This window comes from Rhopalosiphum maidis, chromosome 4 (assembly GCF_003676215.2).
Source record: "Rhopalosiphum maidis isolate BTI-1 chromosome 4, ASM367621v3, whole genome shotgun sequence".
Lineage (NCBI taxonomy): Eukaryota > Metazoa > Arthropoda > Insecta > Hemiptera > Aphididae > Rhopalosiphum > Rhopalosiphum maidis.
The window spans coordinates 54,010,038-54,529,278 of record NC_040880.1 but is presented as its reverse complement, the minus strand read 5'-3'; the positions used below and the strand labels follow the sequence as shown (position 1 = coordinate 54,529,278).

General features: G+C 25.7%; 23 protein-coding genes, 1 long non-coding RNA gene and 2 pseudogenes across 78 annotated transcripts; 18 read left to right on the top strand and 8 right to left on the bottom strand.

The window, feature by feature from the left end:
- Nucleotides 1-25,269: 25,269 nt before the first annotated feature.
- Nucleotides 25,270-32,189, top strand: LOC113556364 (casein kinase II subunit alpha). Of its 3 annotated transcripts, none has more exons than XM_026961256.1 (9): nt 25,270-25,950; nt 26,759-26,936; nt 27,619-27,730; nt 27,804-28,016; nt 28,206-28,400; nt 28,478-28,680; nt 28,774-28,922; nt 30,543-30,611; nt 31,972-32,189. In XM_026961256.1, exons 2-9 carry the CDS (start codon nt 26,842-26,844, stop codon nt 32,019-32,021), a joined length of 1,086 nt encoding a protein of 361 aa, XP_026817057.1. In that variant the 5' UTR covers nt 25,270-25,950; nt 26,759-26,841; the 3' UTR covers nt 32,022-32,189. The 3 variants fall into 3 exon arrangements, with proteins under 3 accessions (XP_026817057.1, XP_026817056.1, XP_026817055.1); XM_026961255.1 differs by lacking the exon at nt 25,270-25,950 and adding an exon at nt 26,248-26,459 and having other exon boundaries at nt 31,975-32,189; XM_026961254.2 differs by lacking the exon at nt 25,270-25,950 and adding an exon at nt 26,249-26,459.
- Nucleotides 32,190-52,187: 19,998 nt separating this feature from the next.
- Nucleotides 52,188-58,535, bottom strand: LOC113557308 (thiamine transporter 2-like). The gene is made up of 9 exons (XM_026962759.1): nt 58,286-58,535; nt 56,877-57,047; nt 56,475-56,694; nt 55,566-55,696; nt 54,627-54,767; nt 54,447-54,528; nt 53,070-53,262; nt 52,718-52,859; nt 52,188-52,499 (listed from the first exon to the last, which is right to left on the bottom strand). The coding sequence occupies exons 1-9, from the start codon at nt 58,412-58,414 to the stop codon at nt 52,383-52,385; spliced, it is 1,326 nt and encodes a 441-aa protein (XP_026818560.1). The 5' UTR covers nt 58,415-58,535; the 3' UTR covers nt 52,188-52,382.
- A 4,683-nt stretch (nt 58,536-63,218) lies between these two features.
- Nucleotides 63,219-95,311, top strand: LOC113556676 (photoreceptor-specific nuclear receptor-like). The gene is made up of 9 exons (XM_026961770.1): nt 63,219-63,605; nt 65,808-65,941; nt 72,691-72,985; nt 78,358-78,461; nt 84,179-84,293; nt 88,832-89,001; nt 89,373-89,611; nt 91,564-91,807; nt 93,458-95,311. The coding sequence occupies exons 2-9, from the start codon at nt 65,815-65,817 to the stop codon at nt 93,694-93,696; spliced, it is 1,533 nt and encodes a 510-aa protein (XP_026817571.1). The 5' UTR covers nt 63,219-63,605; nt 65,808-65,814; the 3' UTR covers nt 93,697-95,311.
- A 1,532-nt stretch (nt 95,312-96,843) lies between these two features.
- On the bottom strand, nt 96,844-99,357 carry LOC113557300 (SAP30-binding protein). Its single transcript, XM_026962752.2, has 3 exons — nt 99,190-99,357; nt 97,173-97,779; nt 96,844-97,113 (listed from the first exon to the last, which is right to left on the bottom strand). Exons 2-3 carry the CDS (start codon nt 97,758-97,760, stop codon nt 96,940-96,942), a joined length of 762 nt encoding a protein of 253 aa, XP_026818553.1. The 5' UTR covers nt 97,761-97,779; nt 99,190-99,357; the 3' UTR covers nt 96,844-96,939.
- A 241-nt stretch (nt 99,358-99,598) lies between these two features.
- On the top strand, nt 99,599-102,959 carry LOC113558614. Of its 2 annotated transcripts, none has more exons than XM_026964109.1 (3): nt 99,599-99,681; nt 100,972-101,167; nt 102,327-102,959. In XM_026964109.1, exons 1-3 carry the CDS (start codon nt 99,640-99,642, stop codon nt 102,620-102,622), a joined length of 534 nt encoding a protein of 177 aa, XP_026819910.1. In that variant the 5' UTR covers nt 99,599-99,639; the 3' UTR covers nt 102,623-102,959. The 2 variants fall into 2 exon arrangements, with proteins under 2 accessions (XP_026819910.1, XP_026819911.1); XM_026964110.2 differs by lacking the exon at nt 99,599-99,681 and adding an exon at nt 100,720-100,893 and having other exon boundaries at nt 102,327-102,957.
- A 9,396-nt stretch (nt 102,960-112,355) lies between these two features.
- LOC113555785 lies at nt 112,356-115,784 on the top strand (annotated as a pseudogene).
- Nucleotides 115,785-116,369: 585 nt separating this feature from the next.
- Nucleotides 116,370-119,437, top strand: LOC113558201 (zinc finger MYM-type protein 1-like). The gene is made up of 5 exons (XM_026963701.1): nt 116,370-116,418; nt 116,978-117,064; nt 117,164-118,046; nt 118,141-119,076; nt 119,212-119,437. Exons 1-5 carry the CDS (start codon nt 116,370-116,372, stop codon nt 119,435-119,437), a joined length of 2,181 nt encoding a protein of 726 aa, XP_026819502.1.
- A 36,154-nt stretch (nt 119,438-155,591) lies between these two features.
- LOC113558202 lies at nt 155,592-156,824 on the top strand (annotated as a pseudogene).
- Nucleotides 156,825-159,448: 2,624 nt separating this feature from the next.
- LOC113556019 (kinesin light chain) lies at nt 159,449-170,969 on the bottom strand. Of its 3 annotated transcripts, none has more exons than XM_026960715.2 (12): nt 170,746-170,969; nt 170,178-170,278; nt 168,990-169,183; nt 168,173-168,394; nt 168,009-168,102; nt 167,645-167,879; nt 167,454-167,541; nt 167,219-167,389; nt 165,066-165,270; nt 161,841-162,067; nt 161,121-161,279; nt 159,449-159,948 (listed from the first exon to the last, which is right to left on the bottom strand). In XM_026960715.2, exons 3-12 carry the CDS (start codon nt 169,176-169,178, stop codon nt 159,919-159,921), a joined length of 1,620 nt encoding a protein of 539 aa, XP_026816516.1. In that variant the 5' UTR covers nt 169,179-169,183; nt 170,178-170,278; nt 170,746-170,969; the 3' UTR covers nt 159,449-159,918. The 3 variants fall into 3 exon arrangements, with proteins under 3 accessions (XP_026816516.1, XP_026816514.1, XP_026816515.1); XM_026960713.2 differs by lacking the exon at nt 159,449-159,948 and adding an exon at nt 160,584-160,787; XM_026960714.2 differs by lacking the exon at nt 159,449-159,948 and adding an exon at nt 160,584-160,787 and having other exon boundaries at nt 170,751-170,969.
- Nucleotides 170,970-171,433: 464 nt separating this feature from the next.
- Nucleotides 171,434-181,244, top strand: LOC113559384 (E3 ubiquitin-protein ligase RBBP6-like). Of its 3 annotated transcripts, none has more exons than XM_026965151.1 (11): nt 171,434-171,669; nt 173,568-175,132; nt 175,584-175,709; nt 175,765-175,858; nt 176,242-176,426; nt 176,549-176,659; nt 176,722-177,102; nt 177,182-177,281; nt 177,631-177,749; nt 178,410-179,180; nt 180,541-181,244. In XM_026965151.1, exons 2-11 carry the CDS (start codon nt 173,591-173,593, stop codon nt 181,120-181,122), a joined length of 4,011 nt encoding a protein of 1,336 aa, XP_026820952.1. In that variant the 5' UTR covers nt 171,434-171,669; nt 173,568-173,590; the 3' UTR covers nt 181,123-181,244. The 3 variants fall into 3 exon arrangements, with proteins under 3 accessions (XP_026820952.1, XP_026820950.1, XP_026820949.1); XM_026965149.1 differs by having other exon boundaries at nt 171,434-171,751; XM_026965148.1 differs by having other exon boundaries at nt 171,434-171,942.
- Nucleotides 181,245-187,288: 6,044 nt separating this feature from the next.
- On the bottom strand, nt 187,289-193,810 carry LOC113555928 (myosin-2 essential light chain-like). Its single transcript, XM_026960553.2, has 5 exons — nt 193,303-193,810; nt 191,090-191,117; nt 187,959-188,099; nt 187,702-187,866; nt 187,289-187,623 (listed from the first exon to the last, which is right to left on the bottom strand). Exons 1-5 carry the CDS (start codon nt 193,312-193,314, stop codon nt 187,517-187,519), a joined length of 453 nt encoding a protein of 150 aa, XP_026816354.1. The 5' UTR covers nt 193,315-193,810; the 3' UTR covers nt 187,289-187,516.
- Nucleotides 193,811-194,032: 222 nt separating this feature from the next.
- LOC113556936 (serine/arginine repetitive matrix protein 1-like) lies at nt 194,033-203,439 on the top strand. Of its 3 annotated transcripts, none has more exons than XM_026962176.2 (10): nt 194,034-194,306; nt 195,254-195,466; nt 195,527-195,707; nt 195,797-197,164; nt 197,246-197,586; nt 197,654-197,739; nt 197,805-197,866; nt 198,473-198,532; nt 199,050-199,225; nt 203,220-203,439. In XM_026962176.2, the coding sequence occupies exons 1-10, from the start codon at nt 194,295-194,297 to the stop codon at nt 203,223-203,225; spliced, it is 2,505 nt and encodes an 834-aa protein (XP_026817977.1). In that variant the 5' UTR covers nt 194,034-194,294; the 3' UTR covers nt 203,226-203,439. The 3 variants fall into 3 exon arrangements, with proteins under 3 accessions (XP_026817975.1, XP_026817977.1, XP_026817976.1); XM_026962175.2 differs by having other exon boundaries at nt 194,036-194,306; nt 197,802-197,866; XM_026962174.2 differs by lacking the exon at nt 203,220-203,439 and having other exon boundaries at nt 194,033-194,306; nt 197,802-197,866; nt 199,050-199,584.
- Nucleotides 203,440-206,906: 3,467 nt separating this feature from the next.
- On the bottom strand, nt 206,907-213,202 carry LOC113558754. 3 transcript variants are annotated; one of them, XM_026964277.2, is made up of 12 exons: nt 212,890-213,202; nt 211,132-211,414; nt 210,841-211,065; nt 210,283-210,779; nt 209,762-210,221; nt 209,473-209,691; nt 209,181-209,396; nt 208,854-209,090; nt 207,870-208,058; nt 207,580-207,798; nt 207,205-207,504; nt 206,907-207,134 (listed from the first exon to the last, which is right to left on the bottom strand). In XM_026964277.2, the coding sequence occupies exons 1-12, from the start codon at nt 212,894-212,896 to the stop codon at nt 206,960-206,962; spliced, it is 3,027 nt and encodes a 1,008-aa protein (XP_026820078.1). In that variant the 5' UTR covers nt 212,897-213,202; the 3' UTR covers nt 206,907-206,959. The 3 variants fall into 3 exon arrangements, with proteins under 3 accessions (XP_026820078.1, XP_026820081.1, XP_026820080.1); XM_026964280.2 differs by having other exon boundaries at nt 211,132-211,359; XM_026964279.2 differs by having other exon boundaries at nt 211,132-211,321.
- Nucleotides 213,203-220,050: 6,848 nt separating this feature from the next.
- LOC113558479 lies at nt 220,051-223,142 on the top strand. Of its 3 annotated transcripts, none has more exons than XR_003405648.1 (7): nt 220,051-220,269; nt 221,201-221,451; nt 221,983-222,158; nt 222,312-222,489; nt 222,567-222,679; nt 222,741-222,933; nt 223,033-223,142. XR_003405648.1 is itself a non-coding variant. In XM_026963940.1 (4 exons), the coding sequence occupies exons 2-4, from the start codon at nt 221,310-221,312 to the stop codon at nt 222,339-222,341; spliced, it is 348 nt and encodes a 115-aa protein (XP_026819741.1). In that variant the 5' UTR covers nt 220,051-220,621; nt 221,201-221,309; the 3' UTR covers nt 222,342-222,733. The 3 variants fall into 3 exon arrangements, 1 of the variants encoding a protein (XP_026819741.1); XR_003405647.1 differs by having other exon boundaries at nt 220,051-220,621; XM_026963940.1 differs by lacking the exons at nt 222,741-222,933; nt 223,033-223,142 and having other exon boundaries at nt 220,051-220,621; nt 222,312-222,733.
- Nucleotides 223,143-225,058: 1,916 nt separating this feature from the next.
- On the top strand, nt 225,059-229,568 carry LOC113558204 (DNA-dependent protein kinase catalytic subunit-like). The gene is made up of 9 exons (XM_026963702.1): nt 225,059-225,127; nt 225,190-225,340; nt 225,479-225,754; nt 225,990-226,100; nt 227,143-227,362; nt 227,749-227,927; nt 228,538-228,737; nt 228,805-228,964; nt 229,463-229,568. Exons 1-5 carry the CDS (start codon nt 225,059-225,061, stop codon nt 227,208-227,210), a joined length of 675 nt encoding a protein of 224 aa, XP_026819503.1. The 3' UTR covers nt 227,211-227,362; nt 227,749-227,927; nt 228,538-228,737; nt 228,805-228,964; nt 229,463-229,568.
- Nucleotides 229,569-233,881: 4,313 nt separating this feature from the next.
- On the top strand, nt 233,882-237,140 carry LOC113558879. Its single transcript, XR_003405725.2, has 6 exons — nt 233,882-234,021; nt 234,102-234,232; nt 234,459-234,674; nt 234,755-234,900; nt 236,118-236,286; nt 236,355-237,140. It is a non-coding gene; the product is annotated as an uncharacterized LOC113558879 (long non-coding RNA).
- Nucleotides 237,141-246,109: 8,969 nt separating this feature from the next.
- On the top strand, nt 246,110-270,856 carry LOC113555529 (unconventional myosin-IXa-like). 7 transcript variants are annotated; one of them, XM_026959916.1, is made up of 33 exons: nt 246,110-246,475; nt 247,438-247,780; nt 247,851-248,094; nt 249,755-250,030; nt 250,094-250,188; nt 250,355-250,517; nt 250,595-250,730; nt 250,803-250,993; nt 251,055-251,230; nt 251,291-251,491; nt 251,603-251,738; nt 253,243-253,441; nt 253,520-253,589; nt 254,167-254,214; nt 254,504-254,752; nt 255,576-255,807; nt 255,881-256,038; nt 256,103-256,328; nt 256,390-256,590; nt 256,672-256,742; nt 256,827-256,901; nt 256,970-257,049; nt 257,426-257,654; nt 258,514-258,767; nt 259,230-259,513; nt 268,069-268,245; nt 268,307-268,592; nt 268,662-268,906; nt 269,010-269,087; nt 269,276-269,472; nt 269,539-269,794; nt 269,857-270,040; nt 270,282-270,856. In XM_026959916.1, the coding sequence occupies exons 2-33, from the start codon at nt 247,467-247,469 to the stop codon at nt 270,386-270,388; spliced, it is 5,838 nt and encodes a 1,945-aa protein (XP_026815717.1). In that variant the 5' UTR covers nt 246,110-246,475; nt 247,438-247,466; the 3' UTR covers nt 270,389-270,856. The 7 variants fall into 7 exon arrangements, with proteins under 7 accessions (XP_026815717.1, XP_026815716.1, XP_026815715.1 ...); XM_026959915.1 differs by having other exon boundaries at nt 256,824-256,901; nt 258,517-258,767; XM_026959914.1 differs by having other exon boundaries at nt 256,824-256,901.
- On the bottom strand, nt 260,729-262,726 carry LOC113555531 (microsomal glutathione S-transferase 1-like). Its single transcript, XM_026959922.1, has 3 exons — nt 262,589-262,726; nt 261,208-261,293; nt 260,729-261,134 (listed from the first exon to the last, which is right to left on the bottom strand). The coding sequence occupies exons 1-3, from the start codon at nt 262,724-262,726 to the stop codon at nt 260,885-260,887; spliced, it is 474 nt and encodes a 157-aa protein (XP_026815723.1). The 3' UTR covers nt 260,729-260,884.
- A 1,664-nt stretch (nt 270,857-272,520) lies between the features above and the next one.
- On the bottom strand, nt 272,521-273,899 carry LOC113557296. The gene is made up of 2 exons (XM_026962745.2): nt 273,709-273,899; nt 272,521-273,026 (listed from the first exon to the last, which is right to left on the bottom strand). The coding sequence occupies exon 2, from the start codon at nt 273,023-273,025 to the stop codon at nt 272,621-272,623; it is 405 nt and encodes a 134-aa protein (XP_026818546.1). The 5' UTR covers nt 273,026; nt 273,709-273,899; the 3' UTR covers nt 272,521-272,620.
- Nucleotides 273,900-280,663: 6,764 nt separating this feature from the next.
- On the top strand, nt 280,664-319,698 carry LOC113559399 (tropomyosin). 27 transcript variants are annotated; one of them, XM_026965188.1, is made up of 10 exons: nt 280,664-280,815; nt 281,121-281,381; nt 296,704-296,837; nt 299,582-299,699; nt 305,910-305,980; nt 306,986-307,061; nt 307,503-307,565; nt 308,753-308,822; nt 309,978-310,056; nt 311,507-312,360. In XM_026965188.1, the coding sequence occupies exons 2-10, from the start codon at nt 281,142-281,144 to the stop codon at nt 311,508-311,510; spliced, it is 855 nt and encodes a 284-aa protein (XP_026820989.1). In that variant the 5' UTR covers nt 280,664-280,815; nt 281,121-281,141; the 3' UTR covers nt 311,511-312,360. The 27 variants fall into 27 exon arrangements, with proteins under 27 accessions (XP_026820989.1, XP_026820993.1, XP_026820997.1 ...); XM_026965192.1 differs by lacking the exons at nt 299,582-299,699; nt 305,910-305,980; nt 307,503-307,565 and adding exons at nt 299,183-299,300; nt 306,462-306,532; nt 307,938-308,000; XM_026965196.1 differs by lacking the exons at nt 309,978-310,056; nt 311,507-312,360 and adding an exon at nt 312,673-313,087.
- A 554-nt stretch (nt 319,699-320,252) lies between these two features.
- On the bottom strand, nt 320,253-326,583 carry LOC113556099 (protein regulator of cytokinesis 1-like). 5 transcript variants are annotated; one of them, XM_026960842.2, is made up of 14 exons: nt 326,221-326,583; nt 324,945-324,983; nt 324,130-324,295; nt 323,961-324,059; nt 323,628-323,771; nt 323,439-323,558; nt 323,215-323,367; nt 322,976-323,140; nt 322,678-322,901; nt 322,448-322,595; nt 322,190-322,348; nt 321,990-322,118; nt 321,381-321,551; nt 320,253-320,591 (listed from the first exon to the last, which is right to left on the bottom strand). In XM_026960842.2, the coding sequence occupies exons 1-14, from the start codon at nt 326,259-326,261 to the stop codon at nt 320,343-320,345; spliced, it is 2,007 nt and encodes a 668-aa protein (XP_026816643.1). In that variant the 5' UTR covers nt 326,262-326,583; the 3' UTR covers nt 320,253-320,342. The 5 variants fall into 5 exon arrangements, with proteins under 5 accessions (XP_026816643.1, XP_026816644.1, XP_026816642.1 ...); XM_026960843.2 differs by lacking the exon at nt 326,221-326,583 and adding an exon at nt 326,109-326,210 and having other exon boundaries at nt 322,023-322,118; XM_026960841.2 differs by lacking the exon at nt 326,221-326,583 and adding an exon at nt 326,109-326,182.
- A 5,302-nt stretch (nt 326,584-331,885) lies between these two features.
- Nucleotides 331,886-338,561, top strand: LOC113559187 (tropomyosin-1). Of its 2 annotated transcripts, none has more exons than XM_026964813.1 (10): nt 331,886-332,028; nt 335,852-335,988; nt 336,058-336,183; nt 336,240-336,373; nt 336,454-336,571; nt 336,634-336,704; nt 336,766-336,841; nt 336,895-336,957; nt 337,047-337,116; nt 338,131-338,561. In XM_026964813.1, the coding sequence occupies exons 2-10, from the start codon at nt 335,875-335,877 to the stop codon at nt 338,211-338,213; spliced, it is 855 nt and encodes a 284-aa protein (XP_026820614.1). In that variant the 5' UTR covers nt 331,886-332,028; nt 335,852-335,874; the 3' UTR covers nt 338,214-338,561. The 2 variants fall into 2 exon arrangements, with proteins under 2 accessions (XP_026820614.1, XP_026820615.1); XM_026964814.2 differs by lacking the exon at nt 338,131-338,561 and adding an exon at nt 337,362-337,562.
- A 7,459-nt stretch (nt 338,562-346,020) lies between these two features.
- On the top strand, nt 346,021-356,110 carry LOC113556548 (synaptotagmin-4-like). Of its 2 annotated transcripts, none has more exons than XM_026961569.1 (9): nt 346,021-346,178; nt 350,492-350,751; nt 350,825-350,934; nt 352,285-352,401; nt 353,402-353,618; nt 353,681-353,839; nt 354,370-354,493; nt 354,774-354,967; nt 355,144-356,110. In XM_026961569.1, exons 1-9 carry the CDS (start codon nt 346,109-346,111, stop codon nt 355,264-355,266), a joined length of 1,374 nt encoding a protein of 457 aa, XP_026817370.1. In that variant the 5' UTR covers nt 346,021-346,108; the 3' UTR covers nt 355,267-356,110. The 2 variants fall into 2 exon arrangements, with proteins under 2 accessions (XP_026817370.1, XP_026817368.1); XM_026961567.1 differs by having other exon boundaries at nt 354,367-354,493.
- Nucleotides 356,111-360,805: 4,695 nt separating this feature from the next.
- LOC113557255 (neuroendocrine convertase 1-like) lies at nt 360,806-379,682 on the top strand. Its single transcript, XM_026962670.1, has 14 exons — nt 360,806-360,939; nt 362,218-362,406; nt 372,018-372,122; nt 373,722-373,916; nt 374,853-375,002; nt 375,902-376,070; nt 376,160-376,332; nt 376,564-376,773; nt 377,533-377,633; nt 377,702-377,923; nt 378,113-378,276; nt 378,955-379,088; nt 379,170-379,295; nt 379,363-379,682. The coding sequence occupies exons 2-14, from the start codon at nt 362,230-362,232 to the stop codon at nt 379,606-379,608; spliced, it is 2,172 nt and encodes a 723-aa protein (XP_026818471.1). The 5' UTR covers nt 360,806-360,939; nt 362,218-362,229; the 3' UTR covers nt 379,609-379,682.
- Nucleotides 379,683-381,111: 1,429 nt separating this feature from the next.
- On the top strand, nt 381,112-421,510 carry LOC113556361 (neuroendocrine convertase 1-like). Of its 4 annotated transcripts, XM_026961249.1 has the most exons (14): nt 381,112-381,191; nt 396,607-396,713; nt 398,708-398,824; nt 399,816-399,920; nt 402,222-402,338; nt 403,538-403,690; nt 405,773-405,935; nt 409,243-409,415; nt 414,131-414,343; nt 417,408-417,508; nt 418,405-418,623; nt 420,264-420,424; nt 420,500-420,633; nt 421,353-421,510. In XM_026961249.1, exons 2-14 carry the CDS (start codon nt 396,609-396,611, stop codon nt 421,437-421,439), a joined length of 1,848 nt encoding a protein of 615 aa, XP_026817050.1. In that variant the 5' UTR covers nt 381,112-381,191; nt 396,607-396,608; the 3' UTR covers nt 421,440-421,510. The 4 variants fall into 4 exon arrangements, with proteins under 4 accessions (XP_026817050.1, XP_026817051.1, XP_028044481.1 ...); XM_026961250.1 differs by lacking the exon at nt 403,538-403,690 and having other exon boundaries at nt 421,353-421,483; XM_028188680.1 differs by lacking the exon at nt 414,131-414,343 and having other exon boundaries at nt 421,353-421,483.
- Nucleotides 421,511-433,966: 12,456 nt separating this feature from the next.
- LOC113555886 (ankyrin repeat and death domain-containing protein 1A-like) lies at nt 433,967-509,597 on the top strand. The gene is made up of 14 exons (XM_026960482.1): nt 433,967-434,359; nt 463,619-463,749; nt 464,707-464,810; nt 474,891-474,989; nt 476,081-476,179; nt 486,270-486,473; nt 497,592-497,789; nt 501,691-501,789; nt 501,876-501,974; nt 502,090-502,188; nt 502,956-503,051; nt 503,197-503,413; nt 504,701-504,829; nt 506,513-509,597. The coding sequence occupies exons 2-14, from the start codon at nt 463,644-463,646 to the stop codon at nt 506,590-506,592; spliced, it is 1,629 nt and encodes a 542-aa protein (XP_026816283.1). The 5' UTR covers nt 433,967-434,359; nt 463,619-463,643; the 3' UTR covers nt 506,593-509,597.
- The last annotated feature ends 9,644 nt before the right edge of the window (nt 509,598-519,241 follow it).

Genomic DNA, 519,241 nt, shown 5'->3' with positions numbered 1-519,241 from the left:
ATACGTCCTAACGAAGTGAGCAAGGAGCTGCTCAGCTTCTACTAATTAATCATGAAAAAATTATAATTCGTTTTATTATTATTTTAGTAAGGTAGGTATGTATTTGAATTTTAAAATTTATGTTTAAAAGATAACACTTTATATTTATATATTTCCTGAAAATTATAATATATGTTATATTGATATTCATAAAATATATGAATTACCTATAAAATGTCTTATATTATAATATAAAAATGTTCTTATTTCTAAATCGAAATAGAAATCAATCGTAACTTTTGTAGCATTAGTACATCAATATTGGTAGTTCAAAATTGTACAAAATTTCAAATAACTTAAAATTGAACGAAATAGTAAGATGTTTTTCAAGCATCTTCATCATTCAGATGTAAAAGCGTTTATTGAATGCATGATGAATTATTATTGTTTTGAAATATGAAATCGGAATACACTATATCGTCCTGTTTAAGCGAAGCAAAATGTATGGCTTATTACATCCTGTATCCTGTATTTCTGTTTACAGTTTATTTTATATTTTTATTATTTACTAGAATTTAGTTTACTATGTGCATATATAATTGATGAATGTAAAATGAATCTGGAAATTATTTTCTATATTAAATCTATATTAAGTTACTTCAAAACTACAATGAACTGTAGAGTAAATATTTGTACTATTATGATAGTATGATAAGTCATAACACATATAATAATGTACATATTATATAGCATACTGCATACACATTATACATTGTGCATTATTAATTTTTCACAATTTTAATTTTTTTTTTAGTAATAAACTTTTATATACTGGTATACTAGTTGGTATACTACAATGATTAATAATAAATTGGATTAAAATAATATATATATATATGTATAAAGGATTGAATATTTTCCATTTAAAGCTGCGAAAAATTAAAAAAAATATGATAATCAAAATACATGAATTATATAATGGCACTATTTGAATAATAATAAGTTAAGAGCCACGACCTGTAATTCAATTATTGTTCAAATAATTAAAATAATTTCACAATTATTGTACATTAATGTACTTTAAAACTTATAGCTATAAGGTTCTAAATAAATACATTTTTACAAAAATAATTTATTATTATTAAAACAAATTTAATGAATGGGTACAATATTATAAAACTCAATAATGAAAAAAACCCAAGTATTTAAAACTACTATAGGTATTTAAAATATTACAGAATTTGAAATATAAAAGGTCAAAGAACAGGTAATTTGATTAATTTCGTCTTTTTAAGTTTATTAACCGCAAAAACTATTTATTATATGTACATATCAATGCCTGGTATATAATTAATATAAATGTTATACTTTATTTCTTCAATAGAAAATATTTACTACTCCAAAGTCTTCAATCAAAAAAATAAAAAAAATTCCATGACTTAGATATGTATACAATAGATAAATATATCTAACTATTATAATGTTATTGATGTTTTATTGTATCTGTTTATATCAACTTAACATTTTATTTTGTATTGTAAAAATTATGATAAAAACTGGGGAAGTCGATCTACTTTCTAGTGTGTTTCAAGTGTAGGTCATTGAGAAAATCATTCTAATGGAATGATTCAATTTGTATTCAATGATGAATTTTCTATGTAAAACGGTTCTTATCGGAAACAACGTATGATTTTCTATACATTTCTAAGGATAAATTATAATCTATTTATATTACTATGACTAATCTATTTTTAATTAAAAATCATAAGTTATTACTTATTATTATGTTATATAAAAAAATGTACTATATTATATCATTTATATTATACATTATATTACGAGTACCTATTAATAATTTGTAAAGGTACAAATCAATAAATCAACGCACCTTAAAATGATGGTGTGAATTAGATCGTGGTATAAATAACTTAAAATTAGTCTAAATACTTTGAAAATTGTATAGCATATTAAAATGTTAAATTTCTAATAGTTATTAGTGAGATATTCAAAAATTATATTTTTTGAATAATATCAAAATAATAAAAACCGTTATTAAAAATTGTATACGTTATATATATTTATTCACACAGAATTTAATACCTATCGATTTTTCCTCTAAAACTTTAGTCATTACTTATTATTATGTTATAATTAAAAAAATATAATTTGTAGAAATTTGATATATTCTAATAATTCTATACTATAGTACTAAAATTAGCATGGTTTATCTTCTATGGTTTTTTATATACAGTCATGAATTATTATGAAATATTTAGAAAAATTTTAAGTTTCTTTTAGCCATTAAATGTTATTTGATGTTTTATGATTTTTTTAATTTTGTTTTTTTATAAATGTCAATAAATAATTTTTCCTGGTCAAATAACTTAAACATTTAATTTAATATATGCCTCATAATAAAATAATCTAAATTATTATTATACACAAATTTACTCAATGAAAAGGCTAATTTGATACCCATACTATATACTGAAAGAGCTAATCGTCAGACTTTTTAAATTTAACTTTCTGTACTCTAAAAACTTAAACTTTAACGGAAAACATTTTAAAATGAACCGCGACATCTATAACATAACTATGGAGTTAAAAGTTCAGGAGTTTTGCACAAGATATATTTTTATAATAGTATTTTGAGAACAAAAAATTAAAATGCAAATAGGTATTTACTACGGATTAAGGCCTAAATTTATTTTTTAAAAATCTGGAGTCACTCTACAGTTGAAGTATAACGATAATTTATATTTATATTAATATGCAATAATTACTATATTATAATATAATAATAATCTATAAAAAAATTAATTAATATGTATTGCAGATTAAAGGTATTCTAATTTCTAAGTTATGACTATGAGTTGGAGCAGAAGTATGTTCAATATTCAGGAATATTCATTGGAGGGTGGGGTCTATAAAATATTTTATTATTTCTATTTCTTTGATTATTCTTGGGAGGTGTCACAGTAGTCATTTCAGTTTTTGAAGGGGGGCAAAAGATTTGACTAGCACAAATAACTAAAAAACACATTTTCAATTTTAATTGAATTTTTTATTTTTGTAAAAATATCGAAAGAATGCAAACAATAAAATCGATTTGTTAAAGATATATATTATGCAATATATTTATATCATAGTATATGTTGTAGCTAACCCGTCCATCCCATAAATCAAAAACCGTATTACGTAATACGTATTTTGATTGATGATTATCTTTTGAGACCACAGATATTATATAAGTATAGTCTATAGAGATAATTATTGTTATTTCAAAATATTTTCACTTGACACCCTCTAACTTAACTTTAAAAATATTACATACCTATGGCTAAAAAATATAAGCCTTTGTATGTAACAGTTATACTTGTGTCTGTGCAAAGAATTCAAAATGATTAATATAATTATTCATTTTTTATACCCAACGGATCGTAAGATCACCAAAGATTTTTATTTATTTATTTGTATTCGTAATCTTTGTAGATAATCTTTATTTTTGGTTATTATTTTCCGCAAATCCTGCAAATATTTAAGTCCAAGTATTATATTTGGTATTTGGTATTCGCAATTTACTATGAATAAATCACGTTATTGAGTTAGTAAAACGACAATATTATTTGCACACAGTAAGTATCATAAATATGAATACCAGCACTAGAATTTTTCTAAAGACATGAGAATATATTAAACTATGGCACAGGAAACTTAAAAATAAATTATAAACTTCCTCAAAAATGAATTATGTGTTCATTTTCATTTGTCAAAATAATACCTATACCTAACAAATAACAATTACATTTTTTTTTTTAGATAGCAAGTTAATTAATCAATAATATTTATTTTATAACTTATAAAAGCTATAATTTAGTATAGAGACATATAATGTGTATTATAAGTCTATAACAAGGTTTAATTATAAGGCCCGTATGGTCAAATATAGATAATATTGCGAGTACGACAGGGTGTAATTGGAAGATAGAATTGAAATTTGAAAAGAACAATAGGGGAATTTAAGTGAAGAATAATATCGTTTGCATTGGTTAAAATATTTATGAACAATCGAATAGAATGTGTTAATAATGTGTAATGGAGCGTCGCAAATTGACGTAAGGTTGTATAGTTGTAACTCGTAGAGATGATAAGAGGAAACGATATATTTATATGGTTATTTATAAATTAAAATCTAATAGATTTATTTTTATATTTTAATGCTAGTCTTATCTGATAATTTTAGTTGAGTTCGAACTTTTAAGATATATATATAATGGCTTATATTTTTTTTTCATAGGATATCCTAATGTTCAGACCTCTGAGTTAGACGAAGCAGGGTTATCAGTATACCTAGTAGAGTACTACTGGTGCGCAGCTAGTATAATATATAGTCACTTAATTACTTAAGTACTCAAATAATCGATAATAATATTAAAATGATTACAAATGTATTTGTATTAATAAAGTGCAATAATGTAATCATTATTGTTATCACTTATTATACTAAATATAAATCATATCTATAGCCCCTAAGTAGGGCGTTATTTGAATAAAATTGTAATTAAATTATTAGGTATTTAGATAAAATTTTATTCGAATACACATTTATTTGAATAATTATCACGATAACATTTTGCTCAACACTGGATATGATAAATCTATAAGATTATAACTCTATGATTATCATCACTTATAAATAATAAACAGTTTTTGTATCAATTTTATTTCACTAAAAAGTAAAAATATACAACGTCCTCTATGCCTATCATAATTAACTGTTCTTAGTACCTACAAAATTTAATTAAATACAAAAGAACATACAAAAATATTTACACAAGAGTTTTGTATTGTAGAACACTACACATGCAAGTTTCAGTTAATTTTAGTTTTTTAAGAAACATATGGCTGTTATGGGTCCTGGTTTATTGAGATGAAGAACTTATGAAGTATGAGGTACAAGGAATCTTGAATTAAATGTTAAAACCTTATCAAAATTATCAAAATTGAAAATATTATATATTTTTTACTTTGATTTTCCAACTAGATAAAATTTTTTTTCAAAAACCATCTACAACTCAGAAGATTGGAGCGAATTTTCTACTGCAAAACGTGATGAAAGTTACACAAAAAAAAAACTAGGTAATCGCACTAAGAAGCTACCACTTATAATTATTCCTTGTTCAATTTATTATATCTGATACAAATAATAGGAAAAAAATGATGTGACATTTTAATAATTATAAATAAAATGGTTAACGATGGCATATGATGGGTTAAAAGGGTTAATCAAAAATCAATATCGTAGTACTTTTGTATACCTATCCGTTTATGTTTGTGTTTGTTATACGAGGTTAATATTTAGTATTTTAGTTCAATGGGTTATCAATTCAATATTTTATTTTTAATCAAATAGTCTACAACCAAAATAGCATATAGTTTAAGTAAGTACTACGATATAGTTTTACTACGAAAAAAGTGATAAAAAAAAAGAAATACTCGTGATTTTTATAAGAATTTAATCATAGGTAGTTTTAATTTCATTAATCATTATTATTTATTATTAAATAAAAGTGCAGAAAAAAAAATCAGTTACAAAAATAAAATATTAAAAGAACATGATAGTAATATAATATAGATATGATGATGAAACATTTTTTAATGAATTATTAAAAATTAAAATTATAATAACTAAAGATTATCTCAGTCTATGTTTAAATTAAAACATTATACATTTTTTAACCTAAAAGTGCTGCTTTGAGAAGTTTAATTTTTAACAGTTTTAACATCAACAAGTTATCTGGATCACCAATGGACGGAATGTCTTCTCTCTTTCTTGTGTCTGTTGGATCCGAATCAATTGGTACCGATGCAACAAGTACCATCGCAAGAAACAAACAACACAAAATCTGCAACTAAAGAAAAGTAATTTATAATATTTAATAATATTACAATCGTTACTTCGCATGAATAATTTAAATTTGTAATACAAAATTTAAATAATAATATTTAAACTTTTACAAAATGTTTTAGATGAAAAATGAAAAATAAAAAATTTAAATACATAAATAATAATAATTCATTGATTATTTAAATAATGTTTTAAAATATCCTATACTTATATATTATAATATATATTTTATAGCTGCAATTTCTAAAATAGGAAGAAGTTGATAAAGTGTAGTGAAGTGTAGTCAGTGCAGATTCGGGTTTTCTACAAACTTTATTGCTTCTTGTTCAAATAAATAAATAAAAATGTCCATGTAGTATACTAATTTGGTAATTAAAAATGTAATTTTAGTGCGCTTAATATAACTTGTGGGGAGCTTTACAGAATTTTTTGTACATTTGTGCCTAGTCATATAAAATATTAAGTTTGAGATAAAATCATATAAAAACATATTTAAATCATATAACAAGTATATTTTTTGGATAAATACGATTTATGGGAGGAGGGGATTTTCAACACTCAAACCATCGCCCTTGATTATGTGACTGTTGTCCACTGTCACTTCTCGTCACTCGTAAGTCAAATTATATTTACTTAGCGAGTAGTGATGTATAAAGCTTACAATAAATTTAGCTAAATAAATAATTAGTTAATTAATATAGGAAGAAATCACACCTATAATTAAACAACAAAGTTGTTCTGAGAAGGTGCCTAGGCTCAAGGCTGATTTAGTTATTTGAAAAAAATGCCATTATATTGAAGTAAATTTAAGTAAAAGTAAAAGCGTTTAAACACAATTTATAAATAACGTTGTGGAATGTAAAATTTAACAATTCATTTCTATATCTCTCCATATAGGTAACATGGGAATTATGTGTAAGATAGTTTATGTTACTGGTTTAATGGTTAAAAGCTATCCATCATGAGAGGACTTAATCTATTATGCACCACGATATAAGGTACTTTTATTATGTACTTGTAAACTATAATACATGTTTAAATGGTAAAATAATTTTTATGTCCACTTGTACTTTTTACTTATGATTTGATTGTTTATAGTTTTAAACTATAACGCGCGTGCTCATATGTCATAATCTGTACCTATACAATATTATCTTCAATTGTGTAATATAGTTTTAAAAAAATCTATAGATATTATATTATACAACGAGTGGTATCTATTTAATAGATAGGTTTTATTTGTTCAAAATATTTTCCAGATAATTTGCTTATGACTATTTATTTAAAAAATTATTATTTTATTAGCTGCTATATTATAGTTAAACTATAGTAGTTACCTAATATATTAATAAAACTAAAAAACTAAAAATTGATAATAATACAATTAACATTCAGAAACCTATATATATACCTACTTGTTTTTTATTACTGTATACATCGCTGTAGAAATGTTTAGTTGTTTTTCATAAACCATCTATATTTTTGATTGAAAATGGAAAATATTTGATTCACTATTAGCTTACAATGCAGTTATAAATAATGTAAATTTTTTTAAATCTAGTTTTGTTTGTTCATTATCTTGAACTATTTACCCAGGGCCAATGAGTAAAAATTAAGCAACGTAAATATTACTGAATTAACTCGTTTTCGCGATAACTACTCTCTCTGCAACTGTCTTATTGATATTTTTCGTGATCTGTTAAGTGAACAAGCTTTTCAACTATTTCAAAAGTTGTTGACAATGACATGTAATGCAATACTTAGGTACAAATAATACATTCATGCACAAAAGCAATACAACATTAATATTACAATACTCTTAGTTGCCATACAACCGTTTTAACGATTTTTGAATTTCTTCAGAAGTAATTTTATTGGCATGGGATGACCTAAATATTATATTAAATACATGATTAATGATCATAAATAATTTGTAAAGTAACTATTAATAAATCAAATAAACAATAATTGTATTATAGTGCTGCGTAATACCTACGATTTTTCTGGACTACGACACTTTAGGTATAGATTTATGATATTATTATATTGTATTATATTACCTATAACTCTACAAGTATTGTTTAATAAATAATCTTAGTGATATTGAATATATTTTGAAGCCCCCTGTCAATTTTATTATTTCCAAATAATAATGCTATTTGTTAATATTCCAATATATTATTCATTAATTAAACGTGCGTAAAATATTTACTACTGTGTAAAAGTATTGACGCTTTTTCGATACCTACAATTTTAAATAGTATATAACATTTAAAATACAATAATGCAATATTGTAACTTTGCAATGATTGGAAATTTTATGACACATTTTGCCATCAATAAATAATAATACATATTATATATGTGTTGGTTTAAGTTTTATGATACCTAATATAACGTACTATAAACATTTTAGTTATATGTCTTGTATGATAAATATATATTTCATAATAATTTAGTTACGAATTGAATAGTTTATTGTTTGATTAAAATTGAGTACATATTATTCGAATAATAATAAATTGGCGAGTCAAAAGTACTTATTGTCATACTTATGTACATCACTTACGCAGAAAAATAATCAGTATAAGCATTATTTAGGTAGGTAGTAAAAAGATTAATCAAATATGGGTAAATCTATATCAAGTGAAATATTTCCATATTTTGCAAACCTACATTTGTTTTTTATTTTATCTTATTACTGGCTAAACAAATATTAATATAATAAACACTTATTTCATAAATAAAAAAGAACAAAAGAAAAATCTATTTATATTTTATCTAATGTCTAATGCGCATTATTATTAATTTAATAATATCTTATTAGGTAACCTGTGAGGATTTGCCCATTTTGATATCTCCTGAAATAATAGAGGTATCAAAATTATGTTTTTTAAAAGACTCACAGGGACAATTATTTCATATTTTAATTTAATGTAATGTTTTAAAAAAATAATTTTTATTCAATTATTTTCAAAAAAATCGAAGATAGGCATTTTGTAGAGTTTTTTTTCCTGAAAATGTTGACGTTACAATATTATATTTTCATTAATCTCTTGATTTTTAATATTTTTTCTGAATATTCTCGTGAATATCTTTGTATACATATTATTATACGGGCATGAGCACAGACCACATATTTGATAACACTGGCATTTCTACGGTATTCAATAATAAACAATTTTTCATAAAACTAGAAAAAATATAAAAAAAATAAGAGATTAATAAAAATAAAATGTAACGTCATCATTTTTAGAAAAATAAACTTTATAAATTAGTTATTTTCAATTTTTTTTATAAATAATTAAATGAAAAATTATTATTATTACTTTTTAACAAAACATTTAATTAAATAAAAATATGAAATACTTGTAGTCCTTGTTCCCGTAAATCATAAAAAAAAAATTATGATATCTTCATTATTTTAGGATATATCAAAATTTATAAATCCTCGTGGAACACCCTATATATTATTTATTTTATATAATAGAGAGAGAGATGTATATTGTATATAATATCTATTATGTAATTTAATTTTTTATACCTGTAATATGTATACATTTATATTGTATAATTATAATGTAACATTTGGTTATAGTGAAATAGTATTAATTATTCATATCATAAATAAGTTTAGAAGAAATAGAAATTATTTATTTTTACTGCTCTAATGAGTTGAAAGTTTGGAACTATAATAAACACTACAAAGTACATGTATAGTAGATACAGTACATATGGTTATGTTAGTTGATTTTACATGCTTATTAATGTTCTATCTTCTATACTTATTTTATAGTTTATTTTATTTAAATCATTAAACATACATATGTATATTTTAGATTTTTAGTGCAGCGATAATGTATTTATATTATAATGATATGACTGATATGCACTTCTATTTTTAATTTTTTGGCCTGAAAACACTCTTTCTGGCATAAAAATTCTCTGTTTATGAATGTTTTTCGGAGAAAATTTGATCTATTTGGTAAAATTGATAACTCTTAGTATTTTTTAAATTATCATCAGGAAGAATCACCGAAAAATATAAACAGTGTACTACCAAATAATTAAACCATATCTTCGTGCAAAATTGTTTTTCAACGTATTTAATGTTTTATCATTGAATTCAAAATTTTAAACACCCACTGCAGTTACTAATTAATATCAAGGTACACTTGATGTCTACTGTACAGCAGTGCGGTTTTCTACTTAGGACTTCTCCCTTTTTTAAAATAAAATTCAAATAAGCGTTATACTATGACTATATATTTCTAATATTTTTCACGGTTTGTAAAAAAATAATTAATTTATACAATACCTAAGACCTAACGGCTAACGTTTATACTGTTTATAGGTTAGTAATCAAAATGAAATCTTATATTTATACGTCTAAGATAAACTACCTACTTTAGGCGTGGACAAGATTATCTAAATTCTAAAATACATAATTAAGTTATGAATATTTATATTTAATGCGGTTTAGGTTTCCTATATACACATAACACATGCACACCTTATCGTATTAAATTATTAATAAAAACTTTTGGAAATTTTATACCAAATACACCTTAAATAGAAAATAATATGATAATAATACTAATACAAATATATTTAAATGTATAAATAAAATAGTTTCAAAATGAATACATAAATTGATTGAGCTTGATGCCATATTGTTTTAGATTATTATATTATATATTTCAAAACGATAGTATATGAATCTATGTATTAATCATAAAAATGTTTAATAGAATGAATGTAATTATCAATAAACAAGAATACTATACAAGATACAAGTATATTGAAATATCGGAAATTTGATTTAATATTTATTAATAACTTTTGATATTAATAAAATAAATAAATAATACTTAATACTATAATACTAGATATAAACTGAAGTATTTAATAATTTAATTGTTTTAATATGGACTATAGATAAATAATGCATCATACTTACTATTGTTTTGTATAACATGGCGGACAGTGATCAATTATTCGTTTTTTGGAAGAAATAAAACTCAACCTCTCTTCAGTTAGATGTCTAGTGAAGAAAGAAGTCACGATGAAATTACTACCACTGCTTATATAGGGTCTCAATATACTCATATGCGATATATATATAATATACACATTACTTATATATACAAATATATTACCACTAGCAACAAGATGACCTTGCTATTTTTAACTATCTGGTAAATTCTAAAGATCTTTCATCTTTCCTTTTTCTTTATTACTCATTTCATATTTGTATATTTGTACTACAGTTTGTTCATTAGTATCAGTAAGTAAAAGAAATTTAATTAGCACAGAAAATTTTCTAAAAGAATCTCAAGTCTATGGTAATATACTGTAGTAATATATTGAAGGTAATATTTATGAAATTAGTTTATACTATAAGTATTTAGTCAATAATCTAATAAAAATTTACATTTATAATATATATGTATAAGTATGTATTTCGTAATATAGGTATTGAGAATAAATTTGAATGTTTTTATAGTTGAAAAATAAATTAGTAAATTTAATCTTAAACTAACTAAATTACAGTAAAAAATATAAGCTCACTGTTATTAAATAAGACAAAGTTTATTTTTTTTTTAAATTAAATATATGGTTTAACGTCTAAGAATTATAGAATTTAAATATTGATAAATGATAATAAGCATCCGGCGTTATGTAAATTTATAAAACAATTGATGAGAAAAAAACGTACATAAGTCGTGGACACCGTGATTTGTTAAATATTATTTTATTCTAAACACGTTATCGTAATCACTAATGATGACGTGTTTCGTATGTTCAGTGTAATACTAATTATACTTGAAATTTCAGATTTGAGATGAAACGACATTTTTTTTTAACAAATCAAATACATATTTTTTTTCGAAGTTGGTTTCTTTGAGTTTCGAGGCTGTCGTATACATAAGACTACTAGAGTGATTTTAAGTTCAAACACGTTTGTGAAATGTTGATTTTTGATATATTCAGTTATTTACTATATTATGATAGCAGCTGGTTAAAATTCAAGAAATGAATCTAGTGCTTATCTAAATATTTTTTTATTAGACTTATTAACTTTTAAAACAGGTGCTATGAGTTAAACATTTTTATAGCTTCTAACTATGGGTAATATTTACATTTTAACTTATCCAAATATTATCTATTTCTGAGTGCTATTTAAGATTTGATTGCTTATAGTATACTCGTCCACGAAATACCATTATTTTATTATTGATTATTTTGTATGTTTTATGAATTTATAAATAAGAGTTTGAATAAGATTAGCAGGTACCAAACTAATTTTATGAACTTGACAAAACTATTATTTAGTTAAATATAATGATTACAAAACAAGACCTAATAGACTTATTTATTTTAAATTATCATGCCTAGTAGATATTTGACTAATAGTACAGAATTTAAGATTTTAAATTAGGAACTATACCATAATTAAATAAAAAAGTCAAACAACTTTCAAATTGTCCAAGTATAATAAAAACATTAAAAACAAAATAATTAACTATATATATTTTTTTTATCTTATTAGTCATTTCTATAAATAATAATTATAATTTCAAAAGTGTTAATTAATAATTTACCGATAAGTTAAGAGAATTAATTTTTTATATTATTACAGTGTCCTTAGTCCTAAAACAAGCAAATGATATCGTTATCTTTAAAAGTTTTAACATGAATACAATATATACCAATCAGTAATACCTGTCTAAAAACACTACACTGTTGAAATTATTATAATCAGTTACTTAGATATTTATTTTAATCTGGACACTGGATATCAGAACTATACAAATATTAAATATAAATGTTTTAATACTACTCTTCTATAAATTAGAAGACTTAATTTTTGCTCAATATACTTATAGGTACATCTGTTAATATTTATTAGGTTAATAGGTATATATTTTAATTTAATTTTATTAACTATTTTAATTCCATACAAATATACAAGTATATTAACTGTTTTTTTAAAAATCAAAACAGCATTATTTATAATATTATAAATAAATTTAATGTCAAACTTTCAAAAAATTAATTAGTAGGTAAGTACATTAATATTTTGTGATCTGTGAGCTTTATCTAGTATCAGTTTTGAAAATGATGTTTGTTAGTACATGTACCTTTTTAAATTGTAATTATTGTTTTATTGTACAACTGTAAACCTCATAGTAAAAAATATTTATATAACAGTGAAGTTCTATAGGTACTTATTTTTATCAAATAATATTTAATATTAATATTTTGTATTAGGTAGTTTTAGCTTATAGAATAAGTGTTATTAATAAGTATTGATTTTTTTTAATACCCGAATATTTGCTTTACAATATTTTTTAAATGTAGAATGATAGAATTACAGATCAGCTCAACATTAAGAGGACGTTATATATAAACAAAATTTTAGAGGTTCTTGGGGGGCTAATCCTTCTCAAAATCAATCATAGCTCTCCAAAATGGTTTCTTTATACCTTCCACCTTTATATATCTCAGGAAGCATAAACACAGTAAATACATGCAAATTATAATAGTCCCCCCCCAATTTAAAACTCAAATTTCGCTTATGACATTATACCCGCATGTGTTGTCTTCATCTTATGAACGTAAAACATAACAAATTTGCGTTCAATGGAATCAATTATAGGCTGTTAGCTTTAATAATAGAGTCAATTTCTCTATTATTAAACTTAAAAGTAATAATATTATCTAGAGCATTTCGTAGGCTTTTGTTGACATTTCAAATTCTAAGTAAGTTGAAATAATAAACATAAAAACTTTAAAATGTTTGTAACTGATTTTAAAATATTGCACGATGGACTATTTAAATTTATAAGGATCGATTGTTACGTGCATATGAGTATGATGATAGACTGAGGAATGTAGAAAGGAGTAATATAGGCACATAACTATAAGGTAGGTAGTGCTAATAGTGCTTACTACTTAATATCCTTATTAAAAAATCAGTAAATATTTAGGAAAAAAATTATTAAAATAACATTGTTGATTATTTAAACTATAAAATGTTATACGTTCATTTGTTTTAAGTTTCTAACCACTGATTCTTTCATCACTTAAATCGATAAAATTAGAATTAAAATAACGTGGATTATAATGTCGATATTATGGAAAAGATTTTTACTAATTTTTTTTTATAATTATAAAATTATAAATTATAAAAACGTGAAAATGTTTGGTATTGAGTATATTATTATTTTCTAATAATGTAGGTACATACTTCATAATATACATTTAGACTCATTTTAAACTATTTGTACCATTGTACCACGATCCTACTTTAGTTATTCTAAGGTTCGTTGACACGTCATTTGATACTGTTTATAGTCCTAAATGGATAAACGTAAATAATAATAATAATAGATACAAGGTTGAAGGTACATACATAATAAATTACAATATATGATATAATATTAACAAGGTTTTTTTGCAAAAATTAATTTATAATTTTTATATAAATTAAATAAATTATAGAATAACAATAGAAATATCAGATAGAAATAATTTACTAATTTAGAGCAAACACGCCGCTTTCGTCCAGAGTCTTTTTTATATTCAGTGGGTATCATAAAATTTAAATTTAGCGCATACATTACAGCGATCTACTAAATGAATAACTATACTACTCATACTAAAAATCTATTATACAATAGTGAGATTTCCTCGGTTTTCAAATATACATCTACGATATAATATATTGTTACATCTTTATTCCTTTAGTTTGTTGTTGTTAGGTAATAATTGTGTAAAAAATAAAAATGTGTGCATTTATTTATAATTTACTTGTTGTACTTGACACACTTATATAATATACAAATCAACGTTTGTTACAACTTTAAACTTAAAATTAAAAATAGTTGTTCATCAGGAAGATTGGTATGTATTATATCAGCGGAGTCGATAGTTGGTACCTAACTGACAGCTGTTTAATATTATAATATTGTAAATTATATTATGCTCTATGTGGGATGATTCATAAAATATGCTCACACTCCTTTTTATCTTCATTGCAGTTATTTAAAATCTGATTTTTGATACTTTTAACTTTTAAGATCATATTTTCAAATTCTTGAAATTTTTTTTGTATTAGGTACGTAAGGAGTGCCAATAAAAATATAAATTTCTATTTTTCAAATGAGAAGTCTCTCTTCTAATGTAAATTATATCTTATGTATCAAAATAAAAATTTGGACATTTTTTAAGTAATTTTACTTTGTGTACTATAGATAATATACCTGTATTAATGAATTCAGAATGTATGGTGATTATAGTAATTAGAACATGTGATATAGTAATTAATATTAATCTGTATATAATTTTAAAAATGATTTTAGTATATTTAATACTAGAGATCCAACATTACATCTATTTTATTATTTTGTAAAATCATTTTTAAGAACTTTTGTCTTTAGTATAAATATGTTAATAACTATAAAATAACTCTTTCAAATTTTAAATAAGAAATATTAAGATTATCCATTAAATAATTTACAATAAAAAAAAAGTTGCTGTCTGAAAAACAATTTTTATTCCTACAGGACACTCCTTATGTAGTAGTACAAAAATTTTAAAATATGGTTTTTTGAATAAATTTATTATTAAATTAAATAATGGGAATGAGCATGCTTAGCGAATCATTTTTTATATTATGTTTAAAGATAAACATCAAACATAAAAAGTGTCACCTTTTTACTAATTTTTATCAGCCAATACATGCATACTAAACGTATACTTTCCGCTCACACGCTTAATGTAAAAAACATTAACAGATCATTGTGTATTCAATATTAAAAAATAAATATATATTATGTTATAGATGTATTGATGATTATAAAACCACGTCTATAGTCGCTATTGTGTTATATTTGGCGTAAAGATCATTTTACCACCGACGTGTTAATATAATTAGTATAAAGAACATTGACGGTGAAAGTGGTTAATCAAACTGTTTATGATTCTGAACAAATAAAGGTAGGTACCACTGTCCATTATAGTTAATATATTTTCAATCATACGTCCTTGACACCAGAATGCGGTCATTCAAGTTCAAGTTATAACGTTATATGAATATGGTGACAATGTAAACACGTGGCTGAACTGTATCCTAAAAAGTTACATCAAATACAATTTAATTGTCCTTACTCCTTAATCCTTATTGTTATAAATGGTTATATTTAACTATGTACAGTTTAAGATATTTTAGCAAATTTGAATGACATTTTAGGTATATACTAAACCAAACATTAATAAAACAGAAACCAAAATAATAAACTACACGAAATTTGGAATGTGATGTTGGTCATTGAAACTTAAAAGTGTACTAAAAATATCCTAATTAATAATAACTAATTTATTATCATCAATATTCAATATACTGAATAATATAGGTACTTTAATAAATAATTAGGTAATAGTGCCTAGTGGTATTATGTTCCATTTATCTAACATACTTAGCCACTTAGGTATACATTCATTAAAATAACAATAATAATTTTCAAGATTTATTGGTCATTTAGTCTTTTACTCACTTAAATAAAACAAATTTTGTCTCAACCAAATAAACCATATACAATTAAAAAATTCTGGTGATCTGACAACTTACATTTTAGATTGTGATACCCGCTCCCAATCCCCTTAAGAACTAATTTTCAGTTATTTTTATTTAATTATCAATATTTAACATATTTATATAGTTAAGTATATTTAAACAATGGTCAATAAGACAATAATCGTAACTCATATTATTATTTATCTATATTAATATAAGGCAATATGTAGGTATAGTCGTATAGATGTATGTGTGTGTGTCAAGTCTATTGCACTCGTGATTCTGAAATTTGGTACTTGCGTTGATAGGTTATAATTATATAGGTACCCTCGAGGGTAAAAATAATTTTAAAATAATTTTTTAAGTACATATTTAATTTTTTTTAATATTTTATTTTACGGAGTTTAAGAAGGAGTAAGTCCACGGGCATTTAATTTATCACGGACGACGCTGTGCAGGATCAGATAGTATTTTATGTATAGTAATCTAGTTCGACTAGTACGAGTATCTACCTATAACAACATAATGCAGGCCATTGTCTAATAATATTGTATTAAGGGAGCATAAAATAACATGATATATCATCATTGATATTAGGTAATAGATAAACAAATAAATACACCAATATTTAATTTAAAATAATAACCTACGTTAATTCCTTATATTATATAGATAGTGGCGTACCTAGGGGGGATAGGGTTAAATCTCTTCGCTCAGAGACTTTTTTTGCCGACTTTTAGAAAACAAATTATTAGATATTAGAGTTGTTATAAAGTCATTACTTTTGATTAATAGTAATAATTTATTCTTTATAAATTATTGACCCATAAGCCATAAAGTTCTTTATTTGTGTCTTTGGATCACCATAATTATAACTCTTTTTTGCAGTTAAGATAAACCAAATCTAATCAAATATATAGTCTATAAACAGGGTCGTGTAACTCATCTATTTGATAAATGTAATAATGGTGCTAATGCAATAATGTCAAATAGACGAGTTACACCTTGTATACTTAATGTTCTCTCACTCTATTATGCCTATTTAATTTTATAATGCAATTTTTTGCAATTTCCGACGTTTTCAAATATTCTTTTTAAATTTTATATATTTTAATAAATAAAATATTTAACTAAACTAAATGTATTATTTTATTATTACCTAAATAGATATTATTTAATAATACAAATTAAATTAATGTATAAAATCTAAATAATTTTTCGTTTATTTTAAGAAAAAAAGCTTTTCTAAAAGTACCATCGAGAATCGATAAATACAGAAAAGAAATACCGGTTATAACTTTACCTTCCGAACCTATTATTACAAGACGGGGAATATGGTTAAAAGCTGCATTTTTCCATGTAAATAATTTTGAAAATGTTTTAATTGTGATTAAAAGTTTAGAAGACGATGTTAATCCCTATCATTGTGAAAAAGCTACAGAAACAGCTTGTAGTATTCTTCGTCCAAACGAAAAAAAAAACTAAAAATAAATTTATGTATATAATTGAAAAAAATAAAAGATATAAAAATATTAAATATTACTATGAAGTAATGTTAGGTAAGACAGATGTTTATTTATAGTTTAGATTTAACGCCTAAATTTTTGTATTTTTTTAAATATGCACCAATAACTATAGTGTAGAAGTATAACGTATTTTTTTCATTGTACAAACATATTTTAAATAATAAGATATTTAATTTTAATGAACATAATTTCATATTTGGAAAGATATTTAATTATTAATTTTAAATAGTAATACATTCATGTATTTATTTATAATTTTTTAATTTATTTAATTATAATTAAGAACTTAGTTTTTTTATGATTTTTGCATTTTTACAGTGCAGTTTATTATGCAGTTTTTATGCATTTTTTGGTATAATTATACAATTTTGTGTGCTTTTAATGCAATTAAATCCGGTTTTTTCTTATAACATATATTCTCCTCCCCCCCCCATTAAAAATTCCTGAGCACGCCACTGTTTATAGCCCCTAAGTTACGTCCCTAGTATAAACAACGTTTTTAAAATTTTAGTGACGACAGAGTAACCGATAAATTGATACACATCTATCACTTTACCTTTGTTACGAAACAAACACCAAAAATAGTGTATGTCATTAATTATTATTAAGATGTTATTTTTTATGAATACAAAAAAAAAACACCACGCTAAATTGTTACACAATAGTGAATAAATTATAGTAGATTACCTGATTACCTATATATTATATTTAAATTAAAACTGTTAAAATTATTCATGTTCAATAATGTGTGAAGCAATCATTTTTGAGAATGAAAAATATACTGATTCGATAAATGTATACATTTAATTTCTAAAACAATTATATACACATTTATTAATTGAAATTATTAAATTCATACTACCTACCTACCTAATAATAATAATGTTGAAAAATACGTCTAAATTACAAAAAAATTATAAAGAATATAATTAAAAATTATCGAATCATTGAGGATCTATACAAGTTAATTTTTTTATACCTACGTGCTACAGATTTAATAATAGTATATTTTCAAGACTACTTATAATTAAACAAATAATATCAAAATACATATTATAGTAATGTTAGTAAATCTTAAATTTTTAGGTACGTTGCATTATAGGTACTTGAAAATATAATGATATTATTTTTTAACTAATTATGATGAGTACTTTTAAAAATTAATATTTACCTGTTGTTTAAAAGTATATTATATAAGATCTTCTCCATACCCATCTTTAATTACATGTTTAACGTTAAGTCTAGTCATAAATTCATTAATCTCCTTTATAATATGTTTCTTCGTATATGTACCTAACAAGCATTTGTGTCTCTAATATAACTCCTTAAATGCACTTACAAGTGTCGAAATGTGCATCATGCAATGTGTTTATAATATCGGGTATTTTTGGGATATGGTATAATATTAGTAAAAATCTAATTTTTGTATTATTAATAATATCTAGATAGTCAATCTCGTACATATTTATATGTTGTCATATAATTACAAAATATACACAAACTTATCTATGAATATTTTTATATCTGATGCAACCTTTAAAATATATATGTACTTCTGATATTTATACAAAAGTCAATGATAACTATTAGGTAGCGTAGTCTTACCTTATATAAAGCTACCAAATATGTATAAATTATTAAATTAGGTGTAATTAAATCATTATTAATTAGAATAATATAATGGCTTTACAAGAAACGAGTACAAAAATTTGATTTTTATAGTGTATTTTTATTATGTAATGTATAATTTCCGATAATTGATTTGATTACAGTATTTACATTTGAAAAAATCCCATTTATTTTAATTATTTTTAAAAAATAGTGATGCATCAACAGCATATAATATATGCTCAAATGTATTCTTTCTTTATTTTAGAAAATTTAAAGATTTCTTCTGTTTGAATATCAAAGGGAAGGGGAAAAATACTTTATTTACCTTTTCGCTAAATGCGAGTGACCCTCACCCTTCTAAAATTATGCTACTGGTAGAGTATGGCAAAAGTTATTATAATATAAGTAAGTTATGAAATTTAAAAAAAAAATGTAATAATTTAAGTTCAAAAAAGTGATTTATGTAAATCATCTTTCTTTTATAAATTTTTAAAATATGGTGTGATCAAGTAATTCTATTGTATATATTCGTACTATGCATTTTAAATATTGAATATGTTATTTGACAATGACTTGTATTGTATTATACATATTATATTATTATAATGTACAAAATAGTGATTTTATCAGCTTGGCATGAATACTCGTAAACTAAAGTCTCGTTGTACTATATAACTATACATATTATTCACAAAATCTAGTTTTGAATTTAGATTAGGTTTTAGTACAAAGAATGTTTACTGTCAATCATTTTAATAGCACGAGACTTTATAATATTCTACTCATATGTATTATATGCAATGATTGCAATATGCATTGTGCATAAAGTACACGTGCAACACCCACTAGTGGTAAATTATAAAATTTATTATTATATTGACAATTAATTAAAAGGTATTTTACATTTTATATAATGATTTCAAGTATCTAATATATAGTACATAACATTGTGTTTGTCTAAAAATACTAATATAATATAGTAATAATATGACTATTATTAATTTATTTTATATAATTAAATAAATTATACTTACCGATAATAAAATAAATGAGACTTTTCTATTTTTAGTTATTACTTTATTATTCAAACAACTTTTGATAAATAAGGGATAAAAATAAAACTTGTTTTATTTATGCTTCACATTTCAAAAGTGAAGGTCTGGTCTATATCGCAATTATTCTCTCCTATTCTTTAGGTGTAAACTATATTCTATAATGTACTATGTACTCATGTATGTTATATTAAATTGTGCCTTCTTTTTCTTATGATATAATCTACGTTGCTACATTGTTGGACGAATAAAAGTAAGTACAAAGAAAAAAGATTAAATATAAAATTTATCACAAAAATAACTTAATCAATGAAGTTAATATAAAAAATAAAATTATATATAAATTATGTAACTTTAAATCTAAACTATGTAAAAAAGTGGCAAATTATATAAAACTAAATTATGTAATCATTATGTAAGGGACAATATATTTATATATTAATTGTTGTTGATAAGTTTCATGTTTGTTTAATTGTTCTAAAATTAAAAATTCAGAAAAACTCTTATAAAAGTTTTAGTCTTTTACATTTTAAATTGATATTAAATCGTTGTTTGTTAAAATGACTTAATGTTATAATATTTCAAGTCAATTCATTTAATTAATTTTATTTTTGTCACATTATTTTAATTTTAGATAAATAATGTAATAGTTTAAAATTACACATTTTGTTATTTTTTTATATTTCTATATTAAGAGGATGCCACAAAAATAATACAAACCAAATTTGGGTTCTTTAGAATAAATTGTATATTTATTTTTAAATTTATTTGTTTTAATTAGAGTGAACTGATTGAGTGATTTAAGTAAAATAATCTTTTTCGTCAAATTAAATACCTTAATTATTACATTATCTGATTATTTTGTCGTTATTAGAACTATTACAAAATAAAATAAAATTCCACTATAAAAATAGTTCAAGTTGTTATCAACGCCATACTCTGAAAACAATTTTTTTGGGGGAGAGGGGAGTTGAACCCTTACTCTCTAGGTACGTTCTTGATTTTAATCATATTATTACTGTTAACTGAACAAAAATTATCACTTACTCAAAATACAAGTATCTGTTTTCGTTAGGTTCACCACAAGCAAATAGCACATAATTAAACACTTATTTGATACTTATTATATTATTTATAGTGATTATAATTTATAAATTCATTAAAAACATATGCATAAATTCGAATATTGACCGACTTCAACTTGATAAATTTAGGCAGGAAAATAAATGATTACTATTTAAAAAAAAAATTGTATTATGTAGCGCGTATCGAAAGGCATGATAATTTGAAATTTATCTGAAAATGTGTATTTTGATACTCCTTTTTATTTCCTGAAAACTTCATTTCAATACAAGATAATCCAGTTGAAATGTTAAGTGGTAACTGTCTGAAATCCTGGTCACACTGTATAAATATATATTAATACATCGTCCCTTAAAATTCCTGTGTACGTCATTGATTTCACGAATATGAAGAATACACTGAGATAGATAACAACTACTGGAGCGCCGACTCGCTATGTTCATAATGTAACAGAAAACGAGCCGTGTCCAATACCAATACCCCCCACCACCGAATGACAAACTATTTAAATGCACATTCCTTAACACTGGATTTTAGTAAACTTTAACTTAACGTTTTACAGTAACAAAATGATCGTAACTGATCGAATTTGGTATCAAAATTTTTATCTTGATGTTGGATTTATATTGATATATTTTAATACGAAATATTTTTAATTTATAAAGAGAAATTAGTAAAGAAATGATTATACTAGAAAAAAATTATATTCATAACCAAGATAACAAATATAATAAAATGTAAAATAATAATTAAAAAAAATAAATACAAATTTAAATTATTTACAAATTTTTAAATAATATAAATTTAGATAACTTGGTTCTTAAGGAAGATTTATTTTTAAGTACTCGACATATTATATTAAATTCTTTTTCAAAATGGCTCACTCTAATATTAACAAACCTTTTACTAATTAAATTAAATAATATATATTCATGACTAGGAGTCCCTAAGACAACATTTATAGGGCGTGTGCCAGGAAAAAAAATAGTGTATTTTTACTTAGTATACTTCTTCTAGCACATTCTATAACATTTAGTTTTACATTATTAAAAAATGTATTTTCTTTGACAACAATAACCTGGAACGCTTTTTCCAAATATTAAACAATATGACTGATTTTGAAACATTAATTAATTTACTATTAAACTGAGTTTGTAAATGTTAAATTATTTATATAACTATGGTCAAATTGATTTTCCATTAACATACTTATACAAAAGTCACACATAATACTTCTAACAATGTAACCAGAAATGTAATTTAATATTTCATTAACATATTCTCCTAAATGTGTATTTATTCAGTTGATCTAAAAATATGTTAATGTCATTTTTCATTTTCTGAATCAGATTCTGCATATGATCTTTAATTTTGTACAAATTCTATGGCTCTATGCTTATTTTTTCCTTTTGAAAAGGAAATTCTAGAGTTTAATATATCAAACTTTTAAAAGTACATATTCTAGTATGAACTACTTATATTAAGTTATACTCAGGGGTCAGGGGTTAAAGTGGGGACTCAGTTACCCTACCTTTAAATGTGGTTAAAAAGCGTACCTTTTAACAAATTATTCGTAAGGTACGCCGGAACGCTCCAATTATAACCAGGTTTATGTTAATACAACATTAATGCTGTATTGCTGTGTAATTTTAATTATAAAAATTTATTAAATTTAATAGTTCAGTAAAATGTGTTACATTTCAAAAAAATTGATTTTGAATCAAAGTGACTGAATCATCCTATCTCTATAGTTGCGTGTATAAACTACGGGTTTTTGCCATTCGGCGGTGGGGGTAAAGCTCAACGCGACAGCTCGTTTTTCGGAACAGAGTCCGCACTCCAGTAGTTGTTATCTATCTCAGTGGAAATATATGAAAATAATAGCATAATCAATGATAATACTAAATTGTATACAGGTACAATATATTAAATTTTTCCAATGTTATCGCACGCCTGTGTTTTTAATAGATAGACAACAAAGTATACACATAAAACGTGAATGTAGTAAAACAGTGCCTTAAAATAATTTCAATCAATTCTCACTTTATTTTTTGCTTAAGGGGGCTCTAATGGATCGTGCAAATACCACAAGCAATTTAACTTAATGTCATAATGCTATTAGTGACTTGTCAGTGTGTTCAAAGTAAAAAAATATAAGCGTGAGTGTCTTATTTGTAATTGTAATCGCTCAATATTTATTAAAAATGCATACATATATAATATTATTATATAATGCCTAGTTCAACTGACTTTTAAAAGTGATTTTATACTAAATCATACTAGTAAAACACAACTACACAAGAAATTACTATAAATTATAATATATATAATGCCAGCATGTATTTTAACTTTAAAGCGAGTTTTAACCATGTAAAATAATATACAACATTTACAACTTTAAAATTCTTATAACTCGTTTAAAAATTAAAATTATATAATAGCTTACAAGGTGTCTTATCTAATATCTATGCATTTAAATTTTAAAATATTGGTAAATTCATTCAGTCAAAGTTAGTAACAGAACGGTTTTGATGTACGTTAATTTGTTATGTTGTACACTAAGTGTACAGTTGTACCTTTACAACGTGTACGTTTGTAAGATAGAGACAATTATACATATACATATTTATACACGCTCGAGTGATGAATTGATCACGATTAAAGATATACCTTTAGGCTTTAGATAAATCTTTAATTGTGGTACTGATTAACGCATATTTGACTTTGAATAATATGCAATTAGTTGAACCATCCCAAGTAGCAAAAAAATATTATTTAAATATTTGAAAAAATAATTTAAAAACATTTCAAAAATGATTCTAAAAATATTTATTTAATGTTATAATGGCCGCTATTTGATTGAATAGAAAATATTTTTCTATTCAATAATGTTTTATAAACATTATAAAAATCTTGATAAATTATTTTTAGGAAATGAAAAAACAACGTTTTAAAAAAATTAAAAATATATTTTTATTATGTATTAAATTCATAATAGAAAATATTTTAAAAGTTTTTAATTTTTTTTTTTAGCTTAAAAATGTAATAATTATATAAATTATATAATAAAAATGTGGTAATATACCTAATATTATGAACTTAATATTAATTATATTATAAATAACTTTTTTATAATATATGTGTTAACTGAAAAAATTGATGATTGACATTAGATTAAACCTAGAACTTACCTTACCCTTGAAACTCAATAGTAATAATTTTTATAATATTTTTCTAATATGTATTATTTTTGAATGAAGTTTAATCTGTACTTATCTGTAAGTACTAATTTTTATATTCACTCAAATTGTCCTTAAATTTTCATTAAATAAATAATAATAATACAGTAGGTATCGTAGTATGTGTATTATTCGTATTTCGGTTTCTGGCGCGGGGTTATGCGTTTACAACCTCTTTGGTGGCGTACCGTCATTGTGTCGTCGTCGGTCCCGCGAACGGGTCAGCCTGGCCATTTTGGATTCTCCGTCAACCAACGCAACTACTTCGCCCGGTGCGCGCGCGCGCTATACACACACAAATAAACACACGTACACGGCCGAACACATTCACGCACACGCACGCACAAATACGCCGATTCACGGCGTCGAGTATCGAAGTTTATACATACGGGCGTGTGGATGTGTGCGTGTGTGTGAGAGAGTGTGTGTATGGTTTCTTTTTCTCGGCACACGCGCGCGGGCTAAATATTATAATAATATACATTAGACATATATCGACATATCGTATCGTTCCGCCGGCCGTCGAGTCGCGTTTGAACAAAAATAATATTAAAAAAAAAATTTGTAAAAATTTCCGTTCGTGTGACCGTTTGTCGACGGCAGCGCGTCGTCACGCACACCGCCCCCGGGGTTGCCGCTGCCGATCCTGTACGACGATCCGCTCTGGAGACGAGAAATCCGACGGAACAGAAAATCTCGCGACTACAACGATAACGATAATAATATTGTTATTAAGAATATTTTTCGCCGTACGATTCTCACGTCTCGTACGACCGCGACACGCGCGTGCGCTCTCATTCGCGCTCCGTCCATCGCATCGCACATTCGTACCGCTACCGCCGCCGCCGCCGCCCCGGTTCGCCACTATCGTCCGGACAGCGATTACTTTTGGGCCACCGTCGCCGTATGCGGAACATGCTAGCGGCGTTTAGCTGAGCACACGGCCCGTCGTCGGATAATGTTATAGCAGGTACGTTTGGGGGGTATTTGTTTGTTTTGGGGTTTTTGGTGGAAAACAATTTTTCCTTGTCACACGAAAACGTGCATACCTACCATCCACGTCCTGCCGCCGTCAGCGTCTCGTGTAGGAGGCAACTGGCGTCGTCGGCGACATTGGCATTCGGTATCGACGTCGGCGGTCCGTCGGTAGGTACGTCATTGCACGTTTCCCTTGACGGCCAAACTGTAAACGAGGCGGCTTTCGATCCGCCGCCTTCTACCGTATTGAGGCCCCCGCACGTTTGATAATAAAAATAATGTAATACAATTATTAATGAACGTCGTCGTCGTCGCCCTTATGCTGCTGATACTTATCATATCGTCGGCTTTTTGACCCGTCGCCGTCGAGCCACTTCGAGTACACGTATTCGCACACTTTATGGACTTACATGCTTTTCGTTCACCGTACTTTGTCGGTGCACCGTTTTTATTTTAGTCTGATTTCCCGCGGCCACTCGTCGTGCGATTTGCTTTTCCTAGGTAAATTTTATAACACCTAAATTCTAACAATTATTATTAAATAAAAAAATCCTACAATATATTATAAAAAAAATAACATTCATTATCACCAATAACCTAGAAAATCCTATTCATCTCTATGTGCACCGTAAATTTATATAATGTAAGTACCTACTATAGAGTACTGACAAACCGACCCATCACTGTTGTACTAGGCACTCGTCATAAGAATGCTATATAATATTTAAAGGTATGCTCTAATATTTGCTGTGTATTGCTTTTTTGTTTTCTCGATTGCCCTTCTTTGCCGATACCATCAGACACCGGCTGCGTGTTAAGTGCGACCGGAACAAGGTTTCGGACAGTTGCTAACAATCAAACTACTGTCAGGTTCATTAATCAAATGGCGCTGCCAAGTCGGGCACGAGTTTATGCTGATGTAAATTCTCACAAACCCAGAGAATACTGGGACTACGAATCTTACACTGTTGAATGGGGGTAAGTCTTTTGATCATATGCATTTATTATGATATAATGTTTATTTTTGGAAAAGTTTTTACCTTCAACATTTTCTCAACAGTTGAATATTTAAATACTATCCAAATAAGTACTTCAATAGAATTTTTTATTCCTAATAATTACTAGTTGATTAAATTACAATAAATTTGTAACATGAATATAATTTGAGTATCACCTATATTACTTATGTTTATTATAATTATAAGAAAAGTATCTAAACTAAAAAACTTCTGAGTGAAATTAATATTATTTACCAATTTTTTTTATACTTAATTTGTTAGTACCTAAAATTAAAATTGTATACTTCAATACTTTTCATTAGTTATATACTTATATGCTAATAGAAATTAATCATAGTAATTTAGAAACCTACCTATAATAAAATACATATATTCATAAACAAAAACATCAATATTTTATTGATAATATTATATTTGTTTGTGGCTGGTTTTTAATAAGAGCATAGAACAGTTCTTTATTGTTTATTATTTTTACTTATTTAATTTTATGAATACCTTATTGTAATAGGTCATAATTAAATATGACTATTATTTTTTTAAATGTTGATATTTCGATTTATAATTTTATACATACTAGAAAGTCTTATAAAGTTATTAATGCCTGTGAATTTTAAAGATTATGTTAATTTTTATTATTTTAGGCAACAAGATGACTATCAGTTGGTTCGTAAACTTGGTAGAGGTAAATACAGTGAAGTATTTGAAGCAATTGATGTAACGAATAGTGAAAAATGTGTTGTGAAAATATTAAAGGTAATTAATAATTTTAGTAACAAACTGTTTTTTTTAAATTTTCATTACTATAAAATGTATTATTTTTTTACAGCCTGTTAAAAAAAAGAAAATCAAAAGAGAAATAAAAATTCTTGAAAATTTGAGGGGTGGTACCAATATTATATCGCTGCAAGCAGTGGTTAAAGACCCTGTATCACGTACACCTGCTCTTATATTTGAGCATGTTAACAATATGGACTTTAAACAACTCTACCAGACGCTGAATGACTATGATATTAGATTTTATCTCTATGAGTTGCTCAAGGTATAAACATATTTTTATAACATATAATATAATATTTTTTAGTTTTTAATTTATTTTATTTTAATCCTGATAATATTTTGAGTTGATAACATTGACATCTAAATACATTCTAAAGTGATTTAGTAACAAAAACTTCTTATCTTTACAATAAATGTTATTAAATAAAATAATGAAATATCTTTATTGTAGGCATTGGACTATTGCCATAGTATGGGCATCATGCATCGTGATGTAAAGCCTCACAATGTTATGATCGACCATGAAAACAGAAAATTGCGGTTAATTGATTGGGGTTTAGCTGAGTTTTATCATCCTGGTCAAGAATACAATGTCCGAGTTGCCTCCAGATATTTCAAGGGTCCAGAATTACTCGCTGATTATCAGGTTTATATTTAAATATAATATTATTTTTAATTTCAATGGTTATATTCTTATATCAAAATTTGAAATTATTATTTTAGATGTATGATTACTCATTAGACATGTGGTCACTTGGCTGCATGTTGGCTAGCATGATATTCAGAAAAGAGCCATTCTTCCACGGACATGACAATTACGATCAACTTGTGCGTATTGCTAAGGTTCTAGGAACAGAAGAACTATTTGAATATTTAGACAAGTATCATGTTGAATTGGATCCAAGATTTTCTGATATTTTAGGAAGGTATATGCATAAGGATTAATTGCTATTTTTAAATTGAGTTATTTAATAGTTAATTATTAAGTAAATTAAATTGGGTATTTTTATTTATTTTAGGCATTCAAGAAAACGGTGGGAGCGTTTTGTGCATAGTGAAAATCAACACCTTGTAACACCAGAAGCTTTAGATTTCTTAGATAAACTTTTGCGTTATGATCATTTTGAACGGTTGACTGCTAGAGAAGCAATGGATCATCCATATTTTTGTAAGTACTTATATAATATAAATTTTTTAAATGAGAATGATGATTACTATGAAATTTTGAATTTCTTAATTATCTGGAGATATGCAATTCTAAAGAAATTTATTGAGTTAAGTGTCTTCATTTAAATTGGAATGGTGATTTTGTATAAAGTTTTCAATCTGACTCATTTCAAGTATTATAGATTATTAATTAAATATTGATTTAATGATTATTAATCAGATAATTTTAACAAGTATATTTAAGGGTTTATTAATTACCTAGGAAATTGGTATGTTTTTCTTTGATTTAAGTCCTCAGCGTTCATATTTAGTGTGGCTAGATAGAAAAAAATTTATTTTGTTCTAAAATGGATTTGCCCAGTTGTTTCACCGAGGGCTTCAATTGCTACTCTGCCGTTTGTTTAATAAGGTTCCTTTCAACATTCCATTCAAAATATTAATATTGACATTAATTAAAAAATCAAACTAAGTTTATGAAATTATCTACTTCTCACCTGTAAAGTTTTTTGTTGCCCTAGCATAATTGCACACGTGTTATATCTCTTAATCTCATAGACTATGTAAGAAATTGGTCATTTTTTGGAAAGAGTAATTTTTTGTCTATTTAAAAAATTCTTCCAAACGTTAAGAACTATTTGAGGTTGACAATGGTTAGGTTTTTTTAGAACAACTTATTATTTTTTAAAACTATTATAAAACTTATTTAACTCAACTTGATATTGCTCTGTGATAAAAGTGATTGACTTAATAAAAATAGACGTTATATTCTATAATTTGTAGTTTGAATTACTTGTAAAAAGTATGAGGTTAGTAGATTAAATAAAAAATGGTATAATTTCACAAAAACATTATAAAATTTATAGAATACATTTTTGCAGTTCTGGTTTTCTCCTAATCGCCATCAACCATATGTAGCGGTGTATATGTTATCTTAAATATTTGTGTTGCAGTGTAGGCATGGCTGCTTCCAAATATATTATTTTATTGTCATATATAATCATTACAGTATAAAAGAACATCAGAAGTAGCACTTGAACTTATAGAATATTATTGCAAATCAGAGATCATATTATCTTATGAAGTGATAAAGACTAGGAATTTATGATTACTATTGTACGATAAATGGCAATTTATTAATGATGAGGATTTCACAGACTTTTCCTAGTTGTAAAATTATACATTAAAGATATTATTCACAATCTCTAAGACATACATAAATGGTTGGAGAAAAGGTAATATACGTTAAATATATTATGTGAGAGTTCAAGTGAACCAGATAAATATATTCCAGACTAATGAGTATTATAAAAATCCTAAATATGTTTGTAAATATGTAAAAACTCAGTTTTCATTTGGAAAAGATGGATAATAGTATTATTAAGCTACTAATTTTTTGAATTACAAAAAATGTTCATGATATATTTTACTTAAAATGTGTACTCTTAGAGTATAAACTTAAAATTTTCTTTTCTTGCAAAATTAAGAAATACACTTGATAGAGGATTTGAGTTAAATGATTTATAGACCTATCATTTTATACTAATTTGATGTGGAATCCATTATATATTGATGTTCAGTGAGTAATAAATAATTATATTTTATATTTATGTTATTGTTTTAGATCCAGTTGTAAAAGAGCAGTCTCGAATTAATTTGGGCACATCGTCTGTATCTCCAACACCAATTACAGGTACTTAATAATTATGATTTAAATTTTAAAATAAATGTAGTATTCATTCTAATTGTTATTATTTAACTTTTTACCATTGATAACATGTAAAATACTTTTAACTGTCATGTTAGATATGAAGTTGATCAATATTTATTTATATTGAAAGTTATAATTCAACCTGTACCAATTACTACTATTATTTATGATCATGTATTTATTAAATAAATTATCTATTTTGTAAATTACAATAAACTAACAGTATAATTCAGTTATTACAAGACTTTAAGTTAATTTAAATAATAATTAAGCATTTAAATTCATTAAATGTTATATTAAAAAAATATTAATAAATTTAGTTTTTACTTTAATTTTTACTCATATTTTCCTTAATATGCAATATCATCTTATACCCTTAACATGAGTTAAAATTTAAATAATTCTTAAAATCTCATCAAAATGTATATTTTATTATAAATGTATCAATTTTAGATCATATATATATCAAATTACTATTCACACTGTTAAAATAAGTTATTTACAATGTATATTTTAAATTGTAAGTTACTTTAATTTGATTATAATTTTGAAAAATGTGATATTTTTATAAATTGTATTTAATTAGTAAATTAAGGTGTTCTGTACTTCAAGTATGTTGTATTACTCTTAATACTTTTGTTATTATAGACAAATAAATATTACATTTTTATTTGATATAATACACAGTTTTTTAGATAATAGTTGAAGTAAAATTTATATGATCTAAGTGTTTGATATAAAATTTTAATTTGGAGTATTTGAGCTCTAACCAAATTTATGTTCAGTTTTGAAAACTTAAAACATAAAGGTTATATATACTTGTTAATAATTTCAAAAATGTTGTCTTATATTTTATTAAGCAAATGTATAAACTTACAATTCTTAAATGCTTCTTTAACTAATGTTTTGTTTATTTAAATTACTAAATAAAAATATTTTCTTAAAGAAATTGTTCATGGGTGTTATGATAAATTAAAATAAAAGATTGAGTTATAAAACAATGTTTACCAGGTAGATAATAACTAGCGGTGTTTTAAATATGTGATTAGTATATTCAAATGTTTTTATTTAAAATGTCCTTCTTTAGAAAATAAACTAAAAATGTTTACTATTAGTTTTTTAAAAATATAATTAATTTTCAATATTCTTGCAATTTTTGATAATTATCAATGAACTTGAGACAAATTTATCACTGGTTTAAAAAAAATTATAAAAATGTGATAACTATTAAATTTGAAATTTAATAAAATCTATTAAAACCTTTTTTTTGAGAAATTTACTAGTTTTGTTATTATATATGAGTGTTTTACTATTTTAGTTATAAAAATCACTTTTTTTTTAGCAGGTGGGAACGGAATAACTTCTCCAAATGCTGTTGGCGTTCTACAGTGAGTTCCTCGATGTGACAATGCTGCTTTTTTTGCTTTGGACAAAGTTAATGAAAAAAAAAAACTTTAAAAAAATCAACACCTTTTTCTCAGGAATATCACACTCAAAAACAATTTTGTTTTTTATTTTTTACTTGTATTATTTCTATTAAAAAAAAAGGTTATTATTTAATGTTTAGGTCTTTTGTGTATAAAACAGTAATATTTTTCGTGCTGCAACTGTGCAAAAAATATATTTGTTGTACATATTCCTACCCACCACACTCAATAATGAAAAACTTAACTGACGGAAATTCTATTATTATTTTTAAATTCCGCGGTGATAACAATTTAAAAATACTAGCCAATCAGCTCCTGCTCTTCTATGTAATTTATTTATATAACACATTGTGTTTGTTGCCTTGTTACATTAAAAAAAAAAATGATATAATATATATTATACAAATATATATATTTTACAAAATGAATAATGTAAATAGATAGCTATGATTATAACAATAAATTACGTTAAAAATAAAAAAATAAAGAAATCCCTTTTTTCATTTGGTCAATAGTGTTTATTTAATTTTAATTTTAGATTTAAAATGTTTAAATTATTTCTCATGTATTTTATAAGTAGTTTTTGTATTTAAAAAGTATATATATATTATATAATAATAATACCAAATGTTCACGGGTAATCGACAGGAATTTCTTTAACATTTAAATAACTTGATTAACATTTTTCATAATTCACTGAGAATATGTTTTTGTTACAACCGATACTTATTGTGGTTTAATATATTAAATGCCACTCTTGAGTTTTTGTTTTTTCATAATAAAATAAACAAAATATATGTTGTATAGATTAATATATGTTTATATCCGTGTTTTAATCCTCGAGATAATGTTTTAGTTGCTTACTCTGTACATTATTTACTCTGTGATTTCGAATTCAAACACGTCCAATCAGTATGTTGGATATCCCTGTGATCAAAATATTTATTTTCATATATGTATTTAATTATTTTTGCTCTTATTAAAAATACTAAAAATGTGTTCATTTTAAGATGGGTAGTGTGATGTTTGATGATAATTAAAAAAACTGATTAGTACTTAGATGAGTAATATTTAAAAATTACATTATTTTGTTCTTGAATTATTATGATAGTAAGACACTAATAATTAAGTTGGAATTGTATGGACTAGTGACAAAAACATTTTATCTGTATACTTTTTAATATTACATTTTATGCATTTTAGATTGGAGCATAATTTTCAAGTATTTTTTTAATATTTGCAATTAAATTAATTGTAATATTGAAGAGAAAAAGTTAAATCAATTTTATTTATTGCAATAACAGTTATCAAAAAAAATAAATTTCTTTATTAACTAGTGTATTAGTTTTAAATTTTTAATAATTTTATTGAATATTAATTTTGAATAATAGTTATTAGTTATTAATGAAAATGTTAGTTTCAGTGTGAAGACCTCACAATTGGCAATTAGTTAATCTAATATATTATGTATAGTTTTAAACATTTTCAGAATAGGGCCTTTATATTTAATTAAATCATTTTTATATTCTGTGATTTGATTAATCAACAAGTTTGAGCCTTTGCGCTTTTGAAATAATCATTTTTATGAGCAATTCACTCTTCAGTCATGTGGAAATAATTAATCTGTGTCATGTTTACAAACTATTACTAATGTGGAAAATGATAAAATAAGTGCAACATTTATAGGAGAGCAGGAGGGTCCACATCGGTAAGATACAATTTTGATATAATGATATCTACGGGTTTGTTAGCCGAATAAGTTTAAGTAATGTTGCATACTTATTTGAATGTGAAATATGTAGGTACAAATGTATGGTGCTTCAAACTATAAAATTTAAAAGTTATCCATTTTACCAAATAGCAAGCAATTAGAGGAGGACTCATCCATCTGCATTTAGCCCAAGTATTACAAGCTGGCTATTATTAAAGGAAAATATTCTATAATAATAGATTGACTGTTATTATAGTAAGTATTTACTTTTATAATTTTAGATTTACTAACGACCATCTACAAATGATGTCTCATAATAATTAAATTTTATAGTTTACTGATACCAAATAGTATTATAAATATTTACTAAAGCAAAGACTTTAATGCCTTATAAAAACATTAAACATATGCATTAAAAAAATTAAAGTATTTGCTAAAAAATATATAGAAAATTTTGTTAATACTCATATAATTAAGAAGCGAATAGAAAGTATACACGTCAAACCGTAAAATATCAGTGATCTGTAACAAATTAACAAAAATGTTCTAGATGAACTATATAATCAAACATAATACTATCAAAGTTCTAAATTGGGGGGGGATTAGCCCCCTATATTTTTTAGTTTTTCAAAAAATTTAAAGTTCTTTAGTGTGAATAATTATAAAATGTAAAACGTGATTCCTAATCAGGATATCCTATATTAGGTAAGTGTTATATGTAAACATTTACGTTTCATGAATTTTGTATTGTAAATTTATAATAAAATTAAAATGATTGAACTATACGTTATAATATTTTATAATGACAACGATAAAAAGTTAGAACGCCGTTAAGTAAATAATTTTGAAGTTTTTATATACATCTTATATAATAAAAGTTACAATAAAATTATAAAATTTATATGTAGGGGTACGGGGCGAAACCCTCCGCGAGCCTGTTCTATGTTTATAATTTTAGCCCCCCCTTCTAACAAATTTACGCCTATGAATACTATCCGTAAAATATGTTAAACAAAAAAATACATACTTATTATTAATGATTTAATTAACTGTGATACACTTATTTTAATCTAAATATTCTAAACACCCACTGACTTTAAGAGCCTGTACTAACTGTTAGTATATTCTTGGGTAAAATTGTTTAGCGCAGGATAACTTACACGCGATTCGTATCTACCCCTCTCATCCTTGCAACAAGTTGGTTTGAGTACCTAATATCTATGCTAGGTATCGCTTGCGCCGTATTTAAAATAGGGGTATAGTCGAATTGTACTTATTTTAGTTGAACTGCACTCGGGTAAAAAGCAGGTAGGTAATCCTTATTTCAATCCAGGAGCAATTCGACCATTTCTTATTGTAGATAATAGGTGCAATTCGACTATCCTGTAAAATTGATACACCAAAATTTATAAAAATTTAAAGATAATGAATTATTTATTCTGTATTCTATGGCGTAGTGTCTTTACAATAGTGTAAATGTAAAATAATATTAGTTTTTGCTGTGTAAGACGGCGTCCACACTCCACCACCGGTGGGACGACAAGTCACAACGGATTGCTATCGCTGTTATATAGGACGCCCAGTGTATTTTCGTATAAAATTAACAAGTGTAACGGCGTTATTATTTTAAATGTTATTTTATTTATCTCTACCTATGTGTAAAATATTATAATGGTTTGGTACATTAAAGCACTTGTTTGTTTTGAGCCATATCTAAGAACGAAGGCAGTTTTTTTCAAGACTTGAGAATTGAAATTAGGTAATGACAACAAATCAAGTATAGACACATGGGCAGTCTCGACTATTTTATGTATATAATATATATATATATAAAGTCTTGGAAAAAAAAAACCAAAAATATATCTTAACACACAAATCTAAATCTAAATAACTAAATACCTAATAACGAAGTTTGTACGTCATTCAGCTTAAATGTAAATTGATTATTTGTATAGATTAATACTTGATATTTTAAAATGTGTATAGGTAATAAATCTATAATGTACGGGTTAGCATCGAAATTGGATTAAAAATTAAAAACGTATATAATCCAATATGTGTACATGAAAAAATATTTTAATTTCATGTTATAGTGTTGAATCAACACTGTTGATTAGAACACACTTGACCAGCAACCAGCCTAATAAAAATAAGTTATAAGTTCCATTTTTATGATTTATGAAATTGTTTAATTGTATATTCAATAAAACCACAATAATAATAAAAAAGTAATTACCTAATAAATTTAAATATTTAATACCTACTGAACAAGAACGAACCTTATGAACCGTTATAACTTATTATAACTACGATATGATTATCGATATAAAACAATATTATAGAACAGAGTACAAACAATGGTGCAAGATGTAAATAAGCTGGTACTGATGTAATTTATATAATAAATTTAAGTTTAAAAAAAAATTATCGATTGTATTCGGGGCACTGGACACCACACTTGAACTTATTATTCCTCATCGAAAAAAATTTCCATCTAAGTACAAAGCCACTTATTCTTCAAATACAATCTCCTATACAGCTTATGATGCTTATTGATTATTAAAGTAGTCGATGGCCCATGGCCCTAGGCTTGATTTGTTGTAGCTGGGTTTTGTCGCATATACCATAAAATAAAGCAGCGCAGTTTGGCCAATTCGATTTTTTTCGGGTCAACAGCAATTCACTACAAACGCAAAATATTACAGTATTATTAGATACAAGCCATATAATATAGGTATACAAATTGAAAATCGATTACGATAATGTATAACAAAGTAAGTGTATTATTTTTATATATTTTTTTTCTTTAAAAATAATTTTAGTATCTTTGTCACATACTTTGGATAGTTGAATTATGTTTTCACTCTCACAAAATGGATCAATAGCCATTTTCACACCTTTATAATATACTGGTTGGCCATAAATGTACTCAAATATTAAATTCAATATTTAAACTTTTTAAAAACTTAATATTTTCCCTCCAGTATTTGAATATGTATCTAGGTAATTTCTAGATAAGTAAGTAATACAATAAAATAAATAAAATTTTTATTTTTAATTATTATTTATTAGTAAAAACCCAAACAGCATTTTGAGACGGGATTGAATTTAATATAGGCAATGAAGTAACATTGTACCGGCCAGCATCACGACAGTTAGCATGGCGCCATGGCGGTTTTTAAGAACATTATTAATTGTCGTGTATTGTCCTGTAATAAGCGTAAAAATCAAATTAATAAAGGTAGACTGCATTAATTCTATAGAATTTTCCTTTTTTTAAGACTGTATAGAATATGTACACTTGTTTTTAATACTATATCAATCCACTAACACACGCCGTTGTAACGTACTGACGTTGACATTAGGTAGGTACCTACTTAACAATGACATGACTATAATAAGAGTAAATGGAACAAGTTCTGATTCTAACCCCTAAGGACCTAGGTACATATCAAATTTTCTGATTGTCTTTTTTCCAGTTCGTTCCAGGGTAATTATATAATCTGCCGCCCTGGAGATCTTTCCCAAATGTCATCTTTGCGAGTCGACCGAAGTCTGCCTGTGGTATCGTCAGAACTGAATATATAAGAGCGTGATCTGTGACATCTTCGATGTATCGTGCTTACAATGCGTTATTAACGTCCTTCTTGAGTCAGTCCACAGTCTGCAGTTCTTGAAGATCTGTACCTATTTAACTTTCAGAACCGATGAACAACTCGACGACGCTTTGAACTTTAAAGTTTGGATTATGAACTATATCATGGTAAGTTTTATAAACTACATTAAAAAAAATAAAATTTTCAAAAGTTTTCAACTTCAATATCAATATATATTCTCACTTATAAAAAAATAATTTACTGATCTCTACAGGGAACGGATTTAAATTCTCTAAAAAACAAGAAAAATGCCTTTAAAAAATACGATTTAATGCACTCATAAGCCATAACAGAATTTTTTTTTAAATCCTCTTAAAATTATTTTTAACATTGACAAAATTTATTTTATTGTATACATTTTTATTCTTAGGTCTTAATTTTTCGTATCTTTAATCAGTTCTCCTATCTTCTTTTTACTCCTCTGAAAATTATTTCCATAGAATAAATAAACAATTTAGTTAGATACATTGGTTATATAATATACATTTACTTTATGTTTCATAATACTATGATAGCACTGTATAATCAGGTGCTGCTTAATTTTTATTGATTTTTATCAATTCCTGAAAATAACTTATAGATATAAAAAATATGCTCTAAAAAGCAGTATTAAAAATGCAAAATAAAAGTTACAATTATAATTCCTTGATGTATGAAATGAACTTTGTGCTTAGAAAGCAATGTTATATTTATTATGTTTTGTACTACTTAATTTATAATTAATATTATTACTAACGTTGATCCCCAAAAAATACTTTAATTTATAATAGACAAACAATTTTGACGCATTTGAAAATTTGGCGCTATTATAGCAATTGTACATATAGGTATAAGATATAATGCCAGATAAGTAATGGCTAATGGTCCGATCCTGCCTTTGAAGACGATTATGTGGTAATCTATCATTATTAGGACTATTTAACAAATATGAACCTAATATCTAAACATTCAATTTATGTTGTATTTTATTTAATATTTATACAAGTATAAATAGTATATTATTAGTAAATTGACACTATTAGACTATTAGTCTATATCTTATAGTTTATACCTACTGATGTATAAATGGGTATTCAAAAATATCGTTATAAAAAAAATTACTCGTGGAAAAAAGTTGAATGGGGGGGGGGGGGCAATAATAGTGTAAAACTATATGTTTATGAATATAATATTGATTTTTATACGATAACAATTAACAATTATATATATATTGTATTTAACTTAAAGGCCATATTATGTCAAAAAGATAGCTTATTAAATTTCGTCACGCATAAACTTGGTTAAGTTGGTTAACTAAACGGAATAATGAATATTAAAATTACTATTATAAATTATAATACGCTTAGTATATTTACATTTTTGACCATACGAAAAATTGTCTTTTGAACTAATAATTGTTCAAACATCTACTGTTTGAACATGTGTTGCAGACTTACAGTAACTGGCAACTGTCATTACAGGTACATCAAAACCTTGGTCATCCGTTTTACGTGTTACCTATTAATGACTACTTGACAGTAATTTTTTTTGTACCAATATACAAATAGTATTTTATAATTATTTAAATAACCGAATAATTTAAACCGCTATAATACCGTAATAGTACTTTACCTATACCGTATGAGTCATTAGTTTAGATGATTTTTAAGTCATTTCCGTCAAAAAAATGAAATAAAAGCTTGATTTAAATCGTACCTAAACCATTTTACTAAAATGTCATAATCAGAAAACGAGTATGTAGGTACTTAAGTTTTATAAAATACTTAAAAATGTGTATGACAGAAACTGACAGCTCCGTTTATAAATTTAAGGTATTTATCAGGAGAATTAAGTTACACACTTACTACACCTTTATTATACATTTATACGGTGGATGTATAAACGATAACACTTGAAAGTGTATCATTTATTGGATTATTCCATACACACTTTTCCTACCTACACACCCATAGGCGCAACTATATTATATAGGTGGTGAGGGGGATTGAGAGTACTTAGCTTAGTACACTCAAATATTTTATTAGTGCTTCCAAATATCGTGATTAATTATGTACTACACAGTTATACTTACATAGATATTTGCTTCATTATTAATTATTATTATACATTATAATTTATATAGCTATTGCCTATTACATCATACTATCGCAGGCTCGCAGCATATATTGTAAACCGTTGAATAGCATTGGTGTAAACTCCTATGCTAACATACTTATAGTCGTACTTTATACCCCATTGTCTGTACTCATAAAATACAATTTATTTTATTATAACCACGATTTGCAGCTTATACTGTACGTGCATACACGCGTTTTCAAATTTAAAATAAAATAATTTGGGAAAATAATGTGTGTACAAACTCCGACACAACGACCTAATAATAATAATAATAGTAATAATATAATAGAGACCTGTGTGGCTGTGTGTAGTACACGCGTTATTGTATCAACTAACCCCTCGTTTTTATCTCCCGAAATAAACAATTATTATTGTTTGTTACGTGCACACATCGTCGGCGACTCGCCGCGGCGTGGTGGTGCCCGCCACGTGACCGTGGACTGTGCTTTTGACAGCCGTTCGTGCACACACATGCACGTTCCCCGCAACGTTGTTATAACATTTTACATAAAGTTATATAACATAATATTATCATCCGGTCCGAATCTGGCACACACGGCGCACTTAATATACCTATCCATAATATATTATAACGCACAACGCAAGCCCTCTGCAGTATGATATATATTATCGACGTCTGTTATTAACTGTCCATTCGTCTGAAATACTATAATATGCTACTATGGTTTAACATTATAGGTATTATATAAGTCGTTTATTCAGGACGTTCAATGTTCGACGTGTCCTGCCCTCGTCAAGTACACACCTGAAATATAATATGGCCGTAGTCATTTGCGCCAAAATGCGTTTGTATAATTTTCCCTCAACTAAACATATACAATTTGCACCATCTTAGGTGTAGTAAATAAATATGAATTATAATTTGTACCAAAATTAGACTCTCTATTACTCATAACACGTTTCGATAGCGTAGAGTAAAAGATATTACGAGAACGAGAAGCTAATATAATATAGATTATAGAATATTCCATTTCGGAATTTAAGGATTCTGAGTGATTATATTTCACTAATCTGTATTCGCATCGTTCTACGATACGTCGATATTGAATTTAAAACTACCTATTTTGTTATTTTTATTTTTGTTAATACGACAATAGAATTATTATTATTAATAAATATTTTATAAAAAAAATGGATTGACCCGTGTTGAATCAATAACACGTTTATTGGGACATGTAGTCGTGTGATGTACAATTCAAAACAAAAATATATAAAAAAATATATATGCAAATGTATGAAACTCGAACACTAATTATAAAAATTGGGCAAAACTCGTTTAAGGTAGAAAGTAACTTTAAAACAAAATAATATATATATATATATAAATTATTTGGGAAAAAACTATCGTCGGTGGAATAGTAACAGACGTAACGGTGGTGAGATACTCTGTACACGATATTATTAAAATCATTATAATATTACACAGCATTATGCAGTAGTGCAGTGTACAGTTGTAGGCGTTGCAGTATAGTCTGTGTTTGTCAAAAACTAATCGACAGTGACGCCCGCCCATACTCACCGCGGGTGTTTACACGACACACGCTCACGCCGCACATCCCACGACAGTAATTACTGACTAATGACAATGATGGTCACCGCTGCTGCTGTTGCTGTAGGTACCCATGGCCTTTCCCACCGTTATACCCGCCGGAGATTTTCTGTAGCTTTACATTCAAATTGCCGTTACATAATACAAATTGTACATCATTTTCATTATCTACCGTCGGTGATTGATCATAGTATTGTTATACCCGCGTGTGCTTGTGGCGAGAAACGCGAAAAGCTGTGAAATCTTACGAGCACTACGTGCTGTGGTACAAATTATTTATAGGGAACGAAAATCAAATGTACAACTTTATATATAATTAACGAAAACCCTACATTCAGGTCGTCGAACGCTGTTTAACTTATATAATAAACACATAACTATTATATAGAATATATAGGCAATAAATAACATATAATAAGAAATAGAGTAATATTACATTTTCTGGGAATCACGCATAAAAGAAATGTTATATAGGTATTAGTTTGAAATAAAATATTAAATTAAGTGTTAAAATCATATTTTAATTTTATGTATGTATTTCTCGATTCTTAATTGTTAAGATTTTAAACTATACGGTAGTAGAAGTTATTGTAAAATGGCAAATGCTTTTTACTAAATCTATATGGTACAAATGCATGTGAATCTACATTTTTACGAGGTATATAATTTCATCCGTTATTCAGCTATTTGTCCAGAGATTGTGTACAATGATCCATCAAATTGTAATAGGTATTATATCATTTGTATACTATATATATATATATATATATGTATTTAGTATTTAAAGGTATCCAATAACTAATTAAACCCCTGTTGAGGCGCCAATATTAATAATACTGAATTGTTTCGTTTTCATTATGACGAAAACCTGCAATAATAATATTATAGTATTATTTTAAAGGAGTACCACATTTTACATTCACAATATTAACCATTTCACTTACGGTTATTTGTGAATTGACTTTTTAGGTAATTTAAATGTAATATTATTATTTAGGGCATATTTCAGGCTTTTATTGGTATTTTATTTTGAACCAAGTTATAATGAAGTAATTCAATTTTAAAATTAACAAAAAATTTAGATTTAAAATTCTTATAATTTCTTTTTTAGTTAAAATATCAATAAAAGCCTTTGAAATACCCTAGATAATAATTAATAATCATACTTTTGAATATTCTAATAAATTAATTCACTATAATTTAAATAATAACATATAAAAATAGATTCTTATAAACATAACATTTGCTATGTTGTAGTGTTGTACGTTTGTAAAACAGAAGCAAGACACGCGAGTATAGCGTCTTCTTAATAAATATTATTAAATATAGTTAACTATTTAAATATTTTTATCAGAAAATAAAAATGTAATTAATATCATTGAAAAATAGGTTAGGTACTTGTAATTTTTAGCGATATTTGATTGATATAATGTATACTATATAAATAGAATGCTAGAAAATACACAAATACACAAATACATAAATATTTTTAATGATCCCAAGATTATCTTCCATTTTCATCTTTGAATACACAATATTAATAGGCATTATTTTACTCTTAAGCATATTATAAGTAATTAATCGAATCTAGTAATAATAAAATATAAAGAGTTCAAAGTTCAAACACTGAATATACTTAATATCGTTTTAACACAAGTTGCGTATATTATGATATATGTATAGAATTATATGGGTAACTACAATATTTTTCATAAACTGACTTTCCTATTATATATATATATAGATATAGATATAAACTAATAGACTATATAATATTTTAGTATACACACCGCCAAAAAACGTTGAGACAAGAGGTGCTGCCGAAAACATCAAAATTCCGGGTATACAGAGTAATAAGTAATTCTATTTGCAAGGGCCTGGGACAAATCGAATCAGACCTTTAAGTAATTTTGGGATTGAACCGGAATAACTCTTTCCGACCCGCTCGTGTGTGCGTATCTATATATACTATATACTTCGCGCTTCCTTCTTATTTACAACGCGCGCGCACACAGGCACACATACTAGCCATTGACGCAGTATGGGTGTGCGAGTATTACATATATATATATAGACGCACAATCCAATTTCGTGCACTATATCCTTCCCTTTTGCCGCCCCTGTTGCCGCCACCACAGGATTCGAACACTAAATCGGTGTTATACATATACATAATATTTTATGTACTGCAATAGTTCCCCGCGGTCTTGGTATATAATACAGTATAGTGGTTGATGGAGCGGGTGTTAACGAGCGTGACTGGCCGCCCGTCGCCGCACAGAGAGGTTGACGAGCGCGCGACGTGTCTCGAATCACAACGATGTTATAATATATTGATAGGTATTGTATACATATATATATATATATATATATATATATAGATGAATGTGTGTATATATATATATACAAAGGCACGTGTACAGGCGGTTTGGGACTTCAAATGTTCTTACAAAAATATTGTTTTTTTATACAGTCATGTCAAATTTATATGAAAGGTTTTTTACATCTTAACCAACCATCCTCAACCCCCGGAAATATATTTTTTTACAACAAAGTATACCCACCCACATTTTTTACTTTAATAATGAATTTATTCGAATTCTGAGTCTTGGAATTTTTAAATATACTTATTCAAAGTTCATGTTTTTACGTTCTTGAATTTGTTTGTACTGCTTATGCATGAGAATAACGTTCTGTGGAGATACAAACTTCTGTTTTTCAAACGAGAATCCCCTTTTTTTACGGTTTTCAAACGACGTTTAATGTATCAATGTAACCGCGATCTTGTAACAATCACATCAAGCATATAATATAATATAATATTATATTATTATGTGAACATGAATAATTATTATAACAGTAATTTATAAAGTAATTCGGTTAAGTTCGGAGATTAATTTATAGGTTTTTTACATTTAAGTTTTGTCCGAATAGTTTTATTTTTAATTTGTTTCGCTAGTGCTAATTTTCAAAATCGACGAAACATCAAAACGAAAACCATTCGAACGACTGTACGTATGTATTGTATATTATGCGACTTGTTATTGAATCTTTAATATATATAACTGCTATTAAATATTTGTAGTCCCGTCACCTCAAACTGTTTGTTATTAATATTTGTCTGTAAATTTAACACTAAAAGAAAAATATATAATATTGTTCTAGGAAAAAATAAATATAAGCAAAAACAAGACTATCGTCCCACTGTGTATATAGAATGTGTATCATATAAATATATGTATTATACGTGTATACTATATATTATATTATGTATACATTATACAGTATACACACACAACCGTTGAACGTGACTATTATCCCTTCGAAGGGACTTTAACACGTTATTATGTAATTGGTTTTGCATTGAGTACTAAAAGAGGAGGGGAGGTGTTTGGGTTTTAACCAGGAAAACCGCTTAAGTTAAATTAAAAGTTCTCACTCCTCCTCTTCTTCCTCCACCGAACAGATTATACAGAAGTGATTAAATTTAAATAATCTCCGCGTGACAATAAATTCAAAGTTAATGATATTGCAATCGAGTATTGCGCAACGCGCGTAAACACTGCACTGCAGGACAGATATTATATATCAAGCAAACGAAAACTAGACGGTAAAAAATTGGATGCCATTTTTCGCACGTCTGCCGTTTGTGTTATCCTTATATTGTATGAGATAAACTAACTTTTAAATTTTCATACTTGGATTTGATGAACATTCTACTGTTTTATAAAATATCGACTTTTTAAAGCACACATATAGACACATAGACACATAGTATATCATGGTTGCGCGGTGTCACGTCATGTGGACGCATACGATATAACATTTTGAAACGTATAAATTTGACGCAACTATGTATACATTTCGACGCATAAAATTTAAATTGTATTTTAATACAATTTAAAAAAAAATATTTATTCACATGCTTATATATTATTATATCATTATTTGTGTTTATAAAAGCTTAAACTTTGAGTAACACCTTTCAATACTTCATCTTTTGAAAAGTTTTGTTTATATTACCAACTGTATAGTGTATCTATATAATATATATTATGTAGTTATCTTTTTGAAGAATATTTTTGTATCTTTTTATGAACCTTATCATGTATCCGACCAGTAACTGTTCTTTTAAGATATTAAATAAATTGTGATCTACTGTTCTATTTTTAACGTATCTGCAGTACATTCCTTGGAAATGACTGGAAATTATATGTATAATTTACCTCTTGGCCAGTGCCAAAAATGAATTATGCCACCCTCTACTTTGTTGTTAGTCCTGGATATAGATTATCTTGAAGACGACTAAAATAATTCCAGACTTTCATTGAAAATAATGAAAGTTGACATCTATTTGACTATATACATACATACCTCTTACACCCGAAATTCCGATCTACGCCCCGTCAAAATATTTTATAATAGGTGATATAGTATTCACGAGTCTCTTAATCGTCTCACTAAAGTTAAAATAGCATCCTGTGTGTGTTTATATGTTTGAATATCTATTCAATTAAAATAGCGTTCATCGTTGATTTTTCAAAATCATTTTGATCTTGTAATTAAGCCATTAAGCCACTAAGGATATAAATTATAAATTTAAGAGATTTAATTATATGTACCTATAACTAAATATATGATATCACTGTATGTTATATGATTTTCAATAAAAGTAGCAATGTTGTGAAATGCGTATAATGATGTTTTTGATAAACATTTAATAACGATATGAAACGGAAATAAAGATAAAGGTGTTGTAATCAAAATGTTTGCGTTGCTATACTTTTATTGTATTGACAACAATATCAAAAAATTACACGTATTAAAATTATGTATACTGGTATAATACTGGTACATAAGAGTTATAGCTGTATATTATTACATACTATTTATTTTATACAACAACACACGCTAAGTTTTACACAATTATTTTATCTATAATGTGTATATGAAATGTGCTTTATTAAAAAAGTCTTAAAATTTACCGTTAAAATATTTCGGTTATTTTCTCTAATATTAATGTAAATATGCACTATTAATCCTTAAAGCTTTTAATCTAATTGTTACTTTTGTACTCGAGGTCGCAGTGACAGACAAATCTTTTGGCATCAAAAGCTAAATGTACCTATATTGTGAAGAAAATAAATGTATACATAATAGCTTCTACATTAAAACTTTTCAAAATTTATAAATATACAAATAAACAGATGTGTTCGGTATAAATTGCAAGCATTAAATATCAACAGTAAAAACGTATCATTGGATCAGTTTTTTATTACTTATATTGCCGTAAATAGAAATAAAATGTTGTTTAAAAAAAATTAAATATTTCAATGAAATACTTTATTGCAAATATTAGAAAATTTAAGAACTATTAAATCATATAGGTACACATAGATTTAAGAAAATAAAAAATATATACTTATTATTTATGTTATTACACTACACAGAGTGATCCTTTTATCACTGTACATTCATTATTTTGTCAACTACTGACTTTGTTTCATTTTTACGTTTAAATCATCATTTTTTTTAATTTTTTAGTGAGATATAGTTTTTTTAAAGCTTGGTGGTTTTTGGATTTAATAATACTTACCAGTAGTTACATGGGTAATAGATAATAAGAGGTACATATCTTCATATTTAACAAACTCGTTATCGACTATTGACGCAGTGGTGAACTTTGTAGTTATATCAACGTCTCGCAGCCGTAATAATCTGTGGGATGAACACCTAAAAACCTCAAACCATCCAATTTTGGGCAGCTATAACTCACTAACGGTTAAATAAAAAATAATGATTTTAACATTAAAATTCATAAAAAAAAAATTAGCCCTGATACTATTGTATGACATTTAAAATATAGGTTACCATTTGAAAATTAAAATTTGATAGTGGTTTCATTAATAAATAAAAAAGAGAAAAAATAAAAATTTCAATTTCAAAAATTTGTTTGAGAAAAACATGGTGCAAAATATTTTGAAAAAAAAAATAAAAAAAAGTCAATAGTTGACGAAATAATGAGCGTATAATGGAAAAAGAATTACGCTGTATGGTAAATTAAATAATGTATAATTAGGCTTTACATGTTTTCACATTATAAAATTAATAGGTAATAATTTGTCCATTTATTTATATTATTTGAATTCTATACAATGAGTACTAACTAGTTTGGTTTTATTAAATTGCAAAAATACAAATAAATTTTATTTTATTTTTATTCTTAATGTTATATTATTATTGGTGATTGATATAATCAATTGCTTTAAATTGATTATATTTTATATCACTGTGTGTTTATTGAGCCCTCTTTTGTATTGTGTATTTGAATAATAAAATTTTATCACCGATATTACTATGGCGATATTATTTAAATTCAAATTGAAGTTATGAAGGGGAACGAGACAGAATAAAATGCACAACGTCAACGTGTGACAAACTGCAGTTTAAGCCAAAGGGTTTTTATAATTTATTCATCTAATGTAGATACACAAGCTCGATTTTAAAATGCTTCAACGTTAATATTCTTATTAAATGTTTAATGTGTATATTATACACTATTCACTATAAAGTTAACAATTTAGGTACTATACGCTTTTAAGATTGCTCATACATTTTTATATTGTATACTATACAGTACTACTGCACATTATAATATTAAAGTTATAGTTATCGATTTATTAAAATTGGTTTTATTCATTTCACACCGCACATATAGTACAACTTTTAATATAATGTAAATACTTATATCAAACATCGATGTGATTTATATTTTGTTATATCTTTATTAGTACATATTATGTAATTATAGTAGATATATGATAAAGAGGTATCAATATTTTTTATAATTATTCGTTTTGAATAAAAAATGTCATTCCACTTCTTTACAGTAAACACAAAACAGAAAAAATTAACATAAAATATATTTTTAACATGGAAATTTAATTTTACAAAAAATAAGAATCACGATTTGCTATAGTATGTATTAATATGGTTATTTCCTTGGAGGATTGATCGTAAGTACTTGGTATGTGGCTTCCGAGTTCTTGTATCTGCTATCTGAGTTTGGAATCCAACTCTATAGATAGTGTATCAATTTATCCAGACTATGCCATCTATAGTCTATACCGTTCCAAAAAATTATCACTAGCCTCTTACTCGTGACCCACGAGTGTTGGTATTCTAAGCATATTTTAAGACGAGTCGATGGTTATATGGTTTGTGGTTTATTTCCCACAATAAGAGCAATAATCTCAATAAAACGAATCTGTACACGTTCAATTCGTGCGATCGATATCTATTATTTTGTTTATAGACTTTGTATGCGACACGATTATTTAATTTCAACAAATTTTATTACACGGAATAAGTATGATGTATTGTATCACTAATTTAAACTATCCGTTCAAAATATCTAAAAGTTATAACGATCGATTTGAAATGATTGATTTCAGCCGATAATGTTTAATGTCACTATAATGTGCACATAATCCATAAACTTCAAATGCCAACGCGGGTAGAACCAGATTTAAAAATACCGGCCTACCTATATATCTTTATAGAAGCATAGAATATAACGGTGTTAAAATCGTCCGGCGACGCGAGGTGCCGTGGTTGTTTTCCATTCGAGCCGCCGTGCACCGGGCGGTGGTGGGGTAAGTTTGTTTATATAGTATACATATATATGAACTGTGTACAGGGTTTATCGGGTCGGCTTGACTTGATTGTATATAAAGTATAGGCGTATATATATATACAAATAATAAAGCGGATATATATATATATTATATATGTGATGTTCAATATATAAACGAGAAACCGACGTTATGGGAGTAGTAGGGGTGTGGGGCTCCTCAACCGACTAAACCACCCCTTCACCGTCACGAATTGCGTCGAATATAATACATATATACGTTCGACGGAATCGCCCTGCAGTATACGCCGGTCAAACGAACGTGAAGCTTTTATTGGCGACGGGGCGCGGGCCAGCGTATGACGGGAAGAAGCATGAAGGCGAGGGAGCGTTTGATCGCGCCGCCGCCGCTACCGTGCGGGGCCCGGTCGATCGTCGGAAAACGGAAGTTAAAGGGGATCCCGGATAATGCGGGCTGCTGGGGCCCCAGGAAAATCCGGGAGAGCGTTCGTCGTATGTACATAATAAACATATATATATATATATATATAAAGTATATACACATAAATGTATATATATATATACGTACCAATGGTGGGGCGCCAATCGCCGTGAAGTTCCGGTGGCTTGTATTTATGTATATGTGTGTGCGCGCGTGTGTGTGTGTACGTTTTATATAATATATATATGTAATACGCTTGTTCGTCGTTTCGCCGCGGCTTTGGCGGCGACGGGCCGGGCGATTCGTAATGTTTAATTATCGATTTTACACCAGTTCGCTGTCGTTCTCACTTCGTCTCTTTATATGCAATGTTATATCGCCGATATGCGCGAAAATTACAAAAATAACAAACGCGTCCGATTTAAGCAAGCATGAATACACAAAATTATTATATAGAGATGATTAAGTCTATAAACACTCAATAGTATAAGTACGTCGAGTTCGATCTTAAAATATATTAGACATACAAGATGATTCGGCGAGCATAATCCATCGGCCACCCCAATTTTTCATTTAATAACGAATATTTATTCAATTTATGATTTCTGGAATTTTCAAATTAAGACAATCATATTTTCAAAATTTCGAGTTTTTTTGTACTGCTTAAGTATATTGCTTGAGTGTTGAGTAGTTGATTATATCCTGTAGCGATACAAACTTCTATTTTTAAAATGACAATACCTCTTTTTACCATAAGTTAATTAGTGGATAATTTTTCTGAAAATATTGACATCTATCTGCAAAATCAAAATTCGAACGAGAAGTTTTTAATTTATTTAAGTTTGCGTAACTACTAAAGATATCCATATGATAATGGGTTTTGGAGGTGTGAGTTTATGGTAAATTGAAAACTTTAGTTATTATATTAATCTATGAATCTAATTTAAATATTTATAATATGTAAACATGGTTCAGTTTAATAAAATCTACAAGATCCAATAGTACATCTATTTTATATTTTTGTAAGATCATTTTTAAGAACTATTATCTATACAATTAGATTATTATTTCGAAATTATTTAAAATGTATAACATGTTACATTACAAAAAAGTTTGTTTCCCAAAGTCTAAGCTTATTTGCAGTTGTAGTTTAATATGTACTTTATTGAACTATATAATTATTTATTCATATAAGTTTAATAGTATATTAGTATAGGTACTCCGTACTCGTATAGTCGTATATCAATCAATGCATACAAAATATTATCAATATTACTGTTGTTGAGTGCATAAAATTAGTAGATATAATTACATGATGTTATTTTTATTTCTACACAATAATAATATGTTGAGTTAATATAATAGTCTGTAGGTATACAACTAAACAAATTGTCAATGTATTAAAATGATTTATAATTAAAAATTCATAAAGATACATTACATTTATAATTATAAATTATAATTATTAGTCTCATACTCTCATACATAAACAATAAAGTTGTGACAAATAATTAAACAAAGAATAAAACTATATTATATTCTCGTATTTTAATTTGTAAAACATTATTGGAAAAGTTAGGTTAGATAGTTTAAATAACTAACAATAATTTATCTTAGGTATAAAAATTACTCAAAATGTACAATATAGTGATTGTCCATTTTATGAAATGGATGTCCGATGTCCGATGTTTTTTGTTCTGATCACGATCTGGACAAATTTGTTATCTGCAGGTACATTCAGTATCAGTACATATATGAAAATATTGATTTCAATAAGTGGATGTGACATACATAACACATGTACACTTAATGTACATGTGTACTTAATAATCTATCATTTTATAGTCTATACAATTGTCGTGAAATTTCCAGGTTGAAATGCAATTATTATTTATTATATATTATTTCATTTTACCTTTATCGTAGGTGCATGTATGTTTACAGATCGTTGATCCGTGATCTGAGCTTGACGAGTTTTATTAATATTTTATTATTTATTTTAATTAATATATAATATGTATCAACAGCAATTAAAAGCTCAACTTATAGAATTATATTTGTTTTTGTTAAAATGCTTGAAAATTATTTTACATTTTAATTATACATTATATACATTATTTTATATTATTTGAGTATTTGAATTAATTTTATAAAAAAGTAAAGTGTAATGTACTTATTTTCGGATAAACGCGGATACATTTGGATATTTTGTCTGGATATTTTAACCGATTACCGTCTGTAGGTACGCAAAAACCCAACACGACTGTTTCCTGAAACTTTTTATATACCTAAGTACGCATATTGTTCATATTTGCATCGAGTTGTGGAACGCTAAATTGTTTTGACAGTCAGTTATTCACGGTCTGTATGGTTCCATTGTTGTTTCTTCCTCATACGAAACCTACCTACCCATGTTATTATATTATTGGGGATTAAACTAAAAAATATAATCAAAGGGCGCCGTGTAGAACAATTATAATTACTGCGAAACAATCAAGTTTGTTTTTGACATATTTATCCGTCAGCCTATATATGATGTATGCACGTACAACTGCTCTAGGTACACACACAAAAAAAAAAAATATTACATTTGAAAATGAAAACGTTAAGTTTTTAAATCAATACCCGTATTTACATACTTTAATGCCATTCCTTCGGTGGTGCTTATGTAATTATGAACTTTGTTTTCCAAAATTCGAATTCATTCCACTGGTATAAATTTTAATGTTACAATTAAATTTTGGTTATATAATTAATGACGAGAGTATGGCAATTGAAGTTTTCTATTGATAAAATTATTCATATTTTAAGCCGTATAACAGCTATAAATTAACGATTCGGTTTATTATACACTTTTTATCTTACATTTTTAGATGCTTATATATTATACGGGTACTATATAATTATAACATTTTTTATTATTGATGTAATATTTTATAACAATAAAACATAAATATTAATAAGACTTAATGTAAATGTACAATATAAAAACTAATAAAAGTAAGCAAGTGAATACATTTAATTAGTTCTCAATTTCAGTATATCACAAAATAATTCTTGGGATTGGTAACTGATTAATGACTATTATCTGAGATCTAAATAAATGGATCAATGTTCAAATATAAATATAAACCAATTCATAATTATTAAGATAATGTATATGGTACAAATGATTTGTGATGAGTAATATTGTTGGCTATTCATTTATATCGTAGACCGGACAACTGTTATTCAGTCTTTTATTGAATGATATCACACATGGTATCAAATAAATTGTCCCAAGAAAAATATATAAGCCACCGTAGAATAAAACCTGAAAATATGTTATTTATTATTTCTAAATTATGTTAATATCATAAACTCGACGTTAAAACTGTTTTAATGTTTTACTGTTTTACCAATTTTTCAATTTTTTTAGATCAGATAAACAAAATATAAATATTTTTCATACAATTAAATTGATTTTAAAAATTTCAAAATGTATAATATATTGGATAGAAAAAAAATTATATTTCATTATTTACTACGTACTTGTTCAGGTACATCAATTTTAAATAAATTGCCTCGGATAAACATTTCTTTATAACACAGTAATAGTATCAGAGAGATGAATGAATTGAAACCCAATACAAGTGCATAACTCTTATTTTTCAGTTGTTTTGCTATTTCAGACCTATTAAAATATACATTTAAGTAGAAGAAATATATAATAATAATTTATTACTGGTTGAATTCATGTTCGACTTTTAAATATTTAGTTATGTATATTACATATTAAGACTACACCATTTGAACTTAGCATTGTATAATATGATAGTTGGTAGTATTGTAATACTTTTTTCAGATATTTATGTTTTCAAAAAATAAAATGCTTTTTACTTACAATGATGTTACAAACATTGCTTGGATCAGTGCTCCAAATAATATGTACGACAGTTGGATTGATAACATATTTTGATGAAAATAACAAGATAGTACGCATATGCCTAGAATCGAAGATCCAGATCCTATGAACGCATTACCATTTAATTCCCAATTCACACGTTTTACGCCGATCTTGTATGAACTGATGGCTCCTGCGCACAAATTTACAAAACTAAATTTCGAAAATATATAAATTATTCATGAAATTTTAAGATCAGCTACAGGGATTCCATATACATGTAATATGTATTATGTATATGTATAAGTATAATATTATTATAATGATCATTTATATAATTATAAAATTAACAAATTATAAGTTAGCAAACTGCATGTTTTTATTTTTCTGCAGTATAGTGTAACGTCCAACACCCCGCTTAAGTCAATTTTTAAAAAAAACCATTCATTATTTATCATATTGTTTTAGATTTTAAGTAGATGAGTAATAAATCTAGTGGATTTTCAATGTTGAGTGTCTTTTTAATTTTTTTTTTCATATGATTTAGAAATTAAAAAAATATATTTCTATCTTTGAATTTGAGGTTTCTGATTCCAAATTAGGTGACCCTCCGTAAGGTGAGGTAAAATTTCCAGTACTTTTTAAAATAAATAAGAAAAATAGCGGAATATGTGATTATTTACGCAACAACTATTATAGACAATGCATAAAATTGAGCTCGTGTATTGTATATATTGTATATTTGTGTAATAATAAAGGTATCAAATTATAATATTTGTATATATATATATAGTTCCTCATAGTTCCATGCAAGCAGAAAAAATTATTTATCAAATAAATTTGGGTGACAAAAATGTCTAATTTGGTATAATTATATTTTAGTGAGGTTTGGTAAAACTATAAACTGACATTAACTATACAAAGTTATGGTTAGAAATTTAGTATGTATGCCAATAAAATATAGTCGGTATGATTAAATTACATTTAGGTACAACAAAATTAAATGGTTAAACAACCTATAAGACTTATAATTGATATTATTTAGTACTATTTACTAATATAATACTAGTTGATGTAACTAAAACTGGTGTTTGCATATTTCGAAAGCTAAACGTCTAGCCCGTTTAGGAATTATCACAATATTATTCAGTTGGAATAATTATAAAATAAAGTTGTTATTGTTGTTAATATTATTGTGGTATGCATATTTCCATAAAATTTACGTATAAATAAATTATATATTTTGATATATATTGATCAAAGGAGTACCTAATAATAATATAATAATACTATATAAACCGACCTTCAATTTTTAATTATTAGATATATTTCTTTTTTTATTTTTAGTAAAAATACTATAATATCGTATTTACGAACCAACAAATACGGCCAAGGACTCGACTATACCATTAGCCCGCTCATTTTCACCTAATTTGTGAGTTACATTTGAAATTTTTATCTGTAATTATACAAATTGTAAAATATTAATACAAAATATAAATGAATTAGACATAAAATTGCATTATACTTAATATATTTTTATAATGTATGACTTACCGTCATATAGCCAACTAAAGCCAAACAGTACCAAATGGACCATTTCAAAACGATTAAGTTTTTATAAGATTCGTTAAAGTCTCTCCACAATTTTTTTGATATAGATTCGGTTGCAGAAGATTTAGATTGAAGAGATTTTTTCTAAAATATTATTTGTTCAAGTATAAATTATAGTCTCTTATTACTTGAAATTATTTGTTATAAGATAATTTAAAATTTAAAAACAACCAATTGATAAAAATATGGGATGCTTGTTGTCTGATGTTATGAGCGTAGGTTTATAATTTATGTAAAGGGGAATAATTAATGAAATTTAGAACTTAAAATTACTTGTTGTTCATTAATAAATTATTTAAAAAAATGTATTTTTCATCTAATTATAATTTATTAGGTACTATATGGTACCTATATATATATATATATATTCATGTTAATCATAATATGAAAATTGTTTATTAAGCAAAATATTATCAAGGTAAAATTTGATGGAAATTGATTATTTAGATGAACATGTCATTCTATATGGGTATATATATATATATTATACGCGGGTATATTTTTACATTTGAAAAAATAAAACAATAAAAAAAAAAAGAAACTTACAATTTATTTTATCAATATTGAATGGTATAAATCATAATTAATTTTATTGTAATAATAATAACATTATATTGGCTCACATTTTTATAATCTAATATTTGCATTATCCCTCCCTAATAATACAAAAACCGCAGTTTATCCCAAGTCTTTCTATTATAAATATTCGCGTTCAATATTCCGATAGCTGAAATGGAGCAAAATAATTTTCAATTTTTCCTGCTCAAATAATGGAATAAAATTCGTAAAATATTTTTGTCCATAAAAACAGCTATTCGCTATAAGATTCAATATATCAAAGCAATGGTGTGTATTATAACACAAATACGTTTAATGGTTTACTTTTAAATTATGTTGTTCGTTGTTATTATCCGAAATAAATTCTGCTATAGGCATTGTAACATCATCATTATTATAACTGTTCCGTTTTACCGATGACAAAAATGACGCCCAGACAAATGCGAAAACCACACCTAGAATAATACAGCATGTACATAGGATGTTGAACGATTTGTCACTATTTTAATTTATTTAATGTAATAAATACTTATAGATAATTAAAATTAAAATAAATATTAATGCATTTGTAATAAATCTAACCAAAAATCTATAACTTTAAAGCTATCTACGTCTTAATGGCTTAATGCATTAAGCTTACAAATCGGATAAAATGAATAAAATGGATAATTAAAATGTTTAGCCAACACAAAAGATGAGTAAATATGGCTTAAAATACAATCATATTTTGTAAAATGTTAGATTTCTAAAAAATGTGGTAGAAATAATTATTTGATAATTCATAGTGCTGTATCCTTATGTATATTGTATATAGTGTAGAAAATATTTTAAAACCATTGAATGTAATGATAAATATAGAGCGAGGGTACATTTAATAAATTTAATAATTTTTTAATGATACATTAATATATTTAATGGATATCGGAAATGATTTCATATTCACGGAATATATTTTTTGTAATTAAAAAAATAATTATGTAAAATAATTTTAGACTATGGACATGAAGCTTTAATGCTATTGATAGTAAAATGAATATAAATTTCTGTTTGTGCGCTTAACTATTCTTACAGTAGTAGGTATTTATATTAAATCAACGACATCTAAGCATTTATGCATTGCTGGTATTATAATAATTGTAATAACTAATATCTATTATAAAACATTATTATTAAATAACATTATACATAATTAAAACTATTTAGAAGTATACAAATAGTTGCACATATACTCACTTCCCAATGTGTAACACGGTAATTCTTTAACATAATCCTTTCCGTAAATAATCACTAATACCTGAGCAAATACTAACGAACCACATTTGCCCATCAACATTGCAGTCCTAGCTAATCCCGATGTTGCCTGATAATATCTTTTGTCCTGTACCCTAGCGAATAAATAACTGAAGTAGACTACTTCGTACGATTTGAAGAACGCCATACATAGTTCGACTAACTGAAAGAAAACAGAAAACTTAAAGCGTTCGAGAGACAAATAATAAAATTGTTTTATAACAATTGGCCAAATTTTAAATTATGGGCATATTATTTTTATGTATTTAAAATATAGGTACATTTAATGTTAAATAATTCGTATAATATATATTATAAATCATACAAGAATCATACTTAACTTACTTTTAACTGGATGCAATTAGGTAGTATAACAAGATTTGAATAGGCAATAATTCCACAGAAGACATTGAATAACATAACTGGTTTGTAAAGTAAATTATCTGTTATCATCATAATTACCGAAACAGCCAATATGTTGAAATAGTCTTCAAACCGCATCAACTCATTTGTCGCCTAAAGTAAAGAATATGTACGAATTATTATTGTTGTAAATAAGTCAAATTTTAAAAACTTGTCTATTATAATATTATTAATATTGTTTAAAATTATTTTTTATTAGTCACCTATTAATTATTATTATAAGATCAAAATAATATGGCACAACAATGACAATAATGTAATTAATAATTATATTTATATTTTATAATAATTAATGATTAAAAAATTGAATATTTGTAAGAATTAAGGTATTATAACTTTTATGCAATATGCCAATGTATTTAAAATTACGTATTACTTTTTATCAAATTCAGAAATGTTAAAATATTTTTATTCAATTTTAATATTTAATAGGTACTATAATACTTATTTAACCTACGAGCTACCTACCTGTTCAGTGCACCTTATTTTTAAGTATTTTTGTATTTTTAATGGTTTATATATAAAGTATACATCTAACCTATTACAGTTTAAATTAATATGCTTTATAATCCTTAAATGAAGATGTTGATTAGCTGTTTGTTGGTATATCATGTTATGAATATAACTTAAAATATTTAAAAATCTCTTTGTGAAAATTAAAAAAAAAAATTGCATATTATTTATGAATATTATATTAAATTATAACTTCCACAACCTATCAGTATAATCAGTAAATAATAATAAGTTAATATTTATTAAAAACCTTGTACAACATCTATGGTCTAAAAAAATATTTTTAATATGTTTACCTTCTATTTATTGACATGTAAATACATGTTGCCCAATATTACATCCCTATTAAATTTAATTATTTCAGTAACTATAGTTATTTGATTTGCTCTTGAAGAAACATATCACTATAAGAAATATGTACATTCAAAATTAGAAATAATAGATACATAAAATATAATAAATTGGAAAATAATAGTTTAATTTTCTTAATAAAAAAAAAAAAAATTAAAAATTCTAAAAATCAAATTTTGAATAACTGCATCATTATAGTTAGAAAATTAGCTCACATGTTATACTGGTGTCTCGTATAGCTAATAGAGTAAGTTTTTATATGAAAATTAGTGAACAGTGTATAAACCTATATAATTTTTTTATACATTATTTTTATTTTTTATTTTTGTATTCTATTGCTCATTTTAATACTTTATAATTTATTATAATTTTTTTTAAAAAATACAATTTACTAGGTTAATTGGTTATAATTTATAACTGTTAGAATAAATATTATACAATATCACAATATTGATTTATTTAAGTACCTTTATATCTGTAACGTCTACTCCTTGACTGCGGACGAGATAGCTAGTCATAAAATAATCCAAGGGTCGAAATTCTATAGCAAATGCGAATATTACCACTAGGGTAATAATTGTTGTCCAACCACGCATTTCAAAGATATTTAGTATTACATTTATTCCTAAAAAAACAAAAAAATAATTATGATTGTACCGCTTTCAGTTATCATTAAGACATTAACTATATTAGTACCACACACTGCATAGTGGCTTAGGTGAATGACTAGTCTAGAAGATAGAATATTTACTTTCGCATTTGTTTATAAATATGGAGAGTGGAAATGTGCTACCAACCGGTTTATAAAACCAGTAAAATAAATTAATTTTACGTTATATATTGTAAACATTACATAAATGCATACCATAATATAATAGGTAATTTGAATTTCTTTATTTAAGAATATCGCGTTTTATTTGGTATGAGAAATCTGATGAAAATAAAGAAACAAATACATTGGGCACAAATTAGCTTATTTAAAAGCTTGGATAAAGCTAGACGATTGTAAGCATTGTTTTTTTTTAAATGTAAGTACGGTCGCATCCACAATGGCCATAAATCTACTTTAAATTGTATTTTTTAAAAAATTTCAGAATTGCGTATTTACTAGATTTTTAAATATAATAATATTTTATTGTTAATTATTATAATAAATTATAAGTATGATTTGCTACACTAATAAACTGTTACCCTAGGCGGTAACATGTGTATCAATACGCCTATGAAACAAGGAAAATAAATTCTTATATGATGTGTTATCGTATTAGCGTTTTTATATTTATATTTTGATAAAATGCGTGATAATGGATATTTGGGATTAGATTAAGTTAGGAAGACTTAAGGTTTTTATTCCGTGTAGAATGATAATATAATGTAGTCACAAACTGTAGTATTATTATTCATCATACGCCTTTCTGAATGCATATTTGTATGCGATGATTTCAGATATAAATAAAGTGAAAAGAGTTATAAAGTATACTCCTATAATAAAAAGTAGCTCTTAAATTGATATTTAATACTATAGTATTTATACAATATATATGCAAATAAGAGGTATATTAAAAAGTCATTACATTTAATTTGTTTAGCTTAATATTGGTTTATAAATCATCGTATATAGAAGATTATACTTACAAATGTATAATATATATTAAGTTGTATATTATACGACTACAGCTTTAATAACTCATATATAAGTGTATAGTATTATAGTATTTAGATATAGTTATAATAATATTGATGTAACGATACTATATTTATTTTTCTGTCCGAAATTTGTCGCAAATTAGTTTCAAAATAATTACACCAAAAGAAAATCGACCGGACTAAATAGGGGTGCTTACTTCACGTACGTGTGGTATGATACTACGATCATGTATTTGTAAGCTGATAGTGACTGACAGAAAACTAATAAAAATGTCACAATTCAAGAATATGTGATCTGTGGACCATGGTTGCCGAATTTATACTGCGGTTGAGGTGACAGACTTTATACAGTAGTCCAAGCGCAATGTAGACATATTTGATCTATTATTAATATTTATTAATTATATATTTATCTACGTCGTGAATCGAAGCGTCCGTAAGGTTAACGCGAAAAACTATTACACAGCCATCGTTTCTGTGTAACGTGTAAATCGCGTGTGATGGTTAGGTGTTTAATTATGACTAAAACCACATGGTATAGGTACGTGGAACATAAAAATAGTGGATTATTGTATATTATAATGTCATATTGGTTATTTTTTAAATGATAACCATTATAAATGGTAGATATTAAGATGGTGGCTAGTATTGTCTTTGGCTCTTTGCTACAAGCCGTTTATTTCTACATCCCTAATGCTATGTACGAATACATTTCTCAATGATATCTACTCAATCAAACCTTTTTTTTTATTGCTATTCTTAAGCGTGTTGGTACTCCTGAAAATTCTCCAGGGTAATCACGGGGAAATTCTCGTTCGTCGTGTTCCTAGGAATTGTTCATTCTTTAAAGTGCTATGCAGTGTAATCACATATTCACATCCATTGCTCAAGGATTACGAGGGTAGCGCAAACAAGTAACATGCACATCAGTCACCACATATTAGGCAAGGTACCTTTACGACTGTTATTTAAAATTTACTGTAGTAGCATATAATAATGTGCATGTTTAATGTGTATAGAAGTTTATAAAATCCGGAAAAATTTGGCGTAATTGTTTAAGTTATTAAATTCAAGAAAAAAAAATATTTAAATAAAATGGTATCTAGACTTAAAATATAAGTAGATTGTAAGAACTTATTAAAAATGAGTATTTCAAATATATAATTCAAGTATACAGACAGATAAGCGAAGGGTTTCAGAATTGATTATAGAATAGTGTATTGGTTTTAGCTCACTTCCTCAGTAACGAACCAGTCCAATTACCCACATTCAGCGATCTAAAATAAATTGGCAAATAATAATTATTAAAATTTTCTCATAAAATATATCAGTATTTACTTTAAAAATATCATACCTTAGTATTTTATTAGAATCCCAGAATTATTTCAATATTTTTAAGTAATAAGAAAATGTAAAACTACCCATATAGCAAGTTAGCACAATCCAGGACAGTCAAACGGTTTATTTTATTCTTTTGATTTTTCACAAACTAGTAATTACAATTTTTTCCAAGATAAATATAATATTATATCAGTTGACAATATTATTAGTCAGTAACGTTATTCTGGAAAGTAAAATGATTTTACTTTTAATCCTTTCCTCGCGGACTAAAAACTATTGCGACGTTGCCAAATATAATAGATATTGTACTTTGTTTTTATTTTTGGAATATTAGGACGGTCTTTTTGTTATAATAGTATAATATTTACTGCTGAGTTCAACAATTATGCCTATTAATTCACTTAATTGAAATAATAATAATTATTTAATCATATATTAATATTATCATCTAAATAAGAGGTCCGCCCAAATAACATATGAAGCTATATTATATACATAAAAATAAATACCTATCTTTTAATAAAAGTTATAACAAAAATGGCAATCAATTGGTAGTTACATTTTAAAGTTATTTGAAAATTATACGAGTATAACCACCATTACAAGTTATACTAGTTACAAATCTGACTAAATTTTATAATTGTAATACATGTAACCAATTATACTGCTCAATACTGCATATATTATTATTAGTAAGTTAAAAATCGAATTGATTTAAATAATTTTTTTCCAGCATCCCTGCGATTTGAGTTCCACGTTGCTGAGTGCTGTAGAATAGTAATTAGTACCATAACAGTTCAGTCGAGCTCTGAATAAACGTGCTTAGAAAATCACTAAATAAGCATGCACCTATAATCTATGTATATATACGACATTGTATTATAGGTTAGGATACCCGTTAGGGGACCAAATACGTACAATTTATAATTATTTAATCAATATCAATAAACTACTGCTACAATAAATCCACACAAACATAGCGTTATACGCTTATACCAGCCCTAAAAAAAGAGCTACTTAGGCGATTGCTCATCCTCCCTCTCCTCTAAATACGTATTTGAGAGTTTCTTTTGTACGTCGTATGGACGATTTCCATGCATTAGAATTATTGTTTGTATACGCCACTAAAGTATAACGTCATAGAAAATTTGAGTTCCATATGAAAGTCGTTCATACAACGCATAAATTAGACTGGTGGTGCAGTGAATATTAATATCCGTATATCCATAATCAAGGGTGGATGCTCACGGCGAAGGAATGAGTGTCATATCCCCTTTTTGGCTTATTTTTGTTTATTGATATATAATAATTTATTGGTTTATTTTTTTTATTTTATTAACGAAAATATATTATCTATACAAAGTGGCACAATAAGCATATGTGAAGAAAATAGAAAACAAATAACATACACGATAAATTGTTTAAGAAGTCACATATTATAGTACTATAGTAGTAACGATTAACTCGAAGAAAAATTTATTTTTAAAATAAAATTCATGTTTTCAATATTTTTTCTTTGTTGTTTTTAATTTTCAATAAAAATTATTTGATTGATAACGATCAAATATATATTATAAAGAAATTAAAACATACTTATCGCCATGAAATGATTTACGCCAAGATGATACTTAATAATAAGTAATGATATACGAATATTATTTACAAAACGTTCCCTTTATATATGATTTTTATGATATATTATTTATAATTAACCAACGCCTTCAGGTAAATATAAGAGTATAATAAATATAATTTTTTTTTTGTCGTAACGTGGTCTGAGAATAGATAAAAATCCATATCCCCCCCTTCAAAAAATCTGAGCGCTGCAGCACAGATAGAGTAGGAACGAAGTACGAGAGAGAGTAAAACGGTAAAGAATGAAGACGCGACGTGAAGAGAAAAAGTGGAGTGGGTTATGTGTGGGTCGTGGGTGGCGGTGCGCTCGCGGCGGCGGCGTCGGTTCAATACTCGGTAATCAAATTGTCGTGCACGGGGGCGCCGTGTCGGAGAGCTTAACTATTAACCCGCGCGGCGTCGGGCCGCTAAACAATAAACATGGCGACCGTGGCGCGCCGTAGCCGGGCGGGCGGCTGCGAACCGGTGCGCATGCGCCCGGCGCACTATTTCATTTCTAACTCTTTCCGGTTGGTCCCAGCCGCACGCCGCCCCGGACACCCGACCGCCAACCCGGGGGTTGTGACAGTCGGCCGACCAAGATTAAGCCTCTCCGGGTCGAACCTCAACCCCCGAGCCAAGCACCATCGGCCGACGCCACCGCCGCACTACCACCCGCGCCGCCACCGCCCTATATACACCGCCGCCGCAGCCGCCCTCCGTTACGCCGCCGCGACTTTTACCGGCCCGACGAGTTAAGCTCCGAGTCCCGGGGCATAAGCCAAACGCGAACCGGATACGTCACTCGTACATAATACACGCAACAATCCGATTATTTTACGCGCGCGCCGCTCGCGATATTTTTTATGTTTTTTGAGTTTTTGTTGTTTTACCTATCTTCGCATCTTCTCGTCGGTTTTCCTGGATTTAAAGAACCGTGATTTCCGATTTAATGTATAATATTATACACTTATCTACCGTACAACCCACGCGCTACTTCGGCAGTGTATGATACATACAATCAATTGGAAACCTTTACGTAATTTTTAAAGGTGCCAGTTTTCCATATTTTTTACGAACTCGTTTGTTGCACATACTATCTTATAATAAATTATCGTATTTAAATTTAAATATTATATTATTATATCGTTCCCATTACGATATTTGTATATATTATTAAATAAGGTAAGTCATATTTTTTTAATTCGTATTTATTATTGCCTACTATTTATTATATATTTTATTTCATATAACTTGTATACGCGATTAAAAATGTATTTATTCGTAGTTTACTTATAATGTTTTTTTATGTTCTATGCCCACTATAACTGCATTTTATTCATGAAGATTGATTGAATATTCCCATCAAAATACTTACAAATTTAAAAAAAAATTAAAGTTTTTTGTACTTGAATGTATAGTATAGTCAGGCACTTATACACAATATTTAAAACGTTTGTTAATATAATAATAAAAAAAAAATGTTTTGTACGGTTTAGTTGGTAGAAAATGTTGTTTCAAAGGAATTGTTTCAACTGTATTGCTTCGAAATATTATGTTATGAAATATTTATTTTGTATTATCAGTCTTCATACTTCATATATATTATAGTATAAGTATATTAGTATTATTAAATTTAATTATAATACTAATTACTATGAAGTACAAAAATAGTTATACCTATTAATTAATTTTAAGCAAATATAAAAATAATAAAATAATTCACTTATTAACAGACATTTAAGTTTCATATCCTGTATACACATAATAAATCATAGGATTTTGTAATGATCGTACTCATGGACATCCGTCCGACTCCAACGTAATCCATATGTTACACACAGTAATCATAGATTAGAAAATAGTTTGCAATGCTAATTTATTATTAATTTTAACTAATGAATTATAACATTTTTGCAATATCATTTTATATCTACTCAAATAATTTATGATTAGTAATTATCATGATGAACTCAATAACCGAAAAAATATTTTGAATTCTCTATTTACTAAAACAAAAATTAATAATTGAATTGTATTATATAAATTATTAATCAACAATCAACATATTGTGTAATATACCTTTTTTAAAACCAATTTAATTACTAAAATATTTAATATTTGCTTAAATCCCACCACATTCTTATAAAAATATTGATATTTGTTTGGAATTATTATTTTTAAAATAACAATAATAAAAACACCAAACATATGGTCTTTTCAAAAACAAAGTCTAATTTATCTTATTTTTCAAACTACAATGAAAAATCTTACAACTATAGGCACTTCTTTAAATTAGATATTATTAAAACTATTTCAAATAATCAAATGCATATGAAATAAATAGAAAGAGATTATCACACGAAATAATTAATTGTACTACTTCTGGCTCCTACCCTGTACACGTACATACTAAAATATAAACAACTGTTTTGTTTTTGATCTTTAGACACAATTTAATTTGACCCATAAATTATTATACATAAGTAATTTATTAATACTTATTGTTCTGTGTTCAGTATTGTACGCTGACTACACTACTAACTTGTAGTATAAAGTATAAAATATATTAGTATATTTGTAATAGAATTTATAAAGATTTGAAAGTTGAGAAAATATTATTAAAATTATTTACGTTACTGTTAATTTGTTAAACTGCTAAGAGTCTATAATATCAACATAATATTATGTAATACGCGTTTTGTTTTATTATAAAACCTTAAAAAAATGTGAACAAAAGGTCAGTTTTAGTTCATATAATAACATCACTTATTTATATATTCATATAAAATTTAAATTGTCAACTTGATTGTGCCTATGTAGTATATAGGATTTGATGATAGTAAAAAAAAAAATACGCCCATTACATTTTTTTGTACGTGACCAGCCCCCAGCCATAAAAGCAACCCTAATTTAAAACCATAATGTATTTTAAAATAATAAGGTGTTTCTATAACCACTATAGTATTTTATATTTTACTATAGAAATGTGTAAAGGCAATATTTATTTATAATTTCAATGCCTTAAGAGTGCAGTGTAAAATTTTATGAATAAACAACAGATAAACCATTATCTGTCATTTTCAATTACCAAATTGAAATGACAAATCAAGAGAGTAAATTGAGATATGCAATAATTTATAGACAAACGATTTATATCGAACTCTCTTTATCTATCTATAATCGATTTAATTAATATAGCACCTCCGCACTAAAACGAAGAGATTCTTTAATATATATTAAAATATATAGTCATCATAATTGTTGTTAGGTAGGTACTAATAAGTAATAGCAATGTATTAACTATAATGTAATGATAATATTACCATGTTATTAAATAATAATTATGTGCCTATTATTCATTTTTACTTTTTAATTTAATTTCAGATTTAAAATGAACCTAACCACAACTGATTCAGATCGGTCATTTATTTCAATACAACAATCTGCACAACCCATTTTCTCATTATCTGATCCAAGAATGGGTAGTATTCATTTAAATACTGAAAGTGAAAATCGAGGTAAAGTCATTTTATTATTTTAGATTAATAATAAATAAAATATTTACAAAACAAATTATTAGATTTTTTAGACCAATATATTTTAAAATCTCATACATTATTTGAAACTGCAATTTAAATACGATGAATTATAAAACAGCATTTAGATAAATATACAGTATAGTAATAATAACAAAATTATTTATTACAGAAAAATAAATTCCACTGTCAAAATAAAATAAAAATTACAGTTAATACTTATGCCATACTTCGACGTTATTTTTTTGTCATTAAATTTTTATATTATGAAAGAATATATTTATTCAATAACGAAAACAAACAGAGATGGGTTCTATGATTATTTGAACACTCGAATACCTCGACATTTTTAAAAATATGAACTGTCCAGAATTCAAATTAAAAGTGTGTAACTGAATATCTTTAGATTCGAATATTTTATGTAAAATCTTATTCAAGAAGTTAAAAATAAATAGTTACAATTTACAATTATTATTTATTTTCAATAAGTAAAGACAATTTTAGTACATCGGTATTTGTATTAAATTCAAACTTAATTTTGATTGAAAATAAAAATATTTTGTATTACGTTTTTAAATTCAAAAGAATATAATAAAATTTAAATTCTAGTTCGAGTTCTAAAAATTAGAAAAAAGAAATTAGTTTGAGTAGTATTTAGTTTAAATTTTATCCATCCCAAAAAAACCTAGATAGTTATTAGTTACTGAAATAAACTACCTACAAAAAAATAATTATAAATTGCTATAAAAAATGTATTATACACGTACCTACACTAATTATTTTATTTTTAAATATAATAATATACAAATATGTGACATTTTTCCCATTTTTGTAACTATTATTTAATTATTATTAATTATTATACGCGAATTTTTGTTACGATGTACACCGTGTATAATTTATAATATAACATGGTAATTATTTGTCGACTTGTAGTAGTGAAAAATTCATGTCCAATAATATGATGTAGTAAAACAATATAATAAAAGAAAAGTAGGTAGTTATATACACGATACCAATGGTATACTGTTTGTGAATGCAGTGAACTCAATCTGCATTACTCATTGTTAAACAAGACTGATGCAGACGGCAGAAGAAACTTTAAATAGCGACGGAAGATTGGAATAAATGAGTATTGGGGCCCGCGGTGTATTCCCCTGGAGCTTAGAAACTCCCGGCGGCAGTGTCAGCGGTGGCGGCCGCCGCGCGTATTGCAGGAACGGGGCGAAGAAGAGGAATAAATCTGTTGCTAAATGGGAATACGCATCCTGGTGCGTGCTGTCGCCCCACTCCCTTCGCCAACAATCCCTCGTTCGCCAAAGTCAAGACCTTCGTGCACGCCGGAGATAGAAAAAAAACATTTCCCTCGGAATATAGTTTTGCAATTTGTCCGATTTCATTAGCATTTCTAACGGATTCGTGTGCGGAGGGCGACAAAAAAAAGTATAAAAATAAATAATCCCTCCCCTCGCCACCGTCACGCGTATACTTACCCAATTTCCGCGTATATTTATGCAATCAGACGCAGCCAACAATGCCAACCACTTTGGCGTTCACCTTTTTATTTTGTTTTTTACATGTAAATATATCATTGGTTTATTTATTTTTCTAGATTGTTTCTTTTATATTATATAATATCGTTCAACTGTTGCGAAAGTACTGTATTATATAAACTGGTAAAACGCAGTTTCTCTCATTAATTTAGCAAGGTATGTCATGTCAGATTGATTCGTCAACACCGTCGTTACCCGCGTCGTCATTCACCCCTTTTTTTAAAGAAAAAACTCACGTTATTCGATTTATTTAATTATATAATTGGCAAATGCTCAATGTATGTACATTAAAATGTTGGTAATTTGTGCCATTTGCTATATATAGTATCCAATAATTTTATTTGATGGTCTTTTTATAATTTTTATCCTATACTTACCATATTTGCTATAGTCCACTATCATTATTTTACTGAGTATTTAGTGGTACCTATTTATCATAATTTTGTAATCATTTGTATAAAATATTAACACTATTATATCTTGACGAACATGCAAAATACTAATTATTTTATTCAATTAAATATAGTCAAAGATTTTTAGATAACGTGTTTTACATCTTGCGGTTAATTAAGCTTCAACTAGATATGTACTACTAATGATATTTAATCTCATTTTACATTCTTACATCATGATTTTACCGATTTTTCATTTCTTAAATAATTAAATACCTGTATAATTTGAAAGCTAAAAAACAAATGTTGAAATGTATAAATAATAATAAAATATAACAAATTATAAATACAGTGGTTACTAAATCATTCACTTAATATGAAAAATGCCTTAAAACATATTATATACTACCGTAAGAAATATCAAATATTTATTCAATATGGTGTGGTTGTTAGCTGATAAAATGTTATTAAAATTTAAAATATTAACTAAAATAAAAAAAAACTTATATAAATAAATATTTACATTATATCCTACAAAAAATGTATTGTTCATATTTTACATATAACATCATATAGTAAGTTCTTGCTATAGGTACATTATTTTATTTTATTTTATTTTTACTCCAGTATATGCTGAAATCCCCGGTTACCAATTTTCAATAAAACCGACTAGTGACACATGAAAACCCTTCTCTACAAAACAACATCTTAGGATCCACAATGTGTTTACTGCGTATGTGTTTAATAGTCAATCTTCTTACTATTGCTTTGACTTTTTTTACTTTATTTACTTTTTCTGCTTATGAATATTAAATAACAATAATACTGTTATGTATTAGAATATTAAATAAATTAATATGTCTTATACGTAAACGCAAATCATTATTATTATTATAAATCTACTAACTTAAAATATAATCTCACAATCTTAACAACATTATATGGCATAATGGCGATGTCAAAATAAATACTATCAATAATTCTAGGTCCACGGGGATAATATCATGATACGTATTATACTAGTATATAACATAAATTAAGTAATAATTAATAAATTTAAAAGTTTTCATCAAATAGTGTTCATGATTCATGATACATATACATGCTATATTTTGTTTCTAATTCACTCTTTTTTGTTGTTTTTATATGAATATATTATATTAACCGCAAACAAACCCTATACCTAGTTTGAACTGAAATATATGGGATTTTCGGAATCCCTAGGGGCTCAAATTTCCTGTCTGCTTGCAGTTCTTGTCAGTTTATTTAGATCCACCGGTCAATTTTCAGACCTAACTCCATTTTAAATTTATACGTCACGAACATTTATAAACAGATTTACAAATTCAAGAAAATAATAAACATCGAACGAAATAAACAAAATGTATAACTTTATTTTATGTTTTTATCCTAGAGATAATAATTTACCTATAATATATATATTATATAATCATTATAACAATTTATATAGGTATATTATAATTTAAAAACTTCTGTTTTAAATATTATTACTTTCACCTGATTAATTAAAATTTTAAATAGTATAAATGCAATAATAATATAAGTAATACCAATAACCTATTATATTTTATCATTTACGACTTTATTATATTAGTAATACCATTACAACAATAAATGTTCTTACACTCTTGTTTTTCTTACTCCCCGTATTTAGTATCATTGATTAATATAAATTATTTAATATTATAGAATCCGTTTAGAGATGAATATCGTGTTTATATAAATGATTAAAACCCGAAAGGCCGAGAAACCGGAAATGAGCTTTCATTGTTTCTCTTCTTAGTTCCTAGTGTTCCATAATAACATAAACAAATGTGATAAGTATATACTATATTATTATAAATTGCTGTATGAATGCGGTTTTTGGCGCGCGGGATAGTAGACGTCATCGTTGTCGGTGGTATTGCAGGATGGCAGCTAAAAAATGACTTTTAAAGTTGCGTATTATATAATACGCTGTACACGCGCGAGCTGTAGCATAAGCGACGATTCATTCGGTGTCCGGAATGCCGCGCCAGATGTGCCCACGACCAGCTTGCCCTCCCCTTGCGAAACCGGCGTTAAGCCCCGGCCGGTTTTCCAGGCGCACACGCCCCCCATGGGGATAATCAATCGACGCACTGTTTCCGTCAGTCCACTGCAGCGGCAGCGGCAGCGGAATATAATATTATATATATATATATATATATATACACTCACCAGCTATCGCTGCCATACCTCGTGCTCAAATAAGCCAGATTTAATGATTTCCACCACCGCTTCCCCGCCCAGGCATGTCCGCGGACCGCGAGGGCGCCTATCCCGCGGACTTGGTGGTAATAATAATTATATAACACAGTTTTGTATACAACGTAGACGCGATATAATAATATCATACAATATATCAAAAATGTACCTCGGCCAGATGTTTATTTTATGCTCAATTCTTTGTTTATAATAATGTTGCACACTTCATTTACAAATGCAATGAAATCTGTAGGAGGTATATGTATTATGGATAGTCACGGGACTATCAAAATTATCCGTTATAGACACTAGACAGGTGTCTGTTTTAGACAGGCTTTAGTATTATTTTAATCAAACTCACATGTATCTATTAAATGAAAATATTGTTTTTTATAAAAAAAAAAAAAGCCGTGATAGTAAATATTGATACAAAATCATTAAATATACTGAACAGATACACATACATAGATACATATAATTAATTATACATACACGGTACCTGTAGTGGTCTCATTTGAATCGCGCAAGATATATATTTATATTTTTAAGATCAAATAATATGCTAATTAATCCCACTTATTAAATTAGTTGGCCTGGGAGAGGGATAGGTTCTAAATAGGGTTTGAAGCTTACATAAAAAATATGAGTTAAAATAACATTTAATGATGACCACTAGTAGAAAGGCAATAGTATTTAGTATTTAATTGTTCACTATTATAATAAGATTACAATTATTGTACAATTTTACACGTTTTTAAATCAAAACGAAATTGGTTGTGATCTACACTCGCCAACAATCATCGCTTTTAATCATTCATACTAATAATTGTAAGACGAAGACGAGTATTATATTTCAAACACTATCTGACAAATTCCACAACGACATTTTTATCGTTTTTGTATCAAAAGAATACATTTTAATTTCAAATTAAAAGAAAAACATTGTTAAAGAATGACCATTGAGTAAATCATATCACAAAGATTTAAAATAAAAAAGCAGTGGCGTCATTTGGATTTACGCAAGGTATATATTTGCGTTTTTCATATTCAATAGTATTATTCCTAATTAGTTATACTATTTATATAGGTTGGTCTAAAAGTGGATACATTTCAGGCACGGTTTGTGAAAGTGTGCGTATTCAAGAAAAATCGAAATGACAATGACAGTACTGCATACATAATATTATTAAATATAGTCAATTAACGTTATCGTTATCGGCGATAATATAGGAGTATATATCTGGTCGTAATTCATCATGCCTTAAAGTTGCAAACGAATTTTCATTACCGATGAAACTGTTGCATAGTATTTACATACTTAAATTTGAATTTCACTGAGATTTGTATCCGTTATAGACAGGCCATATATAGGTCGTTATACATTGGAATACTTATATGTTTACCAAGAATTAATTATTTTGTCCATTGAAAGAGATATACGTTATACAGAGATATCCGTTAATTCAGACTTTATTTTATTTTTTATTAATTCGCAGTGACTGCGCGCAAAATGTACGTCTTTAAAAGTACATAAATGATATTGATATTATATTGATCTGATAAAGGTTAACTTATATACTTTTAATTTTCAATTTTATTGTCCATAGTATAATATTCAGACGTAATTAACAATTTTAGACTGAATGATATTTCCGTTTTAAATTTGTATAATTGGTCACGTTCTGACCGCCGTTATACAAGCGTAATTTTCTTCATAATCGAATCATATTTTATTGTGATATGAAAATTAATAATGTTTGATATTTTCTGCAATTAGTTTATAAATAATGAATTTATATTAAATATTAATGAAACAATGTTTGTGAACATATGTGTATAATGTATTTGCGTATAAGAGAACTAATATTTTCTTGTTTGAATACGGTTGGCATTGGTTACATGAAATAAAATAATTATTATGATGTAGTAAATAATTTTAGACTTGTACTTTATATTTGTTCTAAGTCTAGACCACCCTAATGAAAATGTTGAAAATATGTGTTATTTACATTTAACGGAATTCAAGACAGTGAAATTCACTAGAATATTATTTAATTAGTCACAGGCAACACCGTGTAGGATAAGATAATAACTCATAGAAAATAGTAATAATATTTACTATTTGAAAAATCAAAGGCCTAAAATGCACGATTCTTACGAAATACCACAATTTTCGAACAATTTTCATAAAATTGCCTTCAATAGATTCAACAAAATCCGTAGTACCATAGGGTACTTTTACTTTTAAACACATAAATATTGAATACATCATAGCTGATTCACGAAAAACTATCATTGTTTTTATTTTTAGTAGGTATATTATTGTTTTTTATTACTCATTAGTTGTAGAAAATAATGTTGTCGTTATGATTGGTTATAATTGTATACCTAATTTGTATTTTTTCAAGACAACCCAATTAATTGCCACACAATAACGCAATCCCCTATTTTTTACTTCCTCTTTCCCATCCTTACCGCCACACGAATTTATGTCATAAACTATACTAATGTTCTGCTATGCACTATGTTTCTTATACAGAAGCAGATTCAAGTTATTCCATGAGGGACAGGCCGTTGTCGCTCTGCATGTCCGCTGCTTGTGCCGCCCAACAGGTACCGGTGTCCTCGTCGAGAACGCCTCCGACTTCAGTCCCCCCGACCTCGGGACATTACTCGGCGGCGACCGGTGGCCAAGCTATAGCTAAGACTAAGACACTGGGACTAACTTGCGTCGTGTGTGGCGACACGTCGAGCGGAAAGCATTATGGCATATTGGCATGCAACGGTTGCAGCGGGTTCTTCAAGAGGAGCGTACGCCGCAAACTCATCTACAGGTCAGTAGAAAATGCGATTGTGTCGAATATGATATTCTTATTTTGAGTTCTACGTCAAATTATCTCAAAACTAAATTATCCATAAAGAAATTTCCTAAAATATTTCATTACAATTCATATTAACAATGCAAAAAAATTATTTAGTATATTTTATAACTGAAAAATATTTCTAAATTATTTTAATTATTTGCCGAGTAATAAAACATTCTATGCAAATAATTCTCGTTAACATATTATATTATAATACATAATACGTATTTTCAAATTTTCAAAAAAATAATGCAAAATTCAAAAATCAATATTATTAAGTAAAATACATAAAGTAGAAACGGTTAGTTCGCAATATACCATACACGTTACCATTATAAAAATATCAATTAACAACATATCACTTTATATAAAGAGGACGTGCGATTGATGTACTTATAATCATAACTTTTATTATAGAGGTTAAAGTTTTGAATTAATATTTACGTGGGATATTTTGGTTTTTGGATATTTTGTTAGGGATATTTTTATCGAGGTATTTGACGTGTCACTATTATTTTGAAATATTGTAGTAATAATATTGTATAATACGACTCGCATATTTGTGGATATATCAGCTGCAGTGGCGTGTTTAAGGGTGTGGGATTATTTAAATTTAAACGAATAATGAATTTGTTTTATGGATTTAACGTAAAATGTATTGCACACATTTAATATAAAACTTTCTATTTATACAGAATAGTATTTTGTTTGGACCATTGTTATTAAACTATATTAACTTGATAAATATGTTTTATGTGCTCCCTTCAATAGGCATATAAGCTATAGGTAGTCCATTAAATAACTGGTGTGTTGTATTATAAAATGAAATGTTGAGTTTACATAAATTACAACAATTCTATAAGTTTTAAATAAAAATACAATAAGCCAGATAATTCTTTACTTGGACCGGGAATAATATTTTTAGTATTGACTGTGATTATATTGGTCTTTAATGCAAACTCGATGAATGGAAAAAAAACTGGTAGTTATAACCTAAACTTCACCCTCTTTCCAATTCAAAATATTATGTCACGAGGGGTTCGGGAACAATACAATACGTCACTATACATGTGTTTTATCGTAATTTGACAATGCAAATTAATTTAAAGTGTTTACAGTTTTATGTAAATTATAGAAATAATACACATCAAAAAGTGTTTATTTTTTTTAAAAGTATTATTAGTTTTATCAAACCATGTGATATTTTACTAAAATATTTAAAGGTACCTAAATATTAATAATATATTAAGCAGAAAAAAGACATAATATAATTTATATTATATAAAAAATTCAATATTTATTTAACATTTTTTTTTATTATTTTGTTCAAACATTAAGGGTTATTAATGTTTTAATATAATCTATCAAAATTATATTATGTACATATTTTTTCGTTGCTTCAGTTTGACGTCCTGTAGTATTTCGTAATATTGATCTGATAAATCATTTTATTTTATTTTACTTTCATATCGAAATTAATAATTTTTAATTACGTTCTTTAAGGGAATGTAGATTATTTATATACGTAAATTATAATATAAATATTTCAATAAATGTATTATTTATACATTTTTAAACGTATAATATGAATAATTTTAATTATTATTATTAACTACAAACATAAAACAATGTACCTACTTATATTATATAATATACATAAATTTATACTGCAGAAGGTACCTAAATATTATGTATAAATAATAGTTTATACGAAATCCTCTTGAAATCGTGTAGTGCTGCAGATATTATTCTATTTTTTCCCCAAACGACCTGTAGTAAACAATTCCCCTTTGGTGATTTTGAAGCCCATAAAAATCCAATGTTTGTTCGCGTTACTATAGATAGCCATATCTACTTGCACCACCACCAACTGAACGAATGTCGCCGCTACAGTAGTTAGATATTCCATAATCAAATGTGTATACACACATACACATCTGATATAATGTATTTTTTTTATTTATACACAATATCAAATACAATATATGTTAAGGTATTATGTTTTTTTATATTTATGTATATGCGGGTATTAAACGACGCGTGTTGCCATGTTCCTTGCTTTTCTCTTATATTCCATGTGTGTGTGTGTATATATATATATATATATATATACATATTATACATACTTTAACTGAGACGTAATATGTTATGTATGTGTGTATATATATATACATTTTCCAAGCGTTCGTTTGAAGCCTATGGTTGCTGCAGGAATCTTTTTCTCCTTTTTTTTCTTTTTTCTTTTCAATTTCATGTCTCTAATACTCTTGAACGGTTATAAATAAATGTGATTCAGTAGCGAAAGAGGGTTTGACGTTTTATAACAGCTCTTCGGGATTACTGTATCGGGACGTTGAGTTTACGGGGGTGGGGTGTATATAGTTTAGAAAGCCGAGCGCGGCAAAAAGATTCAATTATATATCTCTAACGTAGTAATACTACTACGGGCACGCCGCCGCCGTGGGCCGGCCAAAAGCCTTATTCCTCCTCCGTTGTCGCTCTTTCTCTCTGTCACCATCATTGCGTTCTCTCTTTCACCGTCTCTCACTCTTTCGCTCACTCACTATCTTCCGTCGTTACTGCCATTACAAACTATACACGCATTTTCTCGAAATCGATCGTCTTTCCTTTTCGCAATATACTTTTTGATTGGTTTTCGTCGAGAACACGGTCATAAGACGGCCACGCTACTTCACTGAACATAGATGCAGTACCAGGTGCGGTCATGCAGCCACTCCTCATCTTGTTCGTGAAAGAAAACTCACATAAGGACGGGCATGTGTATACATATATATTGTACGCCAGTACAACACATCAATGTATTATATTATTTATTATTTGATATTTATCATATTTATATTTGCTTTGTGAGCTTATATAATATAACCTACCTATATGCGTATACATTCGCTCTTTATTATGTAAAATTTATAAATACGTAGGCATGGTAAAAATATAAAAAAGTGTGTATAATTTTTAATTCAAATAATTTAATGCACTAAATATTATTAATTCTGGACTGTAAAACTGTGGCATGCCTTAAAGTTAAAGTTCTGTTTTTATAAAATGTGAAATAAACACAAACTAATAAATCATTATATAATTTATTGAACTAATTGTTTTGAAATAAAAAAAATATATAAAACTATTCATCTTATTTGAATTTACTATAATATAATGAATATAATAAATATTTATTAATTCAATTAATTTTTCTGTTGAAATATTTTATTTAGTAAAAATAATTATACGTATGATATTACGTATATGATTAAATGGTTTTCTTACAATGCCTCGACAGTTACTTATTCATTTTTTATTTTATTTTACTCTATAAATAAGACATGGTGGTAATTAGTAATTTATCTCTATAGTTATTTATACGCCTATTGGCTACTATATATTAGGTATTAATTTGATTATTTTGTTTCTCAGCTTTATCAATAATGTCTATCGACCAACGAGTCGTAACAAATTGTCAACGCATAATGTTTTATAATATCGCCAATGTCTAATCCTAACTAAACATCTGTATGTATGTTGTATACAGAGTGTAACTCGTCTATTTAACAAACGCAATAATAATGCAAATGCAATAATGTCAAATAGACGAGTTACATCCTGTTTAGGACATTGTACATACATCAAATACACGTTGCAGTAGGATTTCATTATAGACGCTATAGCGATGACTACCGATGGATTTTCTGTGGCAAATGAAAATCAAATTATGAAAGGGTCTACGAGGGAATTAAAATGGTAAACTTATTCTGTTGAGGGTTTCTGCCGCTCTTTGACCGTGACCCGCTAACAGGTTTACACTTGTGACGGCCGAACGATTACCTTCCACACACCGGATACATTATGCGCATGTATAATGTATATATATAGTAGTAATAATTTCCACCCTTCGTGGAAACACATCGCCACCCCATATATGTTATTAGTGCAAATCCCATAGCCACAATAGCAGAAGCTGCAGAAAGACGCATTAACGATAAATTGATTTGTTTAAAGAGTACCCTTCCCACACCCTATGCTGTTGCTCGTCCTGCGTCGACTGAGTGTGGTGCGTACTTATCCACACACACTCAATTCGATCGACGGAATTAAATCTCGGACCCGATCGCACCCCTGGGATCCGTGAATTCCACTTCACCATCACCCACGCTAACACCGGTAGACGGTATATACATGCATATATCGTTATAAACGAAGGGTCAAACTTATTCGTCCTTCTAAAGCTGACTTTTTTTTTTAACTTCAAGTCATTTATTTCAACATTTATTTGAAATTCCCTGATAGATTTCATCTAAAAAAAAATATTTATATTGATGCTATCGTGCAGGATATTATAATATATATTAAAAAAATGTAATAGTAATTTAAATTATACGTCTTATATAATATTATGTTAAATATATCATAATAATATGTGTTATAACGATATTTTTTAGCATTACGATTGAACTTGAGTCTTTTTTTCTATATTCATTTTTAATATTTTATATTATAGTATACTATTTAATATTTATTATAATATAATATTATCTTTATATAGTTTATCTAGTAATTTCTCGTGGTTTAGAAAATTTGTTGAACTTTATTATCATATTTAATTATTTATATAATAGACAATTACTTTAAATCGAAAAAAACAAACAGCCTTTAATATTCTATTTTCAATGGTTGACTACTAGCTAGGTATTAAGTAATGCTATAAAATAAACATAGGTGATAATTGAGAGTAAGAGGGTGAATCCCTGCGGGGTTCTTTGTCCTGTAATACAATACTACCCCCACCCTAAAAAATCCATATATCACCTATTAATTTAACGTAATAAACTATTTTTGTAAAGGATTTTTACAATTCAATAAAATGTACGTAACCTATTTTAAAATATGGAAGTTGTTCTCGTGATTGTTTGCTTTTGGTATTAAAGCAGCAGGTGTATTTTAAGATATCAAAAATCATTTTTGCGCTTGCGTACAAGAATAAGGGGCGTGCAATGGGAGTTTCTCCGTCATTGTCGACCGAATGAGAAACGTCTTGATAAAAAATATATTCGTTAATACAAAAGCGCCAAGCGGTACATAATAAGTGCACTGTAAGTCTACATGATTAAAAATATATATATATACAATAATGTTTCTTATAATACCATGTATGATGTATGAATGTATGATAATTTATAAATGCCTATAATTATTGATGTTTAGTATTTATTATTATATGTGCCTACTTAATACTTAGTAAAATATATTTATACATATTTTTTCGAACATATAATATGTCTTATATAAACTTATATACTATATTTATATTGTTTTGTGAATTATAGATGTCAAGCGGGAACCGGGAGTTGCGTAGTAGACAAGGCGCACCGTAACCAATGTCAGGCGTGTAGACTGAAGAAATGCCTCAATATGGGCATGAATAAGGACGGTGAGTAATCCTAGAAAGAATTTTAGTAAAGTTATAATTTATAGTTATAAATGTTACTATAGTTAGAATATATTTTAACGATAATAATATTTATCTCATCATCAAATAATATTTAGTAATAAATAAAAGCTTAAACTAAGTGTATATGATACCTCTCCAATAAGCGTAGCTTGTGTTTGGAATGAGTGACTTTAACAATACAAATAATATAATTGAGTAGATACCTAGGTCCTAGGCCACTGTAATGGATATATTGAATTTAAATTGAATGATAAATTATTGTATGGTGTATACAAACAACAGTTCTAAGCGGAGACGACTATCTGTTAGATTATATTTCTAAGGATATTTTATCATACATTTTTTTATTATATATTATTGATATAAGTAATCGATTACCTATTACACTAATAATAATTTGATATATTGAATTAATTTATCCCAACAACAAATCGTATATATATATATTATAAATTATAATATAATAATTATACGGCCTGAGAATAAACAATAATAGTTCGTATATTTTATATAAACTTTACTTGTTCGGCACAACAATATTGCATAAAAATACTAATAACTAATAAATAATAATAATAATAATAAATTACAGCCCTGTTGGCACAGCAATTCATAAAAAGGCAATAATTATTTAAAATATAAAAATGATAAAAAACAATAATAATATATCAAAATAACTCACAATTTGTGGAACGCAGACTGACCAATTGGTCTTAGCCTAAGTATTTGTTGATACACATTCGACACAAGTCACAAAATATTTAACAAATAAAGCAATAATACAAAATAATAAAATATGTTCGTTGGCTATTAGATCTGCCCTTAAACAAAATGATGTATTGAATCACACCTATAGAGACGCAATGCAAAATAAACAATTTGACTATTATAGTCGTAATTCCGGCGAACGGCATTCGCGTCACGCATATGGCGGGCGAGTTTATAAATAATATAATATTATATAGCATTCAATAAACCATGACGATTGGCATAAGTGATATATCTTTATAATTATATAGTAATGGAAACGATTAACATTTCCACTATGAATGCAACAATAAAAAGATACTTTTTTTAGCAATATTAAAACTTAAAAGATTTGCGATTCGCAAAAAATACAATATGAAAAATATATAATTATTTCACAGTTGATGACGTTGTTCGTATGGTTACGGAACGGTACTTTTAATACGACTAAAGACAGAAAAACTAGTACGGTAATAATGTGCACAAACACGTACACGTAACGGGACGGAGGCTGTATCATATAATTCGAGGGCGGCCGATAACGCGTCGATACGCAATGCACCTATTAATATTATATAACTTACAAACGACACAATTAAATACAAAAGTAAAACAATACAAAATATAAATTATAGACATGTATGTTGTGCACGTTTGAATATGTGTGTCGATCGGTGGCAGAGTGGTACAAGGCGATTACCGATACTTTATTATATTATATGTATTATTAGGTAGACCAGCCGAGCACTAACAATAATGATTATCAGTGGCATAGCCAAGGGGAGGCTAAAGGGGCCATATCACCCCCCCCCCACTGACTGTATTTTTTATATTGTTTTAAAATATAGAAATTGTCTTACAAATTTGAATTATTTAAAATAGTAAATACGTAACGTATATAATCAACGTTAATATGTTATCAGTATTTTTGTTTTCTTGTTGTTTTTGATTTTCAATAACTCTTTAACTTAAGTTAAAAGTATTTAGCCCCTCCCTCCATAAAAAATCCCAGATACACCTCTGATGATTATTATAAAATTATTTCATATAATATCATTAGTTATTATTAGCTTATACGTGAATACATTATGGTATAAATAGGGTTTAATAAATAATGTAAATTTTTTGAAAGTATCATTATGTATTTTTTTATAATATTATAAATTAAATGTCGTAAAAATTTCACTTAAATAGTTAAATCGCTCATAATTTGTTTGTGGTATAACTTGATTTATAGATTCCAGTAAAAAAAACTTATAAGGAATCTTTGGATTTTATTTTGAAGCTTAAGATAATAAAATTAGAAATTTTAAACATTTTTCACTATACTCTATAATTATTAATTTACTTATTGTAGTTGGAATTTATTTGATATTTGTTTTAGCCCTTTTAAAGTACCGACTAGATAAAATTCGCTGCTTAAAACAATTTACAAAATTGAAAATCTAAGTATTCTTGCTACTTTAAAAGGTTACATTCTTAGCACAATTATAATGATAAAAAAAATCACACATACACATACTCAATAAATGTCTAATGTAAAACCAAAACATTTCATCGCTTTGCTTAAAATTTGAAACTTGTATTTAAAAGACTAGGTCGTATAATTATATGATTTTTTGTTACAAATTCGAATTCTGTTGTTACAGCATGTCACAAATTAGTTACCATAATATCTTACTCATAGACATGCGAAAACTTTGTTTGTAGGGTATACAGCTATAAAATGTGGTCCCAACAAAATAAATGTTCATACAATTTCCTTAAAAATATTTATGATTAGGTACCATTAACCATTATTATTGTTATAGTCTCCACAGTATTATTACTGCTACTTGTTAGAAAATATTAAGTTTTTTAATATTTTTTTTTATGTTAAAAATAAGACATACAACTATACAAGTTTCTTTATAAATACGTTTTTATTGAAAATGATATATTTATTTTATGATTCTTGTCACATAATTAAGCCGTAAATATCGATCGTACTTATAAATTTTTGTTATTTTTATTTTTCGAGTGTTATTTTAGGAATTGGGTCATATTATATAATTGAAAAAAAATTACTGTCCCCATAGCTCACACAGTATGTAATTATATACCTTGACACCTTGCATACTCCGTGCTCACGCCTATGATTCCATAGTAATATAGTAAGTACTAATTTACTATAATAATGTATTATTGTAAAATTAAAGGAAGCCAACATTTTGAATTACACGATATGTCATAATACGCAATGTCGTGTTTACTTAAAATCTGACATCTAAGTTTTTCTACACGGTATCTATTCTATACATGATAAATATGTATTATGCATATAATAATAATACGTTATTAAAACATTGTCGTAACAATGTCCATAGTGCGAAATATAAAGGATTCATGCTAAGCAACGTATTTACGTATGTATAATAAAGCTGTGGCGGTCGGTGGCCACGTGCTCACACAGTGGTCGACCCTTGTTAAAAAAAAAACATCAAAACGCAGATACAGAAAGAGAAAGAGAAAGAGAGTGAACCAAGTTAACCGAGGAAAATGTTTTTCACGCTCATTTAAATAAACATAAAACGACCGCGTTATAATAATACAATATGTAAAAACTAAAAAACCACGACGTGTCATTACAAAGTGTAAGCGTGTGGTGACGATGTATAATGTATGTATATATTATATATATATATACAGTCGTTTATTACTGTAATATAAATATGTATATTATTATTATTTACGATTTTATTTTAATGAGCGCGCGCACGCATCCAACGAAGAGTATAATGACAATATATTATTATGTAGACATACACTAAACGTGCAGGCAAAGTCGTGTAGGGTTTTTATTTTGTATTCGTCACCCGTCTCTCAGCCTCCGGCCGATGAGGCGCACACGTCGGGCTCACTGCAAATGAAGAAGACTTGCGGGAGAAAAAAAACAGTAGCAAAAAGTGGAAAACGATATTTTATTATATGCACAACACGTCTAATGTATCGTATATAGGGTATTATACTTCGTGCTATTATTATTATTGTTTTGTCACACGCGGATCGTGACATGCGGTTATCGTGGACCCGCCGGCACCGTTATTATCATTAAAAAGCTTACGCTCAACAAACGCCGCCGCGAGATTTTAACTGCACCGAAGGCGACGAAATCAAAGGGATTTCGTGCCGCGATAATCCACCATATATTAACATCTAGGTACTATATGATATATATATTATATATATATATGTATATTATTATATATATTATAATATTTTAATAATGATATAATATTATATATACACGTGCGGAGTGTTGTATGTAGGAGTATTCGTGCATACAGCATAATACACACAGAATTATAAATACATAATAGATCTCAAGCATAGTCCGCGACAAATTGTTCATGTACAATAAATCAATAAATTATACATAAACGTTCATGATATTATCCGTGTGCTTACTATCTATGTATTATAACAGAGTTGGTGATAATATGTGCGCGGTTGTATATATCGACTATCGATCAGTGCAGTGAACTCGTAGTTCGTATACATCCAACACGCGTTGTAGTACCATCACGTACTATAATAACGTATATAACGTATAATAACGTAATATTTAAATTATTCATATTTTTTAATTTTACTATATAAATAATAATATTATTTAATATGTATCTATTACACTGTAATTTGCGGTGAAAAGTGCATAATACACGAGGTACACCGAAGAATGAATACTAAAGAAAAGTATAAAAGTATTCAAATATGTATCCCACATTCGTTCATTATTTATTATAATCCATTACCTACGCATAATAGGGTAAAAATTACTCAAATTATTTGTCACTTTAACTTTACTAAATCTAGTTGTCTACCTTTCTTTTTTAACTATGCAATCAAAGTACAATCATGATTAAAGCACATAGCCCTAATCGAGTTACTTATATATACATCAATAATTATAATATTATTCACAAATATATTACTGATTCAATTTATCCAAAACAACGTATCTAGTATCTATAATTTAATAAAAATCTGTACCTATAGACATTATATACAAATAACGGTTTCGCTACAGCTTTTATTTTTCATCTTTCCTGTGATGGTAGTAAACCTAAAATCTACATTTCTAAATGATAATTATTAATTTGTAACTTATATACCTAATCATATATTATCTGAAACAGAACACTTTAAAGAAAATACGATTGGCAAACTAATAAATTATTTAATTAGGTACAATCAATTTATAAGTACCTATTTAAAGTTTAATAAAAATTAAAAATATAGGTTACGATTATAAATAAATCTAAGAATGAAATTGCATGTATCTATTTCCTAACCGAAAATTTCTAAAAGAAACTAACACTTTTCGAAAAAATAAATGCTCTGTGTATACCTTATTACGTATAAGTTATTTTGGGTATAAAAGGGAGTTAAACAGTCCAGTCTCAGATTTGGAGTTTTATTTTTGGTTAAATTTTATTTGATAATAAATATGTATCAAATTGAGTCAAATAAAGCAGCTGGTTGATATTTTATTTTCTTATTGTTTTTTATCTACGTATTTTGACAATAAATATTAATAATAATTATATTAATAAAAATGTAAGAATAAGAAAAATGCAATAAAATAAAACACACATGTATTAGTGTATTTAATTAAGTATTAACGAATATATTTATTATTACAATTTTTCGACATAATGAGTTCTTCATCTATATAATGGGTAGAAAAAGTAATTATTTTTTTAATCATTTTAATTGGTTGTTTTTTGGACTGAATTAGGTGTAAATTTAGTCCATGGAACTCTACTGCAATACGTTCGTATGCAAGTACATTGAATATTTGCATGTAGATCATTTCTATAGTAATTATATCTGCCTGAATGACACAATATTATACATATACATGTGATAAATAAGACTTATTTATTCTGTCGTTCTTTTGTATATAGCTGTCCAAAATGAACGTCAGCCAAGAAACACAGCAACTATACGTCCAGAAAATCTAGCTGATATGGACCACGAACGAGTGATTCGGGAAGCAGCTGTGGCGGTTGGAGTGTTTGGGTGAGCGAATACATTATTGCTTATTATACTTTCGATTCGCATATTTAATTGTGCGATTATATATTTAATAATTTCTCAATGCACAATAATGAAATCAATAATATTTTATAACCTGTTCTATATCAATTTATCATACACAACACTATATTATTATATAATAATATATTATTATGGATGATCGATTGAAGTTAGTTCACAATATTTCTTCGCAGCATGCGATGATAGTGAAATAGATTTTATAAATAAATACAATATATTTTACTACAATTAACGTGATATAATGCTATATAGTACGTATGCATTATTTACATGATGGACTTTTGTATTATTGAAAGTGAAATATTATACAATATTGTATTATATAATATAAAGTCCATGTAAATGATTTTTCAAAATCATTTATTGACGTGGCAAGTGTGAGCACGTATATATTATTATATAGGGTTTGAAACATTATAAACACACCCTATTAAATGTTATGTATATACATATATATATAAATAGGCTATCACGTTCTGCAGTCCACCCCAAATTTTGATTAATGGTTTATAAATCTCCTCCGTTTCGTTTTCGCGTCTATAAAAAAAAGGGTTCAGGTGTTTAGTCGCATTTTAATTCTTCATTTCGGAGGGTCGGATCTATTTTATACCCTTATGTTTTTTTTCTCTTTTATATACAAAAGTCAGGCTTATCCGCCTCTGCTTTTGTCACGTTTAATTTTTTTCCCCTTGCAAACAATTATCCATGAATATGTATTTTTAAATATAATTTAATGTTTGGACAGTAACCAGTAGGTTTACCCAAGTGCTACATTTTGCGCACAATATACATTTGTTTAGAGTATAGTACATATTAGTACAAGCAGAACATCATATAATGATAGTATTATATATAGGTAGGTAATATGGTTCCGAAAATATGACACACAACCATGTTGCAACCATACTAGTGACAAATACCATAAGAAAAAAAACATTATTTAGTCTTGTTTGTTATGCAAATCGTATTCGAATAGCAGAATATCACGAAACATTTCGCTCCCTTGTTGTGAGAATGGACACGGTGTTTGCCAAAAACAAAAGTATAGGTACCTATCTATTACAGGAGACAGACGCTAGACGCGTCATTTCACAACTGTTTTTCTCTGTAATTTTTGGTTTTTATTTGTTTTAAGTTTAACCGACTGTCGTGAAAACATAAACGATTCACCTATTCAATTAACATAGACATAGTATAATATAGTTTGATACTTCGATAACATAACAGATAATAATATGCATCCACGAAGGTTAAAATTGTACGAATTACATTATGTGGAATAATTATCATGACTCATGAATATAACAATATTTGTCATTTAATTATTGTACATTTCTTTAGTCTTTTATTATTTATTTATACTATATACAACTATAGTTATAGGTATATAATTATCCATCACAGTCCAATCGATTTATTAGACTCGACATTAACCGTTAAGTTGTATTACCTTATTTGGGTATATTACCAATATTATAAGTTATAACTTTATTATTTAAATTTTAAATGCATTACCTACTTGCATTGATATTTTTTGAAAAATCATAATTTTAAATTGTATTTAGTATTAACTATATTTTTAAATGATTTATAAAGTATATAATATACTATTTATTCTAATTAAACATTTCTGTAATCAAAATAATAAACCAACAGGTCCCATGGTATTAACAAAAAATATAATAATATACCTCCGTAGTACGAGTACATAAAAATAAAAATACAAACAAATAATTTCTTAAAAATTTAAATGTACATAACTACGTATACGCGTATAAAAATCGTTAAATGTACAATTACTATAATATTATGCTAAATTATATGTATTGAAAAAGTATAATTCTACTGCTTCAATATATACCATAAGTATCGTGTCATGACTAATACTATATGTACAAGTATAATAAATGTATTATACATTATAATGTTATGAATAATATAAAATATATTTGTTTAATTATTTAAAATGTTTTTTAAAATAACCAATTTAGTATTATTGACTACACAGCATAATTCCTTATTTTATTACCTATAAGATCTTATTTTGATGTATATAAAGAGACTAAAGGTATTTATATAATATAATATTTAGATTATATATTATAAAAAACCTCGACTAGTCTATAAGATTTATAAAATATAATAAACATAATAGGTACCTACCTAAATTTATTAAGTACCAAGGTATGAACTTAAATACAATTTTAAATCACCATGGAAATATCAATTGTAAAAATAGCAGAACTCTAAAACAATTATTTTTAATTTTCAATAACACATATTTTATTAGAATCCCAAAAAAAATATGAAAGTAAAAAAAAGTAAAAGAAAAAAGAAAAATTTTTAAAAATATTAATTATATTAATTGAATATGAAAATTAAAAAATAATCACTTACTACGCACACATCTACATAACACGTATGCACAGACATATAAATAGTCTACATGAACTCCTTAAAAACGGTTGATATCTAATCTCAAGAAAAATGTATAATATTTAATATAATTTTAAAAATATTGAAATATAAAAAATATATTTCTCTTGAAAAATGTTTTCTTATTGCATACAATTATGTGAAAAAATATAAAAAAATGTATTTTTCATTCTTCATCTTTATATAGGTACCTACTAGGTATATTTTGATATATTAAATACAATATATTATTAACTTAGTATAATATAGATTATAGACTATAGAGTAAAATACATTTTTACTACAACAATGTACATTATTATAATATAATTATTTTAGAGTTTTTTCTTGACCAATTGAACAAATGTTACTAGCAACATGCTAAATGTTTTTGTATTATATAATATTTATTACGCTTGTAAAATTATAATATGATATTATTATTTGATAAATAATTAATAATATTAATTTGATATCTACAAATTTAGAGGGATAATTATTTTTATACAATTTCCATCATTTCTACATACGATCGTGTAAATGTGTGTAAGTAATAATTTTTTAAATTTCATAATCAATTAATATATTTAAAATTTATAAAAATTGTTCTTTTTTCCTTGGTTTTCTTTTTTACAGATTACCATTTTATTATTGTTTGTAGGGGTTGGAGTTTGGTAAAAGTGAAACAGTTTGGCCAACTCGCATCTGATGTATAACCAATAATAATACAACTATACGAGTTTAAGAAATAAGAATAGATATCAATTTATATGGGATTAGCTGTACAATAAAACGATTTAATCCCACCACCGAATTACAAATTAAATGATGTCGATCCCTAGTCGATTCCCTTCATATATATACAGGCCATATGGGTATTTTTGTAATGCTTTTTTCAACGTCATTCTCAACTAGAACTTAGGGATTAACCGTCAAAGGCATTTGTGGCCAACGACCCTAAAATAATATACGTGGGGGACAATGCCATTTGACTAATGTTAATTTGATGGGTAGATTTTGTATGTTATATTTATTTACTATTATATATATACCTACCTATCAAATCTGAAATACTGTGAAACTTGCAGGGGTCATTAATATATACATATATTGATATATTATAACCACAAATGGGATTTATTTTGAATAATAATTCAACTCTATATTATATAAATATACATGCTATTATTTGATTAAAATATTAAATTTAATAAAATAAAATCAATTATGGTTACGTAATCGATTATTTTTTATTTTTTTGTGGAAACTAACAAATTTTACGTTTATTATTTTAGAATAAATATTTAATTTATCATTAATTTATTTATTGATCACTTAAGAATCCAGTATCGATAATTATTAACTCTCTCAGAGTCCCTAATAGCTTATAAGCTCATACATTACATTTACATTAGTTTTCAATATGCTTAGTGTCGACGATACCGCCTATGGAGAGAGGACTTGGTGAACTTAGTCTTTTTTAACTTATTTTATCTTTTAAGTTGCCTGAGAATCTACAAAAATGATAAATAAAAAAAATGATGTACAATGGATATACAATTTTTTTGGAAAAATTGAAAAAAAAATGTATGATATGGGGTCCAAACATCATGTATCTAAGTAGATATATATATATATATATCATATATACTACTAATAAAAAGAATATTGATATTACAAATTGGAAATTTGACCTAAATTTTTTCATAAACACATTTATATTATAATTTATAACTAATAATAAAGTAATAAATAATAATAGATATTTATTATTTATTGATAATATTTAAAAAACCAGTTTTGTTTTACGTAATTTAAATATAAATAAACTAAATTAGACTATCAAATTATTCTTATCGAATTCTATTAATTAAAATATATAAAATTATAACATATTAATAAATATGAAAGATTTAAAAATCATTTTGTGCTTATATACCTATTACCTATACATTATTATTTGATTTCGATTTTGAACGGAATACCAATGAAGTTCTCTAAAATTATTAATTATTTATTGTTACCATTATTATTATTATTATTATTATTATAAAATTATTTATAACATAAACAATTCTCAACAGGCCATGTCTTTACAGACCTCCGGTTTCAGTGGCGTTGGCATTATCTCCTCTGAGATATCATCCCAACGGACCAATGGCACCGCCAAGCATACAGCAACGTCCTGCAGAACCATCGCCGACTGCATCTTCATCGCCGAAACAAGAATCTCACCACGATGACCAAGACGATGGTAAGAATATGCATAAAGTAGTAATATTATTTTAATAATATTATTGAGAGTAATGACGTCGTGACAAATGTAAACGAACGGTTTTATTCAGCGTCAAGAATGCCGGACTCTCTTACGCTGTACTCATCTTCTGCACGTTAACAATATAACCAACAGATATATATCTATAAATGAAATTTATCCAACAATTTGAACTCAATATTTCTTATTAGAGTAAAAGTTTGTTAACATATAATAATGTTGTTGGCAACACAAACTTAAAATAGCTTTATATTGGGGATACTACTATGGTCTTTAAAACTATCCTGTCATTATGCTGCGCCCGCAAATAAAACCATTTAAAGAGACTATTCGTGTTTTATGTATTGTAGACGACAGTATAGACGTGACCAACGAAGAACCGGATACGTCCGACAACAAAAGGGCATCGTCTTCGCCACCGGCGGTTCCGATACCGCTTACCCAACACCATTCGATGTACGATCATCATCCGTCATTCTATCCTGGCCTACACGAGAACGTTTATGAGACTTCCGCCCGTTTGCTTTTCATGGCCGTCAAATGGGCGAAAAACTTGCCGTCTTTTGCGTCTCTTCCATTTAGAGACCAGGTGAGAATTTTATACAATATCTAACAATGTATAAAATATGTCAATTCTTACGGCTTGAGTCTCAAATACTGAATTGTGTCTCTAGGTTTTTTTGCAGGTTACACGAATTGTGTCCCCCAGTTTTTTTTTCGAGTTACACACAAGTTTGGTCTAACTCAGTGATTCCCAACATGGGCACAACCGCCCCCTAACCGTTGCCCCCTTGTGGGCATTTTTTAATTTGAAAGGGGCGTTTTCTGAAGGGGTGTTCATCTTTCATTTGCATTTTTATTGTTTATAACTAATTGCAATGAAATGTATAACTACGTAAAATCAAAACTAATTTAAAATATCAAATGTAATATACAGAATTATGTTGGTATAATATTTATGGACACTTAAATAACATCATCATCAGGGCAGTCATTAGTCACATAAATATTGTTTGCGTTATTATTCAAATTATATAATTCAAATTAATATTATATTATATTATTTTTTAATTTTTTATTTCTACTAATAATAGTAGGTATTTAAATTTAACATTAACTAAATTATAACTAAAATGTTAAATTATATTTTTTCTTTAATTAAATAGCTTATTAAAAAATAAAACATTAATCTTTTGAAAAAATTAATTTGGGGGAGGCGGTATGAAATTTTTAAAATCTAAAAGGGGCGTCGAGTAAAAAACGGTTGGGAAACACTGATCTAACCTAACAATAATCAATGTTGTTTCGTCAATTAATATAAATAAAAAGTAAAAATAATTACATAAATCATTTTAATAATATTATATATATATTAGGCAAAAATTTAAATAATACTATTTCTATAAATTCAAAACGTGAAATTTATCTTATAAAATTTATGTGGGTATTTATATTTTATACAACATTGAAATAGACAAATTGCTTAATTTGAATTTATATAATAAATTTTTTATTTCAATTAACGAAACAATATATTTTATTTTGGCTACAGAGGAGTATAGCGTCTGGCTTTATCTAAACGACTTCACGAATTGCGTCCGTTTTTAAATTTTTAAGTGAAGTTTACTAAAACATAAACACATCTCAAATCTGTATTTCTAAAAAATAATAACAATTTTTCACTTGAAATAATATTTTTCGACTTTGAAAAAGCTATTCACTCATCATTATTAATCATGTTACCATCAGTTCAAATGAAAAGAGGCAGGTTTCATTTAGGTCAAAGTTGGTAAAGGAAAATTCAAATTGTTGGTTTGAGTCAAGAATACAAAAAAGGTTAGGATTTCCATTCAAGACTTTACCAATTTTTTAATTTTTAATTTTATGTAACTTTTTTGTTATTTTTTATTTTAATTATCATATTGCACACTCCTAGATTTTAATCATTTGTACTTTACTTATTTCCAATTACATAATGACAAAAATCAATATTTTGAATCTACCATTTACCAATAGTCATAGTTTGTTATTGACAGTCCTAAATCTGTGTAAAATGGAAGGAAAATAATGTTTTTACGTTGGGACGCAATTCATATAGTTATTAAATATCACCGGGACACCACAATTCATAAGGAAAAAGGATTTCCGGACGCAATTCGTGTGCAGCAGTGTAGGTACCCTACTTTTATCATGGAGACACAACTCGTTAACTCTGATTCCTACTTACTTATAAATTCTAAAAGTCAAAATTCAAACAAATGTACAATTAAAAGATAAAATGGGTTAATCTGTATAATATAAACTTACAAATGCAGGTAAATCACCCTGTATAATGCGAAGTGGCAAATAAATAGGTCTTGCTTTTTCATTAATATACTTATATACCTATTATAATTATACGATTACAATTTACAATATTACATATATACTAGATACACATTAAAATTTATAGTTATAGATACATAATATCATATTATTTAAATTATATTATACGACGGTGCAAAAACGTTTATTCTTTTCTTTCTAAATATTATATTATAGGTGATACTCTTAGAGGAATGTTGGTCGGAATTGTTCCTGTTGAACGCGGTCCAGTGGTGTTTACCACTAGAAAACAACCCGCTTTTCAACCCTTCAGATCACGTGGCGGCCATACCAAACGGCAAAGCCAGCCAAGTGGCAGCCGACATACGCATACTCAATGAAACCCTACGACGATTCAGAACCATCAGTGTCGACCCAGCCGAGTTTGCTTGCATGAAGGCTATCGTTTTATTTAGAGCCGGTAACGATCACACTAGTCTATTATTCTAAATTATTTCCATTATAAATTTATAATATTAAACGATGGACAAGTTCGTGATGGTATCTAATTTTAAAACATTGGGGGAGGGGTTGTGTTAACTTGTATGTGAGTTTTACTAATAAGTCATATTATTATAATTTATAAGCATAAGCACCGCAGCTACCGCTCACCGCTATATTGTCTTTACAGATACCTATAACAAATATATTTTACTGGAACATCGTTACGTCAAACAATAACTAATAACACATCTTAAACTATTTATAAGTACTAAGTACTTACCTCTACTTATCTCATTTATAATAAAAAACAAAACTATCATACAGAATATTAAACAGTTTTTTACACTAAAATATAAAAAAAACCTGTAAGCTCGTAAATCGGACTGCATCCGTTTTAAAGATAGAATTACTTTATACTTATAAGTAAAATTCTACTTGAAAATAATATGAGTAAAAACACATAAATAAAACTCACATAACTTTATAATTTAATTTATATAGTTAATACTTTCAACTTTGAATAAGCTTGGATTTGAATTTAATTAACTTTTAAATTAAACTTAAATAACGTGTTTACAAAATGTTGAGATTCTTTCCACTTATTTTGTGTTACTACGACCACTGTACAATATATGTATATAATTAAATCAATATTAAATTTGTATACAATTATGTAGGTGTTAATAGACATAAATTGTTAAATTAAAAAATACCAAAATAAACTTAACAACGTGACATTGTGTTGTACACTTTAGAGTTCATAGGGTTTATACAAATATCATGGCGTCGTGTCCGTTTTATACTACTACACATTTAATTGGGTTTGGTTCCGATATAATCCATAAGAATAAAGTAAATATTTAAGCCATATTAAAGTGTGGTGTCGGTCAGATTTAGAAAAAAAATGTCCAAGACTTTTCTAGAATTAAATTTATACATAATTTTGGTAGAAAATATAAAGTTTAATTTCTGTATTCTATTGTTATTTATTATTTTCTACTTATCTATTTTTTACTTACTTGTAGTTTTATAATTATTACTGTAATAATTAATAAAATAACGAATTTAAAAAATTTGGGTTGATATCGTTGTTTATAGGTACTTCTTATACTTATAAAATGTTGAGTATTAATAAGATTTTTTAAATTATAATAACACTATTAGATAAAACTATGAAACTCATTAAATCTTAATGGATTTTCACGCACAGCAAGTCATAATAACATTAAAAAAATTGGATAACACCGATTTAAAATTCTTAAAAATCGAGCAATATTTGAAATAAATATAGGTAGTAATTTTTGAGATCGACAATACTTATGGTGTATTTGAATGAGATGTAGCTATTAGCTATACTGTTGGTATACCTAGTACCCTTAAAAATCTCGCATCTGCAAAACTCGAAACAGTTGTTTTCTTAAAACCACTCAAATCTGTATACAATTATTGTTGTTAACATTCGTACGGAACTAACTGATATCTGAAACGCCCTGTTAGGCTGTAACAGTGTATAATACACATATTATGCGTTTGTGCTTACCACCTATCTATAACATAATGATAACTATGATTACCATTTACCATATATAACCATTACATGATGATCAATCGTATATAATGGTTTTAGACACACGGGGATTGAAAGATCCTATACAAGTGGAGAACCTGCAGGACCAGGCACACGTCATGCTCGGTCAACACACCAGGAACCAGCATCCCGGTCAGCCGGTCCGATTCGGCCGACTACTATTGATGTTGCCATTATTAAAAAATGTACCGGCCGCCCGAATCGAGGCTATATTTTTTCAGCGGACCATCGGCAACATACCGATGGAAAAAGTCTTGTGCGATATGTACAAGAACTAATGACCTAGCTGACAACGAATAATAATAATAATAGTCCAACACTCGTGATATAATAATGTATTCCTAATGACTAATGCAGTAACCTACCTACGTCATACACCGCGTCATCACGTATAACTTATAAGGAATAACCTAACCGGTATAGGTACTTATTTATTAATACAGAGGCTTTCATAATATATATGAAACTACGTATATATATCTACACCTATATTATACTACTACCTATCACCTATATATGAAATATGAACCTATTGTGATATATTTCGTGGGACTGCTAGACCTCTTGTATAAAATATAAATTTACCTTATGGGCACTTTACTTTGTAAGAGGCACTTTATTTACACTTTTTAAGTTGTAAATAAATTACATGAATAATAAAATTAATTGTATATGTTGCATTCTTTAGATCATTATAATTAAAGCAGATCACACGTTAGACCATAACTTACTAATAATGATATATCTATTGTTGTTGGAACGAATAATCACTTGCGTACTTAGTGGTGTAACCGAGAGAGAGAGCGTCTTCTAGAAAAATTTAAAAATGCTTTCATTTTTCTATGAACGTATTACTTAACTATTTATAAGACTTGGCCACACAGAAATGTTAATAACTTTAAAACGTTATACATATACCACTGCGGTTCTTTTTAAATTCAATCACCACAAATTTTAAAAATGTTCATTTAGAGTACCTAGTAGACAATGTCGGACAGAGTAGCCTTTTTAATAAAAAAAAATATACGTCATTATTTATTACTATTTCTAGTTTAGTTGCTTTAATTAAGTTATAATTTAACCTAAATAATCACGAAAATATAAGCATGCACAAAAGTAAAATCGAATATTTATAATTTATTATGTAAAGTTGTTATTTTTATAATTATTTTAATGATTATGGTTTAAATACTTCTATGAGTATGTCGGTATTATTTTGAATTAACAATAGGGCGTCAATATCACATGTGACCTTCTAAGAACCACTGGTAAACCAAATTGTGTAAAATTATCAACCTCCCTATAAATACACACAACCACTAAAAACGCAAATCTTGGCAATGGCACAGCAAGGTATCATACCTACCTACTTACTTCCCATTTAACAATGAAGACATGACTCTTTACTATTTTTCTGTTTTTGTCACGTGATGTTAACAATATACATGTCGTATGATAAGTAGGGACGCATTTTACATGCACATGTAGCACGATTACGTAATTAGCGAATAGCGATATAGTAAGGTATAAAAAAGAATAATAGATGACAAAATATGCTAAACATAAATAAAATCAGTAGCTAATCAAGTCTAAAACTACTTGTTTTAGATCATTTGGTAATTTAGTAAACACAAACTACTTAATCCAAATTATTATTACCCATTATTTGACAGTATTATACTATGGTACAATATTATTGGTTGGTTAATAGTTATTAAAAAAAAAAATTAGTAAAAGTTTCCAACCGTAAACAATGTTCACTATAGATAGGGTTGGGCAAGATAATCAAAAAACAGTAGATACAACATAGTAGATACATGAAGTATGAACCAAAGATACCTGCATAGTGCATGATACTTTTATATTTCCAATTGAATTTTATTAAATATTAAACTGTCTATACATAAATACAAACAGTTATAAATATAAATAATAGTTAAAAGTACCTAAAAAATAATATTAATAGTTAATAGTTCAATAAATATAAATTTATATTTTTATAAATAATACATTACTATAATATATTGTTCAGCATTATATTTTAGTTTTAAGGGTATAAATTGTACACTCATTTCTAAGTAATGGATTCATATTTTATGAGAACAAAAATTCCATTTTAATGCTTGTCTGTATGACTATAGATAGGTATATGAACACCTTAATTTTATTTTATATTTTTTAAATTACCTTACAAGTTATAATATTGTGTGGTAATTTTTTTCATTATCATTAGTTGTGGCTCATCACACACACAAAATTACCATAATTGTTAAGTTTATTTTAAGTTTTGAGTACTTATCCTGCAGATATAATTCAATTTATTTGGTACTATTTAGTAGAAATGTTAACAATAATAGTATTTTGTATCCTTTGGAAAAATAAAATACAAGATACTAATATAAAATGTATCATGGATACAATTGTATCTTTGATACTGCCCAACCCTGACTATAGATCTTCTATCGATATATAAAGACTAATGTACAATAATTGTAATGTCACAATAATAATCAATATATCACGTTTTTTTAATGTTATAAAATTATAAACTATACTTAATGTTAAATTCTTTTTAACCAGTAATTACAACTTTATGTTAACTGATTTGACTTTACTTAATTTAAGCTCACAGTCAAATTTTTTAATATCTATATTGAGTATAATTACTAAGCACCAACAGCGTTTTTTGTCATGGTATCCAATGGTATACATTTACAATGTGTATTTAAATTCAGATTTGTTTCTAGAGCCATAATATAGTAAATAGTTATCACATTATTAGGATGTTTAACTCATTGTATTCATGTTGTATGACAACATTTTTGTTTTCAGACACATTTCAATTAAGCTATAAAAAAAAATTTATAATTTGTTTAATAAATCTTTATATATACATATATACAGGTATATACATGTATTAATTGTATATTATAAAATCAATAATATTAGTATATTACCTATTAAATTATTATTAAGCTCTGTTGTTATTGTTGTTGTTATTGTTGTTGCTGTTGCCATTGCTATGTTTGATGTATTTAATTATTTGATGCTTAAAATAATTGACATATTACCATATTTTTATTGTTTACTTTTATTTACTTATATGGTGGTTATATTTCTTTTCTTTAAAAATAAAATAATATAATGTATTATTTATTATTTATTATGTATAATTGTATTAATAATATTATGTATTATACATTTCAATATTTGAAGTTCGCTTGTACTGATAAAAATGTATTTTAATAATGTGTAATAGGACATGCATATAAGTAGAAATGTACAGTATTAACTATTAGATATAAATTATCTGTTTGAACATATTATATTAATACATAAAATCACAAATACAGATTTGATTTTTTTTTTTATTTATTGCATTATATTACAAAAGCTAAATTTAATCATAATGATGATAACTGGTTTGAATTTTATGTCTTTTATTCAAAAATTAAAACACTTTTCAGAAAATAGTTTATTTACAATTGTATATATTTATTTTAGGTAAGTACTAAAATTGATTAATGAATATCCAATTTTTGTTTTTTTGGTAAAGAACCAAAAGCTGAGATAATTGTTCCCTTTGTACCTGTTACTGATGTGGTAAGATCCCATTTACTTTTCTTGTCATCTTGTTTATGGGAACTTGAAACATTGATTGATGGAGTCTTTTTCGTACCAGACACAACTTCAACCTATAATTTAAATCAACATTTTAAAAACTATCTAAATTTAACAAGAACACAGAACTTACTTTAGTTTTTTCTTTTCTTTCTTTTTGTCTCTTTTCCATATCTTCTTTCTGCAGGCGACCCAATTCTTCATAAAATGATTCTTTGCCCCATCTTAAAGGATCATATAAATGAGGTGGATAATTTGTTCCCAATTCATTAATATTACAAAATTGTAAAAGTTTTTCGTATATGCTGGGATTTCGAAAATCTTTCCTTTTTTGGATCAAAAAATTCATGTCCATGCCATCTTTTTCCATTTTTTCATGCAATCGCGTAATTTTATCTTGTAATTCTTTAGAGCATCTGCCATGTGGTTCTGGTGGTAAAATATCTTCTTCGTCATCTATATCTGAACGTCGGTCAATTTCTTCATCTGACATAACAATATCATGATCTTCAAAATATGACACAAGATTAGTTTTTTTGTCATCTTCTGGGTTAGTCACAGCTGGAGCTGAATTCGGTATTTGTAATTGAGGACTCGGTATATGTTCTGACTGTGGTTCATTCAAAATAGACACTTCTTCAACATGTCTACGTTGACTGGGTGTAGTACCTTCATCTTCAGAGTCTGTATAATTAGCAGTTAATGATGCAAGAGCTGACATTTTTTTAATGTAATTCTGACTATAAATAACAAAATATTTTAAAATTAAAAATTGCCTTCTTTTAATAATAACTAAGGAGATAATGCTGTTTGGTAAAACTAATCAAATAGCATAATTGATATAGAAAGGAGGATAAGTCATACAAAAAGAAATTTTGTTCAATATTATTACTGTAATTATTAGAGCCTAATCACAAAACCTCACATTTACATTATAAGCATTTTTTTTTTTAGATCTACTAAAGGAATCTATTTTGATACGTGTAACCACATACACAAAAATAATTATACATTTGGTACAAATTTATGGATTAAAGTATACATAATTCTATGTACCTATCAATTTACATAATGTACATTTTCATGCTTCTAATATCAAATAAAAGGAAAAATTTAGATTTTTGATCAATAGAAAAGTGTTATTAAACCAGACACATACAAAAATGTATTGTTCATAAATTTCAATTATCAATTACATAATTTACTATTATACCTAAAAGCAATGATGCTGATGTCACTTTCAAATGGTATTACATGAAAATAAAATCTAAGATAGGAGGTACCAGTAGTAATCAGTAAATTTGCTATACTAAAATATGATTATATACACGTCATAGAATTATATGTCATAACTTAAAAATTTTGGATATTATAAAATACTTTTATATGGAGATAATGTAATGCATCAAAGTGAGAAACTACAAAGTAGTTTTAACCAGACAATTTCAGCTACATGCAATAGTTATTTAAAGGATTTAGGTGTGGACATTCGTATTTATTATAAGATAGTAAGATCATCGCACGTTTGCATAAACCTAAGAACACATGAATCGTAAGTACATGACGGTACACATCATCTGACAAAAAAGGATACAATCAAAATAGTGGGGAAAAGACCTATACATAAGAACACAAGATGGGATTTATTGAGACGTGATTTACCAGAGTTAAAACAACCACCTTTATAACAGTCTTGATCAGAATTGTATTTTTTAGACTGAAATAATTTCAATAATAAAAAAAAAGAAATTAAATTATTTATACGCCAAACTACTGCACAACCATACACGGTTGTTTGTACTGAGTGACCAATAGGAACCTGATGTTTATGAAATCAAAAATTCTCAGTTATATTTTACTGAAAATTAGAATTTAATACTCAAAAGTTCTTTGTAATTACATGCCATTTAATAATTTTGAAAGATTACATTGGGTATTTGGGTATTTCTACTGAATGCAGTTAAAATCTGATAAACATTAGGTTTCTGTCGATCACCATGTACATGAATCGCTCGCTGTAGCTGTTAATGATAATTATGGAGTAAAAAAATATGAAAATTAAAATTGACAAAATATGTGAATAATACTAATTACTATAAAAGGGTCATGAAATCTATGATAAAAATGTAAAACTTAATCAACTGTCTTACCTGTTAAAAGCTGAAATATCTTGAACTTGGGTGAAGTATTGTTATTTTAAAAGGTTGTATATAATGTATATCATAGTCTGATCTCTATTTTATGGTGACTACCACTATTTTCATATCTTTCAATTTCAATTTTTAAATACAAACATAGTGCATAGATAATAAATAATAAAGAATAATGATAATATGATATAGAATTCAAAATGTCAAAGTATATCAACTACCAATTAATATTATTATTACACAGCGCTCTCTAGGTGATGAACATAATTATTTGATATTTCATGTTCTATAAACACACACAAATAAATGAGATAGACATCACTACATCAGTATTCAGTAGTTAGTACATCATACATCAGTGTTATACTATCGTTAGACGTTAATTATAGGTGTAATAGTATTGATGATAGCATAGTTGTAATCAATGGTAATAATTACACGAGTCTGTAGATGTTGAACCCTCCCCCCAAATTGATCCAGAATACGTGCTTGGTATATTAATAAATTAGTTTTTATTTATTTATTCATTATTATTTATTACTATAATATATTAATATAATTTTATGATATCTAATTTAAATATATGTTAGTATATATATTAGTTATAATATTAGTAACAACCAGTGGTGTAGTCGTAAATATTTTTTTGGGTATACACCTAAATTGAGAAATATGTAATACGTGGGGGCTCTGCCTCCCACACTCCCCGGATACTAATTAACTTAAATATATTTATTATTATAAATATATTTAAATACATAATAATATATAACTCCATTATAGCAAATGTATTTATTTATTATTTATAAAATGTTCCGCTTTCCTTGAACGGTTATCATCGGCTGATCTGAGCTGCAACAACCAGCTTCCAACACATTTGGTTGGATTTCCTACACTAAGAGGTGGCCCATTTATATTGATAAACATTTATCAATAGTATTTCATTTTCTTCATGTCTTATATATACCATCTTGCTGTCGTCGTAACTCATAATATTAATTTTATTTTATTAAATTAAATGTAATAAAATAAATGACAAGCATATTATTGTATTATCACTTATCAGTATATATTACCTACTACCTGCCTAATTTATTATGTTTACGTAGTATTCAATGTTTATAGTTTATTAATAACTTTTGATGATATCTGATGATAAATATATAAACCACGAGTGATTTGAGAAGTTATGCTTATGACGTTTAGACAATTTTAAATTTTCTTTTTTCTTATAATTTTATAATTAATCATAATTAATTATTTTGATATATCAATTCTCTTGGAGTTATGAGAATAAAAAAAAATCAGAAATGTTCAAATTATAATATATTTATTATTAACAAAATGTAGTAATATACTTATCATCCAAAAGACTACGACGGTATACCCGCGTATTTGTTTTATTTTATTTTCTATACGCATTTAAGAATTTTAGCGTTTTGGGTATACGCCGTATACCCGCGTATACCCTCTACTACATCACTGGTAACAACTAACAATACGTATTTGTTTTCGGCGTTTTCGCTCTCCAACCAACGCAAATCAAAGCAAATTTGAAATTACCAAAACCAACCTAGTGTGCTGTCAACACAATTAAAAATGTTTCGTAAATCGTAGTTTTAAGCTTTTACATTAGAACAAAATTTATTTGAATGAATTGATTTATCATTTAACTTAAAGTTAAGAACATAGCAATAGCAATAGGTTTGGTTAGAGTAGTTAGACGTATTAGATTATGTTATAAATAAGTTGTTTTGTGTGTAATATATTATGTTTTGGTAGATATACCAACTCATTGTGATGGCTAATTATATGTCAACTGCACTTATACAAGGAGGCCTAGAAGCATTAATAATGTTTGTTGAAGGTTTGGAATTTGAGTTAACAGCAATACCAAGTGCTTTGATGTATGGATCTATTGTTGGTGTATGTTCTCTTCTTGGAGGATTAGTTGGTGGAAGACTTGGAACTTTAGTTGGTAAGTATTAAAATATGTTAATTTAGATACCATATAAAGTAAGATTTGTAATTCTATTAATACATAAAATGTTGATTAATATTGAATATACTATCTGTCAAGTGTGTTTCTTTTTGATATAAAAATTTAAGGTCTTAACACTCCTAAGGCGTTTTTAAAAAATACCACATATTTAGTGTATCTAATAAGCTATAATATTGTTATAATAGAATTGATCTTCTCTCAGTGACACAGTAACTTTAACTTACTATTTTATCTTAATTAATCATAAAAAAAGGTACTAACTGTTGTGTCTCCTCTCCGCTCTCATGAATATTCTTGTCATTTGTATACTAAATTATCACTGATTATACAACTGCTGTCTTTTGGAAACAACATTTCATAAAGGTTTGGTTTCCTCTTAAGTCTTAATGGCTACCGGCCAGTATTAAATCTTCTTATTTTTCTACATACATTCCATTTTTATTTTACAGTACCTTTCCAATGGCTCATGCAATAATATTAAAATATTATTATTATTATTTTAATAAAACAAATATTGAATTATAAATTTCAGACAAGGTCTTAGTAGAGTTTATAATGTAATGATTACATAATATGTCTATGCATGATTTATATAGATATATATTAGTTATTGTATGCATTGTGTTTGTCGGCTAAATTATTTGATCTACCATTTTTCTTTAATTATAAATATATTTTTTTCATTATTGATGGAGTGTTTATGCAGCTTGTTTCTTCATCTCCTAAATTAATTATTACCATTGATTATTAATACTTTATTATTTATTTATAATTAAAGAAATTACTAAATTATTTAGTTTATATAACATATTATATTATTAAAAAATCACCCCATAAGCTATAGTGCCTATATGGAAATTTTTTAATGTATTAATAACTCAAATTCAAATATGCTCTGACTTTGGTAACTGTCTCTGGCTTGCTACCCAACAAAATTGTCAAACGGCGCTCTAGAAAACATGAAAATCGTAAGATATTACAAAGATTATGAAAATACTTTATGGCAAATTAATATAAAATACTGCTAAATATTAACTTATAATGTTGCCCAACCTAGATAAACATATTTTTATAATGAAATTTTAAGATATATAAAATCAGAACCAGTTGATTTTACCTATTTTTGTTATTTCAGGGGGAGGCATTGGACACCAGATTAACAGTTTGTTGTTACCAAGTATTCGAAATATAGCAGACATGTTACGAGAATTAGGTACAGATCAACTTCAAGATTTGTTTAATTTACTAATTAGCGAAATTCAAAAAACAATTTCTACTGTAATGTGTCAAATAGTAAATCAAAACCTATACCTGACAGACCTTTTAGAAAGATTTGGAAGTAATATTGAAGTTCGTATGAATATAATACAAACTCTCATCAATTTCTTCAGTAGTATTCATGGTGGTAATTATCGCCAAGTAGCTCTATGATAATGATAATTTTCATAATTTTTTGCCCCTACTTTTTTACTTATTTACATTTTTATATTAAAACACAAACAGTAATCAAAAATAAATTTGTAAGTATTTTTTTACAATACTAATGGATGATGAAAATTAAAAGTATGTATTTTTTTTAATAATAAATGTGAATTGTTTTATTATATGAACTAATAGCAGTTAATTGTTAACCATTATGAAAAATGTAATATAATGACCTGTTTTTCACAGTTTGGTATGTTTGATAAATGCATTTTTTCATTTGGGTGTTTGGGACTATTTATGTAATCTAAGATATCAAATAGTTAACAATACAATATTTTGGTTTACTACTTTATTTTATACTTACCTTATATATTTTAAAAACATGAGTTCTGTTGTTTTTTTTTTAAAGTTGAGTTAATTACGTATGTATCTAATATTAAAAAAAAATAATAATATATTTTTGAATATATAATACTTTGTTTAATATAGTTTTATTTATTAGTATAGTATCACTATTTTTAAATCGTTTTTATGTTTAATCATCATCTTTTGTGAACACATTTTGTGATGCTAGTATATTTACTAGTATATAGTAGATTTATTTATTTATTTAATATAAACGGACGCGAGTCCTAAAACATAATAATATTAACATTGTGTGTAAAAAATAACACTTAATTCAATAAGCTATAGTTATTACATAATTATAGATTGAATAAAATAATTAAACTTAAAAGTAAATATAGAAAACAAATCAAGTATAGTTAAAAAAATTAATACATTTTTAAATATAATCAAAGACAAAAGTATTACTTGCAGCCATTAAAAGGTTAGCAGGAGAGTTTAAGATATAATTTTTAGTTGAGAAAAATGGATAAAAAGGTTTCGGATCTCTAGTATTAAGGCTATTAATTTTAAAACGGATTAAAGAGAGAATTTCAGGACAGTTAATTAGACTAAATATCAGTTTTTGTAAAAATTTAGAGAATACAAGTGTACAACGGTCAGAGAGAAGAGAAATATTTAGAAAATTTAAAACATTATTATACGTGCCATGGAGAGGTCTGTTAATATTGAATTTAAAAGAGATAAAATGTAGAAAGTTATTTTAGACAGATTCTAGAAATCTAGCTTAAGATTTTGTTCCGACATATTGTTTATGAGGGGGCAGTACTCTAGAGTCTAGATTAGAACAGACAAGAGAGAAGTAGAGTAATTTTGTGGGAATAGGATAGAGAATGCACCACAAATACGTTTAATGAACCCTAAGTTAAGAAAAGCTTTATTTTTTATCATTTCAGTATGAAGAGAAAAATTTAATTTAGGATCAAAAATTATACCTAAATCTTTAAATCGATTAAAAAGCCCGATATTAGAGTCAGAAATTGAGTATTAAGAGTTAATCGGATTTTTAATTAGGTAAAATTTCATAAATTTGCATTTATGAATATTTAAAAATGGATTATTCTCATTACACCCATTAGCGGTAATCGGGAGGGGTGCTTGAGGGGTCTTGGCTCCTCAAAAGCCCACCAAGCCCCCTCAAACATTTTTGCAAACATATAAATTTTGTAGTTCCATTTTCATATATTATATTCTTAAAAAACAAGAAATATAACACATAATAATTTTTATATTATAAATTTGTTTGTATAATATTTTATACGAAAATTAAAATTATAAGTTGAAACACTGTCCTAAGTGATTTATTTTATCGTCTGTCGAATAAAACAAAATACATAAAATTATATTAATTTGGAAATACAATATATACCAATTTTTCGTAGTTAAAAAAATAGTTATTTTTTGCTAGATTTTCATTTAGAATGATAAGTTACCGAAACTAGAGAACGGATTTTGTTATTTGGAGTCTTGTTAGATTCACATAGTTTAGGAGAAGTGCTGTGTAAATTTTCAGAACTTTATCTTCGATCGTTAACTCACTACAAAGCTATAAAGCTGAAAACATAAAAAAATCCCAATAAAATTTGTTTAGAAAGAATAATTTTTTTTTTCTTTGTATTCGACATAAACAATCTATACATTTTTTTGCACAATAAGTTTATATGATGAGAGTATTTTTTAAATGACATGATAGTTTTGAATTAAGCAGCCACCCATTAGTGGCTCTCGACTATTGATAAGTTAGTTTTTTTTTGTTTTTGTTTTTTTTTTTTTTTGACCAGGAGACATTAGACATTAAAGTTTTGTAAGAGGTTACGGCACCGTTTCCTTTTTAACCTGCGGTCAGGATTTCCTGGCAGAGTAAGAATGAAGAGAACTTTTATTAGAGGGTTAGAATGAGTTTGGAGTTGTTTATGAAATCGTGTGTAAAAAATGCGTGCTTCCTCATTTACTGTTTTCATATGGAGGTCATTATGAAGAGTGTGATTAGAAATATAGGGCAGAGCATTGCATAATCTTCGGAGTGCTATGTTTTGGAACGTTTGGATTCGATTAGTGTTAGATTTTTTTGCTGAGCCCCACGATTGAAGTCCATACGTCCGGATAGGTTTGAGTAGCGCTTTGTAGGTTATTAGTTTGGTGTTTAGAGTGGAGTACTTATTTTTAATTAGCAGAGGTTTGAGCATACGCATGCGATTGTTTAAGGTTAGCCGTTTGGTTTGGAGGTGTTTTTTCTTTTCCATGTGAGTCTTTTGTCAAGGAATAACCCTAAATATTTAACTGTGTCGGATGAGGGAATTAGTACATTTTTGAGAGTAATGTTTGGACATATTCCTTGTTTAAGCGTGAATGTTGTATGAATAGATTTATTTTGATTAATTTTTACTCGCCATTTTTCGTACCACTCGGACAAGTGGTCAAGATGTACTTGTAAGTTTGATAAGGCGATTAAAGGATCTTCATTGATGGATAAAATAACTTCGTCGTCGACATAATCCGTTACAATAGTTTGTTGCATGGTAGGTTGGTCAGCTACGTATGTGTTGAACATAAAAGGGGAAAGTATACCACCTTGTGGTACACCTGCTTTGATTGGTACGATTTCCGATGTCGACGAATTAAATTGGACTTGGAAGTGTCTATCAGTTAAATAAGATTTAATTAATAGGTATAATGAGGAGGGGAGAAATTTTTTTAGTTTGTATTGGAGGCCTTCATGCTAAACCCGGTCGAAGGCTTGTGCAACGTCTAGAAAAATACAAGAGCAATAAAGCTTTTTTTCAAGGGATGTAGAAATAACATCAACAACTCGGTGTAATTGATGGATTGTGCTATGTGAGTTGCGGAACCCGAACTGGGTATTTGGAAGTATGTTACTGGTGATAATATGTGGCATTAAGCGTTTTAAAATAAGTCTTTCTAAAACTTTTGAAAAGAACGGCAAGAGACTTATTGGTCTGAATGAGGTTGGGGTATCGAGTGGTTTGTCAGGTTTAGAAAAAAGAACTATTTTAGAAAATTTCCATAACATTGGAAAATATGACAGTCTGAGACTAGCATTGAAAATATATGTTATTAGTACGATGGCTTTTTTGGGTAGACACTTAGCTACTTCGGCCGTAATCAAATCAAAGCCGGGTGACTTTTTTAATAAGTATTTTTGGATGGTCTGTTTAACTTCATTTGGGGTGAAATATTTTTCAGGTTGATTTATTGTAGATGGCAGGTTTAAGTAGGTGTTTACTTCATCAATGTTTTCAGGTGTAAGTATATCATGATGCGGTTGGAACGTTTCGTGAAGATGAGCTTTAAAAACTTCGGCCTTATCGTTGTCAGAGAAGGCAAATGAATTATCTGGTTTTTTGAGTGAGACTGAGGGGCGTTTATATTGAAGTAGTTTTTTGGTTTCACGCCATAAGCTCCCTTCTACATAGGAGAATGACGTCAGTTTTTGTTCGTACATGTCAGCTTTATTTTTAGCCAAACATTTTTTTAATGAATTTGCTAATTTATATATGCACTTTTATGTGAGGGTAACCGTGTGATTTGGTAACGTGCTCTTGCTCTGCGCTTTTCGTCTATTAATGAGCGGACTTGCTCAGAAACAAAAGTGTATTTATGTACTGAGTTATTGGTGGTGTTTTGGGGGTTTGACTTAAAAGCCGCTGATTGAATAAGCGTAGTTAAATTATTAACTGCATCGTCAATCTCATAAGCAGATTTTAAGCTTATTTTTAGGTTAATTTCTTCAGCTATGATGTTATGAAATTTAAGGCGATCAGTTGTTGCCGTAAAGAGTTTGGGACTAATTGTACGTATTTGTGGAGTGGCATCAATATTGAGAATGACGGACGAATGGTCGGAGTTAAGATTCAGAATATTATTAATTGAATAGTATAAGTTGCTGGGAATTTTGTGACGAAGATGTCTAGAATGTCAGGTTTTTTCCTAACTGAGGTTGGCCAATATGTTGGCCCGGGAGGTGCAAGAATTTTGTATTTTTTCATATTGGAGAAATGATAAAGCAAGTTTCCACGAGGGTTGGTGACTCGGCAACCTCAACTTTGGTGTTTAGCGTTATAATCACCACCAATAATAAAGTTATTGGCCGTTGAGTCAAAAAAGTCGGTGAGGTTATCAATAGTTAAATTGTGCCTAGGTGGACTATAGATTGCGGCGATAGCAGCAGGGATATTATTGTTATTGAGATGGAACATGACTGAAAGTGATTCTGAGAGTAGTTAACAATTGAGTAGTATTTAAGGTTAGATTTTATAAATATGGCTGCTCCGCCATGAGCAGTGCCATCTGGATGGTTGGATTTGATTAGGCTATAACCGAGAATAGATATGTAAGAATACTCTGTAAAATGGGTTTCGGAGATTAGAGCGATGTCTATACGTTTATCGAATAGCACACTCTGTAGTTGATTGACGTGATTTTTTAGACTGTTTGCATTGAATAATATAATTGATAATGAATTATTAGTGTATGAGTTATATATTTTGTTTATTAAGAAGGGAAGTAATTACTTGAGTTACGAGAGCGATCAGCGGATTGATGAGTGACTTAAGTTCGTCTACAAACGTAGATATGGTTGCAGTTAGATCAGTAGGAGGGGTTGGAAGAGAGGACTGTGATGGCTCGTTAGAAGTGGCCTGAGCATAAGTTTTAGAGGGGGTGGCTGAATTATTTTCAGATGAGGTTGGTAATGGGTGGTTAGCTTTTACATTATTATAATTGTTTACATTGTGTTTAATATTATCATGTAAGAAGTTACTTTTTGTAGTTGGTGTTTTACGACGTTGTAATTCTTTGTAGACACTACAACCTCTGTAGTTGGCTGGGTGGTCGCCGAAACATAAGGAACATTTGGTTGCTGTGTCACGTGTTTTGGTGCATTCTGTGGATGGATGGAATGCGCTGCAGCGAACACAGCGTGAAGGATATTCGCAGTAAGATTTTGTGTGGCCATACTCTTGGCAGTTCAGACATTGGCTTATAACTTTCGGTTTGTAGGGCTCTTCGACTTTGATTTTTGTATGGAGAAAAGAAGAGAATTTGAAAATGTTGTTTGAGTGGTCAGTGGGCTCGAGATCGACAAAGAACAGAGGTAATGGCGATTTACTGGTCTTATATAGGACATTTGTGACCTTTCTTACTTCGAAGAGGCGCAATTCAAGTTCGCTTTTTATTAGTTCAGTGGATGTAGAAGGGTGTAAGTTTCGCAAAACGACACGAGTAGGCTTGTCCTCCCTTAACTGGTACGTGTGAAATTGGGCATTTTGAACTCTCAGAAAATGAATTAATGTTCTGTATGCATCAGGATTTGCGGTTTGGATTTTTAGGCTGTCTGTCGATGATTTGCAGAAAAAGTTGTCGACTCCATTTTTTTCAATTAGTGCTGCACACAGATCTGAAAATTTCACTATGCCTTTCACAAAAATTGGTGGTAGTGGTTTGATTGGATTGACATTGTTTGGAGTTTCTGTGGTAGAGTTTTGTGTGATTTGAGGTTCGGCTTGCAATGGTTCGTAGCGATTTTCAGTTATAAATAATTTTTTATTTTTATTTATAGTGGGGTCAGGAGAACGTGGATCGGATGAATGTAATAAATGTCTTTTGTTAAACATATGTGTCTACTCACCATTTGAAAAGTCGTCTATGTTGTCACGAGATGAACTCGGGTTGGTGGCATTGAGTGTAATATTATTTATAATATGTTACTTGTTTAGGCGGCCAGCCTGTATATTCGCATTTTTGTTTTTATGGCTATTTTTGTTTGGAGATTGTATGATACCTATACCGGCTATACCTACTTTGAAATTCTAAATTATTAATTTATTTTACGGGCTAAACCGCCTGGACCCATTTATACATTAACATAGGTATGTACAGTCAAAAATTATAAATATAGTACAAGCCACAAGGTAATCTTAATATTAGCAAAATAAGGATTCATAATTTATAAGCAGGGCTCGGATGTTCTAGCAAATGTATATTTTGCTTAGTTCGTCCCAGAACATCCAAAGTAAGATACAAATATGTTTCACACTTCTCTGATGTCATACACGAAATTTTATTTTGCTATTTTTTTGCATATTTACGGTTTTTACTGCTATTTTTGGGTATATTTTCACATAATTATAAATTATAGGAACTATTTTGCTAATTTGGAGTTATAAATACTGTTTATGGGCATATTTTTAAAAACTAAATTTAGTTAACCTAACAAACAACCGCCTACGAGCTACGAATATGTGAATGAAAACAAATTGTTTTATTTTAAGATGGTACGCATCCGAAATAAACGGCCTTATGGCTTAGACCGTTGTTATCGTCGATTAAATCGGACAATTCCGTCCGTTTCCAATAAATTGCTTTTTTTTAAATCGAGTCAGTCGCGTCGTACTATCGCACTATCATTGGATTCGTTGTATTATCGACTTATTGTGCTGCAGTTGTATTCCTGTCGATACCTACCACCATATTATTCTATGAAAAACATTAAAAATCTGTAAAATTAAATATATTATTTTAAATTTCATGTTAAAAAATTTGTTGAAAATTTTATTTTGCATATTTTCCAATTTATTCATTCATCACTCCGTTCAGAATCTAAAATACATTGATAATAATGCAATATATAATATGTTCTACTGCGATTACCGGTTGGCAGTTACCTATGTCCTATATCATCTTATAACTTTGTTACACAAGGTACATTAAATACAAACAGTAAAATACTTCTATATTAATGAATTTATGAAATTACTTAGCCAATTATTGATATCACAACTTTTCTAATTTAAGTGATTTTTTTTACTTAGCAATATTTTTACACGGAGTGTTTTTGATGAGATATGATTACGTTGGATACTTGGATTCCCGGAGTGTTGGATGACCATTGACCACTTATTCACATACCTGTCAATTCAAATAATATATTTTTTTGGCATGTTTTACTAAAAATGTATAGATTTTTGACTTTCTCTAAAAAAAATTCAATATACAGTAGAGTTTCGATTATCATCCATGTTTGTGACTTAGTGAGTAACACTAGTAACATGAGTTTTAAATTTAACTATAAAAAACTTAAAAATACTGCATTATGTCTATTGTGTTTGATGCTGTTGTATAAATGTGACAAAGGTACCTATAGTCACGCCTCACAAATATTACATGTGATAATTTTCTACTTTATGTTATTTTACTGTTTACATGCATTATTAGTATGTAAGCATTGTAAAAATCTACATATTTTATTTATTTATTTTTGAATTCAACAATATAATCATTTTTGAAGCGTCTTTTTTCAACAATATTTTATTATATGTTAATTGTTATAGTGTTATTAGTAGAGCATGGACGTTGAAGTAGTTAAACTTTTTTGCAGTTATTTTTATCTCATTTTTATTAATTTATTATTATTATTTATTATTTTACAGTTCACAGGTTACTTCAAATAAATATTTAATAAATAATAATTCCACATTTATTTTCATCATTTTTTTTCTTAAATAATATTTAAATTTTACAAAATATATATATATACACATGTTGTTTTATTTTTAAAAGTCTGAGTAAAAATATTTTGTGATACTTTTATTGAACACCTTTATTAGGAACCAGTTCTTACGCAACACTTCATTTCATTACAGCCTCAAGCTACTTACTCCAGTCTAATGTATGATGATAGGTTTTATTAGTAATGGTATACTTGGTACTTTATTATTTTAAAGAATAGTTCACTTTCAGCTTGGTACTTTCTAAAGTATTTGTTTAATTCTAGCAATATAATTGTCGATTTAAAAAAATGTTCTTCATATTGTTTTGTAAGTAATGGACCATATTGGTTACATGGATAATTTTTTAATAGAGTAGGTACTCTAATATTGTAGTCTCTTTATAAGAAGGCACTAAGCAGTAGGCAAAGTGTCACTAATAAACAAAGATGTTGTTATAACAAATACTGTCCAAAGAAAGGCCAAAAAGGTATTCATTGATCAAATAATTTGTTTTCTCAAACATTTCTGTATTAAATAAAATAAATATTATTCTCTTCTTGGTTGGTCAGTTTGAAATTTAACAATCACAATGTTAGCTAAGCATCTTCCATTAGACCTGTAGTATTGTTTATTGAGACCTTAATTTTGTTTTCCTTTATATTAGGTATCTCTTATTTTTATTTAAGTATTAGAGTAAATATAATTTATTACTTAATATACTTTAATTTGGATTATTTTCATATATGTTTCCAAAAATAAACAATATTTTGGATTATTGATTTGATGCAATGGAATATTAACAGATAACATAGTTTTACTCAAATCTTTAGAAAACTATGATTTTTAGGAAAATGTTGTTACCTAGTCATAGAAATGTTTTGCTGATATTTTTTTCAATTAAATGTCCATTTATGCTTCTAACTTTCAATATAGTGTGTTACTATTTATCTTTGTTCAGTTCTTACTTAAGTTTCATACAATTTACAGAAGAAAAGTACCGTATTAGTATATTAGTATTAATTCATAATTAAAACACATTCATACAAAATTCTAAAACATATTTTTTTAATACAAAAATAGATTGCTTAATTTTCCACATATTTACACGAAAATAAAAGAACATAATTGCTCAACATTCACAAAGAGACTAAAGAACAGATTATCACATAATTACCAAATAGTCACATTTCACAAATTTCTATTATATTGTATAAATATCAACTTGAAATTATCTTCATTTCATAAAATTATTAGATTTTTGGCTGATGGACAGCTGACTGTATCATTCTTTTGGCTGATGACTGATGTATATAGTATATCTTATCTGTACAACAATTTATATTATTATGTAAATTACATTTACCAATATATAATATATATATATATATATCATGCACCTATTTCGACTTGTTTACAATTTAATAATTTTATAATGTGGAATTTTTTATAAATTCTTTTAAAATATATTTGAAAAATAAAAATTTCATTTAACATTTTTAGATTTTAATTTGTATTCACATGAAACACACTTACTTAGCAATAAATCAGAATAATAGGAGAAAAATTGTAAATGAAATAATACCTGTGCCCTTGTTATTAGCAATATGATAGATTTAATTAATTTATGCCAAAAACAGATCACATGTTATAACAGGAATATTATTATTGATTTAATGCTAATTAGTAATTTTAACAATTATTTATTTTTATAACAATTTAGTAATTATTTATGAGAACTATTTTGTGGGTTATTATTTCTTATAGACTTAAATTAAGTATTCATACAATAAATTATCAATCATATTTCATATAATTTAATAGGTATTATGTCTGTGAAAGAGATAAATGCTGTACAAAAATCTGTTCTAAAGTTTAATAGATGTAAACCTACAAATTATAAAGATAGTTCTCACAAGGATAGAGTTCTATCCTTGTGAGAAGTCTTTCAGCTTTAGCGCAAGTATGTTATAAGTGTTTTTAGCTGCTCACAAAATAATTATTTGTTATGAATTTATTATTTTAGAAATGAAAAGTTCTGTGATATTAAGTTACAAACAGATGGTGGTACTATAATATTTGGCCATAAAAATATATTGGTATCAGCTACCTATTATTTCAAATCTATGTTTTCTAATAATTTTGCTGAAAGTAATAACTATCTTGTCAAAATAAAAGAGTTAGATTCCACCATTTTACAACTGTTAATTGATTATATTTATACTAGTAAAATAATGATCACTGAAAAAAATGTACAGGTATAATTTATTTGATTTGTTATGTACTTACAAAAATAATTTTTAATTTTATTATTGTTGATTGTCCAAGGATTTGTTACCAGCTGCAAATCTTTTACAGTTAAACTATGTAACAGATGCATGTGTTAATTTTTTACAAAATCAACTAGATCCTACAAATTCTATTGGTATCAATAGATTTTCTATCTTTCATAACTGTAGGGAATTATCGTCAAATTCTCAAGCCTATATTAAAAAACAGTTAATGTATGATACTTAACTTAATTGTATGTTTATGTAAGTAAATTGTATACAGGTACATTTTTATTATTTTCAGAGAAGTAATTGGATATGATGAATTTCTATCTTTATCTTCTAAAGAATTGATTAATCTAATTTCCTGTAGTGACCTTTTAGTTCCATTAGAAGAAAAAGTAAGCAAACTAAAATTAATTATTATTGTATTTTAATATTATGAATCAAGTTAAATTTGCTTATATATATAATATAATCTTATATAGTGGCCGTTTAAAAGAAGTATAATATAGATCTTGTTTCGCACAAAATAAATTAATATTTGATTGTTTTCAGGGCTGTTGTGGGGGTAATAATATGACCTAGGCATCAATTACTAAGGAATACTAAAACTTATCATGAAATATACTTCTTAGTGATATAAGCTGATAGATCTCTGCTCAGAATTGTTTTTAATTTATATTGGTTTATTACTGAATTAAAATAATTTAATACATTCATTATAACAATTCACTTAATACCTAAAATGTACATCAGAATGTTAACCACTTTCCCACATTTTTAATTGTAATAATTGTATTTATTACAAGATCTAGCTTTGAAAAATATTCTTCAAATTCTGGGAAGCAATACAATTAATTGGGCGGGCAATAATATAAATACAGTAGAACCTCATTAATTTGGACTAATTGGGGCTCTAGGTTGACTGTTTTAATGAAAGTCTGGATTAAACAAAATAACTAAAATACATGTTTTATAATTTTTAAGGTGGTACAAGATACATACATAGTATTAGGTGAAGAAAGGAAAATGTTAATAACAATATTTAAATAGTATAATTTGTTATAACTTGTATTTTAGAATAAAATAATCATGAAATCAGCCTTAATTAGCGTCCAGATTAAGGAAAGTCTGGATTAATGAGGTTCTACTATAAATGTTTAAGTAAGAAAAAAATAACTGATTTATTATAATTTGTTACCTCTTTTAATTAAATTATGTTCATTTATTGCAATAACTAATAGGTATTTGAATGTGTTGTTGATTAAATAAAACATAAATTGGGTTTTAGAAAACATTTTTTTTTCCTAAACTAATTTGGGTGGATGATAATAGATGATATAATAAAATAATATATTACTATGCGTTTTGCCTGTAATAAGTATTATTCTTATACAATTATATATTGTTATGTAATAATAATTAAATTGTATTTATTTAGGTTTTTGAATCTGTTCTTAATTGGGTAAGACATGATTTGGATTGTAGAAAAGAGTTCTTGCCTGATTTGATGGAGCATGTACGCTTGCCATTAGTTTCAAAACAATATTTATTAGAAAAAGTAGCTAATGAACCTATTGTTAAAAATAGTCTTAAATGTGTGGTTTTATTTTTCAAATATGCCTATAGTTTATTATGAATTGATATTTGTTATTTTATTATGTTTTTAAGTAATAAATATGTATTTGAAGCGTTAGAGTTTTTTGTATTGAAGTCGGTTTATCCTTTCACTATTTCACAAACGATTAGATGTACACCTAGACAATTTGATAGTTTACAGAAAGTATGATCCTTGCTAAAATTATTTGTTTATCATAAACATTATTTTATTAATTTTTTTTTTTTTTGTAGGTAGTTATAGTATTGAGTATGTCACCAACATCGCATAAGAGTTATACAAATTGATATGACCCATTTACTAACCTATGGTAATGGCAGAATGCACCAAAAATGATTAAAAGCCACAAAATAGCTGGTCTTGGTGTTCTAAAAAATAAATTTGTGATAGTTGTATCAGGTTCTCAAACTGTTGAAATGCTTGATTTATCATTACAATCACCCTGTTGCGTACAAATGGTTAACATGTTAGTTAGTAGAAACGATTTAGGAGTTGGTACATTAGACAATTGTATATATGCTGTAAGTTACATTAATAAATAATTAAACTTATGTTTTAAATATATCATATTAATATCAGATTGGTGGACATGATGGTACTAGTTATTTAAATAGTGTAGAGGTTTTTGATGTTGGTATTTAAAAATGGCAAATTGTATCTAGTATGCATTGTAAGAGAAGTAGTGTTGGTGTTGGAATACTCAATAACCTTTTATATGCGGTAAATATATATTTAATTTTGAATTTTTCATCCAATTAATTAAAATAATTCTTGTAGGTAGGCGGCTTAAATTCAACATATTTAAAATCTGTCGAATATTATGATCCCAGTCTTGACACATGGGTACCAGTTGCAGAAATGTCTGTAAATCGCAGTGGTGTTGGTGTTGGAGTCTTAAACGGTGTAATGTATGCTATTGGTGGTATTCATGGGCCATCTGTTCATAAAAGTTGCGAGATCTATCAACCAAGTACTGGAGTTTGGACTCCTATTACTGATATGCATTTGGGTCGATATAATTCTGGTGACTACTGACTATTATAATTAATTGATTCAAAAAAATCTTTTTAAAAAATGTATCGAATTTTAATTACTTTTTAAATTCAGGAGTATTTACATTGGTTGGTTTATTGTATGTAATGGGTGGAATTAACAACCATACTATTTTGGATTCAATAGAAATTTACAATCCAATCACAAATACCTAGTCAATGAAAACTTTACCAAATAACGGTACCCAAATTTATGGTGCAATTGTCGTCGACAGTCCACCACATTTCAGAACTTTATGTAAAGAACATACATTTTGTTAGTAATTAAGATAATACATACTTTTTGTTGTACTATCAATTTTAGATTTTTTTGTAAGTTTGATTTAACGGTGTTTATATAATTTTAATTTTTGAATCAATAAATAAGCTATTATACTAGCTTCAGTGCCGTAAAAACCGGGTGTGCAGAATGTGCATTGCACACGGGCCACGGGCCTCATACTTAATTAAGGGGCCCCAAAAATTCAAAAATCTAATGACATAAAATAATATCAAATATTTATTATTTATTTGGAAATTAAACCAATGTTATTTACTTATACTATACACTGTGGCCCTTATTGAAATTAAGAAGTAAAATTATAGCTATTTTAGTCTGACTTTTCGTTATTATGACGTTATTATTGTTGTTATTATTATTATCATATCTATTAATAGTTTTGGTATTGTAACGTATTGGCTGCTTATCGGCTGGAATTTCTGATACTGCCGTTTTCCCTTCCCTCCCAGTCTTACCAAAACGCATTCAAACTATTTGTATACAGCAGACTGCTTGCTTTTGATCTATTTTGAATGCGCATCGGTGTTAATGTACACTTTTGAATTAAGTTCTAAGTACAGTCTAGTAAAGCGTGTACCGTGTATACTGTATTTACATTTTATTTATAAGTTCCTTCAATTATGTCAAAAAGAACATTTTTGAGTGGTTGTGAAAAACGAAAAATAAAATGTAAACGTCAGGAAGAAAATAAAAAATTGTCAAGTTCCTTACTTTGTTGGGCTAAAGGTAAGTTATTTTATAAACATATTTTTGTAGTTTACAATATTAAATGGCTAAGTTATTACCTAAGTTATTAGGTAATAATCAAGAGTTTTAACCACTAACCAATTAAACATGAGTAGTTGACTAAATAATTATATAAAAAAATTCAAAAATGTATACCTACCTATGCTTTTTGTATAGTTTTATTCTGTGTTTTAACAATTTTGGGGATTTGTATACAATTATATTTCACAGATTAACAGTAATTTCAAGTATGTTTTACTAGCTCTACTTTTACTGTGTTCACCTGTGAAAAAATTCTTACTATACCTATTTATTTTTAATTTTTAATATTCATCAACTAGTTCAGCCAGTTCATGATGATGGACATACCATCAAAATATAAAATTGATTACTGATTCTTTTTCAAAATTGTAACTAAATTACTCTTAAGTTACTTTTTATGAAGGGGAGTCAAATTATACTACTTTTGACTATCTAATTATACTAATTTTACTAATTTTAGATATTCATGAACTAGTTCAGGATGATGCCGATGGACAAACATTAACATCAAAATATAATATTGAAACTGAACAAAACAAGGATACAGGTATTTTTTTGAGTAATATTTTATGTTGACTGATCTGTTTTCTATTTGAACCTTTTTCTATCTATCTTATAAATTATAATCTAATATATTATCTGTTAGAAAATAATGTTTGCGGTATGGGCTATGAACTAGACTTAAAATCAGATTACCCAACCGACCGTGGAAAATTTGATGAAGCAGTAACAGATACATTGAAAAGAAGCATACTGAAATTTGGCTCATGTAGGCCTAGCATAGAATTTCCCAGGACTGAAAACAGATGCTTTTCTTTACATTATTACTATATGGTAACAAAAGGTGGTTTAAAAATTCCACGTGATTGGCTATGTTATTCAGTGTTGTTAGATGTGGCATATTGTGAAACGTGTTGGCTATTCGCTGATCGAATGAGTGGGAAATTCAATAAAGAATGGATAGAAGGTGTGAGTGATTGGCAACATTTATCCCAAAGTATACAACGGCACGAAGCATCCATACAACACTTGTATGCATCTAAAGTTAGATCTTTATGGATTAAAAACCAAACTATAGATATAAATATAGAAAATCAGTACTCTCAAGAGGCTATGTTATGGAGAAATGTATTAAAACGTATAATAAAAATCATTTTATGTTTGACTGCCGGTAATTCAGGATTGCGTGGTAATGAAGGTAGTTTGAAGATAAAAAATCCTAATGAAGGTAATTTTTTACGAACTGTTAAATTACTTGCAGAGTTTGATCCCGTCTTAAATAATATAATGAATGACGAAAAACAAAACATTAAGTATCTCAGTCCATTGATCCAGAACGAAATAATAGATATTTTATCTTCTGATCTTTGTCGTATAATTTGTGATGACATTAGATCAAGTTGTTTTTTCTCAGTTATCATAGACTCAACACAAGATATAACTAAAGAAGATCAAGTTAGTCTTATCATTCGTTACACTGTTGTTGATTATGAAAAAAAGCATATAGAAATTAGAGAATCATTTTTAGGGTTTTTTTTATTAAAAAAAACACGGTGCCTCTGATTATGCTAAACTTTTGCAACATACTTTATCCTCATATCGATTAAATATAGAAAAATGTAGAGGTCAGGGATATGATGGAGCAGCTGTCATGAGTGGTACTAACTCAGGTGTTCAAAAAAGAATTCTTGAAATAGTACCAAATGCCACATTTGTACATTGTTGCTCTCATAATTTAAATTTGGTCATAAGCGATGCTGCCAAAAGTACTAGAGAAATATCAACGTTTTTTGAAACTGTTCAAGATGTATACAATTTTTTTAGTTCCAGTGCACCGCGATGGTCTCAACTAGCTCTTGGAGAAGAAGAAAGTTCAAAATTAAGAAAAATAACATTAAAAAAGGTATGCGCTACGCGTTGGGAGGCACGCCACAATGCATTATTTTCATTGAAACAGCGTTTTGTGGATGTTTTAAAAGCTTTTACAAGAATTCAGTTAACTAGTACTAAAAAAGATGAAATTAATATAGCCACAGCTCTTAAAAAGAAACTTGAATCAGCAGAGTTTGTTTTACTTTTATGTATTTGGGAAAAAATATTGAAGTCTTTGTTTGTTGTTTCCAAAATTCTGCAATCTGTTTCTATAGATTTACAACAAGCATTTGAGCTGTTAAAAAATGCGCATGCAGAAATTTCAAAACTAAGAGATGAGTATGATACATTTGTAGATAACTCTAAAACTGTATGCAAATTTTGGAATATACCATTTATGTTTCTTCACAAACGTCAACGATTTGCAACTAAGTTCCATGATGAGTTTGATAATGATAGAAGGCTGACCGTAACAGAAGATAATTTTAAAGTGACCATATTTAATCCTTTAATAGATACTACTTTACAAAAGCTCAAAGAGAGATTTATTGGCATGCAAGTAATTAATGATAATTTTGGTATATTAATACCAAACACAATGATTACAATATCAGAAGAAAAATTGATAGGATCATCTTATGATTTTATAAATAAATACAGAGATGATGTCAACTCAGATTTCACATGGCAAATTTTATCATTGAAGAATTTTTTAAAAACTAATTTAAAAAGTGAAAATTTAAAAAAAATGACTATTCAAAATTTAGCAGAATATTTAAATAGTAATGATTTAACAATTATATTTCCTGATATTTTTACAAGTTATTGTATATTTATGACTATTCCTGTGACATCAGCTTCAGCAGAACGTTCATTTTCCAAACTTAAACTGATTAAAAATTATCTACGGAATACGATATCACAAGATCGACTAAACAATATTGCTGTATTAAATATTGAGAGGCTTAATACATCACGAATCGATGTAGATACTATTATTGATAAATTTGCTAATGTAAAAGCTAGAAAAAAGAATTTTTTGAAATAGAAATATAGATAACTGTAGAATGTTTTAAAATTCAATATATTTTGTTTATCTATTTTATTATTGGTGATGTTATTATGTTAAATTTTTTAACACTTCAAAATTCAAATGTATTATATGGTTTTTGCAAATGTAGATTTACAAAAGAATCATACATAATATAATAATAATAATAATTATTATTATTATAAATTAACTAAGCAATTTTTACCATTCTGGGTGTCACATATATTTTCAGAATGACCCCCAGCTATAAGACATATATTTGTTAAAAATTATTTGTGGTATCTATTGGAAAAATTTATAGTTGGGCCTCAAGATTTGGGCTTGCACACAGGCCTCAAGTAGTCTAGTTACGGCAGTGACTAGCTTAATATTATGTTTAATTACAAATCTCTTGTAACTAATATGGGTACATAGTGTAGAATTGCTGTAGCTTGATAATGTTATTTATTATCTATTCATCTGTTTAATATTTTAGATTTTGAATGGAGTGATGAAGTTATTGATTTTAAAATGATTGTTTTTTTTATATAAACAAGATCAGTAGTCGAAAAAATGCATCGATTTTCATTTTATTATAGGGTGGTTTCACATAGAAAATTGTATCTTGTTTTTATTTTGGCAAATTCAAAATTTAAAATACCCAGTATTTTTCTGATAAAATTAAAACAAAAAATTAAGGGAAAACTGAAATTTTTATGAAAAACCAGTTTTTGACAAAAATTTTTTTGCTATGTACCTAACTTAAAAATGAATCACCTTAGACATTTGAAATTTTCACAGAATGTTTTATGTGTTTCTAATATATAATATAATTTGAGTTATTGAACAATTTATAGAAACATCCATTTTTTCTCTATAATTTTTTTTTTTTTAATTTTTGCTTATCAAAAACTTTGAAAATGTAGTATAAAGATCTGTATAATCTATTATTGTTGGAATTAAAAAAAAAAAGGATAAGCATGATATTTTAAATATAATTTATGACCGTATGAAGTTTTTTTTAATGAAATTGGATATTGATTTATTTTCAAATGATTTAATTATTTTGTTGTAATTCACAAACAAATTATAGTAGATAGGTATTGAATTTTTCACCAGGTCAAAAACTTAATCAATTTAAGGTTCCTCTGTTCCTTATAACTTTTTACTATAGCCATTTAAAATACAAAAACGCCATTTTTTTAAAAAAATATTTCAATTTTTATAGCAAAGATTTGAAAATTGTATTCAATATTCCTTATTAGTAATTTATACTGTAAACAATTTTAAAAAGTATGAACATGAACGTCACGAACACAGTTTGATTTTGAACATTTGAACTTCAAATTTGGTCTAAATACGATATTTAAGCGAAGAATAACAATTTTAGTTATTTTAATGTAATATTTAAAATATGGTTTAAAGATGGATTTAATAATTGCAAACTATTTAGGCAATACACTGAGGATATAAACATTATATAAATATCCATATTAATTTTACAAGCGTTTCTATAAAATGTTAAGTTGCATCTTGCATATAAATCAATTTTCAATGAAGGTGACTAATTAGTGATTACTAGATAGTAGATACTCGGATATCGACTTTAACCGTTTCACACATTAATATATATTATAAAACAGCACCAGAGAAGCTACGGAATAAAATATCCAATCCTGCAATCCACTTATATGGTTAGGTGAGCAGTGGCGGCGCCAGGAATTTTTCCCAGGGCGGACCAAAGGGAGGCCAACATATATTTGGGCAGGCATAGTTGTATGATAGTTGAATAAAGGGGGTTTGACCATGGACGCAATTAGGATAAAATGTATGGGAATGCTAAAACCTATAGTACAACATAAGAGGCTAAGAGCCCCCTATTATTTATGATAAGCAAAATTATGATACACAAAAAAAAATTTAATATAATATCATAATCAGTGCCGGCGCTAGGTGTTGCGGGGCCCTAAACAAGGTATTCGTCATTAGGTACCCCAGAGTACTCCATTTTAATATTATACATGTGTGAAGTGTAGTATAAAATAATACATTTATTATAGACTTATAATTTGTTAATTTAAATTGTAATTATGTAAAATGTCAATGTGCCTCACGGTATTAAGATGATAATTAAAAATCGGGGGGCCCTAGACATTTGTCCCATTTGTCCTCCTCTAGCGACGGCACTGATCATAGTACTCATATATTGTTATAATAAATTCATTTTTCTGTTATTAGTTAATGCAAACATGTTTAAAATGTTTTCAGTATTTATGTTATTGGTAATTTCTCTTTCAATATATTATATTGAAGCTAGATTTTTAAGACGATTTTGTTGCATGCTTGTTCGAAGCCAATTCTTCACTCTTCGCATTATAGAAAAAGATCTTTCACAAATAATCGTTAACTGCAAGGATCTAACAGTTATGAATTTATGATAATTTTAAAATGTACAGTTTCAAACAGATCATAACTTACTTAAAAATAATAATAACATTAAAAAGCTACGTGAGACCCTAGATAATAATATAACCTTTAAATTGTATAATAGGTCAATTCACTTTAATATCAAAATTAACAGTACAATACTGAAACTGGTGAAAGAAAATTTACCATGTACGTGTGTAAGACAGAGAAAACATATGCGGGTACTACGTCCTCTTAAAAATAAAACCTACTGATTCTACATATTTGTGTATCTATACTGTACGGTTTACAGTCTACAGACTATAATAAATAATAATAAACGTATTTGAAGTTTCCATTTATAATATTTTGATAAATTATTAATTTTTCTGGTCAATACTCATAAGTTATTAATTAGTAAATCAGAAATTTTACAAATATTGTAAAAAACCAGTATAGAAAATTTGAGAGTGCCAATTTTGATATTGGGAGCACTCCCAAGCTCCCCCTAGTTGCGCCCATATGTTTGACCGGGGGTGGACTGCCCTGACTCCTGAGTGTCCTTTTTTGGACTCCTCACCTTTGACCCAATTGACCCTATATATATAAGTACAGTACCTTTGTTATAAAAAATTGTTTATTTTGACTCTTAAGGTTTTTGACCTCCCCCTTCTTGAAAAATGGTGGTTGAGTTACTATCTCAGTGACCAGGAGTTTTGGTGAGTTAGGAAAACCAGATCACGAAATTACTAGTATATGTTCTATTTACGTAACAACACTTAATAATTATAATTTCAATTCTTAAATTTAATCAAAATTTTTAGGTGGGTCAGATGTTTCCAAGGCGGGCCATGGCCCGTCTTTGGTACCGCCACTGTAAGTGAGGTTGTCCAGTGGCAGTGGGGTATTGATTTACGAATCGTGGACAAAAAGTCCAGATTCAGTTCTAATAATCAGATAGCACATTTTCGTTTCAGTCAAAAAGTCTGCAAATGCAAAATATTTTGTATTATTATATTTTCGTATAATTAACAAAAATATAACAGAAATCCACTATAGTTATTGGTATCTATAGTAATAACAAATTTATATTTTTTTATTATAATATATACTATATTTTTTTTAGTTTTAGTTTAGTTGACGTGGAAATAAAATTCATTGTTTGGTGAAATGTATTTAGTTACAAATAAATTTTGATATTGTTGTTCCTAAGATATCGTGTGCTTGTATGTTAATATTTTTAAATACATGTATCTACATACCTATTAAAATTAATTAAAATTAATAATAAATGAAAATAAGAAAATAAAAAAAAAATATAATAACATAATGTGTATAACATATAATGTCTGCAAATATTTTAAAATTTTTAAAATTTTTAAAATAAATATTAACTAAATAAAATATTTTGTATTTTCGGACTTTTTGTCCCTAGACTTTTTGACCGATAACCTTGATTTACCCCAGGACCGGGCGGGTAATACTGATAGGGCTATACGTAAACTGCGACAAAATTACGCCTTTTCTAAAAGTCGATATGTAAACTGCGACTAATAAAAAATTAACATTAAATAATCTGTGAAAAAAAACGATAAGATACATTATACAAACTACAGCAATTTACTTTATATATATAGACACTAAGTACATACCGATACTAGAACTGATGACGTGATACATTTTAGTCTTGAATTCAATGATCAATCATTGAATTCGATTGATAACGAGAGCCTGAACAAAGAGTATCGACCTATATTTTTTATTTGTAACTGCGATTACTAAACAATTATTTTAATAAATGATCACAATAATGTTTGTATTTATTTTCATAATTACTGTGAAAGATATATTTTACTACAAGAAATCTTCGTTTAGGCTGATGATTAGCGCATTTTTGCTATTATAAAAAAACTACTGTACAAGTGTCTTCAAATACAAAAATAAAAAAACACAAACCATTGAAAAATCAATACATTCATCATAGCTATACTAAAAAAAAGTTATATTAGTTTTTTTAACAATATTAATTAAAACCTATATGAAAATAATCTGATTTAAGAGCTAGGGTAATAAAATTCCTTTGAAATTAATCAAAAAGGTACGACTGTACGTATCTTAAGAAATATAAGAATGAAGAAATTACTAAGTTTTTTAAGAAATCGACATAGAATGAAATCTATTACATGAAAAATTGATTAGTTTAATGTTTAATGATTCAATAAAATGTAATGGATCAATTACCGGCCAATAAATAATGTTTAAGAAACCATTATAGCTTATTATTGGTTCATCAAATGTTTAGATTGTTTGTAATTACTTTGATATTGATATGCTATTCAAAATTAATATTTAATTAAAACAATTATAAATATGATTTATTATGACGGATAATATATTTAGATTCTTATTCAGATGAATTAATAAATAGTCCAGTGTCGTGTTTATTTTATAGATAACACAATCACAAAAAGGCAAAAAAGGATGTTTATTTAATTAACAATTAAATAAATATTGTCAATAAATGTCTTGATAGGAATAAAATAATAATTTAATTTAATATCTATAAAGTGATATCTTATAGAAATATTAACACGAAATTGTCAAAAAAACAGGGAAAGATATATATTCCATTATGTAATCCAATTCAACTTTGTAAAATTTCGTGAAAATTATGGTATTTGTTGATAGATCCATTCATAAAATGGTCAGTTATTTAATATATTATTTAAGTTTAATTATTATATTGATGTATCATAGCTTTATTATTATTTTTAATAAAAATTAACATAATATATTATATTTACTCAAAATAATTAAAATACGTAGGGCCCAAATAATCAACAAATTATTGACCGAAAGATTTTTTAGCATATTTAACAGGAATATCATACGCTATGTTTTCTCTTTTATTAACAAATGATTTATCGTGGTTGTCTTTAATAAAACGATTAAAAACAAACAAGCAATTTTTTATAAAGGAATTTAATTGGCAATACATTTAAATCGCTATAATTTTTATTTGTAGAACTGTCTAGAGTATGTTTATTTAAACATATTCTAACATTATTATTTTGATTAGTTTAAAGTTGTTTTAGTACACTAACACCGAAACCACCCCAATATCCCATATTAATAATCCATATTGAAAAATTGACTGATATAGAGCAAAGTATAGTATTACACATTGTCTGTTTAGGAATCAAATTTTTTAGTAAAATAAATGTATAAGTTAGAGATCGTAATTTACTAACTAAATTATGAGTATGTAAGTTCCATTTTAGATTATTATCAAAAATAAAACCGGAAATGAATTCCAGATATTTAATTCAAATTTAATACATTAAGCGACCTATTTAACAATGAAGTATACCCGAAATATACTAGATAACGGAGAAAATTGTATTTTTTATTTTGCACATAATCAATATATATCAACACATGACTGTTGACTGTTGTCGAGCGTGTAAATAAAGAATTGAATGCAATATGCTCAAAAATAGTACAAGTCGTATTGTGTATACAATTTTTTATTTGTTTTGTTAAAACCCCGTGTTGAGTAAACGAACTGTATTTGAGAGTTTTGTTAATCCTATAATGCACCAATAAACGATAAATTGTTTTTCTGGGTTACTAAAAAACAACAAGAAGTGAAAAAATCTATTATTAAATATAATTTAATTTTCTGAAAAATGGTCTAGGTAAATTTGGTGTGGTTACTTAGGTGAAAATCCATTTTTTCTAGTGTTATTTTGCCTTTAATTGTCTATGATGTATAAACAATTTAAAAGATAAGTTTAATTATGATATTAACAAATGGTAAGCAAGTGGGTACCGTTCTGTTGTATTAGGTACTGAATGTAACTCGTTATTGAGTAAATCACTACTATGAATTTTGTCAAATTTGAATTCAATGATTACCCATTGTATACAATAAAAAACGAGCGAGGACTATCTAAATGTTGGTAACCATAGTTACAAAATAATATTTTAATAATATAATACAGTCGAGTCGTGTTAACTCGAACCCCGATAACTTGACAACTCGAATTTTTTTTTATTCTCCTACTTCTCCTAGAAATATAAATTAATATAATTCGAGTTAAATATCTCAAAGCAAATTTTTATCTCCCTTCAACTTCGAGTTATTGTGACTCGATTGTGTTAGTAAAAATGCTCGTTAGGTTAAAAAAAGTGTTGGAAATTTTTAAGTTTGACCTTTCTAAAGTACAAACTTAAATACTTGATTCAATTTTCTATCCAAAAATCATCCATCAAAGTGAAAATTAAAGTATTTTATCGACTACTTATTGTATACACATATACACAAACATAAAAAAAACACATACCGATGTAAAATCAATACATCCATTGTGTTTCACTCAGAATCTAAAATATATTAATTATTTTATTTGAATAACATATTATATTCATATTGTTATAGAATTTGTACTTTATATAATGTAATTATATACTGTATTTTGTTGAATTTTAAATAAATATTATTATTGTTAAGTTATAATTTATTAAAAATGTAAATTATGAAACTACAATCAATTAAACCAGACATGTACATTTTAACACGATATATGTATTCATTAATTGAAAATTGAACAGCTAACTTCTAAAAATAGATAAAAATATCATAATATTATGATGCAATATTAACTTAATGATTGAAAAACAAATAATCTAATTAAACACAAGGAAAATGATGCTTTTAAAAATGTATTATTCAATTTACCATGTTTAAATTATGCGCTAATTGTTTAAAAAAATTAATTTTTTTTATCAGGTATAAATAATAAAGGCTTGAACAGTTAAATAATTAATCTACATTAATATTTATACTTATATTATTTATTAAGCTTCGATTAATTAAGGTGATGATATTTATTTTTTTCGTTGAAGGTTGCTGGAGGATGGTTCTTGCGGAGAAGAATAGTGGGTATACTAAGACTGTATATGTTTTATTGTGAGATGTTCGTCACAATAGCTGCAGCAGGGTTGTTCTTCGAGTTTCATTAAATACAATAATACATATGGGTGAGGTTGGTGTGTCCGATTCTGGTTCTTGTGTTTAGTATGTCTGCGTGTCGATAGGTATTGGGGATGATGTATCATTTGTTTATAGTCTTTTTTATTTCTTTAAGTTTATTGGTTATTAATATAATTGCATCCCATAAGATATTTGCCACATCTTGGTGACGTGTATAATTATATTTTTTTTTATGTCTTGATACGAGAGAGCAGTTATGATTGTCGATATAGGAGAAGTGATTGCCTTGTTTGCTAATGTATCAACTTTTCATTTCCTATGATGGGAAGAAACCCATCATATAAATTCTATCGTTTTTTGAGCCAAGGTTGAGGATAAAAAAATATATTATATAATGATTATGATAATGGTCACTGACTGATTTTGTCGATATCGATGAATATATTTTAATTTTATTTTTGTTGTGCTCTTGCCTATACTGTCGGTGAACTGTCATTTGAAAATTAAGGCAACGATTTGCAGCCGTTGTACATAATCATGATCATACGAGATAATAAACATTACCTTATCTAAACGTGATTAAAATTATTTAATTAAAAAAGAAAAATGACTATACTCTGAAACGACAATGCTGAAATATCCGGATACAACAAATCGGACAGTTATATGTTATAATTAGGGTTAGGATGTTTATACACTAAAAAATGTATGAATATGTATGCACTTTTACACTAAAAAACAGTAAAATATATGCATGAAAAATTTTAAAAATATGCATTAACAAATAAAGAAATGTGGACAAAAAAAAAAATGCTATAAATTTAATTATTAATAGAATATAAACGAAATAGGTCGGTACTATTTTTATGTGCTCGTTGTATTAACTATTGTCTATTACGTTTTTGAATTTTCTTATTTCTTATTTTATAAAATATAAAAAAAGTTGTATTGAATAATATAATTTGTTTTAAATGTTTAGTTGTAAATCTATACATATTTGGTGCTAATAAGTTTTAGAATCTATTAGAAGAAAAATCTCTAACACGAAACTCGCATCATAGATACCCTATATCGGTCGTAGACTAGACTACAACTATAACTATAAATTATTAAATGTTGTGTTAAAATATTTAATAAAATTGTTATGACTCGCAGTCTTAAGATAAGTTTTGAATGTGACAATTGACGAGGGTTATCAAAAATTATATTTAAGTAGGTACTTTACTACATATAACCATATTGAGTTCTCAATAATAAATAAGTGATAATTTGTAAAAAACAGATAATCAAACTTATATCAGATTCCGTTAATAAAATATAAAATTACGGCATTTTTCAGCATTTTGCATTGAAAATCGTTAAATATATGCTCAAAAATAAAAAAAAAAAGCACAAATTATACATTTATAAATAAAAACTGGTAAAATATGCAATCATATGTAAAATAAAATTTTGATATTTTGAATATATAGATATCACGAAACACATTTCTGTACAAGAATGGAAGGTATTGGACAACCTAAAAAAAAATTTGCAAAATCATAAACATCCTAACCCTAGTTATCTTAGTTGAGTTATTAAAGTAGAATATATCAAGGATTTAAAACCAATGGCACGTGAAAAATTAAAATATTTTTATAAACCAAACATCAACGAATTGGCATCAAGTATTAAACAAAACAAATCACATTAAGAAAATACCCAGGGCCCTGGTATATATTATTACAGCTCTATCATTAAATTAAAATACAATACTTCATACATTTAATTAAATGACCTATATAATGAAAAAGTATGCTCGAAATAACTATACACCAGAGAGGATTTTATTTTTTATTTTGCATACAATCAGCATAATAAAACCATACATCGAACGATTCGAACGTGCAAATACAGAATTTAATGCAATATGTTTAAAAACAATATTTGTACGTATGTAATTTAAGTACACCACATTATATCTGTTTTGTAAAAACAGCGATAATTTATTGAACTTTATAATATTTTTAAAAGCTTTTGTTAAGCCTATAATTTGTAAACAAATGACATATTTTTTATTTGATTTATTTCAGTATTACCGAACTAAAATACATAAAATGTTCAATTTTATAGGTTTGAAGTAGAATGACGAATATAATACTGTGTTTTTTATTGTAAAAAAATATAAAAATGAATTAAATGTACCTTACAAGTTTTGTACATCAATTAAAAAATATTAAAAATATATAATATAGTGTATAGTCATAAGTATTTTTAAGCATTTAAATTTGAAATGCTGATGAAATTCGTCAAAATCAGGAATTATTTTGTACATAATATAGGATGATCATTCGTCCAAATAGAATCGTTTTTTTATACGATATTATATACGTATCTCATTGTTATTGCATAATAATGTTTTAATATTATTATATTCAAAATTAACACATCTGTTATAGTGACATTGGTACTTTGTGACGTGGTTCCATATTAAAGGCAAATACAGCCTTCGCTGGTGCTAATAGCTATCGAACCTGCTCTTAGTCAGATTTTGGTTGACGAGTAACATGGTTTTCGTCCGGATGAACTAAAGGGTCGTGGTCGATTGGGCGAAAATAATAATTTTGACCAAAAAAATAATAGTCCATTTGGGCGAGTGAACTTATTTTTATCTATATGCGAGGTAAAAACCTGGTTGCAGATACGGATGATATTATTGCTAATCATTATTAATCACTATTATCGAACATTTAAATAATTAATTGTTGAATGTATACATTATGAGCATTTGTATATCACTCAAACGGTATTTTTAGTTGAAACCTTCGCCTAAACGGTACATTATTTATTTTAGGTCGATTCACCCAAACGGTCTACGCCCGAACTAAATACAAAATACACAACGTTTACCGCGGCGTATTTCACAGCATTTTTTTGTCGAATTTAAGATTCATTGTTTTATACTGGAGTAGTTACACTACGGATATGTGATGTGATGTTTTTATTACGCCGGAGAGTGCGTTTTTGGGGATGAACGACGAACGAAATAATAAAAACGCAAACTCCTAATTTTACATTATTTTAAATTAGGAGGAACTATTATATACTGGTAACTGATATAGCCCTGGTCTAAGAGTTTTTCTACTAATAATCGTGAAGTAAAATATAGAATATAAAAACGGCTAAACAAATAAAAATTATTATTTTAGGTCATATTACATTAGTTGTTACTGAATAAACAAAGTAATGGTAAAGTTGTTTATTCTAAGGAAGGATGGGTTTGAGACGAATCGATTATAAAAGAACTCAAGAAGTATGATTAGATTCAATTTATGTTTTAATTTTTTAACGTTTCATCATTTTTAATATTTTCACATACGTCAAATTAAAATGCTTTTTGTAAAGCGTAGTTTAATTACTATTACAATTGCAGTTATTGCAATTTGGGTTATACCAGTTACTTCAAATGAAAACGAATTACAAGGTGTGTTTTAATTTGTTTATGTACAAAATTATTATTATTTTTTTTATTTGTATTATGTTAAAAATTATCAGTAATGCTTTATATAATTATTATTGTATTATAGTCTAGACTTAGCAGATAGACTCTAAAGAGATAAAGATTTTATCATTTCTTGCTTTTAATTTTTTACAATATAATGATATGGTCAATATAAGTAGTAGTGTAGTACAAACGTAATAAGTACCTAAGGAGTGAGGATTGCTTAAAACTCGCAAAGCTTATGGTTTTATAGTTATACATTTTAATTTGGTATAAGTTGTTATAAAATTAATTATTTTGTTTGACATATTGAATTTTTGTTTTACATAGATTAAGAATACAATCAATATAGTTATTTTAACATTGAATAATTTATAAAAACTAATCAAGGAGATATTTATTTTATTTTAGATAAGTCAATTTATTTTCATATTAGGCAACACAGATTAATAATTTTTTTTTTTTTTTTTAGATTCTTGTATAGGTAATATTTCTAAAAAATTATTATTATTTAAATAATAGTAACATATAATAGATAATTATAATACAAAAATGAAAAGGTTGATAATTGATATATTATATTTTGGATACTTAAATCATGGTTGAGATTAATGATTATTATCTGATTGAAGTATTTCATCAAAACAATGATAATACCAAATCTGTAAATGATTAACGTTGATTTATATTTTAAGATAGACTTTTCATATTATTTATAAATTATTGTTACAACTATATTAAAAAAACATATGGAAAAGTATGTGTGTGTGTGTGTAATGTTTAAATTACCTTATAGATTCCTTATATTGATTTTTATATTTTGTTTGTAAATAATAAAAATATTTTTTAACGAAATAATGGGAAAGTACTTAAATTATTAAGGCATAAAATATTCAATTTTTAAATACATTTTTTTTAATCACGATTTGTGAAACGGTATTTCTAAAATAACTGCCAACTTCGGTAGTCGAATAAATTTACAAAAGTGAAAAATATTTAATAAGTCTTATTATCATTTTTATAAGATTAGGTTAGGTATTTTATAATTATCTAACACAATAACATAAAGTTAATATGTTATAGTGTAACATGGAGATCTGTCTAAAATAATATAACCAATTTTGTTCTAATCAATATTTTTATAAAATTTCTTTTAAATATAATTCATAGGCACTTGTATTACATTTTTGGTACACATTTTTTTTTTTTTTTAATACCGAAAATACAAAATTTAAAAACTGATTAAAAATTTTTCCAAAATAATCAAAATAGCCAATTTGTAAATATGATTAAAAAAAAAAATTAGATGGTAAAATTATTTATTTAAGTCAAGTGGCTAATTTTGTACAATTTTTTAAATATAAATATTCTCGTAAATTACGATCTAGTTTATGTTAGAAACATTATAATTTCAAAAAATATTTTTTTTAAAAACATTTAATATGAACATTTTTAAAAAGTTGCATATATGTTAAAATCTAACTATTTTTTTATTGTCTTACATAAACTAGATCGTACTTTACTGAACGAGAATATTGATATTTAAAAAAATTGTAAAAAGTCAGTCACTCGACTTAAATAAATGTTTTTACCATCTAAATTTTTTTTTAAATTAGATTCACAAATTGGCAATTTTGAATATTCTGAAAACATTTTTATCAATTTTTTATTTTTTTTTATTTTTAGTATTAAAAAATAAAAAAATAAAAATGTAAGCAAAAAATGTATCGCAAGTGTATATGAATTATATTTAAAAGAATTTTTTTTAAAAATATTGATTAGAACTAAAGTTATTTTATTTGTCAGATCTTCGTGGGTCATCTCGTATTATAATATTATAAAATCAACGGTTATACTAAACATATACAATTTGAAATCTTCAAGTTAACCATTAATGTATACTTGGTATAAAGTTATTTTTTACTTAAAAAATCGCATGTGACAACTGAGTATACCAGTTTGCTAGATTAATACTAGATGGCATATTATGCAATCAATAAACATGAAAGAGTACATTTTTTAGTACATATTTTATATTCCTTAAAACGTGATTTGTAAGTCGTACCACCTTGACCATTACATGGCCCATTATTGATTCATTTAATATAAGAAAACCATTAAATAAGTAATAACTAATGTCTAATCTGTTTAATTGTTATGCTGGTCAAGAATATTTTTATGTACTTAATATAATTTAAATAATTTTAAAATTGTTTAGTTTTAATAACGAATTTTTCGGAATTTCATGGTAAGCCTGTACAAATAAATAATTTAATAATACAATCAATTTAATTATAATAATATAATATCATAATATGTAACAATAATATAAATGATCTAATATATTAAAAATAATAATAATTAAATAATATACTAGTAATAAATGTACCTAGTACATTTAATATGTCAATTTTTGCATTAGCACTTAATAATAATAATTATAAAATAATATACTTATTAATATATTAGTCATTGATGTAGTACCTACCTAATATATTTAAATAATAATAATAATTAATAACTTTGGTAAAAATGTTTGGACTTTTATTAACACTGATTGTTTATCCTAAGATTTACCAAAAATCATTCGGGGTTTGATCAAACGATGTTGTGTATCCTAGGTTTTACTGAAATCAAATCAACAGTAGTAGGCGAAACCTAGGATTTACCGGTAAATTCTAGGTTTAACCGGTATTTGTACTTTTACAGTAACATATACACACATATATGATATGTATCAGAGAACTTTACCCTTGTAGACTCTTTTCTATAGCCCCAACTTTAAATTCATGACTACTATATTTCTATCATTTGATGCCATAATACCATGTATTATATTAGTTACAAAACTATTTAATACTCGATAGTTTTAAGAATAACTACTTCATTACAATTTTTTTAAGATAATGGTTTGTCATTCTTTAAAAGTTAAAACCATAAACACAAAATATGTTATTTTTATACATACAACATTTATAAAATTGCATATTTTTTTGTCTAACTCTATAGCATAACCTTTTTTAGATCCTAATTTAACTGTTGTACTACGTAAGACGTAGCACGTTTGACAAATATTTATTTTATTACGACCGCATTGTATTATTTGAATATTTATTTAAATGAAAAAATTGTATTTGGTAGTAAATGCTTTGTAATTTTGTATAACACCAAATTATAATATCTTTATATAACAAATAGTTATTTTACGAACATTTTATGAAATATTGGATACAAATAAAATTTTATTTTATGAACGTTTGCACATAAACAGATTTTACTTACCATTACAAAACTCCCGAATCGCCATCGTAACTATAGCTGAAAAATCAATAAGTAATAAAATAATAAATATAGTCTTATTTGTACATTATACTTAGGGCCGTAGAAAGAAAAGTTCAAGTCCGGGAGGAAAATGCTTAAGGGCCCCTATTAGTGGTGGTTCCAGGCGCCACCACAGAGATTTGATATTATTTTATCATTTGATTAACATACCGTCAGCTAAAATTTGTAAATAAGCAAAAATAAATTGTTCGGATTATATATTCAATATAATTAATTACGGTGCCTCTTTTTTTTTTGGGCCCCTTAAAACGTTTGGGCACCGGAGGAATCCTACCTTTCCCCCCCTCCCTCCCCGCCTATCGACAGTCCTGATTATACTTATATAGTAATTTTAATATTTATATGCGTTAAATGTAAGTGCGTATGAAGTTTTGTATGATATATTGGTAGTTTATTGCTATAAAAACTAAATTTAAGTAGGTAGGTAATTATTTTCACTATATTGTATTTATAATGGCCACAAAAGACAGCTAATGATATTATGTTCCACTAATTACATTAAATAATAATGTTATTGATTAAAAAAATAATTGAATGGTAAAATCATTTATTTAAGTCAAGTGGCTAATTTTTTACAATTTTTTTAAATAAATATTCTCGTTAGGTAAATTGCGATCTAGTTTATGTTAGAAACATTATAATTTCAAAAATATGATATTATATGAAAATGTTTTTCAAATAATTTTACTAGAAAATTTCATTTTCAGATAATATTAATACAGATATTAATTTTGATATCATCAAATTTTATAAAGGTAGTTATTTGAACATAAATAAATGAAATTTTAAATATTATTCATCGAGGTCTTGTACATTTCTTTATTTAATGTAAGCAACCCAAAGAGTTGTCCTAGTTCTGATTTGTAATTTATAATTAATTTATATATTACTTTAAAACTATATATGCAATTAAACGATTAACATTTTTTTTACATTAAATGTTATTGATTTAAACATTTTAATTGCACACTTAAATATTACAATATTTTCAATAAAATAATTTTGAACACTTGAAAACAAAATATATCTGTACGTATTTATAAACTATAAATAATTAATCATATTATTTTTTTAGAAAACATAGGTAATTATTCTCTGTATTTTTATTACCAAAAGGAATTTTAAGTTTGTTATTATTATTATTATTTTTTTTATTGTTATTTAATAAGATTACAGTTCTGTAATGGTTTACTGATTACTAGTTGTAGTATGATTTAGCTATAAAGTAGGTTATTTCTATTAACTTTGACTAAAAAAAAATGTATATTTTAAAAATGTATAGAGTTGATTGCTGTTAGTTTTTATACATTACTATTCGGCTTTCTAAATTAGTAACTATTGATTACTGTGTATGTAAATCATATTATAAACGTTTGTATTTCACTACCGTGTGTTCAATTAATCTGAACAAATTCGCCTAGTGTGGCATAAATTAATAAGTAATCAGTAAACTGTTACAAATTTCAGCTCATATGTTTGAGTAAAATTACTGTAATTTTAATATAACATGGTGTGTAACTTTTTTTATATTTACTTAAGTTTTTATTTTCTATAAAAGTATAAATGATAATCGATCTTTAATTAATTTCAATTCATATATGATATATTCTACAGTTGACAAACAATTTAATACTATTGACTATACATACTAAAATTTTAAATTTGAATATTAGTAGTTAATAGTTATACTATTCAGTTTTATATTTATAAAACATGTATGCCAAATACTTAACCAACCCTCAAGAATTTAGAACAGTGTAGTTATAGTAGTTATACATTACTATATAATTTTACTTTTATTTTTTTTATAGAGAAAAAATTGCGTACGTATTTTATATATTTCTAATTATTTTTTTTCTTTTATTGAATATTAAGATATTAAGTTATTTTTACATGTAAAGAGTTTAAAGTCAAAAGTTTTGTTAGTGTCTAGCTATATCATGTTATATTTGATGAAATTCGACGACTGGCTGGACAATTATAGACACAGCACCAGTAGAAATATATTATATTGTACTTTAATAATTTATAGCGTCATTAGAAAGATTATGAGCTATGTAAATAGGTATATGTATATATGGTCAAAATTCGTCTTTTTACCTTGGGACTCAATTGTTCAATGCATTTTAATGCTTATGCATACATATTATAGGGAAGTTTCTAAAAACAATGACAGACACTTAAATGTTAAAAATGCAGAATTCACTGATAATTACTCGACTAGCTGATAACTATAAATAAATCATAATTAAAATTCAATTAAATCAAAAAATAAAATATTGGAACATTAACTTAATTTCCAAAAAAAAAAAAAAAAAAATTAAATAAATAAAACTAGCTTATAAGTTATAGGTATAAAGAAAACAGATCTACTTGAAATTATATTATTAATTAGAAACTATTTATTTATTTTTATAGAAGATGCAGGTAAATATTTATGAGTTTAATAATTATTTGGTGTAATGATGTAAAAATATTTTTGAAGGTAACGGGTGCTGGTTTTGTGATGTAACGCTGGCACCCGAATACCCGGTATCAACAATTTAAACTAATAACTTTTTTATAAATTTCTATCAAAGTTATCGTTATTATTAAATTCCATTACAATATAATTATAGAATCTGAGAAAGTTTTGTTCAATAATTATGAATTTAAAGTGCTGTAGATAAGATTTTGTAGTTTTATATTCAATCTCAAATCAAGATATTTTAATCGAATAATTTATGTTTATGTTTACAAGAATTGGCTATATTAAGTTATTAGATACATATACATGTTAATAATTTTTAATTACTATTCAATTTATTATGTTATATATTATAATCATATTAATTTGTAAATTAATCATGTGATAGTTTTTTGAGGTCAAATTCAATAAAAAATTATGATAAAATATAATTGTAGTTTTATATTGTACGATATAAATGTTATTATGTCATTGAATAAATATTATTATTTTTTTTTTTTTTTTATAGCTAAAATGAGTTAGTTAAATGTCTAATTATTCTCGTATCTTTTATAAATTATATTCTAATTTACTATTAAACAATACAAATGAATTACTTATACCTAATTGTTTTTATTTTATTTAGATAGATTACGTAGTACGTATTTTTTGAGTTTATAAAAAATACTAGCTGAATAACCCGGCTTTGCTCGTGTGTTAAATAATCGATTCGTATATAAATTGGTTTTTTATTATAATTAAACTATTTAAAGCCTATAACCATAAAATATATAATATATTTTACAATTTAATTTAATCTATGTTATTTATAACTGAAATGACAAATAAAATGAAATAGAAAATAATAAGAGTGATTTGGACTTGTATAGGCTCATTTGGTACATCCTTGTAAAAATGAAATCGTTAAATTATTTAAATGACACGATTGACACGCTAAAAAACCGTAACCTTTAAATAAAAATCTCCTCCTCTCCCTCCCATCACACAAAAAAATGAAAATTGGGTGACGTGGTGACACTCAAGGGGGTATTTGGATTAACTCTGAAAAAAAAATTGGGAAAATGTTAAATAGTATCGTCACACAATTGCAACATAAAAAACACCTGTTCTTCTTTTATATAGTCGTACATAAGGCTTGTATTACGTTTTATAACACTTTTTAACATGATTAGTTTCTTATACTATATTTCAGAAAACGTTCTATTGAAAATTTGTCGATTTTTTTAAATGTTATGTCTAGTAACACAATAAAATTGTGAAAATTATTTTGTATTTATTTCAACTATTTGCAACTAACAACTATGTTTTTTTCAAACTACATAACACCAAAAGGTTTATTAGCGACTAACAACGTGGATGTACGCCAAACTATGTTATTGCTGTGCAATTTTATTTTTTTATTACAATCATTTTTGAAAAAAAATTATTAATTATTCAGTTTTAATATAAAAATTCAAATATTAGAAATGGTGATTACAATGTTTATATAGTTATTGTTTTATTAATTAGTATTATTATTACTTTATAGATGTACTTCGTACGTAAATATTTATTTTGTTTATTTTTATTAAAATGTACACATTAAACTCCATATAGTAAATTACATATTATACATAATTCAATAATTGATATTTTAATAATGATGGTATACATATTATTTTATATAATTTTTAGAAAAAATTAGTAAGTATTATTTTTGTTTATAGTGATATTTTAATATTTTTACTTATATATTTTATCGTACTAATAATTATGCGATTTCGAAGTGAGTATGGCTCAAAAATTGTCCTGAAAGACTTTTTTCCCCAAAATCTAGATTTCTTACATTAATCATAAATTCATAATATAAACATAATTTGTTTATAATCATGGGCGTGCGTAGATTCCAAAAGTAGGTTTAGTGGCCAGTGGGTAGTGAACCATATATTATTATCAACCATCTATTTTAAAAATATGAGTCTTTTTTTATCAATTCTGAGAGTGTAGTCGTGGTAGGTTATCATTAAAGTTAAAATACAATCAAAAAATAAGTATAAATTAATGTTATCAATAATAGATAATCATAAGAAAATATTGAACAATTGGTTTTCCAGTACACAATTACAATTAACTCATAACAATTTCTAATATATAATACTAGCCAATACACATCTATAGTTGTCTATACCAACGGTCTGCCCAGTGGCGTCATTTTGAGCAACTTGGGCATTTGCCCTAATCTAACATTTACATCAACCTTAAGTCGGCACATTTAAAAATTATAAGAAGTCTTATAAATTGTTATGAATCATAATATTGAATATTGATATTTTATAAGTAAAGATTTATTGTTAATTTTGTTGTTGTATTTTTTAAAGAAGTACATTATATAATTAATCAAGATATTTAATATTTACATTATATGACTTTAAATACTGCTAACTACTTGTAAATCTGCAGTATTAAAAGGTACCTATTACCTATTTATTATTTATTTACACATTACTTAATTATTCTATATTTGACAACATTATTTGTATTTAATACTTCAAAATCCTGTGTGTGACGTTCATATACCTGAAAATTTATACTCCCCTCACCAACTATAGCAATATTCTATGTGAACTGCGTGGAAAAAATTTTTAATCGGCAAATCAGGTTAGTAGTTGCCATAGTCAAACAAAAACTGAAATAACGCCACTGGATCTGCCACTGGCGGAATGCTGAAAACTCGATCATTAAAATGTCTTAATTAGATTGTGTAATTAATATATTATATAAATTTGACAAAAAATGTCATTATTCGGGCTCCATTAATTTATTATTTTAATCTTCCCCTGCGCGCACGCCTATATCTATCTATAATCTATTTATAAAAACTATATTATGTATATATAATTATAAATTAATTAAATCTTCTCGTTTACAGAAGACTTAAGTACGTATTGATTTTGATTTTTTTGTAACGAAATAAATGAGCGAGAAATGATTTAGTATTAAAGGATATATTATATGGTTTTAATTTTATACTTTGTAACAGTTAAAATTAAATCCCAATTTATAATGCAATTATTTAAACGAAAATTGACGATTTTCCTTCTAAACATTTAAATTATGTTAATAGTAATAATGTAACTGTAATATAATAAAAACAAATTAAAATTATTCACATAAATTAGAGTGATAAGTAGTGACATTTAAAAATTAATTTCTTGCTGATGAATGTATTGAAATCATAACTATTTATAATGCATTATAAATTATTTTGTAAGTAATAATTATAACAACTTTTTTTTAGCTAATTATAGTACGTACTTAACTATTATTATTTAACTAAATAAGTATAGCTTAATTTTATTTGTGTTAAATTTGAAATTTTTGACACATTTTTTAACTACCTATATAAACTATCTTTATCTTAAGACAAGGGGGAGAAGGATCGTTTGCTCAGCGTATTAAATAGAGTAGTAATTTTAAGATTATATCAACTCTTCTCTTTACTAAAGTAGAAAAACCTAGATAAGTGATAATCGTACAATGGGTGATTATAATTTAGTATATTACCAACAATGGAGAGCAAACCTATATTAAATTTTAATTTATTAGAATTATTTTGATTTATTAGAATATATATATACATAACAATATTCATATTCTAACTATGACCAAATTAATGTGCAATACAGAGTCTTTAGTAGAGAAGAATTTCTTATAAGATTTTCAATTTACGGATAACATGTATGAAAGATAATTAAGGCCTGAGGTTAAGAGAAATTCCATTATTTTTTATGATATGATAATTTAATAATTATATTCTTATTTATTTATCAGGACACTATTTAGTTAAAAATGATATCTAGAAAAAGATGCAATTTACCATTTACTCACATTTAATTGCAAGTCTATTATAGTTAACCCAGATTACTATATTATGTACACTTTGCAATAAAAATATTTAGAGCCGTTGTTAATTGATAGGAATTTTTTAAATCTTTCACAAGTCCAAGAATATAGTTACTTTAATTTTGTAGTATCACAATTGAGGTATAAACCACAGTAGTACTACTTTTCACCAAGATTTTTGCTACTTTAGATAATAATTTTGATGTCATTAATTACTAATGCAAATAATTATGAAACTAGATTTCCACCTTCAGAAACGTCAGAGGGAATATGTGTAATATTAATATTAATATATACATTGATTTTCGTTTATTTTGTTTTCTAAATGAATATGATTTGAATAATCGATAGTTCAGATTTATAACTATTATACCTTCTTAGAGGTTGTTATGAACAAATTTATCAACATTTTTGTAAAAATCCTTGAATATTTAAATTGGTTTTGAAAATCTTCAATAATAAAATTAGTTTAGTTTTCAGAATTAACAAATTCATTGTTGTACCATAACGGTTTGAAGCTAAAACCCTGTTAATCACCAATAAGAACAAATTGTTTGAGGGAAAATATAATAAAGTATAAGCTTTTCGTAAAGCTAAGTAATAAATCTTAAAATAAAAAGCTCTTGAAGCAGAATTTTCGTCACATTTGAAGGTAAAAATAACAAAAAAAAAACTATTAGAAGGAAAACAAATGTATAGATTGAGTTGATTTTTGAAAAAATAAGCTTAAAACATAAAAAGGGTCAGAGCTATAGCATTCATCAAAGTGTACTTTGTTAAGAATACCATTGCTATACTATCTATACTTTTAGTAATTTTATAAACATATTTTCAAACTGAACTGTGATTATTTTTCTACGAAATTTCTTAAAATCAAATTTATATTGAGCCTATGGTTAGAGGACTTAAAAATTGTCGCTGATTAGTTATATGAATTAGATAAACGTGAATTTAAAAAGCGTATGTATGCTCGTTTTTTGGCAAAAACAATGATTTGAATATTTTTCGATAACTAGGAAAGAAGTTTGGGTTTAACAAATCTCAATTTCAGAACAATATTTAAAATAAAAATATAAGGCATAAATTAAATTTTGAAGTTTAAAATTTTATACTTTGATATATTTTTTTGGTTCTAAGCCCACAAAATGATATCTACTCTGATTACATAAAAGGTCAATTACAATATATTTTAGAATAGATGTAAAAAATATATTATTTTTATTTTATTAGTTCATTATCAATTTTAAATAATAAATTAATAACTATTTCATTTAAAAGAAGTCTAGAAGAAGAAAAATAATATAAAAACTGTATATAATATGGTAAATGCTTACTACTTACGTATAATATAATTATTAATTATTATTTATTTATTATTTTTTAGACGGTATGTACCTATCATTGTTTGTATTTTGTATTTCATTGATATATTGATATATAATTTAATTTTGTTTGAAAGTTTTCCTAATAAATTTATTTAACCAATATTTTTTTCTTTTTTAATCAATTGAAAATTTTAGAATAGAAACTTTTTAAACTCGAATCGTTCATTAGAAGTCAACATTTGGCCGAGTGTGTCCTTTTCCGAAAATATTGTAATTAGGTCACTGTGACATAATTATAATATTTTCTTTAGTTAGTTTTTATTGCAATTCCGATAAAGTTTGATAGGTGATAAAGATTTCGAGTATCTACTTACCTATTCAGTATACTTTTTATTTAACTATTTTTACTTTAAAACTTTCGTAATTTTTGACATTTTAGCGTATAGCATGGACAGGGCTTAAAAATTGTATTAACTTTTTGTTTTCATAAACTATCGAGTGCTCGTAATAATTAATGTTATAAAGTAGTAAACTACTAACTGATAAACAATATAATAGAATATAACTAATAAATAAATAAGATATTAATATGCTATGAAATTTCTATATAAATTAAATTTGTTTTTATTTCTATCAAAAACTATTAAACTTAAAAGTTGGTCTTACACAGAGTAATTTATAAATTTGTTGAAAATTTTTCAAACAATTCACTAGATTTTATAATTTAATAATAACAAATTAATATAATATATTATAATACTAATAAATTACTATCGTGTGTTTATTTTCTAGTTGACACGTGTAAGTTATAATTTTTATTTCTAGTAATACATTTATTGTATATACAATAATATACTAGATACATTTTATATTTTGAGTATTTAGCTAAAGTCGTTTATGATTATATATTAATAATAATTTAAATAGTCGGTTTACATTTTTTTTTAAAGTGGTTATAATCGTGTTTAGAATTACTTAAAATAAATGTTAGCTTTTATTTATTTGGTTTATCGAATTTCAATCCTTCAATCTTTCTATAGTATATTAGTGTCAATATGTAGATTCGTTTGCAACTATCCTCTATTCTATTATCTGTTATTATTTTCATTGGACATGCGAGCCCCATTTTCAGTCCTTTAATAATTATTCAATGTATTTTAGTCTTGGCCTTCCTTTTGATTCTTTTCTTTTACTTTATCTCCGATTGTTGGTTTTAACAATATGAGTAGATACTTCATTTCTTCATGTCGTATTATATGATCTATCCATTCATTCTGCCTTCTTACTACATTATTTCATAATTTGTCTTTAGTTGATTTTCTTTAATTTCCCCATTGTTGGTTTTATACTAAACATTTTTAAACCACATGTTGGTAATTGTTATTATAGAATCCATATTTTTATAGCAAAACAACGATAAATATTAACTACTTCTTTTATACTTTTAGCGAAAAATAGTGAGTTATGAGTTTTATTTTATCTTTATTCTTACAAATTTAATACTTTTTTATGTAAAGTAAAAATTGAATAAATTTTCCAACGATATTTTTTCTAGTTATTATAAAAAATTAAAAACTAAATGTTGAAATCGATTTAGCATTTATAAATATCTTTATAAATTAAATATCCTCTTATCTGATGGACTAAGCACAACGTAAAAATGCAAACAGGTTATTACTAGTGGCGTAATTACGAGAGGGGGGGATTTAGGTGTCGTATCCCTCACGTGACTTTTTTTTTTAAAGACTGGTTACCTATACATTTATTTACTAATTTAACAATAATATTTATTGTTAAATTAGTAAAACCTTGTGTCATAACAGACCTATGTTTGGCCAACCATCTTTTTACATAGCTATCTGGATTCCAGATATTTAAAGGAGGTCCATTAATAGTGATAACATCAAATTTAATATATTATTTATTGTTTATTATTTTTGATTAATTTTGAAGGTATACGTGAGTAAGGTGTATACATTCGTATACAAGACCGTAGCCAGAAAAATATTTGGGAGAGGGGGGGGGTTAGTGTATAAATATGTTATAATATACAAGTTTAAAATATAAGAGGCATTTAAACCTATTCAATCTAATTTCAAGAAAACATTTCGGAGGAGGGGGGTCTGAACCCTGACCCCCAATAGCTACGTGAACCTGCGTATCTCTAGTAATTTTATAGGGTATATGTAAAATCAACAAACTAGTGCTAGGGTATACTACCCGCGTACACACTCCAATACACTACCTACTACTTATATCATTCTAACAATAATGATGCGCAAACGACATTCAAAAGGTGTATTATAAAAAGTATTGATGATTCGCTTACAAAATATAAAAAGAAGGTTATTATTATTAACTATAATAGTGCGCAAATCACATTATAATATTATAGGAGATTGTTGTAAAATACTTCATATTACAATAATTTGTAAAAATACAATATTTAAGTATCATAATATTAGATATTATAATTTAATTATTAATAATGTACATTATATTGTTTATTAATTAGTATGTTTATTATATTTTTTTTAGACAAAATGAGTATGTGTATTTTGTACTATTACTTTATATTAATAAATTAGAATTTGTTACTTAATTTTTGAAATTTATGTATAACAACTTTTTTAATAATAATTATCATCAAATTTGTATACTAACTTATATACTGAGAACTATAGGTATGAGTTAGGCCTATAGTAGTATAGTCACACATTTTTATGACTATTATTATTATTTCTGTAGAATTATTCACTTTCTATAGGTTGACTAAGTTATTAATTGTCTTATTGAGATTATCCCAATTTGAAAATTAAATATCTACGTATATTTAATCATATATTTCTATCAATTTCAAATATTGGTCAATAAATTTATATTTTTAAGCTTGTTTGTATTTTTTTATTTTGTATCAAAACATTTACAGTAGGATCTTATGAAATAATATCACATTAAATAACAAATTATACATAGATTATATAAACATATATATGTTATTTTTAGTTAAAGCAGTGTATAGTAAGTTATATCCTTAGTAAAGATTTGTATATAATTTATTTATTACAAAAAAATCTCATTTTGAAAATTTTGAAAATATGTTTTTTTTTTTTAATTATTATAATACAGTGAAAACTGTCTAATGCGCAATTTATTCAATTTATTATAAATTGAATCTAAAGAATTATAGTTATATTGTTATATGAATAAAGATTAAGTTATTGTAAATTATGTTTACAGAAATTACAGAGGATTTTGTCACGTATTTTAATAACCAGGGTATGCATAAATATGTATACAATTGACTAAAAATACTATAATAGTAACTAAATAGAGTCTATAGCAGGGGTAGCGAACCTACGGCACGCGTGCCAAAAGTGGCACGTTGATCAAATTTCAATGACACACATGAAAAAATTTAAATTATTAAAAATTATGCTATTTATAAAATTTTGATTATAACTGTTATAAGAAATTCAAAGAAACAAATTATATACATTTTAAAAATTATAATTAAAAAAAAAGGTGTGCTAACTTAATAAAGTAATATATAATAAATCAGTAACTTTATTTTTATCCTTAAAAAATTGAATTTCTTTTGGGCACGTGAAAAATCTTCAAAACCTTGATTGGGAAAATTTGGCACTTAACACAAAAAAAGTTCGCCACCTCTGATCTATAGGTATTAAAGACAAACAAATTATCACTAATCATAAAATAATATTTTGTTGTTTGAATGCTGTAAAAATACTAAATATTAACATTTATATAAAATAATAATAATAATTTGGGTCAGTTATGTTACCCTGGGCATAAGAAAGACTGGTTGCGGCTATGAACTAAAATAATCTTGGCAGAAATCAACCAGTATTCCAGTTTACCAGTTGCCTTCTAAAGTACCTTTTTTATACCAATTCCTCCCAAATTACCAAGAGCAAAATGCACCAGTTGTCCTCACATTATTATATACATATAATTATAATAAATACCAATCCGTAAAATAGGGAAGGTAAATATGTAAATAATAATAATAATAATAATAATTAAAGAATAAAATAACAAATATAATAATCATAAGCAGCATATGCAACGTAATTTGTCAAAAAATAAAATAGTACAAATTGATAAAAAAAATTTTGATATTTGCAATTATATATATATATAAATATAATATGTAGGTATTGTATTTTGTAATATAAAATTGATAGATAGTCAACAATTTAGATGTATATAATTAATTTTTTGTATTGTATTAAATATATTAAATATTACTAATAAGTAATAACGAATAACAATGTAATAAATAATAATAACACAAGTATTGCGATAAAGCCTAATATATTAATAAATATACATATAAATTATTGACTGTCGTTACTCGTTACCTTTATATAATGTATTGGATATCCGCTTAAATGCGTCTAAAATTACGTATTCTGAAAAAATTCTCTCTTTGCACTAGGTGAGCTATTATTATTACAATTTAATATATTGTATAATATATATATTATTTATTTATTATTTATATATTTAGCTCCCTTATTTTCAGAAGCGTATTTACAATTTTGGCGTCCTTTTTCCACCTTAAAAAAACTTAAACCCTATAAATTTAACAACTAGCGCGGCGCTCCTTAAAATACTTACATATATTTAGCACTCAACGCGATTGTCCTCCTTCGCCCCTCCCTAAATATGCCTTTGCTTATTTTAGGGTTGGTATTATAATCGGTACTAAACATTTTCCTCCTCTAGTTAATTATTCATTTCTATTTTTTAACCTTAATCCTAATTTTTATAATACAAGTAGTTATAATAGTTTTAATAATTTTTAATTTATTTTTTAAAATTATGCCACGTAAAGAAACGTAGTGTCGATAACCTATAAGTACCTTATATCGTATATTTAATTATAATAAAATAGGTAAATAGAGATCAGCTGATACATTTTTAAAATACCGAAAATAGTCAATGAGAGCAATATTGATCAACACCCAATTAAACATCAGTTATCTATAATGTTACGTAAAAACAACAATGCATTTGGTGAGAATGAGTGATATTCAATTGCGAATGGTACCCTTGAAAACGAACCTTTTCTCATAACACAATTGTGAACATTCTTACCTGTCTTTTTTCGTGTGGCGTTAGCAGATTTTGTAATAGTCAATTATATTTATATAATTTTAATATTGTTTGTACAAATTTTTAAAACTTCCAATGGGCCAAAGAGCTTTCATAGAACGTACAATTAATGGTTTTTAAGCCCATTAACCCCCATCCTACAACAAACGCAGTAATTTCAGTTTTAAAACAAACAAGCACAAACTTTGACAATAATAAATTCTAAAAACAATGTACACTATCCTATGTCTAAAAAGATAAATCTAAAATTGAATCAACATTAAAAATTGCAATTATTATAAAATCCACAAGAATCTAATTTAATATTTATAAATAGTCACGGGCTTTATTAAAAATAAACCAATGCATTTTGAGTTCGACGAACAACGCGACGGAAGAATACGCCATGTATAGCTCCGGTCTTATAAATATTTTCAATAAAAATATTGGTGGATAAAAATACAAGAATTAAAATGGCTTAAATTTAATTCTTCAATTGGCTTCAGACTATATCCTAAATAATGAAATAGGCAAGTACTTATAGCAATAACGTTTGAATTATCTTTCCTAGAACTACACAAAATTGGAGATTTTTTTTTCGTTTGAAATGTCTGGCGTCTGCTATTCAACCAGATGAACACACAACTACAGAATTTGATAACTATATAGTACATACATACATAAATGAAAATTCAATATTTCCTCCGGAATTTTGGGCAGAAAAAAGTTCTAACTCACAAAGAACAGCTAACTAACTAATGTGATTGATTAAGACTTATAATTTATATTATTATGACATTATTATATTTTTACAATAACATTTCAATTTTTTTTTTATAACCTAGAATATCTTTATAATATCACTTTAGGAACCTAGATGAAAAAGTAACACGAATTGCGCGTCCCGGACATTATGTAAACATTATGTAAGATGTAACAGTGTTATTGATATTTATACACTGAAAATTATTTTAATTAATCAAAATTTTAAACACTATCTATAATTTTGTATCATTTTATTTTAATTTTTAACCTAGTTATAATGTAACATTGTATTATAAATATCGAATAGTATTAATTTAAAAAAAAATGTTTTAATGGAATCACAGACAAAATAAAACATTTTCAGAAATTATAAACTTGGCAACGTAGCCTAAAAAACGTTCACCTTGGTTCGTTTTTCGGCTAAAAATACAAATTCTTTGATAAGTGACATTTATTCGCTATAGACTAAATAAAAAGGCTATGGTGTCATAAAAAAAGTAGAACGTTCACAATTGTGTTGTACCTACCCGGTGAGAATAGGTACCCTCCATAGACAAACCTTTTATAGTTGTACACTACAATTAAAGGGCGTAACAATAACACTATAACAGGTAATCCCAGGGAATGAATGTAAATTAGTAAGTCCAAGATGTTATGTATTAGGCATTTGATATTTTTAGTCTTTTAGTTTAGAATTTAGATTGTTTAATGAGGTAAGATAATTTTATGGTGCATAATGAAAACACCTAATCTCAATTAATTTTGCAGGTAAAAATGATTCAAAGCCGATTTCATCCTTCTGTGAATCTAAAATTTGCAATGGAGATTACAGTTATTTGGACAGTGTGTTAAAAAAAACATTACAGTAACTTTTTAATATTTTGTCAAATTATTTCATGATAATATTATAATTTAAATTGTCTAATAAAATAATGTAATAACTTAATTCTAACTATGAAAAAAAAATACTACAAATATATATCTTATTTTTTATTTGTACTTACATATTATAACGTATAATAATAGTATTTCCTGTTTATTACTATAAATAACTTGATATTCTACGATAAAAAATTCTTAATTCCTTGTCAATGAGTAATATAAAATATCCTTGTTCTTTCACTTATTTTATGTAGATAATAATACAGTGAAACCTCTACATACCGGACACTCTCGGTCGCCGAAATTGTGTCCACTATTTGAAGGTGTCCGGTATTTAGAGGAAGAAATTTATTGACACGAAGTCATTTTGTATGTTATAATGCATTTTCTATTCCTCAAATTTACGATAGAAATAATTAAAATCAAAATTTAAAATACCATAAGTTTCGGTTATTTAGAATGTCCAGTATTCAGAATTTTTCCTATAGAAAAGTAGTGAAAATGTCCTCATTCCTCAAAAAATTTCACTATTTAGAGGTGTCCGTTAAGAGAGGCTTCACTGGATAATGGATTGGGACAGGTTAAATAATATTTATTGCCGAATTAAGTTTTCCAATAATACCAAATTATATATTATAAATTTAGAAATATTTATACATATAAATTGTTGTATAGTTACGTTTTGTACGTTAAAAAATACGTTCAATACTTAAAGTGCATTAGTATATTAACAAAAAATATCTTGGTAAAACGCTTGCGTATACAAATGATTTTTTAATCACATATTCAAATTTGAGTTAACCGAGTATGAGTAAAAATAAAAAATGAGATTTAAAAAAAAAATTGTGACCAACAATATTGTTAGGTACTAATTATAAATTTTTAACTTCTGGATAGACTATCCAAGGTAGCACATGTATAGAATAACAAAAATATTAGCCTATATATCTATATGCTATGTTAAAAAGGCATCAGCGTAGATAGTGATGTTGTCCACAACAATGGCAATTAAAAAGTATACAAGTATTGCACCTTACACTTTAGTACAACCCAAACAATGTAATTCATTCAACTCTTTTTATCTTACTCAATGACGAAAAGAAAAGTACGAGAAACTAAACCGACTATATATATGCATATGTACGGATCGGCAGCAAAGGCCATGATTTGTCCTAGTGGCCATTATATGAGTGACAGGGTATTATTCATATAAGTATTTTGATTCAATAAAGCTGATATATATTATACACTTAAATACTTAATTTATCATTTGATATCTGTGTTTAATTCTGAAAAGCACGCGTATAGTACGTGACCATATATTATTATGTAAACAAGCCTAATATTGTGTGTCGAAACACAGTCCGGGAATGTGCAAATGTTGAAATTAATTATAACCTAGTGCATGTATTTATATTTTATACATAATGGTCTGCGACAAATATTTATCGATATCAAAGACTTTGCTAAATAGAGCGTGGCGGACAATGATAATTGACACAGAAAATAAATAAAACCAAAAATATTAGTATATACTACATTACTACCTATACACAAACAAATATATAGAACACAGAGTCTTTTTCGGCCAAAGTTATTGCCTAGAGCCTGGATAAATTATTTATTCAAAATATAACACAAATAGAATAATACAATTTATACTTGTGAATTTATACCTGTTTGATACTCAAAAGTAAAGTGTTTACCATCAACGTCTGTATCCGGTCATCGCCGATATCATACGCTTGCACTGTAACTGGAAACTGCTAGGTCGGCACTGCAGATATATTTTTTCGGTATCATCCCATTTCGCCGAATCCCACTTTACCGACAAAAAAAACAGTTGTATACAAATTGATAACAAATCCCATTTTGCTGAAAAATTTTTAATTAATTTAATTAATCTAAAAGAGCTTGATATTATGACTCAAAAAAAAAAATGTAACCAAGCTCCAAAAATGAGGAAAAAGTAAAAAAACTTTAGAAGACCGATTAAAAACGGCAAAAGAGCGTTAAATACTAATTAATTAACTATATAATCATAATATTATATTAATACCTCAATTGTATGTTTAATTCAGATTTGGAAATAGACAAATATCTTTTATGGAATATCTAGATACGATTATTTACCGCTTCCATCTTGAATAAAATTATAAATTTTTGACAAATGTTTTTTATATATTTTTACTAAATATTAATTATTTTTACTATAATGTAATTATTTCATTTATTTTTTATTATTTTACCATTTTATTTGACTATATATTTTAAATTAATATTGTAACGAAACAAAATTCTATTTTACTATGCTTCAGCGAGATGGGTTTTCGGCGAAATGGGAATCGTCGAAATGGGCCCAAATCATTTATTCTAAGTCACTTAACCGTACAGTCCTCGACGCCAATAGGTCATCGTAATGATATCATACTAAACATAATAAAAATTTTATTGATAATTTTAGATAATCAACTGTAAATAATTATTTTTAGTTTGTATAGAAGAAAAATTAATTTTGCCTCCTCGGCCCTCCCCATGGTCACAACTCAAAAACGCCCTTGAGTGGACGTCAATATTTTCATTGAATTGTTGATAACTGCAATTAAAAAAAAATTGTTTTAGTTAGTCGTTATATTAATCAATAATTCAACCAGTTCCAGGTACATAGCTACAATATTTTTAAAGGGGATTTTTAATTATATATGTTGGAGGGTTTTACATACTCTCCGTTGTATACCAAGTCATCAATCTTCATATTAATAATATAAATACAGTGAAACCTCTCTTAACGGACACCTCTAAATAGCGGACACTTTTTGGGGAACAGGAACATTTTCACAACTTTTCTACAGAAAAACCACTATCTAAATAACAGACATATTGTTGGCATTTTAACTTTTGATTTTAATTGTTTTTATCGTAACTTTGTGGAATTAGAAAATGCGCGTCAAAATATGAAATAATCTAAAGTAACTGATTTTTTAAATTTATGTTATCTTTAATTTTTATACTATCAATTTTTTTTTCTTTTTACCTTCGCATTTTTAAAAATACATAAAAATAATTAAATCAATTTTTCATAATTATAATTTCAATTTTATATTTCTCCCTCTAAATACCGAACACCTCTAAATAGCGGATAAAAATTCAGCGACCTAGTCCAGTATTTAGAGGTTTCACTGTAAATAAAATATAAATAAAAGCATATTATATCATCAAGCACGTATTCAGGGTGTCACTTAAAATGATAATATAACTCATTATTTGTTAATTATATGTATATTTATATTATGATTATAGCTACTAAGATACCGAATAGTACTCTATAGACTATAATAATCTACATTTTTGTAGATTGTACAGTAAGTTAAATGCAATACATTTTTACAGTGCCGTAGAAATGTCTAACTGTTTAAATATTTCTATAAACTGGCATAAGTGTTAGGCCATCTGGCCATTTAGCCGTTCCTGTAACGGCTGTAACAAATACATTTTCAACAATCCCGTGAGTGTCTTTTTTTAGATTTCAGATAAATGAATGATAGGTACGTACTATGTACTAGAGGTCTGCACGGGCCGATAATCTTCAGCCCGGTTCGGTCTGGTAATTTTTTTAAGTAAGCCCGGCCTGAATAGGTCAATTTTTTTTTTTTTTTTTTTTAAATATTGTATTCATAAACAATAACTATAATTTACTTATAAATTATAACAACAGATTTATAATAAAAACATTTTATATAATTGATATATAAAAGTTTTTCAATATCAAATATAACTTTATTATTTATACATTAAGTCCTTTGAATGAAAAATTAAATAAAATATATTATAACTAAATTTGAAGAACAATTCTCCATTTATCATAGAACCCCGGTCCGGTCCGGCTCGTTAATTTTTGTCCAAAAAAATGTCCGACCCTACCTATGCAGGTCTTTACTATGTACTATGTATACGTCATACGCGGTGAACTTAACCTGTAGCGATAATAATCTTATTAGTCATTTTTTAAATGATAACTTAATAACAACGATAATAATATCTGATAAAATTTTAAACACAAACTCGCAGTGGAAGCTTAGCCCTTTTGGCTTTTAGTCGAGCCTATATATACATATTATACATAAAGTATTGTCTCTATAAATAATAAGATAAGCTATAATACAGTATAATGATAGCCGTCATTGTCCATTGATTATTTCGACTAAATAAACATTACTTTGCTACAAATAAAATAAAATAAAATTATAATGGATTCAGTATTAACAAAATTCAAAAATTGTCAAAATTCAATACCTTGATAGATCACAAAATATTACATTATAGTGGATACTGCATGTCTGCATAGATTTTTGAAAAATAATAATTAAATACTTATTAATAATAAATTCAAGCAATTCAATCAGTAGCATGCCGAAGTAGGTTTGTTTGAGATAAACTAAAATGGATGGGTATCAGGTATTGGATTTAGCAAGCGTAGATCCAAGGGGGGAAAGGGGAAATACTTTCTAGACTCTGCCTCATTAACACTAACATATAAGACCCCTATGGATATGCACATGGTATTGCTCCCCCCCCCCGTACATATATTCTGGATCCACGTCTGGGATTCAGTGCAATAAAAAATTTTTAATAATAATATTTATACTAAAAAAAAGTAGACAAGTGACATGATTTGTCAGACTAAGATATATTACCTATACTTAAATTTTAATATATTTTTTTTTGATACAAGTACCTAATTTATTTTTCAAGTAGGATTTAGGACGGGTTGCATAATTCTACACCACAAGGTTAAAAATTGAATATTTCAAACGCTTATGTAACTAGCATAACAATTAGTGAAATATTTTGAAAAGAAAATTATGTGTAAAGAAAATGCCAAACTCAACAATAATTGGTGAAAGTTTCAAGTTTCTACGACTTATACTTTTTGAATAATAACAAATATCTTATATCGTTTTAGCCGTTTTAGGATATATCTTTATTTTACGGCGATTTCGTAAAAGTTTAAATTTTATATACGCTCATAAAATTGTTTCTATATTGACGCTGGAGTTTTTTTTACAGTTATTTGAAGGAAAACTGAAAGAGAACCTTGTATTGACTTTTTTAACATTAGGTATAAATCACAAAACTTTTATTATGAATTTTCAACTTCAAAATTCCTTGCACATTTTCGCGATTTTAACATATTTTGTAAACATTTGAATTTTAAACGCTATTATAAACAAAACTTTTGACTACATAACGATTTTTAATTTTTTTTTTCTGTGATAAGTATACTTACAAATTATAATAAATCTTGTATTAAATTTTAAAGAATTTTTGGAATGCCAAATTTTTTTTATCAACATTTCAAAAAAAAAAATTTCAAAAGCTTCAAAAATCGCATTCATCACCTAATCTGCTGGCGGCCATCATCTTTCTGATGCTATTTTAAAAACTTGATACATCAAACGGCATAATGTACTGAAGGAAATTAAATAAATATAATTTCTGAAAGTTGCGTAGTTTTTTTTAATAACCTTTCAAAACTGCACTGTCTATTTCGCCCCAACCTGTATGTTCTTTAGACAGATGAAAGTAAATTTACCAATAATAGCGTTATAAATAAACAAAATAAACGTTTGTGGGCAATTAATAATCCACATTGGCCATTTGAAACTAATTTCCAAATAGTATGGGGAACAAATGTGTGTTGTGGAATATTAGGAGACTCCATAATAGGGGCCTTACTTTTATGACGGAACTCTAAATGGAAGAAGATATTTGAATTTTCTCTCAAATCATTTGCCACCAATATTGGAAAATGTTCCATTAAATATTCGGGAAAACTTGTTTTTTCAACAAGATGGTGCTCCAGCACGTAATAGTATTGTTGTTAAGCAATCCTTAACGATAAGTTTGGAGATAATTGGATGGGAACAAATAGACCGACAGCTTGACTGCAGCGCGTTCACCGGATTTGACACCACTTGATTTTTTTCTTTGAGGTCATTTAAAAACTGTAGTTTATGCTGCAGGAGCGTATCGTGCATGTAAGCATGTAAACACTGCTTACACTAAATCGAAGGAATAATTAATTAGATCACGGCTAATAATAATAATATTATATTATATTATAGGTACATAATAAATGATTTTTAAAATTTCATTTTTATTTATAAAATATTTAAAGTTATTGGTAAAAAGTAGTGGTTATTGTTATTGTTTTGTTTGTGTCGTACACTGTCTACTATATTTAGGGAAAATTATCGATTGACGGTCTATTTTTAATCCATTATGTTAACGGCATATCATAATACGATTTGTAGTGTAACACATTCTGAAATTGCTTACGCGCAACTGTTGTTTACGAATAGCCTATAATGTCATAGAGTCATAGAAGGGGTCACACCTACTCCAAAACTTCAAAATTTAAAAAATCGTTTTGATATTTTAATTCATCCTATTATGATTTAAATAAATGGTTATCTGGTTGTGAAAAATCTCAAAAACTTTACTGTTGGACTTGTATTTTATTTTCACGTGAGTCAAACATTTGGTCAAAATTTGGTTTTGATGATTCAAATAATTATCATAATTTGAAACATCGCCATGAAACAAATCGTTTACATATTGAATGTTTAATCACTTTAAAAAAATTTGGTTATGTTAGAATCGAAACATGGCTTAGTGAAGCTTATAAAAAAAGTATCGAACAACATAACGAAACAATAAAAAATAATCGTTATGTTGTTAGCCGATTAATTGATGCAACGTGTTATTTAGCCAAACAAGAACTTCCGTTTCATGGACACGATGAACAAATAACCTCTACAAATCGGGGTAATTTCGTAGAATTAATTAATTTGATTGGGACACTTGATCTCAAATTAAGCAGACACCTTTCGATCGCCACTGTTTTTTTTGGTCTCTCTGCAGGAGATATACAAAACGATCTTATACAATCAATTTCTAATGTTCTAATGAAAAAAATTGCATTATAAATAAAAAATGTTGATTTTATTTCTATATCTATGGATGAAACCACCGACGTCGTATCGAAATCTCAATTATCAATCATTTTTCGATGTATGACATATGAAGGGGTACAGGAAAGATTTTTGGGATTTGTAGACGTCAGTCAAGATCGATCTGCAAAATACTTAGCCGAACATACCTTTAATATTTTACAAGAATATAACTGTGAAAATAAATAAATAGCACAAACATATGACGGGGCCGCCGTCATGTCTGGGCGACAATGGTCTGCAGGCGCTTGTTCAATCGAAATGCAAAAATGCAATGTTTGTACATTGTTATGCTCACAAACTTAATTTTATATTAAAATAGTCTATAGATCACATAAAAGAATGTAAAATATTTTTCCTCACACTTTCTGGACTTTCATCTTTTTTTCAAAATCTACAAAAAGAATTTATGCACTTAAACAAGAAGTAAAAAAAAGATTTCCGTCTGTCGCCCCAACTAGGTGGAATTATAACAGTACACTCGTTAAAATGATGTCCGAGTATAGACAAGAAGTATTAAACCTCATGAATACAATTATAGAAAATGGAGAAAAGTGTGACAGTGAAACATTATCGTGTGCTAGAGAATTTTTTCTAACGATTCAAGATTTTGATTTTAATTCTTTCCTTTTAATATTTGGTAATATTTTACCTCAAGCAACTTTTTTGTTTAATATATTGCAAACAAAAATATTTGATATCACTTATTGAAATACAAAAATTTTAGATTTTATTAATCATTTAAAAAATATGAGAAATAATTTTGATCAAATTTGGTTCAAATCTGAACAATATTTAAATACCGAAATGCCATTAAGATCAAAAAGACTAAGAATAACTGAAGTTTCTGAAGACAAAAAAACCAATTACCGAAGACTATTGTTTGAAATCATTGATGTATTGTTAACATAATTTAATGAAAAATTTTCCAAAATGTCTAAATTATAATTTTTTTCATTATTGGATTTTTCAAAATTTGAGCAGTTTGTTAATCAGTTTCCAACAAGTTCTATAGACTCACTGAAAAATTCGTATGGTGAATATTTTGATTTTTCTATACTAAAAAGTGAAATAACTATTGTGTATTTGTCAACCGAATTTCATAAAAGAAATATTAACGAACTTTGGTTATATCTTAAATCAACTGAACTATCTTAAAGTTTACCTCAAGTTACAAAATTATTATGTTTAATTTTAACAATTCCAGCAACAAGTGCAGGTGCTGAACGTTCATTTTCGACTTTGAAAAGGATACATATGTAATGATTGAGAAAAAAAGGTAATAAGTTAGTCGAGGACTATTATATTATATCTCTAAATCATTACTTGTTAAATAATAGTTTGGTAATATTACCTCTCTAATCCTTGTAGCGACTTGCTTGTTGAAATCGTTGTTCGCGTTCAAGATGTAATATGAGGTGATCGATTTATTTTAAAATAATTAAGTACACCTTTTTTCTTTGAACCACTATAGTAATTTTATTTAATTTTTAATACACGAATTTTAATTGATTACAGACGTTTATAACTGAATTATTATTATATATTATTGCATGAATGATCTGCGTATATTTACTCTCAATCACAAAATAGACTATCAGCATTGTCAATTTTATCTATTGAAAAACAATTACTAACCCAAATTCAAAAGAAAATAGTTTTTATGATGAAGTAATTGAAGACTACTAAAAAAAACCAAGACGAATAAATTTATGTTTTAAATGAAATTTTAAAAGTGATACACGTATATTTTTAAAAATATTAAAAGGATGAAATTTGTTTATACATAATTTATAACGAGTTATAGTATTTAATCACTTTTGAAAAAAAATATATCACTGCTTAATCCTTTTAATACCCATACCACGCCACTGTTATCCTAACCCACCGATTAACCTTCGGCATTTATAACAAAATATCACCGAAACATGCACAAAGAAACCTGACCAAGGAACAAATAACGGCAGCTTCTCAAGACGAAGTCAAGCGCCGCTTACAATCATGTTTACTTAACAACGCGGGAAACTGTATAATTTATAAGGTGATTTGTATTATTTGTAATAATATATATAAAAATAAATTAAACTAAATCTAAACTTAATTATAAAAATAAAATGTTTAACTTTATTTAAATAACCTCTTAACGTATGCCCTTTTATTTATCTTGCTTTCAAACAAAAATAGTAGTAAAATGATAAATTATAGAACATTGAAAAATTTTTTTCTGTTTAAACTTAAGCTACAATGATGTATGTTTTTTTTTTATTTATGTGTCTATCATCACGTTTTGGGGTAGAAATAATACTTTGATTTTTGACTTCAGCCCCTCTTTGAAAACGAGTCTTACCACTTTTTGACAAAATCGATTTTTTTATTTTGCTGTAACTCAAAAATTAATCATTATACATGGATTCTTGAAATTTTCACCAAATGTTTATATTAGTGTTATCTATTTACGATTAAATTTTCAAAATATTTTATTTTTAGACAATTGAAGTTTTTCTTGAAATGCCGATAAAAAAAATTTGGCCTTTCAAAAATTCTTTAAAATGTAATACAAGGTTTATTATAAGTTGTACTTATCGTAGCAAAAAATAAAAAAAAATAAAAATTTTTTGTTTATAAGCATTTAAAGTTCATATGTTTACAAAAATTACGAAATATATCAAAATTTGCGAAAAATGTGCAAGGAATTTTTAAGTTTAAAATTCGTAAAATGTTTGTGATTTATACCTAAGGTTAAAAAAAAACCCAATACAAGATTTATCTACAAGTTTTCTTTCAAGTACTGTCAAAAAAAATTCTAGCGTCAATATTTAAAAATGTTATGAGCGTATGAAATATAATATTTTACCTGGACTGACAACTCATCTCCGTTCAGAATCGTCTTTTGTATACAATGATACCTGTCATTGCATTCATAATTAACTCATCCATTATAGTGATCTACTCTCCATCTCTCCTATACAGCAGAACAATACCCACTTGCCTACCCTTTTATTATATTTTAATCTATGATCATGAACATTAGAAATATTTTTCTTTTAAGTTCACATCAGATATTATATTCAATGATTCAACTTATTTATTTATTTATAAATCAAAATATTCAATATTCTATACTGAATAAAAACACTTCAGTATATTATTTTATGATGCATGCAATCTTATTTATTTATTATTATTTTTTTGACATTAATAATTATATAAAATAATATATGATGATTATAAATAAAAATGTAGACAAAAATAATAAAATATATAACTAATTGTATGTATATTACAGACATTTGAAATTATTTTGATCTGAAAAAATAGTGTAGTATTATTAGTATTTAGTATTAATATTTAATAATAGTAGTGGGTAGGTCAGCATTGATTTCTTCATACAATCGTACTTTTGCTAATTTATTAATAGTTATTTAATATTATAATAATGCATTTTATGACTAAGTTTTTGATTTTAATATTGTTATTGTTAAACAGATATATATTTTATTATATAAATAAATAAAAATATATACTATGATCAATTAACATTTTAATAATTATTTAAAATTTATCTTTTTATTTTGTGGTATTAAAAAAGTTGTTTATTAATACATTTTTCAAATTAATTTTTAGTAAAAATCTAATTAAAATATAAAGGGTTATGGGTACATAAGCATATTATAATTAAATGAGAACAAAAATAAAAATACAAATAAATTATATAAAATATGAATATAATTAATACATGATGTTAAAAATAATAAAATGTATACTACTAATCAATTGATCATACTTTAATACTGAAATGATAATGATTGTTAAAAATTAATAGGTATTTTATTAATAACATAGTAAATTCTGTAAATGTGATTTTATATATGCACCAATTCAATACTTTAATTATCAATTAAATATAAAGATTTATATAAAAAAAAATATATACCTATTTAATTTTTTAATAACCTAAAACCTCACAAGGAATGAATAAAGTAATTGTAAACTCATAATAGCATTATACTAATATATCAGAAGCTACAATAAATATAATATTAATATAAAATCTAGAATAGGTCAAATATTTTTTTTTCATTTTAATAAATAAATTACTCATGAATATTAACACTCATTATTAAGATATTTATTAAATTATACTTTTTGTAGTATTTTATAATTTATTCACTTAATTATTAAGTTATAACATTTAATTATTATATAATAAAAATAATATACATTATTTGTTTAGAAAAATTTTATACAATGAGTAGAGAATAAAAAAGTTCTTTATCATGTTTCAATTTGAATTGATCAAAACAAAAAACTATAGGTATTTTATAAATGAAGTTAATAAACATTCTGTAATTATGAGTGTTTTGTTTTAAATGAACTTTCCTGTTTAAATACTGCAGTATCTGTGAGTAATTTTATTTTTTATATTGTATACTATTCTTTACCTTTAATAATTTTAAGTATAAACGGAAATTATTACTTATATATATAATAAATGTGTACATTATTTGTCATACATATTTTGAAAGTGTAAGAATTTTGTTAATTATAACATTTTAATCTAAGTTGACTTTCTTAGAATAATCATAAATATGTTTTAATTAATTAGTCAAGTCAAGAATATTTATCTATAATGTTAAAGCCACCTACTTTTGCTGTGTAATTATTTATTTTATTGCACATATAAATTATAAATACAAAATAGTTTAAAAATGGACCATTCCGTGTTTTTGTCATTTAGGAGATGAATAACTTGATTGCCGAAGCAGTGCAAGTATATGCTGTGGATAAGCGAGTAGATAATATTTATTGTGTTTAAACTCTACTTCTGTTGACCATCTGTTCCAGATTTCTGTAAAAATAAACACAATTTTTTTTGAACATAGATACTTTTTTATCCTATGGTTAAAAATGTATTATAATTTTATCTATTTAAAATAATGTGTAATATAGGCTGAAGTAAAATTGCAAAAAAATAAAATTAAAATAATATAACACACACACATACATACAATGTATATATATTATATTATAAGGCAGAAGAAGATTTGTATAACATTTATTCCCAGAAATAGTTGTTAAGTGCAAAATAAAGTGCAAATTTTGTAAGAATATGTGTTTTTGAAAATAAATGTTGTTTTTAATTATTACTAAGTATATGCAATAATTTATGTTTCTAATGTGTTCCTAATCAGATATCAGTACAAATAATAAGGACAAAATAAATAATTATAATAAAATAATAAAATTATGAAATACAATTTTTAATTATTCAATACTACAATAAGTAATTAAAATTAAATAGTTTACTAAAAAACTTAAACCAATTTTGATTTATTATCCACATTAACTCAACTTGTAATAATTAATTAAAATTTATAATAATTCAAAATTGTATCAAATCAAAGACAATTACAAAAAAAAAAATAAAATAATAATAATAATAATAATAATAATAAATAATAATAATTATAATTATAATAAATATATGATGTTAAAAATAATAAATAAATAAAATAATAAACAATAAAATTAAATGTATTTTTATTAGTATAAAATAATGTCCCACAGCCACAGCCTCGATAATTTCTCTCCAGATACATTTAATCAGGTAGAAGAGGAGTTGTTCAGCCCTAGAGCACTGAATAGTTTTGTTTTCAAGCCGCTTTGTTTGCCCAACTCAGCCCCGCTCTGTCATAACAAATATAACCGACATTCTTAAACTTTTTCTCTTCTCACTCAGTATTTATTCTCTAGAACCCTTAAGTCTTTACAGGGTATCATTTGTTTATAGAAGGTTAACAACTATTGAAAAGCGTATATTCTAAAATGTGTTAATGAAATAAAATGCTAGCTATAAATCTATTTTAAAACTTAATACATAAAAATAAAATATACATAAAAGAAAAAAAAAGATTAAAAATTAGCAATAATATCATAGTTAATATGTGACATGCATTAAATGTTATTCAAATTAATAGCAAATTTAAATACAAACAATAAAAAAAAATTGTAATTACAAACCTCGTCTAATTTTGTTCCAGTAGAACTGGTATCATACTCCAGCGATTCCCTAGAACCAATCAAACGACTTGATCGATTTCTCCTGTCATTACTATTTACACTACTAGTTGATCCACTAAGAATTTGTGCAACTTTGGCTTGTTTTACTATATCAAAAGCCTATGAAGATAAATCAAATTAACAGTACATATATATATGTATACATAATAAACTAAAATTAACAATATTTATTTATGATTCAATTTAAACAATAGATTATTCAGTTACTATAAAATCAATTGTAAAATAACTTGTTTTATTTTTTAATATATATATATATATTATTTTTACTTTTTTCTCTTTAAATATTTGTGTAATGATGAAGAGTGAGTTTAACGACTCCAACTGGCAATAACATATTATTGAATAACAAAAATAGATAAAAGACAAATGCTAAGTAAAGGAACTACCAAATGCCAGAATAAGACACAATAAGACAAATTTAAATTTTTTTTAAAAATGTTAGTAAGCTGTTAACCTTAAGGGACATAAAGATGATTAGGAAGTATGTAATAGATAAATAACATAAACCAAGCATAACAACTTGGAAAAAAACCATAATTTTACATATACAACCAATTACACTTCACCATATTAGTATCTTGTGATACATGATGTAATTTAATTAAACAAAAAAACTTGTAAACCAATGAAAATTATTTAATTTTCTCTCTTGTGTACCTCTTTTCTGGAACGTAATGCACAATCTTCAAGAGTTTCTGCAGCTTCATATTTTCCTTGTCTTCTATATAATGCTCCTAGATTTTTAAGTGTGGTAGTAACTGTTGGTGAATCTACTTTAGCAGCTTTATGCCAACCACCATATTCTGTATATGGTACTGCACCTGTACTTTTGTTTTTATTTTCTTCACGTTCTTCAGCCACTTGCCATATTGGTTTATTATCGCCTGTAACATTATATTACTTATCCATTTAAAAAAAAAAAAATATCTACTGAGGCACTTTAAAAATATTTTTATTGTGAAGAAAAACAACTAACATAATCTAATTATCTTAACTGAATGTTATTAGTTAAATTACTAATTTTAATCCATAGAAATTTATAATGATGTTATATATAGAATTATTTTTTCAATTATAATATTACAAACAGAGCTCAGATTCTATAGTTCAACTACTTATTATTGAATAACAATTTAAAAACTCAAGCAAGTTATATATTGTTTAATGCATCAAGAATTCCAAAACTAAAATTTGGTGTTATACATTTTTACATAAAAAAAAAAAATTATAGATTATTAGCGCAATTTTTGCCAGTTTATGGCATTAATGTATATTTCATTAGATTATATTATAGTTCATTTAGTGCAATAAAATCAAAGCTTTATAAATGAAATTGAAACATTTTATTTAAAAATTAATCATGTTAAGTATTTTTTTTTAACAAATGCCGTTTATGCACCAAATAGAGACATAAATAATTTAATTATGTCTTATATAAATAGAATAAATTTCATTATTAAAAACAAATTATATTTAATACTCAAGCCTGAAAATATAGTGTAATAAATAATAATAATGTAAATTGAATATATATATATATATCAATGAAAACTTTTGATAAATCGTATATATTTTAAGTAGTAGTGTAGTACATATTTTATGTTGTATAAATAAATTACACATTTTAAGATAGTGTTCCAACACAAATTTATAACTAATTTATAGTTTTTAATTTTTATTATAAAGTAAATTGACCTCTTGTCAAACTTAAAAGTATGAATATTTTAGGCACCTTAAAAGCTTTTACTAATATTTTAATTTTAAAGCAAAAAATGGAAATTTTAAAAATCTAAGTATTCTTAATAATTGTATTACCTTAAGTCTGATAATAGGTTAATACAGTCTAATAATAAAACTAACCAACATAAAATTAAATCTGCTGAATGCTTATTTGTTAAGTTGAAATGTTGAAAATGGGTTAGAAAACAAATCGACATCCTCTTTACTACTTATAGTACATATTATATGCAAGAAACATAATCATCCGAAAAAAGTTAACTTTAAATTAAAAAAAACCATGAATAATTTTAACAAATTTTTATTATGATAACCTGAATTACGAATTAGATTAATTCCATATTTTTAATCATATTTATAATGAATTTTAAATTAAATTTAGTCATAAAACATTTATAAATAAATAATATAAAAGCTGAATACCAAATAATAAAAATAAATTGTAAGAAACATGCAATTTAATTTAATGACTATTATCTATTTATAAAAAATAATTTTTTAAAACAAACTAATCTAATAGGCAAACTTAAAAATGTATAATAAAACTTAAATATATACCAAAATACTCAAAATATTCAATAATAATAATAATAATAATAATAGTAATGGGTAATTAATTAACAATTTTTCAAAAGTATAAATAGTATGAATAGAATAATCTTATACATATTTACATAACAATTATTACTTTTCTTTTATAAATATATATTGCCATATTATTATATTGATATTAATCAATAGTATTTTATTTTTATGTATGTACAATGTACTCATATATTGTTGATTAATGGAAGATATCAAATATTATTTTTTAAATATTATAATGTGAATTCAATATTTTTTAAATAAAAAAATATTAATGAAACTATTAGAAATATTTTTAAAAAAGAAAACTTTATGGTAATCATTGGGGAAAATTAATTCATCAAAAGAACCTATCTGAAATTTAAATATTTACCACTTTTGTCGTAGCCATAAACTATGAATTGTATAAATCAGTTAAAATTATTTTAGTAATTTATGTACCACATAATTAAATAAAAATAAAATTTATGTTTGTGTTGAGCTCATGGTGTTATATAAAACAAAGCATATGAAAGTTAACATTATAAAAAGTCTTAATATCATCAAAAAGTATAAGAAAAAATAATTAATAAGATTATATTAAAAATATTAACTGTAAATAATATAAAGTCAGTCATAATAATTCTATACTAATAATTTAACCTTCAATTAATAAGATTCAAACTTTTAATAGTTATCACTGCATAAAATCAATTTTTAGCATTAGTTTAATTTAGTTTATAAAATCTCTTACAAATATAGTGAAAAAATATATAAAACATAAAATTGGAATATTATTTATAAAAACTGAAATTTTATGACAATTAATAATAATGGAAATAAAGTACTATTGATTATATTTTAATGAAATAATTAACATATTAAATAATAAAAAATACTTATACCCTAAGAGATTGAATATCTTTGGTTAAAATATTAGTAAAGAGATTCAATGTCATAACAAAAAATAAAATAAATTTATATAATAAAATAATACAATGTATTTGAACAATTAAAAATATGATTTAAGCACCATGCATTGCAAACTAAAATTTGAATATTTAATATATACTATAACCAAACAATAATAAAACAGATCAATATAAATACCAAAAAAAAAATTATAAAAACAAGATTGTTATATCAGCTAATATATCTTTTAGGAAATTACTTTTACTTAATTTTATACCATAAAGTATTTGTATTATAATATATATGTATCAGATCTTATAACCATATGTAGTTATAGGAATGTATGTAATCTACCCTGTAACCTTTCTTATTCTTATAACTTAACAATTAATAGTAAAGTTTTATGCTTTGGAATTATTATTATTAGCCATTGATGCCCATTCCTTTTCGTCACCTAATAAAAAAAAATGTAAACAGTACGTTTACCTCTCTTGTTTAAAAACTTTAAAGGGTTGATAATTTACATGCATTTTAAAATTGAATGATGTTTTTTTTCTAATTGTTAGCACAGATACATACATTTTTAGCATTAAAATAATATAAAATATTGGTTTAATGATAAATGTAATTATTTAAATTTTTAGAGATCTCTAGAAATAATTAACTTACCATCAATTGTTCCAAACTCTCTTTCGTGAGCTCTAGTTAACACCTGTTTGTACAGTATTTCAGCTTCCTTATATTTTCCTTGTTTTAAATAACAGGAAGCTAAATTATTTTTAGTTTTAGCTACATTAGGATCATCTGGTCCTAGCTTCTTTTCGTATATTTCCAATGCTCGTTGATAATATCGTTCTACTTCTTCATATTTACCCTGTAAGTTAAATTAATTGTTAATTTTTCTTAACCTTTTGTAATATTATAATTATTTAATTAAATTTTGTATCAATAAAAAAAGTGAATACATTAAGTATCATACACTAATAATATAAAAATATATTTTTATTTTCACTATAAACAATAGTTTAGAACAGTGATGGGTAAAGTATGGCCCGCAAAAGTATTTAATCCGGCCCGCCGAGGGTCCATCGATATGGATAGTATATGGCCTGTATAGTATAAAAGTATAGTATTATATGATTCAAAGCTTTAACACAAAATGCATTTTTTCTATAATTCTATCGCTCCTCTAGAATTTCTTAAACTTTGTGGCCCCCCCATTAAAAAAGTTTGTCCACCACTGGTTTAGAATAATAAAAAAAAAACAATTTGTTAGTTGTCAGTCCTTAAGTTGTTATTAACTACATGATATTATGTACCTATATATATACATCTTAAATGTTTCTTTTACTCAGATCCATCTGGTCCTACGGTTTACAGCTATGGGGTTCAGCCAAAGTATCAAACACTAACCGTATACAAAGATTTCAATCAAAAGTCCTTCACATCATTTCTAAAGTTCCATACTATGTCTCCAACAATACCCTTCACTCTGACTTCAATTTATCCACTGTTACTGAATTAGCCAAAATCCACTATAAGCGATTTAATAACAAGCTAACCTAACTTTGTTAGAAAGAATTTTTTTTCCTTAATAAATAATGTATTTTTCAATAGACAATTGTGTACCTAGTTCACAAATACGACTATACCAATATTTTTGGGAGTGCACAAAAAGCGTAGAGCTCATAGATAGTTAGCAATATAATAGATACTTATTTTTCTCTGAAAAAAATATTTTAATTAATAAGAATATTTATTCAAAATATATAAATGTTAATAGTAAAAGGGGTGCACAAGTCTTCTGTACAGTCCCTCCACTTCCCTTAGTTATGCAATAACCTAGTTTCTGCAAATCTATTTTCAAAAAATTATTTTTTTATTCTCTCCTTGACATTAAGCACAGTTTAATCTAAAAAATCACTTAAATTTCCCTTGAAATACTGATTTTTTTTAATGACTATTTTCTTTACAGTCTTTATTCCAACTTCAATATCAAGTCAAATGGTCCTAATGGTACCTAGATGATTTTTATACAAACTTTGTGACATTGTAGCTAAACTTTTGTGGCTTATATCTAGGTATTCAATTGATTAAACTATTTTACCTCACTTATTCAAAGAATTTTAGACACTTATCCATAATTTAAATTGTGTATGTATGATAATATATCATATTATTATTGATGAACAACATTTAAATTCAATTATAAACAGGCTTTAATACTTTACTTTAACACAAACTGGTCCTTTCTAAGCATATCTAAAGCATTTGTTATAGTGTTCAAAATTCTTAAATTTATTAATTGTGTATCTACTGAGTTCATTCCAACTACTTGAGGTTTTTTTTTGCTATATAAAAACCCTTTGTGTATAGTAGTTTTTTGGAACCCACCATAAAACTAATAATCAGGTAATATCAAAAATGTGCAAAGAAAATTCTTTTATCATACTCCCTATTGACATTGTCTTCATATAATTTAAGTCTGCATAAAAACACTAATAATTAACAACCCCCCCCCCTCATAAAAAAATCTAGATGCACAAATCATTAAAATAGTGTCAAATAGCTAACATAAATATTTAAAATTACATTAAACTAGAGCGAACGCATAAAATATTTGGAATTACAAACAATAAATTCTAAGAAAGTACAAGGAATTATGCAGAATTTCATGGAGAAGTCAAAAAAATAACATGGATGTTTAGAGAATAAATCTCAACCAGAATTCTAATAAATACTAATTTATTAATTGATTTGTCTTTAAACTATTAATATTGAAATGTATAAAACTACTATGAAATTAATACAAGATAAATTACCTGGTTTTGACAAAGCAGTGCTAAGTTGTTCAATTGTTTAGCTACATCTGGATGTCCTTTACCTAGGACTGCTTCTCTGATTTCCAAAGCTCTTTTACACAATGGTTCAGCGTCTTTATATTTACCTCGTTTCCCATAAAGTACTGCTAAATTGTTTAATGTTGCTGCAACCTAAGATATTAATACATATAATATATTTAAGTATAATATTATAAAATGATATAAATAATATTACTGCAGGATGATTTTCTCCTAGAGTCTTTTCACGTATTGCCAAGGCATCATTCAGTAAATTAGCAGCATCTTTATACTTGTTTTGATCTCTAAAAATTAAAAATGCATATATAATATATATTTATAACATTGTGTTAAAGATAAAATATTAAATTATATTTTTAAAATAAAAAATTGAGACATTAAATTTACCTATAAACAAGAGCTAAAATATTCAACATAGTAGCTACATCAGGGTGATCATGGCCTGATGTTTTTTCTAAATCCTCCAAAGCTTGCTTACATAATGGGACAGCAACTTCATATCTTCCTTGCGACGCATACTGAATTACTAAATTATGTAATGTCCTTAAACGTGCTGGAATCTCATAACCAGCTCCAGCATTCACTTGTTGGGCAAACTGTGATGGTGGTGTTGGTGATAACGCTAATGCAATTAAAAATGATTTTTACAACATAAAAATTGCTAAGAATTTTTCTGAATCAGTCTTAAGTTGTACAGTAATAAATGTAATATAAATTATGCTAAGAAACTTTACTATTTCATACAACTTACTATTTCTTTCTTCGTTTTCATCATCAGGGAATAAATCAACAACTGGATCATCATTTTTAGACTTTTCTAGTTTGTTTTCGGTCTGATCTTCGGTCTGAAAGTAACTCATAAATACATTCTACAGTCTAAAATCTAAAATCTGATTTATACAAAATAATTAATACCTTATCAGCATCAAATTTACTGATAGATGCCATAAACTCTAAATGTTTATTTTGTTCATCCAATAATGCAACAGCCTGTTCAGAAGCTTGTAATTTTTGTTGTGTGTTAGCTAATTCATCTCTTAACCATGCATTTTCTTGACAAAGTCTACGAACCTGGGTTCGTAATTTTTGTTTTTCTGCTTCAACATTTTGAAGATGGGAAGCCAAAGCTAACATAACCTAATCAGATATTTATTTTGTTATACTTAATTAAATTTTTTAACAAAATTATTTTTGATAAACAAAAAACAGAATTGTTGCAACACCATAAACAATATATATAATGATACTAAAAAAAAGTAATAATATTATATACATTTTGAAATAAAACTATAACTTATGAACGTGGTTATATAAAAATAAAATATAGTCTATTTGTTTAAAAAGTGTTTAATTACAGTAAAATTAATAATTATTATTTAATACTGCTATAACAGTAATAGTTATGTTATTTTATATTTTCATTATTTAATTTAGTTTCAATAATTCTATTTAAAGAAAAATTGTTCATTGATTTTTGATAATAGTAATAAGAGATTATGGATAAAAAGTTATTTTATATTAAAATTAATTAAAAGAATGCAATATTTAAATAAGGTTGTGCGAGGAATCAGAGGCTTTGATTTCTTCTACGTTCTATTTTTTTTTTAATTTCTACTTAAAAAATAAATATAATTTAAACAGTTAATTATAAAAGGTATTTTAAGGTATTAAGATGGGGAAGCAATGTAGGAATCTTTTAAGTTTATGATAAAAAAAAAACAAAATTTCTAACCTGAGCTTCTCCAAGACCTAATTCTGTCATATCTAAAGTTTTTTGAAGCATTGACTGTTTTTCTTCTGGTTGCATTGTATTTTGACCAGAAGGGTTATTAGATGCCATTAACTCGTTTTTCAAGGCTTCCAATCCTTGAGCAACAGTCTTTATACCAACCATCATTTCTTCTTGTGACATCACAGTCATGGTAACTGAAAACAAAATCTTGTATCTTGTAATAAATTGTAAAATATGATAATGCTTGATAATTGGACTATAGAAAAAATGCTTAACAATAAAGTATATTTATTACAGAAAACAAATATTTTACACATTTGTAACAGCTAACCGTCATTTAACATTAATTATACATGCTAAATAATACTAATTGACACCATGTACTTTGGAATTCAATGAACTGTAGGTATATAACTTGATCAGTGATACAATTTAAATAATAGTTTTTGATCAGCATCACTTAAAAGTAATACTTCATAGGTACGTATGTGCAAATTGTATATCAATATTTAAATTTTCAAAAAATTTTTATTTAAAACCTATCTTTTCCATAACAGGGACAAGTGCCTATATATAATTATAATCAGCAGTGAATGCATGAAAGCAAGTACAACTACTTTTTAAGAGTGGTATAGCCTCAAATAAAACAGCTTACTACCAATACCAGTATACAAAATTAAAACCAATAAATAGTTCTATTTTAAATGTAAAATTGTCAAATAAATCTTTAGTAAAATATTCAGACATTTTAAAAATTGAGATTGAACTGTAGAAACCATTATTCTTAATAAGGTATGGAGAGCTAAGGCTCCTTAGTTACGCCGATGTCAAAGAAGTATAAGCAATCACAAATATTAAAAAAAAGAAGCCAGATACCATATGACAACTTATTTTTAAAACCCAATAGACTTTTATATTTTTATCAAATTTGCTATATAATCTATAAAATGTTTAGCATTTTAAATTTTTACTGAAGTAATGAACAATGCATCAATAACACGAATAACAGTATAGAACTAAGTTATCCAACTTTTAAAATTAAAGATATCTTTATACAATACATCGAAGAATAAATATTATTTAACAAACATAGCTTGTATAGTTAATACTTAAAATTATAAGCTAAACATTTTTGTTTAATGTATCTATTTATGATTATTACTTAATACTTGTTTATAAATCAATTACCTTATTATTGTTAACTATTGGCTAGAAAATATAAATAATCTTTGTCAACAATACTTCGTATTTATAAACTGTTTCACGTTCTTTGCATTTATATATCCATTCTAAAAAAATACAATGTTTATTATTTTGTAGTCCACAATAAATTAATACTTATATAGCAATACATTTAGTTACCCAACATTAAGTATTTGTTAATATCAGTTTTTAAATGTACTTTCAATGAAATAAATCATAAATCATAAAAATTACAAACTAATTTATACGACATAATCACATTCATATAATTTATATAATTTTACTATGCAGATAAAGCAATAATCATCATAAAAGTATAATTTTTTTAATGGTCATATTTACAACATTGTTAACTACCAGCTAAACTATAAATACCATTGAAGGAAATTATTTTTTTGGTAAAAGTAGTAAAAAAAAGTAACCAATTAGAGGCATTTTAACACTTAATTAGAAAAATTAAAAATACATATCCTAATGGGCAATGGTTAATAACGAAAAGAATATTATTGATTAAAATAAAATGTTTCTAAAGTGAAATGTGAAGTAGGTTTACCTTACTCGAATATTTTACACCGAAGTCGACACATCTAAAAGTACACCCAACTATTAGAGAGTAATTATTATGACATACGGGTAATTACACATTTGTAACTTAAAGATTTTACAAACAATAAAATAAAAATTAACATTTACAGGTGAATGAATTCTCAAAAAAAACCTTTCACATATCATGTATATTATTGAAAAATGAATTGGAATAAAATAAAAATGTTGGATGGTTTTGGTTTATAGACTGTGGTATAGGTATATTATTATGTATAATATGACATCACAATACCCTACTTAGGGTTGTTCTTATCAGCAACTACGCAACTATCGATTATTATTAACTAAACTCATTAAATAAGAATGGATAAAAAAAAAGGAACTCATGTATGTGAATTCAGAATTGTTATGCTTTAATACTTATTACTTATTATTACCACTTATTCTATTCTGTGACAGTACTACTACTCTAGTAACTAATTTATCGATAAGCTTTGTGTATAGTAAATGGTAATTATTATGGTATTTCATTTAAATTTGTATTATAAGAAATAATCGAAAGATCGCAGAATAATTACAAAACCAAGTATCGATACGTTAAAGCATCTGTTATAAACCACATTATACCACGATTTGAGGTAGGTAGTCGATTTGCATAGACATATTAGTAAATATGTCGATTTGTGTATTATTTTAAATTTTGGTACCGTCAATAATAACCTTAAATTTACGTCTACATTTAGGTTCTGAATGTTCTGATATCCTTAGTTTATACCATTTTATATAATTTCTAGTACTACAAAAATGACAAATTGTCAATGCGCTACGCTTATTAATTATTATTAATGTTATTATAGTTTATAGTGCTTACTGTTTATACGCGTATGTTGTATTGCACGTATACTTTGCACCTGCTGTGCCGTATTTACTGGTATTAGTACTTAGTTGTTTAGCTAACTACAATTTTGTCCATTATTTTCCGATTTTTATTTCCAATTCGTATATTTTATAAGGTACTTACGTAGTATTTTATATATTCTGTAACTAATTATTTCGTTGGTAGTAAAACTTGAATCTTAACATTTATTCTGAATCTTATTGTTGTGCTGTAAATTTGTCTTCAGTTTATCTATATTGTTATCTTTATACTCGTTTATAATTATATTAAAATATATATTGTGAGTTATGGGTGCATAAGTTACAGGTAAGATTTTAATGTTACTAAGTTATAACGAGTGAATAATAATAATAATTTACTGAAATAAATTCCAATTACTATAAATTAATTTGGCACTAGGTAGTAAGTAAACTATATATTATGTAAATATATAAGAATAATATATAAATACTTCATAATAGTAATTTTTTTATTGAACAGTATTACAACAATAATATGACTTGTGTCTAACACAAGTATAGGGAAATGAATGCCTAAGGATACAGTTTCACTCTAGATGCTGTACGTACTATGTTTAGATATTGACCACAGTCTAGACCCGTAGTTGAAGCTATTCTTAATATTATTGTCTATAGCTAAATACTGTATCCAATGGTTGCATATAATTTGTATCTAAAAACTGATCGCATACTGGTTTTATTTATCTATGATTGGTATAATAAGGATTATTTAGTTTTTATACCTGAAAACTATGCACATACATTTTTTTTATCATTGTCTTGTGTTTAATCTATATTTTATCTACTTTGAACAAACAATACTTAACAAAACTTGTTTGTTATCGCCCTTCCCTAGGTGATTGTCTGTTGTATTATGATATTTTTTATACAGTGTTAAAATACTTTTAAATAATGGTAAATAATAATAATTATAATACATTATTTTCAATTAATAATAGCATAGTTATCAACTATTATTTTATAGTTACACGTAAAAACATAAGACAGATGTCTAAAGAACTTTAAATATCATATATTTTATTCGTTCAAATAATAATTTTTATTGTAAAAGTATAATATTAAAAAGTATTAAATACTGCAAAAAATAACTCATTAAAATTAATTTTTAACAATATTTTTTGTAAGATATGTATGAACTTTAAATTACAATTGCATACAATATAATAACAAGCCAAAAACATAACTTAATAAAATACAATTTCAAATATATTAAGTATTTACCTTTTTTCTTTAAATATATAACTTACTAGATTAACATACATGTAAAATATAGAAATGCAGAGATCGATTATGAATATTGACGGTTTTTTATTAAAAAACCACTGACACAAAGTTACTCGAACTGGGTGGTACATTTTATATAGACTGGTGGCAAGGTTATAACCAACAAATATCAATAAAATTCAAACTTCGTTTTGTTTTGGGTATATAGTTTCACAGTGTATTAGTTTTAAATCCCCATTTATATACATTGTTCAAACTACTCCAAACATTGTCTACGGATAAATAAAGTCATTGTGTCAAAGTAGCTTTACACTGTTTTGATATATTAATATATTATTTACTTTACTAAAAAGTATTGTTACTTTAAAATAAGAATATAATTATTACATTTTTCTTTGTACTACATTCTTGAGATTTTTTCAGTTTAAAAAAACAAAATTATAGTTATTTACATAGTTTATGAGTATACTACTATAGTACTATACACAATAGCAAAATTACCTATTTTTCATTGATATCTATCAATTAACATAAGAAATATTGCAATCTTTTCAATTATTTAATATTAATTTAAATATTTAAAGAAGTAACCAGATTTAAATCATTTAAGTTCCAAAAAATTAATCAAGTTAGGTTAAGGAACAAAACTTATTTTTACATATTTATTAATTATAAAACATATTTTAGGGCGATTTATATAATTTTCAAAAATGGAAAGGGGTGGAAGAGGTATGAGAAGAACTAGAGGTGGACGTCCATTCATAAGAGGTTTTTATCGGGGTAGAACTCCAAATAGAAAAGGAACTCGACGTCCAATGGGAAATAGATCAAGACCATCTAGTTCTAGAGACAAGTATGAATCTTCATACAATGATAATGATCGAAGTGATTCACGTGAAAGATCATGGGATTCTCAATCAGGCACTGACAAAGATACCTCAAAAGAAAAACATGATGGAGAAGATGCTTCACCAATCGGCAGAAGTAAATGGGATAAAGACGAAGACCCTGGTGAAAAGAATGACGAACGGTATTCAGATAAAAAAGGTTATTATAATGATACAAAGTACTATAGACGTGCAACTGTACACCCTCATAGAGGTTATAGAAGACCATACCAAAATAATTATTGGGATAGAAGTGATCGTGGTAGACACCACTCACCACAAAGTCAATACCGTGTAAGACCATATAATTCTCCTTCTAGACATAGACGTTATTCACGTTCTCCTGATAGACGTCGTTCGCCAAGTAGATATCGTTCTAAATCACGATCTCGATCTCATTCACATTCTCCTAGTAGATCCAGACGCTATGCTTCTCCAAAACATAGATCACCCAAGAGAAGATCCCCATCACGACGGCCTAGGTCACCTAACACACGAGATCAGTCCATAGAAAAAACTCAAATAATAAAGAATAATTCTGATGATGAAAATAATTCTGATGATTTTGTTGAAAAATTAAAAGCCTCAAAAGGTTCTAAGACACCAGGCAGAGTGGAATATACAGAAAAAAGTGATGATGACTATTGGATTGAAACTGATAAAAATGATACTAAAGATACAAAAGATACAAAAAAGTCTAATAGGCCAGAATATTCATCTAAGGGATCTAAAACTCCTGGTCGATTAGATATTTCTAATAATGATAAAGATGAGCACTGGGTAAAATCTCAAACTTCCAAGACTTCAACAAAAAATCTATATTCTAATAGTTGGGACGATTCTCCTATTCGAGAGAAATCAATTCCTAAGGTACCAAAAACACCTGGTAGAAAAGATTATTTATCTAAAGATGATGATTACTGGATAAATTCTCCACTTGAGACTAAAAAAGATCGTTCTTCAAATGATTTGTACTCAAACAAGTCAATAAATAAAGATTCTTCAACGATGTATGTACAAGAATTAAGTTCATCTGATTCTGAGCCAGAAAAAAAAGTTACAAAAAGAGCTAGGTCTATATCATTAACTAACTCTGACAAAAGTGATACCCCGTTGTTAAATATAGAACTATCTAATAAAATAGGAAATCGGTATTCTCAAGCTCCACCTTCATCCTCCAGAGGACCAAATACTATTTTAAAGGAACCACCACCTCCTACAATACCTACTATACCCAACAATTTGCCAGTGTATAATTCACAATGGTCAGGAATACAAAATTCTGCTACTACATATTCAACAACGAATTATCCTCAATCTCAACCAACACAATTCACAGCTTACCAACAACGACAACCAGTTCCTGTAAGTACCATTAATAATACAATTTTATTAAATATATGCAACTTTGATGAAAGTCAAAATATTATGTATTTATATCACACTTGAATAATTATCCTAATAATTTACTCCAGAATTTTGGATAATATATTTAGGTGGTACCTATTTTATACTATAAGAAACAAATCAGAAAATCTATGTTTGAAAATGGTAAGAGTCATAGCAATAGTATGAAAAAAAAAATTCCCAAAAGTTGATTAAATATTTTTATTAACAATAATAATATTCAGATTTGGAGTTCAATTAATATGTTAAACAGTATTTATTATTAATCTTGAAGTTACCAGATAGTAGAAGAGACATTCTAAAATTGTTATTGACCACAAACTTAAGTATTCAGAACTTTTAAGTTTATTATCTTTAAATTTTTCTGATTATTCTACTACATAATATATTTAAATTTATCAAAATCTAGGTCCAAAATGCTCAATGGTACCAGCCAGGTTACCAGCAATATGGAACACCGTTCCAACAATTTCAACAATATGATCAAAAAACTGCTACTTATAATCCAGTACATACTAATCTGGAATCAGTTGAAGTAAGTAAACACCAAACATTTTAACATACTATGACTAATGTGATTATATTTATAGGGTTATCAATCTACCAATCAAGGATTGTATAATATAGATCTGAAACATGTAGATATAACTAAACCCCCTCCAAGTATTACACCAATTACACCAGGTATATTTATGTTTTTAATAAAACAAATAGTCATCTGTATTATTTTATTGTAACTTTTTATCCACTATATTATTAAGTTAAACATTTTTCTATTATGTCATTTATAAATAATTTCTTTCTGTATTTTTTTAGTTTTAATATTTTTGTTTAGTTATTGTTTTATATTATGTGTTTTTATTTTTATTTATAATACTATTAAAAGTTACAGGTATTTTTGATACCTATTTTTGATGAATAACAAACTTAAGTACTATTATGTATTATACAAAATATAGTACAATTATTTATTTTATTAAACAGTAATAAATAATAGTACAAAAAAGAATAAAATTAATTTTTAGGACCTATATAATAATATTCTTTACTGATTATTTTGGCTATAGTACCAGATACGCAAACTAAAAGTTCTCAGGATAGCATTTTTGAAATGCAGCGTGAAACATATACAGCTAAACTTTTTAGTTTAAAAAAGGAACTTGAAACACTACAAATACAGTATGACACATTTAAGTTGGATAATACAGATGGTCGTCATAATAGTGAATTAAAAAAGAATAGAAAAGCACAGGTATTATTTAATTGTTAACTTAAATAGTATATTTTAGAGTGTATAATATTATATTAAACATTATTATTTTTAAAGCGCTGACTGATAAACAACAAAATAATATATAATTTTATTTATTTTAGGATGATGTAAATGGAAAAATTAAAGGTGTAAATAATATTCTTGAAGTATTAAATACAATGATTCCAAGAGACTCATTAAAAGAAACTAAAAAAGTTGAACCAAAAAAATTAGTAATTACTTAAAATACAGTATATTGCTTAATTTTATATTTAATTGACTTGCTTTATTTTAGACTACAGAATCTGAATATGTGAAAATCCCTACAGAAACTTTGCAACAAGATGAAGTTTCAAATATTCACAAAAATCACCGTCGCAGTTCTTCTTCGTCTTCCATGGAAATAAAAAAGAAACATAATAAGTCCATTAAATCAAAAAAATCTTCTAAAGTACATGTTTCAGAAGAAGAAGATACTGATTCTAAAAAATCATATAAATCTAAAGAATTAATTGATACTAGTAAAAAAAAAAAACTTACTGAGAAATTACCTCAATTCAATCATGTTTATTGTGATTCATGTATTCACTGGTGTCAGCCATGTAATATTTTTCCAAAAACTGCAAAAGAATATTTAACACATTTACACAGTGAATCCCATAATAAAACTTTGGAAGTTTGTACATCTTTTCAAATAAGATAAATAATATTTTTCAAGTAAAATATTAAAATTTATGAATATCTCTTGTTAATAGGAATTAAATGTTGTTGAATTACCTTGGCATGATACACAAACCGGACCTACTCAACCTGAGAAAAATCCTGAATTACCTACAAAACGAGTACCTATCAAAGGTAGGTATTTTATGATTATTCTAATTTAATAACTACGTAGTAATATGAATAAAATAATGTACCCATAGTTTTTAAACTAAAAAACATATAAGGTCACTTTGATTATTATTACATTTAACATTTTAAAGTGAAAAACTTTTATTTTTATTTCATTCATTTATTAATATCAAAAATAATAGTTTATTCATATGAAATTGATGATGTTAATTAAGTATTTGTCATATTTAATTCTAATGATATAGAACAAATTTAAGTATTGAGTTGTATTATAAAAATGTATTATGAATATTCATGTTTAAAAAAAAAATAGAATTATTAATATGAAAAGTGTATTTTAAATACTTTGTAGGTTTGGAATTTTTTATTGGAACTAAAGCTTGGTATTGCAAACTTTGTGACACTTGGATTGGAGATCTTCATTGTGCTTCAGCACATTTTAAATCTAAACAACATAATGATTTATATGCGGTATCTATTTTGATAATAATTAATAATGTATTAAGTATTTATGTTTATCAGTTTATAAATTATAATCTTAGGCAGAATTATAACCTTAGTCACTTGAATTAATCAATCTTATATAAATATATTTATACTGTGTAAAACTAATTAACTAAATACTATAATTTTTTTAAATTTCTAAATAGATCATTCACTCATTTAGTTTTTATTTTTTTTGGGGGGGGAGCAGACTAATAAATACTCTGCTCTAAAAAATAAACTAAAAGTTAACAATTCCTTTTATTAATAATTATAATAACAAAATTTTTATTAACAGGCAGTTTTATTTTTGGACCAATTTTTATTCTCGTGGTGAATAGTATTAAATCCGCCTGGAGTATCTATTTGACCTTTAGAAATTATCCAGTCTAATGAAAATGTCTAGTTTTGCCTATGCTTATATATTATAATATTAGAACTATTAAATTCATTATATCATTACTTTTTTTATAAAAACTTAAATCTTAAAAATATTAAGTATTGAGTTTATTATCTTAAATTAATATATAATAGCAAAATTATAGGCTATTTTTTTATAGTTTAGGTTTTGATTAGAGCAATCATTAAAAATAATATAATTTATTAAATCTTTGAATTAAAAAAATTATTATATTATTTTATTGTTAGGAACTTATTACAAAGGAACCAAATTGGGAAATTGATTGGCTTACAAAAAGAACTCGTGCATTTGAAAAGTCCTTATCACAAATCAGCACAATTAAGCATGATGCAGTTAAAGAAGATAAATCTAAAGAAAACATTCCTGAACCCAAAGTTGAAAAGTCTTTTTTTGAGAAAGAGCCTAGAAAAGACAGGGAAAAAGAAAAACTAAGAGAAAGAGATAGAGATAGAGATAGGGAAAGAGATCGAGATAAATATAAAAAAGAACTAAATCGAAAACCTACAGATTTAAAAAGTCAGTTAAGCCCTGACAAAGAAATTAATGATACGAATAATGTATCTTTATCAGATTGGATGAAACCAGTTGATTTACATGTAGAAAAAAGTATGATTACTTTAAAGGAATCTGTTCAGAAATCTAAAGACAGATTACATAAAACTAAAACTGATGAAATTGATGATTTCCGTAGATCTGGCTCATCTACTGCGCATCCAGTAAAAAAGCAAAGACTTGAAGAACCAAAGCCTCCAATTGTGTATGAAAAAAAAGATGAAAGTTTTAATTTATCTCATCGTACTAGCAGAATAAAATTACCCTTTATTGGGAAAATGCCATTTGCAAAACCAACTACTAAAAAAACAAGTTCGTCTACTAAAAATATACCCAATTTTACTGTTGAGAGTACAAATGATGAACCTAAAGAACATTTGATGGAATCTGTTGCGATACAAAAAATGTTAATAGAAAAAATGATTACTGCAGCAAATGAAAAAAAGGTAAAGTAACAAAATAATTTGATACAAAAAAAAATCATCATACTAAGAATGTTTTTAAGTAACTTTCTCCATAAGATATTATTTTATTTTAGATAAAAATGAAGTATTTTTTTCACTTATTGATTATTTAAATAATAATTTATTTGAAAAAGACCATATTAAAAGCTAAAATTTACAAATGGAAAACTATTAAATTGTTGCCATTTCATCTTCTAAATTAGTATATTTCAAGAATTATTTGATTGTTTATTTAACACATATTTGTATAAGTTTAGAAAAAAAAAAATGTTTTTGATTTAACTGTCACTAAAATTTTTCCGTGTTGAATTAATTTTTGTACACAAACTATAACTACATGATTTGAATTAAACCATATAACAAATATTCAAAAAATAATATCTAAAATTTATACATTGTATCTGATGGTTAATTGTGAAATAATTTTGTTTTTACTATTCTTAATGTGTCACTAATCAGTCATTTTTGGCAAATTTTTTAATTTACTACATCTATTCAGAGTTTAGTTTAAATTGTAAATTAAAGATTATAACTAATTTGTATAAAGTGTTTAAAAATGTCATAGTCCATACTTAGTGCTAATACAGTATGCGGTTAAACATTTAAAAATTTTACCATGATAGTACAAATATAAGTAGAGTTAGCTGGAATTCTTCGAAGCGATCATCTTTTTTTTTTGAAACTTTTCAATAACACTAGATTAAAATCAGTTGCAATCTACGACTCATTTCATTAATTATTTACAGAATATATTTACCTATATATTATTTACCAATGTTTTGACACCAAACCCCATTCTTGTGGTTGCTGAAATAATGTATAGATATTGATAGTTCAAGGATAAGTAATGATCACAAATATAATTTAATATTCTGTAAGCAGTGTAAGCTACCCTTATATGAATATTTTAAAAAACCTGCTGCAAATTTGCAGTGAATAATAGGAATCAAATATTTTTATCCTACTGTTGAAGATATCCATAGTTAGATAATTATTCAAGACCAAAAAAAAAAAGGCAGAAGACCATCATTCTTCAACCATGATTTCTATTATTTTCAGTGACTGCATAGCCATTATTTTAATATTTCTATTTGAGTGATTTCAACTTTCACACTTTAATATTGGCAGATAAACAAGTAGACATTGAATAGATTGCCTAGATAAAGTATAATACTGCATACTATAATAGCACCTCTTAATTAAAACTTATATATTTTATGTTATTTTTGGCAGTATACAGTCTGCTGTATCATCAGTAAAAAAAGTGGAAAATTTTTTATTAAAATATATAATTTTACAATTTTTAGATTGTATTTTAAAGTATAAAAAAAAATGATTTCAGATTGAAAAGCATATATTACCTGTTGATATGGATATTGATGATGATAATGAAAATAATGATACAATTGTAAGTTCAGAAACTGATTCAATTGAAACACAGTTTAACCGTTCACAACAACCAGGAAATCAAATACATCAGATGTATAGTCAACCACATACTACAAATACATTACCTCAAGATTTAAGTACTGCATTGAATATGATTTTTCCTTGCGATGAAACTTCTTCGGCAGTACCTTCTATAAATACACCAATTAATCCTCAAGTTCATAATCCATTGATTCATCAACATTATAACATGTCATATGGTGTAACAAATAATTTAAATGTTTCGCCTGAAAGAAAGAAAAAGAAAAATGCTCCATCTCAACGAAAACGTAGGCACATGAAAAAAATTATGGGTAAAGAAGAAGAACCTACTAAAGATGAGTATGATGAAGATGATGATGATAAATTTGAAGTCCCAATTATTCAGGGACCTAAAGAAGAAAATATTAAGAAATCAAATGGCAATGAATCTGATGGAGATGAACTTGCTATGCTCGGTATTGATGCAGAAGACATGGCTGCACAATATTACTGAAAAGTATCAATTTTATTATGTGACAATTTAATGTTCCTTTATGTATATACATGTATTATATATCAATTTTAATTTTAAAACTACCTTTCAAATAAGTTTTACTTATATTTTGCTTGAACAAATTTTAGAATGATTATAAAAGTTATCAATAATAATGTACAAATAATGAATTATTACTACTGTGGTCCTGTGGAAGTAGTAAAATTAAATTAGGTTCTATTGTTCCAATTTTTAATACACATCATTAATTGGTATATTAATTTTCATTTTAGATTCAATGCAGCATGAAGAAGCTATATACTATAATTTTACCATGACATAGTTTATTGGTTGTGAAAAAAATTTGTACTTAAGAACAGGTTTTCATTAGGTAGCAATTTTCCCTGATGTAGATTTTTTAAAAATTGCAAAAAATCAGTAAAATCCTAAAAGCTCTTTAAAATGCAAGTTCTGGACTTGCAGAATAAAAGAATTCTAATGAGGAAAAATGTTGTAAAAATTTACTATGATTATCTACATATCATATTCAATCAGAAAAATTATAATGGTTCAGTCAAAAATACATTGAGGGTATATTGGATATTGGCGATAACAATTCTAAGTCATATTTGTACATGTATTTATAATTTATCTTTTGTTTTCAAAATTTTAAACTGAAGTTTGACTATATATTTAATTATTTGCATATGCTGATATAAACTACATCTATTTTTTTTTCAAGTTTTTACTTATGCATATTAAAACATTGTTGAAAATATGGATATCTTACTTGAAATGAAATAGTTATTTTAAGAATATTTATTAAGATGTATCGATTTGCTTATTAATACTAGTTGTGTACTGTTCATAACACATAACTACTACAAATATTTCAATATTGAGTACTGCAACATTGGTAAATAAATCAAAAATAGCACCACACGATAAAAACTCATCGATTTCAGCAACTTTAATTGCTAGGAATTACCAACAGTTGTATTTATGGTACTCAGATATTAAAGCTCCATAGAGTACTGTACTACTTTCCCTTCACACAAAAATGCTAAAAAATCACTATTTATAATACTAAGTCAACCAATAAATGATAATGTTGATTGTTAATTCAACATAGACGAATGTGACATCTGTAATTAAGATTAACTCAGGGTTTTGATCTTATTTACATCCCTAACTAATCCACTACAATTTGAATCATATTGTTCAATAGGTACTAGTGGTCAGCAACCTGTGACTCTTTAGGAATACCTATGCTTCATTAATATCAAGATTTTTTTTACTTAAGAATAAATATATATATATATAACTTAATAATTTTCTTTGTAATATATATATTTTACCATAAATTTATAAATTAGTATTGTGGACGTTTATTTCTGGTTAAAATAAGGTAATATTTAACCAATAATAACCCTGTAATTTAAAAAAAAAAATGACTTTCCTATGACCCCTTAATCTATACTATGAAATCCAAATTAATATGCTTGCAGACATTGCCCTTAATATATTATCTTGCCTAATACATTAAATTAGCGGCTTGGTATTTCAAGGACTTCCCTGAGTCAATATTTATGTTAGTCACATTATTTTTTTGTGGAAAATCTCATTTTATATTTAAAACTACAAATCACAATATTATGTACCTTCATGCTATATACTTATTACAAATAATACAGTTAAATATACTAATAGGGACTATTTAAAAAAAATATAATGGTTTTAACTAGGGTTCAGGAGTTATAAGAGATAAAAAAAAACATCTAATGCTATTAAAATATGGTAGAAAATTAGTTGACATTTCATTAAACAGAAAATATACTGTTAAATATCAATCACCATGAACTACAACTTACTATATATACCACGGACTAAAATATAATATCTTAATCTGTGTGAAATGCTAATAAAGTAATGAACAAACAATAAACAGGTTTACGATAAAGTTGTATTTCAGCATATTGGTGCAGTTGTTAAATTAATATTTAACAACTATGATGACAAATACCTATGTTAATAATATTAAGTTTTATATTCATTATTATTTGAAATGCTTAGTTTAATCAATCAAACATTTTTTAGAAAAATATTTAGTGTGCAAATGTGATAATTAGAGCCCGGATTTATATGCATTTGCATGTTTGCACTAAGTGTATGCACGTCTATGGGGTTTTAAAATGTCCACGATTCATAACACGCCGAATTTAAACTGCAAATTTTATATTGCATATTTCGAGGGTTATTGCATATTTGTTCATAAATGCATATAACATGAATATTTAATGGGTTTTAAATAAATTAACCATTAATAAATATACACTCGCGTCTCAGCTTACTATGTCGATATCATTTTATAAATAATCACATCGACATCGTGTATTCGCGTATCGTTATATAAGTTATATTTATAAATCTGCTTTTGTTAAATTCCAATATACCAGTGGTCGGAAATTCTCGGCTGCCATGTCGACCGGCACCTAATAATAGCCACCACCCGGCACGATATCAATTAATTAATATTAAATACGCAGTTATCGACCATCGTTCGTCTGTCAATGTGTGTGTCCGCAGTTGTGTTTGTTTTGCCTCGTTTGAAAAAAAGACAAAATGCCAAAAATTAAATCTAATTTGAGTTCATCCATACCTCGATGGGTTGAGTTTTACAATCGTGACAAAACTGTATTTACCACTAGTGGATTAGTAGTTTATTGTCAAGTTTGTGATCGCCAGGTGCGTTGTAACAAAAAATTTCAAATAACGCAACATGTAACTACCGAGTTTCATTTGAAATGTTTGAAAAAAAGTTCTAACAATAGTAAACAAATGTTGTTGGGAGATGAAACCAAACCAAAAACATCAAGTTTTAATGAAGATTTGTGTTTGAGCCTCATAGCAGCAAATATACCTTGGTTTAAGCTACAAAATCCAGTCTTCCGCGATTTTTTACAAAATCATACAAAAAAACACATTCCTGATGAAAGCACTTTACGAAAGTCTTTCTTACATCCATGTTATGTAAGAACAATTGAAAAAATTCGAGAAAAAATTGGGGACTCGTATATATATTTAATCGTTGATGAAACTACAGATATCAACGGTAGTTATATTGCAAACCTTTTAGTTGGTGTTTTAAATGAACAAAATCCTAGTAAACCGTTTTTAATTTCATGCAAAAAATTAGATAAAACTAATCATTCGACAATTTCTCGCTTTGTAAATGACAGCTTAAGAATATTGTGGCCTTATGGTGGGAATGATGAAAAAGTATTACTTTTATGTTCCGATGCAGCGCCATATATGATGAAAGCTGGTAAAACACTAAACGTATTTTTTCCTAATATGATACACATTTCATGTCTTGCTCATATGATCCAGCGTCTAGCAGAAAAAGTTAGAGAAATGTACCCCAATGTAAATACTTTGGTAAGTAATTTAAAAAAAGTATTTCTTAAAGCACCTCAGAGAGTAGATGTATACAAAGAAATAATGCCCAGTATACCTTTGCCGCCAGAACCAGTACTAACCAGATGGGGGACATGGATTAAAGCAGCTAATTTTTGTGCAGATCATTTTGATGATCTTAAAATAATTTTAGAGAAATTAGAAGATAAAAATGTTGTTAGTATACAAAAATGTATTAATATGCTAAATCTGGAATCTGTTAAAAGTGACCTTACATTTATTCAATCTCATTTTTTTATACTAGTGAAAAGTATAAAAATTTGGAACATTCTAGTTTAACTTTGTGTGATTCTACTCAAATTGTAAATAATGTTATTTTGGCTATGGAAAAAGTACCAGGACAAAAAGGAAAAATAATTCAAGAAAAATTGTTTTATTTAATTGAAAAAAATGTTGGATTCCAAACCGTGAAGCAGATAACAGCAATTTTGTCAGGGAAAGAAAACAGTATCATGCCATCAAACTTAACTCCTTCTATGTGTTCATGTATGAAGTTTGCACCAATAACTTCGGTGGATTTGGAAAGGTCGTTTAGTACGAATAAATCAATTCTAACTGAAAAAAGAACTTCAATGATATCAGAAAATATGGAAAAATATATTATTGTTCACTGTTTTGAAAATTATTAAAAGAACCTATTTTAATATTTTAATTATATTGTTCTGACAAGTTTTAAAATTTATATTATTATTTACTAATGTTTAAAATATTTGTAATTTTTTTAAGTTATCTATTATTTTTTGAGAGTAATTTCAAATGATCTAAAATATTTATAGAGGATTTTAGTTTTTTTTTTATTTGTATTATCTTTTTTAAGTTTCCTAAAAGTTTTAGATTGATTTAATATATAGCAGTGGATATTTTCAATTTTTTTTTTGTTTTTGATAAAATATTTAGAATTTTCTTTGGGTAAAAGTATGGGTTTTTAAAAAAAAACACATTTTTTAAAGTTTAAAATAATGCATATAATTGCATATTTAGCCACTTTTTCTTTGCATATTTGCATCATATTTGACACTTTTTAAATGCATATAAATCTGGACTCTAGTGATAATCAATGAAATGCACTTTTTTCTTAAAATTTACAAAATAATTATTGACAATTTTTAACCAAAACCCTACTATAACAGTTATTATTATGAAGTTTCTAACATTATTTGCTATAAATCGAAAGTATATTATGAACCAATATACAACTACAACTTTCAAGACTTAATAGTTTTTAAAATTAATTTCAGGGGAATACTTTGTTAAGACATGAAAAAATATTATTATGGGTAGTTTATAATTGGAATTTTTAAATTTTGCTACTTTAAGTTTGAACGAAGTCAAAAATCATTAACCAATTTATATATAAACAACTATAATTTTTATGAAAATTAAAACTTCCAAAAACATATTGTTTATATCAATGACACAAATATTCATGAAAATTAATGTGAAGACCATAGTTTGTAATAACTGTGTTGCTTGTTAACGTTTTGATGAAGTATATTAAGCTTTATTAAAATGATGCATAATAACAATAAACATTTGCTTTTAAGTACCTTATTAGTACGCTTCATTAAACTAACTATTAATTCAACTGCTTGACTTTTTTAAATTGTGCTCAGTGTATATTTTAAAGAATTTTTGCTGGGTGACCAAACAAAATTCTCAAAATATTTAATTATAGTATTACAAAATTATTTCATGATCGCCCTTCATAATTATTAAAAATAGATCATAATGCTAAAAATAAATGGTAAAACTTAAAAAAAAAAAAGAACTATATTTTATCTTAAAGAAGATATAATAATAAATTATATATTCTAATTATTAACGTTTTAAATTTTTGTATAAATAACCACTTGTTTTACTATTTTTCAAAAAACTTTAATGGACCATCCTAATATATATTTCTTGGTCAATTTTATATTTATTGTTAAAAATGTATAAGAATTATTATAACTTGTTTTCTCATATTCTACAAAAATTACAATAATTAATGCATTTTGTTTTGCATTTCATTGTATAAAAATATTAGTTTAAAAATAGTGTTGCCCAATCTTTAAAAATAAAGTCAACTATACGACAAAATATTTTCACTGGATGATATTTGTGTCGTATAATTTACTAGTTTAAAAAATGCACTAATTGTGCTATCTTAAATATTTTTATCTAACTGCCTTTAAATGTTTATTTTAAAATTTAAAAATTATTAAAACTTGCTTAAAAAATTTGTTGAATGTGGCTTTAGTCAAAAAAATATCCATAGATATAGGTATAGATTCTAAAGCAATTATTGAAAGATAAAAGGATATTTTTTCACAAAAAACTTAGCTATCATTAAGTATTAGATGTTTTAAAAGTAAACTAAAATAATCATGTTAGATAATTAATTTTTAGGGAAGCATTAGATAATTGATTTTTTAACTATGGCATTTTAATTTTCAAATTAATTTATGAATAACTTTGCATTTGTTATTTTAAGCATAATGTGCAATAAAACAATTATTGAATAACTACAAAAACATATTTTATAGTCTTGTTTTGTTAATACTAAATTGTAATGTATTAAGTACAAACATTAAAAATTGTTTACTCGCTAAAAATATATGGACAGTCCCCACCAATTATATAATATGATGCTTTTAAGTATTATTATTATAAAACATGAGGCATACATGAATGCTAACAATTCAATAGTCGAGAAGAAAAACATATAAAATTGTTGACACATATATACTTATATTTGCTGGACCAAAAAATATGAACAATCATCTGAAACCCTCAATAAACTTAAATTGATTGATTTTATTAAATTATAATTATAAACATACACAAAACAACCACCGTTTTTCTTGCATAATATTAACAAAATATAAAAGTATATTGTATTTAAAATATGTAAATAATGATTAGGTACAATGAGTTAAATAAAAAATTATTAAACAATTCAACCCGATGTTACAGAACGTACAAATTCCTCATAGTTTATATTACCTAAAGAATCTTCTTGCCCAGTTAATAATTGTTCAACTTCTTCATCAGTAAGTTTTTCTCCTACATTAGTACAAACACTTGATTATTAATATTATAAAAAGCTAATAATACCATTAAGTCATTAAGTTATTTACTAACCAAGTGTTGTAAGTAAGTGGCGTAATTCTGCAGAAGATATAAATCCATTTCCTTCTTTGTCAAAATGCCGTAAACCTTCATTAAAATCATCAGCTGTATTTGAGGAACGGTTTTTAGATATAGCTTGATAAATAGGTAAAAATACTTCAAATGGAATGCGTTCATCTTATAAGAAAAATTGTAAACAAAACAAATTGGTTTAAGTTTTGATAATATCAACATGTTGATATTTATTATATACATTTCCTAAATCATACCAGTTTTATGCTGTTGTGCAAACTTCTTTACATCTGATTCTGTAGGATTTTGACCTAAAGCTCGAAGAGCATTACCTATATGTGATATGTGTATTTTATTGTCACCTCTGTTATCAAACAATTGAAATGCTTCTTCCATTTCTAAAAAAAAAAATTATATTATAATACGACTATGTGTAGATAATATAAATGTAATGTGGTATTGATTTAAAATAATAACCTCAGAAGTAATTCCCAAAATATATTTGTTAATTTAACTAAAAAAATTTAAAAAGTCAGCCAATATAAAAGCATACAAAATATACATAAAAGAAGTAAACAGTAGAGTTGGCAGGTATTTATCAAGAGCATAAATGTATAATTTCTTGGACAATTTTCAATATTTTTCTAAGTCAAGATAACTGCCTATAGTATATCTCTACCTATTTATTAGAAGCACGCCTAAAGAGTAGACCGGGCTTACCTAAATTTTGAATCCTTTTATAGTAATAACTAATACCTAACTGAATAAATGAAAATATTATTATTATTTAAAACTATAATCTAATTTTTAAAGAAACATAGCTAATTTAAAAATATAAAACAATACGAGATATTGAAATGAAATTATTTTGTTACATTCATTAGTATATGACTCAGTTGCATATTTTATTACTCATTTATATTTGTGTAAATGTTAATAATTAAAGTATAACATTTTAGTAATTTTTGATTAACTGACAACTGTAATGAGTAATATGATAGATAACTTACAGAGTAAAATGTAAGGTTCATAGATTATACTCTATTATGTCTAAAATAATCTATAAACCTTGAGTGAAATGAACAAAAAGTTTAACAAAAATTCTGATTTGTTTACTGTAATATCAGTATTCAACTTATCAAACAATTTTATATTTAAATGTAATATTTCTCAAGTAAAGTAGCGAGTCAAAGCTTTTAAGCAAAAAATATGTAAATTGTTCAAATATTATAGAGTTTTACTAAGATATAGGAGATATTAAATTAAATTAAATTAAATTTGAATGTGTGTTGGTTCTACCAGTAAGTTCACATCAGCCAAAATAATAACAAAGGCATAATATGTACATCTACAACTACCTACTACATGTATTTATTATTTAATGTTGATATAAACCTAAAAAGAGTTATTAACGAGCATACCAAAATGTAAAATACAAGAATTTAATACGCCAGATAAATATTATAAATAGTTATTAGTTTTTATTAGTAGTATATATTATGATTGACTTTATAGTATATTTTTAGAAATTTATTTAAAATTCCCTAAACAATTTTTTGTACATTATACAAATTATTCTTATAATTGGACTTGTGAGTTATGATCCACGGCATACCTCGACCAATTAACTTTGATGCATAAGTATATTTAAGAATAAGAGCAAAGTATAAATCGAGTGAGTGGCACTGTAGCACTCCTGCATCCAGCCAGTTTGCAACTGTTTGTTTGCAAATTTATAAAATGCAAGTTATTATTCTGGTTCCTGGGTTTTTATAAGGATACTCAATTTAGCATGCGATCGTGAATGTGTTAAATAGGTTGTAAAAGCTTAAAAATATGAAAATGAATCCTAGTTTAAAATCAAGTCTATATATTTTCCTTTTATTTAGTTAATTTTGATAACATACATGGCTATATTAAAATGTGACAGTTACATCTTTTCTCAGTTGGAAGTTTTTTTAAATAGATCATATAATTTTATAGTAATACCTATAATACATTTTATCCATGTACAGTATGTTAAGTGTGTATCTTTTTAACAATAACACTAATTATTTTTGCTCAGTGACCTTGAATTGATATAGACTTTATAAGATAGGGTTTATAGGGAATCTTGATGATTCAAGAAAGGTTTAGAATTAAGATAATAATTTGAATAAATTATTTTAGGTTGGCTCACTCACTATAAATAATAATACAACAATAACTATACTCTAATCAGAATGAGATCGTACCTCGGCAGTCAGCTTGTGCACATGGGCATGGCTTAACTACACAGCCACTGCAGGCCTGCAGATAGTTGACTCGATAGGGTGGACAAACGGGTAATGTCTGACTGTCGTTTGACAAAAAATGGTTGCTGCCGAGGAACGATCTCATTCCGAACAGAGTATATATATTCTTTTATTTCTACTTTCAATTGGTTACACCAGTGGTGTAACATAAAAATTTAGGCTCAGAAGTAAAATTGTCAACGCCTCCTTTTCATTAAGACATTATAATATAAGGAAGTCTGAGGAGGAAAGATATATTCATCTTACTAATATTATTTTATATATTTTTTAAAAAATATTGCATGTTTATTAATTAAAAATTATAATTTGATTTTGATTAAAAAAAAAATGATTGGTTTATTATAAATTATTAAAATAAAAACATTGTATTACTTTGGCCCCTTTAGTGAACAGGCCCAAGTGCACTTGCATCCTGTGACACCTTTAAGTTATACCACTGGGTTGCATGAAAGAAAAAGAGTTACTTATTTTCCGCCACAAGTGGATTACCCATCTCAGTTTCATTTATCCTCAGGCAATGCTAAGTTTTGAATGATATATCATTAAAAAACAAGCCAACTTCTGTAAGACCCTAGTTGTAGGATGTATTATACATCCTGTTATACATAATAAATTATAATTCATAAATAATAAAATCAAACATATAATAAGGGGGATGTTTTGGGTATTACAACATTCTCTCCTAGGCCTTATAATTCAAAAATATACTGTTTAATCTACATCATGTACCATATGACTTTAAAATAGATGTCTAAAGAACGCTCCCCCCCAAAAAAATTATTTTTAAATATTAAATTAAAACACCCCATTAAAAATTCCTTGCTATGCATCTGCATAAAATAGTTAACTCTTTTTTAGATCTATTATCTATAACATTAATATTGAAATTACTCATTCTACCTACCAACTTAATAGTAAGACACTAGATATACTTAATTCCAAAGCTGAAATATACAATCAGTGATGAACAGGTAAACCCACCTGTCATTATCCTACAATTTGTATGCCTGCCATAATGTATTATAAGCCTTATGCACTAATCAACTGTCAAGTATGTTTCTTAACTTAAATAGGTATAAAATAAAATCATTTACCTGCTAATTGATCTTCCGAATAAGTAACCTGAAAATTAAAACAGTATAACTAATTTTTAAATTAAAATAAAATGTTTATTTAGTCTACATAAAAATACAGTAAAATCTCTGACTGCATAACTTTTATTTCCTTATCTAATATGGTAGAATAAATCTAATACCCACTAAATAAAGGACACAACTATAATACATTTTTAGAGTCAAACTCTATACATTAAATGATGTTATTTCACCAAAAATGTTATTTTCTTTATTGCTATACAATAAGTTAAATAACAATTTGTTTTATACAGGACAATTGCAATTTGTATAAATGTTTTACTTGATGAATTAATAATAAACTAATTAAATAGTCCCTTTAAAATTTAGTTACAGGTGATAATTTTTTTAAATATATCTAATATATTTTTTTAATTAAAAATTAATAATAAATAGACCATACAGATCAAATATTAAATTTGTAAATAATAGAGTGATTCTTTTATCATGAATCACTCATTATTTCAAAAAGTATTCATGTTTTAGAAAATATTTTTTTACATTGTTTCAAGTTATTAAAAAATTGATGGTTTTTTAAAAAAGTTATATTTTTTAATTATATTTTTACTTTTTTGAATGACAACATAGAGTTTTAATTTCATAATCCGAAGCATATTAATTTTCTGAGTATTTTGATACATAAAAATTGAATTTAGAGCGAGTAGTTTATGAGTTATAAGTATTTAAAGTTTAGATGCGCATAGTGGAGTGGTACGGGGTTACCCCGCAAAATGTCTGTCCATTACTCCGCTTGTCTAAACTTTAAATAAGAACAACTCATAAATTATGCGCCCTAAATTTGAATTTTATACATCAAAATACTCAGGAAATTATTCTGCTTTGGAATATGAAATTAAAACTCTATGTTGTCATTCAAAAAAGTAAAAAACTTAAAAAAATATAATTTTTTAATAAAAACATTGTTTTTTTTTAACAAATTGAAACTATATAAAAAAACATTTTTAAAAATATGAATACTTTTTTAAACTAATGAGTGGTTCATGATAAAAGAATAATCTCATACACAGGCTATTCGCCAGTCACTGATTAAATTAAAAGTTAGGTATTCCACGTCATATTTATTGAATTGATCACATATTATGTTAGATATTTCAAATTAATTTATAATATGCTTGATAGACTAACCTAATTAGTGCTAGGCACTGCAACGAGTTTACTGTGATGGCTGTTTTTTTTTTTTTTTTTTGTCAACATCAAATAACAATGACTGTTAATCGAATTTCTACTGTAGATATATTATGTATATTTAAAACCAAGAAAAAAAAAATGTAAATATATAAATATGTAATTTATGTATCTATAAATATGTTATGGTCAAAGTGTATAATTCAGGCATTGTAATACAGTGGCCAGGCATTGTGCACAATGCTCGTCATATTTGGGCAAAGTTGAATCTGCTATTAATTTGTATACATTGCCTAGTCATTATTATACAATAGCTGGGCATTGTGTATAGTGCTTAATTATTTGTGGGCAATGTAATCGCGATTCCGTATCTGCATGTATAGTGTATACCAATAACATCTCTGATATCATTAAAAGAAGCGGCTAGAAAATTTTCAAATCATGGCGGTCAAGGATATAACCATAAGTGCAATTTGAGGGGGCTCAAATTCATAAGCCCCTCAAAATCAATCATAGCCCCTCTCAAAAATGGTTTGTATATTCTTTTCCACCTTTATATATCCCTGGGAGCATACACACAGTACATACATGCAAATTATAATAGCTCACCCAAATTTAAAACTCAAATTGCGCCTATGGGTATAACTTTTAGACAAATAAATGTAAGTCATGATAATTAGATATAGATGTATTAAAAGTTGTGTAAAAATAAATAAAAAAAATTGTTAATATTCATAAAATAAATTATTGTAAATTATTAAGATAACAAAAATTGTTTTATAAATTTTTAATTAATTAATTGTAATAGCCCACTGTGCTCTGGTCATTCTGTACAATGCCCGGGCAAAGTGTATAATTGTCCACATTGTCCGGGCATTGTACTACAACGTCCGATTATACACTTACCGTAACATATATATATATCAAGAATTATGAATTGTAATACTAATTTTTACAACTTTATACATATCTATCTTAATATTATATTATAATATATCTATTATAAATATAGTTTAAGAAATACATACCGGTTTGCTCATTGTAAAATTTGATTTTCGTTTAAAAATACAATTTTAAAAAACAAGTTTTTTAACTAATGATTTAATACGCCGTATCACTATTGTGTTATACGTTAATAATAACAACAAATTATATTCAAAATGTCTAAATAGGTACTTTAATATAAATAAGTAAAATGCGAAGTGAGACCACTTTGATTTAAGAACATTAATTTAAAAGTAAGAACCTTATATATTATGCGAATGGCGAATTAACCTTATCAATTTTACAAACTTAAAAATTGAAATTAGTGTGAAAGTCGAAATGCGAATTATCAATAAACACTAAACGAATAGGTGTCAATCGTACTAATGCAGAATAGCGGAACGACCGGTGAGTAGACAGTGAGTGACTACTGAGTGAATTTCTGAATAGGAAATAAGTATTGATTATTGAGACATCTTGTAATGAGTAAACCTATAAATAGTAAATACTTTTAGAGCAAGTAGGTGCTAAATCACGATTGTAGAATGTAGATATACAACCGTGATCATAAAGCTTATACAATTTAATCAACATGTTATGCAATGGTAAAATATTTAAATTTATATTGGTAATACTCATATGTGGTATTGGTTTGTAACACTGCAGCTTTTCGTATTTCTTTGGATCATCTGTTTTGTTATTGTTTTCGTTTTCTTTTCATCTTCATTGCTCCAATACCCTATGCTTATGTGCATATGTGTAAAATGTACAATACTACAATATGTTTATTACATTTGTAATTTTGTATTGACTTTTATTTAGTTCTGGCCTCCTGGGAGACGAAAATTCGTATAAAAATCTAAATAGTTTATATTGTTTATTGTTTTTTCTTTTCAATTATTACTACATTTTTATTCGTGATTTGTGGATTTTGCAAATTGTATGTTGTAATAATATGTTTCAATTTTTCTAGTTTTTTGTTTGTGTTAAATAGAATATTCATTAACATTTATTGAAGAGGATTAATAGAAGAAAAATGGATTATAATGTGAGTATTGACACTTTATTTTCCATATTTATTACAAAAATATCATAGTTGAAATTATAGGTACTGCGCCTAGTAATGATATGTTTGTTTTCAAGTATTTAAACTCAAAATTACTAAAAATTGTAACGCTCACTTAAGTGAAAATATTTTTTTTTTTATTTTTCGGAAGAGTATGAATGTTATTAGGTAGGTAATTACACATTTTATATCAACATACAAAACAATTATGTATGATGTGCTGTGTATGATAAGTATATGGTTCTTTTTAATACTATAACATGTATAATTTATGTTGGGATAACAAATCGGACATTATCTATTGATTGTATTATTATTTTTTTTTACATATTATACTGTTTTATACTAATTTAGGTAACCTAACCTAACCTCGATGTACCCATGGATTATACTTATATATTTTAAATAATTTTCCAAAGGTATACTTATAATATTATTATAGTGACCATTATTTTTAAGATAATCAAGAAAATTATAGTTAATCAGTTTATCTAGTTGTTGGTTAAGAGATGTATGCCAGCAAGTAGGATTGGGAGGTGAAATGACTAGTGTTCTTTTTTTTGACATTTTGTACTTTTACTTTTTCATACTTTTATGTCACTCTTGAAGTTTTTATTATGTTTAAATATTTTTTCTGTTACTTTACAACTTTATTAAATAATGCAATGATATCTCCTCATTAATTTTAAATTTATTTTTGCAAAATTCTCTTCATTGTCCATGACAATCTGAGCAAAATAAATGAAGGTACTAAAAAACACAAACCTACATTTTGATTTAGTTACAGCTTTTGTTAATTTTTTTATTTTTTATCTTAATTTAATAATAAGTATTAGTTTTGAAAAACTAAATAGCTAATTTCATAGACTCATAGTTATGCTTTATTATCTTAGTATTAATCATTTTAAATTATTTATCATTTTTATTAGAGTATTGATGAAGATGATGTTGAAAAATTACGCCTAGCTGCACTTATGACATTCAAAAAGAAATCTAATTTGCCAATAAATGCAATAAGTAGTACTTCTGGAGAATTTAATAAATTTGGAAATGGTAATTCCTTTAATAACTCTGCAAGGAATAATAATAGAGGACGCTTTCCAGCGCCAAATAGACTGTATAATAAACGCACATATGCTAATGTAAGTTATAACAAACTTTTATTTTAAATATATCCTTTTTTTAAATTATTTTTATTATAGGTTGGTTTTCGAAGACCACCTCATGCAAACAATAATTTGATTGCTATTATACCAATGGATAGCGATGGTGATTCGCTAAATGATTCAATATCCAAAAATTTACCTAAAAATATTAATTCAAAACATGCATCTACTTCAGATTCCTCCAAATTAACCAATTTTCAGAATATAAATAATGAAGGTAAATTGTTAAAATATTACATAAATATCAAGTTCCCTTTTGTCTATATTATAAAATATTATATTTTTTTTTTAAATTATGTTTTTTAGTTTCTACAAAATTTAGCAGATTAGATAATGAATCTGGTTCTGAAGAAAGTGATGATAGTGAAGCAGAAGAAGATGGGAAAGAAGATTCAGATGATGGAGATGTCTTATTATTGGGTGAAGAAGATGAAGATTTAGATGATCTTGATAAATTAATGGACATTATGGAGGCTGAAATTGCTGGTGGAGACGTTAAATCATCTAAAAAAGAAAAAAAAAGCTTAAAACAAAAAAGTAAAAAAGATAAGAGTACTGTAAAAAATAAATTAAATGCTAAAACTAAAATAGATGAACCTCCTATAATTACTAATCAACCTAAGATTATTGAAGATACAAAACCTCAACTGAATCTACCCGAAGAAGAATTAGAATCTATAAAAACTTTAGATGAAATAAGAAACTTCTCATCACAATCTAGTTTATTGAAATCACGTATACCTTTAAGATCTCCATCACCACCCATTAGAAAACGATCAATATCTCCTTATAGTAAACTTCAAAGAAGGTCACCATTGTCAAGATCACCAAGAAGAAGATCTCCTTCACTAGACAGATATAGATATTCACCACTACGATCAAGGCCCTATCGTAGATCTTTATCACCACCTAGAAGATCACCTAGACGTATGTCACCTTTAAGGGAAAAGAATCTTTCTCCGAGACGATTTTCACCTCTTAAATCTCGTTATCCTTATCGTTCACCATCTCCAAGAAGAAGACGCAGATCTTTATCACGAGATGTATCACCTAGTAGAAGACGGTTATCACCATTAAGGAGAAGAAGTAGATCTCCACACAAAATTAAATCTAAATCAAGATCACCTAAAGTACGACCAGCTGTTAGAAGAAGATCACCTAGTCCATTAAAAAAAGTTATAAGGTCAAGACCAATATCTCCTCTAAATATTCGGCGTAAAGATAGTAAAAGTATAGATGATGATCACTTAAAGAAAAGAGAAAAGATTAAAACTGTTGATAATCCAGTGGAATCGAGACTAATAGATCCAGTTTTAGAAGCAAGAAAAAGGAAATTTGAATCTAATAAGCCAATTGAACCATCAAGTAAAAAAATTATTTTGAAAAAATCAAATTCAGTTCAAGTAGCAATTCAAACTGAAAGTAAAGAAACTCAAAATGAAATGAATGAATTAGAAATAAAACCAAAAACTAACCACTTAGCTAAGAAAGTAAAAAGAGTTGCACATTCCTTTCCGGTTCCAAAAAATATTAGCATAAAAATGAATAACGACTTGGAAAATGTACAACTGAGAAGAGTTATAAAAGTAAATGCTTCTGACAAAATTTGTAATAAAAAGCGACCAAGGATTGTATTTGGACATGAAGAAAAAAATGAGACACTTATTGAAGAAGGTTATATATAATATTATGAATTTTACCTTAGTTTTAAATGTCTTCAATGAATTGGTAATGATTTTTTTTTTTTTTTTTTAGCTGAGAAGTTTGATCAACATACTAAGAATATTCCTAAATCAAATACCACTGTAACAAAAGTATTGCATTCTGAAGCAGTTGAAGTATCTAGTGCATCAGAAGAAGAATTATCAGAAGAAGAAATATCTGAGGAAGAAGTATCTGAAGAAAATGTAGATGAAGAAAGTGAAAAAGAAGATGGACAAGATTCCAGTGATAGTTGTGAGGAATATATTGAAGAGGAAGAAGAGATTGCAGAACTTCAACCAGGAATCGATGATAAAAAGGAACCTTTGCAACATAATGATACAGTTGATCTTAGAACAGAACTAAAACGAAGAAGAGCTCTTCGGTTAAATATGGTAAATAAAAATATATTCTAATACATAATTAAATTTAATTCCTAAAAATATTTTTATGAATGTTTAGATTCAAGTGGAAGTTAAAAAGAAACCAGAATCATTTTATCCTGCGCGGTTATTACAGTCAGCTATAAGAGGTGTTGTTGGTTCAAGGTATTATTACATTTATATATTATGATTATATATTGTATACATATTGTGTAAATATTTTTCAGCAGTACTAATGAAGTTAAAAGAAAAAAACATTCTAAAATCCCAGAAATTAGCATAAAAACAGAAAGTATGTATCATGGTTTTATTATTTTATTTTATAAAAGTTTATAAATTAATACTTATAAACTATACTCTATTCAAGTTAGGAAACACAATTCAGTTGGTAGGTTGACTAGCGTGCAGGGGCATGACTAAATGACATGCAATTTTGTAAATAGACAATTGTTCATTCTATGGAGATAACAAATAGATATTAAGAAAAACTGGTTACTTTTTGATATATAGCGAACCAAGCTTGAAATACATTCTTCTATGCAAAAAATGATTTAAAATTCACTTTTCATTAATTTTAGAAAAAAGGGTATGTTGCCTTTTTATATGAAGGTTTTATGCTTATTTAATATGTATATTATTTTTAAATTATTGTTTTTATTTTATGTTTTACATATTTTTAATAATTCAATTTAGGTACCAATAATTTTTATTTTTTAAACATAATTTTTAGTATACCAAAAATACAAACATTTTATTAAATCATAAATATTTTTTATATATTTTAGATTTTATAACTTCTGTGTCCTTATTATTTACAAAATATCTTTTTACCTCTTTTAGTTAAACTAGTTTTTTTAATTATGATGTAATGAAAATAATTATAAATTTTATCTTTTAGGTAACTCGGATGGTCGAAGAGTAATTGTAATGAATCGAGATAACACAAAGACTGACAATGGTAAAAATTATGTTTCCATTTAAATACTATTATATCTCAGCACTCCTATTGCTTATTAACTTATTCAAAATAATTAAAAAATAAATATCTTACAAATTTTTCAGTATAGCTAATTCAAAACAAAACATAACTAAAAGTTTAAAATATTATTTATCTTTCAATTTATTTATTTGTTTAGATCTTATATGTTTTGCATAATTTGTATTTTATTATAGTATATCAAAACTTTTATTTCTAATGACCATCTATTATATCAAATGTAGTTCCTTATTCTGACCAACCCATATATGGTCATCTTTTAACAACACTATGGTATATTTCTAAAATATCTTAAAATTCATATCACTTCATTTAGAATAAATAGACTACTGTTAGAATTCTATCATTAATTAGTGATCTCTTCAAAATTAAGTTTTAGACAAAAAGCTTTTTTATAATTAATGGTTTTTTACTGATAAATGTATAAATTTCAGAGTAAAAATGTAATTACATTTATTATATATTTATTCAAATTTAGTTCATGAAGATTATAATGATGCAGTAGAATCATATGCCAGTGTCAAACGTCTAAAGGGTAAATTAAAGAAAGCACCAGTACGTTTGAGGACAACAGGTGTTAATAATGATAACACAAATCAAAAAGGACTAAGGAAGATCATAAAACGTAACATTAATGTTACAAATTTCGATCAGGTATTTGATGTCCTAATCACATGCATTTTTATCCTCTTGGTCAATTTATTATATGACCACTATTTTGTTTCCAATTCACTATTATGGTGTTCTCTAAAATTCAAATTAATTGTAGTTTAGTATATTCTTTCTGGATCATAATAGCAATTAATTAATTTTTATTCATAGATGTATATTATTTACATTCCATTCTTCAAATATTATAATTTCTAATTCCTGATAAGTGCAAGCTATTTTAAATTTTTTAGTTTAATCTTATTGGTATAAAAATATGAATTTAGGACGTAATTAAGTGTGTTCTATACTTAATTCATTTAATATAATAAAATACTGAGAAATTATGAGTACTGAGTATGATATAAAATATTTTTATTCTTAAAAAATAGTTAATACAAAACAATCAATTTCATAAAATTAAATATATGTAAACATTTTAATTTTAAACTCTTAATTAAATTTCTATTATTATATACTGATCTTTTTTCTTTTAATTCCACAATATGTGTGGCTCTTAAACCAAAAAAAGAAAAATATCGATCTAATCTGAGCAATATGACTTGAAGTAAATGTATTCTTAGGGTATGTATAACATGATTATCATATTCTAAAATGTCAATTATTATTTTCATCTGATAGTAAACTTCAAACAATTTTGATTATGTAATATGAATACCCCACATTTACAGTATTAAAGATAAACAAATTCTAAATAACAAAAATTAAATTTCTTTAATAATTACCTATCTAACTAAGACTGATTTTTCTTGAATTTATAAGACTGATAATTTGTTTCATGAAACATTAATTTTTGACGTTAATATCAACCAGCTTTTATTGATTTAAATTATTTTTATATTTTTATGTTTTATTGAACCTATTATGTTACATTTTTTATCATGTATCTAACTAAAAATTATGGACTTATAGTTAAATGATAAATAAAAACTATATTATTAATTTCATCTAAAGCTATTTCTATGTTTAATAGATCTCAAATATACTATATTTTTATATTTATTCTTTTGATAACTTTTATTTTTAATATATTTTGATTGCAATAAAATAGTTTCACAATAAATTGCAGTATTTACTTATGCTAGTCTTTTATTTTACATGGTAGAAATTGTTCAATTATTTAACTATTTAGTACATATTTAAATATTAATTATGACTACTTATAATCTATTTATAATTCTGTTCTTATAGTTCATTAACATTATTTAATGTTATTATTTTTATGTTAATAGTGATTTATAAAAAAAAATCCTATAAATTATATTTACTAACTTAGTTTTTAATATTTAATCATTCCTTCCAAATGTCCTGTTTAAATAACAATTTATTTTTAAGTAAATAATGAACACTATATTATAGTTATTTAATTTTTGATATTAAAATGTATAATGGAACGGAGTGAATGTTTTATTTAATATTTAAAAAAATTTTTACAGTGTTGAATAAAAGATTTTAATTTAGAAGTTATAAAAATAATAATTGCATAATAGTCATATCTTATTACTCAAGCATTGCTTGCTAAGATTAGATATAACTTATAAAAAAAATTGAATTTTGATGAGCAATTGTTTACATTTAATTATATTTATTCATAAATTAGAACTTTGATAATAAAATATTATTTTAAAGTACATTTATCATGCAAAATATTTGCTAATTAGACAAATAAATTAATAAAAAAACTACTATTGATAATAGGTCATAAAATAGTTTATTAGTTTGATTTATATTGCAATAGAAGTATACGTTGTACATATTATTTTTATATCATAATATGTTTATGATAACTTAATTTTAATCAATTTTGAAATAAGAAAAAATTATAGTTTAAATCTTGAAATATATTTAACAGCAAGTGTTTTTATTCATGGAATTATGAATGTAACTAAAGATAAAAATATTATCCAAATAAGAAAAAAACATTTTACTGGCATTAATTTTTCATATGCTCATTGTCTAAACATTAGCCATTGTATAATTTGTTTCCATCATTGAGAAAACTTTGGATCTAAGCCTGTGTTTTCTACACTGTGTTGAAAGATTAGTTGAATATATTCTAATTATAAGTAACATATTAGCAATATACATAGGCTTGTTTACGGGTCTTGCCTGTCCTGCACAGGCATGATCTGCGAAATTTTATTTAACTTACATTATAAATTGTGGTACATAATATAACCTTATTTTTTCTCAGTTTCTGACTTCATATATTTTTTTTTTAATTTTCATCATTTGGACTTATAGCGTTTGTATTTATAAGATTAAAAAAATTGATAATTCTAGTGCAGTAAACCCATCCTCCTGGATATGTCACTGTTGTGCACAACCTGCGAATGAGACCTAGACACCCCTATGGCAATATATTAAGTACACAGAACACAACACGACACAATGTAGGTTAAACTCAGATTAAGAGAACATTATATTTGCTTGTGTTATCTCCGTTTTACTAACATATAACATAACAAATTTTACAGTTAAGAAGAATATATTTTAATAATAGAGTTAGTTTAAATATAATCTTGAGTGCTTCAGTTTTATTTTTTTTATATTTTAAACAGTATTTAAAAAAACAAAATAAAATGGAATCTTCAAAATGTTAAATTTGTATGTGTTAGTAAAACAGAGGTAACACATGTACATGTAATGAATAATACTAGTTATATATTACAGTGAAAATATTGAGACACTGAAAGAAACATATAGACAGAAAACAATATTTTTTTTAGCTGTTAAAATTATCCTTAACAAAACTAGATGTCCCCATACATTTTGTTATCCATTAATTTCAGAAAATATATACATACAGACCCAAGTTCATACAAAAATCCCATCTAAAAATTATTTGCAATTTTTCATCTGTTATCAAGTTATACACATACCAACAAACATAATTTAATTTACATATACTAGATAATACTTGAAAAAAACACATATGATGTATTAATTTTATTAGTTAGATATTATGCAATACAATTATATTCATCAAATAAATATTTTAAAATATTACACAATATTTTGAAGATGATTAAGTCTTAGACATTTTAAATCAACACTGTAATGTTTAAAATATTCTTTGATATGAAAGCAAATAATACTATTTTATTATTTATGGTATTTTGTAGTCTTGTATAATTGGGTTTATATCTAAAGTACTAACATTAAACAAAAAGTATAAATTTGGTTTATATTATGTTTGTGATATTATGTGATAATTATTAATAACAAATTATGTTAATTTTAAAATTATACATTACATTTAATTTTGTAAACAATTAAACATATATGTCCATTTTACAAAACAAAGTTTATGTATGTTTAATAATAGTTATTTAAACTTATTTTTAATATATATATTTTAAAATTGTTTGTTCTAAGAATGTCGTATATCATTTATTACTATTATTTGATGATTTTCTGTCATAAAAAGAATATTATAATTCCAATTCTAATTTAATATCAGTTGTAATATAAAATGAAATGTAATATTTTGAAAAAACAATTTGATTTATATTTATTATTTATTAGTCATATTAATTTTTATACATGTTATTATATTTTATTTAAAATAAGTAATTACTATATTATATTTGTTGTGATTACTTAAGAGTTTTTACAATTTAGTATTGTTATTATTTTATCATTTTTGTTTGCCCTATTTTTATTAGTAATTGTAACATTTAATTTTTCTTATGCAAATTCATTTAAGTATACAAAGTACATGTAATACATGCTGTAATTGGTAATTTTAATATTAATTTAGCAGTTATATTATAAATAATAGGGCTTACAAATATGAAATATGAATTATGTTTTTATTTTGTAAAACGGACATTTTGTAAATAAAAATTGTATTTAGTTATTTTGTTCACTCCGTTTCGTGATTGTTAAACCGTTTTAAAATTTGTGATGTATTGAGTAAGTAATCCGAATGTTGTCAATTTTTAACCGAAATATGAATTTTTATATTTTGTCACAGATGTAGGTATCCAAAAGCATTTTCTACAACAAAACAACACCAGCGGCATTTTATTATTATAAAAAAAATATTATCATTTTCAACTTGGATGACTATCAACTTGTGACCACTTAAAATGTTTTGTTGTTGCATATAAATGTTTCTATTATTTTTATTATTATGTATACAACTTTCATACATATTTTGTGTATTTGTTATTTTTGTTTGTAATTAGTTATTATATACCTTTGTAATTATGTTTACCAATTGTAAACTTTTTAAACGTTTGACAAATAACAAATGTTATTTAATATAATAGAAAATTATTGTTTTATATTTGAACTATATATATATATATATACATACATACATACATACATATATACATACATATATACAAACATAAACATACATGTAGGTATCTTTTTTTTTTAATACCTATTTTTGTTTTTTTTTTATAGAATTATATTATGGTAGCCTAAAGCTTTTAAAATTAATTTCAAAACTGTTAAGTGTAATAGAATATAACTTTAAATGATTATTGTTCTTATTTTCTATTTTTTTTTTTTTTTTAATTATTGAACAATGAATACTTGTAAATATATAAGTATAAATTATTATTATGTGACCTAAAAAAATATTTTAATTATTTTTTTCAATATAATGCGTGTAATGAGATTATAAGTAAACGTCTGTGATTATTTTTCATATATAGTTGTAAGAAATAAATACATAAATTAAACAATTTATTATGATCATTATATTGACTATTAATTTACATTTTATATTTCCGATCCATAGTGAATGGTGGCGGTATTTGAATATACTATATGTATAATGAAATATATTACATATTTCTCATTAGAAATTTAAAAAATATTAAAATATTTAAGAAAATGTTCAAATTTTTTTTACAACTTTACCATTTAAGATAAATTAAATTCAATCTTGTTAAAAATAAAATGTATTACAAATACAATTGGTTATAATTACGTCCATTCTAAGAATCTTGTTCCAGTATAACATTAATTCATGTGACATCTATTCTGTGCATTAATTATAGAGTTCATTATGCTTTTTTCTTATAAAACAGTTTGTGTGTTCAAATAATATTCAATTGGCTACTGAAACTGAATGGTTTTATTATAAAAACACGTTTAATAATACTTTTTTTAACAGTTATTTTTAGGATTTAAAATTATAATTTCAAAAATCGCGACAAAATTGTAATTATATAGATATTTACTATTTTTATGATAAAACCATTCAGTAAGCCATGTTATTTGAACGCAGAAACATGTTTTTAGAGTGATTTTTTTTCCGTGACACGTCCTCTTATTTCTTAACTAGTCTTGTTTCTCACTTCATGTATTACTTATTCTTACCATGACATTGGTCAAGTAAAATATATTAACATTTAATTTGAATAAACGTTAAGTTATACTTAATATAACTACAAAACGAAAACAATATAACTAAGTCTTATATAGTCTTATATTAACATCAAAATGCTCTACGCCAGTGGCAGTTTTGGTTGTATTTTTTTAGTAAGGCAAATTATGTATCCTCCTCCGCCCCCGCACCTATCAAAAAAATTAAATAGAAATATAATTTAAATACATAAAAATAAATATATCATATATACATAGATATACACACAAGGTGATTTTTTAAGCATACTTACCCTATTATTATACTTAAATTATACATTTATTCAAATTCTGATTTTTACATAGTTTCAAGTTTTTCAAAAACAGTGTTTTTATTAAAAAATTATATTTATAAATATTTTTTTGTTTATTATTTTTTTTGAATGACAACATAGTTGTAATATCATATTCCAAAGCAGAATGTTTTTCTGAGTATTTTGATACATAAAATTGAATTTAATGCAAGTAGTTTATAAGTTATAAGTATTTAAAGTTTTAATGCACAGAGTGGAGTGGTACGGGTTTACCCTGCTAAATGTTTGTCCACTAATCCATTACAACATTTTAAGTGAGGCGCTGTGTCACTGTCTCACTTGCCAAAACTACTTAAAACTACTGTTCTAATTCTGTCTTCTAGTCGTATATAAATCATAATAGTTATGTGATCTATTGTCTATTTTAATGATGTATTTTTCGATTATGAGGACATTCATCATTTATCATTGTTTACTTTAATAGTCATAATAACATAACAATTATTAACTAATATTTTTAAGATTTTTCGGGCCCTCAAAAATGTTTTTTCAAATTATCTTGGCCAACATATACTTTAATAGCTGACCCATGTTTTAAGTTATCCATATGCCACAAGTATGATATGTTTTTAATATAATATAACAAGTATAGAGATACAGAATATAACTATTTAAATAATGAAAAAATTATATTTAAATCAAAAATAAAATACATACAGAATATATTTAACAAATAATACAGTAAATTATATACACATTTTTTTACTAAAATAAAAATTAGTTATTTTAAATATTTTTCTAAAAATGTAAAAACTATATTTATTTATGATCTAACATTATTCATATTTTTCTCAGAAGATATTTTAAATATCTTTACTCTTAAGATAACATTATAGCCATATAAGTTATCTTCATAATACAAATACATAATAGAAATTGTATGTTGTGACTAATTGATTAAACTCCTTTATGCCTAATATTACAATAAATTTTCCTATTATCAAATTTAAAAATAAGAATATAATTTAGTAAATGTCATAGATTATTTTTTTTTAATATTTTAATTTCAAAGAAAATTATGAATATTATGGAATTTAAAATTATTTATATATTTTAAAATGTTTATAGCTTACTTTAAAATTAAAATATAAAAATACATATGAAGTTAACAAGATAATATTCTTATTTTTAAATTTGATATTCAGTAAATTTGTTGTATATTTAGAATAAAGGAGTTAAATAAATTTATCAAAACATACAATTTCTATGTAATGTATTTATAACATATAGATAATGTATGCAAATGAAGTATTATTAGTAGTATAATTTATCCTCTTCGGAGGACTCCATACCCGCCTCCATCTTACAAACATCCGTTTTGTGTTAGGCTTAAATATAAAAGAAAAATGATCCTATCATCAAACTTAAGGATGAGAACATTATTTGTTATATAATTTTTAATTATAAACAAAGTGAATTATAAGGATTTTTTTAATACAAATATTTTACACTTACAACTCGCTTAAAAATTGAAATACCATATAACAAACAATGAAAGAACACAAATAATTTTCTCACCTTTAAGTTTGATAATAAAACATTTCACTCTAATATTTATGCTTAATACACAAAATTGATTCTACAGAATAAAAGTTTGCCATGTTATACATTTGTAAAACAGAAACAACACATGAGAATGTGGTGTCTTCTTAAGAGCAAAACTGTGTAAAATATATTGAGAAAAATAAAAATCCTAAATAAATTAACTTTTAAAACTTCCAAACAAAATTCTTAGCCCTACTAATTATATTTTTAGGTAACCAATTAGTTCAATTTGGTCACACTCTAGTACTTACTTTAAATTGTGAAATTAAATAATGCCAGAATAAACATAATATTATATAGTATTATTATAATACTTAATAATAAAGTCATTATGTTTTTGTATTAAGAATTATTAAAACATCTCATATTTTATATATGTCACTAATAAAATAATATATTGAATAATAAAAAAATAAAACTATAAGCAAAAAAAAATTAAGATATATTAGGGATAATAGTAAATAAAAGTATCTTAATCATCTGTTGACTTATATTCAAATTTGTGTATATCATTTGATTGATCTTCATCAGGTAAATGGTTGTGATTCCCACAACCATGAAGAACAAATAGCCACTCATCATTTTCACCTTTAAACATTTCTCCTTTGGCATCACATCCATTATACTTCATAATACACTCTAAATATCTGTAATTTATTAGAATAATGGTAAATAATTATAACTTATAAATTATTATGATAAAAAATGCAAATTTACCTAGTTTCATCTTTTACACTGACTAAAGAAAATTTAAATCCGTTTTCATCCGAGTAAATATTATCAGAATCCTTGGACTTTTCACTAAAATCATCATTATCATCAGAATAAATATCTTCAGTAAAATTATCATCGTCGATAGAGTTATGGTCATCATCCCAAAATTCAACATATTGCAATGGTTCACAAATAGTTTCTAACATTTCATGTGTTGTATTTTTTTTCAAAGCACTTTTTCTCCTAGCTTTTATTTTTTCACGTGCATATGACAATGAAACACGTTTTTCAACACCAGGAAAGCTAATTTAATAAATGTAAACACTATCAATATTAATATATTATTATAAATAATTAATTTATCAAAATTGATCATACTTAACTAATTCTTCATCATACAATTTCTTTGGTTTACTATCATCTTCTAAACACTTCAGCATTATTTTTTCAAGAAATATAGCTGCTTGAAACTCATCATCACCCAATGGTGGATGATTATGTTCTCCAGTAAACTCTAACATTGTGGTATCATTCTCAACTGATATTGAGCCTTTAACTAAACATTTTAATTTTGTATTCATTTGACACCAAGCAAATCTATAAAGAATAATATTAATAATATAATATAAATAATAAATAATTAAATTATTCATATGCTTTTATCTTACTTTCTTCCTTTCCTCATTGAATATAAAAATCCTATTTCATCTCTATATAGTGTGTATCCATCCCAAATTCCTGAAATAACTTTCACACTAACTAGTTTAACTTCCCCAAATGCTTTAGGAGGTTGTCTTGTTCTAGCCATACTACGCCATGCCATTCGATAAGGAATTTTATCAGCTACGTCAAGAAACCTATAGTACATAGAACATTTTCTTTATATCGTGATTAAGAACTTTAATACAAAATTTAAAGAAAAATTGTATGTTTAAAATTTAACATGATAGAGAGTGTAGATTGTGGTTAGGTGTTTTATGCAAGGTATACTAAATTATGAAATATCTTAAAAAAATTGTATTATATGTAATTTGATGAAACAAAAACATAATTGCAATATTAAAAAATACATCTGTCATCAAGTATTTACAATTAACCTAATATTTATAGTTAATAGCTTATTTGCTGAACTAAGTAAAGCAAGACTATATTATATCAATAAGATTACTATCAATATAATATAAACTATAATATATTTTTGTTTTACTATTTATTAAGGTACCACTGTACTAGATATAACTGCTCCAATAGACTTTAATCCCTATTAATTAATCAACAATTATATTTTTAAAGAAATAAAACTTTTCTCAACCAAAAACTAAATATATTTAATTTTTTTTTAATTATCCTTAATTATAATAAATCCAATTATTCTAATAACAGATGTCATCATGATTAAAATAAAACTAAAATAAATAAGCTAAATAAAAAATGACTATACTCCAATTAAAAATAAAAATCTTCAATTCAATTATGAACATTTATCATTTGCTTTCAAATTGAATAATAATTACTTATGTAAAGCCAGATACTTAGCATGCATTTACAATGTTAATTAAAGAAAAACTTTTTTTTTTTATTGAGCAAAGGGAAGTAAGGATTGTATTTTTAATAATAAGGTTAAAGAAATTTAAACATATTTTAAATTAAACCTTTCAACTTCTTCATTGTAAATATCTTTGAGACCCAAGTGAAGCTCATTTCGCGCTCGTTCACATAAAGTATTAATGAATGATCGTTCTAATGGATTTCTCTTTAGATCTACTGGCGGATGGTTATGCTCTTTAGTTCTATAAATAACAAATCCATCTCCAGAAGCACGCATATATCCTCTCGAATGACATGCTTCATCAGTTGCTGTTTTTCTATTTTTGGTACATCTCACTATTCTGTAGAATTTTTCAATTAGTACATCTAATATATGTTATTATTTTTATTAACAACTCAGAAGTAAAAATAATATTATTAGTTCTACTTACTTTCCACTGTTGGTTAATGTATCATTATGGTAATAATAACCTAGCTCATCCAAATATAAAGATGTACCACGTCGAGTACCCGGTATCACTTGGAGAGATAATAGTAATGGTGGTTCTTTTTTTAATACTGTGCTAGGTTGATTTTTTAATCTCCTTGTTCGTTGCATTCGTCTGGTAGCATTTGCATAATTAACCACAGTACTAGCAAGAGGAAAGCTAAAAATGTATTATTATTATTATTATTATTATTATTATTATTTACTTTAGTTGTAGTAATGTTATTTTAAATTACTTTTTTATTTCTTCTGCATAAATAGTTTTTAAGGGAGTATTTTCTTCCTGAGCTCTTTGTTTAATAGCATGCAAAAATGCTCTAGCTTGTTTTTCAGCATCACAATTAGATGATGGTAAATGATTGTGACCTCTAGATCTAATAATATTCAATGTTTTTATGTTTAAATGAGCTCGTCCTGGACATTTCTTTTTACCCCAAACAACACATCTTAAGTACCTATTAATAAACATGTATACTTAATTAAAAAAATATAACATTATTTAAATTTATTCAAACTATAACTTACTTTTTATCATTTTTTTCATTTTGTATTTGATAACTATAACCCATATTATCAAAATATATTGTTGAATCAATTCGCATTTGTAAAAATCCTAATTTACGTTCAACTTTTTTTTTTTTTTCTTGAGTAGATGATTCACATAATTCTGGTGTCTCTAGATTAGCAGTTTCTGGAACATCAGTACTTGCATCTACATTACCATTTTCTTGTTTACATGTGTCTTTATTATCATCATTATTTTGAGATACGTCTTCATGAACTTCAGAATATTCAAGAGTAGAAGTTTGATTATTATTTAATATATTTTCAGAAGAATTATCAATAGTTACTGGACTAGAACGATCAATAGGTGATGTTACATTTTTTTTCTCTATATTTTCTTTTAATTCAATTGTTTTAGATTTTTGATTAGGTACAAATTCAAAAAGTTGAGGTTCTTGCCATTTATTACAGTAAATACAACCTAAAATAAATAAGTCTTATAATGAAGTAAAAAATACTTAGTTTAAAATAATAATACTTACAAAACATATTCACAGTTTTATTTTTTTCTTTTTTAATATTTTTAATGTTCTCCTTGTCATCTTTTTCATTGAAAGCTTCACTTTCAATCTCATCAGTATATTCATTACTCTCCATATCAATGTCATCGATTTCTATCACTTCCATATGATTCTCTGCATCAAACGTTATATCAGGTTTGCATTCTTGATTATGATTCTCTGCATCAACCGTAATATCTGGTTTGCACTCTTGATTATGATTCTCTGCATCAACCATTATATCAAGTTTGCACTCTTGATTATGATTCTCTGCATCAAACGTTATATCAGGTTTGCACTCTTGATTATCGTTAGTAGTACTTTCTTCATGTGGAATATTTTTAAAATCATTTATTGCATCAATAAGTTCATTGTCTTCTATAGGAAAGAGTGGGCCTTGCATTTTTTGTGGTTGGCGAAATCTCTGCATCCTTCTTGCAGTACTCGAAAAGGTAACTTTACCTCTTAGTTTTGGAGTTCTATAAAAAATTTAGTAATTTATTATTTTTATATTATCAGTTGATAATAAAATAAGCTAACTTTTTTATTTCTTCATCAAAAATTGCTCTATTAGGTGTGTCCTCATTGATTGCTCTTTCTCTAATTTTCATTAAAAAGTTTCTCTTTAATAAATCTTCATCATAGTTTCTTGGCTTATGCGTGTGTGATTCTCCTGAATGGCGAATCATGTTGTCATGATTTCTTATAACTGCTCTAGCTGGACATGGTTTCTTTTTAATACTTTTTTGTGTACATTTTAAATACCTGAATCAAAATATTAAAAATAAAACAATATTCAATTTATTTAAACATTAATTACATTGTCATTACTTTTTGTTATTTGCAATTTTATGGTTATGGTAAGCAAATCCATTTCCATCATAAAATATTGTGCAATTTGGTCGTAAACCTGGAGCAGTGCGAACTGGTGACCAAGTGGATTGAGATTGTTCCAACTTTATTTTTGATTTAAGCCTTGTCTGAGGGCCAGATTTAGGGACTTCTCCACATTCAGGATCATCTGACATGGATATTACACATTTTGATTCATAATTGTCACTAATAGATGGTTCAGTGAATTTTAATACATTCTCATTATCACAATAATTATGGTCTAGACAATGAAATAAAAATCATATTTAAAACCTATTTATGAACTTCAATAGTTATGATTGATCTAAATAGATATATTTTTGAAAAAAATTAATTAAATATTAGGGATGTAAACCAATGTGAATATTTGCTTCCTAAACAAAAAAAAATGTTTGTAGCATTTTCAATACAGGAAGAATACCTATATATACGATTGTGGATTTACTTATACTCCATACATTTTTTTTATGTCCATAATTGTTATTTATACATTTTTCTCTATGAGTATAATGTTTAGATAATAACGACCAATAACAAAGTTGGGTCAAAAAAATTGAAATTCTATTCCATTCAACTACTATAAAAAGAATATCTGAATGTCTATAAATTGTTTAACAATAAACATATTTGTGTACTATTAACTATTAGTTTATAAATTATTGATTAAGAATATTGTATCAATGAATAAAAATTAGTTTAACTATCCCTTAACTCTTCAATAACTATTTATTATATTTAAAGTTTTAAATGGACACAATTCTTTTTTTTTATTTTAACAAAAAAAAAAAAAAAATAGTTCTTTCAATAAATATTAATGAGTAAATACTGTGGACAAGATAGCACATTAAACTGTGAATGAAACACTTTCAGTACATGTTCATGAATTACGATATCTAGTGTGTTCAAATGTTAATATATTAACAAGTGTATTATGGATGTCACATACAAAGTGACTTACATAACTAATGTATAAAATTCAAACATAAGGAACTCAAATGAATAGTCAATGGATTTTAAATTTTAATTATCTAATACATATAAGACATAGGATGTCTTGTAAAAAAAAAAAAGTTGATTCCTTTAAGTTTCATATAGAAACTAACTCTTATTTTTAAAGACAATATGCTACTGTCCAATAATACATTGTTTTTATTTTTTATCCTATATAGTATATATTCATGAATATTTTTAAAATGTTAATACTAAAAATAAAAAATAAAAAAATACACAACTGGCATATAACAGTTTATATAATATATTATATTAGAGAAATTCCAAAATTATCACTTATAAACACCCATAAAACAATTTTAATACATGATATCTGGTCACCCTAAATCTCGGTTTACCAATGCAAATTGATATAGAATAAAGATTTTTGACAAGCGTCAAAATCGGACACTTGCGTACAAAATAAAATAAATATTAAAAGTAGTAAGATGATAGTGTCGTACTGTATAAAGTATGAAATATAAAATAATATATAGGTAGAAATTTAATAACATATTATACAATCTTGGAACTTGAAATTACCTTCATTGTGTATATACATAATATAATATAATGATAATGAACAATAATAATAATATGATGATGATGATGATGTATATAATCATACAATTGAATGCAAGGGAAAAGCTCACTTTTACCACTGTGTACCGATTTCACGAACAAAACGTACAGTACCCAATAGTAAAAGAACGGTACAACGCTTACCTGCCATCTTTGGTCTCTGCCCACTGAGCTACGATGCACAATCAACTAACACGAGTAACATGAACCAAAAAACTGTTCAATCGACGAACGGTTTACTAATTTACAATATTTCAGATCGTACCGCGGCCGATAATTTTATCGAATTTGAATATCAACCCATATTCTGTAACAATGATAGTCGAATAAGGCAAAAACTACCCGTTGTTTTTTAATAATAATATTTTCGGTTTACTTCACGGCGATAACGTCAAAACGTCATGTGTCCAGTCGGTTCACGACACGAACGCGAAATACGATTTTTAACACAGATACACAATAGATTTTAATAAACGTTTATATATATTGTAATCATCAAAATCGGTCGTAAACACTCGTAATGCGTAATAAAAATCCCAAGGTACAGACATAGACGTTGTGACGTCACGTCATTACCGTGATATCGTAGATATGAAAAACATTCTTTTATTTACCTTCGATCATAAATCATAATAATATACTAGAATAATAGCAAATTGTAAATACTATAGATATGAATGATACGCACGGTCTTAGAAAATAGATCTTCTAATACCGTGGTCCATAGAATAAGAATAAGAATAAGAATATGATGTAGTGTATGTGATGTAGATATCTTAACAGAGACGGATTGGCCAGGTGGGGCAGGCCGCTAGGCCGAACCATACGAATTTTATTAATTTTAACTATTTTAAGCTTTAAACTAAAATAAAATAATAATGATTATCAAAATAAATCTATGTATATTATAATATTAAATAGTTATAAATAATACAAGTTGTCATTAATAAATAATAAAGAAAATATTTAATTCAACCTGTTACAATAATATTTCTATTTATAACTTTTAATAAACAAGGTAATAACGAATAATTTTATTTAAATGCTGGTCTCTGGCTCATGTAACCGGATGGTCATTAACAGGTCAATGTGTTCAGTATTGTATAACGTAATGTTTGTGTTAGTGTTGCGGTTTGTGTAGTTGTGTAAATTCATATTAGTGTGAGTGAGCTATATCATCCACAAATAATAATTAATAATTTTGTTTTTACTTTTAACACGCGTACATAACTACCGATTGCTGAGTGACGACTATGCCTCACTGCTACTCGAATACAAACCACTAAAAACGACCAACTGATCAAGGGCGGATTTAACAACTTTCTGGCTTCTGCTCTTATGGCTAATTAAATTTACCACCCCTATCCTAAAAAAACTTATATTACTAAATATCCACTTTCTAATATAGTTAAGGAATTTAATCTTTTTTGCAACATATTGATCGTAAATATTTTTTCATTCTTTTTTAAACGGAAAACGAACGTTCAGTGGAACAGTTAGTAGATGGTGTTGTTCAATGGGTAATTTCAATAATATATTATAATATATGACGTATAGTGTATTGTATTTGTATTCTATAAACAATTAGATAAGCAAAAGGTGAAGCTACCAAAGAAAGTAAAAATAAAAAATGTTTTTACGAATTGCAACTCAATCATGCTACGAAATAGAGCAACTTGACCCAAAATCTTAAAGGGCTCAACTTTTCAACTGAAAAGTAAAAGTCCTTAAGTATTTGCCTTCTAGTATGAATGATTTATGTATTATAGTATATAATAATATTAACAATATTGATTTAAGATTTAAAAAAAATATGTATACCTATGTTTTTTGATGGAGGGAGGAGGAGGTTAACAATTAAGGAGGTTATGCCCAGGGCCTAATTTAATAAAATTAGAGCCAAATGCACAATTTTTGGGGGGCTCTTAAGTCAAAAAAATGTTCTAGAAAAAATCTACATAGAGGGGGGGAATGTTGATAATAAAAAAAAATATTTATATTTTAAAATAAATAGAGTATATAGAGTATACTCTATAGTTAAAAGCTTTAAGTGCCAAAATACCAATTTCAAAACTCATAAAATATTTTTACGTTATTTCATATACTATAAAATATACAATTTAGTTACCAAAATAACCAAAATTCAACTGACAATTTAATGATAAGAATATACTAAACTTTGAACATTGACAGTTGGTATTACATTTTAGAAAATACATTTTTGTGGAATTCATTTAAAAAAAAAAAACAATTTTCTATAACTTACAGAGCCCGGGGGTCCCCAGAAATTGGGGGCCAAGTTCAAGTTCTCCATCTGCACTTACATAAATCAGGGCCTGGCTATGTCTCATCATATTCCATCACTATTTGGGCTGGTTACGGTGGTATCCTCGTATCTACTGATAGGTAGGCAAATACTGAGATATCTATGAAAAAAGGTAAATATATAAATATACATGAAGATTTTATAGTCATGGGGACATTGGGGACAACCGAATAGTAACACATCTGAATCATCTGATATATTATAAGTATGTATTTTTTTTATAGACTCGCCTAAAAAGCTTTTAGTAGGTAAATGTTGGACGGAATATTATATTTGAATGCCACATCATTAAATATAACAGGGATGTCTACAACGAGTGTCAAAAGCCGCACGTAGCTCGTAAGTCTGTCTCGTGCGGCTCTTCGCATCAAGTTTATAGTACAATTATTAACTATTTTAATTATTTTATAAACATCTCTTAGAATGTGGCTCGCTTAGAATTAGCTTCATAAATTTGCGGCTCCTAAAATTAAGGCAAGTGGCCACCCCTGAAATATAATCTATAATACCTTAATAAATGAGCATTTATCATTTAGTTAATTAGGCTAACTTTGGACTTAAAGATTGGTGAAAATAAGGTGGTGTGGGTAGTGGGTTGCATTGTTTTCTTTTATTTTTGTTATGATATTTTTTTTTGTTAGTTTAAATTCCGCCAGAAAAGAAAATCAGGTACAACAGTATAAAATTAACAACTGTAATATATTATTATTAAAAAAAAAAAATTATTATTTTTATAATAATAATTGTCCATATTAAATAATAGTTACGCCAAAAAGTATACAAATCTTAACCATTTAATAGATTAAATAAAAATAATAATTTTCCGAACATTTCAATGACATATTACTATGTGTTAATACACATTATAGTACGTTAAATAATCGTAATAATCATAAAATATGTTAATATGTAAGTATATGACATGGTATGTTATACTAAACTAATATCAATTTTAGCAATTTTGACGTATATGATATACGGTATATCATATAATATTATGATGGTTGAAAATACAAAAAGAATAAATATGAAAAAGGCTTAAAAATATGTGTTTAGGGATAAGTAAAGAATCGGACATTAAAGAGTTTTTACAAAATGTTTCATATCTATGTCGCAATTTCTAGTTATTTTTTTATTATTTTGATTTCCAAGGTATTTTATTGTTGAGTTTGAATTTGCAAGGTGTTGTATGTTTAAAACTAATGGAGAACATCTTTTTAATTAAAAATGAAATTTACGTAAGTAAATTTGATTTTGATTAGTTTAATTGTCCATTTTATAGTTGAAGATTAAGTCAAAATGGTGTTAAGTCATTAGTTTCAATTCAAATGTTTTGTAATTAGTAATTAGTAATTACATCTATTACAATAGGTACCACTTAATATTTCATTAATGATAATAACTTATTAATAATATGATTTCTTATATATAAAAATTTCGTGTCATAGTGTTTGTCCGTAATGAACTCTGAAACTACTGGACCGAATTGGATGAAGTTTTTTACATTGTGTGTATTTTGGTTCAACTTAAAAGATAGGATAGTTTTTGTCTCAAATTTTTTAATATATTTATTAACTTTTTAATAAATGTACATACTTATGTAAATTGCATGGTGTATTTCGAGTATTCCCATGACCAACTGCGATAGTAGGTTTCCAGCTACCTGCAACCTGACGTTTTTGTCTGTGTGTTTTATCGCCAGCGGCGTGTAGATATGAAATGTTCCGAGAAGTAAAAATTGACAATCTATCTATATACTATCTTCTATCTTCATAATATATTTATATATATATAGAAATCAAGTGTCATAATGTTTATCCGAGATGAACTCCGAAACTACTGGACCGATCTTAATGATTTTTTTTACACTGTATGTAATTTGGTCCTAATTAAAAGATAGGATAGTTTTTATCTCGATTAAGGCTCTCAATATTTTTGCATTGCAATAATTGTGAAAAAGAAAGTTATAGAATTATTAAATCGTCAATCATAGTTAACATTTCTCAAAAATAATTAAGTAAATAATGTATATTTTGGATATTATTTTACACTCTAATATACAACAAAAACAATTATAAAAATTTTAAATAGTCTCAATCTATAAAATGATGTATTTAATTTAAAATATAAATAAATCTGTAAGTGTATAATATGGTTGAACTATTATTGAAAATAATTATAAATTAAAATTACTCAATCCAACTAGTAATTTATTAATTATATTATGAATTTAACTATATAAATGTGAAATGAAAATCTTTGAACAGGGTAAACTCTGGAACTACTTATCAGTTCTTTTTGATTTTTTTTTTTTTTAACGAGAGAGTATATCACGGAGAAGGTTTCTATCACAATAACATTTGTCTAAATTAAAAAACCTCTGAGTTATCTACTAATTAAAATAAAAGTGAATTATTAACGTGTTAATTGTATAAATTATATACCTATAAATATACGAGTACATATACACATAGGTGTAAATTGGGATGACTTCAGGGGGTTTAGCCCCCCTACATATTTTAATGTTTTTCAAGAAATTTAAGGTTATTTTTTAGAGAAAATGTAAAACGTAATTCCTAATCAGACTATAGGTATATGTGTAAATAAAAATGTGTTATGTGAACATTTAAGCTTCATGTATGTATTTTGTATTGTAAATTTATGATAAAATTAAAATGATTGAGCTATACGTTAATATTTATAACGACAGCGATAAAAAGTTATGTATTATACATTTATACGCCGTTAAGTAAATAATTTTGAAGTTTTTATATACCTACATCTTTATGACATCTTTAATAAAATTGTAAAATGTATATGTAGTAATGCGGGGGGCGAAACCCTCCGAGGGCCCTGTTCTATGTTAATAATTTAAGCCTCTCTCCCTTCTAACAAGGCAAATTTACGCCTATGCATATACATATATATGTTATCGATGCATTCCAAAACTGCTCAACCGATTTTGATGAAATTATGATCAATGTGTGTAATTTTATCTCCGTCATAAGATAGGATAGCTTTTATCCCGGTTAATTACCACAATATATTACCTCTTTATTATGTTTAGGGCTGTGCGATTATTTAATCACTTATTCGAATAATATTTTATTTTTAAAAAATGATAAATAATAGGTTAATCGATTGAAAAAGTGTAACTTTAAGCGGGACAGTTATGTAAAATTGATATGTCAGCGATATCATCTATACACTAAATCAGAAAACCAAAAATAGTTTTTATCCTTTCGCTAAATATTAGCATTGTTAGTATTATAGGCAACCAAAATTAACGCGGGTGCATTTTTAACGGGCGACGAAGTGCACGGGGGCAGCTAGTGTTTTATATAATAAGATTCTGTACAATGTACTTAAAATATAAAATGTTTTATTTTTATTTCATGATATATACCTAACTTAACACTGTCTGGTCATTGGATATTGAGTATTGTTTATAGTACTTTATAATAGCAGGAACTTTTAAATCTACTTAATTTCCATTTATTGAATCATATAGTTTTAAAATATTATATCCAGAATTTTTATCAAATACTGATTTAAAATTTTCATAGGGTAGGTATGTGTTTTTTTTTATATATAACAACATAATATAGCAATATAGCAATGGTAAAAGTAGGTACTAGCACGACTAGGTAGCATAGGCGTAAATCGGGGGGGGGGGAGGCTTAGCCCCCTACATTTTTTAAAAAATTTTCAAGAAATTTAAGGTTATTTATTAGATAAAATTATAATATGTAAAACGTAATTCCTAATCAGGATATCCGATAGTTATATCTTATGTGAACATTTAAGCTTCATGTATGAATTTTGTACTGTAAATTTGTAATAAAATTAAAATGATTGAGCTATACGTTAATATTTTATAACACAACGATAAAAAGTTAAGTATTATTGTATTAATCGCCGTTGAATAAATAATTTTGAAATTTTTATATAATAATTGTTATAATAAATTTATAAAATTTATTTGTAGGGGGTGCGGGCCTGTTTTATGTTTATAATTTTAGCCCCCTCTTCTAACAAGGCAAATTTACGCCTATGATAGGTAGTTTAATTTTAATAGATTATGAAACAAAAATATAAAAGTGTTAATTAACACATTTTTATAAAAAAAATCTGAAACGTGTAATTTTGTGCAATCTAATTTGGAATTGTAACTATAGTAGATATTTATTTAAATAGTATTTATATTGTCTATTAGATTTGGTAGTATTAGCTATTATAATCGTAATTATTAGGTAAGTATTTGTTTTTTTTTGGAATATTAATATACTAATATTGGTTACCATAGCCTACAGGTAAATTTTAATTACTTATATATACATTTTTAACAAAAAATTACGTTACCGAGCAAATTTGTTTCTGGCATCATATTACCTTATTTAAATTTTCAAACTGGTAATGTTTCAAAACAACCAAAATAATACGATTCCATTTAAGTACAGTTATAAACTTCCATCAATAGGAATGAATTTCCAATTGAATATTTTCCAATAAAAACAAGGTTAAAATACCAAATCATTATATTTTAATTTTTAAGCTTTTTATGTGGTAACTTACTAACTTCATAGATAATATATATATATATTATTATTCAATATTATTTATTTTATAATGTGTATATGTCAGAGGTTTATTCAATTTATTGTCTATATATACATATTTGTCTATGGCCTATGGGGTTCCCTATATAGTACCTACATGAATGACACGAGTACATGACTATATACAGACTGTATACATAGTACATACTACATACCTACCTAGGCTACCTATTTTTATAGCTACATCTACGATGTAGAGATTCTCTTCGTGGCTACATCATTGGAACATTAACGTTGATAAAATTATTTTTATTCCATGATAAAAACTGCCTACATAGTGCCCACAGTGGCCACAGATACCTATACTACTTTAGTGATAAAGCGGGTGAGGTACGGATAGTTTCCCCGCGATGTCACCAACTTCATTCGTTTTTTAAGGGTTGAAGGTTTAAAATAAAAAAAACGCACTGATTTACACGTCTTTCTCACACTACTACTGTAATATAGATATCTGTGATAGCGCCATATTGTTCTATGCACAAACCTATCAATATGAATGGCTGCAATAAGTATAGCACCACATTGTAGTTTATGGCGTCATGTCACAATGGATATTGGATAAGGAATAGGGATAACCAAGTAACCGACACTCGAATCATAAGCGTTTCTCATTTCTTAAACCGTGATCATAAAAATACATTGTGATTTGTGAATAGTGAATACTAAATTGAATTGTGATAATATGATATTCTATAAAATGGCGATTAAATATTGATGATCGTTTATTGTTTATTGTATAATAGAGTGATTTGTTTACTGTGCCAGCGTGAACTGTGTAACGAAGTTACTCTATAGTCTATTGCAGTTACACGTTTTCTGGATGTTTTATATTTATTGAATAGTGTCTACCTCGTTTCTTCAGATTTTTAGTTTTTATTTGATAAATGAAGCATAAAATCAAATTTTACGATTCCGTATCAATACGATTGAGGTTATAGAACTAAAACCAAAGTAGTATTTCTTATTCACATTGAGATCTAACTTATAATTATAATGATCTAACTAGCTTTTTTTAATTAATATTTACTAATGTTTACTATGGTAAACAATAAACATTTTAATTTGTTTGAGACTTTTAAGTAATTGATATTTGATTACATGTTTACATGTAATATATATCATTTGTCCCATTTATAAAGTATAAAACTTGGGCTGCGTGTGCCTTGTAGCAATTAGATTTGTCAAATGTAAAATATGCATTACCTATGTATACAAAATTCTAGAATTCGCATATTTCGATATTTGTATAGGTAACTAGCCAAATATCAATTGTACCAATTATGGCACTACGATAAATTCATACTATTAAATATATATGTCGTGTAACGTAACTTAAATAATATTACATTGATATATTTTGTTTATACACAATAATATGAAATTAGTAAATAATAAATAGGTATTTTTAAGTATGTTATAAAATGTGAATGATTGGTATTTAATATAATATAATAATTTTGATATTTAAAATATAATATAAATGCCTTGTTTCCTTATTTTTATTTTACAGAATATGAAGATTTAAACTTAACAATTTTGTGATTTTTTGAACAGTCACAAGTCTAGTATGTGAACATTTTTGGGACTTATTTATAATTTGTATAATCATTTTATACAGAATGTCCACCGTTAAATTATGTTTGTGTGCACTACACACTGATATTGCACAAAATGGTAGCAATTTGGATGTTCAAGCTTCCCAACAGCGCATTTTTCAGATAAATCAGTATTTCAAAAGTGACATCACGTTTATCAAATCTGGTGATTTATTAAAATATCTACAATATAAATTATATTGGGAAAACACGATTATAATTTTTCAACAATACAGTTTTTAAATGAGGGTTGATTCAAATTTTTTTTTTTAATTATTATTTATTTAAAATTAGAATTTTTTTGTCAAGTACCCATTATAAAAATATTGCTGACAGAGTATTATACTTATACTTGATATATTTATATTTACTTATATTATTATTTGGTTCTTAAGATCAATTAAAAAATAAAAATATAATTTAAATTATGTATAAATTATTTACAGTAAAAAGTTATAAAATTACCATCAAATTATTTGATAAGTAATAGTAATAAATTTATAACTTTAAATTGACTAATTCCTTAACACTGTATTTAATCTAAAGTGTGAATAAATTCACCTTTTAGGTATATTAAACTAAGTTATCTCTAATTTAAATTCAGTACTTAATAATCCCATCCATCTAATAGTTATTAATAATATATAAATGCAATTAAAAAAAGTCTTGTTTATTATATGCATTTATCTGTGTTTAGAGTTAACACTCAAAATGTTATTTGCGGATGATAAAGGAATTATATGTTTTGCAAAATCAATCATCAGCTTAGATCTAATAAATATTAAAATAATTACAGCTGATATTCTGTTCTTATTTCAACAGTTAATTGAGTCATTTCCTATGTATATTGTAAATTACATAAAACCAATAATGGTAAATACAAATGTACCTAATACTATTGTAAACAATTTGATGTACATATAATGTACTTATATAAGTGTTCTTCTATATTTTGTTTTTTAAAATAATATAGTGAATGGTATTGAATTTAAAAAATGATATTAAATAAGTACTTGTTTATTTTAGAATTTATGTAATCTATCCACCATAAATTAAAAAAAAAATGCAGACTTAAGTATAAGAACTTACCAAATATATGAAAAATTATTAGAGATAAAGCATTTCAGTGATCAAATTGAAGTTAGTAAAATAGTTAAACACTTAAATAATTAAGTTTCATTAGGTAACAAAATACCCCTTACAGGTAATTTTTTTTATCATTAATTAAAATAATAAATGCCTAATAAAATGTATAATAACACTTATACTAATCATTTTTAGCCCGCCAGCATATATATAATCTATTTGATATAATTTCTCAACATCATCCTATGTACTTAAAAAATTATGAAGATAAACTCATGAATCTGTTTTGTTATGAACTCCAAAGTCAGGTTAATATTATTTTTATCATTATTATTCTAATAAAAAATTGTATAATGTATAACTTTACAGATAAATATACGGGAGACAAATTTAAAATAATTTTTATCTCCTGTGGCTGTAGGATGTTTAAATGGATTGACAGGATTTTTAAATAATTTTGCTGACCATATCAAAACTCGTGATTATTGTCTACGATTATATGAAATATTAAAAAAATTAATTGGAATTGTTGAAGAGAATAAAAGACATGTTATTAATCGAAGTATTATACTAATGATAATTTTTTTTATTAGTATTGATAATAAATAAAATCCATTATTTGTTATAACTATTAAATAAAAACAATATATATTATTTTCAGCTGGTCTAAATTTATTTCAAAAACATATTCAATTATTTTTAAAGTTAGTATTTCAAAATTCAACTGAAGTTATGTGGTTTCAAAAAAAACTTTGGGATTGGAGTTTATTGCCAAATATAGAAGATAAAAGAATTGGATTATCTTCTTTTGAAATTCTTTATAAAGGCGCTTTAATAGAATTTTCAAAACAAAATAAAATAATTGAATCAAATATCAGTAATATTCAACAAGAAATAATAAAAGTATAAATAAATAAATGTAATTTGTGTAAAAGCTATTTTAAACAAATTTATGATATTTTATTCCACTTCACTGTACTCTGTATACTCTTTAAATTTATCCTCAACTTTTATATTTTAGAATATGATTATGTTTTTAAAATTAAAGTTATGGAATATCAAATTAAATTATCAAGAACGCGCTGTAGTAGTAAGAAATATTGGCTGGTTAGCCGAACCATGCAATAATCTTTTGGGAGAAAAACACTTAGTTGAAATATTTAATATTTTTTCATTGCTGAAGAAAAATATTTAAAGTATATTTTTTATTCAAACTATTTATGAAAACTTAATTACTCTAATTTATTTTTATTTAGTTGTCCAATGGGAAAAAAAACTTATGATCCAAATGCAGCTAATTTTTAAATTCATTATCATTGATTATAAGAAATATTAAATCTTTAAACACCGATCAATTTTTATTTATTCAAAAATTAAGCATTTATTGTTTTAATGATTTTATATCTGCTCAATCTAAATCTGAATGGCAAGACAATATTAGTAATGCTATAATTATTTCAATATACTGTCTAGCGTTATCACATGGAAACATTTTGGATAAGTACTTAAAACAATTATGTAAGTTTTTTTTTTTATATATATAATTTTTTTCAAACCTTGTAAGTCATACATTTTTTGAAACAACATTTATTTTATATTACGCAAGTAATTATTTTCTTGACTTAATTAAAAATTAAAATTAAATAAATTCATTGTAATCAGTAACAAAAAAAATTAAATACTGTATCAATATAAATTTGAATTAAATACAATAAGAGAAAATATCTTAAATTGTGCATTGTTTTTAAAATAATTTGACTTAATATTTAATTTTCTATTTTATTGGCAATCTACACTATATTTTTATTAAATACTTAGATTAGAAAAGCTTTATAATTTTTTAGGGCGATCTTTTTTCATTATTCCATCTAATATATAAAAGATTAGAACTGCCAAAATCAGTCTATGTCTCGGAAATAAATACATCTTTTAACAATTATTTCATTTATCCATAGGGAGTAGGTTGAAGATATCAACCATGTTTGGTGTTTAAATGATTAAATTATTTTTTAAATGGTTATTTTATCAGACATAGCAACATCTGAAAATTTTTATGTAAATTGTATCTGAAAAAAATTGATTGACCTTAATTTCTTAGCAAGATATTTTGATGGTAGATTTTTGAAAAAAAAATGATTCATATTATTTTTACAGATATACCAATAATAGTGAAATCCACACTTGAAAAATCATTGATGTGTAATTTTATGTCCAGTGTCTTGAAAATAATAGAAAAATTAGATTTATCTACAAACAAATCTTCAGATGAAGTAAACATAGTGTAACATTTCAATTTTAACTCTAGATATTTATTTATGGTTTATTTATTATTATTGTTTAGTTGAAAGTTGAGTATATTGCTAGAAAACCCGCAAATATTACAGCGTTGGTTAATTTAGTTGAAATCTACAGTGATATATTGCACAACCTTGAGCTGGATATTGAATGAATTCGCATCTTCATGGTTGCCTTATACCCTTAATGTTATTATCAATCATTCTATTGAAAATCCAACTATTAGTTCATTGTATAGAATATTAGCTGTTATTTTTCAAGAATTAAATTAACGCACATTTTTGGAAAAAATTAATAATAATAGTGTTAAAGAAAAAATTATAGAATATGTGAATTATGTTATTGTATATGCACATAAATTTAAAGGAGATTTACAGTATTGCTGTCTTAATATGTTTATGTGTTTACCTTCTACTATTGTTAAAGAAATATTTAATACTCAGATAGTGGAAGTTGTAAAAGTAATTATATATATTAAATAATAAGTTAAAAAATTCATAATTTTTTTATTGCTTTTTTTAAGTCTACATTAATAGTGGGTTCAATATTTTTACCTATGGCAAAAAGTGCAGTAAATGCTCTTAAAAGATGGCAACAAGATTTATCAAAGAGTGAAATGGATCAACTTTTAAAATGTATCATGCCGTATCTTGATTTGTTACTTAGAACCAAAGGTTTGATTTTAATTCTCAATATATTATTTTATAATTTTAAAATACTACTGCATTATCTTATTACTATTCTATAAAATTACAAATTAATTTACATGACTTGTAGTAAACATATATATTTATCCTAATAAATTTGTTTAGGATATGATAACGAAGTTGAATTAAATAATTTAGTACTTGATCAAATGCAAGTACAAGGTAATAGAAAAAGGACATTACTTAAACAAAATAAATTAATTATAAAACCAGAGACTGAATTAGAGATTGTCCAAATTCAAATTCTTGAATATTTATCTCAATTGGATATGTCTACTTGTTTAGAACTTCTGGGAGACCCAGATAGACTTATAAATTATCCACGCAATTTAATAAATTACAAATTATCATTGAATGATTGTAAAATAAACATTTCTTTTGGTGAGTTATTTTTTCTAAACATTATACTACTATTATACTCTGGCCTGACAAAAATATCCACACTTTGGGCATATAAATAGACTAGAGCGACATGTCAAATTTATGGGGAAACGCTTGAGTTTTTACACATTTTTTTCACTAACGATGCATTCTCTCACGGGCTGGAGTATAGATATTATACTGGCTACTATAATTATATCTAATAAAAAATGTTTGTATAATTTAATTTATTTAGATCATCTTCTTCCTAGAATTTTAGAGCTATGCCAATATTGTAGCAATCGTCAAATTCGATTTAATGCATGTGAGATTTTTCATGCCTACATTATACTTTATCTTGGAAATAGTAAGTTTTTAATGTTAATAATCTTAAATGACTGTGGCACCGAATTAATTTTTGGTAGGTTGTGCAAACTTAAATTTTAACCATCCATCCACTTCTACCTAGACACCCTCAAAAATATTCTTTCCATTAGGTCCAAGTTCAACATCTATACGTCATATAAAAATGCAACCCTATTTCCCTTGGTTTCAACATAATTTGAAAATGCCATTACTTATTATCTTGATTTTTTTTTTAAATAAAAGAGCATATCTCGGAGCAGGTTCTTATGAAAAGAAAAATAAGACAATCGGAAAATTACGATAAGTTGGCACAATGGCAAGGACAATAGCTCGTTCATATAAATAAATAGTTCTAATTTGTATAGATACATTACATTGTTTATAAAGTTATGAAGGGTCATACCCGCATGTGTTGCCTCTGTTTTACACACACATGACATAGACAAACCGCGTTTACGCAGCCTGAGTAGAACTCGCTCAATTTTGGTTCTAGAGTAAATATACCTATTATAAAATTAAATAATTGACAATATTTTGTAGGGCAGGGTTAAAATTTTTAAATTTTTGCTCATTTTTGGAATAATGGAAAAAAATCAGCTTCTTGCCCTCCAAAATATTGTCAATTTTAATTTTTGTAATAGGTATATTTACTTTAGAACCAAAATTGATCGAGTTCTACTTAGACGGTGTAAATATGTTTTGTCTATGTCTATGTAGGTTGACTAGTCTATACCATTTATTTCTTTCAATTCTATTTCTGTAACTTATGGTAACCCTGTTTATAACAATTAAAACTATGTGATTGTTGAGCCAAAATGAAACTCATGTTTGGGCCACTTGAAAGTAACCTGTAGGGGTTAAAAAAACAAAGCAAAGAACACTCCCTGAGTTTTAAAAATTTAATATGCAAAATTTGGTGCCAATTGGATCAATTATACCAAGCTCCATTTAATTATATATAAATATGAAATATTATAATCTAATAAAATTCAAGATTGTTATTTGTTATTACTATATAAATTGAAGTTATATTTTTTTTATAGATCTTACATTAGAATGTTCTAAACCAACAGAAATGGAAATAGTTACAACAAAAATTATTCTAATATAAGTTAGAATAATATAGTTATAAAATTAGCTTGTGATATGGATAATCTAATTTAACAACTTTTTGAACTTTTAGCAATTGGGTTTGTGCATTATTTTGCAAGTAGAATCCAGTATAATAGTATTTATAACCCTATAATTATTGATATATTAATGGTAAATAAAATTTACTAAATTAATACTAATTGAATTATTTTATACAATTATATTGAACATTTAAAAATAAAAAATATTTATGCTATAATTATTTTTACGTAATTATAAGTTATGATTTATTATATTTTTATATATAATTAAAGTTACTCATACTTTTTGTTTAAATTTGTCCATCTTTTGTTACTGCATGTATTGATCATTAAATAATTTGTTTTTCAATTTTTCATTATTAAAAACAGTTTTATTTTCTTAGTTAAATATGTTATTAACTTATTACATTATCCCTTAATTAATAGATTATTCTTTATAATATAACTTTTATATAAATAACCATGAGTGATTAGTTTGAAAAAATAATAATATTTATATTTTTTATGTATTTGCAGGATAGTATATCAGAAAATAGCAATGAAGTCGTCAGAGATTTTTCTGCAAAATGTATTATGGAATTTTTACGTTGGACATTAAAATGATAGTTTATCACAAAAACTTTCAATTAGCTTGCGTATTATTATAAAAAAAATTAAATTTTTTTGTTTGCATCCTAATCCAAATAAGCAGCTAGGTAAATTTTATTATTAACGAATTTAAAAGTACTTATGCACATTATTTATAATATATTATATATCTATAATATTGATAATTTTTAGTTTTGGTTTCTTAAAATTTAAATTTAAAATTAAGATACAAATTTTTTATAAACAAATCTTGCATTTAAAGTTTAAATTTTATTTTGATCCAAAAATTTATAAATTATGTTAAAAGTTAAAACAACTTAAATAGATTATTAAAATACAATAGTTATGAGTGGCAGTGATCATTAAAATATTTAATATTAACTATGAAAAATTGCATTATGGTAAAAGCAAGATTTTCTTTGATCTGTTAAAAATCTAAGCAATCAGCTCTTTATAAGCAAGGTATCGACTTACTAAGTTTTAGAATTTCTTATGTTGGATTATAGCTACTGCTACTGATAATTTGATTCAATTATATTTTCTACTAATGTTTGTATTAACTTATCATTATTATAAAAAAAAAATAAAACCCAAACCTAACACTTATAACCAACCATATTTTAAACTGTCAACTTAGATTTTTGTTTGCCCTATAAGAGCCTGTAAACAATAAATAATTTATTCTTTATAATTCTAATATATATATATTTTATCTAGGAGCTGCTATTGCCTTTAATTCTTGCTACACTATACTGCGAGAAGATGAAACTATTATTAATGAATTGTGGATTCAATTATTATATTATTTTATTGTTAAACTTGATTCGACCAAATCAACAAATTCAGAACAACACATATTAAAATCCTTGGATCATCTACAAAGAGTGTTTTTAGAAAAATCTAACTTATTTAATGAAGTAATGTTGAATTAGAATATTATAATATATTTAATAAACTAATTCAAATTATTGGAATTTAATATAGATTTGTATTTCACAAATAATACCAAAACCATTTCTTGGAACTCAATTATTTAATGTAGTTAAATGGCTTTTAAGATATATTGGTTCACCAATGACCAATTGTAGATCAAAGTGTTTTGATATGGCAAATTCTCTTTCTAAGAATGTAAAAGGTAAAAAGAGTAAGTATTTTAATCTTGCGCAACAAAGTAAGTTGTATTTTGAAATTTTTTGAAAACCCAATTACTTTTTTTATGGTTTCAATGTTTTTAAAAATGATATGAAATATTATATGTAATCACCTTATATCTATAAATTTAAAATGATTCATTATCCTTAATTTCTTAGTTTAGATTTATTTCAGTAAACTATAATTAATGTGTGATAATTATACAATATCTTCTATTGATTTTTCTGTTTCAAATCCAAAAACTAAAATAATAATTGAGGTCATCGAGAAATAATGTATCTCAAGTTGAGTGTATCTAACCGCAAATTTTTTCTTTATTTTGTCATAATGTGTACAAAACATTAATTCATAAATTTATAAAGTTTCTATAGATTATAAACTTTTATCATATCATAATATATTTAAAAAAATATAAAATCACTAAACAATTGTTAAATTAACAACAAATTATTGCATTATATTTTTATTAATAATCTAAAACTCATTACAGATCATAATTCGTTAAAAAGTATATTAAATTCATTTAAAATATTGCATGGAGAAAAAGAATTAATAAACTGTATTGAATCAGATTTAACTTCATTTAAAGTTTAGAGAAACATCGACATATTAATACATTGGTTAAATCAACTTATTGCTACTTTAGATTGTTATACATCACTTTTTAAAGAAAGTATGATGAATATTACATTATTGAAAAATCCTTGTTTATGGTAAGTACCATAAAGTACCTAAAATGTGTTATTATAATTATACTACTATTTAGAAATTTTTCTTACAACCTATATTAAATTTCTAAAGTACATTGCTTTTAATTTTAAATGTTAGTATTTATAAGATATTCTTTTACTATAATATTAAATAAAAGTTCCTAATGTAAAAAAATAATTAGTTTGTTTCAGTCTATTCATCAGTTTCTATTTCATATAGAAGAATTAAGTTCAATGCAATGGTTAATATAATTAAATACATCATTCAAAAAAAATGACAAAAATATTATTATTCAATCCAGATATTTTAATACTTTAAAAAACCATGTTATAATTGGTATTTTTCAATTTATAAATGTATTTGAAAATAATTTAATTTATGGATTATTAGATGAAGCAAGTCAGGAGAAAATTTATGATCTTGCTATCAAGTAAATCAATTGTTTTTTTACTATAACTAAAGGTTGTTTGCTATATTTCATGTAATGAATTTAATAACCTAAAAGACTAGCTCTACTTATATTAATAATACATATCAAAGGTTAATTTACTATTTACAATTATAATATATAGTCAGTATCATTGATAACGACATAGTTGTTCTATTTTTATTTTATAGTTATGTGTCAGTCTATACCAGTAGTATTTAATTAGTGAGCTGCAACCAAATTTGGAGTTTATTGGGTTCAGATACATGTTAATAATTTTAATATATATTTAATAACAAAAATAAAATATTTTAATTATATGATAACCTAGGTAATTATCAATAAACTTATTTTTTCTACAAATGGTTGTGTTTATATATATATATATTCATATAATAACTAAAGAGATTGCAATTCCTAATTATTTTGGGTCACTTATTTGTGTATATGTTAAAAAAATTCTTGCAATGATGCTGTTATGTTTAATTTTGTTTTATTATATTTTTTACAGTATTAATCAATCTAATATATTTTTTTTAAATATCTTTTTGATTGTGAAATGGTTTACTCTGATGAAAAATTAAATCTCCATAAACTAGTAATACTTCAATATATTAAGATGCCATATATTTCAAATAAATTTAATAACAAATTGAAAAAGCATCTTTCAAAATATTGGTCTGAAGTTGAGTTCAATTTCAATACACAACTGAATATAAATTTAAAAGAAATTTTATTGCTGTAAATCAGCTGATCCTTGAATGCCACATATTTCTAATCCTGGTAAATAAACTGATTTATATTTAAACTGTAAACATGTATATGCATTTAAATGAAATATATTAAAGATATATTTGTTTAAATTACAATGTTTTATATTTATAGGAATTTGAAGAAATTGTGAATCCAAAATATATTCTTGAAAATGTATTTAATTATATTTACAATGATGGAGTTATTGTAAATATTGAATCAATTAGATTGTTATACTTGGAAAATTTAATAGAATTTTTAATAAATCTTAATTGTGGGGTATATACATTAAAAACAAAATCTATTTAACAAAAATGTTAATAATTCTTACAAATTTTTCATTATATTAGAATGATATAATAACATTATTAATCATGGATAAAAGCTATATTATTGACACCAATAAATACAAATATAAATTATTTAGTCAGTATTTCTTTAGTTTGTTTAGTAAACCAATAACTAAATATTATTTAAAAACTCCTGACATTTTTGCTACTAAATTGCTTACTGAATATCCATTAAATGATCAAACATTTTATGTGATCTTAGAAGTTCTTAAAACATCTAATGATAAAAAGAAGTAAGATGTACATTATATTTAGTTTTATTAATTATTAATAATTGTTATATAAAAGGAAAGTTACTAATTGAAAAAATTGTGAACAATAGACAATTCTGTGAACAATTTAATAATAAATTTTCTTGGAATGAAATATTTGAGTTTGTGGAATTATCATCAAATGTAATCTATACGTTTAGATATGAAAGTATAACATTTTTTCAACAATGGATTTGTGAGCATTTGACTAATAACAATTTAAATATTTATCATAAATGCCGACTTTTGGGATTTTTACCAAATTTAGTCTCTAATCAACATTTTAAAGAAAGTCTTGATTGTACTATTAGGTAGTATAATTTTAATTTTCACATTTTAATTAAATTTCTATGTAAATTAAATTAATGAAATATTTTTTTTTTTTTTAGAAAATGTTTTATTGACTTAAGAGATAAACATTTTCCTGGAACCTCATCAAAATTAAAACCTCACAGTATAGATCTTACTAATATAGTTACTACTTTTCAAAAAATCTTAACTGCCATGGAGTTGAGTTTTTCGTATTTATTATTTGAAATAATAGTTGAATGGTGTATTAAAGATTCCAACCATGTAATTATCTAACGAGAGAATAATTGCTTACGTTATTTTTTTCAAAGGTAATTTTAAAAATTCTCTACTTTACACTGAAAACAGAAATTTAATTAGTTTGAAGCAAATAGCTATTTAACCTCAAAAAATATTTCTCTTATTTTTGACTAAATTTTAATTTTATAAAAAATAAATATATATGTTATATTTTTTTTAATACATATAACACCTCTAAAACTAATAGGTTTTTAAGATTTTTAATAGTATTTAATATTGTAATTTATACGAACTGTATAATATTTATTTTCATACATAAAAATTCTACTGGGCTATAGCATTTTGACAAAACTTAATGTATTTAATATTTTAATGTATTTTTTACTATAATTTAAGAAAATTATTTAGAAGACTTATTAATATTTGTATATTTATAAACTTTTAATTTTTAATCAATTGTATTTTTTTAATTTCAGACTATCTGATGAAACTCAACTTTTATTTTGTAATTTTGTATATAAAATGTTTCGTAATGATTTTATTTCTGAGACTAGAAGAGAAATGATTGTTAATATTTTTCTAGTTCCTATAATGTCTTTTTGTACGAAAAATGTTACTACAAAATTTTATACAGATATAATTGATTTTATTTTGAAGACAGTAAATGAGAATCTTTTGGCAAATGACAATGGAAAAGTAATTTATATGTTATACTTAGTTTATTTTAAAATTGTTAAATTAGTCAAAAAACATTTAGAAATTATAGCTTAGATTAACATTTAATAATATATTAATATCATAACTACTTACACAGAGCATTCATTATTTCAAAATCTATTAATGTTTTTAAAATATATTTTTAAATAATTTCAAATTATAATAAAGTAACTAAAAAAAATATATTGTTTATCATTATAACTTTTTACTTTTTGAATGACAATATACATTTTTTATTTTTTATTCTAAAGCAGAATGTTTTTCGGACTATTTCTATGTATAAAAATTGAAACTTGGATGAATAATTCATAAATTATATGTATTTAAAGTATAGGTAAGCAGAATAGTAGACCAATATTTTGTGAGTTATCCTAGTTTCTCATTACGCCACTCGCTTAAACTTATAATTCATTAAATACTATTTCAAATGTTTATTATTATATATATCGAAATACTCTGAAAAATATTTTCTCGAAATGTTTTGTGTTAAAATATAAATTTAATTTACTTAACTATTATTATTTTTATTTTAGGCACGACATTTATTTATATCAAAAATTGCTTGTTTTAAGCTTATAGAAGAGATGTTCAAGTTCTTTACCAATATAGAACTTAATAATGGTTGTACAATACCATACACATATAATGGAAGTGATTCTAAAAGTTTAATAACTCAATTTAGAACTTCGTAAGATTATTTATACATTGTTTACATAATATTATCAAAAAATTAAACTATATAAATTATATTTGTCGTTTATTTGTTTTCACAGTGCAGTAAAAGTTTGTTATAGTAATGTTTATTACACTAAAGGATCAAATGAAATAAAACAATTATTTAGACAGTTACATTGTTATTCATATAATACACTTATAACTATTATTAGCAACACTGAGGATGATGTTAATAAATACACAATATTTTTGTTTAATGAGCGTCAACCAAAACAATTTATTTGGAGAAATTTAGTAGATTGTTCTATATTTTATGAATTTCCTATAGATTTTGAAATGGTATTATAATAATTGAAATTATTTATAAACGTTTTATGTATTTTTTATATTAGGAATATTTAAAAAGTAAAATGTATTGTATTTTATTTTTATTTAGATACCACAGTGGAAAAAAAAACTAATTAACATAAGGACCAAATCCAATCAGAATATACCTGAAGTATATATTGATTTGAGTAGTCATTTAAAAAATACACTTATTGAAGATTTGGGAAACAATGATTATAATAATTCTTATTTAAGATTAGACTTTTTAGAAGATTGTTCAATATCAAATGTACTAAAATGAAGTTTAAAAAAAACTAATTTTTAAAATATTACTTTTTAAAATTGAAACATTTTTATATTTGTTATTAGTATCAATCCTTTCATCAAATGTTAAGTGTGGAACTAGAAGTGGATAATTTCAATATCATGAATGTATGGCACATTTATGTACTGTTGTAAAATACTTAACTTCAGAAAACATGATTGGCAGTATAAAAAAAGTAAATGGTTATTTTGTATATAATTATTATATTATATAATTCTTACTTCTTCTGTAATATCTAAAATCATTAATGATATTACTTACTTAAAATAAACAATTATTACTTATTAGTTATTATTCACTTAAATATTTTTCAAAATTATTGCATAATTTATTAGAAAATATGTTTATTGAAACTTATATATATAAATTTAATTATTGAAATTATATTTTATTTATTTTAGCTTAATGTGGATATGCTAAAATGGATGAATAATTTAAAACTAGTATTCTACGATAATTCAACTGACACAATAAATTCAAAAATATTGCTCATAAAATTAATAATTAATTGTGAAACTAATTTTGAACCATATGCGAAACACTGGCTTAGTCCTATAATGCAATTTGTATTAGATAAACATCTTGGGAATAATTTAAATTATTTTATAATTGATGTGGTAATTCATGTTTCAATAAATAATTGTATTTATACTATCAATATTTTCAAGGAACCTGTAAACAATTTAATATTTTATAGGTATCAATGCTTGTTTTGTGGCATAATAGTGCAGTTCCTTCCACAGAAAATGAGAAACTCCTAGCTAAAAAGTTATTTTCTTTTTTTTTATCAGTTTCCCATAGTGAAATATAAAATATATTTAAGCACAACATGGAATATATTAAGTAAATATGTTTACTTTGTAAAAATTAATTTCAATTGTCTTTATTTGTATTATAATATTAATACATAAAAATATCTATTATTTTTAACCAATAATTGTATAGATAGTAGATACAAGTCTGTAAAGTTGAGCACCCAATTTATAATTATTAATTCAAGTTTTTTCATTGAATAGTATATCATTTATAAGTATTTGTAATCACAAATTAGTTATTTATATGTTTTACTTATTTATCAAAGTTTCAATCACAGCTACTTCTGCAAAAACTGGCTGTTTTATAATTTCCTAATTGTTGACTTTGGAAAGTATGAGCAATTATTAAGTATTTGTTAGCACAAATTAAAATTTTATGAATCATCCTTCCATTAATTACTCTTAATAAAAAGTTAGCTATTCTTCATAAAAATTTTTAAACTAACAGTTTTATTTTAAAATATAACCCGTTGATTGGAAATACTTACTTACATATTATGCAAATATTTTGTTAAGATCAAAAACATGAAAATGATAAAACGGTCAGGTTTATCAAAGTTGGCAATGTTATAAAACAACTGAACTTGCAAATTTGGTGCTTACAAATACTTACAAATGACTTACTAATTATGCCAAAAATTCGAATCATAGTTTTACTTATGTCATTCCTAATTTTTAAGATATATACAAGCATATGGGTCATCTTTTAAAGACCAAAATTATTTGGTATATACATATTTAAATTTTAAATATTATATAATAAACACTAATGAAGGATACAAATTTATCTGCTATAGACAAATGTATAATATAAACATTCATTTATGTAGGTTTTACAGTATTTGTTAAAACAATGTTTACCAATTAATTAATATTCAAAGATCATTAGACTTTTTGTATGTTTTATTTAATAGTTAATATTATTAGTATTATAATAAAATAGTACATGTTACAAAGACTATTATTTTATTTTATTTCTTTAATTAGACATTATTAGTATTTAAAAATTTAAATCAATAATAATTAAAGGTAATTATTCTAATTATTCTGAATGTAACTAATTTTGTTGAAGATGTTCAAACTCATGTTGATATATTTTTATAATTTTTTTTTTTATCATTAAACTATAGGAAAACTCAATTATTCTAGTAAAAAATTATACTTTGTATGACTAAAATAAATATTTAGTTTACTCTATTAATTCATAAATTTAAAAAAATATATATTTTATGTATCTTTTTGTAGATTTATTATTGAAAGTTGGAAATGCTCACTAGAAATGGATTATGATGAACTTTTGTCTTTAATAAAACCAAATCAAATAAATAATAAATTACCAGAATGTGGTTTACATTTAATTGGAATCTTATCTGCCAATGGTATTACACCATTCAATAAATTAAATAAAAAAAAGGTAAATTTATTATGTAAATTATTTTTTTAAATATATATTATTGTTTTTAATTAATTTTTGATTTCTAGTTTTATAAGTTTGCTTATGGAAAGCTTAAAACATAATAATCAAGTGATTTATGTGCTTAGTTCAGAAATATTTGAAATGCTGTTAAAGTAATTATAAAAATTGTATACAGGATCCAGCAATAAATTTACCTGTATTTCAAAAGGCAGTTACAAAAAAACAAAAGAAATCCTTTTATTTGCAATTATATTAAATCATTTTACATTGCAGGATTTTAAAGATCTTGTTTAGTAAATAGCATCCTCCATTGTTGACACATTGATAAAGCTTTATATATGGGAGGCTTTTTGCTGAATTCTGTACCTACTATAGATAATGAATCTATTTTATAAATGTATTCTTTTTTCACGGAATCTATTATGAAAATTCAATAAATGAAATGGAATTGTTACAGTGTCTGTCCTCAGTTTTAACTTTTATTACTGAAAGTATGGATGCAACAAAAGTTTTAAGTTGTCTGTATTATATTCATAAGTATTACTCAAAGATTATTGATAGGTAATAAATATTATTGGTATTATATATTATAGTTATTACACAGGCGTATTTGAAATGTCTTATCGGGGGGTGGGGGAGAACAAGCAAAATTTCAAATTTGTGTACATGGGCGTAGAGTTATAAAATATCTCATATAATGAAAATACGGTGAACGATGGGGGCACGGACCCCATGGGCCCCCTCCCTTAAATATGCCCCTGAGTTATTACAACAAAAGATATTTTTATTATAATTATTTATTAGTTTTATAATGTATACACAAAATGTATTCATCTTTTGATTTATTTGTACTTAAATTTTGTTTAAGTTATTTGGATGATTTGTTTTATATTTTTGAAAAATTACAAGGTATTCATAGAACTCAATGTTTAGAAATGATTCTAAATAGATAGGCCATAGTTAATAATTCGTATGAAAAAATAACAGAACTAAATGATTTTTTAAACATATTAAAAGACAAGTATGTATTTACATTTTACAAATTATATATAACTGATTAAATGTTTTTAAAACAAATATTTTTTATAACTTATATTGTTATAAAATATTTTAAATTCATAAATTGAAAATATCTTATATTTAGCGGAACTAATGATCAACTAATATGTTTAAAAATTATATTACAACTTATACCAACTGTTCATCCCAAAAATATGACTATGTTAATAAAAATAATTGCTGATATTTCACAACAACACAATAATGAACATAGAAAGTTAGAATGATTACAAAAAGGCATTGCTTAATATACTTAAAAGTGATTCTCAAAATAATACATACAAAAGGTCAACACTACAAAAATGTAATATTACACATAATCAACAGGTATATAATTATTATGATAAAATATAAAAGAAACCAAATTCATTTAAATATTTGTATTTAATATTATGTAGTATCTATGTATTTTATATTAAATTCATTTGTGCGTTTTAAAAATAAAAATAATTAATACTTCCACTAATTAATTCCTATATTTTTATTTTTTATGTTTAGATTGATTGTCTATTAGATATTGCAACTGACCATCAAATTTTATGTCTAGCTTATAGTGGTCTTCAACTTTGGGTTTAATTTAAACTTTTTTTTTTATATATATTTTTTAAATTTTACATATTTATAATTTATCTGTAAAAAAAACAAAACTATCTAATAGTTAAATTTTGTAATTTTTATAATTTTAAGTTCAAAATAAATATGAGTATCTATATATTATATAATAATAATGATTTATTTATTATCTGATAAGTTCATTACTATTTTCACAATTTATTAAAATATTTTAGAATATACTTAATGCATCATAAAGCATGATAGTATATTATTTTGTGCCATAAATTATAACAAGTTTAGAGTACTGTATTTTTGGGAAACATTTTACAAGAAATGTTACATTGTTTTTATATTTAGCTAAATGCTAATAAGTTTATTTATTTAAAAATATCACGAATCCAATTATTTGCTTTTAGTTGTATTGTTACAAAACATAAATATAATATAAATTAATAATATACTTCTAGGGCTCTAGCGTAGTAGTATTTAGCATTTGGTTTAAGAGCTTAGTGTTCGAAATTTGAATGATTTTTCGTTACGTAGAATAATTGAATAATATAATATAATTGTATAATTTTATAGTATGTATTATACACAGTAAATCATATGTGTGTTGTACCTAAGTAATTTATAACAGAAATGCACAGATTTGAGTGATTTGTGCCTATCAATACATAGTAGTATATTAGTTTGTTATGTATAATATATAGCCTATATAAACACTTTACATTTGAGACATTTAACAAAAATACATTAGACGGCACACATTGAGGTAATTAAAACAGTATAGTCTTCATTAGAATTATTATCCAAATTTTTACATAAAATTCTCTTATCAAATAATGTGTTTGATAGAAATACCAGAAATAAAGTTCTTTCGTTTGATTTTTTGGTCATTGTCTTTCATGAAAAACATAATGTTAGACTCTAAAACTTACTATCGAACAAGAGAAGCTTCAAATTGATTATATGAAAATACATATAAATAAATGAAGCTATTTTATGGAAAAGAATTTGAAAATGTCCTGCATAAGCATGTGCACGGAGGAGGCAACTGCCTCCCATGCGAGATTTTCTGCTTCCTCAAGCTTTTATATTATACATACCAATTTTTGATATTATTTAAATAATAATATTAAGATCCACAATTTGTGTGACATCACATACGTTAGCAATCCTTATTAAAATTTCATTTTGGATCCAAACAAAACAAAATACTCATTTAAAATGTAAGAAAAAGTAATAGAAATTTTTAAAAATTAGACCCTACCACTAAACGATGTATATGGAACTTTAATAAAACATACTAACTATTTTAAAAGTTGTTCAAATTATGTTTTATTATTTATTAATTTGTTTATTATGTCTTCTTGTTTATTAAAGCTATTATTATTAAAAAGGACTTATTTAAAACTCCTTTGGTAATTTTATGTTTAACCTAACTCTAAACCGTGTAGAACAATACCATGGTATAATAGAACCTTATACTTGATTTTGTATGAGAATTTATTTAGATTATCGTTGTCTCACATCAAGGTCTTAGCTGATAAAAATCTGGGGTAGAAGTTTGGAATCTGGACCTCTTTAGCTAAGGTATTGCCTCCCCTGCCAAGAAGACCTGCGTACGCTTATGCCTGGATACACTTATTAATTTAACTAAAAACAATGCATATATATAATTTAACCACTTTTTAAAATTTTTGAACAACCATTAAATGTTACAAAACTTACAAAGTTAATTTTTAATATTTTCTCTAGAAAGTAATGTATCAAAAATATCTAACTAACTAACTTTTTTGTAGTGTAATCAGAATATGAAGAACTTTTTAAAATATGCAATAAAGGAAATTGTAATTCAATTAAATTTCTAAATGAAGTTATACATAAACGATGATTTAACTTTTAACTTGGTTCTCACAAATTTATACATAAAAACGCTATTATTTATAAAATGTAAATTCAATATAGGTACAATGCAACAATATTTCACGTTAAATATTATTAACTATTATTACGAAAATCGTTTATTCGTCGTAATTATTAATTTACGCTCATGGCTTTCAAAGTGATTTCAAGTGTCTTTTCAGTAGGTAATTTACAAAGTTTTAAAAGAAAAAAAATCATTAAGACTCAAAGTTGACGCCCCTGAAATATTGCTGCTGTAAGCACAAGCCGCTTACTTTGTTTATTGGGAAATATACCACTGGTCACTTTATGTTTATTCAATAAATTATATTATATCCCCCCTAGAAAAAAATCATAACTATGTCACTGATCATAGGTTAGGATAAACCTATATATATATATCCCTATTTATCATTATCAGTGATTAGTTCAACACTAATTAGTATTTAGTTGACAAATATTAATAATATTATTATTATTATTGTATTTTTTAAATATCCTTTCTGGAAAGATTGAATCGCCCACTCTTCTATCCTTGATTAGTTTTAAAATTCCACAACGATTTATTCGACATTCTGTCCCCTTTTCCATTCCACCATACCCCACAAACTATATGTTAAATAAACCTATATTAGGCATATAATATGTCCCTTGCCAATATGAGCCCCCTTCACTTTTTTAAATTATTAATAATTATATTGTTATATAATATCTCTGTAAAATTAGTACATATTTGTTCTTGTTATTAGTTATATGTAAATTATGTGTTATGCATTATTATTTAAAGGGCTGAGTCTCAGTCCATCAAATTTTAATACGAGTAAATAAATAAATATCATTTGTATAGGTATTTGTATTTCGTATTCGTATATACCACTACCTATATAGCGGACTGCGGAGTAGCAGACAATACTACAATAGTAAAGCAGTGACCAGCGTTATTGATGAATGACTGTCTTGTATCATCGTGGCGTCGCCAGTGTAACAGACGATATTTATCCCTGGTAATAGTTAACCTCCGGAAAATATATTCTAGGTTTACCAGGAGTAAATATATATTAGGATATTTTGATATCCTCTGCAAGTAAAAGTCTCATTTTAGGAGGGTATATTTACCCTCAAGGGATGTCAATATTTCCTAATATATATTATTTACTTTTGTCTCCTGGTAACTATAATCTAGAATATATTTATCAGGGGAAGTTATATAATAAATGTAGGTAATAGAATCCTGGAACACCGATTCAAAATCCAATAACGACCATTACTAATGTTACTATGTTAGTATGTTACCATGCATAGTGTAGAAGAGCATCAGAAAACCACTAAACCACTGCTCTTATTTTTTATATTGTGAAATCAACATAGTGATTATATAAATATAATATATATATTTAGCACACCCCGAGACATTTTAATTCTTGCGTTAGCCTCTTTATTTTTATATAAATATATAAGGTATAAATAAAATAACTATTATATGCAACAAATTATAACAATGAAAATAATGAAACATTTACCACGTACCCTATGTATATAAATATATGTTTTTTTAAATGTGTGTGCACATATTGTACCTTTGACAATAATATTATATACACGAATCAGTTCAACGATGTGTAGAAATGACATAAAAGGTATCTACAATCCACCGATGCTTTTGATGTTTTATTATTATTTATTATTCTATAAGTATACCACGAGTGGCGAGTAGGTATATATTATAATATAATATACGAGTATAGTATATAGGTGCCTAAATGAGGATTTAATTTGAGCTGAGAATAAGTAGATATCATTTTATAATAAATACATTGAGTAAATATTATATTAAGCAGTTTTTTTTTAAACCGTTTTGTTTCTGGTTTATAAATTATCTATTTAGTATCTTAATATATTAAAATTTTTAACTAATATCTATCTGTTGGTTAGTACCTATTGTCGTTAATAAATTTTGAATATTTACAAATAATAAATGTCTGTTTGTCTATACATGTAATGTTATATAAAATATATTATTAATTATTATCAGTACCGGCAGAGGATCAGCATTATTTTGTGACAGTCATAGATAAATGGTCTAGAACTCGTTACCCGAGTCCCCGAGTCGTCTTGAAAATGTATAGTACTATAGTGGTAATTTATCATTATCAAATACTTGACATTTTAAATGCATTACAAAAAGTATCATACACAATATCACTATATTATATATTTATATAGGTAGTCAAGAGGACTTTCACACGTGCATCATAGTATAATCTAATATCTACCCATTTTGCTTCCATCAGTACGGAAGTGAAGCGATAAGGTTATAAAAAGAGATTTTAATTCAATGTAAAGTGTACATGAATCGACCAGCTGGCCACTTTTTTCAATTTAATTATAGTTGTTTTTTTAAATCATAAATCACGTAGGTATTCACGTTTACAAAAATGTACAAACTTTTAAATTAAATTTAGGAAGTATAAAAAAATATGGCTTAGCCGGTAGGTACCACCATGTTAACAGAATTTGAATTTGTTTTTAAAATCTCTGTCTTTTCAGTCATTGCGTTCACTATATTATTGAGTATAATATACAGTGAAAATAAAAAATGTGAACATTTTCTCTATTACACTTGTCATCGTGACATCATGTCAAAAATAGAAACAAAAATATCGGTACCCAATCCCCTTAATAATCATTGGTTAATAAAGTCAATAAAGATATCCAAATTAACAAGCATAATATAAGTAGGTCATACAAGGTTGTTGAAATTTTTTTTTCGATATCATGTAAATTTGAATACAATAAATTACTAAAACTTTTAATTTTAAAATTCTTTTTAACACATACCTATTTTAGTGTTTTTTACAATATGTATTAATTAAATGTTCTAATTAATTATAGTAGATTAGATTTATAAATGTTTAATATATGTGAGAATGTGCGATGTGCCATGCACATTAGGTATATCTATAGGTACCTCCTATATGGCTATATATTTTAAAAACAAATAATTGTTAATGTATCTTTTAAATTAATAAGTATACCTACCTATTAAGTACAAATTTTAATTGCAATGGATATCTACTAATTTGACATGTTATTAAAAAATGTAGGTATGTTATTACTTATTAAATAGGTATGGTATCTTATTACAATTAATATTTGTTTCTATTATATGATTTCTTATTATGAATGAAATAATTTATTTAAAATATATAAAGTCATAATTAATTTAATGGAAAATATAACTGTTTTGTCAGCTTTATTAATTTTATGAAATCGATAACCTGAATATAATGAATGGACTACATTGGATCATAATTATATCCGTTTTTCATTAATTAAATTACATTTTTTTCTGAGTGTAGATAGGCGCGCCAATCGAATCAAGTTTATAATTTAGAGAAGTTAAAATGAAAATTATCCAGTATTTTTCAGCATAACCGTAAAAAGGAAAAAAATAAATAAATAGGAGAATTTTCACATAAATTAATTTTTATTATATCTTTCTTATAGATATGTAAAAATATTCAAAAATTTAAAATACATCTGACAAAATTTGTTAAAATCACGAAAATATTAATTAAAAAATTAAATTATAATTAAAAAAAAAATATATTAAAATGTATTAATTATTTTATCGTTGAAAATGTATAAGATATTAAGATGTGCAATTTTTATAATAAAGGATTGACAAATTTAATTGATATAAAATGAAAGAAAAAAATTCCTTTTAAATACTTCATGCTGAATTAAAAAAATCTAAATAAAAAAATGAAATTGATTTTTCTTATATAAATCTTAAATTCAAATTTAAAAGAAAATATATACTAATTTGGAATGAAAATATAAAGAAATAACGATCATTATTTTTTATAACTCAAAACCATTCATTATTCACGAGTATGTACCTATGTATAACTTTTATGTATTTTACTATATTATTTTAATTACACATTGTGTGCTGTGAAACTGAGAAGTTGTATGACGCAAGATCGATTATAGTTTATAATGTTAGTATTAATTGAACAGGAATTGGCATCTGAAATAGATCCAAAAGACATAATTGAAGAGTTCAAACAAATACACAACGGCGACTAAAACTTTAATTATTTTAAAATTTTGTAACTGACACATATATTTTATATAATATAATATTTATTATTTATACATGATTTTATTTTAATTGTTTATCTACTGACATCCATTATATGCAATCTGAAATAGGGACATTTTTTTTTCATATTAGTAATAATAATGACGAATTTGGAAATATCAAAAATTGTTCAAAAAGGGGGAGACTAGGGGGCTTTTGCCAGGTTGCACCCTCCGCGTCAAAAGTCTAGATACGTCTATAACATACAGTGATATTTTCAAAAAAATTAAAAATATATTCGACAAAAATAAATTCAAGGTATACTGTATATTATATTATTTATATTATACAAATAATAAAATAAATAACTTTATCTAATAGAAATAAATAATAATAACAAAATACCATAATGTAAAATGTGATTAATTATTTATTCTAATGCCTAAATGTCTCATAGACTGTCTGTGATAAGAACCGTGTTTGTAATTTAAATTGAATATATTCATCACAGTAATCCACTCAACACCTACCTAAACCGTACAGCGGAGTAGTACCCATTTTCCCACTTTTTATGTTACTCACTGATAATATTCTTAATTTATTTGTCTTTGATATTAAAATATTAAATACTGTAAAATAATGTTTTAGGTACTAAAAACTTATACTACAAGAATATATAGTACTTTAATCGATATGGTTAAAAATAAGAACTACCCCTCCAACACAACTACATAAGCACTAGCAAACTTAGGAGGTGTACAAAAAATAATTGCAAAAATAACTTTAATTATTTATGCATATATAATATACATTTGTTTTGCAATAAATAAATAAATAAATATAAAAATATTTAATTATTTCAATGATCACGTGCAACATATTAATACATAAATACATTATGATATTATAGTAACAAAATACACAATATTACTTAAAGTACAGTGACCAAAAAATAAAATTTATCAGAATCGTCTAGATCAAAACTTTCTGTACAGTAAACAATGAACCTACCTATACAAATACATTAATGTTATAATTCAAACACATACATATATTTATCTAAGTATTAAACTATATAGCAGGGGTGTTGGGGTAATATTGGTTTTAAATATTTTTTGGTCAAGTGTCAAACTTTTCCAATAGATATAATATTTTTATAATGCCTACACTTATTTTGGTTTGTAATCATTTTTAAATGATTACTTTTTAGTAAGATTTAGTTTAAATTTCACAAATGAATAAAAATATTAACCGCGAATTAAGATATATGATTAAGAATATCTTAATTCGTGATATTAACCAAAAATTAATTAAAATAGTATTGAAAAGAAATATAAACATTTACTCTCTTTCACGAATTTACATTAAACATCTAGACTCTATATTCTATAGGAGTAAGCAGATAGAACAGGAATAGAACACCAGTTATTCACCTATTATTCAAAAAGGGAATCATAAAATTAAAAAAATAATTTAAAACTATTGAAGTATTGCTCTTTTGTTTTTTCTGGATACATTTTATGTGTTGGTGATGCACACAGGAGATTAGTGTATAGTGTATACCTAGCCGTATTATAGGTACGTTTTCGAAATGAAAAATATTGTTCGGTCGTGGGAAAATACTTGGCGCACAATTGTCTCCAGATTCTGGAGAACTGATAGACAAGACATTATAGACGCGTATGGGTCATGGGACAATATGGGTATGGCATGTCACCACTATGTTTATATTATAGTCACTACATTGATATCCATTAGCGCATGCGCGAGGACACGACCACCTTTTCGAATTACTGTAGAATTAATTTATATACTTAATAGCTAATAGGTTTCCAACGATTCCGTTTTTCCGAGGAAATCACGCGTCTTGTCGGATATGGAAAAAAGAAAAGCACACGATAAAAATATAAACATGTCTCTCAGACGTCAGCTACACGTAAAATCGTGAGTGAGCCGAAGGGAATCCTTAGGACCCGCTTTACGGGCTGCCCTCGCAGGAAGTATCGTAGACATAATCTGTTTTCTACGGACGTGTCTCTCATGTGATGTGATTAGTGATTGTAGTGATTACGTACGTTCTGCTATTATCATTTTCGAATTTCAAAACGATATAGCGCACACACGCACGCACTGACGCGCCGCACGCACAAGAAAAACGCCAACAAGTGAGTATAACCGTATCATCATCATTATCATTCGTTTGTGTTCCGTCAGTGTTCGTCGTCGCGGTTTGTAGTAGTGAGTGGGTATGCTAAATTGATTTTTTTTGTGGTTTCCTCGAACGGTTTTAACGAAAGTGTCTCGATTGCCGAGAATTTCTCGTCGTTGTACACGAAACGTCTATACAACCGTCGTTACGCGCGCGATGTCGTACCGCTGTTCGTCTACGTTTAACGATCACACGTCGTTATCCAGCAGTGATTGACGCGCGATCCACCATCCTGACGGGGCCGTCTTATCATTGATCCATTGGATTTTATACTACTTCGACGACAGATACTCGCGGGAGTCGAAGCTCGTCTGTAGTGCTGCGAGCCATCGTCAACGTCGATACGCGACTAGCAGGACTGTCCTCCATCGGTATGGATCTTGAGTTATCTATCGTCACTTCCCCCCCGGAACTATAACGTTTCGTTTTTGTATAGGCATCACATATCATAGTATTATGTAGAGTGAGTTCCTACCAAACCAACGTGTTTGCTGTTGGCTTTTAATAATAATAATAATAAAAAAAAGAGCATAATCAATCATGTATTGACTTGTCAGAAATCAGAGTCCCTTAAAGGTGTAACGATCATAATATTGTCATGTTTAAGTAAACAAGTGTACACTGCTTAGCCAAGAGATTTTGACTGTCTCCGTAACTGGTACTTTTTATTTACATACTTATACCTAATTAATACTAAAAGTATTATGCTACAATTATTTTCCTATATAGAACCCAGTACTAAATTGTATGTTAACTTGTACAATGCATCTTTTTAGATACCTCGCGTAAATATTTAATTTTCATAAATTATTAATATCATTAATTATTATAAATTAATTAAGAGCTTGGAAAAATATTGGATTTATTTTACTGTACCTATAATATGTTGAAAAAATTAAAATCAATATTAAAGTAGGTATATTTATTCTGTAAATTATAATTTTTTCTAAGTTTATTTTTGATGATAGTATTTTATTCATGTTGAATATGCTTTTTTTTCAAATAAATTAAAATCTTATATTCAATGATATTTTTTAAATTTTTAGGTATAAACAGTTATTTTGTAGCCCTGCCCTTAATGCATTAATGAATACAACCTTGAACAAGATCATTATTCCACATGATTTTGTTTTTAAGAATTTAATCATAATATGTTTCATACTTATTTTAAATAATTTAATATTATTTCAAGTTTGTATTTTATATAGTTAATACTAGTCTAATATTGGACTATTAAGATTTTACTTAATAAGCTAACTCAATATTATTTTAACATTTTTTTCTTTTAAATTTAGTTTCTACTAATGATTATTATTATTATTTTTTTTTTAAGTTATGCCACTTATATGAACTTTAAATGCCATGGGTGAAGGCAACCAGAGGTACATAGTGCAAGTGTTTGTGGGTGCTTTATCACAATGCTATGAAGCACTTAGTGTGGAGGCTAGCAAACAAACTTCATCTGATGAAATTGTTAGCTGTATAGTGGAACGACTTTCTTTATCGGGGGGTTGTGGAACTACTTGCAATAGTGCATTTGAGCTAGCTGAAGTGGTTGGTGATGCTCTTGGACGAGAATGTAAAGAACGCAGACTTGGTCCTACAGAATGCCCTGTTGCTGTTATGCTTTTATGGCCCCAACCTCGTAGGCACACTCAACAAGAAGAATATTATAGGTAAAACTGAGATTAAAGATATTTTAAGTATTTAGTTACTTATTACATTCACGAATTATACATTTTTCAGATTTTATTTGAGAGAAAAATTATCAGACAGTCTATGGGCTGATGGTTTCACTATGGATCCTCAACTTATACGAGACTACTTCTATAGATTTCTTTATCAACCACAAGATCGAGAATATCCAGATCTTTGTCAACTTCCTGATCTCAATGAACATACACTTTTAGACAATCTAAGAGCTAGATTTTTGGCTGGTCATATATATACATACGTTGGTTCTATTTTAATTGCAGTTAATCCTTTTAAGGTAATATACAAAAAATAATTTATTAAGCTCTTCATTAATAAAATATTATGGGATCAATTAGCAGGTGATCTATTCCAAACCTTAATATGACTTAAAAATAGTACTTAATTAGAAATTATTATATGATCTACTGACTTTTTTTTATAAATATTGATATTGATACATGAGGCCAATCTAAAACATTGAAATTAAATACATATTATCTATCTTATAAGTTTATCAGATCTAGAGGTCGCGATTACACATGTAATGAACTACGTGAGTACCTGTGTTTTACCTATGATGGGGTTAAAGCCCATATAATAAAAATACCCGTGTATCTAACTACCCGTGAGTTTGAATATTCATATATTTAAATAAAATCATATTTCACTACTCTACAGTTCTGACTTACAATTGCTCCACTTTCTGAACTCATATTGACAGAACACATATGTTATATTGTATTCACTTTACCTTCTAGTACGGAGTAGTATATGTTATAATCACATTTATCAATAATATTAATAAATTATAATAAGTAAATAAATCATAAAAAGCTTTATCGCCGTATTTGCTGTATTGCCATACCCGACTTTTAGAACAATAACTCATTTTTTAAAGAAAAAATGTATTATATGTATAGTAAACACAGGCACAATAAGGTATGGAACAATTTTAAAGTCATTAAAAATCTAAACAGATACAAGGCATACATATGTAAATGAAATGTAATAAAATTGGCAATAAGATAATAGCTTTACAATTATTTATGCTTTAATCCATAGATGTAAATAGGGGGAGGTTTGGCTTAGCCTACCCTTCAGCTTCTCAAGTCCACCTAAAATTAAATATGAATTGAAAACAAGCATAAACATTTTAACTATGGGCTTGAGCTCACTCAATTTAATGGTTCTAGTTACATCTATGCTTTAATCTTAAATCTAAAACCAGTTTAAATATTACTCATTTATAATATATTTATAGTTTATACCTATATAATGTATGATAAACAAATGCATCTTACTAATTTTTAAGCATAGCTAATAACTATTCATAACATTTATAAATAATAAAAATAGGTAGGTAATTAACAGATATACAATTTGTATTACTAATTAATAATTATTAGAAAATATATTATTATAAATATTTATATTTGAAGTATACATGTATATTAAATACACGGTTATACACGGGTAAGGTATTTACAGAAATAAATACAGGTATTAAGTACATGGCTTTAATATTTTTCTTACCAGGGTTCCCGGGCTTCATGAACCTATGTATTTGAATACTATCTGTTCACAACCACTATTTTTAATCAGATCTAGGATATATTCTTAGGATGGTTAATCATTTAACACCTTTTGTAGACCTTGAATCTAACATGAAAACAAAAACTATTGAGTGTATGTGATAAATAAAAAAAATTAAAATGTTATAAAATATATAGTAAAACTCCAGAAATAAAGACTTTTCCTGGTAATTTGATCAAGGCCAAAAGGCCAAGGTTAGGGTATAAAACATTTCAATTACATTTTTTTTTATTAAATAATGGTTAAAATATTTACATTTTTGTGGATTCCCAATAAATAGTCACCTGCTAAAAAAATTTCAATTTTACAATATAAGTACCTATATTTATATATATATTTAAACATTCATTTTTTTTTATTAGTTTCATCCCATTTATAACCCAAAATATGTAAAACTATATCAAAACCGAAGACTTGGTCCAGAGCTACCTCCTCATATATTTGCCATTGCTGATGCTGCATACCATTGTATGCTAAGGGAAAGACGTAATCAATGCATTGTGATTAGTGGAGAAAGTGGTAGTGGTAAAACAGAATCTACAAATTTTCTTTTACACCATCTTACTGCTTTGAGTCAGAAAGGTAGTCATGGTAGTGGTGTAGAACAAACTATACTAAGTGCTGGCCCAGTATTAGAAGTATGTAATTTATTAGTTAAACTATTTTTATTTATAACGCTACAATGTATTGTTATTATTTAGGCTTTTGGAAATGCTAAAACAGCACATAATAATAATTCAAGTAGATTTGGTAAATTTATACAAGTTAACTATAAAGAAAATGGAATGGTACATGGGTAAGTACTTAATAATTCAATTTTGTGTTCTTTTAACTTATCATTTTTAAATTTTTTTTTTTTGATGACTTAAATAATTATTTAGTTATATTTTAAATATTTTTATACTTAACTAAATCATAAATTATTTTTATATATTTTAACATACCTTTATTTTAAATTTTAGTGCTGTTGTTCAAAAATATCTTTTAGAAAAATCTAGAATTTGTTCCCAGGGACAAAATGAACGTAATTATCATGTATTTTATTATCTATTAAATGGAGCTAGTGATTCCGAAAAAGAAGCATTACATTTACACCGAGTAGACTATTATAATTATTTAAATGGCGTAAGAACATTTTTTTATTTATTAACATATTATAATTCATTTTTATTTTACAAAACTGTTATTGCTTTCATTTTTAGAGTGGATGCTACACTTTAGGAAATTTAGATGAAAAATATGAATTTTCTAGATTAAAGCAATCTATGGAAATGGTAGGTTTCACACCTGAAAAGCAACGGCGATTATTTGCAGTTCTTTCAGCAGTTTTACTATTGGGTAATTCTATAGATAAAAATACAATTGCAATTATTATTTTCATTGATATTTTTCAATTCATTTAAATTTAAGGTAATGTTGATTTTCAACCTCGGAAGTCGGCTTACCATCATGACGAAGCGGTTGCTGTACGTAACCCTGAAATAGTGTTTTTAATATCACAACTCCTTAGAGTAAAACAGGAAACATTGTTAGCTGCTTTAACCGCTAAACGTGCTAAAGCATCCGGAGAAACATTAGTGATTAACTATAAGTTACCCGAGGTAATATTCATTATTTTATTTTTTTACTTTCAAACTATTATTTTTGTTTTAAATATTATAGGCTATAGCAGCTAGAGATGCAATGGCAAAATGCCTTTATGGCGCTTTATTTGATTGGATTGTATTACAAGTAAACCATGCTTTACTTTCAAAAAAAGATACTTTAAGAGATCATCAAGGAAATTCAATTGGAGTTTTGGATATATTTGGATTCGAAGACTTTGGTACTTCGAATAGGTAAATTATAAATTTATTTTATTTTTTATTTTTTATACAATACATGTATGATTTATTTAGTTTTGAGCAATTTTGCATAAACTATGCTAATGAACATCTTCAATATTATTTCAATCAACATGTGTTTAAATATGAACAAGAAGAATACCGTAAAGAAGGAATTAAATGGAGTGATATAGACTTTTTAGATAATACTGGATGTTTACAAATGATTGAAGGCAAACCTAATGGATTATTATGTGTTTTGGACGATCAATGCAAGTAAGTAATTGTAGTAATAATGATAGCAGCTAAATTAGTCAACTTAATTACCTTTAGTAATTTTACAGTACATAATATACAATGTTTTCAATATTATGATTTGTTTCTTAGTTTTCCTGGTTCATCTTCTGAAACATTATTACAAAAATTTAACTCTGTTCACAAGGATAATAAATTCTATGAAATGCCTCAACGTAAAGAAAATGCTTTCATCGTGAGACATTATGCAGGACGTGTTAAATATCAAGTAATATAATATGTTATTTATTAAAATAAAGTTGAATTACTTGGTTAAAATTTTAAGTATTAAAGATATTATATTTTATTAATTCAAATATTCAATTACCTTTTATGTTTTGAATTAAATGACACTTTTTACAAATAAAATTATACTATTGTTTTATTCTTATATAAAATTGAGTTCATAAATAATAATGATTAACTACATTCAAGGAATGTTCTGAGTAATGTCAAATTCAAGAGCCTCCCTTTCATATTTATTTCATTAAAAAACAGTAGCATAGACATGATTTCTGAAGGGGGGTATCGAAAAAAAAAAGCCAAATGGGAAGGGGCAATTGAAAAATCCCCCACCCTCAAAACTTTTTACTTTGGTAGTAAAATATAAGAATAAATGATGAACAATGAAATTTGAATGAATATAATTTGAATTGATTCAAAATTCACATTAAACAGAATATGGTAGATTATTCACTCCAATACTCCATAAAGTCAACATTTCTGTATTATAAAATGCTATATCATTAAATGTATGAATAAAATAAATAATAATTGAATTAATAAATCTAGTTTTCTATTTTTTTTTTTTTTTGCTAGTTAGTCTATACCTTCAGCTGTAATTAAATATTTCTATAAACTGGCATAAGTGTTAGGCTATTTAGCCGTTCTTGTAACAAATACATTTTCATACATTTTCAACAATCCTGTGAGTGTCTTTTTTTAGATTTCAGATAAATAAATGGTAGGTACGTAGTACGTATTATGTACTAGTGTACTATGTATACGCTGTGAACTAAACCCATAGCGATGATGATCTCAATAGTTATTTCTCATAATGTAATAACAACGATAATATCTGATAACATTTTAAACACAGGCTCACAGTAGAAGCATAGCCCTTTTAGTCGAGCATACATACATATTATAATATATAAAATATATATATATTGTCTTTATAATTAATAAGATATGCTATAATAAAGTAAAAACATAGTAGTTATTGAATATTTCAACTAAATAAACATTACTTTGCTACAAATAAAATAAAATAAAATTATAATGGTATTTAGTATTGAGAAAATTTTCATAATTCAATCTATAATTTTTATAATTTCACTCTATATTTAAAAAAAAAAACGATTTTAGGTGAAAGTGTTTTATCTATATTGCACGTGTGGGTCTAAGAGAGAGAAAACAAATATTGCGCTAACATCCTCTTAACCAAATTTGAGTACTTAAAATTTGAACTAGGCTATTAATTATGCTTGATTTACTTAAATAAACAGTACTTGCTTAAGTCTAGTCATTAGATTAATTTCTCCAAAATTATTATTCTTAATATTTCCCATTTTCTTGTGTTAAATCCATTCCTAAGTCTAAGCATTGTTTAGTGGTTTCTAGTAGTTATATGTAAATTATATAAAATTATAAAAGTATTTTTAATTATATCTACAAATTAAATTTAACTATTGTCTATTTATATTGGATGACAAACTAATCATTGTATTTAGGTTTTTGAAATGAGAGAAAAAAATTTGGATCTTATGCGACAAGACATTGTAGGAGTGTTAAAAAATAGTAGCATGGCATTTGTCCGAGAACTTGTTGGTGCAGATCCAGTTGCGGTGTTCCGCTGGGCAATTGTAAGAGCATTTTTTAGAGGTTATTTTTCGTTTCAAGAAGCTGGCCGTAGGCATCGACAAAGCAGAGGTAATTTTTGTGTTTTTTCAACAAATGATATAATTAATTTAAAATTTAAACATTTATATTAATAATATCTTATTTTAGTTGACGGTGTAAAAGCTTCAAGTATTTCCTTACGTTTCAGAAATAGTATGCAAAACGACAGTTTAATCAGGTAATATATTTCTTTCTTTTATATAGTTATTGTGTTAATAATTCAAAAACATATTTTACCATTTCTTCAGGAGTAATCAATTATTAAATTATATATTATATTTAAAAAAATTTCAATTAAACAAATTTATTTAGGTATTATATTTATATATTTATGTTTTGAAAAATTACAAAATTATTCAATATGTTAGTTATTAAAATAATAAATTATTTAAAAAGGGGTCGAAAAAGAAACTTAAAATCAATTGTTAATAAATAGTCTAACATAAAGTATATTTAATCAAGTTTAATTTTTTTTTTACATTAGATTGTAATACAATGAATATTTTTTTTGTATGATTTGGATTTGGAATAAAATTGTATTACTATTTGTATGTATATTTTAACATTTTTAATTATATCTTTTAACATTATAAAGGGTGATAAATCAAAAATTTCAAGTACAATATGTTTATTTCAAAATATCAAAATAGTAAATTTAATTATATTTAAATTTTAAAAAATATTTTTTTTTATATCCATAATATTTTAATATAAATTTAATTATTACTGAATATTAATTTTTATGCTACATCCAGTCATCTAGTTACAATGTCATCGGTAAACCTCACCATTAATCGCATAGTGTAAGTTAAGTTTAAATACTGTTGTTACTTGCTTAAAAAGTACCATTTTATTATATCTAAATACATTTATATTTATGTGTATTAATTTCTGTACTGTTAAGACATATTATATAATATGTGGCTTCTATTTTTTATTTTAGGCCAGTTTTATTCAGATTTAAAGTTATAATATTTATATTTTATTTACTTTTTTACATATTAGTTCTAGATGGATTGAAGTTTTATTTTTTGTTTTTCATTGTCTTAGCAAAATAAATTAGCATTTTGTTATTTAACATAATATTTCCAGGTACACTCCAAAATTTCCCATAAATTCCACACCATATGGAGGTGGATATGTACTTAATGTGGGTAAAAAATTGGCATCTGCCCCAAACAATGAACATAATATATATAAAAATCATTCAGCTTTCAATAAATTTACAAACTTAGAAACTATTAATTCTAATAAAATTATTAATAAAGAAGACATAAAAATTCGTGCCAATAAATCTACAGACGAAGATAAAGTCATTGAACGAGCTACACAAATTGTTATGTATGTTTCCAAAAATCAAACATTTTAAAAATTGGTGTTCGGATGGTTTTGGGAGTTTTTAAAAACACTTGAAATGGGAATCTTTTATTTTATATCTCTATGCTGTGCAATAAATAAAAATTACTTTAAACACAACACAACATTATAAGTTAAATATATAATTACATATTTTTATAAAATTATAATTTTCTTTTTAATATTATAAATATTACTTTAATATAGTATGCCTCATTAAGCATGGGATATGATTATTTTATACCATGGTTATCTGTGCCGTGTTATATAATTGCAGTTTATATGTTTGTATTAATTTAGCATGTGCATGGTTTTAAATCATATTTTGTAAATAATTAGAAGATAAGTTTTATTTGTGATATATATTTTTAAATTAATAAATTATATTCTTTATCATGAAACATGTTTTTAATTTTATACTCAAAAAACAATATTAATTACCTTAAATATACTTCTTTTATAAATATATATTTTTAAACTAAACATAATTTATTATTTAATACTAATATAAATAAATCTGTTGGATTTTTAAAAATAATGAGTATGAATTAGGATCTGATTTTGTATTTGTTTCATATTTATTTATTTTATTAATATTTCGTTAAACTTAAAAATCTTTGTATACTTTGATCTTATGCTTTGTATTACTTTCAATTATTTACTAACAAATAAAATTGTTAACATATAAAAATGTTTTATCATTTTTTATGTTAACACACTTGTATGTACACAAATTATATAGCTATAGATAGTTTTAAAAAATATTTTTATTTATTTGATACAACTAATAAAATATTTTATGTTACAGGAAAAATAAATCTTTCAGACCTAAAGACCGTGGTAACAAAGGATTAAAAAATCTTCAAAGTGTAAAAACACTTGCAGGAAGAATACAAGTTCAAGGTTCAATTAGCAGTAAAGCCCGTAAACAACCTCTTACTGTAACTGCCCAGTTTCAAATGTCTTTAAATAGCCTTATGGATACTTTGAATCAAGCGAATCCATTTTTTATTCGATGTATTAAAAGTAATAGTAATAAAGTGAGTGTTTTTAATCATTTTTAAAATTGTATTTTTTTACAAAACAATTTAATGTTATTATTATAATATTTAGGTTGCAAATATGTTTGATCATGATACTGTTCAAAGACAATTGCGTTATACAGGAATGTTAGAAACTGTAAGAATTCGTCAAGCTGGATATAATGTTCGACTTAGTTATGAAGAATTTGTTCAACTTTATCGAATATTACTACCTAAAGGACTTAATAGGTAAATAAAAATAAAAAATATTCATTTAGAAATCTTTTTAATCAAATTTTAATTTTATTTATAGTAACTCTCAAGATGTTCAAAATTTCTTACAAACATTAAATTTAGATCGAGATAATTATCAGATTGGTGAATCAAAGGTATTTTTACGGGAGTGTGAAAAATTAAAACTAGACTATAGACTTCACCAACAAATAATGGCAAGCATTGTAACTATACAACGTTGGTTTCGTACATTATTACAACGAAGACAATATCTCAGAATTACATGGGCTACAGAAACATTACAAGTATAATTAAATGTATAGTAACTTATAATTTGGATATAATATGTTTGATTTCCTATTTTAGTCTTGGTGGAGAATGATATTAGCTCAAAGGCTAGTTAATAAAATGAGAATGGACGAATCGGCTGCTGTTTATATACAATCTGTATGGCGTAAACATAGAGTAGCAAGTTGGTATAAGAATTTACGAAGAAGTGTTATTACTTTACAAGCCCATTCTCGAGGTTATTTAGCTCGACAAAAATTTTCAAAAATAAAAAATACGGTATTTAATTTTAGTAAATTTAAGAATTTTTATAATATTAATATTTGTATAATATATAATTATCTAACTCCATATTTGCAGAGGAAAAGTGTTTCAGCTCCTCAAATTAGCAATTCTAAAGATTCTAGTCAAGAAGAACTGCATGATTCTGAGTAATTAATTAAGTTTATGAAATATTTACTTAATAATCGTTGCATTTTAATAAGCATAATTTATACTTTTTTTATTCATAGAAGTAGTGGAGGAGCAAAAGGTGACAGTGAATCAGAAGCTGACCCATTTATACAACCCAAAATGATCAATAATATTAAGTATGAACATTATTTATTCAATTTAAAATAAAGGTGCTTAAATTTTAAATTATTTTTACTTTATACAGAGAAGAACAATTTAAAGCTCCAAAAAGGAAAGTTTCATCTCGTCTGAGAATAGAATCCCACCCAACTGATGTTCATAAAGGTATAAATATTAAATTATTAATAGGTATATTAATATAATGTAAGATCTTATTAAATCAAATCAAATAGATAGTAAAAATAAATGCTTTAAGTGTCACAAAAAAAAAAAATATACAAAAAAAATACATTTTTAAATTCATATTTATTATTTTATAACAGAATTATTTTCTATTTCCTTATATTTTTTCACATTATTAATTTTAGTATTAAGTTAACTTTAATCTATGTTAAATGATATAAGTAGTCACTCTATAGCAAAAAAAAAATAATAATGTGTTATTAGTAGTAGTAGTATTAATTTTAATATTAAAAACAGCATGTAAAATAATTATCATAATTTATTTTTAAATGAAATAAATATTTTTTCAATTTCATAGAACGTATTCACAAGACTGATGGTCCAACTCATGAAGGAACAGCATTTAGCGATAGTGAATTAGATGATACTCATATGAAACCACCAGTTGTTTGGAAACGGAGAGAACGAACCATTGATTCCAATAAACGCACTTTACTGACCAGAACTCCTCATGTTACCTCTGAGCCAAATCCACCAGTCCGTTTATTTAATCGACTTCGTGTATCCAATACCGAACCAGCACCAGAGTAAGATAAAAAATATTTGAATACAGTAATACATCAATTACTTAATATCTAATTAAATGACTAACAGATAACCCAAATATTAAGGTTGTTTTAAAATATATTTTTACATATTTATGACATCAACAATTAAGTTTAGTCAGTTCAACTATATTATTTACAATATTCAACAAATTGACTATGTTCTTAAGTTGCTTGGCATTCTTAGGGTTATCCAATGACATGTTTCACACCATCTGGTGTCAAATATACAATTGATTAAAGTTGTTTATATAGTATGCTTAGCTGAAAGTTAGCATAATTCAGTATTATTTTAAAATATCTATTAATATATTGTTTGAAAGTATGATCATTTAATAGAAGTTTTTATTTATTAGACATTATTATTGTATATATGCATTGTAGTGAAAATCATAAAAATATGTTGGCAGTCAGTTTATTAAGATTATATTAAATTAGTTGACGGAGATCAGTCTCTTTTATAAATTTGATAATTGTATAGATTGTTAAGACCTCTTTTATTGAAGATACTAAGATTTTTGTAGGATTTCTTAAAGTGTTTGTTTCTTAATTTGGACAGTATATTCTTAGTATTCAAAAAGTATGTCTTTGATAGAGATAAATGTACAGGAAGTTAGGCATTGAGGTGGATGTTTCTTTTCTACATGTTATGTGAGTATGCGCTATTTGAAGGCAGTTGGGTATAAATTATTATAATCTTGTTATTTTTTATTATTATAAATTATTATCTTAGAAGAAAAAAAGTTGCTAGAGTATAAAGCTATTGGAATTTAACTTTATAGTATTTTGTTTTAAAAAGAAATTTTATTTTATATGAATACTGTAATTATTATATTTTCAGTAGCAATTCTATAATAAATGAAAAAGAATTAAAAAGAAGAAACAGTGATGGCTCAACTACACATTCAGGAAAATCAGATGAACCAAAATTAACGTATTCACCATCTTTTGAACTTCTTGAATGGAAAGGCACTACCATGTTTACAATAGCTGGCCATCGATTTAGGAAATTGGGACGATTTACTCCTCAAGATAAATGCACTTATTGTAATAAATTGATGGACGCCTTTTTAACTCAAGGACATAAGTGCTCAGGTAATTTAAATGTTATTATTATTTATACTTTTTTAATTTTTAATATTAAAATATCCTAATATTTAACTAAAAATGATGTGCTTTTAAATAATGGTTTATTTGTATTTATTTAAATATTTTACATATTTTTACATTTTACTATATTAGTTATTAAAAGTTAAACTATCAAATTGTGTACAGTGATGTTATTTGGACCATGCAGGGTATATAAATGTGCATTTAAAATCTAATATTGTAGTAATTTAGCCTAAATAATTGATAGTGACTTGCGCTTAAGTGGCCTGCTCTATATGCCATGCGTATTAAAAAAAAAAAATTAAAATTACACCATTGATTGTGTATGATAAATATAATAATTTTATGACAATTTTGTTTTAAACTCAACATTCAAAGTGGTTAATTGATTTTTTATCACATTTTCTTATATAATTATTGATAAACAATTTATGTATTATATTTTAGATTGTAAAAAGTTATTTCATACAAAATGTATCCAAAATGGTGGTGTACTACAAATGCCATGTATACAACAAAATGGAAGTAATCGGCCAACCAACAGAAGAAAACCTAGGAAACCGGCACCTTCAGGCAACAAAGCTCATATTACACCGAACATAGCAAATAACCAAAATACTACAATAGGAAAATTCAGTTTAACTGGTACATCAGAATTCACAGACCGCACTGACAAGATTATATCTGATGTGCGTGAACTTAAAATGATGCAAGATTTTATAACTAAAAAGGTTAGTTAATATTTTTTATTAAAGATTATTATTAGTACAGTCAAGTTTTAATAATTTAAATTATTTTTTTTTTGTTTTTTGAAAATTTCTGTATACTGATATACTCAATGCTGTATAATGTATTTTTTTTTATAAAAAATCAAATTAAATTTAAAAAAAATATACATAAGTAAAATTTATTTTTATCATAGGTACTTGAAATTCAATACTTGACTGTAATAAAAATAATACTCAAGATATAAATATTCGTATACTATAATTAATTTTAATTTAATTTTAAATGTGGTTATTGTTTTGTATGCAACCTACTTATTAGTTTAAGGTTTAATTCATTGACTTCAAAATTAAAAGTAAAAAATTGGCAAGTAGGTATCTTGTTCTGCTATAGAGTAAGTGTTGAATGTACCTCTTTATTGACTGGGTCACTATAGATGCGTTAATTTTGAATTCAATCTATTATCATAATAGAAAAACCAGTTCTTAGCAAAGATAGTTTAATTTTTGGAACTATGGTTACCAAACAATTATTTTAATAATAGTTTATTAACAAACATTCACATTTTTTTCTTCAATTATTTAAAAAAAATACTGAGAAATTTCTGATTTTGAATTTACAATAATTTTTTTCTGGTTACAATTTTTTACCAGTTACCTCCCTCAAAGTTGATGATCAGGGTTTTTTTTTCTCATGTCTTGAGAAACCAAAAGAACACGTTATTGTGAAGTCAATACATTTATAATTTGCTAAAATTTAATATTAGTATTATAGTGTTAATATATAAATAAATAAAGATTTTTTTGAAGTTTAAATTTAGTTTTATTAATATTTAAAAAATAATAATAATTAAAAAAGGAAAAATAATTGTCAGGTTGATTGCAAGCAGATGCATTGTGTTTGCCATTATGATAATGCATAACCTATAGGGTTGACCACTGCTAACAATATTAATATATATTTCCAATAATGCCAATTACATAATTATCAGTTCACATAAAACTATACACCTTATGATTTTTTTAAAACCGTATAAATTGATAAGTATCAATCAATCATTCAAAATTTTAAATAATAAATGCTAAATACTAATAGACAAATATTTATTAATTTGATTATGATACATTTGTGTATATAATAAATTATTTTAAACAATTCTTTATTTTATTGTATATGTATATTAAATACAAATATAAATGATTAGTTGCATTTATGTGCATTTTCAAATCTTAATGAGAGTAACATAATTTTTGGTACAAATTGCTCAAACCTCAAAAAACAAAATACAAAATAATATATTTAACATATAATTTATGTTGTATTAAAATTGTTAATTATGTGTACTAAACAAAATAAGTTGCTTACAGATATATCAATTAAAAATTATGCATACTTAAAATAACATAAGTTATCATAATAATATTTATAACTACTCCTGCAATAAATAATATTGCCCTTGTAGGTTGGGGTAATATGAACACAGCATAAGCAATTGTATGCATTATTCTTACAAATGTATAAATTCTGAACAAATTGTTAGCTATCATTTCTGGAGGTTTGCTGGCTACTAAAAGTAATCCAGTAATTAAAAATATAGGTATATTTTCCAAGTCGTTTAAATGTGCCCTAAAATAAGAATTCAGAATTATTGTTTATATAATTAGTAATTGATAAAAACAATCTACTTTCATCATTTTACCTTCTTACTCTTTCAATATCAGGATCATCATATTTAACTTCCCCGCCTCCTTTGCTGATAGCAGTATCTTCTGGGCTTATAAAAACCTATTAAATACAATAATGATTACTCGAGTAAATCATTTTTTTTTTCATTTTTGTAGATTAAATTTTGATTTTATAATTGGTTAAAAAAATGTATAAAAAGCCGCATAATAGTACTGATATAGCAATGTTTTATATAATATTTCAGTATATAATAGTTGTCAATAGACAATCCGTATTGTCTTTGATTTACAAACATACAACATACCAAATTTTTGTTTACAAGAATTGATTGTACATTGTTAGTATGTTAATATAAAAGTATAATTACCTATTATCAAATTTAAAAGTAAAAAAACTGTTATTTGTACTTAAATGTTGACTTTTTTCAATATTTTAATTTTTGAACTAAATAAAAATATTTTTAATCTGTAATATTTTATATAGTGTATAAATACATGTATAATATACACTCATATCTCACTTAAAGTTATCATACAAACTGACTCCTAAGCACAAATTATGTTATTACCTTTAACTTTGAATGTTTGATAATAGGACTATTCACTCTAATATAAAATTAATAAAACATAATTAATTCTAATAAATGAAAATTTGGTTTGCCGTACGTTTGTAAGATGAAGAAAGTACTTACATAAATATCATTTAATATGTGTTAAATTTGAATCCTATGAACAACTTTTTGCATTTATTTAATTAACGAAACATAATTGACTATTATATAATTTTTAAATTTTAAAATATTGGTAAGCTGTAAGTCCAAGTTTATTAAAAATTATTAGTAGGATCAGTAGGATCTTAAAAAATAAAACAGGAAATTTAAACATCTCTCCTAAATTTTTGTCGCGTTGTTAATTTGTTATGTACATATTTATTGATCAGTAAGTTTGAATAAGAATAAGCCTTTATATTTTTTAATAGAATTATGAATTTTGACTTTTATTATAAGTAAAGTTATAAATGAAAGTTATTTTTATTTTACAATATATAAATAATTATACAGATAGTTGGTAAAAACTATATACAAATAGTATATAAAAATAATAAGTTTATAACATTCATGAAATAATACAATAAATCGTAAAAAAAAATTTTAATTTTATTATGTGGATTTTTAAATAAAATATATGTTTAATTATGATTTAGCATGAAGATAACTACCCAAAGATTAAATTTAAATTTTTCCTTTTTAATGTTTAAAATAAAAAACTGGAATATAATTTTTATAATTCCAAGTATGTCTTATTTTTACACTTATTGAAAATATTAAATAATTGAATTGAAATAATAAATATAAACACATTTATAACTAAAAAAACAACGTAAATAAATCTTACTTTTTTTCTAAAACGCTGAAGTACTGTTAGAAAAGACATCATAATCATTTTTAAAATAAGAATACTACTGTAAAATGCATAACATTCGAACACTGGGTTTGATATCATTAACAGTCCCATGGTAGAATTATCTAACATTTTACAAAACTCAAAACTATATTACCGCACTTTTGTTGATAAATTATATCACTTTGAAAATAGTATAACCAAGGCGAGCTTACGAACAAAGAATGAGGGTAATTTTGACTGTTGAATACCGTACTGCCACTTTTTTACAAACTAGAAACGGTAACCCTCAACTCTTTGACCGATAATTATACTTCCCCTTCCATTATTCGACGACCTACATTGTTTTATTTGTAAATTTTTTACTTAATTTTAAAATGTTCACAATTTATTTATAAAGGATCACGAATATAATATCGTAAAGAATGGATCTTTTTAAACTATATAGACAATGGATATGAACATTAACTATATACGATATACGAATATATGCATTACTTATTATTACATAATAACAATTGGTTTATACTATTAAATACACATTCCAATTTTATATGGAATCTAAGAAAAAAAAGTTATCAACCCGTTCTAAAAATAATTATAAAACAATAAATTAGTTATATAGATATACTTTAAACAAGTATACATACTTAAATGTGTAAAAAAAATAAAAATTTTTTAAAATAAAGTCAAGAATTTTCTATACATTTTATGACTGATGCAGATACTATTAGACGATTAAATTATTCAGTTAAAAATCACCCTGTATAAAAAAAAAAATATAATTATAGTTATTTTAAAATATCTAAAAGGGTTAGTTTGCGTGTATTTTTCTTTAGCTATTGATTTTTATCATTTATTCCTATCGGTTTTTGTTAATAATTAAATGTTTTATGTTCAAAGTTCAAATGTAGGACATCCACTCTCGTTGGGTATACGTATGATAGTTATTTTTTAAGCCATTATTTTATTCAAAATAACTAAATTTATTTATTGATTTTAATCGAAGACTATTTAATTTAAGTGTTTTAAGTATTGATTAAATTAGTTTTTAAAGTTTAGTATTGATAAAGTTTTCCTATATTTCGTAATTTAATATAATTTTCGAGTTATATGTGTGGCCTACTTTCACTCAGTTACTTAGTACTTTTTAATATTTTAGTAGTATATTTTGGAACGTCTTTTTATTATACTCATAGAAACGTTCCATTTATATAGACTATTTACGGATACCCTAATTTTGTGTTTTTCTTGCATAATAATGCATGATATATTTTAGCTATTGATTGGAGTGAATAATGTATTTATTTTTAATGTTCACACCATATAGGTACTGTAGAAAAAATGCTTTAATCTTCAACTTTAAGGGTTGTTTATGAGAAAAAAAATCAGATCTAGTTGTTACATGTGTATTGTGTATGGTTAAAACAAATAACTCATAGTACTTTTTAAAATAGTTGGATAAAAGTGTAAAACAAAAAAATAATTAAGAATAAACAAAATTTATACGCAAAAAAATGCGGTGATTGCGTACAGTCTTTATCGACATGCCTACGCAATCGTGGACATTTGATGTTCACGATTGTGTACGAATTTTATCTGCAACTTTGGAGCACTGTTGCCATTTGATTTGAACTAATAGAACGTCGAACGTAGGTACAATTTAAAATTAATCCGAAAATTTTTATCGAACTTATAACGCCCAATTTCATAGCTCCCATCCTTCTGGAAACATGTATGAAAATAGAATCAGTATTTAAAGGTCGAATTAAAAAAAAAATGGAAAATTCTGATTTAATTCGTATAAAAGAAACTATAAAAAAATATTAATAAGTACAAAATTCATAAAAATATTATAACATATTTGTCAAAAATTAGTTATATAAACGGTTTTAAAATGAATACACTTTTACAATTCATTATTTTAAAATATTTTGACTTAAATTATTTTTTTCAAAATGTAGTTTTTACTGATCACAAATAAAAACTTAAATGTGGCAACGTTGTACAACAAATCATACGCAATCGTTTGGCTTTTTGAGTAAATATTAAAGTTAATTGTCTAGCGTACACAATCGTGTGGTAGCCAAAAAATGATTTTAAAATTCAGTATAAAGTTCCTTATTAGTGAGTAATTAACTTTTAAATCAAAAACTGTACAAGAAAAAAAATGTTTAGACATTCGAACCTCAGATTTGGAAAATATTAAATATTTAAATTATGAATAACAATTTTTGTATTTATTGTAATTCAAAAACATTATTTTTGAAATCTAAAACCTTTACGTTTAGTATTATATTTCATGAGGCACGACATTTTCAAAATATTTAGATTAATGTTAAGCTATTGCCTATTTATATCACAAATTTACTTATATTTACGATGTTCCACAGTAAGTCAGTATTGCCTCAAAAGTTAACAACAATAATAAATAATATAAATAAATGTGATATATTTTCAACAAAAATTACCGTCTATGGTACGTATTGACTATTACTAATAATAAAATAAATTACTGTAATAGAAATATTAATAAATAATACTATAGACTGACAACTGTCAAACTACTATGTACATAGATTCGCAAATTCACTTAAAATTATTTTTCGTATGTAATAAATTTATCATTAAATTCAAATTTAACATATTCATTTTCTAAAGGTGGGCAAGCGGATATCGCTCTGCTGTATAGTAGAGATGGAGAGTAGGTCACTATAATGGATGTGTTAAATTTGAATGCAATGACAGGTATCACTGTGTACAAAAAACGATTCTGAACGGAGATTATTTGTCTGTCAATGATAATTAGTAGGATTATATTATATTATTACCTATATTTAAATTGTAATATATCGTTATTTTACGCGATTTTGTAAAAAATTAAATTTCATACGCTCATAAAATTTTTCTATATTAACGCTGGAATTTTTTTTTACAGTTACTTTAAGGAAAACTTATGGATAACGTTGTATTGAGTTTTTTAACCTTAGGTATAAATCACAAAAATTTTACGAATTTTCAACTTCAAAATTCCTTGCAAATTTTCGCGATTTTGATATATTTCGTAAACATTTGAACTTCAAATGGTTATAAACAAAAATTGTGACTAACAATTTTTGATTTTTTTTACTACGATAAGTAAAACTTATAATAAACGTTGTATTAAATTGTAAAGTATTTTTTGAAAGCCAAATTTTTTTTATCGGCATTTCAAGAAAAAAAATTTAGAAAAATCAAAAATTTCAATTGTCTGCAAATAACTTAAAAAAAGTCAAAATAATTTGAAAATTTAATCGTAAATAGATAACAGTAACATAAACATTTGGTGAAAATTTCAAGTTTTTACAACTGATTTGTTTTTGAGTTACAGCAAAATAAAAAAATCGATTTTGTCAAAAACTGATTATGCGTAAAAATTCCCATTTTTTCGTTGTTACTTTTTTAGGGTTTTTCTTGACGCTTTTGAAATCTAATAGAAATTTTACGTTTGACCCAAAAGTATCAACTAGATGGATTTTCCTTTTCAAAGAGGGGCTGAAGTAAAAATCAAAGCATTATTTCTACTCCAAAACATGATGACAGGCAAAAAAACATACATCATTGTAAAATCAATACATTCCTTGCTTCGTTCAGAATAATCAGAATCTAAAATTCATTAGTACCTTAACTTTTTCGCTTACATAGCTTATTCTAATTGAGAAAATATTGCTAATTAGTCTAAATAGTAGATACATACCACTGATTATATATATTAATATATTTATTACAAAGGGTGGATAGGCATAATCTGGTGAACCTGAAAAAATAAAATCTAGAGGCCCACATGATCATAATATCTAACATCCAGATATTTTGCATTGGCCCATTTTCGTCAATATAAGTAGCGGCCCATCGGGAAAATCCCGGTGTTCTGGTGAGCCTATCCGTCGCTATATAATATATAATCAATGATACATATCTTCCTCCTTTTATTCTTTTTTATTTTATTTATTTTTTGAGGCTAATATTTTTTTGGCAGAAAATTTGTTTCAGTCTTCAACATAGAGCATGGTTTCTAATGCCAAATTATATTTAGTTGGTACCTAATTTAGGAAGTAAAAATTCTTTGTATTTTTAATCATCGACTGTTCTCGGAATAATCGATTTAAAAACAGTTAAAAAATATCGAAAATAATCCGACGTTTACATTTTGTCATAAATACGAAGATGACACATTATTTTGTAAAAAAATGTATAAATATTTGATACTTAAGTTTTTATTTTATAAAATTTGATTTTTGATAAAATAACAATTAGAGTTACTACATTGCTGTAATTCAAAAAATATCCGCGAAAACTTGAAACTTTGCATAGGTATTACATTAATTATTATTTACAAACACAATAATTAATGACGTTATAAAATTATTTTGAATTATTTTAATCTAATATATATATTAATAATATTATATGTAATATGTATTTATAGATATAATGATATTTTAATTATAAAGAAGAACTTTTCACACCATTCTACGATACAATTACGATTATATGTTATTTATTTTATTTTATTTTTTAAGGCATCAACTACATAGTTATTAGCCGGCATGGTGGCATTACATTATTTACATTAGGAATGGGTTGAATTTTAATAACATTATTTTTTGTACTTTGTGATGTATATTATAATATATTATGCAATATTTTTTTCAACAATTGTCAATGAATAATTAAGTTGACCTATACTGTTACTAAATAGAAATTTTAATATGTTTTTGAGTACCTACTTAAAGTTTAAGTCTATCCATGTTTGGATTTACTGATTTTCTGATCTTGGATATTAAAAAAATATAAACATAGGTACAAATTTACTAACTAAATTTATTTTACATTAATGTTTAAAATAAGTTGCAGACTTGAAACTTATATAAAGTTCAACTTTAGATTATTAAATTTTGTATCAACATGCATTTTTGTTTTATTAAAATATTTGTAAGAAGGAATAAGGTCACTGTTTAATAATAGTCATTATTTATTATTATTGGTAGGTCATAATGAAGGTACATAATTATAATATTATATATTATATTATTATCATACTATTATTATAATATGCTTTTAACTTTAAACTTAAACAAATTATTACATTTTAAAATTAATTAGAAAAAGGTTTGTATCTTGTTATCAATCATTAATTGCTAATTAAAATTTTCAAATATTTCTAAAGAAAACAAATATTACAAAAAGTTATGACAAAATTAAGAAGTTTAAATAAGTATGGTTATTATATTAGCTCATTTTTTGAATATGATAATTTATCATTATTTCCAAATTTATTATCACAGTTTCTATATCATTAGCATACCCACCCAAATCTTGTAAAATTATATATTTAACTGCATTTTTACATAATATTCTAATAAAATTACAATACTACAGCATTAAATTAATTGGTATATTATTATAATTTTTATATTTTAATCTTATTTCAGCTGTACAAAATCGAACGTGAAGAAGTTAAAAAACCATCGCAAGTTGATAGAATATTTAAACAGGCATTACGTGAATTTAAGGAAAATCTTATAGCAACTTATAGTGTTGCTAATAAACAAGGAAACGGTCAAGTACTCAATATTAAATATAAAGATTTAATTGCTAACTTCTTACATGTAAGATATTGTATTTTGATAATTTGTATACATAATAAGCTTATGTTAAAAATATGTTTAGGTAATAGAAACAGTATGTGGAAACGAGAAAATCCAAGATGATTTTCCAGTAACTCTTTGTGTTAATGCATTTCGTGGTTTTATGAATGAATTTATGAGTCAAAATCGAGTTGATACAGAAAAGCCTAGTAAAACTAAACGTAAAAAAGAGAAGAAGCAGAAGTCTGAAGACCATATTAATCATGGTGGACATATGTTACAAATGAGTATGATCAATATTCCTACAGCTTGTGAAGTTTGCACTTCATTCTTTTTGTGGCCAATTGAAAGAAGTTTGGTGTGTCGAAGTAAGTATAACTTTGTTATTTTAAAAAACATTTAAGCAATTTATAGCTATATCATTTTAATTTTTTTAGATTGTAAATTAACATGCCATAAGAAATGTTATACTCGTGCAAATCAAGAATGTTTAAAAGACATGAATTCTTCTACTGCTAACATGCAGTCAAAGGGGGTTTGTGTTGTTAAAGGCAAAGTTTTTGGACGTCCTTTAGGTGAATTGGATTTAAGCATGGGTAAAGTTCCAGCTGTTGTTGAATGTCTTATAACTATTATTGAAATGTATGGAATGTACACAGAAGGAATTTACCGTAAACCTGGGGTAAGATTTTTAAACTAATTTTTAGTTGTATGTTTTATTAAATTAAATAAATAGATAATTAAAAACAAATTATTTATTTATAATTTTTTGTATCATATAATAGCTTACAACACGTGTAAATGAACTTAAAGAACTCATTGACAATAATGACGTAAGCAAAATTGAATTTGAAAAATATCAGGTAAGTCTGTTTTCCTAGTAAATAAAAAAAATACTAATTCAACTTGTAGCCATTTTATTTATTTAAATAAAAATGTTTCTTATTGTATGTTAGATACTAACATGATTAAATAAATATTTATTGTTTATTTGGCATAAAATATGAACTAAAATCTTAATTTCTATATTATATTTAACTATGTTTAACAGGTTCATGTACTCGCCAGTGTATTGAAGTCATTTTTACGTGACATGCCAGAACCATTATTAACATTTGATTGTTATGATGATTTTATTCGTGCTGCTAGTCTATCAGAAGATCGTGTCTCCACATTGTTTAACATATTGAAAAAACTACCAAAAGTCAACTATGATCTAATGGAAAGACTTGTTTTTCATCTTGCTAGGTACATATTTTAAACTATGATTTTTTTTCTTCAATTTATTTTGAGACAACTTTACTTTTTTTTTAGGGTTGCATTGCACGAAAACGTGAACCGCATGAATGCTAGTTCATTAGCAATAGTATTTGCGCCATGTGTACTAAGAACAAATAAATTAGTTCCTGCACAAGAGTCACTTAGAGATATTGAACAACAAACACTTTGCATCAGTTCTATAATTAGTCACCAAATGGATAAAATAAAATCAACATTGGCTGATATTGATACATTAGATACTGCACATCATACTGCCACTCATCGGTTGTCTTCTTTGCGTATTTCAAAAGTACGTACATTATTATTTATTAAATTTATAGTTGTTAAATATTAAATGATTAAATATTTTAGGTGTATGGACCAACTGAAGGACCCAGTAAAATGGATGAAGAAGAAAAAATGCTGGTTGGACAAATTCAAGAAATCAAGAAAGAGAAAGACTTTTTGACCTCTAATTTGCCAAGTTTACGACGTACAAATTCAGATGATGACCTTTTATCAACTGATGATGGAAGTTTAGATGATGTTGACACTAGTAAGTTATAAATTTTCCTAAACTTATTAATGTATAGTTTGATTATTATTTATCATACAATTAAAACCAATTATAGTTATTACTTATTATATTCATATTACTGGTATTATAATATGATAGAAACATTAATAATAATAAAAATAATCATTATTTTCCCAGAAAAAAAACACCTTTTCACCATCTACATCATCATAAAAAAAATCTATTTATTAAACCATCTTTTGTTTTTAATTGTTACTAGATACACTTGGTAGTAATCGCAAAGCTAAACTTAAAAATACTACAAAAAAATCCAAACGTTCGAACAATAATACATTGGATAGCGATGAGGATCCAATTATGGTTTGAACCTTTGAACATAGTAAATTTATTTAACTTCATAATGTATTTTGCTTTGTATTTTTTAAACATAAATGGTTATGCGTGTATTTTATTATTTAAGACTTGATAAAAATACTTAAGTTATCCCAAAGGCTGTTACTTTTGTATAACTTGTTGTTTTATATTATACTTTTGTGCATTGTATGTTGGTTAGTTGGTGCTATATCATTGTTATTTTATTTTTTTAATTACTATTATTAATTTTTTTAGTAGCCTTGTAAAAAAAGAAAAACGTTTGTTTTCACGTAAAGACTGTACTTCGATCAGAGTTGTGGTTATTTTGTACTTCTATTCTTTATTAATACTTCTTTAGAATTTCATTTATAATGTTTAATGACACAAATTAATTTTATATCAAACGAGTGAGTTTATTATTTTTAATTGCCAACTTCTTGTTAATTTTTATTATTTTAATTTTTTATATTTTTTATGTACATAATTACTCAGTGAATATATTATTTTTTAAAACTATTCATTTTAGTTTATTGTAATAAACTAATTATTTTACCATGACTAAATAATTTATAAAAATAATTTTATGTATAGCATTTATGTTAAGTTAATTTTTTTAATTTTTATTACATTTTGTACTCGTCTATACCATATAATATGTTGAATGACCTGACCCTTTATCATCTTATTATTATTGTTATTATAGATTTCAGATGTGTCAAATTCAATTGATAATGAAAGAAACTCCTACTATTAGCCAGAAACAAACATAATATCTATTTTTAATTAATTAAGTTCCCAAATTTGTGTCAAATTTTTCCATTTATTCATAAGTTTATATTTTATTTTTCGTGAACAACGAATAAGTGCTGTGATCTAAAAACAAAATTAATTATTCTTATATAATGATTTACTATCTGTTTTTTTTTTTAATGTATAAAAGTAATTGTACAAAAATAAATGTTATGCCATATTAAAAAACTTATAAATCGTTAAACAAAGTTGGGTATATTTTCAATTTTTGTGAATTATATGAATATTTAACATTGTAAAATTGTTTCAAACTCAAATTAATTTTACAAAAATCATTTTCAATCATTTGTTATGTTATAAGTATTGTGTTAATAAATTTTAAATTTATTTTTGTAGTAATAATTGTTAATTAAGTAACTTTTGTTGAGATAGTAGTTGTTAAAATATTACTGAATAACAAAGTATAAAGTTACGTTTAGAAAAATGGTTATAATTTAATATAATTTCATAAATTGAAGATATAGGACCCATGTTTTTGTTTACTAATGATGTAAACTCATTTTTATCATATATTATTTATTAAATATTAGTTTTTCAATAATATTTTAGAAGAAAATAAGTTTTTTTAATTATTTTATGAAATGCATTTATATATTTTTTTAATTAGATATTATTATTACTTCATTATTATTTATATGAGTACAAAAAAAATAAAACTTCAAAATTATTTTGAATTAAATTGTATTACGAATTCTAAAAAGTAAATTTAAACGAGATGTTTAATTATTCCAATATTATGTAATTCATACTAGACATTTTTTATTTTTCATTAAATTGAAGTATTTTCTTTTGTCAACATAAATAAGTTGTGTATTGTTAACCATAATTGTTATTTTGATGTACATTCTTTATCCTAATTAATACTATTAAAAGTATTGCCTTAGGAATATACAATTTGTGGTAGTCAAACTGCATGGATCCAGATCTAGAACATCATACTCATACATTATTTTTTTTAGTCTTAATGAAAATCATAGAATTAACTTAAAATGTTTAGAATTTTTATGTAAGACATGATAAAATACATAATTTTTCATTTTAAAATGCTGTGTTTCACTAATGTAATATCATCTTATCTGTGATTTATCATCCATTCTATGTATAGTATTAATTGTACAGATACATTTTGTGTTTTCATAAATGTTAACATTTTAAATCTAATTTAAACCTTATTAGTTTTGTAAATATCCTCAATGTATATAAGAAAGTGAACATGTTTTGTTATTATATATGAAGTTAAACATTTATTATTATTTATATAGAGGAAAAAAATTGAATTGTCTGTATATACAAAATTATACGCTCAAAACTATTTTTATTTATAATCATTCATTTTTTTTTTTTTTTTATAAAACAAAATAGTCATTTAGAGTATGAAATAAAAAACATTTGTTTGCACTTTTTTGGTATTTTATAAAATTGTTTATTTAAATATTAGGACAATTTAGGCCACTGGCATCGTTCATTAAATGATACGACATTCAAAACATTGGGCCTCAAAAAATATACTAAAAGAGTAGCAGTAAATCCATGTATTTGTGCATCACCTCCAAACTCAACATTACCAGCGCATAGTACTTGATACATAGATACTTGTTCTGGCAGCGGCATGTTAAGACTTACAATATCAATACTGAATAGTTGATGAGTTGTTGTAGCCATTGTTAACATAGCTTGTTGAATGGCTGAATGGCCAGACATACGGTTGCCAAGCACAATGAATGTACCATCTTCTGGAAAAAATGTATGGAGGATATGACGATTTATGTCGTAGCTTACGAAAAAATCTTGAACAAATTTCAATACAATAGATTCTTCATTTTCTAATTTGTCATTCATACTATAATATATAAAACAAAAAAGGAAATACAATATAATGCTAGTAAAACTAAAATATTTTTAAATCACATATTTGTAATTGCTCTTGATTAATTTTAATTAAAAATTGTTGGATATTTATATGACAAATGATTACAAATGTATAACTAAAATGTATATTTTATCAATTAGGTAACAGTTGAAATGAAAAACAATAATATAATATTAACTGGATAAATTGAACATTTAATGTGTATAGATAATAACCTTAATTAGTAAATTAAAATAGATTTCGAAATAATACAATTCTATTGAGTGTATTGACAGCCGTTTAAAATTTATATCAAAGCACAGTTAAAATACACCGTATGTCACTAATAACAACGTAAAAACAGCACTAAAAGGACAAAACTACAAAATGACACTTTACAATCATTATGATTTATGAACAATTCTCAAAATAAAAATGACAGAACTAGATTTACCATTCTTAACTTTTAGGGCTGTTTAAACACGACCTAAGTGATAACAAAATTGAAACATCAGTCAAGTAGACAACAAGTGATCTGATAACTGATCAGTCAGTAGTCACGATTTCAGTTTTTCCTAGAATTCTATTCTAAAAAATATTTTAACTATAAATTAAGGGTAATTAAGTTACTGGTATAAGAAAATTATTTTTCAATGATGAATTGAGATCTTACCTAGTAGCTAGTTAGAAAAAAGTTGTAAATGTTGAATTAACTCAATGTATACAGCCAAAACTTTAATAAATTATGCAAAGATAAATCCAAATTTTGGTCGGACTTTGGCTTTTAAGCACGGACTAAATAGTGAATTTTACTAGTTTTAGTCCGTGCTTTTGAATATTAGAAAAGAAACGAGAATAAATGCTTAGTCCTTATCATTGTTGTTCAATAGCATTACTCCACAGTGTGACCACCACAATTACATATAATAATCACAGATATATAAAATAAATAAAATATAATAAATAAATAAATTATTTTATATATCTGTGATAATAATAATGGTCCAAAAGCGTAATAATTCCCTTTTATCCTTATTTTTTTTCTCTACTGATTATTAAAGGAAATTACTGGAAAATATTTACCTCTCAAAATACCAACTAGATTCAATTCGCTACCAGCAATCACCATCAAAATTAAGCATAATTTTTACTTTTCCAAAAGGCGATGACAGAAAAAAAACACACATCATTGTAAAATCAATACATTTATCAGTTTGATCAGAATTTAAGAATATTTAAAAATGAGCATTGCAGCCAATGCAGCTTACAAGGTACTTAACTGTGTTGTTTATAAAATGCTAATAAATTAATATATGAATTACTACAATTATTTGTAAATTGTAAACATAGTTATCATATATTTAAAATCGGAGTACCTATCAATAGTATCATTATTACATAAGTTTAATATTCAGAAACTACCTACTATAGTTTGATTTCCCAATTAAATATAATATAATTTTCAAAAGAATCATCTGCAATCTGCTTATCAATCTAATTTCAAAAAATAACGGTTTTCATAATTTCGATTTTTGATGAACATTTCTATTTTCTTGTATGGCATAACAAATCAGAGTATCTACTTAAGTAATTAGATATGTGATTTGAAATTAAACGTATTTAACTTATCAACGTTGCCTGTATAATTTACACTGTACAATATTGTTAATATAGGTAATTAAATTAAATATTAAAATAGATTGACCCACAAATGTTTGTCAATTTTTTATTCGAGCATCGCACATTTGACATAATTATATAATATATTATATTATACTATTATAAACTCTCAATATTTGTTTATCTCCTACACTTTAAAACTGATTTCTATTTTTTTAAATTTTACCATGATGATAAAATATTTATTCTTTCTTCAATCTTCATTACTTTATAGATACAAGCCTTTTGAATTGTGTTGTAATACCTAATAGTTATATTATTTATATTACATGAATATATATTCATGTAAAATAAATAATATAATATAAAATAATATATATATATATATTTTAATATATATGTATACAAATATTTCTTTTTCTTAGTAAAAATATATTAATCTGTTTTAACGTAAAGATATTAATTCGTATTTGACAGTAACTTAACTTTGAGTCTAATTATTGGGGGCATATGAAGACAAAATAAAATAAATACATTTTACCCCTACTTGGATGAAAAAATATAAATAGTGTGGTGAGTGAATGAAGGTAACACGGACACCTAAAGTGTTGTAGAGTTGTAAATTTTGTAAAAATTTAATATCAAATTTGTACTCTATATCGACTATATCCATATATTATAATGAGCATAACTTTTTAAAATCAAGTTGCTTAAAGAAATATATTTTTAATATTCTTGATAGCCAGATAAGTAATTATATGTGTTAGAACTTTCGACTGAATGAGAAGCAAACCAATATATCTTTAACCCTGTTATAAAAAGTAAGGAGTGTAGTATACCTACTCATCTTGCTTGCCCCACAAGTTATAGGTTATAGCTACACCTAAACTACTGTTTGATTCAATGCTTGTGACTATTAATAAAATAGCATCACTTAGTATAAAAATTAGTATAAAGTTATATATTGTATTGCAGAATATTGACTATCATATGTATTAAAAATGTTATAAGAATAATTTAATCTTTATAATCTCGTATTTTAGTGTTCCTATACTCTTTATACTAGTTAATAGTATTTATATTCATTATTTAATGCTTTATCTACAATACAATTTTAAAGGGAAATCTTGAGTTGAGTCTCGGGATATTTGATCATTATTAGATTAACTAGGTTAAGTATAAGTTGGGTTCGCTGTGTTATTAGATAATATTCAAATTGGGTCAACGGTAATATTTTAGCTTAATATTATCTTGATAACACTATAACAGAACAGTTGTCGCTTTTTCAAAAAATAAAATGTTTGGCAGGCTTTCAAACCAACCTCCATCTGATGTCTCTTAGGTAATGCTATAATTGGCTGGACCCAACTTAAATATTTGATAAAATACTTTGTTGGGACCAAATTCGTGTTATTTTTGAAATTTAGGACCCAACTCGAAGTTATCGGTTATTATCATTTTAAATTTAAATAGTTCTATCACAATCCTCAATAATTCTTGTACTTATCTATTATGAATTTCCAATTTATGTAACTTTGTCCTATTTTAATTAGAAACTTTTATGTAAAATAAATTATTTTTTGACGCACACGTAAAATTAGAAAAATGACTAACACTTGTAGAAAAATAAAATTAGTTACAAAAGGTACTTATTTTACTACTAATATCTAAAATGCATGGTAAAAAACTTGATTAAAATTCTAAGCAAGTTTCGCATCTATAATACGTATCTACATCTAATTATATTTACATTTTTTATATGCTATTCAACAGTTGTAACTACATCTCAATTAATATTATTAAACGTGATCATTTTTTTCATGAATGTTTTTATAAATAAATTGTTGCGGTCTGTGAACAGCTGGTAATTGGTATACATAATTGTGTATACACAATAGTCAATAGTCATTATAAAATACAGTAATAGGTAAAATTACACTACTTGCCATCATAACACATAATATATAAAAGAAATAATGAAATAACCTTCTTATAGTATTTTTTTTTATACTTATAGTAAAGAAAAAAAAACATCAATAAATATATAGGTCGTACACTCGTACGTCAAAAAGACCGTAAATTATGTACCTGTCGCTCCAGTTGCCAGATGAGAATCCAAATCTCGGTAAACATATGCGCCGGTTTGGTGATAGTTGTATACAACCAACAACAATATTATGTGCAGTTTCGTAACCATTTATGGTATCAAACCCGGCAATACGATGACTCATGTTTACAGTAGCCTTCAAGGTGTTACTTAGCTTATTATTAACAATACTGCAAAACTGTTTTATTAGGTTTTAGGTATAACTTCTATTGAATGAAAGTTTTTAGAAAAATTATAATCAACTACTTTTGTTTTTTAGTGGGTATTTTACGATTAAGCATTCCTACTTTCTAGGATATATATATATATATATTTAAATCAATTGTAAAGCAATTTATTACAGAATATAATAATTTATACTATAACAATAAGTCAAAAATAAAATAAAATATACAAAACAAATATGATTACACGTAAATATGCCTTTTGTTCTAGTTCTATTTTGTATAATAAATATATAAGTATAATAACGAATAGTGCTATAAAAAATAAATAAAAGTATTTTTTTATTCTATAAACTAATATGTGTTTATGAGCAAAGAGCAGTATAAGTGTTTTTCATCTTAAATATCTATGTTTTTAACATAATTTTTAATAAGCTAGTATAAAATAATATAATTAAATTAAATTCTACATGGTTAAGAATGACATTTTTAGAATTTTTTAAAACATTTCAAAGATGTGCAAGTATTGATGGAATAATATTGGTAGGTATAGTTAAATAGTTAAATAGTTTAATCAACACTTAATCAACTAGATATTTAAAGTTTAAATTTTAAATAATACCTATTAGTATTGTTTATTCAGTGATAAAAGTAACAAAATCTATTGGAAATAAATTTGAGAAAAACCTGTTTAAAAAAAATCAATTTGAATTATCGTGTTGTTATTTAGAAAATAATATTTTTTTAAATCAAAAATTTGTATAGGTAAGTAAGTATCCAGGTAGGTAGTAGGTGTGTTACATATTATTATAATTATTATCATTTGAACTACCTATTTAATACTTACTTGTTACTATTCATTTCATTTTTGGTTTTTGGTAGTCCGTAGTCCATACACTGTACTTACACATCATATTATATAGTATACATTATTAGTATTTATAATCAATTATACTTGATAGTTGATAGTATATATAATACTATATAAATAATATTGTCTGTTCGTAATTCTGATGAAAAATGACTGCGACATGCACGATATCCATCTAAGCTACTATATAAGCCTACATATCAAGTATTGTTCAAAAGATATAAATATATAATCGTTGGAACTGCTACAGTGGTACAATATTGTACAACTACAAAAAATTCTAGTTAGTTTTTTTTTATTATTATTGCTTATAAATTAAATTTATAAAAAAAATTCTCAAAATAATTGTATGCGTAATTTTTATTAGTTTTTAATAGACAAATTTAATTTTTTTTAGAAATGAACGTATCTATTTCCTTTGATATTAATTTATTTATGTTCATTTTGTACTGCTCTAACTTGTCATACGAACTTTACATACATATATACATTTATATTAATTGATTATTTATAATATTATATGTATATACTTGTATACAATATTCTGTAATACTCTAATATTTATTTTTTAAATAATTAATTCTTTAAATTATATATATTATATACAAATTATACAATATACCTACAATTATCATACAAAACAATTAAAATTATGTCCTACTTTTAAATTATATATATTATAATTTATAATACATATTAGTTGTATTAGGCTAAATGATAAGATAATGTAATACAATATAGAAAATTATATCCAATTATAACACTTAACTATTTTATTATTTATAACCAATTGATAATTGTGACCCAATATATAAACCAAAAAAATTTGATTTTCGTGAGCCAAAAAAGAATTCATAGAGAGCCACCCTCTATAAACTTATATGATAGGTTGAAAAACGAAGCTACAAACCCTCACCGAGTGTCAATGAATCTTATTTTTAAGAATCCATAACTTTTATATTGAAAACTGTCATTATTTTTTTAAGTTTATATAGGTTAAAGAAAGCATTATTTATTTTATATAATAATAATATTAAATATTACAACCCGTTTATAATTGACCGATGAACTTATAATTATTATATAAAAAAGTTATAATTATTAAACATAAAAAATAATTAAGTTTTTACCAAATTTCGAAATTGAATGGTTTGTTAAAATATGTCTCGAAAATATCCAAAGCTGTAATTAAAATTTATTAAGTTACCTAGTTGTTAATGTTATGTAAACATAATCTTTAGTAGGTAAATAAAATGCTATACTTTATTTGAATTACAATATCACAATTTAAATATGATAGATTATTTGTTATATCAATAATTTAATTCCCATTGTCTGTAACACGTAGTTCTTAACAATAAAATATCACGGTTTAAATTAATTTGTGATATAAAGGTAATGGTAATAACAATATTATGAATTGCAACATAATTCATTTTATTAATTTTATTGTTAAATTTTTAACTAAACAGTGAACGATTATAACAAGATAGTATACTTATATAAATTAAATGTTAACAATTTATGTTTATTGACTTTTTCATATGATTTTTTATGAAAACGTTCCAATCAGAAAATTTGTTTAAAGATGCTAACTATAAAGATGTTTTAAATACTATGAAAATAGATACCAATAGTTATTTACTTATAATTCAAAAAATATTTATATTGTAATAATAATACCGACCAACTGTCTTTTAAACGGATTTAATGTAACACGCATGTCGTTTTTGTTGTAATACATACATTTTATGTCTATATATGGAATGATTTATTAATAACGCATTACTACTTATATACTCACACTGCTGTATACAATTGTAGTTTGCGCTTTGTAGGATATAAAATATTTTGACATTTTATATTTGTATCGATATCACTCTAAATACTATAGTTCTACACCAGTCCAAAATTTAGAATATTTCTTCAATATAATAAAATTCATGAAATTATTTACAGGTACCATAATATACTAAGTATCAGCTGGCAGCAAATATATATAGTATAACCAAGGACGTATAGGATCCTTAAACTGTTTGTTAAAAGAATAAGAAGTTTTTTTTATCATATTTTAACTAAATATCAAAACTTAAATTCTGTACTGACTAAAATAACAAATAAATACATATTTAGACTTCCTAAATATGGCACATAGTAACATTATAATTTATAAGTTATAACATACGTAGGTACTTAAACAATTCCGATTGATTCTGTTTCCGTTTAATAGTGTATCAACTACCAGGAATAAACTCATTAGACCTCAAGTCCTCAAATAACCGTTTATTTTGGATTCAATAATTTAATATTATTAAAATCCATAAAATTAAACCACGTAACTGTGGTTTTGAAACGATTCTTAACATTACATGAAATAACAATAATAATATATACGGGAGTGCAAGAATCTAAACCGTATACGTATACGAATTTGCTTAGCTCTTTGTTTTTCCTCAACCACAAATTCTTGTCTACATGCGTGACTTATAATAATATTATATTCATTAACTTCCAATATTTTTTTTTTTTATTTAATACTTATTTAATGAATAAATAACAAAATCTAACAACAATAATATAATAAAGTTGGTATATTATAATTATTATAATTAAATAAAAAATTATGTCATTTATATTAATCAACGTGAATATTCATTAATAACTATTTATGTATGACATGAGCAATGCAATTTTTTATTTAAGTATGTCATACATACCCATATGGATATGGTATTATGTCATCCAGGTCTGGAGTAATAAATAATTTGTGTCTCCGAGTGAGATTTTAGGACATCCCAAAAATAGACAGAAGCCTGTCCCTCTCCCTACTACTGTTTGTTGAGGCCAAAAGAAAGCTGATCGTCTTCATTATTTCTCCCACTTTGTTACAAAACAGTACCGGGGGTCTACTACTACATGTCTGGTTGCTAGTCGACGCAAGTTCAGTGCTAACGCGTGTGCTTACGGGTGTTAAGTTAATATCGTTTTTGTGTAATTATTATTATATTTTGTAACTAGGTAAGGATATTTTTATTATATACATTTTAGAGTTTTTTTTTCATCAACTGAAAAATAATTTAATTTTTTTTTCATACTTAAATCAAAAATCTATTGTTGATAAAAACTTAATACATTTTATTTTGTATTAATATCTATAGTTTATACAATTTATAAGGTCAAAATTGTAAAAGTATTTTTAGAATTTATAAAAAAAATACTTCTAGTTTCTACTTTTACTCTTTGTATAATTTATTTATGTAAAATACCTATAAGAACATTTTGAAGTATTATCCAGCTTTAATTAAAATTATTTGAAATTTCAGTCGCCTAAAAAAACATCCAAAATGGACGCCATCAAGAAGAAAATGCAGGCGATGAAGCTGGAGAAGGACAATGCCATGGACAGGGCCTTATTATGCGAACAACAAGCTCGAGATGCCAATTTAAGAGCTGAAAAGGCAGAAGAAGAGGCAAGAGCCTTACAAAAAAAGATTCAAACAATTGAAAATGAGCTCGACCAAACTCAGGAACAGCTTATGCAAGTTAGCGCCAAACTTGAAGAGAAAGACAAGGCTTTGCAAAATGTAAGTATATTTTAATTATTATTTTATTATTGTATCATTAAAATCAACTTATATCTTACTTCAACGTATGATGCAATTTAGGACTAAATTTAATTTCTAGGAAATATTTTATCATTATTTAATTATGTACTTACTACACGGTTTGTAAAAATTGCTTAAAATATGCTGACCTCAACACAAAGACATTAGTTCATTTAGTTAATAATAATAATATTATGACTTAAATGCGTACGAATTGTATACTTGTTTTAACATCATGTCACTACAATAACACAATAGATTTATTTATTACTTAACTTTAAACAGATTTATTCATTAAATGGACAGTGTATCGAATTAATAAAATACATAGGTACTATAGGATTTTTACAATAATATTCCATATAGTTAAAATAAGAAAAATATTATGTATACCTGCGTAAAGTATATTTTATAATCCGTGTACAAAATACATACAGTGACAAAGAGCGACTAAACAACATTCTGGTTCTGGGTTCTATTGTCACATACCAACAAAATTTGTAAATCGTTGGTAGGTATGCGTTTTATCGAATACCGTCATCAATGATGCAGACAACCATTAAAATATTTTTCCAGTTTTACATTAAATATAGGTATATATATATATATATATATACAACAAACATAAAAAATAAATATCTTAATAACCTAATAACCTATAGTTTATTTATTATAAACACATCATATTATTTGTAAATATTCAAGTATCTATATGTATAACATTTTTAGTACTTATATAATTTATTAAATCTATAGACTTACAATTAAAAAATAGTGTTTATTAATCAATTATAACCACGTAGTACCTCACTATCTCAGAATTGAAATTTAATATTGACAGTACGCCAGTACACTTAGACTTCAAATTTTTGTCACGTTTTTCATCAGGTTCGATGTTATGTAATTCTCTTTCAATTCGCACTAGGTACTTTTATTTTTAATAATTTATTTGATTTTAGTTAGCAGAAATATTACGCAATATTAGGTCGGTTTATATATACATAATATATCAAATAGTCACGTTCATTGTACAATATTATGCGTCATAAATATTTCCGGCCAGATAAATTCTTATAAGCGTGTATAACCTAACCTACGTGTGAGCACTTTCGAACATAAAATTTGATAGCAGCAAAAATAATTCCTATTTATGGTTTATAGTTGTGCCTGCGCTCTGCTGTAATCTATATTCTTTCTTCAGGGATTATTATAATAATACATTTGGATAACTGCCAAAGTATATTTTTTTAATATTTACTCTGCGACTGGACAAAATATATATTTCATTAAGAGGTAAATTATAATATTATTCAACTAACGATTTAGTTGTAATAATAGATTTCTCGTCCAAATAATATTGATAACTCTAAAAATTATTTTTATAAAAAATATTATTAAAAAGAACATTTATTGATCTTAAAAACTGTTAGCGCAGTGTGCAAAGACCAGTCAGGCTTAGTCTATTCTAAAATTAGAGGCCCTCCGCGTGGTTCAAGAATAGAACTGGTATTTATGTTACACTGTGCCAAATACGGACCGACGCACGATTCGCATAAATAACAGATGTCTCCGGGCTCACTTTAATGTAACCCAATACTCCATAAAGTAACGATATTATTGTTGGTATTAAAAAGAGCTATTATTTATAAAACAACATATGTAAAAACTATGTTTATTGTTCAATTATTGATACTAAAAAATATTATAAAAAATGTATTACACATTTATTATAATTTAAAAGGTGATTAATATAATTAATTATTAATAGTAGATACTTTTCTTAACATTTTAAAGAAATTACAAAACCCTATTTTTTTATAATTTTTATTTTATCAATTTAGTTGAAAAAAGTAACTCAATTAATTCTTAACCCATTTTTTAAATTAAAACTGATTATAAAATAATGAATTATTTTATAAAAAAAATTGTTTTTATACAATTAATTGTTATTTATTTTTGAGTTATAATTTTAACGCAGTGGTAAATATTATTTGTGATCCTTTGTATTTTTATGAAAACTCTTGATTAGGTAAGGTATTAAAACTAATAGAAAAACATATTACTATATCACTATATAAGCATGAAAAATACATAATTAGAAAAAATATTAAATTTATCGTTCTCAGGAAAATATTGAGTAAACCAGGACAACATAAAATATTTTTTCAAATTGTCATCTCACTTTTATTTTTAAAACAATAATGCTTCACATTTTGCTTTGTAGGGTGCAAAATGTAGGTAACAATTAACGTGAGTGATATTTAGAAATTGATTTGTGGTTAATAATTACACTTTTTAACATTTATTATCCAAGTGTTAATATCAGTATTCACTATTTACCTATTTACCTATGCGCCTATCAAAAATGTAAAATTGATAGAATTTTGAAAAAAAATATTTTGGAAATTAAAATAGTTAGACAAGACATTTATGTGTTATATCATTTCGAAATTTAATTAGAAAACATTTTCTCATTCTTCATATAAATTAATAATTTTAAGTTTGCTAGATTATTATACCTTTGTTTTCATCTATTCTATGCATAGTACATACATTTTAAAATTAAAGGGACTCAAAAAATTATGGTATCCCTATAATACATATATTTACATATTACGTCATTATCTAAACATGTGAACAATAATAATTTCTTCTCAAACTTTGCCTATTATTAGTTTTTAAGTATACAATAGATTTTATACGAATATACAATAAATATTACTTATTACATTATTACTGCCCTATTTTTATTGAAATTTTCTATAGAAACGCGAATAATTTTAAAATAAAAGTAGAAAATGTTGGCTAATAACTTTAACAGTTGAAGCCTGTAACCTTTTTAAATAAAAATAAAAAAAATAAAAAATACATATTTTTAAACTGTGTTAGATAATAGCATATTTCAAACTAAAATAATAAAATTTAAGTTATTTTAAAGTGAATCAAAATTTTAAATACCATTTAGAAAAATTGATGTATATTTTCTGATTCGTATTGTGTATTGTCTTCAAATTGATATCAGTCTAGAACTTTATACTACTTTGTCTACTTAATTTTGTTTAGTTAATATTTATACAGTATACTGAAGTTATATATAATATAATATGTGTATAAGTATATTATATAGTCTATATGTTGCCAAATATTAAAATATGTATATTACAGGTCGTTAAATTTAAAAAAAAATCTATATTTATCCTATTTGTAATATGAAATGTCTTATGGTAAAATACTAGTGGAATCCTGTAAATAGAAAATTATGTATTAACTACTATAGTCTATACTCTATAGTGAAAAATATAATTTTATCTATAGAGTTAGGAAATAGGAATTTAAAATGACTGAACTTTCGACTATATAAGCTTTCATTAAAATTAAACTATATGTGTAAATTTAGAAAAAATAATTTTATTGAGTTAATTTTAATAATGCTAATAAACAAAAACAAGTTTCAATACAAATTAAAAATATGTTAACCCTTTTTTCATAAGTAGCACACGTCACAAATTATATTGTACTTATTATTTCAGTGTCGACATAACTATTAACTAGCTTTACCAAATAAGGATCGAATCTCATAAGTTTATGTAATGAATTAATTAATTATAGTACTCATATTATATATTTATATATCATGTCATAATAGCTTATATTAGATCCTACGTGATATTGAAATTTAAAATTCGTATAATTTTCTTTTAATAAGTATATAATAATAAATTGATTAAATTCACATAATTTAGTTTATTTCAATGTGATATTATTGTATACTACAGAGATACGTTTATAAGGTCTATATATATTTTTTACATTCTGTCACCAAGAGAAAACAACTACAAAAAATAAGTATAAAAATAAATATATGAGTAAATTATTTTGATGAGTAGGCGCCTGAATTATAACAAAGACGCAATACATTTTACTAACTTAACCGATAAGTTGTATACTAACAATAATCATTATTTATTGGCCTTATGCTATTAATCATAATAAATTAATAAACAATAATAACTTATAAATTATAATATACTCATAAATTGAATACAGATAATATAGATTACTGAAATAGTGAAATATAATGAAAGTAATTTTACCGTTTACACGATACGTATTATATGTAGATTGTAGGTATTATATATATTGAATGTACTGAATGCGTTCGCCGTTCAGACAATGAACACACATAATTTTTAATTAGCACTATACGTCTCATTGGTTGGCTTTTCATCATATTTAGTTATAACGTTAAATATATGAAATACAATTTTTCTTTTTAATGTCATACACCTATTGCCTTTACTATTAAACCTTTTCATATGACTGAACAGTGAACAGTAATAACTAATAAATAATGAATAATAATAATCTCATGTATTTTTATCTTTAAGGACAGCTAAAACATCTACCTATATTTTGACGATTATTAACTAATGAATTGTTGTATAATCATAGTGTATTCATCAATAATATGTAAAACTGGACACTAATTACTTAGAAAGTAAAACATTAAATTTAAAGTTTCTTTTGTCGGTAACTTCTAATTTAACTAGTTACCTTATTTATATTTTGTTATAGTATACGGTACTATAGTAGTATTTGTAAGTTAGGTTAGGTTAGTACCTAACCTACAAAGCTCCATCACTGAATGGTTCCTTCTCTCAAATCTTAAGCCTTTTTTTAAATTTAACTAATTTGTTTAATTTATTCTTTATAAACATAATTTGTTTTAATTGTAAAATAAAAGTATTTACCGATTATATAAATTCTAAATAAAATTGGTAGGTAAATAGGTATATTACCTAACTGTCTTAACTGAGTATTTTAATTGGTTGTATTTTTCATACAATTATTGAGAAACTTAACTAGTTATTTTAAAAATCTAAAACGTTATATTTAAATTTATTTCTAAATAAAAATTTTAAGAATAGATTTAAAAGTTAAAGTATAATTTTTTTTAACAATTTCAGAAAAAAAAACACTGTTATTAAAGTTCAATACATAATTATTAGAAACATAGATAATTAATAAAGTAATGATATGATGATATGAAAATATTTATAATATAATAATTATGTAGGTACATTTTTATATTGGGTGCCTATTATTGTGTACAACATATTTCAGTATTTAGTAGGTATAATAATCCACCAACTGATAATTTAACTAAGTTATACTTTATAAACTATTTAATTATCTTAAATACAAAAATAATTTTTAACATTGCTACAAATAGATTATAAGTCGTAATGTATATCAGTGGCGTACGCAGGATTTTTTTAAAGGGGGTGTCATATTGTAATAATATGTACGAATTGACCTTTTTTTTTTTTAGTCCTTGTTTCATAATTTGAACAGATACTTATTTTTAAGGGGGTGTCATATCTCCCTGACAACCCTCCCCCTGCGTACGCCAATGATGTATATACATATTATATCTGTAATCAATAACACTTAAGTACTTGACTATTAATTATTATTCTATACGAAATGAATGTAGATAGCTAAATACAGTTATTTTTGTTTGTCATATTGCAGAATTTTGGTTATTACTTATTTGAAAACGAATTTACTATCAAATTTTGCATTTATTATTACTATACTTCTGTTATACATAACAACATTATACATATATAGTAATAAGATACCTTCTTAATTAAAATTATTTAGATGCTTATCTATTTTCAATATCTTGTTGTCAATGGACATTTAGATTTCTGAGTTTACTCAAAATAATATTATACTCATCATTCAATTTTTGTACATATTTTATCATTTTAATTTTTCAGTGAATATTTACGTTTATAAGTGTTAAATTGTATCGCTTTAGTTAATTATTGGCAAAAACTATAAAGTAATAAATAATATTTAATAACTATTCTCTTTATAGTAATTTATTTAATTTGTACACTAAATACTATTGTCATAAAATAAGTACTTTTTTAGACAATAATTTACAATATTTAAACTAAATTAAATATATTACATTTTAGTGAGCTATACGACTATGAACATTAATTATAGAAAAAAATAGGTTATCGGAAAAAAAATAGCCCCGGGAAAAACCCCAGATAAAAAAGTCTCATATCAACTAAATACATTATGTTGCTAGATGCATTTTTTCCTAGATTCAAAATATCTGTCCCATAGCATTAAATCTATTCACCTATAAACTATATATAATATAAACATACGAATGTACAACATATAGCATAATATATTATTGTAGGTATGCAGCCGTAGCATGTAATGACGCAGTTTTTTGGTAAGTCATACACTGCTTATATTTGTATACAAATTATGACGTGAATACGGATACGGAATGTACAATGACTGTTATTAGATTCTCGTCTCGCTTATCGCTCACCAATTATCACCTCAGTCCATGATAATATAATATTAAATTATTGTACAGTTATTTTTAGTTTGTATAATTGTATGCACAATTAATAGTCTATATACTGATATTACATATAGCCACATGATTATCATCACTGATCAGGAGCAAGGAGAAATCTCCCACTATAACTTTTAAATAGGTAATCACTAATTTATCATTTACAGACATTATTACAAACCAATAATATTATTTTTTTTAAATAATTTGATTTATAATAATGCGGGTGACATAAGGTTATAATCGGATATTTTAGTTTTAGTTTTTCAAAAAAATGTTTTCCATTTTTGAACCTTAATCTCAGATTTGAATCAAAATATTTTAGAATAATAAGTTATTACTTCATACTTCATAATATTCGCTTGTCAATGGCTTATAATTGGTATAAATTATCATTCAACACAGGGGCGTAATTTCACATTTTTTCATGAGATGCAAAACCAATATAGAAAATCTAAAGTAATACCAGTCACTCGCATGGTCGATTTATTCCATGAATTTTTTTCAATACATTTTTTGTGTAAATGTAGATCATTTTATAGAAATTATAGTATAAAACAAAATAAATAACAATAATTGTATTCATGGGATGCATTTGCACACCTTTGCATCCCACAAATGACGCCACTGATTCAACAAGATATTGATAAATTACGTTGGTATAATATATTATATAACAAACTTGGTAATGTTAATATTGTTTTATTTTGTATTAAAAACAATTACCTATGTAGGTAGGCATTTCGTATACAAATGCATATAATGTTAAAAATATACATTTGCATGGAAATAAAAAGGTAAAAATTTGATTTGATAGATACTCTAATAGTATACCTATCCTGTTTTTATTATAAAAATTGATTATGTTCGGTTGAAATATTTAATATTAAGAAATTGCGTGCATTTGACCTTCAGATAATTACACAATTTTAGTGTATACAATTATTTAATCTAATCGAAATAACAAAATAGTTTATGAACGTAACACGATCCAATGCAATAACAAAATTACAATAACATAGTATCTACTTATAAAATGATTATTATTTATGAGCGTTTCCGACTTTAAAGTCGAAATTCCAACTGAACGGTATCTATCTCAAATTCTCAACCGTCAAGACTGATTGCCGGCACGACGGTTTATGGTTTTTTTTATACATTTATACAGTTAATATAGGGGTATTATATTTTTATTATTTGATTACTCCAATACGGCACTTGATATTACTATCTCGTGCCGCTGAACGTCGAAACCTGCCAACTATTATATTATAATTAAACGCTCGCCGAATGATCTATCGTTTGTCTGTAATAGGCGCGTGGCGTTATCGGGTTACGGTTGCTCTCTCTCACTCTCTCTCACTATAATAGATCAACGATACGGTGTGGTGGTACGTTCATCAATAACCAAAGCGGATCAATTCATTAAAAAGATATCAATTTTGCGTATCGTGATCACTGAGAATCCGATCCGGTCACCCGAAATGATGACAATATCATAATGATCATTATTACGTGGTCGCATTCAAGAGTCGTTACACGGACACCTATGAATGACATATTCATTATACGTGCGTGAACACAACACTGCACACTGTGTATATTCATATATAATATACCGTAATTTTATTGTATATCGCAACAGCGGTCAAGAGATACGACAGCAATAATATTAATAATAATCACAATAATTGCGAACGGTACAACGGTGGTCGGTCAATCGCGACGTCGATTTATTAATTCATTCAATTAACGCGCGACTAGAGCAATACAACACGGTCGTGCTATACATCGTTCGCGGCGGCAGCGCTGTTTGGGAGAGAGGGAAAAGACGGCGAGATCAACACGCGCGGCGGGCCAGACGGTGGTACCGCCCGCCTGTCGTCTTGTGCGTCGTTTTACGTTTCTGTACACCAGCCAACAAAACGACACGGAACCGTAGCGGCGTCGTGCGCGTGCATTTCCTGCGCGTTCACTGCTGCCGTTCGCTGTACACGACGCTCCGTCGGCCGTGTGAGAGCGCTGCTGCTGGCACCGCTGTTCCCGTTGACGACGACGCCGCCGCCGCCGCCGCCCGCCACGTTGTGGACGCCCGACGACCACACGGATGGATATCCGCGGTGGACGCGAAAGGCGGCCGGGCGACAGGCGTCCGCACAGAGGCCCTCGGGCACCTAGGCGGCCGCAGTTGTCGCCCGACCTACAGCAACGTGTCGTGGTCGGAGCCGAAACGGCGGCCGGTTCGACGGCCGCTGCCGTCCCTTACAGACCGCCGCCGCCTCGATTGCTACCATCACCCAGATTGCCATTGCCACAGCCACTGCCGCCGCGATTGCTACCGCCACAGATTTCATCATCGCCGCCGCCACTTCCACCTCCAAATTTGCTGGTGACGAAACAGCCACAGCCGCCGACGGAGAGGTTACCGGTGACAGTGCCACAGCCGCAACAGGAATACCGAGTACGGGAATCCGGCGACGGAGTGGAAGACTGCGGACCGGTCGCCGGAGGAAGCGGCACCGCCGACGACTCCGAACTGCTGGCCAAACTCCGGTGTCCAAGCGAGAGCGCCGAGGTGATCGCCGAACGAGAGAAACGACGACAGCGACGACGGTGCCCCGATTATCCCGGATTGGCGCTTTCCAGTTCCGTATTCAGCACGGAAACGGGCATGAAGTTCAGCATCATCAGGAACGAACTACACAACGTGCTCAAGCCGCAACTGCGACGGGTAAGTCGGTGGCGGTGGCGCGGCGGCGGCGGCGGCGGCGGCCGAGGCCGACACTCTATTTGTAGCAGCTGACTGTCCGTCGACCGCCGACTACCGCCGCCGCCACCGTCGACGGACCATCTCCCCGCACATCGCCGACGTGGAACCACCGCGGGTTCTCAACGTTACACCGCTACGCCGGTTATTCGGTCCGTCCGATTCCCCGATTCCCGACCGTCCTCCCGGGCTCTGTTTCCCTCTCCACTAACGCCGTGTGTGTCGTACTCTCGCCACGCGCAGGAACCCTTTCGACCGCGCTGCAATTCGATTTTTTTAGATTCCGTTTTTCGGTGCTACACCGTCGCATATCATGTACGACGCACTGCACAGTTTTCGACCTTTAACCACCACTGGTTCGCAGTCGGCCGACGATTTAAACGTATAATTAAATTGTAGGCGCGGTGCCAACTATAAAATATCCCAACTGCTGCTGCTGTGGCGGTGACGGCGGAGCAGATCCCACACCGCATTCCGGCGGACTGACTGTTCGTCCGGCCAGCTGGTGCCGTCGCCGCGCCGTCAACCTTCGCGTTCTTTCCGATATTGTTATTATACACTACATAATATAGTTCCATGCTGACGCCGACGCCACCGCGGCGGGTGCCATTATAGCCGTTATTATGGTAATAATTGTTACAGTCGTCACAGCCCCATAGTTTAATAGTTATTATACTGATATCGGTTAAACTATAATGACGGTCGTTGTATTATATTTTATAATATCACGATTGACATTACGCGCCGTCATCGTCGTATTCGTTGTTGGCACATGTATAGGCGAATTGCGTAATGATATTATTATTATAACGAATTTCAACGCGCGATAAATCGTCATGTCGTTTGTACGGCATTCAACAAGTCCGCCGGCCGTGCCGTAATTTCGGGGTCGAGAGTGTCTGTGGACGTCGATTTCCCCCCCCCCCCGTCCTTCAAACGATCAGTGTTCATAAATAGGTTGTTACGTGTTGACAAACTTGTATATAATCAACAGTTTGAGTACATAGTCGTCTTGATCATCATATTGTGATGAAAGCGTTTACTTAGACCGTTTTTGCACTATGCCTTTTCCCTCTCCCACCCATCGAGACGTCATAATATTACGCCACTGATATATGCGATCGACAAAATCACAGAACACAATTATATGTTCTATGCCGAAATATGCGGTCTCGCACCGAAATATTCCGCGACACTGATAACCAGACGACGGAGATAATGAGCGGTTTTCGATAATTTTTTTTCACGTAAGTGCTTTGCGCACGACTCGTTTACTATAATACGTACAACCACTACAACCTATCACAATACTTCGGTATCTTACCATATTAAGTCATAACCTAGGTGTATTATTATTTGTACATCATGTTATATTTGTAAGGACTCGACAAAAACGGGTGGCTGTCCACACATAATAATGTAATTCATATTATAATACGGTGTAGTCAGTTGGTCGCACGTTCGCATTAGGTATTTCACTGTTTAACTACTCACCGGTTACACGTGTATTGATTTATGTGGCTTTTTTTTTCGTGTTTTATGGTTCTCTTTCTCGGTCGAGTGGAAATCGTTTCAAGGGGAGTTACGGCACTGCCTATATAGGTACCTAGTATAATAGTAGTAGGTGTGGCCAATCGAAAACAAAACCGCGTGACCGGTCAAATATAGGCGTATAGATATAGCTCGAAAATGCGTGTGGATTTGTAAAAAAAAATTTTTTTTAACTCATGCACTTATACACAGCTCGTAAAAACATCGTATCATCAATAATTGTTATGTATTTAGTATTGAAGTGTAATATAACTAAATCAAGTAGCGTTTTTCATTAACTCACTTTTTATACCGACTGCAGGATATAATATTAAGTCTAATTATTATTATAAAAATGACAATACTTTTAGTAGTGAAAACTAATAACTATAATAGTCTATACACAAAAACAACACTATAAGTCTGTACAGTGTAGTTTGCTAAATAAATTGACCAGTGTAATAATTTTTCATATATAATGTATTATATTATCATAACATATTATTTATTTTTCATATAGTTCGAAATAATCTTTATGTCTAAATGCCGGAATAGATCGCACTTTGGAATTTGTACGTTTGCGCTTGTTTGTTTATACGATATAAAAATAGAGAAAAACATTAACTATGTATTATGTTAATGTTTGTAAGTGTTGTTCAATACGACGGTTTAGTGGTGAACGGCGATATAATATTATGTATGAGTGATGCGTATGTACAATAAGCTTTCGAATACAATTATTATGAAAGATATAATGATTAATATGTGCATTTATTTTGTTAAGCCTTTTTAGATTGTAGAAGAATTTAGGAATTTAATATGATTAATGTGTGGTAAAACAGTTGAATTTTTGTCTTACATTCATTTTAATTTATAATACGCCAGGTAAGAGTTTTTCGTGATCGTGCAAACTGCAAAACCGTCAGATTTAAACAGTTTGAATTCTTTCAAGTCCCTTGATTAAAATCTGTATTCATGAATACACATAGTAATGATTAATGAATATAAATCGTCTCGTTGTATACACCCGTGGTACATATGTTATTCACGCGTATATAAGCGTACTCATAGAATATAATAACGTGATGGGTTTGCATTTCGTGTGAATTGCAATGGCTCTTACTGTGGACGAAAACATGATGGGGTCATGTATCATGTTTAGCGAACATTTTTTTAATACAGTTCATTTTTGTTTGACCGAGCTTCAAAGTCGTGTACCTCCCATGCTCTCCCAGTCACGATAACTCGTTGGTCACATTTCGAGTGCAGTTGTCATCGGTAGACACGAGGTGTGTGTACGTAAAAGGCGAAACATTGTCGGACTACGCGGGACGTCATGGCACTGGTGTTGCGAAAGGAGAAGAGAGAATGTATCATACGATTGAGAGCGGAGTCTATACACACCGCCGCCCCTTATTTGGCGAACACTTGTCGTCGTGCGTGTCAGTGGCACACGACCCTTGTGCATAATAATAATAATAACCGTTGATAGAAAACATTATAATATTATGGTCCGGTCTATCGTTCCAATGAGACGAGTTCGGAGTCATCACAAATTCATAACATTCATAACAGACGGTGGCAGCGGAGTGCCGTGCCGGTCCGCGCGGCTTTTGTGCCCGTGTAGATGTAGCGGCGGGGTGCGACGCGCGACGGCGCGTTTGAGGAAAAGCCGCCCGGGACGAGATTTCTGCGGACGTGCGACGGTCGCCGGTCCGCGGCGGAACCAGTTTGAGATATTTTTGCGCCGGCCGGCCGGTCTCGGTCGACGCCAAATACGAACGAAATTACCGCCGCCCCGACTAGACGACGCGTCGAAAACCGGCAACGTCGCCCGCAAGGCCACCGCCCCGACATTACGCCGCCGCCACGACTCACCATCGGGCGGGGCGGGGCGCGCGCATGACCCGCGTACGTGTGTGTGCACTGTGCGCGAGTATTGTATTCGTCCGACGAACCGTCGTCGTAGGTATTATTATTATCGTAAATACCATATTATTATACATAATATTATATATATACATATATATTATAATATTATTATCGTATACGGTTTGGTTGGTTACTGGTTAGCCGTTAGTCAGCCGCAAACGAGTGTTCCCGTACCCGTGTGTGTGTGTGTGTGTGTGGCTTCTGCAGTGCGTCCCCGTAACCGAACGTTGCACGTAACCAACGTAAAAATATTAGCGGTCGTCGTCACCGTCCGTAGTGGTTGTGCCCAGTGTCAGTGACTCAGTGTGCGTTTGCGTGTGTGTTCGTGTTCTGTGTGTGTTGTGTGTCCTTCCGTCCGTTACCGCGACAATAACGCGTGCCGGCTTACCGCTGCCGTCGTCCAGTCTTCTGATTTTTCCGAACTACGAAAACGCCCTCGTCGTCTTTCCGACCCACCCAAAACCGCTTGTAGTCGTTTACGTGTCCGGCGACGCTGTTGTTTCCCGTCTTCCCGTTTCTTCCCGTCGGGCACGCTAGGGCGGCGGCGTTAGTGCGCGGTTTTCCGGTCGTCTAGTTTCGTCTTTTCGCCGCGAAGTCATCATGACTACCATACAGCAGGGTTCGCTGTTGGACGTGCTGAAGAAAAAAATGCGTCAGACCAAGGAGGAGATGGAGAGGTATAAGGAGGAGTGCGAGGATTTCCATAAGAAACTCCAGATGGAGGTCATGAGACGCGAGGAAGTACGTTGAGTTATTCCGAAACGATATAAAAATTATTATTGTGATTGCGCGTATTTTTGGCGTCTGGCGTAACACAAAAACACCCTACTTCTCAACTCATTTGGTCACAGGCCTTCGTTGTACAAGGGGTTCACGTCCGTGTTTATGTATTTTTGCTCAATCGAAACCATCTTTGTAGTTGATTCGAGTCGTATGGTATACGACTATGGTAATGGTTTATGGTCGTATGGTATTCCTCTGTTGAGAAGGGCTTATAGTGGGTGGTTTATTGGATGATTAGGTTTTTACCACCAATAGGTATGATAAGACCTCCGTTCGAATGATATCCTAAACGACATGACTGATGTTAATGCTTCCTCTGCTAAATTTTGTATTATACTTTTAAATTTTAGTCAAAAGAATATTCTGATTGGCTATGTGGTTATATGTATTCAAATAGATTTTGATTTTTACTTAATTTTAATACTTATTAATTTACATTTGTTTAGTTTATAAACTATAAACGAAACAAATATGACTTCATTTAGTTTGTTCTATAAAAATGTTATCAGTTTAAAATGTCTGAAAGTTGATAATATTTTCTTTATAATATTCAATTCCTTGTATAAGTACAAAGGTTAACATAAGAATTAACTTTTTTTTTATCTTATATAGCTGTATAATTTTATTGATAATTTGGTAATTGGCTCTAGTTGTTTTGTTATTCTGTTCATTTGAAGTACATCTCAGTTACCTATTGTGAATTAAAACATAATAATATTTGGAAACAAAACATTCAACTAAACACATTTTGATTCATTACCACTAGTGTTATGCATTAATAATACCTATGTATATTTTTGATCTAAACTTGAAATTCAAATTGCTTTTCTAACTAGAAGTACCTATTCCTAGAACTTTTAATGCAAATATTCAACAATTAATAAGTACTTTACCTATATAGGTACATAGATTTAGTAGGTATTTTTGTTTATTTATTATAACATAAAAAAGAAAATACTTGATATTACCTATTTAGAAATGTTGTTGATAAATATTTACCTTTATACCTACCTTGTATACATTTCTTTTGCTTAAAGCTAAGAACTTAATTTTTCATTGCCATTAGTCATTATACTCATTAGTAAACCGTTGCAACATTTGAAACCAATAATCTAATATATTTTTAGTAAATAATTATATGGAACTTATTTATTCATAACTAGTCGAGGAAAAAAGTTTTTATTATCTAATTGTTAAAAAAAAGTAAGGATTACCTAAAAATCCTATTGAGTATTACAGTTATTGTTAAGATAAAAAATGGGAGTTTTATAATTAAAAATGTTGTACATAAGAATTGACAGCACATATCTTGCAATCTTCCATAGTTCATATCACTACTACTAGTTTTTAATTTAACTGATCAAGTACAATGTAATTTAAATTGTTAAAATAAGAGTTAGTATACCTACTCTCTATCTACCTAATTTATTCAATTTAACTAATGATTATTTACGTGACATCTTAAAAAAACTTAGAACATTTAGATTACTAATATGATATAGGGTATTTAAATACAAGTTTCATTGTATAAAAACTTTGAGTTTAATAATTGAACAGTTTGATAGTATGTAAAATTAAGCTGATCATTCAAGGTTATATATGGAACGATGAGGCGTGATGAAATAATTTATCTCCTAACAATGGGCTTCATATATGTTAAATATACAGACAGTTTTGTCTACTGTGAATTCAGGAAGTTACGGCCTAGGTTGGGTTTCCTGTTAATTTGGTATTTTACACCTGAATATGTATAAATTAGGATATTTATATAATGTTTACTTTTATGTAAAACAATCTGCATATAGTTATATAAGTCCAATAAAAACCATTATGAATTATTTCCCACATTTGGATAGCATTATGCAAAATATTTATTGTTAATTTTTATATTACAGGCTGAAAGTGAAGTTGCTGCACTTAACAGGCGTATCCAATTGTTGGAAGAAGACCTTGAAAGGTCTGAAGAGCGCTTGGCCACGGCCACTGCTAAGTTGGCCGAGGCGTCTCAAGCTGCTGATGAATCTGAACGGTAAGTGTGTGTTAAATGTTTGTCAAAGGTGTTAGTATTTTCAGGATTCTAAGACTCGAATAGATTTCATCTTAGGTTATATTTTGATCTCAAAAAAGTATTTATATTATTCCCTATATTTATTTTAATTATATTTAATAGGTTTTTGTACATTAAGAACCAATTACTCTAATATTATCTTGTAGATAAATACATTTATCACATTCAATGTGATATTTAAAATAAACCTTTTTTTTGTCCTAGACAGATAATAAATGAAAAAGTTAAATTATTTATGTTTAGCTAAATACATCTTAATAGGCTCATTAAATATACTATCGATCATAAAAACCATTATATTCACATTATCTTGTTGAAAATACTGTCACGTCGTCTTTATGTAGGTAAGTTTTAATTTAACAATGTACATCCATTACCGATTTTTTTCCGACCAATATTTTATTTGCAAGATTTATTAACTATTAGTAATGATATTAAATAACTAATACTAATTGCTTAAAATGTTATTAAAACCTTCCCTAAGTAAATGTCATATGCATGTAAATCAAATGTAAAAACCATTAATCAAAACTTGGTGTAAATCAAGATAATATATTTATAAAATAATGATATTAATAAATAATGAAAAATCATTAAACTAACTTATCAACATTTAAAAACTTTACTATAGATAGTCTTATTCAATTTATAATAAAAATGAGGTAATTTATAATAACTATTCTTTGAATGACATTGGTACAAAATTATTTTTATCTATAATTTTAATAAAACTACCAATAATCATAATTATATGAGATCATTTTAAAATTTCTTTGTAAATATAGATTATTAAATGTATTTATTTCAATTGTTTAAATTAGCATTTTCTTCAATATTCATTAGAATTGCCTATTTAAATCCCCTTAATAAGTAAATTTTAAATGTCTTCTTTCTACTTAAATTTATATAAACATTTACATTTTGCTAAATTAAATCTCTCAAAAGGTATAATGTATATTTCATTGTGAAATAATTTTAATAATTTTATATGTTAATGATTTCAAGGCCGTAACTATGAGGAGGGAGGGTCCAGGGGTCTGGACCCCCCAGAAATTTTTCTAAGTAGACACATTTTAACAGTGAATATAATTTATTGTTTAGAACATTTTAGTATCTATATTAATGAAAAAAATTTGAACCCCCCCAAACATTTTTTTCAGTTACGGCCTTGTACATGATAGACAATGATTTTTATTTTATTTCAATTCGATATCTTAGCTTTTATTTCAAGTTTGGGGGAAAATGTTATATAAGTGATGTACGTAGTTGATATGCTTATTTATTTAGTCATGGTTCATAAACTTACATTAAAATGTATTTAAATGCAGATACTTTTATTTAAATTAAAGAATATTACCTATATTTTTTCAACCAGAAAGGTATCAAATATAAATTTACATTAATTTTATTTCAAGGAAAATTTTCTTAGACTATAAATTTAAAATGAGTAAATTATTTAATAACAAATATTAAATATAAATAAATTACTTTGTATCTATGATATATATATATTGATCTACTATTTGTTTATATTAAATTTGGAGATAATGATTTAGTTTATATTTATGTTATATCTATTATATACATTATAGTATTATACTACCTATAAGAATATTATTTCAATTTTTAAAACTTAAAAGTATTTTCATCATTTTTTTTTTTTCATTAAATTATTTTTATTTCAATAGGTAAACTGCATGCTTTTTTACCTATATAACCTATGAATAATCTATGGTTTGATTTAATATAAAAAAATACATTTATTTAAAAAATTTTTTTTTGTAAACTGCATTCTTAGAAATTCAATTAATTGGTACAACATTACTTCAAATTCTGTATTCTAATATTTCTTCACTTAGTGTTGAGTAAATTATGTAAATTGATGCGATTGATCATATATTTTTATAAAATTAGGTATACTAATTACATTTTTAAGTTTTTTATTAAAATTAATTGTTATTTGCTTTATTATTTTCATAAAATTACCATTCAAAGTCATACCTAATATTAGTGGTTTATTTTTTTATTCTAATTCTTCTGTATTAAATAAGGTAATTTTTTCATTTTAAACAACGATATATAAATACCAAAATTTCATTTTAGGTTTCTAATTAGTTAGTTATTAAGAGGTATCTAGATAAATTATCAGTATTACATAAAGTAAATAAATATTTATATCCTACTTACTAACTCTTTTTTGAGTAGAAAATATTAGTTTAAATATTGTGTATTATGAACTATTTACCCGCTAAAACAATAACGCTGTGTGTGCATCTGTTTGATGTGTTGTGTTTGTAAATTAAAAGGATCCGAAAAGCGTTGGAGAACCGAACAAATATGGAGGATGACCGAGTAGCCATTCTCGAAGCTCAATTGGCACAAGCCAAACTTATTGCCGAGGAGGCTGACAAAAAATATGAGGAGGTAAAATAACAGTATCTGAGTATTTTTTTTTGTGTTTTTATTTAAAATTATTTTACCACCTTGTCCTTGTATTCCTGATAAGCACAAAAACACGACGTGGCTATATGATTACAGTAGGCATTGGTCATTTGATTAATTTGTTTAGGGCAATTAAAATAAGTAGAATCTTTGTTAGGAATTATAAATCCCACAAATACATAATATATGTATTATGTATATTGATAGGTACAATTTAAACACTAGATTTGTAGGGAGTAACTTATTGGTTGGGATTTATATAGTGCACGTAAGGTGTTGGAAAACCGCAGTTTGGCCGATGAAGAACGTATGGATGCCTTGGAGAACCAGCTAAAGGAAGCCCGTTTCTTGGCTGAAGAAGCTGATAAGAAATATGATGAGGTGAACGATAGTGTGTTACTAACACTATTAAATCGTTATCTCACTTGAATTTTACTAATCAATAATTTTACAAATGTCAGTTATGCAACTGAATATGGCATAATATGACTCATACAAAATCTGTGTGGGAACAAATAAGTCCATAAAATGGAAATTTCATTACTAATGGCTTAAAGATAATAAAAAACCATGAGTAAAAATATTGGTGTTTTTGCTGTTGGTATATTTTTATGAGTTTTGGCAGTTTGTGCAAACAATTATTTTTATTTTTATTGTTTTGTGAATTTAAACTTAACCACTATTAAATTGTTTACTTTACCTAATTATCATTTTGTATTGAATCCAAGTAATATTGACATTTTAGATACTAAAATATATCTACTTCTAAATTATATATATACCATTGACATGGGCTGTTATAAGTTTAAAGAACTATTATCAGGTTTTTTTCTGTTATGTTTTTGTTTTTAAAAATATTGTAAGCAAAATTATTACATTTTTTTTTAAGTGCCTTTTTGAATTTTATTTTTGTGTTAAATAATGAAAAATAACATAAGGTTTATTATGTTTTTACATTTCTATTATAAAAACTAAAATTAATATCAAATTTATTTATTTAAAAGTCAATATCAAAGATGAGTTGTTAAGATATTCTATATTGTATGAAATTGTACTACTTAATAAATCTTAATCATGCATAATTTATATACATGTATACATTTTTTTTGTTTAAAACAAATTAATACAAAACTGTATGTTTTTAATGATAATAAATACTAGTTCTTATTATTTTTCACAATGTTAATGTTTTGGTAATTAATTTAAGTTTGCTAAAACCTAATGGGAGATTTAATAATTTATATAATATTTGAGTTGTTTGATATTTTATTTTTCTTGTGTAACTGAATAAATCAGTATTTCTGTTTTAATTTATTTTTGTATTATTTTGAACATTTAGTATCATAATAATCATACATATTATAATTTAGTGACTTAAAATATAAGCAGTCATGTACTCATGTATCAGATTTGATCAATTGAAAAAAGGTGACCAAACACCATTGGTTCTGTAGTGATTAGTGACTATTATAAGTTCAGCCAGCATAAATTTAGGATATTGATATCGTACGAGAAGTTTTCAAAAAGTGGTTGATGTAATGGTGTTTAAAATAAATTATAAAATTGACGGATTTTCATAGTCCAATTTAAAACAAAATATATCCACCCTAGACGTCGTACTAAATAATATAATAAATAAAGAATTAAAAACACAAGCTGATAGACGATTAGTTGACACTGATGGTATTCAATAAAACAATATGCAAATAAAGCGATCTATACAGTAAAATATCTTTGGGCGATTGTGCGCACACTAAGAACAACATATAATATTGATAAATAATAATAAAAATGTCTAAAGTTATTCTGGCGACGTATAGTTACTATTTCTATGTATCAGATTGTTTTATGTTAGAAAAAAAAAACTATCACTAATCGGATTTTTACTCGAAAAATTATGCCACAACAGTTATATTTTGTTATGTTATACATATACATTTTGTATGTTTAATAAATAATAATTTATTCAACGTGATTGGAACTGGGGAAAAGGGTGTATTTCCTAAGAGAGAACTGGTTTGTTGTCGGAGGAGTAAATTTCATCCATTATATTAGTTTTTTTCAAATACACATTTTGTTATTAAAATGTGCATTGAAGAATACTTGAAACTATGTACACAGCACACGTTTTATAAACACCGAATAAAAACTTGTTAACTGTTTAAAATAAAACCGATTCAAACGTCGTTGTTTCTAGTGAATTCGTTGGGAGAACAATACATTTCGATTGAGCGGCCGGCATACACGTTTTTTTTTAATCAATGTAATCGCGGCTAAACGCGTAAATACTAGTAACAGTAATAACTAATAACGTCATGAATCATAATATTATCTCGCTCATTCTTGCAGAAAACATTTTAGCCTATAATAGATATTATATAATAGTATCAGATTTCCGTTAAAAAATGAGGTAGGACTCCCCGGGGGTGTAAATCGAATATTGATGGCGTGTCATTGAAAAATAAAATGTTTACGATCGATTGTTAAACACCTAACTACTCTGACCTATTACGTACTAGTAAAATATAATTATATAAGTTTTCGACCATCAACGATCATCAATTTATCATCATTCGGATTCGGATGCAATATATTCGTTGTTTTCTAGATAATCCAATGGGAATAATCACGTCTTATAAGTGTAACGTCCTATATTTTTTTTGTTTGGCCAAAATATATCATTATTATCCCTTTGTGGGAAGCGGCTAAGAATTTTTGTAATTTATTATTTGGATTAATTTTCTGCATTAACAATAAATTAATGAGGTTTTTCCACGGTTGGGAGTCGGCGCTTTCGTTTCCACATACCTATACTGTAATCCACACTCATAATAATATAATATACATAAATATGAAAAAGTAATATGATTTTCTCACGACCTAGGTATATGACGTGTTTAAATTTAACACAAGCGACGAAATTAAAATTCCAAGGTCAATGTTTTATTTACACGTATCATATACATATAATAATACCACGATGTATTAGGTATACTTACTATATAGGTACATATGTAGATCTGTAAAATCTAAAACGCGCTTTTATAACACACGGAATTAAAAAATAATACATTTATTTTGTCATTAGTTATAATTTTAATACACACAAATTCGATACGAATCTTCCTACAGCACGTCTGATTAGTCATTGTTTTCGAAAATTTAGCTGAAATAATTACTCGGTAATCGCTTTTCCGTATAATGTGTTCGAGGAACAATAAATCCGAATCAATTATAATATTTTACTTACATGCATACCTACCTCGTACGTTATTAGAATAATATAAGAATAACATGTGTACAATGCGTATAATATGATATTACTTTTAACTTAAACTATAGATGAAGTCACCACACACTAAATAATATTATGTAATACATTTTTTTATGAATAATCCATAATCGCACCGTCCTAAAACTCAAATTGCTCGAACCGTTAATGGGTTTTTCTCGTACGATTGCTAATGAATAATTATGAAAATAATAATAATAATATGACGGAGGAATCTATAATATGTCTAATTAATAATAGGACGTGATTTAATGTTGTTAAAAGAAAAAAGTAAACCGTTTGGGTATTTCGAACGTTGACGTACCTATGTGATGCACGCTCATTGGATAAAGAAGGAGAATACAAAGAATATGTTTAAATTTAAAACATAGGTAATGATAATAATAAATCATTATTGTTTCGTCGACAAGCCGAAATTCCTGACGTCGAGGCGATCCACATTTTTGTCAACGTGGTCATTATGACATATATTATATTATAACATATTATCATACAGAGTGATTTAAGTCAGCACCGAACGCCTATTGTTCGTTAGTCCAATTTTGGTTTTTGAGCGATTTGTTTTTTAAAGTACTTACAATATTATAATAATATATTTTTGTAAAAAAAAATTATTATATTTTAGGGTTTTTTTAAAGAAAAAAAAATGAGCCCTTTTAATTTTTATCGTTTAAGACTGTTTAGAGAGTGGCTAGGCCAACATTAGTTTCCTATCTGGCTCGCATGTTTTATAGGATCAGATATTTCATACTTCCGCGATTACGTCTCTATTGCAGCTAAAACCTAATGATAAATGGACCTATTATACATTTTATTGTAGATGATTGAAATAAGTTAGAATTTAAGAGACGTACACAACTACATAATATGTTGTTTGTACCTTATAAACGTATCCGATTTGTTTTCAGCAGTGTAGTAACCTTTAATAATAAATTGAATTAACCTATTATCAAAATTAAAGGTAAGAATATTATCTGTGTTTTCTTTTAGGTTTTTACTTTATTTAGATTTTTAAGCGAGTTGTGGAGAATTTTTAAATCGTTATATTTTACATATTCATAACTTGCTTACAAATTGAAATATCGTATAAAACCTACGAGTAAACATGCATATAATATTCTTACTCTTCAGTTTGATAATTGGCTGATTTATTATTATTAAATATTTAAAATTGGAAAATATTTTTAAAAAAAAATCCATCTGGTCAATGTACAGAAAATACCCTTTTCTATAAGACTTGCAATAGGTTCCTTAGCCCTTAACTAGAGAGTTGTCATAGTGGAAATACGGAATACTTAATTTGTTCTTGAAGCAAAAGTATACTATGTAGTCTCAAATGGAATATTTTTATGAAATGATAATTTATAAAATATAACAATTATTGAAATAATAGCTTTTTATCTGTAACATGTGACATGAGTTACGAGCTTTCCAATAATTTAATAAGTGGAATATTGTAGAATAATTTGCGAAATATGCCCTGGAACTATTCGTTTCTACTATTTAAATGCTATTCTGTAAAAAACACTTAATATTAATTTGATATTTCTACGCCAAATATTAATAAAAAAATATTGAAATATTTTTATCTCTTCGGAATACTAAATCATATAATTAAAATTTATCAGTTTTAGAAATCGTTAAGAAAAAACTAAAATAAACTGAAATGACGAATGTTATACTTGTCACGTGTTGAAAAATCACTCTGTATGTATAGGTTCAATATATTAATAGGTTTATTTAATTACAAATTATATAAGTATAACGATAATGCACTTAAAAACTACTAAATGTATGAATTTCTAAGGCGTTCCTCTCGAAAATAGGATTAGTAAACATTTTTGTGCAAGTTTCGCGAGACCGCCTGAAGCAGTGATTTTTTGATAGTTGTTTAATGTTTTAGCAATGTATAATTCGAATTTGAGTGTGGACGGTTAACGAATCTCAGCTAATTGTAAACTTTAATATTGTCGTTATATGGCGCCATTCGAAGTTTGTCTTGTAAACGGATACGGTTATATTATAATCTTTGCGAAACATTTGCGTTTGTAGTCATTAATTGAAAACCCGTTGGGCTAAGATACAATTTTTTTTTATAATATGACTGTTTGTCTATAATGGTAATTTACAATCCATTTCAAATTACAATCGTGTCTTGGCCAAATCGGTATTAATTAAAAAATATGTGTTATTACTTATTTCTTATAAAAATATTTTTATGCAATTTATCTGCAAATATTTGTGTATATCGTAGGTTGATTTTAAATAAATATTTTCTATTGGATAAGCGTTACAAATAAAAATTATATTCCGCATATATCTGTTCATAAAATACATTAACATATTGTTTAGTATTTTTTTTTTTATATATAATGTAATTTTAAGTTAAACTTTATATTGTATAACGTTGTAATCTACCATTTATAGAGTCAGGTTACTTGGATTCAATAGTAATTTTGTTATAAGCCATACAGTTTCCATAATAATTATTAATTATGTATTATAAAAAATTATAAAATAGAATAACTCGTTATGCGGTTTATAGATTGTTTTCTGTTTAACTTTTCGAAATTTAACAATGTCACTGTTTTGGTGTTCCTTTACATAAATTAACTATACAATATACATTGCAGTCATTCCTAATCAATAATAGTCCCATTGTGTACATGTTAACATGCTGTATATATGAATGTGGTGTAGCTAAGGGACTGAGCACTATACGAAACATCTCTCTACCACATTCTACAACAATAATCCGTTATTTTTTTAATCATTAATCCTGACCTTACAAGGCTGATTTATCTTAAGGTACACACCTATAATGCCTTGGTGATCAGTTGTTTTATTTAACGTTTTATATTATTGGTTAATAAAAAAATAGTATTCATTTGTACTTGTTGTTACCACTTACCAGTTCATAGTATCTCGTTTATATTTAAAGCTGGTTTCATAGCTACGTCATCTATCGTGTCGTGTGGCTTTTATCGTATTTTGATTGACCGTGGTTTATTAACCATAGTCTACTGGGACATTTTTACAGTTGGTTTAAGATCAACTTTTTGATTCGACAGACGACGTACTGTGATTTTCATGGAGTAATTATTATATGTCAGGCCCGCCTTAAAGAGCTGTCTTAGCTATCTTCGCTACACCACTCTATACATAAATACGAGTGTATTATAATTTGTGTGTGTGTGCGTGTGTATTAAAAAATGTATTTATTTTTTAATATTTGTTTATAAGAACCTGTTAAAACCGTTTATGTTAATTATTTTTCTTTGGGAAATTATTGCGATTAGGTAGCGCGTAAGCTGGCCATGGTTGAAGCCGACTTGGAAAGAGCCGAAGAACGTGCCGAATCAGGCGAATCGTAAGGACGATTAAATCATTAGATTTACTTATACGAAAAACACTTAAAGGAAATCGTTGGATAATTTTTATGATTGCGATTTTTCATTGCTTTAGCAGAACATAGTGTACTGTAGTGTATTATTATTACATCATATAATATAATATTATATTATGCTTAAATAATTGTTGCGCGCATAAAATAAGTTTTTGGGCTTTGTTTACAATGATAGGCATTTTCTTAAAAAAAAAAAAAAAACTGAAGCTTTATAATTTCTATTCAGCGGCTGTTTGAGTTTTTTTTCGTTTTCGTTTTTGTTTTTGATTTTTTTGTTTTTGTGTTTAGTGTGTTTTTCTTCTATCCATATTATATGTTATGATTTATAATATTATACACATCCTATCTTTATATACATCCAATTTGTCCAAAATATTTTGTTATTTTTAGTTTTTATTGCATGAAATTAGTTTGTTATATTTTTTTTATTTTCAATTGCAATTAGGTCGGCCGTAAATTGGTCATGATGGAACAAGATTTGGAAAGAGCTGAAGAAAGAGCTGAACATAGCGATGCGTAAGTATTAGTAGTTTTATAGTTGAAAAGTGAGAAACACGAACTTTTATAAAATGGATTTAAAAATACTTCCATCCCTATTTTAGCCCATAATTAGATGACTACTTTTTGGTAAGTGCTGTATAACAAACATGTATACCTATTTCGGGTACATATTTTGTTGTATGTTTGCTTTATTTGAAAGTAGTGTGTTGCGTCTGAGTGGCTTTTCATCGCAATCAAAAATTACCAATTTTTTTCTATTATAATATTTACTCATGTAATATTTAAGGGTATTTAAAGTAAACAACCAAATTATTTTTAAACCTTTGATCGCATTATAGAAACCCTTGAAGAAATGCTTGAGTTGATATTAAAAAAAAAAAAAATGATATAGTATTTAAGTTAACATAGGTAGTTATTTTAAGTATTAATCTGTTAAATTAATTCTGTGTTATTTTTTTTATCATGTAGCAAAATCGTGGAATTGGAAGAAGAATTGCGTGTTGTTGGTAACAACTTGAAATCCCTCGAAGTTTCGGAAGAAAAGGTACACGTATACAATTCAGTTCAATTAATTACATTCAATTATCTGACCAATAAAACGATAACAAAACAATATTTATTATTTGTCATGTAATATTTAGCAATTTATGCTATAGATAAAGCAATGTTTGTTTGCCAAATGTTAGGCTGTATTAAAAATTAATTTTTGTTGGACAGTATGAAATGAGGAAACATTTTTTAGTCAATTAATTTTGGGAAATTAAATTTATATAATAAAAATAATTAGACAGAACTTATAAGATTAAAAATAATTTAGTTAATTTGAGTTTAGATTATATTTTTAATTAAGATTCAGATATAGATAAAAGTGTTGAAATACACCTAACACACTTTTTAAATACCATTCATAAACCATTTTATAGTGTGTTGAAAAAAATATATTATATTAAAAAATTTTAAATTTCTAACTAATGGTTTTGGACAGGCAAACCAACGTGAAGAAGAATATAAGAACCAAATTAAGACTTTGACCAACCGTTTGAAGGAGGTATTTTATAAAAAAAAAAAATGATTTCACAGGCTGCGTTTGTTTGCATTTTAGCCTGCTTATGAAAATTAAAAAAAAACCACCAAGGCTTATAACGTACTTATACCACTCTTAATATTTTTATTTCAATAATACTAATAAAACGTGTGATTTGTACATGACACCTTTCCCACAAAACTTATTACATACTGTAACTATAGACATATGCAATTACCTTGACAAAGTTAAATATAATATAATATATTCTTTTAACGTGTTATATACTTATATCTAACTTGTATTGTTTTTTGTTTTTTTTTTTTTTGCAAATTGGTTTGTACACGCTTAACTCACAAACACGGCACACGTTTATGTACTTAAAAATAAATATAGGCCACACAAAGGGAAGAAACATTTGAGGAACAAGTGAAAGGTCTCGGAGCACAGCTCAAAGAGGTATAAGCTCAAAACATATTTAATACACTTCATAATTATTATACAAATAATGTATATTGTTCATTCTATATTTTTCTCGTATAATTATCATTTAATAATTAATTAGGTATCTATGTTTCTTCTTTCTCTACTTGTCTTGTGGATTGCGTAACTCAATTTTGGAATTTAAATTCAAGCTCCACTGAGTATGATATACAGAAATCATGTCTGTTATCGCAACTGTTACTGTATATTATGTGATTACAATAACACAAAAAAAGTTTGATCATTATTTTGAACCTTTTTTCCCGATTTCATGTATACAATGTTGTATACGATCGCATATGTTATTATAGTTAAAAATGCACATATCGATGCTTTCAATGCGTTCACAGAGTTCTCGCATGATTCTCGCACACGCTGCCCGTCAATCAGCATACATTGAATATTAATAATAATTTTAAATCTGAAGTTTTCGTTTGCAGTTCATAACACTGTGTTTCATTAACCATACATTATATTATAAGATCGTTTTATTTAATTTTTAATTATACCGCATGGTTTTTTTGTTGATGTGTACGTACGGAGTGTATCACGATAATATGATATTTTCCATGTAATTTGTGTATATATACGTATAAAATTGTCAAATTCTCGTGATAAAATCTCTATACACATTTATACTTTTTGTGTCTATACGTTAATATAAACAAAAAACATAACTATACATTTTTAACAGACATTAATCGACACTACAATTTTTCTACTTATAGGCTGAGGCTCGCGCTGAGTTCGCCGAGAGATCGGTGCAGAAATTGCAGAAAGAAGTTGACAGGCTCGAAGGTGAGTTTTACGTTTTCCTCTTACGTTATATATTTTCAAAAATACTATTATATCGGTTTACAGTCTTGGGATCGATAATTTATTATAATAATATGTATACAGAGAAGATTAGCATAGTGTGTTTCATAATATATACCTAATATAACGCGTTTAGTTTAGACTTCCAGTACAAACATGGGAGTATTATTTTTTTCGTGGATTTTGACGTTTTATTCATGATATACCTAATATACAGTAATCTGAATTTCCTTTTATAAAACTAGTGGGGATTCCCTACATGTAATCAGGTTCTTTGGTCCCTTAAACTTTTTATGCAGTATAATATGTATACTGTACACGACTGCAGTATGATCAAAGACTGTTGACGTTTCAATGTCACAACAGGGAGGCGCATGGTAAACAATCGAGAATTATCAACTAAAATATGAAACATATAAATAAATATAATGTGTTTTTTTTTTGTTTTTTCGTGTTTGAGATTGTTTTCTAATATCGCGCTCGTGTGTTGTCCGAAAGCCAAGTGTTCTAATAAAATAACACCAATTAATCGATACACTTGTGTCTATTACTTAATATTATAGTAATTATACAATGTTAATCTGCACTATGCGTGTGCGAATGTTTATAATAATAATAATCCAATAGAGTATCGTTGTAATGTATTTGGCGAACAACGAACTTGCCGACATCATCCTCGGTGGCGCCGAACTTTTCATTGTCTTCAGTAGTTTACACCGTTCAAATATTATTAGAGCGTTATTGTACGTAATAATATATATACTGCTTACATAAACGTATGCGTATATACACGTACTTGAATGGTTTACATTTTCCTTAATTTTGGTATTTTTTCCTAGTGTTAAAGGCACAATCGCCAATATTTTGCTGATTTAAATTTACATTTCGGCGCCTCCGAATTATTATCCTGATTCTGTATTTTCATGATATTAATTTGCCTTATTTTTCGACACGTAGAGTTTTATTATTATTTTTTGATATTATAAATATTATTTTCAGTAGTCTAATGACATGTATTTAGATATTGGTTTTGTTTTTTTTTTTTTAAATTTTCACTTGTTTGTGCATGTTAGCTAAATGTTTTGTTTTCATGTGTGACACGCGTGTGTATTTTGCTGTGGACCTGACGCAACACAGATGACTTAACTGGCGAAAAGGAAAAGAACAAACATCTGCAAGAGGAAATGGAGGCCACCCTGCACGACATTCAAAACATGTAAAATAACAAACCGTCCCACGTTTTCCTTCCCCGTCCCTTCTTAGCAAATTTCCTACTCCTTATTAAAAATTATCTAATATTATTATTTAATTTTTTAAACAATTTTTTTTATACTTTTACACTCGTTATATTTATGTTTTGTTTAACATTTCCGCACTCCATACTAACTTCGTTATTGCACAGGTTTGACTATACACATTTTTTAATAATTCACTTATTTATTATCATAATATTTTAATTTATAACTTCTTTTCTTTTTCTTCTTTCACTATACTTCTTACTAACGTTATAAACTACAATATTATCTACTAATAACATTCATATTTAAATTTTTATATTTATGCATCGTGCTGATGAAAACGACGTTATAATGTCTTTTACTGGAAATTTTAAAATAATTTTTATAGTAGCATGGTGGGGTGACATTAGACGTAGGTTCATTTCATTTCTTCTTGTGCGACCATTAGTGATTATTTGAAGGCGATAAATGTATTAATAATGTCCGCACTTCTTATAATTCGAGTAGAATAGTATCGCACATCATGAAACTATAAAACAATTGAGCCGTATTCAATTCCGAACATATTCTCTAACAATACACCTTGACGTTAACTGACTGGCCTACAGTTTCAATTACAGAGTACGATATAGGTGGGTATAGGTGTAGGACTGCATATAATGGACATATTACGATGAACAAAATGAATTATTCGCACATCATGCATACGCCTACCTACAAGAAATGTATCTATAAAAACAAAAAAATCATTTCTTTTATTCGTTTTAAACATTTCAAATCATTATTAAGGTATATAACCATAGGTAGTTAATATTTAATAGAAGTTTGTTATTATTTTAATGTTGACTTCGCATGATCTACCATCACAGTATTTATTAAAATATATTCAGACATTTGTATTTGGTTTTTGATAAAATTTGACTTTAGTTTAAATAATAACTTCTTAGATACTATTGTTAACACGTATACCACTAATATTTCTACGTCATAATTTCCGTATTAAACACAAATCCATGACTAAATAAACGTCTAATAGAACGATCATATAAGATCATCGGACCGGTTATTGTTTTAACATTTAACACCATCTATCTTCTTCCATGTGATTCTTTCCTTTATAAAGACTATTAACACGATATTGTATATATTATTAATTTTTCCATTCGTATAGTAGATATTATAACTACTAAAAACTTGCTAACATTCTCTATTTGCGAAACCGATCGACCATTCTGTTCGGCTTTGTCATCCTCTTATTTTCTATGTACGGTTATGTGATATGGGCTCTACATATATATATATATATATATATATATATGTATATATACACTTCCGCCGAGACACTGTCCTGTCCAAGACTTCTATTCTCAAACTTGAGTTGCATCCGAACGTTTTTACTGACCCGGTGGTAATCGATTTGCTTTTCAGATGAGTTGGTCGCCGAAAAGGAGAGATTCAGAGACATTGGCGACAGCTTGGACCTTGCGTTTGTCGACTTGTATGGCATCTAAACACAAACACACATACATACACACACTCAGACCTCCTCCTTTCCCGACACACGATTTCACTCAATTTTATCCATTTCCATCGTCTCTGTCTCTGACCCTACTCCAGCTACCACACACTACATTCCCTTTATAAACAAAACACAAAACAAAACAATAAAATATAATTTTAATAATACAGTGCTACTAACACCGTGTCCACGCGTCAAATTTTTCGACACAAAACTTGTAACTTTTAGTTTATTTTAGTGAATTACCTATACCTAAATTTTATTTTTATTTTTATTATTTATTTATTTAATTTTTGTTTTGCAATGTATTGTATTTCATAGCTTACTGATTTTACAATATTTTTTCGGCTTTGTTTTTACGCTTGTAGAAAAATTGTATTGAACGCCGTAGGTGTGACTTGACTACCCCGAAGTCAATAATTAAAAATAAAATTGTAACGATTATTTTTCTATGATAACTTTTTTCTCCGCCTGAGTGAAATCGTAAAATGTCTATTGATACTTTGTACCGGCTGTGGCGTCACGCGTCCCTAAAATGTTTTTTTTTTGTTCTTCGGAAAACACGTCTGTTGAATATAATTAATTTTTATCCAAACGTTATTATTATTTATATATACGCTTAGTTTTTATTTATATAACATTAAAAAAAAACCATAACCTAACTTTTGTCTAACTGTATATGTCTATTTAAAAAAAAAAAAATGTATTTTTGTGATTTATATAGAGCTTGTATTGTTTTCGTTATTAGTCAAATAACCAACGATAAAAATATAAATGAAAAAAAAACAAATTCTCATATATAATCATTTCGGTATATAAATAATATATATTACCTACGTCTTATTTATATTGTACAGACGATTTATTTCATTAACACTTTAGATCGTAATCACTGATAACTTATTTTACGAATTATTATTTATTATTATTAAAACATTTTTTTTACATATTTATTGTCATCCCAAGTGCTATATGTTTTACCAATAAAACAATGTAAAAGAAATAAAATATATTAAAGCGATTTTGGAAAAAAAAATGATTGCTTTGAACATTTTCGTTTTGTTTTCTTTTACAGACGAGTTGGTACACGAGAAAGAGAAATACAAATACATTTGTGACGATCTTGACCAAACGTTCTCTGAACTTGTTGACTAACGCGTTCAGTATAACGGTGGCTATGATCATGATATTGATACGATATCGATGACTTAAATTATATTTATTATTTGTTGTGTTTTACAATATTTTATCATCAGCATGTTGATTTGTATTCAGCCCATTTTTATCGAATTATTAATAATTTTTATAGGTATCAGAGAATTGCATCCAGTTTTTATTTTTTGTCCATGTAAATATTATAAATGTTAATTAATGCTAATACTGTTTGTTATTGCGAAAAACTGATAATGGGTTTTTTTGTTTCGAACCCCGAGAGATTATATATTATATTATATACATAATAATTATACAGACACCCGTACCTACACACAGTCGAATGCGTTTTTGATTTAAATTTTATTTCACTGCACACCATTATTGTTTTACGTTTGATTTTGTATACACATATCACCGTTGTTGTGCATGCCTTATATCACATCCGCCAATCCTCGTCCTCGCAATCCTTTCAATTATACCTACACCTACAACTACATTTTACTTGTGTTCCTGGAATTATTATTATGGTAATAACGAACGAACTGGCGGACATACACATCATCAGTGTTATTATTATTGGTGAAAACGATACATCGAAAAGCAGTTGGCACGAAATTGTTTGGTTCACGTGCTAATGTAGGTTAGTTCACAAAGAATATAAATTTTGAAAAATGCGATCAACGAGTAGGGTCAATGGTCGTCTCAAACACTGAGTGTCTCAACATATTTTTTTATTATGTCGATCAAAGGCTGACACGACATGTGTTGGTAATTGGTATTAATTCGAACATTAGATGAGGTACATGAAATCGAAAAACTGAAGAAAAACAACCACTATTACAATATAATAAAATAATATGAAACGTTAGTTAAAATATCTATATAATGTAGGGGAATTATAACTACTCCGTACAACAATTATTATAATCATATATTATGTCGTTACCTATACATTTTTTTTTTTTTTGATAAACCTATAATCCGTGTAGACCAATAGACGATACTTTATTGGAGAAAAAAAATGACTTATTCTTCTTTAATTTATTATGATGAGCTAGGATTTTGGTTTAAAAACCTAATGTAGGTACCTCCTATTATACATTTATACAAGAACATTGCCTGGTACCAGGCATAGGTAATCCTATTTTTTTGTCTCAGAAAATTGTTCATCAGAATAAATTCGCGTGATACTGTAAATATGTGGACAGCATTAGACATCGGATATATGTATATTATTATATATTCGATACACCTCCTACACGAAAACGTTATAAAAGTTGACCTTAAAAAACAATAATAACTTCCGAGCACGAATTCGTGTGCGGCGTGGTTGTACTCACGTAATGTAATGTAATTATGCTATAATACCTACGCGACGAGAAAACAAAAAAAAGCAAATAGGTATTATATTCATATGTTACGAATGAGGTAAGAACTAAGGAGATGAATGATGATTGACGTATGCGATACATATAGATGTCGGTTTAAGTGTAATTCCAGGTCAACTCGATCGTTTAAAAAATATAAATATTAAATAGGTACACTACGAGCAAAAATAAATATCAAATCAAACGATAACATTATCTGAAAACGTAACCTAACCTAACCTATTATTGATTGTAACTTATTACATTTAATTAATAAAGCATACATGTAGTATGTGACGCACTTAAGTTACGTGACTTATTTATGCTCTGGCGATAGGTTCGCATCATGAAGAAATTATTGTACTAAGTAGGTATTCTTTTTTATTTTTTTGACGATAAATAACTTAATAATTTTTGATCACCTATGAAAAATAATCAACGTTAAAAATTAACCCATCTATCTATAGTGCCAACTTCTATTTGTATGGTTAAACGTTAGTGTGTCTAAATTTAGGTCACGAACTAACTTTTCATATTGGATCGCAGTTTATGCTATAAATTATTCTAGTTGCTATGGGTACAGATTCACTGCAGGTTTGAGTTTTTAGTACAGATTCATTATTATAGTCGAATCCCGATTACTTCTAAAAAATTTTGCCGAGTGTATGACTGTATAAGTATGACTATGACGACTATAGTTTTGATTAATTTAGATTAAATCGTATACCATTTGTATCATAGAATAAATTACATTTCATGCGATCGTAGTGGTCGTACACTTCTATAGACTATAGTGTATTAGTGTATATTAGAGGTAGGTATATAGTAACAATTATAGTACTTATTATAGTGCGTGTTGAAGTCGGCACGGACCTAAAACAAAACAAAAAAAAAAAAAAATACAAATTTAACGATTATTGTTCTTGAATATTGGGAATAGGGTTGAGATTTTTTTTTTTTAAATCGCAGGACACAATTTTTCGAAATGTATTATCGTAAAATAATCGGGATATTGACGTCCCACTTTATTAAAAAGCGGGAATTGGGACACTAAAAAGAAAATAGATAAGGTATCGTAACATACGCGTCCCGTTAAAATTGAAGTGGGACGCGGGACAAGTATATTAAAAATCGGGACGTATCCCAATCGTAATTGGGAATATACATCTATTACATATACTTACTCGCGCATTGCACAACTGTAGAAAACAAAATGGACAGGTGAAGTAAATAATATTTAAATTATAACACTTTAAAATCTATGGATAGTTTACAGTTATGTCGTAAATAGATAATATGCTGAATCTCAACGGGATATCGTGGATAAGCTATATACTAAACGTACTTACCTATACGGCTATACAACACGTAAAAATAAACCCAATGGGGATACCAATGACAGTTCATATTATGTATCCATATATAGTAGATACTTACTAGTTGCCACAATTTATTGTACTTATATGGAAAGAATCGGTAGGTATCTATATAATAGACGAATATAGTTGCAACTGTTAAGCTATATACATATATGTACCTATATAAAGTTAATTCACTTTCACAGCTGATATAATACTATACACATATTACACATACATAGCTATACATGGACTTAGTGAAATCGACTTTTATCAGTTCATAAAGAATCGAAAATAAAGTAAGATCAGAAAAAAATCAATATTAAAAACCTGTACGTATATATATAGTAGGTATCAACTTGCTCTATAATTCTATATCATATGACAAAATTCTATGATTTCAATTTTTTAAATTAAATAAATATATAATATGATGTTCGGTGGCAGATAAACCACCGGTGCAAGCAGTGCATTGCACCGAGGCTCTGAATTTGAAATATTAGTGCGGCCCGGTGCCCCGATATTATGTACATTAAACATCAAAGTATCATAAAATAAAATAGATACTTGGTGAAATTTTTTTTTTTTTTTTTTCAAATGGTGTATTGGATTTTATGTAGCAATAATTTAATTCTAGTTATTTCGGATGCAGCAGTGTCACAATAAAATAAAAAAAATTTTGAAACTGTAGTTTGAACATGTTCAAACTGTGTTTAATTTTTTTGCCAGTAGTACTCCAAGATAGGCAAAATGGGCTTTATTAGTATTAGGTTAAGATTTTGGCGATAAAGTAAAAAAAAATAAACTCGCGTCTACAAGAACGTTTATTTAGTACCTATACTACTTAGTACTTTTAAATATAGAAAAAGAACGAACAAAAACTCTAAATATTGAGAAGATAATTGTCAACTTTGCTAACGAAAAATCAAGGAAAACATTTTTTTTAAATAAAATAATTAAAAAAAATTTACTTGCTTTATTTAATAAATTTGAAAACATACAGTATACATGTGTTAAATTTATAACTTATTATGTAAGCTATTTGATTTGCACAACATTATTCCCATAAATATTTATGTAATACATTTTAATTATAATATGAACTGCAAATGTCCGCGAAAATTTACTTGGTAATTATGTAATATGTACATAAATATAACAAAATAGTAAACGTCAATTTTATGTTAAAATTCTGTTTCACCAAACATCAAATTTATGTTAAAACTATGTTTTATTAAACATAAAATATATGTTTTATCGAAACAGACAAAAAAAATTAATAAAACTACTTATTTATGTTCTAAATAAGTTTTTAAATACTTAAATATAACATAAATATTATATGATTATTTAGCATCAATAAGATATATCGGATGTATCTCATATTATACATACCATGCATTTAAAAATGGCTATAATAGTCATAACAGATATAGATAATAAATCACACTAATTAATTATCTATATTATATATGTGAAAATCAATTAAATTCTTCAGTATTATATCATTTTTAAAATATACCTTTAATGTGTCGACTCTCGATTACTTACCTACTAATGTTATTCGTAAGTCCTATTAAATAAAATAGATAGGTACTTATAATGCAGATTAACAAAAAACAAATTAGACTTCAACTAAGCATTTATTATGATATTAAATCAATACATATATTATACAGAAAAATATAGATAATTATGGACTAAACATATAATTAAAATATAATATAATATAATTAATATGTACATTCTTGAAAATGATTCCGAAAAATATTTGGCCAACTTAAGTCCCGGGTATATAAATATATAATAAATGGGTAAAAAAATATTAGGTACCTATTTACACAACACTACATAAATTTCAAACAAGGATTTATATTGCAGAATAGGATCGTTAATTGTCAATTACAGATCCTGATCAGTAATTGATGATATACATATATATTGTATGTAATATAATACCTTATACCTACGTCCACTTTTTGTAAAATTTGTTTTGTATGTCCCAATCAAGAAAAATAGGTGCTCTTTATGATTTTGTCAAATATCAGGTGTCCAAAATTATTATGCCCCCTGCGTTAGTTTTACATAATAATATTGGCATTTTACGAACTGATCATATTTTTAAATGCATAAAAATTATAAATCCAAAATAAATGTGACTAACAATTATTTTAAATAAATATATTAACATTGGTGCTTATTTTAACCAAAAAAATGTAACATGTCCGGACATACACAATTTGGTAAAACTGATAAATTCAATAGTAGCCCCCCCCCCCCCGAAATATCAAGAAAATTTGAAAATTATTTTAATTTTGAATGGTCTATGAAAAAAATTACAAAAATTTTAAATTGTATTTTAAAAAAAATGTATCAGCCCCATGCCTGAAAAAAATCTTGGCTACGCCACTGTTGAGTAACGACAAAAACTTTGGTCTTCGGTGTTAAATATAGAATATCTCTCATTCTACCAATACAATATACTATACAGCAATTTAGCATTGATTAATTATATATAGGTAGATATTTAATATCTATCTACATTGGCTATAGCCCATAGGCAGGTAGGTACTCCATATTAAAATAGTCGTAGCTGGTAGCTCATACTTAGATAATGTTTATATATAATCTATAAAGTCATCAAATTTTCAATATATAAATTATAAGCGGCCGTAAGCTTGTAGCAATGACTAGGTAGGTACCTAATAAACTAATGTAAGTAGGTTCATTAAATAAATACAAATGTGAATACCAGCTATACCTTATTTGTTATTAGACAAAATAATCAGAATATAGGTAAGTACTAAGTACTACCTACTGTATTAGGTACATTTAAACAATATAAACGCCCTAACTATCATACCAGCCACCAGGTGTAGGCGTCTCGTATATAATTATTATAATTATCACGACTATAGTAATAATAGTAATATTATAACAATATTTATTACTACAATTAATATAACTCATAGCAGGAATACATTAGGTAATAGACGGATCGTTAGGTAGTACAAGGTACCTATATATTCACATACAGGACATTGGTAGGTACAAAACATCTTAACATACTTTGATGAGTTCAGGTTTTTTAAAATTATAAAATAAACAAAATGTACAATTAGCCAATACATAATTACATATATTTTGTACTTAAATTGTTTTTATTTTTAAGTATAAATTAATATTCCCCACCAAAAAAAAAACCAGGAATTACGATGAATGGTCGATTTTCATTAGATACCTCCCAAAATTTTCTTTTTCAAATTAAATAATTAATATAAATTTCTAGTAGTCGAGTTAACCTAATATTTAATAACTACATTATGTATACGGTTTATATAATTTGTTCTTTGTCTTATATATACCTACGTGTTTTCTACAGTTTTCAATGTTGTACATGATAATAATATACATTTTTTTTTATTCACCGCTCATTAAATCAGGTCGTTTATAACATGACTAACTATGCAGTTAAATTAGTTAGTTAATCATAGTTTAAAATACCTTTATACTAGGTAGCTGAGTAGGTATTCCTATCAATGTATTGCATATTACGCAAAATCAAGAAGAAACTAGAAATTTATGATGATAAGACAAAGGCTTAATAAATTCTTAAAAAAATATTACGAATAAACCAAAATAAACACATAACACACAAACACACTCTTTTTTTATTAATATTTATAGGTGAATGATCATTCAAGTGTATATAATAAATTTTAAATTATAGAAGCAAAACAATAAGTGGTAAAGCTATAAAATGATCAATACTGCATTATTTAAAAATACTATACAAGAGAGGTTAACATTTGAGAAATCATCCTGTATATATAGTTGTTTACTAATAAAAAATATTTCTAAAGACATAGTTTTGCTAATACTAACAAAAACCGATGTAAATAACTAAATGTTTGTCTTTGATTACTTATTAATATGCATGTGACTAATAGTTTTATTATTTATTTTAGAAAAACTTGACACTGCCAAACAAGAGTATCGAGTTATTGCTGATCAAATTGGCCAGTCATATGATTTAGCAGCATACTAATCAAATAAAACCGTAACGCATAATAATTTAGTAATCAATTACTATTTGTATTTTTCTATTTTTAGTCAAGTATCAGCAATTAAAAAAATGCGAAATAAAATAAATAGCTTTTATATTGTCTTCACGTTGTTTTATGACTTGCATATTTTAAAAATGCTTAATATGGCATATAAATAAAACAATTTTTAATATGAGGATCACCATTTTTTTTTTTTTTTTTTTAATGTTTTACTAATATAAGAATGTTATTATCTTATAAACGTGTTTATATTTAATAATTAAATTGCATGTGTTAACATTTACCAATATTCTGATTTGTTATAATTTTAATATAAACAGTAGTATATTATGTTCTTAACAGTACACTAAATGTAAATATTTGAAGATAAAAAACAAAATATTATAATTAAAATTAAAATACAATAGTTTCAAATTTGTGTAAATGGTCTTCAATATAAAAACAATTTTTGCACATTACTTAATATATACAATTATGCAGACAATAACATTTATGTCTATTAAAACAATCAAACATTTTTAAATTATATGAAATAGCTTTTTGATTATACATTTTAATTTTTTAATAAAAATATTAATTCAACAAACAAATTATGTAATTTCTTGAAATATAGTGTTAAATACCATATATTAAATTGTAATACAAATTTACAAAATAATGTTTAAAATTTACAAACATTTATCTGGAAATTTCTTATATATAATACTGACACAATATAAATTTAAATAACAAACTATACAAGAAGACAAATTGAAAAAAAATGAACAGTTAGTTGATTAAAAAGTTTATAAATCATGGTTAAAAAATTATTGGAAGTTTATTGTTTATAGTTCGCGTTAGTTTTGTAACTGTGCGTGTATTGGGCGTCATTCTTGGTGTTGTACGTAATGGCGTTTTAGGTGTGGTTGGTATTGGAATTTGAGATCCTTTAATGGGTGTTTTCGTTAATGGTTTCCTTGGTGTAGTAAATGTTGTATTTGGTTCCCTTAATACACTTTTGGTAGTCGGACTTGTAAACAACCTATGCTTTTTGGATTCAAGATGTTCCTGAAATATTTTAAACAATTAGTATTTGGCAAGTTCATAAAGCATAAAAAGCAATCTTGCTAAATATAACTATAAGATACAATACATTATTAGCTTAACAAATTATGAACAGAGAGAAAAATGGCTGAGAATTGTGAATTTTTATTATCATTATGTAATAAACATGCAAATATAATACATAATATAAAACCGATTATAAAAGTATAATGAATTAACTTTTTAAAAATTATTCACAAAAAAATAATAACAACATGAAATGTATAAAAATTTATTTTACATAAATACCAATCATAACATTATAATTTTTTTTACATTTATACAAAAAATAACAAGAATTATCTAAGTTTATTATTAAACTAAAATATATAATTAAATATCAGATGTGAGTATCTGTTTTTCAATGTTCTTGATTTTTATTTTAGTAAATATGTAAAATTCTGCTCGTAGACTTAAAAACAAATATTTATTAATTAATTTTAGATCATTTGACTAGTAATACCACTATTGTAATTAAGCACTACAGTTTTTTTTGTGTTATGTATTATAAGTTATTGGTCAATCAATAGAAATTAAATTATTATATTGTTCATTAAACAGTATTAACAGTTTTAAAAATACTATTGAGAAAATTCAAACATAATATAAAATATACTAAAGATTAACATTATAGAAATATTTACACTTTATAATAATACTATAATTTGTTATAATGTAATAAAGCGATAGAAATTATATTCACACACAAAGAAGTAATTATGTGCGGAACGCATTATCTCACGTAATTCAAACCTGGAAGGTTGCATAGGATTCAACAGATCCATTTTCATCATTGGACCCATGAAAGGTTGGATGTGGTCTTGTTGTTGTTAAATTTACTTCATGTAGTTTAGTTGAGTTTAATGGAACTAATGTAGCCACATTATTATTATGAAAATTAAATAATTGTCTTCTTGGAGTAACCTAAAAATAAATAAATAAAACTTATATAATTATCATTTATGATGAGTAGTATAAAACAATCAATTGTACTTACACTAGGCAGAACCTCGTTTATTTGACATAGCTAAGACAATTATGCGACTCAGTGTAAAATATTTGTTTGAAATTATCAAAATATTTAATAAAAATTAATAAACAATAATCTTTTGATTCACTGCACTTTTTTTAAAAATTAAAAACTAACATTAAGACACCCGTTATTGATTTAAAGTCAGATAAATAGGTAAGTCTGATAAACGAGGTCTAACTAGTTACTTAAGAATAATATAATTGTCTTTAATAGTTATAGATAGTATATGATCAAGGTGAATATAAAATAAAAATTAAGTTTTAATTCAGAAAGAATGAATTTGAATAAAACATTTCTATATACAAATTCGTTGAGCATTATTTTGTTACCACAGCTTTATGGTCCATGCCGATTTTACGGACCTTAGAAGCTTGGTTGCTTGATGTAGCGACTATCTTCCTTTTACTGCGAGTGGCCGTCAGTGGAGTTTGAGGCTTAATTCCAGTTTGTATCTTGGACTAAAATTGAATTAATTATAGTATTATTATTAACATACTTTTATTGTTTTTATAAAAAGAGCATAAGATACCTTTGTTTGTTGCAAATTTTTTTTATTGCTCTTTAATTCATCCCATTGCCTTTCCATGAAATCAATTAATCTTTCATCTCTATAATAGAATATTTTATTTTCTCTTTGTTCATATGATTGCAATTGATTCTTTAATTCTCTTTCTACTCTTGGTAGTTCCTATATAACACATTAATGTTTTATTAAGTCTTAAAATAATAGTATTATAATTAATTGTTGGAATAGAATAAAATATATATTAAATTAAATAAAACTTACTTTTTGAATAATTTTTCTTTCTTTTTCTTCTTTTAATAATTGTCCACCTCTGTTTTGCCAAAGCCTAGCTGGATCATTCGCCTGTTCTTGCATCATAATCATTTTATTCCATAAATGTTCTCTTTCTTCAATTAAATGATAAATAGAACTAAAAATAGCATTTTATGTAGAACAATTATTAAACGTTAAAGATAATTTTTTATTATTATAAATTATTTATATTATCTTACATGTTATCATTATAAAACTTTTTAGCATTATCAACCTCAATGTCTAATATATCCATTACATCCTCATTAAACTCAGTGCTATAATACACTTGACACTGTTTTCTTTGACGATCACCAAAATGACATCTATCCCATAAATCATTTAATTCACATCGTAGTTTTTCAATAAATTGTTTGATATTTTCTTTTTTCAATGTCTCGCATCTTTCAACTTCTACTTTTAGCTAAAAAAGTAAGATAATTATATTAATTTAAGTTAAAATAGTTAGTATAAAAAGTGTAAAATTTATATAAGTACATCTTGTATAACAGTTTTGCCAAATCCTTTTTTTGTACTGACAAAATGTTCCCTATAAGAAACATCGATTTGTAAACGATCCCATAGTGAATTTAATTTGGTTCTTAATTCCATAGCCATGCATTTTTGATTTTCTGTTTGATTTTCCAAGCGTTTTATCAATTTCTGTTGGTAATAAATAAAATTAGTTAATAAATCTTTATAATTAATTATTCATAAAATTAAAATGTAAATCTTACTTGAAGTTCATCCAAGTTTGATTTTGACAGTTGAAACTGGTTTGGATCCCCTAATACCATTTTATCAAACTGTAAAATTGGTATTTCTCCTAGATCTGCTAATAACAATTCAACTTTGGTTTTTTGTTCCAAAAATGTAGACCGACGTTTAATCTAAATATTAGGTAAACCATATTATAAAATTATATTGCTGAGATATTAAAAAAAATATATAATAACAGTACTTGAGTATTTTTTAAATCTATAAGATGACTTTTGATATTTTCCAGTAGTGTTGCAGAAGGCATTTCTTTTATGGCTGAGTATTTAGGTTTTTCGTTAAGTAAATGACAAATTTGTTTTTCCTGTTCAAAATATACAATATAGATTATAGTTAAAAGGCAATGGGGTTTAAATTAGTAAGTTAAAATTACTTCTTCTTGAAGTCTATTAAGTTCTGTCATGCGTTGTTCTTTTATTTTTCTACATTCTTGTAGAGATTTATCAATATTGATTTGGACATCAATTAACGGAGTAGCATCATTGTGGTCATCGATTGAAATATGCATTTGTAGTTCCTAAATTTATATATATTTTATCAACACACTCAAAACTATATGTTAACACAATGATGACTTAATATAATAATAACAATAATGTCAACTATATTTGACATGAGATTATATAGTTTACATGAGTAAATAGGTAAATAAAAGTTTCTGACGCATATCTTGGTTTTTTCTAACAACATAATTCGAAGAACTAACCTTTTCTAAAACTTCTTTTTCTGCCAATAATTCTTCAATATCTTTTATAATATTATTTTTGTCTTTTTCAGATTCTAAAACAACTTCATCTAAAAATGACTGAAAAGTAGAACAATTAATAAAAGAAATTTAATTGAATTGTAGTTTTAAAACTTTATTTAATACTTACAGTTACATGAGCTTTTAAATGTTCATGAAGCTGGTTTATGCCGTTTTTCTTTTCATCTGAATACGTTCCATAAATAACATCTAGATTACGTTGAACTTTTAGGATTTCCTTTTTTGAATATGCACAAATTTCATCCAAAATAAGTTGTATCTTATCTGTGTCTGGACTATAAATCAAATAAAATTATTTTAAACTTAGATGATGATAATCAGGTCTTAAGAAATAATGTTATCAAAATTGTTGAAAAAAAAAAATTTGTGACATTTTTATTTAATTAAAAGATTTTATAAGAGAATTATTATTTTTTATTGAATTATTAGGAATAATATTTTTGCAATCTAACATAATTTAAATAATTTGATTAAATTATATTTATGAAGTAGTAGGAAGATACTGAGGTAACATTAAAATTTGTATACTTTTTATTTTTGGTATAGTTATTGTTTTGTTTAGAAATATTAATTCATAAACCTATCTAATTCAATACTATTATAAATTTAAAAAATAAAATATACATTTTATTTACTTATTGAAAATGTTTATATAGATTAGATATCTCTATACTTAGATTATATCATTTAAAATTTAATTAATTAATTAGTTGAATATATTATAATTTATAGATAACCTATAAAGTAAAGGTAATCATCTACTTAATTCTGGATTTCAATTTTAATAATAAATTATTGGTAAAGAGAAGAATATTATTATAAAATTATTAATAGTAATTGCGTATTTACAGATAATTATTAATTTTCATTTGAGATTAAAAATCAGGGAAGTAGGTACAATGAATATTTATTTAACAAACTTACCCCATAGAGGAATCCATTTTATGTACAATAATGCTGGAGCTAAAATAATGGACAAAACATGAGTAAAGATTAAAATTCAATAAATACATATTGTAATACTATTATACATATAATATACATAATTTAAAATAATAATAATTTCAAAAATATATTCCATAAGTGAATATAATAAATTTTAAAGAGCTTGGTTTAATCATAGCGATTGCCTGGTACAAGGAAAATAAAAGGTTTAAAATATATGCATCCTAATTGAATACCTGAAACACAATTCACTAATATTGAGGGTCAACTAAAAACTATGTTTAGCCAATATTCTCATACAGAATAAACTTCAGTTAAAAAGACTAAGTTGCTATAATAGTTGTAATCTAAATATTGACTATAGACAATAGTGTTACAACGAGGTTTACATACATTTGTAACAATCCTAAAATATTTTAAAAATAAGTAGGTACCCATATTATCCTGACTGATATAATGTTAATTCCTTTAGCGTTTCCATGTATTATTTTAAATGACGTAGTTTGCTTGATACTACATTTTACAAACATAGGTTTTGGTATCGTTTATTATACATTATGCATTAGCACTAGAATAACACTATTAATGACATGGTATTAAATGAAAATTTAATAACAAAAACTCAATAAATTTAAATATTCTGATAAGTATAACACACAGAATAATATGACAAATTTTTATATATTATTATTCATAGTATTTTTTTCGTACACATGAGTACTGAATTAATTGAAAAGTTAATATTAATAACTATAAGATAATGGTTTGTTAAATATGTGAGAAAAGGACACTAAAGCTGACAATAATGTATAGGATCATCTCGTCAACTGACATTAATTATACCATGTACAGAACACAAGATACTCGCATATTTTGCATTAATCTATTTACAGGGTAAACCAATATCGTTTAAATATCTATAAAATCATAACGTAGAAATATAACCACAGAATAGATTAAATTACATTTAACTCAAGCATAAGACAAGTTGGCGATTATTGATTAAGAGTATTAAGACGATACGCGTTGGTCTCTGGGTAAATACCAAACAGTAGTTATTAATACGCATTAGATTAGTTATTGGATAAATTATATAATTATATATAGAAAAATAAAAATTCCAACATTATTTGTGTCAATTACCGTAATATTTTTCGTATAAAATGATGTTGTGATAATCGTGCATCACGACTTTTGCGTTCCATCGAAGCACGCATACTTAGATGAGCATTTATTGTATTAGTTATGTACTTACTCGTCTTTCAACGACGGTGATCCGAACATGATGGACGACATGCTTTCTAATTTCTCGACGGCGGTACAACAAAAATGTTTGGCATCGGTGGTAGTGGTAAGTTAACCGGTTTTTTTATTACGGTAGCGAGCTGTACGACAGTTGTCGTTTAAAAAACAATAAAATATCGAATGCTGTAATACGGAATGACAGTTGCGCGTCACGAAACGATCAAAACAACAGAATGAGGAATACAGAAATTCAAAAAATCATAAACCGAGTAACCGACGATATCGGCGAATGGCGACGCACAAAAATACGAATGTACGACGTATCGTCAGTGTTGGTAGCGTTGGACGGTTATTTTTTTAACGGTTTTTGGTTACGCCGATCGCCACGGGCTAGTGTCGAGCGCTGCTATCGGAGTACAAACGTTGGTTGGCGGGCGGTCGGGCGCGTCGAACTCGGACTGTCCAGTGTCCGACTGTCGGAGCTCGGAGGTAGGGCGAGTCGGATGTACTTAGGACTTATGCTAGTAAACTAGTAAAGTCCGGTCCGGGCTTTGATGCTTTGTCAGTTCGCCACTTCGTCCTTCGAGCATGGCGAGTGCCGAGTACAAACGACTGCACAACGAATAACTCCCATGATAATTGATAATAATATACATAATATGATACGATATAGTGTGCCATCATGTTATATTATCATAGCATCAAGCATATGGCATGCTATATCGTACACCGCCAGTTTTAAGTCGTTATGTTTTTTTCACTGGGCATAACTGTGTTGATTTCTGTTGTTCAGAAGTGCACATTGCACAAGTCACAACGCGATGACTATATGTGTCACCAAGTCCCGAGCTTACGAATAAGAGGTCGTATTAGGTCATATTCTACTTTTCTACTGTCTACGAATTTAAAATAGTGGTCCATATTATTGATAGTTAACTTTCAAATACTCTATTTTTATATTATTATACGTTATACGTCGTGCCGTTGTAGACTATTATAGAGTATTTTGTATATTTTAAACCGCGATCGTGAGCTTTATGAAAGGTATACCCGCTAGGCTGTGATTTTAAGGTTTGGGTGTAACGATAAATGAAATATTTATGTTGTGAATCGTAGTCATCGGCAGATTAAAATATTCTATATTAATCTATAAAATAGATGTATTGACTTCAAGGGCCCTCTTATAAGGGTGACTTGCCGTTGCTTGACTTGGATTCACAAATTTATCATAATAATATTTATTGTCGATAATACGTGGTTAAAATTTTGTTTTTTTAATAAGCGTTTAATGTACACATTTTTAACACAGCATTTTAATATCTAATTACGCTTTAAAAAGATTCATCGTAAGTTTGTTTCACTGTAATAAAATAAAAGTTTTGTGTATAATGTAAAGTAACATACAGTTTTTATTAGCTATGCCCTATTTTGAACTTAGGTTTTCTAGGACTCCGTAGCCCATAGGCCATAACCCCAGTAATTATTAAATCCTATAGTTACGACCATGGTAAGATGTCCTTATCATAAATTATAATTCTGCAATTAATTTTAGTTACTTACTTTTTAAAAATTGATGATCACTCAGCATTCAGCAGTCACTCCAGAAAAACCAATTACGATCCAGGTTTACGGTTGATGGTTAGACATAGACAAAAAAAATAATCATAATTCAGTGATAAACATAAATAATTTATTATGAAATACATAGTTTAAACTATTGATTAATGAATAAATATGATAATGATATGTATACAATAAATTATACCATTGATATTCGATGACTGATGAGTATGATAATTATTATGATAGAGGACTAAGTATTGTAGCTTTTGCATACGTATTTGTCTTACACAACCATAAAAATTGCAGAGTATGTAAGTAATAAATGCTAAAGTACGTTATGCTAGGACATTACTAGAAAATACTACATACGTAATTTTAATTTGCATATAAATGCATATTTTGAAGTTTATTTTTGCTTCTAGAGCATAATATATTATTTCCCCTCTATTTCTCTCTTTATTTTTTGATACACATTTGAACATTCTATAAATTTTTAATTATCTTACAAATTGTATATAATTTAAAGATTGTTCAAAATGTTAAACATACCTATTATAAATATATTCATGTTTTGGCGTCTTTTTAGTATATATATTTTATAATTAAAATAATTTTAGGATTGTTAAAATTATTATGCTTGCGTGTTTTCTGAGAAACACTGGAAACTGGAGTCAGTGGCCAATTAATTTATACAAGTGACGAAAAGTGGTATTTCTAGAGGTAAATGTACAGCGGCTGCGGCATTAGTTTATTGATAATATTATATGCACGTAGAAATATTTTCAACTAGGGTCCTGACGGTAGCGGCAGCGCTATCTACCTCTGTACTTTTTAAATCTCTTAAGAACGTAGCCAAGAATATTGTTAACTTTTGTTACTGGCTAGCGCTGCCGTATAGATTTTCGTTTTAGATTTAATTTTCAGACTTCCAGCTTAACAACAATGGACGTTTAAATTATAATGTTAAATCATTCATCATTATATAATATAAAATATTTTTTACTAAAAACATAATATTATAGGGAATCAGTTATATAATATAGAATTATAGAACATTTTCAATGTTTTGTGGTCCATCGGGTGTTATTATTAAAATTCTGAAAACATCATATTTTAAATTTTTCATACTTGAAAATTATTATTTGTTCTTAAAATTTGAAGTTTTAACCATGAAAATTATGTACTTCATTATGATTAATGATTATTACTTATAAAAGTATAATATGCCGAGTGTACTTTGTTATTGAGTAGTTCAATGTAATGGATATTGGCATATTGTATTAAATTTGAATTTAATGATAAATTATTGCATGAGAAAAACGATTTTACGCTGATGGCAAGTCAGCTTTTATTTCTAAGGATATCGTAATATATACCGTCATATCGTTGACGTCTGTAAGTTATTATCCATTAATCGTTAAGCTCATCTTACACTGAAAATTTAAAATAAAATGTACGACATTTTTTAATTATTATCTGAAATATTTGGTATGACAGATAGATATTCAAAGTATTATTAATAAATATTTATTATAACTATTGATATGTATAATTATTACCTATATTTATTATATTTTGTATATATTAGTTAAGACCGTATTAGTTCATAGTTGTTATTTGTTGATACACATTAAAAAAATATAAATGATATGTTTTGTATGTTTCAATTTGTATACAATAAATTATAAATATCGAAATTTTGATAGATACTTTTTATATTTCTTCTTATGATGTTTATGAGTAAAAACTGAAACGATTTTCAATAGGTAATTTAGTATATCTATCATTACCATATGGTATATACCATATAATACAATACTAGTATAAAGACATTTTTTTAGTTTTTATTGACCGAGCAAAAAATAAAGATTGTTCAAAAAATAAATTTAGGTAATCGTAAATAATTGTTATGTGATTAGAATACTGCAGAAATCACTTGTTTTAAATAAAATATATTACATTTATTTATTCAAAATTACCACTAAATTAATATCGTTTTATTATTTGATCTTGATGAATTATTTTAAATCTAGTCTAGAGTAATACAAAACATTTTATCTTTGTAAATGTTATTATTATTTGTATAATTTTATTAGTTCATTAAATTTCTGATGGCAATTTGCCAATAATTCGTCTTGCAGGGATTACAATTCTTGGCGTCTTCTTTTTAAATTTTTTGTTTTTAACTTTGAAGTTTACACAAGCAGGCTGTTTGAATTTTTTTTAATCAATACGATCTATAACATTCTATTGCATTAATTGATTTTAAGTATTTGCTGATTAATAAATAATAAATAAAATTCTAATATTATTAATATTTAAAATGTTTAATTTATGTATATTTATTCGTCATTAAAATTAGTTATTTAAATATAAAAAACTTATGAATACAACATTTATTTTATTATTTAAGACTTATTATTAAAATATATTCAAAATTAATTGGTCATTAAACAGAATTACTAAAATTTGTAACTACTTAGTATATAGTATATATCTTGTTGCGAAAATATATTTTTAGTATAAATTTTTTTTTTTTTATTCATTTCTCAAAATTATTTAAGATAACTTTTTAAATGTATCCAAACAAACTTAATGAAATTGTTTGGCTGAAAATAGACGAAAATTCTTCGAAAGAAATATTAAATTACTAATATTTTTAATATCGGATTTAAATATTTTAAATAGCTTTATGTCCAAGTTATGCGTCTTGTTGTCTAAGAAGTGACAACATCATTATGTTAAAATGATGTATTTTTGAGGTAGATACACCACCTCAAGTTGTAATACTTAAAAAATATATAAATGCTATAAGTATAACAGAAGTTGCGTCGTATAATCATAAGTGTAATGAATATACGGGTGGTACTTATTCGGAGTCTGTGAGGTCTAAATCATGCTAAGTATTATTGTATATTTTTTATTTTAAAACCCCAACATTGCTGCTGTTTTACTGTTACTAAGAAAAACAGTCGAACACTCTATTGCTTTAAGTTTATATTGATAGTTGATACCTTTATGGTATTATATTATTAATAATATTGGAACCTAAGTATATTATTAGTTTATAGAATTTATACTTTATCATAATATACAAACAAAAAATATAATTTATTTTATGTTAACGGAATAGAACAATTGAAAAAAATTATGTTTTATTTACTTATTAACTGACATAATATATTAAACTAAATTAAATCATATGTAGGTGAATTAATTAATTATTAGGCTTATAACAACTATTCCAAATAACTTAATGATATGTATACAAAATTTCAGGTGTATACATCAATTTTTTTTTTGAAAATTAATAGTACTTAGCCTACTCTCCCATAGGGTCATACATAAGATGTATTAATAAATGTTAACAAATCTGTAAATAATTGCTTACGTAAATGTTTATTGTGTAATCATTAATATTTATACTATAAATATATTATTATAAATGCAGTGTGAAGAATAATGTACCCACAAGATTAATGTTTGATAGAATAGAATACAATTTAAACTTTTATTTAACAATTCAAATATACCTAAATGTTATTAATGGATATTAAATTTTTAAATAAATGGAACAAAATTTCAATATGAAATGTTTATAATTTGAAAAAGAATGTGTTTACTTCTCTTTTCTTTAAAAATAATATGGCTTTTCAATAACCTAGTTTTAAGCCTTAAAGGTCAAATTAGTTTATAGAAATAGACATTTTATAGAATATAGGATAATATAAATCGGAATTTTCTTCCTTGTTTTAGTTAATGGGTCAGTAAAATATCACTTTGTTAATCAATTTGAATGAAAATAAGGTACATTCATAATTAACTATTTTAATATGACATTTGAGAATAGTTTTTGATAGAATACAACGATTTGTTAAATTTTATTTAAAAAAATGTATGCTAATTTTTAAGACAATTATCAAGATTCGGGATGTGTACCTATTACATTATTTTAACTTTTTTACATTTTAAGTCAACACTGTTGATACGGATATACTTTTACCCTGTTTAGTACAGCTATATAAAGCTCACTGGTTTTATAGATCACTTTACTAAAAGGTCTCTCCTAGTTCGTCACTACATTCCTATTTTTTTCAAATCCCCACCAGTAAAAACCCCATGGTGGGGCGTATCTGTGGTGGGAGAAGGGAACACAGTACAGATTTGGAATTACACATATAGAACAACAACAGTCCAGGATCAGCTGCTATCGCTGTCAGTGGTGCCTTTCAGATTTGGTTTATTTTATTTGGAGGTAATTATATATGTTTCTTACTTTATTTAGAAATAATTACGTATTATATACATGTAAATAATAATTAATATTGATACAAATATTCACACAAAATAACATTTTATTTATTATTATTATTAATTTTCAAATATTATCTTTTTACAATTTAAGTGAACAAATTCGTATTTTAAATGTAGGGATTTCATTACATTTCTACAATATTGTAAGTTATAGTTTAATTTAGTTTTTTAGTAAAATGTATAAAATGTATTGTAAACATATGTTTTTCTGAAGACTTAAAATATTTTATAATTTAAAGGTTTGGCATTATTGAATAGGTATCTATCAACGTTTAAATAGGTTAATTTAAAATTATTTTTAATATTTTAGATTAGTATTTATAATTAATGGTTAGGTTAAAATGAAATAGGTGTCTAACTATTAAACTTATAAGAGTTTATTTTATCTATAATAAAACCGTGTAATAGTTAAAACGTTATTAATAGTTTAATATTATTTGAATTTATATTATATTGTTGACTTCATTTATTAAACATTTTAATTTTATGCAATATGAAACATTATTTCACCAAGCATTTCCAGCTTTCTGGTTGCCCAAATATGCGAATATAGGTAGTTTAATTTTGTCACAAAGCGTGGGCTTGTGCAAAACTACAGTATGTTCTTGAAATACTTCTATATTTAAGATTTGGCGTTGAAATGTTAACATTAATAATTATTGTAACACGATACGATGATAAGATACTATTAACTTTATAAATATTAATTAATTCTGATTATTAACTTAAATAATATTTATAATTTAAAAAATAATATAAAAAGCGATTGGTTTAATAGTATTTTAAAACTAACGAGTTTAAAGTAAATTGGAAATCAAAAAATGTATTTGAATAATCTAGTTTTTGATTTTTCTTAGTTTTGTGTTTTTATTTAATTTTTAATTCAGTTTTATAACCATGATAAAAACTGTCGTAAATTAGTTATTGACATTAATTATTGTTGCGTTAAATTCATGATGATTGATTCATGTGATTTGTGTTTTAATTATCGTGTTATTAAAATTAAAATAAATTTAGCAACTAAAATTTAACAACTAGTGGGGGTGGTGAGGTGTTTGGTCGGAATTTGGGTCGGTTGAGTGCATACCGCAACGGCGGCGTACAACTATTTTTAAACGTCCGCTGCGTGGTGCCGCGCGGTGGTATCGGTTTACTCACTGTAAATGGCGGGTACCAGACTACTTTATTTTTTATTTTATACTTCGGCATTAGCAACTTTGCTATTTTTGTCCAATTCCACGGAAGCCTATTTTCTTTCAAAATAGATAATAGCAGAAAATAAGAAGGATGTGTGCGACCATTACCTTTCTAAATTACCCCTGGATACTCTTTTACAATATTATCGTTAATTAAACATTTTAAATATTTTTTATTTTTCAAGATCATACATTATTACATTAAACATCGGTTTTATACAAGTTGCGCATAGTTGGCGAAAATTATGCATTTTACATAGATACATTTTTTTTTCTATAAGATTTTCAAATATAAATTATAAAAGTGGATATAATTAGTTATTGTTTATCAATAATTAAATGCCATCATTTAATTTTGAATTAACTAACATTTATTTTAAAATAATCAAAATAAATTTTTTTTAGTTTCTAATATACAATAAACAATACACCTTATACCTACTTATACTTTATATTATACTGTTTGTAGTTTTAAAATTAACAATATAATTATTTTAAAAATTAACAGAAAATCATAAATAATTGCCAAAATGATTAGAAAATTAAGTATATTTAATATAAATTATAATTTTTAGTTATTATTGTCCTATGATCAATTTATATATTAGGTATATTTATTATTTAAGAACTTAATATACTAAGTAGTATATAATAGTTTGTTAGATATATAATGATTTTGTGATTGGTAGGCATCTACCTAAATTTTCCTTTTTAAAATCTTTTATACTGATAAATAAGCAATACGGTGATAAGAGTTGTAAAATTTCACGTTACTCAAACCATTATGGATTAGAGATATAATATAAAATAAATTAAAAATAACGTTTTTTAAAATTAATTCTTTAAGCTCCAGTTGTATATATTTTAGTAGTATATATTTTTTATAATGATTATTAATTTTTTCTTAATATTTAAATTATATTAAACAAATCAGTATGCTTCAAAAAATCTTATTTTACTCATATCTCTGACTGATGGTCTTTGGGCTTCTTATGGTTGATCAAAATATTGTTTTGTTTTCTTGTTTTTTATATTGACGACATTAAGTTAATATAATATATTTTATTGTTATTTGTGTTCCGCGCATATTGAACCTTAAGTAGATTATTTGGTGGTAATTATTAAGGAAATTGTATACGGATATAGATTAAAAAATGTAATCTTTAAGAAGTATTAAAGAATATATTTGATATTTGTTTTTATTAAATTTTAAATATACGTTCTAAACACCATTAATATTATAACTATGTCTATGTATAATGCATTATTTCCATAAGCGTTTAAAAAATTGATTTAAATGTTTGGTTAAATTATAAGACTTACTATATTATAAATGGAGTTGAAAATAAGTATTATTTTTAACTTAATTCTAAAAATAAAAAACGATTATCTTTCAAAAATAACTTGACCTATTAAGTGTTTAAATAAGATAATGGGTTATGCATAAATACAAACCTAGGTACCTGATATATTAAAACTTATTTAATTTAATTTAATTATTTAGTAAGCAATATAATGTACGTATAATATTAAATGTGAATAAATATTTTATTTTGCTTCAATTTTGTTATGTACAAAGTGATGTCACCTAGGTAACCTTTTTTTTGAATAACTATGTTATTCAAAATCTGATGTTTGGCATTTTTATTTATACTTTATATTATATAAATTAAATTATAAATTATATTATGTTATATTTTTAACTACTAGAGATTATTTGTAGTTCTTAAGTAGTGTTTAATGGAGATTTAAATTTATATTTTTTAAATGAAAACCTCCCTTTTAAACGGTAAATTATTAAGCAGATAATTTTCTAAAAATGTTGACTATCAAAATCAAAATTCGAACAAATAGTTTTTGAGTAATTTAACATTGCATATTAAGAATAATAGGTCCATGATACGATAGGTTTAGAAGATATTGGGACTTTAATAATTTATATTATTCCATCAATATTTATAAATAATAAACATTTTCTATGTATAATAATAATAATAATACTGTATCCTACATTATTTATATTTTATATTTTTGTAAAACCATTTTTAAGGAATTTTATTCTTAATATAAATATTTTAATAACTAAAAAACAACTTATTCGAATTTTGAATTAGATACCTATATCAAAATGTTTATTATAGATTATTTAGTGGATAATTTACAGAAAAAGGGGGTCTCATATGAAAATTAGTAGGTTGTTTGTTACAGTCATACAACACTCTTTAAATAGTATAAAAAATTATAATAATCTTTATTTAAATAAACTATTATTTTTAAATGAAAATGAGAGTAATCATGTTTGGTTAGTTATCCTATATATTAATTATATAGATAAAACAACATTTATGAAAAGTATTTTCAAACTATTGAATTTACTGTTGTAATTATTAATTATTGTTATAAATTAACCTATAGTTTTTGACTCCTTTTTATCTGTTTCATTTCTTAAATTGAAGTTAGTTTATGTAATTTTAGAATAAAAAATATGTTAAAATACAGTATTTTATGAATATGTCATATTATATAGTATTTAAATTTTAGTAAACTATTATTATTATTTTGGATTAGCGGGGTAGACAAAAAACTTCAAAATGGACGCTATCAAGAAGAAGATGCAGGCGATGAAGATGGAGAAGGATAGTGCCATGGACAAGGCCGACACTTGTGAAGGCCAGTCCAAGGATGCTAACCTTCGTGCAGATAAAGTAATTACGATAAATATTTTAAGTAAGCAATGTGTAACATATATAAAAACAAACATTGTTTTCAATTAGGTAAATGAAGATGTCAGAGATTGTCAAAAGAAATTGACTCAGGTAGAAAGTGATCTGGACACTAACAAGAATAAGTTGGAAGAGGCCATCAAGCAGTTAGAGGATAGAGAAAAGGCACTTACTGCGGTAAGTTAAGAATAACTATTATTATATAAGATTTTTTAACATGCATTTATTTATAGGCTGAAAGCGAAGTGGCCGCTTTGAACAGGAAAGTCCAGATGATTGAAGAAGACCTTGAAAGATCCGAGGAGAGGTCTCAAGCTGCTGCATCAAAATTGGCTGAAGCTTCTCAAGCAGCTGACGAATCTCAACGGTAAGTGGATTATGCATTAATTCATTTTTACGTTGTATTCATAATTTTGTACGTTAATTTTATACAAATCATGTTTTTAGTATGTGCAAAGTACTCGAAAACCGTAGTCAGCAAGACGAGGAACGTATGGACCAGTTGACTAACCAATTAAAGGAAGCTCGTCTCTTAGCTGAAGATGCTGATGGAAAATCTGATGAAGTAATAAACAAATAATAACGTAATGAATCAGAAACTGTATTTATATAAATATTAAATTTAAGGTTTCGAGGAAACTTGCTTTCGTTGAAGATGAACTTGAAGTAGCAGAGGATCGTGTGAAATCTGGTGATTCGTAAGTACAATTTTTAATGCATACATATAACAAACGGTATTATTGAAATTTTAATTTATAGAAAAATCATGGAGTTGGAAGAAGAATTGAAAGTTGTCGGAAACAGTTTGAAATCATTGGAAGTTTCCGAAGAAAAGGTAATTTGTGTAAAAATATTAAGATCGTAAAAAGATAATAATTTTATTTTTAGGCCAATCAACGAGTGGAAGAGTACAAGCATCAAATCAAACAGCTCACTGTAAAATTAAAGGAGGTAAACTTTTAAGTTTATATAAATATTATAATTTATTAAATCTCATAACTAAAATTCTTAAATAATATATTGTTTTTTTTTTATTTCAGGCTGAAGCTCGTGCTGAATTTGCCGAAAAGACCGTTAAGAAATTGCAGAAAGAAGTTGACAGACTTGAAGGTAAGTCACGCGATTTGATTTTCATGAATAATAAATTTATGCAAAATGTTATATTCATATTATATTGTTATAGTACAATATTATTATATTTATTAGTCTAGCTCAACGAAATATGTGCAGCTATATACTTACGCTTTGTTAGTGTTCTTTTTTCTTTTTAATAGCTTAACATTTAGTCGAAGGGGCTTTGTTTATCAATAGGTTATTTACGCGTTTGTTTTGTACAATAATGTGTTGTTTTTCAGATGATCTCTTCAAAGAGAAAGAAAAATCCAAAGAAATCACGGATGACTTGGATTCGACATTTGCTGAACTCACTGGCTACTAACCATATACAAATTCTGCATAGCCTTCACTTGTTTTCTTCTTGTTTTTATGTTCGAGTTTTGTCATAAACCAATGTAGCTTTTTGTTAAATAATGCTTTTTTTATTTTTTTTTTTTCATTTAATTTGCTTATTTTTCGTTATAATATGTTTTGTCTCCAGTTGTTGCTGTACAAATTCGCTTCTATAACTGCCAGGTACAATAATAGTTTTAATATATAATACATATATATATATATAAAAAAAAACATTGATGCATGTTATTAAATATATGAGTTGAGCTCTTTTATATTTTGTAAATAACTAAATTGTTTGATTATTAATGCAGTCATTAATGCAGTCAGTTCTTATACGATGTTCAAATATTTGTTGTTTGTACTTTCTTCAATATTTTTTCCCGAGAAAACATTTACAATTTTATAAAATTATGATCATAAAACATGTTTATTAGTTTTTGAATATTACATTTTTCCTTTCTTCAATGTTTTTTTTTAAATAAATATTTTTTAAAAAACCTGAATAATCTTGTTTTTACCACATTTTTTTTATATGAGGTATAAAAAGAACATTTACTATATTATATTTTTGAAATTTTATTTTTACGATTGAACTCAAATTTTCAATTTGTTACTATGTTTATTTAAGATAATTCTTTACCTTTCTACAATGGAAATTTTATTATTTTTCAGATGAACTCGGCCTTAACAAAGACAGATATAAGTCTTTGGCTGACGAGATGGATTCCACGTTTGCTGAATTGGCTGGATATTAACCTTCTAGACTTGGTCACATTTTCGAAGGAATTTACATTTAAAGTAAATAATTACCTAATGATTTTATCAAATAATATTACCATCATCAATTCTATTAATAAATCAAAAGAATATTACATTAAATTATTACTGTTAGATTATTTATTGTTTGAACCAGTGTATACATAGGTATATATCATATATATAAATGTATTACGTGTGAACATATTAACCAATTAACAATTTAAACTTTACAATTTTATCTGTATTCTAGCTTTATTATTATAGCATTAATGTACAATAATTATCTAGTCTTATGTTTTAAGTCACCTAGCCTTTATGACATATTATAATATTTTTATCAGATATGTACACATTATGTCTTAAATTTTTCATTGGATTAATTTATAAACAATACATACTTATAAATATACATAGGTGTTCTGTATATATATATATACTTTGAAACGAGAAATATTTGTACATTGATCCATAATAAATTAACTTCTTACGTATATATATATATATATTGAACATCTGTATGTATATAAACATAATATGTACAAAATATTATTATTTAGGTTAATTTATTATTTAAATTATTATTAAGTAAAATTTATTCGTTATAGGCTTATAAACAAAGTATCTATGGTTATATTTAATAATTATAAACGTTAATTGTTAAGAAATATAAATCATAATATTATTTTACAAGGTAGGTGATTTTGATGATTAATATCTTTATTTCAATGACAAATATTAAATACTTTAACTTACTTTAGTTAATAATTGGAAAACTGATAACGCATGTTTTTTGATGAACAGTTTGTTAGTATCTAACTCTGTCATGTACTTAATAATATTATTAATTTTATGAACATTATTCATGTAAATAAAAAATGAATACGAGTCAAGCTAGTCATATAGAAACAAATGTTGGATTCAACACGTTAGTAAATAAATTCATATTTAGACGTTTGAATTTAACATGCGTTTATTAATTTGTTTAAAATATTGTATTGTTGTTTTTTTTTTCATAGACATTTAGTTTCTTTAATTAATACATTTGAGTGAATAAATATGTTTTTTGATTGTTGGATAAGAGTGATTTTTGTTGTACAATCATTAGCTCACTTTGGCTGCTAACCAAGTATTATTGCTATATGAATATAATACAATATTATTCAGCGGTGTTTTTATCTACTAGGTGCTGGTAATTTTTATCATACATTTATACTATTGCATATATTATTTTCATATAGATAATTATAATATTATATAGTGCAATTGAGCTTGTAAATTAAATATTTAGCCTAAATTGTGACTGTTTATTATTATTTTTTATTTATAAATTTACTATTTCAAATTACTAATGACAGTAGCTTAAAGCTTCGCACATTATGCTATTATATTTAAATAGTTTCAGTATAAAAGTAACATTTACAACTATTTTTATGAATCACAAATAAAATATGTTTATTAGACTTTTGGTCATACAGTGGTAACTTTACTGGCATGAAAGGGGAGGGGTGTGGATACTATACAAATGATTACTATAATATATACCTTCGATTTACTGTGCACGATTTATAGTTTTATTAGTTTTAATTATTTTAAACTTCAGAGATTGAATATAATATCATCATGGTTTAAGGTAATTTTCGTAATTAATTGGTGTGTAGCGTACTGTATTTTAATAGATGCCTATTATTTAGATTTTACATTTATGTAACTGGCTGTTAACTATATAGGTATATGATATATAAATATATGTAACACAACAATTTATTTATAACACCAATAGAAATAAAAGTCATCAAAACGGTTATTGATGTGCAATAATATGATAAGTTATGACATTGACGTATACTTACCTATTTACATTTTCTGTATAAATATAATACAACTACCTCGTTTACCTTTCCTATAATTTGATGCAGTAGCAGATGATTACATAAAATGTAGTTGACTTGTCCTACCTTCGTGAGCAATTTTTTTTTTGTCAATCTTGTAAGTTACAGATATTGGATTGCAAGTAATGTGGGAACAGCAACGGTATACATACGGTAGTATGATACATTCGTATGCACTCGTATGCATCAATTTATAATGAAAAAAAAAAATTCAGGTATAAACAATAAAAACATGTTTCAGGGCTCCAGCCCTCAATTATGTAAGAATTTATAGGTACAAAATATAATATTTTATTTTACGATCAGTTTTTTCATTGCGTGTTTTTTATTTAATGAAACAGTTAAAACTATTTTATTATTTCCAAAAATAACTTACTCAATATTTTAACACGTTGATTTATTATAGTTACATTAAGCATGCACAAAATTGAGTTAGGTGCCTAACCATGTTAAGGAAGTATCACCACTGGATGACTTATTCAATCAAGCGATATTTCATTGTCATATTATTATATCTTTGTCTTTAGGGTTACTATATATCTAAAAAAAAAAATAAACGATTCAAAGTATATCTTAAATATAGAGCTGCATTTTTTTACTAACGAATTAAATTCTAACAACTATTCTGATGAATTAGATTAAAATACATTTATTTATTATTTATTTATCAAAAATGTTATCTAATATTGCTAATATGAGTGTTCTGACATATATTTTAGTAGCTTGCTTATTTTTAGGTAGTATAACCTTGGTTATACATTGAGCTAAAAATATCAAAGTTAATATGAGATATTTAAGGTTATCAACAAATTGAATTAAATAAATTATAAGAAAACAATAATGAGGCGAGTTTATACATTGAGTTTTCTTTCCACTGACTGATATGTAAATTGTGGAATTATAATAATACGATCGTGTAAATTAGTATTTGAACAAAAATGATTTTTATAAGTGACTTGTTTAAATTCTGCAGTTACCTGAAAGTAAGACTGTGATTGGCACAAATGAAAATGGATATTAAACGTGTAAACTAATATTTAATGTTCGTTCAAGTATTCAAAAGTAAGTATAGGTAGTTGTAAAGTACAACAATGATAAAACTGAACGTGTAAACCCACCTTTATAATGTTATTATCTACGAATGAAAAGCTTTAAAGTACTCAAATATCATATTTCTCATCATGTTACTTCTCAAGTCGTCTGTTGTTTGTTGCCATGACAAGTTTGTATGTTTATTTTTTGTATATATTTGTCGTTTCATTATACATGTGTATATGTATTGTACTGTTACATATAGACTTTTAATACAAGAATATATCAGATTATGAACTTGTTACACGTACTACCTACTTGAAACGACGTGTTATACATTCTGTAGAGATTAATGATATTATATTATAATCAATTTTTCTGTTGACAGAAAAAAATGATAGGAATTATTTTTCCGTTTCATATGTATTACTAAAGTAGTTTCAGAATTGCAATTATAGGGGTTGAGAGAAGTAAATAATGTGGATTGTCTTTTATTTTGTCATTAAATATAAATGTATAAATTACATATACGATACGAGTATTGAATTGGTATAAAAAACAAACGCTTATTGATTAACAATAATTAATTTTTTATTTTAAGATGTCTTAACTTTTTTACTTGTGGATAGTTGATTCATACATGTGTAAGGACACTTCATTGTTGAGTTGGAACTTTGACCTTGCGATATTTTGTAAGCATGTTCATAGGTAAGTGTACTATATTGACATTGTGTACGTTCACAGATAAGTTTACTACCTGGACATTGTTTTGTGTAGATTTTTTCTGGTTTGTAGCGTACCGATGAAAGTTTAATAAATTCGTCTGCGAATCTTGGTGGTTTGTTAATGATATTTTCAGAACAATTAGTTGTGCCACTGACGTTATTTTTTAATTTATTCAATGTACTTATCGAACTGTTTGTAGGTTGACGTTTACCAACAACGTTCAGTTAAATTAATTTTTTTTAATATCAGTCTTAGCACTGTAATAAAATATTAAAATGTTAAATTCTAATATTAAAGTAAAAACATAAAACGATCTAAAATTGTTTTCTTGACTTACTGATATATATATATATATATATATAAATGTATAACCTATGAGTTGATGATTGATTAATTTAATCAACTTTGTTTTGAAAAACACGAACATCGAATTTATTTATATTTTTAACAATAACGTGTATATACATCATAATATTATGTACCTATATAAGTTTTAAATTTTAATTGTTTTCAGCCAATTACAATTTATAACATAAATTATGTTTAATTTAATTGCCAAATGTATGATGATCTTATTTCCTAAAGTAAAATTAGTTATTGGCTGGCAGATTTTCATAACTCATAAAAAACTATTGAAATGAATGAATATTAAGTTTATAATCTATGATAATATAAGCTTAGTTGAAAAAAATAGCATAAGTAAACCTCGCTTCACTCTTAATATAAAATATTTACTCTATTTTAATTAACATTTGAAATACACATTCTAATGATTTTCAATCAACAATATAATATATATACAATTTCGAATTAATAATATAAAGCAAGTTACATTTTAAATTTAATTATAGATATGCGTTTTTATTTTTCATCCTTTATTTTAATTAAATTAGCTAAGCTAATTGTTAAAATACTATTGAAAACGTAAAATACTTCATAATTAATTTCCTATTATTCCCTCCTCCATGTACACATGTGCTTTAGTTTAGTTATGTACATAGTTCATACATTATAGATAAATATAATACATTAATAATATGAAAAGGATTATTATTTTTATTATTATATATTTATATGTTTATTACAGTACTGAAACACACACACACACACACAAACATATATATAGGTTTATATAGATAGAGACCATAGGTACTTTTTATATATCAGTGGGGCGGCGGCTCCCGCATAAGCTCCATCGTACCCCCCACGAAGAAATGTTTTTTTTGTTTACGTTTTCTTTCTTAATATCGTGCATTGGGTTATAAAGACTTTCAGTTTGAGAACAAAATGGAAAAATACTATATTTAATTATCTATTGTATGATACGAAATCTGTGGAGAAAAATAAATTATTATTTTTACTTTGTTGGGCACATTAGTGAACGTCAGTAAAGTTTAGCGTGTACCACGCGTGTCAATATAATATGATTCTATGATAATATTACATTAAATACAAATTATAATATTAAAACCATGGCAGAATTGTGGGATCGAAATTTGTTTTACGAGTGTGAATGAGTAATGTGGCTAACGCTTGGGAATTTGAGACTTTAATAACTGACAGAGTATAAATTTGTAAACTCTGTAAGTATAATATTGTTATGAACTCTAGGTTTTTAAGTTGTAATAGAGTACCTAATAGACAATATAAAGTATATTGGACATCATACTTTTGTTCATGGGATATTGAATTTTAGAAACCAAGGGTTTTATCAATTCTAAGAATTGTTATACTTTATGTATTAATGTATAATCTTTTAAGTGAAATAAAAATTATTAATCTTATTGATGAAAAGTAACTAGTAAGAGCATTTTCATTTACTAACTTAGTATTAATAATTAATAGAATGATTACCGATTGGCTTTGGAATTCAAAAATAAAATTCTCGCAAGTAGGTCGTAGGATCCATTACAATCTTTAGTATTACCTATATAAAAAAATTACATTAAATCTAATTCAAATCTGTAAGAGGTCGGTTGTTAATGGTTACAATCAAGACAGTACATATTACACAGTTAACGAGAAACAACCTGTTGACGGCAGTAATTTCACTTCGAAAAAAAAAAGAACCTTCGAAAACTATCTTTTATTGACAAATCAATTATAATAGTTTTTAGTGTTTTGAGTTTAGAACTAATTACCGTAAAATAAACTTTAAACGTTTATTAAACAAAATGTTGACAATAAATTTTGGTTAAGTTTGCATTATATTTTCATGCCTTAGGAAACTGTTATGAATTATTAACTAAAAATTAATTAGAAATTGTTCATGTTATTCTAATGTATTTTTATCAAACATATTAGTTTAAAACGAAGTGAAAGATGTGTTAATGAAGTATTGTTGATAGTGTACGACTTAAAAAAGCTCTAGCAATAATACATTCTGTTATTGTTTTGTGAAACACACTTTGTATACGATAAATCCACAATTCTGCTATAATGACCGGTTGACTGTTGGTGATATATTACATTGAATATACTCGTACAATATTTCAGTATGGATTTCTATAATTTCTAACGCTTTACAAAAAAATCAATAAATTTATTGCGCGTCATATTAGCAACACCATTTAAAACCATATTTTTCCTGCCTTGCGCACATTACGTGTTTATTATTTCTTAAAGTAATCTTACACAAATAATCGAGGATTTGTTTTTGCAGCTATGCGCTCCTCGCATACGGCAGATTCTATTGACTAGCATATTTGACTATGCTACTAGCATTGGTGTTTTTTTTATTTCTACGTTAATGCACTGGTTGAAAACTATTTAACACTACGATTAATAAATAATAGGGAAAATAAATAAATAAAATATCGCCTATGTCGATGTGCCTATCTATAAAGCATAAGGTTTATATTTTATTATCGCTATCTAGTGATAGATAGTTGTAATGCTTTATTTTCAATAATACAGCGAATATCTACTACGTTGCTACCTTGTTATACGTGGTAACATTTTCTAGCCAATAATCAATATAATTTGATTATATTATATATATTTTACTGTGTAGTGTTTATAGTATTGACGACATGTAAGTACGCTCGAAAAATGCCAATGCCGTTTTCTTTTGAAATAAAATATCTATTCAAACTTCATGTTTGTGTATCCTTAATACTCGTGATATCTTGAACAGATATCTACTATATTAACGTTTTTTGTAGCTATCTACATGTTTTATTTTTAAACAAAATTACTACGTATAGAAAATTTAATATTTTATACATTTCGAGGTTTAATAATACGTAAATAATTCTTGAACAAAATTATATATTCCGTGTAGTGCATTATAATTTAAAAGTTTCTTCTATAAAAACGATTTGCATATTATGAAAAGCGTCTTGCGTGTGAAAGATTACCTGTATGGCTGCATTAAGCCTTAATCATATGATATTTTATTATTAACATATACCTAATATTAGTTGTTTATAAAATATGAATTTCAAGTAGTTTTAAGTTATACATTTATAACACATCATGAATACAGCCGCAGCCGTTTGTGTTGGACAATAGAAAATAATATTTATTAAAATCGATATTAATAAATTATTGATACGATGAGTGACACCCTACCATCACCTAGTTTAAATATTGATTAAGAAAAGAGAAAATATCGAAAGACTATACTTATTAGTATGATCAGATTTTTGAATTATATACTGCACAGGGTAATAATATTATTTATGACATTACTATATCATAAACGCCGCGTACAGACCGTACAGCTTAAAGCTCTCGACCTTCGGGCATCTTACTCTCTCTATACATTTTTATATATATGGATAATAATTAGTTACGAAAAATTTGCAGTGACAAATTTTTTTATCGATATTTACAGCTTTACATAATATTTATATATATATATATATATATTTATATGGTCGGAAGATTTTCCACGCGCGATTCGTGTAATATAACAACTGCCCACGTCCAAGCTTTTTGAGCTTAACAAGTGTGTGTTTTTCCGGTTAAGTCAGTTGTGCGCTTGTCCAAGCGAAGGCGACGGGCGGCATCGGCGGCGTCCACGGGTGGCGCGATATACAGCGGGAAACGTGTATCATTCATTTTATCGAGCGCGCCCCCGCCCCCACCCCGCGTCATTCCCGCTCGACAGCCCGAATTTCCTCCTCGCTCGCCCCGTCGTCCAACCCGTACGCCCGACATCCTTTGAGGCTCGGGACCCGACAGTCGTCCGGCGGTTCTTGGGCAAGTTGTGCCGCGCGCGTCCGTCCGGTCCGTACGCCATGCCTGCCACGGGATTCGTGAGTCAAGACCCTGTGGCCGAGAAAACCGAACACAGTGATCTGTTCGCAAGTGAGTAGCGCTGCTGTAAAAAACAAAAAAAAAAAAAAGGACACGTTACAATTATTATAAAATTGTGCTGTCATAACGTTATTCGATTATGACATAGAATAATAATAAGTATCATTTACGATTCGTCGCGATATCCTCGAAAAACGCCGCGTGAACATAAAATAATAATAATAATAAATACAAAAATAGTAATATTTTCTCGAGAACAATACTCGTCGGGTGGCTTATAACCACGTTAATTAAAAATATTAAAAATTTAATTTTTATCAATATTTATCGACGCGGTTATTATTATTGTTATGTATGTTTATTCGGATTCAGTATTATTTAACGACAGATGCCCGAGTGTGTAACGTATATACTATATAGGTATAGTGTACCTATTATGTATACTCTTTATGAACGTAAAACTCATTAACATGGCGTATACACATTGCCATGGAAATTATATAATGTGTATTTGTATAGAAAATTGGTACACGATTTGAAATTAATTACATTTATGATTATGAATGATGTGTTTTCTTGAAGCGGGGTGGGTAGTGGGTGCCCTTACTTAAGTGTTAATTGAAAATAAATATAGCTGGTAATTCAATTCATTATGAATAAAAAAGTATAAATTAGGTATTAAATAGAAAATTACATTTTCGTAAAATCAATGACTTAATAAACGTTGATCTATGTCAGTTTTGATTGAAAACTGTTCAAATTTTTTTAATTATTTTTTCCAAAATTAATATCACCAATGTAAAACAAAAACTCTCTAATGTATTAGCTAACTATCGCACGTTTAATGCTTCTATAATCTATACGAATTAAAATTAAATTTGTAATTTATCTTATATACATTTAATATTTAAAAAAATTTGTTTACCGAATTTATTGATTTCAAAGGTTTAGTACGATTCGTAGACATTGTGTGGGAATATACATAAATATATACATATTAACGATTTAACGAACAATTAATTATTATCAAAATATTAATCTAATTGTAATAATTGCGTAGGTTTAAGTTTTATAATATATTCAAACCATACCTACCTGCAGTTACTAAACATTGCATAAATAATAGTTTACAAAATGAGTAGGGTTGGATTTATTCATTTTCAGCAAGTTTATACTTTTTGTTATTATAGAAGTTTAAATGTTAACACAAATGACATAAATATGACGGCTTTAATCCCTAGGGTTAACCAAACAATATTAATTCGAGTAAAAAACATTTTTAAATTGCATATTTTAGTTTAAAGAATAATAATTGTTAATAATGGTTTATTTACTTAGATTGTTGATATTGTTTGTAAGATAATAAGATCAAAGATATAAATATTATATTGGTATCAGTGGCGTGTACAAGAGTTATACTACTCAGTATGGGCCAATTTACCAGTTAACACTAGCATAGCTACAACTAGGCATTTTTTTTTAGGGGGGGGGGGTCAATTGGTTAAATAATCATGACATACAAAATACAAATAGAGCTTGTAAAATTTTATTTTATAAATATTTATTATTGCATTATGTTTTAGGTATATTATAACACAAGAATTATGTAAAATTTATTTTTGTTAAATATCGAAACTGTATCTATATATTTAATAATGAAATATTATAACGAATCGACATCAAAGCAAATTCTGACAATTTAAAATTTCTTTGTTGTTTCTTCAAAAATATTTTTAGTTGACTTAGTGTCGAAAAGCTAGATAATCAAAATTTTCTCTAAATGTTTGTATTATTTTCTACCCATAATATAATTTTGACTCTTTTTGAATTATTTATAGACGGTTGAATTATTCTGTTTTTTTTTTTTTTGTATAAATGTCGTTGAAAGGTTATTTATTTTTTGGGTAAAAATGCTTGAATATTTCATATGAGATGCGATAAAAGTTGTTCATAGAGATATTTAAAAATTTGCAAATGAATTTGCAGTTGAAAATGTATAAAATGAGTCATTTTTATAGTTAAGGCTTGAAAATTTAATACAAAGTTATTCATAAGTAACTCGTACTGAAAACAATAATTTAAAAAAATATATAGGTAAGCATAATTTTTTTTATAGATTTTTAATTCAACTAGGACAAAATTCAGGCGCGGATATAAGGGTAGAGGGGTTATAGAATTTCGGTTTTTGGCGGCCGATAAAATGCATTGTTTTATCGATAGCGTTTTGTCCGTGTCCGTTTTTATCGCTCTGCCCTTCAAATAGATATATCCTGGATCCACGCCTGATGAAATTACATATTTCAATTATGAATAACGATATTCATTATTTTGTTATAGTTCAAAAAAATTACTCATAAGAACATAGAACTTTTGCATTTATTATTATATTGTATACACACAATATTTTCAAATGAAGAGTTTTCAGTAAAAATGAATTCTATCTTCTATATTACTAAATACTAATAGTAAAATTAAGTTGCTTGACCTAATATCAATAAAAACAAATACGAAATATACTTTGTGTTATAGGCTGATAAACTATCTCTGTTGGGAATCGTTTTTGTACCAATACAATGGCACTTTTGGGAAGTGAAAATAAAAAATGTCAAATATTTTTCAAAATCGGGAAAATCAAAAAAAAATTTGATAATACAGGGAATTTTACACAATGTGAATTTCGACAAAATCAATTTTCTTTTTTGTTGTAATTCAAAAACGAATTATTGTACATATTTGACATTTTTACCAAATATTAAAATTAGCATTTTAATACACGGTATATAAATATATTATTTTTTATAAATATCAGTAAAATAAAATAAACATTTTAAGTTTAGTCTTGGATAACGTAAGATATTTGTATGAATAATAACGAAAAAATGTTCGCACAGGGACTTTATGAATTGTTATATCAACGGAAGTATTTTAGTTAAAATTCATTAATCTGAATTTTATGTTTACATCCTGTTAGAACGGTATCTATGGAGTTCAATTTTTATATAGTTATTTAATCTATACTAGTTCAGAAATAATAACTATTTAGTTTAATAGTTTGGGTTTTATGCGATATTTAAATTGTAACTAGGCTCAAAAGGCATATTATTTATTTATTCCGATTCTAGAAACCTTTTAGAAGATTGGATTTACCTGTATTAAAAATGAAAAGTTATTTTTATTAGATTATTTTATGCAAAAGCCATTTTTATCATTACTTAGCTTAAGCAAATATAATATAAATGGTTCTTTATTAAGTTTTAGATAATTATGTATATAATAAATAATTGCTAATAGCCGATAAGTAAAGTTCTTTGTGTTTGTCTTTAATTTAAGTTCCGTTTTTATTTTCCAATTAAATTATTTTATTTGTTGTTAATTAACTGTAAAATTACACTAACTGTTGGAAATTTTAAATTGAATAAACAGATTTTTCGACAGATTTCTTGCGTCACAAAATTAAAACAAGACAACGTTCTAACACACACATACACACACACACACACACACACACCGTAGAGGAGACAGAAAAACTATGCTTGGAATTTGATCCTACACTGTTTAATATATGAGTACTTTGTAAAATTTTAAAAAAGGTATAAATTATAATTATTTATGTTCTATACTTATAACTAGGGAACGGACCGAAGTAGACCGCTTCACATCAACAGATATGATAGGGGCTATTCACTGTAACAGTGTATTCAATTTCCAGAGATCCTTGTTGGATTTTTCCTATTAAAATATATAACATTATAATATTAAATTATATAGCTTGTTGTTTTAGACGAAGAAAATAATATTAGACGTCGTCAAAAATCAATGAAAAAATCAAAAATTGCTAAAATAACTACTTATTTACCAAATATGTAAAAATATGTAAAATAAATTTGGGTTTATTTCAATTAGAATGATCTAAATCGTATACATTTTTTATCATATTTTAAAATTTGTATTTACAATAAAATCCGTTCCCTAATTATAACTTATATATTATCTCTAAAGTAGCTAGTAGTTTAGTACTACTAGTATTACATTTTTATTTACATTTTATAAAATAATAAATTTATAATTTAAATTTCAAATTCTTATTTGTTGGACACTTAATTTTATGTTTTTTAGAATGTGTATTAACAACATATTAATAACCATAAATATTTATTCAATGAAACACTGTATTAATGGGTAGTGAGTATACTTAATTTATTATGAAAAACCGCAAAATAGATATAGGTATATAAAATTTGTTAGAATTATATCAAGGAAATATATTTTAGAAGTAAAATACTATGGAAGTATATATTTATTTAAACTTAATATAGTTTCTTTTTGGCAAACATGTTTGATTAATAATAATGAATTGATTACAGATTATGGAACGACTGAAATTTTGTATACTGGAGGATGTGCAGCTATAGTATTCGGAATTTTGATTGTCGCATGCCATATTTGCGCTAAGAAAAAACTGTTATGGTTTAAAAACAAAAGTAAACTACCGACTGCAGCTTCAGAACCACATTTAGCGTTTTATCATCGAAAGCCGACCACAGCCGTAAAGGCTGTTAAAAACCCAGCTGGATCACATTATTTGAAAAAAAGCCCAAGTCCTACAGGCAGCAAAACACCTGTTGTAATAATATTTTTATAAAGTGTTGTTTGTTGTTTAATTTGTCCACACACTTACTCTAAAATTTGATTTTAAGGGCGATGGAAGTATAAGCCCTACTGGATCAGAGAAAACGTCTAGACATTCACCAACTATAAGTCCGACTTGCGAACAAAAAACTGTGCAGCCACCTACACATACGTTGTCGTAAGATAATTTTTTATTTAAATTTTAAATTTGTTTTAAAAAACATGAGAAAAACTTATTTAATATACTGATTTATAATAACTAACGTCTAATACTGAGTGCATCTATAAATTGATAGAAAATATCTAATTTTTTTCGTTAAAATATAAAATAATTTAATAATATCCAATATTATACACGTGAGTGGATCAGAAATTAATTGGAAAAATACCTTTTTAAATTGAACACGAGTATAAGAATAAAATCACAAAGGTATTATAGATAAATTAGCGATACATATAGTAGTTTGTACATTGAATTACATAAATATAGATTTTGTATAGAACAACACACAAAAGATTGAAAATATTTATCGACTTCAAGGATAGTTTATTATTAGTTTATAAGCTCTTATATTAGTGGCAAAATTAATATCTCTGTAACATATAACGTGTTGGACATTTTATAACTTATAAGCAAAGTAAAATTACACGACCGTGTAGTCTAGAAAATAAAATTTTACTTCTGAGTCTTATCGGTTAAAATTAATTTACTAAAGTATTATTTAAAAATAAAAATTAGTTAGTAATATTTATTAATATTTAATCTCATAGTTGATAAATAGGTATTAGATACACACACTTTTTGGTAAAATATAAAATAGTATAATTTGTATAACATTCCATTTTTTTTCTTTAATTGTTTTATTATTATTGTGATCATGTGTTTTTTATTTAATTGTTTTCATGTTCTCTTCATAACCCCTTATATATCTGATCTAGCCACTGGTACAATTCCTGGAAATCTTTTGAGACGACTGAAAAGGAATTAGTATAGAGATATTTTTAATGAGTAAATAACAATTAAATAGTCAGAAACAAACAAAAGGCAGTGTTATCACTGGGTAGCTTCCTTTCTCAAGATTTTCATGTAAATAATCTTGTGACAAATATTCTTATTTTTCTTTAAAGCACAGATTAAATATTTCTTTATTAAAATTTAATTTTTTTTTTGTCGCAAATGGTTCATGTTTAAGTGTATAGAAGTTGTTGATAATATTTTTCACAGGTTTATCTAATTATTGCAGTAAATTAATATATGCTTAATAAATTATGCAAAGAGGATTGATCAAAGTGTTGATATATTTTTAAACTTGAAAGGGTGTAATAATTTAGGGTCACATTTTTTTAAATTTAAATTTTATTAACGTTTTGACATTTGATTTTTGTGATACATTAACAAAATTAAAAGAAGTTTAAATAAATTTGGTGTAGTGTGATTAGTACTCTACAGGACGAATCCTGTATATGCTATTTATTATTATATTATTTGTATTTTAAACTATTATAATAATAAATATTATTTTTATAGCGTTGTACATGAGAATGAAATAGATAATAAGTTATCATCGAAAAATAATCAGCAACAAACAGAAACTGGCCCAAATGATACACCTGGTAAAATGGGAGTACTTTTCTTCAAACTTCGGTGAGTTTATTAATAAGTATTAAAGTATTAATTATTTTATATGAAATTTACTACATAATCTGTCTCATATAAACCCATTTAATTTTTACATTGATTTATTATATTATTAATTTAAGTAAGATGTAATGCATATTATAATCAGACTTAATTGATTGTTTACATAATTATATCATACATAAAGAATAAATTAGTGTTAAAAATGTATTATGGACTTTCAAAAATATATTCATGTTATTATTCTGATAAGCTAACAGTCACTTAATAAAATTGATTATATGTTATTAAAGGTTCGAAGAAAATATTAATTAAAAATGAAGTACCTTTTATCGTTTTTCAATTATTATAATTAATTTTTTTTAAATTTATTATGTATAAAGTTTTACTGATTGCGCTATCATATAAAGTTCAACATAAATAGTATGTTTGGGGCAATTTAAATAAAAAGCATTTATAGTTTCACCTAAGTAAAATAAATTATTTAATTTTTTAAATTTTATTAAATTTTTAGTAAATTTTTATTTGTGGCATTTTTTTTAACGCACTCTATATTACGTATATCATAACAATATAATATCTATTATCTACACATTTGGATTGAAGAAGAAATAACAAAAATCTAAATGATTAAAGTTTTATTGAATTATTGTTGGTTGTAGATAATTTATGTAGTAGGGTCAGTTGGGAGACATAGACAATGTTTATAAATTGCAACATTTACATTTTATATTATATAAGGTAAAGTTGTTATATAATTTGTTTTAAATTAATTTTCTTATGTTATAAAAAAGTAAAATACTTGTGTAAATAAAATATTTTGAATTTGGTTTAATGAAATGATATGTCAAAAATATGGAAGTTGTTATTGTCTTAATGAAAGGTATAAAATAATGATTTTCTGGTGAGAACAAGAAATTAGGATTACCTTTATCTTCAATACAATTTTTAAGAATAAAAATTTAGTGGATAATTATGGATAATATTATTATGTATCATGTTTTAGGTATAAAAAAGACAAAAAAGTTCTTTTGGTCAATATAAACAAATGCATGGACTTAACACCTAAAGAGAAAAATTCCGGCACTAGTGATCCTTATGTAAAACTGCAATTATTGCCTGATAAGGAACATAAAGTTAAGACACGAGTATTGAGGAAAACAAGGAATCCAGTGTATGACGAAGACTTTACATTCTTTGGAATTCAAACTAATAAACTTCAAGTGATATTAATAACGTTATACTATTTGCTTATAAATTATATTAAAAGACAACTTTATTTTAGTCTATGACATTGCATTTCGCCATACTGAGTTTTGATCGTTACTCCAGAGACAGCTTGATTGGTGAAGTTTTCTTTACCTTGAATGAAAAAGATGTATTAGAATCAATTGAAAAAGAACAAGTTTCTATTCAAAAGGATATCGTACTTCGTAGTGTTAAAGTATGTATTATGATACGATGATTATTTGCTATTATTTCTTTCTATTACTATTACATCTCGGAATATTGTATTTAAATTTTATAACTTTACTTATTAAACATAATAACAAATCAAGTTAATTCATAAAAAATAACAATTGTGTATATAATTTTTCTTAAAAATAAAATATCTATGAATAATTTATTTATATTTTTGTTCAGCTTCAATTTTGATAAATTATACTATTTTGACAGTCAAAGTTATACACCGTACACATGATTATGACAGCATAGGGTTATTATAAACTTTTAATTCTACACTTTTCTAGTCCATAAACACTGTATAGGTAAATCATACACGTAACGATAAATATATTTTGTTTAATTAGTTTGTTTCATATTCACTTTATTGCAAACAATTTAAGTTTTAAGACATTTTTCTTGATATATGAAATGATAAATGGATTATTAATAAATTAGCGAAGATTTAAAATAATATTTTTTTTAATTTCAAAATTGGTACAATGTAATTTTATATATTGATTTTAGCAGTCACAAATCGCCAATCGGGGAGAATTGTTGGTATCTTTGTGTTGGCAACCAGCAACTAGAAGAGTAACAGTAGTTGTGTTGAAGGCTAGAAATTTACCTAAAATGGACTTGACTGGATTGGCTGGTATATTTTTAAAATTTAAATAAATTATTACTGATTTTTGTAGTTATTTATATTTTATGAAATATAATAAATGGGATAATCATAATAGAAATGTAAGTTGAAAAACATTTTGTGTTTGTTATATTATATTAATTCATATTGCAGTATCAAATTAAATATCAATATAGCACTTGTTTTAACTGTCTTAAAGTAATTTTACTACAAAAAAAATTTTAAATTTCAACTATAATATTTTAGAGGTGCCATATGAAAACAGGATTTTGTGATATTTTATTTTTAGATCCATTTGTGAAGATAAATTTCTTAGTTGACGGAACACGCATATCAAAGAAACGGACTCACATGAAGAAACGTACATTGAATCCGGTTTATAACGAATCATTTGTGTTTGATTTGCCTTCAACCGTTGTTGATTTACATAATGTGTGTATTGAGTTTTGTGTTTTCGATCACGACAGAGTCACTAAAAACGAAGTGAGTTAAAAAAAAAATCTAGATTGCCTCAATTGAATAAATAATACTTATATTTGTTTAAACTTTCAATGCCATGCTTTAATACAAGTTTAATTAAGTTTACGTTAAAAGAGCTTAAAATGTAATATTAAAAATATTAAATTTGTGTATGAATTAATAAATATTTATGTTTTTAGATAATCGGGCGAGTTTTAATGGGACACCCGGATAATCCATCCGTTACTGCTGAACGTCACTGGAAAGAAGTAATGAATGCACCACGGAGGCAAATAGCTGATTGGCACAAATTAGTTGTCTGAACCAACAAGGAACGAGAAAAAGGATATCGCAACAAGAATAAATAATGTTATCTATATTCTTCCTATAATTTTTGGTTTTGATTTCTATTTTGTACCAAAGTTTACCTCTACATATGGAAACAATCTATTATAGTCATTTTCAAAATATACTCTGTACATTGTCCAAACGTATAATTGACAATATGACCCAATATATATTTCTATGTCCATTTTAGACGTTATGTTAAATTAAACACGTATAGGACATGTTATTGGTAAACATGAATCAACAAAAAATATGAAGTATATTGTTTATTTTTATTTTATTATTGCCAATCTTTGTACCAAAATCATTGACAAAATACAAACAGGGTGTGTTAAAAGATAAAAACGAACAAATAAGATAAGATGAATCAAAATCAGGTTGTTGAATATGGCAAGGTAAATGTGGAGTCAACATTTGTCTAACTTATTTTTACTTTTTTTTTTTTTTATCTCAACCAATTTAACATCGCATGTTTTAAAATCCATCTTGTTTAATTTGTTTAGAATATAAAACAGCTTGTGCATGAGTTTATAACATATTTTAGTGTTATTGTTAAGAATATAGGTATGATGTAACGTAGGTAAGCTAAGTTGTCATGCGAAAAATATAATTACAATGCGCTATTACACTCTAAAAAAAAAAACAACAATAATACAAATAATATACCTAGATACATAAATTATTTACCGACCGTATTTTTTTCGTTTATAAAATGTTTAGATGAATGATTAATTATGCGCGCGCGTGCACACACAAAAATACATCACAAAATAAATGTGTAAATTTAAGTATATAGGTACTATATTATACTATACACTCAAAAATATATTAATGCATAATGAAAAAAATATTGAAGTATTAATTATTATTATAATAATAACATAATTATATACACAAATATAATGTATAATATATAATATATATTATAGCTGTTTATTTGATAATATACCTTATTTTTGTAGTAAATCTTAATATTTACAAAACAATTTTCATTATTTTTTTAATTAATAGCAAATATATTACAACTTATAGCTTAGAATTATTAAAGATAATAATATGTTAAAGGAAACAGTATTTACATTTTATGTTTAATTTGTATTATTATTATAAGAATCAGTTGGATAAATATAAAAATAATTGTTTAAAAATAGTTTTTTAGACAATAAAGTATTACTTATATCAATTTATTTGTGCTTTTTCTCGTCTTGAGTTTAATGTATACTTACATAGATATTATATTATTTTTAAAACAATATCCTATCGAATATAAAATTATAAGATGCGAGTTAAAAGAAAATGTTTTTCATTTTTTTAATTAATTAGTTTATTTTTGTTGTACAATGTACATAATACATATTACTATAAAAAGTTTAATAGTATTATTACTATAATACATATAGTATACAGTGTTTTAGAAAACATGGTAGTAATTTTTATTTAAAGTAAATTTCAAAATTCTTGTGTTTTATGTAAGTCACTGTCAACACGAGTGTCCGTGAAAATAATAAATTATTTCCTAGTCGAATAATAATAATAATTGTAATCGTGTAACATTATATTATATGATAATATTAGTGTTACCGACGGTCATATAACATGATGATCATACCAATTTTTGGGATTTTATTAATAATTTTTAGAACTAGAACGCTGTATACCCAATACAATATATTTTAATTAATTATTTTGTATCAACCGGTACCAAAATGATATAACATATATTCAGTCTCGATGAAAGTGCAAATTACATAGATGTGATCATAGCGATGTATATTATGATGATTGATGGTGACGTTAATAAAATAAATTTTTGCTTTATAGACATGGTTTCTGTTCAGTAAATGGCGAGATTGGGTGCTTCGAACTTTCTAAACTTATTGTTTAAATTTTGTGGCACCTCAAAAGTTGATTAAAATTAATAATATTATGAACGTTCTGTAATCTTATATTTAATCTCAAATATTATCCTAGCCAATAGTGTAATGATTGTATTATATCACCGTTTGAATTATTGTAACCACTGACTAGATAATATCTGCATACCTCGACCAAGTCGCTCACGTGATCTAACAAAAACCGCATACAAATACAGTGTGTATATATTATACTTGTTATTTAAATATTTTACTAAAAGCACAATAGATACGACTGTAATAAATCAATAGCTTAATAACTATAGATATCACATATATTATGGCGGTGTAGGTAGTAGGTACTAAGAATTGAATCAGTGGGCGTATTACAGTGACAATGTCGTTTGGTTTATTGTACTTACCGATTCACTTACCATAATATTATTATTGGTTTTTTTTCACAAAAGTTAACACGAAACATAATACACATAGGAAATAATCGAACATGATATCATAATTAATATTTCATGATAAATGTATTGTAATTATAAAGTAAAGTAATGATTTGGTGTACAATGATATATTTTATACGAGCACAAATAAAATTAAATGTTGGGCGGTAGTTGGTGTTATATAATACTACTTATATATTATACAAAATCAAATATCTAAGTGTTATTGATCGGATTTTAAGTATTTATATTTTATACAACTATATTCAAAATATGCATTTATTACGTCAAGTTATACGCAATTTTATTAATTGTAAAACATACATGTATTTAGTTTAAGAAAAATAGATGTTTTATCATAGACGTTTATATTATTAATCGAATATTACTATAGAGTATTTAGTCTGTGTATTAAAATTAATTCATATGTGTATCTGCAATATTGAAACCCCTCAGTGTGTTGATCCAGGTCACTTTCATATTATGTAGAATCATTTTTGATATACATAAATGATAGGTACTCAATTTCCAACGTTACTAAAACCAAATATTTAGAACAAATTTTTGATAAGCTTCTCACTTAAAGGCTAAACTGTCAAACACTTAAATCACGACTTCATCTATTTGGGTGTATTGCAATTTACATTATATAAATTTGGATATTTGCAAAGGACTTAAATCCTAAAACCAATCTATTATTTGAGCATTTTATTCAATGTTTGTATATCAAATACCAGATCCTTTCTGGTATATTACTAATAACCATGGTCTTGTAAACAATACTGTGTTAATTACTCATTTTATCAGCATCTTTTAAATTAAATAAACTTGCTTATTTTACTTATATAAAACTCATAAAGAAATTATAGCAATCACTCGAATCTCCTTAAACTAAATAGTCTAGCCTTTGAAAAATTACAGGTAACTTACCTAAATTCTTGTAAAGGATTTAATGTAGGGATCTATTCTATCCTTAAAATTTCACCCTATAGGGATGCAAACAAAAATATCATATTTGCTTATTGCACTATTTATATATTATATAATATACTGATTGTAAATTTATTGTTTTAATTAAATATAATATATATACACACAGTAGGGTGTATTATATTGCGAAGGCTTGGCTTATCCAAAATATGAATTAAACATGACATGATCAAATCTTACGATAAATATTGCTCAATAGCACCTCATTATTTTAAATAGTGTCACAAGGTTATAAAATTATAGTCGAATTTTTAATTGAAATTCAGTAAATCTATAATCTATGCCACATACATTAGTATTGTAGCTAAAATTTCACAATGAAAGGGAGGAAACAAACTTAAAATTAGGTTTGTGTAATAACATTAATTTTTTTTACAATAGTTTAAAATATAATATTTAGTCAATGAAATATTTTAGTAATTTATTGTAGGTATTATTATTAAAAAAAATTATTGATGTTATACGGAATTAAGTATAAAAATTAATGATAATTTGTATCAATTATCACAAGCATACCCAATTATTTAATACTTTATGTTTTTAAATTTGGTTTATAATCAAAATTTAAGGTAACCATCTTATTTATCGATAAAAGATATCAATTAGAATAATATTGGAATTAATTTTTTTTTTATTATGTGTATGATGTCTTTTAAAGTTTAAAGCAGTTAACACAGTATTAGTAATATTATTTTATTCTTGGGTAATATACCAGATACCTATTTAATTTATCATGATAAGGTAATCCATCGCCTATATTGTATATATATCTTTAAGTACCAATCTAGAGAAAAGCACCTTCACAAAGATATAATATTTTATTCATTTTTTTTTTGTAAATAAAAAAGAAGAGGGAATGGTAAACTTCAACAAATTTAGGTAATCTCTTACAAAAGATAGTATTAACTCTTAACTTCTGCAAAATAATATAATAATAAAAAAAGTATGGTTATTTTATCAGAAAACAGAGTAAAAACTAATGGTACATAATTTTAATTCTTAAAATCATGAATAGTAAATAATTGCAGAAAATATTTTGTACAATAATTAAAATGTACCTACCGTCTATTAATATTTTTTCGTTAGAATAGAGAAATTTAAAATTTTTTACACAAGAAAATACTATGATATTGGTATCTTTATCATTTGATAAAACAAATTGTTTAAAGTAGTTTGTTTTAATATCTATTAAATTTATCGTATAATCAACTTTGTCAAAAGCATTGACAAAGGTGGCAACATAGATTTACGTATATTATACGCATTTCGTCTAAAATAATTAAGATTAGTTGTATTTAGTTATGATCATTTTTAGCTTTTTGAATTTTTCATTTCCAAAATCGTGTACTTAACTAAAAATGTTGGAGTGAAGGATATTTCTAGAATTTTATTTTAGATAAAAAGGTCCACGTAGACTGTAGAAGTTTACAGTATCTTTAATTTGCAGGTAAAAAGGCTATTCGTGTAGGAGTTTACATTTGGCTGAAAAAAGGAGTATAAAGAAAAAACGTTATTAATTTCCATTTCTATAATTTAAGTAATTAATTTTACTTTAAAAATGTTTAATATATATTGATAATAATTAGTTACTTATAGGAATATGCTTTGGCCCGAAAAACAAGTGACTAACAAGTGGAGAGGGGGAATTGCTGCGCTACTATTCGATATAGATTTTTGTATTATTTGTATAATTACTGACGTACCTAAATTATACATAAAGTAATAATTATTTTATAATTTTTTGAATACTTACATTGATGACTTCAGTACTATGAATTCTTATCTACAAAAATGAATGTGTATTAGGAAAATATGGTTATAAAGTTATATAAACATAAAAATGTACAAAATATAAACTATAGGTACATGTCTCGATATTATAAAGAAAAATAGCATATTTATTTTGATATATTTTTAAAATATCTAAAAATTGATGACATATATAATTTTGTATGAGTAAGTTTAGTAAGTAATTTTTGATGTAAGTGACAGAGACTAATATAACGGACCAATTAGTGAAGCGAATTGTATTATTCATGATATATTATACTAATATAAAAGAAGCGAATGTGTTTCATAAAACTTAATGTGCATTACGCACGCACTTGTAGACCCCTTACAACAATTGGTAAAAATTGAATAAAAATACGAGACTCAAGTGTGCAGATGATAATAATAATAATAATTATAATAAAAATAAATTACTAATCAAATTCGTATAAATAAGTCTGCTAAAAATGTAAGCGCAGTTGTAGTTTAATAACCACGGATTATTTTATGCGATGTTAAAATTAAAATAATTCAAATAATTTTGCATACAATTACTGCTATACGCAAATCAGGAGCTCGGAAGGTTAGTTATGCATATATATTTTTTAATACTATACAAACTAAAAATTGCTAATGCCGATACAAATTATTGTAGAATATTAAATCTTAAAATGAAAGCAGTTTTGCAGAATTTAATGTTATTTATAAAACATTTTTAAATATCTATTAAAATGCAAAACGTCTTTCAATTTATAATTTAACGTACGTAGAATGTACATAATTGTATAATAACTATCAACTAATAGCTGCTTCATGATGTTAAGAGAAAATGATTTTAAACGCTCGTAGATAATGGAATTGCAGTGGAAATAAATTTTAATTATAAAAAATAATAATTGTGATTTTATAATCAGAATAATATAATATTATTACACTACTAGATATACAAATATACAACTACAGAAACTTTCAATTTTTAGACAATAAAATAAAATATTTAATTTTATATTACATTAATTCCGAGTAAACTACTGATTACTATGTTTTGTACACAAGATTATATCACTATCAGAAAGTTTTAGAATTTTAGATTCAAAAGTTTTGATCCAAAACAATTTCTCTTTGATTTTACAACGACGATATTTTATACCTTATCTAACATGGTTATTATAACACGTATTATTTTGATCGTTAATTTTTAAAATAATCAATGGTCTATACATTTAATAGAAATTGGTACTCAATTCAATTTTCGAACTCATAGTCGCAATTAAAATGTTTTGCTCTGTTTACCTTAAACAATTGTCTACGTCTTCCAAGATTTTTTTCTTGTATCACATGTTGTGATACATTCTCATTAATAGGAATGTCCCGTGATGGAGTGTAGAGGTAGTCCCCCACACACCCTGCTACGATAAAATAAAAAAACACATTTTATGTGTGGTAATATTCACTCAATCAATCGTATACATTTCTAATAATCTTAGGTGAATATTGATGCGATCATACAACACATAGTAGATAATCACAATGTGTTTAGTTTATAGAAGCTGTTGAAAATAGTTAGGTTACTTTAGATATCGACAGTAATAAAAACTCCTATTTATTTATTTTAAAAATTCATGTTATAAATTATATTTCTAATTATTATGTCAAAAACTATTATGCGATAATATAAACAATGCTATTTGTTAAAAAAAAAAAATAGGGAGTTTTTGGTATTTGGTAATATTTTGGTATTTCCCCATATTGAGTACTCTATGTAAGGTATTTATGTAGAAGAAGATGCATACGTTACGTATATATACAAATTGTTATGACTATTACATTTTGAATATAAAAATTGATTTGTTGCTTGCAGTTATTTGTAAACATGAGACTGTCAAGTACGTTACTTCTCTTGGTATCGAACGTCTGTATTTTATCGGCGTGGGCGTCCAGTGACTCGGACGTCAAATACTTCACCAATGAATGGCTGGCGCACGTACCTTTGGGTGAAATGGTAGCTAGAGCAGTGGCGTGCGATCTCAACATGAGATACGATGGACCGGTAACGTAGATTTAAATAGACTATCGACAAGTATATTACGTATACACTGCGGAAATAATGTACTTAATAAATATTTTATAATTTTACGAATGTGTAAAGTAGAACACAACTGTTTCATTAACTACTATTTTTATAGTAAAGTAGTTCATCGAAAACCTTCAGTGTAACCGTAGAGGTGGGTATTTAGGTAAATAAATTCAGTTTAATATAATGCAATTGACAATTTAAATTATACTTATATTAAAACAAAATTATAAAAAAAAAATTAATAATTATTTGACTATTTATTAGTAATTTAATTTAATTTTGGAATAATTTGTTTTATTATTAAATCTTATACACTAATAATATTAATCAAACTTAAATATAAACATTTTTTAATTTTATTTATTTATTTATTTATTTTTTTTTGGGGGGGGGAGCTACGGAATAATAGGACTCTTGAATCTCCACTCACGAATGTCATGTTTCTGTAACCCAGTGTTGGCCCGAAAACGAAGATATGTCTTTAAAAAGGCGATACATTTTTACACATCTATATAGTACTGTAGAACGTTCGCCTACAGTGAATCGTTATAAATCACGAGTTAGGTACGGTCTAATCGTATAACTCTTAAAACTTTAGAATACAAATACTGCACTCGAATGAGCTGAATACATAAATTCATTTAGACTTATAAAAGTATGAATTGTTTGTGACAACAGATAACTATAGCGAACACGGAAAAGGCGTAATTTTTTTTTCAAAAACGTCCAGATCTAAACCAGCGTTTGTTTGTAATAGTACTGGCAGTATTGTGAATCTTGTTATTTTTAAAATTATAATTATTTTTGGCAATTGAAAAACCAACTTCATAGTACTACCTATATGGAAATATATTATGATTGTATGTGATGGTTTATACAATTTTATTTAATTAAATTAAATCTTCTACTGCTTTCTTATATTATTCAATACCTATATACTAGTTATTACTACTAAATTTCAAATATGGGTCAATATATTTTATTATTATATTTATTTTTTAGACGTGCTTACAATTTTAGCAAAATAAATTAAATAATATGAAATTGTATGTGCAAAATTATACTAGGTGTAAGATAATGGATGTCATATCATTTCATTTTTCATTCATAAATTATTTATATATAGAAACTAGAAAGTTGGCATACTCGTAGTGATGTGCTTTTCCTTACTTGTTAGTTGTTTGCTTAAATATTTAGTCTGATAAATAATTATTATTAATGGTTTTACAAAAAATAATAAATGGTCTTCTATCATATTATGGTTTTAAAACTATATTTTAAATACTTTACATATAATAATTGTCAGTCGATTAGTTATAATATTTAATTATTTCTGAAATGGTTTAAGCGTTTTGCAAGTTTATGTTATTTGGTTTTAAAACTTTAGAAAACTTTATTTTTATAAATTGTTCACTTGGTAGGTATTAATGTATTATTAAGGTTTATAAATTCAATATTTTCATTTTGATAATTTCATCATTTTAATTTTGTATTAAACATATTATAGTTTATAGCTTTTTTCCTTATTAAACTGAAAAATTGGAAAATCTGTTAAACTGTTACTACTTGGATTGTCGCGCATAGGTTATAATTATACTATATTATACATATTAATCATTATATTTTTCTTAATTAAACCATTAATAATATCTTAATTTGATGATATGTATTTCATTGATAAAAATATGTACAAAGTAGTAATTAAAGTATACTAAAAGGAAGTGTTAATCTGAGAAGAATTTTTTGTTTTAAGTATTATTTTAAAATTGATAAGTTCACACGACCACTCAGTTTTCAGAGAGGCCGGTCAGTTATATTTTCGCTCGTTTTACAATATTAAAATTGTCAATAAAATAATAAACGAAAATATAGATTACACCAGACGTATAGAATGTTTCTATTATTGTTATTAATTTTATCAGTGATGAAATATCTTTTAAATACAAGTATACGCATGTGTTACTGCAGTTACATTTGAGGGTGTATTTTAAGGGTGTCTAAGAAAATTCCTTGACGTTTTACTTACATACATACACATTATATATATATTTATAAAAATACGGGTACTATCATAAACAATTATTACTAATAATGATTAATAATACAGACAATACAGTAAAACTATGTTAATAAAGATAAAACTGATTTAATATTCGAAAGTGACGTAATCAATAATAAGTTTGCTAAAAAGAAAACTACATATATTTTGAAAGCGTAGAAAATTATAAAGACAAACGTACGATGGAGAAAAGCACTCGGCCATTTAGTTAACATATTTTAATTTTTAAACGTTGTTTTAATGTCCTTAAGAGAAAATAATAAGGTTATTTTTTTGGCACTTCTTTACTACATACAGTCAACAGTAAACTTTACTGAATATTTTCATTTTAATAATTAAAATTTATATACATAAGGCAGTTGGTATATATTTTGTTATAACTTAATGAAAAGCATAACTTATTATATATTATAACTGAGTGATAGATATATAATATATTTTTTTTAAATTACTAGAAAAAATATTAGGTTAGCTCTATTTTTTCATGAATATTTAAAAAAAACCTAAGGCAAAAGTGGCGTTTATATATTTTTAAGTTGTAGTGCTTTAAAAAGTATTTTACACTAATGTGGGATACTATGAATCTAGTATATTCTTAAATATAGGTATATACACGTTTTATAAAGCATATATTTAGGGCGTAAATATAGAATAGAAACCTTACGTTTAGTTTCATAGAATTAAACTAAAAAAATATTCATAACAGCTAAATAATAAAAAGTGTTGATTTAATGTTTAATAATACAGAATTTTAAGTAAAGATAATTGATATTGTTTGATCATTAATAAAATAAATATTAAAGGTACAAAGGTGTATAAAGTACGTATATTTTTTTTTAAATTATAGTTATTTTGTTTTGTTTTATTGACTTAATTTTGGATAAAAATAATTTGTTGAAAGATAGAATTAGAAAATTTAAATACGAAAAATTAATTATTCACGGTATATTTTGTACAGTTTTGTATTTGCCGTGCTATCCAAAGTATAATAACAATCATCCAAGTCCTGGGTTTAATTGTTCATGATTTTATAGTATATTTTTAAATGTTATGTTAAGTGAACATTTTTTTAAAAGTATTTGCATTTTTAAATGATGACGACATTACAAATATATTTCTTCTACTAGAAAATATTTCTTTTCTTAATTACATGTCACTATGTCAGTAACTTACACTTTATATTTCATCAGGAATGAAGTGGATTAAATGTATCCAATAGAATTAATAATAAAAATAATTTAAATTTTACACCGTAATAATTTTAAAACAAATTGGTCGCAGTAGTTTCTTACTTTCTTAGTAAGTTATTAAGTTTGTATAAAAACTGGTAGGTATATAAAAGTAAATAAAAACAGTCAGGCGCATTAGTATACGATAATATTATTTTAAATTTAAAACACAATTTAATGTTGAATGCAGAGCGAGTATAATAGATAATGCGATTATTGTGTATATAAAAAAAAAAAAAAACGAGACTTTAGTAGTTAAGCCTTAATAAGGGGGCTATTATACTAAAAACTCAAAATTAAAAACATAGAATCAAAAGGTCCACTTTATTATTAAAATAATTCTCAAAAGTAAAATGTAAACAATAAAATAAGAATATATTTTTTATTTTACTGTAAGCACAATAAGTACATTTAATATTTTATAGTTGTACACGTATGTATTTAGAAGTAAATATCTAATTTTAAAATCTTATTCTATTTCTATAATCAATATAGATAGATCACTGAATTTATTTTGTGAGAGGGTCGACCTTATTTACGTCTTTATTCTCCTAATAAAAAAAAGGGTGAGAAAGTGGCCAACGTTCTACTATACAGTAGGTATCGAGTGGGTCACTGTAATGGATGTGTTAAATTTGAATCCCATTATGTAGGTATCATTGTACATTAATAACGATTCTGAGCGGAGATGGTCTGTCACTCTGTTAGTATCTATCACAAGTATATTTCATATGTTTTTTTAATATGAAATATAAAAATAATTTATTTAGTATTAGTATTACGGTAACTGGTAAGACAATTTAATTTTTACCAAAAACATTGCACTTATTATATCATTAATATTTAGTTTTATAATAATATAATATATTTGTAGTAATTATACCATATTCTATTGTTGTTATTAATTTTTGTGTCAATAGAAGACAAATTTTCTCAAAATACTAAATTAGAATGAATATGAAAAAAACATTGTGCTTATGTGTTTTTAATATTTTTATAAATATTTCTATAGAGACTATTTATGTGGGATATTGTATTATATTTTCAAGAACTATCATCAAACAAATATTTTTTTATCTACATTTATAGAAAAAACAATGGAAGATGAAAAATATATAAATAGCTCAATAAAAGTGAAAATATTTTTAAAATTATACTATGTATAAAAAATGTTAGTCTAAATATTTCGTAAAAAAATTAAAGTTTCTGCGGTTATTTATTTTTGAATTATACGTATAATAAAATAAATAAACCAAATTCTTCGAAAACTGGTTTAGTGTAAAATTTACTAAATTTTCTAAATTGATTTTTTGATTTTGTATCGTCCCGAAAGATTATGACAAATGTCAAATATACAAAAAAAAAACATACACACATCACATCATTGTAAAATTATCCATTCATCATTCCTCTCAGAATCTAAATTTATTCGCATTGCTACGAGTATTTTTACGAAAACTACAATAACCCAAACCATTAATATAATATATTATAATATATATATATATATATATATATATAATTTATATAAGTATCAGTATTTACGCACTTTGAACGCATGACAAAGTTTTTATTTCTATGTATTAACTGATTTAAATGCTAAAGGGGCTAAAACGTCTTTGGGGTGAGAGCTCCTAGCTCCCCATTATATTTAGAAATAACGAGCTATATATAACAATTATGATAAAGTTATTTTATAGTAAAATAAGAAACCACAAAGTTATGTCGACGACGATATAATAATATTAATAATTAAAACAGACAATCGATTTAAATTATAATAATTGTTCAGTGATGTCATCATTACAATACCTACTCAATTCAATACGTTATAATACAATAACAGTTGACAACTCGAAGTTCGAAGGGAATGAAAAAATAGAAATAACTAATCAATGGTTTCAAAAAATTAATACTTGATCCACCTAAAAAACTATTTAATAAGCATCTCTATATGCCTAAAAAAATATATCGTTGACTTTAAGTACTATAAATACTTTATAACATAATCATAATAATATAGTCTTAAATTTTGATATTATTCCATCTAAATTAGTTAGTGTACGAATGAATTCATAACGATAATATTTTAACTCTCTCTCATTTTCACAAAAACAAAAAAATTCTGAAATTTTTATCTAGATTTTATTAAACAATAAATGTTTCAACTTGAATTTTCTTTGTTCATATTTACAGTAGTTTTGTTTTTTTTCGAAAATATTTAAAACTTTTTCTAATCGTCCTGCTTTTAGGGTTTTTATTAGAAACCGAAATAATTTTCCACTAAAAAAACAAAAAACAACGGAGTTTGTTTTTCCAAACCTATCTAGGGCTACCTGTCAAAATGTGTACGAAAATTCGTTGTGTCTCTATTAATTTAACGGGACACGAATATACACGATCGCCCAACATAGGCCTGCATGTAGAGGCCGTATAATAATATTAATATTAATAATAATAATAATAATAGAGGATGACTGCGGCATTATTATATAATGGTACAAAACACGCACGTCACGGTCGATGAGCGCCGTCACTGCCGCTACATCCACTGTGTACACCTTTACCCGCACCCCTACCGGTGCTGCTACTGCTTTTGTTGCGGGACGCATGCGCGTATCGCGGGTGGCCTTGTGACCTCGACCCCGGCCGAGGACGCGCGTACCAGGACTACATGAATAAACGGTACTCGCGGTGACACTAGGGTGGGCGCTAGCTCGGCCACCCTCGCGTTGCCGTTCCTGTCAGGCCGCCACAGCTTTTCGCACCGGGACCGCATGCCACCGTCGCGCGGTTTTTCCTAATGTAATTTTCCGACTTCGAGCTTTTCCCACGACGACCACAGGGCTGATTCAACCCTGGTGCAGGGATTCCGAAGGAAAACCCCGAGAGCCCCGAATTTTGACCGGTTGCCAAATTGTAACCACATCACGTTTTACCGCCCATTATTACATTCTATATCAAAAAACTTCATAAAATTTATTATGTTACGCTTTTCAAATACATTTAAAGATGAAAAATTATACTAATTTTTTACCACGCGTCTATGCAGGTTTGTATAACATATATGAATATATTTTTTTTAAAACCACGTAGAACGAATGAAGTACCTACATATGTGTTTATACTCAACATTATAGACCAATGTTTTTTGTACTTTAGATTTTCCGATAGGCAGGCAAATTGACCTTACAATGGAGATCTTGTTAATTAGTTTTTGCGGCCAATTTATCAGATAAATAGAAAGTAGTAAGAATTTAATATGTAAACATTTAGAAATCGGAAATAATGTTTGGACATTATAAATAGGTAATAATGTTTTTTTATTTTTCTTGTTGATTTATGCATCGAACTATAAAGTAAAACTACAACACAGTTTTTAAGGAATTTAAGCAAGTGTAGTTCTTACCACTCAAAATAGTTTTACGAATACAATGATTCAAAATGGTTTTACTATTTCAATTATTCTGGATTGAAGCGAGGAGAAAAACAAAGGACTAAAAGGAAATGTACATTTATAAAAATTTTACTTTCAAGTATGATAAATGACATAATATGATACTACCGTATAACGTTGGAGAGCTTTGAGCAATAGCGTGTCTTTTGTATAATCAACATTTGTCATCACCACCGGATCAAAATAATAATTATAAAAAAATACTAATAATTATAATAATACGAGATACCGATTGGTTATTATTATTGTGTTGAGGCGTTTATTGGGAAAATCAAAACGAAACTTATAATATACGTATGATAACAGATAACAATATAAATACGTAGAAAATCCGATTCCTGTTTCAGTAGTATAATACAAACATAATAAAGTAATACGTCGTGCTCATTATTAAAATCATCATTATACTAAAAACATGTGCTATTCTACCGATGATATTATAATGCAACCATAGTTTGTTCCTATACAATTTTCGTACTGACGGATATCCTCGGGTGATATTATACTGCATTATAATTTTACTTAAAAAATAGCATTTTCATTTTTAACCGAATAATTTGTATTAATGAAACGGCATGTGAAATATGTAACATAAGTACTGCTTAATTTTCTATCTTAAATTAAATTCTGGATCTATGACCACGTATAATATAGGTAACACATAATCCACAAATACCGCGATTAACAAATATTTTAATTAGTTGATTTATATAAATAGATATAGAATGTTTCAAGTTGAATTATTGATTTTAATTTAGTATAAAAATAGTTATAGAAGTTTTTAAGTTTTTGCAGGATGTGGGTAGATGAGTATTTTATAATATAATATGCTGACGGGTATGTTCGAAGAAAAACACGACCAGATCTCTGTATATTATATATAGTACGGTTAGTATTATACGTATATGCGGGGTAATAAAACAATATTAGTTTCTTATGTACAAGGATACGAGGTTAATCCCTTATTATTTTTTTCGAGGCTTACAAACGACATTTATTACGTATTATGTCGAGTAAAAATGATAAGAACCAAGGTGAATTTATTTATTTTACCGCGTTGTTGAAAAATAAATCTTCTGACTAAGCTCCGTTGAGCATAAGATATGTCAACAAAACGTTAAAAAATATATATGTATAATGCTTATATTATGATTTGAATTGATTTTTATTGTTTGGACATCTGTTCATTGTATGTAGTTAAAGATTTTTAATTAAATTCTATTTTAAAAGTGTTCTAACTATTTTTTTAAATACTTTGATTATTTTCGAACAACAGATTTAATGATATTAGTATTTGCAGAATACAACAATTTTAATATCCGTGATTCATTAGGGAAACGAGTAATTTATTAGTATATTGAAAGGACATTCACCTTTTTTAGTGAATAAATTATCATGTATTTATATACTTATTTTTTTAATTGACTGACTATTTTTTTTATAATTTAATATAAAATGTAAATACCTACTTAATATTTAAAATGGTTATTCTTTAAATCTTATTATACACAATACACTATTTTACCAATGTTATTAGATTATTATTAATACTAATAATAATAATCACCATTATTATGACTATTACAAATATTTTGTATAAAATATTCATTTTCAGTTTTAATAATTAGGCATTATTTATTTTATTCTGGTGTAGTTATTTTAATTTAAATACTAATAAAAAATTTAAGCCATTTTTATTTTAAAACAATTTTACTATCATGTATTTTTTTTTTAATAAACCTTATTGTATTAGATAATAATATCATAACGTGTTGGTAATTGGCTCGGATGGTATTTAAATATCCACCCTCATCTCATATATAAATATTATATATATGGTATAATAACAATTTTAATCTTGATACTATTGAGATTAACATTATTTTTGTATTTTTTTCCATAAAGTGCTTTTTGGCCAAATCGAGTGTCCTAAAATCATTGAATGATTATCTTTCCACGTTCCTTAAGCTCGTTTTCGTTACACTGTGAACTCTTCTATATTTTAATCATGTTGCAAGTTATTTTGTGAAACATTGATATTTTCATTTCTGTAGATCATAATTTATAACACTTTAAAAAAATATGTAAATCTGAAATTTATTTGAATATTATTTATATCATTATCATTTTATACTTTAATGTACAAATATATACAATTTTTCCTTATTATATATTATAATAATAATTAAAATACTTTGTAATTGGGTATATTTCTAAAATAAATAAATAAATAGTTCTTTGAATTGAATACATTATATTCAATATTAAATTTATTGAATCAATTATTCATGTATATAATTAATAATAAATTATAGATAATTTTTTTTTTATTTCAATATTATAAAAAAATTTAACACCCTGAAGGTATGTTGAATTTCCAAATAATAGAATTCAATCAATTGCACAAAGGTCGTACATTGGTGGGAATTAAATTATTGAAAATTTAATTAATTGTTTTGAAATACTTGTCACCAAATGTTTTAAGGTTGCACCAAAAGTTTCACGAAACTTTAAATACATTTGAAAACAGGTATTTTAAACATAGTTCAGGGTTTCTTCAAATCATCAGACGAAACTATTATCTACTTACATATTTTAACCTTATGTTGTGTAAAATGGAATTTTAACAAACAACTTCATATTATTGGTTCCATTTATTGATATGTGATATATAACAATATGATAATGGTAAATAAATTAAGTTTATAAAGTTACTTCTTTATCATTTTAAATAGGCAAATAATATAAATAAAAATATTTATGGTTGATTATATTTTTAATGTTAAAAAAAAATTAAAAATAGTATTTGTCGATGATTTTAATTTTAATGCTATTATAGGATATCGGTAATGATGGTTTCCATCGAATGACTAAAACTGAACTTCCGCCCAAAATGTTCAATAATAATGAGAGTATAACGCAACGATTAAATAGCCATGAATTTGTAAGTACCTGTCATTTAATAAGAAATTATTAACTTTAATACAAATATTTATCTATATATATAAGAATAATATATTATATATATTTTAAGTAAGTACTTTTTTACTACACAATAACGGATTTACATTTAAAAAGTTTAAAAATAAAGGTAGAGGGTTTTTATTTAAGTTTAAATATTGGATTTAGTGGTGCAAGAATATATTTTTAGAAAGGATTATACATTTTAACTTAAATAAATATATTATTATGTATTATATTTATTAGATATTAAATAGACAAAAGTAATTAACAAAGGCAACGAAAAGTAACTTGAAATTACTTAAATTACTCTACTTTAAAAAGAAATGTTGATATTATAATATATCAATATATAATATATAATTTGCTTAGTAAGCAATTTTAGATATAAGGTTTTTTTTTTTTATAATTTGTATGATAACTTGACTTTATTTAAGTTATTTTGATGTAATACTTCATTAAGTGAAATAATACAAAAATACAAAATTATTATATTAACTTAATTAAGTGATTAATCAACGAAACTTTCGCAATATGATATTTACCAATTATTAAGCTTTTAATAAGTTATAATTAAAATTGTATAAGTATATTTTTCTTTTTCTTATTTTTAAGTTTTGATTGAAATAAAATTGGTATGCTTTTACTTTTATGTGAAATAATAATAATTTAAATTTTATTATTAGATAATTATATTATCAACGATTTTGTTAAAAACATATTAATCAAAATTCTAATAATTAAATTTATGTATAATAAATTATTCAGGATTTTTTTAGCATTTATAGAAAAAATTCAAAAAACTAGGTTATCTTATTTTTCAATATGTGTTTATACCTTATAGATAGTTATTTTACGTCCCATTTAAATAAAACTCTTTTATTATTCTACGATATTATATGTAATAAAACAGTAGGTACTTTTAAAATAACTTGTACATTTAATTTCGTCACTTATAATAATGATTCTAATGTTTCTATATATTATACTCATTGTTGAAGACATTATTAAAAGCACACACAACAGAAAAAAAAAATCATGTAATTATTTCATGAATACACTAACTTTTTGCTAGAGATTGATTATTGTAACTTTTGAACTATGGTAAATGCTTGTTTTATTGGCATTGGTTTTGGTGAATAATTATATTATTCCAAGACTTGATTATTCTAATTTTACTAATTATAAAAAATAATCCTATTCTATTATATTACGTTGTCCTGTAGTATTTTATGATGTTGGTTAACTAGTCCAATAATAATATTGTGAGTAAAACATTTTTTAGTTATTTTTTTTTTCGTTTTCACCATTCGTTATATCGATAGTGTTCCTTTTTTTTTTCAATACGAAAGTATCATAATGTTAGCGAAAACCTATAGGTTGAATAAAATTAAAAATACTTAAGTATTTAAAAAAATTAAAAATATATTCAATAACAAGTATGTATATATTCGAATGCTTTAAAATAAGATCCATGATTTAAATAAATATTAAAAAAATATTTATTATTATTATTTATTATATGTTTGTTTTCAATAGTTACAGTTATTAATCCAATAACAATTTCAACTGTTATTTAAAGGTAACAATCGCTAGTCAAGAAGCTGTGAAAGCAAGATCATACCGTGGTATAGTTCGACCTAGACACGTAGTTCCACGGTTAGCTGTACCAAAACGTAAAAGAGGGAATAGAAAAGGGACTGCTAGACTCATTAGAGTAGAAAGTAACTACCAACATACGTTTAATGATGAATTCTGGCCTGATATGTGGTATTTTGTAAGTATGAACAGTACATTTAATATTTAAAAAGAAAAGTTGTATTTTATATAATTGCATATTACTATAGACCGTTATTAGATAAATGGAAAAGAATAAAAGAATAATTTAAACTCAGAAGTCCAGAATCAATATTAAAATGTGATGTGTTTATGTGTAATAATAATAAATCAAAAATCATTATCTAAATCGATTTTCCCTCGATCTTCATTGCAAATTATGTTATATTATAAAAAGATCGATTAGATAGGTGGCTAATTTATGAAATGAAATGTATTTTATGAGCATGGGCCAATTGCGTTTAACACAGAATTTTTGTTTAGGGTCAGTTACCAATTGCGCTCCTTATATTTTAGGGTCAGTGTACCAATTGCGTGTATTATATTTTAGGATAAGTATACCAATTGTAGGTACTTGTATAACATATACTAAAATGCTTTCAAATTAAAACTTATTTATTGATCAATTGATTACTGATTAAAGTTATTGGGTATTTTGTAACAGCATCGGGAATTTTATGAAATGAATTATAATGTAATGTAACTAGTATTTCATTTTGAATAATTGACGATCAAAAAATAACTTGTAAAATTCGAAATATTTAACATACACTATCGAAAATTAAATGATAGTAAAGGGTAGCTATAAGCGGTAAAGGGAATAGTATATGAAAGTAGATATTATGCAATAACTTGTGACAAATCAGGCAATCTGGTCGTTGAATGTATAATAAGGAGAGTAGTCAAACAGCAGGATGGTATTCTTACCATTATTTGTATGAATATATTATGTGTATATTTCACTTACCTACTAAATATAACAAGTTGGATATTTATTTTGGTCCTCTTAGATTTAAATAACTTAGGTCCTTTCACTCCCGTAATACATAATGTTACCAATCATATTATATTTTTTTACGGCACAATACATTTTCAGCAAGATTTTCGAACTGACGAAAAAGATCCCGTGCTTGATATGAATATAGTACCAGTCTTTTTTGAACTTGGAATTACAGGAAGTGGTGTGAATATAACAGTACCAGATGATGGATTAGAATGGACACATCCAGAAATATTACCACAATTTGTAAGTTATAAACTTATTAAATTTAAAGTTTGTGTTTTTATTTAAATGAATAGTTTTAAATACTGATTAAAATAAATGAAAGTAAAGTAATTATTATAAATAATATAAATTAATCAGCTTACTATTCATCATGACCTTAGTAATTTATTATACGTCGATATATATTTTCTAATAATTATGTTACTTGCTATATGTCTCATACATTTTTTTCGGGTTTTTTGATTTTATAATTACATAAATTAATATAAGACTACAATTGAAAAAAAATGGTTATTTTTTTTTAATAGGTACATTTATTATGTTGGTTGTTCATTAATCAAACATTTATTTTATATTGTATTATCGCATGTCTGTACAGTTTGGAATTATTTCTAATTGGGTTGAAGTTACGTTACCCAAATAGATTAGTATTCGGAAGATTTAAGTTGGGTGTATCTCTTTGTTGAAATTATATTAACACGAATATTTACGTACCATTACGATAATATCAAAGACGATTACCTTGATTGGTTGTGTATACTCAATACTCATACAAAATTGAATATATAAAGTATTTAATTAAATCTATTATACAGATTACACACAATAGTTTAGCTGCCAGCGATTCCTACTTTGATTTTACATTAATTTATTTGTTTAATTTCTTATTATTTTTATATAATTGTATAATTCTTAGTATTTATTCTGTATTTGTTTTAAAATATAATTCAATTTAATAATTTAAGGAATTTTTTTTTTATTTAATGTTGAATAATTATGATTGCAATATAGGTTTAGTATTTTTTTTTATTGGATGGTCATTAAGTAAATTAAATATGTTTAATATTAATCTATAATTTGTAATATAATATAATGTATAATTATAATCATTTATAAATGGTTTAAAATATTTATTTCAGAGTCATGATTTGAGTTGGAATTATATTTCAAATAATAATAAGATTATGCCCGATAAAGACGGAAATGGAGGGTATAGATCTCATGGAACTAGATGTGCTGGAGAAATAATTATGCAGCCAAACAATAAAGTATGTGGTGTTGGAACAGCTTATGGAGCCACTCTTGGAGGTAAACTTGATGTTTGACGAGTTTATGAAATTTTAAAGTCGGTTTAACTAATGTTGAATTTAAAAAAATTATATTTTAATTTATTTTAGGAATTAAGTTTTTAGATGATGGATCGACAGACACTAGAGAAGCTAAAGTATTGAAATACGCTCTTAACTATGTGAGCATTTATAGTAATTCATGGGGTCCTGCAGATACTGGAATGTTTATGGAACATTTAACAGATTTTGTCAAAAGATCACTTTCGAAAGGCATACATCAAGTAAAGTATCTTTTTTAAAATTATTTATTGCAGAATATTTTAATAATGACTACTTTATTTTTAATAATAACGTATTATTGTTTCAATATTATTGATTATTGATTGGTAAATAAGTGTAATATATTTCATTATCTAATATCGTTGAAATATAAATCATATTAAAAATAGATAATTGTGATTTAAATATTTGCTTTTAGTATAAAACTTTATCGACTTATATTGTGTTATTAGGGTCGGGACGGAAAAGGGGCAATTTATGTGTTTGCCGCTGGTAATGGAAAACCAGAAGGCGACAATTGTGCTTGTGACGGTTATGTAAATTCTATCTACTCAATAGTAATTGCTAGTTGCGACGATAGTGGACACGTTGCACACTATTCCGAAAGATGCGCTTCAATCATGGCTACTGCATACAGTGGTTCTGGACAAGAAAAGAATGTGGTAAGTATACGATATTCATACATCTTAATATTGGGTTTTCGTGTTAACCATAGCAATAGTGTGTCATAGATTTGGTATTCAATATGATTGCGGTAGTCATACAACTAAATTAACGTAGCTAATAATATTACCTATTTTAGATATAGCTAACATATTATCAGAAAAGATTTTAAAAGTTTATTATCACTTAAAAAGAAAAAAAATTGAATTGAATAGAAACTTGAGACTTAAAAATAATGTTATTGTTATTAACGAATAATTTCTCTTGCCATAAATAATGTGATACTTTACAATATAATATTACAGTAACTATATTATAAAATATAAAAATATATAGCAGTTGAAATGCAAAAAAATATAATAGTTAATTCACATACAGAACGATCCATTTAATATGATATAGTGGTTATTACTTTACAAAATATATATAATAAAATTATGCAACGAATTTTGCACTATATTTTATTTAAAAATTGTTTTATGTGTTCTTTTATACAGCTTGAGGAATAATAAACGCTATTTGGTCATTAAATCATTCGGACGACGTGTCTTTTTTACCGTATAGTAAAAAAGTAACTTATGATTTATCACTTATTTATTACTATTATATATTTATACAGTGTCATTAATTAATATATTATATAACTAAGATAGCTATATTATCAGATAAATTGTATGTACAGAAATTAATTTGAATGATAAATTAAATATATTTTAATAAGTATTTATTTAATGATGGTTTTCTTTATTTTAATTTAGTTGACTACCGATGTAATGGGAAAATGTACTGCCAGTCATACGGGAACATCTGCAGCTGCACCACTGGTTTCTGGTATTATAGCGTTAGCTCTATCAGCTAAGTAATTGAAAAACTCAAAAACTTAAATTATTCGAATTTTCATTAATTACAATTTGTAATTATTTCTAGGCCGGAGTTGACATGGAGGGACGTACAGTATCTATTAGCTTGGACATCTCAAGTGGCGCCATTGAGTGATAACTATGGATGGAACAGGAATAAAGCTGGGTTTTTCTATTCCGTTGACTTTGGGTTTGGTCTAGTGAATGCTTATAAGCTAGTCCAAGAAGCTATGAAATGGGAAAACGTGCCTGAAATGTCATCGTGTGGTATACGTATGCCTAAGGTTAAGTAGGTATCGCACGCAATGGATAATATCCTAACGTGTTTAATTTTTATATTGATTTTATCAATATTGTACATATAAAACAAAACCTTATATAAATCTTTAAAATTATGTTCATATACTATTTATAAAAATAATTATTCATTGATGATAATGAGTTTTGTTATTATTTTGTTATAATATTATTTGTCTAGAGGTTTTCCTGTATCAAGAAATCGTGCTGCCCGTATTACTGTGTACTCGAATGGCTGCGAAGGATTGTCTGGAGAAATAAAATACTTAGAGTATATACAATTAGTATTAACAATGTCTTATCCAAAAAGAGGAGATATTCAAATAGCAATGAAATCGCCTTTAGGTAATATATTTTTTTTACAAGTTATAACTTTATTATGTTTAAGCATATGTGAAATAAATGATTTTTTTTGTTAAAAATTTTATCACCCAATAGTTCAATTTTTATTTTAATACCTTAAATGCCATACATTTTTAAGACTATGCTATAATTTAAAATCTGAAATTTACCAAATAATTGATGTAAAATTCGGAAAAATTGTAGATGCCAACATTTTTTTTTAAAAATTAATAAACAATTTAATTGGTAATTAAACATCTTAAACTATAGGTACATTAAGCTATTATTGTAAAAGTCCGATTAATAGGTAAAGTTAGGTTTTACTAGTTAATGATAAGATTTACTGATTATAATCAGTAAATGCTGAGAATCGTAATTTTATTTGGATTTTACTGGGGTTGTGGGCGCCATGATCAAGAGGCTTCTATTTTCATCGCTTAGGGTGGGAATATCTAGATAAACAGATTCTAGCGTGTCCGGAGTGTCCCCTATTATCACATACGAAAATATAAATATTATTTATCTAATTTTCGTGTATATTAAAATGTTTTCTAATGTAACTGTATACAATTTTTACACCCGACAATAAGTTCCAATTTCACATATTTAAATATAACTTTTAGGTACTTATACAAATCATATTCAATATAAATTATTTATTTATTATAAATATACTTGTAGGGACGGAATGCCATGTACTGGAAAGTCGACCAAATGATTTTAATACTCACGGATTAAAGAGATGGACTTTTTCAATACTCGCTTTCTGGGGGGAATCTCCAAAAGGAAATTTTGTCATCGATATTTATGATACAGTATATATATATATATACATGATTTTGACTGAATTAAAATACAATACAAATAGTTAATCGATATATACTTTATTATTATAGACTGGCAAGCAATCTAACAAAGGTAGAATTACCGAAATGACTTTATCTTTACATGGCACCAAAGATCAACCAAAGATTTACCAAAATGGTCCTCGACCATATGATGCTTTTAAATTAGCGAAACCGGTTTGTATTCCAAATATTTTATATTATTTTAATAAGCCATTGCTTTAGTTTACATTGTTTTTTATAGGGAGATACACCAAGATTTACGAATCTTAGTCGTAGTATTAAAAAAAGCCTTAAAAGACCTAAAATTCAGAAAAGACCTATTGTTACGAATAAACAAGAATTTCAAATGGACGATGAAACAAAAAATCAAATTCTAAATGACGAAATTTTACAACAAAACATTTTATTGGCTATGGAACAAGAAGCTGCTAATCAAGAAGATGCTATTATACAAGATATTACGTCAAATATGATTAATATTATATAATAATTTATTATATTTATTTTTATTTTATTATATTATTATTATTCCAATAAGTAGTTTAGAAAAAAAATTGTTTGACGGAGTTAATGATTTAGATCTCTAATCAAATGTTTTGACATGTTTATCTATTTATGATAAATTACATTTTTTTTGCTATGTTTAATAAATATATTTTTGATTTCTTAAATTAATCAATTATCATGTCTAACGTTGTATTGTAGCTAATAAACATAATTCATGCTTACTATAATGCCATTTTTCTATACACATTAATTACTGATAATTATGATATTTTATACATTTTACTAATTTTTATTTTTACCTACAGGCATTGTATGAAAATTATAATTAAATTTTATACCATGTTTTAAACATTTATTCGTAAAAATAATTGAACCCAATATATTTTAATAAAATTAATTTTAATTGTAATACAGAGAGAAAATCCATATTATATTGTCACTCGAGGTAAAGTTTTAAAATATTAAATCATTTTTAATTTTATATTTTTATATAAACTACTATGAACACTTATTTAAATGAATGTAACGACTAATATTACATGCATGCATACTTGTATTTAAATAATTAATGTTCTATACATTTAAATAAAGGATTTTTAATTATAAAATGAAAGAAATAATAATAAGTTCATAAAATCAAATTGATAACTTATTAATAGATACAACAATATATTATCATTTTCATAGAAGTTATACACGGTTAATTTAGTAATAATATATGAATAAAAATATTTTTCTGTAATTAATATTGTAAAATAAAAATTGGTTTATTCATTTTTATTAAGTATAAGAATGTTATAGTTACAGTTTTAATTTGGATATAAATAAGAAGGTAAAAATCATTTATACACGTAATTAAATTAATACTAAATAATTACGGTGAATTTAATGAAATATATTGTCATATACGTACTTAGATAATATGTATATTTAGCGGACTACGACGATTTAAGAAAAGACCATTCTAATTTTCTTAATGGATTAGTGTGTTGTATATGATATTGAATAAATAGACAATGGCATGGCTACAGGATATGCAAATGCTTACTCTGTTAGCCTTGTCTAGGTTATTACTACAAAATACTACTAAATTGGTTTCAATTCAAATATCTTAGAGCGTATATAATGTAGGCTTTAATGGGTAAAGATGTCACAAAACTGATTTAAAAATTAAATTCGTATTTCTTAAAGGTACCTCCATACATGCATGTTATCCTTCTCTTTTCGTTCTTCGAATGTAGACAAGTGTAAAAAAAAAAAAAAAAAAATACGAAAAATGTAATAAACATTTGACTAACGAGCACGTCATTTGGTCGACACGTGTTCCGTCATTAAACCCAATATGTCTAACAAATTAAATGTGTGTAAAATGCGAGTAACATGTAATCAAGTATAGAAGTTTAATTAATGTACACCTAAACAAATATACGAGCTGACAGAAATCATGGACGAATGTAGTAGGTATTGCAAACGGTCGCGATGTCTACTATTATGTTAAACGAAACTTGATTGTTCGTTCGCAAATTTTAATTTCGTACGGTTGTTTTGCTCTATGATATTCAGGTAAACACAATGATAATAATATTAGTACGTATTATAATTTTTGAATACACAGGCTCGTATTGTAAAACATTTGTCGAGAATTTCTATTAATTAGAAAAATTATCATAGAATAATGAATAATAATTGTGCAATAAGTGTCAATAAGTACATTTATTTATATTTTAATTATTAAAGTATTTAAAAAAAATTATTATTTTATTTTATTATTTGTATTTATATTGTTTTGTTAGCATAATATAACATTCATTGTTGTATCGACAAATGTTTTTTATTTATAAATAATTACTTTAAAATTATATTTTTAATTAAATCAATTATTAAGAATAAAATGAAACTAAGGCGGAAAAAGAATAAAACGAGAATACATTTTTAGTCTGTGGGTAGTAGACAAAAATTTTATGTTACGAAAATAGTGTAGATATCATGCAATAATTTTATTTAATTATATATTTTTATGTAGCCATACAAAATATGCATAAAAAGTACCTATATAGTTTATTTGTATAAATATATAGCTATTACACTTGAGTAAAAATATTAATTTAATAATGCTTACGGTTTGTATTTAATACATTACTACATATGTGATCGACAATCGACAGGTATTATACCGTTATTATATTAAAAATAAATCAAAGGTTTACCAGGAACAGTATTATTTTATTATATATTAATAAGATATAATTTATTCATGTATAAATAGATTCGCAATGGTATGAATAAAAATGTTGTGTGAATGGGTTTAAAGAACTCACATAATAATATATAACTCGAATTCTAAATAATAATTTTAATAAATGTTTGATATTTATGAGTTACGCTTCAAGTATTTCTGAAAAACGTAACGAAATTAATAAAGTTCTATACAATCAAATGCCACTATTACAATGTCAGGAAAGGAAATAAAATACATGTGTTATATATATGTGTGTGTATATTATTATTATGTTAGGTAACGTGTTTAGATGAATTATATAAAATATCAAATATGTCTATATTTAATATGTTGTAATGATATATATCATTATTAATTTATTAATTAGATTTAATTATATATATTTAAATATTTGACATTTAGCAATTTAAGTTTACAAATTATATACATATAATTTAATATAACATTTTCTGACATTATAATAAAGTGAATTTTAACATTTTGAATTAAAAAATAGCTTATTACCAAATCATAAAAATGTCATAAACACAATACATACCTAGATAATTTGGGAGATGCCGCAATCTATGACTTGATTAATAGCATAGGCGGCATCCCACAACATCTCCTATAAAAGCTCAAAAAACACTTAATAAAGTGCTCAGTCGCACACCCGGTTAATATTCTATCACTGTACATGCTATTAGTTAATGTATCTTTTTATTAAATTAAAAATATTGTTCATAGTATACTTTTTCTTATTTCGTTAATTCCTAATCCACTCAACAATTCAAAAAGATCACTTCAAACCGCAAGTTCCACAAGAAGTAAAGTGATATATCTATCTTCAATATATACATGACGCATAGTCCTATATGTATATATATATACTATATACATAAATGAAAAACTATCTTACTTACTACCCGTATCAATATTTTATATTAATAAATACAAATATATATATATACAGGAATGAGTTGAGTATATCAATTTAAATACATTATATTAGTTTGTATGCTAATAATAAATTAGAATCTTTTACCTTATTTTTAACTCATTATAATATTGAACAAAAAGCAATTTATTTTTTATTTTTTGTATCTGAAAATAGTACCTAATTATGTACTTAATTATTGCCGATTCCGTTATGTCACAATAGTTGATCTACCAAACTTATCCATCATTCTTTAAATTTAAGATGAAAATGTAGATTTTGTCCACGTAATTGTATTAAGTTATCAATTATATTTGGTTTTCAATTTTTTCTTTATCATCATTCACGATCGGTTCAGATATCTAGCTGATTTTATGATTAAACATCTGGAAGGAACGACATAATAATTTATTTCAATACAGAATTTTAATTAAAGAGTATAATTATTTTTTGAAAGATAACTATTTAATGTAAATTATAATAGTTTATTTTTAAGTTGAAAATTATATGTTATATGCCGTATTGATTTTTTTTTATAAAGGTATAAAATATAATATATGATTTAAATATATTATAATCATTTTCCCTTCATTTCATTAAATTATTTTTTAAATTTATTTGAATAATATGAATAGTCTGTAATTGCTTGTTTTTTCAGACGAATATATAAATATAATGAGTAATAATGAATTAATAGATTTCATAAAAATTTAAATGTATATAAAAATGATTAATTATGCCACAAAATCAAAGAGTATACTTAAATAAAATAAATAGACAGTAGCTTATTGTGTCACAAATTATTAACAAATAATAAAACTCAATCAATAATTTTTAATTTAAATAAAATGCAGATACATTTGATTGAACTAAACAGCTGATGTTTATGTAGATATTTGTTAATAAGGAAAAAAATGCAAACAATTTGTTTCATTATTATATTATATTTTTAGAGAGAACTGTTTATGAAAATTATTTTAATATTGATCACGCATGTAACATTTATTGCCATATAAATTAATAAAAAATAAAAATACAACAATAGTAACAATAATATAGAAAACTGTAAAGATAACTTTATATCTAGTTCTGTGTAAACTATATATTTTTATGAATTTATTTATGAAAATTTACCTTTTAAAATGTTAAACTTTTAGTTTTTATACATAATTGAAAATATCTGTTTATTTAATTAAAAATTTTGTTGAATAAATTAAAAAAGCTATTAAATGAAATGTATGGTAAAAACGTTTAATTTCCGTTAGTTGGTGATACATTTTGTATTCGAAAAAACATTATCTAATTTTAAAAATAATAATTTTTTAAAATCAAATGAATATATTTATATATTATATTATGTATTATGTGTACTTTATATTAATTTGAATGTTTAATCTCAGTTAACGGTTCGATTAATTAAAAACAAAATTGGATATTTGGTTGTAGTTTACGAAAATCAGTGTGTGAAAGTGCAACTTTAACTGAAAAAATGAAAAAAATAAAATGTGTATAACTAAACTTTATGTTTCAGAGATAATTAATAATGTCGATTACGTCATTTAGATTGTCATTTTGCCATTACATTTGAGTTATTTTGAGGTAGGCTTATAAGTTATAAGTAATAAGTTATAAATAACAACTATAGTTTAAGAAGTCTTAACATATTTTATTGTATAAAAAAAAGGTTATAACTACAATAATTAAATACATTTTATTATTTTTATTACGTTCAGTAGTTAACTTCTGAAAAACAATTCAAAATGATCTAATGTATTAAAAATTTGTATACACCTCATATTAATCAACAGCACTTTAGGGCAGCGATAGGACATGGTAAAAAAAATCAAGTAATATAGCTGTCACGTAAAAAAATAAGTACGTACGTATGTTTTGAGTATCTAGGTATACTACAAATATACATAAAATTCCCGAATGTGTTTTTTTTTTGTGAAAAATATGGGTCACGCTCATTTAAAATATGTATTTACAGTTTTAGTTAACATGTGTTGTGACTTGTGGGGGTGTAGTAATGTAGTATTTATAGTATTGCAAGTCAAATATTTCTTCAACTGGAGGGATAACGTGACATTGTAATAATGAAAATTGGTATAAAGTCCCCATTATACATTGTGTGTTTTTTTTTAGAAATCATTATTTTATATGAATCATATTTTATAATTAAAATTGATAATAAATAGTTGTGCATATCAATAAAAGATATTAACTATACACAAACTAATAATAATAATATTAGTGTATTTTCTCGATACTTAAGATGATCTTAAAGACTATTGACAGTTAACGTCTTATATTTGAAAGCGTTAAACACATTTAAACTTCGAAACATAAAATTATAGGTACTTGATGGTTTTAGTATTTAGTTATTGTTAACGAATAATTATTTAATCGATTTTAATATGTCTCTAATTGTGTATATTTTTTTTATTGAAATAGCAACTATCGATATTGTTACTTGTTAGACTATTTTATTTCTAAGTTTGATCTTGTTTTAATATTTCACAATACATAATATGCAAAGTTGTATACATAATATGTCATTCATTTTAATATTTCGATGCATATTATTTTATGATTATTATATTTTAGAAGTTATATATTTTTAAATTTTCAAGATATTTTTTTCTAGTAGAACCATAAACTTTGAGGGAAGTTTGAAATGGGATTCCGTTTGTACTTTGGTGATTCAAAGGTAGACATATCTCAGTACTTTTTAAAATAAAAATACAAACATTTGTTAAATTTGTTTGTATTATTATTAAAACAATAGTTTGGTAACCTTTACTATAATAAGTTAGACCATCTCTGTTCAAAATATTTTTTTATCGTTTACAATGATTTATTATTGAATTTTAAATTTTATGAATCTGTTACAACGTTCTACTCAATGACTGTACCGTGGAGCAGTTATCTACTCTCGATGCATTTTTTTTGTGCTCATCTATTTTTATTATTTATAAATTTCGACATCGTTATTTTTTATTGACGAATACAATAACGTCTGAAAAAGCTAAAACGATAAATCGCCTTTTCGGGTGTTATTTTTATACAGATAGAATATATATCTTTTATATGCAGTTTATTATATAATGTTGATGCATTGAATTTCATTTAAAATCATCTTAAAGTAGTTAGGAGTTTATCTAATAGAGTTTAAAAACTAAAAATTACCTATATTGACGTTTTATTTTATAAAAATTGTATGGTTGTAGTCAATTCAAAACGATCGTACACCAGTAGTAGTTTTTACAATATTTCAGAGGGATTAAATTTAGTTAACTCGTAACGAGACAAACACATAATAATATGCAAAACAACCATATCGTATGAAGTCGTAATGTTGATTTGTTAATTAATTGTACATCATTACAATTTACTGTTGATTATTGATTAGGAATAAGATAGGAGCAATATGTACCAATGTACCTACATGGCATTGTATTCTATTGAATTTACAATTCACTATCGATCGTTATTTGAGAATAAAAATAAACTGTGCAACGTCACTCTGAGCGTAGGATGAGATGAATTTTGCTTAAGCTATATCGGTGAGAGAATAATTGGAAATGTCGAAAGAGACAGAACAATTATTTTCTATTGGCCATTACCAATATGTATTTGTCGTTATAACTATTTTTGTTATTAAGTTTTCTTATGTAGTTTTAAAAGAAATATCTAACAACAATAAAAATTTGACAGACTAGTTAAACTTGTTCATGATAGAGCAAAATCATCTTATCTATTTGTACAACATATAAAGTATACATTATAAATTGGTTTTCTATTATCGAGATGATAGTATTTGAAAGGTATAATAATAATGTGTAAACACTGTAAAGACATCTCGCTTGCTCTGAAATACATTGGCATAAAATATATATATTTTTCCTTATTCTTTCTGTATTATCTACTTCCGTAATCTTTTAACGTTTATATTTTTAATATAAATTACTTATAATAATAATAATAATAATAAAGTAAAAAATACTACCCATTCAGTTAAATATGAAATAATTTGTATAACTCAACGTAACGTACATATTTAATTTATTTTTACATTACATTTTAACGTAATATTGTTTAATTTATTATATTTATTTTTATTATTATCACAACATATATTAAAATTTTTAAGTTTACTTATAGGTAGATTATTAATGGGCTAACCTTATTTTTGAACGGCTTATGAGTATTATTTATTAATTTTTTTTTATTCATTTCTGTATTATTACGTACAATTATATCGTTATTGTGTTATGTTTCGAAAATTACTATTACAGTTGATTAGTACTAAAAATCTATTTCAAGATCTTCAAAGTGTAAAAAAAAATATGTTTAGATCCTTAAGCGTGATAATTTTACTTTTATCACTAACAAAAGAACTACGGGTAATTTAATTAAAAATCAAATATAAAAAGAATTCTAAAAATGTTTTTTCGTTCGACGTTGGTTCGATTTAATGATACTGAACCGATTTTTATGTAACAAAATTAAAATGTTTTGATAATAAAAATAAAAACGGCAAGCTAGTGTTCTCATAAAGTTGTTCAACAACAGTGTAATATTGACTATATTGTATTTTTTGAAAATAATTGAAAATAATTTATAAGGAACAATACATTAAATTAGTAATTATAATTAAATATTTGGAAACATTTAGATGCGTGTAGTCAATTTTATTTTCATTATATAGATTCATTCAAGAATATGCAAACTATTTCTTAAATACCAACCTAAAAATAAAAAATAAAAAAATAAACAATAAAAATGTTTCAAAATCATGTTAATAGTTAAGAAAATATCAATAACACGTATTGTATGAATGTGAGAATCATTATTATAGAGCAGTGGTTCTCAATCTTTTTTGATTCATGTAACTTTTAGTCAAACATCTAGTTCCTCTAACATCAAAATAATAGACTATCTTAACTGCATATTTTAGAATTATTTTTTTTATTAAAAAAAATAAGTATATACTTTATTTGATTTGCTGGGTTCAATAAACGTTGACGCTTTAAACTTTAAATTGGAAAATAAAAAATAATAATAATGATTTATAAAAATTTAATGGGGATTTTGACCCTGGTATAAATTTTGTAAAAACTTAAGCTGGGTCCACGTTACTCCGGTTGAGAACCACTGTTATAGAGAATACACTATAACAGCGGTTCTTAACCTTTTGTAGAACACGGACCCCCGATGAAAGATTTTTAGAAATCGCGGACCCCCTACCAATTTTTTGTCGAATACCTTTTTTTTACAAGACATCGAATGTTATCATAACTAAAATTATAATAATTATTTTATATTACAAATTATATAAAGTAGACACAACAAAACATACACAGTTATAATTATTTTTATTAAACTTAATTTTTCATAAAACTGTAATATAAATTATTTTATTTTTTATATTCTTAAAGCTGCCGTGGACCCCAAACATGAGTATCGCGGACCCCTAGGGGGCCGCGGACCACAGGTTAAGAACCGCTGCACTATAACGTTTATCTAATTTAATAAAAATGTCCTAAAAAGTTGCTTTTATTAATTTAAAAGGCCTGCTAAATCGAATTAAAAATGTTAAGGACATTTACGCAACTCGATCTTAATACTAAATATTTTTATTTTTTTCTTATAAAAATTATAACATTTGGTCATAGTAACTACAGTTTTCTTACTATTTAAAATCGTTTTAAAAAAAATTGTGGTTCACAACTTATAACAACGGTTCTCAGCAGTGACGTATATAGGATTTTTTTGAGGTGGAGGCTGATCAATTTTATATTACATTACAAAAAAAAAAAAAATAATATAATAACTGCAAAATAAGTAATTAAAAAAAAAAACTATATTACAAATAATTTATCAAACATTATATAATATAATATGAGTAGGTATTATTGTGTTCAAATAAACCACATGTCAACATGGACTAATTGGGGGGGGAGGTTTCGGGCCTCTTTGTATACCCCTAAATACGTCACTGTTAAATTGCAGTTAATGCAAAGCAACATGATATTAAAAACAAAATCATAAATATTATAATTTATTTAAAATACTTCTTATTTGAGAATTATGATTTAAATAATTTTTCCAGTATTTAAATTAATTTTACATAATACAAATTATTATTTACAATAGTCAGTACAGAGTAGTTTAATGTATTTAGATGCAATTATATAAGATTTATATTAAAATATAATGAGTTATGCTTAATGTGATCGCATTGGTTCAGATCATTTTGATTCTATTAACCAGCTGATTCCATAAACATTTTTTTTTTGCATTGATGAGTTTATATTTATATGTATGTTTAAAATTAAATTAAAATAAGGTAAAGAAACTATCTATTTTTGATTGTTCTTGAGAATTTACTAATTTCATTTTCATATTAGCCTGCAATTAAAATCCATATTCAATTAATATAATAAAATATACATGATTTTAAGTTACTTAAAATTAAATAAATAATAATGTATGTACATTGTTTATTGTACCTATAATTTTTGAAACAACTGAAAAGTATCGTTTTCAATATATTTTTGAATAGCTCCTTTTAACTTTTTCAAAACAATTATTGTTTCTTTTTAATAAATGTTTGAAATACCATTAAAACGATAAGAATGTTTTTAAAAATGATTCAATTATCTGGTATTTGGTGATTCTAATAAAAGATTAATTTAATATTAGTAAAATAAGATCTGGTTTGAGGTTTTCAATTTTGATTCCAATAAACGGTTGATTCTATAAACCCAGGCATACAGTGGGGGGTTGGGGTTCAACCCCCCTCATCCTCTTGAAATAATTTCGAGTATCGAGGAAAAAATTGTTTTACTATATTGCGGCATAATTTGTATTGCTAAATTTTGTAAACTCTCCCGAATTTTTTTTTTTTTTGTGTACATGCCTGTATAAAAAAGTGATCTCATTAAGTAGAACTCCCTGTATATGAATAGTTAATAACGTTTTACTTATTACTTAAATTTAAAAATGTGTTTAACAACTATTTATAGCAATTCTTATAAATTTGTATTTTATTATAAATATAATGTGAATAAGATAATTTGAATTCTTAGAGTACCTAACCTTAAAGTTCTTGTTGAAAAAGCTATTTAGGTTAATTTGTGCTGATTTTTAAAACCATATGTTAAAAATTAGTTAAAATAATTATACAAAAAGTATAATTTATAATACATAAAAGAGGTCTTAAATTAATATCAAATTGTGCGTAATGATACAACTATTAATACAAGTAACGACTAACGACTAACGAGTGAATAATAATGTAAATGTAATAACATCGATGATGACGATAATAATATTTGTTTTCGTTTTGTAAAATATCAATCGATTTTTTTAGATTTTAGCTTCTGTTGTTTTGGAACAAACATAAAAAAAATAAAAGCCAAAAAGTATTTGGTCTGCCATATCATGTGTTATACTGTTTTTACTATAATTTGAAATAAAAATACGAGTTAAAAAATTTAGCGATTGGGAAGGGTTTGTCTTTTTCAAAAAACCTAAATAAACACATTATTCTTAAATTGTCCACGACTAATGCCCGAACAATTTCGATTGCGTTGACTCCATCACGACGTCAAACCCCTCTCAACATCGTCTGTCAATACAGCAATAGGTATCCATTTTTTTATTCCCTACAATAGAGGTTCTATATAGGTACATTTTGTTTGCTCGACCGACGGTGTATTTATTCAACATTGTTCGGCGCGGTTTTTTTCGGGCGCTCGTTTTTGAGAAATAGCAATACTATATTTATATAGGTACGTATTTTATAGAATGACTTATTCAGTTTTTATAAGTACGAGGGGAGGGCAATACAGGATTTCATGGGGTTATAGATTAAACGACTGGGTTTCCGTTTATTACTTTTAATTTTTTTTAAACATGTATCGGTCAACAACAATACCTTTAGCAGTAGTGACTTCTTATTCTGCGTTTTGGTAACCAATTCCACGTATGTACGTGTATTTGCTTTATAGCTGCGATAACAGTGAATTGTCCGCTGTCGCTTTCACGACGTTAACAGTTCTATAGGCACAATACAGTCCGTTCCGACCACCGTTCAAAAACATTTAATATTATTATTATATTATTATTCGCGATAACCCGTTTCAAACAGCTCACTATGAATATTATGATGATGGTTTTTTTTTGCCTTTTCGGTATATTATTTTCCACAGGTCACGATCATTACTGAATACCGAAATTATAATCATAATCATAATATTATACTATACTATACACACCGATTCGATCGACAGATATTGTGGAAACGACAACATTTGTCTATTAAATGGGCTGATATAGTAGGTGTTGCACCGCACTGCACCTATTCACCTCGCACGATTAAACCGATAATTCGGGTCGTCCATTTCGATTTAGATTATTGCGTGTTACACGATTTAACATTATATTACCGATGAGATGGAACAAAAACAAAATTTATGATAAAATAAAAAAACTACATTGAAAATAAATGAATAAACCTGAGAAGTTGCTCGACTGCATAGTAATCGTTTCAAGTGTACTTCGTCAGACATTGAGTAGGTAATTGATGAGATAAAATTTGAATTTGATTATAAACCGTGTCATTACATACGAAAAAACGATTCTGAGCGGAGCTTGTGTGCTAAAATTTATTTATAAGGATATTTTATAATTTATTTTTTAGCTATATAGATTGTGGTAGGTAAATTATTTATATTCAATAATATAAGTATTTTGTTTTATTTGTGGTATGGTATGTTCAAATAATTTTTGCCCAAAACAAAGCATGTAATATAATATGATATTATTAATAATTAAAATATTATTTAAAATTATAATAGGTACTGTTATTAAATCTAAAGTCAATACTACGTAACACAGAATAATGTAAATAGCTTAAAATTAGTCGAAATATTTTGAAAATTGAATTGTACTTGGACAATAATTATGAACGTAAAACATTTTAAATCCCTACTATTGATATTATTTAAATCACAACCTTGAACCTGATTACTGAAATTGACATTTTTCGTTTAAATAATAAATTTTGTCAACACTAGAACTTCAAACGTTTTTAATAATTTTTTTTAATGGTGTAAGACCAATTTATAAAAAGAATCTTGTACTACATTTTCAAGCTATTCAAATTGAAAATTCCAAATTTTTATAAATAATTCAAAATGAGCCAACATAGGCATTTAAAATTTTTGAATTTTACTAATTATTAACAAGATCCAATTAGCCAGCATTTTCTATGCTCATAAAGGTGCTTGACAACAGGCATTATTATGAACTCAATGCCCACATTCAACCATACGCTCAGAATGTAAAAATGTATTTTTCATGTTACTGAAAAAAAAATATTCAAATGTTTCTTATTCTTTATGATAATAATATTCATATTAGATGGGCGGAGGCGTTGATTGTACGAGTACATGACCTAAATTATACAAACTGTTTGTAAATGTTGTTTTGGTTAAATGCTAAAGTATTAAACATTTTAGACTTTCTAGAAATAACAGACAGTAAATAAAAAAAATGCAATCGACATTATAATATTTCAATTAAAATATAATCAAAAGTATTTAAAAACCCAATATTTCTGTTCTGAGGAACGGGAATAGTACGCGGTAGTTAAATAAAATCTCTACTTAAAAAGTGTATTCAACTATTTGAACTTATCAATGTGAGTTCAATGTACACACTCCACGAAACTGGTAATCACGCGACAATGTGATAAACACATTAAATATCTTTCGAAAATACACTTAATGGTTGATTCGATTGTGATAAATTGTAATACTGAAAAAAAACTAGCAAAATATGTGAGAGAATAACGTACATTTTTGTGCGAGAAAAAAAGCCGAATAAACAAACATATGCACTTGAAAACTGTACATCGCGTATACTGTAAAAGCAGGGAGATTGAACGACAAATATTTTTGATTTTCCCCGTGTATTTAAAATCGATTTGAGAACGTAGAACATTTTGTTTCAATCGCATTGGACTGTAGCAATATCATATATATATATATATTATATATAACTCTAGTACATTTACTATACACATATATACATTAGTAAATGTATAGATTTAACTAACGATGTATAAAAGCTTTACAAATAAATGTCTGTACATGTTTCAACGGTTGTAATGTAAAAAAAAAAAAACACAGATAATTTAGAATTTCCATATTTTTTTTGCTATTGTTTATCGATAAGACTATACGATTATAAATGTTATGATAAAACATTTTCAAATCTTTAAAATATGTTTGTTTCTAAAACAATGAATAAATACACAATACAAATGGTAAGGCCAATTAAATTCGGCAGAATTATAAATATGTGTTGATTTTTTTTTATGTAAATATTCTTTTTTGTTTTGTTTTACTAGTTATTAAAATATTTTTCAAAAGGAGAATCATTATTTTACCATTAAAAGTTTAACAATTATGATATAATTATGTTACTCAGCGGGGATAGTTTCTGAAGTTTTTGCGTTTATACAACGTTCTATAGTATAGAATCTATAAAATAATTTTTAAATTGGTACTTAGGGCATATTAAAATTATATATTTACTTTAGTTTTCTTATCATAAATACAAAATATTTTGTACTATCTTCTATTAATATAAATAAACCATTATTTGTATGGTATAAATAAGCCACTTAGGTACGTTATACATAAGTTTTTTTATCAAAGTGCTTAAATCTTCACAAATTGTTATATTATTAGGTTAGTATTTACCATTATTACTAGATAAGGAAATATTTACAACGTGTGTATTATGCTAATAATACAAGCAATATTTCTGTAAGAAAAAATAATTTACTACCCATTGGCTTAAAATTTTTTTGTATAAGTTCGGTGCATCAAAATAGTTTTTATTTAAATATACCAATTTAGATTATCCTCCAATTTATTCGTGTTTATTGTACAATGTTGTGTATTTTTAACAAAATAATAAAAATAAACATTTGAAAGTAGGGTGTTTTTAGGAATTCAATAACCTTTATAAATATCGCAGGTTTGTTAGATAAAATGTATTTACTTGTAGGAATATATTTCTTGAATTCAATTGGAACATGTAAAAACTTATTGTTAATATTATGTACTTAAAACTTAAAAGAGTGACCCTGGGAAAAAATTGGAAATGTTTATGATGGGTCATCACGCAATGCAATGCTGTGTAACATTTTATGTTTCCAGTGCAAATATCGTTGGTATTTGAAAATTATATATTTTTATAATATAAAAATATATAAATTTAGCGAAAACTAACATGTACAATAATCAATCAAAAGCTAAATATTTTGGTACATTAAAATACTTTTGCATGCATTTCATTGTTAGGCGAATAAAATGTATTTTTATACACTGTTTTTTTTTATTCAAAACTATATTTATTGAATTTTGTCAAATCATCATAGTATAGTTTTAACAATTTGTTGACATTAAAATGGAAATTAAAAAAAATTAAAATTTGACATTAAACATTAATTTACATTACATTTAAATGGCCATGTATTTTTATGTATACTCTACGAAGTAAAAACTTCTCGATTTGTAGTGTGCTGTCAGAGGAAGTTACCTACTGTTTAAGAGTATTACAATTACGTTGGATACTAAATTCTATATTAAAAAATGGTAATAATCAAAAGTTAACTTTTTGATACCTGAAGTATTATTCGACTACTTTTTAAATCAAAAAGTAAGCTTTAAAAAGTGTTTAATATATTTAAATTTTAAACAGTGCGCGAGTTTATAAACAAACGTGGTTTTATTTATTGATTTATGATATGGGTAAATATAATAACGATAATAGTTATTATTTTATTTGTAATTGACACTAATTACTATTACTTATATTAGATTAATATTAAGTAATATATTATTACCTTATAGTTATAAAAGTTATGGCATCGGTAAAAATAATAAATTAATAAGTTATGTGTATAAGAGATTTAAATGTAATACTTAAAACATAATAGTTATGTAATAATCTATCAATATATGGTAAAAATATATGCAAGTTTTAATTAAAATAATTCCATATTATGGATTTAAACTTGTAAAGTTGTGTGATTTTACTATTCGGAATAAACATTAAATAAACGTAATGTTTATTTTGTGGTCTTTAAACATGGTGAACAGATGTATTTGGCTTTTATTTTACAAGGCGTGACTACTGAATCTGACAAAAGAATTGTTATATTTAAAAAAAACTTTCGGAAAGTAATTCCTAGAATATAATTAAAATACCGTAACGTTACTTAACATACAATTGCGTTACAATAACTAACGCAAAACTATTAGATTACAATGTTTTCTTAATTAATCATGCATTTTTATAACATTGTTTTGTTTTAATTTTATAGTTTTGAGTAAATATAAAAGCCTACAAGGTTATAAACATGAAAAAAAAAGTTTTTATTTCAAATTTTATTGGTAGTTTTTGATTTGCGGGTACGAATATCAGAAATATATAAATACTAATGAGTCATGATATTTGAGTTTACTCAGAGTTATTGTTGTCATAAATTGCACTTTAAATTATGTGTTCCCCTAATTTCTAATCGGAAGTAGTGTCGATGATGAACGCTCCCTTTCATTGCGTTGCCACGTATAGTATTATATGCTATCTCATATAGTCATTGTATTATCCTGTATTCCTGTGTATAATATTGTAAATATCTTTTATAATTAAATAAAAAAAAAAAAATGATGTGTTTGATACTGTGGTAACTAAATAAATTACAAATGTTACTCTGAAAACCGTAATAATTAAACTCCGAGTTAGCACTGATTATACTAACTCGTTATAATGTTTGCAATATTTATTATATGCATATATTATTCACCAAAGAAAAATGATAAAATCGAAAATTTAATTAAAAACCACACTTATTATATATATATAAAAATTCTAGTTTCCCCGATTTAGAATAAATTATGACCCTATATATATCAGCCTACGATTAATAAAATAACAATAACTCCAATCACATTATTGAATAGCAAAATCTGCAGTGGTTTGATTTACAAAATAATCGATTTAGAGTTATTATTTAGGTGATAAAATATTATTCAAAACTTTTTAAAAAAAAAATTATTTTAATTATTAATTTATCAAAATAAAAATTAACCCCATACTATAACTATAATGACATAACTTAGAATTATATTGAAATCTGTGCTAAATAAACTGTTTGATACTGATTTACTTAAAATAATCTTGAAATTTTGCTATCAAACCCTGTGATGATAACATTTTTTGCATTAAATTTTTTTACATATTTTTAATTGATTGAATTATATTTTTTATTTAGATTATCAAAAATATGCTTATTAATAATTATTAAAGTTAATTAGTCTTTAGGTACTAAAACTGTACTTGAAATTTGTATTTTAATAATCTATCTTATTATTATTATTTATAGATAAGTATTATAATTAACTTAAAATCGTTTAAGTTTTATTATTGATAATATAACATTTTTTTGATAAACTATGATTATGTTTGTGAAGGTTATTACTTTTGAATTTTAGCAATGAATATTTTTGTGAAATCAAATTAAAACTTACAGTATGGTTTATGATGAAAATGTTCCCTGTGGATATAATATATAACGCACTAGGAAATAAATTAATTTTTGTTGTACCTAATACATATTATATTATTATTATTGAAAATAGTTAAAATTATTCAAAATGTTAAATTATTATTGTTGAGTATGCAATAAAAGAAATATTTAAATATAAATTGTGAGCAATTTTATTTTTTTTTTTTAGAAATGAGCTTGAATAAGGAGATTATTGGATTACTGTATTTATGTGAATATTTTTATTTCATAGTTGGTAATTATTTAATCAAACCTCATGAGTTAATAATACATCATGTAAGTATATGTTTTTTTTTTAAATTTTTAAAATTATTTTTATTTATTCTTCAAAAAGGTAATGGACCCACTGAACATATTCGTGTGGGCGACCATGAGTTCACAATTTTAATACAAAATTAAATAATTACAATATGCAATAAACGATTTTAACATACTTAAATTATCAATGTAAATAAATACATATTTTTTCTTTGTTTATATAATATAATATTATAATGTAGTATTGTGTAAAAAATTGTTTAAATAATAATAATTATAATTTGGTAAAGGTCGTTGGTAGTATCTTTTTTAATTTTTTTTTTTTTGAGAATTTATTGGAAAGTCAAAAGATCCCGCAAAAATATGTTGCAGACTTGTTCTTATAAGACTTTTGTTAATCAAATATTCACGGAAAATTAAATATGTAAAATTGAAATAACAAAAATATATCAATCACTGTTTAATGACATTATAGTTATAAAAAATATATTATTAGTTATTATTGATAAAAAAAAATAATATACATACTGCGAAACGACGAAGTTAAATATTGTCAAATATTAATACACAATATTGTTGTTACAGTTCAGCCATTATTATTGTAGATGAGTATTACTATGAATAATGAATATACTATATATTTTTTTACCATATTATACATCTAATGATTTTATATCATTATAATATAGACTAGAGTGAGATCATTTCTTTGAATAGAATACTCTGAATGGTTTGTTCATTGTTGTTATTTCTATTCATAACTAACTGTATTTTATACGTACGTAATTATATATTATGCATTATTGTTAAATTGATAGTCTATGACAATTTTAGTTTTACGTTATATGTATAATATTTAAAAAGGAAACTATTTTATGTTATATTTTAAAATGTATTCAACTGTTCAACTTATGAAAACAAAAATATAAAATTAATTAAAACTATAGTTGTTTTAATGCTCAATAAAAACATAAAAAATATAAATTTTTTAAATCAATGATAAATAAATGAGACAGTTTTGGTTATAAATTATAAGTCAGTTACCATCATTATAACATTAACCCTGCAAAAACAATTGTTTACAATAAACAAAATGCGTTGTTTCGTTATATGTTGCGTGTTAAAAAAATACAATGTCAATAATTATTTTAGAAATTTTTACATTAAAAATACTTTATTAATAATAATGAATCTTTTGAAAATATTTGTATTCTCAATAAATAACGACATTATTTTACTGTTATAGTATAGTAAAAAAAAAAAAGTTTTATTTTTATTATTTTTTAATATTAGTTGACGTTAAATGTGTGTATAATATAAATATATTATTAAGTAAAGGTGGCTTAAAGCATTCATGAATTGAATTGTATGAACTATGGGGAATGGTTCCCATTTATGCTATAAATTCAAATATTGTAGTAAAATCTTATATATTATTATATATAATATATAACTAGTAAATACATTATATATAAATAAATATGTACCTACACATAATATATTATGACAGGCATTGTCATTTGCATTGTATTTTCATGCATACAAATGCTTTAATTCATTTTTAAACTCAAGAATATAAAATACAATTTCAATATTGTTAGTCCATAGTATTTACTCATATTAGAATGAAAGGTAATGTGATGTAATATATAATGTTTTAAAAAATAATGACAAAATACAATTTGTATTAGTACATAAATCTGAGGTTAGGTTAGGATTAATCTAAGGTTTTATGTCTAGCCTTTCATCTAAAAGCCTATTGGAAACAATAATTATTTTTAAATAACATTAATTATACGTAAACAACATTGTATTGATATCAAAACTTGCGTTAATCTTATGGAAATTAAATTAAGAAAGTCTAATTTTTAGGTATCTATATTGGAACTTAATTCTTTGATTATCTACCGTGCCACTTTTTTATTTCCTATTATAACTAATAGTTAGTATTTGAAATATAATTGTTTTTAATAAAATGGTCATGATAATCAATCAGATTTTTCCTCTTATAGAATCATGGCGAAAATAGCGTGAATCACTATTCAAATGTATGGTATTTCCATTCCACTGATGATCTGAATGAAGTACATGAAACCATAATACAACAGGGATTTTCATTTGCACAACCAGTAAGATTAAAAAATGAAATTATGATAATATATTATTAACTGAGAACACAGTATAGGACACACATTACACACTATACGTATGCACGTACCACGCGCAGTTATTTATTAGTAAATAGAAGGAACGTTAAGTACTGGATAGAAATTACATTTTAAATTTAACATAGAAATTAAAATAATATGCAACTATATTTAAAATACAATGCATGTTGAATAATTTTATAACATTTAATGTAATGTGCGAAATAAGTTTTACAGTATAGATTAGATACCCTATCTACGTCATATATTCATAATGCTAATAAAATTATATTCAATGATAAATTATTCATGACTATTTATATTTAATGTTTACTATTGGTTAATATAACATTCATAAAATAAATTAAATTAAAATTAAAAGTGTGTAGGTAGGTACTTGATAAGGTGTAGTATGTAGGTGATGATAATCTTTTATAACACATTTGAAAATTGTTTAAACTCTTTTTACATAATATTTTGATAGTGAAAATATTGCAATTCAAAAATAAAATATTTTATGCTTTATTTATATTTTTAAAGTCACAGCTGTGTATCATGTTCATATTTTTAAGTTATCAAATAAATTTAAAACAAGAACTTTTGTGGTAACGGATCAAACAAATACTTATTGTGTATTATTCATAAATTTAATTTTTCTTGATCGAAATAATTCGATATTCGTGGATTATCTCTTAAAATCTGACAGTATCAGTGTAATATTTATACTTGTACTACCTATAACCAATTATTTTATGTAAAATATTAACAATAATTTCTAATAATATGCATAAACAATCATTTTAAATTTGTTCATTGTTTTTATGATTGGTACATTTCATTCTTTATTAACATGCAGAAAATCATAATTTATTTATTATTTTTTTTTTGTATAACAATAGTAACAATATTGTCTATTTTTTTTTAGCTATAATTTAATCGTTCAAAATTGTTAAATAAAAAAAAACTGTACTAGGTAGATGGAATACCAAATGTTTACAAAGTAAGAAGGGAAGATCATCCTGAAATCCACCACGAGCCATTCCATAACACAACTAACATTTTAAAACAGAATAATAAGGTAATATGTATACACAAATTATAACAATATTGTATTTATTTAGCTGTTTTTTTTTTAATTAAAAAATAAACCGTTGAAAAGTTGCTCAATATTTGTCTTAATTATTAAAATAGTTACACAAGGATATATTAATTTTAAGTTTATTTTTTTCAATTATGTCATGAACCGGGTTTTATTAATATTGAACATAATATTGAATGTGTTACAAAATTTCTTTTGGTGGACACAAAAAGGTTTATTTTTTTTTAATTTTTGTTGTTTTAGGTTTTAAGTTAATTTAAGTTTCTTGGTTACCAATGTAATTTAAATTTATTAAAATATAATTTTGCATAATTTTAAAGATTAAACGTTATTATCTAAATTTATATGAGGTTATTATATTAATAAAATAAATTGATTTGAAGAAATGCCCATTCAAAAATTATAATTTGTGTCATTTAGTTATTATTACCAATTTTGTATTTATAAAATTCAGTAATATCAATTCAGTGATAGGCATTTAAGCCTTTAGTTACAGTAATATAATTATTACAAGACATTAATCTTATATATTAAATAATGAGAAACATAATACAATAGGTATAACGTTTAAATTGTTTAAAGTGAAACATATTGTTTTAAATTTGTCTTAAAATATTTATATTATAATTTTAATATAGTATGCTTTTTTTTTCGTGTATTTATTTATTCACGATAAAACATTTTTTTTGTTGTACCAATTATACTCTGTGAAAGAAAATTATAAAAAGCTTGAAACTATTATTAATTTATTTTAGAATTCACACCCATATCAAGCTCTCCCTTTGAATTCCTTTGTTTTTCGTATTTTAAACAGTAGTTGTCGTTTTGACTCCAAATTTTTATTTAAAATATTCATTTTGAATTTAAAACATTTAACGTGGCTTGTTAGAGAAATATAGTTAACTTAAGAATTTAAAAAATGTATTATATTGTTGTAAAGTAACGGTTTAGTAATTATAATTTGCAACATTTTAGTTATATTACATTATATTATATATCTATGATTATAATGTTTCATAATATTCATAACCACTATTAAAATATTTTTTAGATATTTTATTTTAATGGGTAACATCGTATAACATGTATACAATGCATTCTATGGTTCATGTTATACAAAGAAGCGCATATTATTAAAAAATATAAATAATAAATAACAAATATGATAAATGATAACATTTTTTTTTCATTGAATTGTATTGTATCACAATAATTTAGTACCTATTCATATACATCACTATTATTCGTCGTTCATAGATTTGATTAAAAAACGTCAAAGGACTAAAGTAAATGTAAGCATAATGTTCATATATTATTAGTTTTGATAATTTTAAGGTGACGGAATTGTCAATAAACTAGTTAATATTCTGTTTTTATCACTATATTATGTTCTCAATATTTTATCAAAAAATAAATGGGATTTAGATGGTATGTATAGATGAAACCAATGTTTTGGTCATAACATATTTACGATTAAAAATTTTGAATTACCTACGAATTGTATTTATAAATATTCAGTGTAATATAATAGGAAAAACATGATTTCATCCAATCCATCTATTTTTTACTTAAAATTCAAACACAAACCTTTAATTTGATAATTATAATTTATAATATTATTATTTAGATTTAGTTTTTAAACTATGTCACATAGGTACCTTTACTAATATAATATTAAATAGCTATATAGATAATATACATTTATAACAATAAGTAGATAATAATTAATTGGCATTATCGATAATAACTAACGACCCGCTTAGCGCACTGCTATTTTTATAGCTGAATAATATTATCTACAGTTTTATTGTCAACAATGATAATAGTATTTCATATTTTCATTCATTATTTTATACTATACCATTTTTCTTTTGACTGGCATTGAGGACACATCATACATAATCGTTTGGACACCATTAGAAAATTTATCAAAATAGCCATTATATCATGAATTTAATTGCTATTTAATTTTTTTTCGGGGTATTTTTCAAATTAATAATCTCTTCTTTATGTATTATGAGTGTGAACCTATGCACACTTTTTTTTTTAACTAACTTTATTTTTAGATTATATATTTAGTTTCGTTACAATTATATCTTATCTACAATATTAATCCCTGTGATGTATAAACTATAAATATATATGAATTCCACTTTGGTTAACTTATAATCCTGCATTTCAACTTCTCTTCATGTCATAATGATAATGAATTGCTAAAATTTGGTCCATACAGTTCTGCGTGTAATATATGTCGATTAGTAAAATTGATAAAACTTTTAGGTGAATTGGGCTAAACAGGGATTTTCGAAAAACTTGTATAAAAGAGTGCCGACGGACGTCCGCAGCAGATATGAGAGGTATTTTAACGACGAACTTTGGAAGCTGCAGTGGTACGAGGTAGATATAATCGTTTTATTTTGTGCATTGAAATTCATTAAATCATAAATCTTTCATTATTTTCTGGATTTTATTTTAATGTTTTGTTTTCGTCAGCGTGATCAGGAACCTTGGTACCTATATAAAAGAGAACATTATTCTTTTTTTTTTCCATTAGTTTATAAAACCCAAATAATTTGAAGAATTCAGATTAATTTTAATATAACCGACTAAACACAATAAAATCATTACTGATATACTCATATAAAATACATTAGCTTAAGCCTATACATTTTGTGATCAATTTTAAATACCTACATTTTTGTCGCTTACAATTTATTATAGGGAATAAAAACGCGTGTAATGAAAAAAAAAAAAAATATTTCTATTAAACTTTTTAAATTAATTTTATAATATCTATATAGAAACGATTCATTTTTATTTTTCAAGAATACGACAGAAATTGTATCTATGTATTTTTCAATACCATACACACCTTGTGGTTACTTATTTTTTGGTAAAAGTTTAAAACGTTCACATTAAAGAATATACAAATCTTATATGTAGAAATATTATTTTTCAGTATACATGCCTGAGAAACAGTTTTGGCTTTTATCCTAATACCTATGTCATATCCGTAATATTAAATATTAAGCATACCTATTCATTCACTTGTGAATCTTACTTTTATTAGTTTTAAATTTAATATTGCGAGGATACCTCATTTTGATTACGATTACACGAGTACATTTTAATCTCAATTTTTTAAAAGACCACAAGATTGGTTTTTATATTATTAAAAAAATTAAATTATTAAATTATAAAATATATGATTCTTATTTATTAAGTCTTCTAAGCTTTAAAGTTAATAATGGACATAATATTAGAGATTCTATTTTATATAACTCATTATTTTTCAGCTATGCTTCAATGATAGGTACATATTTAACTTCCCTATTAATAATATATTACTTAGTAACTTTATCAATACTGCTTTTGATTTTTTTTTTTTTCATAAATCTTATTGTTATTTTTCTCATTGGTATTTTTTATTATTCTCTATGTTACGTTCTAATCTTTTTCTTTTGTTCAACTTGTCACTTAGTCATAAGTTTTGTAAATCTTTTACTACATTTTATTTTGTAATTGGACCTAGTCTACAATATTTAAATAAAATACATTTTTAACATTGTTCAATAATAATATTATATATATTTCAGCAAGATTATCGAAATAATTATAAAAACGGAATGCCATTAGACATGAATTTAGTACCAGTATACGAAGAGTTAAAATTTACTGGTAAAGGTATTCGGGTAGCGATCATCGATGATGGAATAGAATATACTCACGATGATCTTAAGGACAATTATGTTAGTATGTTTAATGTTATTGATATTAAAAATTATTTGGTATCTATTCATCGTTTTTATTTATTTAGCAATTACACTAATGAGTTTCCGTTTCTAAAAAAATATTTTAAATTTACCAAGTATGTAAATGTTATACATGATAATACATAAATATATAATATATGTATTAATATATTATGATATTTGATTAAATATTTATATAAAAATAAAAAAATTTTAAAATATACTATGTAAATCATAATATTTACATCTTTTATAACTAGAAGTCGTTTAATTTTATTTTATTCATAAAAATATAATATAATAATTATGTTTTATACATAGTAATTAGGTAGACATTAAGAGTAATTATTCATAGAGACATAGAGTAAATTAACGCAGATGAGATACGTATTTGTTCTTTATTCATAGTGTTTAATAAAATACAAAATTTTTAATACTCCCATAGGTATATGTAATTTATTTTGATTTTTCATGACCCACATCCCAATTTCACGTGGGATAAATTAATATTAATAGATAAAGACACTTTAGACAAATAATGTATAAAGGCTTAAATTTTATAGAGACTACTGTGCAATATTTTGAAAAAAAATAACATAATTTGTCATATAAATATTTAATTTTAATTTTATCCTAGCTTACGACTTTCAAAAAGGACAATAGTGTATATTATACATTTATTATTAACAAGAATCATAAAAAAAAGTGTTAAAAAAATGTCATTTTTGCTAATTTATGGACATATACAGTATATTGTATACAATATAGGTACTTCTAGGTTATATTATTTATTTATGTAGTACCTGGAAATATATTTTATTATGTACACAAATGTAAGTGTTAAAACGATTATATAAGTACTTGAACATAATATATGTGAAATATTTTATACGTTATATTATGAGTAAGGAATAAGTGATGTTATAATTATAATGACATGCAAATTCCGTAGCGACCTTAGCGTGTGTTATCCGATAATTATTTCGGTATATTACGATTAATAAAAATATCGAATAACCATTAAAAATCAAGACCGGTATGCTTCAAAAACAGTGTACAAGCCATTTCATAACATTTGAACAGTCCGAACTGTATTTGTGACGCGTAGAAGTGTAATTTTTGCCTGTATAGTATTAAAGGGTGGTTGTCGCTACATCCTAAAACTATTTTCAGTCATAATGGTTAATACTTCTTTTTAGTTTTCTGTAATAGAAATTTAATATTTTTACAAATGTGAAATAGGAACCGTATCTTACACTATTTCAACTAACTTTTAACTGAATATAGTACACACTTATTGAACTTATACAGGTACATGACACGAAAATGCAAAACTTTAAGTATATATTAAAAAAAGGTTTTCTGGAAAAATATTTCCGAGAACCTACCAACACGATATATTCATATAAAATAATAAACAGTAAACATATATGAGTACCACATTTAGTTTGCGATTTTACAATATTGTAGTAAAACTGTATTTTGCATAAACATTTTTAGTAAACTTAGCGTATTGCTTATAATATGTTTATTAAATATTATAATTTAAAAGTGTTTAGTTGTAGTCACTGAATGGTGCTGTGGTTATGCACAGTTCAACGTTGCTATGACTCTTATTGGATGGGTGATCATCCGGGTTCTTAGCGATGAAGCTTGTACGTTTCACAAATGACACATGTTCCAAAAATCTGCCGTAACAAAAAAAAATCATCCCACAGCTAATGGCTATAGTTGCCAAACCTTAGCATTAAAAGCTTAAAAATAAAAGTTTAATAAATAAAAAAAAAAAAATTAAACTATAAATAATATAATTACATCTGTCGGGACGTGACGAGCAAGTAAATAAAAACTATAGAAACATTATCTATTCTCACATATTTGAATATATACCTAATAATTAAATTACTAGTAAAGTAGTAAGCCGTAAATTTTTTTTTAAAATCTGAATAAATAAAAATTATAATGAGTATCGAGTTACACCAAATGTGTAGTTTTTTTAATAAAAACACCTGCATTTTCTAAGTCAATTTATTAAAAATCTTTCATTTTATTGACAATAGTTATAAACTTTCATTTCAGGATGAAGAAATCAGTATTAACCTGAACTGGAATAAAAAAGATCCTATGCCTCGATACGAAGACCCTACAAATATGCATGGTACTAGATGTGCTGGAGAAATTGCAATGGCTGCAAATAATACTAAGTGCGGTGTAGGCGTTGCTTACAATGCAAAAGTAGGAGGTTGGTTTAATTATATGTTATTATTTACAAGTTATAATTATAAAGGTTTATTGAGTTTATTTATATATTTTTCAATTTATCTTTTTTTACAATATATTTAAATTGCTATAAAGTGCACATAAAATGTTGTGTCGAATCAAACATGTTTAATACGTTAATACGCACCTATGTTTTTTTTTTATTACGAAGAATAGAATTTATTCAAATATGTTTAATGTTTGAATAATGTTCTCGTGTATAATATATGCTATAGAGTTGATGAAAAATATTTGAAGCACATCACTGTACACATTAAATGTTCATAGTTCTAACATTTTCATTAAGTACAATTTATGGTTAGTCGTTAACACTGAAAATTTGGCGTCATTACATCTGTCTTCGAGATAAAAACTATCAAACCTGAAACAATGCTCAGTGATTGTTCACTATTATTTTAAATTTAGTTAACATTTATTATATAACACATTTTATATATTCCATTTTCAATATCACATATTATTTTTTATACATATTGAATGAAATCGTAAAACCGAAACTTTATAATTTATATAATATACATGTCGAGTTTAATTATTTTGTGTGTTAAATTTTTTCAACTGTTCTTGTAGAATTAAAATGCCACTTTAAAAGTGAGATCTTTTTCAACAAATTTCAAAGGTAATTTTCAAAGTTACTTAGAAATAAAATTTAATAACAAAATTGAAAATCATGTTATTGTTTTTGTTTCCAACTACTTATGTTAATATTAATTATGACCAATAATGTTTGGATTTGACACGTTTAGATAAAATATTTTAACAATATATTTATATACATATGATACATTTATTTTTAAATTTTAAGCTACTGGTACAAGTATAATATTGAACTAAATACTGACTGTTTGTTTGTTTACTTAAAAAACATTGTATACAATGTTTACAATGCATGCTCAATCCCTTATAATCGTACGCCATGCGATAGTTTATTTTAATATTATTTAGAAACATTGTAACTATAACTGACCACCATACTAATTTCGCATACAAATAGACAGCTTCATTTTCGGTCAGACCTCATAAGTAGGGTGAAACGGATGTGATGAATTCCACATTTAAAGTTTAATATTCTATATGTACGCATGAATGATAGTCGGCGTAATATATCTCGTATTTCTTAAAATAATGCACAAGTATCACGATATTTAATATCTTCAGGTCTATGATTCTATACACAGCGCTCTTTACAAGTTATGCGACCATGGAGTTTTGCCAAAAATAATTTAATACCATTAATTTGTGATAATATATAACAAATATATTATATTTAATTTGTATTAATGTATGGAGTATTAAATTTAATTAAAATACTTTGGATTTTGAAATGATATACATATTAAGGTTGATAATATTTTAATACTGAGTACAGTTATAGTACTGGTATAACAGTCTTTATATTTGTTCCGTTTTCCGTAGTCTTGAATCCTAGAGGAGGTGTACTGTGTATAATGTATGTGCACGAGTATTTTCATTATCTGCGCAATACGACTGCTGTTTTTGACAGTTGTAATAGTAGTTAAGTTTCTCTACATATATCTACTGTCTTCTTATTAATAAGTATTACGAACATATAATAATCTAAATTGTATAGAGTTTAACCTTATAGGAATTGGTTTATAAAAAATGCATACGCATAACGCATTATTAATATATATTATATAAATATGTATTCTTATCTACATATATTTTTAAACATGTATTATACACAATCAGCTAGACAAAAATAGTCATCTATCATTGACACTATTCATAGGTACATATATTTTTAATTTTTTTTTTAAATTTATGTTAGTTAAACAAGTCCCTATATGATTTAAATTTTAAGCACCTTGGATAATTACCAGGAATATAAATATATACATACAAAAAAAAAAAAACCAAATAAAACTATAATATGTATATGCACTAAAGTATTAATACCGCTTGGATTTTTATTTTAGAATTGTAATTTCCACGGTATATTTTCAAATAATAATTTTTAATTTATTTATTACCCACGGTAAAAGGTAAATTCTACTATTTACTACTTTTACTTACGTTTTAAACAATAGTTGAACCGTTTAAATTTTAGGTGACATGAACAATAAAGATCCATTTCGAAAATTACATTTAATAAACGTTCAATATATATTGATAAATGTGCGTGTAAAATGAATTATTTATATTACTAAAAATATGTATATAAAAAATCGAAATTTGTAAAGTCAAGATTTATTTCTACTAAAACATTATAGAAAATACATTTTTCAGTTTAAAAAATAACAGTACCGATGTTTTTAATAGACAGTTTTAATTTTTTTTGTTGCTTCTATTAAGTATATTGTATTTAATACATTTTTTACTATATAAGTAATTTATTTTATAATGGATACTTGTTATAATTTGATTATTAGTTGAAAATTTTTCATGACTTTTTTATTTATTATTTATGCACATTGTAAATTATTTATTCTTATAATTATTATAATATTAACTAAATAAAGATTATAATATAATATTATTGTATTTTAATACAATTCTGAAATTATTAAGTTGTATTATCAATTGCAGTAGGGTTTTGTAGAGTTAACGTAGACTCCGATTTGATCGTTCGTGAATTTATTTAATCCACCTATTTTAATTATAATTTTCTAGTTTAATCAATTCTATTGCTATAATAATTAATACTCACAAATCCAATGCGATTAAACCAAGACAAAAGTGTAAAAAAAATAACGTTATATTTATATTATTTTTTTTTTAATTTGACATTTATTGACATTGACACTAATTACTTCACTATATATTATTTTAGTGAAAATAAATATTTAAAAAAATCGATTGACCTCGTTGGCTGTTTATATTTTTGAATTCATACAGAAAGTTATTGTATTAAAATCTTAGTTTACGGACCAGTGTCACAGGTTTCTAATAATACCCAACGTAATAAAAAGCGTCATATATGTCTTTGGATATTTATTTTTCTCCAATAAGCTGGTTCATATACAGGAAAAATATCCTTAAAGGGTTTGAACTTCTCTCTGATCATAAGAATACTATTACATTATGAATATTTTTTATTGAGTTGTGAAAAGGTGAAAAAAAAAATTAAAATTACTTTTATCTTCAGTGAACAATAATTATGGTTAGAATATTTGAAGAGTTTAGATCACATTAAGTTTAAAGACTGATATATTTGCAACAAATGTAATGTGTACTAAAATAATTTGTTTCAATAGCAGACGTTGATGAAAAAACGATTTAAACTCTAAACTGATGAATTTGTATAGGTATTGTATTGCTCGATGGTAAAACAGATGACGAAATGGAAGCTAGAGCCTTAATTAACGCTAATTCATTGGTGGATATATACAGTGGATCATGGGGGCCTAAGGACGACGGACTAATGGTCGACGGACCCGGAGTAGTGGCACAAATGGCATTTGAAATCGGTGCAACTAAGGTAATCGTAATATGAATATTATAATAATATGACGCGTCCAACGAAATTGCTAATTAAAATAAATAATTTATTCAAAACGGATTGATGAGGGTAAAACTCGTAGAGATCTGTGCGTTTTTCGCGTGCTGTGTTTGCAAACTAAATGTATATTGAGGGGAGAATACTTATGTGGTATAAAGAAATGTATAAAAAGGGTCTACCCAGATTTTAATTATGGTTGAAACAAACTACAATAAAGCGTTAACACTTTTGACACGCAAGTTTGTAATAATATAATATAGCATTAGTACACCGCAATGATAACTCGTAATAGTATAATATACAAATTATTTTAACGGGCTTTGACGCATCTTTGAAATACCAACGTCATAACTCGTAAATATAATTAGTTGCATACTCGAAATTAGATCCGCTATTTATCATAATTAAACTATCACGCAATAGGTATGTACTGGTATAATAGGTACTGCAGAATAACGCAGTATTTAATTAATAAAATAATATGTTAAAATTAGTAATTATATTGTATTCCCACCTATCACTATATTATACATTAAGTTATCGTTGTGTAAAGGATAATGATAATTTTTGATAATATGTTCATATTTATTTCGCGAAGTTTAAGTTTATGAGCGAATGTAATCATGTGTAATTCAAATATGTAACTTACGTGCGAAAACACAAACATGAACTAAAATATAATGTTATGGCTAGTACAAATATATAGAGTAATCTAAATAGTGTGTTGAATAATTAATCGCAGAAGAACTTATATTATATCCATATCGAATGATATTATGTGTATTTTATATTTTGATTATAAGTCTGACAGTAATTAAGTAATCAAAATGTTATAACTTGACTACCTATGCAATACACGAAGTATATTAATGTTCAAATTATATTATGTACCGTTTGTATCCAAGTAGTACGTACACGTGTGTTTTGATCATCGATGAATAGGTATTATTTAAAAATTATAAAATTTTCTGCAATCTGCTATAGAATGTTGATTATAATGTTTCCAATTAATCAATTTTATCATTTCAATATAACACTTGCAGAATAATATCGATACATTTTTATGTACCTATTTCCTTTCAAGTATTTTGTTTTGCATTCACGGGTGCTTTAGTTTTTGATGTTTTATTATACACAAATAGCTATTTTGTGCATATTTCTTTGATACATACATTTTTTTTTTTATAAATATCAGAATTATTTTCATAGCTTGTATTTTTCTTTATTTTATATTTTTGCTTTTAAAGTATAATACTCCCCACGTTATTTAAAAAAAATATTTATGTTTAATAGTATATGAAGTGTAACAAGATTATTTAACAAACTTCCATAACTAATGTTTCTGTAATTGTTAAATAGTCCTGTTACACCCTGTATAATATCATTATAGTGTATACCATTAATAATATATGACTATATTAATGTGATAAGTTTTTCGAAATCTGTGTGGTGGGTTTAATAGATCACTCTGCATGTTCGTTTGCATTAAGTGTCCTATTGAGATTTACCATTGAAAGTTGGTGATGGTAGGATAATATAAATTCCATTACCTCGACATATTAAATTAGTATACTAATATAATACTCGTGTGACGCGTCGTATGTGTTTAATACACGATACGCGCATTGTACTAAAATCGTCACTTAATCTGGATCCCGAACGAGGGCGTCACCGTGGGTTCCAGCTATCGGGACTAATCGATTAGCAGAAAATACAAAAACAACGGGAAAGCAATCAATTACATTATCACGGTATATCGTAATCCAAGAAACAATTACATATAATATAATTACTATAACTGGAGTTTATATGTGATTCGTGGCACGGCACTACGCGATGACATTACACGTTTTTATTTTTAATGCACGAAAAAAACCGGCCCTCTCCGTTATATTATTATTATGTTGTATTCCTAAATACTGTAGTAGTTGTACAGCACTGTTGGCGACCGCCCAAAAACTTGTGGCCCCCCGGGGAAAGGCCTCATTCGCAACTTCGTAACTGCGTGGGACTATAGTAGGGATTGACCGAATTGTTTTGACGGCCGAAATATTATATCATACATACATCGTATCGTATATCAGTAGTTGTTCTAAAACAGTACCGTTGTAGTTTAAAATCTCATCCCCATAATCACGTTGCCTACGGGTTGCACACATTATTATATACGCATGCGGGCTAAGTCCACGTCATATCATATTGTCATAGTTATTAACAGGTCTTGGGCTTCGTATCACATGAGTACCTATGTGATAAATATATTACAAATAGCTTTTTATTAGCCGAGTTCCATCTGTGATTTTCTATCTATATATAATTGTATAGTGTGTATACCTACATATAAATTATACGGTATATTAGGTCTCCTACTACACTGATACATTTGGCTCGTTAAAGTACCGGCTCAGATAAATGCGATCGCATTATACGTATAAATAATAAATTATTATCACATTTCAAAAACAACTCCAAGTTTGGTGTTATTTTAGAAACTGTTGGTATATAGGCGACTGCGTGAAATATAATAGAAATATGAAGTAGGTACAGCTTTTAGAAATAATTATTTTAGAGATTTAACAATGGACCTTCGTTTTTTAATACAGGCACTTAAAATCATATATATATATAGGTTTTGGAGCACGAAAATTCACTATATTATACTAGGAATAAAAAGTTTTGTTGAAAAAATATTCACGAAGTTTTTGTTTTCTAAACTATGTTCGGAGGAACAGGTTGGTTTTATAATTCAGTGTTTGTTATTTTTTTTCTATTATATAACATTAATTATATTAGCCACCTAATTATCATATTTTATAAATGTTGTTTATAAATGGTTATTTTTCAGAGTAAATGAGATTATAATAGAGTTTTGTGTATTATATTCAAAAAAGTATAATTCTTTGTTGAAAATTTTAAAATAATAAACGGATTATAATTCATATTTTTTTCAATTTTTCCAGATATTATTGAGAAAACTTCAAAAAAAAATAATAATAAATATGCGGATTTTACCAATTATCCATTAATAAAAAATAAAATAATATCATTATGATAATTTTGAATGAACTTAAAAGTAAAATCTTAGAGACTTGCGATTTCAATTCGGAGTTAGATTAATATCGAAAAAATGTATAGTTATAATATAAATTGTTTTACTCTCAACATCTGAATATTTTCTGTATTCGAATATATTAGATTTTCAATAATGTTATTTTTTTGTGTTTGAAATTATCTTAAGGAGGAATACTTTTTTTTATCTTTATAGATGATTTCTTGAAAAATATTGTTACATATATCTATCTAGTTTGTACTTTAGGGGTTTTAAAATATAAATGGCTCTACAATATCTAACATGTTTTAAAAATTATATTATGCTTTTAAAAAGTTAATAAAAATATTTGGTAAAGTTTTAAAGTACCTATAGCCATTCATTTTTGAGTTAAAAATATTATTTCTGTCAAAAGCCGGAGTTATATAAAATACATTTCTGTTTACATTAATTAGTTTTTTTTTTTATTCCGAAACAAGTTCTGGGTATTTTTTTATTTTTAATTACCGTCCCCCCTCCACACACAAACGATGTTCAATTGTATACCAAACACAAATATTAATATTGAAAATTTAAGCATTTTTCTAATATAAAAATGTTTTCAAGAAAAAAAAAATAATACACTCATTATAGATTTGTGATGTCTATTTATATTAAGTATTTAAAGTGATTTCATAGTTTGAATTATTTAAAAATTGTTTGGTTACTTGACAAGATATTAATTTCAGACTATTATAAATTGCCTTATTTACTATTATAAATAGATTTATAATTTTAAAATGAAATTGCACGTCAAAGGTCAAACATCAGTTATGATAGGATTATTCGTGTACGAGTATTCAATGCATTAAAAAAAATATTCACTCATTTAATATTTTTAAGCGTGTTATAATACAGAAACAATTGTTTTTGTTAATCATTTTTATAATAAACTTTTTATATTGTTGAACATTTATTTTATTAACCTATACGCTGATCATATTATAACGAAAATCTGTTAAGTACTGAGCTCCTCAGTCGATCCTTGATGATAGAATGTGATTTTTTTAATTTTGATTTTAAATTTAATAATTATAAGTTTGACATATACCCATATAATATTTTTATTAAAAAAAAAAAAAATCAGCTTTCATAAAGATTGCGCGTGGAAGGAAAGAGAGGGCAACAAAACTCTTTGATACTCAAGCATGAAAATTCTGATTACGTCTCTGCGTATGATTTGGTTATTTAATAATTTAATATACATTATATTTATATACATAGTATATTTAGTACTATAATAGATTTATGTTACGTTAGGTGACGATAGAAATAAATGGACAGTATTTAGCAGTAAAAATATAATTAAAACTGTAATACAATTCCAAATGAAATTCAATCGGGAACCTTTGGGTTCAATTCGATTAGATGACGTCTGGCTACGAGAATTATATTGGATTTACACATTTTTATTTTATGCTAAAATGTATTAACATTATTTAATATAATCAACTCTGATTAAATTGGTATCACGGTTATATTTTCTCCGTGATGTCGTTCAATAATATTTTAATCCGTAATAATAACTCGATCGGACAATATTAAACCGTGATGCTGTCGGTAATATTTAATATTCTTTAAGTGGTATCGTTTTTGTTTATGTTAGGGCCGCAACGGCAGAGGTTCAATATACGTATTCGCGTCGGGCAATGGTCGTATGCTGTTTGACAATTGTGCGTCGGACGGCTACGTGGGGAACATTTACACAGTGGCTATTAGTAGTGTCACTATGGACGGCAGAGCTCCCGAATATGCTGAGAGATGTGCCGCCGTCATAGCAACTGCTTATTCTGGTGGCCTTGATAATGGTATTAAAATTGTAAGTGATAACGATTATAACGTCAGACACGCGATAAATTAATAGTATAGCCAGTATATAGGTATGGATTATGGACGGTATGGTTTTCCATTTATGCGTTTATTATTGTATATATTATACAGTACATACACACATAGTATACCTGTGTCGTCACGGAAACCAACTAGAAATATGAGTACATGTAATGGATGTAATGGACATTGAAAAAATGATTTCGAATGTGATTACCTACGCTAAAATGAGATATGCATTTAGCCATTGAATTTTAATTTATGATTTAAATGTCTGCGATCTGCCATAGTGTAAAATGGTGTCATGTATAAAAAATTAAACGTTAATTGTATTAACGATTATTTTTTAACAAAGCTATCGAACAATACAAAATATTGCTATACCTTTGGCGTGTATATGTTATATTTTAATGAACGTAACGCTTTTAATTTTCTATCCGTAAATGAAAGAAAGAAAAAATGCTTAATCTTCCTTATACTCATTTATATACTATAATTTATAGTAGAGATGATATAATACCGAAGGTTGATGGTTAATTTAAAAGGCCGCGAACAAAGAGAAAATCGGGGGAAAATCGACATTGTTTTTGTTCACTTTTCGTGGTAGATAAGTCAAATCATTAAGCCCGGGTATTTAGCCTCCCACATTAATTTGCTTTAAACTAAAATACATCAAAACATAGTATATTTAATAAAAAAAAATAACATGCATTGTACAGTGTACAGATAATGAAATGAGCGTTCTAACGGATATTTTAAAAGCATATTATTATATTTAATAAAAAAAAAAGTGCATTAATGTATTAGTGAAATATTATAACGTATAACGTTTTAATGAATACAACGTTTTTAAAAATGTCATTATTTTTATAATAAGCCGATTAATAAATAATAAATAACCGGACTGTCGGGACTCTACTAGATCCATTATAAAATAACGAGGAGATTCACATTAGTTATGCGAATCATATATGTTCATACGTCGAAGTAGTAAACCGATTATTTTTACATAGTTGTCGGCGCGTTGATATAGAGAGAACTATTTTCTGTTTCAAAATAGAATAATGTAACAGTTCTGCGCACGTCGACTGACGGTCATGAAAACACGGATCTCATTTTCCCTTCCACCGATCACTACCGCGCACGGTGGCACAGTCAAGTTGATTACCGAACACGCCCGAAAATTTCCGATGTGCATATGCCGAATTACAATGATACCAATTTAAGTCCTCGCTAACACATTATCGTCAACGCGTTGTACAACGATTATTCGATGTTCAGATAGTCGAATGACGGTACCATAATATTGCGCATTGTATCATATTACAATACTATGTCATTGTCGTGTCGGACGGTTGGTGGAAGGCAGTCGCCTCCGGGTGGAAACCGAACGGTGCATTGTATATTTTAATTTTGAAACAGACCATGTACAAGTTGCAATATGGGGGTTATAGTGGTAATTCAAAACATGGCTACCACAAGCCAATCAGTAGAATAATTCAATCATTCGACAATTAAATTAAACAATTTAAATTACTATGAACGCGTCTGTCTATAGCCGATAAAGATCTTAAGTGAAGTTTATTATGTGCACTATATAGTGAATGGTACAAGTAATACATAGAATTTGGGAAATTTCGTCGAACTTGATTGAATTGAGAGAAATTGAAAGGTTTTGATTAGACTTAAAATAGCTGAACCGTATCACAAGAGGCTTTCAGCTATAGAGGATTGCATGATCAAACAGATTTGATAATTTCGTTAAAATCTTAAAAAGAAATATGGAAAATAGGAATGAAAGAAACTTAAAGTTAATTATGGATTTCGTATGAAATTACTATAAGCCTATAATGCGTTGAAATTTGATAACTGTATACAATATATATATATATGTATATTATAATTTTAATGTTTGGAAAAAATTAGAATAAATATATTTTGTTTTGATTATAATATAAAATACAGAATTTCTTTAATAGTTGAACGGACTATGTTCAAATCGTTTTATAGAAATTTTCATTGTATTCATTTTCAAATTTATGTTTTTTTTTTTTTTATTATTATTCTAAGTTTAAATTAACAAAATATATAAAAAAATATTTCTTTTATGCCACAATTAGGAAACGGATTTAAATGCTCTAAAAAACAAGAAAAATGCTTTAAAAAATACGATTTAATGCACTCATAACAGGATTTTTTTTTTAAAATGCACTAAAAAAATTCTCTTAAATTTATTTTCACATTGAAAAAATTTATTTAATTCTTAGGTACTAATAATTATTTATATCATTTTCATCATCTTCTAGTTCTCCTATCTTTTTTTTACTTTGAAAATTATTTCCAAAAAATCAATATACAATTTACATCGGTTATACTTTTAATTTGTGTTTCATAATAGCACTGTATAATCAGGTGCTGCTGAATTTTTATCAAATTTTATCTATTTCTGTATGTATCAAATTAACTTTGTTTTGGAATGCATTATTTTCGGAAAAAATGCAATTTTCATTTAAATCCGTTTCTTAGTTATAATATTGTTAATAAAATACCCTTATAGTATTATTAGCACTATTATCAGTAGACTAGTTTATTATTTTTATATCTAAAATATTCTATTATACCTGTCAATTGTGTTAAATAAAGCTATTTATCGAAATATTCAAGGCGTTTTTGTGTATTGTTAACTATATATGCATAAGTAAAGTTACAATATACATAACTACTTTAATAATACATTTTAAATGATAAAAATCTATAAAATTAAACTAGTTGATATATATATATATATTGGTATAATTTATATCACTGCTAGTTCGATAATAATAATGTTATTGTGTATTTAATGTTTATTGTTATTATTTTGTATGGGTATATTTTTTATAATATTGTGTCATGTGGTTTTCAAAAAATCTATATTAATTTGATTCTTTATATTATGCACATTAATACGATTATAAAACGATTGTATTTATTAAACAAATTTAATTATCTAAATATTATCAACAGTCATAGAACCTACATTAAAATTGTTTTGTTTGTTTGATATCCTTTAGGTTACATCAGATATCAATAATACATGTACGCTTTCACATACTGGCACATCAGCTGCAGCTCCGTTAGCAGCAGGAGTTATAGCTTTAGCTCTTGAAGCCAAGTAAATGTTTTATTTTTTAATTGAAATCTTTTGATTTTCAATATAGTGGTAAATAAAATAAAATAAAATGTGTGGGTATTTATTGGACAGATTTATACGATTAATTCAAAATAAGTCATGTTGAAAGCTTTTGCATCTGATAAAAGTATTTTAAATCTACTAAATAAAACAAAATTAATTTAAACATAATATATTTATATGTATATTATATTATATAAAGGTTATGTACCGGCTGTAAGTATGTATTAAATAAATAAATAATATATTACATAGAAATATTAAAAATATCTATTTAAAATTCATATTTTTAAATAATTCAATACAAATCCCCTTAAATTTAAATAGTTCAGATACCTAAAAATTAATTAGATTTAAATTTTTAATTCACGATAAACTGAATAATTTAATTTGATTTTCAATGAAATATTCAATAGAATAAATTCTAAAATAAAAAAACAAATTATTTTTAACTTTGCCAAAAATATATTAGTTTAGATCTAATATTATATATTAACATTTAACATTATAATTTACCTATTTGTGTGTATGAAATATACATTATATAGTTATATACTCGTACGTGTGTATTTTTAATCACTGTAGGAATTTGTTTTTCGAAATTTGTGATACATATCTTATTATTTTAGGTTTGCTTAAGTTAGATAATATTTTTTTCAATATTAAACTACAAAATTTTATCAATGTTTTTGAATACATATAGGTAATATATTTACTGTGCGAGTCATTTGTCTAAGTGTCTTATTATAATGTATTAGTTTCTAATGAAAGTATATATAATCTGTAGAGTAGCTAGCCTAATTCTTGTAATAAACAGTCTAACTGAACAAACATGACACATATTTTGTAAATGATTTTTTTATTGTTGGCCAGTATAGTGGCGATTTGACGTGGAGGGACGTGCAACATTTATTAGTAAGGAACTGTGAAGTTGGACCTTTGTTGAAAAACTCTGGTTGGTCCACTAACGCAGCAGGATTCGTTTTTAATCCTCAGTTCGGTTTTGGATTATTGAACGCCTATAAGTTAGTGAAAGAAGCTATAAGTTGGAACACCGTACCAGAAAAAAGTATATGTGCAGTAAATTTTCGTATTCCGTAAGTCATACAAAATTTGTTTATATATAATTACATACCTATATAGTATAACTTAATACTTATATTTATACTAGTGGATAGTCTTAGGGCGAAGTATATATAATATTAAATATACTTTAAGTACGAATAAGTATCTAATTTTGTTTTTCTTTGACAATAGCATTTTAAACTGTAATTTGTATATTATTTTCAAATAGAAAAACTTTTTCATTAATGTATATTATAATTAGAGCTCGGATTTATATGTATTTATGATGCCAAAATATATATTTACGTTAGCAAAATATGTACATAAATATATGCTAAAAAAATCAAAATATGTATTTTACTAATATGATTTATTTATTAATATTTAATTATATAATACATTCATATGAGTTTCTAACGAAACAAATCATATTTTAAATAGTAAAATTATTTAAAAAAAAAAGGTGTTACAAATTATAAGATATAAATAAAAAAAGCTAAACAATTTTTAATTATCTTGATTACAATTTTTGATAACAGCCATTTTTAAATTTTTAAATTCAAAAGATCTTCGAATTGGTCGTATAATTGCCTTATACCGACTAAATGATCTTTCGGTTTCCACTGATATTATTGGATAGAATTGCATTTTGACTATGTTTGAAGGAGTAAGTTATATCTACCGTAGATTAAGTTCAACAATGGATATTATTTTATTACTATTTTGTACTTTTGGAAATATGGGAAATTGTCTGTATTGAAAAGTACAATCGTATATAATTAATAATTATTAAAAAATCGTAAATGAACAAATTGTTAAAATATGCAGGAAAAAATGGAATTATTGAGAAATATGTATAAACATGTACTTATGGCAAAATTTGTAAAAATATGTAAAATAAAATATAGTTAATTTTATTGGAAATTCCTTGAAACGAATTTATCACTCACCCAAATTAGTTTATCAAGTCACAGTAAAAATATACATTTACATATAAATCCGAGCCCTAATTATAATACATTTGTTTAATATTGAGCTCAATATTTTGTTTGATATAATAAAGAACTTCTATGAAGTCGTAAAGAAGTAATAAGCATTTTACTCAGGTATTTAAAACATCTAATATAAACAAATAAATAACATTGAAAATTTTTCATTTTATATTAAATTTGTAAATTTGCTTATTTTGGTATTCTGGGTAGCCACTCTTGTGATGAACGGCGTGCTACTGTAGTATTATTTTATTTATGTGGACGTTTAGGTACACATTGAGTTGGCGCAGCCACAAATCTTTTGGAATGTCCTTTCTGGGGAATACAAAGTTACAATACTGGGAAAACGTATAGGTACTACACTATTACATGCACTAGCTAAATAAATATTATATAACTTCTATTTTTAATGTACGTAAGTTACTCCTGCAGTTATTGTAGTACATTAAATAATTAATTTTTTTAATATCACGTTTAATACATTTATAAATTGATCAACTATAGGTGTGTTCTAGGGTAAATAAATTCAATTCTCAATACTATTTACTTAATTAAGAACTTAATATTTGAGTAAAATAAAAAACAAAATATTATTTAAGTTTTAAAATATTTAGCGTATAGTATATCATAATAAATGCCTGATTATACTATTTGAAGTTTTCAAATCATATACATTTTAGTAAAAATCGTAAACATTTTGGCCGAGCTGCAAAATTTGTGTCCACGGTAATCACGAATGGCTGTAATGGATGCGTTAGATATTTAGAGCACGTACAACTATGTGTGACCATTCAGTATCCAAAACGTGGTATGGTGGAAATAAATCTACGATCACCAAAAAGTAAATACATGTATTAACGTTTATAAATTATAACACTATTGAGTTATACGTTATTCGTTATTGTCATATTTCTAGACACCACATGTAAAATGATGGAGCCACGGCCCTTAGACGAGTCAAACAGGGGATTTTTTGAATGGAAAATAAAATCATTGCAATTTTGGGGCGAAGACCCAATTGGGGAGTGGACAGTTTTTGTCAAAGATGAAGTAATTATAGCCCTGTACTATTATATTATATTATAGCCTAACGAATAATAATAAAAATAATAAATAAAACTATAGTGAAACGATGATACATTGACATTATATATTTTTAAATAATGAAAATATGGGTTTCAAAAATATTTTAAACGAATTTCCATTATAAATATTTTTAAATTAATGGATATTGTGTTGTAAACACTATAATTAATTTTGAAACGTGTTAGGGATAAAATTCATAAATATCATTACACTCTAAAATTATTTTGTAATGAACTTAAACTTAATTTAAAATTTTATAAAATTAAAACATATTTTTAAGGTTTAACAATGAATTAGACGTCAATTTCATCTTTTTATTTTTCATGATGATTTATTCTTTTTTTATATAGATCGTTATAATATTTTTCTTTTCATAACATTATATTAAAAATGTAAGAAATATTGTGATTGGACATAACTCATAAGTTTTGGTTTATTACAAAACTTAAGTATTATTGCAATAGTGTGAAAAGAAAAAAAAATCTGATAAGAAATAATAGCATTTCCAGTAGTTAGTATCCAGTAACAAAATAAAATTAATGGTGTGACTGATTATCATATATTATTTTTAACATATTAAGAACAGGCTTAAGCCGGTAATTTATATTAAAACCACTTAAAATATGTGTTTATATAGTATATAGTGCTATATATTAAAACATGACTTAATTTTAATTTTTCAGACTTCTAATTTATTCACTGGGCTAACTGGATCAGTAGAAAAACTTAGATTAATAATGCATGGAACTGAAAAAAATCCTTATAATTAACGAATTCAGATAATTTCAAAGAATTTTGAATATTAAATGCGAATTATGTTATATTTAGTAAAAATATTATTCAGGTTTATTATGTTTAATGCAAAACTAATGATAACATTTATGCTATAATAATAGTTGTTTAGACATAATATATCATTATATTTTAATTTACGCTGTCAAGATATAATAGGTATTTCAAATATACAAAACATAATATTTATTATATATAGATGTTTCAAATTTTTTTCATACTTTAATAATTTAAATAAATTGTTGTATCGTATTGAGTTACAGTTTTTATATTTTATGTTTAATGCCATAAACAGTGTACTTTTGATTTGAACCACACCAAATTGAAGTTTTGTAATAATTTTAATAACTTTTACTCCCTAAGGCCACTACCGCCGAGGGTAACTTTAAATTAAAAAAAAATAATATTTTTTAATAAAATATAAATTCAATAATAAACATTTTGAAACTATAACGGTTTCTACATTATTAAACAACCGTATGAAACAACATAATTTTGTGTATGTTAATTTATTATCTCTTATAATATATAGGCACATAGCGCGTGTCAGTGAAATTGCTTCGTGTAATAATATAAACTTGGTTATTTAATTGTCATCACGTTAAATTTATTGATTTGATTATAAATATATAAATTATGGACGATTTTTGGGAATAAGAAGAATCGAACCCGGCTGGTGTGATGTTTTATTTAGCGAGCCGGCATGGACGGTGGTCCTCAGTTTGCCGGCCAAGCGATGGTGTGATTCTATCTTACAATAATAAGTGATGTTCAGCATATCCAGCATTCAATATAATAGACGTGGTGTGTATATTGTATACTATGACCGTGAAAAGTTGCCGGCTTGAATAAGTGGCATTCTTTGATGTAGCACACCTGGACGGTAAGAATTAAGTTACTCAGGATCAGACTAACTGTGGAAGTTCGGAAAAAGATCGTTTTAGTGCCGATTAACGTTACGGTCAGCGATGGGCAATAATGGGCCGTTGCATGGTCACTCTTGAAACTATTCTATCCTGTAGATTGTACGACGGTAAATGGTCTTGACCGATCATGTGCTCCATTGTAATTAAGAAGTTCCTGCACTATAGGTTTTTAATACTTACTATTTTTTATTATAATTATTTCTCAAACGCAATTATATTAAAACATATTTTTCAATACTAAATCATATTTTCTTCGTTATTTTTATATGAAATATTTCTCATGCACGAGAAAAATTGATAATTCATATAATTATGGTTTATGACGATATATTTTAAGACCATCTATTATATTATATACAATTTATAATAATATGATATTATGTATTATTGATAAATAAGTATGAACTTATTTTGCACACCGATTATCAACAATGGAATAATATAATAACATATTGTGTTCAATCTACGTATACAAAATACGATTTTATGATAAAACTATTTATGATTTATATTGTTTCATATCGATTTTTATGTATAACAAAAAAACCACGTATAAGTAAGTATTGAGCAAATTATTTTATAAATATATGTGTGTACTTTTTATGTATTATCACGGGAGTCGAATAAAACCACTGCCGTCACGAATGAGCTAATGAATATCGTGTGGTTAATATTATATTTGTACAGTACATAAGCATTGCCTAATACACACACACACACACCAGTATAACATAATACAACAAAGTGTACATGGATGTAGTGGTGGTAGCCGGAAGGTATCCCTTTCAAGTAAAATACCCTTCTACCAGTCCAAATACATACGATATGTATTGGCAGAAAATGTTTTGTACACGTCCCTTTAATATTTCTAATTTAATATCAAACAGAATGTATTTAACCGTGGGCATATCAATAAGTATACTATGTGTAAGCGCATACTATGTATAATATGTAAATACACCATAATAGTATATAATAAACAGGACTGGTTAATAAAATAATGTTCTGATTGAGCTAAACAACGCTCGTCTGAGCTGTTCCGAGATAGAAAGTGCATTTTTTTCAAGTTATATTGACAATTTAACGTTCATACAATGTAGTCGTGCAGAACGTAACTCGATACTGGACGGTACTACCCCCCGATTATGTTTTAACAGCTGAAGCCAAATAGTTTGACTGAGCACGGACGTACATAATATATCGATATTGTGTAATACAATTATTATATAAATGTTACATATTACAATTTACACGTAGATTTTATACTGACTACCGAGTTAATTGTTTGGAGTCTTTTACGATAACGTAATTCGTTAGTTATAGCAATTAGGTTTTAACGTTAAAAAATTAATTCGTTGCAATAATAATATAAATTATATTATTAAGGTCATAAGTTTCCTGTTAGACTTCTATCTATAGACGGAAAGTCTAATCGATTCATATTATAAATTATACGTTGGACACATTGTTGTTGTAATGTTAATTCCTTATGTACAGATAAAACACTCACTCAATTCATAGTATTCATCACAAGCGGTTAGTTTCAGTTTCCTAACTAACTTCTTGAATAATCCTTCTCAGGGTGACTCTTTCACGAGTCACGTAGAAGTTTCTGTATCAACTTGTTACCTACCAGTGTATTATGCATTAATAAACGATTAAAATACCTATGCACTGCTATTCAATGATAAAAGTTGAAGTACGTATATCTGAATGCATAACTTATATTGAAATAAAATTGTCTTTTGAAATTGGTACTAGGTTATTGTTGGTCTATAGCAGCCATACTCAACCTTTTTTTTATTTGGATCGCATAGAATATTTTAAAATATTACGCGGGCCGCAAATCGAAATTAATGGAACGGAAATTAAAAAAATAAATTAATTTATTGTGTATATTGTATAACATTTGAAAATGTATAATAAAAAAAATTAAATTAAATATTTATTCTAAATTAGTGTGAATTTTGGTATTGAGATAGTTATCCTTAAATCCATAATCATCCTTATCGCAAGTGCGTGCGACATACTTTGATTGTTTTGTTATATTTTATATTTATAATAATATTAGTTTTAAAATTTATATTTTTTTATTAATTCAATGAGTTTGGTTCGGGCCACATATAAATCGTTGGAAGACTGCATGCGGCTCGCGGGATGTAGGTTGAGTATCGCTGGTCTATAGTGTTTGCATTTTTACCTTAAAACAAACAAAACAAAGTGGTGTACGTAGTATGGGTATGATTTATAAATATAGAAAACTATAAGTATTATTTGAAGTAAGACATATCATTGATAATAATATAATAATAATAAAATAAATTAAAGTTGCAAAAATTCAAATCACAAAATTTATAAAAAGATTAGAGAGCTAGAATATCGTTTAGAAGATTGTACATAAATTGAAATATAAAACTAGAAACAACTACACTTTTGTAAAACTAATATTTTCTATTCAGAATTAGAATTTAAAATAGGGTATACCACACGTTTCATGAATAAATTAGGTCAGAAAAAAGGTTTATCAGTTTGTGTTTTGCATTTAACTCAAGTACGCAATTACAAATGTTTTATATCTTGTTTAAATTTATTATAATTAATTTCAAATATAATTTATAATAGTTCACCAGTGTATCTGTATTATGTATGAATTAATTTTTAAAAGTGTAATGTACATTATATTATTATTAAATTATATGGCAACATATTTTATAAAAATAAATAAAAGTCATTCATTAATAAAAAATATATCTGAAATAATTGATTATTTTAATATATTGTATTTCTTAAGTACAGACCATTATTACAAGTTTATAATAGTTTATAATATTTCGAAAAAAGCCTTAAGTATTTCGTAAAATAAAATTATACCTTAGACCTAATAACCAACATTAATTATATTAAATCTCAATCGGAAAATAAAATAATAGAACAGTTTTACGTGCATTTAGTTTATACAAATGAAAAACACATTTTAATATCCTCACACTTTTTAATTGTTTTAATTTTTTGTTGAAAAATATTCATAGGTAATAATTAATAATATAGCGATTTAAAGGAAATTTAAGGAATAGAAAATGTCCACCATAACATATAGAATATCAATTCATTACATTCAAAAATATGTTTATAATGTGTTTTTTATAAATTGATCTTGTTGTTCACAAATTGAGTTCAAATTGTATTCTATGATTTGAAACAAGTACCTGTATCTGTATAAAGTGTAGGAAAGGTATAATAATAATACGATAATTGATTATATAAATACAATGTTCTCTTGTATTTAATTAAAAGTCAGTTTTTCCAAACATAAGTTTAAATTTTATTTATGGATACAATTAATACATACGCTTAACAAATTTATTAATATTTAACTATTTTTACTGATGAACGATGTTTTCAAACTTTGTATAATATAGTGAAAGAAATCAACGAATGTCATTCTATGTATATTTCTTCTGTATATAAGTAAATAATTAACTATCGAGGACATTACATGAAATTGCACCAATAAATATAAACAATGAATTAATATATCTAGACGGTTAAGTGACTTTTTGCCTATTAATTTTTTTTCATTATAATATAATATAGGTAGTACATCGGATAAAAGATTCAATCGTACTAAATCCATGTTGGACGAAAAATGAACGCATTAAGACTAAAAAATAATTTTAGAATGTACATAAAATCAATCCTATATTAAAATATGTGCATTTCAAAACCAACAGACAGTATAAAAATCAAGTTTGAGAATTATTGAACTTTATAGTATAAAACTAAATTAATTTTGGAGAGTCAATTTATTGGCTGGCAAATTAAATAAACGTTATATTTTTTATCTAGGTATACGATCAGTACATACATTTTTCATTCAGAATTCCGGTCGTCCGTAGTGCCTGTGGTATGTTCAAGTATACTATATAGTGACAATATTGTCCTGTCCGCGACTGCGGGGTGACGACATATCGGGTGTCAAGTATAGTAACACCCAGCTCAAATCAGATTCCGTAATAAAAATAAAACTACGAAGCTCCATTAATAGTCGAATCAATAAATAGCGAAGTATGTTATTACGGTCACTTTTATCAAACTGGAATAATGTGCCAATGCGGCCAGCGAACGATAAAATATAACGTGTGCTACGTAGTTATATATATTATGCCACTACGAATCGCAGTTAAGTAAAATAAAATTATAGGGTTCTATGGTGAGGAAAAAAATACTTATTAAAACGTTGACGAGATAAATTCGTTTTAACGAATCAGGTTTAAGACCGAGAAACAATATTCAATCCAAACGATTTCCAGTCGTTATACAGAACAGTAGGTAGTACTTTATAATTATTGAATACACATAAATTGGGTATTGCCTATTGGCTATTATTTGCAACAAAAAATTTATACATAGCCTATTGGCGAAAAATTTACCTACGTTGTACAATGATTTTACATGGTAATATAATCAATTAAATATATTTTTATTTTTAACATTAGGCATAATATAGTTATATAGATATAAATTTAAGTTAAAAACACCGATGTCACCAATAACTGTAAAACTATAAAACTGTATATTTTTAATCTCGCTTTAATACACAATTTTTGGAAGTTTTACTCAAATTATATCAAACATAATATTAATGCGTTGTGGATATAAAAATAGTTGCTTTTAACTATAATAAAGTTTATAGGTTATTTTGAAAAAAAAAATAATAATTAGTGTGATTGATTATTATTTTAAAAAAATGTGAATTTATGTTTGGTAACTATTTAAAAAAAATATTATTGACTGTTATTTAGAAAACAATTTATATTATGTATATACTTAATGATTATTATTAACATATAAAACCATTGTACAATTTAAGTAAATTTGACACAAATAGTCAAACAGAAATAACGTACCTTTTTATTTTGGTTGCAGATAGACTGCAACCAAAAATTAAAAATATTAAAAAAATTAAATATTAAAATATTTTTTTTTTTGTTGCAAATGGATAATTTTCCATAAAAAAGTATGTTTTATGGTGATAACGGTTTTACAGGTATTGATGATTGGTAAATGGTGTTTATTGATAAGAACCATTGTTTATCTGAATCACATTTCATGATTCCACCGTTTTCAAAATTTGAATAAGATAAATGAAAACGATAAAAAATTATTTTCACATTTATTCAGATTTTCCATCAAGAACAAAATGCAATAACAATAATAAAAAATATCGTATATAATCATTTTATTTTAGTATGGTTTCATGTGTGGGGTCGTTCGCTGGTTCATATTCGTATTAATAAATACTAATAAATATTAGTAAATATTTTAAATATAAAAAGTACTGAACTTAGATTATTCTATTTTAAATTAAGCAAGACATTTTACGAGTATTATATATGTTTAAAATATTTGTAGTCAGTACATATTTTATCAATAAATTACTATTAATAAAGTGTTATCTTGAAAACGTATCTCATTATTATAGTTCGATATAGGAACATATAAATGCAAACAATTTAGTTACAGTTATAAAATATGATCCAATTAGAGTCTAATTATTAGACGATCTAAAATGCTATGTATATTAATGAGAATATAAAAAAACTATTGATACAAAAAATAAAATCAACATTGTATGTAGTTTGCGGTAAAAAGTTAAAGATAAAATCAAAATTGGAGTCAACAAATTGAAGAAATAACCGGATAAAAAGTTTTAATCAACAAAAGCCAGTTATATTAAAGGATTTCCTGTTACAAAGGTTAATAAATGATGTAGAAACGTCGAATATATATTGAGACTGTTCTAAAAACAAACATTTTATTCGTAACAATGTGTACTATAATGAATATAATGTATAAAAAATAACAATATATTTTAACTTTATAAGTAACGGATGATAAATTTTATCAGTTACGTACAAGAAAAGGAGCTTCTCAACAGTTATATGCAAAGAGAACATTTTATTGTGTGTAAAAAAAATATTTCGTCAATATATGAAGTATCAGATAAAAAATACACTTAGCAAACACAGTTGATTGTGAGAAATATATTGGTGAATGTTAATTTTTATCAACATATTTTGATTGTATTGAATTTGCTTAAAAAAAAAAGAAACAAAAACGCTGTTTATCACTGATGTATTATAGATTTTAGTGTTGATCATCATTGATCAGGTCAATGTAATAAATGTGTTCAAATTGTTGATAGTCAAACGATTCTGAGTAGAGGTAGTGCTAGATAGCGGGAAGATCTTCTACTTCTAAGGATATTTCATAGTTTATTTATATTACTATATAAACTTGTTTTTTCAACTTTAGTAATATACGGATGATACAATTTTTATCAATTTATAAGATATTTATTATCTATATACACACACACACATATATATATATATATATATATTCATATAAATATTTAAATTTATATATTGTTTTTAACATGTAAATATATCGGCGTACCGTTGAATGGTGTGAATAGATTCACAATACAATAAACTGAAATACACATTTGCTTCAAACAGAATTTTGAGTAGTAAGTAGTAGTTAGTAGTATACCTACTACTTAATATTATGTAAAGGCAATATATATCGCAACAGATTATTATTATAACAATAATAATAATTTGTTACGGTAATTAATAGAATATGTACTTGTAAATTGTCGAAAATGTACATAATATAGAATATTCAAGTACATATAGTCAAAGGTCTAAATAGTTTAAATTAATTATTAATATATAAAGCTTGTATTTTAATAATGCGCAAAATAGTCAAACCATCTAAAAAAATATAGTTCAATCATATTTTCAGTAACATACTCCAGACAATAAATTATTATATGCCTATTCGGAATGTTATTGGTCAATTGTATACTAATAATATATCATTGAAATAAAATTAATAATTACATTATTTTCAGATTTTTATTTCAGTCTTATCTAAAATCGAAAATTGATCAATGGCCATATAAAAATAATATGTACCTGGATAATTCATGAAAGAAGATGTGCATTTATTATAATTATTATTTATTATAGATTTGTTGCTCAGATAATAAAAAGTTGTAACATCATACATATTGATTTTACTAATAAATATAGTTGGTTTAAAATTATTAAAACAATTACAAATGATGTCCGTCAGAATTAAAAAAGGGTAGAACATATTTTCAAATGTAGCAAAGTGTCTTAATTGTTTCTTTACCTGTAGAAAGGTTTGCGATATCTTTGTATTTTGTTGTCTATCTAAACTTTATATTATATTTCAGTTAAAATTATTTTGAATTCTTGCCAGTAAATTCGTACATATTTCAAAGAAGGGTATTTTAAATGAATTATAATTTATAGTTCAATATAATGTTTGACATTATTGATTTATTTCGACACCATAAGTGTTTATGCACCGTCTAAATATTGAATGCAATAGATTCACATGTATTCCAATGAAAAAAACATTAGATTATTTAGAATAATATTGACTATTTTATTATACATTGATGTCAAATACCTAATTTATTAGAATTTATGAGGTTATAATTTGACAAATGTTCGGTATTTTTGAAGTAAAATAATGAACACGGTCGTATAATGTAATTTATTCCACTAACTTGTAAAATATATACTCAATTGATATCTTATTTTATTAATGATAATTAGATATAAAAAATTAAATCAAATGCAATATTAAGTAAGTAAGCATAATACAGTAGAATTACATTACAACGAACTTCAGAGGACGGATTTTTTTTTTTTGTTATAACGGAAATTTCGTTGTAAAGAAAATTCGAATAAGCTTTTTTTAAGCCTTGCTTTTGGGCAGGGGACTTCTATGACTTTCGTTATAACGGGATTTTTCGTAGTATTGGTATTCGTTGTAACGGGAATTTACTGTATTACAAACCACACAAGGTTAGGTTATGTTATTTGTATTTGAAAATATTGATAGATAATATCAATACACAGTGATCAATTTATTATGTCCAATAATACTATAATGTGTAATTAAATGTGTATTATTTTAGTAAAATTTAAATAACTTTAATAAAATTTCGTTGAAATAATACATTATAAATAATAATTTACATTTATACTTATGTATACTATTTAATTTGTTATCTACAATCAAATGTCTGGTCTTCAAAATCAATATTCAATGGCCAGCGTTGCTTATATTATATTTGTTTCTTCTAAGTCAACTATTTTTAATATTATTTTTTATTCAGTTATATTGAAAATAGAAAATAGTTAATGTGTAATAATATTTATTTAAAGAATTTGAAGTTTATCAGTAATATTGTAATACAGTTATCCATAAATTTCGAAATAATTAACAACCAATATATATGTATGGGATTACATAATGTAGTACAAGAATAAAATATTATGGTTTGCAATCAAAATTGTATTATCATTATTAATCTATCTACGTTTTAACCTACATAGTTTTACTTAAAAGCATACATTTAGCTGTAATTTATACATTATATATTTCACGTGTAATAATAAGTAAATTAGGCGTAGTATGTATTTACATAAATATAACGTACATTTATATGTTATATAATGTATAAATCAAAATTTTCTCTTTGTGGAGCGATGATATTTTTATTGGCAATGGTTCTAATGAGTAATAACAACTATTTTAAATAATCAAAATTCATCTCTATACAAATATCAAATATAACGCACAACACATGATATCCACAGATGTAGGGAAGAAAGATTCTTCTATTACTTTTTTGTTTTATTTATTGAAATTCGATTAATTTCTTATCATAAACGTTCTGCTTAATGCTCACTCGTATTGTTTTACCGATAGGTAGAAGGTATTTTTTTTTTTTATGAAAACAATGTGCACTTAACAGTTGCATTGTAACATGATTATATACACACATACAATTATATTATATTCTTATTACTTGTTCAGCAATAACGTCCGATATCCATCTGTACAATTGATTCTCTGGCGATATGAATTTTGGATTTAATAATTTTTCTTATCTAGCTGTAAGATATTTTGGTTGATTTTTATTATAAAGATAATCGGCTGAATCCCGTATAGGTAACCAACAGATGTCGAAATGAGAAAAAGATTTAGGTATTATATCATCAGTATTTTGATTTTAAAAATGTAAGTATAAACCAGAATCTTATTCTTGCAATAAAATCCATATAATATATAAGGCCTTTCAGAAAAAGAAGTCGTGTAATACGATGAGTTTGGGTATGTTGTATTATAATAACTACATATTATATATTCTGTAAAAATGAGATTGGGTGATATTACGATCATTGAAAATAGTTTTATTTACAATGTTGGCGTATGCATTTTATATTAGTTTTTATGGTGTGGTTTATTTAATTAATAACTCCAACTATGTAGGTTACGACAGAATCATATACCCAACTATATAAATCACATACAGTAAAACTCTGGGTCGTTAAAAAAATCGACTATAAACTGGTACTATAATCTTAAATCGTTATTATTATTTAATTTATAGGTATAATATTGTTTTCTAATTTAATGATTTTGATACGAAAATATTTTTGAAAATTGTTATATATATTATATAAGGTAATGAATAATATATAATTCATAAAATCCCTAGTTTTTATTTTTATACACCTACTGAACAAATGTATGTGTGACACCGACTTGATAATATAATTGTTTACGCAGCCTTAACATTTTAAAAAATACAATAAAAACAATTATTAAAACATTTTTTTAACTTTATAAATATTATTAATAGATGAGTATTAATTTCATCATAATTATTAAATTTATCTTTATACTATAATAGAGTAATTAGTCAGTAGTTTTATAACTATAGTTTGAAGAAAATTTATTTTCATTCGATTTTCTTGTTTTAAAATTAATCTTATTACATACAAAAGTAACAATATCAATCGAATAAAGGTTCTGTCACTAAAATCGTTTTCTTAATGAATGTATCACCTCTACTCTCAGTCGGACATAATAAAAATAAATCACTAACTGGATAAAGTAGTAAGTATAGAAAATACCGCGCGCAACACTGATAATTTATTGCAAATCACTGGTTAATCCGTCTACAACAGATTCTGTAACATAAGCAGTGGAATATCACTGTGATATGTATACAATTTTGCTTATATAATGTAATCAAACCGTATAACACCTAATGTTTTTTATAATATCTTTATTTATCATTATTTAATAGACAATTTACATTGTAGGAAAAAATACAACAACCAAGTAATGATTTATTATATATAATATATAGCACTGCAATTTGAAATATTAAAACTGAATTTTTATGACTTCTTCTTTTCAAATGTTATATGTTTTTTTTTTTACATGGGCACGTAAAATATTATATTTTATATTTTAATATAAAACAACTGAAGAAAAAAATTGACATAACGCAGGATGATAATAAAATACGCATATTTTAAACGTATATATAAAATTGCCTTTTTTTATTAAGTACATTTGAAAATCTGTCTTTTAAACTAGTAATCTTTTATATCTTTCATACTCTTATGTGTATTTGTAAATAAAAATAAGAATGTAATTTATATGAAATAAACATTGAAGTGTGAAAACAAACAACTCGTGGTTAGGTTTTAAAACATATGTATTTTCTTTACTTATTTGTACTATATATATACGAATTATTTAAGAAAAATTTGTTTTTTTTCAAGAATAATATATTTTCCCAAGAAAACGAAGTTTGACGATCTTTGGCAAAATTAAATTGCGAAAATCGTATACTCATATGTACTATCCTTTGTGTTTTTTTTAAATATACCTACAGAATAAAATTGACTTAACAGAACACTCGCTACGTAGATATTCCCCATAATTTAAATAATATTACAATAGTTAAATCGAAATAAATAACACGACGAATAAAATGTGTTAACGCATTCGCGACAAGTAAGCATTATCTTAGCTATAGGGTAGATACAGGGTGAATTGTTAAACATAAAACACTATTATTGAATTTAGATATCTCTTCTGATATTTCATTTTTATACGTAGAAATTATCATAATGTACAGTCCAACTGCCTTGGTAAATGTGATGGGGTTGTCGCCTTGTCGGTTGTATCGGGTCTAAACACTTCATAGTTTATATCAAAGCATCATTTACCGACGTGTTTTGTAAGTTTTTAATTGTTCCACAAAAAATCAAAAATTCTTTCAAAAAAACTTATTTTTCAGCATTTTTGATGCGATCTTTAGGTTTCATTTAGTCACACGGTGTCGATTACATTGAGCCGATGCAAAAAAAAAAAACAGACGTACAACGCTCCTGCACACACCTATATACATATAACTCATGCGTGAAACCATTGCCTTCCGACGTCTCCAACCCCCACGGCAAACGCCACCACCAACCCCTCACCTAAGCCATTTCCGACTTCCACCCACCAACCTTATCGCCGATGTCTGTCTTCGTCGCTCTCCCACCATTTAATAGAGTTCGCTGATAGCGTCGGCACCAGCGCACAAAACCTCCACCCAGCACCATAGAGGGGGTGTGGGGCACGCGAGTACACGGTGCACACCACTAGTGTGCCCGCGACGAATATCCGCCGCAGTCGTCACCACCACCATCGTCATACATGTCCGTGAATATACCCGTCATATATCGTTCGCAGAATTTCAATATAATTTCGTACACACGCGCTTCCGACAAAAAAAAAATCCTAAGGGAGATTAATTAAAAAAAAAAAAAATTATAAAATTTTCAGGGCGACCACGCACACTCGAGCTTATGCAACAATGACCCGAGAGCCCGTCGTCGACGTTAATTATTATTATTGCTGATGACAGTGTTTTGCATAAATTCACCTGGACACATAGACTCATACGTGTTTACATAAACTTAACTGAGTGCCCAAAGAAGATATTATTTACATAAACCGTGCAGGACTTTCGTCATCACGCTGTCGACGGATACCAGGATCGCCGCTGGACCCAAGTGAGTGATTTTGTATAAACAATATATTTTTTATACCATACGGAAACACGTGCGGCGGATCTCGTTTGATCGATTGTTCAAACGCACGGAAGTATGGTGTTGCACAAACAAGACCGTTCTCAACAATTTGTTTGTTGAAAATGTATTTAACACCATTTAGGTACGACCGATTATCGTATTATCATTATTATTATTGTTTTTGTATGGACGAGACTTGTTGCCCCCTCCTCCCTCGTATAAGTGTTCGTTTGTTTTTCAAAGGAATTAATCAGTGCACTTTTATGGTAAACGGAAGTAAATGTGATTGATACGTGCACATCAATCACACAGGCCATTGTTTTTTTGTAGTCAGGACGTAAAAAAATGCAAGTATGAAGTATTATTTTATAATTTACGAATAATTAATAAATAAACTAGCGATGGGATTTGAATGTAGTCAGTGAACAAGAGATAATATTATAACGAATTAAAAGGATGTATTAAATAACATTAAGTTTTTATAACGAACATATATATTTTAAAATAATATGTTCAGAGATAGCCAATAAAATAAACAATTTACGAAATTGAGTTGTTTCATTGTATTAGTTATATTAGTATAAAAGGTTAGACAGCAGTCAACATTAGTACAAACCTACCGCAGAATAAAAATGTAAACAGTGAAAGGCGGTTAAGAGTTTTGTAAGCACTATAATATTTTGATACAAAAATCCATAACTATCAGTCTTTATTTGTGTTAAGATATTAATAGTAAACAAAACCAAAAATATTATTAAAATTTTTTAAAAGAAATGTTATTAATAAAATGGGAGAGAACTAGTTTTTCATGTCCAAAATAAAAACTATTTTAATAAACTATTTTTTTCTTTATATTTAAAGTTGAAAAAATACTTATTTGAAAAAAAATGTATATTATAATATTAATTGAATTTTTGAAAGAAAAAAAAGAAGTTATGCTAATTGTTTATTATAATGTTATAATTAAAAGAGTTTACGTTAATGTATCTACATTGCACACGTAAATACATAATATTAGAAAGAAACCCGAGATTAAATAGGATATCTGAGCTACAAAATATTATAAGAGAAATAACATTGAAATGAAAAGTGTAAAGTTTGTTACAAGCAAGGAATAGGTAAAAATGTAAAATTTTAAAATTAAAAGAGTATTATATAACAACGAGTTGTTGCATGGACTATTAATTTACCAATATTATTTTTATCTCACAATTCTTATTCTTCTTATTATTATTTATTAAATGATACTTTTGAAGGGTAATGATGCACAGAAATACATAAGCGTAGACCAATAATGATCACAGTGTGCGTACAATTTAAATTAACAATATTTAAGAATAGATACAAGCAGATATTTAGACAGCGTGGCAAAGATAGATAATAATTTAACAATTAATTAAAGGAATGCACAATAAAGATACGTGATAAAATCAAATATAATAATATTATGCTTTTAAAAATAGGAGCGCTTAATGTAGTATATCATTAACTAATGTACATAAACTAAAAGATAAATTTGATTTTATGAAATCAACAAATCTGTATTATTTGAACGAATAATAAACACACGGATATTCCAGCTGGAATTTGAAAAATTATTCACCTAACTATAGTGAAATCATTTTTAACGGAAACTTATAAAAAGTAGACACATTTTAAAAAAGTGGACGCTTTTAAATTTCTCGTAAAAATTACAAATGTAATATACATAGATACTTTAACTTTTTATTAATAGTGGATCATCTTTTGTGGACGTATATATTAAAAAAACTGGATTCAATTTAAAAATTAACTTCCTATTAAGGGACATACCATCGAAACTAGGCAATAAAAATAAATTTATTTTTGAAACTTGTATATGGTTGGTAAATATATTATATATTGCCTACGCTGTAGAATAAAAATTAACTAATCTTGATTATAGTCATATTTGATAAACAAAAATAAGTAAAATGTAAAATGAAGAAAATATCAGTTGTGAGTTGTTTAATGAAGTCATTAATTATACTATATAGTTATAAAAGTGCGCATAAATATGTATTTATAATAAACAAAAAAAAAAAAAATAATGATTAAAAATATGTATTTTTTTTAGCGAATGATTTTAAATAATTTACGAATGACCAATATAATATAGAGATAGGTACATTAAACATCTATAAATAGAATACTACAGACGAAAGGTAACGACAATATAATTACTTTGAAATTAATATATAACGAATAATTAAAGTGTGAACAGGCGGATTTTGACAAAAGTATTTAATTTCTGTTCACATTAATCGCTTTTAAGCTTTAATCATTTTACCTTTTAAAAATACGTATAATGTAACTGAAAACCGTGTGTACTTATAGAAAATGAGATCTTAAGCCGTATATTTTTTAGATAGGTAACTAATTTTATTATAAAGTATGACGGATTTTTTTTTTTTTTGGCCGTATTATATTTGTTGGAAAAAAATAATACTCTAATTGTAATAATGATTATAAAAAATGTTTGCACAGAATAATTGTGAGTGGTAGGTACAAAATACTTTGTCTAAAATCCCATCTATACTTTTATCAAATGCAATATTAATAAGGTTGTCTAATTATATTTATATAAAAATAAGACTATTACTATAATTACCTTTATAGTACAATTTATTTAGTGATACATGTTATCATTTATTAGCGTGTGTGCTTATTAATTTTTTTAATTAAAATAATATACCGCGAGATATAACACAGTATTATGTCAGTGTTTTGATGTATACAAGTATGAAACAGTAAAAAATAAACATAAAATACAGTGTATTAAAAGCGTCAATGCCGGTAATTTATAAGCGACTATTTTTACCAGTAATTTTACTAAATACGAATTTTTTGTGATTGAATTATTTTGCAAACTTTACAAAAATAAGATTACGATTTAAAATATCGACAATAATTACTATTTTTATCATTACTAAATATAATAATTAGATGTTTATTACATCAAATATAATTAAATCGTAAATTAAAACATATTACAATATACTACTCATAATACAATTTTTGAAATTTAGTTTGTACCATAATTATAATATTCCATTAGGATTAAAGTAAAGTTAAGATTATAATTTTTTTTTAAATTTCTTTGTAAGTTGAAACGATTATTTATGCAATTAATATGTATCTGACTTTTAAACAAATAACTATATTATAATATAGCACCTCTGCTTTTGACATTTAAAATGTATGATATGGTTTAAATATTGAAATTAATTATTTAATTAGTTTTTAAAAATTGTATTCATCAAGATTAATTAGTAAAAAATTCATCGAATGAATAAAAATAATCCTGAAACATTTTAAAAAGTTTAAGTTTATTTGAATAAATTACTAAAATAAAACTTTAAATCATATTATATAAAACATAAAATTGGAAGTTGTATACGTTTATAATTTATATGTATCAATTTGATTTTTTGATTTTAAAAGTTTATTTTTTAATTTAGTTCACAAAAATATGGAGTAATATAGAAATTAAATTTTTTTTCTCCAGAATAGCATTTTTACAACATATTTTATATTAACATCTAAGTAATTTTTCATTGCCTTATAACTTATTATGTATTAAAATATTTATTTCTACATAAAATAGATACTAAAAACTTGAATATAAATGGTGTAATATTTATTGCGTTAGCAAGGTTGTTTTGAAAACAATATAACAATATTTAGATTATTTTGTATCATTATAATACAATAGATTTTGATAAAATGGATTTATAAATTATATTTTTTTTTCTGTAACACGGCACCTTGTATAGGCAATTTAGCACAAGATGTGCATATTTTTCTTAATATTATCAGTTAATCAAACATCATCTAACAATAATAATACTAAATTTGCCAAATTGTATAAATATTACTTGTTTACAATACGTTTCTTTTATGATTTTTAAATTATTTTTTTTTTTTTAGTAACTCATTAGGTTTTGACAAGGAATGAACATATTTGTTTTAACATAAGTTATCATACAATTATTTATTTTCTAAATTAATTATATATTTTTTTAAAAGATACCTTTGGTAGCAGTGAAAATTGGGAGTGACTAAGAAATATTGATTTACACTGTTATTTATTTTTTTTTTTTTTTATTGAACTGATGTGATAATTCAATCTTATTTCATATTGTAATTTTTACTTCAATAAAAATTATATTACTAACAATTTTATATAGACGATTAAATAGATTTTCTTGTTTGCATGAAGTAAATTATTCAGTTTCTTATTATTAGATTACTTAAAAAAATATTTTGTCATTTTTTCATTTTTAAGATTAAGTGATGAATTACTCACGAACCAAAAAACTTGGTTGAATTAAAATTTAATCTATTAAACAATTTAAATTTTGAGTTTTATTCTAAAATAGATTACAATTAAAAAATCGATAAATGTTTTGTTTATTTGATGAAAAGATAATATTATTCAATAAAACCTAGTTATGATATTTTCTTGTATTATGATAATGTATTTAAATATTTAATAATTTAAATTAACTTGACAATACCTAGGTGGATTGAAAATATTTATTTTATATTTTTGTACTCGAAAGGAATAAGTTTTTAATTTCCTATTCAAAAGTTATCATGTTTAAACTTGTTAGATATAGCTATTTTTATTTTGTTAAACATATAAACTTTAATACTTATGATATAAGTATTTACAGTATGGTACACGCATATATATATATTACTATACAGTATACATAGTTTGCGTTTAAAGTTTAAGAGTAGTTTTCAGTCGCTTTTAATGTCAATTAGTAACTCATGTTTTCTTTTTTTTTTTTTGCAAGTAAAAGTTATTTTGATTGACAATAAATAATGCTTGCCAAACTTTTATCACTACTAAGTTTTATTAAACATAATATATTTAGTTAAATTAATTAATTCACGAAAATTATATACAGATAAGTTTTTAATAATGACAAGTGATAATGTAGAAATTATAATATTCATAATTTGTTAATATGTATTATTGCATTCATTTATTCAGAAAATTGTTAAATTCTGTCTAATACGAAAATTGAAATATTTATGTAGCAAAAATAACTAATGTAAAGCGAGTTTCTTCCAAAATATTTATTTTTAATTATTGAAAAAATGTGTTCCGAAAAGTATTAATTTCTTCATTTATTACAAATAGAAACAAAATAATTATTCTTATTATACCTAGGATCAACTCCCTAATTAGAAATTAATGAGTTTGTGATGTTTGTTAAAATTTTCATTTGTATAATTACTTAATACACTATATTTTCTTCAATCTGATGTATTATATCTTATACTTTATTGTTTATATTTAAATTATTTATAAACATTTTGACTGCTATACGTATTGTAGTAATTTAATCTTCAGTCATAAACATAGCAAAGTTTGTCATAATGTCATGAAATACCATTAATGGAAAATATGTAATTCACTTCTCTAAACATTTTCGTGTTTTTGTAATAATTAATGTTTAAAATATTTTATCTTACTAAAGTTAAGTTAACAATCAAAAGATTAACTAAAAGTAAAAAATTAAAATCAAAGATCTTATCGTCAGTATTTTTTTTGTATACACATTTTGATTACTTACTCATATATCAATATCTATTTTTTACACTTTAATAATACTTTAAATTCTTTAGTAAAATATTATTTTTTAGACTAATGTAGTGCTATAATTTAAAAATAATATGCATAGGCTTGTATGTTGCATATTAATAACAATGATAATAATTTATGAAGTAAATAATATTTTACTTGTATGTCTTAATTTTAATAAAAGTAGTTTGATACGCAGTGGTCATTATGTTATTCAAATTCAACTATATATAAAACGACATAATTTAAAATCGTTTGTAATGACTGGTAATTTTAAATTTCAGTTCAATTAGTTTTTATTGAAGTTATGTTAAACATAATATTTAGCTTCAATTTATCATTGTATGAAATTTGTTTGTATGTAAAAGCTTACAAATATTTACATTTTATGTAACTTTGATGTTTTAATTGTCTGTTTTAATTACTCAGTTTTTACCATATATTTAGTCATACTAATATAGATAATTTATTTCAAACATTGTCTTTTAATTTTTTTAGTTGTTTTTTTTATATATATATACTTTTGACAGATGAATAATATTCTCATAATGTAGTGACATATTTTTCACCGACTGAACGTTGCGATTTGTTGATAACTGAGTCAAGAATATAAAGAAAACCTGAAATGCTTCATAAGAAACTCGAGCACGTACCGAAAAGTTATTATAAGCCCCGACGGACATACAATGATATTTACTCAAGTTTCTCAATAGGAAGAACTTTCCAGTTCACAAAAAAAAAAACCGCTTCACGAATTTATCATTGACAATACGCATTTATTTTATTTAAAATAAATAAAATAACAAAATTAAAATCACCTGAAAAGTTCTGGACACTAATCCCTCTATATATTGTTTAGTCCTTTATTGTGTTGTATATGTATGGATAAAATATATATTGTTTGTTTTATACACATGCTATGATTAAAATTAATTAACAATATAACAACAACAACAACAACAACTAAATACAATATTCCAATATAAATATAAAATAATTATACTTTGGAGGTGTTATTTATCAACGCATTTTAAAAATCGAAGCCAATGAAATACGCGTATTAAAATACGAGTTTTTTGTTTTAAAGAACGTCTCACCCGCATGCGTTGTCTCCCATCTTACAATCGTGTAACAAAGCAAATTTATGTTTTGCAGTTCTTTTTAGATTCGTTAGTTTTGTATTAAAGTGAGTTTACCAGTTGGTAAACTTGAATAGCTAATTGAACATTGAAGAGTTTTTTTTTAAAGTATTTTTTTTTTTTTAATATTTTATTTTTGAAGCTAGTTTTCCGCAAGCGTTTTTAAATTATAATATATATATATATATATATATATATATTTATTTTACGTTTATTGTATTAATTATTAGAATATGGTTTAAAAATAATATCTTTTAATATATTATATCATTTTATATTTATTATTTAAATTAGATATGGATTTTTTAGGAGAATGCTACAATAACCCCATATGTTGTTTTTGTTTCTAAAACTGATAAAATGGAAATTTTACGTTCTGTAGAACTAATTTTGTATTGTTAACATAAATATTACAAAAAAATGACGTATTATTAATTTAAATTAAAAAATAGTGTCTATGGCATGGTTTGGGTATTATTCTTGTTAACATTTTTACGTGAGTTGATAAAATTTAAAATTATAATATTTTGCATTGAACACGCCTTATTGGCAATGTGAATGTTTGTAAGTTGGAAAAAAACACGTGAAGTCCTTTTAAGGATCTAAAAAGCATAAAATACATAAAATATATATTACAATGAAATTTAATATTTACTTTCCTTGATGTAAAATTATATATATAATAATATTATACCTATATGTGGGTGTGTGTATTTAGGTGTAGTGGATTTTTTAAAAGGAAAATAAATAATTAAATGAATATGTATTTATTTATGTAAAATGTAATATAAAATGACGATTTTTGACAAAACTCCATACAAAAAATTCCAATCGTAGAAAAATCAATTAATTATATTATGTTTGTTACCTTATAATTTAAAATTATAGTCTTAAAGTATATATTTATTTAAATCCAGTAAAAATAACTTAGTAAAATAATAATTTACGTAATGTGTTGAAATATTTCATATTGTTGTGCTATTGATTATTTAATACATTATTATTATTATTTTATTATTTTATACGAGTTTCTAAAACATTGATAAATCAGTAAAATTTAAAAAATGGTTTTAAACTGATAAATGATTGGAATATAATAGAATTAATAGAGAGTTTTTAAATTGTAAACATTATTAAAAATCAGTATTAAATAAAATATTACATAATAGTTAGAGACCTAATAAAATACAATTACAAACTATATAGGATAAACGAGCACACATTTTAAACAATGCCAATACTTATTTATACATGTGCATGGTTTTTTACACTCTTTTTGAAAATTATATAACGACTATAAATGTATTAAAAGTTGTGAAATAATGCAAAAAGTTTCTGATTGAAAATTCCAAAAATAACCTTTTCAATGTACTGTAGTAGATACACTTTATAAATATGTGTCTAATTTCCAGTCTAATGTGGAGGAATTTTCAAACTTTTTAAACATTCTTTCTATTAGAAGAGTATACCATATGGAAAATTAGTTTTTTTGCAAAGAGTAGGCTGTTTGCAAAGGAGTAGTCCGTTTGCAACCTACTTATTATTTTTCCAAACATCCTGCTGTTTTTCAGGCTTATTGCATACAAACTAACAGCAGTCAGGCCTTTTAAGAACTACAATCATTTTACGGTAAAAACCATTTTAATTATTTTTTTTTAATGGTTATTGATAATAACACAGTACAATATATGTAAAATGTAACATTATTGTTCATTACTTATTAGTAATAAGTAATTATTTATTACCTAATTTTGTACAGTTGTTGACTATTTGACTAATTGTTTGATTGTTATTATATTATATTGATGTTCAAAATGTATTATAAATATTATTACATTCAACTACCATTATATAAAATTCTATTTTTGTATAAACTTTTGTAAGATGTCATCTCTACTAGCGCAGCAAGTACTAAGTCATCCTGTTGTAGAAATTTGAAGACATTCTTTTATAGAACTTCAAATTATAAAAAATATGATTATCAAAATATACGAGTAGATTATGTAAGAGCAAGTGAATATTAATATCATACTCATAGTAGGGTCAATAGGGATTTATATTGTTATCATCGCATTTATTGCAGTATGTATAATATTGCAGTATATTATTATTCAGTCATAATTAATAATCATATTTGAAACAAAACATCAATACTTGACTTAGTACTCCTTACATATAGTAAGTTATAATAATTTTTGAGGTATTATACTATTATTATAATACCTCCATTAATAAAATATTGAAATAGTTACAGATTTTAATTTATTATAGATTTATTTATTGATTTTCTTGCATAGGTAATATTTTATAAAACTTTTCTTTTCAAAATTGTTAATAAACTAAGTAGATACTAGGTACCTAACTAGTTAAAAAAAATAGTATGTATTGATCAACATAGTATAATAGCTGTCGCTGATAGCTCTGATTTTTATAAGATACAATTAGTGGGTGTTATTACAGCTAAGTAATATGTGCAAAAGGTGTCAAGTCAGATATTGTTTGTGTCCTTTATGACAAGTCACTTACAAAAGTCTTGAAATGATTTAAAATTTAAAGTTAAATGAAAATCTTAAAATCAGTATGTCTATGAGATAGAAATAATTATTTTACAAAATTAATAAGTAATGAATAATAATATTACATGTTATATTTATGTTATATATATATTGTATTGTGTTATTATCAATAAGGCTTAAAATAAAATAATTAAAATAATTTTTATCATAAAATGATTGTAGTTCTTAAAAGGCCTACTGCTGTTAGTCTCTATGCAATGAGCCTGAAAAACAACAGGCTATTTGGAAAAATAATAAGTAGTTCGCAAACGGGCTACCCCTTTGCAAAGAGCCTAGTCTTTATACAAAAAAACTAATTTTCCATATGGCCTACGACATATACACAACTAGAAATCAAAAGCAAAATCACATCATTTGAATACCAATAGATGTCATGCATTCTATACATACTAGTTTATTACATATTACATTATGCACATGCCACATTGAATATACTACTTCTGACTTAAATTGAGTATTTTATTCAATTTAGATATAATACTCGTATGACGTATATGACGTATATTATTATACACGCGTTGTATAATATAATAAAACAATAATAATGTACTCATATTTATTGATTACTATTTCAATTTAAATGAAAATTAATAATTTTATTTTTATTATAGCGCATTTACATAAACACAAATTATAGTAGTCATTGCGTATTCTTGATTAATCGGGCATAGAGTTTTTGTCAGGAATAATGGAGTTTAAGCGATAGCTTAATATATAGATGTGTGATTTGGTCTTGAGTATTATATACATATAATACGCGATGGTCCGAATAATTCAGTGGATAAATTAAACAGAGACTGGTTAAAAAAATATGTGTTTATTTGATATTATTATTTAAATGTAAACAAAAATTCAAATAAGACCTGATGAATGCAATTCATTTTAATTGATCTTTATAAACATTTTCATCTTTAGATTAAATTTCCCAAACACTTTATTTTTAGAATTAATTTACTGAAACAATAGTTTATTCAATAAATTACTCTTATGAAGAACAAATTTGAAATAAATACTTTTAACTTTGTACACACAATGAAAAGCATTAAATTTATTTAAAGAATTTTTTTATAAAATATTATAATCAGTCGGGGAAATAAAATGAAATTAATGAATCGAGATTAGTTAGCTTAATAGATGAGAGCGTCGTTCAAAACCGCACACTTGCCAATCATATCCGCACATTTTAGACCGTTCATCAATAGTACACACATTTTTTCTATTGTTAAAACCGGAAATTTAGAAGGTTGATTATTCAAAATCACATACATTTAATTAACAGTTAAAAATGAAACATTTATTATCAGTAATCAAATCCTTTTAAAAATAATTGAATAAATAATAAAATAAAATATAGTATGTACTTAAACTTACGCATAAATTTAGATTTGAATAAATTAATATCCTAATGTATTCAATATTCTATAAATAATTTAATTTCTTATGATTTTGTGGTTTTGGTTAAATATGATTAACTGGTATACGGTTCTAAACAATAATGGGATATTAGATAAACGTGTGCGTTATTGAACGGTTTAATTATTGGAAAAACATTCGGATTTGAACAACGCGACGAGCTTTTTTTGAAAATGTGATGACCATCATAATAAAATAGAAATAGTATCTATAATAGAACTGTTAAATTCAGTCTTGCTAGATAGTGGAAATGATAAGGAGTATTATCATTTTAAATGTATTCGGTTAAATTGGAAATGTTCAAAACGAATTCTTTTACTTTCAATTAATTAATTGTAACATACTGATCAATACTGATCAAACCCAGATCACATGAGATGATTTATTTTTAACCAACAAATCTGTATGTTGTAAGCTAGTGATTTTGTATTTTGTATTTTTTTTTTTTTTACTAAATTTGATTACAGTTTTTTTTCACATTATACAGCTAAGCTAAATAAATGATTAATGTATAATATGTTAATTTGCGCTCATCAATTCTTGTACTTTATTAGCTTCGTACAACAAACTTTAAATTCGTTTCCAATGTTTCCATTCTTCTATTTAATAGGTTGGTATAACAGTTTAAGTATATATACTTCATAAAAATAATACACGTGATAATAATATTAGATTCAACTGTATAGACGGGCATACTTAATTTCGCATTATTTTGTCTAGTCGAGAATATAAATACGTTCACTAAAAGTTAGCAAAACATACTTTTTTTTTTTCTCATTCCAAGTACCTAAATTATAGAATAAATTAAAAAAACGCATTTGAATAATTTGAGTACATTGTTATTTTAATAATCATCATAATATAATAGTGAACATTTAATTTATTAATTTCATTAGACAATGAACATTTTATGAAGTTTTAAAAACAAAAAGTTAAAAAGGTTAATAATGAAATAAAAAGTTAATATTTACTCCTCAAGTAATTTATTGATAAAATTATAATATAATATGTATTTAATAATTATTTATATAAAATATGTTTCTTCTTTCTTCTCTTATTTTTCACCATTATGGTTTCATATTACAAACCAATAAAAAGTGTATTGGATTCAAGAAACACGTATTTCTAATTCATCATAATATAAAGGTGAATGAAAATGTTTCTAAATATATTATATTCAATGTCATATTCTAACACGTTGTAAGTAGAACTAATTGAAATAAAATATTTGTTTATATTTTAACATCTATGCCGGTGTATTGTAAAAATCAAATCTATAGAATTTATTTTATACTGATAATATATTTTTTCCTGTAAAGATTGAAAAAAAAATATGCTATAGCTTTAATGATAAATCAATCGATTAATAAATTGGTCAGTTGTTTTCATCAATATTAAAATAATTTATGTTTATTATAAAGTTACGAGTACGTGACATGATAATATCGCGAACGACACTTGTACACGATGTCCAATATCCCGTGGAAATTCAATTGTAAATAATGTACTGTATCACGATAAACATTATCAGTGGCCCAAGAAACACATTTGCATACTCTAAGCACCGAACAAACTCGTTTACGCACATGAGAGATTAAAGTGTTTTTGGAGTAAAAGGTCTACCGTACGTTTCTAATAATTCACCGGATTATATGAAACTTGTTAGCGCGGATACTTTTCAAACACTTCTTTTGTGTGTGCTACCCAAAGAAAACCATCGTTGGACGAAAGTTTGGTTTTGTAAGAACGTTTGGTGCACTATTATTGTTTGTTATAAATAATTTATGAACGAGATCTACGACGTATCGATCTTTAATGTCAAACGGAGGCGTGCGATTTATGGTGGCCAAAATTACGTATAATATTACTGCTGCAGTGTCGAGGAAACGATGAGTCTCGTAATTTCAGAAATATTGATTATCGCCTATCGGCGCATACGTTCAAATAAAATATCATAAAGACTAACGGTAATTCGTACTTGGGAACCTATGTATTGTCTGAAAATATTATACGGGTCAAAGATAAAAAGTAAAAACCCGTTTAAAATCTGCGTGTGTGTGTGTTCTATTTACGAACATGTTAAGTGTAAATAATCATTATTATATAGAATTTATATACAACAAACCCGGTTTAGACTCTATGATTGTTCACCGAGTATAGTTAAAGATTTGTGCTCAAACGGTTTTTTGTATTCGTGTGCAAGCTGCATGGGAACACACTCGACCTGAGGCCCTGTGCCACCGGAAACACGGTACCTATACAGCGCTTCCTATGTAGATGAAACTGTAGTATTTACGTGGCAACGATATACCTGCACTTAGGCGAAGTAATAATTTTAAGTTATTTTCTTTTTTCAAAACTTTTCAACCCTGCAACTTTTGAAATACTCCATACTTAATGTCAAATGAAAAAAATAATGTACTCGAAATCACTGACGGGATAAAACGCTTGTGATATTAAATTCGAATATTCACTTCAATACAATACGTATTATATGACTAACCTACATTTCCTTCCCATCTGAATTCCGCCTAAATCTATGAACGACTTATTTGTTTTATATTAATTAATCCACCCACGTGTATATTTATTTGTTATTATTAGTTAATTAATTCTTATAATCACGTTCGATTGTCTTACAGTTACCACACAATACATAATTGACCGTAATACTTATAATACACTTAACATATCTTGCATTTGTCTTCTCAGTTAACAAATTTGAAATTTGTGTTTGACATTAACCAAGTAGAAAAAATGAAAAAAAACTCAAACAGTATTTAAAAAAATAAAATAGTATTCATATTAAAAAAATATATAATTATAATTATGTACCTATACCTATACTTAATCAGTATAAATTCACATAGATAAATAATTTGTTTCAATGGATTTTAAAATACTAAATTATAACTTATAATACAATTAATTTTATTTCGAAATATACAATTCATATAATGTTTGTACAATAAGCATATATTATGTAAAATGTGATTATAGAGGTATTATGGCATGATATTGTGATTGTCTTGTGTAAGAAACCGCTCATCGAGTCCATGGAAATTTGTCTATGACTAGTGCAATTAATTTGCTTAAATAGTAAGCCATTAGGTTTATCATCAGCATTCAATTAAAAGATGATAAATTAATTAAAAATGAGTGGGTATAATATTTTTTCACTACGAAGTGCAAGATAACTGTAGTTAAAATGGAAACCATTGTGGTCATTGATTAGATTCTGTTGAAAAAATTGTTTATGATTAAATTAAGGACTAGATAGATATGTCATATTGGTGTGTGAAAGCGTATGATTTTAAGCAGTAGCTAGTGAGTTAAGCGATATATGTTTGGATATTGGAGTTAGAACGGGAGTCATTGGTGGAATGGTTTAATACAATGGGGATTTAATATTTTAGGGAGCGGTTTTTTCTATAAACTGACGACGATGCTGGAGGTCCTTATGAATTTGGCAGCCTTTATAATTGGTTGAATGGTTTCCTTCGCAAAAAGCGCAAGTGTCAAGAGTGTCTTTTGATTTCCAGGAAGCAGTTGATATATAGTTTACTCCATATTTTACTTGCACCTTGATAGCTTTAATACAATTAAATAAAAACTTTGTAAGTTAATACTTTGGAATACGTTCCAAAATTATGCGTGGTGCAAATTATTAATTATTATTTGTTATTGGTCGTATTGAAAATACCTAAAATAATTTTGTGACACAATACGACAACTAAATAATTGTTATCACATAGTCTTAATATAATATAATACCTAATAGTCTACTAAACAATGTAGTATTTTAGATGTCCTAATATTTTATATTGTATGTTATACTAGTTCATCTGCCAACGTTAGATTTTATTTCATATATATATATTGTTATGAATTGATTAGTATAGTTATCTTCAGCCGTTCGACATTACTAAATAAATCATAAATCTAATTATCATGTGGGCTATTCACGACCTTTTCAGCCGCTAACGAACGGTTCATCAAAACAAAATAATTATTATAGTTAAATAACTAATTACATAGTTTTTAAGTTTTAAATAAATTGGTCATTTTTTTTAACCTATTTAATCGTGGAGATAGTTCTTATTTTTGTTTTTTGAACGGGATTTATTTATGCAGCAGCAGTCTAAATGAAATAATAATGTATCTTATTGGAATTAATAAATACATATTTTAATTAACTTAATTTTTATTATTGAATATACGTATCGGCTTACATTATAACGGAAATTTATTATTAAATATTACAAGGTAGAACTTTTGACTAAATTTTACTTTCATATTAAATATTATGAGATTTCTTGACGTGTAACGCATCATGTCACGCCATCAGTCTTTGGAACGATATATGTTATACATATAAAAGAAAGTTAACCTTCACTAGATCTCAGTTTCAATTCTGCGTAATAATGATGACAACGTCAAACATTTATTTTTAAAATTCATAATAACTATATTCTGCATATTATAATGATATACATGACATTTTTTGTGATCGGTTGTGAATATTGATATTTAATACGATATGTAAAAAACACTGAACTGTGACACAACAGTATTATTTTTATAATCATCTCCAATATTGTTTTCATATCACTGTTATTTTTTTTTTAGATATTTTGGACAATTTTTGCCATAGGCGTATTTAGAGTGGGAATAAGTGATAGGTAGTTCATACTGTCTTATTTGATTTTTTTTTTGAAAATTAATAATATAATTGTATGTATTATGATAATTTAATCCTCGTTCATTCACTCTGAAAATCTTTTATGAAGTCTCAAAATACGTTGTTGTCGTTATTTCATTAAAAAAGCAATTTATAACAAGATTTAAAAGATTCTATCAATGAATAGCCTCTATCATCAAATTAAATTAATTGTTATATATTTTTTTGCATAAACTTAAATTATATTTACTTATTTTGTATTTTTTTTTTTAATGTTGTTTGTTTTATATATATATATATATATGTTTTAGAATAAAAACTAGTAAAAATTGGTTTAAATTCTACAAGGCATCAATGTTTATGGATAAATAAATCGTGCACGTTTTCGATCCCACCGCCGAGTTTAACATGTCCATAGGGAATATATTATACTTTACGGGTGGTAATTCAATATCGTAATAAATTATTAAAATTACAATTTTATTTGATGATATTCCATGACCGGCCTCCAATCGATCCGATACGCAGTTAAACGCAAAATTGAAAATATAGGAAAATTAATACCATGCACCTGTGCCCGATATCATTACTCAGTCGTACATGCGTAAAATGTCCATCAAAAGCTCGTATGAACTTATTTTATGATGTTTTACGAAACCGTTCGACGTTCTCATTAAAACTCTTTGTCACCGCCCTTTTGTACGTACTATAAAACAATACGGCCGGGACACCTCACGTCATAAATAATGGAACATAACCCAATTGAACACCGTACACGAGAGAAAATATATCTATATGGGGTAAACGTGTAGTTTTTAAATATATTAATATATAATAATATAAATACGGAAACTATTTGGCGCTGTTGGTATTTAATTTACCAATAATAACAACAATAACAGTATATGATGCATAAACAGTATTATATTTTTACTGGCCTATAGTCCAAGTGTATTGGTTTAAAGATTATGATAAAACTAAATGGGTTTGTTTTAAAAACGATTTTATTTGCGGCTAGAACTTGTCATTTCAACATACGTACCGAGATCAATGTCTAGATATTATATATTTGTACGAATAATTCCAAAATAATATCGAGTCGTTATAATTAGAATTATACTATTATGAATTGACGCTTTTTTTTCAGCTAGAAGAATCGTTTTCTAACTTAACATAATATAAGGTAATTACTAATTTATTTCGTATTTTTGATTCTGAACGGAACGAGAAATGTATTGATTTTACTATGATGTGTATGTTTTATTTATTTATTTGCTATCACTTTTTAGTACAGTAAAAATGTTTTGATTTACAACATTAAAGGTAGAAAATTGGATCCATACATGTAGTTGGTATTTATAAAACGGCATCTAAAAAACAACTTGTGGATCCAACTCTGTCCCACAATTGTATAATATAGAATACAATAATAACTACATAATATTGATTTTTTTCTTTTAAATTAGCAGTGATCCGTCACCTCGGCCGTTATGTCACCTTTTTAGGGTCAGTGAAGTCGATTTAGAAAAGGTTGGTGTTATCAAAGAAGCAACTGTTGCTGATTCGAATGGAAATTTATGAAATTAATCCATCATATTTGTTCTTTATTATATGAAGAAATTTGACATATTATACATTATTCAAATTATTCAAATTTTCAATTTTTGCATACCTGTATGTAGGTAATTTAAACTTGTGTCTATGTATGTTGTTCATATTATTTAATTATTTATAATTTTTATAATATTGTTTATTATACAACCGTGTAGGCTCAAGTACAAAAGATACATGATATTTATGTATTTTATAGAGTATAATAATATAAAAATAATTATACATTTATCCCATTGTAGGTATACTATAAATATTAATGAATAAAATTGAAAGGATCTTAATTTAACATCACAACTAAAAATAAAAATAAAATCTACAGTAAGGTACATTAATATTGAAATATAGATAAAATAGAGGTGAAAATAAATTTAATATTTTTAGAAATAACATACTTTCTGCATTGAATAGATCAACGTTGTTTAATTTGTTACATTTTCGAGAGCTATGATGGGGTTATTATCACTATAATGAAAAGTAAAGGGATTTTATTAGAAAGGTAGGAAATGAACGAGACAGGTATCGAGGAACAAGATATAATAATATTAGCTTAAGCTTATATTACATTTATTATAGCCATATTATTATTATTATTATTATTATTATTATAATTTTAACTTAACGATAAACCGTAACGGTTATTAGATAAATATATGTACACCATACTCTACTCTGTACAGTATACAAATATTAGTTATTTAACATGCATACTTATTTAATAATCTGTTTTAATTTATACAATTTTGATTTTTGATTTTTTAAACGAGTAGAAAATACAATGGAATACATACTTTTGGATGTTACGGAGTTGATACATGTATTTAAAATGCCTGAAAATGCCAATTAATGATATATAGTTACACTTCGTGTAACCTAACTTAACGTTGACTAAGTTTTATAACATTGAACTAAAAAATAAAACACGAAAATTATACATATTTATCTTTTTTTATTCTGATTATATTAAAATAAAAGAATTGTGTTTTATCCTATAGTATTTTCAACAGTTAATAGCCATTGTATACATTTAGTGCATGGATTGCAAGAACGAAACATTTGTTAACAAGGCATTTATCTAAAAGTTAGATGTTAGACTCGGTTAGTAGAGATGAAACTGACCTTTATAATTTAAAAATATTGTTTCCCAAACGTGTATTAAAATAATATTATAGATCTGATAGAACTGTATGAGATTGTGAACGCGGAACTATGTAGCAGTGGAGCAGTGAAGTCAATCGGGGTGTGAAAATGCGTCATGCGGAGTAAACTGGACTTCAAAATTAAAAACTCAATTTATTATTGTTTTTAATAAGATTTTTCGATATGATAAAAATAACACAAGACAGAATTCATACGGTCTCGTGCAAATAAACCATACTTATGATATCTGAGACGATTTTAGTTAGACATCAGATGACCATGTCTATTCGTGTACGTCAACGACTAGACATTATTATGAAGTAATATATAAATTAAATCAGTCCTACTATATTCTTCACAAAATATCACCCTTTGATGTGACGGTTTGAGCGTCATAACGTCCGGTTCGAATAACTTTTCCGGTCCAAATGTAGACGACGACTATTACGACGAACGAATACTTTGGGTGAGTCAGTGCTGGATAGAGTTAACCCTTTATTGCCGTCAGCGTACAGATGTTTGACCTTTGAAGTCACCACTGACCACCCTGGAAATTCTAGAGCCGGTACCTATATACTGTATATATTTTATACCTATATGTATAAGTATAATTAGTATAATGCGGAGTACGATGTGGACGTTGTTTGCATATATATTTTTATTTTTATTTTTTTGACATTTTTATTCAATTTTCTATATGTGACAAGTGATGATTGCAATGAAAACTACCGAGTACTAGTCGTGTCGTGCCCGTTAGGTTAAGTTAGGTTAGGTTAGGTTAGGTGTGGTTAACCATCGTGCGCTGCGATAGTCAGCGAGCGATTTTATGATATATTTAATGATAAATTATCATTATTAAACTATACTACGTATATAATAATATGCGTTTGAGTGTTCCGTATAATAATCCAATATAACCGCACCATTATTCGTTATGACCTATCATGAATGGATACAGCTTTTACAAGCTATTGCAATGTATAAATAATATAACAATACACGAAGGTGGGAATGGGCTTAGGCATTGGCCATACTATAGATTGTATACTGATAAGCTGCGCGTATTGAAATATTTTGTTTATTATGTAAAACATACAATCATACTATATTTTGCGGAGGAGTATTTCCAATTTTAACAAAATATGTGCGATTTACGATGTATGGTGTGGCCATTTCGAGGTTAGGTTATTTTAGATTATATATTTATTAATAGCTGTAATATTTAGTCGATATAACTGCGACATGTATATTTTATGCGTACAGCACGGAAATAATAGACTTACCACAAATCTAGTATATAATATATGGTATAAAACACAATGTTATTTATCAAGGTTAGGCATGACGGCATGTTTAATTTATTAATTATTGTGATCAATTGCATTCATTGTTTATTTATTATTTAATAATTCATAACAATTTAATAATTCATCAACTATTTTATTCGTATAATTATAACGTTAGTCAATAGAAAGTTTTCATATTTTAGTTACACGATAAATTAAAAAAATTAATAATAATAAAATATGATATAAAGTGAGTGCGTTTTTGCAGGAAATATAATGAAATGTAATGGTTTAATAATAAATTATATAACATATTCGTACTTATAAATTAATAAAATAATATATTATAATTTTTATATCTGATAGAGCGAAATATGCGCATACAATACAAACAAACAAATAAAGGCCGTATTATATTTCTTAAATCAAAATAATATTTCGCGTAACACTTATTTTTGTATATACCTATATCGATTTTATTAACTGAATAGGTAATTAAAATAAAACAAAACTGTTGTAATGTTTAAAATAATAAATGCTTAAAATGAGTATTATAGGTAGTAAATTATATTAAATTATAATAATATTTCATTCGTTCTTTGTGGTATACGAGTAGAAAATTTTAAATTATTTTATAATACTATTCAAATTATTTCATTATACTTGCTGAGTAAAATTAGGTATGTTGAAAATATGAAATATTTTTATTACACCATATTTAGTTAGGAACTATATATAAAAATCATTCACATGTTTATAATTCAATATTTTGAAGTGATATAATATTTTTTGTCCATGTTGCTGAACCAATAAATAGCTAATTAATTATTATTTATTTCATAAAAATGTAATATAAAATAATAATTTTAATAATCATAATGGGATAATAATAATGCACTACAATATAATTTTGGGGTATTTCCTGTCACTTATTTTCTATGAATTGGAAATGCTTATAATGAGTGAATAAATAATAAAAATAAAAATACATATTGGTAAATATTTAATATTTATGCACATTGAAAAATTATTTAGTCAATTTTCCTGTTGAAATTTTAAAAAAAAATCACTAAAACAAAAATTATTAAAATTTAATATTTCACAAAACAAGTAATACACATTACTATAGTTTCGTCTCTTTTACGATTTCATGAATACAAAACACAATAAAAGATTTGTCGTAATTGTTCTCGTGTGAATTTATATTTGATTTCGTTATGGGTATTGAATAAGAAAATTAATTACATCTTTGTCGTTAAACTAGAACAATATTATAGGCGTATAACTATTGATTATATATAGTATTTTATTTACAATACACTTATACCTAAAACCTAACTTATGACAACACATATGTATATAAAACAAATGAAAATTTGGGTACATATAAATAACTTATCATAATTATTAATCGTTTATTACAATTTAAAGAACAATAGGCTCCTAAAATCGAATACAGGTAAAATTGTATTGTTTGGATTGGGGGGGGGGGATACCATTTTGTAATTGTCAGTGCTGCAATTATCGGGAGACCACATCATTTCTCGAGAGGGCCCTCAAGACACCGAAACTAAATTAAACTAATACATATACAATTTGATTTGAGCCTAGGCACCTAAATCCTTAGTTTCGGCACTGGTAATTTCCATGCCATATCAGTTAGTTAAAGATAGAGAGTTAATTACATGTTGTTGGATTTTTTGAGAAGAAACTTTAACACAGAATCATCAAACAATCAATTATATTTGTGGTTAAATACAAGTTGGTAGAAATAAAATGTTTACATATTTTTAAAAAAAAAAACATTAATTTAATTTGATTGTTAAATTATACAAAACATAAAAATATTCTAATATACTAAACATATTTGTTCCTTTTTATGAAATATTTAATGTTTAAATGGTTTAAAAGGATGAAATCGAATAATTAGAAAAAGCGACATACGTATTATTTTGTAATTTCCAAATAATTTAAAAATAATCTTTGTAGTTACAAAAAATTGATTAATTCGTAATATATGATTACTGATGTTATGATAAATAATAGAATATTTAAAATAATAATAGAATATATAAGACATAACATATTAAAAAAACTAATTAAAGTTTATACAATTTCAAAAAATATAGGCTTTTAAACATTTTTAAATAACATTTAAATTATTTAAATCAATATCTAGTATTTTAAACAATTGAAAACAATGGTGTTATTGAAAAATAATTTTAAAAAAATTTTCAAGTATATTAATTTGTAAAAGTGAATAGAGCAATTATTTTTAATATATTAATTCATGTAATTTAGTTTTTATTTATGTACTTTACATATTATAAAGACTATCAAACTTTATTTTTAATTACAAAAATAGATGATATGTTTTGTTTAGTAAAATAAATTATAATATTAAATTTAAGTTAAAATATAAAATTGCCTATGTTATTGAGTCATTATATTAATAAAAAAAGTATTATACATCATTATGAGATATTAACGAGGAACAAAAAATAAACATAAAATGATATTTAATGTAGTCAACACATGTGGACAGGTTGATTTCATTATTAATATGCAGTTTTGCAATTATAGTAGTTTAATATTAAATTGCCTGAGTCATTTATTAACATTTTTAACGTTAGTTCGGTTAAAACAAAAACTTCCGTTAAAGTAGCATAGATATCATTTAATTTAAATATTTTGTATTTTTAGAGCACCTTCACTTTTTCAGTTGAACAATTAACATGAGTTTTTATTAGTTATATAATTAATGAATGACAAATATGTGGCCACAACTTAAAATTGTACTTGAGAAACTTTGCCACTCTTAAAAGCAACGAAGCGCTGAAAGATGCAAATAGATATGTGCAAGATATTTTAAATGTTAAGATGGCTGGTAATAAATCAAATAAATAGAGTAAAAGTCTTAGATTTTGTCAATTAAAAAAAAAATAATATGTTTATCTGGTATTACACAACCATTGTTTTAGATAGGTACCTAGTTAAAATATTCAGTCATTTCAATTGATACAAATTACGTTACTCTAATAGGTGTAGGTAGATACAATTCAATACAATTCTAGAAATATCATAGGTAATGCATTATCTTATAATTATAAGATAATTATTTGATTATAGTTAGATATTATAATTTTATTAAGTGTTATATAATATAACGATGGATGGCTTTCATACTTAAAATTAATACACTTATTGTATGTTATATTCTGTGATATTTAAATTAAAAAAATAAACGTTTTTATAGTTTATAAATAAAGATATTGTAACCTTATAATTTATAAGTCATCAACATATTACATACGTATATTATATAATTTGCATGCGCTAACATATTATATTTGACAAGCTTAGTGAATTTAAATAATATGATTATCGAATTATAGTAATATGTAGTCTTGATAATAATAATAGTTATATTAATAAATATATATTATTATTTTTTTCCATGTGAACAAAAGTATAATAGTTGTAGTTAAAATGTGATTTGTATAACATGTTTTTGCATATGTGATTTATACAGTGAATGGTGTACACATCGAGAATAATATTATGTAACTTATACTGTAAATTGTAATCCATCTACTTCGTACAACAAAATTGTACATTTCACGATGTGTACAAAAATCGATGTATCCCTTACGAAATGTATAATTCTAAACTTAATGTGTACCTACCTAACATATTATACATTATACACTAACTTATTGAAATGTTTTTTTTTTCATAAACTACCTAAATGTCTTAAGTATCAGAAACAAAAGTAGTTTTAAAATTGTTACGATTTGTGATGTACATTGGTTATTTTTTTTTGTACGTACTACATAGCTAATATAATTTATAAGCAATTCCGCAACGATTACCGTGTAAATATTTATGTACTTATATATTATATAAGCCTCAACAATGAATATACATAATATATGTATTATATTATGTACTAATATACCTTATATATATTATATACTTGTATAGTGTATTATAGATTCTGTTTGTGATGTACATAGGCGCTGTATGATAATATAATAGTTGAGTGTGTACGTCACATGTCTGCGAATACAATACGATGGTACCTATTCAATGAACATATGCGTTCAACCGAGTAGTTTCCAATTACAAATGCATTCTGTATCCGAATGTTTGAAATTTAATGACATGATTGTTGGTGTATGAACACGTCCTCCACTGTAGGTGTTGGCAATATTAAACACGTATAACATATATTATTACACACACTGCGCATTGTCGATATATTTTTCTTTTTTTGTAAAAGTCATACCTTAGATCTTGTAGGTGAATAATTGGTCGACCAGATGGTCAATTGATCATGATGCATTATGATTTATGAATTATGATGCATTGTAATAAAATCAAACGTCTATCTATTATATTCGCCTTCTCTTGGACGCAATCACCATTTATCGCAAACATAGACAAAAATAAATCGACATTTTTCATCACGCACAACCAGTCACTGTATTTATCACGGAGCATTTAATTTTCGTTGAAAAATACGGTATCGTCAGTACGCCAGAAACTACAAATCAGGGGGGTAACATAACACCATTAACAATAATATGTAACAAATTTTATCAGAACAAATTTTACTTCTATCTATAATAGCTATTAAAAGCATACTCTTCTATACATATGTGTGACTACGAAACAACTGTACAGCTTTAATAATATCATTGATTTGGACAGTTTATTTTGTAAATCAAACTTAAATCTACTCATCTCGAAATTCAAATAGGCACCTCTCAACCTCTGAAAACTGTAGGAAAATGATATTTTCTCTAAAATAAATCGAAGCAGAATGATATCCTATTAACAACTACAATCTGATGAACCTTGGAGGTTTGTTATAAGAAACCTCCATTTCATAGGCTAATATCGCATCAACAATATTAATTATGCTATGTGATTTAAAAAATATTAATCGAAGCTATTTAAAATGTTTTTTCATCGTATATAATATTATTTTTTATACTCCATGACATTTTTTTTTTTTAATGTAAATACATTGAGCTATATAATATCATTAAGCTATTTATACTTTTTTACAGAAAATTACAAAAATTTGACTATTGCAAACTTCATAACGACAATAACGTATTACATAATATTTTTTTTTTAAATATTATATCACCTGAAGACTTTTTTTTATAATGACCAATGGTTTTTATTTTTAACAATACTTTTCAATAGTGTACATGAATAATAAATATTTTGATGAATATATACAAAAACATGTTTGGGTTATTACTCCCAGTGGAGAGACCCCGGTCTTATAATTATTATTATTTATGTAATAATAATAAAAAATAATTATTTAATATAAACGATTTTTTTGTCAAAATCAATTCAATATACGGTATTACTAATGTAATAAAAAAAAATTAATAATACAATATTACAAGGAATTACTGATATTTTAAATATAAATGTACTTATATATTCCAATAAGTAGATACCTATACTTATAAGAATAAGTTAATAGTTTTAAAAAACTTTGGCAAAGAAATATATTTAAAAAAAAAAAAAAATAATAATAATTACTTACATAGTTTTAAAATTTATATACATAATGTTCTTATCATACTTAATAACTTTATACAAAGTATAATATTACCTATATTACATTATTATTAATATTTTACTATATTTGTATATTTTATAACCTCTGTAGGTAAATAATGATGTAAACAAAACAGTATAAAATAGTTCTTTCGTTTATCTATTTATCAGCAGTATAACGAAATGCCTATTTAGTGAAATTTAAATAATAGATAATGCAAAATGTGTCCAGTCATCGTTTCTTATGACTAAAATATTGAATTTGAGGTGAGATGATCATCTTTTGAAAACCCCTAGAACTCTATTTGCTGTTTTGCATGGTATACAATATGAATAAATGTGTATGAACTATAATAACACTGTGACATGCAAAACAAAATAGTACCTATCAAACATACTCTTTGTTAATTAAATTTCAATATTACAAAAACACAACCACAATGGTTGCAAAAATGTACATACAATGAATTTGGTAAAAAGTTAAAAAAAATAATATTAAATAAAAGTATACCTAATAGAGTAATTGGTGATTATTACTTAATTAAATAATATACAAGTATAGATAATAATTTATTGATATATATATATATATATACTCGTATATTCATCATGTTATTATTAGTTATTTTGATAAACAAATATTCTATAACAGTTAGTAAACAAAAGTCCGGCAATAGTAAGTAATAAATAAATCCAACTGTTAATTCAATTATTCGTTTGTCGTATATAAATATAGAATTTTGTTTTTAATAATAAGATGAGGTATTACAGTCTATGTATTTTATTTGAGATTTAAATACGATTATCTAGCTCAAATATAAATTGTCGTTATTTTCTAATGAAAATGTGATTATTTTATTTTATAATTGTACACAGTTTGAATTAAGAAACTTAAAATACTTAAAATATTAATACTTTAAAAAAATATAGATAATGATTTGTTCTTTCCAACAAATAAAAGCATTTTATAATATTTGTACCGGACTACCAGACGGTGCAAGCGAATTAAAAATGTAAGTTGGTATTTAAAAAAACGTAAACAAAAAAATAGTTAAATACTTTTTAAATTGGCTTGAAATTAATTAATTTCATGAAATGCATACGTTTTTAGTTTGTTTAGTGTGTATAGGATAGGACGTTATCTACAAAATCCATTTGAGATACTTACTGTTATTATTGGATTTTATTAGGTTACTATCTCGTATAAACAATACTGTACATACAATAGAATTATTTAAATCGGGACGCGCTACGATTATCTGAATTACAATACATATTGTACTGTAGAACATATAATTATATAAAAGTGAAAACATAAATTACAACCATCATAATACTTACCGCGTATCCTGTGTAAAGAGACTTATCTTGAAAATGTTGTATTTAAAACAAAATTGATGAATACCACTGGGCTATCTAATAACAACACTAGTAATAATAGTAAGATAATATGCCAAGATCGTATAAAGTTATGGAGTGTAATCGTACACAAACAAACAAAATAAAATAAAGTGACTCCATATAAAAACAGTGTGTACCACAGTTTCCTTTATTCAGAAGACAAAATTGTTCGTCTAGTTCATTCGTTTTATTTTCATTTTAAACAATTATCTGCCAGGTTTAATTAAAATTACGTTATTAGCATTATCTGTCAAATTAATAATTCAAGTGTCACATTAATGAAAATAAAAAAATAGATTAAACTATTATATGTATATATTATACTTTGTACAATGAAACGCATATTATATCTATATACTGCTCCTACGTCTTATTACATTTTAATAAATATATTGTGTACGTTGATAAAATCATTAATCTCATTGTATATATTTTTTAGCTACTTTTTATAATGTTATAATAGTATATAATGATTATAATGAAAAAACTTGTTTTTTAAATTCAAGTTATTATTAAATTTTGATCGTTTAAAATTGTTTTCAATTGAGTCAACATCGCGGATTTAAAGCATTAGTACTATATTAGCTTAGTAAAGATCAGGGCGTATAATGTGCAATAAAATATATATATACATAACATGTTTATATAGTTTATGACACTCTTTTATTCTATGTATTTATTTTTATTTTATATTTTTTAATATAAGTATCAAAAGAAAATTAGATAATATCTTTAATTTTTTTTTTTTTTTAAGTGGTTTTGAGTTTTATATAATCATAAATTTGCTGAATGACATAAAATCATAGTATACTATTGTCATGTAAATATAAACATCGTCTGAAGTAGGTATTTATAAAAAATAAAAAAATACTCCAAACTAAGTGTATACTTCAAAATACAACAATATTAATACTAAAGTTTTATTTTTAATTTTTATATAAAACATTTTATAATATTAACATTCAGTTAGACGAAAAAATATTAACCTTTAAAATTAATATATTTAAGTTAATATATTTTAATTAAAAGGATGTCGGTGCACTATTTGTTTTCTATCTCTGACCAGTGCGTAACCCGGACAATTTTATAAATTAGCAGAGCTAATCTTAGGTTGTTATATTTAATATAATATTGAGTTGATATATCATTAAACTTAAATCTTAAAAATTATTTGTACGTAGCCACGTTGGCCTTTTTGTTATACTTTGATATTTTACGTTTTATGACCATTTTTAAATGTTATTAATATACATACTCATAACAGACATAAATTGCATAATAATTGAATTATCAAAACACCGACATATAGGTATCTACAAATGCATAATATAATGGTTCTGACTTGAAGTTTAATAATTGGTCAATTCGCTCTTATCATAAAGATACACAACTGGCTAGGCTTTATCCAAACGCTATGGATCAAAGAGAATAATTAAATAACTGCCAACGTCATCTGAAATTTACATTTAAATATTATATATATATTTTTTTTATTTAATGGTTGTATATATTGAATATGGTTCATACGTTTTGAATCGGTTAAAATAATTTTATTGACCCATTTTCAATTAAATTATAACATTTGTTTTGGATGCTATTTAAAAGTTTAAAAAAAAAATAATAAAAAATAAACGGTCAAATAATGTATTGTTGACAAGATTTTATTTGATTATAACCTGAAAAATAATTAAATAAAACAATAGAACAAAATAATGGGCTACCATTGGTTAAGTGCATAATGTTAGGGTATTTGTGTATGTGTGCAAATAATAAGATACTAATATAATTTCATTTGTTGTCTTATTATTCATGTTTCATAACATAAAACAAAGCCGATACCAACAAATAAGGTGATATTAGAATAAAATTATTATGCAGTAAAACAATTTTCTAAATTTTAGGTATACCCAAACTTTTTTACCGAAAACAAAAATACTAGAAAATATATATTATCATTTATATAACAGAACAAATATAATTTTAATTTCCGTTGTAATACGTATGTTACGCGTCATGTAAAATTATATTAAACTGTGTTTTCGTTTAATGTCACCATTTTATAACCCGTATTTTTACTAAGGACACCTCTATTTTTTACACATTCTTTATGTTATGACGTGTTTTCATTTATTTTAATAATTTCAGGATAGAAGACAGTGAAAAAAAAAATATTGGAAAATGTTTTGTTATGACTAGATCTCAAAAAATTACTTTAAGTCTTAATGATTTTAAAAGAGTCACTTTAATTTTTAATCATCATCATTGCATAAAATTACGAATAATTATATACATTTTTGTTAAGTGGAAAATAAAATCATGATTATTATTAGTAAATATTGTGAGTTGAAATATATTTTAATATGCATCGTGCAATTATAATGTTTGTTATTCACTGTTTTATAGTAGTACAATTTCATAACATAATTCATCATAGAATGTTAATAGTACCTATACATTTATTTATTTACTTTTTTAAAATATTATATTACAGAAATATTTTTATATTTGTTTAACAAGTGTACATATCGTTATATTTTAACCATGACGATTGACGGCAATGCGCCTTCGATAAATATTTGTGGAAGTGATATAATATTGGCTAAGAGGATATGGAGACGTAAAATCAGTTCGGTTTTCCATCGTTTGTCCTGTTAATCGTCTGCGCGTCGTATAATATACATATAATATTTTTTATCGTTTACATATCAAAACTGTGTACGGTATATTTGCCCAAGCGTTTTAAATATACAATATATTAATATTAAATGCCGCGTGTACGTATTGATTTCAGATGCACTCCGGGTAATGCCGGAAATATGCTTAGGGTAGACGACTGTGTGGTGTTAAGACGAGTATCCATGGGTGGTGGCGAAGAAAATCCAGAGCCACCAACTGAAGTAGGAAGTCGTCGGACAAGCAATGGTTCGTATTAAATTATACACATATTAATAATAATAATATATGAGTGTGATTTATGGTTTCTAACGACTGATTTACCAGATTGTATTATACCAAAGCTATACGCGTGATTCAATATTTCATATCGAACAAAACGATAGTATATATATATATATGTTATAGTTTGAACTTTGTAGTAGGTATGGCATATGGGTGTAAAATATTCGAAAGTCGTTCTTGGCGAAACTTTAAACTCTAAACGTGGTCGTAATTTTAATCTAATCGAACATATTATTAGTATAAAACGTTTGGTGTGATATTAAACGATCATATACGATTCTCACTTAAATGGTTGGCGACAATACTCAACCTTACATTTGATCGTTTAGCTATAATGGATAATATCGTTTGTGATAAAAAAGAAAAAAAAATGAACGTATTATATTACATCATCTCGTATTGTAATAATTAAAAAATATTTTTTATTTGATATTGTTTGGACACCGATTCGTTATTTTAAAGTGATAGATTTTTTGTACTTATAATTCTGTTTGCATTTAGAACTTACAGTTGAAGGATATGTTCGTTTATAAATTTAAAAAATGTATTAATAAAAGGTTAAAAATAAACTAAAAAAAAAAAATCATAAAACATATTACATGTTAAGCATAATATAATTATATTTATTTAATAACATATAATATCGTATAAATAATTTGAAAAAAAAATAGCGCACACACACACACACATACACATATATATTATTGTTAAGTAATTGTGTATATATTATATATTCAGCACTAGTCGTAGCTAAACTTAAACCGTGATATACTAATATTTAATACCTTATTTTCTACAGTATTTTTGTTTAAATTAAAAATTATTATTTATGTACCTTGACTATAATTTCAAGTATATACAAAATTAAATAATTTTATTATTCTGTACCTACTAAATCATATGTTTTTATATTAATTTCAGTACTTAAAAACGAACTTTTGTTACACGAAGCTGTTATAAAAAATGACCCAGATGCTGTAAAAAGAGTAATCAAAGAACCATTAGATGTAAACTCTCGAAATAATGTGAGTATACCTGAATGCTTATTTAATATTATGCATAAATCTGACAAAATATTTTTTCATATTAATCATTCTTAAAAATAATGATGGTATATAGTTTATCAGTCAGAACTTTAATAATATAAATTTGATGAACTTATATTATAATTGTATCTGTCAATGAATTCAAATTAATTCGAAAAAATACAAATTTATGTTAATAATATTGAGATATCATATCATATGACTTATAAGACATAAAGATAAAGATATATATATACTGTATATACCTATATACATATATATATATATATTTTTTTAATATAATATTTAGTATTTTAAAAATTTCTTAAAATATAGAATTCTTAATTTTCTACGGTTACCTATTCATTTAGTCAAAAGAAATTTAATAGAGTTTTTAAAATATTACTTTTAATTATTCTTTATAAAAATATTGAATAATAAATTTATTTATAAATAACTAGGTTATATCTTTTACATTTTAAGGTGTAAACCCTGACTTATAAGTAATAACAAACTGTCATCATGAAAGTAAAACATTTTTTCGTCAAATTTATATTAATGAACATGGGTAACATTTAAAAAAATAACATTATGGTTTCCCTGAGACATTAAACATTTATATGATAATGTTTTTGAAATACTTATACTCGTAAACATTAAGTTTTAATTTAAGAATCCTTAATTTATAAATAAATAAATAACAACTATCAATAAATCAAAATATAATGTTAATTTAAAAACTTCATCGAAACAAAATAAAATAGAATAAATATTTAAAAATATTATTTATTTATCATGTAAAACGCCAAATGGTATTTGAAAAATATACATACAAGTAAATTATGACTTCATGTTAATTTAATACGTGATTTAATGCGTAAAACGTATGATTATCAATGCTACAGGATGTATAGTCAAATGTTTTGTTAATGTTGTATTCAATTATTAAATTATTCAATTAATACATCATACAAATTGAGTACTATCATAGAAAATAAATTAAAATGTTAATTATTAACCATCACTTGAATTTCTTATGTTTATTTATATATACGATTGTAGCAGTAATCTATTAATATTTTTGATTATTTTTGATACAGCGTTATTAATCTTTAAATATTCCTAGTACCCCGTGGTGCGATTGAAACTGTTTTAGAAGTAGTGTACCGGATTTTCAATTGTTTTTATTATTATTTTAAGTCACTGCACCACGGGATACCCTATGTTGTCAAATCCCTGTTGCGTTCTACGAAATATTTATTGAAGTCCAATTGATTTTTTTTTTTTTATATGATTCAATAGTAATGGTATTTATTTACCGTCGTGAAAATTATTAAATAAAAATAGTACTCATAAACTTATGATTATGAATCTCTTAGTTATTGTTATAGTAATACGACTATCCATTTTTCTATCTCGGTTTTTAATTATATAATTTTTATCACTCATTAAATTTTTATAAAAATCAAACATTCACAAATTTTTAAAAAAATAATGTATTTGGTAATCAGACAAAATAATAAAAGGCATTTAGTTTAATTCAACAATAATTACTATTCGACTCAAATTTTAAGATACGCTTTTTTCCCAGTAAAAAAAAAATAAATTATTATTGAAGCTTATATTTTACTTTGTTATTTTGCACATAACTTATAAGAATACATTTGAATCAACCTATATGGGAGTGTAATAAATTATCATTAACAGTAGTAATTAAACAATGATTATTTTAAAATAACTATTGTATTGTAAACATATAAATTATGAGTAGCGTGAAAATTTGGCCTAGTAATTTACGAATAAACAAACGAAGAAAACCATATAAACTTATTTGAAACGTAAAATAAAAAAGAAGTGTATTGTATTCGATCTCCAAAGGCAAACAAGACAAAATCAATACAAATCTTAGCGTAATATTCGAACAACAAACAATACCCTAACTATTAAGTATTAACTATTCAAAATGTATCCTAAAAGCATATGCCAGACAGCTATTAAGAACTTCCCGAAGAATTCGAAAACCCTTCTGTATAGAAGGTGAAACGAGGGTGTAGGAATAATAATCAATAACATAATACGAAATACTAAGTATATATATATATCAGTATAACATCCTAACTATTGCCATCACAAAAAAACAATCGATACTTAATAATAATGTATTCACTACAGCGAATTAACACGCCGGTTATGCGAATTATGTAACTGAACAGTCGCCGTAAGATATAAAAGGTCCTTTTCAAGACAACCAATCACAACACAGCATTCGCGAAAACGGTGTTATTAACGAGTTATAAACGATTTGAAGCCCAACCAACTAACAATCATAAAATCAAAGTACGGCCGTAAATAGGGGGGGGGAGGTTAGAGCTAAGATGACAACACCCTACCCATAGCCGTAAGTCCAAAAGTGACCCCACAGTAACAAAATCCGTACCGACAGTGAGCACGGTCACGCACATAGTATATATACCGGGCATTTATGGTCGTTCAACAATCAGTCTTTCTTCAATCTTCAACACATCTACACACAGATGACCGAAGAATAGGACTACAGACCCAACCGACAACATACGGACCTGACGAACGTTTCAGCGATACGGATAATAATTTCAACGTCATCGATAATACCGATACCGTTACAGTCCCGCTGCGCCAAGTGTTCATACGTGGATAAGTACCAGAAAGACCGCGATAACGCAAGAAGCCGCCACCGAACGACAGCCTACCGCACGTTCCGCGACGACTGACCCGGCCATTAATATAAGTTGCGCTATCTCCCTAGTTCGATTCACCGGTCCAGTAGTCACTTGCTAAGACGACATTATATCCGAATGTGCTATTTCTGTCTTACTAATGTTGATCATAGCAAATTTTCGTTCAGCAGAACACATTTTGTGATGTTAGCTTTAATATTACAGTAAATTTATCTAATATCAAATTTAAAGGTAAGAATATTATCTAGAAAATGCCATATGCTTTTATTGATATTATCATTTTAAAGTGAGTTATAGCTATGTAAAATATTTTGACTTTAAAATATTCATAACTCGCTTTAAAATTATAATATTAATAAAAGCATATGACATTTTCTAGATAATATTCTTACCTATAAATTTGATGATAGGTAAATTTACTGTAATATTATAGCTAACATCGCAAAATGTGTTCTGCTGAACGAAAATTTGCTATGATCTACATTAGTAAGACAGAGACAACACATGCGGGTATAACGTCGTCTTAGGCTAAGCGCTGTCAGTGGTCAACTCCATTACGATAAATTTTATCCTCGTATTAATTAAAACCCCATTTTTGTAAATAAGATCGGACAATATTCATCCGGTCACACCCGCGAGTATTATCACCCGCATCGGGTCGATTGCATAAGCCCGGCCAACGTGATAGCGACGCTTCACTCTCCCGATCTACCATTTTTAAATAATTAATTTTGTATGAGAAACAAAGACCAGACGTAATACAAAGTTTTACGTCTTTTTATTTATCGAGACAGTCGGTACATTCGGACGTAACTGATTCAATTACAACTATATATACTCATATAAACTATATACAAACTATATTTATATAATACAAGTGAAGCGGGACATTATGATATATATATATATATATATAACACGTATAATTGTCACACATTTATTTCAGGTAATCGTCGTTTCTTTATTTCATAAGACAGATTACAACCATTGTTGAGTACAAGTAAAAATAGAAAGAAAATAATACATAGCTAAGATAAAGATATGAATTCGTCTATATACAATAACTAGATATTATTATTCACGTGTGTATGTTTAATAAATATATTTTTATCTAGATGTATGCATGAAACATTATGACAAAAACAAATATATATTTTTTTATCGATTACAGACACGACGTGAATGATGTGTGCACACATGAATATCTAATGTAATTTATTATTGTATAATTTATATTTTTAGACTAATATGAATAAACCAGACAATTATTATTTTGTCCTGTTCAGTGCATTTTTTAAATTAATTTATAACAATAAAGTTTTTATTTTTTATCTATTCGTACAAAGTTCACTTACAAAACAGTAAATAATAATACATTTTTTTCCGATAGTAAAATGTAATTTTTTATTTAAAAATGTTTCATAAAATAAAAATAAAACATTAATTAAAATAAGCGACAATTAGAGAACAATTTTATTTTATTTATCTAGATTACACGAGTGTAATGTATAGAACATATTATTTAATAATTACTGCTAAACACTGGCTATGATGGCGTGGCGCGCAGGTATAAAATGATGGGAGTCCGACAACATTATTATATTTACAAAATTAATATCACAAAGATTAAGCTCTAAATCATGATAAAAATATAATGCTGAAATAATCAATAAAACGACACCGAATAAAAGTGACTTAACTATAATACAGTATATAATATACATAGGTGTTAAGATGAGAAAACTGAAATGAAAATCAGAGGATGAGTAAATAGAATTCATCACGGATCCTTGAATTTTAGAAATGGCATCGACGAAAGAAGTAAAAAACAATATCCATCACTTTCAACTGGCAAGCATGGTACTAGTCTCAGACGATACAAAAAGGAACGTTGATATCCCAAACGTTATGAATATAATTTAAATGTTCAGACCGAACAGACAATCCGATATTGTAAAATCGTGTATTGTGTTTTAGTATTCGATTTAACGAATATCAGTATGTGGTATTAACATAAATATAGTACAAACTGTCAAAGTGAAATAGAATAGTAAAAAAAAGAAAAGAAAAGCTATCTATATAATATAAACTTTCCACGTACAGGTATAATATCGAATGTTTTTTTTTTCAATAGACATACATATTTGTCATTAGTCGTCATTTATTATAAATGATCGGCGATAAATGAACAATTGTAACCCATTTGTCTATGTAAATAATATTAGTTACAGTTATAATTAAGCCACTAAAATAGATTGATGTATATCCAAGTTATTCATTAATATTTACAATATTTCCGAAACATCCTTGACCTTAAAAATATATATTGATTGGTATAATTTTTTTTTGAAGTCACGCGGTCTGTAAACATTATTTCATCAATGTAGACACTTTAAAAAAAAAAAACCACTTAATCCTATGAAAATCTGGGAATTTTTTCGACATGACACACTCATTTTCTACCTGGAGGTATCTATATCGTGATAATTTTACGTATATTTTTTTATGGATTTAAATTTAATATGAACAATTATAATATAACGGCGTCTTGGATAGGCAATTTCGCTACTTCACTGTCGTGTGCGTTTTTTTTTTTTTATTCATCCGACTCAGTCAACTTTGAAGCAACAGAGTTGTTTGTACCTGAGCTGGATGAGCTGTACCATTAGATACTTAGCCGCATGCTATATGTTTACGAATATAGCTTACTCCATTCCGCTGTCCTAGTCACTTCACTTTTTTTTTTTACCTAAAATTAGGATTTCTCTTTACACTGTTATAAAATATCAATATATGTATAGTTAACTATAAACTATCGGCTACACGGGTATTGAATACAATTTCGTCACATAAGAATAAGATTTTTACCACTCAATTATCTGGCATAGCGTTAAACTCGACGGTTATTAAAACGTTTTTAAACTGGTCATAACATAATACTCTGGTAATAACAATATAGCATTTAATATTATTTTATTATATCACCCGATCACACGTGTCGTATGATTGAAGAATATAAGACTATTTTTCGGGTAATTTGATATTGAAGTATTTGTAATTTTATTTTTGGACGTCCTTTGTTCACGAACCCTGTATAAAACAATATGGAATAAATATGCGGAAGATGTTTTAAAGTAATAAGCCGACGATGGTTAAGATAATAATATATATACTTCTTATATTCACCGCTGGTATTGAAATGTAATATGTTGTGCGGTCAAAAAAGTTGCAGTTGAATATTTTATATTACATTTTCAATCGGTTATCACAAAATGTTTATCGTATTTTATTTAAACGAGATTATAACCAATGTATGTAAATATATATATATTTGATTTTACCCTGAAAATAAGAATAAAATGTGGTAGAGTCAATATTTAGGTATAGGATTGTTATCAATGAGAGAATATTTTTCTCTTATGTTTTCATTCTCATGCAATTATTGTAAAAAATATTCTCAATCACTTTCTTACAATAGTTTTTATAATATTTTATACGTTTAAATACAGATTTTAAATAAAAATATGATGAAATATATTGTGTTCAAATTAAGTTAGTAGTACCTGGTTGAAAAGTAAATGTATGGTTGATGTTATTTGATATTCTATATCTAATAATATTATATAAATACATATATTTTTATTTTTTTATTACTATTCTTCATTAATTTTTCTATAACATTTTCAAACAATTATTTTCTACATTTTTCGTTATTAAATAATTGATAACACTTTGGTTTTTTAAATATTAAAGGTCTGATTATATGAGTATTTTTATAGTAATATCATATTATTTGGTTTATATTGTATTTGCATCGAATTTATAAAAAAAAATAAAAGTACTAACATTTAAAAAAAAATCCAATATGTTGCCGCTTTCAAACAACTTTAAAATATAAATTTATATTTGTTTCGTAAACTTGAAGTTTTACAACGCCTACTATGCTCTAATTTTATAGAACCTTCATAGAACAAAGGGATTATTGATTTTAACAAAAATGTGTGATTCTGAGCTAAGAATCGAGAAATGTACCTATTAGTCTATTTTTTTTTCAATTGATACTTTTTTAGTTATATAAAAACTCAAAATGTATCATAATGTATGTAAATTAGCATTAGGTATAGAATTGAAGGTTGAAGTAATAATTTTTGAATTAATTTAATAGTTTTTCTGCTAATGTAATAAAACATAACAGTCATGAAAAAAAAGTTTTTAAAAATTGAAATAAACAAGATTATAACTGAATTCTAGTAAAGAATAATTTTTGAATTTGATTGATTGTAGATCACTATATTACGACCAAAGTGTGACGAGTGATTTATTATAAAACCTGCACTGTGTTCTGTCCAGTTTTTTATTTGACATTTAAAACATTTCATAAATTAATTGTTGAATGTATAATATATAAGATTTTAATAAATTAATAATATTATTATTTGAATTTGTAATAAATAATATTTAAAGTTTAAAATTATATAAATATAAAAAATAATAATTAATATTTATAATATCTACTTATTTAATCATTTAAAAGGCATACAAAATCTACGTAATTAAAGTAACAATTAGTATAAATAATAATAAAAAAATAAGAATAAGAAAAAAAATATTAATAATATGTTGAAATTTTAAAATATAAGTTATACTTGTAATAATTTAATCCTCTATTATATTATCGTATTAGGTGTGGATAACAAAATAAATCAATGTTAAATTAAACAAAATAAATAAAACGATCACGTTACGTCAAACTTTCTTTTATTTCTACGTAAAATTACTTAATATAATATGTTTAATAGTAAATAGGGACAATAATCTATACTACTTAATCTACTTTGAGATTATAATAGGTATTTCATTAATCAATAGTTTAATTATTACACTTAACTGTTTTGGAAACATATAAATCAGACGAATCGATGAACTCGGTATGGAAACTGATCGCAAACATATTTTGACACTTATAAACAAACGTAGAATATTGCGAAGTTGCAGAATTGAAAAAAGAAATGATTGACATTGCTACGTGGCAACTAACATTAATCAATTCGTTGTTGTCAATGAAAAATAACGCATAGATAATACTCAGATATGTGTGTATAATATGCTTATACTAACGGATTTGTATATAATGTATAGTATCAAAAAAAAAATCAAAATCATAAATTTTAATTAGGTCAGTTCTCAGTGGTTGGCCGATTTTTAATTGGGCGGTTGATCGCAAGAAAATTATCAACGATTAGCATGAACAGGGATCACGGGTCGGCTTTTTATGCTAAGTATTTGGTGTTTCGCATCATAGTTATTCAAAATGCGTCCGCTACCACCGAAAACAAATTACAATATAAATAAATTTTTTAGTTGAATTTTTGCCCACAGTTTGAATTTACAAAACTCATAATCGTACGGAATACAACAGAACCGTTTATGTTAATATAAGAAATAAACTTTTTATTATCATGCCTTAGGTACTAAGATGAGCCTTTATTGCTATTTTGTGTAGAATAATAACAGAACGTCAGACACAACACTTAAGATAAATAAATAGGTACACCTATTTATATAATAATATCAAATACATCGTGTAACCAATATTTATAATAAACAGTTTATTCACTTATTTTTATTTTTCAGTATTCTGAATAGTTAGATTAAATATGATACCAATAAAACAATGATTAAAAATAAATATTAAAATCTACGGACAATATTGCCATTTTAGAATTCTTCGTATAAATACACAGATTATTCGTACGTTAAATAATGTTTTTCAGACATCTGTTGATAGGTTGATAAATTAGGAATTGGGACAAATAGAATTATATAAATTTTACATTTAAAAAAATGCAAAATAAGTTACTATAACTCCAATATGTATAAACGGTTTATAAACTTAACTATTATTTATTTAGAATAGTAACTAATAAAACAATTAGTATAAGTTAAAACTTTCGGTTGTTGTAAGTTATAATGCAAAATACATATAATCTTTTAACTCGGAATTATATTTAAAAATGCAGTTTTATGGATTTTATGGACAATGAAAAATTAACAGTTGGTAATATGATTACCTATACGATAAATGGGCCAATAATTTAGTACTAAATACACATAATATTATAATATTATTAAAAGTAATAATACATTTTTCTATCATAAAATAAATATTTTAAATAATTAACCTAACCGAACTTAGGTTTTGAATCTTTTTTACATATCATTTAAATATTTACATATATTATATATAATGCGTAATATATTATGGTATCAAATTAATTCTACAAAGTGCATTAAGCGATTTTCATTTTAATGTAAGTACCTATAATATGTCGTGAATTTATTCTTGTGCTGTTTATTTTTAATAAAGTAAAAAGAAAAAGATGGAGAAAATTCAACCTTATAGGTTTTAGTGTCTAACTTACCATGGATAATCTAGGATAAAAGTAAACTGTATAGCATTTGACATTTTTCCTTAAACCTTTGTGGTTTTGAGAGACGCGTTGGGATCTTAAAACCGTTTCACGGATGTGCTGGTTTTCAGTTTATGGGCAATGATTTTATCTTTTATTTTCTTCTTTGTTTTTATTTTATTATTATTTTAAATAATAAAATCCAAAGACCCGTTAAAGAAATTACCCACAGATACATAATTACTAATTATAATTAATAAAGTAATACAATGTTTTTATATCATATATAATTATAACAATTATCTATTTTAAATACGGGATATGAAATTTAATTTTCTGAATTATTATATAAAATTAATGTATTTACTTTTATTATCTAAAGACATACATAGACTTATATATAATATATAATCTTTATTAATAATCATTTTTTTAAACAATCTTTATTTTCGAAAAATAAATGAAAAAGAAAAGAAAAGAAGTTACTCAATTTACTCAGTTTAGACATCTAAAGATTTTTAAATTGTTTAAATGTTTAGATCATGATATAAATTCCATTGAAGATGTTTGATAGGAAAGTGTTTTAGAAGCTGTTAAACTAGTTAAAATTATTCTGCAATTTCGAATAAAAAGATAAGTGAAAATGTGAAGTTATTTAATTAGTTGATAACATTTTTAGGTCAGATTTTAAGGTTTTGCTTGAGATAAATAAATATTTGTTATTGAATTAAGTGAAGCAGGTATTTTAGAAGGTTTTAATGGTTCTCATTCATCTTATTAGATTTCTTAGTAAAATCCTTGATGGTAACCTTAGTGGTTATAGGAAAGTATTGTATAATAAATAAAATTCAACAACATATTTTCTTTTAATATTGGTTACAAGTAATATATCTATGTTAAGTACAATTGAATATGTATTTATGTATGATAATAATACTTTATTTTTTTTTCAGTATGGCAGAGCTCCTATTCACTGGGCATCTTCGAGGGGAAATACTGAAATTATGGAAATGCTCATAAATGCAAAGTGTGATATTGAAGCCAAAGACAAAGTAATTATATTAATTATATATGTAGATAATATTTAAATTTGAAATGATATAATAATTTATTACAAATAACACTATTCATAATATTATACAAAGAGTAGGTTAGTAGGTACATACATTACAATTTTAGTTATGTTTATTATCTATATTAGTTATGTTTTAAATAAATTAAATTTCAATTTGTATTATAAATACCATAATCATGTAGTTACTATAAAATGTTAATACTTTTATACCATGGCAATTTATATTGGTCGCTAAATGATCCTGATGACACATTTGAAAATTATTTTTATAATTTTTAAATTAAAATTATTTTTGATTTATAAAGGTATTAAAACAAAATTAAATTTTGTAATTTAAATCATAAAACAAACTAGAAAGACTGTTTAATCATGGCATTTATTCCATGGGTTGTTACTTTTGGTTATTGCAAGTTCGATAAAAAAAAAAAATTAACATTTAAATTTAGGATAAGTCTATGTGTTTTTATTGATAAATTAGATACACGCTGTACTGTTAAAAAAAAATATAATTAAATTTAACAACATTAACCATATACTGAATATATCACTGAAAAATTAAATGCTTATACTAACTACGGGTTATTAAAATTACAGCTTTGGTTTATTATAAGTGTGTACTTAGTAATACAGTATATTTTAACTGTTTTTAATTTAATGTTTCAGATGGTATCTCTATTTTCAAAATAATAATTTTAAATGATAAATGATACCCTAAAAATATAATCGTACACAACTTGTATACGATTTTTGAATTATTCTTTTTGTAATATTCGGTGTGATTGTTTAAATTGTACACACAAACCGTGTAATGTAACTGTAACAAAAGTAAAATTATAATAATATATATTATCTACTTTTTAATGGTAAATTTAAACCGTTGACCGTGTGCGTATATATTATTATATTGACATAGTCCTACATTTTACGAAACCCTTAGACTAATATGATCCTATTGTGAAGGCACTGTAGTGCGTGTTTATCTCTAATATATTATAAACTCTAAACATTTCCATCAAAATCTTATTGTACGTATAAAATGTAATAAATTGGTCGCTAAAAATGTTTCAGTACGGGATGCGCCCGATATTAATGGCTGCTTGGCACGGCCACACGGATGCTGTCCAGATGCTTATCAACTACGGAGCGAGTGTAAACACAATAAATAAGGTGCGATTCAATAGTGATGATAATAATAATATGTCAACGTTATAATGCATCCACGTTATAGTACCTATAGAACGAAATTATATTTTGACTACGTAAAATAGATGTACTCGATTGCCAGGGGGCGTAATATTGCTGTTCTAAAAAATTCGACTTTTTCATTCTAAATAATGATGAACAAAATTCACCTAAAAATTGTTTTTGTATCCAGGGGGTTATAAATTATTACTTTTGAATTTAATAATGCCAACCGGTGTCTACCTTTTTTACCTTCCGTTATTTATTTATTTATTTATTATTAAGCCATCTTACGTTTCAAGCTATTTTCTGAATCGACCTTTTAGTGCACGGCCTACCGTCGTTAGCATGTTTTTTTTATTTACTTTTCAGTCAGGCTCATAGTCGTGACGCATTCAAACTTGTAATATTTCCTGTATTCTATATGTTAACATTGCTATAAAAAAAATAACATTTTATACCGAAACTTGATATTCTCATCATATATTGCATTTTCGAATAATTCAAATAACATTTAAATGATTCCAGGAACGTACTAAAATTGTTATTGTTATTTGCATTTACACAATTTTTTATAATGCACGTAGATAAATCGAATGATTAAACAAATATCATTAAAACGAGTTTCAGTCTACAAAAACAATAATCTGAAAGAAAAGTGTTATGCATAATAAAAGTACGTGATATTTTGGGAATTTAATAAATTAAAAATCAAATATCTAGTTGATGCAGATATTTCAATATACGTTTTTTTTTTATCTGTTTCCAATCGCTGTAATAATAGTTGTGACAAGGTATTAGACAATACATAATCATATTTTTCCATTAAATCATTTCTTAATATTTTTTTTTTAAAGCCAAGATTATAATTTTATCATTAAAAATCACATTACACTTTTTAAACATAACTAAAATCCTCGGCCACTTAGGTTTATAGAGATAATTTTATCTCATTTATTTTTCTGTAATTATTTTTTTTTTCACCTCAAACATAGAAAATGCTGCTTAAAATGCAACTATAAAATATTCAAATTTCACGAAGATAAACAAAACAAATCTATAAGTTTGTCGTTAAAATATTCAACAAAAATTATCTAATTCATGTAAAATTATGTTAATTCTATTATAATATAATTTAAAATTATAATTATTATGGTATTGTTTATTTCAAAATTATTGTTAAATATATTTGTTTGAATAAGATATTATAATAAAATAATAAGGATATGAAAAATGTGAAATCTGAAAAATTGACATAATATTATTTGACTAATAAAAAAAGTAAATTTAATTCATTAAAATTATTTATAACTATAAGTATTAATAAAATTAAGAATATCGATGGAGTATTCTATACATCTTATTAATATAATATAGTCAATTAATTAAAAAATTTTTCTTTTTATTAGAGTTGAACCGATTTTTAAATTCAAAAATAGTAATTATATTTTATTATCGAATTTTGATTTATATTTTATCAAAAAAAATAATATATCATTACAATATGAAGTATCCTATACTCAGTATTAACAATGTTTTTTCCAACATAAATATAAAAAAGTCACATTAAAATCTTATGTGATGGTTATATTATATTTTGTTGTACAAAAAGGTTTAAAGAAAATATGTCATAAAATACTATTTCATTCAACTTCCAAAGAAAAATTTAAAAATTTTTAATTTTATTTAACATAACAAAATTATACCACAGAAAATATCTATTTATATTATTCTAAGAATATGTATTTAAGCATAAGTAATCTAGATATAAAGTTATTTAGATATCCAACATACACCGAGTATCCTTATATTTATTTTTATTTGTCTAATAATATTAAGTATCTATGTCTAAAGATTTAGTTAAAATGTAACTGGACAGTTTAAATTTCAATTTATGGTTATATTGGTTTGATCAAGAGAAGATATATTTGATATTATTAATGTAAGAGGATTTTAATGATGAAAATTTGATTATCGATGATGATTACATTAAGGTTTAATGATTAAGGGTGATTATGGTTATTTTAAGAGATAATCATTAAAGACTGACTTTTTTTTTTTATATTTGAGTTCGTGAATGATCCTTAAAATTTAATTCAATAAAAATCCAATGGTAAGATAAGTAGTTTGTTTATTAAAAGCTTTTTTATTTTTTTGTACGATGATAGTTTGGAGTTGAAAAAGGAATATAATTGATGAAGACTATGATTTAGTAATTTTCTTTTTGTTTTAATGTGCGTCATCTATCTAAATGCTGCCCAAGATATTTCATGGTTTGTTCAGATGGTGTTTGTCTGTTGTTGATGTTGATTGGTCGGCAGTCACGAGGGCATAATTTAAAGGTTATGTGGGACGATTTCAATTCATTAATTTTTATACTCCATTTTAAAATTTTAGTTGCAGTTGCTAAAGATGATTTTGTAATTGAAAAAATGGATAATGTGATAACATAAACAACTCTAAGTATTTATTTTAATATGGTTGAGTGCTTATATTTGAATAGGCTAAAAAATAATCTAGAATGATTTTTCCTAATATTTTGGATAACTTTGGAAGAAAGTCTATGAGACTTATAATGTATAAAATGGTTCGTTTTGTTCAAAAATTTGAATTTTGTTAAATATCTTTCAGAATGAAAAAAATACGAAAATCTCAGTGTAAGGTTGTCAATATGTAATTATTAAAATTATTTAAAAGTTGTAAAAAAAATTGCTAAAGAAGAATTTTTGAAAAATTATAAAAGTTGTAAATGTATTATTGTATATTTTAAAATATTGATATTATAATAATATTGATTTAAAATAACAAATAAAATGATAAAATGTAAAATAATATACAGAGTTATAACTCGTAATTAATGAAATATCACTTGGTTCTTTTCCTTATGAAAGTTAACCTCAATAAAAGAGTATAACGGTACTTTAATATATTTATGTTGGAGTGTCAATGTATATTCTTTGTTGATATGAATGTTAAAGTGGTTCAAGTGTCATTATCTTTTCAAGCTTTAGAATGTTTGTTGATTTTATTCATTTTAGTAAAGCCCTCTTCATTTTAATGGTGATGACAGATGAGTTTTCTTAACATTATCAATACTATTTTTATAAGAAAAAAAATTTCTTCAAATTCTTTTAAAACATCTCATTTTGATTTTTAGTTTTAAAAAATGCTTAACTTCCCAAAGTTTGTTACAAGTTTTAATTTTTAAACAATAAAAAGTTAAATCGTAGAAAAATTAAATATTATATAATATTATTTAAACATTTTTGTTTTAATCGATATTTATTTATTATTAGGTATTATATGATTATAATTATTATAACATTTTTATTTATATTTAACTATTTGTTTTAGATGCTCTATGGAGCTATTAACATGTATTGGTTTTACGATGATGTATATTTTTTAAACAATTGTTTAATATAAAACAATATGAAATATAAAATATTATTTTGACAATAAACTATTATTATTATTAATTGTTGTCGTCATCAAATTTTATAGCACTTGTAGTTGCTTTTTTTCACTGATAGATAAATTATTGAATTTATATGGTACTTAAGGAAGTAAATAGTAAATATTTATAGTACTTAAAAAAAAATAATAATATATATCAACAAAATTTACTAAAAACATTTACAGCAAAAAGGAATCGATATTTTCCTGTAATTTAAATATAAATAATTACATAGGATTTTTTCACAAAATACCTATTTATAATAACATTTTCAAAAGAATAAACAATTTTTATAATAATTCCGGTATTTTTATATTATTTATAGAGATTCAAATATCCAATTTAAAAATAAAAAATCAATCATTTTTGTTCGTATGCAGTGAATAAAAAATCTTGAACATTTTATATAAGGTTTCTCATACTTTTTTTTACAGCAATACGTTTCATTTTTTACAAGTATATTAATTATTGATTTTTTTAAACTTTAAAATTTCAAATTTTACTTATGACTCTAAAGTTAAAAATGTAGATAATTTTTAATTTTTAATTTTTATATTTTAGATTTAAAATGTATCTTATAAACTTGCTTTACCAAAATTTAAAAATAAGTATAGTGCAAACTCACACTTAATTTTTATGTAATTAAATTGTTTTCTGTTTTTATGTAATTAGATATTTATTTTAAAAACAATAATTTTTCACTCAACGATTTTCACGATTTTTTTTTGTAACTCGGAAAAATTTAATCATGAAAATTTAAGAACATTTCAATGTTACTTAAATTATCATATTCTATAATCATATGATATTTAGATTAATTTTAGCATTTAAATTTATTAATTTTTTTTGTTTTGTTTTATTTTAATCATTTTATACTATGTTAGAATATTAGGATTAAAAATGTAATACAAGATTCATACGTTGTTCTAATATCATTCTTATAAGATACAAAATACTTGTACACAATTTTTTATTAGACATTTTTAGTTCAGATGTTAATGAAATTAGATAAGTTAAAAGAAAAATAGCATTCTCTACTTTCCAGGTTTTGGTTATTTAGTTGTAATTCAAAAATAAATTATTCGTATATAATTTTCAAAATATTTGTATTAGTTTTAAGCAATTTAGATATATTGCGAACCTATTTATTCACTTTATTGATATGTTAGAATTAATTAAATACAAGTTAATAACAGCTAGTTCTGAGTTTATTATATGAAAATATTTTAAAATATTTATTATATAATATATACGATTTATTTCTGTCAAAGATTAATTAAACCATTAATTATAGAATAGATTATTCTATGGTAAATGGTTAACTTACCATATTGTTAATAGAAAAATTAATTACAACAAAAAGATTATATTTTTATAATGATGAAATCTTTCATTTTCTAAATACATCAAATATCTAAATTGCAAACAATTTTATTTTTCACATATTTGTTTTTCACACATGTCTCGCGTGGATAAGTATTATCTCCGTCTTTCATACACATGACGCATAGCAAATTTACTTTTCGTTGAACCAACAATAATATTTATTCATCAACATTAAAGATTTTTTTTTATGTTTAACTTAAAAGAAAAAAAACTTGACAGCTATAGTCAATCAAGTATTTATTGATACATTAATTTTAAAAACAGAAATATAATATTATATATGCATAAATATTTTAACTATTTATTATTATGTTGAAAAATAAAAATATAAAAAAAAAAACTTAACGAAATTTCATTAAGAATATTTTAACTTGTTTAATTTTATAATAAGTTAGTAAATTATAATATTGACTTATCGTAGTGTGCATGGAAAGTAAATTGGTTGTGTTGTATATAAAGATACTCTTAATGTCAAAACCATGTATGCATGTCTGTGAAACGCCCTCGCAAATTCAAAATTATTTTGGTATATTATTAGGTACTATGATGATATTCTTATTCGTTAAATAGATCTAAGGTTTTTCTTAATCTTTCAAAAATCAACATAAAATACAATAAACAAAACTGTGTATTTTAATAATATTGTATAGTTAACATGTCAATATAAAATGCGTATGTTTTTACTTTGAATTCGAGTAGCAGTCATAAAAATCATTACTTACGATCATCTTAGTACCTAACATTTTTCTTATAATAAAAAAAAAACCAAAAGAATCTCACCATGTTCACTCTATAGGGCAGTGGTCTTCAACCATTGGGTCTCTATCCAAAAATGGGTTACATAAGCTTTAAAATTAGGTCATAATAATAGACCTTCTTTTGAAAATAAAAAATAAGTTTAATAAATTAAATAAATACAAATACAGTTTATATCAAATCATTGTATAAGTTCGTACTACAACAAAGCATTAAACGATTTTAGGTTTTTCTACAAAGCTGACGTGGGTCGAGAAAAATGTAGGCCTAAAAGTGTGTTGCGATTCCAAAAGGGTTGAAAACCGCTGTTATAGTGTATACTATTGAATAATAATAAAACATACCGTTATAGCTATAGAAATAGAAGAATGCAATTTTAATTAGGTAACTTATACATATTATAGTGGTTCAACTAGACGCACGTCACACCGACATTTTTTCCTCCAATTGTGTAGGTATTTGTTCAAATTCTGAACTTTAACATCCTTCAGTATATTATACATAAAAACTTAATTTATGTAATTTAAGGAGTGTCTTGTGGTCATCTAAACTTCTATTTTGTTTAAACACACCAGATTAAATACTAATACTACCTATTTTATACTTGATGAAAAAACACTATTAAAGATGTACTTTATAATTGATAACTGAGAAAATACTTAATCAAATTATAATTTAAATGCATTAAAATTAAAAATCAAATATTTATTAACTAATAGTAATATATCATTAAAAAAAAAAAAAAAATTTTTATAAGTCACGTCATGATACTTCCTTAACAGTACTAAAAATCTAAATAATTGGAAATATTATAGTATTTAGGTATAATATGTAAAAAACAAAGAATCAAAATTTGAATAATTATTTAAATAATACAAATGGGATAAACTTACTTGCAGGTGAATCACTTTGTACAATATTTTAAGCAAACTGAATATTTTTTATGGCATGTGCTACGCATACGTATACATACGGTAATTTCTTATATTTAGTATGAAAATGATGAACATTTTACGCGAGTGAATAATGTTCGTGTCAAGTCATATTATAAAAGCATCATTTTTGACGAATAAATTGTAAATTGATGAAACTGGCCAAATATCATACGAGACATCAAAACTCTACCGGGTGCAAACAATTTGTCGTGGAACATAACGCGGGATTGCATTTTTTTGCAATGCATACATAATAAAACTGTAGGTTTTCGTGCACGCTAACTCTATAAAAAATAGTAGACTGTAGTACACCTATGCAATATTATATATCATACGCCACTGATGATGAATATATTAATTCTGTAATAAAGTCGAACACACATATTATTATATTCTCGTGGGTACGAAATGAACGCGCGCGTGATATGCTTATGACGAACTCGTAAAGCTGAAATGTTATGGGTTTTTTTTTTTTTATAATATAAATATATAAAAATGTATCATACAATATTGTAACGCTGCGAGTTTTTTCCTTCCACTACGTTACATAATAATGATACCACCGTGGTACGTAGTATTATAATAGTATCGTAACGTTTAAAAACACGGTCGATTCACACTAGACACTAGTATGTAAATAAGCAATGGCGGCCGCTACATAATCATCATTAGCCCCCATCTCCCTCCCCCCCCCCGTACTCAATGTTAGGAGTTGCATAATTAACGCTTTTATGTGGTACGGTAAATGAATACTATACAGATATCAAGACAGTGACCTTTAATTTATGTCCGTCTTTAATATTAGAACACGTTTCCCCGCGCTATATGTTTACAGGGAAAATTATGTTTACGACTTTAGCCTTCGACTTTTAGCTGTCTATTACACGTATATAATTCTGAGTTTAAAACCACAAATGACGTGACATCACTCAAGTAAAAACCATTAAAATCAGCGCTGATAGGGTGGTCTATACCTACGTAAAGTAAAATCGAATCGCCGAGCCCACCCTCGTAGATACGTATATTTAATTTGTTACACAAAACTGCGATAAATTATTAACAACATACAGTCGACATTTCTAAAAGCGTTTGATTTAAATTTTGTTCATAAATGGTATACCCCCGTGGATAATCGTTGGATGTTTATTATTCATTCACATGGGAACGCGAATATTTGTAAAACTTCCACAACGGCCATGCGAATGTATAACCAATTAATAATAAATTAATCAATTTATACGAGAATAAAATAAAATTAAGCAAGTACAAACGTTGAGGTAGTAAGACGGTATCCATACTATAGCACCGTGAAATTAAATTTGTTTTTCTCGTTAGATGCGCACAGTTTTCGTGTGTTTATATTTATATATTAACCAAGTCGTATGTGGTACATTAGTACAACATTTATTATTTACACGCAAAAAAGTATAATCTTTCTCGCCTGAAATATACGATTTATTAACAAATTCGAATTAATCTAATTTTTTTTAAACCATCCAAGTGATTTATTTATAAATATAACTCATATATATATGTGTGTGTGTGTGTGTGTATAACTTTTATCCTTACATAAATATGAATGTTTATAAAATAACCAATTCAAAAATAATTCATATACTAAATTGTTGTTATTACTATAATAAATTTGCTCGATGTTTACAAAATGTAAAAGTTTTAATATACCACGCATACTCGTACATTAAACATTAACAGTGTTGTTTATACTTACTTACAAAGTCAATTATAATAGTTTATAGTTTGGGCCCAAAATTATTTTAAGATTAGTTTATCAACAACAATTGCGATTTGTAATACCTTATATTAGATTTACAAAATAGCCGACCTAGTGAATGGCGATTGATGTGCTGGTGATCATAAATTAAAACCAAACCCAGGTTAGGTTAGGTTAGGTACCTCGACTGGTACATAAGTCCAACATAGTGATGCATAATACAGAATGTATGTGTAATACAACGATCCATAAAATATAAATTTAAACGTACAGATAATGCTTAAAGAAGCAAAAACACCAGCAAAACGCGTTTTTAAAAACATATAGATTATGTTAGGTTTAGGACGTCTAGAAAATAGAAGCACGAGGTATTTTTCCGTCTAAAAACTAATTCTATTACACTGCAGGTCACGTCAATTCTACTCTGCTGTGTGAATAGAAATGTTCAATCTATTTATATTTCATGTATTTAGTGACGGAATTTGATTTAAATATTTTATAATATGCATAGTATAGAACTGTTTGAGTCTAATGCAATTATAGGTATAAATTATTTTATGAATAAATTCAAGCATATTTTCGTAAACTTACATAATATTTGTTTAATTTATTTATTTATATTTCCATTATGCACGTAACATTGTCAAGTTAATTCTTTAAATTTTAATATTTAAAATTTCTTCTTAACCTTGTTAAAAACAATCTTCAATTATAGAATGACATGTTATATACTTGCATAAATCTCATAAGCTGTTGTACAACTCTCAAATTGATATAACAAACTTTGATTTTGTAGTATTTAAAAATGATATGTTGGTGAAAAAAAAAACAACATTTTTAAAACATCTCTGAATAATATACTTATAATTTTCTATGGTAAAATCAATATATTATACTAGATACTAGATTGATGAATAGAACATTTTAATTTATTTAATGGGATACAAAATAAACTTAAAGTCTAAAAATTTAATAGATTAAAATATTTCATATAACTAAAACCTAATAATGTTAAATAATAACAATTTATAAAATATTACAATTTTAACACTAATATTATTTAGTATACATTTTCAATTTTTTAGAAGTCGATTAATTTTAATAACAACTAACAATAAAAAATTATGAATACAGATTACCATATTTTACATATAATTCTATTTTTTCAAAATGTACCACGTAAACTACAAAATTATTCTTTTTATAAAATAACATTTCTGTTAACATATCAAACAAAAAAGTAAGTTATATTTATATTTTTACTACGTATAGATATTCAAATATGAATTATACACATTATATTTTAATTTATCTAACAAGTAAAATTAGTGCACTATTTAAAACAACTATAACTTAGTTTACAATGTCTATATTTTTTAAACTTAAACTATTTAGAACGTTGTTTGTTAGTGAAGTATACACGATTTAAATATTTTAATTGTTTACTCACACATCACATTTATAATGTTTTAATATTATAAAAATAGAGTTTATTTTTACTTTTAAAAAATATTTTAAAATTTCAAACCATTACATTCAAGCACAACTTTGAATACCTATAGTAAAATTATAACTATAATTGGATATAAATATAATATAATATAGATATTTGAGGAGTGGTAAATACTTATTAAATAACTGAAGTATTTTTTTAAATGTATACACTGCAATGACATTAAACTCATATTTTTTAAACAATTTGTTCTTAAATTTTGAGAATATTGTATTTTTTAAATCCTAAGTCAAGATTTTAGACATTGATATTTGAGAAACTTTTTAAAATATTAAATTTCACGATATTTTCTCTAGAAACAATACACATTGCTTATGTGCGCGGCGAGAAACAACCGTCTGTCAGTCGTCAATTTTCTCTTGGACACCATTGAAGACGTTGGACTGGATGCATTTGATACGGACCATCAGACAGCACTGCATCACGCGGCGATTGCAGGTCACACTCATGTGGTGCGGAGGCTAGTGCACGCTGGAGCTAACACGAGCACCACGAACAAGGTAAAAACGTTCATTACACTGTAGAATAACTTAGGATATCAATACGCGTGAAATAAATCGTTGGTGCAATTGCTATTCAATTATATTTCATCCTATTTTCTTAAATCTCGACCTACTGGAACGTGTTAAAAAAACTTTATTTAAATAAATAATTTAATTTTTGAAAACAAGATTCACCAAAAAAATCCTGTTTTATTTCCTTATTTATTCATGTATTTGTTTTTCCTGGTTATTTTAAAAAGTATTGGGCATTTTTAGTTTTGACCTTTCTAAAGTACAATATAGATCCAATTTTCAATCTAATAATAACCTCAAAGTTTAAGCTCAAAGCAATTTTGGGACTTCTTACATCGTGTATATATACTCAAAAAACACATTACTGCTCCACTCAGAATCTAAAATAAATTACGAAAATATTTGTACTACAACGTTTCAAATAAATGAATCTTTTCAGATCTTCAGTCTGGTCCTAATGCCTATAACCCTATAAATATTATGTGCGTGATGGGTGTGCGTGTGACTGTGTGTGTTATCTTCTATTCAACCATGATCCACCAATAAAATTTGATAATTATTCAAGATATGATAGAATTCAATAATTTTGTCTCTTCTATAAATATAATTTGAGACGTATGAATGCTAAAAAAAAGTCATTTTACTGTATTCAATTTGAAAAATACATTCTTGAGTTTTAATGACTATGGCCCGCGAATGAACTGATAGAAAGAAATTATTGACCGCAAATGGTACAAAAAAATTATTGTAACCGCAAAAGTATATATGCACCACAGTACCGTACAGATTCTATGTTGCAGCTATGACAGTTCGAATCACGATTATATTTCCATTCAGCGGACTTCTGTGCACATTTTTCTAAATTAATTCATTGTAACTGATGATTTCAGTATATTTTATTCTATATCTTGGTCACTAAACTTAATGATTCACGTAGAAAAGTCATTGAAAGGATAGATATTAAAAAAACTTATCCGATTGGAAAAAACAAAATAATGGCTATGAGCACGCTATATGGTGGCGATTATATTATGATAAGTCCGTAAAATAATGTGAAAGAATTGTCGAACGACAAAAGTCACTCAATATTGTTTTATAAATCTCGAGGGACATGATTTATCCGAAAAAAAAAAAGAAAAAAATGATGATAATAATAGTACTTTTTAACAGTGGACGTTTAGACATATCGTTGCCGTGGCCTATGGGTATAATATTATTATATTACACGCTGTTCGTGATGGTGCAATGAACAAAAATGTATTGGTTTGTAATATTCAAGTCTTGTTTATAAAAAATATTCATAAAAGCATTTCTATTATAAACATCAATCATAATTTACACTACTTCAAAAGATTCACTATAACACATTTCATTTTATATTATCTACATTATATTATTATATTGGAATTCGCGATCATAAACCACGTATGGCATGTGCATTATACTGATTATATCTTCTATCATGTTCAAATAAATATTTCGTATCATGAATTTGTTATCACTTTTCTGGATAAGTTTAAAATTGATTTTAGTTGAAAAATGTCTTGGTGAACTCCTCAAAGCCGTATATTTTCTTTTAAGACTTAGTATAATACATTATTTATGTATATAATATGAGGTCATGCTTATTTTATATTTATAATGACAAATTACATTGTATAGGTACATTGTTTATAGTTTTATAGTTTATATACATAAACAAAGCCACTCCATCATGTTATATAAATTGCACAGAAAATTAATAAACGGTATCTATATGCTATTTTAAAATAACATAAGTAGGTACAAGTCATAACGGTAAGTTTACAATGCACAATTATATTATATAAAATATTATTAAAGTGCATTATACATAATATTACGTTCACGAACTGTGTGAATAGCAATATCACGGCGTTAAATGAGACATAAACAAATGGTAGATAATATCATATTATTAAACAATAATTTACACGACGTTTAATTTAATTTCCGGACGTTCTGTGATATAAATAAAAGATAAATTTAAATGCACTTGCATCCGAAATACTGTTATGTATTACTTCCTTTAATGTAAAATATTTTTTTTAAAAAGCATATTATATATTTTGATTAGCAAAAATATTAATTTTGTTCCATACAAGTAGTGATTAGTAAAGGGTGGTAAAAAAAAAAAACACAATAAAAAAAGAAGAAGTTACAAACAAATCCTTTTTTAAATCTCGTGAAAATGTTTATTTTTACATATATGTTTATACTTTTATTCGATAATAGATAATAGAATTCAGTCACAAAGAAATATTAAGTACACAATTTGAATGTCAAAGAAAGTTCTAAAATTTACATTTTTATTCAATATTTTAGTATTTTAACATACAACACAATTTATATGAAAAATATAATGATTGCATGATTTTTAATGTCATAAACATAGTTTTATATAGTATAATATAGTAAACTGATGCGAATTACATCAATAACTGTATCGTGTATAACATTACCATTCATATTTCATTAATTTTTCTTTATACAATCAACATTACATTAATATGTAAATTACACCATCATATTTATATTTATTTTGTTAAATTACACTTACAGTCATAATATATACAATACAAATTAACATTTGAACTGGAATCTGATACTTTAAGTATGATGAAAAACAAATAATTTTTTTCATTAAAATTTACTAAAATACTTGATACTATAATAATTAATGAATACCAGAATACGTAAGGTGAAACAAATTACAGATCAATAATATTGGTTTTACCGTGTACAATATAATATTTTAAGTAATTATTGTATTCTATTTAATATTTATTTGACTTGCAAAATTAAAATGCTATTCCACCTTTGAGATTATAATTATTGAATAATATTATCAAATACGGATAATCATAAAACGTAATAAATCGGTATTAGTTAGTATATACAGCGGAACCTATCAGACGTCACTAAGGTTCTAATTCTATTTATAAAACTACTAAGGATTGAAATGTTATAAAATTCATCACATAAATAAGTAATAACTACATCATAATGTAACGTTACACATAATTTATGGTGTTTGTGTAGCTATTGATTAATCAGTAAACATTATACTATACACAATTAATTATGAATAAATAAATTATAATTTTAGTAGGCCTTAATATACGAATATTTAAAATAAACAAAAATATAATAGATATACGTATTTTTTTAGATATTGTAGTGTTTTGTTCCTTTCAGTTCCGGTGCACATTGAAATGTACACACATTTTTATGATAATAAAATAATGATAAAAATTACTAGTATTTTAAAGTAACTACGAGTTTGAATGGGTAATTATGTGTAGAATCAGAATTCAATTTAAATTCAAAAAAGTTCCAAAATGATACACAAATAATATATTATGGTTATATATATTTTCTATATCTCTGCATCTCGATATACCTATACATAAAATATATTTATATTTTTACGAAACGTACATTGATAAATAATAATATATGGTATTTAATGCACATAAATATAACAGTTTTAAATAATCAAATAAATTCTTATTACGTTTTATTAAATTAAAATATCAAAATCACAAGTTTTTACACGTGTAGAATGTAAAATACAATACGCTATTATTTTTATTAAAATGCCATATTTAAGGTTGTCGTATCATATCGTATTTATTAATTTTGTAACATGCACTATTTAATATTGTACAGACATTCTTTGGCATATTGTTATCATATTGTATCAATAAAACCCGGTACCTAGAACCGTTCAAAAACATCTACGTTTTCCACAATGTAAGAGACATATTCATTTGTTTCTATCTAGTCGTTTCCGTTTATTGTTTTATTGCATAAGTTGATATATTTAAAATATAAAAATTGGAAAAACCAAGTGTTAACCTTGTCGGTTTTTGATTTATTTAAAAATAACTCAGGTAATTTCAGATAATATTTGTTAGTGAACATGTTATTGTCTATCATTACTAAAATATTATTAGAAGTTCAATATTTTACAAAAGCTATTTAGCTTATACATTGATAAAAACAGGAGGCATAAATGTAAACCCACATAATAAGTTATAATAATGTAGTATCATTCCCCTCGAAATTCGTTGTTATTAAACTTTGTTACTGACTTATATTTAATAAATACACTGCATCATTTTAAAGTCAATATACATGATCAATGATAATTATTGACCATATAAGTTTTTAACATTTTAGTTTTTAATTTATTGAGTTTATTTTAAGTTAACATTATTTTCATCGATACAAATCGTATAAGCTTTTTTAGTGTGCGTATGCTGTATAAATTGTTTCATTTATTGCTTAGTGTTGTTTATTGATGAAAATATTAAGTTTGTCCTAAACCTTAAAAACATTTAAAGAGTAATTATAAAAATTTATAATTTTAATGTAATTATTTAAATAAATATATTTGTAAATCGACTTATTTTTGATAATTAACTTAAAGTATTTATCATTCCATTTATATATTACTTATAAATATAAATTATTTTCCTAAAATTAACTACACCACCTTAATTAATAAATCTGGGATTGTGTTTTTCTAATGAACCATTTTAAAAACATTTCAAAATAACAATTTTACAAATTTGTATAAATGTAAAATTATCACTATTAATGACATAGGAAAAAAATATTTTACTAATTTAATTTGAGTTTTTGTTTAACAATACTTATAATGCAATATATTAAATTTGTATAGTATACGTACAGTTAATAAGATAATATAAGAAATACTATTTCACTGGTAATAGTAAATAAATATGTTAGTATGTTAGTATATTGTAAATTAGTATACTTTAATTACACTTATGTTTGAAAAAAAATATTCTCATTATATCGTAATATTAAAATTTCAAAAATGTTGTCCATACGCAAATAGAAGTATATTTTCGTTACAGTTGATAGCTTAAAAAAGGGTACATTATGTAATATTTTCTTAAAGAATAAAACTGACTGGGGTATAATGATTAACGATTGTACTCTATTAAACCGAATTGTTTTCTGTTGAAACTTCTGATGGGTTATTTTTATTATTACCATCTGAAACATTTTCACAAAGTCAAGAAGTCGGATTGTATACATCTGCAACGAAAGGACATAACGTTTTATTATTTGGTGAACGGTATACGGCGTATATGATGCTGCTTTGGTATGGATTGGTATAAAGGTGAATTCGATATGTATAAATCGTACTATAACTAATATCAAATGTTTACTCCATTTAACTATAACAAAGGATGTATTTCTCTAAATCATTTGTCTGTGGTACATCTAGATATGATAATGAATGGTGGCAAATAGAAGATGAGAAATGAGGAGAAAGTAATATGACCTATCGTGATAAGTAATGACTAACACCCTTTTGACTGCTAGTTGTATAAAACGAAGGGTTGACTAATTATAAATCTTGTAACAGAAAACGCCTACCTTACCACGACACAAGAAAATAGAGAATTACTAGAACAATGTACGCCCTTATTTTGGGTGTCACTCTTGTAATGCGAACCTGACAATTTTGAGGTTGAATGACGTCATGCAAATTTAAATGCTCATCTAGAAATTACATCTCTGCAGTATAGTGCCTATGTTCGCGACGGCGACGACCAGTTTCGCGTTACATTAAGTAGGTACTTAAAAATCGACTTTAGAGGTTTAAAATTGTGGGGTTGTATAAAGAATGATAAAATAAAAAAATCTATGATTTAATAATAATAGTTTAAAGTTTTAAAACTATCTCAATAAGAAAATATTTCATCACCAATATTATTATACTATCTCAATTTTTATAGATAAACAAAAATTTGAATTCCGCTTGAAAATGTTTAAAAAAAACTTTTTTAACATCAAAGTATATTGTCATTAAGAGTTCTGAAAGAGAATCAGTATATAACAATTATTGTATAATTATGTTTAAATTCTAAAATGTAGAAAAAATAATAAACTGCTTTTAATGTATAAGGACATTAAATTCGTCAAGCAAAAAATATCCATGCAAAGTACAGCGATTATACATTTAATATTGCACGTACCTACAAAAATCTATTATTTTTATTTAGTGTATGCTTTTCTTCTTCTAAATATAAATAAACCAAAACACATTTAGCGTTTACATGAACGAGTTTATAAGAACTTATAATGTTACTTAGATGATTAAGTACAATAATATTATATTATACTATTAAAATAAATTTCCTTTGGGAATGTTTATAATGACATCAGAAGAAACAATTTAAAGTGGTGGTCGTCCTATTTTATATGCTGTACCTATACTAACCAAAATTGCATTATACACTATGTAAGTAATTATACATTTCTTCTGGCGCCGTACGATTTTTGGACATATTAACAAATTTAATAATTGAATCTTTGAACAATTTAATCAATATTTACTGTTGGCGAATTATAATAATAGTCATGACAAACTTTATCAGTCTTAATAATTAATTATGTTGAATTAATTATAATAATAGGAAAAAACTAACTTGAAGTGTACATACATAATAATTACAAATACCTAATAAATATAACAACTGGAACTTTTAAAAATGCTTAAAACCTAAAAAACTACATTTTATTGTTTGTGCTTGTGTCGTATAATTATAGGTATCAACTAGGCATAGTAACAAACCACTGTCATTAACATTTATAAAAAAATAATACAGATAGTATCTTCACATTCAACTATTATAAAGGTCAAACACATACAAAGAGTTATTATAATACACAGTAGTAGTATAGCACTTTACTACGTAATAATGCGTATAGGTACATTTTTACGAGTTATGACATAATTATATTTAATTATCATTTCCATTTCTATTTCGGTAAAGCTGGGCTAAATAAAACGGTGTTTTTTTTAAATATTATAACATAGATACCATAATCTAGTTTCGAGTATTATTTTTCTTATGGGCAAGCATTTTTTAATTATTATGTATTTTTTAATGTACTCTAATAGTTTTCATAAAAGATATACAAATATAATTGTATGTTAAGGTAAATTATTTATGAAATATAAATATCGGTTCACATTTATGGAAATAATTATTTGAAAAATTAAGGACTCAAAGTAAAGATAAAAACGTATTTTTTGATCAGTTTTTAATTTAGTTAATCAGGTACATAATCAATTGTAACAACTTAGATTTTTCCAGTTAATTTGAAAAATAATATGTAAAGTTGAAATGAATTAATTATTTTATTTTGTTTATTTATTATATTCAAAAATTAGTTAAATAACACGTCTTTGATAAGCATGTCTATTGAATCACTATTATAATACTAATATACAAATATATTATTCATTGCAAGCGTCATAATAATAAATGTATTAATGTATATTATAATAAATTCATGTTTTATATAAATGGTATAATATTATCAATATGTACGTACAAACCGGTGACATCAGTATCCTAATAAAGCAATAAATTTGTCAACACAATCTTGACAGTGTCGACTTTCAAATCTATCCAAAACAATTGATTGCAGGTTGAATCTCCATTCCGGAGTACCTATTTCCCGTTGTAATTAGATACTATTCTCGACATTAACGTATTTTTTAGTTTTCACTTCTATATTTTTGCGCCTATGGCGTAACTTTTTGTCGTTTATAAAAAATACGATAATCATTTTTATTCTTTTGAAATGTTTAAGTTTCAATGATGTTTAAAAATATTTAAATTTTTGTATTTTTCTTAGACTACTTTAAAAATTTCATTATATTCCATTGCACATTAAATAATTATAATATACTTCAAACAAATCGTATAATAGAAATAATATTATATTTTTATATTACATACGTTATATAGTATAATGATATCATGATAAAAATGTTCAAAACAGCTTTACGAATATTTATGGAAAATGTTTCATTAACGTAAAAATAAAAATCATCCCCGAAATCATGTTGGTCGGAATTACCTTTAGTAAACGATTTTTGAACACCGATTAAATTATGTATATATATATAAAGATATATATATATAAAGATATATATCGCACACGCATTTCACTTCACATCTGTATGTAACTAATTTGTACGGTCAATACTACAACTAATATAACGTTCCGACCAACCTTTTACAGTTTTTACTCTGTTGTAAAATAGAGACAATAAGAAGCGATTAGTCTTAGATTTAGGTTAGGGGTCGTTAAAATGTTAGCTTCATCTCGATACTCGATACATTCAATAGCTTAATGGTTTTTTGATTTTTATATTAGATTTTATTTTATTTTTGAAATATATTTTAAATATTTAATCAAAATACTGTTATAACATATCATTGTTTATGCTTCAGGTTAGTAAAATGTTCTTTGTTCAAAGAACTCTAATATCTTAATTTATAATATATTATCGTTTTATTATGTAATAACTGCGTACTTTAAATTTATAGATAACTTTCTCAATGTATCAACATAATATAAAAATATTTATTATGTACACATTAAAAATTATTATAGTTCATAGATTTTATATTAAGTTTTTATACAAGTCATTATTATTGTTCAATCAATGTAATAGCCTGAGTTTTTAATTGGGAAGCTAATAATTTTTAACTTGATTTAAAAAAAAAAAATTAGAAGATTTTTTTGATAAAATACATTTTAAAATGTTTATTTTATCTCAATTTAATCACTAAACATTATTAACTTACCCAAAAAGTATTATCTACTTATCATAGCTTGAGTAATTACCAATTAGTACAGAAGATATAAATGGACATCAATAAAAAATGAATAAATTCTTTATAATATGTACTACAATGATATTACATATCTTATATATATCATTGATATTTAATATATTTATAAAAAAAACTGTAGATTTTCTTGGCTGGCAGATGACAGATTGTTATCAAACTTAAAATTCATCATTTACAACAACGACAAACCACGGTTGTAGATAGTAAAAGTACATTTTAACGTCCGTTATTACTATTAAAAAAGATTATAATGGTAAAATTGCACATGGTAAATATTTTATCAAAATACGATGACGATCTTGAATACAAAATGATTGATGATAAAGTTTTAGTGATGAAATATTATGATTGTTCTGTGTTGACAGTAATGTAATACCTGTCAAAGAATTTTAATTCAAAAAACATTTAGTTAACTAATAAATTGTAAAAAAATATTCATGCATAAATAGCGAATCATTGTGGCGGAGAGGGTTACTATAATTCCCACAAGGCCACAATCGACCCTTAGTTATGCCACTGTGTTCAACCAAAAACGACAAACTTTTACCTGATAATATTACTATAATACAGTAAGTATAAACATAAACAGTAGGAATACATCGGAGGAATAATTTAGAAATAGCCAAACATTTATAATTCTAATATGTGAGTGTTATTGGCTTTCAACCGATGTCGTGAACGTTGACAGTCTTTCGTGACCGACGTACCGACACTATTATAGTCAAAATAGTTGCTTTACAACGTAGGTAAGTGTTTCATCTACCTACTTCAGACTTCAGAAGTGGGTTTTCGAACCCTAATTTATATAATTTCAAGTTGACATTTGTATAGTAGTAATGTAATATGTAATATAGGTACATTCACAATGAAAAACCATCAATTCACTTAGCCATGAATATCGAATTAAATATCTTATAAACATAAGATCTTATAAATATCTTATAAACATAAGATCTTATAAATATCTTATAAACATAAGATCTTATAAATATCTTATAAACATAAGATCTTATAAATATTTTATAAACATAAGATCTTATAAATATCTTATGATTTTACAAAAATCCATTTTGTACTCTTCAAACTAAGTTTTAGACCATAAATACGTCAATTTGTCCAAATAATATAGCAATTATCTATGACTACTTAACCTGTGACCTTAAAATGAACAAATACATTACAGTTTTAGTCTTTTAATGATTTGAAATCAGCTTTTCGGAGAGTGGACGTACAGTGAATTGATTTTTTTTCATTGACTTTTACCCCCCTCCTCTATTATTTAAACTAAATCGATAAGTAAGGTTTAGTAGTAGTAGTTTTGAATAAGCTTCGAAGTCGTTTCAAGATAGAGGTGGAGAGCTAAAAGTGCCTTATGATCTGTGAAGTCATCAGTAGTTGTAAAGTTAGTGATAGCTTGAATAGCAATGGAGCAACGACCTCACCTTGTGGTACTTCAGCACAAATTGGGAATATTTCAGATGAGAAAGATCCTTAACTCACGGTGAAGTGCCTGTTGTGTAACCTTGTAGGTAAAATTTAAAGAGTTAATAATAGTAGGGGAAAAATGATTTTTAACTTGAAGAGAAGGTCTTTACACCTGACTGTGTCAAAGGCTTGTGCCACGTCAAGGAATGCTCCTGTGCATATTATCTTATTTTTTACAATGCGTAGGAAGTGTTGTCAATTAGGTGGTGGATTTAGTTTAAAGTATCCTTGGTAGGGAGATCGAGATAAACCACCAAGTGAAACAATTGTGAATTTTTTTGGTTTCGAGTACAAGTATAATGCAGAGCATAACCCGAGAAATGCGTAGAAATGCGCGTAAACTATCGGGCTGTTCGCGCGGGAATGAAATGTTTAATAATATTATTTTTTTGCTTACTGAAATCAGAGATATTTGAAGAAACTCATACTGTTATCAAATCAACTATGTATTACCAACGACCACGCTCTTCAAACAAAATATGATTTGAATTTAATAGTTTTTTTCGATGGCATTATGACACTACAGGCGAATAAGGAGAGAAATTAAAATATCATAATATCTTCACACCGTCTTCGCATACGGATGTTATCAATTAATTTTTTTATTTTTTTCATTATTTTCCTAGTACTATACACGCATACATCATACCTATTTCTTACAATAACAGTAAAGAGTTACCATATAATCATATCCGTTCAACTTTTATGAATAATTTATAGTTTGAAATAATTTTTATAACATTACGATTTATTGATACTAAATAATATTGATATACTGAATCAGTGTGAAGTATTTATATGTATATACTATTATAAGGCTTTTTTATATTGAAATTTAAGGATCTAATTGTAATATTATGTTTTATTTCATGTTACACGCAAACATAAATACATATAATAGCAAGGGCGAACACCACTACATTCCGCGTGCGAAAAGGGCCACGTCGACGTGGTCGAATTTTTACTAGGACACGGTGCCGACATGTTGGCAAAGGACGAAGAACAAAACAGTCCACTGCACGTGGCCGTCGAAAACAAACAAACGCTCGTTGTTCAAATGTTGTTGGAAGCAGGCAATCCAACGAACTTGGAAAATAGCGTAAGGAATACGTTTTTCGTTTTTTTTGTACATTGTAATATAATATGATAAATACTGGACCAAAACCTACATGTTGTTTGACGTATATGATATATTTATATATATTATGTATGATAGTGAGATAGTGTCGAACCAATACATATTGTTAATTATGATACGAATAATATTATGACTTGCGTGACCGTCCAAACCGTCAATGAATAAAGTACCGTAAATAAATATATTATTATTACTACTTTTACTGTTACCATAAGTATCGAATTCAAACAAAACATCGTCTAAGGTCGATTCGATGTATAGTATCAGTTTTATTATAAGTTATCATTATTAGGGCCCGGATTTAAATACCCTTAAAAACATACAAATATGCTCTAAAAAATAGCCAAAAATGCCATTAAAAATGAAAAAATGACCTTAAAATGCCGTATATTTTTATATTCACTTTATAATTTATAAATAAGCTATATTTATTATTTATTATTTAATTAAAAAAAAAAAAAACTGAAAATTTGAAATGAAGACTTGATGCTGATACGCATACGTTTTGGCCATTTTGGGGAAATATTATTCATTCTAAACATACCAAAATACATTAAAAGTTATGTAAAATTAAAATTCTAAGTGAGCCTAGTGTTTTTACTAAATCTTGAGCATTGCATTGAACAATAATATATTGTTTAATATGTTCAAATTCCAAAGATCTTCTATTTATCGTATGTTGAACAAATATGCATTAATAACCAATAAAATGAGCCAATAATGTAAAAAATGCTCTAAAAATGAAAACATTTCGAAATATGCGAAAAAATGCAAGATAAAATTTGTAGCTTTGAATCCCTCGTTACATGAAACAAATTATGTACTTAGAAAGCATTGAGTAATATTAACCAAAAAAATATGCACTTTGCATTGAAATCCGGGCACTAATCATTATTATGCATTTCTTTAACTTCAGAGTATATCTCACTGTACATATTTGACGTTATTACTAAAATTGTTAAAAATTCTTTAATAAATTATATATATAATATTATCATTGCACTATACAAACGTTAAAACGTGTTCGATTTCTATGTTTAGTTATGGCTCATACTGTTTATAGCGTTAGTATGTCTGGATCCATGTGACGGAAAGATTTTTATTTTCCTCAGTATCGCCATAATTCGACGTCATATTGTTACCATCGTCCTGTGGGTTTTCTGTGGTGACATTCTCGTAATGGTAGTATAGCTCCGCGCGTATTGCCCCGAGGACCGTTTTTAAATTATTCTGTCATGCATTCGAATACGACTTGTTTCAAACAGGTCGATATCAAAAATTTTAAATATAATAATATATAATACATCGAATTGATGCAAAACGGCAAAATATACTATGAGCTGTTCAGCTAGTGTGATATTCCCAAACATCACGTTATGGACACAAAAAAGTCGTAAATTATAAATTATATATATATACATATTACATTCGGGCTTTAAGGTTGTTTTTTTTTCTTTTTTTTATGATTTCATTGCATCGTTAAGTCATATTGTGTTCTTCGAGTGGTTGAGTGTCACATAATACTATGCTTTAAATTTATTATTTTTTATAAAACAATAAATTGCAAGCATTATTCTATAAAATAATAGTTTCTGGTCTCGTCGAAAATAAAACAAATTATTCACAACAATAAATATAGGTGCATATTTTCATTATTTAAATACCAACCATTTAAACCCTAAAATATTGTGTTAATGAAAATAATAAACATTTGTCGTAGTGAATAATATTAAAAACTGAAATGTAATCTGTTTAATATTAAACGTTAATTTTTTCAATTAGTATCAATATAATATATTTGTTTTTCTATTACTTTAAACAAATATAATAAACAATATAAATAAGCGCATTTGCATTCAATTTCTTAAATTTAATTTAATACCTTATTCCACCAAACTTGTTGAATACAATAATAAAAGATTTAATTTTTAATATTCTTAGTGAGTTTTGAAGCGAGAAAAAAATAAAACACAAATTATATTTGCTATTCTTTTAAAATAATAATAAATTATGAAATAAAATATAATATATCCAATACTAATTGTTCATAAATTTACTTTGAAATAAGAAAAAGTCTAACAATTGATAATTTAGTATAGTTTAAACAAAATTTTAAATTTTAAGTAAACAGTAAAACATAAATATATGTCCCGGTCTCCTTTTTTTTCTTTAGTGACGCAATTATTTGAAATACAAATTTTGAAATATACTTATTGACCATATTTTCAAATTATTGAAATTGTTTAAGGTACTTAAGAAGTGTTTTATGTCGATACTAACTTCTGGTTTTTTTTAATAATACCATCCTCCTTTTTTTACTGTAAGCTTTTTGAATTTTAGATAATTTGTTTGAAACTGTTGATGTACTCATACCTACCTAATTCAAAATTAGAACAATATTAGATTCTCAAATATAATTAGTCCTTAAATATGATTTTATTAAAATATAAAATATGCATTTATAATACATATTTTAACAATGGACTGTGTTTCGATTATAATTGGACTACTTTTAGTATAAACTATAAGATATATTAATATAAATTAATAATATTTTCAAGTCATGATTATCATGAGTATTTGTCCATGGTACAAAAAGTTAAATAAATAAAAATTTTGTTTTCAAACTAAAAATGTTCACTAAATAATATTTAGTAGAAAGGTGTTTTCTAAATACTTTTAAATACTTATTATCATAATAATAATTTGAATTTTTATCATAAATTAAATATCATCTTGGCGTCTAGAAAGTATATTAAAAAATTCCAAAAATTGGATTTTGAATAAATGCATTATTTGAAAAAAAAATAAATGCTCATGGTACTGAGTGTACTTGGCGAAAAACTCAATTTTTTAATCGTATCATTGATTTAATTAATTTTAATAGCATTAACATAGATTGAAGAATGTTATTTTAAATAAAATGTATTAATAACGTTTTACTAATATAAAAATTATTTTTAATCGACATCCTGGTGTGTATAAGTTAATTCATTTTTAACATAATAATACGTATAGTATAACATAAGTTTATGAACATTTTTATGTTTTAATGAAGCTTGTAAATATCGTGACGATAGAATGGGTCATAATGAAAGGCGTTATCGATTAAAAGAAAACTTTGATGTGTGGTCTCGTCAATAGAGTATAGATATTATCATAAATACATTGGGAAAATGTATCCTTAAGCATAACAGCTTAAATTATATTGGTTTTGCCAAAGTCCTAACAATGCTTCCTGCATTTTTAGAGAACCAATAATAATATAGGCCTATAAGACTATAAATAATGTTTCTGATAAAGGTTTTACTTCATTTTATGTTATATGTGATATTAAACATTTTACACCCTATAATTTATATATAAGATGCTTTTTAAGAGATGAATATAAGACGAAAAAAAAAAACAAAAAAACAAAAAAATCTATAAAACGTGTGTGAAACAAAAACGAAACGTCAATAACCAAGTGACACTGAGCCCTCGGGCTTAAAATCCTAGTTATTATTTTAGTCCAACCTATATAATATATAAAAAAATTTCATAGTATGTGTTTATCGTTTTATTTCTTTAACAAAATAATTGACCAATATATATTTCGTTATACATCTATATTTTCTACATTTTTGTTTTTCGGAACCACTTATAGTTTTTTTATACCAGTCTTATTCTAAACAACACATGGTTATAAACGAGATTATCTATGTTTCAATAACAATTTAAAAATAAAAATGTCCTTATAGAGGCATTTTTACAGGTAATATAAATAATTGACCACTTCATGTATATAACATTATATATTACGTGTGTAATATAATATATTTTAAGCGAGAGTGTTAATTTAAATGTATTTGGACGTATCTAGAAAGGACTGACTGCGTTGCACATAGCCAGTAGCCATGGATGTCGAGGAATAGTGGAAATGCTATTATCAGCCGATTGTGACATCGACAGACAGAGCAAAGTAAATAAAATCTACACGGGAAAACGAAATATCAAATCGCCGTATTTATAATAACTATCAAACAAATGTGTTAAAAATGTTAACAGAATGGGAACACTCCTTTGCACATGGCATGTTTGTCTAACAACGTCGTGATTGCAGAAATATTGATTGCCAAAGGCGCAGATCTCAATGCCTTAAACACGGTAAGTGAACGGATATATTAATAAGCATGTAGCGTCGTCGACAAAATATAATAATTATAGTATCGACTGTTGCGAAAATATGAACATGAAATGTAATTAATTTGGCGCGTTGCAGAGGTTACAGTCGCCGATTCATATAGCGGCTGAACAGGGATATTCGGAAATCTGTAAGCTCCTTTTGAATGCCGGGGCCAACATCGAACAACGCGAACAGGTCATTATTCATTTTTTTTTCTTTTAATATCCCAACCCGAATAGTTTGCCTATGCAATTTATTTGATCTATTGTAAATCTATTGCTGTGTCTTGTTATACATTACAAGTGGCTTGTAATAAGTATAATATGCCATTATACCATTTAATGCAATTTATAATGCTATAATATATTATTAGGAATTGGTTTTATTCTCCGCGATACACGCGGATCATACATTGTTTACAGTGAAATGAAATAAGAAATATTAGTACCTACGTGTGGTTATTGTAATGTGTTATGTATTATTTTATTATCATATGTTTAGGATTTCAATTTTATTTTTTTAAATTTAAGAAAAAAACATGATTAAAAACAAAATCGTCTGAGGAGAGGTTTAAATTGTCAACAAGAAAACGTTAATACATTTCTTCACCGTTCTAGTCTGTAGAAACAAAATTGTTTGAATGTGTGTAGCGTACAAAATGATTTATATTTTAACTCAAATTTAATATTTAAATTAGAATTATTGCGCTTTATAAATATAATAAATAAATAAGTATGATGTTTTTAATGTTGATAGGTATATCACAATCACCAGTGTCATAATAAGATATATAAATCGCTTAACATTACATTATAAATATTTTATTTTATTATATTTAAATAAAAAATTTACCGAAATGGGTTAAATAAAAATTCATAACGTCAACATTAAATAGTATTAATGAATACGTTCATGACTAGCTAGTATTTTGTAATTGATTTTTTATTTTATTTTCGACTCAGGGAGGCAAAACACCGTTGTACATAGCGGCTAGAGGAAGTTTCACTGCTATCGTGGATATGATTATAAAAACCGCTCGTTTAGAGTACACACCCAAGGTGCGTAATTTTCACAAAGGAATAAACATAAACGAACAAATGCGATCAATTTATTCATAAGTCACAGTGAAATCATTAATCGTCACTATGAACTTTAAATATTTTATTATTATTAACGGTGTAACTCGTGTTTGTGTGTGCGTAGAAACGAACTAGACCGAAAACGCCAGAGGAACGAAGGAAATGGAAGTGCAATCCGGACTTAGACGTTTCGATAGCACTGCAAGAGACTGACGAAAATCTAGAAATTATATTACGAAAATTATCACACAAGCAGTTGAGCCCCGGCGAATGGAAAAAACTAGCTCATTTATGGGCATTCACGGACGAACAAATCAAAGCAATCGAACACCAATATATAGGTAATGTTCGCAAGGCTTGTTTAATTTAAATTGTACTAATCATATTTTAATTTTTTTTTAACTATATTATTCAATTTAAACGATAAACACTAGAATTGTCTACTAGATGAGATTAGACCATAAAACCCGTATTAATTGTAAAATCAATAGTCTCTAGAATATCACATTTCCAATCATACACACAGTTAGATAATATTGGCATTTGTGCTTATTCTTTTTTTATTCGCACGGGGATTCAATATAGAAAACATACTTCATCACATATAAGTCTTCGATTCTATAAGGTACATAATACATATGGATAGTGACTTCTGATGTACATTTAAATAAAAAAATAATAATTGAGTATGATTTTCTTTAATTCATTTCGATAATTAGATATATGTTGCCACAATTTATTAGATTACGGTATTTTAATGTTCGATAAAAGATGTCGATATTGCTCCCGTTTGTCCGTCACTGTCATTATCGATACAAGTTATAGCACCCTGTACCCGTCCCGTCAATTGGTAAATATTAAAAATAATTCCCTCGTGGAAATATTGTTATTTTTTTATATTTGTATGAGTTGATATGTTATTTGATTTACCTATTGTTATATTATATAATTTATATATTTTCAAAAAGAACAAAATTTGCATTTATTAATTATGAATTAATTGTATTGTTTATTTTAATTTCTTATTGATATTTTAATTTATAGTTTGAATATAATAAAAAAGTCCATATGTTTCAAGTTTTTTTTAAGATTTTAACAGATAATATGTGTGAAATAAGTAATTAGTAATTTATCTATTTGGGCGTTAAACCACAATTTTAGATGTATTTGTCATACATTAAAATTGGTACTGTACACTCAATATATTATAAGATGTATTATTTTCTAATATATTTTTAACACGAAATTTGGTTATGCCTCCCGTTATCACATTATTCAGCCAAGAGTCCAATAGCATGCAAATTATTAATAACAATTAACTATTGTAAGACAAAAATCTAGATAAAAAAGTTTTAACAACATATTTATCTGGATCAGTGTTTCTCAACATGTTTGTAATGGTGACCCTCAAATTTAACCCTTTGTTGGTTACGCTGCTCACCCCCACTAAAAAATGTGATTGTATAGTATGATTATATATTTATATTTTATATACTTATTTATAGGCAAGTTTAGCCAGTCGCGACTCATAGGTTAGGAAACACTGATCTAGATAGTAGATATCATTTTTGCTATCTGAACTCAAAACCGTGAACAAGTCATTAACGACGTAAATATTATGCTTTCAGGTCCGTCCAGTTACAAACAACACGGTTATAGAGTGTTGAGAATTTGGGTCGATAGTCTGGGCCCCGATCTTGACCCCATAGAAGAACTCATCGATAGTCTCAATACAATCGAAAAGAATGCGCTAGCAGGTAACATTATTTCAATTCATATATCCCATCCTAATTTCAGAAAAAATTACAACTAATAATTATTTTTCTAAAAAATTATTAACTTTATTATTACTATGCAAACACAGACATACGGTTGTGGTTGTGGTGGCGGTGTTTTAAAAAGAAAGATAATTTGAGTCATCTATTCTTATAGCCATAGCCCATATTATATAAAAAATATATTTTGTCAAATTCCAGAGTTCTATTATTTTTCCCATATTATAATCTATTTTAAATTATTCAATTTTAGTATATCTACATATTATGAACCTTGCTATCCAAATCAATTTTATTTATCTTGTTGAAACATTATATCTGATTAGCTATTACAGCGTCACGTATATTCGGTGCATTCTAGTATATTATTTATTAGGACAATGTCCCGTGAGTATTTACTAATTTAAAGTACTGGGATAATGGAGTTTCCATCGGTCGGCACATGAATTAAAGCTACTATCACTACTAAGAAATTCTCGGAAGGCGCTGTTGTGTAAAATAATTAAATAAATAATTTTAAGTGTACATAAATATGTATACAATTTGAATACAATATAATATACATTGTACTCGTATATTATACAAAATAAAATTTAGTGATATACTATTAGGACACCTCATATTCGTATGATTCGAAAGTTTAATGAAATCTGTTGCTTGACGGTTATTTTCATTAAATAAAAATTAATTTAAATATTATGTGACATATTAAACATCATTAAATGCATTTATACATGATACAAATATTGAACAATAGTTTGAGAAAAATTCCGTTTCTCGACAATACAAATTATTTAAAATAATAAATACTAAAATACCAATAATTATAATCATTACTAATACAAATCCTGACAAATACAATTAAAAAAAAAATAATAAAAACTATAATAATTTTAACTATATTTAGTAATAGGACAGACTAAATGCAATAAACCTGAATTCCTCTAGGACGTTTTTTAGAAATAAATAAATAATAACAGTTTTTTTTTAAATGAGAGAACATAAAAACTTTAATTCGATGATCCGTATATAGTATGTAGATTTTATACCATAATATAGTAAAATATTGAAACGTGTAACCGTTTCTAAGAAAATAAGAAACTATTTGTACGAGTTTGAAATTATGCACTTCAAAATGTTCAATAAAATTATTCACTAAATAATTTACGCCATAAAACGATGGGTTCTAATTTAAAAAACAGAAGTTTGTATCGTCATAAAACACCCCTTAAGTGTTATATGCAATTTCAAGAAATTGAATATAAAGTAATACTTTTCAAATAACAGATTTTTAAAAAATTTGTTAGGTATGAATAAAAAGGAGTTGAGCATGATTGATCAATTATCCAATACATAATGTTAGTTAGGGGGTCAGTTCTTAAAATGAATGTCCCGTGGTTAGTAGTACACGTGCTCAAAATAATTTTCAATCATTCTGTTAGAATCTAACTTGATGTTCGAACCAATTTACCACAAAACACGTAATTTGCATAAAAATTCGGAATGCGAGATCCGGTCGGTTTTCTACTGAACAAAATACTATAATAGTGCCGAGGAAAATAAAATATTACGATTGGCATTATTATGATTTTGTTTTTTTATTCTGTATATATTATAATTTTATTTTTTTGATTGTTTTTGTACAAATATGTTTACTGCGTTCAGATGCCATCTGCAAGAAGTTAATGCGGCAGAAAGAAAAAAGCGAGAAAAAACCTGAAGACAAAACCTGTGTTGTTTCTTGAATACACGTCACGTATTTGTTTGTTTTTGTTGATTTTCAGTTTTATTTGTTTGTTTTTCCTCAAATGACTATTAACAATAAAAGTGTACCCACAGTTTTTAAATTGTTTGACATTTATAATATTTCACCTTGGATATTATGTATTTATTAAATTTAACGTGTAATGTACAATATCATATTGTTCACTTAATTGTAAAGCGTTATCACTCGACTTTTAGAATAACTGACAACTTATATTACATATGCAAAATATAATGTAATACAAGCATAATAATAAGTATGTCACAATTTTATACACACTAATTTCATGAACTTGTCTTTAAATAAAAACAATACCGTTGTTGCAATACTAACTATAAAATAAATTAATAAATGTATTTAACGTTCGAAACATACATTTCGAACCGATGCTGCTCAATTCTTACGTGTGAATAAATATTCTTGTCTATCAAAATCTTAGTAGTCATCGCTCCCCAAATACATGATACTGTACTTGTAGCGTCAACAATGAGGTCCATTGTTCAGGTAACAGGAAATAGGTAAAAGATAGACGGCGATGTCGGTGTCGCATTGCCTGTTTGTACCGAAATTCTATTGACTTTTCACGAAATACAATTGTGTTGATAACCGTGCATTGTGATTCTCTGGCCTCAAAGAGTAAATTTTTTTTTTTTTTTTTGTAAGGATGAGTATATTGTTAGGTATTATAAACTAAAGTTTTAACGGTTGTAGTTATTCGCACGGTGACATTAACTCATGGAAAACAACATATTTACCCACGGTTGCAGTGTAAACTTAGTCACGAGAATCCGCTCACGAAAAAATAAACAACAAAAAACCAAATATAAACGCTATTAAAACATTTAAAACGTCTGAATTAATTTTTGTCTGAAACAAATATCCCACAGAAATTTATTTCAATCGTGGCAGCAATAAATTATTTTAAAATAACTATAAAACATACGTAAATAACGCCAATTTAATAATAAACAACTCCATCACAGCAAACCGCGTCAAACGTTTCTTTTTTTATACGTACGACGAATTACATTTTTATTTTAACAACACATCCTGGATGAACTACTTAACAAATTTAATGAAAAACCTTCTCCGTTGTATTTCCCGTAAGTTACTTTAGTGTATCACTAGTTTCTTTTGATGTATCTAGTTCGTCGATGACATATCTGAAGTCTCTCTCCTAATCTTATGTCACCCGTGGTTTGAAAATAACAGGATATACTAGGTTTCCTATCCGTTTAAAACATTCGGTAAATACAATTGAGCACGCTTATTAACTTATTTCAATACGTTACCAAATTCAATTAGAATGTAAAAGACGTGTAACACTAGTGTAGCCATATGTCACTGTGACATTTTTTTTATTTTTATATTTTTTATTTATATAATATGCAAATATGCATACTTATTGATATATATTTACATATTATATAAATAAAAAACGATGGAACTTCGTCGAGTGTGAAGTGGTTTTTAATCAGTCAGATGGTCGTGACACCATCTGCGTTTCAGCTAATGACTTCTGGAATCACCTGGGATGTTGAGAGCAGATAAGTTTGAAATTAAAGGATTGCGGTGGTTTAAATGTTTATAGAGAGATTTGGCTACGTTTTACACTGTTTGAATGGAGAGGTCATTATGGAGTGTATGGTTTAAAACATAAAATTAAGCCTTTATTATTTGTCATGGGCATTTGAATTGAAATTTTTCGATTTTCTTAATGTTCGATAGTTTGGCCGAACCATCCATACTGTTTGTAAGGAAATATGTTAAACACATTTTGTGTCAACAAAATAATTTACCATTTATTGTTTATACAAATTACTTATGTAATATGTTTATATTATACAATATATTAGCAAAGTCACATTATGTGTTTTATTTAGTAACCAATTTCTTCAGAAAAATGTACGTGTTAATACATTTTGATTTCAATACTTTTAAATTTTTGCTTTAATATGCAAGAATCATTTTCCACATTAATAATTCATATACAAATAAATATCTAATAATGTTTTTGTTTTTATTGAGAAAAAAAACAACGTAATCAAGTAACTTGTAACTTGCAACAAGTTATAACACTCATTTAATAACTTACCCGTCTTTGATTCTATATCAAAAATATAAGTAAAAAGATCTTTCATATTCTGATAAAGTTTGTCTTTATACATTTCCATGTTAGGTAAATGAAATGACAGGGTTTTTCTTGAGTCAGCAGAATTATTAAAATTACAAGTGTGTTCTTCAACCGTCCAGATAAAAAAGCTATAACGTGCTCAATCGTTCCATAGCCATAATAACGATTTGTATAATTGGTATTTTGCTATCGCAGGTCACTATATAATATATATTTTATGCTATAAAAATCATTATATAGCAGCCGTTTTCTCTCAATACCTACTAAGGTCCTATATAATAATATTTAAAACAAACTAAATATAAAATAATTAATGGAAAACTTTTTTTTTTTACTTAATTCATCAACTAGATACGTCATAATAATATGCTAACGGGTATTTATCTGCGGTGAAGGTGAAAATCGACTTATCGCTAAAATGATACGTATTGGGGACGTCATAATAATAATAATAATAATAATATATAAGTGCCTACTACCTACCCCAGGAACACGCAACGTGCACAAATAAAAGTTTTATAATATTTATCTATAAATGTTCCTTGCAGTATGTTTGTGGAACATCATGGTCGGATATATTTATGCGTACAACCTGAGATGACAGTATTTATCTCACAAAATACTATTTCTAGTTTAAATTGGACATTTTTTCGGTCGATTCACTACAAAAAAATTGTATGAATCCCTTGTAGCCTCACATTGTAGGTGAAAAACAAAGAGTCACGCAAAAACCTTTAGTGTTCTATGCACAAATTATCGTAATTTAATGAAATTGATAAAGATAAATCATCACTAAACTATATTATAATCAATTTATTATTTATTTCAATTTTTTTTATCTATTCATTTAAAAAATATGCATATGTACTTTTATTTTGTTGTTGTAAAATAACTTTTATTATTAGTACCGTCAGCGCTCATTTTACTTATTTATATGTAGGTACATTATAATATTATATTATCATGTTATTATTATGTAGTACCATTTTTAAATAAATTATTATTTTAGAATTATTAATATTAAATAAATATATTTATTATAGTATTTCTTATGTAGACGTAATAGTTTAAATAATTTTACCATATGTTTTTTTTTAATTTATCATTTTTAGAAAAACCAAAAAAAAAATGTTGTTTAAATGTATGTAATTATGTTTATCGTTTAAATTACATATACCCGACCAAACTAATCACACGTAAATAAATATATAGTTATACTATAATTATCATTAAAAACAACAAATCACAAATTTAATTTTGAGAAATATTGAACTAATCCCATAGGCAGCACTTAAGCACCAATATTAATCATTAAATAATCTTAACAATTTTTACTTAAATACATTATTTTTATTCGTTAAAGCGTTTTCTCAATTTTCTAGAAAAACATATTATATATTTACATCGTTATTATTGTAAAATTCCAATGTTATAAATGTCTAATATTTAATGTTATATATAAATATATTTAATATTATATTATATTAAATTTTCTGATTTCAATATTTAATTATTTTTTTTAAGTCCATTGTCTATTATTTATAATAAATTCACCCTGAATTTTTATTTAGGTTCTTTAATTGATCAATTTATTAATTATTATAAATTGTTAAAATAGTTTTGAAATTTACAATTCAGGGTTTTTAATCGTTCTCACATATATCATATAAATATTATACTATTATTTAGACTCATCTTCCATTTATAAATGAGTAATTTGTAAACTTTTTTTATTATTTGTTATTATTAATATTTGTCAAACTTTATAGAAATGTTTATATCTCCGTGTAGAAATTATTTAATTGTATATATATTTATATAAAATATTATTTAACTTTGTAAATTTGTTTTTATTGGATTTATTTTTAACTTTTTATTATTAAGAATCATTTAATGTAAAATAAAATTTTACAGTTTTTTATATAATAATTTTTTTCTATGAAAACTATTGACCTCCTCGTCTCCGTCGACTAGCTGTTCACATTCTTTTTTTAAGATTTGTTATTTAAACAAAAACATAATAATTTGTTTCTATTTATCAACTGACATAAATAATAATTATCATCAATCACTCATCGAGTGCCTTTGAATGTCTAGAGTATTATCGTTGGTCAGTGGCGTCGTTTCAATTTTTTCTTTTTTTTTTCAATACGCATTATTAATATATAATATTATCATAACATATAATATCTTATGTATACCAGTTTACTACACTTATTTGATGAATTATAAAATCAATACTCTGGCATATTAATCGGTCGTTTTAAAATTATTGAAAATTGTAATTTATTAAAATAATAATAATAACGAAGTGAAATTTGGTTAACAATTTAACTGTGATAATATAGCATATTGGCATGTACAATGTATACAAATTTTGGCAAACTATACTTGTTTGTATTGGCTTAACTTGTATATGAGTGATTGTATATACACACGTATATGATCATGGTATATTACATCAGTCAAATATACCGCTATACAGTCAGTACTTAATGTTTTTTTACCATATTATGTATTATATTAAAATAATTTTTTTTTAAATTATAATTTATTATTTTAAAAGGTCTCAATACCATTTGCGTTTTAAATGTCTAGAAGAACTACTTGGGATCGTGAGAGAAGAAAAGTTTTTGATTAAAGGGTTTGAGTGAGAGGAAAGATGATGGTGGAATCTTTTATAGAAGCGTTTGGCTTCTTCGTGGATTGTATGTAATTTCATGTCTAAACTAAGTTTTCTTAAGGCAATGTTTTGGAAAGATTAGGTTTTATTTGAGTTAGATTTTTTAGCCCCTCCCCAAAGCTGGATGTCTTATGTCCAGATTGATTTCAGTAATGTTTTGTATACGAGGGACTTGATATTAGGTGAGGTGTGTTTATTAAAAATAAGAGGTCTGATGATGCGAAAACGGTTGTTTAGATAGTCTTTTATCTCTAATATGGCGGGCTTATGTTAGTCTTTTATCAAGAATGAGACAAAAGTATTTGACTGTAAGGGAGGATAGAATTAGAACACTGTTGAATAGTTACCTTAAGAGAAGGAGCTTGTCTTAAAGTAAATGTGGTATGAATATACTTGCTATGATTTATTATAAATCTACAATTGGTGTACCAGTCTTCAATAGATTCTAAGTGAATTGAAAGTTTAAAGAGGCTATGAGTGGATCATTATTCATAGAGATGTTTACCTTATCATCTGCATAGTCTGCCATTGATGTATTAAGTGTAGTTGGTTGGTCTGAAACATATATGTTATAGAGAAGGGGAATGCTAGCACGTATACTGCCAATAATTGCAGAACTGTATCCTATTAGAAAAACACATTCAGTTAGATATAACAAGTGTATTTTGAATAATTCTGTTTTTTCTGAGTTTTAGGATTGCGGACTAAACTTAGAACCACGAGTATCCCTAGACGAGAAAATAAACAATAAATACCAAAAAAATAATCGTTATTAAAACGTCCAAATTAATTTTTATCCGAATCAAATATCACACAGAAGTTTATTTCGATCGTAGTGGCAATATATTATCATTAAATATAAATATTATTTATAGTCAATCTTATTATTTTACAACAACTAACCATGTGGTGAAGGTCAAAATCGATTAATCACTAATGAATAATTATGAATACAACTTCAAAGTTCAAAAATTAAGTTTAGCTACAATTTAATTTATATTTTTTATTTTACTTCAACATATGTGTACCGCTTAACATTATATTTTTTCATTTAGATTTTAAAACAAGCGTTTTTTTGAATAAACACAAAATTAAATAGGCACTGAATGATTGATGTTTATAAAATCATAGTACCTATACAGAATAAAACATTTTAGGTTTATTCTTCGCAAAATAAAAGTGACGTTGTTCTTTGTAGTTATCTAAACTAAAACTATGATTTCATATAAAGTTTTAATAATATTAACTATAGTTATTAACATTATTACAAACTATTCTACTGTAACTGATCTAAATAACGATACACAGAAATATGAATATGGTAACCAATAATAATTACTTAATTATTTATTAATTATATTAAGATATATTTAGATTATATTTAGATATATATTAAGAAGTAATTTATATTTATTAATAAATATAAATTAATAATATAATACGCATCATAAATTTAATAGTTAAATTCAGTGGTTCTCAAACTTTTATTAAACACAACACACTTTTCAAAAAATTTTCAAGGCCCACTGTAACCTTTTTTTTTGCATAAAATCAGATGAACTAAATTGTTTTTAATAATAATTACAATTTTTAGTTGAAAATTTGTGTTTATAATACTAATTAGACTCTAATTATTTAATGAATTATTCATATATCAAAATATCATTTTTGCTATAAACTATGTTTATATTAATATTTTAACAAGCATTATTGAAATATGTATGTATTTTGGTATTTTGTTTGATTTGATATACTCTTCCTTTGGAAAATGGGTGGCTTCTAAAAATTAGAATTGAAATAGAGCAACCCAGTGATAAATAAACGAAGATAAATTAATATTCTAACAGTACATATAGAAGTCGAAACTGCATTATAGATTTGACTGAATAATTAGTTACTGGTGATTGAAAAGCATTAATAAATATAATATGAATTATAGTTTCTTTATTTTAAACGTAACAACAAAACTTTACATAATATAACTGTTCATTTAGCCTATTACTATTTCATGTTCAGCCGAAAGACAGAAATAAGTTCAAATAATTAACTATAGATACTTATATATAATAATAATATATTAGGATTAACTATTTCTGATGATACTTGGCATGTAAACTATGTAAACTAAAAATATAAAAATGAAATAATAAAATATATTACAGTTATTTTTTATTATATTATTCTAACCGGTAAAAGTTAGAAAATTGTTTTTATTTATAAATGTTTTTTTTTTATTATTATTATTTAATAAAATATATCAAATTAATTTTAAGTTACATCAGTATCAGTTTTCAGTTATTTAGAACAAAAAATATTAAGTAGGTACATGAAATGTATTCGAAGCAATGTTCTTTGTTGTATCTTTTTAAAATATAGCGTCATATTTATATTTTAATTTTTTATCCATTTGTTAATACCATGCATTTGTTTAACTTTCTCATGAAACTTTTTACTGACACTTGATGTTGGTAATTATTTATCACGGATAATTTTTGTTTTTTGATATTTGAAAGAAAGGTTCAAATCTTTGTATCATGGCACCTATTTGTAAATTTAAATATCTGTTTGATGTCTAATAGATATGATATATACACTATAGGTACACACGAAATATTATATAACAGGTTATAGATTTATTAGCTGCCAAAAACACTTTTTCATTGTTCAAAAACTACTCATTTCGCATTCACAGTTAGACCAAGAAATTGCCCTATCATAACCTTCAACGACCTACCAATCACTCCCATTTGTTATTCAGGCTTCCAAAATTGTATACATTTTAAAATAAGCAAAATCTATAAATGATTAGTCACTCGATCAAGCATAAAGTATTCAAAAATATACTACATAATAAACATAATATCCAAACAATTTTAAATATAAAATGAACAGTTTTAAGCAGAATTCATTTTTGTTTTTTAGAACGCAAGGGTAAAGGATTTTATAACAGTTAATTATATTTAATAAATGTTATTATTTATCTATTGACACAACATATATAATAATAATAATGATATTTCAGTCTTTATATTTTATTAAAATTTGAGTATTGATATTAATTAAATTATATAATCTATATTGTTTTATGTTCTGTGTTTAGGCTATGAAATTAATGACTCATCAATTTTAAATATCAAATTATTATTATTTTTTTTGTTTTTAGATTGCGTTAGAAGATACCTCGTACATCAGTTAATTATTCTTAATACATTTTACAATTTATTTGTTTAACATAACCATGATAAAGTTACGAGTACTTAAATTTATCTACTAGGAATACCTTTATGATATTTTTTAAACTATCATAATGAGTTTTTATTTTGTACCAAAATATAGTTTTTTTATACATTTTTTTATTATCGGTAAAATCATCTTTCAATTATATTATTTTAAATTTTTTATAAATTGATGAATGAAAATTATTTGCAATGATATGTGTTTTAAGATTCTGAGGGGGCAATTGAACAATAAGTTATTTATTTCTTGAATAAAAAAAAATCATAAATTTATATTCACATTATTTTTTTATAAGCTTTTAAGGAAGAATGGTAACAGAATTCGTAAAAATCTCAAAAACTACAACATATTATATTATCTTTAGAAATTTTAATAATTATTCTGTTTAGGTATCTATATTTAATATTTTAAAATATAATTCATGTTTTTTTATAAATTTTCCTTAATTTAAAAAAGTTTCTACCGGAAAGTAAAATTAATTTTTATAGCATAAATGTTTATGGTATAATTTTAAAATATTTTAAACTTTTTAAAAACATGAAAAATTTAACATTATTTAAAATGTTTTTCTTTTATTAATGTTTATAAAATATGTTTTGCTGAAAATTCAATAAAGATCCCTATACATTTCTCTTATTAGACATCTATATAATAATTAAAAATACATAAGTACCTACCATTTTTTGATATGAATTTGAAGAATAAATGTTTATGGATTTCACAAAAATTATAATTACTACAATTAATGTATAGTAAAAAATAAATGATACCTAAACAAAATTACCACTGATATTTAACATTTTCAATTAATTTTTATGTTTTATTTCTTAAACACTATACAATCTTTGAAATATCTTTATCCTTATTTAAAAGAATTTAAAATTTTTATTTTCATTAAATCATAATAATGGATATTTTTGATAAGTAATAAACTTCAAATTTAATACTATAAAGTTCTTAACTAGTAATTCATTCTGTAAACAAAAAATTATATTTGACACTTACTATTCTACTATTTTAGAATGTTACCTAATAATTTCTCTGTTTTTATTTGATAAAACTTTTTATAAATAGTTTCTTTAAATAAATTGTATGTATTCTAATATTATGTGTTGAATATTTGAAATTAACTAATAGGATATTTAAAATTATTAGGGTTTAATTGTAAGTGTACTTTTATAGTTCTACAGTATTAAAAATAAGTATTGTTAGAACAATTTTTAAAAATGTATATAATATGCTTATATATAACCAGCTAAAATAGGTAAAACTATTGTACCTATAATAATAACATATTTGCATTCATATTGTAACACCAATTAATTTGTACAATACATATATACGTATTACATAGAAGAAAAAAGTCTAATCCTAATGTGTTATATGAGTAGATGATACCACATTTCTCAATTACGTTACTGCAGAGTTAATGGGTAAATAATTTATAGTGGTACCTATAGTATATAAAAAGTTGGGGACGGAGTGTCCGAATGGGCTACGGCGTCGCTTCTGATGCGTATCGTCACCGCGTCGAATTCCGATCACGGGTGGGCCAGGCAACTGTTTAAGGGACAAGGCCTCCAACCGGATATGGCAGAAATCTACGGACGCCCAACTAGAAATTCTGCCTAATAGGCGTCCGGACATCTTCGGCTTAGTCCCGGAAACAACGCCATACAAAATAAAAAAGTTTAAAAAGTTATAATAATTTCAATGCTTATGTTAAAAAAAATTTTAATTGTATATTCTGTTATGGGGCGGTATTGATTTTGCACATATATACCAAAAATACTTGTTTGCGCATAAAAATACCACTAATCGTCTGAGAACATTTGAACCTAAAACCATACACGTGGTTAGCGCACACCGCACAATTACCTTTATGTTATTACTTGTTTATTAATAATTTTTAATAGTTAGTACTTGTTTAAAAGTATTTACACACATAGGAATCCTTAATAGACTTAGGACAACGAAAATAAAAATCGTCATTTTTTATAACACGATGTTTAGTAAATTTGTATATTATTTATACTAATACAAACATTTCCACGCCGTGATTCGAAAACGTCACTAATTTCTAAATCCATGTTCAGTAAATATAAGTTAGAAATTTAAAATCACAAAATATATGTACGCACACTGTAAGTTTTCGAAGAAAGTTTAATAATATTTCTATATTGTTTATCGATGATTATTATATTGTCCAAACCGGTATAGACAGGTAAAATATAATTATTGTCGTGTACGCAAAACAGTTAAACTTTTAATATCACCTTTTGCGTTCCGATTTTTATGATATTATTATAACACCCTGTTATGTGTGTAACATGATTGGCGCTGCCCTACTTTTTTACATCTGAAAAACGCAACACGATTGCGCTTTTATGCGGTAACTAACAAGATTCAACCAATTTTACCTGCAAAAATACACTACGATTGCATTAGAGCCTATAATATAGGTATTACCTTCCTATATATTTTTTTATAATCTATTTAAAAATACAATTAGATTTGGTTAACTAAAACTTTAACATCGATTTCGAGTTAGTCAAGTTCGACTGTATTAATATATGGAATTATAAAAATTTATCATATATTCTTTTAATCCGTTTAAAAATTTTCCTTTGCAATTTTACATGTTTAGGACTATAAGTAAAATTATATTTAAATTGTTGGTTTGGTTAAAAATTAACCAGTAAAACTGTGAGTAATAATGTTGGTGAAATGATTCTAGCCCATACAATTGGTGGAAAAACCACACCAGGGCACACATAATTGTCAAATATATAATCAAAACTGATGTTCTGGTATATGATTTTTTTTCTTCTATAACCAGTATTTAGCGTTCAAGCAGATTCTCTAATAGTTTATGGATAGCTTTCTTTAGAAGCTCTTTCAATATTTTTGGACTTATTTCATCATAGCCTGGTGCTTTTTTTTTGTTTAAGTCGTTATCTATTTCTTTAGCAGTTTCTAACGGACAGAAATGTTTGATTTTTTTCACGTGTCACTTTAAGATGTTAGCATTGCAGAATTTCGAGTTCAGAGTCAATGGGGTTTGGTATTGGTATAAATTCATGGTTAAGATACCAAGCGTATATTTCGACATTTTCTTGTTTGCTGCGTGTTCAGGTACCTTTCTCCTTACGGATAGGTGACATCTGAACACAAGGCCTCTGTATGTCTCGTGGTTCTCCATGACAAAGAATTGTTGTTATCCGTCGCTGTGGATTTGTACCAACATCCATATTTTCATACATTGTGTAATTCAATCAGTTTGATTGTGATTCATATTTGTTTATAAAAACTTACCACCCGTCTGGCAAGCCGTGGCTCGCATTGTAAACATAAACAAAAAATATATAATAAATTAGGCAGCATTATTTAGCATACTACAAGATTGAAACATACGTGTTCTTTTTATCGATAAATTAAATGCAGCTATTAATACAATTTGAAAAAAAAATTGAAAGATTGAGTTTTTAAGAGAGAAATCATGAGATGAACTTCACACTGTTTCAAATATGAGCATTACAGTTAGTTATGACGTGCATAAATACTGATAACTAACGAGCTAAAATACTATCTAAAAATATCTAAGAAATCTTTTTGATGTAGTAATAACGTATTTATATTTATTTATTAGAAAAGGATGGATACGAAAATATCATAACATTTTATGAAGAAATAAATAAGAAAACTGATATCGTATAATTTAATGGTTGATTCAATAATACTGATGAAGTTTAACTCATATATAATCATTAGAACTAAGACTATGAAGAAAATTTATTTTATAGTTTGAAAAAAATAATAAAAACATAAATGCAATTGTCAATTAACAATGCTAATTATGTTTTATTTTCAAAAATAGTTAATTTACCTATTTCTGCAGAGGAAGGATATTTAAGTTGGTGTAGTATATTCTGTAATATTAATTTATTCTAATATTGGTTTATTTTATGATTTTATAATTATTTTGTTAACTTGTGCAATCATGGCGTATCCTATAGTATTGAAACACTATATTCGTACTACATGGCCACAAGCCCACAAGGATACAGCTATCTTGTAGTATTCGTCATCGTATTATGCATTTCAACATATCCAAGTTGACTAAACATATTTCCCGATAACCATGGAAGAACTATCCGCATAGATAATCCACTCTACATGTTTTTAAAACTCAAGAGCAGAGTCGTAGAGATACGCACAGTCCGACGCCTACGTCATTTTACAAAAGAAAAATGTATATATAAACAAATAGTACTATTTTATGTAAAAAAAAAGTCAAAAAAAAAGGTCATTCTCGTATACATTAGGAATACCCGATTTATATTAGAAACAATAACTTTATTGTTATATAAGAAAATACAGGTATAAGTTATACTCAATTTCAAGAAACTTACTAGTTTTTAATATCTTGCGAATACTTTTAAAGTTTTCGTTGTTTTTAAAACCTTTTTTCTGTTTATATCATACGCAGTATAATCCAAATACATTACAGACAAGTTCACAACAATGACTAATAGTATATAATACGCATGCCCAACACGTCTACGTTAACTGAAT

What these genes read in the sequence shown, in the direction of transcription:
- LOC113556364 (XM_026961254.2), top strand. Translation starts at nt 26,369, where the DNA reads ATGCTTTTCGTTCACCGTACTTTGTCGGTGCACCGTTTTTATTTTAGT. An exon ending in AATTACTCGCTGATTATCAG is followed by an intron (nt 28,401 to 28,477) that starts GTTTATATTTAA and finishes TTATTATTTTAG; the next exon opens with ATGTATGATTACTCATTAGA. An exon ending in TTTTCTGATATTTTAGGAAG is followed by an intron (nt 28,681 to 28,773) that starts GTATATGCATAA and finishes TATTTATTTTAG; the next exon opens with GCATTCAAGAAAACGGTGGG.
- LOC113557308 (XM_026962759.1), bottom strand. Translation starts at nt 58,414, where the DNA reads ATGCGTGGTTGGACAACAATTATTACCCTAGTGGTAATATTCGCATTT. An exon ending in ACCGTGTTACACATTGGGAA is followed by an intron (nt 55,697 to 56,474) that starts GTGAGTATATGT and finishes GTATTATTCTAG; the next exon opens with GTGTGGTTTTCGCATTTGTC. An exon ending in GTCCTTGGCCGTATTTGTTG is followed by an intron (nt 53,263 to 54,446) that starts GTTCGTAAATAC and finishes ATTTGTGCGCAG; the next exon opens with GAGCCATCAGTTCATACAAG.
- LOC113556676 (XM_026961770.1), top strand. Translation starts at nt 65,815, where the DNA reads ATGAACCTAACCACAACTGATTCAGATCGGTCATTTATTTCAATACAA. An exon ending in TACTGAAAGTGAAAATCGAG is followed by an intron (nt 65,942 to 72,690) that starts GTAAAGTCATTT and finishes TTTCTTATACAG; the next exon opens with AAGCAGATTCAAGTTATTCC. An exon ending in CTCTTCCATTTAGAGACCAG is followed by an intron (nt 89,612 to 91,563) that starts GTGAGAATTTTA and finishes ATTATATTATAG; the next exon opens with GTGATACTCTTAGAGGAATG.
- LOC113557300 (XM_026962752.2), bottom strand. Translation starts at nt 97,760, where the DNA reads ATGTCAGCTCTTGCATCATTAACTGCTAATTATACAGACTCTGAAGAT. An exon ending in AAAGAAAAGAAAAAACTAAA is followed by an intron (nt 97,114 to 97,172) that starts GTAAGTTCTGTG and finishes TTTAAATTATAG; the next exon opens with GTTGAAGTTGTGTCTGGTAC.
- LOC113558614 (XM_026964109.1), top strand. Translation starts at nt 99,640, where the DNA reads ATGTTGAACCCTCCCCCCAAATTGATCCAGAATACGTGCTTG. An exon ending in TGATCCAGAATACGTGCTTG is followed by an intron (nt 99,682 to 100,971) that starts GTATATTAATAA and finishes ATGTTTTGGTAG; the next exon opens with ATATACCAACTCATTGTGAT. An exon ending in AAGACTTGGAACTTTAGTTG is followed by an intron (nt 101,168 to 102,326) that starts GTAAGTATTAAA and finishes TTGTTATTTCAG; the next exon opens with GGGGAGGCATTGGACACCAG.
- LOC113558201 (XM_026963701.1), top strand. Translation starts at nt 116,370, where the DNA reads ATGTCAAAAAGAACATTTTTGAGTGGTTGTGAAAAACGAAAAATAAAA. An exon ending in ATTAGAGAATCATTTTTAGG is followed by an intron (nt 118,047 to 118,140) that starts GTTTTTTTTATT and finishes AGAAAAATGTAG; the next exon opens with AGGTCAGGGATATGATGGAG. An exon ending in GTCAACTCAGATTTCACATG is followed by an intron (nt 119,077 to 119,211) that starts GCAAATTTTATC and finishes TATTTTTACAAG; the next exon opens with TTATTGTATATTTATGACTA.
- LOC113556019 (XM_026960713.2), bottom strand. Translation starts at nt 169,178, where the DNA reads ATGACTGTGATGTCACAAGAAGAAATGATGGTTGGTATAAAGACTGTT. An exon ending in TAGGTCTTGGAGAAGCTCAG is followed by an intron (nt 168,395 to 168,989) that starts GTTAGAAATTTT and finishes ATATCTGATTAG; the next exon opens with GTTATGTTAGCTTTGGCTTC. An exon ending in AGAGTTTGGAACAATTGATG is followed by an intron (nt 162,068 to 165,065) that starts GTAAGTTAATTA and finishes ATAATGTTACAG; the next exon opens with GCGATAATAAACCAATATGG.
- LOC113559384 (XM_026965151.1), top strand. Translation starts at nt 173,591, where the DNA reads ATGGAAAGGGGTGGAAGAGGTATGAGAAGAACTAGAGGTGGACGTCCA. An exon ending in AAGTTGAACCAAAAAAATTA is followed by an intron (nt 176,660 to 176,721) that starts GTAATTACTTAA and finishes GCTTTATTTTAG; the next exon opens with ACTACAGAATCTGAATATGT. An exon ending in AAAACGAGTACCTATCAAAG is followed by an intron (nt 177,282 to 177,630) that starts GTAGGTATTTTA and finishes AATACTTTGTAG; the next exon opens with GTTTGGAATTTTTTATTGGA.
- LOC113555928 (XM_026960553.2), bottom strand. An exon ending in TTCGGAAGATCAATTAGCAG is followed by an intron (nt 188,100 to 191,089) that starts GTAAATGATTTT and finishes TTTTTTTTTTAG; the next exon opens with AAATGGAAGAAGCATTTCAA. An exon ending in TGCACAACAGCATAAAACTG is followed by an intron (nt 187,867 to 187,958) that starts GTATGATTTAGG and finishes TTTTCTTATAAG; the next exon opens with ATGAACGCATTCCATTTGAA.
- LOC113556936 (XM_026962174.2), top strand. An exon ending in GAGCTCTTCGGTTAAATATG is followed by an intron (nt 197,587 to 197,653) that starts GTAAATAAAAAT and finishes ATGAATGTTTAG; the next exon opens with ATTCAAGTGGAAGTTAAAAA. An exon ending in AATTAGCATAAAAACAGAAA is followed by an intron (nt 197,867 to 198,472) that starts GTATGTATCATG and finishes TTTATCTTTTAG; the next exon opens with GTAACTCGGATGGTCGAAGA.
- LOC113558754 (XM_026964277.2), bottom strand. An exon ending in TTTGATGAAGAAATAAAAAA is followed by an intron (nt 210,780 to 210,840) that starts GTTAGCTTATTT and finishes AATTTTTTATAG; the next exon opens with AACTCCAAAACTAAGAGGTA. An exon ending in AGTGTAAAAGATGAAACTAG is followed by an intron (nt 207,135 to 207,204) that starts GTAAATTTGCAT and finishes AATAAATTACAG; the next exon opens with ATATTTAGAGTGTATTATGA.
- LOC113558479 (XM_026963940.1), top strand. Translation starts at nt 221,310, where the DNA reads ATGTCCACCGTTAAATTATGTTTGTGTGCACTACACACTGATATTGCA. An exon ending in CATCACGTTTATCAAATCTG is followed by an intron (nt 221,452 to 221,982) that starts GTGATTTATTAA and finishes ATCTGTGTTTAG; the next exon opens with AGTTAACACTCAAAATGTTA. An exon ending in ATTACATAAAACCAATAATG is followed by an intron (nt 222,159 to 222,311) that starts GTAAATACAAAT and finishes TGTTTATTTTAG; the next exon opens with AATTTATGTAATCTATCCAC.
- LOC113558204 (XM_026963702.1), top strand. Translation starts at nt 225,059, where the DNA reads ATGTTTATGTGTTTACCTTCTACTATTGTTAAAGAAATATTTAATACT. An exon ending in AGATAGTGGAAGTTGTAAAA is followed by an intron (nt 225,128 to 225,189) that starts GTAATTATATAT and finishes GCTTTTTTTAAG; the next exon opens with TCTACATTAATAGTGGGTTC. An exon ending in TATACTTTATCTTGGAAATA is followed by an intron (nt 226,101 to 227,142) that starts GTAAGTTTTTAA and finishes TTTTTTTTATAG; the next exon opens with ATCTTACATTAGAATGTTCT.
- LOC113555529 (XM_026959914.1), top strand. Translation starts at nt 247,467, where the DNA reads ATGGGTGAAGGCAACCAGAGGTACATAGTGCAAGTGTTTGTGGGTGCT. An exon ending in GAATTTACCGTAAACCTGGG is followed by an intron (nt 268,907 to 269,009) that starts GTAAGATTTTTA and finishes ATCATATAATAG; the next exon opens with CTTACAACACGTGTAAATGA. An exon ending in CTTGTTTTTCATCTTGCTAG is followed by an intron (nt 269,473 to 269,538) that starts GTACATATTTTA and finishes CTTTTTTTTTAG; the next exon opens with GGTTGCATTGCACGAAAACG.
- LOC113555531 (XM_026959922.1), bottom strand. Translation starts at nt 262,726, where the DNA reads ATGTTAGATAATTCTACCATGGGACTGTTAATGATATCAAACCCAGTG. An exon ending in TTCAGCGTTTTAGAAAAAAA is followed by an intron (nt 261,294 to 262,588) that starts GTAAGATTTATT and finishes TGTATTTAATAG; the next exon opens with GTTTTTATAAGCCCAGAAGA. An exon ending in GATATTGAAAGAGTAAGAAG is followed by an intron (nt 261,135 to 261,207) that starts GTAAAATGATGA and finishes TTCTTATTTTAG; the next exon opens with GGCACATTTAAACGACTTGG.
- LOC113557296 (XM_026962745.2), bottom strand. Translation starts at nt 273,025, where the DNA reads ATGAATGACAAATTAGAAAATGAAGAATCTATTGTATTGAAATTTGTT.
- LOC113559399 (XM_026965182.2), top strand. Translation starts at nt 289,904, where the DNA reads ATGGATATCCGCGGTGGACGCGAAAGGCGGCCGGGCGACAGGCGTCCG. An exon ending in CTGACAAAAAATATGAGGAG is followed by an intron (nt 299,301 to 306,461) that starts GTAAAATAACAG and finishes AATTGCAATTAG; the next exon opens with GTCGGCCGTAAATTGGTCAT. An exon ending in TCGAAGTTTCGGAAGAAAAG is followed by an intron (nt 307,062 to 307,937) that starts GTACACGTATAC and finishes AAATAAATATAG; the next exon opens with GCCACACAAAGGGAAGAAAC.
- LOC113556099 (XM_026960841.2), bottom strand. Translation starts at nt 326,182, where the DNA reads ATGCGTGCTTCGATGGAACGCAAAAGTCGTGATGCACGATTATCACAA. An exon ending in CAAACTTGGATGAACTTCAA is followed by an intron (nt 323,141 to 323,214) that starts GTAAGATTTACA and finishes TATTACCAACAG; the next exon opens with AAATTGATAAAACGCTTGGA. An exon ending in AATCCTATGCAACCTTCCAG is followed by an intron (nt 320,592 to 321,380) that starts GTTTGAATTACG and finishes AAAATATTTCAG; the next exon opens with GAACATCTTGAATCCAAAAA.
- LOC113559187 (XM_026964813.1), top strand. Translation starts at nt 335,875, where the DNA reads ATGGACGCTATCAAGAAGAAGATGCAGGCGATGAAGATGGAGAAGGAT. An exon ending in CTAACCTTCGTGCAGATAAA is followed by an intron (nt 335,989 to 336,057) that starts GTAATTACGATA and finishes GTTTTCAATTAG; the next exon opens with GTAAATGAAGATGTCAGAGA. An exon ending in GAGAAAAGGCACTTACTGCG is followed by an intron (nt 336,184 to 336,239) that starts GTAAGTTAAGAA and finishes ATTTATTTATAG; the next exon opens with GCTGAAAGCGAAGTGGCCGC.
- LOC113556548 (XM_026961567.1), top strand. Translation starts at nt 346,109, where the DNA reads ATGCCTGCCACGGGATTCGTGAGTCAAGACCCTGTGGCCGAGAAAACC. An exon ending in TCGTACTTCGTAGTGTTAAA is followed by an intron (nt 353,840 to 354,366) that starts GTATGTATTATG and finishes TATTGATTTTAG; the next exon opens with CAGTCACAAATCGCCAATCG. An exon ending in GGACTTGACTGGATTGGCTG is followed by an intron (nt 354,494 to 354,773) that starts GTATATTTTTAA and finishes TTTTATTTTTAG; the next exon opens with ATCCATTTGTGAAGATAAAT.
- LOC113557255 (XM_026962670.1), top strand. Translation starts at nt 362,230, where the DNA reads ATGAGACTGTCAAGTACGTTACTTCTCTTGGTATCGAACGTCTGTATT. An exon ending in GATTAAATAGCCATGAATTT is followed by an intron (nt 372,123 to 373,721) that starts GTAAGTACCTGT and finishes TGTTATTTAAAG; the next exon opens with GTAACAATCGCTAGTCAAGA. An exon ending in TTTCGAAAGGCATACATCAA is followed by an intron (nt 376,333 to 376,563) that starts GTAAAGTATCTT and finishes TTGTGTTATTAG; the next exon opens with GGTCGGGACGGAAAAGGGGC.
- LOC113556361 (XM_026961249.1), top strand. Translation starts at nt 396,609, where the DNA reads ATGAGCTTGAATAAGGAGATTATTGGATTACTGTATTTATGTGAATAT. An exon ending in GCTTTAGCTCTTGAAGCCAA is followed by an intron (nt 417,509 to 418,404) that starts GTAAATGTTTTA and finishes TGGCCAGTATAG; the next exon opens with TGGCGATTTGACGTGGAGGG. An exon ending in AAATCTACGATCACCAAAAA is followed by an intron (nt 420,425 to 420,499) that starts GTAAATACATGT and finishes TCATATTTCTAG; the next exon opens with ACACCACATGTAAAATGATG.
- LOC113555886 (XM_026960482.1), top strand. Translation starts at nt 463,644, where the DNA reads ATGCTTAGGGTAGACGACTGTGTGGTGTTAAGACGAGTATCCATGGGT. An exon ending in CAACGAACTTGGAAAATAGC is followed by an intron (nt 497,790 to 501,690) that starts GTAAGGAATACG and finishes GGACGTATCTAG; the next exon opens with AAAGGACTGACTGCGTTGCA. An exon ending in ATCTCAATGCCTTAAACACG is followed by an intron (nt 501,975 to 502,089) that starts GTAAGTGAACGG and finishes GGCGCGTTGCAG; the next exon opens with AGGTTACAGTCGCCGATTCA.